The 513772-nt window shown below is 44.3% G+C and overlaps 10 protein-coding genes, 6 long non-coding RNA genes and 1 pseudogene across 80 annotated transcripts; 9 read left to right on the forward strand and 8 right to left on the reverse strand.

Annotated features, from left to right (window-relative positions):
• Positions 1 to 20908: 20908 nt before the first annotated feature.
• Positions 20909 to 99527, reverse strand: LOC106507813 (uncharacterized). Its single transcript, XM_084971142.1, has 7 exons — positions 99483 to 99527; positions 98916 to 99025; positions 97720 to 97857; positions 89295 to 89346; positions 71369 to 71506; positions 65097 to 65171; positions 20909 to 22792 (listed from the first exon to the last, which is right to left on the reverse strand). The coding sequence occupies exons 1-6, from the start codon at positions 99525 to 99527 to the stop codon at positions 65133 to 65135; spliced, it is 522 nt and encodes a 173-aa protein (XP_084827268.1). The 3' UTR covers positions 20909 to 22792; positions 65097 to 65132.
• Positions 99212 to 187377, reverse strand: GPAT3 (glycerol-3-phosphate acyltransferase 3). 18 transcript variants are annotated; one of them, XM_003129347.6, is made up of 13 exons: positions 187055 to 187377; positions 161267 to 161553; positions 151024 to 151090; positions 126234 to 126504; positions 117112 to 117186; positions 116359 to 116448; positions 112489 to 112582; positions 107274 to 107389; positions 105544 to 105599; positions 104602 to 104687; positions 103974 to 104102; positions 103390 to 103469; positions 99212 to 100447 (listed from the first exon to the last, which is right to left on the reverse strand). In XM_003129347.6, the coding sequence occupies exons 2-13, from the start codon at positions 161405 to 161407 to the stop codon at positions 100336 to 100338; spliced, it is 1317 nt and encodes a 438-aa protein (XP_003129395.1). In that variant the 5' UTR covers positions 161408 to 161553; positions 187055 to 187377; the 3' UTR covers positions 99212 to 100335. The 18 variants fall into 18 exon arrangements, with proteins under 18 accessions (XP_003129395.1, XP_084829800.1, XP_084829802.1 ...); XM_084973674.1 differs by lacking the exon at positions 187055 to 187377 and adding an exon at positions 162339 to 162419; XM_084973676.1 differs by lacking the exon at positions 187055 to 187377 and adding an exon at positions 162175 to 162419.
• On the reverse strand, positions 131307 to 136508 carry LOC146401098 (uncharacterized). The gene is made up of 2 exons (XR_014813504.1): positions 132113 to 136508; positions 131307 to 131817 (listed from the first exon to the last, which is right to left on the reverse strand). It is a non-coding gene; the product is annotated as an uncharacterized LOC146401098 (long non-coding RNA).
• On the forward strand, positions 156141 to 156522 carry LOC102158409 (large ribosomal subunit protein eL33 pseudogene; annotated as a pseudogene).
• LOC146401099 (uncharacterized) lies at positions 162771 to 177154 on the forward strand. 2 transcript variants are annotated; one of them, XR_014813490.1, is made up of 3 exons: positions 162771 to 162961; positions 173902 to 174889; positions 176851 to 177154. It is a non-coding gene; the product is annotated as an uncharacterized LOC146401099 (long non-coding RNA). The 2 variants fall into 2 exon arrangements; XR_014813489.1 differs by lacking the exon at positions 176851 to 177154 and having other exon boundaries at positions 173902 to 176250.
• A 169-nt stretch (positions 187378 to 187546) lies between the features above and the next one.
• On the forward strand, positions 187547 to 205082 carry ABRAXAS1 (abraxas 1, BRCA1 A complex subunit). Of its 10 annotated transcripts, none has more exons than XM_005656572.4 (9): positions 187547 to 188086; positions 189487 to 189577; positions 191598 to 191634; positions 195051 to 195117; positions 196965 to 197158; positions 198387 to 198506; positions 199739 to 199823; positions 201082 to 201196; positions 201540 to 205082. In XM_005656572.4, the coding sequence occupies exons 2-9, from the start codon at positions 189547 to 189549 to the stop codon at positions 201971 to 201973; spliced, it is 1083 nt and encodes a 360-aa protein (XP_005656629.2). In that variant the 5' UTR covers positions 187547 to 188086; positions 189487 to 189546; the 3' UTR covers positions 201974 to 205082. The 10 variants fall into 10 exon arrangements, with proteins under 10 accessions (XP_005656629.2, XP_003129396.2, XP_005656628.2 ...); XM_003129348.5 differs by having other exon boundaries at positions 187547 to 187648; XM_005656571.4 differs by lacking the exon at positions 198387 to 198506 and having other exon boundaries at positions 187547 to 187648.
• Positions 201285 to 210645, reverse strand: MRPS18C (mitochondrial ribosomal protein S18C). 2 transcript variants are annotated; one of them, XM_003129356.6, is made up of 6 exons: positions 210528 to 210645; positions 209754 to 209806; positions 207140 to 207223; positions 204886 to 204943; positions 204288 to 204347; positions 201285 to 204203 (listed from the first exon to the last, which is right to left on the reverse strand). In XM_003129356.6, exons 1-6 carry the CDS (start codon positions 210625 to 210627, stop codon positions 204127 to 204129), a joined length of 432 nt encoding a protein of 143 aa, XP_003129404.4. In that variant the 5' UTR covers positions 210628 to 210645; the 3' UTR covers positions 201285 to 204126. The 2 variants fall into 2 exon arrangements, with proteins under 2 accessions (XP_003129404.4, XP_020957464.1); XM_021101805.2 differs by lacking the exon at positions 207140 to 207223.
• Positions 210646 to 210908: 263 nt separating this feature from the next.
• On the forward strand, positions 210909 to 245257 carry HELQ (helicase, POLQ like). Of its 13 annotated transcripts, none has more exons than XR_014813443.1 (19): positions 210909 to 211234; positions 212306 to 213023; positions 215054 to 215232; positions 216634 to 216834; positions 218603 to 218675; positions 221029 to 221126; positions 223012 to 223110; positions 224371 to 224516; positions 226209 to 226448; positions 228517 to 228658; positions 229002 to 229106; positions 231663 to 231921; positions 232052 to 232269; positions 232793 to 232950; positions 233889 to 233987; positions 237211 to 237384; positions 240334 to 240447; positions 241250 to 241384; positions 245044 to 245257. XR_014813443.1 is itself a non-coding variant. In XM_084973601.1 (18 exons), exons 6-18 carry the CDS (start codon positions 221362 to 221364, stop codon positions 245149 to 245151), a joined length of 1821 nt encoding a protein of 606 aa, XP_084829727.1. In that variant the 5' UTR covers positions 210909 to 211234; positions 212306 to 213023; positions 215054 to 215232; positions 216634 to 216966; positions 218603 to 218675; positions 221029 to 221361; the 3' UTR covers positions 245152 to 245257. The 13 variants fall into 13 exon arrangements, 9 of the variants coding, with proteins under 9 accessions (XP_084829727.1, XP_084829726.1, XP_013844878.2 ...); XR_014813444.1 differs by having other exon boundaries at positions 237214 to 237384; XR_014813447.1 differs by lacking the exon at positions 232052 to 232269 and having other exon boundaries at positions 226196 to 226448.
• Positions 219119 to 314406, reverse strand: LOC102167078 (uncharacterized). Of its 8 annotated transcripts, XR_014813475.1 has the most exons (9): positions 314277 to 314406; positions 312048 to 312388; positions 301384 to 301529; positions 298446 to 298509; positions 237613 to 239507; positions 226130 to 226215; positions 224289 to 224474; positions 221227 to 221396; positions 219119 to 219904 (listed from the first exon to the last, which is right to left on the reverse strand). It is a non-coding gene; the product is annotated as an uncharacterized LOC102167078 (long non-coding RNA). The 8 variants fall into 8 exon arrangements; XR_014813480.1 differs by lacking the exon at positions 237613 to 239507 and having other exon boundaries at positions 219538 to 219904; positions 312048 to 312385; XR_014813476.1 differs by lacking the exons at positions 219119 to 219904; positions 237613 to 239507 and having other exon boundaries at positions 221260 to 221396.
• On the forward strand, positions 266152 to 304862 carry HPSE (heparanase). Of its 4 annotated transcripts, XM_084970661.1 has the most exons (13): positions 266152 to 266472; positions 279320 to 279465; positions 281701 to 281826; positions 282674 to 282959; positions 287934 to 288107; positions 289745 to 289913; positions 290225 to 290272; positions 290800 to 290893; positions 291305 to 291411; positions 292569 to 292683; positions 296323 to 296441; positions 297609 to 297755; positions 303298 to 304862. In XM_084970661.1, exons 3-13 carry the CDS (start codon positions 281701 to 281703, stop codon positions 303455 to 303457), a joined length of 1545 nt encoding a protein of 514 aa, XP_084826787.1. In that variant the 5' UTR covers positions 266152 to 266472; positions 279320 to 279465; the 3' UTR covers positions 303458 to 304862.
• A 48-nt stretch (positions 314407 to 314454) lies between the features above and the next one.
• On the forward strand, positions 314455 to 334100 carry COQ2 (coenzyme Q2, polyprenyltransferase). Of its 9 annotated transcripts, none has more exons than XR_014813463.1 (7): positions 314455 to 314724; positions 320212 to 320584; positions 326535 to 326656; positions 327953 to 328033; positions 329170 to 329303; positions 330460 to 330648; positions 333417 to 333987. XR_014813463.1 is itself a non-coding variant. In XM_003129357.6 (7 exons), the coding sequence occupies exons 1-7, from the start codon at positions 314472 to 314474 to the stop codon at positions 333579 to 333581; spliced, it is 1116 nt and encodes a 371-aa protein (XP_003129405.2). In that variant the 5' UTR covers positions 314455 to 314471; the 3' UTR covers positions 333582 to 334100. The 9 variants fall into 9 exon arrangements, 2 of the variants coding, with proteins under 2 accessions (XP_003129405.2, XP_084829820.1); XR_014813461.1 differs by having other exon boundaries at positions 320212 to 320378; XR_014813462.1 differs by having other exon boundaries at positions 327948 to 328033; positions 333417 to 333540.
• A 3178-nt stretch (positions 334101 to 337278) lies between these two features.
• Positions 337279 to 420043, forward strand: LOC100524999 (placenta-specific gene 8 protein). Of its 5 annotated transcripts, XM_084973707.1 has the most exons (7): positions 337279 to 339240; positions 340895 to 341021; positions 385165 to 385296; positions 411860 to 411988; positions 413787 to 413911; positions 417758 to 417872; positions 419829 to 420043. In XM_084973707.1, the coding sequence occupies exons 2-6, from the start codon at positions 340949 to 340951 to the stop codon at positions 417860 to 417862; spliced, it is 564 nt and encodes a 187-aa protein (XP_084829833.1). In that variant the 5' UTR covers positions 337279 to 339240; positions 340895 to 340948; the 3' UTR covers positions 417863 to 417872; positions 419829 to 420043. The 5 variants fall into 5 exon arrangements, with proteins under 5 accessions (XP_084829833.1, XP_084829832.1, XP_084829834.1 ...); XM_084973706.1 differs by lacking the exons at positions 337279 to 339240; positions 340895 to 341021 and adding an exon at positions 369979 to 370881; XM_084973708.1 differs by lacking the exons at positions 337279 to 339240; positions 340895 to 341021; positions 385165 to 385296 and adding an exon at positions 394270 to 394332.
• On the reverse strand, positions 386401 to 408524 carry LOC110262194 (uncharacterized). Its single transcript, XR_014813491.1, has 3 exons — positions 408368 to 408524; positions 396538 to 396779; positions 386401 to 391212 (listed from the first exon to the last, which is right to left on the reverse strand). It is a non-coding gene; the product is annotated as an uncharacterized LOC110262194 (long non-coding RNA).
• On the forward strand, positions 388178 to 394406 carry LOC146401100 (uncharacterized). The gene is made up of 2 exons (XR_014813484.1): positions 388178 to 388396; positions 390336 to 394406. It is a non-coding gene; the product is annotated as an uncharacterized LOC146401100 (long non-coding RNA).
• A 14742-nt stretch (positions 420044 to 434785) lies between the features above and the next one.
• On the forward strand, positions 434786 to 462990 carry PLAC8 (placenta associated 8). The gene is made up of 5 exons (XM_003129352.5): positions 434786 to 434855; positions 449870 to 450011; positions 452401 to 452525; positions 458144 to 458258; positions 462694 to 462990. Exons 2-4 carry the CDS (start codon positions 449900 to 449902, stop codon positions 458246 to 458248), a joined length of 342 nt encoding a protein of 113 aa, XP_003129400.1. The 5' UTR covers positions 434786 to 434855; positions 449870 to 449899; the 3' UTR covers positions 458249 to 458258; positions 462694 to 462990.
• LOC146401101 (uncharacterized) lies at positions 435341 to 439148 on the reverse strand. Its single transcript, XR_014813485.1, has 2 exons — positions 438881 to 439148; positions 435341 to 437274 (listed from the first exon to the last, which is right to left on the reverse strand). It is a non-coding gene; the product is annotated as an uncharacterized LOC146401101 (long non-coding RNA).
• Positions 462991 to 464434: 1444 nt separating the features above from the next.
• COPS4 (COP9 signalosome subunit 4) lies at positions 464435 to 497940 on the reverse strand. Of its 3 annotated transcripts, NM_001105304.1 has the most exon segments (10): positions 464513 to 464940; positions 468783 to 468867; positions 470270 to 470385; positions 474771 to 474941; positions 479207 to 479357; positions 479785 to 479938; positions 484250 to 484353; positions 485336 to 485487; positions 488551 to 488630; positions 497815 to 497940. In NM_001105304.1, coding segments are annotated over 10 exon segments (1221 nt in total). In that variant the 5' UTR covers positions 497889 to 497940; the 3' UTR covers positions 464513 to 464806.
• Between the last annotated feature and the right edge of the window lie 15832 nt (positions 497941 to 513772).

Consider the following 513772-nt stretch of genomic DNA (forward strand, 5'->3'; position numbering starts at 1 on the left):
AAAAAGTCCTAGCTCTTGAGCTGCGGGTGGCCCAGGAAGAGAACGGGAGCTAACACCAAAAAAGACTGCCTACTTCATCACATTTACATAAGCTGTGAGCTGCCTCATGTGCCAAAATGAATATGATAAAGTGTATTAGATATAAATATAAAGCCCAACGTCTACACTCAAACAGATGCAGCCCAAAAACCAACCTTAAGCTAATCAGTGACCTAATAAAAGTTCCACTGAATGCAGAAGTAACACAACTATCATTCCATATTTAACAAGTTTCCAGTCAATCCAATAATGCATTAGTAATAAAGAAAAAACTACAAGGAGAGATAAAAGATTTTCGTCCAGGCTGTATTAGATACACAGCAAGTCCAAGAGAGTCAAACTATTAGATTGAGTTTTTCTAAAACCTAATAAAAGTGGTAATACAAGGTGAAGTACAAAACAACATTTTTTTGTGTCTAGAAAAACCACTTCAAAAATATAAATATTTTGGAGTTCCTGTGGTGGCTCAGTGGTTAACGAATCCGACTAGAACCCATGAGGTTGCAGGTTCGATCCCTGGCCTTGCTCAGTGGGTTAAGGATCCGGCGTTGCTGTGAGCTGTGGTATAGGTTGCAGACAAGGCTCGAATCCCACGTTGCTGTGGCTCTGGCGTAGGCCAGTGGCTACAGCTCCGATTTGATCCCTGGCCTGGGAACCTCCATTTGCTGCAGAAGCAGCCCAAGAAAAATGGCAAAAAGACAAAATATATATATATATATATAAACATATATATATAAATATTTTAAAATCTCATGTATAATTTTGAAAAGGGATAAAATATAAAGTATCTAGGAAAAAACAAAAATGTGGCAGGATGCATATGAAAAATCTAGTAAAATTTTACCAAGAGGTTTTTAATGGTTTGAATAAGTAAAGACATATGGCATTTCTGAATATTAATGAAATTCTAATTGAAATTTTGAAATCAGATGTTTTTGAACTTAAAAAGTCTAAATTTTAAAAAAATTATTATAATTGACTTCCAATGTTCTGTCCATTTCTGCTGCGCAGCAAAGCGACCAGCCATACATCCACAGACACTCTCTATCTCACATTATCCTCCATCATGTTCCATCACAAGTGGTCAGATAGAGTTCCCTGTGCAGGATCTCACTGCTTATCCACTCCGAATGCAGTAGTTTGCATGTACTAACCCCAAACTGCCAGTCCCTCCCACTCCCTCTCCCTCCCTCTTGGCAACCACAAGTCTGTTCTCAACATCCCTGAGTTTGTTTCTTTTCTGTAGACAGGTTCATTTGTGCCATATATTAGATTCCAGATATAGGTGATATCATATGGTCTTTGTCTTTCTCCTTCTGATAAGAAGTCTAAATTAATGTGGAAGAAGAAAGGAGGAGGAAAACCTCATTTTAAAAATAAGCACAATGAAGCAGTAGTAGTTCCATTAAATAGTAAAACAAACTGCAGAGCTATAATAAAGAAATCAGTATGGTACCGACTTGAGAGTTATAAGATAGATCAATTGAAAATATTAAAGCTATGGAGTTCCCATGTGGCTCATCAGGTTATAAACCCAACTAGTATCCATGAGGATGTGGGTTTGATCCCTGGCCTTTCTCAGTGGGTTAAGGATCTGGCATTGCCATGAGTTGTGGTATAGGTAGCAGAAGCAAGTCAGATTCCAAGTTGCTGTGGCTGTGGTGTAAGCTGGCAGCTGCAGCTCCTATTTAACCCCTAGCCTGGGAACTTCCATATGTCACAAATATGGCCCTAAAAAGCAAAAAAATAAAAATAAAGAAGAAGATACTAAATGTGTGACATGTAATGAGGACTACTTTTTAAACAAACGGTGCTGCTGAGCGTGGTCAATAGTTTCAAAACTGAAAGCAGCCTTAAAAAGCTAAGGAGAAAGACCTCAGAAGAAACCAAATTACCAGCACATTGATCTTGGACTTCAGGCATCCAGAACTGTTAGAAAATAAATTTCTATTGTTTAAGCCACCTTGTCTGTGATATTTTGTTATGGCAGTCATGGCAAACTAATATAATATGCTATAATGTCAGAAAGAAAAGGAAGAATATATATTTGTATATACATCAGGATCTCAACCAGTTTGAAAATTTTCCTAGACAAAAGACCGAAAGAAAATATATACCATAATGAAAATGGTTGTTGCCTCTGAGTGGTAGAATTATGAGTCGATTTTTTTTTTTTTTTTTGCTTTTTTAGGGCCACATCCGTGGCATATGGAGGTTCCCAGGCTAGGGGTCCAATCAGAGCTATAGCTGTTGGCCTACACCACAACCCACAGCCACACCAGATCAGAGCCATGTCTGCGACCTGCACCACAGCTCATGGCAATGCCAGATCCTTAACCCACTGAGCAAGGCCAGGGATCGAACCTTCATCCTCATGGATACTAGTCAGATTGGTTAACCATTGAGCCACAACGGGAACTCCAATGAGTCAATATTTTTATTCTTCTCTACATTTTACATAATTTCCAAGTGCTCTATGGTGAACCTATGCTCCTGAAATCAGGTGAGAAATGTTGTTTAAATGAAAGTCCAACTGTATAAATAAGTAAAAGACAGGAAAACTCTGACCCAATAGAATTCTTCACAAAAGATATAAGGATTAATGAATCTTGAGGACGTTGTGATAAGCGAAACAAACGAGTCACGAAAAGACAAATACCATAGAGTCCACTCACATGAAGTATCTAAAGTAGTCGAACTCATAGAAACAGGAAGTAGAATGGTGGTTACCAGGGGCTGGGGAGAGAGGGAAAGGGGGATGATATTTGATGTACACAGAGTTTCGGTTGTACAACAATGTGAATATAATTAACACAACTGAATTGTACACTTACAAATAGCTAAACTGGTAAATTTAATACGTTTTTTAACCACAATTAAAATTTAAAATAAACAAGTAAAATACATAAGGATTACAGTTAACCAAAACTCACTATGAACGAACACAGACCTGATTATGGAAAAGCTTATACTGTGTTTTTGGTATTTTGCTATTGAAGGAATAAATGTGCATGGTTACAATGTCAAATAGAACAAAAGGATTATGATTAAAAGTTGCCTATTGTACCCCGTTCGAATCTTTATTGCACTTACTATTCTCTTTGTCATGGCAGAGTTTATAGGCTTTTTATTCTCTTGCTTTAATGGGAACTCCAGAAGGAGAGAAAACATGTGAGTGCTTACGATCTTGAACTAGCAGTCTAGTTCCCTCTTACTCTGTACTCAACAAAGTGTAATATCCAAATGAGGAGATACTGGTACTGCTCTTGACAGAATATGTTTTTAATGCTAGATCAGACTTCAAGTTTTAGTTCTTATATGCTAATAGATATGTAATGTAATCCCTCTAATCTGAGTGTCCCTGTGTGGGAGAAAGAAATTATACTCCTTTGGGTTACTATAAAGATTAATGAATGAATAGCTAGGTCTTGATATGTAGGAGCCTCTCAATAAATGTTAGCTTTTGCTGTCATTTTTGAGATTGTTATTCTAGAGCAAAATGTTTTGCCTACAATGGAGACTTGGTGCATGTGAAAGCTATCTTCAAATACAGATCATTACAGAGACTCAACCTAGAATGTGTGAGTGAAAATCATAGGGAGACAGACCATGGTTCAGTATCAGGACAAACCAACTAATAGAACATTTCAAATGTGTGAGGCTGACATTACCATGTTTGGAAACTTGGAAGGAACGTATATTAATCCAGCATTCTCCAAAGAAACAGAACCAATCTGTGGATAGATTAAAAGGGGAGAGAGAGAGAGGGAAGGAGAGAAAAAGAGATGGGGGGGGATTGATTTACTATAAAGAGTTGACTCATGCAATTATGGAGGCCAAAATCTGCAGGGTGAGTTGGCAAGCTGGAAATCTAGAAGAGTCGATGGTGCAGTTCTAGTCCAGGACGAGCCTGTGTTAGTTCTTGTCCAAAGCAGGAAGAGCTGATGTCCCAGTTTGAAGGGCAATCTGCTTTACTTGGTTCACTGATTTAAACGTTAATCTCAGCCCCCCCAAACCCTCACAAAGATACCTAGGGTAATGACTGCCCTCATGGTTCAGTTAACGTAACCATTGTAGGGAAATTCCAAAATGGGGTGAAAGTTTGATAACCTATGCAATCTTTTTTTTTTAAGACTGATTTTATCTTTTTTTTTTTAATTTAAAAAAATTTTTTTGTCTTTTGTCCTTTTAGGGCCACACCCACGGCATATGGAAGTTCCCAGGCTAGAGGTCTAATTGGAGCTGTAGCTGCCGGCCTACACCACAGCAACACCAGATCAGAGCCTTGTCTTCGACCTACACCACAGCTCACGGCAACGCCAGATCCTTAACCCACTGATCGAGGCCAGGGATCAAACCCACAACCTCATGGTTCCTAGCCAGATTCGTTTCCGCTGCACCACGATGGGAACTCCAACCTATGCTATCTTTTTGCAGTGAGAGTAAAGACACTAGGCCTGCCAACATATTCAGGATTCTTTTCTAGCCCCCAAAGGGTCTCAGTTTCCAGGAAAATTGAGGCCAATAATCAGTTTTAGTATGTTTATATCCAATATCAGTATATCTATGATGCTTGAGAAACTAATGGAAGGATGCAGGCTCAGACAACTCAAAAATGTTGGTGAACTTAAGAAATTGATGAACCGAGCTTTTCTGCTTGCTGTTTTTGTGGACATATACTGATTCTTATTTAAAACAAAAACATAGCAGCAACTAGGAGTGTTCAGAATCCCCTCTGGCATCATAAACATGTTACAAAATACACCAGATTTAGAGCTGTAAGGTCTCAGTTCACATTCCTGCTCTGCCTCTAACACCGTGATTTTGAGCAAGGCCTTCTTTACCTTCAACTCTTTCAAAGTATCATTTTCAAAAGCTAAAAGCACGGTTCTCATACAAATATATAAGAAATAAACATCAAAGGTTTATTTAACTCGTTAATAAGGGACCCAGCAGGATAGTAAAGTTACCACCTGCCCAGGAGGATTAGATAATCCTGTTAAACACTGTGAGATGAAAAGGCATGTGGTCATCTTTTTGCCTACCTCCAAATTTCAAAAACTGTTCTTAACATCTGATTATTGGGAATAACAAAGCCTACTTTCCGGTTGTTATGAGACCTATGAGAAAATGTGCATAGAAATGCTTTGCTGAGAAGAGCACTACCCAAATATAAAATATTGCTATCATTACCACTGGCTTTCTGAACGAAATCTTAGAAAGATCCTGGGCCAGAGATGGGGCCTGAGCCAAGCCGCTGCAGTGACAATTCCAGATCCCTAACCCGCTGCACCACAAGAGACCGCCAACACTCTCAACCTGCTCGCTGGCGTTCCCTCTCCTCCTGCTTCCCCAACTTGTCTGCCAGCCACAAGCCAATGAGCAACTTGAACATGATCTTTACTCTTCTTTCTTCTTCAACACCCCCCATCTCATCAACCGCCAAGCCCTGCCTACTGACCCTCTAAGCATCTCCTGTTCATTCACCTGCTGCCGAACTGCCAAACCTCCACTTAAATGCCACGTGTCCAGGTTTTCCTTCCTGATCTCCAGGAGGCATGTGCCCATCCCGTTACCTACCTGATCCCAGGACACCCTATATATCCCCATTCCTCGAACATCACTATGTGAAGAAATATTTTAAGGGTTTTTTGTCCACATCCCCTATTCTTTGAAGGGATGCCTCCTTTACCGTCTTGTTCAATATCCTGGCATATTATAGGAGCTCAATAAACATTTAAATGTAGAGATGGAATGAAAATGATCCATCTGCCAGAATAAAGTACATATTTTTTAAAAATCAAAAGCTGTCATACAAGGATATAAGGGAAAGAAAATCACAGTTCAGGAAGGAAGGGAGATTAAGGAAAATAAAGGGAGCTGACACATAAGACAGTCATAAAATTTGAGAGCTGCAAAGACCTCGGAAATCATGTCAGTTCCCCTACTCATTTTACACATGAGAGAATCCAAAAAGTTCAAGCAATTTACCCCAAACCGCACAAGTTAGTGGCAAAACAAGGAGAGCGGTCTTGGTGCCATGACCCCCTGGTACGATCCCACCATGCAGTGAATGTCTGCAGAGAACAGGAGGGGCGAGGGGAGCAAACTGAGTCTCTTCTTCCTTCTAAGCAAGGGTGCTGGCACCCAGCCATTTACTGAATTTCAAGGTAACAACAGAGCCCGAGAGACAACACTCTGATTCACCGCTCCCTGGCCCACGGCCATTCACCTTCCATCTGCCTACTAACGACTCCGGTGAGACGGGGCCGTCCTTCTCCTAGGGGTCCTTGAAGACTCTCCACAGTCTTGTGGGAAATGGAAGGTTAGGAGCTGCTTTTCCATGGAAGTCGCAGAGTGGCTAATTTCTTTCTCTCCTCCCCCACACACCCATTTCAAACTCATCCATCAGATCTCGGGAAAGTACAATACATGAAACAACAAGAATAAAAGCCTTTATATTAAATTCCTTGTGGGTGAACTTTGCAGATAAAGCAGAACAATCTGATCTTAGCAAGTTAAATGGTTTGCAAATCACAATGTGCTGCACCCTTCGGATGCATCCTTATGTAAAATAAATCACCTCGTATTATCATAATAGTATTTGGGGAATTTGCAAGAGCAGTGGAGTAAGAGGGGTTTGCTTCAGAAAATGTGTCTCTGTGTGTGTGTGTGTGTGTGTGTATGAATTTATACCTGGGGTCTCAGCATTTGGCAAGAGACAACTAATTTTTCATTCATCTAAAGCCATAACAACTCGATAGGAATATTAAGGCCAGGGAAATGCAAACTAAACTGTGTAGAGGAAGCGAAGGGAAGAATCAAGTCTGTTGTCACTGAGTCCCTGAGTATATAGACTCTGAGACAAGGACAGAAAGGAGATGGCTTGTTGTTTCCCTTATGGAAATCACGGTAAGTTTCGAAGAAAGATCACAGGGCAGGATGAGGCCATAAGATATTCTGGTTGATATCAATCTACTGATCGCAGACTACATATCTCATACATATATTTGCACACATTACACAATTGCATGTGTGCAAATACATACACATTTGTGTACACACACAAACACACATAAAGGCGCCACATGCGAAGCAAACGAAAAGTGTTAGCAATGTGCTGCTGGCAGGACGCCTACGGTCACATGACGCCTTCGGTCACATGACGCCTTGACCCTACCTGATATGTTCCCATCACTGGTGTATGCCTGACAACAACTTGCAGCGTTAGAACGTGAAAGTGCATTAAGAGATGAACACAAAGTCAACTGTATAATGATTAAATCTACAAGCCGTGTGGGTCTGTGGGGGGGGGGGTGTTGCACAAATACGACAAACCCACATGTCTTCAATTAAATGAAGGCAGCACTTGCTGCAAACATCACCTGCCGTTATAGCCACCTCACCATCTACGCTACGTCGATCACACCGCCAAACACAAGCGGTAACGGTAAGGAGTTTTTTACACACTCAAACCAGTTCAAGAAAACTTTGGAGTTTTTTAATTATATCATTGTAATAATGCTGCCAGAATTTGGCGTCTGTCTGCCGGTGCCAAATTGAAACGCAGAGACAGAATTTTGGGTAAAGGAGGAAAAAAATAGCTTTATTGCTTTGCCAGGCAAAGGGGGGCAGTGGGGCACAGCAGGCTAATGCCCTAAAGACTGTGCCCCCATTGGAAAGAATTGCAAGGAGTTTTATAGAAAAAGAAGACAAAAAGGTTTTCAGATAGGGATCAGGATTGGGGCAAGCATGCATTCTTCTTTCTTTGGGGGCATCTTAGCCATCAAAGCTGGAGTCAGGCGATCTCGGCCTGATCCCGCCGGTGGTCTTCTGGGTTCTTGCCCAGAACAACAGTACTTGCGTAAAGGGCATATGGATCAGAGATGAGAACAAACTAGGAAAGTTCCTGAAAACACCCCGTGCTAACAATCTTTAAACCACAGGCAGTTGTGCTGGGGTGCCTAATCTTTAGCTGTGGGTGGTTGTGTTTAGGGTGCAATTAAGCCGGGGAGAAGGACAAGGAAGGACTCTAAGCCGTTCAATTTTAACGCATTCTTTTCTAAAAAGAAGCATAGGGAATACAGCTTTTCTCTCTGGTGTATAAGGTGCCTATATGTAGTCTACTGATCGCAGACTACATATCTCATACATACATTTGCACACATTACACAATTGCATGTATGCAAATACATACACATTTGTGTACACACACAAACACACATGCGAAGCAACGAAAAGTGTTAGCAATGTGCTGCTGGCAGGACGCCTACGGTCACATGACGTCAGGATCCTGCCTGAGGCTGCACTGTTGTTCCCTGGCTGTTCCTCTCTGGCCTCAGCATCCCCTTCCTTCCCTGATAAGCAACTGTCTGAACCTGTCCCGGGAACTCCGGGCAGGTCGCAGAGGCTGAATGAGGCCCATTTCCTGAGAACATGAACTGGGGACACAGAGAGGCTTTGGTGCCCAGAAGCCCCTCAGGGCTCGGTTTTAATAATAACAGCTACCATTTAGTAAGTATTTCCTTCTATGCTGGAAACTGATTTAAACAAAGTTCTCTCAAAACAACTCAAGCATAAGCCCTATAAAATACAGTGTGTACATTACGGAATTGAAAACACAATGACCACACATGAAAAATTCCCCCCGTGATAAGGCAGAAGTTGATTTCTTTCATTGAGGCCTGTAACTAGAAAATGATTTGCAACGTGCCACCCTCAGATGGTGCCACTCCCACTACAAAGTCTAATCAGACAGTGTATATCAGAAAAAATTATTCACACGGGTTTTTATGCCATGTTCTCTTAAGGTCTAGAGGGAAAAGTGAATTTTTTTTTTTTAATAAGAGCTAAAAGTTAACTGAGACGGCATTTCTTTCAGACAAATAATTCAAGATTAGCAACATCCATTCTGTAAGACAGAGAGGTTTCTGGAAGGCTGTATGTAAGCTTGGCATCTGGTCGGGAATCTGAAGTCACCAAAGGTCAGTAGGTCAGGCAGCCAAGAAGCCAAGCTGGATGTAAACTGGGAGAAAGCATGGACAAACTGGAACCTGTACATACCTCTCACGGCCCCAAACCCAATAATGAATGTGACTCACTGTCCAGCTTTGAGCCGCACATGGGCCTGGCCTACAGAACAGAAGCAGAAGTTCTGATCAGCTGGAGCTGGAGGAGGACGTGAGCCAGCAGATTAGTCATCTCCACAGGGCCTTCTAGCACATAGCAACCATAGCCAACCTGCAAAGTGCAGAGGCTGCAACCCTCCAACCCTGCTTCTTTCTGCCAACTCTCACCCAGCCTTTTTTTTTGCTTTTTAGAGCCTAACCCTCGACATACGGAGGTTCCCACACTAGGGGTCTAATCGGAGCTACAGCTGCCAGACTACACTCAGCCACAGCAATGCAGGGTCCAAGCTGTGTCTGCAACCTATACCATAGCCCATGGCAACACCGGGCTTAAAAATCCTTAACCCACTGAGCGAGACCAGGGACTGAACTCACAACCTCATGGTTCCCAGTAGGATTCATTTCTGCTGTGCCAAGAAGGGAACTCCTCACCCGGCCCTTTCTACTGATCCATCCTTATCTGGAACCTCAGAGGGAAGGAAATTCTGGCAGACACGGCTCCAACCCAGCTAAGATGACACCATGCCAAACCAACTCTTTGAATTAATGAGATTTTTCTTTCCTTTCTATGATATATTTCTGCTAACTGTGAACCACATCACTAAGCCACTTGGCGATAGATCTTTGTGTGCAGATAAAATTAATGATTTGGATTTCCAAGTCCCAAAACAGATTGAAAAAAAAAAAAAAAGAGGTTCCCGTCATGGCTCAGTGGTTAATGAACCCAACCAGGAGCCATGAGGATGAAGGTTCGATCCCTGGCCTCGCTAAGTGGGTTAAGGATCCGGCATTGCTGTGAGCTGTGGTGTAGGTCACAGACATGGCTAGGATCTGGTGCTGCCGTGGCTGTGGTGTAGGCTGGCAGCTGCAGCTTGGATTCAACCCTAGCCTGGGAACCTCCATATGTCAAGGGTGCGGCCCTAAAAACCGGAAAAAAAAAAAAAAAAAAAAAAAGTAAAACAGTTTGCTTTTGGTTCATGATTCCACTGCATTTTATCCCCAAAGATATGTTTATCTAATAAAAGATTAGCTATGTATCATCTCACAACCTTGGAAACTCCACTAAGACCAAGTGCACTTTCACATACGCACAGCAAAAAAGGAGAAATTTAGCAGTTAAGATTGGAGCAGCCAGGAAGTCAATGAAAGCCTCCATCTTCGCTCTACAATTAAAAAGTCCATCTTCTTTTAAATGTAGTTACTGTAACATAACTTCATTAGTGTAAAAGATATTAGTTCGTATTAAATGCTGAGGTCTTCTAAATACAGGAGACTCAAAAATAGATGACAGTTTCTTTTTTCAAACACATTACGCCCTTATCTCTATTTGATTTTTCAAAATTGTGAGGCACAAATTGTCCAGAGCAGAACACTCCGAGTCTCTTTCCTGGCCAGTAAAGTCAACAGTTACGGTGCTAAAGTTTAATCAATCCCATAAAATGTTACTCAGAAAGTGACCTGGTGTTATGCCTGAAGTACAGCTCCTACATTAAAAAGCACTTTCAATGCAGCCCGGACAGCCTTAGCGAAAGAGATACTAATAGATACCTGGACGGGGAGGGGGGGAAGAAGGGGGGGTGGAGAGAAAAGTCACACGGGAGAGAAGGCCACGAAAATCCCATTTGCAGCATTTCCCTAAGGAGCTGTGGTTGCATAGATGAATGCCCAGGTTGAATAATAAAGGTCTTTTATAGTATTTCAAGCAGAGAGCTCCATGCATTTCATAGTGAAACCAGACACAGTGTGTCCTTCTGGTACAAACTGGAGATGCCAGCACACAAAGCAGGACGACTGCCTAAACAGAGGTCACCAGTGCCTACTGTGGAAATTTCAGCCCTGCTCATGCCAATTACTTTACATGTATATGTAACAAATAAGGCTTTCAGTAGTCATTGCGCGGACTAGGAATAGACCTCCCTTAGTTCAGAAATCACACCCACTCACTTTTATGTGTGTGGACAATGTTTGCTGGTTTAAATAAGTATACTTATGGGAACTCCTGCTGTGGTGCAGTGGGTTAAGAGTCTCACTGCAGTGGCTCGGGTCTCTGCAGAGGCATGTGTTCGATTCCCAGGTGCAGTGGGTTAAAAGATTCAGCATTGCCACAGCTGTGGTATAGGTCACAGCTGCACCTTGGATTCCATTCTTGGCCCAGGAACTTCCTCCGTATGCCATGGGTGTGACCCAAAATAAATAAATAAATACACTTGCCTAAAAACTTAAAACTTAAATTTTGAAAACGCAAATGTAAAAACATCAAATTAATTCAAATTCCCCCATTTGGGAAGCGACATACACACAGTAAACCTGGAAGAGTTTCTGTTCCCTGTATCTCCAACTCTCCCTCTAAGACGTGACCTCTGGGAACATTGGATGTTTGTTCTTCCAGACATATTTCTATACTTTTACAAATAAATGCAACCAAAAAAAAAGTTCAAATGTGTATTTTGATGTGTCTAAGCAAGGCAATAATCCAAACTTCCATTCTTTTTTTTTGCCATGTCCTCTGCATGTGGAAGTTCCTGAGCCAGGGATCCAACCTGTGCCACAGCCGTGACAGGAGCCACAGCAGTGACAGTGATGGCTCCTTAAACCATTAGGCCACCAGGGAACTCCTAAAAGCTCATTCTTGATGTGAAGTTCAGCTTCTCTCCTCCAGGTAAGTAGATGCTGCTCAGACCCGCCTCAGACAGGACGACTGTACTGGGGGAAGACAGTATGATTGATTTCTTCTCTCCTTCCCCATCGAGGATTTCTACTCATCTTTCCAAACGACACTTTCTGAACCCTCAAGCGTTACTGTGTCAACAGAAGGGAGACCAACACTTTTTTTTTTTTTTTTGTCTTTTTAGAGCCACACCCACGGCATATGGAGGTTCCCAGGCTAGAGGCCTAATCAGAGCTGCCAGCCTACACCACAGCCACAGCAACTCAGTAATGAAGCTGCACATGCGACCTGCACCACAGCTCACGGCAACACCGGATCCTTAACCCCTGAGAGAGGCCAGGGATCGAACCCACATCCTCATGGTTTCTCGCTGGGTTCATTTCCACTGCACCACGCGCAACGGGAACGCCAACACCTCTTGCTTGCTTATGGTTGTAAGCCGACTGCCGGTTCTTGGGCCTTCAGGAGTCTAAAACGTGTCCCCTTTCCATCTCTGCTGTGGTGGTTCTCTCACCTGGAGTTCCTCAACCTGGTGGCCTCGTGTCTTTCCTGCTGGTTGGGACTTCCTTCTCGGCCCCAGGAATCCAGCGCTGCCTGCAGCTGCAGCCTCCCCTGCTGAGCTCTGGTCCTCCAGGTGTCTCAGGCAGCCTCTGGGGGCTCCATCTGCATGCGTGAGTGTCTGTCTGTCTGTCTCTCTCTCTCGCGCATGAAGATTCGCTTCATCGGAAACACACATGGATGCTCTAGGCACCAAGTCCAGGACTGAGCGTAGCCAAGGCAACCACCTTCCTCGGGGTTTGGCTGGCAGCCTTCGCCCGCCCTTTCTGTTTCTCAGGTGGAGAAACACTCTCCACCGTGCCCACACTCGCAGGCCACATAGACCATACTTTCAGGGGCCCCACTGAAACCCCCCCCCATTCTAGAGGAACTCAGGGCATCAACAGGTCTCCCCCCTCTTCAGAAATCCACCTTCAATTTTCACACCCCTGAATTTTTTACATCCTTGAGTATAGAGAGGTTTAAGAATCATTCATCTGCTCTTCAGCCTATTTTTCTGATTCCTACAGGTTGGGTGGTTTCCCCACACACTTTTTAAAAATTAAGTTCTTTAATAGTATTCATTTAACTGGTTTATTTTTTATTTTATCAATCACTTTAATATCTGATATCTACCAATATAGAATCTTGGTTGAAATTCATATTTTAAAATTATTTATACATATATACATGGATGTGTATGCACATTCATGAATGTATATATGTACCATGGATATAAATAAAATTATTCTTTATATTTATACCCTCAATTTTACAGAATGTTTAGGCATTGGGCATTCTGGCTAATCTGAAACTTATCATTTTGAACACAGTTGTTAAAATATAAGATGTTATAATTATTTAAATTACTGAATTCAAATAAAGTACCTTTTTTATTATTATTAATTTTTTTTTGTCTTTTTAGTGCCACTCCCGCAGCATATGGAAGTTCCCAGGTTAGGGGTCAAATCAGAGATGTAGCCACTGGCCTACACCACAGCCACAGCAACACCAGATCCGAGCCGCATCTGCAACCTACACCACAGCTCATGGCAATGCCAGATCCTTCACCCACTGAGCAAGGCCAGGGATCAAACCTGCGTCCTCATGGTTACTAGTCAGATACTTTTCTGCTCAGCCACATAGGGAACTCCCAAAGTGACTTCTTAGATATGATTTTGATTCATCTATTTATTTTTAAGTTGAGTATAAAACTGGAAAAATCCAGTTAATTCAGAATAGAAATTAGCCAGGTTTCCAGATGACACAGGTTTTGCCCAGTCCTTTTTTTTTTTTTTTTTAATTCTTCCTCCCTACTTTTTCTTTTTTTGGACATGCCTGAAGCATATGAAAGTTCCCAGGGCAGGGATGGAACTCACACCACAGCAGTAACTGGAGCCACAACATTGACAATGCCAGGGCCTTAGTCCAATGAGCCACCAGGGAACTCCTCCCTCCCTCCTTTTCCCAAACATATCAAATGTATGTTCTCTATTACAAAGAGTCAGCAACAGGAGTTCCCATCGTGGCTAAGTGGTTAAGGAATCCAACTAGGAACCATGAGGTTGTGGTTCGATCCCTGGCCTCCATCAGTGGGCTAAGGATCTGGCATTGCCGTGAGCTGTGGTGTAGGTCACAGATGCAACTCGGATCCCGCATTGCTGTGGCTGTGTGGTATAGGCTGGTGGCTACAGCTCCAATTAGACCCCTAGCCTGGGAACCTCCATATGCCACGGGTGCAGCCCTAAAAAGACAAAAAAACAAAGAGTCAGCAACAAACTGCAGATGAGGATCTGATCCACTCAGAAAGCCTCTCGCCAATTTCTGAGTTCCCTGAAATGCTACACAAGAGAGAAAAATATTTTTCTAGCTTTTAAGAAATACCACCTATTGCCATTTCCATAATGGAGATAACTACAGTTCTCTCTCAGGAAAAAAGTAACTCCTGAGCTTTTCAGCTTCTTGGTGTGCTCATTCTCTGTTCCTAACACGAAGGACTAGCAGCTTCTCTCCAGTATCCCCAGGAACAGACGGGATAGATGCTGCCTACACAGCATTCTGCTCGAGAATGCTTTAAGGCATCCTGGAGGAAACATTCTCCCGCAAAGTCTGTTTTGTTGTGTGTTCAATAACCATATGCTCGTTTCCATGTGGATTACATGCAGCGTAACAGACACCAGCAGTGATTCGAGGAGAAGGCAATTATTGACTCAAGGGGCTTTTACTGATTAGACTCTGAATGGCTCAGACATGACCAGAACTCCAATTGGGCATTATTAAAAGTTTGCTTTGATTCTTGGGTATTTGTTCTTTTGTGCATAACCAGCTTCTAAAAAGCATACACACTGCCTCCCAAATTCAATGGATACTACGATTAGTTATGACTCAAAACCACAATGTCATTTTACATTTTGAATAAACTTTACTAAACTTGCTCCCAGCTGAGTACTTTTCACACATGAAATCACAACTTTAATTCAAAATAAATCCTTTGAGGCATTTACAGGACAGTAAATAGGAGTCTAGTGAATAGATATGTGCTAAAATGAACAAGGCAGTCCTACAACGCAGATAGAGGAAAGAAACCTGAAAAGTAAAGTGGGGAAATACATTCCTGGGCAATTCTTCTGCCTCAGAGGAAAAAAAAGGGGGGGGGGATTAACCAACAATAATAATCCCATCAACTGTTACAGAAAATTCTAGCTTATCTTGTTCTCACAAAAGCCCATGTGGTGGGTGGGGGTAGATCATTAATCACAGATAAAGCTACTGAGGTTTAGAGAGCTTATCTTCCCCTAAGGTCATGTAATTACTGAGAGGTGTTCATTCAACATATATTTAAGTGCCACGGACCTAGAATTAAAATAATGCGATAGGATGGCGAAGGAGGCGGCAACTGCTGTATATACTGAGCGGTGGTGAAGGACCCTCTAGAGTGATGACATTTAAGCCAAGATCAAAAAAAGAGAAGGTCATCCAAAGAGAGCAAAAGGAAAGGCATCCCAAGGAGAAGCCATGAAAGCAGAGGGGCGACAGAGTTGCTGGGTTTAAGGACAAGAAGAAAGCCAGTGGGCTGGAGAGGCTGCGGAGGGAGCTCTGGGGTACAGCCCGCAGAGTTCCCCACCTCTAAGGGGCTTCATGCCCTGGTCAGTTCTCTCCCACACCGTCTCACCGATGGGACAGCAGAAATGATGGTATGGCATTCCGAAGATCAGGTTATAAAACACTGCAGCTTTGTTTGTTCGTTTTTTGGTTTTTTGTTTTGTCTTTTGTCTTTTTAGGGCTGCTCCTAAGGCATATGGAGGTTCCCAGGGTAGGGTAGGGGTCCAATCAGAGCTGTAGCCACCAGCCTACGCCAGAGCCACAGCAACGCAGGATCCGAGCCGCGTCTGCGACCAACATCACAGCTCACGGCAACGCCAGATCCTTAACCCACTGAGCAAGGCCATGGATCGAACCTGCAACCTCATGGTTCCTAGTTGGATTCATTAACCACTGAGCCACGACGGGAACTCCACACTGCAGCTTTCATCATCCTCTCTCTCTCTCTCGTCATTCACTCTGGGCGAAGCCAGCTGTCACCTCATGAGATCACCCAGGCAGCCTGTGGAGGGGCCTATATGACACGGAACTAAGGCCCCCGATAGCATGTGAGGAGGCTTGGAAGCAGATCTTTCAGCACCAGTCAAGGCCAACGCAGCTGTAACCTCAGCTGACATTTTGACCAAACTAAAACGACCCGGTTTAGCTGCTCTTGGATTCCTGACTCGCAGAACCGGAGAGGTAATAGACGTTTGCTATTTTAAGCTGCCAATTTAGGATAATTTTGTTACACAGCACTAGATACTTGCAAGTCCGACCTCGGTGCATGCCCCACTGTAAACAGCCTTCTTGGGTCCACTCCTGGGGACCAGGGGAAGGTACAAGGGCTGTGTGGTCACCGACAGGAAAATGGAGCCGAGAAGAGGCCAGCAGAAATCCTGCAAGTCGGTTAGGGACTCTGGGTAGGAATCCCCGGGTTCCACGTACCTGGCGCACAGTCTGGAAGAAAAAAGCATGGCTTCTGGGAGCGTATGCATTGATTCTGCTGCCTCTTTACCACACTGAGGAAGATGTAGCTGGAGAAAAGCCTCCTACTGTGTGTGGCCTTGGGGAGGGGCCCTGACGCCTATAGGTCAAAGCGCAGAATCCCTCACACAGGTCAACCTGGTGATTTATCATAAGGTGTCTAGGATAGCTCGCCGAACTCCAAACAAGAAAAATGCAACAGCCATCAAGAAGCCCCTGGAACCCGAGACCGACGTCCCTCTCCGGTGTCTCTCTCCGTCTCTCATCCGCGTGACCTGCTTGCATCTGCTGTATTTATCCCTCGCCCTCTCTCTAGACTCACTTTTTCCACTCTTCTGGTCAACAGAGCAGAAAACAAGGCCACTAGGATGGCCCGCCACCAAAGCGAATGCCCTGACTGGCCCATGTTGGGCCAGATTCCGGCTGCTACGCGAAGGACCAAGTCAGAAGTAGAGTTCTAGAACATTTGGCAACAACGGCTGTAACCTTGAGGACAGCATGGAACAGAATATTTCCTAAAGGAGACGAGTCCATCCTGTATACGTGCTCACCGTGTCGATATAAAGTAGAATCTTAATTATCAAGATCACAAAAACATGGCAAAGTTTAAACAACGGAACGTCTTCACAAATAAAAATTAAAACAAATAAAAAACATCCTAGAATATTGGCAAGAAGTTTTCAGGAGACTAGAGGCATAAAAGAGTAGCGAGCAGGGCTGCGGATGCAGCTTCCCGGGCTGTACGGTACTCACCTTCCAATACGCCTTTCAGAATAACCCTATTTTCCAACCCTGCTCTATAAAATGTTTAGGGCATGCAATTGGCTTTCTGTGGAAGAAACTGCTTGGTTATTGGTCATAAATCTTTAGCATATAAATCATTACATTGTTTAAAGTCTATGCTTTCAAGATTTGTAGTTGTTTAGAGTCTGCATATTCTGGATATATGTACCCAAATGATTGTTATTCATATTATTTGCTAATTTATATTTACATACAGCTGCACACACGTTTTCCATATCAGCCTAAAACAAAACTAGAGTACTAATTTAAATGAGCTTCCGGAAACAACACCAGAATTCCATTTTTGGGGTCTTATTCTGAGACAAGTCATAAATTTCTTTTTTTAGTTTTTTTTTTGGTTTTTTTTTGGGGGGAAAGGCATCCTCTTCAATAAATGGTGCTAGGAAAACTAGACAGCTACATGCAAAAGAATCAAGCTGGACTGCTTTTTCACACTATATACAAAAATAAACATAAAATGAGGTATAGTTGCTGTACAAAGATGTGTTGGTTTCAGGTGTGCAGCAAAGGGATTGAGATCTATCACTTAGATCTATCTATCCATCTATCCTTTTTCAGGTTATTTTCTATTACAGGTTTTGGGTTTTTTTCATTTTTTTTATTACTCAAATGAATTTATCACATCTGTAGTTGTATAATGATCATAACAATCTGATTTCACAGGATTTCCATCCCACAGCCCGAGCACATCCCCCCACCCCCAAACTGTCTCCTCCAGAGACCGTAAGTTTTTCAATGTCTGTGAGTCAGCATCTGTTCTGCAAAGAAGTTCAGTCCGTCCTTTTTTCAGATTCCACATGTCAGTGAAAGCATTGGATGTTGGTGTCTCATTGTATGGCTGACTTCACTTAGCATGATAGTTTCTAGGTCCACCCATGTTGCTAAGAATGCTGGTATTTCGTTCTTTTTGATGGCTGAGTAATATTCCATTGTGTATATGTACCACATCTTCTGGATCCACTCCTCTGTCGATGGACATTTAGGTTGTTTCCATGTCTTGGCTATTGTAAATAGTGCTGCAATGAACACTGGAGTACATGTGTCTTTGTGAGTCATGGTTTTCTCTGGATAGATGCCCAGGAGTGGGATTGCTGGATCCAATGGTAGTTCTATGTTTAGTTTTCTGAGGCATCTCCATTCTGCTTTCCACAGTGGTTGCACCCATTTACAATCCCACCAACAGTGTACCTAGGGTTCCTTTTTCTGCACCCCCTCTCCAGCACTTATTGTTTGTAGACTTTTGGATGATGGCCATTCTGGCTGGTGTAAGGTGGTCCCTCAGAGTGGTTTTGATGTGCATCTCTCTAATAATGAGTGACGCTGAACATCTTTTCATGTGTTTCTTGGCCATCTGTATGTCTTCTTTGGAGAATTGTCTGTTTAGACCTTCTGCCCATTTTTGGATGGGGTTGTTTGTTTTTTTGGTATGGAGCTGCAAAAGTTGTTTATAAATTTTGGAGATTAATCCCTTGTCAGTCGTTTCACTTGCAAAGATTTTCTCCCATTCTGTGGGTTGTCTTTTTGTGTTGTTTAGGGTTTCCTTTGCTGTGCAGAAACTTTGAAGTTTGATTAGGTCCCATTTGTTTATTTTTCTTTTTATTGTCATACTCTGAGAGGTGGATCTGAGAAGATGTTGCTGTCATTTATGTCAGAGAGTGTTTGGCCTATGTTTTCCTCTAGGAGTTTGATAGCGTCATAAATTTCTTGGAAGGAAAAGCCATTGACCCATCTTTGTAATTTGAGCTGCTAAGGGATGAACTTTGTGCATCAAATTCTTCAGAAAGTCAAAATAATTCACAGAAAACATATCAATTCGCCATGAAGTTACAGAGAAAGTTCGTACATTTTTAAGAAGCTTAATTAGTGAACTTGCTTTCCTCCTGGGCAATTTAATCATGTGATCTCAAGTAATTCGCTGGACACCAACTCAGCAGAACACTCAGTGCTTGAAACATTTCCCAATACCAAACTTAACAAGATGAAAAAGGAAAGCTAGTCTTAGGAATATGGAATGTAACAAAGTGTATTCATAAAAATAATTTATTTTCCACTGATTACAACCTCTTATGTAGTCCTCTTATGTACCATGTTTTGAAAGATTTTGTATTCAAAGTTGTAATTACTAAATATTATTTATTTGTTTAAGTACTTACTAACCAGTAGAGGGAGGGAAATAAGTGCTACAATAGACATCGATACAGAGTGGATTAGAGGCACAAGGAAGGGAATAATCAGCAATACTTGCAGTTTTAGGAAATTCATCATGAGGAGGTGATATGAGCTGAGCCTAGAAAAAGTAGAAGATAATAGACACATGGTCTTGGAATAGGCTATTTCTGGTGGTAGGAAAATGGCTAGTGGAGAAACTAAAAGACCATCAGTGGCTGGCATGCTTGGAGAACTACAGGCAAGATATCAGTAATGAGACAGGCCCAGAGATGAGAGCAGGTGAAAGGTACAGCATGGGATTAGAATAGGAAAGCTTACAAAGTAAGGCATACACATTTAAAATTCTGATATAAAGTAAAATATTATCAAAATAAAATTCTGATATATAGTAAAATATTCTCATTATCTAGACTTACTCTCCTAGATAATGGAAATCCACTGTAGACATTTAAATAAGTAACTGCCATGATTGCTATCCTATATTTTCTAATAAAATAAAAATAAATTAAAATGTTTGATGCTAAAACTAGAGAAAGAAAATTAAAAAAAGAAAACCAGAACCAGCTATCCCATGAACACAGACACAAGAATTCTCAAAAAAAAAAATAGTAAATGAACCCTGCAATACATCATACACTAAAACCATGTGGAGTTTATCACAGGAATTCAACACCTAAAAATCAATTAATGTAATCAACCATGTTAACAGTTTAAGGAAAAGAAAAACATAGGATCATATCAATTGATGCAAAAAAACTGACTAAACTCAACATTCATTTATGAAAAAAAACTGCAGCAAACTAAGATTTAGAAAAGAATATCCTCAACCTAAAAAGGGGCATCTACCAAAATAAAAACCTACAGCTAACACCACACTTAATGGTAGGGAACTCAATGCTTTCTCTTAAGATTGGGAGTAAGGCAACAATGTCCAATGTCACCACTCCTATTGAACATCAAACTGAAAGTTCTAGCTAATGCAAAAAGGCAGAAATAAAATCATGTAGATCTTTTAAAGGAAAAATAAACCTCTAGTTACAAACACCATCAGTGCCTGTGTAGAAAATTCTAAAGAATATACCAAAAGAAACAAAAAGCCTCCTACAATGAAAGAGTTTAGCATGATAAAGCATACAAGGTCAACAAACAAAAATTAATCATATTTCCATATATTAACAACTTACTATTAGTAAATGAATTTAAAAGCAATAACGGGAAGTTCCCATCATGGCTCAGTGGAAATGAATCCGACTAGGAACCATGAGGTTTCGGGTTCGATCCCAGACCTTGCTCAGTGGGTTAAGGATCTGGCGTTGCCGTGAGCTGTGATGTTGGTCGCAGACATGGCTCAGCTCTGGCGTTGCTGTGGCTCTGGCACAGGCCGGCAGCAACAGCTCCGTGACCCCTAGCCTGGGAACCTCCATATGCCACGGGTGTGCCCTAAAAGGACAAAAGATAAATAAATAATAAATAAATAAATGCAATACCACTCATAGTAGTAGCACCAAAAGATTAAATATTTATGTATAAATATAGCTAAACATGTATAAGATCTGAGCCCTAGACTTTAAAGAACAGAAATTCCTTTGGGCACCTGGAAAAAGGAGAGAATTACCCCTAAGGGGAAAAAAATCAGACTTTCATCAGACATTTCAACATCAAACTTCATTCTAAAATACTCTGGAGAAATATATTACAATACCTATATTAGCCAGAATTCTTCAGAGAAACAGAACCAATAAGATTTGGGGGGAGGAGAGAGAGAGAAAAAATTATTTTAAGGAATTCGCTCTTGTAAATATGGAGGCTGACAAGTGCAAACTCCGGACTTGTAGGTTGGAAAAGACGAAAGAGTTGGTGTTGCAGTTCAAGTTCAAAGGCTATCAGTCTGGAGAAAAGGGAAGAGAGAAAGCTGTAACTCAAGTAGTAAAAAATTTCACCTGGGAGAATGTCAGCCTTTTGTTCTATTCAAGCCTTCAACGGACTGGGCGAGGTCTACCCACGTTATGGAGAGCAATCTTCGTTACTCAAATCCACCAATGCAAATCATCCAGAGTAATCTTGGACAATATACATGGGCACCACGGCCCAGCTAAACTGACACTTAAATTCATCACCACAATATCTGAGGAAAAAAACAGGTGAATTAAGAATCTTATATCCAAAAAAACTGATTTTCAAGTCTATCAGGGCATAAAAAATCACTGACATCAAAAACTCAGAGATCAATCTGCACGTGAGTCCTTCCTGGGTATCCATGGATAATGAGCTGTAGAAAACCAAGTTAACTAGAGAAACATTAACATAGAACTGAGCACCAGCGGTTTCTAAAATTACCAAAGGGGGCGTTCCCTGGTGGCACAGTGAGTTGGGGATCTGGCATTGTCACGACTGTGGCTCAGGCCACGGCTGTGGCACAGATTCAATCCCTGGCCCGGGAACTTCTGCATGCCATGGGCATGGCTGAAAAAATAAAATAAAATAAAATGACCAAAGGGAAGACGGTCTGGTGTGATGTGCCTCCCAGTGAAGGAAGACCACGCCACCAACAGAACATCACCAAAGGGGTTAGACTCAAGTAAAACCGAGCCTCCGTAGTCACTGACCATTTGCAAAAATACAGAGGACAGAGGAAAACGAAACTGTCCCTTGAGATGCATTCAGCAAGAGCCAAAGAGTGGAAAACTACAGATCAGAGGACTCACATTCTTCAACAGATTGATTTTCAGGCAAAGGAAGGGATGAAGTTATACCCTCCAGAAGAAAAGAAATTTAATTCACAAAAGGTTTTTTAAAGACGAAACTAGTGTTTAAGGATGCATACTTGAGTGATAAAACTGTAAAGAAATGCAATGAGTGATTACACTAAAAATTAGGACAATGATTATTTTCGCAGCTTCAAAGGGAGTTATAACTAGAGTGCTGCGAAGCAGGATGCCAGTGTGACTTTGGTGGGCCTGGGGTACTTCTGCCCTCCTGGTCTTCTATCTCCACAGTAAACTTTTCTAAGTCACAGTTTATGATTGTGTTGGTATAAAGATGAACATACTCATACATTAACTTGTATATCCTGTTTTTCTTGAAAGAAATAAAGGTATTTTATAAGCCTCTAAAATAATTCAAAACACTTTTAAAGAAAAGCAAATGTCTTTATGGCCAGCACGGTCATTCTCTGGTGAGGTCTCTCTTCTTGTTCCCAGCCGGTACCTTCTCTCTGTGTCTTCACATAGTAAAAAGGGCGAGGCATCTTCATGGACCCTCTCATAAAACACCATGTGTGGTGCAGGATCCACCATCATGCCTTTAGCACTTTCCAAAGGTGTTATCTCCTAATACCATCATCTTCGTAGGTCAGGATTTCAGCATATGGACTTGGGGGCTGCAGAGGGGGATGCAAACATTCAGACCTTAGCATAGACCAACAGAATAGAATGGAGAGCTCAGAAATAAATCCATACCCAAAGATAAATTTTTGATCTTTAGCAAGGGTGCCAAAAACACACAATGAGGAATAAATGTTCAATAAAGGCGCTGGGAAAACTGGGTATGCAAATGCAAAAGAATAAACTAGTACCTTTGTCTCAAAATATATATAAAAATCAACTCAAAATGAATTAGACTGGCCAAAAAAAAAAAAAAAGAAAGGAGTTCCCTGGTGGCCTAGCTGTTAAGGACTCGGCATTGTCACTGCTGTGACTTGAGTTACAGCTGTGGCTTGGGTTTGATCTCTGGCCCAGGAAGTTCCACATACCATGGGCATGGCCAAAAAAAAGTGGATTAAAGACTAAAACATAAGACCTGAAACTGTAAAACTATTAGAAGGCAACAAAGGAAAAATATTTCTTGAGTTTGGCCTGGGCAATGATTTTTTGGATGTGATCTCAAAAGCACAAGCACCAAAAGCAAAAACAGATGAGTAGGATTGCATCAAACTAAAAAGCTTCTGGGGGAGTTCCTGTCAGGGCTCAGTGGTTAAAGAATCCGACTAGGAACCATGAGATTGCAGGTATGATCCCTGGCCTCGCTCAGCGGTTTAATGATCTGGCATTGCCGTGAGCTGTGGTGTAGGTTGCAGACACGGCTCTGGTCTGGCATTGCTGTGGCTGTGGCGTAGGCCAGCGGCTACAGCTCCGATTAGACCCCTAGCCCAGAAACCTCCATATGCCCCAGATGCAGCCCTAGAAAAGACAAAAAATAATAATAATAATAAATAAATAATTTTTTAAATAAAAAGCTTCTGCACAACAAAGAAAACAATCAATGGAGTGAAAAGGCAACCTATGGAAAGGGAGGAGATATTTGCAAATCATATATCTGATAAAGGGTACTATTCAAAATACCTAAAGAACCCAAATAACTCAATAGCAAGTAAATAAATAACCCAATTTTTAAATAAGCAAAGGATCTAAATAGACATTTCTTGAAAGAAGACGTACAAAAGGCAAACAGATAAATGAAAACGTGCTCGACATCACTAATCAGCTGTCAAAGAAATGCAAGTCGAAACCATAAAGAGGAGTTTCCTCTTGGGTCACTGGGTTAAGGATCCAGTGTTACCACTGCTGTGACTCAGGTTCAGTCCCTGCCCAAGAACTTCTACATGCCACACGCACAGCCAAAAACAAAAAACAGCAGCAACAACAACAAAACCATTAATGATACCTGACACCTTATACCTCACACCTGTTAGAATGGCTGTTACCAAAAAAGGTAAAAGATTATAAAAGTTGGTGAGGATGTAGAGAAAAGGGGATCACTGTACATTGCTACCGAGAATGTGCACTGACACGGTCAGTATGGAAAATAGTATAGAGGTTCCCCCAAAAATTAAAAATAAAATTCCATTCAATCCAACGGTCCCACTTCTAGCTACACCTCCAAGGAAACAAAATCAGTATCTTAAAGAGATGTGTACACTTTCATATTCATTGCAGCATGTTCACAAGAGTCAAAATATGGAAACAATTTATCAATGGATGAATGAAGAAAATGTGAAATAAATATATATTTATTATTCAGCCTTAAAAAAGAAAGCTATCCTGTCATTTCTAACAACATGGACAAAGCTCAGTGGAATACAAGCCAGACACAGAAAGACAAATGCACGACCTCACTTGTGTATGACTCTAAAATAGTCAAACTCATAGAGGCACAGTGCAGAATGGTGGCTGCCAGGGATCGGGGGCAGAGGAGAGCAGATGTATTTGTCACAGTGTGCAAAGGTTCAGGTAAGCAAGACGAGCAAGTCCTGGAGATCTTATCTACGTGTGGTGACCACCTCTAATGACGCAGTGTTGTGCACCTGAAAGTTGGTTCTAGCAAATCTTTTTATTTGTGTATTTGCTTTGAGTCTTTCTCTTGTACACATTTTTCTGCATTTTTAATTCTTTTGTCAAATTATAGTTGATTTACATTTCTTCACCTTCTGCTGTGCAGCAAAGTAGCTCAATCACACACAGTTCCCTGTGTTACACAGTGATAGGAAATCTTGAATGATCTCATCAAACACACACAAAACTGTTGGCTAGATGGGTGATGGATCTGATTAGAGCAATCATTTCAAAATGTATATGTATATCAAATAATGCAACTTAAATACATACAATTTTTATTTGTCAATTATATTTCAATAAAACTGAAAAGAAAAAGGAAAAAGAAAATTACAGAGCCATAGTTGGACTGACAGATGAGCTCTCAATGGAAAGCAGAAGACGACAGAAAGTATTTTCACATTTCTGATGAAAAATAACTTAAAATCTAGGCTTCTACTCACAGCGAAAGTGTTCTTCAAAAATGAAAGTGAAATAAAAATTTTATGCAAATTAATCCATAGTAACAGAAAAAAGACCAGTGGTTGGGGGCTATGGGGTAGAGGAAGGGACTACCAAGGGGCAGGACAAGGAAATTTCATGTTCAGTAAGCGTGTCCACTATTTTTATTCATACAGTTAGTTTCAAAGCTGTAAACACGTGGCAAAACTTATCAAATTGTATACTTTAAATATTTGCTGTTTATTGTATGTCAGCTATACCTCAATAAAAAAACTAATTTTTTTTTTTTGTCTTTTTGCCATTTTCTTGGGCCAATCCCGTGCCATATGGGGGTTCCCAGGCTAGGGGTCTAATGGGAGCTGTAGCCGCCGGACTACACCAGAGCCACAGCAACGCGGGATCTGAGCTGCGTCTGCGACCTACCCCACAGCTCACGGCAACCCGGATCCTTAACCCGCTGAGCAAGGCCAGGGATCGAACCCGCAACCTCATGGTTCCTAGTCGGATTCGTTAACCACTGCGCCACGACGGGAACTCCCAAAGACATTTTTAGACAAAGAGAACTGAGAAAGTTTGTCACCAGTAGACTCAACCTCAATTAAATTCTAAAAGTTTGTCACCACCTTCCTTCCAGATTTGTATGTAAATCTGTTGAAGAGGGGCCCTTCTTGTTCTTGTTCCAACAAGTAAGAGGGGTTTCACTCAAGATGGCAGGAGGGTGAGTTAGTTTTCTGAGAGAGGAAAGTTAAGGTTAGGTAGTTTGCTACACTTTGATTTACAGTCCTGGGCCTCTGATCCAGAGCTCCAGTAACACCTACACATTCAAATAATCATCCTTCTCTGACTAAATGTTTGGGCTGAATTGTAATTTTTCTTGCCAACGATCTACATGGTCGCCTATATCAAAAGCTATTCAGAGTATTACTGTTTTCCCAATTGTAGGACTAAAAATATTTCTATGCCCTGCTTATTTTTTGACATGATTTTCACAAGGCCCTATTAACGTACAGCCAGCATTCTATGCACCAGAGGTTGCAACCTTGGAAATACCAGAAAAGGAAATGGGAATACAGGAAGAAGGAAAATATGAGACAGAGAAAGAGAGGGAGATTGATTATAATTTATCAAGATGTATGTACAGTGAGAAAGACTGTTATTTTAATAGTTGTCACCAGAGTGCTTCTTGAGAAGAAAACTTGTCTTTATACAGAAATACTTGGAAATCCTATTAACATATAAAAAAAATAAGGCCCTGAAGCTAAGGATGGACTAAGGACAATGAAACAATCCTCTCTGCTGGACCAAACAGGCAGGGGCGGGAGGGCTGTAGAGAAGAGAGGAGGGAGTTCCCTGGTGGCCAAGCAGGTTAAGGACCTGGTGTCACTGTTGTGGCTTGGGTCACTGCTGTGGCCAGGGTTTGAGCCCTGGTCAGGAACTTCTGCATGCCACAAGTGCAGCCAAAGGTGGTGGGGCAGGGGGGAGGAGAGGAGGGAAGAGTGAAGGAGAAAGGGAGAGAGACAGGAAGGCTGGGCAAAGTGATGGGTGGCCAGAGACTACATGGGAAGCTGACTGACCAGGATAGCTAAAGGACTTTAAAGAATAGGATATCTATTTAGTTTTACTGTTTATGCCTGAGCTATAAACCCCCTCCGAAATTCTAAAACCTTTAGTATGTTCTGCTATAAACACAAATTCCCTGTGAGAGTGAGTTGAAGCGAAGTCCAGTGAAAGTTCCATATTTGAAACTGGTATAAAAAGGCCGTATGGAGAACAGTATGGAGGTACCTTAGCAAACTATACATAGAACTACCATATGACCCAGCAATCCCACTCTTGGGCATATATCCAGACAAAACATTCCTTGAAAAAGACACATGCACCCACATGTTCATTGCAGCACTATTCACAATAGCCAAGACAAGGAAACAACCCAAATGTCCATCAACAGATGATTGGATTAGGAAGAGGCAGTATATATACACAATGGAATACTACTCAGCCATAAAAAAGACAAAATAATGCCATTTGCAGCAACATGGATGGAACTAGAGGCTCTCATACTGAGTGAAGTAAGTCAGAAAGAGAAAGACAAATACCATATGATAGCATTTATATCTGGAATCTAATATACGGCACAAAGGAATCCCTCCACAGAAAAGAAAACCATGGCCTCGGAGAATAGACTTGTGGTTGCCAAGGGAGGGGGAGGGAGTGGGATGGACTGGGAGCTTGGGGTTAACAGATGCAGACTACTGCCTTTGGAATCGATGAGCAATGAGATCCTGCTGTGCAGCACTGGGAACGATGTCTAGGCACTTACGTTGGAGCCTGATAACAGGAGAAAATAGAATGTGTACATGTATGTGTAACTGGGTCACCATGCGGTACAGTAGAAAGAAAAATGATGTATTGCGGAAATTAAAAACAAACCAAAAAAAGGCCGTAGAAGATGGGATGTTCATGACATTGACAGTTCAGAGAGAACAGGAGCAGAGTCACAAGTGAGCACTGGAAATATAAACTCAGAGGGACTTGCTGAAATCACGACCAAGTGCTGAGCTTCTTACAGGATACTGTGAAGTCTCTATTTTATTTAAATCCCATAGACCCGGTGACTAGAGTTACTTTCTGAATCCCATCTTTTTTGGGTTTTGGTTTTGTTTCATTTTGTTTTGTTTTTCACGTCCCCCTACCAACAAAAGCACTGGGAAGAATATCAGAAACGCAGTCTAACTGAAGATTACAAAGCTATCCTAATGCTAGAAATGATCAAAATAGAATATTCTCGTGAAACAAATCAATATCCAGAAACCTTTAACAAATATCTTCTGGCTACCACATTATTCCCTTGACTCAGCTTTGACTCCAATTCCTGATGCCACGCTTAGCACAGTGTGGGTGACCAAGAAACGACTGTTGAACCAAATGTACCTGCAGACCAAACACCTGTCCTCATTAAGGTCTTACGTGCAAGTTTTCACCTACTAGTGGTGTTCATGAAAGAAGGCACAACCGAGGGACTTTCAAACTTCCCAGGGCATAAAAACACCACTTTAGAAATGACTTGTTCCTGGAATAATCTTTGTTAAGAATCGTCATTGAAAGCTTGAGAAAAAAAAAAAAAAGACCTGGCACTGCGGTGCTGTGTCGGGAGCAATGTACTCACCAAAGCTGAGTCTCAGTGCTTCTGCAAACTCACACGTGTGCACAGCGAGAATAGTTCCAGCAATGGTGAATGCTTCTTCGTCTCACCAAATTAACATATTGAATGTAAATCCTTTTTTTTTTTTTTGCTTATTCATGAATCTTTATGGATTTTGTATCAAGTATCTACTACCATGTTGCCTGCCTTCAAGGGGCACCACTCACAATATACCCACATTAATCCCTTCCTCCTACCGTGACAACACAACTGGTGCCCCAGAACTGCACATGCCACACACTCTGTCTACAACCTTACAGATCAGAGCACTCACAAGGACGAGAGGTTGAGTGGGTCATTGCATAGCTGGTACAGCAGCAACAACAACAAAATGAAGAAAATTTTAGAAAAGAACACAAAAAACATTTAAAAAGCTAGAAAAAAAAAAGCTATTTCAATGACGGCTAGAATAATTACATTAGCAGATAAAGCTGCATTCTGCTCCCAATACCTCTTTACTCAAACACTTCTATTATAAAAGAGATAAATGAAAAATCTACAAACTAAGCAATTTCCTTACATAGCAAGAGGAAAAAAATTACACTCTCACACCCTATAAAAAGGAAAGATCATGTTAGTTTAAAACCTTCATTCAACTGAACTCTTCTGTAGAAAAGAGAGAATTTATATCAGGAGAGGAAAGGAAAGGTCAATATTCCAGGAAGGAGGAAATGAGAAAGAAAATTGGGAGGGAGAGGGAGGGAGGAAAAAAGAATAGACGGTAAGAGGCCACATGCTCCTCAGTAACTGCCCGTCTTGAAAAATCTCCCCAAATATTTGGCAAAGGCTCATAAAACTTATCAGATCTCTGCCTCTTTAAGGGGGTAGGTCAGACCACTCTAACAGGGGGAACCTTGTGTATGGGATTTGAAAGTATTCTTTTTGATAGTTTTCAAAACTTTTCAGAGCGTTTCTCATGTTTTTTGTTTTTTGTTTTTAATTCTCATAAAACACAAGTTAATGACTTATTCAATCCTGGGAACAGCCAGATGGAGAGCCGGTCCCAGGAGCACTGGGGGAGTTGAGTGTCTATAATCACATGAAATAACATTTTTTGAGTAGACACAAAGCTAGTTAGTATCCTTCAGGGCAATAAAAGCATAACTTTAGACTAAAAATCATTAGCATTTCTGCTAGGAAAAAAAATCAGACGCTAACATTAACTTCAGTCTAGGCTCTGAATCATAGTAAATAATAAGTCAAAAAAATGATTTCCCCTTTAGGAGGGTTGACAAAATTATGGCCTGCAGTCTTGCCACCTGGTTTTATGAATACACAGGCAAACCTCTGAGATGACGGGGGTCTGGTTCCAGAAACGCCGCAACGAAGTGAACATCGCAATAAAGCAAGTCTCGAGTCTCGCGAATCTTTCTGATTTTCTAGTGCACATAAAACTTACGTTAACACTATACTGTAGCCTATTAAGTGTGTGATAACATCGTGGCTAAAAATCAATGCACACACATTAATTAAAAAATACTTGGAGTTCCCGTCGTGGCGCAGTGGTTAACGAATCCGACTAGGAACCATGAGGTTGCGGGTTCGATCCCTGCCCTTGCTCAGTGGGTTAACGATCCGGCGTTGCCGTGAGCTGTGGTGTAGGTCGCAGACGCGGCTCGGATCCCGCGTTGCTGTGGCTCTGGCGTAGGCCGGTGGCTACAGCTCCAATTCGACCCCTAGCCTGGGAACCTCCATATGCCGTGGGAGCGGCCCAAGAAATAGCAACAACAACAACAACAACAACAAAAAGACAAAAAAAAAAAAAAATACTTTATTGCTAAAAAATGCTAACCATCCTCCGAGCCTTCGGCAAGTAGGAACATCAATGGTCACTGACAGCAGATCACAATAACAGATACAATAGTAACGAAAAGTTTGAAATATTGTGAGAATGGTGAATAAACGCCGCTGGGCAAATGGTGCTGTTGCCACTAACCTTCAATTTATAAAAACGTAGAATCTGCAAAGAGGAATAAAGCGAAGCACAATAAAGCAAGGGGTGCCTATAAAGGTTTTTGGAACACGGCCACATCCATTTCTCTAAATATTTCCTACGGCTGCTTTCAAGCTACAACAACAGTGCAGAGTAGCTGTAACAGAGATTACACGGCCTGCGATTTTAAAACATTTACTGTCTGACCCTTTAAGGAAAAGTTCACCAATCTCTGCCCTAGATGATTAAATATAAATTAGTGAGAAGACCTGCAAAAAATACTACAATAGGACATTGAAAGGACATGCTCTTTGCCTTGTTTTCAATTTTTTGAACAATTTTTCTTAAGAAAATTTAGGTAGTGTAAAAAGCAAAACTTTTTGAAGCAAGGTCCAGACCACAAACCTAAAAATTACCAGATATCAGGAGTTCCCATCATGGCTCAGTGGAAACGAATCTGACTAGGATCCATGAGGACGCAGGTTCAATCCCTGGCCTTGCTCAGTGGGTTAAGGATCTGGCGTTGCCGTGAGCTGTTGTGTGGATGGCAGACACGGCTCGGATCCTGCGTTGCTGTGGCTGTGGCATAGGCTGGCGGCTGCAGCTCCGATTCCACCCCTAGCCTAGTGACAGGCGCGGCCCTAAAAAGACAAAAAAAAATTAGCAGCTATCAGAAAAGAGCTTTGAACTTCACTCAGTGGCACTGACTGGGGCCCTAAGCCAGTTACAGCTGTAAGGGGTAGACGGCTGCAGGTGGTACCCAGGCCATACGGTCACCACGTGGCAGAGCAGGTAGAGAGTCTGCCGACTTCTGCGCTTTCTCCTCCTTATGGACACAGTAGCCACCCTGAGATATAAACAATCCTGAAGTCCCGCAGGGTTTCATGGAAAGGAATTCTCTCTCTTTTTTTTTTTTTTTTTTTTTTTTTTTTTGGTCTTTTTTTCAGGGCCACATCCATGGCATATGGAATTTCCCAGACTAGGGGCTGAATCAGAGCTGCAGCTGCCAGCCACAGCCACAGCAATGCCAGATCAGAGCTGCACCAGTAACCTACGCCACAGCTTGTGGCAAAACCAAATCCTTAACCCACTGAGCGAGGCCAGGGATCAAACCTGCATCCTCATGGATACCAGTTGGGTTCTTAACCCGCTGAGCCACAAGCTATCCAAAAAGAGCCAATATGAAATAAGGAGCCAGAATAGTCCCATAATCACTAATTATGGATTCAAAGTTTAAAACTCCCGAAAAACAAAACAAAACATCTCCAGGTCACAATGGTTTCTCTTAGAATTTTACCAAACATTTAAAGAAATATTACCAGTTTAAGACAATCGCCTCCAGAAAACCGAAGAGGAAAGAACACTTTCCAACTTATTTTATGAGGCAAGTATTACCCTGAAAACTACACCAGACAGCAATACAGCATAAAAAGAAAACTTCAGACCAATATCTCTCATGAACTTGGACACCAAAATCCTAATAATATGTCTGTATATTTGTGCCTCAGTATTTGTAGGGGATTGGTTCCAGGACCACCCACAGATACAAAAATCCTTAGATGGTCAAGTTCCTTATATAAAATGGCTTAGTATTTGCACAGAACCTACACACACCCACCCGTACACTTTACTTTAAATCATTACTTGTAATACCTAATACAATGTAAATGCTATGAAAATAACGGCCAGCAGGTGGCAAAATCAAGGTTTACTTTCTGGAACTTTCTGGAATGAGTCTTAAATATTTTTGATCCGTGGTCAGTAATGTCTGCAGGTGCAGAACTTGAGGATATGGAGAGCCAAGAATAAATTAAATCCAAAAAATATCAAACTAATAACACACTATGAAGAGGTGGGATTTATTCCAGGTATACAAGCTGATTCAATATCCAAAACTAAATCAGCAAAATCTACCACATCAGAAGAAGAAAGCTCACAAAGCAAAGCTCACAATGATCAGATGTGCTGACAGAGAAAAAGCATTTCGCACAATTCAACATTCACTCATTATTTTTTGTTAAAAAGGAACACTAGGAATAGAGAGAAACTTTTTCTATTCCACACAGACTGAATCATGTGTCTTGCCTCCATCATAAGTCATGCTTAATGCTGGATTCAAGGAACCAACTCTTAGCCTCCGACCGCTGCTCGTAAAGAGCATCTTAAAAACAACAACAACAAAACCCACCATACCTAACAGTGAAAAACTATTTTCCTTCTAAGACTGGGAACAGGGCAAGGGTGTCCACTCTCACCAAAACATTCAATTCAAAATGTTTGACTCACTGCAATAAGGCAAGAAAGAGAAATAAAAGGCATACAGATTGGAAAAAAACAAAATAAAATGATCTCCATTTGCAAATGACACAATTGCCTATGTAGAAAATCTGAAAGAACCTACAAAAACTAGTAGAATAAATTATTTGAGTGAGGTCACAGGACACAGGATCAACAGGGAGAAATCGACTGCATTTCTATGTACTGACAACAACTAATCGGAAACTGAAATCCGAAACTCAGTACCACTCACAAATTCCCTAAAGAAAATGAAATACTTAGGTATAAATCTAACAAAACATGTTTCATCTGTCTGATGAAAATCATAAACTACCAGTGAAAGAAATCAGAGATCTAAGATACGTGGGAGAATAACTATGCTGGAGTTCCTGCTGTGGTGCAGCAGATCTAGGATCCAGCGTTGTCTCTGTAGAGGTGTGGATTCAATACCTAGCCCAGGGCAGCGGGTTAAGGATCCAGCATTGCTGCAGCAGCTCAGATTTGATCCCTGGCTAGGAACTTCTGTATGCCATGGATGCAGCTGCAAAAGAAAAAAAAAAAGAATACCTGTGTTTATGGATTGGAAGACTCACCATACTAAAGATGTCAATTCTCCTTAATCTGTAGACATAATACAATTCCTATAAAAATCTCAGCAAGGATTTTTGCAGACATCAACAAGCTTATGCTAAAATTTGTATGGAAAGAGAAAGATCTCAGAATAGCCAAAACAATTTTTAAAAAGAATAATAAAGTGGGAGAAAGCGTTTTTCCCAATATCAAGACCACTGTATGGCAACGATAATCAGACCATACAGCATCGGTGGAGGGACAGACACAGAGCAAGGGAACACAACCATGAGTCCAGAAATAGACCCACGCAAACAAAGGAGCAAAATCAATTCAATGGGGGAGAAATAACCCTTTCAACAAATGGTGCTGGACCAGTTGAAAGTCCATAGGCAAAAAAAAAAATTTTTAAAGAAAGTTAACCTAAAGCTCACACCTTCTACAACAATTAACTCAAGTAGATCACAGAATTAAATGAAAAACGTAAAATCATGAAACTTCCAGGAAAAAAAAAGTAGAAAGTCTTCAGGAGCTGAAACTAAGCAAAGAATTGATAGACTTTACATGAAAATCATTCCATAAAAGGAAAAACCTGGTGAATGTGTCCTCACCAATGTGTCAAACACGTGCTTTGTTAAAGCCTCTGCGGGAGCGTGAAAAGCCGAGCCACGGCCTGGGAGAAAATGCTTGCAAACCCCATGTCTAGCAAAGGCCTAGGATCTAAACTATATAAAGAACTCACAAAATTAAACAGTAAGAAATATTCAAACAATCTTTTAATTAGATGGGCCAAAAGACACAAAGATCCATTACACACTGAAGATGAGATAAGACGGCAAATAGGCCCATGAATAGACATTTAATATTATTAGCAATCAGGGACATGGAAATGAAAAACACAATATCACATCATTATATATCTACCAGAAAGATGAAAAGTAAAAATGGTATTACTCCAAATTCTGGAAAGGATGTAGAGAAATTGGATCACTGCTACGTTACTGGGGGACTATACCACGGTTCAGCCACTCTGGTAGGCAGGTGGACGATTTCTCAGGAAAAGTCCTCATGCAATTCCTGTACGACGCAGTGGTTTCATTCTTTGAGATTTATTCCAAAGAAAAGAAAATCTATGTTTGCACAAAATCCTCTACGCAAATGTTCATAGCAGTCTGATTCACAATTTCCAAAAACTGGAATAATCAAATGTCCTTCAAAACAGGCCGTGGAATATACTGCTGAACAGTAAAAAGAAACAGACTATGGATAGACACAACTTGGATGCATCTCCAGGGACAAAGCCAAATGCACCCGCGGCATATGGAGATTCCCAGGCTAGGGGCCAAATCAGAGCAGTAGCCTCCCACCTACACCACGGCCACAGCAATACAGGATCCGAGCCACGACTGCAACCTGCACCACAGCTCATGGCAATGCCAGATCCTTAAACCACTGAGCGAGGCCAGGGATCGAACCCACAACCTCATGGTTACCAGTTGGATTTGTTTCCAATGCGCCACAATGGGAACTCCAACACTTCCCTTCTTAAAAAAAAAAAAAATTAACAGCACCTTAGTCTCCATTTGATGTTACTTGAAGCACTCACCATTCTATTTTCCCAATCAGAGCAATTAGGCCGAACATGCAAGAGGAACTGCTCTGGGGTGGAGGTACCACCGGGGAAATGGGAGCCTGTTAGAGAAAAGGCTATGTCTCCTCCTCCTTTTGCTCAACCCACTCGTTAATTCATTCACAAATCATTTTAAAGTTACTCTACATGTCAGGATTTCTTCTGGGGGCTGGAAGTACAACAAAGAATAACTAAAAAGATGAACTCCCTGCCTTCATGCAGCTCGCAGCCTAGCGGGGAAGGCCCACAACACAGAATTCCACGCTTGCGTGACTCCTGTGACACAGAATTCCACGCTTGTGTGACGCCTGCAAGCAGGGCGGAGAAATACAGTGAAGCAGCACAGGAAGGGAAGCGCTTTACCTTTGCTCTGAGGGTCGGGACGCTTCCTGCAAGCTGAGATCTCTACGCTGAAACTGTGGGTAGAATACAGGGCGTTGGCTGCAAGGCAAGCTGCTTGTACTTAGCATGACCCTCATATTTTAAAATAAGAACATGCTGAAACACTCCCAGGAAGGAATCAATGGAGAGAAGCGGGTTAAAAATGCAGAAGAGAAAGGGGAAAGCCAATAAACTAGCTTCCCCAAAGCAGGAATCGGGGTAACATGCGGGGGACACATGAAGATTCGCCTCAGAAGAGGAGGTGAGAAGTTTTAAAGGGTGGGGGGGGACAGCAACACACAATCAATTCCCAGCAACAGAGCGCGCCTTGGGGGCCGCGGAGCAAGGGAAGGGAGACAGCCTCTCCTGCTCTGCGCCCCCATGAAGGGCAAGGGGAGCTCGGATGCGCTTTGCATCTGGAATAGGTTGTTCTTTAAAAACACTTTCAAGAAGCCAGTCTGAAAAGGCTACATACTGTGTGATTCCAATTATATGACATTCTGGAAAAGGCAAAACTATACAGAGTAAAAAGATCAGTGGCTGGAAGGGGTGGGGGGAAATGGATGAACAGGTGCAACAGGGAGGCTTTTCAGGCCAGTGAAACTACTCTGTGTGACACCATGACACGGACACATTTGTCCAGACTCATGGAATGTACAACAGCAAGAACGAACGCTAACATGAACTACAGACTCTGGGTGACAATGATGTGTCAATACAGGTTCACTGATTGTAAGAAAAGTACCACTTGGGTGGTGGATGTTGATAACGGAGGTGATGGCACATGTTTGGGGGCAGAGGGTATACGGAAAATCTCTGTATCTTCCTCTTAATTTTTCTGTGAACCCAAAACCACTCCAAAAAAATTAAAAATTGAAAAAAAAAATACTGGAGTTCCCTTCATGGCTCAGCAGTAAATGAACCCAACCAGGATCCATGAGGATGCGGGTTCCATCCCTGGCCTTGCTCAGTGGGTTAAGGATCTGGTGTTGCCATGAGCTGTGGTGTAGGTCACAGACACGGCTTGAATCCCTTGTTGCTGTGGCTGTGGTGTAGGCCTGCAGCTGTAGCTCCAATTAGATCCCTAGCCTGGAAGCTTCCATTTGCCAAGTGTGCAGCCCTAAAAAGCAAAACAAAACAAAACAAAAAACTTTCAGAGCTTTCGTAGCAATGCATAAATAATGAGAAATTCAAGGGGGGTAGGGTAGGGAACCCTCAACACATCCTGACACTTTTAAAGGAAAAAAAAATCACTAATAAATCATGTGACCTAAATAGCATTAAACAGAAATATAAAATATGACACCTACAAGGCATCTCACTTGCCAGTTGAGGTCCAGAGAGAGGCTCCCTCTCCCCAGGGCCACACGACCCATCAGAACCTGAACACAACCCTGTCTCCTGACTTCATCCTTTTTTTTTCTTCGTTAGATACCTGGCGAGAGGACCTAACTTCCATTTTTCTGTGGTACCACACAGCACCAAAGCCCCCTTGTGAGAGGCTCCAGTTTAGTCAATCGGCCAGTCACCCAGCCCACGGGATGTGGTGAACAGAAGGCTGGTTTTGGTATTGTGCTGACCCAGCCCACGTGCTGGCCAGCAGTGGCTCCTACACACTCCCTAAAATGAAAGCATGACTGTCGTGGGTCTCCCCAGATCCTCTCTGTCAGCATCTGGCTGGAAACCGCACGGGCGGAAGGCCACTGCCTGGTCCACAGGGAGGGCTTCCTTACCAAGCCTGCAGGGCAGCACCTCAGCTCTGAGATGCCTGCGTTCCACGTCCCTGAATTCCTGTCTTCTCCGCCCCTCTTTATTTCGGAATTTACTAGACGGAGTTTTTAAATGGTTCGACTGTTTTCAGGACAATGATCCTGGAAGATGATCGACTGGGCTAGGGACACATTACTGACCGGACGACCAATTAACAAATGGCTGAAATGGTCTAAGAAAGACGTTTCCAAATGCAGTTACCCGTTAGAATGACCTGAAGAGGTATTTTTAAATATAGATTCTTAAGCCCCACCTACATGAGTCACAATCAACAAAGGTGGACTGGGGGATCTGTGTCTGTGTGTGTGTGTCTGTGTGTGTGTGTCTGTGTGTGTGTGTGTTACCCTTCAGCCGACTCTGAAAATGAGCCTGATTGGGGAACCAGTGATGTTCAGAGACCCAGCGAGGCCCAGTGAGAGTCCAGTTAAAATAGGAGCAGGAAAGATAAAAGAGGCTTGACTTAGGACACTATTCTAAGAGTTGTCAGGGTTTTGGGACAAGTGTTGTTGATGCAGGATCCTCTGGTGTGAGTCCCAGGAGACACATCAGACCTGCCTCTAAGGACCCAAGGTAAGACAGAGGGGACAGGCAACCAACACGACATCCCTAAGCTGTCACTGCAACTCTAACGGGACAGACTGAGGACTGCGACGTCCGTGCTGGAAGACGCTCGGCCCTGCCCTGGCCGACACTGCTTCCTCACACCTCCACCCTTTCTCCCCTTCTCTGCTCCTGCTCCAAATCAGCGTCCCTCCTAAGGCCCAAATCTCGTCACATCACCAAGGCTCTTAAAACTTGTTTTTTTCAAGCCTGTCAATTAAAAAAATCCAAGCTGGAACGGGTGTATTGTCCCGGGTAAATTAGCTACTTACTATTCCCTGACCTGTTTTTCCTATCACAGTCTCATCTGATTGTTCCAAGCAGCCGAGTCTATTTTCCTCCTTTGGCAAGCAGACGAGGAAGGCGGGACGGAAGTTATACAAAAAAAAAAAAAAAAAAAAAAAAAAAAAAAAAAAAAAAGGAAATGCACGATGGTGCATACTTGAAAGCCTTTCTACGATAAAAGGACAAAACTTAGCCTAGGAAAGTCACAGTGTCAAACTTAAATGCTTCGGCGGGTGGAGGTGTCACATAACCGGGAAAGCTGGTCCAGCAATTATATTACTGACGGAGAATTTTATGAGACAATATCAGAGGGGAAGTGCAATGAGGCTGTGTCAACTCACAGGCTACACAAAAAGGAAAAAAATACGGATGGGATTGTAGAAACGGGGACAAATAGAGTTGGCAATGAAGAGGGCATTCATTTAATTGCTTCATCTTTCCTTTCGACTGCATCGTTAGGTGGAGCAAAAGGTCCCCTCCTGTCTCCTGAAGCACCTGATGCTTAAAGGGAGAACCAGGACCCTGGAGCTGACGTCAGGCAGGAGAGGGAGCCAATCTCCCGGGGAGAAGTCAGGACTAGTCAGTAACGGGTGAGATAAAGTGTATAACCCCTCAAATGATGTATTTCAGCCTTCCACTGAGTCCAAAATGGCAGGTGGCAAAGCTTTGACCCCAAAAGAAAACAATTTGCACTGTTTGTGCCGGTGGGAGGATTTATGGAAGAATGGTTACTTTTGCTTTATGCTTTGAAGGCACCATTCACCATCACTGGGAAGAGATGCATGGGAAAAGCAAAGTTGTGTTTGGTGGGCAGCTCGGAGCAGCGGCGCCTTGGGGGCCTGAAGGCTGTGAATTCTGATTCTGGCTCTGCTGCTAATTGCCCATGGGATGTTGAAAGAGGCACTTAATATCTCAGAGCCTCAATTTCCTTCCCAAGAGAGGTGGGCCTGAACCTTATCAATAAATGCTTATGAAGCAAGCATTTCATTCACACACCCCAGAACAGCCTCTCACTGGGGTTATTTCCAAGGGTAGCAAATTAAAATGTTTCTAGCAAAATTAAGCTTAAAAAACCAAAATATTAACATAACGGTTGATACACATTTTACTTAAATATAATCAAAGAGTGGCATTTTCCCCAAAATAATCAAGCATCAAAAGAGATAAAATGTCAAAGCTCTTTGAAGAAACATCCGTCACAATTCAGTTACAAGGCCAATGTCATCACCACCACTGAGGGGAAAAAACGCACGTGTGAAATCCCAAAGGTGCAGCTACTCCAGTCCTCCAACTAAGACTTTCCATCACTCAGTGTGTACTTACCAAGGGCGTTTTTTGGGTTTGACACTCACTAGGCCCTAAGAACGCGCAAGTGAGCAGTAGCCAGACACAACAGAACGAAGAATAGTCTCTGAGTCCATCTACAGAAGGGATCTAGAACAGGCAAATCCCGACAGAAAGCAGAACAGTGCGAACCTGGGCCTGAGGGGAGAGGACTGGAAGTTACTGCGTAATGGTTACAGAGTTTCTGTGTCGGGTTTTTTTGGAAGTGGGTCGTGGAGATGATTACACACTGTGAATGTACCTAACTGCAGGATTATTTCCAGAATAATGAGTACTATCAAAGTTCCACTACCTTGTACACTCAAAACAGTAAACTTCATGTTGTATATATTTTACCACAATTTTTCGGTTCTTTTTTTTTCTTTTTTGGCCTCCCCTCGGCATGTGGAGTTCCCAGCCCAGGGATCAACCCAAGCCGCAGCTGCAGTAACACCGCATCCTTAACCCACTCTGCCGGGCCGGGGATCGAACCAGCGTTCCAGGAGACCCAAAATGCTGCTGATACTGCTGTACCACAGCAGGAACACCATTTCTTATCCTTTTTTTTTTTTAATTTGTTTTATAGTTTTTTAAAACAGGTGAAACAAACACACACAAAAAATTGTGAACGGAACAAGGACTCCTCCTGAGAAAGACAGAACCCTCATCTCCCAGTCAGAAAACCCCACTGATGTGGGCTCTGTTGCTTCCTGCTCCCTAGGAACTTTTCTCAAGGTTCTTTATCATCTTGCATCTTGACACTAAGAACCTACTCGATTCAGGGTTATTTCCCGAATATTGAGTATTATCAAACTTTCATTATCTTGGATGTTCACTGAAGCTCTCCTCTCACAGCTGAGCAAATATTCTTCCAACAGGAAGCCTGACAGATGAATTGTCTTGGCCCCGAAATGTATTTTCACGTCAGAACTCAGACAAGTGTGACAGGTTCTTCCTCTAAGCTCCTCGTTTGAATACTTTGCTGCGACTCGAGCCTCCACCACCCTCCTTCACCTTCGAGATACTCTTTGCCAAGACAATCTGCTGTTAATAGAGACCGTCTCCTTGCAGGAGAGGGAGCAGCGCCCTGGGCTGAAAAGGAGAAGGGGTTTAACTGGAGAATCAAGCGACACTCGGGCAAGCTGAATTCCGGTTCCGGTTCTGTTTCTAATTTAGCCATGAGGCCAAAGCCTACCCTCCAGTTCCCCTCCTGTGGAAAAGCAGCGGTTATAAGACCTCCTAAAAACCCCACTGTCATCTCACACATCGGCTCCTGAGGGAACACAGGACGAAAATGACTTGAACGGAGCAAAATTATTCTGGCACTTCAGGAATTAAATTGCTTTGGTTCAGATCCAAGATGAACCCAATTTATGCCATACCCTACTTAAAGTTATTAGCGTTATTTATAGCGGCGTTGTTGAGTTTGGGGTCCTTTGGCATAGTACTGGCCGATGCGTTCCGGGCCCTTTGAGACGAGTGTTTATTAAGACTTAGTTCTATACGTCAGCCTTGTGCTTGACCTTCAGTCTCACTGTCACCTGGTCACCAAGTTCACCAAGTTGCCGTTCGTTAAATTCTAGGCCAGAGTTTTTCAACCTCATCGCTAATGACATTCTGAACTGGATTAATTCAGATAATTCTTTGGTGTTAGGGGCTGTCCTGTGCCTGCAGGTCATTAAGCAGCATCCCTGGTCTTTTGGTTAAAGCGATTTTGAGGTGGGGCTTACAGATAGGGCACGGATAAAATGAAAACTGCCTAGAAACTTTCACCACCATTAAAATGAATCTTACCAAAGTCCTTTTAGAAAACTATATATATACACACAATCTTATATATATAGTTTTGTAATGTATCCAAAAACTATACATATATACAAATATATAACTATATATATATAGTTTTGTAACATTTTCAGAAAATGTCACTCACTTTATATCATCCTAACTCAATTGCAATGAGAACTAAAGAGCAGGGAAATACTGCTCGTGTGTCAGACCCTATAGCCTTACCCTTCTGAACTTTTTTTTAGCAAAAGGGGATTCTTCTTATAACCACGCCTGACTCTCTGCGACAAACCTCTAATTTCAGTCTGACTGGAAATATTTCCACACACTTTCTCCCAGTTGGTGTGACCCCCACACCAGTTCTGTAAATCTCAGATGGTCCTTGAGAGGCTACAATGTGATTTTAAAATATAGGAGAACTTATTTCAGGAAACTGATGTAAACTGTCTAAGGTTTACCCCGCACTTCCAAATTTCCCAGACTGTCTAATGAGCTTCTCAGGGTGTTTCTTCCAATCACTTGCCAAGGTAAACACGGCTGCGCTGGAGAAGGGAAAGGGAAAGACGTTCCCGCAGCCCTGGGTGCTTCCACCTCTGCCACCTGACCCAGCCTGAAAACGGGGGGGGACCTCCCTCTGGGGGGGAAACGAAGAGAGTTGGAAGCACGGTTTTTCTCTTACGTAAAAACTTAAATTCTGTCCCTTATTTTCATTCAGTTAGTAAGCATCCACTGTGTTTTCCAAGGAAAGATGCAAGCAGACAAAAGTCCAAGGGCTAAAATTTCACTTCTTTGGTCTCAACTACCTATCACAAGGCATTAGCGAACAGGCGCTGAAACCGTGGGCTTGCTCCCAGACGTGTATTGTTAAGTGTGACATGCTCAATTTATCATTAGTTATGAAGTGAAAACGGATGAATACACATTCAATTTAGTTCGGCTGCTTTCTTCATTTATCACACTCTTTCATCATCCATCATCTTCCCCCACCCTTTTGATTTGAACAAATAACACACTTTCATAAGTTTAATCTAATTAATCATAATTGTAAGGTAATGTTCCCTTAATGAACCATACATCTGATTTTATAAAGTTTGCTGCAATTTTAATAAAATGTGTTCCAGATAGAATCTACAAATGTTCTCTTTGAAGCCCAACCGTCTCATCATTCCTGCGCCTAACTCGTGTTTCTCAACTCGGCGTGGATGGGCGGGCACGCACACAAACACACGCCAGCACACTCTTCTTTCGGGGCTGATGAAGATATAACGATACTGAGTCACTGGAGCGCGCTGGTCTTCTACAGAACAACTGTTTCGGTAAATTGGAAAGTGTTCATTGTTGTATGAGGTGAGATAGGAAGTTAAGAAAATTAATGACGGAGTGGAGATGAAAGTAAGGCGGGAGGGAGAGGATTCCTCCTTGATTTTATTAGTATTACAATTATAATGATTATTAACATGAATGCAGACCTGGGCAGCAACTACAGAGACCACAACAGAAACAGAAAGAAGGTGTCACTTGTGAGTGCTAGATTATGCTCCAAATCCTAAAACCCTCTCTCTTTAGTCTAACTCCAAAGAGAATCTCATCAGAGAGACGGCCGTCTGTCAACTGCGGACATCACATATCACCTCCGTACATGAGCAAGGGAAATAAGATGAATCTCCATGTGAACCTGCACAAGCTTTGGTGTAGGTGACAAAGTGTCCAAGAAGAGCTACAGCCAGAAGAAACCCTAAAGCCATTTTGCTCAAATCTTTTGCTTTAAAAATGAGGAGACCGAAGACTCAGCAGGTTAAGGATCCGGCATTGTCACCGCTGTGGCACAAGTTCAATTCCTGGCCTCAGCACTTCCGCATACCCGTGGAGTGGCCAAAAAAAAAAAAAAAAAGAGGAAACTGAAGCCCTGAGAAGTTAAGGGACTTGCCCAAGGTCATGGAAGTAGGTGGCAATAGAATTGTGACTATAACACAAGCCCACTGATCAGCATCCCAGCACCATTTCCCACCTGGTCTGCATTCCTTTCAGAAAACTCACAAGCCTGGTCCCTGATTAATACCACTTGCTTTCTCTTTTGTATGAAAAATCTGGTATATTTTAGAAAGAAAAATAGAATCTCTTTAGAGTCTAGACCATAACATGGCTTAAAAAAAAAAAAAAAGCAGCAATCTCATAGCCCTTTCTAAGCCCAGTGCCCAACGATACGCCATCAGAGAGGAGATGTACTGTTCTCTTGCGGAAGACGGGACTGCTTCGGGTGGGCGTGTTGGCCTCAGGCTCCCACTGCGATCTCCTGCTGGGGAAAGTTCTTCCTGACTGACTGGCTACGCTTTAGTCCTTCTCCGGGTTCGTGGTCTGCTTCTCCTCGGCAATCTCATTAGTGACGTGTGGCACCATCTGCCCTAGCTCTCTCCTTGCGTTCCTGACAGTCTAGGCCAAGGTATGTCTTAAATGCCCTCTCTCCGCGAGATGGCAAGACAACGGCCAAGGTGAAGAATCAATTAACGTAAATATACAGGATAGGGCCTATTAGTCACTCTCTCGCTTTACAGTTTAAGGGCTGCAACCATCCAGCAGCCCTGACACCTGCCTTGGCAAATGCTTCTCTGCCCTAACATGGACTACAACTTTCATTCGTTATCGGCTTTGGAGAGATCACGGCACAAGGAATGATCACACGCTCACAAACAAAAACACTCAAACCAGGTTAATTTCTTTCTAAATGGAAGAAAAAGTGCTGCCCCCAGCTCTCTCCTGTACCTCGAGTAGAAGGGCACTCTGGCAGCCGAGCAGTCCCAACTGGGGAGCCCACGGGGTCATCTTCATTGAAAGCTGTAAATTTCTGCAGACACTTTGATAGAAACAAATCTAATTCCCATAATTATTTTTATTACACAATGAATTTATTACATTTATAGTTGTACAATGATCATCACAATCCAGTTTTATAGGATTTCCATCCCACACCCCCAGCGCATCCTCCCACCCCACCCCCAATAGTTATTTCTAAGTAAATTATCGGTATATTACAGTTTGAACGTTTGGATCACTGTTAAAACAAAAAAAAAGTATTAGGGGCTACTTAAAATGTTATTGTAGAATAATGTTAAAAGACCTAAAGAAATAGGTACAAAATTAAGTCAAAAAGTCAGATCAGAAAACGGTATTATCTTTTTTTTTTTTTAGTTTTATGAATATATTGCTTTTATAGATAGGCTGGATAAATACACACTAAAATGTTAGCATTAGCTAAGCTCATGTGTAAGAATTATGGATATTATAGTCCATTGATTAACCATATAAATTATAGTTATCTATTTAACTCCTCTCTTCTATGAAATCCTGAAAGTAGGACTTGGCCAATCTTGTTTACTGTTACATTTTCACTGCTTTGCATGTAGCTGCAGAGTCGTAAGAGTTCAACAGGTATCTTTTGAGTGAAGGAAAGTGATTTTTATCTTCTTGTTTATGCTCATTTATACTTCCTCAGTTTGTTCCACTGAAGATGCAGTCTCTTACGATGAGAAAAGACCAGCAAGTATTTTTACTGTTGTTTTAGTTCACAGTGCCTACCGTGATTCCCTTCCGAAGTTAAGACTTTGGAACACTCTCATAAGAAGTGGTCAAAGAATGTCCTAAGGAAACCAGGGAAAACTCCATTCATCCAGAAGTTAATGGAAATTAAACAAGAAATGGACACATTTGCAAATCAGATATCAGCACAGATAAGCATGCTTTAAGGTGTCTTTCCTTCAACTGATAATTAATTGAACCACTACTATGTACCAAGCATTCTAAAGTTCCCTGGGATGGTGAGAGGAGATGAATACAGTAAAAAAGAACCTCTTTGCCTCCCAAGAAACTGCAAATTGTGTTGGAAAAACAGAGCCTATAAGCATATAACGCTGTATAAGACGGAATGAAATGTGATACAACAGAGCTATAAATTAAATGCCATGAAAGAAGAGAAGGGAGGGTTAAAATGCATTTGGGTGGTGGTAGGTCAGGGGAGCCTTCAAAGAGGGGCTGACACCCTTAAAAGATCCATAGTGGAATTTTGATAGATGGAGAAGAGGGAGGGCTCGTCTACATTTAACCTTGAATTAGAATAAAACTAATTCCCAATAGCCTGGCATTTAATCACCGCAGAATCAAAAGGCCAAGCCAACTCACTAAACATTCAGGGACGGATTTTGTTCCTAACCCACAGGGCATGCAGCAGCAACACAGCAAATTACTACCTTTGCCCCACAGTCAGATGCTTGTCCAGCCTCACCTGCCCAGCCTGCAGAGGAGCAGCAGCAGGTTGTAGGCACTCAACTTATTTTTTTCCAAAGCATTTTTCACCACTTGGTTATCACATTGTTATGTGCTCATTGTCTGTTTCTCCTGGCTAGAACGAAAAAAAGCAGGGTTTGTTTTTTGGTTTTTGGGGTTTTTTTTGTCTCTTTAGGGCCATACCACGGCATATGGAGGTTCCCAGGCTAGGGGTTAAATCAGAGCTGTAGCCACCGGCCAACGTCACAGCCACAGCCATGCCAGATCCGAGCCACGTCTGCAACCTACACCACAGGTCACGGCAACACCAGATTCTTAACCCCCTGAGTGAGGCCAGGGATCAAACCCACATCGTCATGGATGCTAGTCGGGTTCGATAACTGGTGAGCCACGATGGGAACTCCTTACGCAGTGTCTCTAACTTTAGGAGCCCCGGTTTTCTTGTCTGTAAAATGCGGACAACACCCGATGCCTCACATGCCTCACAAGACTGTTGTAGGAGCTCTCGTGGCACAGCCGGTTAAGGATCTGGCTTTGTCACTGCAGCGGCTTGGGTCACTGATGCAGCACAGGAACTTCCACATGCCATGGGTATGCCTCCCCCCCACCCCGCCCCCGCCAAAAAAACAGATTGTTGTAAAGGAAGCAAAAGCTATTGAAAAGCATGCTCACTGTCAGCTGTGGGTTGTTATTACAATACATACCTAGGAACTACTGCGCTTGAGTTTGTTATTAAAGAAATAGTTATTGCATATCTTATCCACTCATAAAGGCTTCCTACTCTCTGATCAAAATTTATAACATGTATTAAAGGTCAACAGATAAGACTGGACCTGCAATATATTTTGAGAGCTTAGCAAAAAGAAACTCAAGAAGATTTCAGATAGAAACAATTGAGTGAGTCCCTGAGACTTGTCTCCTTTGCTCGGATATTTTAATAAAATTTCCAGAAAAAGTAGAAGCAGGATTAATAACAAGTACACTATATAACGAACAATTTAATATTAATCCTGTATACTTATATAATGCATCACTGTCGCATTTCATGCTGATTAATCTCTTTTCAGCCTCCCAACAATGCTAGGAGGCTTTTTAAATAGGATGCTGTAGATCCAGAGATGCTAATAATTTGCCCAAGGTCACAAAGCTACCAGCAACACCTGAAAATAGCTGATCATGGACAAAAAAGAGCTCATATTTACTGAGGGCTTACGATGGGTCAGACAGCACTCTATGCGTTTCACATAATTAATTTGTCTAATCTTCCCCCAAACCCTATTAGTTCATACTGTTGTATAATTAAGGAACTGTGCTGTCGAGCACAGGGAACTACCTGTAGTCACTAATGATGAAACATGGTGGAGGATAACGTGAGAAAAAGAATGTATATATATATATATGTGTGTGTGTGTGTGTGTGTGTGTGTGTGACTGGGTCACTTTGCTGTATAGTAAAAATTGACAGAACACTGTAAACCAACTATAATCAAAAAGAAATAAAAATCATTAAAAATAATAACAAAGTTAAGGAACTGGAGAAAGAGAGAAGCTGCAAACGTCTTCATAGGCACACACAAATAAATGCTAGCTCTAGAAAAGACATGCTTACCTATCACTAACCCCATCAAATGGGGATAATATCCATTCTGTAGAGTTACTGTAAGAATTTGAAAAGGTAGTTTATGCATAAGTGTGGAATTCCATCAACAGCAGATGACAGATACTAAGCAATGTTAGTTGAATCTGCTCTTGTGGAGCCAGATCTGGTTCCTGACCAGCCTCTTTCTCCGGCATGATGCTCCACCTCATCTTAGGTGGCAGATGAAGTTCTAACGTTCCAAGGAATATGTACCAAATCAGCAGGAAAATCACGGAACCGGAATGTAACAAAAATCTCTAACGAAACCTGAAGCCTAACTGAGCCTACATTATGTACTTAAGAGTTCTCTGATTTGGGGCATATTCACCCACACCTGAGTGGGAATCAAAGTCTCAGGGTAAAACCATGTTACCTGGTCTTGTTCCTGTCAATGCAGGATATCTGGTCAATTTAGGATTAAGAGGCAGTTAGCATCATTCTTTTTCTTTTTTTTTTTTTTTTTTTCTTTTTTTGGCAGTGCCCAAAGCATGCAGAAGCTCCTGGGCCACGGATCAAACCCACACCACAGCTGCAACTAAAACCACAGCAGTGACAATGCTGGATCCTTAACCTGCTACACCACAAGGGAACTCCAGCATCATTAGTTTTACAATCTTCTGTTCAATAAAATACACCCAAGTAAAATAATATAGGATCTTGGAATGAAAGAAGAAAAAAATTTAAAGACTCTAAAATGTATTTGCAAGTATATCACCTACAACAATATCTGGAATATCAAAGAGCGGATATGAATGAATAAATGAAAGAATGATACAGACAAAAATTATCATCCTTTATAACTCTCTACTAGTTTTCCTCCTTACATGGAAAATAACTTTTTTTTTTAAGGTGGACTGAATTTTTTAACTTTTAAATATTAGGATATTTAGCATTCGGATGAGCTCAAGTACATATCTGTCAGTGCAAAATTATTATAAACATATAACTAATTTCACTATCTTAGAAAAACATATTATCTTTCCTTTTGGTCCATGCACTTATGTTTTCAGCAAAAGGTCATGTTATAGAAATTATGAGAATTTTATATAATATTAATGCCTAAATATTCTTGAGTCTGAAGTCTACAATTTTATTTCTTCCCACCTAGACATTGTTATTATATAAGTCAATATTTTTTCCTGACATCTGGAAATATAGACATTATCAGTTCTAACAATTATTTCTGGAGGGTGGAATCCATGATTATCTATTATTTTTATTTTGTATTTTTCTGTTTTGCTGGAATTTTATGATGAGTGATTTTATAAAATCAAAAACACGCATTCTTGGAGTTCCCATCGTGGCTCAGCAAAAAACAAATCCAGCTAGGATCCATGAGGTTGTGGGTTCGATCTCTGGCCTCGCTTAGTGGGTTAAGGATCCAGCGTGGCCGTGAGCTGTACTGCAGATCCAAGACACGGCTCGGATCTGGCGTTGCTGTGGCTATGGCTGTGGCTGGCAGCTGTAGCTCAGACTCAAACCCTAGGCTGGGAACCTCCATATGTTGTGGGTGCAGCCCTAAAAGGCAAAAAACAAAAACGAAAACAAAAAAAAAAACCACATGCTTTCTTTTCAATATCTCCCAAATAAGACTATTATTTATTTAATCATTCAAAAATTTATTCCTTGGAGTTTCTGTTGTGGCTCAGCAGATTAGGAACCCAACACAGTGCCTGTGAAGATGCAGGGTTTTTTGTTTGCTTGTTTGTTTGTTTGTTTGTTTGTTTTAAGGGCCACAGCCACAACACATGGAATTTCCCAAGCCAGGGGTTGAATGGGAGCTACAGCTGCTGGCCTACACCACAGCCACAGCAATGTGGGATCTGAATCGCATCTGCAACCTACACCACAGCTCATGGCAAAGCCAGATCACCAATCCACTGAGCAAGGCTAGGGGTCAAACCCAAATCCTCATAGATACTAGTCGGATTTGTTTCCCCTGCACCACATTGGGAACTCCAAGATGCAGGTTTGATCCCTAGCCTGGCTCAGTGGGTTAGGATCTGGTGTTGCCACAAACTGCAGCACAGTTTGCAGATGCAGCTCTGATTCAACAAGAGGAAGCATAGTTACCAAGAAATTGCTATGAAAACATGAAGGAGCCCTTTTTTTTTTTTAATTCTCCAAAAATAATCCGTTACTACCATCAAAAACTGAAGGAGACTTAAGATTTTTATCTTCCAAGTGACGCAGGGCTGTGCAACAAATAAATAAGTCATGGGGAAAGAAGCAAAGAGAACCCAACCCAGCAGAGACAGTGTAACTGAAATGGCACCCTTACCATCTATAGTTATTCTGTTCATAATTTTATCCTCATGAAAAAGGTGCAAAATTTTCCAGTGGCACCTAACAAATAGGAAACAAGCTCAGACTCATCCCAGCCTGAAACCTACTCGTGGAAACATCTACAAAGGGGTCCTTTGTTTCCTATCTAGGCCTTCGGTGGAGGAGTAGGTGTCTGAATGCATTTTTCCCACATAATCACTGCAGTTCGTGGTCATTAGTTACTCTTGGTGTTAGTCTTTAGCAAGGTACATTGCTTCACATGTGTACTAGGTTGAACCATATGAAGAGGGTTTTCTTATAGGACAAAAATGCTGAAACACTGGCAATTTCATGATTCAACCTAATACCTTAATAGATTTTTGTGGTCTAGGATATGAAACATACATATTGTCTATATAGTCCCAAATAACTGACTTAACAAAAGAATTTCTTTTTTGTCTTTTTTAGGGCCACACCTGCAGCATGTGGAGGTTCCCAGGCTAGGCGTCAAATCGGACCTGTAGCTGCTGGCCTATACCACAGCTATAGCAACATGGGATCTGAGCAGCATCTGCAACCTACACCACAGCCCACAGCAATGCCGGATCCTTAACCCACTCAGGGAGACCAGGAATTGAACCTGTGTCCTCACAAGTTGGGTTTGTTACCGCTAAGCCATGAAGAGAACTCCTAGAATTTCTGATCAATATTTTATATTAACTTGTAAGATGCTTCAGAGCAGCTACAGTGTTTCATGTCCTTGTATTCCATACAATACTTACAATAATTCCTGACAGAGTGAGCTTCTCAGTAAATGCTGAATGAAAGAATGTGGCTATTTATATCTCTACTTTGTTCCTCAAAGGATATAAGGTCTCAATTTAGAGACTAGAACTCATTCTAACAAGGACTAATAATATCCCAAAATTAAATACAATAATTTCAAAAAAAAAAATGTTAAGGAGGGATTGACATGGAACCAAATATTTAGAAAAGATATTAGTCGTAATTAGTTCAAAATTCCAAGCAGAATGACCTGTCAAACCCTTCTACTCAGTTTAGCGTCCCAAGTTCCAGGGTAACCAACAAATCAGGCTGAAATTCCCTTGTCTGTTTTCCTAAGGTTAGAGCCAGTCTGGACCAAGCACCAGGCCTCAGAAACGAAAGACAAAGGTGGAAGGCATCATTCACCCAGACTGAATTAACTCAGAAAGAACACTGAAAGATGAGTGGACGGATTCAAGGATGCGTGGGTAGGTGGAGGTAGGGATGAATGATGGATAGACGGAGACAGGGAGGAAAGAAAAGAATACTACGCTCATGCGAGGGGTAAGATGAAGAACGGAAAAGTACCGATGCCTGTCTCTTGCTCTCCACGTGTGTGTGTACACACCGCTGTCTCCAGTCTGCACGGAGATTTCTTTAAAACTAACAGCATTGTGTGCGGTGTGCCTTTGCCTCGCTGAAGAACCCGTATCATGCCTTCCTGCCTTTGCAGCGTCCAATTCTGCTGAGCACATTCTCCTGCTAAGAAACAGGCTGAGCCCTGATGATTACTAAATAAGAACATAATTAATTATTTCTTCAACTGAATAGTCCTGAATTCTACCACAAATCAATCAGTTCTTCTAGCCTAAGAAGCTCTGACTCTATTTTAGCTCAATGAAAACAAATCAATGAAGGCCAATTATGGCCCATCTCGTTAGAGTATGCAAATGGTGTGCCATACAAATTCCGCAGCCACTGCCTCCAGGGCCTCAGAGGAGACTGGGAAAGCCGCCTGTGGGCTGCTGCTGGCCCCTAGCTGCTCAGGCACCCAGGACGATCACGCCTGGAGTCTCTAAGGGGGAGGCCAAGGAGAAACCGCCCGCATTTGTTCCTTTCACAAATACGTATTCAAAGTCTTCTATGCAGAAAGCATCGTTGTTTCAGAGTTATCAGGGTACAAGGACAGCCCAATGTTCAGGATATACTCTGCATTCTAGAGTAACAACATTCTGCATATGAAAGCTGGTTTCCATGTAATTCTTAGGTCTGCAGCCTGATTATGCAGTGCCCCCAACTTTTCCAACGAGGATAACACATCACAAAGACAAGCCCACAGGGCTGCTAAGCATGGAACCCTGATGGGATACAGAAGAAGGCTCACCTGCTCCCCAGGATCTCCCGACACCACTTCCGCCCCGCCACCGGGCTGACGTTTCCACCGCTGCTGTCATTCTTGGGGCTACGGCTTTGCACCTCTGGCATCGGACAGCAAGAGGTCACGAAGCTACTATCTCCTAAACTTCAGGTGTTTCTTCACCCAATCTCCATTCTTTCCAAATCATATTTCTTTACCACATTTCATTGAAGCTAAAATTCTCTGACGTTGGTCTTTCTTGATTTGACCGCGGGTGTCACCTGAAGGTCTACACCTTCTGAGTGCACTGCCTGACCTGGTACACCGGCATCGACAAGGCCACCAACTGCGAGCTGTGTCGCACTGGGAACCATGTCGAGTCACCCGTGATGGAGCCTGATAATGTGAGAAAGAACAATGTAGATGTGTATGTGTAACTGGGTCGCCCTGCTGTACAGCAGAAAATGGACAGAACACTGTAAACCAGCTATAATGGAAAAAATAAAAATCATTATAAATGAGGAAAAAAAAAGATGACGTCAACAGTGCAATGTTTTATGATTCCAGAGAGGTAAAAAAGTATTGGGGAAGAAAGTGATTATGAAATAGAGTAATTTTTTTGTCTTTTTGCCTTTTCTAGGGCCACTCCCGCAGCATATGGAGGTTCCTAGGCTAGGGGTCTAATCAGAGCCGTAGCCACTGGCCTACACCACAGCCACAGCAACACCAGATCCTTAACCCACTGAGCAAGGCCAGGGATTGAACCCGAGACCTCATGGTTCCTAGTCGGATTCGCTAACCACTGCGCCATGATGGGAACTCCTAGAGCAATATTTTTAAGTTAACTCAATTTTCTTACTTAATACACTTCTTTAAAAAAAACAAAAACAGGAGTTCCCATCATGGCTCAGTGGAAATGAATCTGACTAGTATCCATGAGGACACAGGTTCAATCCCTGGCCTCACTCAGTGGATTAAGGATCCGGTGTTGCCATGAGTTGCAGTGTGGGTCACAGACACAGCTCGGATCTGGAATTGCTGTGGCTGTGGTGCAGGTCAGCAGCTTCAGTTCCAATTCAACCCCTAGCTTGGGGACCTCCATATGCCTCAGATGCGCCCCTAAAAACAAAAACAAAAAAACTTTGTTATCACTGCCTTAGAAAACCAGTATCACTAACATAAATAAAAGGATACTGTGTAGACAAATGCAATGATAATTTGAAAAATAATCTTAAATTCTAGTTAATACAATTAATCAAGTTGTACATTTTTTGCTTATGCTCCTTTCTAGTGTACATATTATACTCCATACAAAACATAAAGTCTAAGAGGAGTTCCTTTGTGGCCTAGCAGGTTGGGGAATCTGGCATATTCACTGCTGTGGCTTGTGTCACTGCTATGGCACAGGTTCAATCCCTGACCTGGGAACTTCCCACATGCCATAGGCCCAGCCAAAAAAAGTCTAAGAAATAATTCTGCTGGAGTTCCAGTTGTGGCTCAGTGGAAACAAATCTAGCTAGTATCTATGAGGACACAGGTTCGATCCCTGGCCTCACTCAGTGGGTTAAGGACCTGGCATTGCCGTGAGCTATTGGGTAGGTCGCAGACATGGCTCGGATCTGGCATTGCTGTGGCTGTGGTGCAGGCCGGCAGCTACAGCTCTGATTCGACCCCTCGCCTGGGAACCTCCACATGCTGTGAAGGTAAAAAAGACAAAAAAAAAAAATTTTTAATAAAATGTAAATAAATTCTCCTGATAATTTATGTTAAAAAAAGAAAAAAAGAAAGAAAGAATGCAGGCTTTTAGCCTGAAGACTGTACTTGCTTTGTTAAAGGGGGAGATTAACAACTGTTCAAGATAAAACCTTGTTAAAACCACTGCAATGAAATTGTCTCCTTGCCTTAATTAGAAAGAGTTGAGAAGAAATTGAAAAGGGAGTATTTTTCACTCTGCCTGATTCAATGTTACATAAAGTGGGGTTCATGAGCCACCGAAATGCTCCCTCCTGTACCGTTAGCCCCACGCACCACTTGGTAAGGGACATGAAGGGACTGCCATTAACTGTTGAGAAGGGTTACCAGTGCTACTAACCTGTCCACTTAGAGGGGTTACCAGTGCTACTAACCTGTCCACTTAGAGGGGTTACCAGTGCTACTAACCTGTCCACTTAGAGGGGTTACCAGTGCTACTAACCTGTCCATTGAGAAGGGTTACCAGTGCTACTAACCTGTCCACTTAGAGGGGTTACCAGTGCTACTAACCTGTCCACTTAGAGGGGTTACCAGTGCTACTAACCTGTCCACTTAGAAGGGTTACCAGTGCTACTAACCTGTCCACTTAGAGGGGTTACCAGTGCTACTAACCTGTCCACCTAGAGGGGTTACCAGTGCTACTAACCTGTCCACTTAGAGGGGTTACCAGTGCTACTAACCTGTCCATTGAGAAGGGTTACCCGTGCTACTAACCTGTCCATTGAGAAGGGTTACCAGTGCTACTAACCTGTCCATTGAGAAGGGTTACCAGTGCTACTAACCTGTCCACTTAGAGGGGTTACCAGTGCTACTAACCTGTCCACCTAGAGGGGTTACCAGTGCTACTAACCTGTCCATTTAGAAAGCCAAGTAAAAGACCTTGATGATGGGACAGAGGAACGAGAAGTTTCGACAGATGTCAGGAAGAAGCCCAAGATGTGAAAAGCTACCACACAGACACGGGTCCAAGGGAAAATACCCATTTGAGTGAGGAGGTGGGTACGGAACTGGCAAGGGGTGAGCAAATAAATGCCCTGGGCATTTGGGAAAGAGATGTGCCAGGGTGTGTCCATGGAAAAAGGACACAAAGAGTAATCGGGAGGAATCCAAAGCAAGTCTTGCCAGTTTAGCAATGTCAGCATCATACTAGAATTCCCACTGAAAGAGGCACCTGCTTATCAGTGACTCTAGTCTGATCATTCCTCTTCCGCTGAATCAAGGACGTGAGGGTTCTATGACAACACAAAAGAGCGGGAGAGTCAGCCTCTGTATCCAAAGCTTCCACATTCACAGATTCAGCCCACCACAGATCAAAAACATTCTGGAAAAAAAAAATTCCAGGAAGTTCCAAAAGGCAAAACTTGAATTTGCTGTACACTGGCAACTATTTGCATGGCATTCACATTGTACTAGGTATTACAAGTAATCTAGAGATGATTTAAAGTCTACAGAATGACGGGCACAGGTTACATGCAAATACCCTGACTTTTTACATATGGGACTTGAGCATCCATGGATTTCGGTATCTGAGGGAGAGTCCTGGAAAGAAGCCCCTTCAGATACCAAGGAACAACTGCATATGCTTAAGGACCATAGTTTTGTTTTGTTTTGGTTTTTGTTTTTTTGTTTTGTTTTGTTTTGCATTTTAGGGCGTACTCACAGCCGTACTCTGATTTGACTCCCAGGCTAGGGGTCAAATCAGAGCAGCAGAGGCCAGCCACAGCACAGCCACAGCCACAACAATGCAGGATCCTACACCACAGCTCACAGCAGGGCCAGCTCCTTAACCCACTGAGCAAGGCCAGGGGTTGAACCTGCAACCTCATGGTTCCTAGTCGGATTTGTTTCCGTTGCACCACAACGGGAACTCCATGGACCATGGATTATTATACTAAGGATTTGAGGGGAAATGAGTGCTCCACTCAGATACATAATCACTGTTAGTTCAGCGCTCTTTTGGTCTGACTCTTGTAAGGCCTATATGTTTCAAGCCTCTCATGCTCTCCTCTGGAAAACAAGAAAAACAATTAGCCAGACTGGTTTTATAATAAACCCTCTTCTACTTTAGCCATCTCTTTTCTAAACAAAAACCTCACCGTCTTCACCCGAGACAGGCGAGAACCAACCACTCGAGGTGAAAGGCTGGGTGTTCTGAGTCAGCGTGACCTGTTACAAGCCGGGATTCTTAACCAAATTTTGTCAGATTGGAGAATTTAACCTTTTACCACCATTGTTTTTTCTCACTTATTATTTATTCCATTCATCATTTGTGCTTCTTTCCTTGAAGTGAATTTTTCATCTCTTTTAACATACAGTGACCAAAATTGGCAATTATATCCCAAATAATGGTTGATCGATGCCAAGGGTCTCCTCACCCTTTTCATGCCATACTTCTGCTAATATATCTCTCTCTTGTGTTTCCGTTGTTCAATAAGAGCATTACAAATTGCTGACTCATATTCAATTTATGGTCCACAATACTTCGGCCAATTCTTTTAGTATCCTTGGATGCAAAGCACCAAGACCTGCACTTTTAGATACCGCTCGGTTTATGGAAATCACCCTCCTCCAAGTCTTTTGCACTTTCCATTCTCCTCAAGCATGCATTACCTTTTTTCTAGAAACCCACTCACTCCATCAGGCGGAACTTTTTAAAAAAGGCATCGAATGCCCTGGGGCCCTTTGATGTCACCACTGAGTCTCTTGCTTTCCTATCTAATTAAAGGACAACATTCTCGTCCTTCTTTTCTTGCTCCGGATAGGGTATTTTTTTTTTTTTAAATAATGTTCTATCTCAACTTCAGAAGCTGCATCTCATTTCTTGCTTTAGTAGCTCTGACCTTCCCTCCATGAACGTTTTTACAGGTATCTGTCCTTGAAGGTTCAGCTTCCTCCAAAAGTTTTTCTATTTAAGAAGCTTATGTGATTTTTTGATAAATCAGTTAGATTTTATCTTCCCAACTTTTTTAGACATATCTGTAAGCCTGTTCTCCTTGCCCTTGACAAAGTTCTGACAAAGTAGTTCACAAAAATCTAATCTGCTGTTTAAGGAATTAGTTGAAAAAGAGATGTAAGGAAAGAACCCAAGTGAACAGAAAATTCCTTAAGTAAACATATATTGTTGCTGGGATTTTTTTCGACACTCTAGAAGACACGGTCACTTATTTATTTATTTACTTATTTATTTGCTGTCTTTTTAGGGCCGCATCCACGGCATACGGAGCTTCCCAGGCTGGGGGCTGCATCCAAGCTACAGCCACCGGCCTACACCACAGCCACCACAACGCCTGATCGGAGCCGCTTCTGCAACCTTCAGCACAGGTCACGGCAACGCCGGATCCCTAACCCACTGAGCGGGGCCGGGGACCGAACCCGCATCCCCATGAGTTCCTAACCGGCTGAGCCACAACGGGCACTCCATGGTCACTTCATTTTAACTATTTCCTTCCTTTAAATCTTCAGTACATCCCTTTTCTAAAATATCCCAAGAAAGATACTCCACACTACTTCCACTCACCCATCCAACATTTGTGCTGGACACTCTTTTTCCCCGCTCTCCGACCAAATGTCTGTCCTCGCCCCCGAGCACGAGCACGGCGGCGCCTGTGGAGTCCAGAGTCCAGCGGAAAGAACCACTACCCTGACGCCGTTCTCAGCATTGCTGCCACCTGTCGGTCTCCAGCGCTAGCCCTCCTCGTGCCCGGGAAGGGGAAGGTCAGCCCGGGTGAAAGTTATTCCTGCCCTTCAGGAAACCACCAGGACCGGTCAGAACTGGCCAAAGCCAAGACCGCGGAAGACCTGCCCGCGCGTGGACCTCGACGCTCCTTATGAGCACATTATAATATATTAGCATGTAAGTGACACGCCCACCAGCGCCGGGCGCCCGCGGCTACCATGGCAACAACCAGCCGCGCCCATACTGGAACTGAAAAGGAATATCCAAGCAACCCATACCCCTGTTCTTAGACAAATCGTGACTATTCCTCCCTCTCTTTACTCAATTCCCTCCCTTTTACCTGGAGACGCCTACCCCTGCGGTGTCTAAGCCTAAATGGGGGTGAGAAATCGATTTGTGAGCTAAGTACCCGCTTCTCCGTTCTCTGGCCATTGAATAAAGCTTGTGCTGTTTCAGTCTCAGCATTGGTTTCATTATTGGCTGTGCAGATTCAAACAAAAATGTGCCTTCCCCACCAAGGCAGCGGGGGCTTCTGCCAGGCTAGGGTCCACATGGAGGTTCATTCAACCAATTTAGTAACAATATTATTCCTCATTCTACTGGATAATGTTCTGTGACCCAGTCTCAACACTCACTGCATACATTAGTCTAAAGCACCCAGCTAACTGCGGTAGCCCCAGTTGTGGGCCTGCAGCCATCCTTACCCCACCCATGGCCTATTCTCCAAGCAGTAGCAGAGGCATCTTTTAAAATGTAAATTACATCATGCGATCCTTTGCTCTTAGTTTTCTATTGGCTTCCCTTCACACCCAAAATAAAATCCAAACTCCTCATTGTAGGACTTCAAGGCTTCTCCAAGGAAATAAAACTAGACCCTTATCATCCTTCCTGTCTCACTGTCACTGCTGCAGTGTTCCAAGACCTCCCCTGCCCAGCAACTTGGCCTCCTCCTTCCTGCCCCCTACTGGGAAAGGTATATGGCCCACTCCTCATCTCCTCTCCTTGATCAACCAGGCTTACTCCTTCCTGCGCGCCTCCCCCCCCCCCCCCCGAAAAGGTATGTAGCCCACTGCTTCCCTGCCCTGTAGGGGCAGCATATGCCCCCAACCAACCAGCAAGTGTATCAGAAGACCCTATTCTTCCCCCAACCAATCAGCAGGTCCACAGGTGTATGGCAAGACCACTCCTCACACTCCTTTGTCTTTGAGCTATAAAAACGGACAGGACCACTGGCCCAGAGTCAGCTCTCTCTGCTGATCAGGAAGTCGGCCACTGTGTTAGCAGTCTCCTGCCTCAATAAACTTGTCTTTTCTACACCTTGTTTTAAATCCAGAAAATCTTTTTCCACCCGTGAGCAGAGACCACAGCACTCATCATGGCCAAGAAGGCCTGCCCTGACCACCTTCTTCCTGGTCATTTGGGTACCGGGGCCTTCGCACCTCCCTGGAACACTCTTTCCCGTCACACTGTTATCTCCTTAAACAGCCTTCAGCGTGTTCATCTTGACCTGCTATATCATTCTTCATTCCAGCCACCGTGCAGCATGGGTGGTATAATGGTGAGCATAGCTGCCTTCCAAAACCACAGCTTAGCACCTTATCTACTACTCAAGTGTACACGGCTTAATATGTCTCCTTACTGGAACGTAAGTTCTGTGAAGGCAGGAAAGGTATTCGTTTTGTTCTTTGTTGGATTTCTATCAGTGGAAACACTATGTGGCAGCCATAGATCAAGTACTCAAAAATAATTTTGGAATGGTTAAGGATGAAATAATTTCTGATCTTTTCACCAAGAAATTTATCACATTCCCCCCCACCCCACCCCCCCGGCACACAAATTAAACACCGTGATGAGAACAGATTGCTTAGAATTCATGTCTCTGCTCTTATCAGAAGTCTCATGCAAAGGAAAAGTATTCGACCTTGTAATGATAATGCAGCTTGAAAATGCCAATTGTGGAACTCTTCTGAGTCATTCTTTGCAAAATAATTTGCAGTTTATCTACAGAGGAAATTTTCTCTTTACCCAATGCTCTTTGCAAAGGTCCAAAAGCCAGCGTTGATCAGAGTACTGGGCGGTTGGGGGTAAAAGTCCTGAGCACATAGTCATTCTGGGTTGATCTATGAAATCTAGGGAAGCATGAAAAGTATGCAATGTACTGAAAAGAAGGCTACAGTCAGGATGCTACTGGAAGAATTGTGTTCTTTCTCTGGTGTCCACAACTATACCTCCCAGAGAATGAAAAATCCAAAGTATAATCACAAGGTAAATTTCATTTACCATTGTGTCTATTCTGGAATAAAAGCCAAAGGGAGAAAAAAAGTCGGTTATATATGGACAGTTTTCATAAGCATTCTTGTTAAAAAAAAAAAGGGTGAACTGTTGAACTGTGAAATCAAAAATACTTCACCAAAGCAGAAAATCTCTATAACAATTTGAAACCAAGATGTGGTCTCTTTAGCCATCTTTTGTTCCTGTATTCTATCATTCAGTTAAGAAACTGTCAACAAATACTTGTTGCACATTTGCTATGTCCATGGTTCCAGGTAAGTAGCATCAATGGCAGTGAAAAGTGAATGACAAGGGAAGTTGAAAGATATGGCCCCTGACCTCATAGAGACTGCAAGCCATAGATAAAAATTTGTGGTTGCCAAGGGCAGGGGAGAGCAGTGGGATGGACAGGTAGTTTAGGGTTGGTAGATGCAAACTATTACATTTAGAATGGATAAGCAATGAGGTCCTACAGTACAGCGCAGAGAACCATAACTCATCTCTTGGGATAGAACATGATGGAAGACAGTATGAGAAAAAGAATGTGTATATATGTATGACTGGGTCACTGTGCTGTACAGCAGAAATGGACCCAACACTGTAAATTCAACTATTATATATATATATATATATATATATATTTTTTTTTTCTTTTTAGGGCTGTACCCGCAGCATATGAAGGTTCCCAGCCTAGGGGGTCTAACAGAGCTATAGCTGCTGGTCTACATCACAGCCACAGCAACGTGGGATCCAAGCCGAGTCTGCGGCCTATACCACAGCTCAGGACAACACTGTATCCTTAACCCACTGAGCGAGCGAGGCTAGGAATCCAACCCGCAACCTCATGGTTCCTAGTCGGATTGGTTTCCGCTGCGCCATAACGGGAATTCCTATAATTTTTTTTTAAAGGAAAATAAAATTTTTAAATTTTAAAAAATAGCGATTACAAGCGATTGTGTTCATCGATCGGGCTCCAAGCACTACTTCCCTATGGTGCACTTGTTAAAAACAGACTTGATTATTATCCACGCGTCCAGGAGTGACCAAAGGGTCTAGAGAGAAATAATTTGGGCACTTCAGCCACTGGAGAAGAGATGGTTTTCCAAGTGTATTACAAAATAAACTGCTCCATTAAATTCATCATTAATAAATATGCTTGTCTGTGTGAGAATTGGCGTTGTTATTTATTTCTTAATGAGATTTTAATGGGTATGGGTTTTTTAAGTAGTTTTAAAGGAGGAGGACCGCTTTTTCCCATGATATTTAAATTGCCTTCTCTCTAAATAGCTCTGGTATTTGCAAAGTGCCGGACCCCAGATAACGCAGGTTTGGTCTTACAGTTGACTGTGATTGGTCCTGGACTCCAGCTTAGAGTTGACGTGATTGGTCCTGGAATCCAGCTTAGAGTTGACGTGATTGGTCCTGGAATCCAGCTTAGAGTTGACGTGATTGGTCCTGGAATCCAGCTTAGAGTTGACTGTGATTGGTCATGGAATCCAGCTAAGGTGACGGTGTGGTTTATGCTTCCACTCACGCGCCATTCTTTCCAAACACAGGCAAAAACGGGCTTAACGGAGGAGAGAAAACTGCAGCCTTGCCAGGTTGCCTCTTGGAAACCACTGTGGTAGAAACAGCAGATGGCCCTACGCTGCATTCCCTCCAACCTCTGGCTACCACCCGGCCTTCCTGCCCTGCAGAAGCTGGAAGGATGAAAACTCCATCCCTGACTCATTTGAAGACGCAATTGGGGAAGACCTGAATTCAAGCCTGTGTCCAGACGCTCCTGCTGTGGTGCAACAGGATCAGCAGCGTCTTGGGAGCCCTGCGACTTGGGTTCAATGCCTGACCCCGCACAGCAGGCTAGGATCCTGGTGGTTTACTTTGGGGCTGCGGCTTGGATCCGATCCCTGACCTGGGATCTCCGTATGCCTCAGGATGGCAAAAACAAACAAACAAACCTGTGTCAGTTAGGGAGGGAGATACTCATCTGGCTGGTGGCGAGTTAGCAGAAGATCATGGTCCCAGAGCCAGCGATGATGGACCCAACTTCCTGACCCCTGGATTCTGACCCAGGTGGTGTGTTTCTGAACCCACAGAGGGGGCTGTGGTGCCCTGACCCAAGACTCGCAGCTAAGGCAACGGGATCCCAGAACCAGTAATGACCTCGTAGCCTCCCGAGTCCCCAGCTTCCCCATGGTGCCGAAGCCACAGTTCCTTTGCCAGGCCAGCTGGGGTTGTCCTTTCGGTAGTAGGTTCCCAGAGGGCCAGCTGGTGCCTGCCCCTCCCATCCTTTCCATGATTTTATAAGCAGGTATTCCCTGCGTTAAACTTCCTTCTGCTTAAAATAACTAAAACGGTTTCTCCATATCCAGCCAAGCTCTGCCTGCTAGAGCCCCTCATGGTAACTCCACCCAGGAATAACTCAGTTAAAAGCACATTGCTGTATGTCAGAAATTGACGCAACATTGTAAATCAATGATACTTTAATAATTTAAAAAGTAATAAAATCAATAAATAGGCATGTTTTTTAAAAAACCATAACCTCGGAGTCCCTGCTGTGGCAGGTGGAAGTCTGACTGTAGAAGCTTGGGTCACTGCAGAGGCATGAGTTCGGTCCCTGCCCAGGGCGCTGGGTTAAAGGATCCCCCAAAAAGCACAGAACCTCGCTTTCCCCATCTGTCCATGGAAAACGTTCTCTGGGTCCCACCTAAGCACTACTTTGTGTGGCATTGAAGGATTTTTTTTTTTCTTTTACACTACTTTAACGACTCTAAAAAAAGAACATAAAATCCCTTTTATGTCTCCTTGCCCTCTCTCCTCCTCCACTTTTAGTCAGCCTCCATTTCCTGGGTCAGGGGAAGCTCCTTGAGGTAGATCTGCTAATGCAAAGGTCATAAAAACAAGACGTGCCTTGAGACCATGGGAAGGGGGCTGGGCGGAGCAGGCTGGAAGGCAGAAACGCCATTGTCACTTCCGTACAAAGCACTTTGTTTAAAAACTTGGCCCCTCAGAAACGCGAAAATCTAGGATCCCCTACTTGGTTGTAAAGGGGAGCACTAGGGAGAAGGCAGTCAAGGCTTCCAAAGCTGCAAGGGTGAGGCAGTTCTTCCCAGTTTTTAAATCAAACACCACCTTCCAGCATGTAAAGCAAAATCGTTAATAATAATTGCCCCCACCTGCTGAGCATGTATGCCACGCAGCAGTCTATGCTAGATCTAGAGAACACACCTGTGGTTGTCAAGAGGTGGCGGGGAGAGAGATGGACTGGGAGTTGGGGGTTAGTAGATGCAAACTATAGCCAGTCTCCTGGGATAAAGCATAAAGCAAAAGAATATTTTTTAAAAAAGAATATATATGTGTATAACTGAGTCACTTTGCTGTACAATAGAAATTAGCACAGCCTTGTAAATCAGCCATACTTTAATACAATGCAAAATCAGAAAAAAAAAAACTCTTTGCTAAATCAAAGATTATTTCCAAACCCCTGAGACATCATGTCCTTTCTATAGATGAAAAACTGAGGCATAGCGAGAGTAAGGAAACCGTCCGGGATTTTAACTCTGTTTAACACTAAAAAAACAATAATACTTCCAGTACATTCATTCCATCCATCATTGAATACATCTTTTTTGAACACCTCAAATGGACCATGCTTCCCAGGGGGCCACGCCCTTCATGGGCCACACCCAGGAGATGCAGCTGCAGACAGGGCAGACAAAGCTTACTCACTTCTTTCAAGAGAAGACGGCCGGTCGTGCTACAGCCATCACTCAGGAAACCTCATGTGACCAGCTCTCAAAGCATCAGGGACCATTGCTTTTGAAGCCCACCTCACTTTGGTTCTGACCCTTTCACAGCTGCTCCTCCTGCCTGAGTTTGCAACCCAGCACTGATACTTATTTAAACTCTCTGGGCCCCATCTTTCTCATCCTTAAAGTGAGCATAATAAAATGGCCTACCTGGAACTCCCTGTTGGCTCAGTGGGTTAAGATTTCGGCATTGTCACTACTGCGGCTCAGGTTGCTGCTATGGCTCAGGTTCGGTCTCTGGCCCTGGAACATCCACATACCGCAGGTGCAGCCAAAAAACAATAAAAACAGCCCAAACAGCCTACCTTATGGGGTTATTGCAAGGATTAAATAGAAGATAGGAACCAGAGCACCTAGAGGAGTGCTGGCACATCGCAGCATTCAAGCTGTGCCCGTCATAGCTGTTACCACTGCTGTCATCATTTCCGTGGCACCACGTAACACTAGACTTACACGGAGGACTTACCCTTTACCAGGGTATGGGAATCTCAGCATATGCTTGTCTCAGACTTCGAAGGCCACAGAAAGAGACTGGAGCGCATCCATTTTCATCTGACTTGGTTTAAAGCTTAGTTTAGAGATGCGGATAGTCCCTGCTCCCCAGATCCCAGGGTGGCCACAGCTTGCTTTGATAGTTCCACACTGACCTCTATCCCCCAAACCAGAAGGACGTCAGTACATTCCACTGGCCCCTCAAAAATTAAGTCCCTTGGTAAGAGTCTGTGTTATGCTACCTAAATCTCAGCTTAGGAACTGAAGCGTTTATGCCTCCAACTCCAACAACCTTCAGCTCTCAGCCTGTGGGAATCACCCTTAAACTAGCTGAATGCAACCACCTCAACCAAAGTCTTACCTCTTCCCAGAGTCAACGTGCATTCAATGACTGCTTGGTGCACGGACATGAAAATCCAGCCTCCAAGAGTCCCCACCGTGGCTCAGCAGCAACAAAGCAGACTAGTATGCACGAGGATGAGCGATCCCTGGTCTCGGTCAACAGGTTAACGATCCAGTGCTGCTGTGAGCTGTGGTGTAGGTCGCAGGTAAGGCTCAGGTCCCGTGTTGTTGTGGCTGTGGTGCTGGTTGGCAGGTGCAGCTCCAATTCAACCCCTAGCCTGGGAACTTCCATATGCCGCGGGTGTGGCCCTAAAAAACAAAACAACACAACACACCATCTCAGCAGCTGAATTCAACCACGTGAGGGTGAATTTGGCACCTTTACGAACTGGCCTGTGTACAGTGTCCAGCAGCCAGTAGGAACGACATGACATAAATTTGCTTCGCTGCCCAGAGCAGGCACTTCAAAGTGTCTCTCTTCTCCTTGAGCGCAAACCTGGCCTTCGTTGTACCTGCTTCCAGCTCACGCCTCGGCCAGAGCACCTGAGGAGGATTAATCCTTGGCCCCAGGCTGACCTTCCCCGGTGTAGAAAGTCAGCAGAACTGCTGAGAGAAGAGCCAAACACATGGGCTGTAGGTTGTGCAGAGAGAGTTGCCCCCACTGTGGGTCACACGTGTGCCCTGCGCTGCCGGCTACCCCGGGTCTCCCTCCTGCTCTCCATCTCGGTCCTCAGCCTTGGAGGGAGGATAAACTCTACCCCAGAGGAGGCCCAGGAAGAGACTTATTTGTTCTGTTGAAACCTTGGATCCACTGGTTTTTAACACAGGTCAAGCTTTAATCCAAAGGAACGTATCAAACGGATGTGTTGCGCTTTCAGTCTGGGTATCAGCTGGAAGACGGTTCTCATAATTACAGACCCTTTCGGTAAAAGGGTGACTTTAGTTCAGGAAGAAGAAAAGATGGTATAAGCTGATAAGGGAAGCCTCTATCAAGTGTAATTTCATCAAGACAAGTGCCCGAGACGGCTGCCCTCCTGTTAATAACGACCACGCTCACAGGTGCCATGTACTGGCCACTAACAAGGTACCAGCAAGTGAGCTGAATCTCTTGCCTTATCTTGTTTCATCCTAGTGACTAGACTGGCAGGATAGTGCCCTGTTCACAAATACGGGGGACGATTTCGGGGGGATTAAGGCGATAGCCCCAAGCTACACCTCCGGGAAGCCACGGGAAAAGGGGTTCTCAAACAGAACCACCTTGGCCCTGAGCCCATCCTCATAGGCCACTGGCCACTTTTCACGCCTTCAGGACAAAACCCACTCAGCCCTGCCTTCTCCTCCCTCTGTTGGTAAGTACAGCCCGCGCCAGGCCATCATCCGGGAGCTCACCCGCACACGACCTGGCCGAACCCCCTCCTGTCTGAAGCCCCTCGCCGCCACCCCCCCAACCCCAGCCTGGCGTCTCTGCAGGTTGGACGCCTATCTGATCAAGCTCACAGCTCGCTTACCTCAAGTTCAAGGCTGCTTCAACCTGGACGCAGCTCTTAGAGGTTCCAGGCCTTTTCCTCAGGCTGCTGCTCCCCCTGATATTGGAGACAAACACATAAAAGGTTCCAATGTGGTTCCATTTTCAAGGTTTTCAAGAAAGCTCAATAAAGCTTCCAATCGTGTCCAAGTCTCATCTTGGGTTGAGGACAACCTCTTTCAAGGACTTCGCTGGCATACCTTGTATCTTCTCAGCTACTCAGTGACCATCCAGTTCTTTGCATGGCATTTCTGAACTCTAGGGATTTTATTACTTATTTATTTATTTTATTTTTGCTTTTTTTTTTTTAGGGCTGCACCTGTGGCATATGGAAGTTTCCGGGCTAGGGGTTGAATCAGAGCTGCAGCTGCCAGCCTATACCACAGCCACAGCAATGCCAGATCCAAGCTTCACGTGCAACCTGTGCCACAGCCTGTGGCAAGACCAGATCCTTCACCCAGTGAGCAAGGCCAGGGATTAAACCGCACCCTCACAGACACTAGTCAGGTTCTTAACCTGCTGAGCCACAATGGGAACTCCCTCAGTCCGAGGGACTGCGGAGGAAGGAACAGAATTATCATACATCCTCATTTGGACTGTTCCAAAACCCATCAAGTGGAATCTAACGTAACTGTAGACACATAATTCGCTACAAGATAACCTTAAAAAGAAAAGACGTCAGCCCCAAAGATCTTTCTTTTTCTCTTTCTTTTAAAGAAGTGATTATAATGATGGCACCGTAACTATTGCAGACACAATACTTGAGACTCGCAGTTGAGGGTGAAATTATGCAGGGTGTAGCTGAGGGGGCGATGATGGCAGAAAGAAGACCCTCAGCCGGTCCCACTGTCACAGAGAACACCAATGGGATGTGAGCGAAATGGCCCCTGTGTGGTTTTAGCAGCATGCTGTGCACATGGTTAAAAAAAATCAATTTTTCTTAAGAGCCAAAGGGTTAAGGAGAGGTCGCAGGCACAATTGGAGAGCCTAAAAGCCAGATATTATTTTTGAGAGACTATAATAGCCTGGTGATCAGTTCAAGAAAATCACAGTCATTCAAGATGATGTCTTACATGGACTGGCTTCTCTGTAAAATGAATTTACCTTTTCATTATTATTTACTGAGTGAGCCAGTATTTCATTTGTATGGATTTTATCCAGCAAGGAGGGGGGAGAAAACACAGAAAATCTAATAAAAAGATGAAGCTGCTGTACGATATTTTGAGTCTGTATCCTGCCTTTTGAGGTCACGTTTCTGTCTTTTATGAGGTTCGTTTTAGAAAATGAAAAAAATGTGTACATATGAAGGTATGCATTTCACGTATTACAATTGACAGCAAACTCCACCTGACAAGCTTAGAGACATACTTATCAGGAATGACAGCAACAAAATAGCGGCAAAAATAAAATCAAACGTCACAAGAGTTTATCATTTGAGTAATAATGTAGAATCTTGTCTGTCTGGCATAGGCATGTCAGTTCTACCATCTCGGAATGGGTGGTAGGAATACAATACAGTTAGATTTGGCAGCTGGCACCGTTGTTCAGATCAAGTTAAACCTCTAGAAGGTATGTTCATTAGCAAGTCCTCTTCTCTTGAAAAGGATCTTCAGTAAACCCCCAACCTTTCCATTTGTCATCATCCACCATTACTTCCTGGATGAGAGAGAGCATCACAATTAAACATCTTGTTTATTGCACCGGGCTGCCATCCAGGTCGGAGTTCACTAAGAAGTCTTCGAAAATCAAAATCTCTCATGCAGCGATGGTCTATCCTGTGCACCCCTAGAGGCTACAGTGTCACTACAAGGGGTCCAGGACTCTATTTTGGACTTTCCCAATTAATAGATACCAAAACTGTAGTGACTAGAAACAACCCCAGTGTCCATCTATTCCTCCATAAGCAAAATGCTTATGGATAAAATGCTAAAAAATAATAATAATAAATAAAATGCTTGTCCATACAAGCAAAATGTGGTATCTACATACAATAGAATATTATTGTCTTTTTTTTTTTTTTTTTTTTTGGCTACGCATGCAGCATGTGGAAATGCCCTGGCCAGGGATCAAATCCGTACCACAGCAGCAACCTGAGCCAAAGCAGTCACAACTCAGAATGCTTAAGCCACTGCACCACCAGGGAACTCTTATTCACTCCTAAAAAGGGAGAAAATGATGACACATGCTACAACATGCATGCAACCTGAAGACATTACGCTAAGCGAAATAAATCATTCCCCCACACACAAATACCGTAAGACCCCACTTAGAAGAGGTGCTTAAGAGCAGTGAAATTCATGGAGACAGAGTAGGTGGTGATTCCCAGGGGCAGGGGGACGGACGAATGAGAATCGTTTAAGGGGTACAGAGTTTGAATTTTCCAAGATGAAAAAAGTTCTGGAGATGGATTATGGTGACGGGGTGCCCAACATTATGAGTGTATTTATATATTTATTTTGCTTTTTAGGGCCCCACCTGTGGCACAGGGAAGTTCCCAGGCTAGGGGTTGAATCAGAGCTGCAGCTGTGAGCCTGCACCGCAGTCAGAGCAATAGCATATTCAAGCCACGTCTGTGACCTACACCACGGCTCACAGCAATGTCAGATCCTTGAGCCACTGAGCTGGGCCACGGATTGAACCTCAGTCCTCGTGGGTCCTAGTCGGGTTTGCTACTACTGAGCCACCACGGGAATTCCTCTGGGTGTGTGTAATACCCTGATCTGTACACTTAAAAGTGGTTACCATGAGGAGGCCCACTGTGGCTCAGCAGAAACGAATCTGAGCAACATCCACGAGGACACAGGTTTGGTTCCCACACTCGCTCAGCGGGTTAAGGATCTGGCGTTGCCGTGAGCCGTGGTGTAGGTTGCAGATGTGGCTGGGATCTGGTGTTGCTGTGGCTGTGGTGTAGGCCGGCAGCTGCAGCTCCGATTAGACTCCTAGCCTGGGAACCTCCACATGCTGCAAGTGCGGCCCTAAAGAACATATAAATAAATAATGGTTACCATGAAAAAAATGAATTAAAACAATTTTTTAAACGGCGAAGTTGGTAAATTATATGTTGTGTGTATTTTACTGCAATCTGAAAATTGGAAGAATGTATATTTGGCTCTCATCATGCAAGGGTTCAACTCCTTAACGCAACAACAGAGTCCTCATCCTGAAAAAAGGTCGGAACTATTTCTAGTGGGGAAAGCATGCGTGGGAAACACAGAAGCTGGGTTTTAGCCTGTCTCAGACACTAGCCAGCTTTTGGAGCCTGCGCTGGTCATTGTATTCTCTATGCCTCAGTCTCTGTGTGGGACAGCTGAGGAGGGTGGACGGCAGTTTAAAGACATCCTTCAAAGGAAAGCGCTACGACTTATCCAGCCTCCTGCTCCACTGCCAGTAACCATGACCCCAGGGATCAAATCAGCCACGTCGTGTCTCGAGTAAATACCAATTCCGCCTGGAATGATGGTTAGAAACCCCAGATTCGCTGATTAGTGCTATTCATTCCGGTCCCATCGCCAGCTGTCGACACTTGACCACATCGTGGCTGCCTAACGCTTCAGCTCCTTTGCCGAGGTCACCTGCCAAACAACATTGCTCCAGCATCCAAACACCTGAAGTGGAATTCTTCCCTTTTACCCAATGAACTGTCTGGGTGTCTGTACCACCCAGATCCAGAGCCACGAAGGCAGCCAGAGCTACCTTGTGGGTCCATCAGGAGAGAGTCAAGAGTCACTCCATCCTCACAGGCTCACCGAGTAGAGAGAAAAGCGGGGCTGTGGGAAGCTGGGGTGGACAGGTGGGACGGGTGTGGGCTTGCTTCCACGTCGGCTCTGATAAAACCTTGATGTTCATACACCCCTGCTGTTTCCCTATTTGAAAACTGAAGTGACATCCCGAATCTTAGCTCAAGCTGAAAATCAAATTTCAAGTTAAAAATCAACAATAAAATCTGCAGTCATTCTGAACAACAGTGATCTTTGAAGCAACGTAACACCTGTCCCTATTAAAGATAAGTTTCAGACATTCAAGACTAAAAAGGCATTTGAAACCGCAGCTCTGTGGCCTATCTAGACGGATATAAAATAACATTATTGTTTGTATGAAATAATGTTAAGGAGGAGAAATAGAATATAGAATGATATTTTTAAGAAAAAGCAATTGATTGATGGATTCTAACTATGCAAAATGCTTATATGTACGTAAATAGAGATTATTTTGAACAATAAAAATGGATTAGTGTTTATTCCTTTTTGGTAAGAGTGTTTACGTGTGGAAGGAAATTAGAACGGAAGAAAGAAAAGTGTGGAAAGATTCAGTACAACGTAAATGGAGCCAGTTTTAAACATGTGACCCTGTGATACTAACCCATCAAAAGCTCCCTAAAAACCTCTGGCACCTTCAGGGTCAGATGCCTGTAATTCAGGGGCCATCTCACTCTCTAAATGCAGTGGGTGCCAACCCTGTCACCCCCTCCACCACCCCCTCCACCACCACCACCTTTATTTCTGTTACTCTTTCCTCTGCCTGGATCAGAAGCTGCAGGTGGTTGAGAGTCAGAAACGCAGGAGCCCCCCAGCTACTGGGGCAGGCGGTGTTCTCTGCCAGAGCTGCAGGAACACGGGGCCGGTCAGCAGAGAAGGGGCTCTGCCGGGGGGTTAATGCGGACCTTCTCGGGAGCAACGTGCTCCCTTTAGCTTCTACACGTCTAATCACTAGGGATTTGTCCAGCTACACGAATTTTTCACACTTGTCAGCTAAATCGCGCTCCAAATGCACAATGCAGCACTTAGAAACATTATGTGAATTTATTAAATTTTCTGGAGGACTTTGGGTCCATAAAGCAGTACATTGAGGCCATAATATTTTCATCAGCAACACAAGCAGTCGGGCTCCCATATTGCCCGCGGCGTGTGAAGAGAGATGGTTCTTCACTTCACTTGAGCCGGCAGGCTGAGCACCCACAGCAAACGCGCAGGCTCTGGGACGGCCCAGCATAAGCAGACATCTCATCGGTCGCTTGTAGAATGCCAAGCTACCGGGGCACCGGCTACCGGAAAACATGGGAAAACCAGAAGCGCCCTCTGTCCACCCTGGGTTTCCCTAAGAACGCTTTCAGAACTAGCCCCGCAGATCATCTGCCCACTGCCTTGACCACGCCCTGGTCTAGAGACATTGCCATCAGCATGGGGCCCACTGGCAGCAAACCGAGAGGAGACGCGGGGCCGATGGTGACGCCACCGTTTAACACGGAACCTCCTTAAACACTGTCTCGACCATGTGACAGACCACCTGCGCCCCTTCCAAGGAGCAGAGGCACCATCCGAACATTTACTCGGATGCCGCATGTGCCAGGAATTGCTATAGATCCTTTTCCCAATGTGATCCTATTTCAAGCATTGCAACAACCTTATGAGCTAGGAATGACAATTCCTGTGTTTAAGGGAGGAGAAAACCAAGGCTTACAGTAGTTACGTAAATTGCTCCCTGAGTTCCCGCTGTGGTGTAGTGGGTTAAGGATCTGGTGTTGCCACAGCTGTGGTATAGGCAGGAGTTGTGGCTCAGATTCCATCCCTGACCCTGGAACTTCCATACGCTGTGGGTGCAGCCGAAAAATAAAAATACGTGTTTTTCATAAATAAATAAATACACTGTTCCCAATCATTGGTACATGGTTAAGTTGGAATCAAAATCAGGGCCGTGTGTTTTCAAGGATGTTCTTGTTCTGTGACCCATTTCAAAATAATTGATGCTCATTTCTTCTAAAAGCTTTGACTCTTTAAAAAAAAGGGGGGAGGGTGGATCATTGTGAGTCACTCAATGTGACTCAGTGGCTTATGAACCTGACTAGTATCCATGAGGATGTGGGTTCTATCCCTGGCCTCACTCAGTGGGTTAAAGATCCAGCATTGCCATGAACTGTGGTGTAGACCTCAGATGCGGCTCAGATCTGGTGTTGCTGTGGCTGTGGTGTAGGCCAGCGGCTACAGCTCTGATTCAGTCCCTAGCCTGGGAACCTCCATATGCCACAGGTGCAGCCTTAAAAAGCCAAAAAAAAAAAAAAAGAATCCCTTTGTGGTACAGTAGGTTAAGGATCAGCGTTGTCACTGCAGTGGCTTGGGTAACTGCTCTGGCGCAGATTCAGTCCCTGGCCCAGGAACTTCCACATGCGGAGGGCACTGCCAAAAAATAAGTAAATAAAAGCTTTGATGCTTGCAAAAAATAATTGGGCATCTTTCTGCTGCTGCATGGGGCAACTTTTACCTGCTTGAATCCTTCTGGATGACGAGGAGAGGGCAAACCTGGGGGCAATCTTGTTACGCTCTTGGTATCACTTTCGAGGCTTCTCCTGGAAGAGGACTTGGACCATTTCACCGTGTCTTTGAAACTTGTACGGGCATCCTGGAAAAGGATACGAGTATAACATTCAGGTATGATGAGTGATCATTTTTTGATGTATTGCTAGATTTTAATAAACATCTAAAACGCCCAGAGTTCTTCCCTATTTGAAGCTTAGTAGCACAAGAGACATAATAATTAGAGAGTGAGCAGTTCTTACTCGTCAGTAGCCTTGGACTAGACAAGGTTTCTGTTTGAGAGAAGCAGGGACCTTATTACAGAAAGGACCTGGATTTAGGGAGTACTGAAGGCTTTCCATGCACCAGGCCTTTGAACCCAGAGCCTCAGAGCTGTTGGAGGAGAAGCAGGGTCTCCATAAAGCCTGAAAACAGCTGGGCTGAAGGCTAACCTGGGAGGAAGGGCTCAGTCTTATTAATCTGTGGATTCCCAGTGCTTGGCAGACTGCCTGGTATGTAGTAGACCCCCGATAAGTGTTTATTAAATTCAATTGAGATATTAAGATAGCTCAGCAGTTTGTCAAGTTATACGTATCAGAGCATTTGAAATTACTGTACGAGTTGTTTTTAAATGTCATAATTTGCCAGCATAAGTGTATTCCATGTGCTGTAATTCACAAAGCTAAGTCCATCACATCCCAGTTCATCTCAAAGCTGTATATTTAAGCAACTCTTGACCCTACAGGCAAAAACTATCCATTAAATCTGAATTTTTCCTGGCACACGTGCCTGTCCAGAACAGTCTTTCAGAACTGGAATTGTCCAGGTCACACAAGAGCATATAATGGACTTGGAAGCAACCATCTTGTTCCAAGGTCCAAAGACTAGTTTTTGTCCATTTCTTCTTCCCCCACGCTGTTGGCTATAATTGCATGAATTGCAGAGTGTATTTTCCTCTGAATTTTTTGCTGATGGAGACGGGTGGCTGGCTTTTCTCCCCTTATTGCTTGTCTGATACTAAAATCCCATCAATCGTTCAGAAACTAATCTAATTCATTTTGAGATTAATATTGTGAACTCAAATACAGTCCAAACCCAAGCTTCCCCGACTGCTTCGTGAAACAGTACCACCTACTGGCAGCATGGTCATATTACACCCCCACATTCTCAGCCCTGGAAAAACTCTTCGTTTGGGAAACTTTGACAAGTAACTTCATAAACAGAACCAATGAGAAAGACTTCACAGTTTTTTTTTTTTTTCTCTCCTTTTTAGGGCCACACCCACAGCGTATGGAAGTTCCCAGGCTAGGGGTCTAATCAGAGCTACAGCTGCCAGCCTACACCACAGCCACAGCAAGTTGGGATCCAAGCTGCATCTGTGACCTACACCACAGCTCATGGCAACGCCAGATCCTTAACCCACTGATCGAGGCCAGGGATTGAACCCGCAACCTCATGGTTCCTAGTCGGATCCGTTTCCGCTGTGCCACTACAGGAACTCCTGCTTTCATCTTTTTAGACAAACCATTGGCAAGTATCTATAACTCTGAAATTAACCCCAGTAATACCGCTGTTTGAGGTTCCAGTACCCCCCATTCTCTGTACCAAAGAGATTCTCTTAATTCCAGTGGTTTTTATTTTCCATGAGCACCACTTGTAAAATATCTACAATTCTGAAAAATGCTACAAGTCATCATGCAATTGCAACCCCTTAGTGCTGTAATTATTTTTCATGTCTTTACATTCAGAGAATTCAGGGACATATTCCTAGGACCTAAAAATGATACTTGGCCAATATTAGGGGTTCAAATAACTGTTTATTTGAATAAATGGATGGATGTCTCTAAAATGTCTACTTTAGTTTCTCATATGATTTTTTTTTTTTTTGGTGGGGTGGGTTTTCAAAGATATGTTAAGTGAGCCCAAAATAGATCAATTCCAGTGAACTGACTTTGTAGTCATGTTTTTTGTTTTTTGTTTTTTTAAATTATTTTCCCCCTCCCCTTTTTGGCATTCCTGCCATGGCTCAGAGGAAATGAATCCAACTAGGAACCATGAGGTTGTGGTTTGATCCCTGGCCTCGCTCAGTGGGTTAAGAATCTAGTGTTGCTGTGATCCCTGGCCTCGCTCAGTGGGTTAAGGATCTGGTGTAGGTCACAGACTCGGCTCGGATCTGGTGTGGCTGTGGCTGCGGTGTAGGCTGGCAGCTGCAGCTCCAATTGGACCCCTAGCCCAGGAACCTCCATATGCCATGGATGCAGACCTAAAAAAAGAAAAAAAGAAAAAAAAAGATTTTTTTCTTAATGGAATAGATTGTTGAACCAAGAGTAGCCGTTCTCTCTAGAACTATGAAGAATGCACACTGTCCAGAAATCCTAAGCTTGGTGTTAAATTCATTCATTAAGCGCATCTGGGAGCTGCCTCCTTTTGAAGAGGGGGTAAGTTTGTGCTGCTGTGTTGCACTCAGGAAAGTTAAAGCATTTGGGGCGTTTCAGAATTGCAGGCACAGGGAACGGGGATGGATGTGTACTGGCGTCCCAGCAGTGCGGTGCAGCGGGTCGAGTTGCTCCTTTACTTCGTGTGTTGGCCCAGCCAGCATGCCCACAGGCCTGTCACTATGGTAACACACCCGAAGGACGGTCCCTTCTCCTCCACCCCACCCACAGGGTGTGCTCTCAGACTCCCGCCAGCCGTTCTCCGTTACCAAACGATTGGTGCAAGATGTGGCACAGGAGCCAGATCAGGCCAGAGTCCTTCCTTTGAGCCTCTTCTATTTGCCCCTGAGTCACAATGCAGAAATGATTTGAAAGCTGGATCTCTGCTCATCCCCTGAGGCAAGAGAGGATAAAACCAAACAGAAATGGATACAGAGGGCCTGGGCCTGGTGACATGGGGTCCTGGATGGAGCCTCCAAGGCTGTGCTCCTTCAGCAACCTTCTCAGTCTGAGGGACACACCTTTTCTTGCTTAAGCTTATTTGAAATGGGTTTCAGTCGCCTGTGTGACAGAAAGGAGACCTGGTGAATATACCAGGGTTTTGCCCTAGCCAGATAATGTGACCTCCCTTTATGATATTATTTCTATGGGGAGAGTTTTCAAGTCCAAATATTCCACAAATCTTTCTCATAAACTTTTTTTTTTTTTTTGGCCACACCCACAGCATATGGAAGTTCCCAGGCCAGGGATGGAATCCCAGATGCAGCTGCAATCTATGCCACAGCTATGGCAACGCTGGATCCTTAACCCACCGCACCACAGCAGGAATACCTTTTACGAGGTTTTGGGGGTTTTTTTTCTGATAAACTTTTTAAACAATCTGGCAAGTGGAAGGTGAGTTGAATTCAATGCATTCCTAATGCTGACCACCAGATGGCGCCTAAAGCATTCTTTCAAAGGCTTCTCAACTAGCCACGCAGGATGATTGCCAGTCTAACGTCTTATTTATGCCCCCTGTCGATTCCACTAGGTTGCAAAATTGTGCCATTCTAGATGATTCCATGTGCATTCTGGTAGTTACAGTATACCTCACAGAGTATCTTGCACTTAATGGTCTTCAGCAAATGGTCAAAGGACCAAAATATTGAACAAATGTTAAAAAGGGGAGATTTCGTCTTTTCTTTCAGAATAACAGATATGTTTAGGGAATTCAGCTACATCAACACGTGGTATGACAGTTTAGATCGCCAAAGCCCTATTAGGTGCTCATGAATTAGCCTGGTTATCCGTTCTTTCTGCACCGTCAGACACAACATTATATTATACTTAAATCATTTTCTCTTAAAAATTAATTTATATCCCTGTCTCTAAACTAGATTTAGTGTTCACCAATTGGCCCAAGAAAGCTTGCCTTCAGTTTTCAGTTACAACCTATTACACACAAGTCAACACAAAAATATACTCCATCTTACAGAGTCTATATTATATTTTAATGTGAGTTCACGAAAATGAAAGACAAAGCCTCTTGGATAAAATGCAAAGGTCCTACCACCAGCATAAAAGTTTGTGAACCCTCTTTATGGGAACAAAATCTTGCTCCATTGCCCCTCCTTGGATAGTAAAACAGCATCGCCAGTTATATCCTGATTGCAGCCTGTAATTTTAGGACTTGGCACAATTTGTAATTACAGATTTCTGTTTAATTATTTTCTTAATACTGTTCTCCTCTCTCTACAGTTACTATCTCCAGGACAGGAACTGAAACTATTCTGTACCACTAGGTACTCAGCACTCAATAAATACTTATTGAATGAATAAACAAATGAGAGTGTCACAAATTGAAGTCACTTTCCTGAATACAGAGAGTTACCACTAAACAGGTGCAATTATTTATCAGGACACAATCTGTACCCTGATAAACAGGGCAAGTACACAGAACAATTCCAGAGTCCAATCAATCCAGGTTGGGAGAAAAGCCTTACACAGGGAGCCTAGGATCTGTACCAGTACCTTTAACCCATTTCCAGCACACACACTCCTCTGCCCCAGGAAGAGGCTAAGAAGTTCTGCATCTATTCCTGTCCCAACTAGAGTTCTCCCTAAACTCTCCTGGCCACAGATGGATCAAACTTAACCTGATCTCCACCCTCCAAAGTGCTTTTGGTCAATTAAGCTTTTTAACCCACCTGCGTTTTCTCTCCTACCTATCTATTGTCTCCTGGTGATCTCGGTCAGATTTCCTACACTTTTACTTTTTTTCTTTTTAGGGCCGCACCCTGGGCATATGGAGGTTCCTAGGCTAGGGGTCCAGTCGGAACTACAGCTGCCAGCCTACATCCCAGCCACAGCAACTCGGTATCCGAGCTGAGTCTGGGACATACATCACAGCTCACGGCAACACCAGATCCTTAACCCACTGAGCAAGGCCAGGGATCAAACACGCGTCCGTATGGATGCTAGTCAGATTAATTAACCACTGAGCCACAAGAACTCCTTCACATTTTTTTTTTCCGCTTTTTAGGGCCACACCTGCAGCACATGGAGGTTCTCAGGCTACAGCTGCCAGCAAACACCACAGCCACAGCAACGCAGGATCCGAGCTGCATCTGCAACCTACACCAGAGCTCACAGCAATGCCAGATCCTTAACCCACTGAGCAAAGCCAGAGATTGAACCTGCATCCTTGAGGATTCTAGTGGGATTTGTTAACCTCTGAGCTACCAAGGGAACTCCAGATTTTCCACACTTTTTATTACCTGTTGAATCTGACTCCAGTTTGCGTTCAGTCGAAAAAGGGCTTTTTCTCTACAAACAAGCAAATGTACATTAGTATTTACATAGGATATGAAGGCTGCCCAAAAGAAAGAAAATACCAAGCAGCATGGTACTACTGCTGTACCTGGTAGAGCTATTTAGACTAAAGGAACAAAAATTAACTCTGGGTGACTTAAACCAAAAGCAATGTTTTAGAAGGACATGTGGTAGAATGCAAAGACAGGATTCCAAAGAAGGATCAGGCCTTGAGGAGGAAACAGGGCGCTGTGAGCATCTTGGTAGCAGGAAATAATGAACAGATTCCGCTCAAGATGCCGCCCTCAAAGGAACCAATTCAAGGAGTTCCCGTCGTGGCGCAGTGGTTGACGAATCCGACTAAGAACCTAAGAACCATGAGGTTGTGGGTTCGGTCCCTGCGCTTGCTCAGTGGGTTGGCGATCCGGCGTTGCCGTGAGCTGCGGTGTAGGTGCGAATCGGATCCCGCGTTGCTGTGGCTCTGGCGTAGGCCGGTGGCTACAGCTCCGATTCGACCCCTAGCCTGGGAACCTGCATATGCCGCAGGGAGCGGCCCAAGAAATGGCAAGGAGACCAAAAAAAAAAAAAAAAAAGGACCCAATTCAGTCTGTGCAAACACACCAGTCACCAGTCCCGATACCAACTTCAGAGAGGGAATCTGATTGGCCTAGAGTGGGTCATGTGATCAACCTTTTCTTGGAGGAGGGGCACGTTGATTGACAGGCCCACCCAGAACCCGTTCCAGGGGGTTGCGTCTGCTACCCAAAGAAAAGGAGAGGTCCCTTCGCACTTGTAAACCTAGTGTAGATTCCGTCGGGTCCTAAAGTGTGCCGTGTACGGTAGCAAAATGAAGCCTGATACTCTCAAAGGATCTGAGTGATGGGTCTGAGCTCCGGAGTTTTCCTCCCAGAACTTTTGACCAACGATAGTGACGATATTGGAAGGAAAGTGGGACGCCACGTGGCCGTCACCCAAGCTTGTAAAGCCAGACCGAAGTGACATGTTGAAGCCATCACGGCTTTCCTTCATTCGACTGACTGTGGGGTTTTAATTGACATTCCGTCTAGAAGGACCTACCTCCTCCCCATTTCCTCACCCTGGGTTCACACAAACCCACCTCTAGGCACTATCTTTCCTGCTCAAAATAGTGTTAGAAAGAGCTTCAATTTAGAAATCTGAGTCTTCTTCTGTGTCTGTAAGAAGCCTGATTCGCCTGAGTCAACTAAGGGAGCATAAGGCAAAGGTGCCTACACGCATAGAAAAAGACAGTGTTTTTATTGCTAATAAAGTATTATTTCGGAATCATTTCCTAATAGTTCATGTTTTTTCTCCCCTCGCTCCAAGTCCAGCAGCCTGACAACTAAAGGGACTTTGGGAGGTGCGGGGGTGGGGGGGTTGTTTTGGGTTTTTTTTTTTTTTTTGTCTTTTTAGAGCCACACCGGTGGCATATGGAGGTTCCCAGGCTAGGGGTCCAATCAGAGCTACAACTGCATAGATCACAGATGAGGTTCAGATCTGGCATTGCTGTGGCCATGCTGCAGGCCAGCCGGCAGCTACAGCTCCCATTCGACCCCTAGCCTGGGAACCTCTATGTGCCACAGGTACGGCCCTAAAAAGACACAAATAAATAAATAAATAAATCTATAAATAAACAAATAAATAAATGGCAGAGGACATGAGGAAGAGGGGGGATGGTATGTGTCCCTGCTCCCCCCTCCCCAAGACCCCAAAGTGTCCCACTGGGTTTCAACACGTACAGCATGTAACACAGGCCATTCCTAGCACTTGGTCTGTCTGCAGACTAAGCCATAGTGTCTGTGGTCCTGGTGTCCCCAGGAATGCGGTCTGCCAGCCCTTCTTGCTCTCTCCGCTCTCAGGCTGGTTCTGCCGCGTACAGTTCATCCTCTTTGCTTCACAGTCCCCACTGCCAGTGCAAATGTCCAGTCCCTCCCCACCTTCCGTGGTCACCACGCCACACACGTCATCTAGGCCCTCCGCCCACGTCCAAGGCTTCCCCAAGTCCCTAGCTGGCTCTCAGTCTGCTCCAAGCCTGTAACGGGGCTCATCTCCTAGGCACACAGGCCTTCCTGTGTCCTCCGTTTCTTGTCTTTTTGCTTTTGTCTGTCTTTTCAGGCTTGCACCCACGGCTTATGGAGGCAGAATCGCAGCTGCAGCCACGTCAGACCCGAGCCGTGTCTGCGACCTACACCACAGCTCATGGCAACGCCAGATCCTTACCCACTGAGTGAGGCCAGAGATCGAAGCTGCCCTTGAGGCAGAACAGTAACTCAGGTAGTCGGTGAAGGAGCGTGGACTTCCATGCCTTCTTTAAGACGGCCATTGATTAACATTTGTGGCTTAAGGGCTCTAAGGAGTAACATCGCCACAGGCCTTGTTTCATTATAGGAAATGCACATTCCCCAAGGCTTTGTTTACTATAGAAAATGCGAATCCCTAGCCCACTCCTCCACTGATAGAAAAGGAATGAGAGGAATGGAGAAAGGACAAAGCAAACAAATAAACAAAAAACCCATAGAACTTTCAGGATGTTTCCAACCCCAAAAGCCCTACTGGACAAGGACTGATATAGGTAATTGAATAAGGCCAGGAGGAGAAAACCACATCTTTCTGGACCCCACGTTGGTGCCTCTCCCGACCTTTAAGAGATAAAAACCTCTGTGGGACAACAGAGAAGGGGGGCTTACCCCCCCCCCCCCCCCCGCCCCAGCAACCCTGGGAGCTGTCTGCTTTCCTTTAATGAAAACCTTGCTTGCTTGCTGCCTGTGTGTTCGAGGAGTTCATTCTCCCGCTGCCGTGAACAGGAACCTGGATTCCGGTGTTATCTTTCCGACATCACCTCATGGATGCTAGACTCGTTTCTGCTGAGCCGTGACGGGAACTCTCTCCATTTCTTTCTTTTAGGGAATAAGCCTCAGCCTCCCTGACCTCCCCTGAGCTCCAAAGGGCAGCTGCTGCTCATCAGGGAAGGGATGGGATGCAGAGACAGAGGGGAGCTGTTAGGAGACCACAGTGAAGCCCTGGGGCCGCGTCCTGGTCAGGAATATACATAACAATACCTTTGAGCCTTTCTGCGTAACTAACACCCCCAACAGAGGGAAGAACTGCTTGATGAAGCATCTTCATCCGGGGAGAAGCAGGATCACCAGAACCAGTCCCAAGGCCGCTAAACACCAGCTTTGAAAGGCAATGCAAGCTTGTCTCTACCCTGATCCTTGTCTGCGGCCCTATTTCCCGCTCCTCTAACCTATAAAACCATCTCCTAATCCCTTCCAAAGGGGACACGGTCTTTCAGGCACTAGCTGCTGTGGCCCCCTCTGCCTGGCAAAGCAATAAAGCTATTTTTTCTCCTTCACCCCAAACTCTGTCTTCAAGTTTCTATTCCGCAATGGCAGACAGAGGCCGGGTTGGTTTTGGCAACAAGACCTGAGTCGTGCGTAACTTCCTGCACGTTTGTGGCTGAGCAGCTGGAGAAGATTCTGCCTACACACGCCACCCCATTGCTGCTCTTCTTCAGCTGTGTCATATTAGCCTGGGGGTCAATCCAAGTTCAGGTGGCTGTCGCACAGAGAGGCCACACACCTCAAAACATCGGCGTTTGGATCAGAGAAATGTTTATCGCAGGGCCATGCAAGGAGACAGGGGGTTCCTGCCCCCAGAATCTCCCAACTCCCCCAAAGGATTTTGTAAAGCATTTGAAAAGTCAAGCATGGGGGTGAGGCTTGCAGAGCAAGTGCTCAGCTCCTGCACTGTTCTCTGACGGCTAATGGGGCGGTAACAGGGAGGTGTCACAGGGGTTGACATTATCAGTCCTCAGGCTCTGGGGACCTGGGGCTTCGTGCTCCAGGTCATCAAATAGTCAACATCTTCCTTTCGATTGGGGTGCGGGGTGCACATGGGTAAAAACAGCTCAGGAAATGTGTATCATACTGTCCTCTGGGTGCTTCGTGCAGGAGCTCAAGCAGAGGAAGTGAGAGAGGGGCCTGCCCCCGGGAAAGTTCCTCGGGGTCCTGTCCAGTTACCTGGGGGCTAGGATGGAAGGACCGCTTTTAAGACTGGCTGCCTTAGGCTTCACCTGGGAAATAAGAGTCTGTTCTCCCTGCCCTGACATCCTCCAGGAACACTTAAACCGTCTCCCTTCTCACCTTCTGCCTCCGCCACGTGGCTCAGTGTCGGAGGCGCATCTACACTCAACAGCATCAAAGCCTCAGCCACGTTCTCTGCGAAGCTTGGCTTCCCACCAGCCTCTTAGACCTTAATGCCCATCTCACAGGCTACGGCTTCCACACCACTTCGCATCCTCTCCAGACTACAATTAGAAAGTGAACTCGGGGACTTCCCGTCGTGGCGCAGTGGTTAACGAATCCGACTAGGAACCATGAAGTTGCGGGTTCGGTCCCTGCCCTTGCTCAGTGGGTTAACGATCCGGCGTTGCCGTGAGCTGTGGTGTAGGTTGCAGACGCGGCTCGGATCCCGTGTTGCTGTGGCTCTGGCGTAGGCTGGTGGCTACGGCTCCGATTGGACCCCTAGCCTGGGAACCTCCATATGCCGCAGGAGCGGCCCAAGAAATAGCAAAAAGACAAAAAAAAAAAAAAAGAAAAAGTGAACTCCGCAGTTGCCCTTGTGGCTCAGCAGAAACGAATCTGACTAGTATCCACGTGGACGCAGGTTTGATGCCTGGCCTCGCTCAGTGGGTTAAGGATCCGATGTTGCCTTGAGCTGTGGTGTAGGGCAGGGTCAGCAGGTTAAGGATCTGGTGTTGCCATGAGCTGTGGTGTAGGTCACAGACACGGCTCAGATCTGGTGTTGCTGTGGCTGTTGCTGTGGCCAGCAGCCGTAGCTCTGATTTGACCCCTAGCCTGGATATTTACATATGCCACAAGAGTGGCTCTAAAGAGCAAAAAAAAAATGTTAACTCAGTGCTTAAGGACTCCTTTTCTCTCTCAAAAATCTGACTCATCCAATAGAAATCCTGGTTTTCAATATAATAATGAATGCTGCCATGTGTTTTTTTAAAATCAATTCAGAAACTCAATTTGTATGCTTTTTAGGATCGAAGCCCATGGAGCAACAAGACAATTGCAAGAAAGAAAAGCTGTGGGAGTTCCCGTCATGGCGCAGCAGAAACAAATCTGACTAGGAACCATGAGGTTGTGGGTTCGATCCCTGGCCTCACTCAGTGGGTTAAGGATCCAGCATAGCTGTGAGTTGTGGTGTAGGTTGCAGACACCGCTCGGATCTGGCATTGCTGTGGCTGTGGTGTAGGCCAGTGGCTGCAGCTCCGATTGGACCCCTAGCCTGGGAACCTCCATATGCTGTGGGTGCAGCCCTAAAAAGACACGCACACACAAAAAGAAAAGAGAATCTTCAGCACCACGTCAAGTCAAGAACTATTGTCAATACACATCTGCAGTCACGCCGCATATTCTCCCACAAAGGTTCTCAAAAGTCTTTATAAATGATTATGTTGGAGTTCTCCTGCGGCACTGTGGATGAAGGATTTGGTGTGTCCATTGTCACTGCAGTGGCTTGGGTCACTGCTCTGGCTTGGCTTTGATCCCTGGACTGGGAACTTCCACATTCTGTAGGATCGCCACCGCCCCCCCCCCCCAAAACAAAGCTTTAGAAATAATTATAATCAGTCTGTGAAAGTTCAGAAAGTCAAGCACAATGCGGTTCATGGTGGGAGAGGAAAGAAGTGGAACGAAAGGAGCCACAGATTCACTGAACAGCATTAGCTGTGCTCGGGCTTGTTGAGCTGATCCGTGGTTCCACAGCACAGTGTGTATTAGCATGCTTCATAATTATCTATGTGGAACAGACATTCCTTCTATGACATCAGCTATTGAACAATAAATGCTCGAATTTTTAACAAAGGAAGGCAGGCATTACTGGAAGACAGCTGTAGAGCAAGAGGTTGGAAATAAGTGGACTCTCTTCAGGGGATCTTTTAGGTTTGGGGTTCTTTGACAGAGGAGACTTAGGATCACACAGATTTTATGGGTGGAGGGGAGATGAAAGCAACATAGCCACCCTACCGATTTCTCCAAACTCAGTCCCACCCTGTGATGGGCTTTGGTGCAGTTGGGTGCCCACGCTCCCCCTGAATGGGCAGAGACCATATCCTCTTCCAAGAAAGAGCTCTCATCCAGTCTAGAGAGATAACACATTTGTCATAACTATAAATTTATTTGGAAGAACAACTGGGCTTTACACAGGCCATCTGTAGAAGACAAATGTTTCGTGTAAGCATGTGGGAAATTTCACGGACAACATATGCAGCTAAATGAACTATCTTTAGCATCGCCAAAAGCAGAAGATTCCATTACACACAAGGAGGGTATTTCAACAATTGCCTCAAAATAAATCCACATCAATCTTTTAATTTAACTAAAACATATGTAAGGTGTAGCTATGTTTCTGTTCAATGTACTGACAACCAAATCTAGAGTCTCTGCAGAGAGATGCACTGTTTGGCTCGGCAGGAACAGCTCTGAAATCACTGCACTCATCTGCTCATTTTTAAAGAAACGTCTTCCTGCAACCCTGCCCCATGCTTTGCACACCTTCCACTCCTCTGAACACTGGACGTGATGTCATGCGAGACATTAGACAAGAAAGCAGAAGTCCTAGCCCTACGCTCACCACTAACGCAGAGCCACCTCGAGTCCTGCTACAACTTGTTTTAGTCTAATCCCTTCAAAAATGAAGACATAGTTGGAGTTCAAACCCACACCACAGTTGTAACCACAGCCAGAGGAGGGACAACACCGGATCCTTAACCCACTGAGTCAGCCAGAGGACAGAGCAAGATACAATGTAATGTAATCATGGCGTAACCTCTCATCACCTTTGCCATAGTCTACTGGTTAGAGGGAAATCCTGGATTCCCCTACATTCAAGAGGAGCGGATTATACAAAACATAAATACCAGGAGAGGGAACATGGGGCTGCCTTAAAGTTCGTCTACCACAAAAAGAAACTCAAATCCAGATTTTCTGACTACATACCCAGTGCTTCTTCCATTTAATTATTTGTCCAGCTTTGGATTCCACAGTTATTATCTGTGGTAATGGGGATAATATTTGCATGCAACATACCAGTAGTTATAAGGAAAATGAAACAGTGGATGTGACCTCACTCTATAAGCTGTAAGGTGCTCTGTAAATTTAATGCTCGTTTATTATTATTTGATTTCCTTGCCTGTAATGTTTCTTTTCTTTGTCTAAATCCTGCTCTTCCCTCAAGGACTGTCTAAAAGCTGCTTTTCCATAAAGCATGTATATCAGCTGGATTATGTTTGGTGTCATATAACAAAGGAACAAAAATGATGGTTCAAATAACATGGAAAGCAAAGTTCATAATATAGATCAACAAACCCAGATGCCCTCCTGAACTCTAGTCCACCTTGTCTAGCGTGTGACTCTTGTCCTCAAAAGCCAACAACGCTACTAGAGCTCCAGCCATCACATCCACAAACCAGGCAGCCAGAAAGAAAAAAAACCGTTTTTATAGGCACTTCTCAGAAGTCCCATCCAACACTTGGATTGATGTCCTTTTAATAAGAACTTGGTCCCGCAGCTGGACCTGGTTACAATAGAGCCTGGGAAGTATAGTTTTCAGGTGAGTAAGCTGACATCTTAAATAAAAGTGGGTTTCGTTACTAAAAAGGAGGAAGAAAATTAATTTGGGGACAACAAATAGTATCTGCCTTGGGATATTTTGAAAACATCAAGTATACACACCTACCCAGAGGAAAGAAGATAAATAGGAATTTCGGTAGTTTGCAACCATACTGTGGGGAGCCTAGAATTCCAGGCTAAGGAATTGGCCTGTGTTCGGTATCTCATAAGGAACCAAGAAATGATGAAAGGGGCGTTTGGGGAAACTAGATCTAATAGCGGCATCAGATTTAGAGAATTTTAATTCTAAGACTGCTATAATCTAGCAACAGACTGAAAAAGTCTGGATTCTGCCTGAACGGTGACAACTGGGACTAAGAAAATAAGGGATGGAGTTCCCGTCGTGGCGCAGTGGTTAACGAATCCGACTAGGAACCATGAGGTTGCGGGTTCAGTCCCTGCCCTTGCTCAGTGGGTTAACGATCCGGCGTTGCCGTGAGCTGTGGTGTAGGTTGCAGACGCGGCTCGGATCCTGCGTTGCTGTGGCTCTGGTGTAGGCCAGTGGCTACAGCTCCGATTTGACCCCTAGCCTGGGAACCTCCATATGCCGTGGGAGCGGCCCAAAGAAATAGCAAAAAGACAAAAAAAAAAAAAAAAGAAAAGAAGGGAGTGGGTTTTTTTTTTTTTTTTTTTTTTTTGTCTTTTTAGGGCCCCACCCATGGCATACCAACGTTCCCAGGCTAGGGGTCCAATTGGAGCTGTGGCTGCTGGCCTACACCACAGCCACAGCAACAAGAATCCAAGCCGTGTCTGCAACCTACACTCCAGCTCACAGCAACGCCAGATCCTTAACCCACTGAGCAAGGCCAGGGATCAAACCTGCAACCTCATGGATACTAGTCGGGTTCATCAACCGCTGAGTCACAATAGGAAATCAAGGGAGTGATTTTAAAGTAAGAATCCAGTTGCGTGGAGGGGGCAGGAGAGGGCAAAGAAGGCTCAGGTGTTGCCAGCCACGCTGATGAGGAGACAAAGTGAGAAAGAAGAACCAAAGGACATACAATGTCCATAAGGTAGGAAAGCAATGAAAACTCCACCGCAAACCACTAGACTCACAGAAAACAAGGGATGAGGAGTGGCAGCACATTTGAAAAATACAGCAGTAAAATATTTATGGGAGAAATGTCTTCAAAGTGTAGCAAGTGTGGCTCCATCTCTCAAACTGTGGGCCTTAGGTGGGCCCCCTCAGCTCCGCGGACCTCACTTCTCTCCATCTGAAAATGAGGATGAGAATTTTTACTGGTAGAGCTGGAGTCCCTGGTACACAGAACACACAGCAGCAATGACTGTTGCACCTCGAAGAGTAAGAAAGGCATACCTGGCTGGTCACCAATTCTTGGTGGTGTGGCTCAAACAGATCCACCTGTTGAAGCCACAGCAGGTCAAGTTCCTTTCCCTTCCAGGAAATTACATGAATCTAGTGGAGGGAGCAGTGAGGAAGGCAAGGAGAAACACCATCTCCCTCACCCTTATTTGAACTCAGGCGTTTCTAAATAATGCCGAGCACTTCTCCTGGCCACTGGCAAATCGGCCAACATGGCAGGGGCCACATCTAGCCCCTCCGCAAGGAGCCCCAGTGGGCAGCCGCAGAACCCAGGGCTCAAAAGCCTGACTCACCAGCCCTGGCCGCCCTCCACCCTCACCACCAAGAGAAGGTAGGGACATCTAGCCTGAGACCAGAGAAAGATCTGCTGGCAACCTTAGCACCTGCACCAAGGACACACCCACAGGCAATTGGCCCACCCAGGTGAAAAATTAACATTTGTTCCTTCCCAATCAGAGGGTCCTGGGGAAAGGTTCTAATTCAGTGACCACTGAAGGAATGAATGAATCAATGTCTCTAAGCTTTTGTTCAGAAAGTTGGGCTACAGATATAGGACAGGTGATTAGCCAGCAAAGTATTTTGAACTATTCCAGAAGATCCACTCTCTTAATTTCATCTGTAAGTATGACAGGAGTAGAACAAAATCTCCTGAATTGGAATTTATCAGGAGCAGAAAGAAGGAAGAACTTTAAAACCTGTGGCCTGGGGGGTGGGGGGATGTGCCTGGGCTGTGGGATGGAAATCCTGTGAAATCAGATTGTTATGATCATTATACAACTACAGATGTGATCAATTCATTTGAGTAATAAAAAAATTTTTTTTAAGTAGAAAAAAAAATAAATAGATAATAAAAAAAATAAAACCTGTGGCCATGTAGCAATTTCCCATTAGTTTAAAAAAAAAAAAAAAGTTGCCAATACGTTATTTACTTTCTTAGCAGATGCAGTTGAACTTTTAGCCTCAGACTTTGGCTTGTGTCTAGGAAACTGAATTTTCTTCTAATGATGCAAGCAATTATTTGAGGAGACCACTTTAGAAGGAAATGAGATCAGTACTAGGAAATAAATGCTTCTTTCTCCAAAGCAAATCTTACCAGAATTCACATAACCACTTGAAATGCTTACACTTAAAAAAAATTCTGATCTGGCGTCACTTCAGTGACTACTATGCCTTTGTTGGCTGAATGGCTTATGCTGCCAAGACACAAGACTTTGATCCAAAACCACCCCAACAACGTGTTAAAAATAGCAAAGCAAAATGAACCGAGCAGAGGCAAAGCCAGGCTGAGTGTTGAAAGAATCACACTATAAATAGAAGAAAATAAAAGATCAAGAGAAAACAAGGTCAGAGAAAAACACCGAAATGTTTTTCTTTAACACAGATGGCAATCCCCAGGGCACAGTGAGAAAATGGGTTACTTTTTACAGGGCTTTATTGCAGGCTGTCATGGTTTATGCATTCTGAGTTTCTGCCGGTTGTTCTTCTGCAAAGCATCGCTCTCTCTCCTGACAACAGGAGTTTGTTTACAGAAGAAAAGCGCTGATACCTGCCTCCTCAGCTCCCCCTCAAAGTCTAACTAGGCACTGCAGAACCGCTAACTCCCAGGATTACTAAGCCCCTTTGAAAGTCTGTTCAATGATCCCCTTTGTGCTGGGAGTCGGAGTGGTGGGTCCACAGCCACGTCTAACATCCGCGGCCTAAGGAAATGCGTGTGTTTGCTGCTGAGGATGGAGGCCTCCTTCAGGCCACAGGGTAGAATCAGGCAAAGGTTACTAAGGAAAGGGCGTTCCCCTGCTGGCTCAGTGGGATAAGAACCCAGCTAGTATCCATGAGGATGCGGGTTCTATCCCTGGCCTCCCTCAGTGGGATCCGGCGTTGCCGTGAGCTGTGGTATAAGTTGAGGATGTGGCTCAGATCCTGAGTTGCTGTGGCTGTGGTGTACGATGGTGGCTGCAACTCCAACTCAACCCCTAGCCTGGGAACTTCCATATGCTGCAAGTATGGCCCTAAAAAGAAAATAATATAATAATAATAAACAATGACAGGGAGTCCTTATTGTGGCACAGTGGAAACAAATCCGACCAGTATCTGTGAGGATACAGGTTTGATCCCTGGCCTTGCTCAGTGGGTTAAGGATCCGGCGTTGCTGCAAGCTGCAGTGTAGGTTGTGGATGCGGCTCAGATCTGGCTTTGCTGTGGCTGCAGCTCTGATTGGATTCCCAGCCTGGGAACTTCCATATGCCATGGGTGCAACCCTAGACAAGACAAAAAACAAAGCAAAACAAAAAAAAGCAAAATACATAAATAAACAATGAGAGAGATTCAGGGCCTCAAATGCTCTTTTTCTCCATCTCACTCTAAAAAGGGAGAGGGAGACTTCTGCAAGTCTCCCTCCAGTTTCTCTGAGTTTGTGCTAACACTGCCCTGCCTCACACCGTCTGGGGCAACACACACACTGCTCTTTCTGCCTCAGACAGGTGTTCTACACCCGGCAGGAAGCTGCCAGAAGCTCCTGGGCACAATCACCTACCTTAGCTGGACTCAGGTTTAATTACACTAATACTTAATTAGCTTAATAGTTGATGCTGTCCAAAAAAGTGTCTGAGGGAGACATTTAAATCCTGTAAACATTCAACAAGGTTTATTGGACTTTCTATTTAAACCTTAAAATTAGGCCTTAATTAACTGAAGGGGGAAATGCCTTTAAAATGCACATTCATTGCTCCAAGGCCAGGCTTTCATTTTTGTCCCACAGGTCCTACGTTTTCACAGGGTTGCCTCAGAGTGACGCAGTGGAGGCTAAGGGAGATGAATGGGCCTCTGGGCCTTCAGAACTCCGTCCCTGATCCAGTGAAAGTATTATGTTTTGGCGTTCTAACAGAAATTTGAGTTGGGGAAAAAAAAATTCCCTAGCTAAAAAAAGTGCTAGTGGAGTTCTCTTGTGGCACATCAGGTTAAGGATCTGGTGTTGTCACTGCAACAGCTCAGGTCACTGCTGTGGGGCAGGTTCGATCCCTGGCCTGGAGACTTCCACGTGCCCAGGGCATGGCTGCAAGATTTTTTTTTTTTTTAATAAAATTGAAAAAGTGCTTATATATGTACACATAGTATACACACACATTTACAAAATCATTTGTTTTAGGACTGTTTCATTTTCAACATACTATAGCCGAAAACTTAAACTCTAAATGCAAACCCATCTAGCTTAAGTAAGGGGAAAGGATTTTATCAACTACTGTATCTGTTATTCCATAGGGTTTCCGGCTTCGGGCATTAGTGAATGAAGGGTATCAAACTCTAACATCAGGACAAATCTCCTTCTCTGTCTTCCTCTATGTTGGCTTCATTCCCTGCGGCAGTAGAGACAACCCCCAGGACCTCTAGACTGGCAGGGTTCTTTCCAGTGCAGTCTCAGGAGAAATAAGAAGCTCTCTCTCTGTATCCCTTTTGCTCTTTCAAAAGACTCTACGTGACTCTCTTAGGTCATTGGTCCACCCTGGGAACAAAGATTCCAGTTAGGAAGTCCTCTAACTGGCCAGCCTTGGAGGACTCTACCCACCTGCGGGGCAGGAAGAGTCCTTTGACGAATACGGACACTTGGCACCAACAGGAAAGAAGATGGGCAAAAGGAAAGATAATATTTACCTCCTGCAGATGTAAGCTGGTGCAGCCACTATGGAAAATAGCATAGAGATTCCTCAAAAAAAAACAAAAACAGAGTTACCCCATGATCCCGCAATCCCACTCCTGGCATATATCCAGACAAAAGTATAATTCAAGAAGGTACACACACCCCTATGTTCACAGCAACACCATTTTCTAGCCAAGACATAGAAACGACCTAAATGTCCACCAACAGGGAAACAAAGAAGATGTGGTACATAAATACAATGGAATATTACTTGACCATCAAAAAAGAACAAAATGCCATTTGCAGCAACATGGACGGACCTAGAGATTAAGATACTAAGCAAAGTCAGAAAAAGAAAGGTAAATACCACATGGTACCATTTACATGTGGAATCTAAAACACCACACAAATGAACATATCTATGAAACAGAAACAGACTCACAGACACGGAGACTTGTGGTTGCCAAGGGAGAGGAGCGTGGGGGAGGGAAAGACTAGGAGTTTGGGATTAGCAGATGCAAACCAGTATATACAGGATGGATAAACAACAAGGTCCTACAGGAAAAAATACATTCAGTACCCCATGATGAGCCATAATGAAGAAGAACAGGAAGAAGACTACAGATATAACTCAGTCGCTGTGCTGTACAGCAGAAATTAACACATTGTAAGTCAACTATACTTCAATGAAATGAAAAAAACATTTACTCAAGGTACTACAGTAAAATCAGACTTGCTCATTTCACATAGTATTAGACCTCAGTTTTTAAAAGAAAGCATAGTCCTAGAGTTCCCTGGTGGCCTAGAGGTTAAGGACTCAATGTGGTCACTGCTCTGGCAGGGCTTGATCCCTGGCCTGGGAACTTTTGTATGCTGTGGGCACAGCCAAAAAAAAAAAAAAAAAAAAGCATAGTCCTAAAACATTTTTAATATTCTTTGTCCATTAAAGCCAAATTAGAATTTAAATAACTAGCATTACCTAGTTATTTAAAGAAACTCTATCTTAAATATGTATAGGAATTCCCATCGTGGTTCAGCAGAAACAAATTTGACTAGTATCCATGAGGACATAGGTTCGATCCCTGGCCTCTGTCAGTGGGTTAAGGATCCAGCATTGCCGTGAGCTGTGTTGTAGGCTGCAGACGTGGCTTGGATCTGGTGTTGCTGTGACTGTGGTGTAGGCTGGCAGCTAGAGCTCTGACTCAAGCCCTAGCCTGGGCATCTCCTTATGCCGCAAGTGCAGCCCTAAAAAACAAACAAACAAAAAAAGTGTATTTATTTATACTCAATTTAAAGAAATACCTAAGACTGAAAGTAAAGGTAGAAAAAAGATATACCCTGTAACCAACACACAGCCCCTCCACAAATATACAAAAAACGAGGAATGGCTTTCCTGCCTCCCCCTTCTCTTCTCCCTTCCCTGCAGGATTCAGTCCTAAAACCGCAGGTGGCGCGGAGTAAGACCCCACACTGTTGGTGGGAAGACCAAGACGGACCAGAGCAGGTGCAGGGTCTGTGCAGAGGGTGCGGAGCATCCAGGGAGGAAGGAACCACAGGCTCATTTTAGACGGAAGGGACATGATTCACTTGTGATCCTAGAGGGTCAGACGGAGCAGTTGGAAGATTCTGCCTGTAGCCCAGGGGAGAGGTGATGACGGCTTGGCCTCGGGTAGCAACGGTGGAGGAAGAGTAAATGGCTCCAAAATTAAGAACAGGGAACATTTCAGGGGCAAACAGGTCCCTGATTGTAAATAACCCTCTGCTCTTGGGGTTTTTGTTTTTGTTCTGTTTGGGTGACGGAAGGGAGGACCCGGTGCCATGGGTACGCTGTGGGCCGAGGTCTCCATCCGCCCGCCTTTCCGCTAGTTTCATGAGAGAGATCTTGTCCTCCACAGCTCACTCAAACGTCCTCCCTTCCGCCCCCGGCATCAACCACTTCTTCAGACTCCACCCGGGCCGAAAAGAAAAAAAAAGCCTCTGCCACCTCCTGTCATGGTTAGTGGTGTTCTTCTCACTCCCAGCTTCTAAGCTCCTGCAGGGAAGATGCCAGTCTCGGGCAGCACAGAGCCTCAGGGCGAGCAGAGTCTGAATCAGTGTGCATTCATGACGTATTCAAATTCCAGAGGCTGCCTGGCAAACAAGCCCTAAAACTTCCTTCCAGTTAGAAATCTAGAACTCTTTCACTGGTGCCTGATTTAGCAACAACCAGACGTCAAGGCTGCCTGTGTGGGGGTTGCTATAATAAGCAGGACTTAGCCAAGGTCAAACCTTCAGTCCACTCGGCAATGAGCACTGTCAGGTGTGCATTCCACAGAGAGCAGACGCACCCCCCCACCCCAAGTCAGAGACCTCAATTCCACTGACGCTACACTCTAGCTGTGAGAGGAGCAGCCTGGTCTGCAAACGCCTTCTAAAGAATGCTCAGGCATTTACCAGGCTTAGAAGAAAAAAATTAAAGATCATTCTGCATCTCTCGTGATGGTTTTGTTCAAACATGTTTCTTGATTTTTTGTTTTGCACCTGCTTCAATAGATTTCCTTAAGTTCAGCAACTTTATCTTTCTCTGTCATTGCTGCGTTCTCACATACAGAACCACGAGGGACATCAAATACATGTGTATTTTACTTTATAAAGCTTTCCCAAGAAAGCTTTCCCAAGAAAGCTCTGGCTCCCAGGTGATTTGTATAATTGACAAGGCTGAAGCTTAAGTCGAGGGATACGATTGTCAAAGCTTCTCAAAAAAAAAAAAAAAAAAAAATCAATTCATGGAGGTCCCGTCATGGCTCTGCAGAAACGAATCTGACTAGCATCCATGAGGACGCAGGTTCGATCCCTAGCCTCACTCAGTAGGTTAAGATCTGGCATTGCCATGAGCTGTGGTGTAGATTGCAGATGAAGCTCGGATCTGGCGTTGCTGTGGCTTTGGTTTAGGCCAGCGGCACAGGTCCAATTTGACCCCTAGCCTGGGAATCTTCATGTGCCACAGGTGTGGCCCTAAAAAGGCAAAAAAAGACAAAAAAAAGATTAAAGTTACTTATTTTTAAAAGCAGCATCACACTTCACCTTTCGAGGAGGATGACTTTTGGTGCCAGCCCTCTAGGCATCCCACACCCTAATCATAGCTCAGAGCTCAAAGGGATTCCAAATATTTTAGTTCGCCAAGGCGAGACATTAATATTTTCCAGACATAGAGCCAAGAGGCCAGCCAACAAGTAGTCAGAACAGCTATATGCCTCTTACAACAGCAGAGGGCACCCAACGTGGGGATTTTTGACCCCCAGGAGGGGCCATCAAAGGTTCTGCCAGGACCTAAGCCAGGGCTGTAACATGGGCAGTCAGAGAACTTGCCACTCACCCAAAATGCAGAAATTACCACTGAACCTGCTCTTAGCTGCTTTCATGCTGTTAGGTTATCCTATTCAATATGGAGGCTAAAAATCTCATCGCTTTCCCTGTTTTGGTCTGTATCCTCTGTCTATCACTTCATCTTATAAAAAACCTTCAGGGAGCTCCTGTTGTGGCTCGGCGGTAAAGAACCTGACTAGGATCCATGAGGCCAACAAGATCCATCCCTGACCTCGCTTAGTGGGTTAAAGATCTGGTGTTACTGTGAGCTCTGGTGTAGGTTGCAGACATGGCTCAGATCTGGCGTTGCTGTGGCTGTGGAGTAGGCTGGCAGCTGTAGCTTTGATTCGAACCCTAGCCTGGGAACTTCCATATGCTGTGGGGCAGCTCTTAAAAAAAAAAAGAAAAGAAAAGAAAAAAAGAAAAACCTTCAGAGCAGAGTATTTAATTTACAAATTAAGTTCAATTCTAAAGAAGTGTTTCTGATTAAATAATGCCTTAGAGAAACAATTTTTTTATTGTTTATTTTTGCTTTGTAGGGCTGCACCTGCGGCATATGAAAATTCCCAGGCTAGGGGTCAGCCACAGCAACACAGGATCTGAGCTGCATCTGAGATCTACACCACAGCTCACAGCAACGCTGGATCCGTGACCCACTGAGGAAGGCCAGGGATCGAACCAAATCCTCATGGATACTAGTCAGATTCGTTTGCGCTGCACCACAATGGGAACTCCAGAGAAACAATTTTTTTAGAAAGCAGTTGTTTTCTGGAACTTTTATTTTCACCAGCATGTACCCACCCTCTTTCTATACGGTAAAACAAAGCTATGACTACCCAAGCCCAAGACTGAGGGAATATATGTTATCCCAGCGAGATAAGCAGAGAGGAGAGGCCAGCTGTCAGCTTTCACCCTGGGAGTGTTGGATGAACCAAGCAAACTTGAGCAGTGGTTTCCAGAACCTCAAGGGCCTGTAGGACAACAGACACAGTTGAAGGCCAGCCTGAGGTGGGATGTCTAACTAGAAACTCTAACCTGGAAGAATGAGGTCTCAAAAGGCCACATCCTTTAAGTAAGAAGAAAGTGGAAATCACCCATCCTTCACTCCCAGATGCCAACCAGGCAACCTGTCTGTGTCCGACCTTAGCGCTAAGTGAAGGAGAAAAATAATTCCCCCCTAAGGATTTAAAACCACTTGGCAATTAAAAGGAAAGTACTACTTATAAACACAACCACACGGATGACTCTCAAAAACATTACACAGAGAATTCAAAACCATCCGATGGCCCTCACTTGGCTTTACAGGCTAAATTCTCACTGATCGCTTGGTTCAATAAACTTCAAGCCAGTAAGTAACTTTAAAGGTTCTGGACTGGCAGTGCCCTAGAGCAAGGGCAGGCAAACTATTCCAGGTGAAAGGCCAGACAGTAAATACTTTAGGCTTTGTGGGTCATCCAGTCACTCATAACTACTCAACTCTGCTGTGACAGAGTGGAAGCAAACACAGACAGTGTGGGAACAAACAGGTGTGGCTGCCTTCCAATGAGATCTTATTTACAAAGACAGGCAGAAGGCAGGATTTAGCCTGTGGGCTGGAGTTTTCCGATCCCTGACCGAAGCTGAGGGAAGATAAAATTCCAAAGACCTCGACATCATCATGAAAAGTCTCTAAACACACACAGAAATGACTCCATTAATGAGAAGTCAAGGGGAAAAAACTCAGACCTCAAAAGATGTTAAGATTTGGGAATTGTTCGGAAAAAAATATACAATCAATAAGCATAGGATGCCTCGAAACTTACTGAAGAGTAAGCACATTTGAAAAAGAATCAAATACACAGGGAATAATATTTTGTTGTCTTGTAATAGCTATAATGAAAATGAATCTGAGAAAGAATATATTATATATACATAACCAAATTATTTTGCTGTACACTTGAAACTAACACATTGTAAATCAACTATACTGCAATAAAAATCAAATATAACTCATAGAAATGAGAAGAAAAAAACTGAAATTAAGGGACAGAATAGTAGTTACACAAAACTGGTATAACCTAAGACTGTCCAGAAAGAAAAAGTCTAGTTAGAGGCAAAGACATGGAAAATATTAAAAAAAATGTTCTCGAGTGGCTCAGCAGGTTAAGGATCTGGTGTTGTCACTGCTGTGGCTCTGGTTACTGCTATGGCATGGGTTCAGTCCCTGGCTTGGGAACTTCAGCATGCCTCGGATGCAGCCCCCGCCAATAAAAGGGGGAAGGATTAAGAGACATGTAGGATAGAGTGAGAAAGTATAATATTCATTTAATCAGACTTTGAAAAAGACAAGAGAGGGCAAATGGTACAAAGACATTATGGAAAGGGATATATGAGAATTGATGAAAATTCACTTAAACCACAGATAAGAAGCCACCAAGTCACAAGCAAGATAAAAAATAAGAAATCCATACCTAGATACATCAAAGTGTATAAAGTGATAGCGAAGTAATAAAATAACTAAACAAAGAAATGATCTTAAATGTATTTGAAGAAATATTGCCTTTTACTTTTCTATTTTTTTTCTTTTTGGCCTCACCCTCAACATATGAAAGTTCCTGGGCCAGGGATCAAATCTGAGCCACAGCTGTGACTGGCAGCATAGCTATAGCAATGCTGGATCCTTAACCTGCTGCACCGCAGCAGGAACTCTTGAAATACTGCCTTTAAAGAAGTGACAACTGGGCCTGGTAGCTGACTTCTCAGGAGCCACTAGGGAATGCTCTTTAATGTGTTTAGAAAAAAATAACTGTTGTCTGAACATTAAACAGGTCTACTTCCAGTAAAAACTTTTAAGGATGTTTTCAGAAAAACAAAAATTGAATTTGACACTAGCAGACTCTCAATAAGGAAAGTCACCCCGGATGGAAGGATTGAAATAAAAGAGTTAAGAATAACAAACAGTCTACCTGTGAGTAAACATAACAAAAATGATGATGATGACAGAAATGACTATGAAATTGGTGAAGTTATACAAGTAATTAAAATGCATAATATCAGGAGTTCCCGTCGTGGCGCAGTGGTTAACGAATCCGACTAGGAACCATGAGGTTTTGGGTTTGATCCCTGGCCTTGCTCAGTGGGTTAAGGATCTGGCATTGCCGTGAGCTGTGGTGTAGGTGGCAGACTCGGTTTGGATCCCGTGTTGCTGCTGCTGTGGCTCTGACGTAGACCAGAGGCTACAGCTCCGATTCGACCCCTAGCCTGGGAACCTCCATGTGCTGCAGGAGCGGCACTAGAAAAAGGCAAAAAGACAAAAAAAAAAAAAAAAAAAAAAAAGCATAGTATCATATAAATTGCAAGAGGAATGAATGAGTGGAATTCAAGTTCTGAAGTTCTTGTATCATTCAGGAGTATAAGGATAGTGATTGATTTTAGACTGGTAACTACGCAAGTTGAAATTTATAAAGTAAGCACAGAATAAAAAGAAATAACACCATTAACCTCTAATTTAAATAGAGAAAATGGAAGAAGAAAAATAATCCAAAAGAGGGCAAGGAGAGAGATTTAAAAAACAGATGAAAGGTAAAGCACAAAATAAGATTAAAAATAAATCCAAATACGTTATTACCCTGAATGTAAATGTTGCTCTCACATACTGCTAATGAGTTAGGCAAAATGGTACAAATTTTTTGGAATAGCTTGGCTGTTTCCACACTAAAGCTGAAATGCTCATACCCTATGCTGGAGAAATCCTAATTCCTACTCCACATACAACCAGAGAAACCCTTGTGCATGCTACCGAGAGACATATACAGGCATGTCTACTTCAGCTGAAAAGAACTCTACTGTCCACTGACTGTAAATGGAGGAACAGTCTGTGATTATTTTCATACCCACTAGGAAACAGCCATGTGCTACTTATTGGTCTGGTGACAAGCATGCAGATAACTGTTTTCATCATTGCCTTTTTTTTTTTTTTTTTTTTGCCTTTTATCCTTTTAGGGCTGCACCTGCAGCATATGGAAGTTCCCAGGCTAGGGGTCGAATCAGAGCTAAGGTTGCCGGCCTACACCACAGTCACAGCAACGCCAGATCTGAGCCTTGTCTGCGACCTACACTACAGCTCATAGCAACACTGGATCCTTAACCCACTGAGCGAGGCCAGGGATCCAACCTGCAACCTCATGGTTCCTAGTCAGATTCATTAACCACTGCGCCACGACGGGAACTCCCTTCATCATTGCCCTCAAAGGGTACCTGCACACTTTCATATACATTTGTAAGTGTGTCTATAATTCCACAATAAATAAAAAGACAAGCGAGAATCACAGAAGTATGTTGCCAAAGGCTGAGAAGACAATAAGTGCTAGAGCCACAATTAGAAAATGCTCTATGACTCTATCTCAACCACTACTCCAAAAAATAACATCAAGTACCAGTAGCATCAATCCAGTGTTAAAAAAAAAATAAATAGAGTTCCCATTGTGGCTCAGTGGAAACAAATCCGACTAGTTACCATGACGTTACGGGTTCCACCCTTGGTCTCGCTCAGTGGGTTAAGGATCCGGTGTTTCTGTGAACTGTGGTGCAGGTCACAGACTTGTCTCAGATCCTACACTGCTGGGCTGTGGTGTAGGCCGGCAGCTGTAGCTCCAATTCAAACACTAGCCTGGGAACCTCCATATGCCGCAAGTGTGGCCCTAAAAAGCAAAAAAAAAAAAAAAAAAAAAAAACAAAACAAAACCGCAAGCACATAGCTTTTGTCAAGTTCCTAAAGGGGCCTCTAGTTTTCAGTACCAATCCCAGATCTCCCATCCCACTCCCCATCACAAGCTACTGAGATGCCACAGCAAGAAAGCAGGTTAGATCTGCAAGAGCACATTTGAGGAAGTGCCACATTTCAGAAAGGACTGAGGGCAACTGAGGTCAAGCGGCGGCCTTAGGAGAGCAGCACATCATCTCAGTCATGGGAAACCAAGACCCTTTTCATCTCCGTTCAGACAGCCAAAGAATATGCCCCAAGGCAGCACATGCACTTAATGCAAAACGGCAAACCGCCCAGACCAAGTTGAAGAGACCCTGGAAAGTCTGCTCTTACAAGACAACTGTCTTCACCACTGTGTGCACCAGGCTGGGGTCCAAGGCCACTCCCTATCCTCTGCCCGTATCTGCTGATTCAGACGCGACTGCTCATCCAGTCTCAGGATGTGCCAGGACATTTCAGGAACTCTTGGCATTCCTGAAACCTGATGTCTATAAACGTTACCAAGACAAAGAGTAGGAATAAAAAAAGGCGACCTCAAGTTTCAGTGAATGAATTTGTGCATTTATCTAAGGCTTATCTAACAGAATTTTTTCTACCAAATTCTGCCTACCCTTGATATCCCAACACAGTTACAGAAGACTTGGGAATACCAAGCTCTGGGCACAGTATTTGTTCATTTTTTTGTCTTTTTGGGCCACACCCACAGCATATGGAGGTTCCCAGGCTAGGGGTCGAACCGGAGCTGTAGCCACCGGCCTACACCAGAACCACGGCAACTCGGGATCTGAGCCAGGTCTGCAAACTACACCACAGCTCATGGCAATGCTGGATCCTTACCCCACTGAGCGAGGCCAGGGATCGAACCCGCGTCCTCATGGATGCTAGTTGGTTCGTTAACCACTGAGCCATGACAAGAACTCCTGGGCACAGTATTTTTAAAGTCAGTATAAAAATAATATTAGGAAGAGTAAATCCAGAAGAGGAGTTCTGGGGAGCGTAAGATAAATCTGAGCAGTATTTGCTTTCTAAAACCATGTTTTCAGTAACATGGCAATTCCTGAAACAACGTGAAAGACCTCCAAGACAAAGGTTCCAACTCAAACGGCAGTAGGTCTTCCAGTGACTACGCGATAGCATTACTGCTTTCACAGTGCCCCTGGAAAGATACATACTAGGACATCCAAAGAAAACAACTGTTGGTTGTTCTATCGGCTTTTTTGAGAACTGACCTAACTAACAAAATGGATTTATTAATTCAAGCTATATTGACTACAAAAAGTAAAAAGAAAAAAAGAAATCTTCTGCCAAAAAAATAAGACAAAGAGTCACCCCGACATGCGTATTTGGATTTGCTGATTTTCGGTCAAGCTCACTCCCAGAAGAGTCTGCATGGGGGGAAGCGTAAAGAAAGAAGGGAAAAGATGGAAGGGGCGTGAGAGGAGAAGAGCAGCTGACCGTGGAGGTCACCTGTTCGTAACTTTTCCTTTGGGGTCGACTCCATCTAGCTGGAGAAGAATACACGCTGACAGTGCTGTGGCAGACCTACCTGTGCACACGGTCAGTTAAGGCAGAGCTCCTGGGATCACCTGCAAAAGAAGTGAAGTCTGTGCCTTTGCCCAAGACGGAGTCCACAGGGTCAGAGTCCAGGCAACTAGGCTAAAAAAGAAGAAAAAACAAACCAAAAGCAGCGGTTTATGTTTCTCATTTCCCAGCTGTTCCAGTCCAATAAAATCGAACTATGGCACTGAATTGAAAAACAAATGACCCTTGTTGGCAATGAAAGAATTTCAGCTACTTAAGATCAGCAGAGGGTAGAGGTGCAGGGAAAACAATGCGACACGGTTAGAAATATAGACTTTATTTATATTCGACTGTAAGACAGTTTCACATTTTGTAGATGGTTACCTGAAGACATAACACCCCGATGGTATCATATGGGCATCAGACGTCGCTTACGCTACGGAGTCGAGTCGGGAAACACTTACTGTCCCCTTTAAAAGGTTAAGGCTCAGTTTCCAAAAAGTAATTCTACCCTTATTTTCCGGCTGCAGAAACTGGGAAAGTCCTGAAATAAACAGCAAAGGGCGGGGGAGGGGGGAGCCCCACGCCTCACTCCCTTGTTCTTACTCCCGCTTGAGTCGGTATAATCTGTTGTCATTATAAAAGGCTCCTCCCATTTGAAAATAGGTTTGGTTACAAGATCAAACAAATCAGTAGATGGGAAAGGCCTTAGGTATAGATCTTTAGCATACAAACAAGGAAAACTAAAAACTTTACGCCCACCGCTGGCTGACATAGGTTTATCTGCAAGTTGCCAACACACAAATGTGCATACACAGTTAACCCAGACTCGCTTTTCTTTGGCAAAGTTCAAATAGTATGTTTTTTCTAAAGAGCTAGTTAAAAACATTTACGTTTCCTTTCGACTTTCCAATCAAGTGGCCGCAAAGCTGTCCTTTCTTTTCAACCTTGCGTGGCACAAAACCCTGACAGCAACCTGGGAGGGCCCTGTGATCCCGGTGTCAGTGGCTGAAGCGGGTGGGAGGACAGGGCTCAGCACGCTGGCTGTGAGCAAAGAGTCTGGGGTACTCTTGTGAGGCTCACCCTATCAATGAGTGCCAGACACAACCAGCAGTAAAAGTGTTTTAGAGGCACTTCCCACTGCCTGCCCCAATAAAAGATTTCATTCAATCCACAAGACACCATCAAGTTTTACAAAAGGCAGCATCTGTTTAAACTCAGTCAACGGCCTTACAGCTCCGGAGGCTAATGCTCTAACAACAACAAAAGCCAAAAGGGCACCTTGGGTTCTGCCTCTGGCGTAAAGAGGCAGAGACAATCATCCCCCAGTAGAAAAGACTAACAATAAAAACAAAGACGGTAAAACCAAGCGAGGCCCATCCTGCTCCCCCCAACCCCGGCACATTCCTTTTCCAAGGACTGGCTCTGGAAAGCCCCGCGGGCGTTCAGTCCAGTTCGGAGGTGACAGATCCATTGCCCACGATCATCTTGCTGTAATTCTTCTGCTGCTCTTCCTTAAAGGTGTCCTTCACCTTGGCTCTCTTCAGACCTCCATCCCTGAGGACAGGAACACAAATAAGGAAAAGGTCCTCCTAGCAGTGATTTAAAAGGCTTATCTACTGGCATTCCCATCGTGGCTCGGTGGTTAACGAATCCGACTAGGAACCATGGGGTTGTGGTTCGATCCCTGGCCTTGCCCAGCGGGTTGGGGATCCAGTGTTCCCGTGAGCTGTGGTGTAGGCCGCAGATGTGGCTTGGATCCCGCATTGCTGTGACTGTGGCAAAGGCCGGCAGCAACGGCTAGACCCCCAGCTGGGGAACCTCCATAGGTTTAGGGTGCAGCCCTAAAATTTTTGTCTTTTTAAGACAAAAAAAAAAAAAAAAAAAAAAAAAAAAGTCATTCAAATCTAATCTTACGTCTATCACATCACGTTTTCATTCAAAGCACTATCTTTCAGGTGTTTATTTATTTACTTATTTTCCTTTTCTAGGGCCACACCTGTGGCATATGGAGATTCCCAGGTTAGGGGTCAAATCGGAGCTGCAGCTGCTGGCCTACACCACAGCTCACAGCAACGCCGCATCCTTGACCCACTGAGCAAAGCCAGGGATCGAACCCACAACCTCATGGTTCCCAGTCGGATTCGTTAACCACTGAGCCACAACAGGAAGTCCTCTTTCAAGTATTTATAATCTTCCATATTCCAAAACAGACTCGGAATAAAACAAGCAACAAAAACCTAAATTGCATTCAGCCAGTAATAGTGTCTACGTACGCAGGACTCCTTAATTCAGAGCCTGTGAATCTTTCTCTCCAGTGTGGTGACCACAGAGTCCCGCCTGGTTACAAGGGCTCTGCGTGCCTCCCCTTCTTTGGACCACACAGAGGAGGAGGCGGGAAGAGCTGGAAGACAGCTAGGCTCTCAGGGCCACTAGCTCACTCCTAATCCAGGGTTTTAGATTTTAACTCCTAAGAGGGCACAGACCCTGAACTTGCTCATTTCATACTGTTTAATTTTAACCCAGCTGAGCACGAGTGTCTACTAAGCACTCTCTAATGATGATGAACGGATCATAGGTTAGTCAGTGAACTCAATGCCATCAAGAGCTTCACCTACAAGCACACCCCTGCTTGAGCCCACTGCACTGTTCTGGCCTCTAGAGTCAAAACTAAGACACAGCCCGCCAGGAAGTCCTCGGGCTAAAGACAGACTTCGGTCCACAAGTCTTCCAGGGGTCAGCTGTAGGAAAATTCCACGAAGTAAAGTGAAATTCACAGCCAGATTTGTTTGAGCATCCTGACCTCGTTTGTACTCCGTCCTCCTTCCCAAGCCCCAGTGAACCCTGTGCTGCCCTAAGCACCTGTGACTTCAAGTGTTACCCCATCCCCTCTGATGGCCGCACATCTTAATTCTTTTTTTTTAATTTTTAAATATTATTTATTTAGAGTTCCTGTTGTGGCTCAGGGGTAACAAACCTGACTAGTATTCATGAGGACACAGGTTTGATCCTTGGCCTCACTCAGTGGGTTAAGGATCCGGTGTTGCCGTGAGCTGTGGTGTAGGTTGCAAACAAGCTTGGATCCCGAGTTGCTGTGGTTGTAGTGTAGGCCGGCAGCTGTGGCTCTGATTCAACCCCTAGCCTGGGAACCTCTGTATGCGGGGGCGGGGGACGGCCTAAAAATCACACACACAAAAAGAATTTAATCTCCCTTTATAACATAGGTATATTTAACCCTTACTGACACAGACTAAATGTCTGTGTGCCCCTCAAATTTCATATGCTGAAGCCCTGACCCCCAGTCATATGGTACTTGGAGCTGGGGCCTTTGAGAGCTAATTAGGTTTGATGAGGTTATCAGGGTTGGGCTTTCAAGATGGAAATAGTATCCATACAAGAAGACACACCATCCCTGGCCCAGGAACTTCCACATGCTGCAAATGCAGCCAGAAAAAAAGAATCCCCCCTGTAGCACTGTGGGCTAAGAATCTAACTGCAGTGGCTAGGATTCCTGTGGAGGTGTGGGTTCGATCCCCAGCCTGGCACAGTGGGTTAAAGGATCTGATGTTGCCACAGCTGTGGTGTAGGTCACAGATGCAGCTCAGATTCAATCCCTGGCCTGGAACTTCCAAATGCCAGAGGTACAGCCATAAAAACAACAACCAAAAAACCCCAAACAAACAAAAACCCACACCAGAGAGCATCCAGTCTTCAGAGCTGTGACAAAATAAATTTCTATTGTTTAAGCCACTCAGTCTATGATAAATTGTTATCAAATCCTGAGCAGACTCATACTCTCACCTACATTCACTCTTCCTCAAAGAAATAAAAAACTAAAGCCGAAGATATCCATATTTAGGTATTTTAAGTATATAAGACATTTCACTTCTTTCCTGTCAAGTTTTTTAAGTTTTCTTTACTCTAGTTATAGCCAGAGTTACATATGAACACACCTGTAAATTTCCCCTTGCCTCCCAGGGTCCACGCCCCATGCCCAAATCCATTCTCACTTCCTTTTTCAGTGAAAGGACCCTCAATTTTAGCTGGACACATAGCTGGACAAAAACTACATTTCCCAGCCTCCTTTGCAGCCAGGTCTTAGCACATGGCTTGAGTTCTAGTCAACAGCTACAAGTGGAGGGGCCTGACCAGCTTCCAGTCTGTGCTCTTAAAGACACGTGTGCATCCTTCTTGTTTTAGTTTCTCCCTGTGAGGTATTTTGCTGTACTCGCTGGTAGAGCAGGTCCATCTTGGATCATAAAACAGAAGCACACTGAGGACGATGGACCAACCAACACAGAGTGGGCTGTTATACCAGCTAGACTGCCTATGCTTAAGTGAGGGGGATACAATTCTCTCATTTAAGCCATCACTGTGCTCTATAAACCACTGTCGGTGTCAGCTAAACCTCCAGCTACCCAGTATAACACATGACATTATTAAACACTTGGGTTTTTTTAATTTAAAGAAAGTGACAGTACTTATGAAAAATTTCTTACCAGGGAAGCTCAGTCAATCCTCCTTGTACAGCAATAGCAGACTTAACCCTGTTAGCAAAACGGACTGCATCTTCTCCTTCCTGGGGAAAAAAAAAAATACAAGAACATCCTGAGACAGAGTTTTCAAATAATGCTTTCAAGTGTCTCACAGTCATTTAGATTTGTTTTAAAAGACACAATTCACATTTTTGCTCAGATATGCTCTAGTCTGAATCACATCAATTATCATTTTGTCTATCCAGGAAAAGCAGTGCTGTATTATTTAATTTTTTATCACATGTATACATATTTATGATGGGCTTTATCAGTCTTATTCAAGATATGACATTCCACAATATCTATAGGTTCAATAAACCAACAGCAATTGTACAAACTACTACAGAAAAGAGTCTGTGAATATAAAACCAGCTTGATTTTGAAAAGAGATAGCTACTCTTTTCTGTAATGACTCATTTGCTGGGAAAGCAGAAAGTCCACCTCCAGCTGACGTGAGGAAGGGAGACACCCATGTTTGCAGGTAAAGGTTTTCTTGCCTTCGCCTGGCTAGATAAAGCACCAAAGACCAGCTGTTATCTATGGAATACCTCTCTGGTCATGGGAGGCATGTACCATACGTCACAGACAATGGCCCAGCTGGTCATCACTCGAAGCAGGTAGCTCACCATGCTGAACTTACTACTGTTCCAAAATGCGTCACCGAACTGAGGATTATACTGAGAAGAGAGAGAGGAAACGCATGCCAGTTAGTAATTCGGTGGCGGCTCCTCTCACCCATGTCAATGGATGACAGGCCAACCATCACCATCAGACCCTAAGAAAAAGGGAGCAATTTCGCTCATCAGAAATGATGCACAGAATAAGGCAGGCCAGCCAGCGCCTCTGACAAGAGCCAGAGAGCACTGAAACAGACAGGTTATGGACGTGACCCTAAACACCTGTCCCCCGCTTGACTGGAAGGTGGGTGAGGGTGGGAACAGTTTCTGTTTTGTTCATCACTGTGTCCTCAGTACTCTGCCACCCAGTCCCCCCACCGACATCTCTACATGCACATCAGGAGAGAGAAGTGATCCAGGAAGTGGGGCAAAGGCAAACACAGGGTGAATCTAAACAAAAGCACACACAGGGACTCCTGGGGAAGTTGGAGATCACAGCGAGATAAAGCTACCATGTACTGCCCCCTTTGGGGGCGTGGGGGCAAATAATCCATTTTACCTTAATTGCAACTGGATGTATGGTTCCTCCAATTTCAAAGCTTCCCTTTTTAAACATCATTACTGAAGTATTGTTGATGCAAGTTCCTGCAGGAAAACGGTGGGGGGGGGGGGTGTGCGTGTGAATACTTTTAAAAGAAGTCCATTTTTACACTAGTTTCTTATTTTTTTTAATTTTTATTTAATTAATGGCTGCCCTGAGGCATATGGAAGATCCAGGCCAGGGACTGAATATGAGTCACAGCTGTGACCTGTGCCTCACCTGCAGCAATGCCAAATTCTTTAACCCACTGTGCCAGGCCAGGGATTGAACCTACTCCTCTGCAGTAACCCGAGCTGGCGCAGTTGGATTTTTAACACACTGTGCCACAGCAAGAACTCCTAAACTAATTTTTTAAAGGAATTATTTTGATATAAAATATTTACCACATCAAAATTTTAGACGTTTCGCTATCATTCACAAATCAATTTCTGCTTAAAGAGTAATTCAACAGTGTTAAGCATTTTTTTTTTTTTTGGCTGCAGCATGTGCAAGTTCCAGGGCCAGGGATTGAACCTGTGCCACAGCAGCAACAACAGGAGGTCCTTAACCCACTAAGCCACCAGGGAACTCCCTAAGCATATTTGGTAATGAACTTTTACTTTAATGAATACTCTAAAGATACAATTACTCCACAATGGGTGACAATTTCAATACATTTAAAATAAGGCCCTTTAAAAAATTATGGTCAGTACCTTTCCAAGTTCATTACCCAGAAACAACTTCTAAGATCAAAAAGGTACCATGACTTCCATCAAATCTCAAAAGAAAACAGGGAATGACTAGCTCAGAGGCCCTTCCATTCCTACAGGACAGCAGAGATCTGGACTAAGAAAGCCAGCTCCCCACACACTTGGTACTTTTTGTTATCAACTACAGCTTGCTACGCATCCCCCTTCTTACCTTCAGGAAAGATTAATATGGGTAATTTTTTCTTATCAGCAATATGTTCTTTTAGTCTGTGAAGGAAAAAAAAAGGATCAAAATTCTGCCTTTAAAGAGAAAGAGGTGGGGGTCCTCTTTGGTATTCTCTATTAACACAAATAGACTGTAAAGCAATAGGAGAAAAGAAATGATATAAGTAAGAGAAATAGACTCAGTTTGGTCCCTTTCCCAAAAAGCATTATGATAAGTACACTGTTTCAATTTCTCGCATCTCAAAGTGAGTGATTTTCAGTGCCTGCTGCCTACACTTAAAAAAAAAGATGAAGCAGGGAGTTCCCGTTGTGGTGCAGTGGAAACAAATCTGACTGGGAACCATGAGGTTGGGGGTTCCATCCCTGGGCTCCCTCAGTGGGTTAAGGATCCAGCATTGCTGTGGCTGTGGTGTAGGCCGGCGGCTACAGCTCCGATTAGACCCCTAGCCTGGGAACCTCCGTATGCCGAGGGAGCAGCCCTAAAAAAAGACGAAAGGCAAAAGACAGAAAAAAAAGAAGATGATGAAGCAGGTATGTGAAATGAACTCTGGGCCCTGTGGCACGAACCATGTGCCTGTCTCCTGGTACTTTTACTTCCTCATCTGAAACTCGGGAATACGGGTTGCTGGACCCGTCGGCCTTATGCCGTTCAGCACAAGACGGCTTCTTACGTGAGTCAGGCTGAGCTTTCCTCTGAAACGTGCACCGTAAAGCTGAGCCTGGAGGTCTTCCAGGCCGAGGTCGTGTCCTCCTTGCAGCCAGCCCGACACTCCCAACTGCTCACTGGCAGCTGGTAGAGCTGAGAGGGGATTACACCGGCCAGAGTAATCACCAATCAATCTTGAGAGGGAGCATGGCTTTCTAACCTTGAACACATTTCAGCAGCACTTTCATTTCACTCTTAAAAGCTTGGCCCACCTTCATCTTTACAGAAGCGACGACCAGACTGCCTTCAATTAAAGGCCTCGGGCAAAAAGCCATTTCCAAACGAAGGTTCCTGGAAGCTTATGCCTTCCCCACATCCCAGAAGTTCCTTCTGCTGCTCCACACGGAGCATTGGCTCTGTCTGTCTCTAGATCAGTTTAAGTGATGATGGTCATTCAGCAAACACGTAATTAATCATCTGTTTATTCAGCCAACAGTTACCAATGATTTAACCTTCAAGGTAGTAATTTTTAACTTTAAAAACTTCGGTGACTTAAGTCACAGCAATGTAAAGAATGAGCCTTCTCATCTCATCATGCACCCTGCTATGACTACAGAAGTAAAACTTTTTAAAATCCAACTTTTTAAAGACAGTGATTCATCGGAAAAGGCCAATCACAAATAGAGCTCCAGATGTTTTCGTTTTTTGTTTGTTTGTTTGTTTGTTTTTTCATTTTAGGGCCGAACCTGCGGCATATGGAGGTTCCCAGGCTAGGGGTCTTAATCACAGCTACAGCTGTTGGCCTACACCACAGCCACAGCAGTGTGGGATCCGAGCCACATTTGCAACCTACACCACAGCTCACGGCAATGCCAGATCCTTAACCCACTGAGCGAGGCCAGGGATGAAACCTGCATCCTATGGATACTAGTCAGGTTCTTAACCCGCTGAGCCACAGCAAGAACTCCCCATTTTAGTCTTAAACCTCAGTACTGCTTTGCTCTCCTTGGTAGGAAGGCTGAGACAAAAGATTTTAAGTCCCAAGAGATATCGAGTATGCCACTGCTTACCTCTTAGTAACCAGGTGTCGGTCTTTCATTTCTGAACGTTCGAACCAGACATGTGGACAAGCCTTGACCATAGCTCTCTGAATAATTCCCATCAAGCCACCGTGAACCTGGCCAACCTACAAAGACCACGAGAAAAGGGGAAAATGTAAAGGCATAGCTTCCAAAGAAAACCATTAAAAAAAAAAAAAGTTCCTATGTCCCACTCAGAGAAAAGAGTGTTCTTCCTCCTCTACTGACCATGGTTCTTCATCTATTCAAAGGACACAAGTGGCCAATACAAGCACATGTTCTTTAGAAGCACCTCTGAATTGGGAGATAGGTGGTTACATAGCTTTACTCTCACTTTAAAAAGTAGAAGTCCTTTGACTTGGTCAAGGTAAGGGAAATGGAAATTAAAATTAGACCGAGATATGCTTTCAGATCCATCAGACTGACAAAGATTCAAAAGCCTGACAATGCACTCTGAGCCCAGGCTGTGGGAAATAGGCCCTCTAATACCTGGCTTCGGATGAGGAGTTTAAAACACCCACAGAAAGAAAACCGGCAACATTTATCCAATTACATACACATTGACCCTTCAATTCAATTCCACTTATAGAAATTTACCCCGAAGATACACTTCCAACAAAATGAAAACATATATGCAAAAGGTTTTTGTTTTTGTCTTTTTGCCATTTCTTGGGCCACTCCCGAGGCATACGGAGGTTCCCAGGCTAGGGGTCTAATTGAAGCTGCAGCCGCCGGCCTACGCCACAGCCACAGCAACATGGGATCTGAGCCGCATCTGCGACCTACACCACAGCTCTCGGCAAAGAGAGATCCTTAACCCACTGAGCAAGGCCAGGGATCAAACCTGCAACCTCACAGTTCCTAGTCGGATTTGTTAACCACTCAGTCACAACGGGAACTCCCTACAAAAGATTTTTTCCTTTGTTTGCTTTTGGCCATGCCCACAGCATGTGGAAGTTCCCAGGGCAGGGATCAAACCCACGCCACAGCAGCAACCTGAGCCACTGTAGTGACACCACCAGATCCTTAACCCACTGTGCCACAAGGGAACTCCCATAAGATTTTAATTGCAGCATGATTTCTAACTGTGGGATAATGGAAAATATCTGAATGTTCAAATGTAGGAACTTAGATGAACACACGACGGTGCACAATGGACCGCGTACTATGCAGCGAGGAAAAGAACAAGGTTGATCTCTATGGCCGATAAGGGGTGAAATCCAGGAGACAAGGTTAAGTCATCTTTCGGGAGATACTGTTAAGCAAATTGCACAACAGCAAATATAGCAGCACTACCTTCTGAGTTAGAAAGGGAAATATACACATACATATTTCTAGAAAAAGAAAAAATAACCCAAACCAGTGAGGCTGGAAACCCACGAGGATAGGAGGGAATGGGGCAGGATGAACATGGGAGGAGTGATACTTCAATGAATACAGCTTTTTTGTTTAATTTTGACAACAGAAGAATGTTAATGTCCTTTTACAAATTCAAAAAATAAGCCACCAAGCATGAGACTAGCAAACTAAAAGCGAACTTAAATGAACAAAACAACAACACTGAAGGAGGAAAGAAAAATCCAAGAAAATTTACTGAGACAGTATTAGACCACAGCTCCTCCATCCCAGGTCAGGTACCAAGAAGGACTGTAAAATACCCTGAATTCTTTTTGACAACATTTTTTTTTGTGTGTAGTACAACAGATGAAACAATCTTTTTTTTTTTTTTTTTTTTTTTTGTCTTTCTCGAGCTGCACTGGTGACACATGGACATTCCCAGGCTAGGGGTCCAATCACAGCAGCAGCAGCTGGCATACTCCACAGCTACAGCAATGCCAGATGCAAGCTGCAACTGTGGCCTACACCACAGCCCATGGCAATGCCGGATCCGCAGCCCACTGAACGAGGCCAGGGATTGAACCTGTGTCCTCATGGGGACTAGTCAGATTCGTTTCCACTGAGCTATGATGGGAACTCTGGGATGAAGCATTCTGAAGCATTATAGGATTTTAGATGCGTTACAGGATTGAGAAAATGAGGAAGCATGTTGACAAAGTTGCGAAACAGGGTATTCTCCAGGAAGAGGGGGCGTTTCAAATACAGCCTGGGGAAGTAAGAAAAACCTCGATGATCTGAACGAATTGTTACAGACTCAGATTTCCAATACTGTATTAGTACTATACATCCATATGAAATATAAACATTTGACACACATTTTTTATGTAGAGAGAGAACACAGCATACGAGAATGCAAATGATAAAGCAAATGGGGCAAATGTTACCAATAGGTGATGTGGCTAAAGGGCATGTGGACGTCCTTAGGTAACATTATTACAATTTCCCCGTAAATTAGAAAATATTTCCAAATTAAAAAAAATAAAGTAGGAGTTCCCGTCGTGGCGCAGTGGTTAACGAATCCGACTAGAAACCATGAGGTTGCGGGTTCGGTCCCTGCCCTTGCTCAGTGGGTTAACGATCCGGCATTGCCGTGAGCTGTGGTGTAGGTTGCAGACTCGGCTCAGATCCAGCGTTGCTGTGGCTCTGGCGTAGGCTGGTGGCTACAGCTCCGATTCGAGCTACACCCCTAGCCTGGGAACCTCCATATGCCGAGGGAGCGGCCCTAGAATTGGCAAAAAGACAAAAATAAATAAATAAATAAAGTAGAGGTCTTAGGAGGAAAAAAAGCCACTAAGAAGAGATATTGAATGTTCTTCAGATACATAGTTTATGTTTAGCCAAAAGGGGACAAATGTGACCTCTACAGCTCAGCTGGACAGTTACTCCCACTTCCGCCCTCTATGGCCCCTGATTTAAATCTAGCTGACTGGAGTTCCCGTCGTGGCGCAGTGGTTAACGAATCCGCCTAGGAACCATGAGGTTGCGGGTTCCATCCCTGGCCTTGCTCAGCGGGTTAACGATCCGGCGCTGCCGTGAGCTGTGGTGTAGGTGGCAGACTCAGCTGGGATCCCGCGTTGCTGTGGCTCTGGCGTTGGCCGGCGGCTACAGCTCCCATTCGACCCCTAGCCTGGGAACCTCCACATGCCGCGGGAGCGGCCCTAGAAATGGCAAACACACACACACATGCACAAAAAGGTTAAGAGCGATCAATTCCCGTAAGTCTTTTCAGAGAGGTGGTAAAAGCTTCCTTAGATTCAGAAAGAGCCCCACAATTTAGAGATATTTCACAATATTAAAATGTGGTTGCCCAAGAGTTAGATAACTGAATTTATATCTTAGATTAAATGCCTGGCCATAAGTTAGGAGTTTTCACAAAGGTCTTCAAACCTCCCTCAGTGACTATGTAACCCGCAGACAGTCAACTACGCTCCCCACTCTGCTACTGCAGCAGAGGCTTAAATCCACAGTGCTCCCTTCAAAGGCCTCCCCAGAAACGCGCACCCGAGGGTGACTGTCAGTAGGAGCAGGAGACCAGGAGGTAAAACCACTACCAACAAAATAAAATAAGCTACAAGGATTTATTGTGCAACCCAGGAAACAGAGCCAATATTTTATAATAACCATAAATGGAATATCCACTATTCCTCAATATCACATAAATAAATAAATTTTCAAAAGCTCCCTTCAATGTCTTCCCAGAAAAGCACGTCAGACCAGGACTTATCAGTCACTGGAGCGGACAAGTGAAATAAAACCCCTCTGTTCTCTCTGAAGGCCAAGCCATGACGATGCGGTAGGGAAAGAAGATGCCCAGGAGCCCTCGCCCCCCACTCTCTTCCACACGCCGGCGCGGGGCGTGCATTACCGCCATGCAGGAAGGACAGCTTTAGGGGTCGCCAAAGTCTACCTAACACACATGCAAAAGAGAGGAAGGAAATCTTGACAAGTTCTTCAGGGGGAGAGAAAAGCTGCTTCAAGTTGGAGGAAAAAAAAAAGCCAGAAATGCCACCAAAAGGTCTTCTGGGAGTTCCCATCATGGCTCAGTGGTTAATGAATCTGACTAGGAACCATGAGGTTGCCGGTTCGATCCCTGGTCTTGCTCAGTGGCTTAAGCATCCTGCATTGCCGTGAGCTGTGGTGTAGGTCGCAGATGCGGCTCAGATCCCGCGTTGCTGTGGCCGTGGTGTAGGTTGGCGGCTACAGCTCGGATTCGACCCCTAGCCTGGGAACCTCCATATGCCGGGAGAGTGGCCCAAGAAAATGGCAAAAAGACAAAAAAAAAAAAAAAAAAAAAAAAAAAAGGTCTTCTGAAGTGTTTGATTTTACTGTCGGCTTTGTGGTTTGCTGAGGGGTTTTATTTTCTTTTATTTGGGGGCTGTAGGCAAGAAATGAGAAAGGCAATGTGGCATAAATATTTGCCTTTTCTGCTTGACGGTCATTAAAGAGCCAGGTTTTGTTTTTTTAACTGCATACAGCTCCCTGAAGGAAGACAAAACTAATTGGCTGATGAGGGATTTGTACAGCTCAAAGCAGGAAGACTTGAACGTCTCAAAGTGTTATTAAACATGGCAGGGATTTTATTTTATTTATTTATTTACTTTTGCCTTTTCTAGGGCCGCTCCCACGGCATATGGAGGTTCCCAGGATAGGGGTCGAATCAGAGCTGTAGCCGCTGACCTACACCACGGCCACAGCAACGCCGGATCCTTAACCCACTGAGCAAGACCAGGGATCCAACCTGCAACCTCATGGTTCCTAGTCAGATTCCTTAACCACTGCACCACGACGGGAACGCCATGGCAGGGATTTTAGAAACAAGATGGCATCAACTTGGTCAAACAGGTCTGCATTTCACTAAGTTAATTTCTTAACTCCGTAAACATCATGACAATTTTCTTTCTTTTTCTCGCACTAAATATTCCTCATGTAAATATATTACCTAACTTACACAGCTACAGTGGTTTAATCCAGTCACTTTCTTTCCATGTATCTATTTATTTATTTTTTTGCTTTATAGGGCCCCACCTGTGGCATACGGAAGTTCCCAGGCTAGGGGCTGAATCAGAGCTGCAGCTGCCGGCCTACACCACAGCCATAGCAACGAGGGATCCTTAACCCACTGAACGATCAAACCCGCATCCTCATGAACACTAGTCAGATTGGCTTTCACGGAGCTGCAACGGGAACCCCTAACCCAGTCACTTTCTAATATAAAACTAACTTTCTAGGCTGTGGCAAAACAAACTAAAAGTTTGAACAATCCACAAAGCATTGCAACTAACTTGATGTATCAATGAGCTGTCCTTACCATAGCGTAGCATCCATCCGTTGTCAAGATCAAAACGTCTATTGGGGAGGTATGATTGGCAACACAGATGCCTCCCTTCTGGGGTCTGTACTGCCTGCAATTACAAATGATGGTTAATACTAAACCTTGAAAAATGGCCACTATTTTATAGAACAGCATGTAGAAATTCATGCTATTTTGTTTTTAAAAGTACACACAAAAAAATAAAGTTTCAAAGTATCCAGGCCAACCTTAAAAAGGTCTCTAGGCAGTATTATTGGAGTGGGGTAAGAGTACAGAAGGGGCCCCTGATTTCCCCTTTACATACATTTATATTATTTTTCTATAATAATCACATTATCTGCTATTTTTGTGTGTGTCTTTTTAGGGCCTCACCAGAAGCACATGCAAGTTCCCAGGCTAGAGACTGAAACGGAGCTGTAGCTACAGGCCTACACCACAGCCACAGCAACCCAGATCAGAGCCACATTTGTGACTTGTGCCTCAGCATGCAGCAAAGCCGGATCCTTTACCCACTGAGTGAGGCCAAGGATCAAACCCAAATCCTCATGGATATGAGTCAGTTTCTTTACCCACTGAGCCATAACAGGAACTCCCTCATATTGTCTTTTAGGATGAAAAGATAATCTTAAAATATTAGGCTGAATTATAAAGATTCTACAACTTGAATAAACGTGATATGTAAGTTTTACCTTTTTTTTTTTAATGGCCACACCCATGGAAGTTCTCGGGGCTAGGTATTGAGTCCAAGCCACAGCTGGGACCCAAGCCACAGCTGCATAAATGCCAGATCCTTTAACCTGCTGGGCTGGGCCAGGGACTGAACCCGCACCTCCGAAGCAACCTGAGCTGCTATAGTTGGATTTTTAACACACCGCACCACAGCAGGAACTTCCATAAGGTTTATTTACTTTATCATAAGTATGTTCCTGTTATTTCAGTCTTTATAAGCATCACTTTCAGAGTGAACTTTACAGAGTAAATTTACTACAGCTTCCTCCCTCCTTTCCCCTAAAGCAGAGGTTGGTAAACTCTTCCTATCACAGGCCGAAGAGTAAATACTTCAGGCTTTGCAAGCCAGCCAATCCCTATCAAAACTCCTGGACTCTGCTGTTTTGGCACAAAGGCAGCCACAGCTAATACATAAGTGAATAACCATGGCTGTGTTCCAATAAAACTTTATTTACAAAAACTAGATGGTGGGCCACATTTGGCCTACAGGCCCGTAGTTTGCCCCACCTCTGTCTAAAAGTTCACAGCGTATTGGACACGAATGAGACACAGGAGTTTTATTTAAACCTGTACAGAGAAGAAAGGGGACCAGATACACAACAACTTCAGCATGTCTTCCTTAAAATTAGAAGCAATTCTATAATAAGTTGTGCACTCCTGTCTGGGTGATTAAAGCAGTTTTTCTGTAGTGATCACAATTTTTTTAAATGGCCACGCTCTGACATAGGGAAGATCCCGGGCCAGGGACCGAATCCAAGCCATGGCTTCAACCTACACCACAGCTGCAGCAACACCAGATCCTTAACCCACAACGAGAGCCTCCTCCCTGATCACACTTTTTACCAAACCACTTTATTCTACTCCTCACCCCAAAACTCATAGCCCAAACACTGGGTGTAAGACAGGCTCAAGGATGAACTGTACAACCTGAGGAATAGAGCTAGCATGTTGTCATAACCCTCCGTGGAAAGTAACTTCTAAAAAATATCCAGGAGTTCCCACCATGGCTAAGGAGAAACGAATCTGACTAGTATCCATGGGGACGCAGGTTCGATCCCTGACCTCGCTCAGTGGGTTAAGGATCTGGCATTGCTGTGAGCTGTGGTATAGGTCACAGACATGGCTCCGATCTGGCGTAGCTGTGGCTATAGCATAGGCGAGACATTTGTCCTAGAACTTTTAAAATAATGATTTTAAATATAAAAAAATAAAATGGAGTTCAGAGAAAAGTAATTTTCACTGAACTAATAAGTTCACTGAGCTACCTTTATCCTCTCTGATTAGGGATGAGGCAAGCAGAATGCTGGGTTGTTAAGACTCAGTTATGGGATTTCAGAAGTGGCAGGGCTGGGACTCCAGGTCCAGGCCTCCTCCCACCATTCTACAGGCTTGTCAACTTTCACCATTTAAAAAAAATTTTAGCAGAGCCTCCTTGTCTGCTCGCCTGCATCTCTCACAAGCATCCTATCTTAATAAATGTATCTCTTGCCTAAAAAACAAAACACAACAACAAATAAATAAATACATACATTTTATCAAATCAGTTCAAAACCCGACTCTGCCATTTTCTGCCCCATGACCCTCAACAACCCATCCCAGAGCTTCCACCTTTTCACCTGGAAACCAGGATAAAGGCACCTTCTCACAGGGATGAGAAGCAAAGGCCTGGCCTGCACACCATAAAGGCCCAATTATTAGGGTCATTACATGTTCATTAGTGTGTCCCTTCTGCATGTGGGTTGCTTTTCTTCTTCTTTTTAGGGCCACACCTGCAGCATATGGAAGTTCTCAGGCTAGGGGTCAAATCGGAGCTGCAGCTGCCAGCCTACACCACAGCCATAGCAATGCGGGATCGGAGCCGCGTCTGCGACCTATACCACAGCTTGCGGCAATGTGGGATCCTTAACCCACTGAGCAAGGCCACGGATCAAGCCTGTGTCCTCACAGATACTATGTCAGGTTCTTAACCCACTGAGCCACAGTGGGCATTCCTGCAGGCGGACTGCTTTGGAGAAGCGTGTGTGCGCACTGCTCCGTCCAGGCCACTCTAAGTGGTAGGAAGGACACACTGCCGTCCTCTCACCTCACCTGCTTCTTCCCACCCACTACTGTCAACCACCTGAGTCACCCAGGGAAGGGCCCGCAGGAAGCCAGCAGACACTCACTTGTTATGATAACGAATGGTACCAGAGAGGGCCCGGACACAGTCACCCAGGGAAGGGCCCGCAGGAAGCCGGCAGACACTCACTTGTTATGATAACGAATGGTACCGGAGAGGGCCCGGACACAGTCACCCAGGGAGGGCCTGGACACAGTCACCCAGGGAAGGGCCCGCAGGAAGCCGGCAGACACTCACTTGTTATGGTAACGAATGGTACCAAGACACTCACTTGTTATGGTAACGAATGGTACCAAGACACTCACTTGTTATGGTAACGAATGGTACCGGAGAGGGCCCGGACACAGTCACCCAGGGAAGGGCCCGCAGGAAGCCGGCAGACACTCACTTGTTATGGTAACGAATGGTACCGGAGAGGGCCCGGACACAGTCACCCAGGGAAGGGCCCGCAGGAAGCCAGAAGACACTCACTTGTTATGGTAACGAATGGTACCAAGACACTCACTTGTTATGGTAACGAATGGTACCAAGACACTCACTTGTTATGGTAACGAATGGTACCAAGACACTCACTTGTTATGGTAACGAATGGTACCAAGACACTCACTTGTTATGGTAACGAATGGTACCAAGACACTCACTTGTTATGGTAACGAATGGTACCAAGACACTCACTTGTTATGGTAACGAATGGTACCGGAGAGGGCCCGGACACAGTCACCCAGGGAAGGGCCCGCAGGAAGCCGGCAGACACTCACTTGTTATGGTAACGAATGGTACCAGAGAGGGCCCGGACACAGTCACCCAGGGAAGGGCCCGCAGGAAGCCAGCAGACACTCACTTGTTATGGTAACGAATGGTACCAAGACACTCACTTGTTATGGTAACGAATGGTACCAGAGAGGGCCCGGACACAGTCACCCAGGGAAGGGCCCGGACACAGTCACCCAGGGAAGGGCCCGCAGGAAGCCGGCAGACACTCACTTGTTATGGTAACGAATGGTACCGGAGACACTCACTTGTTATGGTAACGAATGGTACCAGAGAGGGCCCGGACACAGATCCGGCAGCAAGTCAGGTGGACCAGTTCACTCAGCCGGCTTTTGAGGCTGAAGAAGAGAGAAAACCTTTCATTGCGCAGTTCTGGGCTCCCAAGGACAACACAATAAAGGCTGCAACGTGCCCCTTCACAGCAGTGCGCTGTTTTCTCAACAACGAGCACAGCTCACTTCTTAGTCTCGCTGAGGCATTCATTTAGGACAACACCTAATGGAAAATAGCTCCCACCCTACCTGACGGACTATCATGACAAATTCCTGACAAAGACAAGCTCGTCTCGCCCTTACAAGCTTGATCAGACTCTAAGATCTTCTTGCTTTCCTCGAGCCCCTCAGTCCACCCGTCATTTCTCAGTCCAAGGGACATTTCCCCTTGGAAAAGCAACTTCTTTCAATTGACATGAACATACGATGGGAAACCAAGTACAACTACGAAGAGGAAGTGACCAACACTTCGCTTTTTCTTTTCTGGCCTGCGGCATGTGAAAGTTCCCGGGCCAGGGATTGAACCTGCGCCACAGCAGCAACACGAGCCACAGCAGTGACAACACCAGATCCTCAACCTACTAGGCCACCAGGAAACTCCTCAGCAGCATTTTAATGTGTGTGCTGAGGCCATAGATATAGTACAAACAGATCAAATAAATGTTTTCTTTGTGGACACAGCTAAGAAAAGGGACAATTCTAAATAAAGTGAGGAAGGAAACACTTCACCTGTTGTCCGGCAACTGTCCAACCAGGGTGGTTCCGATAACCAATAAACTGATCCCAATGAAAGCCAAGGTAACCCTGGAAAAGAAAAGCAAAGGTAATGAAAAAGCTATAGCTGAACAGCTGCAGTTCCCATCATGGCTCAGAGGTTAACGAATCCGACTAGTATGCATGAGGATGTGGGTTCGATCCCTGGCCTCACTCAGTGAGTTAAGGATCAGCACTGCTGTGAGCTGTGGTGTAGGTCACAGATGCGGCTCGGATCTGGCGTGGCTGTGGCTGTGGTGTAGGCTGGCAGCTGTAGCTCCGATTGGACCCCTAGCCTGGGAACCTCCATATGCTGCGGGTAAGGCCCTAAAAAGCAAAAAAATAAAAAATAAAATAAAACAAAATAAAAAATAAGTCAAAAAATCTGTAGTTGAAGAGCCGAGGGAAGGCGGCGCATCCCCAGAAGCAGCTCTTTGCCGGAAACTGCCCTCAGCAGGAAGCCCCTTCCCTGTCATATGGGCAAAGGCACACTGTAACTAACCTCTACCAGGCACCACCGTGCTCTACTCATCTCCACCAAACACAGCTCTCGGCTCTTTCAGTCACGAAGCACCCTGCCTAACCTGTCAGTTCTTTCTGTAGATCAAAGCAGTGGAAACGAAGAATCCGTAACTAACAGGCGAGCGGCTCTCCTCCCAGCTTCCCCTCAGCAACCTCCTGAACAAACTGTGTAGACCAAACCGTGTGAACAAAGTAAGGTCTAGAGGGAGTCACCAGGAGGCGACAAGCCTGCACACAGCGGGGGACAATGATTAACTGAGGTTACTTCCGGTTCCCTTTAAACCTGTCATGGCCAAACAGAATCTCCAGGGGTGGCTCTTTGGGGATGCTGAGCCCACATCTCCCCAGACGGCCGGCACTGTGATGAACGGTAGCCTTCTTTTCTACCCCTTGTGAGTACTGATATCTGTAAGCAGCAAGCAGTGGAGTCTGATTCAGCAGCATCCATGCTGTGGGATATGATGAAGCCATTAAAAGAACTGGCAAAGCTATAGGTTCTGACATAGAAGATTTGCTCTTGGTATATTTTGAGAAGGGAAAAAAAATCAGAGTAAGTTCCAAGATAATGTATAAAGTATGACGTCATTTTTAAAAAATTTAAATACACATATATTAACTTCTTGTATAAGAAAAGAGTTTTATGTTGTATAAAGGAGTCATTTCAGGCTGAAAGTAGTTAACTTATTTTGCTCAGGATGTTTTGGCATGGTATGGTATGACTGTAAAAGAAAAATATCTTTTTTTTTTTTTTTTTGGTCTATTTGCCTTTTCACCTTTTCCAGGGCCGCTCCCTTGGCATATGGAGGTTCCCAGGCCAGGGGTCAAATCAGAGCTATAGCCGCCGGCCTATGCCAGAGCCACAGCAACGCATGATCCGAGCCGTGTCTGCAGCCTACACCACAGCTCACAGCAACACCGGATCATTAACCCACTGAGCAAGGCCAGGGATCAAACCTGCAGCCTCATGGTTCCTAGTCGGATTCGTTAACCACTGTGCCACCATGGGAACTCCAAGAAAAATATCTTTCTTATGATTTTTCTTTTTGGTCTTTTTTTTAGGGCTGCACCCAAGGCATACGTAAGTTTGCAGGCTAGGGATCAAAATGGAGCTGCAGCTACAGGCCTACACCACAGCCACAGCAACACCAGATCGGAGCCGCATCTGTGACTCAGCTTCCTGCAAAGCCAGATCCTTAACCCACTGAGCAAGGCCAGAGATGGAACCTACGTCCTCATGGATACTTAACTCCCTGAGCCACAACAGGAACTCCCAAAAGAAAATATCTCACAAAGGTCTCAAAACAATTTATTTTTCTGTTGTTTTTTTTTCCCCATGCCTGATGTACGTAGAAGTTCCAGGCCCAGGGATTGAACCCACACTACAGCAGTGATCTGAGCCACAGCAGTAACAACGCTGGATCCTTAACCCACTGTGCCACAAAGGGAACTCCTGTTTTCCTGGGTTTTTTTAATAACAAGGTAAACAGATGGAATTCAAATTTTTCTCAAAGAAATTTAAAGTTTATAGCAAATGGCAAGAAAGTTTCACTTAAAGGCTCTTTTGTAGTAAGAACACCAAATTAAACTGCCATGTAGGAATCCTTCCACAAAAATTTAACTGTGGTGTCGCTGCGTGGTTCTAGATAGCTCAGAAGTTAGTAAACATGGTGACGGATAATATGCCTAATCTCCACAGACACTGTCTCATTTTTGAAAAGTGTTTTTAATGTCCATACCCATCACTTCAAAAAGAAAAGTCACTTTTAGGAATGTAAGTAAAATCGCTCAAAAAGAAAAAGCTGAGATTTTAATTCATTCCAAATAAATTGGGCTTCCTTATAAATACCCTAAGGTATTAAATGTTGCTAAAGTCTCAGATTAACATCTTTTGACACAGAAATTTGAAGGTCCGATTCTGGTCCAATTACGGGCCTTAGATGTCATATTTCCATATCAGTCACTAATGCAACAACTAAATGACAATGTAATCTCATTCAACAATTATGCCAAAGTTTGGATTTGGTATCAGGGTGATGGTGGCCTCATAGAATGAGAGGACTCAAATCAATAAAATTAGAAATGAAAAAGGAGAAGTAACAACAGACATCCCAGAAATACAAAGGATCATAAGAGACTACTATATATGCAACTATACACCAAAAAAATGGAAAACCTAGAAGAAATGGACAAATTCTTAGAAAAGTACAATCTGCCAAGACTAAATCAAGATGAAATAGAAAAGATGAACAGACCAATCACAAGTACTGAAATTGCAACTGTGATTAAAAAACTTCCAAAAAACAAAAGGCCAGGACCAGATGGCTTCACAGGTGAATTCTATCAAACATTTAGAGACGAGCTAACACCTCTCCTTCTGAAACTATTCCAAAAAATTGCAGAGGAAGGGACACTCCCAAACTCATTCTATGAGGCCACCATCACCCTGATACCAAAACAAGACAAAGATACCACAAAAAAAGAAAACTACAGACCAATTTCACTGATGAACACAGATGCAAAAATCCTCAACAAAATCCTAGCAAACTGAATCCAACAATACATTAAAAGGATTGTACATCACGATCAAGTGGGATTTATCCCAGGGATGCAATGATTCTTCAATATCCGCAAATCCATCAGTGTGACACACCACATTCACAAACTGAAGAATAAAAACCATACGATCCTCTCAATAGACTCAGAAAAAGCCTTTGACAAAATCCAACACCCATTTCTGATAAAAAACCTTTCAGAAAATGGGCATAGAGGGAACCTACCTCAACATAATAAAGGCCATATGTGAGAAACCCACAGCTAACATCATTCTCAATGGTGAAAAGCTGAAAGAATTCCCGCTGAGATCAGGAACAAGACAAGGATGTCTGCTCTCGCCACTACTAGTCAGCATAGTTTTGGAAGTCCTAGCCACAGCAATCAGAGAAGTAAAAGAAATAAAAGGAATCAAATTGGAAATGGAGAACTAAAACTATCACTATTTGCAGATGACATGATACTATATCTAGAGAACCCTAAAGACTCTACCAGAAAACTGTTAGAGCTGATCCATGAATTCGGCAAAGTCGCAGGATACAAAATTAATACACAGAAATTGACGGCATTTCTATATACTAACAATGAAAGATCAGAAAGAGAAATTAGGGAAGCAATCCCGTTTACCATCGCATCCAAAAGAATAAAATGCCTAGGAGTAAACCTACCTAAAGAGACAAAAGACCTGTACTCTGAAAACTATACGACACTGATGAAAGAAATCAAAGATGACACAAATAGAAGGAAAGACATACATGCTCTTGGATTGGAAGAGGCAATATTATCAAAATGACTATACCACCCAAAGCTATCTACAGATTCAATGCAATCCCTATCAAATTACCAAGGACATTTTTCACAGAACTCGAACAAAATATTTTAAAGTTTGTTTGGAAGCACAAAAGACCCAGAATAGCCAAAGACATCCTGAAAAAGAAAAACGGAGCTGGAGGAATCAGGCTCCCTGACTTTAGACTATACTACAAAGCAACAATCATCAAAACCATATGGTACTGGCACAAAGACAGACATATAGATCAGTTGAACAGGATAGAATGCCCAGAATTAAACCCACGCACCCACAGCCAACTCATCTATGACAAAGGAGGCAAGACTGTACAATGGAGAAAAGACAGCCTGTTCAATAGGTGGTACTGGGAAAACTGGACAGCCACATGGAAAAGAATGAAATTAGAACACTCCCTAACACCATACACAAAAATAAACTCAAAATGGATTAAAGACCTAGATATAAGACCAGACACTACAAAACTCTTAGAGGAAAACACAGGCCAAACCCTCTCTGACATAAACGACAGCAACATCTTCTCAGATCCACCTTTTACAGTAATGACAGTAAAAACAAGAATAAACAAATGGGACCTAATCAAACTGCACAGCAAAGGAAACCCTAAACAACACAAAAAGACAACCCACAGAATGGGAGAAAATCTTTGCAAGTGAATCAACGGACAAGGGATTCATCTCCAAAATTTATAAACACCTGCAGCTCCATACCAAAAAAAACAAACAACCCCATCCAAAAATGGGCAGAAGATCTAAACAGACAGTTCTCCAAAGAAGACATACAGATGGCCAAAAAACACATGAAAAGATGTTCAACATCACTCATTAGTAGAGACATGCAAATCAAAACCACAATGAGCTACCACCGAACACCAGCCAGAATGGCCATCATCCAAAAGTCTACAAACAATAAGTGCTGGAGAGGGTGTGCAGAAAAAGGAACCCTAGTACACTGTTGGTGAAATTGTAAATTGGTGCAATCACTGTGGAAAACAGTATGGAGATTCCTCAGAAAGCAAAAATAGAATTCCCATTTGATCCAGCAATCCTACTCCTGGGCATCTATCCAGAGAAAACCATGACTCAAAAAGACACATGTATTCTGATATTCATTGCAGCACTATTTTCAATAGTCAAGACAGAGAAACCACCTAAATGTCCATTGACAGAGGAGCGGATCAAGAAGATGTGGTACATATACACAATGGAATATTATTCAGTCATTAAAAGGAACGAAATACCAGCACTTTTAGCAACACGGAAGGACCTAGAAATCATCATGTTAAGTGAAGTCAGTCAGACAATGAGACACCAACATCAAAGGCTTTCACTGATATGTGGAATCTGAAAAAAGGATACAATGAACTTCTTTGCAGAACAGATAGATACTGACTCACAGACTTTGAAAAACTTATGGTTGCCAAAGGAGACAGTTTGGGGGGTGGGGAGATGCGTTGGGGTTGTGGGATGGAAATCCTATAAAATTGGATTGTGATGATCATTGTACAACTATAAATATAATAAATTCATTGAGTAATAAAACAATTATGCAAGAGTTTTAAAATAATGTCACATTGGAGTTTCTGTTGTCGCACAGTGGAAATGAATCCGACTAGGAACCACTGGGTTGTGGTTTTGACCCCTGGCCTCGCTCAGTGGGTTAAAGATCTGGTATTGCCATGGGCTGTGGTGTAGGTCACAGACACACCTCGGATCCCCAGTTCCTGTGGCTGTGGTGTAGGCTGGCAGCTGTAACTCCAATTAGACCCCAGCCTGGGAACCTCCATATGCCATGGGTATAGCCCTAAAAAAGACAAAAGACAAAAAAATAATAAATAAATAAAATAATGTCATCTTGCCCTATTGAGAAGCACTTGTTCCTATACCTTAAATCAGAAGAGGTTATATGTTTTATTTTATTTATTCATTTTTGGTCATACCCACAGCATGTGGGAGTTCCTAGGCCAGGGATCAAACAAGAGCCACAGAAGTGACAACACTAGATCCTTAACCATTAGGCCATTTAGGAACTTTCAGGTTATACAGTTTAACATGTTTAATAATTAGGTTCAAAACTACGAAAATGTTTTATTTGCTAAATTAACAGGCCAGAAAATTCCGTTTTCCAGTTTCAGTGAGCCAACAGAAGAATTCTCATAAATGACACAAGTTTTCTGCTACAATCTATTTTGCTTAAGAGCCTTACTGAAATACAATTCATCCACTTAAAGTGTGCAATTTTACGATTTCTGGGATATTCACAGAGGCACAGAACCATCAATACAACCAATTTTAGCACAATCTTTTCTTTAAATATTCCCTTTATATCAGCTGCTTCTTTTAAAAAGCATTTACAGGAGTTCCCTTCATGGCTCAGTGGTTAAAAAATCCAACTAGGAACCACGAAATTGAGGGTTCAATCCCTGGCCTTGCTCAGTGGGTTAAGGATCCGGCGTTGCCGTGAGCTGTGGTGTAGGTCGCAGATGCAGCTTGAATCCCACATTGCTGTGGCTGTGGTGTAGGCTTGAGGCTACAGCTCCGATTACACCCCTAGCCTGGGAACCTCCATATGCCCCAGGAGCGGCCCTAGAAATGGCAAAAAGACAAAAAATAAAAAATAAAAAGCATTTACAAAGCAATTCTTTCAAATAAAAAGTCTGTACTAAGAGTGGGAGCCTCAATTCTGCCATTTTCTTCTTGTTTTTGGGTGCTGACATTACTGGATTATCCTAAATCCATGGTTTCTTTGCAAGAATCTTTTATGTCAGTATCTATTTTGTAAGCATTAATTTATTTTTTTATTTTGATCTTTATTTATTTTTATTTATTTATTTATTTTTGTCTTTTTGCCTTTTCTAGGGCCACTCCCTCGGCATACGGAGATTCCAAGGCTAGGGGTCTAATTGGAGCTGTAGCCTCAAGCCTACACCACAGCCACAGCAACGCCAGAGTCACAGCAATTCGGAATCCAAGCTGCGTCTGCTACCTACACCACAGCTCACAGCAACACCGGATCCTTAACGCACTGAGCAAGGCTAGAGTTCGAACCCAAAACCTCATGGTTCCCAGTCAGATTTGTTAACCACTGAGCCACGATGGGAACTCCTGTAAGCATTAATTTAAACTAGATAATAGAATCATATCATCACTTGCTGGGCACCTAGCAAGTGAAAGCTAACCAACACATGAGGGCATCTCAAGTAGTCTGGGCTATGAAGTCCTCAGTCTTTCCACAGGTTGCCTTGGATACAGCCCTGACCCATGAACCAAGTGAGGGTGTAAGAGCTCGTCTATACACTCAACAGTACTCAAGTTTTATTTCTTAATAAGAATAAAAACAAAATCAATGGAAGCACTAAGAGACTAGAAGTGTCTAAGGAATAAAAGCTGAGGAGTTCCTGTAGTGGAGCAGCGGAAACAAATCCGACTAGGAACCATGAGGATGTGGGTTCCACCCTTGGCCTTGCTCAGTGGGTTAAGGATCTGGCGTTGCTGTGAGCTGTGGTACAGGCTGCACAGTCGGGTCTGGGATCTGGTGTTGCTGTGGCTCTGACATAGGCCGGCAGCTACAGCTCCGATTGGACCCCTAGACTGGGAACCTCCATATGTCGTGGGTATGGTCCTAAAAGGCAAAAAAAAAAAGCTGAAATGTTTCCTTCTTACCCACCAGCAGATAATCTTGTGCATCCCCAGAGTACATGAACCCCACTTTGGGAATACTGGCTTAACGACGAAGCAAAAGTGTATCTGAATTTCACTTCGTTATCACAGCTGAAATAATTCCCCGAAGACCTACTACACCCCAGTATCTATACACTGGCAATATGAGCACAAGAAAACAGACAGTGCTCCTTAGAAATGCGCCTTTGCCTACACTTAAGTAATCTCTCCCCTTGTAATAAATCTGAATGAGGCAAGGATAGGCCACCCTAGGGATGGTACAGAGATTTCAACTCATGTGCTAATTTTAGCGGGCTAGTAACACCTCTCTGGAAAGCTTTATTGAGAGGACACCAAAGCCACGTCCAAGGAAATGAAGCAAGACTGTTATCAGTAACATTGTGATTGGCACACCGACCTTAACCACTTCACCTCGCTGCCTGGGGTCACCTCTTTCACTCACGTTTCATGCTGAGGTTCCAGGAGACCAGGCTTTGAGGCTATGTCCTCATCAGGAGGCACACAAATTTAGAACCAAAAGGGGTTCCTTTTCTACGCAGGAGGCACACAAATTTAGAACCAAAAGGGGTTCCTTTTCTACGCAAAGGGAGTGATCATGATGGAATTGCGTGGAACAAATCCACTCTTCTGAAGAGCTCTCGCCCATGTTTTCTCTTCCTGAGCAGCCACAAATCACTAGACACCAACAAAGAGTAGCAGTCCAGTCACAGTTTGGATGAAACGCTCTTCTTTCTACTTTCTCTTTTCTATCCATTCTTCAATTTTCCATGACTACAAACACAACAGGGATCAAGACCGATATGTACTGAATTCTGAATAAACATGTGCATTTGGGGAAAACGTGAAAGAATAGATATTTAATAATTTGTTGTTGTTGTTTTCTTTTAGGGCCACACCTACACCATAGGAGAGTTGCCCTGCTAGGGGTCAAATGGGAGCTGCAGCTGCCAGCCCACGCCATGACCACAGCAACACCAAATCCTATGTCACAGCTTGAGGCAAGGCTGGATCCTTAACCCACGGAGCAAGGCTGGGAATCAAACACGCATTCTCACGGAGACTATGTCAGTTCTTAACCCAATGAGCCTTAACCCAATACTGAATTCCTTTTTTGTGAGGGTCACGTTTAGTGGTGTTTGCTAGGTGGAAAGGGGTGACATCAGTGCTATTAATAGTCTCATGCGGTCACTACATACATGATTTTTTTTAAAAAGCTGCTCACTTTGCCGTATACCTGGAATGAACACAATGTTGTCAATCAACTACACTTCAATTTTTAAAAAAATTTAGGAGTTCTCGTCGTGGCGCAGTGGAAATGAATCTGACTAGGAGCCATGAGGTTGCAGGTTCGATCCCTGGACTTGCTCCATGGGTTAAGGATCTGGTGTTGCTGTGAGCTGCGGTATAGGCAGCTCCGATTGGACCCCTAGCCTGGGAACCTCCATATGCCGGGGGTACGGCCCTAAAAGGCTAAAAAATTTAAAAAAGTTTAAAAAGCCGACCCAGCGATACCATCACGTGACGGGCAGGAGCCGCACCTGAGAGGCAGGAGGACACAGTAGCGCAGCAGGACGCCCAGCACCCACACGGCGGTGAGCCGCAGGCTGACATAATGGAAGTTGACGTTGGTCCTCGTGAGGAGGTTCCATGACACCAGCTCCTCTGAGGAGAACCTCTGGGTCACTTCGTCTTCCACGATGGCTTCCAATCCCTTCTTGGAGAAATAAAACACGTCAGACAGCTCAAAGTCCCTTCCTCGAAGACCAGACAGCCCTTTTTCCATGGGTGACTCATCTCTTTGGATAATACCTTAAAAGAAAGCATCAGGACATGAGAAAACGCCATAGGACGGAAGAACAACTGATCAACGAGGCTATCTCAACTGTGCAGAAGACAAGCAAACACATTTATTGGGGAGTTCTCGTTGTGCCTCAGCAGTTAACGAACCCGACTAGGATCCATGAGGACCTGGGTTCGATGCCTGGCCTCGCTCAGTGGGTTAAGGATCCATGAGCTGTGGTGCAAGTCGAAGACTCGGCTCGGGCCCCACATTGCTGTGGCTGTGGTGTAGGCTGGTGGCTACAGTTCTGATTGGACCCCTAGCCTGGGAACCTCCATATGCTGCAGGGTGTGGCCCTAAAAAGACAAAAAAAAAAAAAAATACGTTTAATGGGTAACATGAAACAAATTTCAGAAATAAAAGACAAGCAGTGGGAAAAGAGATAAAATCATTGGGTCTGCATGAAATGGCTTCTACCCAATGATTTCAGTTCATTACAGAGGAATCTGGCTCTCAGCAACCTCTGGCTTTTGCATTTTTCTCTCTACACACCGTTAGCAAAAGAACTTACAGAAATAATCTCTCCCCAGGTTTAGGAACCTCATATAGAAACAAAGACTTATGTCTTCCCCACAGGAAAACTCTAAAACCAAGAAGCAAGAAAAATGGCAAAAGGTTGATATTTTTAATACATAAAAATTATTTAAAAAGAAAAAAAAGGCTCCAGCAAATATGCAGGCAAAGTTCATGAATGAATCATAGAAACATCATAAATAGCTAATAAATATATCAAAGTCTTTTTACTAATCAAAGAAATGTGACTTAGACAAAGACTGGCCTATTTACCTGATGAAATCAGTAACATGTTTGTTTAATGATAAAGTTCAAAGTCAGAAACAATACAGGTGTTCTCATGCTCTATTTTTATCAGTGCGGAACTAGCAGCAACTTTGTCAAAATCTGTTTGGCATGAAAAGACTAAATATAGTTTTGCTGATGATTTGGTAACTCTAATTCTGGGAATCTCTCTTAAGAAAATAATCAGATATGTAGGCAAGAGTGTTCACTGCAGCATTTTCCATTATAATTGACCTAGACAATGAGATATAGCACATCCACTGATAAACTCTATAATATTAAGTGAAAAAAAATCAGGATCTAGTAGTAAAAATGTCAAGACAGAAACATTAAGTGGTTATCCCTGGGCAGCAGGATTAGATTTTCCCCTTTAAACTGTTATTGTACTTTCCATAAAGAAAATAATTCAAAGATTTTTTAAAAGTAGCATAAGTTCTGTAAATTGAAAAATGACTACTGCCACCCAGTTCTAACCACTAGATAAAAGCCACACATGAGGCAATCTTCGAGAATAAAAAGTAGCCATATACACAGTGAGATGGCTATCCATGTGTCCCCTGGGGCATATCACAAAGGAATTTACTTCCTACATTAGAAAAGACAAGACTTAAGAGGTTGAATTCCGTGAGAGAGGATCCACTTTGATTTTCTCACTGTTCAGTTTACTAGGAAATCAGAGAGGAAAGTGCGAGAACTATGTTATCTATCCTCTGCAGAATCCGGATGTGCATCCAGAGAAGGAGCTGCAATGCACCCATTTTTTGAAGGAACAGTAGCATACTGCACTGGAAAATAAACAGGATCTGGAGTCCAAAGTCAAGATCCTTTAGGACAACCACCAGCTAGTTCTATGACTGTGGGTAACCAGTAAGTCACCTAACGTGGTGTCGTCCTTTGTAAAATGGGGTGGGGCGTGCGCAAGTGTTAGTAGCCTTACAAAGGCTAAAAGTTTCTTCTTTCCTCCCTTCTTTCTTCCTTCCTTCCTCTCTCCCTCCCTCCCTCTCTCCCTCCCTCTCTCTCTCTCTCTCTCTCTCTCTCTTTCTTTCTTCCTCCCTCCCTCCCTTCCTTCCTTTTCTTTCTTTCACTTTTTTTTTTTTACAACCACATCTGCAGCACATGGAGACTCCGGGCTATGGATCAAACGGGGCTGCAGCTGCCGACCTACACCACAGCCACAGGAAGCCTCATCTTCGACCTTTGCCGAAGATTGCAACAATGCTGGATCCTTAACCTGTTGAGCAAGGCCAGGGATCTAACCCGAATCCTCATGGACATTATATTGGGTTCTTAACCCACTGAGCCACAAAGGGAACTCCCCAAAGCCTAAAGTTGCCTGATTTTACTTTTAGGTTTTTCAGAAGGTTTTCTTTGTTTTTGCTCACTTGCAAAGCTAATACCTAATCACTTTATGAATGAGAGCAATAAAGTAATAAGTTTCTTGAATGATCATTAGATTATGCTTTTCAGCAGTGCAGTCCAAGTGGTTTATTAACCTTTTTTCATCTCTGAAAAGGGTTTAATCAGTATTAGATGATGAAGCAAGTAGTGTTGCTACTGAATTACCCTCTGGCTCTGTAGGTATTGCTGTGCCACTCAGAGCAGGTTACTCAATCCAAGCACTATATTTATCAATACAAGAGTTTCATTATTTAGCAACTTGCACAGATTTTTTTTTTTTTAAGCATAGAAGAAGAGGGATGAATAGTTATTCAGGAAACCTCTGAATGCAACACACTGGAGCTAGCCCTTCTAAAAACAACCTCTTTCAGGGGGACCGGAGGTAAGAACACAAGTTCAAGTTGCCACAGATGATTCAACTGAGCCAGGAGCCCAGGAGAGAAGAGATGTGTAAACAGAAACCAGCTCCTTTGCCCCCACACACTTGATGTGCAATGTTTTCTCTGCCCCCTGACCTACTTTATTCTGTGTAACTGAAATATAACACAAATTTATATTTTCCCTAAGCCTCTTTCGAAAGCATGTGGGTAACCTCAATGCATCTAGCTGACAAAGGATTAATTTCCACAATATATTCAGACGTACAAAAAAAATTAATAAAAAGTCAAAGGCCTCAGTAAAAAAAAAAAAAAAAAAAAAAAAGATCACTAAGTATATGGCAAGTAATTCATAAAAAGAGTAAGCCTTGGAGCGCCTGTCATGGCTCAGTGGTTAACGAATTCCACTAGGAACCATGGGATTGTGGGTTCGATCCCTGGCCTTGCTCAGTGGGTTAAGGATCCAGCATTGCTGTGAGCTGTGGTGTAGGTCGCAGACACAGCTCAGATCCCTAGTTACTGTGGCTGTGGTGTAGGCCAGCGGCTACAGCTCCGATTAGACCCCAGCCTGGGAACCTCCATATGCCACTGGTGCAGCCCTAAAAAGACAAAAAGACAAAAAAAAAAGAGTAGGCCTTAACGACTGACCTTTTTTTTTTCTTTTTGGCTGCACCCACAGCATGCGGAAGTTCCCAGGCCAGGGAGCAAACCTGTGCCACAACAGTAACAGCAAAAAAACTTCTTTTTTTTTTTTGCTTTGTTTAGGGCCACATTTGTGACATATGAAGTTCCCAGGCTAAGAGTCAAATTGGTGCTACAGCTGCTGGCCTACACCACAGCCACAGGAACACAGGATCCAAACTGAGCCTGCGACCCACACCACAGCTCATGGCAATGCCAGATCCCCAACCCACTGATCAAGGTCAAGGACGGAACCAGCATCCTCATGGACACTAGTGGGATTGTTTCCAATTCACCACAATGGGAACTCCACAAATAAGCATTTAAGAAGATACTTAGTTTCACTATAATCAGAGAAATGCAAACTGAAACCACTGATATACTATTTCATACCTGTGAAGACTGATTTAAAAAATATAATTAAGGAGTTCCCTTGTGGCTCAGCAGGTTAAGGATCCAGTATTATCACTGCAGCAGTTCGGATCACTGCTGTGATGTGGGTTGATACCTGGCCTAGGAACTTCCACATGCTGCAGGAGCAGCCACAAAAAAAAATTCTTTAATTGAACAATATCAAGCGTTAGAACCACACTAGAAAACAATTTGGCACTGTCTAGTAAATTTAAAGATATTCGCAGCCCCAGACCTAGCAATTCCACTCCCAGGCATAAAACCCAGGAAGATTTTTGTTAAATAATTTCAAATATACAGAAAAGTTGCAACAATAGTTCACTTTACCCAGATCAACGAATTGCCAACACTTTGTCACATTTGCTTTACTGTTGTATAAAATAGTACTTTTTTTGGAAACACTTGAGAATAAATTTCAGACTTCATGCTCTTTGTCCCCAAATATTTCAGCATAGATTTTTCTTGGGACACAGAACTTCACTCATTTAACCACAGTTCAATTATCAAAATCAGGAAAGTGGCCACTACTGCAATACCAGTATCTAATCTACAGACTTTATTTAAATTCTGACAATGGTCCTAATAGCATCCTAGATTTTTTGGGTCCAGGTGTCACCCCAGAATTATGCATTACACGTATCTGCCATCTGTTTCTTTTTTTCTTTTTCAGCCTCACCTTTGGCAGATGGAAGTTCCCAGGCCAGGGATCAAATCCGAGCCACAGTTCCAACCGACGTCACAGCTGCAGCAATGCCAGATCCTTAACCCACTGAGCCACAAAGGGAGCTCCAAGTGTCATCTCTTGAGTCTCCAATTGTATGAAAAGGTTCCTTGGCCTTTTTTTTTTTTTTTTCAAGACCCTGGCATTTCTTAAGAGTACCAGCAATTTATTTTGTAGGTCTCTCAGTCTAGGTTGATCTGATGCCTCTTCATGATTGGACGCAGGCAGTGCTGTGGGTGGGAACCCCGTGGAAGCGGTGCTCTTGCCCTCCCACTGGGCCTCAGCAGGCACCGCGAGCTCAGCTGGTCTCATGACCGCTGATGCTCACTGGAGCCCTTGGCTCGAGGCAGTCTGCTGACAAGGCTTCTCCGCTGGGGATGTGTTCTTTTTCTCTTTGATTTTAATAATAATAGATCATTATTACTGAAAAGTGTCTATAAAGGGGAGATCCTGTTTACAAATTTTATTTATTTATTTATTTATTTATGGCTGTGCCCACAGCACGCGAACTTCCCAGGAGAGGGATCAAACTCAAGACACTGCAGTGACAACACCGGATACGTAACCCACTGAGCCCCACAGGAACTCCATAAAGGGAGATACATGGAGACTACAGAAATATCCTGATCTTCAAACATCTGCCTAGCGGTATTAGCAGCTACTGATGGTTCTTGCCTAAATAAATTGGAACTCTGTGTCTTTTAAAATAGTATTTTCTGGAATTCCTGTCGTGGCGCAGTGGTTAACGAATCCGACTAGGAACCATGAGATTGCAGGTTCGATCTGGTTAACGATCTGGCGTTGCTGTGAGCTGTGGTGTAGGTTGCAGACGCGGCTCGGATCCAGTGTTGCTGTGGCTCTGGTGTAGACTGGCGGCTACAGCTCCCATTCGACCCCTAGCCTGGGAACCTCCATATGCCGCGGGAGCGTCCCAAGAAATAGCAAAAAGACAAAATAAATAAATAAATAAATAAATAATAAAATAAAATAGTATTTTCTGGGAATTCCCTTTGTGGCATAACAGAAAGGAATCCAACCAGGATCCATGAAGATGTGCGTTCGATACCTGGCCTCGCTCAGTGGGTTAAGGATCCCAAGTTACCGTGAGTGGCGGTGTGGGTTGTGGAAGTGCCTAGGATCCAGAGTTGCTGTGGCTGTGGGGTAGGCTGGCAGCTGCAGCTCTGATTCCACCCCTAGCCTGGGAACTTCCTTATGTTGGGAGTGTAGCCTTAAAAAGAAAAAAGCAAGCAAGCAAGCCAAGCCTATGCTATTCCCTCCTAAGTCCAGATATCCTTCCTGATCCATAAATGCGACTGGCCTGATAGGCCAAGGTGAAATAGGTGTAAAGATTGTTTGGGGTTGGGGCTGGGGAGCAGGGTGGGTGAGAGATGCTGAGATGAAAGAGCAGAAATACTCAGTACCAAGCTCCGGAGAGAGAAGACACATGTTCCATCGCTTAGACGTAGTACAAGGTCCTTCTACAATTCTAAGAAGTCAGGGCCAAGGAGAGCTCCCTGAAACAGACCACCAGGCTCTGTCCCCTTTCTCCTCCAATTCGTTAATCACTGCAGATACTAAGACAATAATCAGGGCATCAATGACACAGTCACCCAGCTGCACAGGTTTCCAGTCCACTTTTTGCCATCTTTTTTCAAAATAGTTTAGCTGTAATGCCACAAGGCTACGCTTTAACCGTATCTTATGCAAAAAATTTGCTGGGCCATTAGTCAAGTTACAATTTCCACACGTAAACTAGGTGGTTTGACTGTGCTTACTTCATGGAGGATCTTTTGTGTTCCTGATTACCACTGCTTTCCTTTCTAAGTACTTTTTAAAACCACAGTTTATTGCTGTTATCTTAGTTAAACGTTATAATGGTAGCAGGACTATGTTTTTAAAAAGTTAGGTTTTTGAGGTGTTCCCTTGTGGCGCAGTGGGTAAAAGATCCAGCATTGTCACTTAAGCAGCTCAGATGTGAGTGGCCCAGGTTCGATCCCAAGCCCAGGAACTTCTAGATGCCATGGGGTGTAGCAAAAAAAAAAAAAAAAAAAAAAAAAAAAGTCAAGATTTTGAGATGCACACCAAAGTAATTGGAAGTAAAAGGACCTAATCTAGATTAGTTTTAAAATATTCCCATAAAAGGACATTCATTAAGGTGATAATATGGGAGTTCCCATTGCGGCTCAGTGGTTAATGAATCTGACTAGCATCCATGAGGATGTAAGTTTGATCCCTGGCCTTGCTCAGTGGCTTAAGGATCAGGCATTGCCATGAGCTGTGGTGTAGGTCGCAGATGCGGCTCAGATCCCGCATTGCTATGGCTGTGGTATAGGCCAGCAGCTGTAGCTCCAATTAGACCCATAGCCTGGGAACCTCCTAAAAAGAAAAAAAAAAAAAAAAAATGAGGAGCTTCCTGGTGGCCTAGCAGTTAAGGATCCGGCATTTCACTGCTGAGGCTTGGGTTCCATATGCCGAGGGCACAGCCAAAAAAAAGAGAGAGAGAGAGATGTACTACCACTTACCCACCACAATGGCTGTAACTAAAAGGGCCCAAAATACCAAACCTTGAAGAGGCTATGGAGCAACTGGAAGGCACTGAGACTTAGCTCTGAGCATGTCCCCGCTCTCGAAGGGCACTAAGCAGTTTCCAACAGTTCCAGACACCAGCTTAGCCTATGACCTGGCAAGTCTACTTCACGGTGTTCGCCCACGAGAAATGAGTAAACAGATTCACAGCAAGGGTTATGGCAGCTTCATTCCAAAGAGCTAAACACCGAAAATAACCCAAATGTCAATCAACGTGATGACGGGTAAGCAAATTATTACGTATTTGTATAAAGAAATACTCCACAGCGATTTAAAAAATCCACTGATTCATGCAACGACATGGAGAAATCTCATAAACATTATGCTGGGTGAAAAAAACAGACACAAAAGAGCCCATACTGTATGATTCCATTTACATGCATCTCAAAAAAGGAAAAGAAAAACTAATTGATAAGGACAGAAATCAAGAGGTCACCATGGAGACCGAGGGACGAGGGACGTCTACCAAGTAGGGCGAGAGGACTCTGAACTCATGAGTACGTTCTGTCACTGAATCTGGGTGCAGTCACACTGGTCTATAAATACGTAAAATTTCACCTTGTGGAACAGTTGATATTTGTGTAATTTAATGAATGTTAATTATGCCTCAGTTTTTCTGACCTAGCCTAGACCATGCAGAAGTTCCAGGGCCAGGGATCAAACTGCCACAGCAGTAATCAGAGCCACGGCAGTGACAATGACAGATCCTTAATCTGCTGAGCCACCACTTTTTTTTTAATCAGAAAACTCTTCCAATTAAGAGTTCCCACAACTTCTAGTTATAATCCCAGTTAGGGGCCTAGCCAATCATACGTATCCTTCCATGAATATTTTCTAAGTTTTCCTTTCTAAACGAAAAGACAACTGACATTTATTAAATGCTTCTTGACGTGGCTGTGCTAAACCTCGACACGTACACTCATGTATGTAATCCTCATAATCCTATGAGGTATTGTCCAATTTATTCCCAGTTTTTTTGGCCTTGCGTGGGGCCTGCAGAAGTTCCTGGCCAGGGACTGAACCCACGCCACAGCAGCCAGGGAACTCTTATTATCCCCATTTTTAGACGAGGAAAGTAAGGCTCAGAGGGATTGGGTAACTTGCCTGGGGCCACAGGGAGAAAAAGGAAACCAGGATTTGAAACCAAGTCTGCAACTCCAAAACCAAATACTCCCTCAGGTTCTCATACTCCAAATATTCCTTCATATCCTAATCCTCCAATTCCATGTCACTGCTCACCACTGCCTCTGTGGCAAACCTCGAATATGCAAGATCTTCCCCATCAACGCCACAGCAGCCCGTTTCTTCCTTGCTAAAGAGAAGCCCTGAGCAGCAGGGGCTCTAGGACCTCTCCCACCTTGGAAGGGGGAAATGGACTTTGCTAAGCAGCCTCCATCTATCATGAATCTGGGTATGCGCGTGTCACTAACTGACTCAGACTGGATCATCCATCCCAGAAAAAAACCAGAGCTCAAGTCACTTTTTTTTTTTTTCAAACCGTGGCAGGAATCTTTTACAGCCTGGAGAACATCTGATTAGATTTCCTCAGATAAACCAGCAAAAAGCAGCCCTCGGCAGAGGTCCATCTAATGCTCTCCCGGTTTGGGGTTCAGCCAGGTGTGAACTGTCCCAGGAGGCTGTTCTGCCTGGCTTATGACTCAGCACACAGACGTCCTGCCAATCTCCTTCCCCTTCAAGTCCTCTCTGATGCAGAAGGAGCTGCCCCGTGCATCCTGCAGATCAGTGAAGGTTTAGAAAGGAGAAGCACCCTCGGTGCTGTGCTGCTGTGCTGTTAAGACACACAGATGTCGTCTACCTCTGTTACAGCCTCACTAACCTGGAGGGTCGCCCGGCCGACATTTACAGAAAAGAGCCTCTACCTCTTTCGGATCCAACAACCTGCTGTCGCCTCGGCCATGATTCTACCTTTGAGTTCAAGGTCTCTGAACCAAAGACAGACTGACCGTGAAGCTAATAAGGTTAAGCTTCCCTCATCTGCACGGCCCCTTCCAAGTTCCCACACCGAATTCTGTGAATTCTTTTTCTTAAAGAGAGTCTCCAAATTGCATAAGTTTCAGGCTATTGCAAAACCTGGACCAGCCCCACCTCTGATTCATGTTATCATCTTGTTGCTACGAGCAATGGGTCTGTGTTAACCCACTCACCCTACAACCTAAAATGATTTAGAAGAGGAGACTTAGGAGGAGAGAAGCACGTTACTACCCGTAAGGATTAGAACACTGAGAGTTCACAGACACATTAACGCCTTTCTGCTTAATTACTGCCCGTTATTGATAATATTTTATCTATTTGATGGTCAAGTTAGCAGTGTTCTTGTAAGAGGGGTTACTGTGGGCTAGGTCATTTTTTGGTTGTTGTTTTGAAGGTTGGAAGTTTCTCTGTCTTGGAAGTGGAGAGACTAGACAGGAGGGAAAGCAAAAACATGAATACGATGCGAACTGAAAACATTCACTACAGAAAAGTTTTACAAGTGTCCATGTAGCAGCAAAGCTGCTGTAGAACTAGATTCGTATACACCATCAAAAGAAAAGGCAGGACTGCCCATTGCAGCTCAGTAGGTTAAGAACCCAATATAATGTCCATGAGGATGCAGGTTCCATCCCTAGCCTGGCACAGTGGGTTAAGGATCCAGCATCACCGCAGCTGCAGCTTAGGCAGCAACTTTGGCTCAGATCTGATCCTTGGCCTGGGAACTCCATATGCTGAGGGCAGCCAAAAAAAAAAAGTTACATTAAAAATTTTTTTTTTATACAAGGGTAAAGTTTACTTTAAACACCTATAGGAGTTCCCATCGTGGCTCAGTGAAAACGAAATCTGACCAGCATCCATGAGGACACAGGTTCAATCCCTGGCCTCGCTCATGGGTTAAGGATCCGGCATTGCCATGAGCTGTGGTGTAGGTCACAGAAGCAGCTCGGATCCCGCATCGCTGTGGCTGTGGTGTAGGCTGATAGCTGTAGCTTCAATTCGACCCCTAGCCTGGGAATCTCCATATGCCGCAGGTGTGGCCCTACAGAGACAAAAAAAGAACCACCACAATCTGTTCCCCTCTGTGTACAAGGCCCACTTTGTTACCCTGGCCCTTCATCCTCTTGTTCATTCAAAAAACTTATACTGGAGTTCCCATTCTGGCTCAGCGGTAACAAACCTGACTAGTAGCCATGAGGATGCAGATTCGATCCCTGGCCTTGCTCAGTTGTTATGGCTGTGGTGTAGGCTGGCAGCTGCAGCATCAATTCAATCCCTTGCCTAGGAACTTCCATATGCCGCAGGTGTGGCTCTAAAAAAAAAGAGAGAGAGAGAGAGAAAGAAAGAAAAAAGAATTCTGTAAGGAAAAGCAACAAGAACAACAATTCCTAACAGATATGAAAACAATCTATTAAAATATCAATAATTAAAACAACATGATACCAGTGCATGAGAAGACAAAGAGAATAGAAAGTTCAGAAACAGATCCAAAAATATACTAGAATTCAGGGAATTACTAAGGATGCATTGCAAATCAGTCAGGAAGATGCGGTTTTTAACAGGGAGTGTTGCAAAATTTGTATAGCCATCTGGACAAATGAACCGGAATAAGTGGATCAAAGATTTAAATTTTTTTTAAAGACATAAAAGTAATCAAAGAAAATGTTAGAGAATTCCCTTAAGACCCAGCAGAGGGAAAAATTTTTCCACTAAAAACTCAAAACGCAGAAGCTGTGAAAAGAAAACATTGATAAATCTGACTACATAAAAATGAAAACTATCTTCATAGTAAGAAGCACGATATGCAAAGGAAAAAATACAAATTGCAAACTGGAAGCAATACTTGTATCTCAGCACAGATAAAAGCCAATCCCTTTAATATATGAGAGGGTCCTAGAAGTCAAAGGAAAACAGAAACCAAAAGAAATAGAAAAATGGACAAAAGACGTAAGTAGGTAATTCCTAGGAAAAGCAATACAGATGGCCCTTAAACATAAAATGTTACGAAATTACACAAATTGAGACTAAACCTGAGCTTCCACTTCTCACCTATGAGACTGACACAAACCCAAATTTTTTTTTTTTTTTTTTTGCTTTTTAGTGCCACACCTGCGGCATATGGAGGTTCCCAGGCTAGGGGTCTATTTGGAGCTGTGGTGCCAGCCTACACCACAGCGCATGGCAATGCTGGATCCTTAACCCACTGAGGAGGCCAAGGATTGAACCCATAACCTCATGGTTCCTGGTCGGATTTGTTTCTGACGCGCCATGACAAGAACTCCAAACCCAAGAGTTTGAGATACATGAACACCCTCGGTGAAGCTGGGGGGAAGAACAACAGTACAGCCATTAATGAAGGACGAGCTGATGAGAACTACAAACGCTCTCTGACAGGGCGAGCCCGTTCATGTCACAGATTCACGGTAAGTACAACTCACATTACAGAGAGTCTGTATCTCCGAATTTTTTTTTTTTTTTTTTTTTTTTTTTTTTTTTTTTTGCCAGCAAAAGGTGGAGAACTACAGGTAAAAAGCACCATTTGCGTTCATGTAAAGAAATTTCTTGTAGTTGTTAAAAAAGAAACTTTCCACGTCATTACGTAGACAGGACTATAGGATACAGTGAAAACACAGGCTCAGAGTAGTGTTCACTGTATGTCGTTTTTGGTGTTGACAAGTTAAGAAAATAACAAACATCTGCGCTACAACAGCACGTTTGCAACGGCAAAAAGAACCACTGCACCATCCACAGGACACCAATACGGCCTGGAAGTGTCAGTAACGGCTGGAAGCTATATTTATCAAAGCACTTTTTCTTTTCTTGGCCATGCTCATGGCATGCTGAAGTCCCTGGGCCAGGGATCAACCCATGCCATAGCAGTGACAATGCTGGATCCTTAGCCCAGTAGGCCACCAGGGAACTCCAAAAGCACATGTAGGTTTGTTTGTATTTTTCTTTTTTGGCTGTCCAGCAGTCTATGGAGTTCCCAGGCGAGAGCTCAGATCTGAGCCAAAGCTGTGGCAATGCCGGGTCCTTAAACCCACTGTGTTGGACGCGGGTTCCACATCAGGAATGGATGCTGGTGCTGAAGACACACCGCCAATCCTGTTGTGCCAAGGTGAGAACTCCCAAAAAGCATTTTTTTTTTCTTTTGGTCTTTCTATCTTTTTAGGGCTGTACCTGCGGCATATGGAGGTTCCCAGGCTAGGGGTCTAATTGGAGCTGTAGCCACTGGCCTACACCATAGCTCATGGCAACACCGGATCCTTGACCCACTGAGCAAGGCCAGGGAATCAAACGTGCAACCTCATGGTTCCTAGTTGGATTTGTTTCCACTGAGCCATAACAGGAACTTCCAAAAAGCACGTTTTTAAATTGCTATGATTTCTGTGCCATGCAACTACATTACTTATAGCAAAAACTTTTTAAAAGATGTGTAAACCCAAAATTTAAAATATTTACACAAGAACTGGCACACCTGTACCCTCAGTGTGTTCACCTGCTTGCTCTCCCAGAATCCCATCAGCCTGATGGCTCAGCCTGTCTAGGACTGTAAAGATGCAGCAAAGTGAAACCGTACTGTGACCACTTTCCACATAACCAGTGTCACCCCAGCATTTCAAATATACCGCCAACTACATCATTTCTGGGTTAGCTTTAGAAGTCCCTAGTAACCCCCTCCACCTCGCCTGTGTATATACTCAAGGAAAAGCAGTTTACAGATAAGGTAGTCTCATTGCATTTCTGAAAAGGAGCGGACGGACAACATCTGCGATTCTTGGGAGAAAAATGTAGCACAAAAGAGCATCAGTGGGTGGAGGAAGGAGGAGAGAGAAAAATATAAAGTTAGAATTCCCTCTCCTCTGATCGTCCTATGCCTTCTGCCCCCATCCTCTTCCCTGGCTGATTCTTAGCTGGTTCATTATCTCTTCCTGCCCCTTTCTATGCTTTTTTCCCCCTCTAGCCTCTATCAATGCCTTTCACTCCGAGTTCATTCCAACTACCATTGCAACTTCCACCCTCTGCGAATAACTCCCCAAAACGTGCACCTGTGGTGCTGACTTCCTCCCCAGGGCTCAGGTTTCTAGGTGGCTGCCCAGACGCTCCACCCCTCCACCAGCCCCACGCCTCTGGTTCAAGGCCCCACCACCTCCCAGAACGGCTTTCCACCTACCACCTTCTTTCTCCACGTAGTCTGCCCTCTTCCCATCCGGTCTCGCTTCCACAAAGCTGCTAGATTCAACCTTCCAAAACCTTAAGATCTCACAATGTAATTAAATAATTTCTTGGCCTGGCATCCAAGCCCTTTTAGGATTGAAATATCCAGTCTCAACTCTTTCCACCTCCAACTCATCTTTGTTCATCCTAGCTGCAGCCAGACTAAATCAGTTCTTCGGGCCCTAAAATCTCTTAGGCTCTCCTACCCTCCTGCTTTTGCTTACGACTTCTTCCACCTGATACCTCTTTTCCTAAAATCACTCGAGATTCTTCACATCAGCAGAACTCCACTTTCCCCTTTTTTGTCTTCCTTGAGCCCATGAACCAGCAACCCCATTTAGTATATGACGCAGGGGTTGTTTCTACTGATTATCAGCAAAGATGAAGGAAAAAAAGAACACATTACGTGAAACTTACAAAATCACACAAGTTTCTAAAACTAAGTCAGGCTTATACTAAAGGACACAATAGGTAACTTCCCGTGCGGATAAGGGTGAAATGCCAAAAGGCAAGGACGTCCCTTTAAAAAAAAAAAAAGGATGTTACATCCTTTTGTTGATTACAAAATGCCTGCTTTTCTCCCACACACAAACCCTGATACACACGCTTCTCTACTGATCAGCGACCTTGGGCACAGGATAGTTGTAGAGACGCCAAATGAGCATCAGAGGTTGACAGTGTCACATGCTGGGATTTCACAGTGCCTGCTGGCATCACACACCTGACACCTGCTGTAGCGGGGTCCAGGGGGTTGGCCAACGACTGGCAAGGAAACTCACCGTTTTGAATGTACAAGTCTTTGAAAAAGGGACCGTTCATTTATTAGGTAAACTTGTGCCAATCTCATTGCAGAGGCAAAAGAGTGTATTGTTTGCACGATACACTAACAGATATCAACTTAATAAAGGAAAAGTTTACCACACTTGAAAAAAAATACACTTAACCCTTTGCAAAGACTTGGAGTATTTTACAGAGTCTAGCGAGCAGGTTGATGCGCACAGCCAGTGTCTACTCTCTATTGGGTCTGCAGCTCCTATTTTCTCTCTCTTTTTAAGGGGTGGTCTCTGCAATTCATTGTCAATTTCCCCTCTGCCTAAGCCAATGCCACTGGTTCCAAAGGGATACTCGAAGCCACTGCCCCTGATGCTGTTCTCTCTGAGAACGTGCCAAAGGATGTCATTTGCTATGTATATGCACTGTCTCCAGAGTATTTTAACTCTTTTGTAAAGGCCTGAAGCTGCTGTCCTCCACATACAGGGCATTTTTCAGATGTTCACATGGGTAAAAAGATCAAATGATGTCACCCACACAGTTGGTCCTGAATCCCTGTGCACCAGGGTCCACACCTGCTTCCCAGGTGAAAAGAGCAGGTACAGGCTGCTCAGCACTCAACACGGGAGAAGCGCAGAGGCAAGACCTCTGTTTCCAGAGAGACGCTTCAAGGATGGACAGGAAGAAGGCTCTGAGGCCCTAACAGCAGAGCCTTCTGTCCTCTCCTCTTGTTCACCAGGTGCCCCGGCAGCTACGGGAGACATAAGGGTCTACTGGTTCTGCTCCTTGAGGAACCTTCAAAAAAATGGGCTGGGACTGCAGGGAATGGGAGTTCCTCTCCGGCCAGCACCATGGATTTGTTGACCCCGTTATTGGGATGAAGATGGAATCAAAAGCTTTACAGAAATAAAGCTTCCAGTTTTCTGTTTTCTACATGGTTTGTGTATCTATACTAGACTAACTTGCCTTTTTTATTATGAGTAATTTTCTTTTAGTGTCTCAGTTCTCAAGACTCAAAGTACTAAGCTAAGAGTACTGGAGATGTACTTTAGTCTCTTGAGAAAGGTGGGCGAAAAAACCTACCTCCTTTTTCATCCTTATAGATCCCCGAAGTTCTCCAAAAACTTACAAAATAATCAGTGGTGATTATAAAGTGGGAAGATTTTAACTCCAGATATAAATACCATGGAACTAACCATTTGTTTACTCCTAACTTAAAGCATGAGCAGGGTGGAAGTGTGGCCATTGTAATCAGTTGCCAGTCAACACTGCAGACACACCAACGGGCATTTGGAATAACAGGCAGTTTCATTTGAACAACTAACATTTTAACAGCTCGTTCAATATACTGTTGATCCATATCTTGGCTGACAGCCTACATTAACTTTGTTGATCTGGACATAAGCAATCTGATTAAACAAGAAGTCCCACAACATGGGATAAACTTCCATAAAACTTCAACAAACGAACCAACAATTCAATGACCACGTCAGTCTTATCATTTGGCGTTTACCTATGGTATCTTTGATTACAAAGCTGGATATTATTTTTTTTCTTTTTAGGACCACACCTGCAGCACATGTAAGTTACCAGGCTCAGGGTCGAACCAGAGCTGCACTTGCCAGCCTATACCACAGCCACAGCAACACCAGATCCCAGCTGCATCAGAGGCCAACCCACGGAACGAGGCCAAGGATCAAACCCTCATTCTCACAGATACCAGGCAGATTTTGAACCTGCTGAGCCACAACAGGAACTCCCAAGCTGAGAACTCTTAATATAGTTATTTCCTTAAAATTTCTGTTGATCTGACGTTGAAATGTTATGAGTTTGCTAGGATGTGACAAAGCCAACACTCGGCAGAGGAGTTTGCATTTGGGGCTGAGTTACCTCAGCCTTCCAAGGGAGAATCACAAGACACTGACCAGAGGAGCTGGAGAGAAGGCATGGTTTGGGAGGCGGTGGTGGTGGGGATTCTGGGTGAGAAAGACACACTGGGGTTCCTCTTCGGGCTGCCTTTGACTACTGATGTGATCTAAAGCAAGGCGCCTGGCCTCCTTCCATCGCAGCTTCCCCTCGAGTAGAATGAGGATCCACAAGGCGTTATCCTCAAGTGGGCCACGAGAGCCGAGTGGGCACAGCCAGCGGAGTCGGCGTTCAACAAATACTGGTGATCGTTATCATTATCACTGATGCGTTCTACTGACAGGTGTTTCTACAGAATAGGAACAAAATGAAGCAGCTTTGCAGTTTTGATTGGGCTTTTCTCTGTGGGAGAGGGTGGCCTGAAGGGGTGTGGTGGATGGGAGGGAACCTGTCTAAAATCACAACGTGGATTTCGTTTCCTAACCCACTGCGCGAGGCCAGGGATGGAACCTGCATCATCAGGGATGCTAGCCAGAATCGTTTCCGCTGAGCCACAACAGGCCCTCCATGAGCTGAATTTTGAATTTGATGGGTACTGATGAGATGTCCACTCCTCCCAACAGTGAGGAAAACTCCGGATAAGCACAGCGGCCATCTTATTATTCTTAAGTTGACTATCTTATCATCTGATCCCATGATCCTTTCGCTCTCAAAGAATCCTTCAGTCTTAGTTCTCACCCAGCTTATTCAAACCTCCACGATTCTGAGATGCAAGTACCCTCTTCTCAACTGCCGAGGGGGTTGGTATTAAAAGAGGGTGAATCGCCAACAAGATCTCCAATAGCTCGTTAGTGCTGAGGACAGAAACACTGTAAACCTGCTTATAGTATGTTTTTGTTTTTTAACTAATTTCACAGAAAATAGGGACAGGACGAGCCATCTACTTTGTTACAGCTATGTGAAAAGAAAAACAAACCGAAAAAATAAGAGTATGTTTTATGGGCTGAAACGTATTGGGAAAACTGGTTCTTAGGATGGGAACCTTCCTTGCTGTGACCTCTGGCTTCAAGTGCTCTTTTTCTACCCGTGGCTCCCAACACGGTTATAGGACTGTTCCCGTCTTCCTCCTTCCTGCCAGAAACAGCACTCCGCCCCGCTTACTCATTGTGGGCCAGGATTAAATGCTAAGTCATCTGCTTTCAGCGGGGAGAGCATAGGGTCATAGTCGAGTCTCTAACCCACTCTAAAGTAAAGCTTCCCCCAGACGGCAGCGAGGTACTTCTGTCGGATTTCAAGGTGAACTGTGAAGCAAGTCCTTCGCCTCACCTCCGCCTTTCCTTAAGACCACGCCTTCTCACCCACCGCCCAGTGACCCCTGCGAACTCCCTCGTTCCCACGCCTTACTTTGCAAAGCAGCCGCCCAAAACTGTGGCAATGAAGTTCTGTTTCTTCAAGGGGCTGTGATTTAGAGAACTAAAATAAGTTATGCTAATGAGACTGGGTACCAATAGATTCATTCACTAAGAGGGGCCTCCCAAAGGACTGGAAGGGGGAAGGAAGGGGGCATTTTGGCCCCAGGAGACACCTGCTACTATCGGACACGGCTGTCACCTATTATCTGGGAGGTAGAGACCCAGGACACGGCTAATCACTTTACATGGCACAGGACTGCTTCTTGTGACAACGAGTTATTCAGCCCAAAATGTCAGTAGTACTGAAGTTGCAAAATCCGGCTAAGAGGTAAGATACTTCAGTGAACAATGCCTTTGTTCCACGGGTTTACATTTAAAGTCCAGGCACTGGCCACACTGACTGGAAATGGATTTTGGACCACGTAACCATCAATCATACCCGCAAGTCAGGTACTTTTTTTTTCTTTCTTTCCTTTCTTTTTTTCTTCTAAATTTAATTTTTTTAACTGACGCACCTGTGGTATAGTATGTATTTTCTTTCTTTTTCTTTTTTCTTTTTGGTCTTTTCAGGGTTGTACCTGTGGCATATGGAGGTTCCCAGGCTAGGGGTCCAATTGGAGGTGTAGGCACCAGCCTACACCACAGCCTCAGCAAGGCCCGATCCGAGCCGCTTCTGCGACCTACACCACAGCTCACAGCAACACCGGATCCTTAATCCACTGAGGGAGGCCAGGGATCGAACCTTCGTCCTCGTGGATGCTAGTCAGATTTGTTTCAGCTGAGCCACGACAGGAACGTCTGTATTTTTCTATTCATACGAAACGTTCTGCTCATCAAACTACAGACTCTAGATGAATGGCTACTGATATTTTATTCGGTTGGGTTTTTTTTAGCGTTTATGTTTAAAATATAAGTTTAAACAAAAATTATGAGTTCAACAAAGAAAAAATACCCATTGTCATATCTGCCCTCAGATATTTTTTAAAGAAAAAACTGCAGGTGCAGTTAAAGCGCACCTGCCCACCTCTTCTCCTCCCTCCTAGCAGGTCACCGCTATCCTGCAGGATCTCATTTTCACATGTATTTCATACTTATTTACACACATTTACAGGACTATATAGTATATATTTGAGGTACTAAATTTTAAATAAACGGTTATTCTACACTACCCATCTCCTTTCTCTCGACATCGCTTGAGATTGGGCCATTTCGTTTTCTTCATGTAAATCCAGTTAGTTCATCTCGATTGCTGTCTGGAATACATCAAGCAGCTACATAACTTTCCTCCCGAGGAGCGACTGAGTGGTCCCCACCTTCCCACCGTCAGCGTGCACTTGTAACCTGTCCCCTCACACACAAAAGCTGAGGGTTTGGGGAGCTTCGCTGTCTTAGGAGAAGTAAAACTGTGGGGTGGTGGGTCTTCACCTTTGATAGGAATTTTGCCCAAGTGCTCTCCAGAGTGTTGCTGAACTACCTTTTCATGACAATGCACTTAGAAATGTAAATGACTAACCCTGTGGTTTTCAAACAAATAAAAAAAATCAAACTTTGCCTTCTGCAGAGCTACATTAAGATGTGAGGATTAAAACACATGATAGGCCAGTGATTTCTTTTTCAGAATAACTTGCTATTCAACAAGTTTTGTTCTGAGAAGGAAAACTGTACTCCGTGGGAGTTCCCGTCGTGGCGCAGTGGTTAACGAATCCGACTAGGAACCATGAGGTTGCAGGTTTGATCCCTGGCCTCGCTCAGTGGGTTAAGGATCTGGCATTGCCGTGAGCTGTGGTGTAGGTCGCAGACACAGATCGGATCCCGTGTTGCTGTGGCTCTGGCGCAGGCCTATGGCCACAGTTCCGATAAGACCACTAGCCTGGAAACCTCCATATGCCGCAGGAAGCAGCCCTAGAAAAGGAAAAACGACAACAAAAAAAAAAAAAAGAAAAGAAAGGAAAAACTGGACTTCGTATGTCCAATATAGACAATATCAGTCAATCAGTAAATAAGCAAACCGTATCGGTGAACCATGACTGACTCTGGAGTCAGACAAATCACCCGTCAACCCATTATGAGCTGGTTAGGGAATTTACATGTGGACTGCATATTAGATGATATTAAGACATTATTAAGTTTCTTAAAGGAATAATAGCATTGTGGTTATTTTTTAAGTCCTTTTGAAAAGAATGCATGAAGGGAGTTCCCATCCTGGCTCAGTGGCTAACAAACCTGACTATTACCCATGATCCCTAGTCTTGCTCAGTGGGTTAAGGATCTGACGTTGCCAGGAGCTGTGGTGTAGGTAGCAGAAGTGCCTCAGATCCCTCACTGCTATGGCTGTGACATAGGCCAGCAGCTACAGCTCCAATTCCACCCCTAGCCTGGGAACCTCCACATGTCATGGGTACAGCCCTAAAAAGACAAAAAAAGAAAAAAAGAAGAAGAAGAAAGAAAGAACAATGCATGAAAAGATGGGATCTTATATCTGCCTCAAATATTTTAGCAAACACTAAGGAATGATAGATGAACCAAGTGTGGCAAAAACCTTGACAAAAGCTGGATATATGGGCTAAAACACTAAGTTAAGTCAGATAGAGAAAGACAAATACTATGAGATCACTCATATGTGAAATCTAACAAACTGCACACATGAATTTATTTACAAAACAAAAACAGACACATACATAGAAAACAAACTTATAGTTACCAAAGAAGAAAGGGGGGGAGAGATAAACTAGGAGTATGAAATTGACAGATACACATACGATAAACAACATATCAAATAGATAAACAACAAGGATTTACTGTAAGGCACAGCAGTATATTCTATACCTTGTAATTACCTGTAATGGAAAAGAATTTTTAAAAAGGAATATAGATATATATCTGTATAACCAAATGAAGTGTAGTTTGCTGTACACTTGAAACTAAGACAATACTGTAACTCGGCTAATCAATTAAAACAATGAACTGGACTACACGGGTCTCATTACCCTATTTCTCTACTTTTGTATATGTTTGAAAATTGTCATTATCATCATTACCAACAAAGACAGACTAATAAAATCAGGTGGACGTTTGGCCGTGATAAAGAAAAACTCCATTTATAATCCTTCTATATCCTGTAATCGGATTATTTTTCTCTACAAGTATCTAGGCAAGTTTCAGGATTTTATCAGCAAGATAACCCTACTGAAAGCATTACAGTCCACATCCTTGAGGACACTGGATACTATTTTATATTCAGAGAGTTTATGCCACGACTTAGCTGACTTAGACTCTCAAAAATGACCTGCCAAAGTCAAAATTAATATATAAAAATGATACTCCTCAAATGTCTGCTTTAACAAATTATTCCACATTTTCTGTGAATTCAAGAGATCTGATTTTTTTTTTTTTTTTTTTTTTTTTGCTGTCCTTGTGGCATATGGAAGTTCCGGGACCAGGGATCCAATCTGAGCCACAGCTGTGACCTACACCACTGCCGCTGCCATGCCAGATCCTTAATCCACTGTACCAGGTTGGGACTGAACCACTGCCACCAGAGGGACAAACTGGATCATTAATCCACTGCACCACAGTGGGAATTCCTACAGTCAGCTTCCTAACCCACTTCACCACAGCGGGAACTAGAGATCTGATTAATGTTGCTGTAACCAGTGTTGTACAGGTATTGACATGGCAGATCCATTGTCACAGAAAGAATTCCAAGCCTGAGCTCTCTGAACAGGGATAACATCAGACCCTTCACCATAGCCTTTTGACCTCTGTATGTATTTGAGTGGAGGAGCGGGGAGGTGGTGCTGAGGGGCAAGAGACACCGGGCAGAAGAGAAATTCAGCCCAGGAGCTTAATTAACAGCAGGCCGCGTACGCCCAGTCCTTGCTGGAACAGGGGCACGCAGAGGACCTGAGGAGCGAAGTGCGTGCCCACCGCCGGCAGTGCTGAGTCAGGCAGCGGGGACTCTGCCAAAGAGATGGAGCCACCGCCTCTCTTTATCTGTATCGTCTGTGACTCACTCCCCAGGCCTTAACTCCTACCACGTGGTTGGGAGTCATTCAAAACGTCCTCGCTTCAGAATGCAATTACACTGGAATTTATCTTGAGTCAGGAAAATGACATCCTTAATTACATTCATTTCATTCACAATCAAAATCACAAACGTTCCCGTCTGAAAGCACGAGTCCTGGAAACCAGGTCCCCAGAGGGAGGTGAGGACGGCGGCTTCTCAGAGTCAAAGAGCCCCTTGCACTAGGTACCGCAGAGGAAAACAAGAGTTGTGCAATTCTCCGTCAGGCCCCGTCCCAGGATCTGAGGAGTCACCTGTGTGCTGCGGCTGGAGAGACCAAAGCGCAGCCAGTGCAGAGGAGCCCAGAGCCAGGGCCCGCCTTTCCGTGGCTTCCCTTCTAGCACATCAGCTCTCGGGGAACAAAAACTAAGGTAAAGGGTAGCTCTGAGTTCGCCACCGCAGCCGGAAGCTTACCTATGGCCTCATTACTTGAAAGGGGGAGACAATTTACCTTCATCGCATTAACGGGGAAGAAAAGTCCTTAAACCTAGACGGGGAAAGTGCCAAGACAGAGCTTCTTAAAGAGCTCTTATTCACGATCATCTCAGAAACTCAGTGAGCTAAGACGGCGTTTCCACAGAAGACGTGGTAGAGGATGGCCGGACAGCAGGGAAGTATTTAAACACAAAGATCAAACGTCCCTAGGTTCCGCTTTCAAGTGGCTTACTCGATAAAAGCACACACGTACAAGACAAAGAGGGGTTTAACGAGAGTGGGAGATTTGAAACCTGTTTCCAAAAATGTGCTGTATTACCAAGAGAAAGAGAGGCAGAAAGAATTTTTTGCTTGCAGAAAATAAACCTAAGTCTTGTCCCAGTTTGCTCATCTCTCCCTCACGCTCCCCAAACCCCTTATCAGCATTCCGTCACTCAGATGTCTCAAAATCGCACCCGTTACCCCTGGGGCCCGTGGCCTGCAGTGACACATCCCTAAACTTGGACCAGCTCAACACTGACTTGTGCTCTGGTCGGCTTTGGTACAGACATGATGCTGTGAAGTCAGGAGACTGCACCAGCCGGGCACCCAGGTGCTTGGCATCTTTCATCAGCATCTACCTCTGTCCAGGATGGTGATACTACCTGTTGGCTGACTCCAAATACCAACAGGTACCAACAGGGTACACACCCTGCAAGAGGGAAACCCAAGCAGGATATAAGTCAGGATGGGAGTGGAGGTGCATGCCCGGCACAGCTGTGGGATTAACAGAGATGAGATCACATCATCCTTTGCTTATGAACCTATTTTAGCATTTATCCCAGTGGCCTGTCATTGGATGCCTGACTCCCCACAGCAACCCTGTCTTCATCATCTGTGGAGCCCCTGTCAGCCTCACAGGTAGGAAATGCTCAGTAACGGCTGTAGTTAATTCCCAATTTCACAGGACAAAAGGAAGAGCAGCCACTCTGAATGAAATATGACAAATTTTGTAGGCATCAGCCTTACCCCTAAACCAGTATGATTTATATTTTCTCCTCCTGTTGATTTCCACTCCTTCCTGGAAGTACCATAAAAAAGGCAAAAACTGGAAATAGAAAAGAAAGACATAAGAGCAGGAAAAAAAAAATCAAACAAGTGGAAATATTCACTCCCACGAAGGCTGAAAAAACTAAAACAATGCTCCAAACACCCTCACCTAGTGCCTTTTTAATCCTCTTATCCTTCCAAACTGAAACACTTTGTCGCTTTGTGCCTTTTTAAACTCATGGCCCAAGACATGTGCCACCACCCCAATCTACATAGAATTTCGCCCAAGATCAAAGACAGCCCAAAGTCTCACCAAGTACAACAAAAAATCAGCAATTAATTTTGTTCTCCCCTTAAATCCTAAGAACTCAGAAAATTTAAAAATTAGTAGATCTGCCATAATGGAGAGAAGGTTATCTGGCAATCAAAAGAGGACCAAGCATAGCCAGAAACCTGCACTCTTGGTAAAAATGTTATCGGTGCTAATCCTTTGGTGTTTGGGTAGATACCATGAAGACCCACTGGTTTCTTCAGTCATTTGAACATAACAATCTAATTACACAAAAATGCATAGACGTTTTCGCTCAAATTCTTTATTTCCAAAATGCACTATAGTATATAATGTCTACAACTCCTCGCAGACAAGCCTCCAGAAGCTAAATTCCTTCCAGTAAAAAGTTTGGCATTTTGACCATCTTTAACCCTAAATTAGATGGGCACAAAATTGTTTCCACATTATTTTGGAAAAACACATAAAGGCTTGATCTTTTAATTAAAGCAAAGATTTGCTTCTTCCCAATTTCACAGCCCTCACTTCTACGGAATTCCACTTGCCGATGAACCCAGTGTCTTTAAAGTCTTAACATTCTTAACAAAGCAAAAGGGTTTCCTGGGTCAAAGGCAAGGCACACAAATAGAGGCAGGAACTAGTTAGCTCAGTTGACTTGTTAACTCACTTCTAACAAAAATTAATCAAGTTTCTTCGCTCAAGACCTTTCTGAGCCTTTGTCACCATACATCATTACTCTCCGAAAGGAATGTGGAGTATGTGGTGGTGTCCAGGCTTATTTCCCCAGGGAGCTGCTTTTCTATTTCACGGATTAACAATTCGTTTTTGGCAGGAAAGAATATTTTGAGGAACATACTTTGAGAACCATAAGTTAGAATAAAGGGCTAATGAAACCTTGAACACAAACTGCACTTAATGCCAGGTAATCTAATTAGCCTCTTTCTTTCTTTCTTTTCTTTTTTGCTTTTTAAGGCCACACCCACAGCATATGGAAGTTCCCAGCCTAGGGGTCCAATTGGAGCCACAGCCACAGCAACAAAGGATATGAGCCGCATCTGCAACCTACACCACAGCTCACAGGAATGCTGGATCCCCAACCCAAAGAGCAAGGCCAGGGATCAAACCGGCATCCTCATGGATACCAGTGGGATTCATTTCCGCTGCACCAGGAAGGGAACTCCCTCTTTTTTTCTTAAGAACATTAACTACAAGGAGCAACCACCTTTAAATGCAAACCTTTAGAAACACCCTGTAAGAATCCACAGATGAACAGGAAAAACTCATTCAAACTCAGATGGCTGCTATTCTGCATAAAGGACAGAATTATGAACAGGCCAAGGACCATAAAATACACTATTCTATGCATATTTCAAGTTCAAATTGGGGAGATGAAAATATACCCAATTTGGATATTTCAACCACCGTAATGAAAAGGAAGACTTACCAACAGAAGCTGAGTTTTTAAGAACTGACTCCTTTGAGGCTCCTTTTTCAATTCGTATTGTGGCCCACTGTTCAAAAACAAGAAGTATTAATGTAAACTGTGCCACAAACAGAATGTAAAATATTTAAGCCATGCCTGTACAGACATGAAATTAATTATTAAGTCCTGGTGCTATGTGAATTGAAGAGATACCCCCACTGAATCTCTGATATAACAGTATTCCAAGTCCCAGGTGTACTCTTATATTAGTTACTGATAATGCCCAAATAAAATGGGGGAAAAAATCAGGTTTACCTTAAACCCTCACACACACACACCTGGAACCCCAATAACTTATTCCTTGGAAAGGTCATGAAGCATGAAGGGCAAGAGCTCAGATTATGGCATCAAGTCTATCTGGGTTTAAAGTTACCAAATCCCCCTCGGTTTCCCCACCTGTAAAATGAGGATAATAGTTCCTATCCCACAGGATTGCTATGAGGATCAAATGAGACTGACACATGCAAAAACATAAACAGAGGTCACAAAGAATACTATTTTCACAACAAATCGGGTATTCAAGGGTGAGACACACTCAAAGATGCCAAATTGCTGACATCTGAAATAATCCTGCAAAAGCTATGCACACTGTGGTATATGGAATGACTGGCCAGCTGGGACAGGCTGTATAGCACAGGGAACTCAAGCCAGTATTCTGTGACGGTCTGTGTGGGGAAAAACCTGAAAGAGAACGGATGTGTGTATATGTATAATTGAATCACTTTGCTGTACAGCAGAAATTATCACAACATTGAAAATCAACTCTATTTCAATAAAATTTTTTTTAAAAATGAAAGAAAAAGAATAAAGAAAAGTGTAAGGAAATATACCAAGATGTGCTTTGCTCTTTTCTCCTTTATGTATTTTGTATGCACCTCCAAAATTATCTACCATTCATATCATAGGTCAAAAGCTGCAAGTGACCTCTTTTTACAGCGCTCAAGAAAATCCCAATGTCTATTTTTCTAGCTTAGAAAAGGAACAATTAAAATATTACTTAGACGAGAGATAATATAAGAAAAGGAATGTTGGGAGTTCCCACTGTGGCTCAGTGGTAACAAACCTGACTAGTATCCATGAGGACTCGGGTTCGATCCCAGGCCTCACTCAGAGTGTTAAGGATCTGGCATTGCCATGAGCTGTGCTGTAGGATGCAGATGCAGCTCAGATCTGGCATTGCTGTGGCTGTGGTGTAGGCCAGCAGCTATATACAGCTCCGATTGGACCCCTAGCCTAGAAACTTCATATGCTGCAGGTTGAGCCATAAAAAGACAAAAAAAAAAAAAAAAAAAAAAAGAATGTTTACATATGTATGACTGGATCACTTTACAGCAGAAATAGGTACAACCTTGTAAATCAACCAGACTTTAATAAAAAAAATTTTTAACTAAAAAATAAAATATTACTTAGATGATTATAATTCTAGAAGCTAACAATGTTTAAAAAGACTTGATTTGGGGAGGTGGGAGAAGAGTGAAACAAGAAGAGGTAAAGGCATTGTGGTAACTACAATTAGGACTTGGGAACCCCTGAAGGAGCAAAGAGACAGAATTTATTAAATATGTGAAGGCAAAAACCTGTTTCTGCTAAGCTTATAAAAGATTAAAAAGAGAGGTTAAAAAAATTTTTTTTCAAATAAATAAGGAAGCAAATGATAGAGAATAAAGAACCTAGAACATGTACATGATGGCCAAGGAGTAACACATGATCTGACTACGTCAGGTGCCCACACAACATCCCAAAGATTAAAGTAGGAACATGACGTTATGCTTAGAAAACAGCCTATAAATAGAGGCCTAATCTTCCCAGCTTCGAGTGGCAAATCCCAAATGATAACAGGCTCAGAGTCTTAAACTGGCTGCATTCTTTTCTCTTCCTTGATGAACTGGGGAAGGAATTCTCAAACTCTAACCTCCCACCTTTTCTCAATAGAGGTAAAGGTTTATTTTCCATAGTTTTTCATTTAAAAGTCTATTATCAGTTGTTAAGTAGACCAACGATACGATGAAAATAAAATTTTGTAAATAATCAATCACCCTTATTCTGGAGTTCACTTTTTTTTTCTATTGTGGGTGTGTGATCTTTATATTTTACAATTTTTTCCCGTCTTTTTGCCATTTATTGGGCTGCTCCCGTGGCACATGGAGGTTCCCAGGCTAGGGGTTGAATCAGAGCCTTAGCCACTGGCCTACACCCAGACACGGCAATGTGGGATCCGAGCCACCGCTGTGACCTACACCACAGCTCACAGCAATGCCAGATCCTTAACCCACCGAGCGAGGCCAGGGATCGAATCCCCGACCTCATGGATACTAGTCGGGTTCGTTAACTGCTGAGCCTCAATGGGAACTCCCTGTATTTTATATAAATGATATTTCCCTTAGACGAAGACAATTAGTCCATGCTCATATGATGGAAAATATTGGTATTCTGTGGCTATTACGTGCTTAAGTGTATCCCCCACCCTTCTGAAAGATATTCATGTGTTGAAGCCCTAACCCCAGCCCCCTCTGAATGTGACTCTACTGGAAATTGGCCATTAAAAAGGTGACTAAGTTTAAAATGAGGCCCTTAGGGTGAAGTGTCCTTAGAAGAGGAAGAGAGCCAGGGCCTGTGCAGAGGACACAGCAAGACGGCACCATCTACAAGCCGAGCGGAGAGGCCGAAGCAGAAACCCAACCTGCCAATACCCTGATCTTGGACTTCAGCCTCCAGAGCTGTGAGAAAATAAATGCTCATGGTCTAAGCCGCCCAGTCTGCGGAACTTCCTGGCGGCAGCACACTCATGCCAGCGCCGTCCTCCAAAAGCACGAGGCGCTCCAAAGAGCTCCCTGTCCCATCATCACACACGTTTCAGAAAACAGATCCTCTCCTGAAATGCTAACGCCAAAGTCTGTTGCAGTGCTGGAGACCAGCAGGTTTTAAGTCACCTAGTGCCAAGGGGAATCTGGACAGGAAACCCCATTTCCGTCTCGGGGGCCGACTCTCCAGTGAAAGTGACCAAAGGCCCACATTCTGAAGCCCAACATGCAGACGTACACACGACCTGCAGCTGTGCCACTGCCTTGCTCTCACCCTTTCAGACAAGATCTCAACCTCCCGTGGCCTCAGTTTCATCATCTCTAAACAGCATCAAGGTGGTTGTAAAGATGAAAGGAGATAGGGAGTTTCCGTCGTGGTGCAGGGGAAACGAATCCGACTAGCATCCCTAAGGACACAGGTTTGATCCTAGGTCTCGCTCAGCAGGTTGGGGATCCAGCATTGCTGTGAGCTGGATGTGGGTCAAAGATAAAGCCCGTATCCCGCATTGCTGTGGCGTAGGCCGGCAGCTATAGCTCTGATCTGACCCTTAGGCTGGGAACCTCCATATGCTGTGGGTGTGGCCCTGGAAAGCAAAAAAAAAAAAAAAGATTAAAGGAGATAACCTAGCCAAGGACCACCACACAATCGGTCATATGGTAGAAAAATGTTGGCTTCCTCCTCCTTCCCCACGTCCCGCTTTATGTGGGCACCAAAATGATCAGTTTTTTCCAGACCATCAGTGCATCTCCCAATTAACAGCTGTTTCTCTTTTACCACACCAGCCTCTCTAGCTGATCAGGTAAGCCCCAACACAGAGGCAGAAGTTCTCTTCAGAGGTTCTAACTCCCTTGAGGTACCACAGGACAGACACATCTGCCTCAAGGTACCATGAAAGCAGCAGCTCTGTCTGCAAAGGGCCCTGAAGATAACAGCTTCTAACACGCCCAGATCCCCCTACCCCATATCACTCCCCTCCTAAGGAGAGTGACAGCTTTCATTCAGATTTTCACTCCTCCTAATTTCAGAATCCTCGTGGAAGGAAACAAGTAGCTGTCCACAATTCACTGAGAAGAAAGGGTTTAGTCTAATTTTTAAAGTTTAGGCCAAAAGCTGTCAAAAAAGTGACACTGTCACCTAGACAATTCAACTTTCAGTTTTCATACTAAAAAGACATTTAAGGAGTTCCCATCACGGCGCAGCAGAAACGAATCTGACTAGGAACCATGAGGTTGCAGGTTTGATCCCTGGACCTGCTCAGTGGGTTAAGGATCGGGCATTGCTGTGAGCTGTGGTGTAGGTTGCAGACACTGCTCAGATCTGGCATTGCTGTGGCTGTGATGTAGGCCGGTGGCTACAGCTCCAATTGGACCCCTAGCCTGGGAACCTCCATATGTCATGGGAGCAACCCTAAAAAGACCCTCCCCCCCAAAAAAAAGAAGAATTGACTAAGGAGAGGGAAAGGAAAAATGTATACATTTACATAAAAATTCAAAAGGTAAGGTCTACTCAAACAACCGCTGGCCATCATCTGTAGCAAGAGAGCAAAGGGTCTCTCCCAGACGCTGTCATCTTGACAGCGCAAGAATTCAGACTCTAGATTTAAATTAAAATCCTGATCCTACCACTGGCAGCTGCATGCCACCACCCAGACAAATCACCTCTCTGTCAACAGGAATAGTGACAGACCCATCCCAGAGAGTTGCTATAGAATTAAGTTAACTGAAAAGCATATTGCTTTAGTAGCTTTTCTTTGACTTTCTGTCATAAACAGCCAAGGCCTTCCAGTAGGTTTATTGTACTTCTAACCCCAGGGATAATACCTAAGGGTTATAATAACCGAGGGCTTAACCACCTGAGAATTATTCACACACCTTTTTAAAAAGATGGAAAACTAACTAGTGGATGGAGGAGTCAGTAAGGGGAAGAATAATCATTGAAAAGAAAGGGAGTTCCTGTTTCAGCTCAGAACCTGACACAGTGTCCATGAGGATGCGGGTTTGATCCCTCGCCTCATTCAGTGGGTTAAGGAGCCAGTGTTGCTGTGGCAGTGGCTGTGGCCTGCAGCTGCAGCTCCAATTCAGCCCCTGGCACAGGAAGTTCCATATGCCACAGGTGCATCCATAAAAAGAGAATAAATAAATACATAAAAAGTTTAAATGAAAATGGGAGTAGTCTGCTCTGAGTATGTGCGTTGTGCTGATTCATCAAAGATCTGGAGGTAGGTTAAATCTTAGCCACATAGGCGCAAAAAAATAAATTAAAATCACAACCAAATATATGGGGACTCTAAGAAAAACGATATAACTAAAACAACAAATACATCAGGAAGACTGTGGTCCAAGGCCATTTTTGCTGGTTCTAAGTGGGCTCTCCGGAACCAGAGGGAGCACACAGCTCTTCCTCAATTCGAAGTTGTTTATGACCAAGATGAAACGGAATTTTACCTAGGCAAGAGATGTGCTTATGTGCACAAAGCCAAGAATAACCAGTGACTCCTGGTGGAAAACCTAACAAAACCAGAGTGATCTGGGGAGAGATAATCGTGCTCATGGCAAGAGTGGCATGGTTCATGTCAAATTCTGCGGCAACCTTCCTGCTCAGGCCATTGGACACAGAATCCATGTGAGGCTTCACCCTTCAAGGACTCAAACTTACTGAAAAGTAAACAAATAAAAGTGCATTTGCTCTCTTGTAAACAAAATTTTTTTAAAAAATCAATAAAAATTAAAATTAAAAAGGATACAAATGAATAATTATTTATTCCCCAAACAGGAACAGACCCACAGACATAGAAGACAAACTTATAGTTACCGAAGGAGAAGGGCATAGAGAAGGGATAAGTCAGGACTTTGGGATTAATGGATACACATACTATATTTAAAACCGATGAACAACAGGGTCCTAATATGCAGTGACAGGAACTATATTCCACATTTTGTAATAACTCATAAAAGAAAAGAATCTGAAAAAGATTGGCTATGGGTATATACGTATACATGAATCGCTCTGCTGCACACCTGAAACTAACACGGCTTTTTTTTTTTTTTAACTTTTTAGGCCTGTACTTGCTGCATATGAAAGTTCCCAGGCAGGCTAGGGGTTGAATCGGAGCTGTAGCTGCAGGCCTACACCACAGCCAGAGCAACACTGGATCCTTAACCCACTGAGCAAGGCCAGGGATCTAACCCACGTCCTCATGAATAATAGCCGGGTTCATAACCTGCTGAGCCACAACAGGAACTCCTAACACAACATTTTAAATCAATACCTCATGAGATTCTGCTGTGTAGCACTGGGAACTATGTCTAGTCACTTATGATAGAGCATAATAATGTGAGAAAAAGAATGTACACATGTGTGTGTAACTGGGTCACCATGCTGTACAGTGGAAAAAATAAATTAATAAATAATAAAATAAATACCTCAATTTTAAAAAGTAAAATAAAATAAAATACAACCAGAGAGTGTTCCACTTCAAACTCCACTAAGATTTGAGCACCTCCTATGCTCTACCTCTCCTCATTTAACCTGCACAGTAACTCTGTGAGCACATTCCTACCTACACACACAGAAACTAAAGTGTTAGTGACCTGCCCAAGGGTACAGTGCCAGAAATTTGGAGGAAGCTGTGCATGAATCCAGTTCATTCCTCAAAAGTTGATGGAAAAATTAGTCCGTTAACATACACTATCTCTCGGAGTTCCCATGGTGGCACAGTGGTTAACGAATCCGACTAGGAACCATGAGGTTGCGGGTTCAATCCCTAGCCTTGCTCAGTGGGTTAAGGATCTGGCATGGCCATGAGCTGTGGTGTAGGTTGCAGAGGCAGCTCGGATCCTGCGTTGCTGTGGCTCTGGTATAGGCTGGCGGCTACAGCTCCGATTCGACTCCTAGCCTGGGAACCTCCAAATGCCGTGGGAGCAGCTCAAGAAAACGCAAAAAGACAAAAACAAAAACATTTACTATCTCTCTGTTGCTTGTATTATCCAGTTTGATAATGGACATATTATTCCTCAGCCGCCTTCTTCTCCATCAGTCCTATATTCCCTCTCCATTCTTTATTTCCTTCTAATCAGGAACCTTAGGCCAATGAATAGCGATCCTTCGCCACCCTCACCTCATCATTAACCTCGCATGACTGAGAGGAGTATATTGCAACCTTTAATCCATGCTCCTGTTTGACAAACATAAAACATTCACAGGCTCCCAGAGATGTGGATACATACACCCTCCCAGGAAAGAAGAAGATAACCCCTATAATCCTCTCAGCCAAAAGTTTTACTTTTCATTGTCTGTATTGCTAAAATAATTTTCCCCGATATAAAGTTATAACACTGACCTATATATTCCTCAGAAATTATTACATATCCCTTGAAAATGAATGGTTCAGAGAATCACTACACTTACTCTACGCTAAGAATTCAAGCCTTGCCATATCGGGGACTGAGGAAGACAGCTAGAGCTAGTTAGCAGTGCAGAAGGCAGCATTCAGCGGGTGCGCAGTAAGTCATGATTACCTGAACTGGGGGGCCCACCAGGGGCCCAAGAAGAGCAACTGGCTGAGTCACTTGACAATTAGCAATTACCACAGTCAGCTATTCAGAAAGTACCTTACACACATTGCAACTTCTAGAATTTAAGTTAGGAAACCTTATCAAAGTAAACATATAATGTATAAAACTAAATGACCTTTTAAAATGCCATGTAAGGAGTTCCCGCAGAGGCACAGTGGAAACGAACCCGATTAGTAACCATGAGGTTGCAGGTTTGATCTCTGGCCTCACTCAGTGGGTTAAGGACCCAGTGTTGCTGTGGCTGTGGTGTAGGTTGGCAGCTACAGCTCCAATTCGACATGTAGCCTGGGAACTTCCATATGCCATGGATGTAGCCCCAAAAAGACAAAAGACAAAAAATAAAAAGATAAAATAAAATAAAATGGCATGTGAATTGTAACCAAGGAGACCTGAGAAATATCCAGTTCCAATCAAAGAACCCAAGCAATATTCTTGGGACTGGAATGCAAAAGAAAGAAAGAACAACCCAGTCCGTTGAGACCACGTAAGGAACAGTGAGTAATGGCAGGGCTGGGCCTTGAATGGATGCTGCAAAAAGTCAGAATATTTGTCCAGATCTAAAGGTGTCTAATATTTAAAATTTTTAAGGAAATTTTCCCCACAATGGATAAAAAAGCAATCCATTGCACCAACCCCTGCCTGAGAGAAATGTATGAAACATCTACGCTGTTCTGGTTGGAAGACGAAACGCCCAAGGTTGCCATCCCCTCTGCCGTGTCTAAAGCAGACACGGCCACAGGTCATACCGCTTTCCTGAGGAGCCCAGCTGCTCCCAAACCCAGGCCTTCCAGGCAGCTACCTCCAAGTCAGAGCGGACTCACAAAATGAATCCCCACTCTAACTCCAAATATGCCAAGCACCCCTCTGACCTACTAACTTTAGTCTTAGCAAAGAGGTGGTCCTTATGCTGCCATCTACGTGGGTTCCGGGCGAGGTGGTTTATCTCCCATGACATCAGAAAGCTGGCCTTCTTCAGATTTTGATTGACAAAGAGAAACTCCAAAAGTCACTCCTCAGATCTAGATGGACAAAAATTAAAACCTGAGGCCCCGCCACGCGGAAGGCCAGATCCTGACTGAAGATATCCCTTCAAAGAATAGCAGTTATTTACCAGGCTAAGAGCAGCGAGAAGGCCTCTCTCCCTGACATCTGTTTAGCTGTACCTTGGCTTACTCAAGCAAGTACGTGGGAGTCAGCACCTAGAAGACCATGATTGATTTACTTCACTCTCCTCTCGCTTGGAGTATAAATTCCCAAAGACCCTGGTGTCTGTGCGGGAGAACAGTTCAATCGCATCAGAGTTCTGAGAAAGAGTGACCATTAGCTGCTATGGGAAGAGTTTTCTAAGGTGATCTTAACAGAAAAGGCAGCTAAGAAGTTCACAGTGTGACCAAGTTCAGAGTCGGTAAGCAAGGTTCAAGGCTGTGAAATATCTTCCAAGTAGAAACAAGAGAATTTTCAAAACATGAGGGCTGAGGATGAAGAACCAACTATAACTTCAAAGACTAGACAGAAAAATAGCCACAAAGAGAAAGTGCCACAAAAACATGGGGTAAAACAGAAAATAAGCACGTAGAAGAGATGTGCATATGAGTTGGTGGGAGATGACAGGTGATCTCCAGGTAGGAGATTAGAGAGAGAGAAGAGCAAACAAAGCCAAGTCCTCAGGGCAGACAGAGAACACGAGCAGGAAAATCAGAACCCGTATTAGAAGGTCCTGAAGTAGCTAGAGAAACAAGGGTGCTAGAATCTAGGTAATAATGATACTCTTCTTTTAACAGCTGCAAACACATACATAGCACCTAAGGTGTACGGATACCATTCTAGGATACCTGACATATTTTAACTCACTTAAACAACCTTATGGGAAAAGTACTTATTGTAACTCCTACTCCATCGATGAGGAAAATGAAGTAGCGGACTTCCCTAAAGTCCCATGTTGAGCAGCAGAGCTGGGATTTTGGAACCAAATCAAAGTAAGTCTGTACCCAAAGTCTGTACTCTTAACCACTCGGCTATAGGGCTCCTGCTCAGTTAAGACTCCTGTCTCCATCACTTAACTCAAGCAAACCACTGAACTCCTTGGAGTTCGTTTTCTTACTGGCAAAGGGGGGGTAACACGAGTTCTCCCTACCTCCCAAGGCTTTGGCAGGCATCTGAGGGTCAACAGGGAACCCTCCGTGATCTAGTAGAGCCCTGCAGTTGTTCCCAACTAGGCCTACTCCCATCTAACACCCTTCTTTGCAAAACTCGGATAGAGGAGTGTAGGAAGAGCTGCCTCAAAGAATACAGACTTTCAAGGATATTTCTTTCAAGTGCCACCAGTTAAACGTTCCATGATGCCTTCCTATCACCAACAATTGGTTTCCTATCTTGAACATAAACTTAGACCTTGATGCCTTTCAGGACAGGATGCCTTAGTCCAAGATAGGGCTTCTGAAACCCTGGGGCTGTAAAATCGAAGGAGGTGACAGCTGCCCTGCATAAAGCATATGAAGAAACTCCGGGATGGAAAAGGAGGTCTAAGTGCTATTCTCATCAGTAAAAATCAGAATAGCAATTAACAGCAGGGGATGGGGCTAGTTCTACCTTCAACCAGAGCTACAACGAGGTTGTCCAGTTGTCTAGGCCCGGATTCCTCCAGCTCCGCGGGAGAAGCCTAGATGTCGCCTAGGAGAAACTAAACCTCACACCGCTCCTGACCACTGACCTTCCGAACCGGCCCCCTTGTGTCTACACGGCTTTTGGCTCTACCCGAGTTTCCCACAGTCCCGGCTTCTCCCGAAAGCCCTTCCAGACGGGGGCGCAGCATCCCTCCAAGCACTCACCTCTAAAGTTTTCACCAGGATCTTCATATAGATCTCGGAGATGCCCAAAGACACCCCAAAGGCCGAAGGCAGCAGTATGAAGCCGAGCACCAGAGTAAGCCAGGTGTAAAAGATCTTCCCGGCCAGCTCTGCGCCATCCATGGCTTGGCGCACCCAGAAGGGGTCCACGGAGAAGGTCCAAGAGCGACAGCGGTCCCTGTCCCCAGGTAGTAGGGAGGCAGCTCCGGAAACAGAGTCGCGGAGCCAGGCTCCCGAGAGTCAGCGCCGCCGCCTCCCGGCCCTCACCTCTGCAGGGAAAGAAGAGAGGAAGGAAAAAACTTTCAAAAGGACAGCAATTTCCTTCCTTCCTCTTTGGGCTCCTCCTAGCCGTGGCCGATTAACTCTTTCTCGGATGGAGGCCCAGCCCCCGCTCAAGCCGCCGCCTCGTGCGCAGACCTGGCAGCGCCCTCCAGACGAAAGGGGCTGGGGGTGAGCACAGGGACACCGCGGCGCGGGCAGGGCGCGCGGGCGCAGCGGGGAATGCGCCCCACCCCGGGCCTGATTTCCGCTGGGAGGCGATTGCGACAACTCAGCGGTGACTCACGCAGGCTCTCCCGGAGCGAGGATCCCTGCGGCGCGCCGCACCGCACAGCAGCCGCCGGCGGAACCAGTACCTGGCCGAGGACTGTGCTGCTGGCAGCTGCGCTCCGACGCGGGCGCCTATTTCTGCGCCCTGCCCCGCCCCACCTCCTCCGCCGCCCAACGGGGAGCTTCCAGGCGGGATCTGCACCAAAGCCGCAGCCCTCTGGGCGGCCTCCCTTCTTCCCCGCGCCACCTCCCCCCAGCGCTCTCAGCAGAGATCCTTTAGGGAGCGGAGTTTTCATCTGCAAAACGTCAGCATTTTCTCACCCCCGAAACGACCTACTGACACGTCCGAAACGCTTCAGAAGGTTCTGTCTGTGTAGGTATAAAACGACCTCTCCGCAGGGCTTTCAAGGAGAAGGAAATGCCCAGAGCGCTGCTGAGCTGCGGGTTCCTCCGTTTCCAGGTCTCCCACACCTCCTTCCCTCCCTCCTTCTAAAGCCTCCTCTACCGAGCTGCCTGGCGAGATCTTGCTCATCCCAAGAGTGGAAAGCTTTCCCTGCTCAGCCGCTGCCTCCCTGGCACAGAAACCCTTCCTCTGAGCGTCGCTTTCTTCCAGGGGCAAGATTCCACCCCCGGCTTCCCCCACCTCCACCCAACACTCAGCGCATCGAAGCCGCAGAAACGCCAGGCCCGCCCAAGCTTCAGCCAGCAGACCTGCTCCTGGAGTGTTCAGTCCCCGCACCCCTGCCTAGCTAGCCCTTCTTAGAACAACGAAGGGCAAAGCCTTGTGCAAGTATTTGCTTCACTGTAATTCCTGCCTCTTAGAAACCGCTGTTTTTAGGAATTAACATGAGAAGGGATGTTGAGATGGTAATAGACAAGAAACTCAGGCTCCCCAGAGTTTCCAGATGTCACTAAATGGAACTAAAATCTCATATAGGTCTCCCTCGTGTCTAACTGCAAGCTGGAAAAACTGGGAGGGCAAGCAAATGGAATTGAAGCAGTGTGGACAGTAACTACTGCAAAGTAGGCTGCCCCCCGCCAGGGTGTGGAGGAAATGGGGAGCGGAAGAGAAGAGGAGCCCCCTGCAAAGAACGTCAATGTTTGTTCTCTACACCTCCTGCCAGGCAGGTATGGAAACCTCCTCCTCCACTACGAAGGGGAAAAAACTGTAATTCGGTCATAAAAACCAAGTTATGGAGTTCCTGTGGTGGCACAGCAGAAAGGAATCTGACTAGGAACCATGAGGTTGTGGGTTCCATCCCTGGCCTCGCTCAGTGGGTTAAGGATCCAGCGTAGCTGTGAGCTGTGGTGTAGGTCGCAGACGCTGCTTGGATCTGCTCGATTTCTCATCGGTAAAATGGATTCTTTTTAGGGTCAGATGTGACTATGAGTTTGAAATTGCTGAGATGGAAGGGAGCTCGGTGCAAGTGCCAAACCTCTCCATCTTTTTCTCCCCAAAACATGGGAGGGCCAAGATGGGCTCACTTTGGTAGTGATGAGGGAGGGAGAAGAAAGGGAAAAAAAGGTGGGTGATCCCAATGCTCCCTTTCACTCATCTCCTTTCCTTTTTTTTTTTTTTTTTTTTTTTTGGCCACACCCACACAAGTTCCAGGGCCAGAACCCACACCACAGCAGGACGATGCCGGATCCTTAACTCACTGAGCCACCAGAAGCCCACCTTTACCCTGCCTTGCCCACCCTTAATCTCTCTCAGTTAAACCTAGAAAGGCTCCTCCCTCCCTTCCTGCACTTAGAACTTCCTGCACGTACTGAATTAATTTCCAGGGCTGCCTTAACAAATTACCATAAACTTAGGGACTTTAAACATCACAAATTTACTCTCTCCGTTCTAGAAGCTGGAAGTCTGAAATTAAGGTGTTTGCAGGGCCAAGCTCCCTCCTAAATCTCTAGGGGCGAATCCAGCCTTGCTTCTTCCAGCTTCTGGTAAAGCCCAGCATTCCTTAGTTTGTGGTAGCCTCTTTACTCACCGGCTCAGTCTTCATGTGGCTTCATGTCACTTCTCCTCACGTATAAAGACGCATCACTCTGGACTTAGGGCCCCTCTAATCCAGGATGATCCAACTTGATTATAACCTAATCTGCAAAGAACTTTTTTTCCCCAAATGAAGCCACATTCACAGGTTAGGATTTGAGCACATTTGGAAGGCTACAGTTCAACCCACTACTCGGACCATATCTTAAACTGAGATAATAACACCACCTGGAGAGTTACTGGGATTTGAGATTATACATTTAAACTCTGATAGTAAATACTCAATAATGAGGTTGATCAGGACAATTCATCTGTTGTTCTAGCATATATTTGTTTTTTTTCTTTTTAGGGCTGCACCCAAGGCCTATGGAAGTTCCCAGGCTAGGGGTCTTATCAGAGCTGCAGCTCCTGGCCTACACCACAGACACAGCAACACCAGATCCAAGCTGTGTCTTTCACCTACACCATAGCTCGTGGCAATGCCAGATCTTTAAGCCACTGAGAGGGGCCAGGAATGGAACACGAAGCCCGATGGATACTAGCCAGGTTCATTTCCACTGAGCCACAATAGGAACTTTTTGTTTGTTTTTGCTTTTTAGGGCCGTACCCTCGGCACATGGAGGTTCCCAGGCTAGGAGTCCAATCGGACGCCAGTCTATGATGCAGCCACAGCAATGCCAGATCCGAGCTGTGTCTGCAACCTACACCACAGCTCACAGCAACGCCAGATCCTTAACCCACTGAGCAAGGCCAGGGATTGAACCCACAATCTCATGGTTCCTAGTCGGATTCGTTTCCGCTGCACCACGATGGGAACTCTCTACAATAGCGATTTTTTAGCGATGCTTCCTTTCACTCTCAAGAATGCCCTGGTTTGAGTGATAAATCATGTTCCCTTATGCTTACATAATTTCTAAGACCCTTTCTAGTCCTAAAAAAATTACCGTCTTTTACAAAATTATGGGGACTGACTAGGCAAACCTGAAATCCATAGGACAGGCTCTTGAGAAGGGCAGGCTGAAATTCTCAGGCACAAGAAGCTACAGTGCACAGATGGAAGGTCTTTTTTTTCCCTTTTTCTTTTTTTATCATTTCTGGACACCCCACAGCATACGGAGTTCCTGGGCCAGGGATCAGATCCCAGCCAGTTTCCACCTAAGCCACAGTGGCAGCAACACCAGATCCCTAACCCACTGCACCAGTTCGGGACTGAAGCTCCCAGTGCTCACAAGACGCCACTGATCCTGCTGAACCACAGCAAGAACTCTGAGAGTTGTCCATCATTTATTTTTCTTTTTTTTAAGTCAATTAATTTTTTTTGTCTTTTTTTTTTTTTTTTTTTTTTTGCCTTTTCTAGGGCCGCTCCCACAGCATATGGAGGTTCCCAGGCTAGGGGTCAAGTCAGAGCTACAGCTACTGGCCTATGCCACAGCCACTGCATCTCGAGATCTGAGACGCATCTGCAATCTATACTGCAACTCACAGCAACGCCAAATCTTTAACCCACTGAACAAGGCCAGGGATCAAACCCGTGTCTTCATGGATGCTAGTTGTGTCGGGTTCGTTACTCCAGAGCCACAACAGGAACTCTCAACTTTGTACTTTAATCACCTACAAAATAACACTACAGCAGCACCTAGATTAGTGTTTGACTGGGTTAACTGAGGAGCCTGGCCACGTGTACATTAAAAAGACGGTCAATCCCACGCACGAGAAAATAAGGGTCAAAAGGGAAAATAACCTCTAAGTATTACTATAAAAACAGTTGTGCACCCCCTGAAAGGATTTCAGAGACCTCCAGGAGTCCCTGGGCTGTCACTGGAGAACTCCTGCCCTACATAAAAGTGCTTCTTCAACAAAAACACAACAGTGCATGAAGGCACGTTACTTATGGCAGAGCTGCCTGATGCCCTGTGCCTCATACTTCATGCCTCATTTCACTGATCTGAATTCAGTTAAATGACTAAATGAAAAGAGCCAACATGGACTTGCAGGCAGCACGTGGCAATGGGGAACATAAACCTGCTTTTCCTTCTGGAGGCCTCAGTTCCTGCGAAGGCTCTCAAAGTGTGAACATTTCCCCCACGGAATGGGATTCTGGTGTTTACCGCTAGAGTGCATATTTTCAAGAGCTTAGCCCTAAAAGTCAGGCAACTACTTCATCTGCGCTCAGACCAAGATGCAATGGACCGGTTCCAAAATTGAAGGGAGAACTGCCATGGTGAAAGAGCACTGGTCTCCGTGGTGGAGCATTCCCAGGGAACTTTTCGAGGATACGCCTGACATACCCAACTTTTTCTCTATAGATGGGCTTAGAGTCCAATTCCTGGATAGGACGCAACCCCCTGGATTCTAATCTACAGCTGACTGGGAGCCACTATCATAGAACATGATGTCTGACCTATTACATCGAGTGTCAGAGTAGCAGTAAAAACTGGTGGGGAACATCTTCCACCCCGGGGCACAGTGTTCTGATACAGTGACATACTCAAGGCAGACTTGCTAAATTGAACAGAACGCCCCCAAAGTGCCGGCATGCAGCCTCAGGGAGTTTCCAACATGGCACAGAAGAAATGAGTCTGACTAGGAACCATGAGGTTGCAGGTTTGATGCCTGGCCTTGCTTAGAGGGTTAAGGATCCAGCGTTGCTGTGAGCTGTGATGAAGACGCGGCTCAGATCTGGCGTTGCTATGGCTGCAGGGTAGGCCGGCAGCTATGGCTCAGATCTGCCCCCTAGCCTGGGACCCTGACGATGCAGTTTCAATTCCTGGCCGTGCTCAGTGGTTAGGGTTCTGGTGTTGCACCAAGCTGTGGTGTCGGTCACGACGCGGCTCAGATCTGATGTTGTGGCTATGGCTAGGCCAGCAGCTACAGCTCCGATTTGACCTCTGGCCCAAGAACACCTCTGTGCCGTAGTACGGCCTTGAAAAGATAAACAAGAAATGGTCTTCTTACTCAGAGAGTCATACCCACTTTCATTCCACTGGTATCCATGACTTGCCAGTCTTCCCCAAATCTCTCTCCAATTTTGAAAAGCCATTACGTTATTATATTAGCTGCTAAAACTCTTAACAGATTTTTTAAAATTGACTTTATATTTCAATTTTCTGGATAATCCCAACATTTTGCTCAGATGCTGATATATCATGTAGCCTCTGACCTTGAGAGTGGGTGAAGTCCTCATCTCCCTGGTGAAAATACTGCAGCATATCTACACACACACACACACACACACACACACACACACACACACACAGAGTCATAGCTTTTAATGGTTTGCTGATTCCAGGCATGGTTTCTTGATTTATAATTTTCTAATGGTATAATCAATTCCACACAGAAATTCAATCATCATTGGAAAATTTGTCATAGAAATTGATTTTATGCCATTTGTCCTTAAAGTATTCATATTTCAGGGAAAATTAAAAAAAAAACAAAAACGCATATTTTTTTTTAGGGCCTCACCTGCAGCATTTGGAAGTTCCCAGGCTAGGGGTCGAATCAGAGCTGTAGCTGCAGACCTACACCACAGCCACAGCAACAACGGATCTGAGCCGAGTCTTCAACCTACACTACAGTTCACAGCAATGCCAGATCCTTAACCTACTGAGCGAGGCCAGGGATCGAACCCACGTCCTCATGGATACTAGTCAGGTTCATTAACCACTGAGCTATGACAGGAACTCCCTAAAAAAACTTCTTTTTTTTTGCTTTTTAGGGGTGCACCCAAGGCATTTGGAAGTTCCCAGGCCAGGGGTCTAATCAGAGCTACAGCTGCCAGCCACAGCAGCCACACAAGATCCAAGCCATATTTGCGACCTACACCACAGCTCACGGCAACACCGGATCCTTAACCACTGAGTGAGGCCAGGGATCGAACCCATAACCTCATGGTTTCTAGTTGGATTCGTTTCTGCTGTGCCTCAATGCGAACTCCTAAAAAAACTTTTGAAAATAAAATGGTTAAAGACCAAATGCAGCTCTGAATTATATATCTAAATTATATATCTGGACAAGCGGTAATAAAGGAAAATTGGTATTTTAAATATTCAGGCTCATACCTTCCCTCTACCAAGGCAGAATAAAAATAAATAGATTAGTACTTAAAGACCACAGTCATTCTTATCCAAGAATTAGTCTTGGAGTCTTCCATTCTGCAAGTTCATTCGTTAACATCGTTTTCAGATCACGGACGTTGTCTTTAAGTAATAGGTTGCTGTCACCACCCAGTAATATACAGTGCTAAAGTGCACTTCAGCCCAGAGGGCAACTGGCTGACAACAATGATTAAAAAGAAAACAACTTGCTGACTAATTAATAGCTTCAATGCACTCTGGCCTCTGTTAAAAATAAAATCTCTTCGACCACCATGACGACTGTTATGATACAGTTCTGTTATTTGCAATGCTCTACCATTACTCTGTTTGTCCCCTCCTGTGTCTCCTCCTTGGAGTCCTGAGGAAAAGCACCCCCTTCTCAAACCAGGGTTTAGTTGAGCAAAGCTTCAAATTGATAGCGGTACCAAGCACTTCCCGGCTGATTTCGAAGCTTCAGTTATTTCCATGATTCTTACTGTTATTTTAACAAACAAACAAGTTTTTGTTTTATGTCCATTTAAATCCATCGTGTATTATCGTCATTAAAAGACAAACACCACACTGGGCAGAACCTCAACATAAATTTGCAGAAAGCTAGTAATCCAGCCTTGTTCATGAGTAAACAACCAGCTAAAGACCATCATCTCGGAGTTCCTGCTGTGGCTGCTGGATACTATGTCAGTTAGGAGTCTGACATAGTATCCAGGGGGGATGTGGGTTCCATCCCTGGCCTTGCTCAGTGGATTAAGGACCCGGCCTTGCCAAAAGCTGCGGTGTAGGTCACAGATGGGGCTCAGGTCCCAAGCTGCCGTGGCTATAGAGCAGTCCAATTCGACCCCCAGCCTGGGAACTTCCTTATGCTACAGGTGTGGCCCTAAAAAGAAAGGAAAAAAAAAAGGGACCATCATCTCCCCAGCGCTTCCCGAAACAAGAGTCTCTGGAACTCAAGGGGGACACACACATATTCACAGGGTCCGTAAGTCCTCTGTGAGGAAGTAGTGGCCATCCACTTTTTTATTCAATATTTCTTAAATTAGCATATACATATGTCTCAGAGATCTGAGAATTCTCTGAGTACATATTCTTTGGAACCAGGAAAAGCCCAACCCATGAGTCTGTCATTAAAGACCTTAAAAAGCAGATGGTTCATCTACACACTGGTGTCGAACGAATTAAAGAGAACATCAGGCTGCTTAGTGTTGACGAAAGCTTCAGTCTCTCAGATTTTCCTAATGACCTACCTTTACCAAAGTGTGTCTGGAAATCATTTTCTCCATGACTCCCACCTGAAACAATGTGACCCAGCCTCCCTAGCCCTGCTACAGCCACACCACGTCAATGACGGCTCAGCACAGATTCGGAAAGCCTGCCTAGGAATGAGCTACCCTGAGGAGGCAGCTTCTTCCTGTAGGATTCCAGTGGGGTTAGAGAGGATGAGACAGAATATCAAACATAAGGAGTAAGTCAGACATTGAGAGACAAACATCGTATGATATCCCTTACAGGTGGAATCTAAAAACGGGATGGGATACCAATGAACTTATTCGCAGAGCAGAAACAGACTCACAGACTTGGAAAAACTTACGGCTGCCAAAGGGGACAGGCTGAGGAGGGGAAGGGTGGGCTGGGGTTGGGGAGGGACATGTTCTAAAATTAGGACGTGGAGTTCCTGTTTTGGCTCAGTGGTAAGGACCCTGACTACTTATCCATGAAGATTCGGGTTCGACCCCTGGCGCTGCTCAGTGGGTTAAGGATGCAGTGTTGCTGTGAACTGTGGTGTAGGTCACAGACATGGCTGGGATCCCATGTTGCTGTGGCTGTGGTGTAGGCCGGCAGCTACAGCTCTGATTAGACCCCTAGCCTGAGAACCTCCATATGCCATGGGAGCAGCCCTAGAAAAGGCAAAAAGAGAAGAAAAAAAAAGGAATAAAAAAATTAGGTTGTGATGATGGTGGCACAACCATAAATATAATAAAATTCATTGAATTATTTTTTAAAAATAGGGACCCATCACTACTTTAGTGTGATCATTTGAAAGAGCTAAAATGGCCCTTGGTGTTAAAGCCAAAAACTTGATTTGGTCAGGCTTTTTGAGCCAGTTCATAGTAATTAAATTCACAGGAGACCAAGGTATGAATTAGAATGCCAAGCGCCATGTGTGGTGCTTTTTTTCTTTTTCTAGTAGCCAGGATGTCCTCCAAACATGGTGCCTCTTCCTTCACTGTGTCAAAGGGATGGAAGTCCAAACTCCCAACCAAAAGAAATGGGAGCAAATGGACAATATAATGCAGTAAGTCTTTTCATCCAAGCCCAGGAGAAGCCTGGAGCGGGGTCACTGCTGTGTGGCTGAAAGATGAGGGACCTCCGCCCGTTCCCTCCTCTGGTCAAGCTACATGATGACACCCAGGTCAGCCTCTCGGGTTCCTTTGCTTTTCCTGATTCCACCCAAACTCCCTGCCTTCCTTCTTCAAACAGATTTCTCCATAGTCAGCGAGGTCACAGGTTTCTCAATGTTAGTCATACTCGGGTCATCTTCTAGGAAACTGGCTCTAGTCACTTTTATGGGTGTTCCTCACATCTCTTAGGCAACACATGGACCAGTTTTTTTGTTTTTTGTTTTTTTTTCAGTCTTTTGTCTTTTTAGGGCAGCACCCATGGCATATGGAGGTTCCCAGGCTAGGGGTCTAATCGGAGCTGTTGCTGCCGGCCTACACCACAGCCACAGCCACAAGAACGAATCCAAGCCGCATCTTCGATCTACACCACAGCTCACGGCAACACCAGATCCTTAACCTGCTCAGGAACTCTGAGGACCAGTTTTCGCAAATGAGTTTTTTTTCCCACTACCAAGGACTCATTATGCATTCCTTATTCATCCCTTCAAACCATTTTTGGGAAAAACTAAGAATTAGTATCAAGAAAAAAATGATGTTGAGTTCCCGTCATGGCGCAACAGAAACAAATCTGACTAGGAACCATGACGTTTCGGGTTCGATCCCTGGTCTCGCTCAGTGGATAAAGGATCCAGCATTGCTGTGAGCTATGGTGTAGGTTGCAGACGCAGCTTGGATGCTGCGTTGCTGTGGCTGTGGCGAAGGCCAGTGGCTGTAGGTCTGATTGGACCCCTAGCCTGGGAAGCTCCAGGCGCAGCCCTAAAAGAAAAAAGGAAAATATGATGAGCAAAGAAATACACACACACACACACACACACACACACACACACACACACACACACACACACACATTCTTTTCATTCTCAAAGGATCTTTTTATTTCCAAATTCTGGTGATCTTGGGATATCTTACTACGTATTTCATATAATGACTTTTTAAATAATATCCTAATGAAAAAAATCCATTCATTCAACAAGCAAATATGAAGGACATACTTTGTATATGCCAGATATTATAGGAAATCTTGGAGCTTTAAAGAAGAACAAAATGGTCCAGTGCATGTAAAGAAAGTAATTAAGACCCATAAGTACAAAATAACCTAGAATGAATCCACTTTTGCCCCTTCCAATCCATTTTCCACTCAGCTACTAGAGCAGTCATTTTGAAAGCAAGCATCAGTATGTTTGGGGTTATGCCGTTTTACAGTCATGTGTAAAATATCAACATTCCACCAAAGACTGGGTTGCGCCAATCCCAGTCCTATTCCTCATTACTGGTTTTTCTAGCATAACGTGAAGACTGCCTCCTTGGCTCTAAGGCAAAAGCTCTGGATCTCCAGCAAACAATTCTTGAATAAGCTCACACCCACCTCCCCAAGGGTATGTCCTCTTTGCTGGACTGTGAACTCTAAGTCGAAACAAAGAAACACCTGCCACCACAGAAGCAAATGAGTCTCAGTGTGCAGTAATGAATCAATTATCTACAACTATTTAGAGTCCAAACATACCACTGATTGAGACTTACGTCTAGAAGTCTACATCCTTGTTTTTCTTTTATTTTTCTCCTAAACACGAAGGGTAAGTACTTGCTTAACGTTTTGGGTAAAGAATTCATGCCAGTGATTTCCCAGAACTTTGGGAACAGTTCACAGTTGACTCAAAGCAAGATTACAAAGGAACCTCCTTTAGCACAGCAGGTTAAGGACACAGCACTGGGGGAGTTCCCGTCGTGGTGCAGCAGAAATGAATCCAACTGGGAACCATGAGGTTGCAGGTTCAATCCCTGGCCTTGCTCAGTGGGTTAAGGATCCAGCATTGCCGTGAGCTGTGGTGTAGGTCACAGATGCAGCTCGGATCCTGCATCGCTGTGGCTCTGGCATAGGCCAGTGGCTACAGCTCTGATTAAACCCCTAGCCTAGAAACTGCCATATGCCATGGGTGCAGCCCTAAAAAGACAAAAAAAAAAAAAAAAAAAAAAAAAAGAAAGAAAAGAAAAGAAAAAAATTAAAAAACAAGGATATGGCACTGTCACTGCTGTGGCTGAGGTTCATTCTCTGGCCAGCACTTCCACGTTCGGCAGGCATGGCCAAATAATGATAATAACAATAATAGGAGTTCCCGTCGTGGCGCAGTGGTTAACGAATCCGACTAGGAACCATGAGGTTGCGGGTTCGGTCCCTGCCCTTGCTCAGTGGGTTAACGATCCGGCGTTGCCATGAGCTGTGGTGTAGGTTGCAGACGCGGCTCGGATCCCGCGTTGCTGTGGCTCTTGCGTAGGCCGGTGGCTACAGCTCCGATTCAACCCCTAGCCTGGGAACCTCCATATGCCACGGGAGCGGCCCAAGAAATAGCAACAACAACAGCAACAACAACAACAACAACAACAACAAAAAGATAATAACAATAATAAAGATTCTAAAGTTCTGGTCAGGGCTTCCACTCCTGATGCTCCTCTGGCTGGCACTGCTTCTTTCCCCATCCCTTTTCCTCCCCAGCACTGAAATTCTTCGGAAAACCTTTCCTGATGCCAACACTAGAGGCATAGGTACCTTAGTTATCCCTGCTTCTAGCTTTCTATATTTTCCTATAAAGTGTTTATCAGACTTGTAATTATGTCAAACATAAGAGATTATGTCTTTAATGTTTTTGTCTTTAACTAGATTATAACTCTGTTAAAGCAGACACTATATAATTCAATGTATCTTCAGTAGCTTGCATGGGACCTAATTTGAAAAAAAAAAAAAAAATCCAAGAAACACCTAACTAGCCCAACCAAAACATATTTACTCCACAAATATTTATTTAGTGTCAACGTGATCTAGGCCTATTCTAGGGATTAAAAATAATGTGGGGGTGGGGGTGGGGCAGACAACTAATCTCTATTCATACAACATTCACATGCTAGCAAAATCGTTGATATTGATTTAAAAATAAATCTCTAGGGAGTTCCCGTCATGGCCCAGTGGTTAACGAATCCGACTAGGAATCATGAGGTTGTGGGTTCGATCCCTGGCCTCGTTCAGTGGGTTAAGGATCTGGCGTTGCTGTGGCTGTGGTGTAGGCCGGTGGCTACAGCTCTGATTAGACCCCTAGCCTGGGAACCTCCATATGCCATGAGTGCAGCCCTAGAAAAAGACAAAAATAAATAAATAAATAAATAATAAATCTATAGGAACAAAAATAACTTCCCCATGGACAAAGACTCAAGGAAAGTAGAACCCGAAGAGGTGGGGCGTAGATGCATAGAAGAGAGAGAAGAAGTGAAAGGGGCTGCCGTGGTCTGGATGTTTTTGTGCCCCACCTCCATTCATATTTTTAGTCCTAACCCCCAGTGACCGTGTTAAGAGGTGTGGCTGTTGGGAGCTGACAGAGTCACAAGAGCAGAGCCCTCAAGACTGAGATTAACACCCTAACAAAAGAGACCCGAGAGAGCCAGCTCACTGCCATGTGAGGGACAGTGCGAAGAAGCCCCCACCAGATACCACATCTGCTGGGGCCATGAACTTGGACTTCCCAGCCTCCAGAACGGTGAGTGGCAACTGTTTTTTGTTAATATACCACCTAGTTTATGGTACTTTTGTTGCAGGAGCGTAAGCAGACTAAAGCAAGGATATAAGAAAATAAAATTCTGTAGAGAAAGAGCATGAACTTGGCAAGACAGATGAAAGGGGCTGAGACACGCCATGCAGCAAAGAGTTAGTGGCAAAGCAGGAGGATGCAGCTCCATGAACCCCGATGCCTCAGATGGGACATTCTTTCTTCACCCCGATGCCTCAGATGGTACCAGATCCACGGCTTGGTACTGAACTGAATGAATGAGCTGACCCGGTGCAGATGAGAACACTGTGGGGGTGGAAGTTCAACATCTTCACCTCCTGAGGGGGCACCTCTGTCACAGACTGTCATTCCAGGAGTGATGTGAGCTGAGGCCCTACCAGGAGAGGACAGAATGATGCCGGGGACCCTCCTGACTTCCATCAACTAAGACTTGGACTTGGTGGACCTTGGTCCCAATCACATGCTGAATTCTCTGCTTAAGCCCCTTTGTGAATATGCATATACCCCGGGCTTAAAATTCCCCAGCTTTGCTGCTCTGGAATATCCCTGCTGTTCTCCTTACTTGCTGCACATAATAATAAATCCTTCCTTCTCCCAAAAAGAAAAAAAAGTCAAGGACGCTTAGTTCTTCCTCAAAGGCTATCCATAATATCCTAAGCCATATCCTTGAGTTGGTCTACGGATGCCAAAAACCCCAGCAGGTGGAGGAAGTTAACTGCATGCTGACTACCAGCACCTAGACCCCAGACTGGTTGGACCAGAAAATTGACAACTGAGATTCTCAAAATACCATCCTGTTACCTCACCCCCAATCAATCAGAAGAATGTCCATGAGCCGATCACACACTTGCAACCAACACCCTTAGTTTTTAAGAAACCTTTCCGAAAAGCCATCAGGGAGTTTGGGTCTTTTGAGCATGAGCTGCCCGTTCTCCTTGCTTGGCACCCTGCAAATAAATGCCGTCCTTTCCTTCAACACCACCTGATGTCAGGTGATCAGCTCTGCTATATGACAGGTGAGCGGACTCAAGTTTGGCCCAGTAATAGTCACCTCTAAGCAAACCAGAATGGGCCTCAGCTCCTTCCACTGCTGTCAACTGTTACTAAAGAAAATCTGTTTTCACTGCTTTAATTAACGTCTGGCTTTTTTTTTTTTTTATCTCTGACACTTTGACCACGAAGATCTAATTAAGTCAAAGGTCAAAGATCATTAGTAAATGAAGAATTAAAACAACTAGTATTACTAAGGCAAAGTACTCTGTAATGTAATTTACTAATGTAAAGGTTCTCACTAAAGCCTGATTCATCCCTACCTACCTAGGATACCAGGATAACATTTGAGGTCTAAACACGCTCGGTAGATCTGTGTTCTGATCAGGCTTCCTAGCATTTCAGAGGAGTTCCCAAGTCCTACTGGTGTAAATGAAATAAACGTTTTCTGAGTTCACCTTTTAGATATTTTATAACTCTATTTTTATACTGTACTATATTCTATGTAGTGACCTCAAGAATGACTTCATTTTTTAAGAACGTGATGTATATACACAGGGGAATACCATTCAGCTGTAAAAAGCAGGAGATCCTGCCATTTGCAACAACATGGATGAAACTTGAGGGCATTATGTCAAGTGAACTAAGACAGAGAAAGACAAGTACTATGTGATCTCACTAATATGGAGGATCTAAAAAAGTGGAACTCAGAGAAACAAAGAACAGAATGGAGATTATTTGGGGTAGGGTAAAGGAGGAGATATTTGTCAAAGATGACAAATTTTCAGTTATAAGATGAAGAATTTCTGGGTCTCTAATATACAACACGATGACTATAATTAACGATACTGTGTTGTATACTTGAAATTGCTGAGAGAAGACTTTAAATGCTCTCACACAAGAAAAATAACTATGTGAGGTGATGGATGTGTTAACTCACTTTACTATGGTAATCATTTCACAAGATATATGTATATGAAATCTCACGTTGTACATCTTAAATTTATACAATTTATTTTTCAATCACACCTCAATAAAACCGACAAAAAAACCCAGAATAACTTTGTTTCAAAGGTATAGGTCTGTGTTAGCTCCTCCACCATCTCACCGATTGGCTGGAAGCAGCTATGGGGTGGAGTATGGCCATGGCATCCACACGGGCTGCAGGTGGAGGCTTTCCACCAACTCTGCTCGCCCGGTGGGTTCTCTGGAAGGAGACTTGAGCGGGGCACTTCCCTGGCCATCACACGCTCCATTCACTTTGAAGAAACTATGTAAATAACAATATGCTGTTAAGGTAATTTATCTTTTCTATTATGATACTCATTTACTTTTACGTACATTTGTTCAAAATTTGATGTCACAAGTATAACCACTGCTTTCCATATTCCTGCTTCAGTCTTTTTTTTTTTAGGGCCGTACCCATGGCATATGGAGGTTCCCAGGCTAGGGACTGAATTGGAGCTGCAGCTGCCCGCCTACCCCACAGCCACAGCAACGTCAGATCTGAGCTGCATCTGTGACCTACACCACAGTTCATGGCAACACTGGATCCTTGACCTACTAAGTGAGGCCAGGGATAGAACCCACCTCCTCATGGCTACTTGTCAGGTTTTTTACCCCTCAGCCACAACAGGAACTCCTGCTACAGCTTTTTTTTTTTTTTAATCAGAAAAATAGGTGTCTAAAAATGCAAATAGAAAAGTAAAAAAAGTAAAAATATGTAGTCTTTCCTTGCATCAACCCATCTATTTAAAAGATCACAAATACTTAACAGAGGTGAATATTATTGGATCCCAATTTAAGCAAGCAAGCACATCTCTCTGAAGCATCAAACTTATAACTAATATGATTCTAATAACACAACTAAAGTGTTTTCCTACTTTTATTGTTTTCATCTGTCTTTATTTGACTACTAGGTCAATAACCTATATTATTCACACAATTGTTTTATTGTAGTGAGTGTAAGTCCTTCTCTCTTATTCAGGGACGGTGCCTGCCAGCTTCCACAGGGAACTCCAAGCAGAATGAGATACACTTCATCACTTATGCCTCTGGTGAAAAAACTGAAATACTACTACTGATTACGACACAGACCAATGTGTACATAGGAGTTTCCTCGACTTCAAAAAAAATATATATATATACATTAATAGAATTATAAAGTATTCATCTATTATTTTGCCTTTTTCTGTACTCTAATATTTATCATCAATTTGTTTATTTATTACTTATTTTTCCTGGCATAATTATACATAAAATTCAATAAAAAAGACATTTCAATGTCTGCATTTTTGGCATTTATCATTATTTCTTTCTTTCTGTGATTATTACTGAATAAACAAATATATTTTTTTGCATAGAGGAAGGAATGTTAAAAAAATTAATGACATACTTGCTCCAGGAATCAAATATGCAGACTCACCACTGGAAGGTTTCATGCTAGTCCAGGTTATATCATCAGCTTGGCAATCCTAGTTTAGCTCTCTCAAGCTCAAACTAGTAAACTCAGAAAAATTAATAAATAATTTTCTTTTCTTGGGACTAATTCAGAGATCTTTCACTTAGGGAGCATATTAGGAGTTTATTCTTGGTTACAATCAAAGGTAAAAAAATGAGACAAGGAGTTTCCGTTGTGGCTCATTGGTTAACAAACCTGACTAGTATCCGTGAGGATGTGGGTTCGATACCTGGCTTGCTCAGTGGGTTAAGGATCCAGCATTGCTGTGAGCTGTGGTGTAGGTCACAGATGCGGCTTGGATCCCACACTGCTGAGGCTGTGGTGTAGGCCGGCAACTACAGCTCCAATTGGACCTCTAGCCTCCATATGCCGCAGGTGCAGCCCTAAACAGACAAAAGACAAAAAAAAAAAAAAAAGAGAGAGAGAGAGAGAGACAAGAAGGGAGTTCCTGCTGTGGCGCAGGGTTAAGAATTCCACTGTGGTGGCTCAGGTTGCTGAGGAAATATGAGTTTGATCCCTGGCCCCACTCAGTGGGTTAGGGATCTAGCATCACCTCGAGCTGTGGTATAGGTCAAAGACGCAGCTTGTATCTGGCATTGCTGTGGCTGTGGTGTAGGCTGGCAGCTGCAGCTCTGATTTAACCCCTAGCCTGGGAACTTCCATATGCCACAGGTGCAGCCCTAAAAAGAAAAAATGTATATCATAAGAAATATTTTGAACCTATTTTTATACCCAGGACCAGTCAATTTGGGACATAGTCAGGGTTAAATTACATACCACAGAACTTGTAGTCAGATCAAAAATCCTGGCACAAACCAGTGCAGTGTCTCCAGTCTCTCTGGGTAATTTATCATCCTCATAAAATCAATTGATGGGTTTGTTTTGAATATTTGGAAAGTCCAACTGACCCCTAATGCATGTTAGATTCTTTGAAAGCTACCATTGAGATGGAATTTTACCTTCGGGGCATTTTTGGGGGGACCAGTGAAACCGAGCAGGCCCCTGGGAGGCCTTCTCAGGTGCCAAAGCCCTTCCATGTCCCCCACTTCTTGTTTATAGAAAACATTTAGTCTCCTAGGCCTTCCCTAAGTTCCAAAGAGCTGACTCAAGCAGTTAATAATTAGAGAAGCGAAGAAATACAGATACGAAGGAAAAGCAGTCAAGAAACAACAGTTCGGTCATAAAACAGTCACAGGACTCCTAGCTCCTCCTGAAGAGAGACTGAACTGAGGCATTTCTTTGAGTTGTTCTGAGGAAACCAAGACCCCCCACCGGGAGGATGCTGATTACATGCTGACCACAACCACGCAGACCCCAGACTGAGTGAAACCAGAAGACTAGTGATCAAGATTCCCAAAACATCACCACCAATTAATCAGAAGAGTTCTCGTCGTGGCTCAGTGGTTAACAAACCTGACTAATATCCATGAAGATGCAGGTTCAATCCCTGGCCTTGCTCAGTGGGTTTGGGATCCAGCATTGCGGTGAGCTGTGGTGTAGGTCACAGACGAGGCTCCCGCATTGCTGTGGCTGTGGCATCGGCCAGCAGCTGCATCTTCAATTCGATCCCTAGCCTGGGAACTTCCACATGCTGTGGGCACAGCCCTAAAGAGACAAAAAACAAACAAACAAAAAAGCCCCAGTAAAGCAAAAGAATGTGCACAAGCACCCTGTGACCCTCATCCCTAATGTTGCCTTTTAAATCCTTCCCTAAAAGCCACTGGGGAGTTTGGGTCTTTGAGAACTAGCTTTCCAGACCCTTGCGTGGTGCCCTGCAAAAGACCCTGTGCTTTCCTCCAGCACAGCCCATGTCAGTAGGCTGATTGTGCTGCAGGTCAGGCGAGTGGACCCAAGCTTGGTTGGGAACAGCAACACCTGGGAGGCTGGGTGGGGAACAGGATTAGGCAGAAGGTGAATCCAGCAGCCATTCTGGCCTGGCAAAGCCTTGGCCAAACCAAAGCCAAGGGAAGCTTTGGGGCATATACAACTCACAAGAGTTGTCCCCACTGGACCAAAACAGCCAGGCCTTTATACCCCTGGATGTCCAGTTAGATGCTGGCCCCTCTAGAAAGGGCAGGTCCTTGGACAAGGTGGCTTCCTGGAGCTAAGAGAAACTTTGGCAGCTGAAACAGCAAGTCTTGTTCACCAGAAACGTGCCCAAATTATAAGCTGCATTTTGAGGAGGTAAGCACAGGAAGAAACGTCCCAGGGATTCTCGTTGAGGAGATATAAATGTACAGTTTAAGGTATCAGCTGCTGTCTGAATTTATCTGGTCTGATTTTGGAGAATAAATGCCCTGAATGGCATTAAATAATGGTTTCTGTATGACTTTGTGAGCAAATAATTAGATAATAGCTTCCACTGTGGTGCCTTGTCTCCTTCTATTCCTGATGTCTCTTGGGTCTCTTTAAGGCTCTGGGGGACAAGAGTAACAGCAGCTTATTATTGGAGGCCTAGAGTACACAATGCATGTAGATGTGTTGGGGTTGATAAAATTCTAGACGGTTCCTGGGCCAGTTCACTCAACAGCTGCAAAGTCCAACGGTTGGAAAGTCCAATCCTTGGAAAGATTTGCACCTTGATTGTTGAGCATGATATTTAGGAATTTTAAAGGCCATTGTCGGATCTTGGATATTGATCCAAAGGTCATGGGAGAAAGACGTTTTTGCTGAGAACTGCAGAAAACTCTTGGCACAAAAGACTCCATCCAAATCCATGCACTAAGAGACCTGACCAAACTACATGGCTTCTAGCAGATAGAGGCACATGCTTGGGGTGGCCCTGGGATGAAATTCTGTCTTGAAGATTTTAAGATTGCCAAAAGAATGTGCTGTTTGTTCTAGCCAGTACCTGATGATAGGTCCCTGACTGCCCTTCCTTAGAGCATTTACTTAAAGGGGTTCCAACTATAAATACCTCCTCTGTCCCTTTAGATGCATTTGTAGCACCTACAGTCCAAGTGTGTCTTTCTCGAGGACCTGAAAAACTATTCCTTTGAAGTGTAATCGTCAGGAAGGATAGGGTCTCTGTCTCCCAGTCTCTCTGGAAGGACAGAAGCCTAATTTCAAGAAATGGCAATTAGGCAAACTATGACATTTAGAATGGACGAGATCCTTCTGTAGCGCACAGGGAACTGTGTCCAGTCTCTTGGGACAGAACATGATGGGGATGATATGAAAAAAAGAACATATATATGTTGTATGACCTGGTCACTTTGCTGTATAGTGGAAACTGGCACAATATTGTAAATCAGCTATACTTTAATTTTAAAAAATAACTCATTTCATTCAAATGAAGACAGAAAACTCATCCTCAAAAAGAAACTGAAATTTAAAAGGAAAAAAAGACCTGCAATGAGTAAGCACAGACAATCATATTTACACTGACTAGCCTCTCACCCCTTTTTGGTAACTTTTCACTTTCTGCCTCTGCTCAAGCCCCATCTTCCTTCCTGGTCCCTTTCTTCCTGAAAGTGTCCAGTCATGACTGCACAAACTGGAGTGGAGCTCAGCTCTCTTCGCTACGGTAATTTTTCCTAAATAAAGTCTGTTTTTACCACTTTAACTAAAGGCCAGATCTGTTTATCTTGGACAATACCCAATGCCATCTTCTTGATACACAAAGTTTTTGGAGTGTTGGCCTAAAACAAACTGCCAGGTATTTCTCCAGCAAAGATGAGTTTATTCAGGATCACCAGAGAGTTGCATTTCGAGGTCTGCAACCACGGCAAGCCACATGCAAGTCCCACCCAAGCAAGAGAAGGAGAGCGCTTGTACAGAGGGGACAGGGCTGTTGGGAGGGCTACCGCAAGCAGAGTCCACAGCTTTTCATTGGCTGAGTCCTGGCCGGGAAAGAAGAGCGGTCCGTCTTCTTGTTGGGCTCTGATGTTGTTGCAGGGTGTGAGAGCTCCCCCTTCTGGCCTCCCAACCCTATTTTATTCCGATGTCAGTTTACTAATTTCTTACAGGAGAAAGCTTTCCACTTCTGGAAGTCATCTGCTTATGGAGACCATTTAATGACCCTCAGGATCAGACCGCCAGTGAATTAGATATCTGGGATCCTAAATGCATCAGGCTAGGGGTATGGACGGAACTGTGCCCCCACCCCCATGCTTATGCTGAAACCCTAGCCAACAGTCCTTCAAACCGTGGCTGTATTTGGAAATAGGGCCTTCAAGGAGGTAATTAGGTTCAAGTGAGGCCATTAGAGTGGGAACTAATCCAAATGACTGATGTCCTTGCAAGAAGAGTCTGCACACCCAAAATATACCAGGGTGTGCAGACTCTTCTTGTGCTCCTGCACAGCACAAGACATAACAAGAAGGCGTCCATCCAGAAGCCAAGAAGAGAGACCTCAGAAAAAAACAATCTTGCTGACACCTTGATCTGGGACATCTAGCCTCCAGAACCAGAAATAAATTTCTATTCTTTTAGCCACCCAGTTTGAAGTATTCTCTTATGATAGCCTTAGCAAACTAATACAGCTGGGAAGCATACTTCCACAAGAAATGGGACGAGGAGTTCTGTGGTGGCCTAGCATGCTAAGGATCCAGCATTGTCACTGCTGTGGCATGAGTTCAATCCCTGGCCTGGGAACTTCTGCATGTCCAGGCCTAAAGGGAGGGGCTGGAGGGGCTCCTGAGCACCGCGGGCATCCCAGGCTCCTCCGGCTTGGCACCACCAGGGAGGCCCACCCAGTTGGCCCTTCCCTCTGCAGTCAGCGCTGCCTCTCCGTGTGGAAGTTCCCAGGCTAGGGGTTGAATCAAAGCTACAGTGGTCTGCCTACATCACCGCCACAGCAATTCGGGATCTGAGCCGCACCTGCCATCTACACCACAGCTCACAGCAGGCAATGCCAGACCCTTCACCCACTGACAGAGGCCAGGGATCAAACCCGCATCCTCATGGATACTAGTTGGATTCATTTCCACTGCGCCCCAACGGGAACGCCCCCACTTCTTAATAATCATCTAGAGATTTCCACAGTAATTTACTGGGAGAGTCCTCTGACTTTTCCTTCTGCCTTTCCTCATTCTCATCGCCCAGCTTCAACAACCGTCACCTATACATTCTTACTCTCAGCCGTCACTCTATTACCCTTTAGTATTGGTTAAATCACTCTTTTTCTTTTAGATTTATTTTAGTTTCCATCCATCACCATACAGTCGAACCCCTTTACCCAGCACCTTACACTCTGATTACCACTACTCTGTTCCCGGAATTTACATGTTTTGTTTGGTTTGTTCATTTACTTTTTTTTATATTCTATGCATGAGTAAAATCACGTGGTATTTATCTGACTTATTTCATTTAGCATAGGTCCATCCATGGTGTCAAAAATGGCAAGATTTCATCTTTTTATGGCTCAGTAGTATTCCTGTGTGTAGATACAGATACACAACATCTTTATCCATTCATCCATTGATGGGCACTTAAGCTGGTTCCATATCTTGGCTATCGTAAATAATGCCACAATGAACCTAGCAGTGCAAATATCTTTTTGACTTAGTGTTTTGGTATTTTTTGGATAAATACCCAGAAGTGGGATAGCTGTGTCATCTGGTAGTTTTTGTTTTTTGGGGTTTTTTTGTTGTTGTTGTTTTTGTTTGTTTGTTTGTTTTTGAGGATTCTCCATACTGTTTTCCATAGAGGCTGTACCAATTTATATTTACGCCAACAGTTCATGAAGGTTCCTTTTTCTCCACATCCTCACCAATGCTTGTTATTTCTCGCCTCTTTTTTTTTTTTTTTTTTTTTTTTTTTTGTCTTTTTGCCTTTTCTAGGACTGCTCCTGCAGCATATGGAGGTTCCCAGGCTAGGGGTCAAATCGGAGCTGTAGCCACCAGCCTCCGCCAGAGCTACAGTGACGGGGGATCCGAGCCGAGTATGCGACCTACACCACAGCTCACAGCAATGCCGGATCCTTAACCCACTGAGCGAGGGATTGAACCCGCAACCTCATGGTTCCTAGTCGGATTCGTTAACCACTGAGCCACAACAGGAACTTCGTCTTTTTTGGGGGGGGTGCACCCCTGGCATGTGGAAGTTCCCAGGTCAGGGGTCAAATCGGAGCTCCAGCTGCCAGCCACAGCTACAGCTACAGCAACTCCAGATCCTTAACCCACTGAGTGAGGCCAGGGATAGAACCCGAGCCCTCATGGATCCTAGTTGGGTTTGTTACTGCTAAGCCATTATGAGAACTCCTTCTTGCCTTTTTGATAATAGCCATTCTAACAGGTATGAGGTGATATCATATTACGATTTTGATTTGCATTTCGCTAGTAATTAGTGATGAACATCTTTTCATGTGCCTGTTAACCATCCCTATGTCTTGCTTGGAAACGTCTATTCAGTTCCTCTGCCCACTTTTTAACTGGGTTGTTTGGGGTTTTTTGTTGTTGAGTTGCATTAGTACTTTATATATTTTAGATATCAACCCCTTACTAGATACCTTATTTGCAAATATCTTTTCCCATTTGGCAGGCTGTCCTTTCATTGTGCTGATGGTTTCCTTTGCTGTGTAGAAGTTTTTAGCTTGACATAGTCCTATTTGTTTATTTTTGCTTTCATTTCCCTTGCCTGAGGAGACATATCTAGAAAGACATTGCTAAGACCAATGTCGAAGTGTGTACTGCTTTATGTTTTCTTCTAGGAGTTCAATGGTTTCAGGTCTAATATTCAAGTCTTTAATCTGGAACCCGATTTTTTTGGCCACACTCAAGTCATGTGGAAGTTCCTGGGCCATGGATCCAACCAACACCATAGTATTAACCAGAGCCACAGTAGTGACAATGCCAGATCCTTAACCCACTGTGCCACCGGGGAACTCCTAGAACTCTGTTCTTTAAAGGTTTTAATGGAGGTTTCATTACTTAGGCATAACTGATTAAATGATTGGTCATTAGTGATTTAAACTCAGTCTCCAGCCCCTCTCACCTAAGATGTCAGGAGTGGGGCTAAAAATTCCAATCAAGACTTGGTCTTTCTGGAAACTAGCTCCCATCCTTAAGCTACCTAACCCACCATCCCCACTCCCCAGTAGTTGCAATACATATGGAAGAAACTTTTATCACACTGCAGACTCTAAGGGTTTTAGGAACTCTGTTCCTGAACGCAGGAACAAAGACCAAATATAGCTTTTATCATACCACTGCTATCCTAAAGGGTGTGAAGTGGTATGTCACTATGGTTTTGATTTGCATTACCTTAATGATTAAGTATCTTTTCATGTTTTCATCACTTAATGATGTTAAATATCTTTTCATGTTCTTACAGATCTTTTGTATATCTTCTTTAGAGAAATATCTTTGTCTTTTTTGTTGTTGTTGTTGTTGTTATTGTTGTTGTTGCTATTTCTTGGGCCGCTCCCACGGCATATGGAGGTTCCCAGGCTAGGGGTTGAATCGGAGCTGTAGCCACCGGCCTGCGCCAGAGCCACAGCAACTCGGGATCCGAGCCGCGTCTGCAACCTACACCACAGCTCACGGCAACGCTGGATTGTTAACCCACTGAGCAAGGGCAGGGACCGAACCTGCAACCTCATGGTTCCTAGTCGGATTTGTTAACCACTGCACCACGATGGGAACTCCCAGAGAAATATCTTTGAATGTTCTTTGCTCATGAGTTGTTTTTCTGTTGTCACTGAATTATTTATATATATTCTGGATATTAATCCCTTATCAAATACATGATTTGCAAATATTTCTCCCTTTTTGTGCATTTTGTGGGTTGTCTTTTCACTCTCTTCCCCCCCCCCCATCTTTTTTGGGCCACACGCTTGGCATATGGAAGTTCCCAGGCTAGGGGTTGCATCGGAGCTGTAGTGCCACAGCAACGTCAGATCCAGGCCACATCTTCGACCTACAGTTCATGGCAACACCAGATCCTTAACCCACCGAGTGAGGCCAGAGATCAAACCTGCATCCTCATGGATGCTAGTTAGGTTTGTTTCTGCTGCGCCATGACAAGAATTCTGCCTTTTCACTCTCTTGCTAGTGTCCTTTAATGGACAAAAGTTTTACTTTTTTTTTTTTTTTTTTTTGGTCTTTTTGCCTTTTCTGGGGCCGCTCCTGCAACATATGGAGGTTCCCAGGATAGGGGTCGAATCAGAGCCGTAGCCGCTGGCCTACGTACGCCACAGCCACAGTGACGTGGGATCCGAGTCGCCTCTGAGACCTACACCACAGCTCATGCCAACGCCGGATCCTTAACCCACTGAGCAAGGCCAGGGATTGAATCTGCAACCTCATGGTTCCCAGTCGGATTTGTTAGCCACTGCGCCATAACGGGAACTCCCAAAAGTTTTAAATTTAATGAAGTAAAATTTATCTATTTTTTTTTCTGTCTATGTCATTGGTGTCACATGGAAGAAATCACTGCCAAATTCAATGCCATGAAGCTTTTCTTCATGCTACCTTCCAGGAGTTTCACAGCTTTAGATCTTACATTTAGGTCTTTCATCTATTTTGAGCTGATTGATTTTGTAAGGTAAGGGTCCAACTTCATTCTTTTACATTTGTTGAAAAGCCTGTCCTTTCCCTAGTGAATGGCCTTGGCAACCACGTTAAAAATCATTTGCCCTTTTATGTGAGAATTTACTTCTGGTGGCCTGGAATACATTACATTTTATTTTTTAATCCTTTAGATCATTAGTATAGTTTTTCTTTCTTTCTTTTTTTTGTCACACCCACAGCACTCAGAAGATTCCTGGGATAGGGATGAAGCCCCATAACAGCAGTGACCCAAGCCCCAGCAGTGACAATCCCAGATCCTTAACTCACTGAGCCGTCAGGGAACTCTAGATCATTACTATCTGCAAAATACAAATTACATGACAATCTTTTCATATTAATAGAATTTTTGCAGAAATGACAGCAAGAAACACTTTTTGGGAATAAATACATAATTTTTAACACTATACGTATGTCTTCAACATGTTAGTCAAATATGGCTGCTGCACAACAAAACTCAGAAGTATGCACTATTAATTCACTTTAGTGGTCTGATATTAATCCAATTCAGCAGCAGTTCGTGTTAGTCTGATAGTTTGCTGACTTTCATTTAAAAACCACAGGTTTGGGGAGTTCCCATCCTGGTGCAGCGGTTAACGAATCCGACTAGGAACATGAGGTTGCAGGTTCAACCCCTGGCCTTGCTCAGTGGGTTAAGGATCCAGCGTTGCGGTGAGCTGTGGGGTAGGTCACAGATGCGGCTCCATCCCGAGTTGCTGTGGCCGTGGTGTAGGCCGGCGGCTACAGCTCCTATCTGACCCCTAGCCTGGGAACCTCCATATGCCGCAGGAGCGGCCCTAGAAAAGGCAAAAAGACAAAAAAAAAAAAAGCAAACCACAGGTTTGGGAGCTCCTGCTATGGCTCAGCAGCGACGAACCTGCCTAGCAGCGAGCGGCCCTGCCCGGTGGGTTAAGGACCCTCACCGCTGTGGCTGTGGCGTCGGCCGGCAGCTGCAGCTCGGATTCAACCCGGAGCCTGGGGACTTCCGTACGCGTGCGCGAGGCCCTAAAAAGCAAATAAAAAGAAAATAACATCCGTACTTTAGAATCGTGTGTGGGAAATGGCCAAGCCTCGGTCCCCCACTCCCTCCACGCTTTCACCCTGGGAGCGGGAACAGTCTTTACACCCAACATTAAACCGTCAGAACGAGGTTAACCATCTGCGTGTTCTTCCGTCAACAAGTCCGTGAGTCAATTCTCTAAAAGCAGGAAAACACTCACAGAAACGCGCTCCCCGCCTGCGCTCGGCGGGGTGGACATCACGGGAGGCTCCGGAAGCGCCGTCCTCCGAGGCCGTCGTTAGTATTCCAGAAGTTTCTACGGGTGAAGGGGAGCATCTGGCACTTGGAAAACCACAAAGTGGCATTTCCACCGTGATATTATGTCACTAAACAACGCTTCTATGCTGCCAGCACTGTTCCCTTTTTCCGTTTTGTATATATGACAGGCTCCCTCAGGGGGCAGCGAACCGCCGAAGCGCTGGCCGTCGCCCTGGGCGGAGACGCCCCGACGCCTGAAGGCTCGTCGCAGCGCTGCGCAGCGCCTCACCCACCAGAGGGCGCCCGCGCCGCCTCGCCCGCGCCCTCGCCGGAGCGCGCCGCAGCCAGTGCGCGGGCGCAGGCCCCGCCCCCTCGGCTGGCCCCGCCCCATTGTCGCGCGGCCGCGGCCCCCGCTCTTCAGGCCCCGCCTCCGCCCCGCCCCCTTGAGCAGCGCGGCGGCGGCGGCAACATGGAGGGGGAGAGCACGTCGGCGGTGCTCTCGGGTTTTGTGCTCGGCGCTCTCGCCTTCCAGCACCTCAACACCGACTCGGACACGGTGAGCCGAGCGGCGGGGCGGGAGCTGCAGTCGCCTCGGAAGAGGCCCTGCGCGCGGGCCCCTCGTGGCCGCCTTGGCCCGGGTCCCGCCCGCGGGCTCCCCGACGACGACGGCGGGCCGGCCCTCTGCCCCCCGAGCCGCCCTCTCAGCCCCTGGGCGGCCCCGGAGCTGCCGCCCGCCCTCTGACCCTTCCTCTGGTCGCCGGCGTTCATTTCCGCGCCCGACCGCAGCGTCCCGCACGCCCCCTTGCTCTCCTGCCGCAGCTCGCCTTGTCGGGACTCACTCGGTGGAGGAGGAAGAGAGAGGTCGCGGGGGTCCTGTGCCCCGCCGGGAAGGGTGCGGGTTAACGCTCTCCTAAGACCCCCTGGGGTTTTCCCACCACTCTTGTTTTTTTCCTGCAGAACAGCTACTGTGCACGTTTGTTGAAAGGGTCGGCGGGTAAGGGAATGAGAAGCGGTGCATCCAGTGGCTATTTGGGGAGAAGTCTTAGATGAAAAAGATTAACGTGCTTAGAGGGTATCTTTGACTTTTGTTTGCATTGATAGCAAATGTGTTATATTGTGAGGCCTCAGCTAGTTCCTTGTGAGATGCTTTCCGTTAAAATTTAAGTATTTAAGTTTGTCCTCACATATTAGGTATTTAAATGCTTATTCCTTTTGCCCGTTCAAAACCTCTGGATGAAGTAGTGAAGGACTTTTTAAAAACACAGTGCTGGGAGTTCCCGTCGTGGCGCAGTGGTTAGCGAATCCGACTAGGAACCATGAGGTTGCGGGTTCGGTCCCTGGCCTCCCCGGGTTAACGATCCGGCGTTGCCGTGAGCTGTGGTGTAGGTCGCAGACGAGGCTCGGATCCCACGTTGTTGTGGCTCTGGCGTCGGCCGGTGGCTACAGCTCCGATTAGACCTCTAGCCTGGGAACCTCCATATGCCGCAGGATTGGCCCTAGAAAAAAGACGAAAAAAAAAAAAAAGATTAAAAATTTACTGTCAACCACACTGGGTCTCTAAATGCCGAGAGAAATAACTGAATTCTCTAAAATTCAAAGAAATCACTGATGTTGTGGCAAAATGTCTATATTTTAACAAGAATCAGAGCTCACAGCTACCATTTTAGAAGGTAGACTCTGCAAGTCTTGAATATTGTGCACAATTTTTAATCTAAAAATTCACTCTTAGGTTCCTGCTGTGGTGCAGCAGGTTAATAATCCAGCATTGCTCTGTGGCTGTCTGGGTTCAGTTCCCTAGCCTGGCCCAGTGGGTTAAGGATGTGGAGTTTCTACAGCTGTGGTGTAGGTCGCAGCTGTGGCTTGGATTCATTCCCTGCCTCAGGAACTTCCATATGCTACAGATGCTGCTGAAAAAAAAAAAATAAAAATTTTTTTGAAATGAAAATAAAAACCCACCCCTGTATCTCTTCATAGTTCAGAAGCCTTCGCTGGCTTCCAGAAGCAGGTGCTCTTAATCCAGAGTGCCTGGCCAGTCATTCAGGAGGGTCCATTATTGGCGTTATTCTTTTCTGCTTATGATTTCCTAACTCACAAATGCGAGGCTTCTATTCTAAAGCTAACTGCTCTGCTCCTTGCCCCGCAAACATTGTGTACTTATTTCTGGCTTTAAGCCTTTTATGCTTCCAAGAGTGCCAAAATGTAGTGGTGTTTGCAGTCTCTACAACTTGGGTTTTTTTAACCAAGCTGGAACGCACCTGTCTTTCTTTCGTGTGTCCTCCAGCTGGTAGCACACACTTGTACATAGTGTAAAATACTCGGGAAATACTGGTTTGTTAAGTGGCTGGTAATTCTATCAGTGTATTCCATATCTGATTCTTATTTTTATCCTCATAGGAAGGTTTTCTCCTTGGGGAGGTGAAAGGTGAAGCTAAGAACAGCATAACTGATTCCCAAATGGATGATGTTGAAGTTATTTATACAATTGGTGAGTCACTTATTTATCTCCTATTTTGATAGTTTATGCTAAAACGGATCATCATAAATTACTTTTTAAATTGTTGAGATAGATATGAATTTTTAAAAGCAAGTTTTAAAAAAAATATGTTGCACTCATTTCTCAGTTAAAATGATGGCTATACCCTAGTCTAAAGGAAGAAACAGTATGAGACATAGGAAGTGAATTAAGATTACTGAGGAGGAAACAAGGATGAAATAGCTCCTGCAGATATTTAAGTGGCAGGAAGATGGTGCAGCAAAAGGAACCAGTAAACAAGACCAAGAAAAAAACAGGTTGGACAGACACATAACATGCTCGAGAAAATTTGGAAGATGAGAACTGAAAAAACTCAGTGGTTTAAGTAATTGAAAACCTTACGTAATTTCTGGAGTTTCATGGGGAAAAGGCCGACTGAATTACTTTTGTAATAGTATAGTATCAGTACTTGATAGATATATATGAGGTTATTGAGATGGTGTCTTCATGTAGTTTTCTCCGTACGCATGGCATTTGCAGGTACAAAGATGTCTGTAGCCTTCACATATTTACCTGAAAAGACTCTTCAGCATTTTGGTATTGGGTTTCCTCGTCTAGATGAAGGGTCACAAATTCTCTGTAGTCAAACTGATGTCTTTGATTTAGATGCCTAATGAAATTTCTAACAGTCTGGCTAGGATCTCCCCAAGGAAGGGACTCAAATAGGACCCATCCCAGGAACTGCGATAGGTGATTACTGTTGCAGTGGTCCAGTGCATGCTGTCTGATAAGATTTGCTTCTTGACACGAGGGACATATGTAAAGACGAGATGCCTAGAAGAACTCATGTTGTCTTGATGTCTTTCTGTGTCATCAGAGGTGACTATTGCCTTTCACTCTTCCCTCCTGAATCATGAGGGATGTGGAAATTTGGAATAATAGAGGAAACACCATATTCATCTTGACACGTCTTACATGATGTTTATTTATTTATTAAAATATTTTTTTTTTTGCTTTTTAGGGCCATACCCATGGCACACGGGAGTTCCCAGGCTGGGGGTCAAGTCAGAGCTGCAGCTGCCAGCCTGTGCCACAGCCACAGCAACTCGGGATCTGAGCCATGTCTATGACCTACACCACAGCTCATGGCAATGCCAGATCCTTAACCCACTAAGCAAGGCCAGGGATCGAACCCGCAACCTCAAGGTTACTAGTCAGATTCGTTTCTTTCTTTTTTTTTTTTTTCTTTTAGACTGCCCTGTAAGAATATGGAGTTCCCAGACCAGGTATCTGGTGCAAGCCACAGTTGTGACCTAAGCCGCAGCTGCAGCAGTGCTGAGGCCAGGGTTAGAACCCGTGTCCCAGCGCTCCCAACTGGCTGTGAATCCCATTGCGCCACAGCAGAAACTCCTAGTCAGATTCGTTTCTGTTGCGCCACAATGGGAACTTCTCTTAAATGATTTTTAATGCTGTCTCGTGATAGAAATTAATCTGTTAGCACACCATCTGCAGCTCCCAGAATTTAGATGTATTTAGGTGTAGTATTTCTATTGACAGGAGGGTAAAACTCACCTCTTTAGAGGTGTTGGACTTTTTTTCTTTAGTCTACAGTTAACATTGACTAATCCTTTATGAAACAACCAGTTGGAATAACAACCAATAATTCCTTTAGCAGCTGTTTTTATCACTTGGGTAAAATTAGAGCATAGCAATTTCAGAGCTCAATGAATATAGCAACTGGGAATTTATCTTTTGTGTGTCTGTTATTAAACCTATTTAGAAGGAATATAGCATTCTAGTTACAAATCAGGCTATAGGTGTGGATTTTGTCTCCTCCACTGGCTTGGGTGAGCCACTTAATCTTTCTGCTTGATACCTCATCTTTAAAATGGAAGGAATGAGAACATCAGTCTCATAGGTTTTGTGGAAATTAAATGAGATACTGGTAATGTACTTTCTGGCATGAAGTCAGTATATGTTATTCAACTGATAATTAATGTTAGCATAACTAAAATTTCTTTTTTTTCCCCAGATGTTCAGAAATACATTCCATGCTATCAGCTCTTTAGGTGAGTACTAAGAGCACGTACATGGTCCATTGTGAAAATTATTATTCTCTGCAGGTGAATTTTTTTCTTTTTAGGGCCATACCCATGGCATATGGAAGTTCCCAGGCTAGGGGCTGAAATGGAGCTGCAGCTGCCAGCCTACACCACATCCACAGCAATGCCAGATCTATAACCCAACTGAGAGGGGCGGGAGATCAAACCTGTGTCCTCATGAATACTAGTTGGGTGCATTACCACTGAGCCACAATGGGAACTCCTGCAAGAGAATTTTTAAAACTAACTTGGTTACAAGTTATACATGATGGTTAGATTAAAATGAAAACTCTTTTTTTTTTTGGCCATACTCACGGCATGCAGGTTTCCAGGCCAGGGATTGAACCCACCCCACAGCAGCGACCTGAGCTGCAGTGACAGTGCTGGATCCTTAACCCACAGCGCCACCAGGGAACTCCAAAAAGACTTAAAAAAAAAAAAAAATTATAGTTGATTTACAATGTTCTGTCCATTTCTGCTGTACAGCAGATTGACCTAGTTATTCATACATGTACATTCTTTTTCTCACATTATCCTCCATCGTGTTCCATCACAAGTGACTAGACATGGTTCCCTGTGCTCTATGGCGGGACCTCTTTCTTTGCTTGTCCACTGCAGATGCAGCAGTTTGCATCTACTAATCCCAGACTCTCAGTCCCTCCCCCTCCCCAAAAAGGCTTTTTTTTTCTTTTTTTCCTTTTTCAGTCTTTTTCAAAAAGGTTTTTTTTTTTGCCTGACAATTCACCTGTTCACTTCAACCCTGTCTTCAGTATTTATCGGCCCCATTAGCAGGTCTGCACTCCCTCTTCCAGGGACCAGTTCACCTTGCTTTTCCTTTTCCCATCCGGTCGCCTCATCACGTATGTAAACTCAGTGACACGTTCTCATACATCAACTGCAGCCCTTTTTTCTATCCTTTTTTTTTCCTGGCTTATTATCTGCTTCTTCACTTTTATCTCATTGCTTATGTCTATTAACTGGTTAGGTTCTTCATCTACCAGCTTCCTGTTGCTTTTCCAGGGTGGAAACTTGCACTCTCAGTTCTGCAGATGGTAGTAGTACGGTTAACCCCTGATAGGCTGTGTTGTTGTTAACAGCTTTTTACGGAGGTACCATACACAGAAAAGTGAATTTCCATAAAGCAAACAGCTGTAACCATAGACAACATGGTGTAGCTTTGACGAAATAGCTTTATGATTTATATAAACCATGCATGAAAAATCAGCTTTACGATCTTGTAGTCACGTGGTATGCACGCATTCCTAAAGCTGTGTAAGAGCTGCAATGGGCATATTGCTAAGGTGAGAAACACCATCGTTCGGCATGACAGACAAAGGCTCAGTGTGTCCATGAACCACTGAGCCAGAAAGGGGCACAGCTCCCCTACTGCCTGATAGACGGTGGGTATAAAAAGTATTTGTTGAGTGAGGGATTCTTGGTGGAAACTCATAAAAAGTACTTCCTTGAGGGACTCTGCACCAGTGATAGATTAACAAGGGAAAGGGGGGGGGGATGATTCACTCTCTTTTGGCAGCCACCTTAACTAACTAGACCAACTTCATGGAGCCTTAGAGCTGAGGCAGCCATGCCTCAGCCTTTTAGCTTTGAAAGTCGGAGGATGAGGAGAAGAACAGGTGGGTGGTAGGCAAACTTAGAAGAATCAGGATTTCTTGGGATCTAATCCAATAGCATACTATGATGTTTCTTTTCCTTGTTTTAAATGATGTAAGTGAACATGTGAAAAAGAAAGTCTTCTAACACCATACTTCTTAGAATCCGAGCTAGATAAGCTTTAATACCCAGCTTTATGTTCTAATACAGAGGATGGCAAAGTCTGGCTCCATGGCCTGTTTTATCTGGTGCTCTATGGATAGTTAGTATTTATTTTTTAAGGGTTGGAGGGGGTGGGGGGGTAAGAACAATGGAGGAATATGTAACAGTAAAGCCTAAGATACTTACTTTGTGGAGCTTTACAGAAAAATTGTCAACCTTGCTCTAATACATTGTTTCTCAAAGTTTTCCTCTGACAAAACACTTATTCCCTTATTTCTGAAATCAGGAGGAAATCTGGAAAACAGCCTACTGAAGCCTAAAACTTAAAGTCACTTTTAAAAAGATTATGCAGTTTAACGTGAATTCTCCTGCACAAAATATCTATTTCTCCATAAAATTGCCCCCCTTCCCAGAATCGTCACATAAAGCCAGTGCTCGCATGGAAGATGGACACTGCGATCTTACTGTTTCTCTTACACCCTGGTGTACTGCCTTATGCCCGGTTTTTGAGAAGCTCAGAAGTGGACCATCCTAGAGAAATACAGGAGTAAACTCTGGTATTTAGATTTTCCATACTGGAATAAATAGCAAAATGGAGAGATCTGTTTGATGAGCTGAATTAGCCCCTTTGATGGTAAAACACTTTATTTTGTCTATTTTGTAAGTTAGAAAGAAAAAATACATTGCCTATTAGGATTTTTTTTTTCAATTCTATATAACTGAATTTTTTCAGTGTACAGATAGGAATTACCAGTAAAAGCCTATTTCAATGCATGTTATTTGTCAAGGATTTTACATTTGCATAGAAATGAGTGTTAAAGGGAGAAGAGTGTTATTTGCAGTCCCTGGAGGGGAAAGAAAGCTAGAAGTAAATGCTTTAGAATTATTTTCCAATTCTTCCTACATCTTTGACATTTAACTACAGCGCAGAGATCACTAAACTAAACCTAACCCCTAGCACCCCCAAAAAATAAACTCCTAAAGCATTCCTCTCTTTTTTTTTTTTTTTTTTTCTTTTTCTTTTTGGCTGTGCCCATGGCGTGTGGAAGTTCGTGGACCAGGATCGAACCCACGCCACAGCAGTGACCTGAGCCGGTGCATTGATAACACCAGATCCTTAATCCACTGTGCCACAAGGGAACTCCTAAAGCACTTCTCTTAATTTAAGTACAGCTTTTGGAATTAGCAATGAATAAATTGTCTTTTTGTTATTGTGCTTCATTATTCACATTACACATACTTTTGTATGTGTGATTATTGCAAAAAAATTTTTATTAAGTAAATTGTGAATTAGCTATGCAAACTTATAATACCTATATTTAGTGGATAGTTTTTGTTCTAGGTTTAAAAAAAAATGTGGTACCCAAACTTTTCCTGTGAAGTTTCTCCACTGCTTTTCTTTTCTCATTGCTTATGGACCACATATTTCTACAGTTTTAAGTCTGTTAATTTGAGAATTTCTCTCCTATTTATTTTAGAACTTCATCTAGCAGGTGAGTGGGTGTATGGATCTTGGGTGGTTGGGCTAGGAGTAACTAAAATTAAAAGTGCTGATAAAATCTTCAATGTTTTTAACTTGTTTGAAGCGCCTGTAACTTTGGCTTTTACAGCTTTTACAATTCTTCTGGTGAAGTCAATGAGCAAGCGCTGAAGAAAATATTATCAAGTGTCAAAAAGGTGATTCACTTTTTCTTTTTTAGGGTTTTTGTTTTTTGCTTTTTGTTTTTTTGTCTTTTTAGGACCATAGCTGCGGCATATGGAACTTCTCAGACTAGGGATTGAATTGGAGCTGTAGCTGCCGGACACAGCCACAGCCACATCAGATCCTTAACCCACTGGGCGAGGCCAGGGATCAAACCTACATCCTCATGGATACTAGTTGGGTTTGTTACCTCTGAGCCACAACAGGAACTCCTATTTTTTAGTATTATATGTACTTCTCAGCTTCTAAAAACATGGGACACTCTTGACAGAAGTTTCAAGCAGCTTTTGTCTTTACAATGTCCTGTGTAAAACAGGTGAGGAAAGGCTTGTTGTCTCTAGAAATTCAAAGGGGTTTCTCTGAAAGCAAAGCTTATTGTTAAAAAAATCTTCATCTTGGAGTTCCCGTCATGGTGCAGCGGAAACGAATCTGACGAGGTACTATGAGGTTGCAGGTTCGATCCCTGGCCTCAGTGGGTTAAGGACCCGGCATTGCCGTGAACTGTGGTGTAGGTTGCAGACACAGCTTGGATCCCAAGTTGCTGTGGCTGTGGTATAGGCCAGCGGCCGTAGCTCCAATTAGACCCGTAGCCTGGGAACCTCCATCTGCCATGGTGCAGCCCTAAAAAGAGACAAAAAGACAAAAAAATTTTAAAAAATAAAAAATCTTCATCTTGTTCTCATCCTTTTTGACTGCAGCGGGCAGCTGCTTGATATGAAATCTCAATTCCCAGACCAGGGATTGAACCTGGGCCACAGCAGTGAATGTGGCACTGAATCCTAACCACTAGACCACCAGGGAACTCCCTTCTCATCCTTCTCTTGACTGTTCTGATTTACACTGATCGTTCCCTCTCCTACGTTCCCACCACCCCCCTTTCCAGCACCGCTCACTCTAGGACTCAGTCCCCTGCTGTGATTTGGCCTGGCCGCACCTTCTCTTGTTTACTCTGTGGGGGGTGATTTCCTGTACGGGACCTGATTTGGATCCTCCACAGCCCACTTGGCATTAAAACGTGTTGAATGATTAAAATAGATATTTCTTCCCAATACAGATTTTTTTCTGGGTACTTTTTTCCTCTTAAAACCTTTTGATCTCTTAGTTGAGAATAAAAGTAGATTCAGTAAAAGAAGTTTCTTTCAAAAAACATCTTTTGTTCAAAGTGCTTTCCCCTCAGTTACATGTACGTAAAAATGTACCTGTAGGAGTGAGTGGTTGTTCTTTGTTATAAATTAATACTGTTTTGAGTCAATGAGATTTATTTTTCCAGGTTAAAAAAAGGTGTAGTAATACTAACAACCCGTTTGTTTAGCATGTTATAGTTTTCAAAACCCCTTCACACATCTTAATCTTGAAACCAGCTTTGTGGGGTTGCTTATATAGGGTAACATTCCCATATGAGTTTCAGTTAAAAGCTACTGTGTTCCGTTTACTTACTTAAACCAATTATCTGTCCAGGAAGCTAACTAGTTGTCACTGACATTTTCTTCATTTAAATTTGACTAAAGATTAAGATTTTAAGATAGTAAATGCCATAAGGGAAACTAAAGGAAGCTAAGACCTTTTTTCTTTAATCTATATTAAATAAGATTGTACCCTGGTAACTGAATGGAAAGTAGTTTAAGTCCAAGTCGTTTGCATACTTTACAAAAGGTAAGGCGTATTTGTATGTGTGTGTTTTGTTTACATAGGCCCCGTCTTGCTAAATATTAAGGTAGCATCCTTAAGGTCATCAGTCTTACTGCTCGGGTATGACAGCAAGCCCTGTCGTGGTTGTAGTCACTGAGGTACACACCTGATGTTTCTCTGTATATGCTTTCAGGATGTAGTTGGTTGGTACAAATTCCGACGTCATTCAGATCAGGTCATGACATTTAGAGAGAGGCTCCTTCACAGAAATTTACAGAAGCATCTTTCAAGCCAGGAACTTGTTTTTCTGTTATTAACACCGAGTATAATAACAGAAAGCTGCTCTACTCATCGGCTGGAGCATGCCTTGTATAAACCTCAGAAAGGGTGAGTGTTGACCAGTTGCTGGCTGTCCTCAACCAATAGAAAAGTATACTTAACATTTTTACTGTGCTTTTTACTGACTATTTTTGTCACAGTAACGCTTTTTAGTTTGTCTTAGCATTGATTTTTTTTTTTTTTTTTTTTTAGGGTTGCACTCCAGGCATATGGAAGTTCCCAGGCTAGGGGTCGAATCAGAGCTGCACCTGCCAGCCTACACCACAGCCACAGGAATGTGGGATCCAAGCTGTGTCTGCGACCTACACCACAGTTCACAGTAACGCCAGGTCTTTAACCCAGTGAGCGAGCCCCTGGATCAAACCTGGGTCCTCGTGGATTATGAGTCAGTTTCGTTTCTGCTGAGCCATCATGGGAAGTACCACCACTGATTCTTTATAGATGGGAAAATGAAGGTCAGATGAGGAAATCAGAAGCCCAGTATGGAACAATGGCAAAGTGACTTGTGTTTCTGGTGCTGAGGATTTGCTGTTATTTACCGTAGGGTGAAAAAAATAAGCATGCTTTAGATATTGGTTGCTAATGTACAACTGAAACCTGCATACCTGAGCAGCCTTTTGCTGACCTCTGCCAGGAAGCTGGGTGATTCTTGATGATCCACCAAAATGAGCTAATAACACTCCCCACAGCTGATGTAAACAGCTTTTTCATGAGCATGAGAATAAAGTTAAGAGAGTCCCGGAGAAGAGTAATTTTATCATTTATGGAAGATGGGATGAATCACAGCAAGACGGCTTATTTTACACGTGCTAGTCAGTTAAAATAGCTGTTAAAGCATTTTTCTTTCTTTCTGTTTTTTTATTTTTTATGGCCGCACCCACGGCATATGGAGGTTCCCAGGCTAGGGGTAGAATTGGAGCCGTAGCTGCCAGCCTACACCACAGCCACAGCAGTGTGGGATCTGAGCCAAGTCTGTGACCTACACCACAGCTCACGGCAACACTGGATCCTTAACCCAGTGAGCGAGGCCAGGGATCGAACCTGCATCCTCAGGGATGCTAGTCAGATTCGTTTCCACTGAGCCACAGAGGGAACTCCCTGTTTCACAACTTTTAAAAGCCGTTTGCCTCAAGACAGTAAATTCTGTCTTGGCTAAGTAGTAAGGAATGGATTTTTTGTTTTTTCTTATAAGGGCAAGGTAGTCTATACTAAAAAGTAGATGCTAATCTATCACTTTAAGTTTTTTTGTTTTGTTTTTCCAATTTTATTTCTTCAGACTTTTTCATAGAATACCTTTAGTGGTGGCCAATCTGGGCATGTCTGAACAACTGGGTTATAAAACTGTATCTGGTTCCTGTATGTCTGCTGGTTTTAGTCGAGCAGTAAAAACACACAGGTGAGATTCCTTAACTGCTTCCCCACTAAACTTAATTCCTATTCATTTTTTGAAATTAATGTTTTAATTACACAAGAGAATAAAAATGAACACTAATGACTACATTACTCAGGTAAACCAGACTGTTTTTAGTTTCTCCATATTTCCTTCTAGCACTTTATATGTCCATCTATAAATCTGAAAGAGAGGGGCTTTGTTTAATAGCCTGCATATTTTTACATAGTCTGAGAGTAAGGAGCTAGCCCCAATATAATTTTTTAGGCAGCAGTTCATATTAAAGACAAGAAATTAGACTGGATATTAAATAAAGACAAAAAATAACCAAGATTTACTCACCGGTAGACGGCTGAGCTGTACCTTTTTTGGGGACAATAAAGGAATAGTTAATGTCGGGAATCACAACACTGGTACCACAGATACTTACTTAGTGTAAACTTTATGAGAATAATGAACTAGATTTTATTTATTTTTGTGTTCCCACGGTACTGAACCGTGTCTTATAGAAATGGAATATCACATTTCATTGATTCTAAGATGCACAGTTTTAAATTTATCTGAAATTGGGATTTTTACAGACATGCCTTAGAATTGTTTTTTCATCGTGATATCTAAAATAACATTGCCTCTTTCAATCAATGATGACTTAAACTCAGTAAAATAATTGATCCCATTGTAAAAAAAAAAGCCCACCCCAACCCCACCCTTAGTTTCAGTCTTTATTTTTTTGGTCTTTTTTTTGCCATTTCTTGGGCTGCTCCCACAGCATATGGAGGTTCCCAGGCTAGGGGTCTAATCAGAGCTGTAGCCGCCGGCCTACACCAGAGCCACAGTAACGTGGGATCCGAGCCGCGTCTGCAACCTACACCACAGCTCACAGCAACGGCAGATCCTTAACCCACTGAGCGAGGCCAGGGATTGAACCTGCAACCTCATGGTTCCTAGTCAGATTTGTTAACCACTGCGCCACAGCGGGAACTCGAGTCTTTATTTTTAAATACTTCTTTTTTGAGTCCTGGAAGTAGTACTTAGGCTAAAAAAGTTTGCTAAGGTGAAGATAGATGAACTCGTTTTTCTGCTTAGTTTTGCTCTATACAAGTAAGTTGACAAAATTATGGCTCCTACAAGGCCACTAAAAAGAATCTTCTGTTGTTCCTTAACTACAAATAAGTTTTTCATTGTATCATTAAAATGAGTTCCATACATTTGCCTGAAGAAATGGTAATTTTTTACAGCTCTGAATTTTTTAAAGAAGATGGATCTTTAAAGGAGGTACATAAGATAAATGAAATGTATGCTTCTTTACAAGAAGAATTAAAGGTAAGTTAACATTTAAAGACTGCTTACAGAGTTGATATCAAATTGGTCACCAAAATATTTTAGGGATAAACTGACTTGATAAGACGTGGATTTTTGTACTAGTTTAGCTTCAGGAACCAAGACCTCCATCTCAGTGGCCTACACAAACAAGTTTAGTCCCACTGACTTAGTGTCTTGGCTGCAACTTTGCTTTTGTTCTAAATGGCATCTTCCTTCTAGGATCTGGCCCTTATTTGATGTGGGACATGCTCTTCTCATGACAGAGGGAAAAGAGCAAGAAAGCTGGTGACAATTCACAGCGGCTCTCAGAACTTCTGCTTAGAGCTGGCATGTCACTGCCACTCACATGTCATTGGCCAGAGGCTGTCATGTCAGTAGTCAGGGATATATAACCCTTTTACAGGATAAAAAAGGAAGCAAATATTTGGGAATAAAACAGTCTGCCACAGTACGTGCTAAGCTCTATCTCATTGTGTCCATTCTGTTCCCTGAGAAGTAGACATAAGATGGGATTAGATATGCAAGACACTTATTAGGCCTGCAAAGAATAAAGGGAAGGGAGCAGGAGTGGCTGGGGGACCTGCAGTGCAAGTCTGACACCTGAGAAGGGGTCAGGAAAGGAGGAAGGTTGGACAGGAAGAGCTTTAGACTGCAAGACCAGAACATCTCAGCCAGGCTGAGATGGAATGTCTGCGAGCACAGGCGTCCTGCAGGACGACTTGTACTGATAGCCTCTGTGCTCAGTCACTGGCTAGGAGCAGCCTGGGAGAAGAGGACCTAGGTGCAGACACGGTTTTCTGTTCCTGTGCGTTATCTAGGAAATACCTTGAAAGAAAGCTTGTTTAAGTGGGAAGTTAACACATCTGGGACGCATTTTATAACTATAAAGTACCATGCAAATACTTGATTTCTTCCAGAAAAATAATAAAATAAAAATTTTATAAAGAAAAATATTATATACCATGAAAGATTTTGTTATTTGTGAACCTAGACTGTAGAACTTTTATCTATGCCCTTTATTTATTTATTTAATTTATTTTTTGCTTTTTTAGGGCTTCACTGGTGGCATATGAAGGTTCCCAGGCTAGGGATCAAATTGGAGCTATAGCTGCTGGCCTACACCACCAGCCATAGCAATGCAGGATCCCCAACCCACAGAGTGAGGCCAGGATCAAACCTGAGTCCTCATGGATGCTGGTCAGGTTTCTTAACTGCTGAGCTACGAAGGGAACTCCTATGCCCTTACTTTATTTTGCAGAGTATATGCAAAAAAGTGGAACACAGTGAGAGAGCAGTAGAGAAACTGCTAAAGGACGTAAACAGATTAAAACAGGAAATTAAAAAAAGAAAACAAGCACAGATTCAAGCAGCACGTAAGTAAAAAGTTCCTGTGCTTTAAAGAAAAATTTTCGGATTGTACTTATCGATGAGCTGGCTGCACTAGCTGATGAATTTGTCTACTTTAGGATTAAAAATAGCTGTTTTATTAATACATTCAAATCCCACTGAACAGAGAACATGGTACTACTGTAGATATACTATCTTGACATTAAAAAATATAATTTTCTTTTAGGATGTGTGGCATATAAACTTGGGATTCGTTTTTCTTAGATAGTTTGATGTAACTCTTTGAAGTTTTTTGCTTTAGTAACAGTTAACTATGGAAGCTGTGTAGGACAAATACTGTTAACATTGAACTACTTTTTGTTTGTTTAGGAGAGAAGAATGTACAAAAAGACCCTCAGGAGAACGTTTTTCTTTGTCAAGCTTTACGGACCATTTTTCCAGATTGTGAATTTCTTCATTCATGTGTTGTTTCTTTGAAAAATAGGCATATTTCTAAAAGTACTTGTAATACCACCCACCATGTCAGCGTGGATGGCCTGACCCTACTGGTGGAGTACACTGACAGTCCGGAAGCTAGTCCAGCTGGTAGCACACTGCAGACGAGTAAGCGCAAGGCTTCCGATGCAGATGACAGAGGGCGACTCAAGAAGTCACGGCTGTTAGAGCTGCAGAACAAACCATCTAAGGCAGATACTGACAGCAGCGACCAGGAAAAGGCATCCACAATGAGTAGCCCAGAAGCAGATGAAGAGCTTGAGAAAAGGAAGGGCTCTGGTGAATATCCACAGTCTCCGACCTTTTGACTCCGTTAGGCCCAAAGGAGATGCGTGGTCAGCTGAAGGATGAAGCCAGGCTCTTCTCCTGTTTTTACTGTGTTCAGCTCTGTGCAGTAACAAACGGGTGCATCAGTTAATCCGGAGTTTGAGTTACAGAACGAGCCTGGTCATGCAGTGTATTTGGGATCAGCAGTTGGTCAATTAGGTGAAGAGGCCAGTGAAGCCTGGCTCAAATGAGAGCATATACGTACATACACTGCTTATGGTGTCTGTCACAGAGACTTCATTTTCACATAGAGCAGAGTGTACATTCATTTGTCAAACTTTTGTTGTAGACTAGGGACTTTTCTAAAAATGTCTTGGAATCCCTTTGTTCCATTACTTAACCTTTATAAGACCGCTTTAGTTTCCTTAAAGAAATCTGCAAATTAACCTAAGTACAAAATGCTACTTAGTTTTTTTCATCTCCCATTACCAATCTCATTTAAATGGCCAAACTATACCTAATTTGGCAACTAATTTTTTTAAAGCTAGTTATCTTTACCAAGTCTCCTCAAAATATTTACTTAATATTCATTATAATGGTAATTTTCTTCTTAGTGCTCATATTCATCTATACAAAAATACAGCTGACACACATCTGGGAGTAGCCGACTTGGCAATGCAGAACGCAACAGGTTAAGAGAGTCACGTCACGGGCTCCCATGTGACTTTTAAGGATGTAAAGCTCCCGTTTCATCCAGTTTGATGGCTAATAAGTGGAGGTTGGTTAAGAGCTTTTACTGTGTGTTGTGTTTGCATTTTCCACAGCAGAATTTCCCATGAAGCATACACAGCACATGACGCCTTCATGTTTTACTCCGAGTGAGATGCTGAACCCACATGTTGACGAATGCTGTCAGTTACTTCCTAAGTGGTAGGGCCAACTCATAGCTAGTAGCAAAAGCACTCATCTTCTGTGTGTTAACATGCATCGATTCCCGTAGGGTGCTTATAAAGCCCACGTAACACCCGGGATGATTTGTGCAAAGAGAGTTTCCCATAGGATTGTCGTGCTGATTATATAAGCGCAGGGCAGGAGAGGAAATAGGGTTCAGTGTGAACCCTAATTTAAAAATAATTAGGTTTGCTGTCCCAACTTTCAAGGTGTTCAGTGAAAAGGAGGAAATGAGTCCTTACTGGACATTTTTTTCTGCTGCTCCCATCTTTTGGCAGTTAGTTTGTATGAGTGGAGAAAGAGAAGATGAGAGATTGCCTGGACATGAGTTTACACACAGGACACGACCGGTTTCAGGAGAGACGGGTGCAGGAGTAGATGTGACGGGCAGCACCCCTGTTCACCCTCATGTGACGCTCCTCCAGAGGGAAGACCTAGAGTCCTGGCCGGGCTGGCTTATGTGCTTGGTAGAAAATCTTTGTAGCAATTTCAAATCCACACCCTGTCACACGTGATCTGTACATTCTGCAGGCATTTCACTTTCCTGCACCCAAATCCCCACAATCCCATCTGCAAGACAGAACCTGGGCCGAAAGTAAAATTCCAATACAGGTCATCCTTTCCCTGTTTAACGCCCCAGTATCAGTGGTATATTGTGTGAGCTATTTGGGGACCCGATACAAGTAAAAATCCCACAGTACCAATTTTTTTATTCATATGTAAGTAAAATGTAATGAGTGGCAACACTGTAAATAATCTGATTTATTTAACGAACGTTCTCATATGAAGAGGAAGCTCCATCCCAAACCATTTTCTCCTCATATGATTTCAAGTTATTAACAAACACTTAATACTTTAGGAGTTCTCGTTGTGGCTCAGCAATAACAAACCCAGCTAGTATCCATGAGGATACAGGTTCAGTCTCTGGCCTCACTTGGTGGTTAAGGATCCGGCATTGCCATGAGCTGTGCTGTAGGTCTGAGAGGCAGCTTGTATCCTGCTGTGGCTGTGGCTGTGGCATAGGCCAGCAGCTGCAGCTCTGATTCGACCTTTATCCTGGGAACTTCCAAGGGTCACACATGTGGCCCTTAAAAAAAAAAAAAAAAAAAAAAAACCTTAATACTTTGTATTTTGGTAAGAATTAACCTATTAATTTTCTGTTCAAAGGTTATTAAATCTTATAGTTTGAGTCAATATTATCATCACACAAATATTGCTAAGTTTATTGATAACTTTATATAATTTACTCCCTGTATTTGATGTTACAAACTTTAGGGTCTTTGAGATATGCAGGATCCTTGTATGTAACTGGCATAAACCCTGTAAAGAGATAATGAAAGTTATTCACAAAAGCTAGTGAGCAAAATTTTGGTTAGCATAATTCAGTTTTTCAGATGTTCTTACCCAGTATTTGAGCTCTCTTAATTGCTTTTGTAATTTCTTTTTGTTTCTTCCCACAAAGACCTGTAAAAGAAAATGTTTTCTTATTCATAAAAAAAAAATGCCAATATCCCAAATGCATAACCATTGCCCACATCATGGAAGGGTTGAAACCCCATCAAGAGCCAGTCAGTAAACGTCTTAGGCTTTGTAGGCCACACAGTCTCTGTCCTCATTACTCAGTCCTGCTGTTGTAGCTCAGACTCTATGGAAACTATTTATAAAAACAAGCGGCAGATCTGATGTGGCGTATAGGCAGTAGGACCCTGGTTTAAATGATAGCCTAGGCATGACTGTAGTGTACTCCAATACAGCAAGGCAATTTTTTTAAGCCCATGTTTTCTACATGTTGTCAGCCTTTATACAATTAACTGAGTATAAGAAGACATGCAAATTAATAACCCTTTTGGCCTAAGACGAGGCTTTCTCAAAGTACGCATCGTATTTGGTCTAATAGTAATTTGTAGCACTATCTGAAAGTTTGCCAGTTTTCTTAAATAACAGAAGTAGATTTATATAATTCTTATCTATATTTAAGTTGCTATAATAGAAAATAAAATACCTGTTATGTGCCTTCCATAAATGCATCCAGTAAAAGGAGAAATAAACTGAGATAAAAGCTGTTGAGTTTTATTTGGAAAGGAAAAAAAAATTTATATTAATACACTTGTTAGTCAACCTTGATTGTGTAAATTTCAAAAACTTATGTCACCTTCAAGTTATGTAAATGTGTATTAATAAATTTCAGACAAACGTAAAGAATTTGAATGAAAAGAGTGACTTATGTTCATACTTCTAAGGGGCCATCTTTTTATTTTTTTATGTTTTGGCTGCACCCACAGCATGCTAAAGTTCCCAGGCCAGAGATCAAACCCCCACCACAACAGTGACTTTTGGGCCACAGCACTGGCAACACTGGGTCCTTAACCTGCTAAGCTACAAGGGAGCTCCAACAGATCATCTTGAATAACTAAACTGAGTTAACTTCTTACCCAGTGTGTGTCAGAAAGTATACAACAGGTTAATGAGCATATTCTTTCACTACTAAAGGTGTTTTCTTGACCATTCCTCTCTTCTAAAACAAAGCTGCTTATAATGAACAAAACATTCCAGCTATCACGACAGGCTACCATATATCAGACGACTGTGGGGTCTTCACAGGGTACAGGTACATCAAGCCATTCGCTGACTGATGTATTTATTTATTTGTTTTAACTTACGTATTTATTTCGCATTTTAGGTCCGCACCTGCAGCATATGGAGATTCCCAGGCTAGAGGTCGAATCAGAGCTAAGCTGCTGGCCTACACCACAGCCAGAGCCACACGGGATCCAAGCCGTGCCTGTGACCTACGCCACAGCTCACAGCAACACCAGATCCTTAACCCACTGAGGGAGGACAGACGTCCTCATGGATCCTAATCAAGTTCATTACCACTGAGCATGATCGGAACTCCCAATTTGCTGTTATTTATGTCTCATTAAATTCTTTAGCACTTTCCAGGGACCAGGCACTGTTCTAGGCACCATGCATAATCCTAATATATTGCATTTTAAAATTTCTCTTTTTTTTTTTAGCTTTCTTTTTTTTCTGCTTTTCAGGGCCACACCTGTAGCATATGGAATTCCCATTCTAGGGCTGGAATCGGAGATGCAGCTGCTGGCCTATGGCACAGCCAAAACAATGCCTGCCTATCCTTAACCCACTGAGCAAGGCCAAGGATCAAACTTGTGTCCTCATGGATACTACTTGAGCTATTACTGCTGAGCCTCAGCGGGAACTTCCTTTTTATTTTTTTTAACTTTTTTTTTTTTTTTTGGATTTTAAAATTTCTTGAGTTTTCTCCCATTAAGGCAATTATCACTTCATACTGTTGTGAGTAGACTTAATTTTGGCACCATTCTCTTCCCCAAATTTGCCACTTTTAATTTGCTGAGTGCTTGACAACAGATAAACTATATTTGACACAGTAATACTGGTGGTGAGCTATAAAGATGGACTTCACCAGAGGGGCTTTTCCCCAACGGCTCAACTCCACCAACTGAGAATCACTGTCACAGTGAGTCACGGTGAAGATGTTTGAGGCAAAGAAAAAAGAGAAATACTGAGCTGCATTAACAGTAAATGAGGAGTTCCCGTCGTGGTGCAGTGGTTAACGAATCCAACTAGAAACCATGAGCTTGCGGGTTCGGTCCCTGCCCTTGCTCAGTGGGTTAAGGATCCGGTGTTGCCGTGAGCTGTGGTGTAGGTTGCAGACGCGGCTCGGATCCTGCATTGCTGTGGCTCTGGCATAGGCCGGTGGCTACAGCTCCGATTTGACCCCTAGCCTGGGAACCTCCATATGCCGCAGGAGCGGCAACAGTAAATGAGGGGAGTTCCCGTCGTGGTGCAGTGGACACAAATCTGACTGGGAACCATGAGGTTGCAGGTTTGATGCCTGGCCTTGTTCAGTGGGTTAAGGATCCGTGAGCTGTGGTGTAGGCCACAGACATGGCTTGGATCCCACGTTGCTGTGGCTGTGGTGTAGGCCAGCAGCTACAGCTCCTATTGGACCCCTAGCCTGGGAACCTCCATATGCCGCAGGTGCAATCCTAAAAACAAAACAAAACAGAAACAGTAAATGAGGGACAGCGAGGGGGCTCTTATTTGAAGAAAAGAGAGTTGCCTTATACATAGAAGTATATCCAGATTTCAGATTATGAAGTTGCTAAAACAGCAACCCCTACACAAAGCCTGTTATAAAACTGACTTCTCCATTGTAAATATTAATAAAGGAGCAAAACCAAGTATCATAGTGAAGTAAAACCATATCTCACCTGCACATTCTTATAATCTACATGTTTTTCACACAAGATACATTTTTTCAGAGGCTCCTTATAAGGATTTTCCATTGGAACAGGCTAGGATAAAGAAAAAAAAAAACCTGGTAATACAGTTTGTGTTAATTTTAAATAAAAAAAAAAAAGTCTCAGGTTACTACATTTAAATCTCTCCAAGAGATTAGCTGTATCTTTCTTACTGTGAAAGAGAAATAAATACAACTTGGCTTGTAAAATAAATATCAAGTATTTCTGAAAGATCCTCCATTTTAAAGAGTTTAGTGTACTCATATTTTGTAGAAGCATCTCGTTTTAGTTTGGCTAGGAGGGATTAAGTTAGGAAGGAGAATTCTGGTATAAAATACAATCTTTGGAGAGAAAGGGCTATGGAAGGGGAAAAAATCTGAAATCTTTGATAAGTAACTCTCCTCAAATGCTTTGCCCGGGTGGTAGGTGGCTAAAAATTCTCAACTTAGATTTAAATTAAGAAAAACTTAAGAGCACAACAGTTATATGCAATTCTTAATAATAATCCCTAAATCCATCCCCATATTTCTGTAGATGTCTTGTCACTATTTCTATATTAAAAGACAATATCGGAGTTCCCGTTGTGGCGCAGTGGTTAACGAATCCGACTAGGAACCATGAGGTTGCAGGTTCGGTCCCTGGCCTTGCTCAGTGGGTTAAGGATCCAGCATTGCCGTGAGCTGGATCGTGGCTACCGCTCCGATTAGACCCCTAGCCTGGATATCTCCATATGCCGTGGGAGCAGCCCAAGAAATGGCAAAAAGACCAAAAAAAAAAAAAAAAAAAAAAAAAAAAAAAAAAGACAATGTCCCCATGGCTTACTATATAATACTCTAAAGTTCTCTGACTACAATTTTATAGTCTCAGACTGTTTTAAAAGTTTGTGTCAACTTTTTTGCTTTTTTCTGTGTTTACTACTGTCTCTTATGCTTCTGTCACAAGGCCTCCCTCCTATAATCAGTATAGATATCTCCAGCCTGGAGATTTTTAATCTAGAAATGGTTTTGAGGTTCCTGAAGCCCAGTAGTTGTATGCAAAATTTCAAATAAATAGGACTCTGTGCCTTTTTCTGAGGGCACATAGCCTCATTAGAGTCTTGGTGGGGTTTATGACCTAAAAAGAAGCTCTGGCAATTTCCTTTATTCTCTTGACTATGGTAGGAATTGATGACCAAGATGGACACTCAAAGGGACTAGATGAGTTCTTTCGTTTTTGTAGAAGGGTTCATTTGCTTTTTCCAACTCCTCAAATTTTCTTTTTTTTTTTTTTTTTTTTTTTCTTTAGGGCCAGAGCCAGGACATACTGTGGTTCCCCCGCTGGGGGTCTAATTGGAGCTGGAGCTGCCGGCCTACACCACAGCTATAGCAACGCCAGATCTGACCCACTTCTATGAGCTACATCACAGCTCACGCCAATGCCAGATCCTTAACCCAATGAGCAAGGCCAAGGACTGAACCTGCGTCCTCATTGTTACTAGTCAGGTTCATTTCCAATGAGCCACAACAGGAACTCCAAATTTTCTTAATGCAATTTACATTCAGCTCACATGTAATGACTGTATTCCTTCTCTACATTGTGCTAAGTGCTTTGTATGGTCTGATTAGTGTCAAATTATCTTTTGCATGTAGTAAGAAAACCTATACTGCCTAAGTCCAATGCTACCTAGTACTTGAAACCCCATTAAAGATATACCTACAGTTTAGAAGGAACTGTATTTAATGTCCTGGTATAAAACTTTAATTTGGATCCCTCATTTATTAAGGCAGCTCTTCCCACACACCCCCCCCCAAAAGTGATAAAGAGAACAAAGAACTGAATTTGAAATAAGAAAAACTTGGTACAGGTAAACTTTATACAATCCATTTGCTGGATTTTCTGCAATTACTGCATCCACCAAAAATACCTTTTTAATTTTTATTTATCATTCATTTTGTCCATGCCCACAGCATGCAGAAGTTCCTAGGCCAAAGATCAGACCCACACCACAGCAGTGACAAAGCTGGATCCTTAAGCCACTGTGCCACCAGGCAACTCCAAAACTACTTTTTTTTTTTTTTTTTTTTTTTTGTCTTTTTGCCATTTCTTGGGCCAATCCCTCGGCATATGGAGTTTCCCAGGCTAGGGTAGGGGTCTAATTGGAGCTGTAGCAGCCAGCCCACGCCAGAGCCACAGCAACACATGATCCGAGCCTCATCTGCGACCCACACCATAGCTCATGGCAACGCCAGATCGTCAACCCACTGAGCAAAGGCAGGGATTGAACCCGCAACCTCATGGCTCCTAGTCGGATTCGCTAACCACTGCACCACGACGGGAACTCCCAAAACTACCTTTTTTAATTCCTAAAGCACATATCTAGAAAGAAAAATATGGTGTTAGGGAAGCCATCCTTCTTGCTACGAAGCTAGGAATTCTCTTACTTCAAAGTTCACTTAAGTGACTACTCAATAAATTTTAATTTTCAAACTTGACTAATGATTCTCGATTGTTTTTTTCCTTCAGCTGAACATTATTCAAACAGTTAAGATACAAGAATTTGATCATGTTTGCAAGCACCTTATTAAAAGAAAAAAAAAAAACTTACAAGGTCCTCGTTGCTGGCTACCTGTTTATATTGTGAACAACTTCTCCACAGCACTGCAATTGAACAGAAACAGCAACAAACTATTTTTGATAGCTGAGCAGCTAAATATTTTGTTTCTATGGAGGCAAGATGAATTAAGGCATGACATAAAAGAAAGGTTTTTAATTCATTACACTAACAAGGTTAAATATAAGTTTAAAAAAAAAAGCCTTTAGATTTGAGGCAGAGTGGACTTTGTGTGGTTTCTGGGGCATTGGGGAAAGGGCGTATGTATCCCCACCATACAATCTCTTACCTGTTCTCTTCCTGAAATTTATTTCCTCTCTCTCATGGAGTAGAGACAGATTTTAATGCAAAGGAAAAATGAAAACAGACTCCTTACAGAGAGTAGGTTTTGGCAGAGAAGCACAAAGTAGATTAAAGTGCATAAATGGTAGATTCCAGGGCCCATGTCACAATTTCGCCCTGATTTGGGACCTCGGATATCGAATTTGCTGCGGGGTTACTGTGAAGATGCTTCCTATCAAGTTCTACCCGAAGATCGTAAGCATGTCCCTGCCTCCTTTTGAGAACCCCCCCATCACTGTCGTACTGGACGTCCTCTTCAGCCTTAAAAAACTAGTGACAGGCCATGACAGATTCCCACTTACCTTGGAGAAACCTAAGGCCTAGACACCGGCGTCCATTAGCGAACGGTGTCATCTCCACCGACCCAAGCAGGGCTAAGCCAACGGCTGCAAGTCTACAAAGGAGCCTAGGATGTGGAGACTTTACCTGCATGAGTCCCGGGATCCGTAAGGCAGACAGCAGCATTCACGAAGTCTGTCGACTTTCTCCTCCCCAACCGGCTGCAAAGAGACACCACAGCCGCCATGGCCCCTTGCCCCTCCTCTTCCGTTTTCCAAAGCGCCGGACAAGCCCCTTCCGGTGTGCTTCCCCTGTGGGTCCGAGCACTCGGTTCAAAGGTTCCGCAGGCGAACGCGGAGAACCAAGAGCAGCTGAAGTTTTCATGCGCCTGCGCAGCATCTTCCCGTTCTCCACTCCCACCCGGTCTCCGCGCCGCCCGCTGGGGACGTTAACGATTGGACAAGGAGAGGGCGGGCTCTTATGCTTGTGCCTCCGCTTCCGGTTCCAGAGCCCCGATAATTGGTTGGTGGTCTTTCCCAAAGGTGGATGGAGACGCGAGCCCCGTTTCCACCTGCTGCTACCTTTCCCCTGTTGCTGCACTCACCCTTCTACTGGGGTTTGGCGGCTGGGTCACTGGAGACGACGTTCGGGGAGGGCCCTCAGCCCCTGCCATGGATGATGGCGGTTCCCGTATCCGCCGGCGGGTGTCTGTCCGCAAAAGGAACCGATTTAGCACAGAGAGCGTTTTGGCCGCCCCCACCGCAGCCGAGCTTAAGCCCGGTGATGAGAAGGAAGAGGAGGAAATGATGGCTGGGAGCCGGCGGCGGAAAACCGTGGACGTGCAGCCAGTCGAGGTACAGCCCCATCACCCCTCAAATTCCTCTGAGTTTCTTGTTCCATTTCCCACCCTTGGGATGAGGAGACACCAGGTCTCCCAGTGCGCATGCTCAATGGAAGAGTAGGCGACCAGCTGCAGGGGGCGTGGATCTTGAAACAAAAATTGGCAGATCCATTCCCAGGTGCAAACGCCAGCTGCCCAATTATCTGCCAGCGTTCAGGTGCTCACCTCGTTTTTGTTATCGATGTTAATCTCACTTGTGAGGTATTGCACTGTTGGCCCGTTTTTTATATATACATGTAAATAAAACATAGACCTCAAGACATACAAGTTGTACGCACAGCAAGTGTGGCATGCTGAAATGCATGTGGCATGACTGAAATGCAAACCTAGCCTTTCAAGTTTATGCCACATAACCTTTCTCCGCCCCCGTTTCTTCATTTGTAAAATGGGAATGATAGTTTCTATTTAAGAGGATGATTTACATTTTGGTCTGTGATACATATATAACCATGTAACGATGTATCTGAGAGAGCCCTTGGCTGAAATTTTTATTCTTTTTTTTTTTAAATGGTTGCACGCACGGCATATGGAAGTTCCTGGGCCAGGGACTGAATCAAAGCCGCAGTTGTGACAATGTCAGATCCTTTAACCCAGTGGTCCTGGCTGGGGATGGAACCCATGCCTCCGCAGCACCCAGAGTGCTGCAGTCGGATTGGTAACCCATCTGCGCCATATCAGGAACTCCCGAAACCTTTTTTTTTTTTTTTTTCTTTGTCTTTTTACTATTTCTCTGGCCGCTCCCACGGCATATGGAGGTTCAAATCAGAGCTAGGGGTCAAATCGGAGCTGTAGCCACAGGCTTATGCCAGAGCCACAGCAACGCGGGATCCGAGCCGAGTCTGCTTACCTACACCACAGCTCACGGCAATGCTGGATCCTTAACCCACTGAGCAAGGCCAGGGATCAAAACCGCAACCTCATGGTTCCTAATCGGATTCGTTAACCACTGAGCCACGATGGGAACTCCTCCGGAAACCTATTCATGAAGCTAGAATTGACCACAGATCTTTTGTTTTCTTTCCAGAATATTGACAGTGAAGAGGACATGTTTGGTGACTATGATAGTTTTGCTGAAAACTCTTTTTTAGCTCAAGTTGATGACCTGGAACAAAAATATATGCAAATTCCAGAACAAGAGGAGCATGCTACAGATCATGCCCCTGAAGATCTTTGTTCAGAAAGCATTAAACACAGCATCCTCAGCAGTAACACTGTAGGCGACTTCACTGGAGTAAAAACAGAGGAGCACACAAAGAACCAGAGTGGGCATGAAGATGTCGCTACTGAACCTGAAGCTGATCTTTTGTATGATGTACCTTCTTCACAGATGTTATTCTTTGAACATTTGCACAGCTCTTCAAATAACTTGGGCGATCCATCTCTTAAAGAGAGGGATAGGGGTTCATCCTCTCACAAGACCGTGAATGAGGAATTGCCTGTTAGTAGCATAGAGGAACCGCAGCAAATTGATGACTCCTCTTCTAAAGTCAGAACTAGTTCAGATGGGAACAGGAGACAAAGTCTTAAAGATCATTTAAAAAGCGCCATGGCTGGAAATGCCAGGGCCCACACATCGGTATTTTCCAGGACTAAACAGCTCAAAGAGACTCTTCTATCTGAAGAAATTAATGTTGCCAAGAAAACAATTGCGTCATCCTCGGATGACCTTGGTCCTTTTTATTCTTTACCCAGCAAAGTGAGAGACCTTTATGCTCAGTTCAGGGGAATTGAAAAATTATATGGTAATGCTTTTTGCTGGAATGAGAAAAAGATCTACCATCATTACCATGATGTTGGTGCAAATCATTCGAAAACTGATGCTTCCATAGTCATATTTCTCCCCTTAAAAGAAAACATCCTTCCTCTCTGAGCCTTTCACCCCTGTGCTGCTACTATTGACCTTTTTTCCCTCCCTTCATGATCACACTTCTTCACCTGTTTTCCTTGCTGCCTCCCTTTCCTCACCTCAGATAATTCCCGGCCCATTCCAACTCTGGGTTCTGTGCTGTCACCTAAGATATGATAACCAGGGGGTCTTGATCTGGTGATGTTTTTTATTATTTTTTTGGCTGCAGCCATGGTGTATGGAGGTTCCCAGGCCAGGGACTGAATCCAAGCCCCAACTGTGAGCTCCATCACAGCTCCAGCAACACAAGATCCTTAACCTGCTGTGCCACAGCAGGAACTCCCAGTGATGCTTTTAGTTCTTACCTTCACTGACTTCTTAGTTGCTTACCTGACACAATGGGCCAGACCCTTCTTGGAACACCCGCTTCTTGACATTCCACTTGTGGTTTTTTTTTTTTTTCCTCTGATTGGCTGGCTGCTCCTCAGTTTTCTTAGCTGATGCATCCTTGACAGGCTCTTTGCTATCAACGTGTAGTTGAAATTCTTTTGACTATTCAGATGTCTTGAGTAAAAGAAGTCAGTATCCATAATGCCATTGATTAAACATCTTTAAAGACACCTGAAGTTAGGAGTTTAAGTGCAAAGAAATAGTAGTAATAATAATTCGTCTTGTAATACTTTTCAAAAATCTTGGGTCCTTGCGCATATTTCAGATATCTGTCTTTTAAACAAGGGACACTTGGCTGCCACCCTGGAAAAGAAGCCTATCAATCAATCACTTACAATTCCTTCTGAAGCTCCTATGTTATTATCTTATGAACTATACGAAAACATGGGTTCTCGGAGTTCCCGTCGTGGCTCAGTGGTTAACAAATCCAGCTAGGAACCATGAGGTTGCCGTTCGATCCCTGGCCTCGCTCAATGGGTTAGGGATCCGGTGTTGCCCTGAGCTGTGGTGTAGGTCGCAGACACGGCTCAGATTCCGCATTGCTGTGGCTGTGGTGTAGGCCGGCAGCTACAGCTCCGATTCGACCCCTAGCCTGGGAACCTCCATGTGCCACAGGTGCGACCCTAGAAAAGGCAAAAAGACAAAAAAAAAAAAAAAAAAAAAAAAGAAAGAAAGAAAACATGGGTTCTCACCTGGAGAACACACTTTCAGGTAGGAGAAGTAGGATTACGGGAAACAAGGTCTAAGAGAAGAATTTCCAAGAGTCTGACAAATTCTAAATTGTGAGGTTTGCAGTTGAGGAGCTAAAGGTATTAGTCTCATTGGCGTAGCTGTTAACTTTCCTGCCTCTGCTTTTCTCCTAGCACCTTGTTCTTTGTTTAATCTGCATCTCCTGCCAGAACGAGTACCCTGAGGACAGGCCTCTATCTAACTCCTCTTTTTCTTAGGTAACTAGCACTGAGCCTGAGTCACTGGTAGGTTCTCCACAGCTGGGGGTTGTCAGTCTAGTTATAAATTCTGGCCGTGTCACTTCAACACTAGTTTTGCACTGAGCCTTATTTCCTGATCTATTAAAAAGGGATGATAATAACAGTTGTTTCGCCAGATACGTTCTGTCAAGGACACGTCCAATTAGACTTGAGAAATGTCTGTCAGTAAGTATGTTGAATACATCTAAGTAAGAACCTCAGGTCTTCTGATGTCCCAGGTGACACCTCTTGTCCAGCCAGCATTGCCTGCCCTGTGGAATCTTAGACTTCAGTCTGCAGCTGGCAAATAGTTGCCCTCTCCTCTGACCAGGCCTGAACTAGAACACACCCTGCATTGGGGTTATTTGATGTTTAGCACTGATGTGTAGTTACGTTTATCACCATGAGAAGATGTGACACAGGGTAGGATTTGATTTTTCCTTTTTAGAAAACTTTCTTGAAATTATAGAAAAGGAAAATAAGCCTTTCTTTTTTTTCAATTCCACAGAATGGCAGCATACTTGCTTAACACTGAAATCTGTGCAAGAAAGAAAAAATTTAATATATTCCTTGCCGACAAGTGGTGGAAAAACCCTCGTGGCTGAGATTTTAATGCTGCAAGAACTGCTTTGCCGACGAAAAGATGCTTTAATGATCCTACCATATGTGGCAATCGTTCAAGAAAAGGTGTAATTTTTTTTTCAACAAGTGGTACTTGCTAATGTTATTTTGACCTTCAGATATAAAAACTAGCATAAATGTAACAACTTTTTATTGACTGAGAAGAGGTACCTCTTAACAATGGAGAATTATTTTTAGGATGTGCAAAAAGCAGTGTGGAGTACTTAAGAAAAGCTCTTCTCATGCTACTTACCTGTTTCAGAAAGGGAGTTCTTTTTTTCTAAACTCGTGGATTAAAATCCATTTTAGGAGTTCCCATCATGGCTCAGTGGTTAATGAATCTGACTAAGAACCATGAGGTCACGGGTTTGATCCCTGGCCTTGCTCAGTGGGTTAAGGATCCAGCATTGTTGTGAGCTGTGGTGTAGTTTGCAGATGCGGCTCGGATCTGGCGTTGCTGTGGCTGTGGTGTAGGCTGGCAGCTACAGCTCCTATTGGATCCCTAGCCTGGGAACCTCCATGTGCCATGGGTGCGAACCTAGAAAAGACAAAAAAAAAAAAAAATCCATTTTAAATTTTCTGCTGATATTTAGGCTGCTTTTTCAAACTGAAACTAAACGATTATCTTATCAAAATAAATTATTCTGATGTTTTTTAACAGGAGACAGTTAAAATTTGATTTTAGGAGTTCCTGTCATGGTTCAGTGGTTAATGAATCTGACTAGGAACCATGAGGTTTCGGGTTGGATCCCTGGCCTTGCTCAGTGGGTTAAGGATCTGGCATTGTTGTGAGCTGTGGTGTAGGTGGCAGATATGGCTCGGACCCCGCATTGCTGTGGCTGTGGCATAGGCTGGTGGCTACAGCTCTGATTCAACCCCTAGCCTGGGAACCTCCATATGCCGCACGTGCAGCCCTAGAAAAAAAGACAAAAAAATTTTTTTTGATTTTACATTTATTATGTAGTTTAAAGGTGGCATTCATTTGCAAAGATTAATACATTATTGAACATACAATCATTCTCTTAAAATAATTATGATATTTCTTACATATATATGTCTCATCTGTGACCTTGTTCCCATTGATTGTTTTTTTGTTTTTTGTCTTTTTTTGGGCTGCGCCCATGGCATATGGAGGTTCCCGGGCTAGGGGTCCAATAGGAGCTGTGGCCACTGGTCTATACCACAGCTACAACAACGCCAGATCCAAGCCATGTCTGCAACCTACACCGCAGCTCACAGCAACGCCAGATCCTTAACCCACTGAGCAAGGCCAGGAATCAAACCCGGGACCTCATCGTTCTTAGTCAGATTCCTTAACCACTGAGCCACGACGGGAACTCCATTGATTGATATTCAACACTATTTTAGATTTTTAAATCCCTGTGAATGCTTAATAATTAGAGTTCTTCTTCATCTGAATGTTTTTTTGTGGGGGGGGGCCTTGTTAATTTTACCTGATATTTTTAGATTGCAGGTTTGTCAAGTTTTGGTATAGAACTGGGTTTCTTTGTTGAAGAATATGCTGGAAGCAAAGGAAAATTTCCTCCAATTAAAAGAAGAGAAAAGAAATCACTGTATATTGCCACTATCGAAAAAGGCCACAGTCTGGTGAACTCCTTGATTGAAACCGGCAGGATTGGCGGCCTGGGTCTGGTTGTTGTAGATGAGGTTGGCTACCACTTTGTAATTTATCGACGCTTTTATCGTAGTAACAGTTGTTATTATGTGGGTCTGCTGGTACCTTTATGAGGAGAAGTATTTTAATACAGAGGCAGTACAGATGAAGACATTGCATGCTTGGTAATTTTTTTTTTTTTTTTTTTTTGTCTTTTGTCTTTTGTCTTTTTTTTGTTGTTGTTGTTGTTGTTATTGTTGCTATTTCTTGGGCCGCTCCCTCGGCATATGGAGGTTCCCAGGCTAGGGGTTGAATCGGAGGTGTAGCCACCGGCCTACACCAGAGCCACAGCAACGCGGGATCCGAGCCGCGTCTGCAACCTACACCACAGCTCACGGCAACGCCGGATCGTTAACCCACTGAGCAAGGCCAGGGACTGAACCCGCAACCTCATGGTTCCTAGTCGGATTCGTTAACCACTGCGCCACGATGGGAACTCCTAAAATTTTTTTTTTTTTTTTTTGTCTTTTGTCTTTTGTTGTTGTTGTTGTTGCTATTTCTTGGGCCGCTCCCGCGGCATATGGAGATTCCCAGGCTAGGGGTTGAATCGGAGCTGTAGCCACCGGCCTACGCCAGAGCCACAGCAACCATGCTTGGTAATCTTAAATTTGGTTTGGTGTCAAGTGGTTTTCTTTTTAAGTTTTATTGAAGTATAGTTAATTTTTAAGGTTGTGATAATTTCTGCTCTATCAAATTAATTGTTTGTTTGTTTTTTGTTGTTTTTTGTCTTTGGAGGGCTGTACCCAAGGCATATGGAAATTCCCAGACTAGGGATTGAATCGCAGCTACAGCTGCCGGCCTATGCCACAGCCCCAGCAACATGGGATCCAAGCCGAGTCTGTGACCTACACCACAGCTCACAGCAACGCCAAATCCTTAACCCACAGAGCGAGGCCAGGGATTGAACCCTCATCCTCATGCATGCTAGTCGGATTCATTACCACTGAGCCACGATGGGAACTCCCTCAAATGTTTCTTAAAAAGTGAATATATGTGTGTGTCCAATTTTATAATAGTACCTGATGTACTATTCCAGACATCAGGATGTTTTCCTGGGGACAATCTCATTAATTTAAATTACCAGGAGTTCCCGTCATGGCTCAGTGGTTAACGAATCCGACTAGGAAACCTGAGGTTGCAGATTTGATCCCTGACCTCGCTCCTTGGGTTAAGGATCTGGCATTGCCTTGAGCTGTGGTGTAGGTCACAGGCACAACTCAGATCCCACGTTGCTGAGGGTCTGGCGTAAGCCGGCGGCTGCAGCTCCAATTAGACCCCTATCCTGGGAACCTCCATGTGCCGCGAGAGCGGCCCTGGAAAAGGCAAAAAAAAAAAAAAAAAGACCAAAAAAAAAATACCAGTGTACTCTGGTTGCCATAATTAAAAATGCTTAACAGTTATAAAGCAAAGATGGGAGTTCCTGTCATGGTGCAGCGGAAACAAATCCCACTAGGAACCATGAGGTTGCGGGTTCACTTCCTGGCCTTGCTCGGTGGGTGCCATGAGCTGTGGTGTAGCTTGCAGACATGGCTCAGATCCCGTGTTGCTGTGGCTGTGGTGTAGGCCGGCAGCTACAGCTCCAATTGGACCTCTAGCCTGGGAACCTCCATATACTGCGGGTGCGGCCCTAAAAAAAGACAAAAGATTAAAAAAAAAAAGCAAAGATGGCTTCTTCATTTCATCAAACATATGCTTGTTTTATATACAGATATTATATGCAGATTTACTTGTCTCTCTCTCCTTCTTTTTTAAATCTCAAAGTTGCACATGATCGGTGAGGGAAGCCGTGGGGCTACACTGGAAATGACTCTGGCAAAAATCCTCTACACTAGCAGTAAGTATTTTTCACATGTGATGTGTCATCCCAAGCCCTACAGAGACACCGGTGTGTCACTAGCTAGATGAGGTAACCTGGGCAAGGAACTTGGGCGTTCTGCCTTGGTTTGTCGTGTCTGAAGTAAGCTTATACATTTTTGTTGGGAGACAAGACACATGAGTAGAACAGTGAGGATAAGTGATGTCAACATGTAAGGACGGCCTCTGTTGTCATCCTCCGCTCTAGCTACGTGTGCTTAGACACGGGACGCGGCCTCTGTCTTCATCTATAAAATGAGGATAATGATGGGACTGCGGCGGCGACCACATGAGCTGACACCCAGGAAAGCACTCCGCCACACAGCACCGTGAGCGGCTGCCGCTCTTGCCACCCTCGTTGTGCCAGCGAAGCCCTGGAGGTCACGGCCACTTTGAGGCGCTATTTTGCAACATCAGACAGTCTTTATGTGAAATATTTATTCTAAATAGCCTCTCTTTATCAATAGGCTATTGCAATAGCTTATAGTTGTTGTATATTGTAACAGTTTATATATGGAAAATTATTAATCATAAAGGTCAGATCTTAAGAATTATTTTTACAGTTTTGATAACAGTGGTGATTTAGGCAGGTTGTAGCACTTTATGATCATTCATTTAAAAAAAGGTATTAGAGTTCCCCTCATGGCACAGTGGAAACTAATCCGACTAGAGTCCACAAGGATGCGAGCTCAATCCCTGGCCTCACTCAGTGGGTTAAGGATCTGGCGTTGCTGTGAGCTGTGGTGTAGGTTGCAGATGCGACTTGGATCCTGTGGCTGTGGCTGTGGCGAAGGCCAGCAGCTGGAGCGCCAACTCAACCCCTAGCCTGGGAATTTCCATATGCTTCAGGTGTGGCCCTAAAAAAGAAAAAGAAAAAAAAAAATGTAATGAGTACCTACCATGTGTCAGGCCCTCCCTATTTGAAGTGCTAGGGATACAGCAATGAATAGAACAAGTTCCTGCTTCCTCAAACCTATGTTTTCATGAAAGTGAACAGATAATACACAGATAAACGAGAAAACGTGATATTAGATGGTGGCAAGTTCTATGGAGAAACATAAAGCAGAGGAAGAGAGGAAAATGACACCTTCCTGTCAAATCCAAGTTCACTGACGTCCTTGTCCGAAGTTCTCTTCAGCATTCCATCATTCATCACTCTTTTTTACTTCGGGTGCAGAAGCAGCCGTCTCTCTTGGTTTCCCGCCGTCTCTGTGTAAGAGGGATCCAGTGTCAGCACTGAGAGATTATATAGCACAGGGGCTAAGGACAGACCTGAGCTAGATTCAAATCCTGGCTCCTTTAACTTTGTATGTGATCTTGGCCAAGTTATAATAACTGGGCCCCTTTTGCTTAGGCATCAAAAGTGGATGATAGTAATAGAAGCTTCCTCCCTGAATTGCCGTGGAGACGGTGTGAAGCAGTCTTTGCAAAGCATCTAGCACAGCACCTGCACGTAATGGACACGTGTTTACTGCTGCTACATGCTTACTCGTCTCTTTTTTTTTTTTTTTTTCCTCGTCCCTTTAGGGCCCCACCTGAGGCATATGGAGGTTCCCAGGCTAGGGGTCTATTTGGAGCTACAGCTGCTGGCCTACACCACAGCTCACGGCAACACTGGATCCTCAACCCACTGAGCAAGGCCAGGGATCAAACCTACATCCTCATGGATACTAGTCAGGTCATCACCACTGAGCCATGACGAGAGCTCCCGACCTGCTTTTTTCTGTCACCAATGCCTCACAGATATTTGAATGAAAGGAATCTCTTTAGTTTTCTCCTCTTCTCCTCCTTTGTGACACTAATTTCTAAGCATGTTCATCACATACATTGGTGTCCCGTAGACTCACCTTGGACTCTTCTCTGCTTCCTGCTTCATACAGTCTCTGCTAATTCCCATCCGTACTCATGACTTCAAGCACTTCTTGTGTGCCGATGGCTCCCAGTCTCTGTTACCAGCTTATACCTCTCCCCCGAGTCATATCACCTGCCAGGCTAATACTCTGGTACAGACGGTTGACCCTTGAACAACACAGGTTTGAACCGCATGGGTCCTTACATGTGGATTTGTTTCAGTAGTAAATACTACAGTGCCACACAGGCTGTGGTTGCCTGAATCCAGGGATCTAGAACCAAGGACGTGGAAGGCTGACCTCACAGAGGATCGCTGCCCCCAACCCTCGAGTTGTTCAAATCAGCTGTTTGTATTTTCCTTACCTGCCCCCATTTCCCAGATCACTCAGGAGGAATTAAGAACTCAAAAAAGGTTGATTAAATTGCTGTTATGATACACTAAATAACCCTTTTTCCTCCATACTTTGGATATTTTTTTTTAGAAACGACTCAGATTGTTGGTATGAGTGCAACATTAAACAACGTGGAGGACCTGCAAGCCTTCCTGCGAGCAGAGTATTACAGCAGTTGGTTTAGACCAGTATGTACCTGAGGTTTGATCGTTCTGTACCGTCTGCTGTTTAGAAAGAAAAGGAGCAAACCCATGACATAAAAATTCTAGGAGTAGCGAAGGAGCTTACCGCCACTCAGCAGGGCTAAATGCAAACAAGCGTGTGTAGAGAATTCGGGGTCCAGGATCCTGGCGGGGTCGCTACGGTATCTGTAGCTCCTGAAACAGCGCCTGGCCCGTGGGCCTTCCGTGAAGATTTTACTGAATGAAATTTTTCATTCTGCTTTTCCACTTGATATTCTGTAAGGTACATTTTTTTTTGCATTCAGTGAGAATTTCATGATTCGTTTTTCAAGTTCCTGGCACATACAAAAATTTATCTTAACAGTTATATGTTCAACTGTTTATGCTTTGGTAATTATAAAACTTTTTAAAAATAAGACTTCCCATGGATTTAAATTTAAATGCTTCAGTAACGGTATTTCCAAAAGGCTTGAAGAAAGTAAATAAATGTACTTCATAGTTATTTGAGAGTAGCTTATAATGTACATGTACTCTGCAGTTTCTGTATCTAAATAGATGTTCAGAGAATAATTTTTTAGACTCACCAAATTTTAATTGGAAATTTGGTGTTTTTACATTTTCACTAAATATGAAATTTTTTGAGAAATATTTTCTAGCCTTAATTGTCAAATTAGGTGCTATTCTTTTAAAATTCAGTGAGCTTTATTTACAAACTTTTTTTCCCTACAAATACTTAAGAGTATTACAGTGGTATTTAGGTTAAAACCAATGACTTATACAGCTTTAAGTTTTGAGGAGTAATACACATAACTCCCTAAGAAAAGACAGTTGGGGAGTTCCCATCGCGTCTCAGCGGAAATGATTCTGACTGGTATCCATGAGGACGCAGGTTTGATCCCTGGCTTTGCTGTGAGCTGCCATGTAGGTTACAAACTCAGCTCAGATCCAGCGTTGCTGTGGCTGTAGTGTAGACCAGTAGCTACAGCTCTGATTCAACCCCTAGCCTGAGAACTTCCATATGCCCTGGGCATGGCCCTAAAAAGCAAAAAAAAAAGGACATTTGGGAGTTCTTTTATGGCTTGGTTCCTTAAGGATTTGGTGTCACTGCAGTGGCTTGGGTGGCTGCCATAGTACGGGTTCAGCCCCTGGTCTGGCAACTTCTACGTGCTGGGGGGACACGGCCGAAAAATAACAGAAACAAAACAAAGAAACTACTATGGTTTATCTGTGTGTATGTGTTTAAACAAAAAAAAGACACTTGACTCGTTTATACTTGCTCTTGTGACAAATACAAGAGTCTATTTCCTGTTTGTTTGTTTGTTTTGGCCATAGCAGCAGCACCTTGATGGGGGATCTCAGTTCCCAGAACCCAGGCCGCAGCGATGAAAGTGCCAACCACTAGACCACCAGGGAACTCCCTGATTTCCTTTCAGATAGTGTGACTCTTCAAAAGTATTTCTTTTTTTGTTTCCTTAGGGCCGCACCTGTGGCATATGGAGGTTCCCAGGCTACGGGTTGAATCGGCGCTGCAGCTGCTGGCCTACACCACAGCCACAGCCACAGCCACACCAGATCCGAGCCACATCTGTGATGGCAACACCAGATCCTCAACCCACTGAGCAAGGCCAGGGATCAAACCCGCCTCCTCATGGATACTAGCGGGGTTCATTAACTCCTGAGCCACAATGGGAACTCCCATAACCCCTGTTTTGATTTAAAGGAAAAAAGAAACTTAGGAAAGAAATAACTTTTAAGTTGAAGCATTTTACATAGCTTAGAAAAGCTAAAAGTTTTGTATAGCTTTCCTTTTTTACAGTATACTTTACAAAATTTGAAACTGGAAAGAGGAATTGGTAGATGATATTAATTGCAAATGTCTTTTTAATTCAAGGTTGAGTTAAAAGAATATCTGAAAATAAACGACACAATCTATGAGGTGGACAGCAAAGCTGAGAATGGCATGACTTTTTCTCGTCTTCTTAATTATAAGGTAACCTCGATAACCCCTGAGGGTGAGGTCCCCTGACTTTATGCCCAGCTGCCCTGGGGCACTGTGCCAGAGTTGCAAGGTGCCAGGGGAGAGGTTAGACATTTGGGAGAAACAGCTGATGCTTGATATCTGCTGGGCGCCATACAGACTACTGATTCAAGATAGGCAGCTTCCAGAATTATCGTTAGATCCCAGAGCATTCCTTTCTGTGATATTGTATCTTTGCGAAGTCGAGCAGATGCAGTGGGGTGGGGGGTGGGGTTTGTGCTTATTGTAGGCAAATACCATGTGAAAATCAGTCTGAACCAGGAAATAAGCATTTCTGAGGTTTGAAAAACTGCAGGACCCAGTTGGGCGCACTCCCCTTAGGGGGCTGTGATGGTTACTTCGAATGAAAATGTTTTTTTATTCATTGATGGATGTTATTTGTTCAAATAGCTACTAATTTGTGAGGAAATACAAACTTATTAAGCTGTTTGGACCTAACTCTAATAATCAAAACTGTTAGTTATTTCTTTGGCCTTGGGGCTCCAGGAACCTTAGTGCTTATTCATTCGGCAGCAGGAGCAAAACAAGAAATATTTCTGGGCTGTATACTGGGCTCAGATATTGGTGTGTGAGAATGGAGATGTCTGCTGTGTTGTTGTCTGGTGACTTACATGAAAGACATTAAAAAGGGGAGGAAGGGGGTTAACAGCAGTTTTAAAATTCTATAAAGGTATGTTATTCTAAATCTGTGTCTTAATTAGTTTGCAGTCAAGTCAAAGGAAGTAAGATTTTAAATAACCTCACATTTGCCTTCATGTTGTTGGAATTCTTTGTATCCACCTGATAAATATTTTTTTATTTCTGATTAAGTCCTGTAGTCTGATTGAATCTGTGTTTTTGAACCTGTTAGTGGTAGCAAGAGATGTGGCTTGTTCGTGCAGCTCTGTGCCCGTTAGTAGGCTCAGTCTGTGGTGGTCTCTGTCGACTTTTTCTGCGTTGGTGGAGAGGGGCGAGCCGGGCGGTAACCATTTTCTCTGCCTTCATTTAAAACAGGGCACCTCACGAACCCTAATCACCTAAGAGAAAAGTGGGACTTCACATTTTGCAGCTTAATATATAGGTTGCATCTTTGCTTTTAAATGATCATATCTATTAAATGAGAAGTTGAAAATTATGGCGGGTTCACTTACCGTTCAAAGTCCTTCACCTTTCTGGCAAGAGGAAAGGCTTTCAGGATGGCTAACCACCTTGTTCCTGCCTCTCGTTGTGCAGTATTCGGACACTCTGAAAAAGCTGGACCCTGATCACTTGGTAGCATTGGTGACAGAAGTCATTCCCAATCATTCCTGCTTAGTTTTTTGTCCCACAAAGAAGAACTGTGAAAATGTAGCAGAAATGATATGCAAAATTTTAAGCAAGTATGTTAATTTTCTTAAAATATTCTGTTTTATTTTATATATTTATAGGCCATGTATGCTGTTTATTTAATGAGCACTAATCACTTCTGGCAGAACATTCTTTTTTTTTTTTTTTTTTTTTTTTTTTGTCTTTTGTCTTTTGTTGTTGTTGTTGCTATTTCTTGGGCCGCTCCTGCGGCATATGGAGGTTCCCAGGCTAGGGGTTGAATCGGAGCTGTAGCCACCGGCCTACGCCAGAGCCACAGCAACGCGGGATCCGAGCCGCGTCTGCAACCTACACCACAGCTCACGGCAACGCCGGATCGTTAACCCACTGAGCAAGGGCAGGGACCGAACCCGCAACCTCATGGTTCCTAGTCGGATTCGTTAACCACTGCGCCACGACGGGAACTCCTGGCAGAACATTCTTTTAAGTTGTTATGCTAGATTCTTAAAGGCCCTGACAGTGAAGAAAATTGAACTATGAAATTCACGTATGTGAGATAGCCAGAGAAAAACTGTAAGGCTTCATGTAAGAGAATGCTGACTGATATGATGGTCTGGCTGCACGGTGAATTGGCCTGGGGCCTTTATAAAATGTAGCCCAAGCTACATCCAAGAGTTATGCAGTTACTGGCCCTCTGCGTGCACCAGCAGCCGGAGGTCTCTTCTTTCCACGAAACATATGCTAACACAACGTGGGGCCGTGTGTATTATATTTATGTCTTAGATGATACTTGTTTGCCACTGGTATTCAGAAGTTGTTGCTTTAAAGTCAATTTGTAGTTCGTTGTGCTTACTCTTCCTTTGCTGTCTCTCTTTTCTAGAGAGGAATTTCAACTAATAGGTGCTTCTAGGTCAGGAGACATTGTAGCATATTACTGAGGCTTCTGAAATGCCAGTGTCTAGACAGTCACTGTTTTACGTACAATAGGTATGATTTAATAATATATGTTTTCATATTCAGAGAAGAAAATGATGACTCAAAACAAGTCATCTTCAATAAAGATGTATGCGCCTGTGAAAAACTAACATCTAGAGCAGTGGTTTAAACTTGGTTCCATGGATTCATAGGAAGTACAGGAACGAATCTCAGGAATTCCCTGAATCCTCTGAAATTGTTTGCATTGTGTTGTGTTTATATGGATGTTTGGTGTGGTTTGTTTTTTTAGCTTTAGGCACATTCTCACAAGGCTCCATGACCCACAGAAAGGCTGAGAGAGCCTGCCTAATAATTAATATAATCAGAATCAAATTCTAAGAATATTTTATGTACGTATATCAATGAAAGTAATATGTTTTTTGGGTTTTTTTGGTGGGTTTGTTTTTTTTTTTTTTTTTTTTTTTTTTTCGGTCTTCTGTCTTTTTAGGGCTGCACCTGGAGCATATGGAGGTTCCCAGGCTAAGGGGTCCGATTGGAGCTGTTGCTACTGGCCTACGCCAGAGCCACAGCAATGCGGGATCTGAGCTGCGTCTGCGAACTACACCACAGCTCACAGCAACGCCAGATCCTTCACCCACTGAGCGAGGCCAGGGATCGAACCCAAAACCTCATGGTTCCTAGTCAGATTCCTTTCCACTGTGCCACTATGGGAACTCTGAAAGTAGTATGTTTTTAAAAAGAGAATGTTTACCTGCATCTAGTAAAATTTAAATGTGAGGCACTTTGCTGTAAGATCCAGGGTTCATATTTCTAACAGATCTTTTTCCTAGGGAATATCTGAAACACAGAGAGAAAGAAAAACATGAGTTGCTTAAGAACTTGAAAGCCATCAGCGGGGGCAGCGTGTGTCCTGTGTTAAAGCACACCATCCCATTTGGCGTTGCTTATCACCACAGTGGTTTGACAAGTGACGAAAGGAAGCTCTTGGAGGAAGCCCACTCCGCAGGAGTTCTCTGCCTTTTGACCTGCACATCCACCCTAGCAGCAGGCGTTAACCTACCAGCTCGAAGGCAAGTTTTAAGCAGTTGTTGGCCAGGCCCCAAACTTTCCAATTCCAGGCTTGCCAACAGCTTTATTGTGGTTTTATTCTTTCACTGGAGTGGGTGAGAATTTATCAAAAAATTTTTTAGCATTTGCTGAGTTGATTGATTGATTCCCTTTAATATTTTGATGAAAAATAATATTAAATGGGAGTTCTCTGGTGGCTCAGCAGGTTAGGGATCCAGTGTTGTCACAGCTGTGGCACAGGCTCAGTCCCTGGCCCGGGAACGTCCGCATGCTATAGGCATAGTCCACAGAAAGGAAGGAAGGAAGGAAACAGTAGATTTCTTGCTATTGGAGTTCCTTCTTTCTTTGGTGCCTTTCCTATCTGTTTTTTGTTATGTTTTGTTTTTGTCTTTTTAGGGCTGCACCTGGAGCATATGGAGGTTCCCAGGCTAGGGGTCGAATCCGGACCCCTACGCCAGAGCCACAGCAACTCCAGATCTGAGCTACCTCTGTGACCTACACCACAGCTCATGGCAACACCAGATCCTTAACCCACTGAGCGAGGCCAGAGATCGAACCCACATCTTCATGGATACTAGTCAGGTTTGTTAACCACTGAGCCACGACGGGAACCCCCCATCTGATTTTGATGCCAGGGTTTATGATCCTTGTTATGTAGAAACAGTAGGCAAGCTTTCCACAAATTTCCGTGATCTGAAAGAGTTTATTTCACACAGGGCTTTCCGTGAAACCTGGAGACTCATCCATATGGTCTTTCAAGTCCAGGACCTTTTTTAAGAGCAGATCCTTGATTTACCTTTGCAGTTGTTACCAAAGCTGCCACAGCCTGTGTAACTCATCTCTACTCTTGGTCATCTGTGACTTTAAAATCTGTAACATTTTTTCAAATAAATGGTCAATTTTTATAAATCGTCCCTGAGCATTTAAAAATAAGTATTTCCTCTTTGGTATATGGTTTTATATAGCTGCATGCGATCACAGTTACTAATCATTTTATTAATTCTTCTTCTATGTTCTTCCTACCTGTGATTCTTTGATATGTCAGTTTCAGAGCATCTTCTGGTGTAACTATGGAGTTGTCAACTTCCCCTTTTTACATTTTTATAAGTTTTTGCTTTGTGTTTCAAAATTATTTAAATATATAAAAGTTTACTCCAAATATCTTATTGCTGAATTATGCCTTTCATCAATAGAATAGGTCCTTGTTTTTCTCATTTAGGGATTTTACTTTGAATACTAGGACTACTTTTTTTTTACCAAGTATATCTTTTTTTTTTTTTTTTTTGGCTGTGCCCATGACACACAGAAGTTTCTGGGCCAGGGATTGAACCCACACCACAGCAGTGACCTAAGCCACTGCAATGACAACACTGGATCCTTAACCCACTGAGCCGCAGGAGAACTCTGTTGTTTTTCTTTCGTGTCGTTCGTCGTCTTCATGTACTTGGAGATCTCAGCTGTCCACTGAGATTTATAAATAAAGAAGCAGGGAGATTATCTCAGGTCAGTGACATCTGTTTCCCTCACCTCAGAACAGGAGAGCTGGCCGGAGACTTGTGCGTATGTCAGCAGGATTGAAATCACCGTTTGTAGGTCAAAAACCGTTGGAATATGCAACTTCATCTAGTTGACAGTAATAAAAGTTTATAAACAAATATGCATATGCTGGTGGTCCATGGCAGATTCTTCTTTTACGGAGAATCAAGTCGAAGTCTTTGAGATTATGTCTGCAGTGGGCTGACCATAGAGGTTTGCAGCTAAGCAGACTTATGTTCAAGTCACGGCTCTGGTCATTACTAATTGTGTAAGTACGCCATTCAGCTGTGCCTCAGTTAGCCCCGGTGTAAAAGAAAGCTTAAATAAACAAAACATTGTCACCCAAAGTTTTGTAAGATCAGAGAACGTACCCAGAGAACCTAGGACATCGTAGAGTAATGGCAAGTAGTAGTTACCTATTATTTTGAGCTAATGTTACTAAATTTAGTATCACATGAAATGAAGAGTTTAAAAAAATAGATGCTATTGCTCTTGATGGACCCTCACTTTTAATTAATTTTCTCAATTCCATAGGGTTATTTTAAGAGCCCCCTATGTTGCTAAGGAATTTCTGAAGAGGAATCAGTATAAACAGATGATTGGCAGAGCTGGCCGTGCTGGAATAGATTCTGTTGGGGAGAGCATCCTTATATTTCAAGAAAAAGACAAGCAACAGGTAATAATCTGATTGTTCTTCTTGTCTTCTCTAGGTCTTTGGCTTAGCCTTTTCATGAGATCCACTTTTAAAAATTATCAATATTCCTTTAAATAACATTTCCTTCTCCTCTATGATTAAGAATTACAAAGAGTAGTTCAGATATTTTTGTATTTTAGGCAAACAATGAAAAATATATCTTCTTCCATTTTCATGAGGGCTGTTACATCCTTCTTTTTTTGTCTTTATGCTTTTTATCTCCCCCAGCCTCCACAAGATCTATGCTAAATCTAAAATTTTATGTGGAACACCTTTTATTGTTTATAACATAAAACATAATATAATATTGCTTTAACTCATGTAGGTATTGGAGTTAATAAGCAGACCGTTGGAAAACTGTTACAGCCGTCTTGTGCAAGAATTCACCAAGGGAATCCAAACTTTGTTTCTCTCTTTGATTGGCTTGAAGGTATTTTAAAATATTTTTTATATCTTATTACTATTATCCAAGACAGCAAAGGTTAAAAAGTTTTGGAAACTCTAAAGAAAATGGAAAAAAAAAAAAGTTGGCTTTTAATTCAGTGTGACAAAGAGCAGTCTGTAACACGATACATGTAGATTTATTTGTACATTTTTAACCCTTTGAATTGTATGGAACAGCTCATAACTGGGCATCCATCACCAGTAAGAGATTTGGGTGGATATTCTGGGGGCTACGAGGAGCTATAAAGACATGGGAGCCGATGTGGGATGATCCAGTATCTCTGCCCTCCAGGGGAAGCTATAGTCCTGGCACCACAAACATTTGTGAGATCAGTATAGCCTTTATCAGGCAGAAACTTTAAAAAAAAAAAAATTGGATGGGGCACAACAGGAAAACACTCTTTTTCCTAAAATGAGAAATTGGCAGAGTTCCCGTGGCTCAGGAGAAACGAATCTGACTAGCATCCATGAGGACACAGGTTCGATCCCTGGCCTTGCTCAGTGGGTTAAGGATCCGGCGTTGCTGTGGCTGTGGTGTAGGTCGCAGAGGCAGCTTGGATCTGGCATTGCTCTGGCTGTCTGGTTGGCTCCCACTCAGCCCTTAGAGTTTCACTTGGCCTCGCTTCCTCGGGGCAGCCTCCCTGTGCCGCTGAGTCGAGTCAGTCTGTCGTATACTTTATAGAAACACATTCCTTTCCTTTAATAGCATCTATCAGTTTGTAGTTGGAGTCTTGTTACTGCCCTTATTTGGCTAATATTTACCCCCCTGGAATGGAAGCCCTGCGAAAGCAGTATCCACTTTTTTTTTTCTTTTTTTGGCTGTACCTGCAGCATGTGGAAGTTTCCCAGGCCTGGGATCCAACCTGCCCCGCAGTTGCAACCTATACTACAGCTGCAGCAATGCTAGATCCTTAACCCACTGTGCCACACAGGAACTTCTCCCATTTATTTTCAGTTATCACTGAATCCTAGGGCCTAGCACCATGCCTGGCATGTGCCACAGTGCTTGGCACTCAGTAAATGCTAGAATTAATGAACAGATTGACTTTGGAGTTGTACATGGCTGAAGTTGCAGATTGGGGCAACAGTGGAGAACCCAGCTTTGGAAAATCTTGGGGGCCAGAGGCAGAGGCTGCCCAGTGGCCTTAAATCACTCCGTCTAAAAGTTTTCACGGAAGGATAGAAAGATGGTATGATAGTAGCTAGAGGGATCGAGTAAAGGGGTTTTTGTTTGTTTTTTATTTTGTTTACCCCCAGCGTTAACTGTAAACAACCAAGTAGAAAACAATATAAAAACTACGTACATCAATAATCTCTAAACTGGGCATCAGTTCTTGAATATCTTAAAAGTACAATTTTAGCCTAAATGAATACGGTATTAAGAATGATCTTTATTGAAAAGAGAAGCTGGAGTTCCGTTGTGGCTCAGTGGTAACAAACCTGACTAGTGTCCATGAGGACGCAGGTTTGATCCCTGACCTCACTCAGTGGATTAAGAATCTGGTGTTGCTGTAAACCGTAGTGAGCGTAGGTCGCAGACCCGGCTCGGATCTGGTGTTGCTGTGGCTGTGGCATAGGCCGGCAGCTGCAGCTCCAATTCCACCCCTAGCCTGGGAACCTCCACATGCTTTGGGCCTAAGAAAAAGAAAAAAGAAAAAGGGGAGAAGCAATAGGAAATGTCTCTGCCCCACAGTATTTTTTATTATCCCTTATATTGGTTTAACATGAAATTACTACGTAAGCTTTCCAATGGAAATACCCACAGAATTGTAAGAGAAAGCTATATGCTCATTGACTGACTACTTTTTAGTATAACATGTTGATCTTACTGAAATTGGTTCATGGAAATGATGCTAATTCAGAGTCAGCTCTACATCTGAATACCCAATGGCGGGTTAAGCATTACTTCTGACTCCGCCGTTTGTAAGTTTTAAATAGTAAGCAAGGGGGAGAAAAAGGCAGCAAAATATGGGGGGGGGGGAAGATGGGAATAAAAGGGACAAAAAGAGGTAGCAAACTGCTGTTGATCTTTAGGTGACAAGTCGGGAAAGTATGGCCTGATCCTGTTTTAGACTTAGAGTTGTGTTTTCCGTGTGTGTGTGTGTGTGTGTGTGTGTGTGTGTGTGTGTGTGTGTGAGATACAATTTTTAAAGCTGAAGAATGTTTTCACAGGTGGCTGGAGAGGGGACGGAAGGAGGATTTCTGAAGGCAGCTGAGTGGGAGTTAGCGATAATCAGTTGGGGAGTAAACAGCACAGCTTTGGAGATAGTGAGAAAGATTATTCAAAAACCTAAGGAATCTCGGAATAAGAAATGTGTAGCTGTTTCATTAGAAGTGTGAATCTGACAACCGTCTTCTCCCTTAAGTTGTTTTCCTTGTGATTTTGATGTGTCATTATAAAATTACCTTTGTGCAACTATGTAGATTTTTATAATGTTTATTTAAATAGCTTTGAGGTATGGAGATGAGTCATCATCTTGCTTATTATTCAAATGATGCCTTGAATCAGGGAAGATACTCCAATGATGTCCTACTGTTTCAGATTGCAACGACTCTTGGTGACATATATCACTTTATGAGTGGTACCTTTTTTGGTGTGCAGCAAAAGATCTTGTTGAAAGAAAAAAGTCTATGGGAAATAACTGTCGAGTCCCTTAGATACTTGACAGAAAAAGGACTCCTACAGAAAGACACTGTTTTGACAGAAGAAGGACTTCTGCAAAAAGATACTGTTCAGGGGTCCGAGGAAGAGTTCCAGTATAGCTTTCGTATTACGAAGCTGGGACGAGCTTCTTTTAAGGGTAAGAGTTTCCCTAAATCCCATTACGAATCTAAGGAAATGCACTGGAAAAGATATAAATTATTCTGTGACTTTAAAATGAATGTGTAGTTTCATGTTAGTAATATTAGTCTTCTGTTACTCACTGTCAGCCTACTTCAGCCTTAAAAAGTTGGAAAGTGTTCTGAATCACAAGTGATTTAGACTCTCGCCAAAGTGTCTGGAGAAAAACGTGTCCAGTCCTCAGTGCTCCTCCCCGGGAACACGCACGACGACCCCCTAGCAAGAATGACCCCTTGGACTCCATCGTCCCAGTCATTTCCTGTAACTTTCCTAACAAGCAGATACATGCATCCTTCCTAAGTTTTAGGTGTGTGCATATATGGGGGGGGGGTGTCTGTGTGTGTGTACATGTACCTGTACACACACACACACACGTTACCTCGGGTGAGTGCCTTCGGGCAGCTTGCTTTTCTCGCTTGTGTGGAGCTTCCTGAACATCTTCCCGCGTCAGCCCCTTTAACGCTTCCTCATTGTTCCTTTGGGTCTGTAGTCACCCGTAGTAGGGATGCTGCAATTTACTGAACCATTCTTCTGTGGATGGGCATTGACTGATTTTTCTCACTGTAAACCAGGCTACATGGGCCTCTCTGCTCCTGCATTTTTGGATATGTATGGAAAGGTTTCTCTGGGTGAGAGCCCGGCAACAGAGTAGTTGGGTCAGAAGGTGCGTACTTACGAAACTGCCCTCCGAAATAATTGTGCTGAATTACCGAGTAGGAGACGCCCGCGACTTTCTGCTGCATTTCCATAACTCCTAAACCGGACTTTCTTCAGCATCACCTCTTTCCCTCTTTGGTGTGAAAGAGGAACTGTCTGTGTCTTTCTTTTAGGGACTATAGATCTGGCTTATTGTGACATCCTCTACAGAGACTTGAAAAAAGGTCTCGAAGGGCTTGTGCTTGAAAGCCTGCTTCATCTAATCTACCTGACAACTCCCTATGACATGGCTTCGCGGTGCGACCCTGACTGGATGGTATACTTCAGGCAGGTGAGACGATAAGACTCTATGATCCAGGCCGCTTGGTGTGTTACTCGTGATACGATTTTTGTCAAGTGGCTACTCACTTTTTTTTTTCTATTAAAACATATTTGAAATTGGGCCCTTTGTTTTTAAAGGAGTGATGTGGCAGTAGCGTTTTTGTTCTGTTTTGCTTAAATATTTTCTGGGAAGTATAAACATGTTCATAATCAAAAAGAAAGAAAGAAAGAACGGCGCAGAAAGGAAAAAAGGATCACCCCTGGTCCCATCCGCAGAGATAACTGATTATTCCTGTGGTTTGGTGACCACCGCAGTTTATAATGCCTGCAATGGGAGGAAGACAGGCAAACCATCCCTGATGACGGAGAGTTAATTGCACGAGAGCCTGTCAGCGTCACGCGTGATGACAGAGCAAAGCCAGTGACGTTAATACCCGAGAAGGAGCGTCACCTTTACCGCCAGTAGCAAGCGTGGAACTGGCCGTACCTGTAACAAAACCAGTGGCAGAGCACAGTCTGTTATGATTTTGCTGTGAGAGGCTAGATGCGTGAACACATATTAGGGAGAAGCATGTGCAGCTTTTGGCTGCAGAAATTAACTTTCTTTTTCATGTCGTATTTTTTAAATGTTACTCTTAAGTTTTTCGAAGTGGTCCTGTAAAACGTAATTATTTTTATAAGCTTTTCCTTTTACCCCCCTTCAAACATCTCCCATATTAAACAGAAGCACACAGTCGGTGGTCTTTAAGTCATTCTACTCAAGTATGTATATTTTAATAATGTATCTTTTAAGCTTGCAATATTTGTAAATACAATTTGTGGGGTTTTTTAATAGCTTTTATAATCATGAAAATGTGATGTCACAGTAAATACTGGATTTGGTTCAAATGGCAGATGTTTTGAACTTACCATTCAATTTTTCTACTTATTTACCCTTTTTCTCTATAGTTTAGCCAGCTCAGTCCTGCAGAACAGAATGTAGCTACTCTGGTTGGAGTCTCTGAGAACTTTATTGGGAAGAAAGCATCAGGTCAAGCCATCAAGAAGGTACCGTCGTCTTTTTGACATTCCTAAACAAGTTCATTGAACAGAACTGATGCTGTTGTATCATCTCCTTCACTGACTTGATCTTTTGGTTCACATTTTTTTTTTCTTTAATATAATTCCCATTTTACTATTTAAAACATCTGAGGACCAGAAATTTAGCTGTTTTTTAAAACAGTGTTTATTTCTGGATGGTGTGATGGCCCTTTTTTGTTCCTTTGTATTTCTAAAATAGCCCTGCACATGTGAGGCTTTTATCATGGGAAAAGGTAAACCTTCTTAATACAGTTTTCCTTGGGCTGCTTATGGCTCCATTACAAAGTGTAAAACGTTCTCACAATATTTTAGACTCCTGAAAGAAGTTCAGTTCAGGGAGAAAAGGATATTTTCTAGAGACTTTTTCTTAAGGATTCTCAGGGATTCCGATAGCATGAGTTTGGGATTTTTGTTTTCGTTGTCGCTCTCTGTTGTCCACAAAGAGCTCCCAATCTAGTGCTTGATTCATAAAGCATTCTAGAAGATGGAAGTGGAGAAGCCAGTACTCCTATGTGATTTATTTTGGTGTTTTGAAGTTCAGTCAGTAAACAAGAAGCAAGCATCAAATGCATACACGAACTTTACGAGAAGTAGAAGTAATTCTTTGGCAATCATGCCTTCAAATTCCTTAAGTTAGTATCATTTCTTATACTTTTTTTCCATTTTTCTTTGGTAATCGACTCTTGTAACTATCTTGCATATAACTTTCCCATTTATATTTTAAATTTACATAGATATTACTGGTTTCAGAGTTCCCATTGTGGCTCAGTGGAAACGAATCTGACTAGGAACCATGAGGTTGTGGGTTAAGGATCCGGCATTGCCGTGAGCTGTGGTATAGGTCACAGATGTGGCTTGGATCTCGTGTTGCTGTGGCTGTGGTGTAGGCTGGCAGCTACAGCTCCCATTCGACCCCTAGCCTGGGAACTTCCATATGCCACGGGTGTGGCTCTAAAAAAAAAAAAAAAATTTTAAGAAAACATAGATGTTACTGGTTTCATTTTGAAAAATGGAAGATGGTGTTTACTGACATTTTAATTGAATAGTGCAACTGTCCCTTGAATTGCTATATCATAAAATTATAACTATATCGTACTTCAGTATTCATGTTGGCAATATTTAGATTGGGTTTTTTACCTCAGAAATGACTATATTGTTTAGACCTTCAAAATGTTGAATAAAAATATTTCTTAAAACAGGCTTTTATGTCAAACTCTATAAAAATAAAGTAAAAACAAAATCATATTAATTTGGAACTCATTACCAAATAATAAGCTTTTATAAAGTCTTATTAGAATAATACATCTTTTAAAACTTGAATCAGAATTTTTTTGTTACATTTTATGAAATACAGTCAATAAAGTTTGTTTAATTGATAATTAAATATAGAAAGGAGTATGGGCATGAATTTATCTTAATTACAAATAGATTAATTACTAGTTTAATGTTTTTTGTATGATTGTTTTGTTTTCTAGGGCCTCACCTGTGGCCTATGGAGGTTCCCAGGCTAGGGGTCAAATTGGAGCTATAGCTGCCAGCCTACACCACAACCACAGCCACAGCCACAGCAGCAGGGGATCTGAGCCGCGTCTGTGACTTACGCCACAGCTCACAGCAACACCAGATCCTCAACCCACTGAGTGGGGCCAGGTTCCACATTCTCATGGATACTAGTCGGGTTCATAACCTGCTGAGGCACGATGGGAACCCCTAGTTAAATGTTTTAGAAGTATCCTAGTGTAGAAAAAATTCTACAGAACATCTACTTAAATTGTACTTAAAATCTAATTGATTTCTCCACATTGAAAAAGACCTTTTCTTTAAACATTCCTTGTAAAAGATCTTGAAATTGCTATAATGTGGCTTATCTTGCCATGTGATATTATATCATTTTTCTTGGCTTGGAAAATACATTCTAAGCAAAATCTACCTTGACTCAATTTATAGTTAATAATGAAGATGCACTAAAATTGGGAAATTAAAAAGTGATCTACTCCTACCTGTTATTCAGCTACCATGCTTTTTTCAACTTAGTGCTTTTTAAAAGGGTGATCCAGTGTCAACATGCAGAATCCATAATTCTTACATCAACAGACCACCCTAAGTTCTCATCTCAAATGTTCTTTTACTTTAGTAAAGGATATAATTTTATATTTTGTACTTATTTTACTCCTTCAAGTTCATCCTTTTTCTCCCCCCTTCTGATTGAGTAAATGTGAATTCCTCGATCTATAAGTTAGCTTGATATTAGCTGTGAAATGCTTTACACAAAAAAATAATCACTAGACACTGCAGGCAAAAGCAGTGCACAGCACAGAAATTGTCAACTACAGGTAGCATTTTTTTCTCTTGTAGTATTTTAACTTTGGTTAACCATAAGTATTTATTATGACCATGTGGCAATCATCGACCTTAACACTACTCTTAGTTTACAATATAGACGAGCTTGTGAACATATTTGTCTAAACAAATGCATTTGTCTAATTTATAATCATGATCACACACATATACAGCCCACAAATACTGCAGCAAAATGTAAGGGTGTCCCCAGCTCCTTCACAGCAGAAATGTATTCTGTCACAGCTCAGGAGCCCAGCAGTCTGGAGCCACGATGGTGGTTCCTTCTGGAGGCTGAGGAAGAGCCCATCCGGCCTCCGATAGCTTTCGGTGGTTGCCGGCAGCCCTTAGACGCAGCCCCCCAGCGTCTGCCTCCGTCTTGCCACCACCTCCCTCGGTGTCACTCTGCTCTCTCCTCTCGGAGAGGGAGAGAAGTCATTGGAGAATGGACCCTTCAGGGGCCCCTGCACATCCTGGACGATGGCATCGCGAGATCCCTGACTCACTACGTAGGCAGAGCTCCTGGTGCCAAAGATGGTCCCTTTCAGAGGTAGCAGGGGTTGGGACTTGAACACGGCTTTTGCGGGGAAGACAGTTAAACTCGGACCCCGCCTGTCGAAGGAAGTTTAAATTGGAAACCATTTGGCCTGCTTCTCCTTTTATACTTGGAAAAGAGATCACGTGAACCAACAGAAAGTACATACGCTAGAACCTGGTTGTTATTTCCGTGGAACTGTTCCGTCCCGCTTTCCTGGACTCAGCTTCATGCGCTTTACCTCTTGTCCGACTTGAACGTAAAGGACATTTTTTGCAGAGCTCGTCCCGTCCACAGCATGTGTTTGTGTCTTTCTAGAAGGTGGACAAGACCATTGTCAACAGACTCTACCTGTCTTTTGTCCTGTATACCTTGCTCAAAGAGACCAGCGTGTGGCGTGTGTCTGAAAAATTTAATATGCCTCGAGGACATATACAAAATCTTCTTTCTGGAGCCGCGGCATTCTCCTCGTGCGTGTTGCATTTCTGTGAGGTAATCCCGCTAGATAGATGATGTATGCTCTGCGCATCTCCTGTTTGAACTGTTACTAAACTCAAAAACCAGTTGGTATCATCTCACAGTTGACTTATTACAAAACACTGAAATTTATTTAAATATATCTTTGTTTTTATCCACTTACAAAAATACTATATATATATACATATAATATACAAAAATGATAGAATCAACTGAAATGTATAATGAATAAGTCAAAAGTACCTATAGTTATCCGTACTCTTAGAACTATCATCAGTAGTTTCAAGTGTTTGGAATCAGCTCTCAAATAACATTTCTCCGTTGGTGTGGCTTCTGCGTGTCTTTCTCCTGAGTGATGACAGTGTAAAGTGTAGGATTAGTATGTTCCTGATGTCCAGCCACCTGCTGATTACCTAGCACCATACTCTCTCTCTCTTTCTTTTTTAGGGACACACCCTCGGCAATGGAAGTTCCCAGGCTAGGGGTCAAATCAGAGCTGCATCTGTGACCTACACCACAGCCATAGCAATGATGGATCCATAACCCACTGAGTAAGGCCAGGGAACGAACCTGCATCCTCATGGATACTAGTTGGTTCGTTAACTGCTGAGCCACAGTGGGAACTCCCCATGTACTCTTGATTGCTGTAGTAATTTCCTATTTTTGCTTCCAATGTCAGGCAGCCACTTTAGTTTCTATATCAAATGTGTATTTTATAAAATAAGAAGAAAACTTTATTTAGGCCATATGCATGTGGGACGGATTTATTTAAGACTTTCTAAAAGAGGCTTTCAGAGTTTCCTTAAATAATGCAACAAAGCTTATCAGACTTTTTTACCCAGATAATTTTTGATGAATTTATAATACAAGCTGTTTTTGCTAATTAAATTTATTCTTTTTGGGTGGCATAGTAATGCTTGTTTCTGTACTTCTGTACTCAATTTTTAAAAACTTGGAGTTCCCATCATGGCTCAGTGGAAACCCATTTGACTAGCATCCATGAGAACCCAGGTTTGATCCCTGGCCTTGCTCAGCGGGTTAAGGATCTGGTGTTGCCGTGAGCTGTGGTGTAGGTCGCAGACATGGCTCGGATCTGGCGTTGCTGTGGCTGTGGTGTAGGCCGGCAGCTGTAGCTCCAATTCGACCCCTAGCCTGGGAACCTCCATATCCTGCGAGTGAGATCTTTTTTAAAAAAACCCTTTTTTTTTTTTAGCCATGAATTCTACTTTTAAATTTAAAATCGAATTCATGTGCCCTGTCTTATTCTGTGAGTGTATATGGCAGTTAATTCTGTCATATGTGCTAATGAAGAGAGTAAATAATCTACAATTACTTGGCTCTGGATTGATTGATAATTATCTTTCTAAATACCTTTGACTTATCTGATTTGTTGTTATTGTTGTTGATTTAAATTTTTTATTAAAGTGTAGTTGCTTTATAATGTTGCACCAATTTCTGCTGTACAGCAAAGTGACCCCGTCATACATGTGCACACATTCCCTTTCTTATGCTGATTTTTAAAGTTTAGCTTCTATTTCCTCATTATGTGCTAGCTAATCAGTAGACCAAAAACATGGATAATAAGGAGAAGCTGGCCTTTATAATGTATTTTCTTAAGTTTTCTGTGTTCTTCATATTTAAAGGTGCATTCTCTAATATTCTGTTTTTACTTAGCCCTACAAGGATGTGAGCCTTACAGAGTTGTTCACGTGAAAGAATTATAGGTTCAACGTGAAAAACAACTATGATTTGATAGTTGATCCTAGGGTCAGTCTACCTGACAACTCTCATGAACGTATTTTCAACATTTTAAAGTTTTTTTTTAATAAAAGATTATGTAAGCAAGATAAAATAGTATACTAGTCATATTAGTTAAGATGCTTTTAGCTACAAGTAACAGAAAAACCCCATAGAAATTTAAACCATAAGGAAAAATGCTTATCTTATATAGCAGGAAGGCCAGAGCGAAAGCACTTTGGGATCGATTGACTCAGTCATTCTCCTGAAGGTTTTGTTTCCTTCTTTTTATGCTGCCATCCTTAGCGCATCGACTACTTCTCATGGTTGCAAAACAGCTAGCTAGTGTTGTTCCACGCATCCCAAATGCTCACAGTGGTACTCAAAGGTTAGAAAGGGAACTTAAGAAAAAAAAAAAACTGTTATAGAAAATATCAATCATATATTGAAAAGGACAAGATAATATATAAGGAATACCCATTTACCCAGCAGCTTTAAGTATTACCAACTCATGGCTTCTGATATTATTATTATTATTGTTATTATTATTATTATTTGTCTTTTTGCCTTTTTCTAGGGCCGCACCCATGGCACATGGAGGTTCCCAGGCTAGGGGTCGAATAGGAGCTACAGCTGCTGGCCTACGCCAGGGCCACAGCAACTCAGGATCCGAGTCATGTCTGCAACCTACACCACAGCTCACAGCAATGCCGGATCCCTAACCCACTGAGCAAGGCCAGGGACCGAACCCGCAACCTCATGGTTCCTAGTCGGATTTGTTAGCCACTGAGCCACGACGGGAACTCCTGATGTTATTCTTTTAAATATTGCTGTACTGAGCTTTCTCTTGCACTTGAATCCTTCCATATGTAGTGTTTTGTCTTCAGGATAAATTTCCAGATATAGGAATTGTCTCCAGTCATTTGGGGAAGAAAATCTTTGCATCCACTTGGCCGATGTTTTGATACAAATGAACAGAATTCTTCCTATTGACTTATTTTTCAATTCCCAGCCTGTTTCCTCACCCTAAAGCCGTTTCATCAAATTGCTCAGTCTCTGCCCTGTTTCCTCCTAATATTTCTGCTTGGAGTCTTTGTTCACCTCTGGCTTAACCCAGCTTCCAGAGTTTACCCAAGGGAGAGTCCTCTGTGAGGCCACTACCATGAAAACTAGACTTTGAAATAACTTCCCAAATTTAAAGTCCGCATATTTCTTTGTACTCTGCAGGAACTGGAGGAGTTCTGGGTCTACAGAGCGCTTTTGGTGGAACTGACCAAGAAGCTGACTTACTGTGTAAAGGCGGAGCTGATCCCTCTCATGGAAGTGGCTGGAGTGTTAGAGGTTAGTAGCGCCCGTTTCCTGACGGCGGTGCCGACAGCTAACAGAAAAATCCGGTTTTACTGTCGTGTCACAGCTTAAGTGACAACAATAGCCTTATTGCTCATTTTTCATGGGACTCTTTTTTTTTTTTTTTTTTGTCTATTTAAAAAATAAATTTCTGCCATGACCTCCCAGAAATCCCTGTTCCTCCATGAGCAGTTCTGGTGAAAAATCACATTTGTAGGGGGGCCTTCCCTACATAATGTGTGTGCTACCCTCATTCTTAGCATCCCTTCCTTCCTCCACCCCAGCAAAGAGTCCCGCTTCTGTCAGTGTAGACAGTGCTTGTGGAAGGTAGTGGTAACTAGGTGGATTGTTTACATTTTTTAAGAGAGTGGGAATAAAGTATCTCCAGCTGATTTCTTTACTGTCTGTTTTGCACACACACACACACACACACACACACACACACGTGCCCCAAGCAGATGGTGAGAACATTTTCGGGATATTGCACTAAAGCATTTGATTGGGGATCTGAAATAATATCCATAGCCTAAATGCTCTAGTGAGTGTCTCAGTTCCGATTGCAACACACGTCAGTGGACATAAGCTGCACAGAAAGCCAACTCTCCGCGGTCAGATGGGAACCACCCAAGTGCATCTTTTAAAAATTCTCCGGATGCTAATGTGTTCTCTCTCCATATGTACTTCATTATCTTAGTTTATTCCTGTCTCTTGCATGTGAATGTTTTTCCTTCAATAAGATACTTATTTTTTCCTAAACCCACATTCTGGTCCCAATGATTTTTGTCATACTTTTCAGGGTCGAGCAAAACAGTTATACAATGCTGGTTATAAAAGTCTGGCACACTTAGCTAATGCAGATCCTGAAGTGCTGATAAGGACCATTGATCATTTATCCAGACGCCAGGCCAAGCAAATTGTCTCATCAGCCAAGGTAAGCAAACAAACCATTATTTAATCTTTTGATATTTTGCAGTGTAATCTCCTTATATTTTAGATATAAAAGCAACCATTTGACTATAGATGCAAAAGTGTACACTCAACAATATGTGGTTAAAAACAGTGCATGTCTTAGGACACAAGGCTTGCTAACAAGAGGAAAAGGGGCTCGTAAAAAGTACAGACACCTTCAAGCGTTCATTGAAGCGCAAGGAACTCTGGGACACGTTGAATTCTGCCTCTCACCCCTCCTCACAGAAGTCCTTTCCTCAGCATCCCCGACACCCGGTCTTCCCACCTTTAAACGCCTTCGCTGACCAGGACCTTACAACCTCCAAAATTAGGTAGTTCTGTGTTTGGGCTCAGAGTTTTTACAAAGAGCGTCCCAATAGAATGAGGCTGCCTTAAAATGTCAACCGTGGCACCGTGACATTATCCTGTGGAACCAGGCTCTGCCTCTGTGCGTCTGCTCATTCTTCACATACTTAAAAACAGCTCTTGTTGCCCCCGAGGGTTTCTCTTTTTCTTTTCTAGTTCTTTATCTGCGGTAAGTAATCTGTAGCCTCATCTGGTTGGAGGCTGCTCCCAACCCTGGTTTCCCTCTGCGGGACATGGTCCAGTGGTCATTACCCTCCCGCGCCATGTGGGTAAGTGCGTCACACAGCATCTGGGATTATTTCCTTCTTCTTCTTCTTTTTTGTCTTTTTTTGCCCTTTCTAGGGCTGCACCTGCAGTACATGGAGGTTCCCAGGCTAGGGCTCGAATCAGAACAGTAGCCACCGGCCTACGCCACAGCCACACCAACACGGGATCTGAGCTGCATCTGCGACCTACACCACAGCTCACGGCAACGCTGGATCCTTAACCCACTGAGTGAGGCCAGGGATCGAACCCCCAACCTCATGGTTCTTAGTTGTATTTGTTAACCACCGCGCCACGACGGGAACTCCAAGATTATTTCCTTCTTGATCTCAACTTTATTTTTTTTTTTTTTTTGTCTTTTTGCTATTTCTTGGGCTGCTCTTGCGGCATATAGAGGTTCCCAGGCTAGGGGTTGAATCGGAGCTGTAGCCACCAGCCTACGCCAGAGCCACAGCAACTCGGGATCCGAGCCGCGTCTGCAACCTACACCACAGCTCACGGCAACACCGGATCCGGATCGTTAACCCACTGAGCAAGGCCAGGGACCGAACCCGCAACCTCATGGTTCCTAGTCGGATTCACTAACCACTGCGCCACGACAGGAACTCCTTGATCTCAACTTTAGTTCTAGCCTTCTGGTCTGAAATTGCATAGTTTTTTTTTTTTTTTTTTTTTTAACTTCGTTGTTAGGCTATTGTCATATATAGATCAGAATTAGCTAAAAAGTAAATTTCCATTTTACTTTTTGGGATCCTGCTCACATTGTTTATATTACTTTAATTGACCTTCCAAGAGCCCTTCAAGGTGGCAGAGCTGGTTTTATATTAGGTTACATAGGACACTGTTACGTGTTCCATTAGATTAGTCCTTTGGGTTGGTAGGAATGAAGTTGCAGTTATTTCCATCGCTATAGCACATAGCACATTTTTCAGCCAGTAGTAGATGTTTAACAAATATTTGAATAAATAAAGAAATGAGAGTAAAAGAAATTAAGTGATTTACCCAAGGAAACACAGCTCGTCAGTAAGTGGTCAAGCAGGACTGCGGAGTTAGACTATTTTTAAGGATACAAAGGGAGCTGCCATAATAATGGCCAAAATAAGTGGCTTCCACTGTTTATTAGACAAGTTCAAGCACAGGCAGTTCATGGGTGACAGGAGGAATCCGTGGTGTGTCCCAGGACCCACCCTACTTCTGCCTCATTGCTCAGCCAGCCTTACTACCTGGTTTCCATCTTATGGATTAAGGTCCATGCTCTTGTTCCCACTGTCTCTTCTGCTTTCCAGCCGCTTGAAAGAGCAAAGTGGATATGCCGTGCGGGATTTTGAGTAGAAGAGTCGGTTAGAGGTTGCAAATAGGGGAGCCGGAATGGAAATAAAGAAACCAGCTATGATTATATTGAGGTTAAACAGTTTTTTGTAGGAATGCCACGAAAATGATGCGTGTCCTTAGCACATCATATCAGGAACCACAGGATGTCACTTTATCCCATTACTGATAACGTCTTTAATCATTTGGTTAAGGAAGTGTCATCTGGCAAGTTTGTCTACTGTCAAGTTTTTATTTTTCCCTTTGTAATTAGTATTCTGGGAAAGGATACTTTGGGACTATGCAGATGCCTTCGTCTTCATTACGCTTTCACACACTTGTTTTAGCATCCACTGATCGTTTTTGCCTGACTCACTTATTTCCATATCTGTCTAATGGTGATTTTCTACCTCCGTTATTCCTTCTACATTTATTTATTGGCATTTTACTTTGAGAAAAGACTTCCCTTCCTCATTTATTTCTCCGTTTATTTATATCAGAATGAACCATTGTTTCATACTTATCAAGGAGTTACAACCCATTACTATCATTAAAGATGGCCTCAGAGTTGGCCAGCAGGTGCCCCTGCCAGCTGGTCCCTGGGCCTTTTTGACCTGTTCCCATTATTACTGGAGTACTTTCTTAATTTCTGGCTCTATCTGTCAAGGCTAGTCATTGGGAACAGACACCACACAGTCATTTGAACAGGAAAGTGTAACGTAAAGAATGAGTCACTAGTAACAGAGGGTACTAGTTGGCTTCTCAGGGAGAGACAAATTGCTGCAAGTAATTTGCTGTTCATGGCGTCCTCTGTGTTCTAGTGATGCTGACACGTGAGCTTGGGTGGTTTACTTGTTACTCTTGTTGAGCCGTGGAGTGTTTACAGGATGTGCTGGGAAGTTCATTTTACATGCTCACCAGCCGCTGGAAAGCTTAGCTAATTACATTATAACTCCCTTTATATAATGGTAGAAAATGCTAGGTTTTATATCGAATTGGTAGAGAGTGGGTTTTTTCTCTATGTGATTTTGTTAAGCTTTTTATTACAGAAATGTTATAAGTAGTATAAGTATTTCATACCAATAATATACACAAAACCCAGCCGCAACAAACACCAACATGTTACTTCTAGTGTTTTAAAGAAACAGGAGGAAGATCATTATTCAGCAAATACTCACGGACACCCATTATGCACCGTGTTTAGAAATACTTCCTTTGCTCATTATGCTTCTTTCGAAATTAACCATGTTAACTTTAGGAGCTGGAATAAAACTTCTCTTTGAAACTTTGATAGGTTTTTAAAAGATAGCATACTAAACTTTGAGGAGTAATGAAATACATATATAAAGGATAATATTTTCAAGAACTAATTAAATTTTTGCAAAGTTGTCTTGAATTTTATAGATTAAAAGTTAATTTTTAAGTGGTTGACTCTTCAATAAAACAAATCTTTGAGAGTATTAAAGCTCCCTTATTTTTGGTATACCAAGTGCAATGATCAGCTAAAGTGGCTTTAACTAAATGCCTCAGCTTCATATTCTATAATCATTTGTTCTTAAGTGGCTAGCTTTCAATCTCATTGTCAGTTTTAATGTCTAGATTGCTGATATGTAGGGATTCCGGTATCTAATAGATGATGGTAAAATGTTAGCAGTTCTCTAGCAGTGCGTGTTTTTGCCTCATGTCTTGATTTTTTCATCATAGATGCTGTTGCATGAAAAAGCAGAGGCTTTGCAAGAAGAAGCGGAAGAGTTATTGAGATTACCTTCTGATTTCCCTGGTATTACGGCCTCTTCCATTGAAAAGGCATGAAGCTGTCCGATGAGCATTTTTGTATATGAATTATTTATTATATATATGTTTTATTAAAGACTCCCTCTAATTTATAAATGAAAAAATATATTTTAATTATAAAGAACTATTGATGATGTTTGAATATACCTCTTACCCATAATTGCATAAATAATTACACATTTCTCTGCTTCAAAATCTGGTATCTGGCACAAAATGAAATCTAATTTTCTCAACACACCTTTGTAACCAGATCTTTCATTATTCTCTAACCCATTTCTTTCATCAAACTGGACTATTGGAAATCCTGGAATTTTCTCTGGGCTTCCCAAACCCGCCATTTGCTATTCCCAGTGCGTGGAAAATTATCTTTAAAATGTACTGTATACTTTTAAGTTTCACCTCAAAATGCACGAATACTTTAAATCTCAAGTAGAAATGCTTTCTTCTCTGACACTGTCCAGGTTCAGCCCCGCCCCCACCCCACACTTGGGTTCTTTCCCTCCTCTACGGATTGTGGGCCCCTCATTTAGGCCCGTGTCTTTTTAATGCCACTAGTCTGAGGTCTCCTGGAGGCCAAGTCCTTCGTTATCATCTCCCTGCCACACAGCACCTACCACGGCTTTCTGTGCAAAGGAAGGACCTCTATAAAAATGAATTCTGCTCAAATGAATAATTGAAAGGTTCTCTTCAAACACAGCTTAAATATTGCCTTCCCCCCTCCCTTTTCAGATTCATAGGTTAATGTAGATGACTGGTTAAACTGAGAAAAAGTCATAACTAGCAATATTTATAAGTACTGAACTGGCTTAGCTAAAGTTTTCCTCACCTGTGAGGCATCCATTGGAAACTTCACAAATAGATCCACAGTCTAAGTTCTTTGGGCTTTAACATTTTCTTTTCTTCTTTTCTTTCCCTTTTTTTTTTTTTTTTTTTTTAGGGCCACACCCACAGCATATGGAGGTTCCCAGGCTAGGGGTCGAATCGGAGCTACAGCTGCCACCTACACCACAGCTCACAGCAATGCCAGATGCTTAACTCACTGAGTGAGGCCAGGGATCGAACCTGCAACCTCATGGTTCCTAACCAGATTCGTTTCTGCTGCTCCACGATGGGGACTCCTGCTCTAACGTTTTAGATCATTATAATATGGACGCACCTCGCACCTCGGAGATATTGTGGGTTCAGTTTCAGACCACCATGACAACGCAGCTAAGCAAGTCACATGAGTGCTTTGGCTTCCCAGTGCGTGTAAGGTTACGCTACACTACCCTGCGGTCTGTCATGTGCAATAGCAGTATGTCTAAAACAGTATGTATACACCACAATTAAGAATACTCTGTTAAATACTAACCATCATCGGAGCCCTTAGTAAGTCATAAATCTTTGTGCAGTGGATACATCAAAGCTCACTGATCAAAGAAAGATCACTGTAAGAAATACAATAACAACAAAAAAAGTTTGAAGTATTGCTAGAAATAGCAAAGTGTGATAGAGAGACGTGGAGTGAGCAAATGCTGTTGGAAAAGTGATGTCATTAAAGCAACTTGCCCAAGGTCATGTGAGATTAGTTGCCCAGAGGAGGGATTTAGACCCCGCCAATCCCGGTTCCAAGTCTGTGCCCTTGACTACAATATTGTCTCGGGTGAATTTCCCATTTTGTCCTCAGTGTTCCTCTCTCCTGCCGTTGGCTTTGCCCCTAGCGATACACTGCATCCCTCCCACCTCGCCCGTTTGCGTGAGGCGCAGGACGGCACCCTGAGGTCCTGGTAGGAGCCCGGGCTGTACAGCACGTGTTCCATTTGTTGCCGCTGAAAGGATCCTAAAAGAGCAGCTGGCTCGCTTGCGGGCGGCTTGGGTGCAGCCACTGAGGTGTGTTCCAGAGTCCAGTCTTCAGGGTGTTAAAATCTAGAAGCCCCCTCAAAAAACAAAAAACAACCACCACCAAAAAAATCTAGAAGCTGCCGTTTTATTAGTCTGCCCGTGTGGGTAAGGCTCTAAGTCCTGGTTCTTGCATACCAGTGTATAACAGACCGATTCGTGATCCCGCTTGAATTCGTTCACTGAAGATGAGAGACGGCAGGGTGGAAGACTATCTTCACAGAAACTCGAAAACCCTGTTCCTGTGGTCTCCCTCAGCCCCGATCAATGTCTCTCGAGGTCTGTCCAACGGAAAGGCTATACCGGGGGAGGGATGGGACATTAGCTCTAAAAGACACATTTTTTGGCCACGCCCACAGCATGGGGAAATTCCTGGGCCAGGGATCGAACATGTGCCACAGCAGCGACCCAAGCCGCTGCCATGACATCACCGAACCCTCAACCCTCTATGCCACAAGAAAACTCCAAAAGATATTAAAATGTAAAGAAATTGGAACAGTTCAGCTCTTGAGAAGAATGGAAAGGGAGCCCAGTGGAAACGGTGGAGAATAAAAATAGATTCAAATACATTTAAAAACTTAATGTTTGGTAAACATGCTCTTTTCAGGTTTGATGGTTAGAAACCCAGGTATATCTAGCTTAAAAGAGAAAATTCAGTAGCCAAATTCTCAAACCATGGCAGCGATAGGACGGGAACCAGAAGGCACCTCGGAACCAGCCAGCTCTTCTTTGCCAGGCAGCTCTGGAGGGACTGACCCGACAGCTTCAAGTCAAGGCGAAAAGAGCTCTCCTCGGGCCCTGCATGGAGAGAAGCCCCTGGGGGGATTTCTGATTGGTCAAACTGGTCCTTTGCCCACCTCTGTATCCTGGGTGTCCAGTGTTTTAGTTTTTTCAGAAGTCAGAGGGGAGGGGTGACAAGCAGAGAAATCAACAGCTAGTACAGGTGACACCTGGGTCACAGAGAAGAAGACAGATGACTCAGTGAATGGAGTTCGAGCAACTGCTGCCTCGAGTTTTAGGAAAATGTTAAGCTGAATTTCTACCTGTGTCCTTAAACCAAGTGAAATTTTAGACAAATGAAAGGGTTTAAGTGTGGCCATTCTGATGATGTCAGCTGAATGCACTGAAGCGTTGGGAAGGTACCTGCAGTTCCCTTGTATCAAAAGCTTCAACATGTTAAAATATCAGCAACTCCAATGCGGTGTCAAGCTCCCCTTATTTTTTCCAAGCTATGAGTAAGCTTGCCCATTTCTAGGATGCCTAACTTCACCAAGATCTGTCTTTCTTTTTTTGGAGGAGGGGTGCACCCGCAACATACAGAAGTTCCCAGGCTAAGGGTCAAATCAGCTGCCGGCCTACACCACAGCCACAGCAACTCGGGATCCAAGCCACATCTGTGACCTACACCACAGCTCATGGCAACGCCGGATCCTTAACCCACTAAGCGAGGCCAGGGATCGAACCTGCAACCTCATGGTTCCCAGTCAGATTTCCTCAACCACTGAGCCACGACAGGAACTCCCAAAAAGAGTAGATTCTAACAGGTGCTGCTGAAACTTCTTGCTTGTCGATGCAGCAGGAGGAAACATCTTTCCCATTGTTTATTCCAAATGCATAAATGGCTAGTGGCTTCATTCACACAGATTCATAATGGCTAGTGGCTTCACTCACAGAGTGGTTACTAGGTTCCTATGTCTACAGGGTGTGAGCAGGCCAAGTTCAAGGCATCCCATCCCAGGCTGCTGTTTCACTGGAGTGCACTTCAGTGATCTCTGTTGAATGGGGAGCTTGAATTCTGCTCTTGGAAACACGGGCTCTGGCTGGTCTCTGCCGGGATTGTAAGGGAATTTTTCCATCGGTAAATCAAATTGCTTGGAAGAGAAGGAGCTCCATTCCTTTCATTTCCGAAACCATTTGTCACATCCATATTGCGAGTTAGGAGACTTCTGAGTGCTGGGAGTTCCCACTATGGCGCAACGGAAACAAATCCAACTAGTATCTGTGAGGACGCAGTTTTAATCCCTGGCCTTGCTCAATGGGTTAAGGATACAGCATTGCCATGAGCTGTGGTGTGAGTCGCAGACGCAGTTTGGATCTTGAGTTGCTGTGGCTGTGGTGTAGGCCAGCAGCTGTAGCTCCGATTAGATCCCTAGCCTGGGAACTTCTACATGCCAGGGGTGTGGCCCTAAAAAGCAAAAACAAACAAACAAACAAAAAAACACTTCTGAGTGTTATTTGGGTATTTTATTTAAGCACTTCAGTTTCGTGTTGCTTATAAACCAAACTAAAATCATAGGTTTGTTTGTTTCTTTCTTTTTATGGCTGCACCCAGGGCATATGGAAGCTCCCAGGCTATGGGTCGAATCAAAGCTGCAGCTACCGGCCTACACCGCAGGCACATTAACACTGGATCCAAGCCACATCTGTGACCTGCACCATAGCTTGCAGCAATGCCAGATCCTTAAGCCACTGAGCAAGGCCAACTCGCTCATGGATGCTAGTTGGGTTCTTAACCCCCTGAGCCACAACGAGAACTCCAACCTGCACTTTCTATTGAGGGTCGACACCTGCCCCCTTCTCCCACTCTCCCCCGAGGAGATGGGCCTAATGTCAGCTGTCCCCTGACTGCAAATTGCAAAACCGAACTAACGCCATAGGCTATGAGTGTATGAGGTGGCTTTTCTGTCTCTGCCGTCTCTCAGCAGATGGCCTGACATACATATCGCATTCTGGTTTATGTTTATTCAATAATACAATTGTTGTCTTTCTCTTCTTTGTAGAGAGATTTTCTGGGCTGTGAAGAGATCTTGATTTTAATCACATTTCCCCAACAAACGCCAACTGGTTAGTGGTGTTCAAATGCAAACTCTTTAAAACTCAGAGGTGAGATCCTTAACCCACTGAGCAAGGCCAGGGATCAAACCCACAACCTCATGGTTCCTAGTGGGATTCTTTTCCACTGAGCCATGACAGGAACCCTGGCAAAGAACTTTTTTTAAGGACTGAACTGTGTCCCCCTAAACTTATTTGTTGAAGCCCTCAACCCCCAATACCTCAGATTATGAGTGTACATGGAGATAGAGTCTCAAAGACATAATGAAGGCAAAATAAGGCCATTAGAGTGGACCTCACTCCAATATGAATGGTGTCCTTCTAAGAAGAGGAGATTAGGACACAGACGCACAGAGGGAAGACCTCTGAATGCACAGCAAGAAGACGGCCGTCTACAAGCCAAGGAGAGAGGCCTCAATGCAAACCATTGCTGTCAACAGCTTCATCTCAGGTTTCTAGACTCCAGAATAGTGAGAAAAGAAATTCCTGTTGGTCAAGCCCCCAGTCTGCTGTACTTTTTTATGACAGCCCTTGTAAACTAACGTAGACGTGTACAAATCTTTTACAGAAAATAATACCATTGTTAAAAGTCCTCAAAGCTGCAACGGAAAATCCTCACGAGAGAGATGACTTTTGAGTTTGGTTCTGAAAAACGAAGGGGAACTGTTGGCACCCAGTGAGCTTGTAAGCATTATTTGGAGTTGCTCTGCTTATTTTGAGAAAAAAGCACTTGCCATTTTGCCAAAAAAAAAAAAAAAAAAATGAGTAAATCTGAAACACCAAGCTTAAGGCTATAATTTAGTATCGATGAAATAAACACAAGCAAGAAATTCATTTAAACCTCATTCAAACAGCAATGTGTGCCAGAGACAATGTGGAAGCTGCCTGGATTGCTTTGATAGGGTTTTGTGGTGAGCTAATCTTAGGGCAACAGATGACCAATTAGGCCATTGAATCTATTGGCTGGAATCCCTGTTGCTGAGTGTTTGCACCATGGTCAGCCCCGGGCCTGCAGCTGCCTCGAGGGATGGATGTGGTGCACAGCCACGTGGCACATCCCAGCTGCCTCCTAGTGTGACCTGGAGAGCTGCAGAGGTGGGAAAACCAAAACCCACGCTCTGCTTCCCAGACGTCTTCGCGGCTAGGGCTGCAGACGTGAACGAGCTTACACCAGAAGACGCGCGCCCGCCTCTCCTGCACACCACTCGCCTGCCCTGGAGAGGCTGACTCTCTCTACCTCAGGTTTCTGGGTCTGTAAAACCCAGGCGACAGCATCCACCCAACAGGGTTGCTGGGAGAACTGAGCGGAGTCATACAAACTGCTTGGGATGGCACATGGTATCAGTAAGCGCTGGCTTTATTCTCATCTTGGTTGTGGTGGTTACTTTGAAGGTGGATGTGCAGTGCAGGCCATCTCGATGCTATGTGGCCATCCTCCTCTGCCAAGTGCTGCCCTGGGGTTTTCTACAGCCTGGGTCTGGCACCCATCATCAGCTTCCTGTGTGTCCCGAGGCCGCTGGTCATGGATCAAGGCTGTGCAAGTGTGCCTTTAAGTCCTGCTTCAGCCTCCCATTCCCTGGTGGGCCAATTCTGCAAGATGCCTTTTATTTATTTATTTATTTATTTATTTATTTATTTAGGTCTTTCTAGGGCTGCATGTGTGGCATATGGAGGCTCCCAGGCTAAGGGTCGAAGCAGAGCTACAGCTGCCAGCCTGCGCCACAGCCACAGTAACATGGAATCCGAGCCACGTCTGCAACCTACACCATAGCCCACTGCAAAGTTGGATCCTTAACCCACTGAGCGAGGCCAGGGATTGACCCCACATCCTCATGGAGACGAGTCGGATTCATCACTGCTGAGCGGCAATGGGAACTTTTACAACATGCTCTTGAGACTCGGGACAGAGGCCCAGCCTGGAGCGCTCTCTTCCACGCCCTACAGTAATTTTGTTAGGGCTTAATTACGTTTTTAGAAATCCCTTTTTTTTTTTTTAATTGCAAAAATCTGTTTTTATTTTTGGGCATCACGTTTTTTTCAGAGGTTGACAACAAAAGTGTGTCCTGAATTCAGTTCATGGATTTTTTTTTCCCTTTTTTAAAAAATTAATTAATTAATTAGTTTTTTAAAATTATTCAGATGAATTTATCACATCTGTAGTTGTATAATGATCATCACAATCTGATTTCACAGGATTTCCATCCCACAGCCCAAGCACATCCCCCCACCCCCCAAACTGTCTCCTCCGGAGACCGTAAGTTTTTCAGTGTCTGTGAGTCAGCATCTGTTCTGCAGAGAAGTTCAGTGTTTCCTTTCTTCAGATTCCACACATCAGTGAAGGCATTTGATGTTGGTGTCTCATTGTATGGCTGACCTCACTTAGCATGATAGATTCTAGATCCATCCATGTTGCTAAAAGAAATCCCTTTCTTGAGTTCCTGTTGTGGCTCAGTGGTAACAAACCTGAGTAGTACCCATGAGGACACAGGTTTGATCCTCTCTTAGAGGGTTAAGGATCTGGTGTTGCTGTGAGCTGTGGTGAAGGTCACAGACACGTGTTGCTGTGGCTGTGATGTAGGCAGGCAACTGCAGCTCCAATTCGACTCCTAGCTTGGGAACTTCCATTGGTACAGGTGAGGCAAGAGGAGGAGTGGGGAGAGGAAGGAGGAGGGGGAGGAGGGGGAGGGGAGGGGAAGGAGGAGTGGGGAGAGGAAGGAGGAGGGGGAGGGGGGAAGGGGAAGGAGGGGGGAGGGGGAGGGGAGGGGAAGGAGGAGCGGGGAGGGGAAGGAGGAGGGGGAGGAGGGGGAGGGGAGGGGAAGGAGGAGGGGGGAGGGGGAAGGGGAAGGAGGGGGGAGGGGGAGGGGAGGGGAAGGAGGAGCGGGGAGGGGAGGGGGAGGATGTGCCCTCAGGTTCATGAGATGGAAGCAGGACCAGAATGCCACCAGACATCATCTGTGCCTCTCCCAGGCTGTGTCCACCTTTGCTTTGCTCGGCGCATCTGCATCTCTCTCTCTCTGTCGCTCTGTCTCTGTCTCTCTCTTCCTCTCTCTCTGCAGACAGGCTCCCTGGGCTCTACAGACGTGTGGTGCCAGACGGCTGCCCCACAGCAGTGGCTTCAGAACCCCGTTCACAGGGCCTCCATTTGCAGACCCGAGGGCACCCTCCCGGATCTCTGTCTCACGTTTAGTTTTCATTCCCATCCTTGGTCAGCCAACCGTGGCGGGAAAAAATGGCCATCACACCTCACAAATTTGCTGCACAGAACCAATCCCGTGGACTGAGGAGGAGAAGTCATTTTTAGAGGCAGGAAGAGTAGGCAGAGACACGACGTTGTGTGTATAACAATATCCCAGGGAGCAAGGAAGTGAAATTACTGTAACTCCTAAACTGACTGCAGATAGGAGAATCATGCTTCACATTTTAAACGTATTATAAGCTTTGCCTGTGAATGTGTATTCATGCATAACAACTTAAGACAACCCACATTAGCTCTGTGGCTTTAGTACTTCCCTTATCCAAGCAGGACAGTATGGCTATTCTGAGTATAGTTATCAAAGTAACTAGAAAGCGAACTAATGAGATAAATAAAAACAGAATCCTGGATGTTGCTGGGTATCTAAATCATGCTTGGGATGCAAATTAGACCATTTGGAAGGGGCAGCCATTTATTCAGGCCACCAGGGCACCATTTGAGGAATTATTTATTATTCTGGGAAGTGAGGGCAAATAGGATCCTAGTGACTGAAAAATTTGAGGCTGCTTCCAAAAACTCTAATTTGCGCCAAGGGAGTACAAAGAAGAATCCGGGTAGAATAAACAGCCAGATAAATAACCCAAAAGCAGAGTCTTAGCCAAGGGGGAAGCCATGTTGGAGAGCTCAGGTCCTGATGGAAAGACTCAGGGTGTTTTGTAGTAAGGTGACCACAGCAAACTGACCGACCTGAGCTCTGACATTGGGACGTCAGTATCCAGGGCATAAGCCTTCACTGATACGCCGCTGAGCTTGGGGCTGAGGCCCCAAAATGGCAAATAAGTAGGAGGAGCAGACTCCTGCTCTCACTGGGTTGCTGGCATCCACTTTTCACACAGCCCGTTCTGCTCACCACTTACCTGAGGCAGGTTTCCTCCACTGCCACAAGACGGATTGCCAAAGCATTTTTTTAAAGTCCTCATGGGTAGTTTCCACGCAAAGAAAGTTGTTTTCATTTTCAGAATTAGTATTTCAATGATTTAAAAGCTAATTATTTCTTACGCTTTTAAGAAGTCACAGTTTTTTTGGTTGTTTTTTTTTTGTCTTTTTGCTATTTCTGTGGGCCGCTCCTGCGGCATATGGAGGTTCCCAGGCTAGGGGTCCAATCGGAGCTGTAGCCACCAGCCTACACCAGAGCCACAGCAACACAGGACCCGAGCCACGTCTGCGACCTACACCACAGCTCACGGCAACGCTGGATCGTTAACCCACTGAGCAAGGGCAGGGACCAAACCCTCAACCTCATGGTTCCTAGTCGGATTCGCTAACCACCGTGCCACGACGGGAACTCCAGAAGTCACAGTTTTTAAAGCATATAATTCTCGCTATGTACCTAGGCAATTTTAGCACTCATCTTAAAGATAGATTTTTATTTATTATTATTTTTATTTCTTTGCTTTTTAGGGCCGCACCTGCAGCATACGGAAGTTCCCAGGCTAGGGGTTGAATTGGAGCTACAGCTGCCAGCCTCCGCCACAGCCACAACAACTCGGGATCTGAGCCGTGTCTGTGACATACACCACAGCTCATGGCAATGCCAGATCCTTAACCCACTGAGCGAGGCCAGGGATTGAACCCGCATGCTCATGGATACTAGTCAGATTCGTTTCTGCTGCACCACAACAGGAACTCCAAAGATGAATTTTTAAAGTGAGTGGATTCCCTTAAGTATTTCCAGCTATATTTATACTTTTAGGAGTTCCCATTGTGGCTCAGTAGGTGAAGAGCCCAATTAATATCCATGAGAATGCAGGTTTGATCCCTGGCCTCCCTCAGTGGTTAAAGTTCTGGCATTGCTGCAGGCAGATTTGGCTCAGATCCTGTGTTGCTGTGGCTGTGGCATCAACCTGCAGCTGCAGCTCCCATTTGACCCCTAGCCTGGGAACTTCCATATGCCACAAGTGTGGCCTGAGGAGAAAAGAAAAGAAAATAGAAAAGAGAAAAGAGAAAAGAAAAGGAAAAGAAGAGGAAAAGAAAAGAAATTAGGATATATTTGTTGGCACCTAAAAGTATCACAGACAGGTCCTAGCCACTCTGCACTCTGCTTAATGGATAAATCAGCCCTATTAATGACCACATTTTCCTTAGATTATGGCATTAAGAACTGTAGTAATTATATCGGGGACTGCAACCTAGGTCAGGATTGTGAGATGAGTTGGTCAGGCTGAAACTTCTGGTTGTTCTGATACCTCTCAAGTATCTAAGAAGATAATTCTCTAAGAGTATGGAATAACATCTGGAAATTCCCAGGCTAGGGGTCTGATGGGGCTTGCAGCTACATGGCCAGCAATGCAGGATCCAAGCCATGTCTGGGACCTACACCACAGCTCATGGCAATGCCAGATCCTTAACCCACTGAGAGAGGCCAGGGATTGAAGCCAAATGCTCATGGATACTAGTCAGGTTCATTACTGCTACGGCACAATGGGAACTCCCAGATATATCTGAATTTTAATTTCTTTTAAAAATCATAAGAAAAATATTATTATAACAATAATGAATATATAATATCAAATCAATCTTGGGTTATAATTTTTTTTGGGGGGGGTTGCCTTTTCTAGCGCTGCTTTCCGCGGCATATGGAGGTTCCCAGGCTAGGGGCTGAATCAGAGCTGTAGCTGCTGGCCTCCACCAGAGCCACAGCAACGCAGGATCCGGGCCGCGTCTGCAACCTACACCACAGCTCACAGCAACGCCGGATCCTTAACCCACTGAGTGAGGCCAGGGGTAGAACCTACAACCTCATGGTTCCTAGTCAGGTTCATTAACCACTGTACACGACGGGAACTCCGGGTTATACTCATTTTTATTCTCATGAATTAAATACAATTTTTGTTTTTTGTTTTTTTTTTGTTTTTGGACCGCCCCCATGGCATGCGGATGTTCCCAGACTAGGGGAATCAGAGCTGCAGCAGCCACAGCAACGCAGGATCCGAGCTGCCTCTGTGACCTACACCAGAGCTCATGGCAACACCGGATCCTTAACCCACTGAACAAGGCCAGGGATCGAACCTGGGTTCTCGTAGATGCTAGTCAGATTCGTTTCCACCGGGCCACTACAGGAACCCCCTAAAATACATTCTTAATGTTTTTTTCCCACAAAGGCAGAAGTGGCCAGGGCCTCCGAAAGTCACAAAGTGACCCTGGCCACTCAGCACACATCCTGGGTGTGAGCCCTATCGGACTCTCATTCTTAAATCAACCTAAACAATTCTGACACCCCACCTAGACAAGGCCCCTCTTGACAATGTATTGTACATTTCTTTGGCTCTTCAGATATTTACTATCTGAATGCGGAGAATTCTGCATTTTTTTCATTGGTTTGTTTATACTATCCCCAAAGGCATTCAACCCTTACATAGTTAAAACACCATCTAATTGATAAAAATTTGGAAAGTCAATTTATAAAGGAAGCTTTTCAAAGGGAAGATATGCACAGAAAAATAGCGTTAGTCATCAGAGACATGAACACTGAAACCACAGTGAGACGGGATTTCATGCCCTGTACGGGCGTATGATGGGCATGTTAAATGACAACGCCTGGTGCTGGTGGGGGTGGGGACAACCGGGAGGGACTCCTATGGGAGCGTCGCCCTGTGGGGGTGCAGCCACTTGAGAAGAAAGTGTTGACAGGTTCATAGTGACCCTGTGACCCAACAATTTCACTCCTGGCTACTTATCCCAGAGAAATGAAAATATGTGTCCACAAACAGATTGAGAGAAGGCTCTAAGCAGCTTCATTCGTAATAGCCCCAAATGGGCAACAACCTAAAATACTCATCCATAGAAAATCGATAACCAAGGTGTGATATATTCACGTAATGGAAACCGCTTAGGAACAAGAAAAGAATGAATTCTGATACACACAACAGCCTGAATTAACCAAAAAAAATTACGCTGTGCAGATGGGCAACAGGCCTATGAAAAGATGGTCAACGTTGCTAATTATTAGAGAAATGCAAATTAAAACTACCATGAGGTATCACCTCGCCTTGATTATGTTGCCAGAATTCGGCCTCTGAAACAAACCGAAATGCAGAGACAGAGTTTTGGGTAAAGGAGAAAAAAATAGCTTTATTGCTTTGCCAAGCAAAGGAGGGTCACAGCAGGCTAATGCTTTAAAGACTGCCCCCCCCCAAAAGAATTGCGAGGAATTTTATAGTAAAAAGGAGAAAAACATGTTTGCAGATAGGAATCGGGATTGGGACAAGCATGCATTCCTCTTCCTTCAAAGCTGGAGTCAGAAACATGATCCCGCTGGGGGTCTCTGGGTTATTGCCGGGAACAACGGAACTTGCGCAAAGGGCATACGGATCAGAGGTTAGAACAATCTAGAAAGCTTCCTGAAAACATCACGTACTAATAATCCTTCACCCACAGGCAATGATGCTGGGGGTGCCTAATCTTTAGCTTGTGGGTGATTGTGTTTAGGGTGTAACCAAGTCAGGGAGAAGGACAAGGAAGGACGCTAAGCTGTTCAAAGCATTCATTTCAAAAAGAAGCGTAAGGACTATAACTTTTCTCTCAGGGTGTGAGGCGCCTGTATCAGTTAGAGTGGCCTTCATTTAAAAGTCTACAAATAGCAAATGCTGGAGAGGGTGTAGAGAAAAGGAACCCTCCTACACTCTTAGTGGGAATGTAAGTTGGTACATACACTATGGAAAACAGGACTGGATGTTCTTTGAAAAACTAAAACTGGGAGTTCCCGTTGTGGCTCAGTGGTTAACGAATCCAACTAGGAACCATGAGGTTGCGGGTTCGATCCCTGGCCTCGCTCAGTGGGTTAAGGATCCAGCGTTGCCATTAGTTGTGGTGTAGGTCAAAGACGAGGCTGGGATCCCGAGTTGCTGTGGCTGTGGTGTAGGCCAGCGGCTACAGCTCCAATTCAACCCCTAGCCTGGGAACCTCCATATGCCATGGGTGTGGCCCTAGAAAATACACAAAAAACCCCACAAAACCTAAAACTGGAGTTGCTGTATGAACCAGCAATCCCACTCACGGGCATACATCCAGACACAACTATAAATCAAAAAAGATACACGCACCCCAGTGTTCATAACACCATTATTCACAATAGCCAAGACCTGGAAACAACCTAAGTGTCCATCAACAGATGAATGGGTAAAGAAAATGCGGTACATATACACAATGGAATATTACTCAGCCATAAAAAATAATGCCACAATGCCAATTGCAGCTACATGGATGGACCTAGAGATTATCATACTAGGTGAAGTCAGAAAGGGAAAGACAAATGCCATGTGATATCATCTAATGTGAAATCTAAAATAGGACACAAATGAACTTATCCATGAAACATAAACATACTCACAGACATAGAGGACAGATTTGTGGTTGCCAAGGGGGACGGGGATAGGAGAAGGATGGATTGGGGTTTGGGACCAGCAGATGCCAAGTATATATAGAACAGATACATAACCAGGTCCTACTGCATAGCACAGGGAACTATATTCAATAAACCATAATCAAAAAGAAAAAAATTTTAATAAATAAAAACATTATGTTGAGTGAACGAGTATTACACAAGAGTACACAATGTATGATTTTAGCGATTTTTTAAAGTTCTAGAGCAGGCTAATCTAATATATGGTGAAAAAATTAGAACAGTGATTGCCTTTGTGACAGAGAGAGGGATTTACCAGGAATGGATTTGAAGGAAATTTAGGAGCGATAGAGGTTTGGTTTCACATATTTGTCAAAACTCAAAACTCATCCAACATTACACTTAGGGTTTGTGCATTTCACTTGTTAAAAAACAAAATTCAACAGAATAGATTGTAAAGATCTTACTGGCTTTCTTCAATGACTCATGAGTCAGACAGCATCCAATCTACGGAACGGAGCTCTGAGGAGCTGCACAAAATGAAACATATTTATAGGCAGAAAGGAGTGAACAAGAAAGTTGTACTAGTCAAAAAAACCAAAAAGGTCGGAGTTCCCATCTTGTCACAGCAGAAACGAATCCGACTAGGAACCATGAGGTTGCAGGTTCTATCCCTGGCCTGGCTCAGCGGGTTAAGGATCCGGTGTGGTGTGGGTTGCAGATGTGGCTCGGAGCTGGTGTGGTGAAGGGTGGCAGCTGTAGCTCCAATTAGACCCCTAGCCTGGGAACCTCCATATGCCACGGGTGTGGGCCTAAAAAGCAAAAAAAAAAAAAAAAAAAAGAAAAAAAGGTTATTGCAAGGTCACTTCCTTTTAGGGATGGATGGGGTCTAACATGCAGGTTACTTAACTAGCGCTGATCAGGTGATTCCTGACTGACTGGTTTAAGATGTCATTTCTGGGAGATGCGGAAATTGTACCTGTTTCAGTTTAGTGACAAGAGGTTTAGCATAAGTGACTCCTTTTGGGGCCTGCTGTCTTGATTTAACACACTGTATGTAAATTTTACCTAAAAACAAAAAGAACCATAAACAAAATATTGAACTACAGGTAATCATGTGTGTGTTGAAGTCTTTAAGAGTAACACCGTCTTCCGCTTACACGGCAATAGCAAAACAAACAAACAAAAAGTTGACAGACAGAATTAGACATTTCTCCAAAGAAAATATACAGACGGCGAATAAGAACCTGAAAAAAAGTTGTGTCATTTTTCATTAGAGAAATAGAAATCAAAATCACAATAGAATATCACTTCACACCTACTGGGATAAATACTATAAAAAAGACAATAATAACAAGTGTTTGCAAGGATGTGTAAAAATTAGAAACCTCATGTATTGCTGGTGGGAACATAACATGCTACCGTCACCGTGGAAAAACTTGCTTCAAGACGCTGAACACAGAGTTGTCATATATGACTCAGCAATTCCACTCCTAAGGCACATACCCAGGGGAACTGGAAACATGTGTCCACAAAAAACGTGTGCATGAATGTTCAGAGACGCCTTACACATAACAGCCCCCAAATGGAAAAAACACAAATTTCTGTCAACTGATAAGTGGACAAGTAAGAGGTGCTACATCCACATGATAGCATAGCAGTCAGTGGGAAAACACTCACTTTGTGCCACAGAGATTATCACAGAACACGGACCAGAGTTCCCTGCACTCTACAGCTGGTCCCCACTGGCCAATCATTCCATACACCTCAGTGTGTTTTTAAATAAAGTTTACTTGTTAGGGTTGGGATTGGAATAAGGTTATGTCCAGCATTTTTTCATAGATTATTTTTTAAACATTTTAAAATTGAAGTATTGTTGGTTTACAATGTTGTGTTAATAGGTTCTTTAATATGAGTTTTTCCTTCAGAAGTGGGCATGCCTTTGTCTCATGTGTGTCTAAAGAGCTTCAGATTGAGGATAAGGGCTTGCCTCTATCGGCCACTTAGTGAGCTCCCACCTGGTGGCAAATGAAATAAATTAATGGGACCCACGTTTCTCAGCAACAGTATTTTCCATCATCTATCCATTTTATGAAATCATAACAAAGCCTAATACAATATTTAAATAACTGCGCAACGATGCCCAACCCAACTATTCAGTGCAAGTTGTGGGCACCACTGCCAACCCAGCTCACTGAGCTCTCCAACATGCAGCTCGGCCGCAGTCAGGGTGCAAACAGTAGCCATTACAAGGCACAAGTCCCCAGCACTAAATTGGTTCTACCGCCAGGACTGCTTCCTATATAGGCCACCTTCCTCCTTAACTCCTTCTTCGGAGTCAACAAAGCAGGAAATACTTTCATCCCACTTCATAGCACTTCTTTCTTGAGAGGCCTCAACTACCTGACACCTGGTCCCAGGTTAAGAACACAGTAGGGAGTCTGTCCTATATATAATTTTGGGATAGGACACCTCCTCCCTCTCTCCTCAACCACCACCCCATTTCCAATACATTTGCTGGAAATTTCCTTTTCTGCCCAAGTTTGCATTCTTTATACTGTTTCTAGAACCTGGAAGTAACATTATATTATGTCCCACTTAACTCACTTTATTGTGCTTTTTTTGCCATGAATGCAATTAGCCAGTTCCACCAGGGCCTTCGTTATCCCAGAGACAGGTGACCAAAATGGGGTGGTCAGCTCTCCTCTGGGGACTTCTGAATAATCCCTCAGCCTGCACCACAATAACCTATCTGGTTACTCTGTGTGACCTCTGGGACTTAAGAGTCCTCACTCTAGAGACACTTGCTGCTTTCTTTGATACCCCTGGTTCACCTTCTGGCTCCAAGTACCCACTTTCCCACAGACTCGGAAAGAAATACATACTTATGGTATATATAGACATGAGCTTAATAAAAAAAAATTTGAAAATCCATCTAGAGCTACAGAGAAATGCACATACATATTCTATAAACAGGCATCTACACAGAGAGGAAACAGAACTATAGCTTGCCTTTTTAAAATATAAATCTGATCATACATCCTCATTCCAGTTTGAAGGCCTTCTAATGGCCCCCGTTTCTGCAAGGACACTGCAAGACTCCGCGATGCCAGGCCCCTTGCTCTCCATGTCCAGCCATCCCAGCCTTCTCTCCACCCCTCTCCTTTCCCTTATCCTTACACACGCCATCTCCTTGGCCTTGATGCTTCCCACTCTCCAACTTGCTTTTTTAGGGCTGCACCTGCAGCATATGGAAGTCCCCAGGCTAGAGGTCAAACCAGAGTCTACACCACAGCCACAGCAACGTAGGATCTGAGCCACACCTGTGACCTACACCACAGCTCCTGGCAACACTGGATCCTTGACTCACTGAGAGAAGCCAGGGATTGAACTCAAATACTCATGGATACTAGTCAGGTTCTTAACCTCAGGAGACATGATGGGAATTCACCACCACCAGCACCACCAGCACCAAATTTACCCAGTTGTGTACTGACCTTGCAGCTCCTCACTTGTTTTACCACTGGAACTCCCCCACCCACCCAAGTTCAAATCCTCCAACATACGCGGGTACAACACATCATCTTCTCTGGCGCATTGGTCACCACACTTGCAATTTTACTTTCGCATGATTTTATCTTTTTTATTTATTTTTTTCTTCTTTCTAGGGCCGCTTCCCATGGCATATGGAGGTTCCCAGGCTAGGGGTCTAATCGGAGCTGTAGCCACTGGCCTACGCCACAGCCACAGCAACACCGGATCCGAGCTGCATCTGCAACCTACACCACAGCTCATGGCAACGCCGGATCCTTAACCCACTGAGCAAGGGCAGGGATCGAACCCGCAACGTCATGGTTCCTTCGGATTCGTTAACCACTGCGCCACGACGGGAACTCCTACTCTTGCGTGATTTTTAAAAAACAAAACAAACAACCAAAAAAAAAAACCATCTGAGAGTTTCCACTGTAGCACATTTGGTTGCTGATCCGCTTGTTTCTGTGGAGGTGCCAGTTCAATCCCCGGCCCAGTGCAGTGAGTTAAGGATCCAGTGTTGCTACAGCTGTGGTGGAGACTGCAGCTGAGGCTCAGCAGCAATCCCTGGCCCAGGAACTTCCGCACGCCCTGGGTGCATCCAAGAAAGAAAAAACAAAACTGTCTGACTCCCCAGTGAGTCTGGGAGCCGGAGAGCGCAGGGACCCTCCCGCTTGCTGTCCAGGCCGGTGCTTGGCACATGACAGACCCTGGGACATTTTGAATGTCCAGATGAATGAACAAACATGTGACAGCAACTTGAAGAATGATATACGCTCGATACATGTTAACGTCCTTCTTTCTAGCCTCCAGCATATATTTGCTTTTAGTTTCTCTTCGTTGCAGTGTATAGTTTGATCAACAAAAGAAATTAAAACTATAGTAAAGTCTTACCCCAACAACTGAAAACAGCATAATATCTGTGTACTATTTACACAGCCTGGAGGAACCACAAATGTCTAAGAAATTGCCCTCCAAATTAGGAAAATCTTAATTTTCTAGACAGACAAGTGAAAAGATGATTATTTTCTGAAGACGCCTTGCAATCAGCTGTTGTCTTACAAGTGTTTGTAGTTGCTGGCCAGGTCAGTCTTCTGTGAGTCCCTAAAAACCCACTGCTGCTCCTGAAAGGCAATCCAAGGCCATATGGAAATGAAGCCACTTCATAATTGCTAAATGGTTGGTATGGACTGGTCCTAATTCATTTGAAGATTTTTATTTCTACATCATTATCGTTACATAATTTGTGAGTCACTAAATCTGGGGGAGCTGGTGGAAAACCTCTGGACTTGGAATCAGAAAGCCGGGTCCAAATCTACTTTCCGAGATTAGTGTGAAGATTAAATGAGTAATAAGAATGACAGAAACGACTCATCTGTTGAACGAGTACTTCATACTGCATGTGGAGCCAGATGTGTTACATATATTAGGTTAATTGAGTCTCAAAAAAGCACTGTGAAATACGCATTATTATAGCCAGTTTCCAAATGAGGAAATTGAGGCTCTGGGAAGCTGAAAAACTGGCCCAATATTCCACACCCTTCCAAGCTGCAGGGCTAGGATACATGTAAAAGACCTCTAGCTAAGATGCATATAAGCTGGAACTTACCCCCCAAAATAAGGTGTCTAATTATAAAGTGTCTCTGAAATGACAAATTTTATTAGTATTACCACATATTCCTCCTATGTGCCTCATTTTGCATGTGAGGACCCAAGCTCTGAGACGGACACGTCCAAGTGTAAGAATCGGGATGGAAAGGCAATTATACAACGCAGAGCAGATAACAGCCGGAAATGTAACTTCCTCAAAGAAGTTTTGCCTGAGTCTCCAGGCAGCTGAACTCCCCCATGACACATTCTCACAGCATCCTGACCTTGCTAGAACATACCACATTCGTTAGTGTTGTATATAGTCTTTTTTGGGGTTTTTTTTGGCCGCACTCACCACATACAGAAGTTCCTGGGCCAGGGACCCAACCCTGGACGTAGCTGCAACCTGCACCTAAGCTTCAGCAAAGCTGGAACTTCAACTCTCTGTTTCTTCTTGTACTCTTATCTGGCATAATGGATCAAACCAACTTAGATCCAGGAGCCAGGAACTCATCTGATCTCAACAGTCATCATTTATGCAAGTTGCTTTTCTTGCCTTCCTCATTTATGTCTTCCCAGTTTCTGTATCAGTAATGCTGGTGTGGACTGCACTGACCCACACCGCAGGATGTCACAAGGCTTCACTGTTTAGAAAACTTGCAATGGTCAGTTTTTCAAATCACCCAAAAATTCCAAAGAAAAGGGTGTGACTTTTGCCCCACGGCAGCAGAGGCATGGGTGGGGTGGGGTGGGCTATAGAAGCAAGGTCACGACAAAGGCAGAAAAGAGCCCAGACATCTGCTTTTCCACCTCCCTGTCTATGGCTCTAGGATCTCCCGGTAGCCTAATACTTATACACAAATTTTTTCTTTATGTATAATTGTAGGATTTAAATCTGATTCAGGTGGGAAAATTACTAAGTAACTGGTATACATACACGAAGTCTTTAAACTGTCACCTTCTTCAATTAACTATACATTAAATTTTGTTTTTGCCTCTGGTGTGCATTGGCTTGATGTGGGATCTCAGTTCCCAGACCAGTTGAACCTGGGCCTGCAGCAGTGAAAGCACTGAGTCTTAACCACTAGACCACCAGGAAACTCCCACATTTAACTCTTTAATTGCTTAAGAATAGACAGATCTGGAGTTCTCTTGTGGCACATTGGGTTAAGGGTCTTCAGTGTCACTGTAGTAGCTTGGGTTGCTGTGGCTCAGGTTGGATCCCTGGCCCAGGAACTTCCACATGACAGAAAAAAATAAATAAAAAGGGTAGACGGATCTGTGCAAGTTACATATAAATTTCAAAACAATCCATTTTTATTTACTGCTTTTTGGTGGTACAATCTAAGCAAAAAATCCTAAGGGTTTTGGTGTCACTTGCTTATTCAACATTTACTGGATGCCTCCTAAGTGCCAAGCATGGTGCCATGAGCTTCAGTGAATGCAGCAAACAAGACAAACCCCATCTCTGCTTTCATGGAGTTAATAATCCAGGAGGTGAGGCCAACATGGAGCAATACAACACTAACGAATGTGGTATGTTCTAGCAAGGTCAGGATGCTATGAGAATGTGTCATGGGGGAGTTCAGCTGCCTGGAGACTCAGGCAAAACTTCTTTGAGGAAGTTACATTTCCGGCTGTTATCTGCTCTGCGTTGTATAATTGCCTTTCCATCCCGATTCTTACACTTGGACGTGTCCGTCTCAGAGCTTGGGTCCTCACATGCAAAATGAGGATAATACCCACTTGCCAGTGCTGTGGGAGGGAGGGAGAGCACAGGTGAAGCACCTCTCCCATCAGGCGCAGAAAAGCCCTAAGTGCATGGTGCTTGTTATAATTACAAATCAGTGAAGGCATCACAGGAAAACTAAAGAAAAATTTGGCCAACGGCTAAAGATAAATATGCAGAGGGGAAACTTGGCAATGGCTCCAAATTCAAGGGACAGTCACAACCCCCACACGTGTATGAAGGCTTTAGGTCCTTGGTTAGAGATGTCAGAGACCCAGTACTTTGAAGCTTTGCTACATACCGTTTTCATGAGAAACTGATAAAGACATTTTTGGGAATGATCTCTGTCTAGATGCCCAGATTCGATTTTTTTCAGGCAAAAGGAAGACCCCTTGGAAACAGCACTCTGGCCTGAGGCCACATCAGGTTTTGGCAAGCTCAAGGGACAGTTCAAAAGCCAGATGGAGGGGGTAAGTGAGGAATGCTCACTAGAGGTTTTCATTTCGATCAGAAGCCCAGGCGCCACTGGCTGGGACCCGGAGGAGGGAACTGCTGGCGGTCTCACCGATGTGCGCTGGGCACTGTGCTTCAAGAAGCCAGCTCTGGGATGCCTAGGGCTCCTCCCGGGCGCTTGGATCCCCATCACGTCCGCACCCTTCAAATGAATGTGGGTGATTTCGTAAGTGGAAAGCGTGCGAGGAAGGAGGAATGAGCGGGGAGGCGGAGCGGGGCGGAGAGGGAGCAGTGGGAGGGATGCGGGCAGGAGTGGGAGGGATGCGGGCAGGAGTGGGAGGGATGCGGGCAGGAGTGGGAGGGATGCAGGGCGCAGTGGGAGGGGTGAGGAGGCGTGAGCGGGTGGGGAAGGAGAAAAGGCCGCTGTGGCGGGTTGGGAGGAAGTGCGCCAGGTCTCGCTGGTCGCCGCGCTGCTGCTCGCAGGGGGAGGCAGCCAGGTGAGCCCGAGATGCTGCTGCGCTGGAAGCCCGGGCTGCCGCTGGCGCTGCTGCTCCTCCTGGGACTGCTCAGTCCCTGCTCCCCCGGCCTCTCGGGAAGACCCGCACCAGCTAAGGACGTCGCGGTGCTGGAATTCTCCACCCAGCGGCCAGTGCACCTGCTGAGTCCAGCGTTCCTGTCCGTAACCATAGACGGCAACCTGGCCACGGACCCGCGGTTTCTCACCTTTCTGGGGTAAGTGCGAGCCCTTGGGTCCCTCTCCCAACTCCTGCCCTCCTGACATCCACGCCAGCCCAGTGAGCCGCTCTCCTGGATGCAGGTGCCTCATACCCCTGAGAGAAAAGTTATATTCTTAGGCTTCTCCTTGAAATGCATACTTGGAAATTGAACGGCTTAGAGTCCTTCCTTGTCGTTCTCCCTTAGTTACACCCTAAACACAACCACCCACAGCTAAAGATTAGGCACCCCAGCACAACTGCCTGTGGCTTAAAGATTGTTAGCACGGGGTGTTTTCAGGAACTTTCCTAGTTTGTTCTCATCTCTGATCCATATGCCCTTTACGCAAGTACTGTTGTTCTGGGCAAGAACCCAGAAGACCACCGGCGGGATCAGGCCGAGATCGCCTGACTCCAGCTTTGATGGCTAAGATGCCCCCAAAGAAAGAAGAATGCATGCTTGTCCCAATCCTGATCCCTATCTGAAAACCTTTTTTTCTCCTTTTTACTATAAAACTCCTTGCAAATTCTTTGGGGGGGGGCACAGTCTTTAATGCATTAGCTTGCTGTGACCCTCCTTTGCCTGGCAAAGCAATAAAGCTATTTTTTTTCTCCTTTACCCAAAACTCTGTCCCTGCATTTCAATTCGGCACCTGCAGACAGAGGCCGAATTCTGGCAACACCCTCTTTACACCTTCTCACAGCTTGCTCTCTCTCTCCCTCCTCATCTCACACCCTGCTGGGGCCCCCAAACCGCTCTTTCCTGCCTCCATTCATTCAGCAAGTGTTGCCTGAGCAGCAGCGAAGGGCCAAGCATTAGGCGGAAATCCTGGAAAGAAACTTCCCATGTGCCCCAGAAACAGGGGACAAGCATCTGGAGTGCTTTGAGTCCTTGACTTTGCTGTAGGATAAGTAACGTTATGCACCAAACTTTCTTCTCTTAAGCTCTCTGCAAGGAAGGTTAAGGGTGTGTGTGGGGGGGGGGAGAATGGGAAAAATATATGTTGAAACTTTTATGTTGAAACTTTTAAAGAGCAGTTTTAAGTTCCCAGCAAAATGAGTCCAAGATACAGAGATTTCCCACACTGTACTCTTAAAACAATTTTTTCTTAGTATCATATCCATGAGACGTGGGAGACTACTGCAGTGACTTTCAGAGCCTTAATAAAAAGCTGTCTCTCCGAGATGACGTGCTATAAAATGTGGCATGGCTTTATTAGTTGTAATTTTTTTTCTCACCTGAGAAAGACGGAGCCTGGTGCAGGTTCACTGGCCCCTGCCATTAGAGAGCAAGCTGATCCCAAGAAAATGGCACTGCAGGGACAGACCCAGGTCATCCAGGCCACGCACTGAGGTCATGAGAGCCTCTGGAGATGGTCAGACCTCAGCCAACCCAGACAACTGGGATCCTGCCATTCCCAAACACCTACAGGCTGGCCTTCCGGTGCCCACACCTCAGCTGCTCTTGCTAATTTCACTCATGGGTTATGCAAATAAAAGCAGATAGTCTAATGGTTGTGAGACTGGCAATCAGACCACCCTCAACCCTGCCCGAACTGGGTGGTTGGGTTTTAAGGGTTGCTTAGCCAAGCCAAGCCTCCATTTCTTCGCCTGTAGGATGGAAGCTCTAACACCTCCTTGCAGGGTTGTTAGGAGCATTTGATGAGATCATAAATAAGTACTTAGGAGTTCCCGTCACGGCTCAGCCGTTAACGAACCCAACTAGTAAGTTCCATCCCCGGCCTCGCTCAGTGGGTTGAGGATCCGGCGATGCTGTGAGCTGTGGTGTAGGTCACAGACACAGCTCGGATCTGGCATTGCTGTGGCTGCGGTGTAGGCTGGTGGTATAGCTCCAATTTGACCCCTAGCCGGGGAACCTCCATATGCTGTGCGTGCAGCCCTAAAAAAGGCAAAAAGACAAAAAAATAAATAAACAAATAAATAAATACTTCGCAGAGCGTTTGACAGTGCTCAAAATGTAAGGTAATTGCTTCCTCCTGGAAATCAGTGAGTATTTGCTAACCCTTCACCAGTTCTTGGTGTATTTCTTTCCCCATGTGGCAGGAGAGGAAGAACTTCCTTGTGGGAAGGAGTTCCTACTTTTGCCCTTCCCTTAGAGGTAGCAAGCTGATACCAGGCAGCAGCTGGTTGAGAGACAGCAAGATTACTGTGGAGAAATACGGAGCTCCAGGGCTCCAACTCTGAGGACCCCAGGCCTCGATGGGATGTGAAGGAGGTGGTGATAGGGGGAGAGAGGGTGTGAGGTGCCCTACTGCAACCAGAAAGACTGAGCGAATGACCACCTACTTAAACGAGAGAAATTAAGTCCTTTTCTGCTGCTGCCGCCAGCACATACCCTCCGCCTCCCCCTCCCCCAGCAAGAGCACCTGGGCACCCCTTTCTGGAGAAACAAGACCAGAAGAAAACGTGTGTGTGACTTTTGGGGTCCAGGCCTGATCACCCTGCAGTGAAGCTAACCAACTCCCTTGCAGCATCCCCCAGCCTCTCAGACACACAGAACTTCCAGTCTGTGATTTAATGAGTATGATACCTTTGCCTCTTCTCTCTCTCTCTTTTTTTTTTTTTTGGCCATGACTGCAACATGCAGAAGTTCCTGGGCCAGGAATTGAACCCGAGCCGCAGCAGTGACAACCCTGGAGCCTTAACTCACTTGGCCACCTTTGCCTCTTAAGCCCATCTCTTAATTTCCCATATAGCACTCTTTCTTCCCCTCTGGCCTTCACCTTTTTGTTAAAAGCTAAAGGATAATGACAACCAAAGGGGCGTAGCATGCAATAAATACAACTGGGTTTTGACTGACATGTTCATGCAGGCGTCTCTCCCAACTGGCTCCTGGCCCCTCCAATCCCTTCCCTGAGCCAAGCTATCATCCACGCCTACCCCTCGAGGCACCAGCAAGCACATTCACACTGTTCTCACCTGAGGCCTTAAAACTGCAGCTCAAAGAGGCAGCAGCTCCCTCCCGCTCTGGCCTAAGACGGAGCTTCTGAATTAGGGTCCGAGGGCCCACCTCCCCAGGGTGCCTGGCCCCGTGCCCAAAGTGACCTGGCCGTCTCAGAAGACAGAACATTTAGCTTTCCGCTCGAAAGACAATACAGGGCTTCCTCTCTGTTACAGGAATGGAGAATGAGACGGGCACTGTAGTATTTCAGTTCCTCCAAAGTGCGGCTGCTTGGGCAACAACAGCAGGAGCTGAGCAGACGAAAGCTGCTGCCCAGCAAGGAGGAGAGGATTACAAAACCGGCTGACACTAACTGAGCCGTAGCCACAGGCCAGGCCCTGTTCCCAGCACCTCGTGTGTGTTAATTCAGTCAGTCCTGGATAGGACTGTGAGGTCAGTACCACTACGATGCCCAATTTTAAAATGAAGAGACTGAGGCTCAGGGAAATCTAACACCTGGCCCGTGGTCTGCCAGCCATGCCATGACATGAAGGAGCCGTGTTCGAAGCCAGATGCTAATTTCAGAGACACAAAAAGAAAGTGAGGCAGTGTATATTTTTTAAAGGCAGCAGAGGAGGGATGGAAGGAAAAAAATGTCCGGGATAATCTGAGAAGGCCGATGTGATGAAAAGAAGCACTGACTGAGGAGAGGAGAATCAGTGCCCATACCTTAAAAGAGGCCTAAGCAGGAGTTCCCACGGCAGCGGCTCGGGTCACTGCAGAGGTGTGGGTTCGATCCCTGCCTGGTGAAGTGGATTAAAGGCTCTAGTGCTGCATTAGCCAGGTCAGCAGCTGCCAGCTCCGATTCAGCCCCTGGCCCAGGAACTTCAATATGCCTCGGTGTGGCAATAAAGTGAAAAACAAATACATTTAAAAAAAATTTTAGGAGTTCCTGTCGTGGCACAATGGTTAATGAATCCGACTAGGAACCATGAGGTTGCGGGTTCGGTCCCTGCCCTTGCTCAGTGGGTTAAGGATCCGGCGTTGCCGTGAGCTGTGGTGTAGGTTGCAGACGCGGCTCGGATCCCGCGTTGCTGTGGCTCTGGCGCAGGCCAGTGGCTACAGCTCCAATTCTAACCCTAGCCTGGGAACCTCCACATGCCGCAGGAGTGGCCCAAAGAAATAGCAAAAAAAAAAAAAAATTTTTAAAAGAGGCCTGGAGTTCCCACGGTGGTGCAATGGAATCAGCAGCATCTTGGCAGTGCTGGGACTCAGGTTCAATCCTCCTCCTGGCATAGTGGGTTAAGGATCTTCTGCAGTTTTAGCCTCAGTTGAGACTGTGGCTCAGATCTAAACCCTGGCTCAGGAACTTGGGGCGGCTAAAAAAAAAAAAAAGCCTAAGCAAATTCAATCAGATGCCATGGCTCTGGTTTCCCATGATGGCAGACAAATATGCTTTTGGTTTGGGTGTTTTGTTTTGGTTTTTTCCGCACATACACGATTAGAGAACGTGGCACACACGGCAGTTAAGGGCTAGTCAGAGAACAGTCGAGAATCAGAAAAGAGCTCCTTTTCAGGTGCCCTCGTCCACAACCCAGTCAAAACTTTCTAAACCCGACTGTGTGCAGGGCTCTCAGAAGCCTCGCCCTCGAAGATGGAAGGATCAGGGCTCAACAGAGAGAGAATGTGGGCCTCCTGTGCAAGCTACAGAGTGTCAGTTAAAGTTTTCTAGTGGCCATGTTAAAAAAGGTTTAAAAAAAAAGTGAATTAATTTTAATAATATATTCTCCTTAGCACAAAATATTCAAATTATTATCATTTATTATGTAGTCCATGTGAAATACTAACGAGCTATTTCCCATTCTTTTTCGAAGCGTCTATATACTTTATACTCACAGCATATCTCAGCTCCGAGTGGCCACACCTAAGGGCCAGCCACCTGTGGCTAGTGGTCACCATCTTGACAGTCCAGCCATATTTTCATCAAGACACACACACAAGCATGTTCACTAATTCAAGGTAAAAGCTAGAACCCCGGATCAATGGCAGAAGTGGGTACTACAGAGCCGAACCAGGGGTGCCACACGGCAACTTGCAGTAATAATGCGGCTGTGCTCGCCTGTCATGAGGATTTGCCTGTTTCAGTAAAGCTCACCCTTTTTTCAATTCAAAAAATATCTATTATTAGTAACGTTCAAGAATCAGATTCCTACATCTTCACTGACAAAGTTGCTTTCTATATGGGGAAAAGCACTTATTACCAATGTCAAATGCATGTTTTGGTAACGGACGTTGAAAATCTCTTCAGGCCCTCTGCGGGCCTGTTGCTGAGAGAAAGAACCACAGCCAGAGAAACAGAACTGAGAACGGTCACAAGCCATAGGCTCTGATTTTTCTGACCCCTAAGGCCCGCTCTCCCCCTGATGGAACAGTGTTCACCGTTGCCTTCCCTCCCTCCCTTTCGTTGTGCAGCCTGGAGCCCTTGGCTCGGTACCCGGCTCCATCCCCTCAGAACATTCCTGCCTCCACCGCGTGGAGAGGAGACGTGCCTACTTCTCTGAAGTAGCCCTTTGGAGGAGAAGTTGTGTGCACTGGTCCACACCGCAGCCCTTCCTTTCCCCAGCGCAGCTTCTAGATAACTGCCCATTGGTTTGGACTCCAGATTGCTGTGGTTCAAATCCCCGTTGGCTTGTTACCTTGGTCAAATTACCTGGCCCCCTTTTGTTCAGGTTCCTTCTCTATAAAATGAGGATAATAATGGTATGTAACCTCATTGGGTTGTTGGGAACCAAGTGAAATAATCCATGCAGTGTCTGAAACTCTGGGTAACTCGGTTTGGATAACCTGGTCCATGCTCGAGATGGCTGTCCCGGCCCATGCGAGGTTCGCTGCCTCCACGCCTGGCTCTTCTCCCCAGCTCCTGCCACCGCCTCTGCTGCCCTCTTACTCCTCCTTACTGACTGGAGACCGGCAGTGACCGCGCCGTTTCCTCTGCACTCCCGCGTCCCGTCCTCGTCCTAGATGACTCCTAGTCCACTGAATACGCTCTCGTTTCTTCACACCCATATTTCTAATAATCTTCCAGTGTTTTGCTGGAACCAGCTTCCACCAGCTTGGGAACTGTGTGCCCCTCTTCCCAGCTCCGCACTCAGTGACGTCAACACCGCTGTCTTGAAATCAGCCTTGATGCAAAAATTTACACCATAGAAATTGGCAAATGCAAAAAATTAGGGTACTTTCTGGGGAGAGCCAGCTTACTCACACACACCATTTCATTCCAAATCAGCCACAGGGGCACAGCCATGCCTTGACTTTCTACCACTAAGAAGCTTTCAGCATCTGGTGTCTTAAATTAAAATGTCCCATTCTTGGACTACACTCCTTAGCCTCTTAGCTTTTTTACTCTGTGGATCCCACCACAATGGTTTGTTAAGTCCCTCCACTTCCAGGTTCTTCCTTTTCCCACTTCTCCCACAGCTGATTTGGGCTCTTGATTTATCCCATGACTCTTTCTTATGATAATATCCTCAATCTCCTGCCCCATTTTTCCTTCTTGCTAAAACCCAAACCTAGCTTAGTCTAACTATATTTTCCCTCTTGGGAATTTATAAGGTGGCCACAGTCTGGAAATGGAACACATCATCGAACTGTGAATTGTCAGGCATATTAATAAATCACTTATAGTATTTGCTTCTGCTTCCAGTTGTAGTGGCTGCCCTACATAGCGGGGCTACTACGCTCCTGTGGGTTGAGGGGCCTCTCTCAGCCACACAGACCGATGGTGGACTATAAACTCCTGGCCTCCAGACTTCCTTGGCCCTTAATGCTGTTCACTGCCTCTCTGTAGTCCATTTCCTTCCCGTTCTTCCATCTCCATCACACTCTGATCCCACCTCTACGTCATCACTCTTAGCCTTTGACCCCATTTCTGTTTCCTAAAGAAAATGAAGTCACTAAACAGGAACTTCTTTTTCTTCCTGCCATCAAACCTGCAGACATAGCATGGCTTCTTTTCTCTCTTCTCAGGCCAGTTCTTCTGGCTCTGCTGGGGATCCTGTCCCCTTCCGCCTCCCCAAGGACTTTGCTCTAACAACCATCTCTTCTTGTTCCTGTATCTTTTACTTCTTCCCTGTACTGGCTCCTTCTTCTCAGCGTAGAAACATCCTCGAGTCTTTCCCATTGCAAACACCTCCCAGCTCCTGCGCCTCTGAAATAACTGCCCTCTTTGTCCTCTTCTTTGCAGCCCTGCTTACTGCCCATTCCCTGCGTGTCCCGCCTTTACGACGTCCCTGTCATTGCGTCATAAGATCAATTTCCCCAGCATCATCAGTGACCTTCTTTTTATTGTGAAATCCAATGAATACTTTTCAATCTTTATCTTGTTTGTCTCTATTATGAGTTGAATGTCTCGAGGTCCCCACTGACTCCATATGTTGAAGCCCTAATCCTTGCTACCTCTGTATGACCTCATTTGGAAATGGGGTCATTGCAGACAGTAATTAGTTAAGAATTGGTCATATGGGGCATTTTTAGCAACATGGATGGACCTAGAAATTATCACGCTAAGTAGAGTCAGCCATACAATGAGATACCAACGTCCAATGCTTTCACTGATGTGTGGAATCTGAAAAAAGGACAGACGGAACTTCTTGCAGAACAGATGCTGACTCACAGACATTGAAAAACTTATGGTCTCCGGAGGAGACAGTTTGGGGGGTGGGGGGATGTGCTTGGGCTGTGGGATGGAAATCCTGTGAAATTGGGTTGTGATGATCATTATACAATTACAGATGTGATAAATGCATTTGAGTAATAATAATAAAACAAAGAATTGGTCATACGGATGGAGCAGGCACCCATCCAATATGACCAATGACCCTATAAGAAGGGGAAATTGGGAGACAAACCTGCACACACAGGGAACGCCGTGTGCAGACTGGAGTTATACCGCTACAAGGAACTGCCAGAATCTAGGACAAAGGCCAGAGCAGACCCTTCCCTGGTACCTGCAGAGGGAGCATGGCCCTGTCAACAAACACCAGATTTCTAGCCTCCAACAAACACCAGAAGTATAAGACAATACGTTTCCATTGTTTAAGCCACCCAGTTTGCGGTACTTTGTGCCTGCACTCCAGCAAACTAACACAGAGGCATTTGGCAAGGTTGACGACTGAAACACTTTCTCATCCCCTCAGATCTGCGTCACTTCCTTTTCTGAGGCCTTCCCCTACCTCTCTAACGATACTCCATCTCTCCCTCTAGTTTGCCTTCAATGCCGAGGTTCCTCAGACTTCTGACCTAGGCTTTCTTTTTCATTTCACATCATCTCCCAAGTGGTTGGTTGTATCCACTTCCATGGCTTGAATCACTGTTCATGCGGTGGGGCGGGGGCGGGGGCGGGCAGCAGATGCCTCTCACAACTGGTTCTCTGGGAGGAGAGGAGACTGATGGATGCTTTTTTCCTGATTTTTGTAATATAAATACTCCCGCCATGGCTGATTGCCAATTGCCAACAGTTTAACAACTGGTTCTCAAAACGTAGCTGTTGGCTCTCACAAGCTGATGGGAGCCAGTACAAGGCGCTGGCTCCAACACACCTTTGCTTCTGTGTCAGGGATAAGCAGCTTATTTTTACACGTAAGGGAGAATAAAAATACCTGCAGATGTTTCTTTCCCCTGACACACTGTTCTAGAAACAGAATACCTGCAGCTGCTTTTGTGTTCTTTTGTTATTTCCACGTCATTGTGGTGATGGTGGGTGGATACCCCCCTTTTTCCTGTATAAAATAGAAATACTGTACCTTTGATCAGTTTTGTTTTTATGACAAGTTTGCAGCTGCTTTAACCCTGGTTTTTGTCAGAGAGCGTGAATACTGTATTCTCAAAATAAGAAACTAGTCCATCGCAAAGGAGACAAACAAAAAGGTCCTTAATACAAATACTTTGAAAACATGAGATTTCCTTTGCTTGGCAGGAGCCGCAGCATTGGGTTTTAATTTTGTTCCGAAAACAGCCTTTGACAGGCCCCACTTGCCCTTTTGTCAAGCTGGACACGACCGTTCATTCACTTAAGAAATGCTTATTGAGCACCAGCTGTGTGCCAGGCACTCATCCAGGTGTTGAGAAGATGCTGATGAGCCAGACAATCGCTGCTTTCACAGAGCTTAGTTCAGGGCTGAGGACTAAGACGGTAAACCAAGGAAACAAGCAAGGAAGCTGATTTCAGAGAGTGGGGAACGCTTCGAAGAAAATAAAGGCAGCCTAATGTGGTCGAGAGTGCCCTGAGGTGCTGCAGTCACCGCTCCGGGGGAACCGGGCTCTGCTTCTCAGGTATGTGACGTCGTGTGGTACCACAACGCCTTCCTGCTTGTTTTCCCTTCCTCTCCCAGAGAACACCAGCTGCACAGACCTCGGTGCGCTTCCTCTACCATCAAACACAAGCAAAGCCCAAATCAAGGACAAGAGTCAGTGGCTGACGGTGGATCCAAAGCAGGAAGGGGGCCAGCCTGGAGTGACTCAGTTTTAGGGCCGCATCTCTGCACCTGTGGGCTAGGGGTTAACTAGACACTGGCTTGGAGACTGAGGACGCTCCGTTCTACACCTCGCCTACGTGTGTCTCCTAAGCTCCGGGCACCCACGGCCAAGGGCCCGATGGGCCTGTGTTTTGGTGTTCCACTGGCATCCCAAATTCTATACCCCGCCCTGGCTTCATCCCCATCTCCAGTCTATCACCTGTTCTTCAGCTCAGCAAATGACATCTTCCAAGATGCTTCCCAGGGGTAATCTTAGATTCTTACTGAACATCCAGTTAAACACCTGGTCTGGCCTTTCCATTTCCACGTGTTTGAACTTATCCACCTCTCTTCATCTCCACTCTTGTTACCTTACCTCAGCTCATCACCTTCTGTTTACATTTTAATGTGCCCACAGTCTTGGTCCTTCTGTTCAGTTATTCACCTGCAGCCCGAGGTTCTTTTCTTAAATAAAAGTCTGATGAGGTCACTCCACTGCTTTAAATCCTTCTGTGGCTCCCCATTGCCCTCAGAGAAAGCTGGAACTCCTGGACCTGGTGGCATATAAGCCCCTGTCGATAGGGTCCTGCTTGCTCCCCGGTCTGTCCTCTCCCTGCAAGCCCATGTCCCCAGTCGCTCGGCTCCAGCTATACTCGAGCTCTTCAGGGCTGCCATGTCCCCTTCTTCTGCCTCTAGTGTTTGCACAGACTTTTCCCTACACCTGGAACACTTTCTTTGATCTCGGTAAGATTTATTCCTATTGAATGTCTAACTTCCCTGAAAACCTCTAACCACCCCTACCCCCAGGGCGAAGTCTGGGTTAGGATTCCCTTTGGAATTGCCTACTTACTTGTTCACATATATCACTAGACTATACACTATAAGAGATCAGCAGCTATCTCTGTATTGTTTGCTGTGGTATCCCCAGCAACTCGGATGACGCCTGACACAGAGTGGGCCTGCAATGAATATTTATTGGATAAATTAATGGATAGCTATGTCTCTTTTAAGTGAATCTTGGTTTTTCACCTATTCTTAAAAAACTGAAAAAGAAGAGCTCCCACTAGGGCTCAGCGGGTTAAGAACCTCACATAAGGAGTTACCGTTGTGGCACAGCGGAAACAAATCCGACTAGGAACCATGAGGTTGCGGGTTCTATCCCTGGCTTCTCTCAGTGGGTTAAGGATCTGGCATTGCCATGAGCAGTGGTGTAGGTCACAGATGCAGCTCAGGTTCGGTGTTGCTGTGGCTGTGGTTGTAGGCTGGCAGCTGCAGCTCCGATTCATCCCCTAGCCCAGGAACTTCAATATGCCACAGGTGTAGCCATGAAAAAGAAAAAAAAGAAGAAAAAAAGAAACATGAAATCACCTTGCACGAATTAAAATATTATGTGCTTGTTACAGAAAACATGTAAATACATAAAAGCAATAGAAAAGAGTCTATCTTCCGTCTTGCCACATAAAAATGACTACTGTTGTCTCCTACGTATGTGTGTTACTGTCATCATTGAAATCATAACATGTCTACAGGTTGTTTCTTTCGTTGTGGCAACCACAATATGAGTTGTGGTTATTTAAGATGCAGAGTTCTATGCAGCCATCGCCACCAACCATCTCAGAATTTTTCATCTTGCCAAACTGAAACGCTGTACCCATTAAAGAGTCATGTGCTAGTCCCCCTTCCTAGAGTTTCGTTTTACTTCAGTTTGTAGCAAAGAGGAAAGGGCTTTCTTCTGAAGTCTTATTTGGTCTACGCTGGCATTTCCATTTATTTTCAAGAGGTTCTGAGGATTTCACGGCAGATCTCATCCTTCCCAGTGTCCTTTGGTGCTGTGAGCTATTTCAGTCAAGTCTAAGAGACTTGCGTTTCCTTGTGCCGGGACCCACAATGAGTTCAGGGGCCCTTTCAAGTTCTGGGAGCTCCAAGTGTGGTGCAGCAGAAACAAATCCGACTAGTATCCATGAGGATTCGGGTTTGATCCCTGGCCTCGCCCAGTGGGTTAAGGATCTGGAGTTGCTATGAGCTGTGGTGTAGGTTGCAGATGTGGCTCGGATCCTGCGTTGCTGTGGCTGTGGATAAGGCCAGCAGCTGTAGCTTTGATTAGATCCCTAGCCTGGGAACTTCCATATGCTGTGGGTGGGGCCCTAAAAAAAAAAAAAAAAAAAAAAGTTCTTTTAAGATTCAAAGAAAATGAACTTTTAGGTCAAAGAAAACTTTTAATAGATAATATTAACATATTTTTCCTTACATAAATATCATCATAAAATATAATTTAAATTTTTTATGGAGGAAGAGGCTCATGAAGGCAAAAAATGCCTAGGGAGTATAGAAAAACGCTTTCATGTTACAAACAAAAGAAAAAGTGGTGGGAGGAATTGCTGAAATTTTTAATGCAGGACACATATCTTTTGGTCAATTTCCACCTTTTAATTTCTCCTTCCTAAGCAAAAATAAAGAAGTTTTTCAAAAATTTTGCATGGCACTATACATAGTTAAAACAGGAGCACACATTAAAATTTTAAACTTTAGCTCACGTCTTTAATTCCTAGGACGTCAGGAACTATTGCCAATTAGTCCTCCTGGCATAATTTTCCAATTTAAAATAAACTCACACATAAACTAATTAATGGGACCATTTTGAGAACGACACAGCATTGGTTCCATGTGAACCACGGTTTCCTGAGAGTCATGTGGCCAGGATCTCATGTATGAGTCTTCAGAAATACATGGCAGGTGTCCCTGTAACTTGGGTTTTCTGTTTTCTCAGTTTTGCTCATCCATCTGAGAGAAGGAATTACAAGTCATTCTAATTCCATTCTGTAGCATTCCATGTAGCAAATACCATTCCGAGCACACAATAGGCACCTGTCAGGTGCACTTTTGGCTGGATGAGATATGCATTTAGAATTTGCTCTAACTGGAAGTGTCCTAAGCGGGTCGGAATTAGAATCGTGCATCATTCTGAGTCACTTGACTTAAATTTTAAAGGCGGTATTCCTTGGGGTGGGGGTGGGGGTTGATCGGGAAAAGGAGGAAGACTCAAGTCATTTATGAACTTCTCCAGGAACACATATTTTTGAAGCCAATCTATTTTTCAACGAAGCACAGAGTCATCTTTCCTGTAGTTTCCACTCTTACCTCACTTCCTCTATCCATCACAAAAGGTCGTGAGGTTTTTGAAAGTACGGAACTCGATCCTACTTGTCCAATGGAAATGTAAGCTCTTGCCTGAGTCAGATCGCCAAGGTGCCTTCAGGTGCCCGGAAGAGCGGCCTTGCCAGGAGGAAGATTCCGAGTGACACGTGCTCCCAGAGAGCGCTGTGACTTCTCCCTCCACGGCCTCAACAGCCAGACGCTGAGAAATGGGTCCACCGAGAGACGAGGGGGGAAACCTGTTTGACTGAATCGTCTTGGAAAAAAGGATGTGAATTTCTTGCTTGTCTTCCCAACAGCTCTCCAAAGCTTCGCACTCTGGCCAGAGGTTTGTCTCCCGCATACCTGAGATTTGGCGGCACCAAGTCGGACTTTCTCATTTTTGATCCCAAGAAAGAACCAACCTCTGAGGAGAGACATTACTGGAAATCTGACGTCAACTGGGGTGAGACTTCTTAAAGATGAACATTTATCTGAATTAACTTGAGTTGGTCATGAGCATTCTCAGAGAAGTGTTCCCGTCTGACAGTTAGGAACGATGAAGGGTTCCCAGGGGACCTGGTAAGACACGGACACAAAAGGAGGAAGCAGCGGACAGGTTTCCTCCTCCTGACTTTTCATGAATGCGAGGCCTTGCGAGGGACTGGGGGGTGCTGGGCATAACTGAGAGGTAGTTGTACTGTAAACAGAGCGACGACTGTAGCTGAAGGACAGAGCTGCCCTAAAGGGGCCTATGGGTAGAAATGCACCAAACCAAGGAGAGTATTTCCTGCGGAAGACACAGCACTCAATGGAAACCCGTTTGTTCTCAAAACAGAATGTGGCTGAAAGGTACACCAAGGGAACCTGGAGATAAGCTTTGCTTCTACGAATGGGTTTTAAGACTTGATTTGTTGGTGGTTCTCAAACTTTATTGACTATACAAAAGTCAATACTTGGATTCCTGGGCTCCAACCTCAGGTTACAAGTTTACTGAGCTCCTCAGGTGCTTCTGACATTGGGAGTCTGTGGGCTTCATCCAAGAAACATACTAGGGAGTCAAGAGGATTTGACCTATGTCTTTTGTAAATGCTGTACAGACATGAAACAAAAGCTAAATCATTGTCTTAACAAGTATTAAAAATACCATATACATCCCTGAATAACAAAAATGTACGTATGATGTATATATTAATGAACAATATTTCTTTTTTTTTTTTTAGGGCCACATCTGTGGCATATGGGAGTTTCCTGGCTAGGGGTTGAACTGGAGCTGCAGCTGCAGGCCTACACCACAGCCCCAGCAACATGGGGTCTAGCCTCGTCTGCAATCTACACTATAGCTCATGGCAATGCCTGATCCTTAACCCACTGAGTGAGGCCAGGGATTGAACCAAAATCCTCATGGATACTAGTTGGATTCATAACCCAATGAGCCACAGTGGGAACTCCCTCATTATTTTATATATTATGTATTTTCCTTCTGTTTCTTTTCTTTTTTTTTTTTTTTTTCCCACTTTTCAGGACTGCACCTGAGGCACATGGAGGTTCCCAAGCTAGGAGCCTAATCAGAGCTACAGCTGCCAGCCTATACCACAGCCACAGCAACTCAGGATCCGAGCCACAGCCTCAACCTACACCACAGCTCACGGCAACGCTGGATCCTTAACCCACTGAGCGAGGCCAGGGATCAAACCCTTAACCCCATGGTTCTTAGTTGGGTTCGTTTCCACTGAGCCACGACGGGAACTCCCTTTCTGTTCATTTTTGGCAGTTAGGAAGTGTTTAGAACAGTTCATCAGCAACTGGGCCAAAGCTGATAAGACAGTAATTAGAAAAAATGAACAAAAGCCAAGAGGGTTTTCTTGGAATAACACAATGGGATATGTTTAGGCTTGGCCCTTTCTCACCAGTCATATGCGTTCAAAAGGTCCCATAAGTTTAGACAGGAAACTGTCCTTTGCTCACCAGTTTTCTTCCTGCTGGGGGGAGGGGGATCACTGGGACCATCCCAGTGCTTCTGAAACATCCTTTGTGAGCTCTGAGATGGATGAGGCCAGGGAGCCAGAACGTGCCGCTTCCCAGAAAGGAAGTCACTGGGGGGTCAGCCAGTCCCGGCAGCCCGCGCCGGCAGCCCTGCCGCCTTGTGATAAAGAAGCACAGTCCGCCTGACAGGGTTGTGGTGGGCTTGTCCCAGCGTGCATGCTGTGGTCCCAGGAGCTTTGATGATACCAAATTTGAAGGAATCGACCCTCCCTGTCCTGACATTTTGACAAGAGGAAATCACCACAAAGCAGATGCAGTCCGTGCAGAACCACTTTCTACGTATGTTGGAAGCGAACCTCAAGAGAACTGTGTTTTTTGTTTTGTTTTGTTTTCTAGTGAGGTTCTCTAATAATTTCATGTTTCATGCCTTCTGGACTGTTAAATAACTTGAAGTTATAACCAGTGTGTCTGCACCCAGTATATGCCCAATGATTTTTAGGAAATCTGCCTTTTGGTTGTTTTTTGGTGGTGCTTGGTCAGCCAGCAAATTTGACCTGTGTAAAAGAATATACCTTTCTCTGCTCTCACACCTAACAACCAGAAACTCAATTTCCTGCTTTTTAATTAGCTAGTAAATAATAATTAATAATAAGTGCATGGGATTTCAACCTTATCATTGTGAAAATAGACTCTCAATGATTTATTCCATTTGCAGATGTTTGCAAATCTGGATCCATCCCTTCTGACGTGGAAAAGAGGCTGCAGTTGGAATGGCCCTTCCAGGAGCAACTGCTGCTCAGAGAACAGCATCAGAAACAATTCAAGAACAGCACCTACTCAAGTAAGAAATGAAAGGCCCCCTGTGGGGGTGGTCCCAGTCCCTCAAATATTTGGATGGCTTGAACTTGGCCTTGAATCTAATAAGCTCTAGAGCAGTTGTGTAAAGCTGCATAATCCTCAAATGTTAGTCAGGGTTAATGGGCACTCTTGAACCCCAAACTTCGGGGTTTTTTCCCTTCACCTGACTTTGCCCACTAGCCATGAGTAAAGTACAGACTCATTCATTCAAAGATGATAATGACCTTTACTACTTGGAAGAAGGAGGACGGCAAGGAAGGCGTGGATGCCTTCCTTGTGGAAGGGTACAAGACAAAAGGGGGAAGAGTAAGGTGCAAAAGCCACTCGCACCTCATTGTCCACGCCGTCCACGCCGTCTCCCCTCCCAGAAGCAGCCCCTGTGATGGGGTGTAAACCCTGAGGCAGGGCAGTCCTGGGTGTAATAACCACACCGTCTTGGCCATCAAGCCAGTTTTCTCATTTTCTTTCCCCTGTGGCTTTGAAAACACAGGACTAGGCTCAATTAACCAGGAATGTATTTCCATTCACAGAAACTGTTTTCCATTGTTTCAATGGGATATTGTCATGCAGGGTTTTAAAACAACTGAAATAAGCAATCCTTATCTAACAATTAAATATATTTTTATCTGAAAGTCAATGTTTCATACCCAGCTAAGGGATGATACTGCCCCAGATGTCAGTTAAGGAAATAACACACTCAAACACTCTACACTGTCTTCTTTTGACTTTTGAAAAATAAATGATCTTGAAGTTAAATGGGGTGAGTCAACATTTCTAAGAATACATTGACAATAAATTTTTTTTTTTTTTTTTTTTTTTTTTTTTGCCAGATCCTTAACCCACTGAGCAAGGCCAGGGATCGAACCTGCGACCTCATGGATGCTAGTCAGCCACAGCATATGGAGGTTCCCAGGCTAGGGGCTGAATTGGAGCTATGGCTGCTGGCCTACACCACAGCCACAGAAACTGCAGATCCAGGCTGCATCTGTGACCTATACCACAGCTCTTGGCAATACTGGATCCTTAATCCACTGAGCAAGGCCAGGGATCAAACCTGCGACTTCATGGATGCTAGTCAGATTCGGTTCTGCTGTGCCACAATGGGAACTCCCAACAGTAAATTATTTATCTTTGTGAGATTTTACTTACATTATCTGAATTTCAGTGTATACAATGGATTTTTATGTTTTTTATTTATAAGGTACAGGGAAAAAGTAACACATAAGATATCAGAAAATAGGTTATGTGCCAAAAGAAAACGTAGTCCTCTAAATTATGTTTCGCTTTTTTTTTTTGGTCTTTTTAGGGTCACACCTACAGCGTATGGAGATTCCCAGGTTAGGGGTTGAATCAGAGCTATATCCACTGGCCTACACCACAGCTTGCGGCAACGCCAGATCCTTAACCCACTGAGCAAGGCCAGGGATCGAACCTTCGACCTCATGGATGCTAGTCAGATTCGTTTCCGCTGAGCCATGACAGGAACTCCTATTTTTTGCATATTAAAGCAGGGAGTGGTGGGGAACTCTCTCACTCTTTAATAATATGATCTGTGTTTGAACAGAATCTGGCAGGACAGGGCCTTCTCGGATCCCATTAAAGGAATAACAGACGTCCAAGACACCCACAGCATAAGGTCCCATTTGTAATACATCATTATAGTACAGGCCTGCTGAGAGAAGACTCTGGCGTCAGGTCATCTATAGATTTCCATTGCTTATTTGGTCATCTTAAACATATGCCAATTTACCTTAAAATTTTTTTCTCAGAATGTTTTTTTTGTTTTTTTGTTTTGTTTTGTTTTGTTTTTTAATTTTTTGGAGTCCCCATAGTAGCTCAGTGGTTAACGAATCTAAGAACCATGAGGTTGTGGGTTGGATCCCTGGCCTTGCTCAGTGGGCTGAGGATCTGGCGTTACTGTGAGTTGTGGTGTAGGTCGCAGACGCGGCTCGGATCTGGTGGTGCTGTGGCTGTGGTGTAGGCTGGCGGCTACAGCTCCGATTAGACCCCTAGTCTGGGAACCTCCATATGCTGCGGGAGTGGCCCTAGAAAAGGCAAAAAGACCAAAAAAAAAAAAAAATTCTTTTGGAGTTCAGCTGACTCATAATGTTGTGTTAGTTTCAGGTGTACAGCAAAGTAAGTCAATTATACATATATGTACATTTCTTTTGATATTCTTTTCCCATATAGGTTAATTTTTTGGGCTTTTTTTTTTTTTTTTTTTTTGTCTTTTTGCCATTTCTTGGGCCGCTCCTGTGGCATATGGAGGTTCCCAGGCTAGGGGTCCAATCTGAACTGTAGCCACTGGCCTACACCACAGCCATGGCAATGCAGGGATCCGAGCCACATCTGCAACCTACACCACAGCTCAGGGCAACGCCAGATCCTCAACCCACTGAGCAAGGCCAGGGATCAAACCCGCAACCTCATGGTTCCTGGTCGGACTCGTTAACAACTGAGCCACAACAGGAACTCCTCCCATATAGGTTATTACAGAATATTGAGTAGGTTTCCCTGTGCTATACAGTAGGTCCTTCTTCTTACTTAGCTATTTCATGTATAGTAGCATGCGTATGTTAATCCCAACCTCCTAATTTTTCTTTAAAAATGTTTGCTACCTCATATGATCTTTCTGGAACCCAGACGATAGGTTTTCAACATCTTTCTCCTGCCTCTAGGACTTGGGCCTTCACAGTTTTCCACACCAGGGGAAAGCCTTTCTTATACTATGTAGCTGGGTCAGTATCATTCCAGCCACCCTGCTGACAAGGCTAAAATGTATGACAAATACAGATGGTTTATCTGTATTTGGAAACATCTGGCATCTGGTCTGAACGTTTCTATTTTAATCTGCATCACTGAGAAACATAGATAGAAATCCACTGCGTTTAGTCTGAGCACCAGCTCATTTGAGGCCTAAGTGTCTAAGAAGCCATGTGTCTCCACAAATGGTTCTGCATCCATGGCTGAGGATGGTAGTGCCTGAGTAACTTGGCGAAGATCATATGATGGACGAGACAGCAAGAGTCTACTGGATTAACGGCTTCGTTAATGGCCTGCCCCTTTAAAACAGGTGTCCTAGAAGGTACAGGTAGGCTTTCTAATTACGAGGCCCATTGGATGGTGAGTTCCTCGTGGGTAGATGACGAAGTATTCGTCATGAGAATGTAAATTCACACTGTAAACCTGTCCAGGCAGGAATAGGATATAATTATGGGTGTGACTGTAGAACAGAGGGCTCCCTTATTAAAACAATCATATTTAAGGAGCTAATTCTTTTCTCTCCTTCTTCCCCACCTTTCTTCATCATTCCACTCCCACAATGGATTTGAACACACTTACATAAACAAAAAACAAAGCGTAAGAGTGCCAATGTTTAATGTGTCATTGAGATTATCTTTCCCAGAGATCTTTCCGCCCTTTCACACACTAAGAGATAAGGAGACTGGATAATGACTGGGAATTGGATAATAAGCTGGGAGTTTTCTTATTTTCATTTTGAGGTGGAATGGGCTGGGTGGGTTTTTTGGTTTTTGTTTTTTTGGCCACCCTGTGGCATACAGACTTCCCAAGCCAGGGATCAGATCTGAGCCGCAATTGTGACCTACACTGCAGCTTCGCCAATGGTGGGTCCTTAACCCACTGTGCCTGGCCGGGGATCGAACCTGTGACCCAGTGCTCCTGCTGCCTATCCCATTGCACCACAGCAGGAACTCCATGCGAGGGTTTTATTTTTAAGAATGGATTTAAACTAAGTGATACACAGCCCTTATTCTAGGAGATGTGACTGTTACATTGTCTTTTTAGAGCCACACCCATGGCATATAATAGAATTTTAAGCTACTTAAATGCCAAGGGTATGTGGAAAATGAGGAAATAGAGAAAACATAAAATATAAGCTGCATAAATACTAAAATGCAAACATTCCAGGTTGTTTGAAAACGCCACCATCTTTGTAGAGGGTCTAGGAAACAAGAATGCTTTACATTTACAGCTCCCATCGTGGCTCAGTGGTTAACGAATCTGACTAGGAACCATGAGGTTGTGGGTTCGATCCCTGCCCTTGCTCAGTGGGTTAAGGATCCAGCGTTGCTGTGGCTGTGGTGTAGGCCGGCGGCTACAGCTCCGATTAGACCCCTAGCCTGGGAATGCCACAGGAGAGAAAGACCAAAAAAAAAAAAAAAAAAAAAAAAAAGAGTGCTTTACATCTGTAAGGATTTTTTTTTTACAGTTAACAAAGGACTTTCACATGTGCTATTTCAGCTCAGTTTTGTGAGGTAGCTGGATGATGGGGTGTAGGTCTGCAGCTGAGGCTCATGAAGGTAGAGGATCACCCCTGATCATTCAGCCTGTAAGCGGGAGCGTGGGGCCCGGAGCTCAGCTCTGTGATTCCTGATGCTTTGCACAACACGCTTTGCAGTATGCGTCTAACACAGAGCTGTGACTAAGGCTCTTTGTAACAGGCCTGGTAATGCGGTACTGTCACCAAAAGCCATGGGATATTGGGCAACGCACTCTATTTCTTTGGATGACAAGTGTTCTCAGAAGAAATGGGGGTGAGGCTTTGGGGAGGACTCCATAATCCCAAAAGTCCACACTGTCCCCTTCTGTGGCTCTAAGATCTCATGGAGCTCTGGGCCCAAGGCTCAGAGAGTTTCTCAGACCTGATGTCTGTAACTCCTTGATGACAGGCAGCAGTTCTGTGGAAGGGGGTGACACAACAAATATTTTAAAACCCCTCAAATGACTTGCTAGTGTGGTTACTGCCTGTACGCCTTGATGGGCAGTATTACATGTAGGGTTTCACGGCTGTGGTGACCAAGTCATTCAGGCTGAAGACTCAGAAACAAAACTGAAACAAAGCTACTTTTAAGGCAAAAGGGTGTAGGTGTGCCAGATAGAGGTTTTTTTTGAAACCTAGGTGAGTTGGAGAATGAATTTCTGTGTAACAGATAATTCTAACATTAAAATCAGCAGGATTTATGCAGATAATAACTGAATTAAAGGTGATACTCAAAAATACACTGTTGCCACTCTCAAAAAGAATTAGAAAGCTAGTCAATGGTTAAAAGGCTGAGTTCAAGAGTTCCAAAGCTTTAATGGCCCATTCGTGACTCAGTAATTTGTTTTTTCACAGCACATCTAGCCCCAGAGAAATACCTAAGAATTTCAATTAAGCTGTTAGGTCCAAACAACCTCATAGTAATAATTCTCATCATGTGCAACAGATGCTGACGTGTCCTCTGTAAATTTATTTACTTAATTTATCTGTCTTTTTAGGGCTGCACCAGAGGCATATGGAGGTTCCCAGGCTAGGGGTCCAATTGGAGCTGTCGCCGCTGGTCTACACCACAGTTACAGCAACGCCAGATCCGAGCCGCGCCTGCGACCTACACCACAGCTCATGGCAATGCCGGATCCTTAACCCACTGAGCGAGGCCAGGGATCGAACCCATGTCCTCATGGATACTTGTTGGGTTCAGAACTCACCCCTTGCGAATTTAAAAGATCCTGCTGTGTCCCTGAGAGTTACCTGGTTAACATTTAATTTCAAATAAACAATTTCTTTGCTGTAGGTATTTCCCAAATATTGCCTATAAGACACACACTAAAAATTATTTATTATTTATCTGAATTCAAATTTAACTAGGTGTCCTGTATTTTTAATGTGCTAAACCAGACCAGTGAATTCACTCCCTAGGGGGCCTTGGCACAGTTTGGAAACCTCAGCCAACAGAGCCCTAGGCCAGTTTTTTAATGTAAAATTCCACTTATTTTGAATCAATAAATTATGTACATGAATTTTTCAAAAACCTATTTTACATATAATTACATTTGCCCAGTTCTTTTGTGACTGAGTCGGTGAGCAGAGATATTTAGATCATAAAGAGTGGCGTTTGTGTTGACTGATGAAAGTCTGGCCAGTGCATGTGGAGCACTGAGCTGCAACTGAGCTCCTCAGTTCGCCTGAGGTCACCTCAACAAAACCTAAGTGCCAGACCAAAGCCTCTGGTGCCTTCACGGGACTGATTCAAGGGCTGAGCAAAATAAAGGCACATTGTGAGTGAAATGGCAACATTTTTCTTTCAGGAAGCTCAGTGGATATGCTGTACACTTTTGCTAATTGCTCAGGACTGGACTTGATCTTTGGTCTAAATGCTTTACTGCGAACCAGAGATTTGCACTGGGACAGTTCCAACGCTCAGTTGCTCCTGGACTACTGCGCTTCCAAGAATTATAACATTTCTTGGGAACTAGGCAATGGTAAGTATCCCCCCATCCCTGGAACATTTCATTCATAAGATTTCCCCTTGGCATGACTTCTTCCTATTTATGGGCTTCTTTTTAATGTCAGCGAATACACCTTTTGCCTTGGAATATTTGCATAAGTGCTCAACAGTGCGAGTTTGGAATTGCTTGTGGCAGAAAACTCCTCTATGCATCTGAAAACCTATTGCTAATTTCAGCTTCCTTTACATCTGAACACCTCGTTGGCTCCCACTTTCCCTTGGGATCTTTAGGGCCACTTAGGCCTCTCATGCTTGTGGGCTGGACTCAAGCAGGTTGCCTTTACCTTTCCTTCCTTCCTCTCTTCTCAATTTGGTTAATCTCAGCAACCCCACCCCACACTCGGGATAGGTTCGAGCCAGACCTTCTGGCACAGGATCCCCCCCTTGACTGTGTCCTTCCTCACTCTTTCTGGCAAGGAACTTACACACTCCAAGGAAAATGCTAATGATTAGCCACATTCATTCAAAGACATTTACAGGGCTTTGTTCACACATCAGCCAACGGGACCGAAGACAAAATGAGACGTGAGATGTAGCAACCTGATGAGCATGTGCTCTATTCCGGGCACTGTTGTGAACATTTAGGAAATATTAGCTTCGTTATCTTTATAGTCCCCCTGAGGTGAACACAGGTACGGTCTTCATTTCATAGGTGACCAAAGAGGCACAAAGGTCTTAGCTAAGTAGCTGTGTGATGCTGGGCAATTATTTGTTAGAGGACCTCAGAGGAGTTCGGATTGGAACCCAGGCCATCTGGCTCAAGCAGGAGGTCCCTGCTCTCTTGAGACTTCTGCTCTAGAGGTAGGGAGCAAGCAAGGAACTGATGCATGTCTATGCTGGTATTTATTCTGAGAAAGTCCAGCGGCAGGTTTGGGGATGGGCTTGCTGAGGATAACTGGCAAGGTGAAGGACTGAAAATAGAGCAGAAGGAAGGGCAGAGGCAACCATATCTTAGCTAAGCTGCTCAACAACTTCACTGCAGCAACTAAGGGAACCAATTCTTACCCTCCCTGCTTTTCTACTCTCCTCATTCCCACTTCCTTCTGCTCTGCAAAGGAAGATAAAAGGGTGATGTCATCCTGTGTCCCCCTTCTGCGGGCCCCGTTTTGCAAAGAGAAGGTCTGGTTTCCGGGGAGGAGGAGGAGGGTAAGGTAACCCGGCAAGAGGGGCGGACCCACTCCATGTCTCTCTCCCATCCCTTCAGCTTTGCTACCTCCAGACTCACTGGCACATATACTCTGTGAGTAAATATTCTCAATGAGACTTTTAATTACACTGTAGAAATAAGTTTTTAATGTCTTCTCCCCACACAGTCCCTTTTTTAAGTAAGCTGGGTTATTAAATACCGGATACAGATTATTTCTTGAATATTCTTTCGTTTAATATCCCCCTTATTCGTTTCAAACTGTTTTATTACTTCCTCATACCTCAGTTACATACCTTCTGGGAATATATTCTTTATAACTAGAGATTTTTACTTTCCTTGACTTTCAATTCTAAGTTTTGTAATTTAAAAAATGCTCTGTTGCTTTTATAGGCTGCTTTTATGTTTGCTTTTAAATAAAAAAAATTTCTAGGTAAGCAATTATTTTGAGAATTGCTGTCTTTCAGAACCTAACAGTTTCCGGATGAAGGCTGGTATTTACATTGATGGATTTCAGTTAGGAGAAGATTTTATTGACTTGCACAAACTTCTAAGAAAATCAGCTTTCAAAAATGCAAAACTCTATGGTCCTGATATTAGCCAGCCTCGACGAAAGAATGCTGAGATGCTGAAGAGGTAAGAGTGAGAGGAAGCAGAACCACTTTTCTTAAAAATAATATTTTCCTGTGGTGGAGACTCCTCAACAAACCACCTAATATTAAACGATTTGCTGCCTGACTTGAAGGTTTACCAAAAGAGGAAACAGTGATTGGCTCAGAAGACCAAAGATTTTGTGACAAATGGCACCATGATAAAATTTGTATCAGAATTAGGAAGTCTGTATTGCCTTATCCCAAAGTAATCACCAGTACTCGGAAAAGTAACTCTTATGCATATGTTGTGCATGTAAGGATTAAGTGATAATATAACAATTTTTTTTCCCCTAGTTTCCTGAAGGCTGGGGGAAAAGTGATTGATTCTGTCACATGGCATCAGTAAGTATGTCTCCTACTGTTCATACTAAGAAAGTAAGTACTAAGTTACATACTAAGTAAGTATGTCTCCTACTGTTCATACTACTCTGACTTATTACCTAATTTTGAAAATTTTTCATTTTAGTGTTAATTGGCTTTATAGTGCAGATAAGAAACAAACAGTGTCTCAAGCAGCATTGTCCTGGGATTTTAATATTAATAAAGCAAAAAGTTAAACATTTTAAATAATGTGGGGGTTTCTGTAAGATCGAGGCACACTATCATTTAAGTCATGGAACAGATAAGTAGCTAAAACCAATCCGCTTGCCAAAGAAGAGATGAGCCACGGGTACCTGTATTTGGGACTGTGTCTTCTCAAAACAGAGTAACTGGTCCCCTTCCATTTTGTCCTCTCCATAGTAGAAGTTCTGCCTTTAAAAATATTTTTTTAATAGCATAGGGGTAGGAAGAGGTAGAAAGAAGGCAAGGGTGGTCAATTAACTTAGAAGCAGAAAGTAAAGTTTGTTATTTTCTTCTGAATAATTTAGCTACTACTTGAATGGGCAAGATGCCACCAAAGAAGATTTTCTAAATCCGGACGTAATGGACACTTTTATTTCATCTGCACAAAAAATTTTCCAGGTAATAATATTTTTTTCTTTTTAAGGTAAAACCAGAGTCCTTATTTTGTAGTCCAGTTAGTCCTAAGTTCTATAGGTATATGGAAGTTTATGTGTTTTTCCAATTTTTAGAACTCAGGCACTAGGTCCTATTCACCTTCGATTCCCCTAACATCAGGTCTTACCTATGTACGCTGCGTAGAAATTTAAAAGTATTTCCAATAGTCTTTCGGTAGAACGAACCCTTTACAGCCCATAAGAATGGGACTCTTTACATTCCTTCCACACCCAGACCGAAAAGACTGCGCACGTGTTTTGTAACTATGTTGGGCAGATGGTCCAGGTATAAACGGTTTGAATGCTGCTCATCTTCAACACCATCCTTGGTCAGCTTGCTTGCAGTTACCGTGGAGACTTTCCTGTTCCTCCGTAGGTTGTTGAAGAGACCAGACCCCACAAGAAGGTGTGGTTGGGGGAGACCAGCTCTGCATACGGGGGTGGAGCCCCCTCGCTGTCCAACACCTTTATTGCTGGCTTTATGTGAGTGACGTTTCACTTGGCTTAGGGACCAGATTGCAGCAGTCTCCCGTTCTTCTATTCAGTTGAAATAGCGTAGCCAGAAATCTGGTCAAAGACAGTTCCTGTGGCTTAGCCCCCAAATCTGCGCCAGATTTCACAAGAAAATGATTCACCAAAGCTAGTCGGGCATCTTTAATGTGTCCCAAATTAATCATTGTTATGAACTGCTTTGGAAGTTTTAAGTTCCTTAATTGTGGCCCATAAATATGTCAAAGATTCCTTTCCCTAAAGAAGTACATTGTAGAAGAGGGTATCAAGAGCCTTGACTCTGAGAAGGATATTCAGTACCCACAGCTCTCCGCAGAGAGTCCCAAGGAGATCAGACCCTGGCAGCATGAGGTCACACCAGACCATAAAGACCATCCAATACCCCTTATCCGCCACCACAAACTGGACTGCTTTAAACCAACTGATTTACTTCCATTCTGTAACTCTGTTAACGCTCTTAGTCTATGGCTCTATATCCTCACATCGGACTTTCTTTTCTTTCCTCTCCTACCCTCATTCTTAAAAGCCCCAAATAAGGCACGCATCCTTTATGCCTGTGGGGGCATGAGGACCAGAGAAAAGAATGGAGATGGTTGTTGTGCCACTAGCCAGAGATGGGGGTGGAGGGGGAGGTGTCCTTATAAAAGCTGAGATGTGATTCTACTTTTATTTCTTTACTATTTATTTATAAAATATAAATGTATTTACTGTATACTTGTTTTTAATGTACTCATTTATTACTGCTAATCACAAGCAACCTTTTCTTCAGACCTCACGTGGGAATAGGGTGCGGAGGTGGCAGAGGGGATCCCACAGGATGCAGAATAGTTGTCTGCGGGGGCAGACAACTGTCTGTCGTCTCCTCTGCTTCGTGGACGCTGTCCTGCCCTGCCAGGGACTCGGTGGCATACTCACGGTCTCCTGGGACTCGTTATTTTGCGCAAGTGTGGGAACATGCGGAGGACACGAGCATCTCCGTTTCATCTGAATGCCTTATTTATAATGAATACCTCTTTTCTGGTTTCCTGTCAATTCTTCCCACACAGGGAATAAATCAGAATAGCATATAATTAAAATGGAGTTATTCTGCGTTCCAAACATGAACACAGCGGGGTCTCACTCTGTTCCAGGTGGCTGGATAAACTGGGCCTGTCAGCCAAACTGGGCATAGAGGTGGTGATGAGGCAAGTGCTCTTTGGAGCTGGAACCTACCACTTAGTAGATAGAAACTTTGAACCTTTGCCTGTAAGTAACCACTATTTTCCTGTGTCTGTGAGTGGGTTGGAGTCTGTACCGAGGGCCCTCTGTAGTAGCCTTTTATGAATAGCCAATTCTCTTGGTAAATTCAGCGCTCTCAATGAGTAGCCAAACCAAGGAAAGATGAATTGGAAAGTATCTTTTTTTTCTTTTTAGGGCCGCACTTGTGGCATATGGAAGTTCCCAGGCTAGGGGTCTAACCAGAGCTGCAGCTGCCAGCTTACACCACATCCACAGCAATGCTGGATCCGAGCCATGTCTACAACCTACACCACAGCTCACGGCAACGCCGGATCCTTAACCCACCGAGTGAGGCCAGGGATTGAACCCACGTCCTCATGGATACCAGATGGGTTTGTTACCACTGAGCTACAACAGGAACCCTTGAATTGGAAAGTATCTTAAGACATCACCCATTCTAACATTTTTGGTTTTCAAGAGAAGAAATTGAGGCCCAGAAATAGTGTTTTTAACGTGGGCTATTTGGCATGTTGTGTGGGATTTTTTTTTTAAGGCATTTTAGTGGTTCCTACCATGGCACAGTGGGTTAAGAATCCAACTGCAGTGGCTCAGGTTGCTGCAGAGACACAGGTTCTATCTCTGGCCCAGTGCAGTGGGTTAAAGCATCTGGCATTGCTGCAGCTGTGATGTAGGTCTTAGCTGTGGCTGAGATTCAGTCCCTGGCCTGGGGAACGTCCCTATGCTGTGCGTGTGGCCATTAAAATTCTTTAAAAGGGGGGGCTGTACTTTGAAATTTTATGACTCCAGTTTCCAAGACAACAAACTAAAATCAAAAAAATATTTTTCAAGGTAAATCAAAGTTAAAATTGCCGATAGTATCCAAAGTTTCAAAACCCTTTTATGCCGTGAAATAATTTATTTAACTTATCACCCTAAGTTTGTTAATAATTATTATTTTGTTAATAATCTTTAAGATATTTGTTAACAAATTTTCATTTCCACCCTACTTCCAAATACATCTGTTGCTAAATCAGGAAATGGTGACCTTTCTATCTAAAAAGCCACTCGGAAGATATATATGTCTCAAAATTGGGATAGCATAGATGTAGTCTTGAGAAGTATGATCTTGATTTTTATAGTCTCAAATAGCACTTGAGACTATCTATTTTCTAAGAATAATTCCTAAGGGAATTATTTGAACACTGCAGGAAAGCTAGGAAAGTTTGCAAAAGGCACATGCTGAGAAACAAGCTAGGCTTTTGTGGTTTGTAGATAGATTTCATTGCTTTAAATCTATAGTGGCCCAAGATTATGGAGCATACTGTTCAAAACTAAAAAAAGTACTTAGCAAAATGGCTTTGCACCAAAGGGAATCTATCTTCCCGAAGTACATTGTGAGTCATTTGTAAAATGAGTTAAACCAAATGTGACAGAATTTCATCAGACAAATATCCAGAATCTACTACTGCCTCACTCTTTCTTTCTTTCTTAGAATTATAAAAAACTTCATTATAGTTGACTTACAATTTGCGTTAATTTCAGTTGTTCAGCAAAGTGATTCCGTTATACATACATACATTCTTTTTCATCTTCTTTTCCATGATGGTTTATTACCGGCTACTGCATACAGTTCCCTGTGCTCTACAGTAGGACCTTGCTGTTTATTCATCCTGTGTATAATAGTTTGCATCTGCTAATCCTCAACTCCCGATCTCCCCAGCAATCCTACATTTGTTCTCTATGTCTGTGAGTCTGTTTCTCTTTCATAGATAGGTTCATGTTTGTCGTATTTTACATTCCAGATATATGTGATACCATATGGTATTTGTCTTTCTCTTTCTGACTTACTTTACTTAGTATGAGAACCTCGAGGTCCATCCATGTTGCTGCAAATGGCATTATTTCCTTCTCTTTTAAGGCTGAGTGTCAACCCACATCTTCCTTGTCCATTCATCTGTCAGTGGACATTTGGGTTGTTTCCATGTCTTGCCTATTGTAAACAGTGCTTCCACAAACATTGGGGTGCATATATATTTTTTTGTTTTTTGTTTGTTTGTTTGTTTTGCTTTTTAGGGCCACACCCACCGCATATGGAGGTTCCCAGGCTAGGGGTCTAATCGGAGCTGAAGCTGCTGGCCTACACCACAGCCATGGCAAGGTAAAACATTTTTAGTTTATTTTTGAGGGTGTGCTCTAACTTCACTGATTTGCATGCATCTCTCCAACTTCCCAATACCAGGAGCTGAAGAGACTGACTTTTATTCATTGTAAATCCTTGCCTCCTTTGTCAAAGATTAATTGACCATAGGTGTGTTGGTTTATTTGGGGGCTCTCTGTTCTATTCCATTGACACTGGTTCTTTCCTAAATGGACCTTGAACAAGGAAGGGAAATAAATAGTTTCTTCACAATTTGCTCTGAGTACAGTGTCTAGAAGGTGGCCAGCTTATCCTGTCCCTCTTTGTAAATAGGACCAACTATTTATTATGTTATCTAACTCTTCTCAGCCATACAGAAACTTTTGGCTTAAGAATCCTTTTTATAGGCAGGAAACATACTTCTTCCTCAAGGTTCACAAATCAGCGAGAAAAACTTGCAAGAGTAAATGATACTCTTGACATCTACAGGATCCAAGGGACTCAGCCTTAAACTCATAGTACATGTCTGTTTTCTTATTCGATTTGCACTACATTCCTGGAAGGTGGCAGAGTAGGTATTTTCCACCCATTTTTCCAAACCAAGATGAGGCAGTGTGACCTGCTGGAGGTCATAACACTGTCGCCTGGTTACTCTGAAGAATCCTGTGCAAATCCTGGCTCTGAGCCTGCTTGCTTTCTATTCCCAAGTCACTGAACCATACCAAAGTCAAGTTTCCTTTGAAAACATTTGATTCGCCTCTTGTCTCCAGTGAAAAATTTGAATTTAAGCAGAGAACCTGGGAGTTCCCATCGTGACTCAGTGGTTAACAAATCTGACTAGCATCCATGAGGATGCGGGTTCGATTCCTGGCCTTGCTCAGTGGGTTAAGGATCTGGCGTTGCCGTAAGCTGTGGTGCAGGCCGGGAGCTACAGCTCCGACTCGACCCCTAGCCTGGGAACCTCCATATGCCTCCATGGGTGCGGCCCTAAAAAGCAAAAAAAAAAAGAGAGAGAGAGAGTCAGAGAGACACGTAGCATCTGGCTGTCTTTTTTTGACCAGTGATAATCACTGCCTAATGCATTACTTTACTGGGGGGAGTGGTTATAAGGTTCTAGAGAAAATGGTTTTAATCTCTTAAACAGAAATTTTATTTTAAAAACTTTGTATGTGTGTGTTTGTGTGTGTATCTAAAAGTTTTGCTTTGAGCTTTGCTTTGACATCTTGGACGATAGACAACAAAAAACATTTAGACTGTCTCTGAGCAATGAGTTGCATTCTCGAGAATCATCTCCTAGCAGGCACAGCCCTCCGAATTGCAGAAACATAATTCTCCAGGGATAAAAAGCAGCAGACAAGATACTGCCTTCAGACATGGTGTTAACACAGACCAAAAGATGACCCCTTTTCAAATAGCTCTAGGACAGCAGTCACACTCTTCGTAGGGGAACTCTTTGCTTGACACTGTTTTTGTTAAAGAAACAAGTTAAAATTGATTTTTGTTCCTCCCTCCCCAACCGCCACAACCAGGATTACTGGCTCTCTCTTCTGTTCAAGAAACTGGTGGGCACCAAAGTGTTAACAGCAAGTGTGAGAGGTCCAGAAAGAAGCAAACTCCGGGTATACCTTCACTGCACAAACAACAACCAGTAAGTGTGGAACACACCCTTTGCCAATGAACACGTTCGAATTAGTAAGCAGGCAACTTCCTATGCCCACGCCCTGTCGCCTTCTGTCTACACAGGGGTCTAAGGTCGTCATCCTTCCTTATTTCTTTCCATTCTCTTAGTGATATGGTGCCAGAGTCTAGCTAAGAAAAGCAGGTTTAATGCAGGCATTTGCAGTCCAGCAAAGATTTGTACAATGATTTAATGATCATAATCCATAATGAGACTATATCCCAAATTTCAATAAACAATAGTACAAATGTAAGAACATGTAGCGCATTTTTTATGAATGATTCATTAACTGAATGACTATGCACGAATAGAATATGAATATGAACTCATAGGAAAGAATAATTATTTGAATATACTTATCCCTTTGCACCATGGCTGGTAAATTTAATATGGAAGAAGAATTAAAAGGAGTACAATACCCCCTCATGTTTTCAAAAGTTTTAACCCAGTTTCTGGAGTTGAGAGGCCAGAGATTTCTGTACTCCAGGACTCTGACCTTAGATGGCAAAAAATTGTCATAAATCTCAGAGGTTTTTCTCCTCTTAGTTTCAGTCTTTCTTGACAGATTGAGGAATGATACTAAAAGATTAATTCTAGTGAGAAAAGCTTCTCCCTGTTTCCAATTCAAGCGCGTGGGAACTCTATGTCTGGTGAGTGAGCCGCAGTAGGAAGAAGTGGGAGAATGGTGTCGGTGGATTAAATTTATGGAAAAGTGTCAACAGATTTCATTTCCTTGTTGGTTTAAGTCTTTTCATAAGGCTAGATAAAGCCTCTGTCTATACGGTTTACAGTTTGAGGTCACAAGAACTCACGAAATTTCCTTTTTACCATTTCACTTGCCTATGTTTGAACATATAAGGGTTGACTGGCTTCCTCACAGCTCCGTCTGACACAGCAGCAAAGATCTCAAAGGCACAAACCCAGAAAATGGTCGTGTGCACAGCACGACTGTTACCATGTTTGCAAAGCAGGACCACGTCAGTGGCCTCCTATCATCATAGACGGAAGGATACCGAGAGGACCCATCATCATTATAGATGCTAATATTTAGTATCATCCATAATTACATCCGTAATCAACTACTTAATTGCTCGAATTAGGTAAAGGTTTTTACTGAGTTAATCCATTTGCTTTTAGCCCGCAGTATAAAGAGGGAGCTCTAACTCTGTATGCCTTAAACCTCCATAACGTCACCAAGCGCTTGCAGTTACCACGCCACTTAGGTGACAAGCAAGTGGACAAATACCTCATGCAACCTTCAGGACCAGATGGGCTGCTTTCCAAGTGAGTAATTTTCCTGGTTCATTTCAAATTTTCAACAAAAGTGAATTTTACTGGTGTGTATCCCAAGACAGAGTGTTAATAAGGAGCAAAAAAAAGAAAAAAAGGTCAAACAATTCTTAATATTTAGGAATTTTATACCTGACTACATACTAATACAGATGTAACTCGCTCTGAGAGTCCAAAGCAGGAGAATAGGAAGGCAAACCAGCAGTTATCTTAGGGGAATGTTTTCATTTCAAAACAATTTGATATGTCAGGATCAACTCATCATATTTAGATTATTTGCTCCAAAAAGACATCATTCTTAGTAGCAAGTCATTAAAGCAAAAATAACTATATATAATTGCTATATGAAGGCATAGGGGTTGGTGTAAAATATCATATATACCACGTGAGTTGGGTGTGATTCTCTTGCAGTATTAGTTTTTTTATTAGTTAGAGTAAGGAAAAAAAAGTGGTTGGAAATGTGTCTTTTAGGTGGGTTACTTAAAGCTAGTTCTAATACATTTAAGTTTTAAAATCCCATCACTGAATATGTCTTACAAAAGGGCAGCTTCAACAGAATACCCAAGAATGACCATATGCCTTAAAGAGTTAGGCGCGCAAACGCTGTAAGATTTCTGTCCGACGTGTGTTAGAGGCACGCTTTTCATCACGACTATTCTCACATTAGAGCAGAAAAATTCTTACCATCTCCTCCCATCTTTGCAAATGCTCTGTGATTGATGTTTTCAGTGACAATTAGCATCAGAACCTGAAAAGGTGATAATTAGCATCAGAGCAGGCTTTCTCCAAAGCCCTATCCCCACAGAGAAGCATTAATCCTTTATTAAGCATTATTAAAGGTCTCATTCCTTTACTTTTTTCCCTGTGCTTTATTTTACTCTAGCTGTAATCACACAACCTCTAATCGGAAAAAGGGAGAGGGAATCCACACGTTTTCCCAAGTGTTTTTCCATACATAGCCTTTGTAGGCTTTTTTTTTTTTTTTTTTGGCTGCACCCACCAGCATGAGGAGGTTCCTGGGCCAGGGGTCGAACCCTCCGCCTCACAGCAGTGACAACTCTGGATCTTTAACCTGCTGAGCCACCAGAAAATCCTTGTAGACTTTTTAATGGGCTGCATGTCTTATGAAATGCCATGGTTTGCCTACCCGTTTTCCTACTGTTTAAACCTTTTTTTCCCTGTTGTAAATAATGCATATTTGGATAATACTTATCTCTGTTTGGGTGTTGACAGTTTTTGAAATGGGTATTTTTAGCAGATTTGTGTCTGAGGCTGATAAGGGAAAAGCTTTTCTGAAGTAAATGAAGAATAGTTGTAGAGTTAGATCATTTCGGGCCAGCCCCAGACGGGGCATCAGTGGCCATTCAGCTCTGATTCTTCTTCTGCTGGATCTCAAGGCCGCACCTGGCGACTGCTCCTTGTGGCCTCCAAGCCTTTTACCTGCTGCTCTTAGCTCCCTTCTCTAGAGCAGAGGATGGAAACTACATGCCTGAGGACAAATGGGTTCAGAGAATTTTTTTTCTCTCTCTCTTTTTCTGGTAGAGGAGGTAGGCCTCACTTTGTGTTAATTTTTATTAATTAGCTGTCAATGTTTAAAAATTGACAATGACTGAAACCACGTGAATTTCTATCTTTTCTTTGAAATTGGGTGCTCTGGCTCCTTGGGGCTGTTTTTCTCCATTCGGTGGAGTTGAACTGGGGTTGTTTACTTTGGATGGGTAATTCCACTTTCATCCCCTTAGTCCCCGTGTGACCTGGCTGTCTGAGGCCTGTGCTACTGCACTGGCCCTGGTGGGCGTCTGAGTTCGCTGCTCTTCATCTGGAACAATGCCGAATATCTCATTTTCTCCAGAATAACTCTCAAATATTTGAAGGACAACTGGATTGTCTTCTCTCCAGGCTAAAGTTGCCCAGTTTTTTCAGTGATTCTTCTATTTGTGTATTAGACCAACCCTGTTGCATTCTGAGCACATATTTCAGGTTTTATAATTGGAAAATTGGTGAAATTGTAGATACTGTTTTATTATCCTTAGTTCTCTTTGATGAGTATATACTACTTATGTTTTTCTCTCTTTAAAATGCTGCAAAAGTACCCCAGATAAGTACGATCAGTGCACAGTCTGGACTCTTGCTCATGCTAATGATCTCAGAGGCTAAATAATGATCTCCTTAAATATTTTTAATGGAATGACTCGTAGAGTACCCATAGAAGGTCCTGCATAGTAAGTATTTCATAAATATTTGAAGCGAATATATTTTAAAAGCAGTATCTTATAGCTATCTCAGATAAATTTTGTCTAGCATCCCCAATTCTGCCGAATCTGTTGCTTACTAATTCCTTCCAGCTCTATATCATCTGAAATTTGACAAGCATGTCTTCTACTTCTTATCATCATGTTACTGACTTCAGAGTAAGAAACAAGATACCACACTCAAATAAAACCCTATCCTCACCGCCCAGCCTGATGAGGAAGTACTCAGCACGCCTTGATAAAGCTTACACGTAGTCTATTGATGGCATCCTTCAGCTATATTCATAGCTGATTAAACAGTGTGGCCGGATGGATCAGGTATTATCTTGCGCGTGTTTTATCATCTTAACACACAGAGGTCTTCATCTGCAGTGATCAGATTTACCTTCAGTGCTAGGGCCTCTCCTAAAGCGTTTCTGAAACATTTTTGTGTACCCTTATAAATGGCCCTCGACTTCATGCAGAAGCGCTCTTACTACCAGCATGTCAAGAAGCTTTGGAGGCCTGTTTTGTTTGTGGTTTCCTGGTGATGGCCTTGGTGTTTCCTCCCCACCTGGCTAGGGGCGGCTGCGACACAGGTGCTACGCGGGGGAGGGTAACCGCAGCGCAGACTTACGAGCCTCCAGCACACTCGTGGTTACCTTATTACAACCCAGAGCTGGGCATTTAACCAAGACTGAATGCGAACCAGTTTTTCTGCTGACTGATACTTAGTGGAGACAGAGTTGGAGAGATCTTTAAAAATGAAAACTTTATAATAATGCTAAATTGGAAATAACCAAATGTCTAACAGTAGACAATTAAGTGAATAAACTCATATGCTCAGAATCCCGTGCAGCCATTAAGATGACATAGTAGATAAATGTTTAATGGTGTGAGCAAATGTTAGGATGTGTAAAGGGAAAACGAGTCAAGTTTTAAGAGACGAGGTCTTGTACGCTCGCTTCTGTGTAAATGAAAATGTGTATGTAATTTTTACATAGAAAAGAGATAAGGAATAGACATCAAAATACTAAAATGGTTATGACAAGTTAACAGGCTACTTTTGCTATATTTATTTATCTGAATATAATGATGATGACAGATAATATTTTACACTGCTTACTGTATGCAAGGCACTGTTATAAGTGTTCTGCAGAGTACATGTGTTACACACATGACAAATAAACTCTTGACATTAATTAATCCAAATTTCCAACAACAAAAACTTGTTTTCATATTATAAAAATTTCACGATATAAATCTTTTTTTAAGAAATCTTTTTTTTTTTTTAAAGAAAAAGATAAAAGAGATAATAAGCATCAGTTCTTCCATGCATCCTGGTACCAGCAGTACCACTCTCATCAGTACCACTTTCCTAAACTTCCTACCTCCTCTGGCTGCTTCTCTTCCATGTATCTTGACACAGAAGATGCTGGGCCTGCAAGCTGAATGCTCACTCTGCTGTGCAGTAGAACCATGACTTTCGAAGACTCTTAGGCCTGTGGAGTTTGTTTTCTCCCGTCTGGGGAAGGCACTGTAATGGAAGAATTATGCAATGTAACCTGTTCCTATGTAATCTACCTTTATTTCCAAATTACAACTTTACAGTTGAACCTTAAAAAAAAGAGAGATATAAGGATCATTTAGAATTATGGAAGTAACTATCAGTAGAACTAAAGGCAGACTAAAGCTTTGCGTTTGGGGTGGGGGGCCACTCCCACAGCATGCAGAAGTTCCTGGGCCAGTAATCAAACCTCCACCCGGACTTGAGCCACAGCAGTGACAACACTGGATCCTCAACCTGCTAAGCCACCAGGGAACTCCTTCAGTAATTACTTTGGCATGATATATGCCAGTAGCCTCATTCCTATGGTTGTACAGAATGAAAAACTGACCAGGACATGTAAACCCCCAAATTAAGAAAGTATGTGCCTCTGGGCACAAATTAAGGTATCCCAATCGGGTCAGTGAGACAGAGAAATGCCTTTAGCATGCATCTCCCACTGCCCTACCCTTCCAGCTACACACAAACCCCACAGCTGCAGTTGTTAAGCATCATATAATTTTACCTCACAGCCATGCCTTATATCTGCTGTTCCCTCTGCTACAGCAAACTGCTAGGCCACCAGGGAATTCCCTAAAGCTGTTTTTTGTTTTGTTTTGTTTTGTTTTTTGTCTTTTTGCATTTTCTAGGGTTCTCCCTCAGCATATGGAGGTTCCCAGGCTACGGGTCGAATCGGAGCTGTAGCTGCTGGCCTCCACCACAGCCACAGCAACTCGGGATCTGAGCTGCGTCTTTGACATACACCACAGCTCACAGCAACACCGGATCCTTAACCCACTGAGCGAGGCCAGGGATCAAACCTGTAACCTCATGGTTCCTAGTCAGATTTGTTAACCACTGAGCCACAACGGGAACTCCCCTAAAGCTGTTCTTTATGAACTCTTATTTATATGAGATTTGATGCTGTGAGCATAGATTAATATGATTTAAATAAAAATAAATATGCATAAGAAATAACGCTTGTCCTTAACTTTTTTCCATTCTTTCATTCAGTATTGAATTTAAATTCCAACAGTGAAATGCAAAGAAAACATATGGTTTAGCTAAACAAAATCATTTTTGTTTCACCACAGCAATACACATTCTACCAAAAGAGTTTAATGACAACAGGAAAATGAATGCATGCCTTCTAAGGGAAGAGGAGTGGAGGGTGTATGGACACAGTTACAAATAGGAAATTTCATTGACTGTATTTTTATGTTACATTAATGAAATCCGCATTGCATTCTATATGTTTGTTTGCTTTATATAAAATGTTTCTGGAGTCCCCTGGTGGCCTAGGCCATTCAGGGCCCACCCTAGGGTCACCGCTGTGCCTTGGGTCATTGCTGTGGTTTGGGGTCAATCCCTGGCCTGGAAACTTTCGCATGCCACAAAAAAAATGTTTTTTAATTCCTTACTGTCCATCACCAAAAGCCACCAACCCAGAAATACGTTATTCGAATCCTTTTTATGTCTCCAACATCTTGCTTAGTGTGTGCTGCATTTTCTGTAAAGGGCCAGAGAGTAAATATTTCAGGCTTTGCAGGCCATATGGCTTCTGTCACAACTACTCAACTCTACCAGGGTGGCTTAATGATCTGCTAGGTCAAACTCGTGCTACAGCAATGAAATACAAGTTATATCAGAAAGGCTGCCACAGAAAATATTTTTGGTCTTAAAAAGATCTCATGACTTTTATAGAGCAGGTGAAAGACATACAACTCGGCTAACTTGGATGTATCCTTCCCCTTTGCAGATCTGTCCAGCTTAATGGTCAGACACTGAAGATGGTGAATGACCAAACCTTGCCAGCTTTGACAGAAAAACCCCTCCGGCCAGGAAGTGCACTGGGCCTGCCACCTTTCTCCTATGGTTTTTTTGTGATAAGAAATGCCAAAGTTGCTGCTTGCATTTAACTACGAAAGACATCGACGAGCCCAGAGATTTCACACGTATCGATGAAAGACCAAAGCAAAACTCAAGCTGTAGGAACACGAGCAGATGCAGAACAGATCAACTGGCTGGAGCTTTAGAGCCGCTGGGACGCTGAGTGCTAGATTCAGCAGAGTATTTTGTTCTAAGTAGACCACTGTTAGTGACAGTACCCAGTGTCAAACACTAGCTTGGACTTTGCATGTACTATTTTTATTTGAGATTATTAAAAATGCATTATAAGTGCTCCCACATACAGCCAGGAGGCAAGTAAGTAAAGGGTATATTATTCATTTTAAGAAAGTGCTTAGTTGTTTCTATTTTTAAAAAGACAATTCTTGGAAGATCGTCCCATTCTTTCCTCCATATGCTGTCGCTATGGGCTGCTGTCAGAAAAAGTTCACTACCACAACCTTCAAATCATCTCTAAAAGACAGACACTTCTCTTTGCAGCTTAACAGCTATTAAATTCAGCTGCTACTTTTCGTCCCTCTGTTCTGTTTGTCTTAGTCAGTGACACTATGCGAGAGGAAGACGGGTAATGTGATAGTATAAAGAAGAGCGATTAATGACAGTTCAGAGGGAGGGGACTATGGAAACCTCAAATGAAATAAAAAACGACTGTAAGTGAAACGGACTTACCCAGAGAAAATTTAATTCAATGCATTACAACCACCTGTTAATGTTTAATCTACCTTCAATTCTTGCTTTAGTTGGCTGTAACAGAAAACCCTGATTCCAATGGCTTAAAGCACAAGATAGTTACAATCCCACATATTGAGAAGTCCCGGTAGCGTGAGCTCCACAGCCCAGGATGTCACCAAGGAGTCGGGTTTCTTCATCCTTCTGCTCTGCTGCCTTTAGTGGTGGCTCTGTTCTCCAGCTGGCGGCACGATGGCTGTTCCACGGGCCCATCCAGACCTGGCAGCACAGGGAAAGCCGCGCAGCCTTCTTCCTCTCTCCTTCACGGGCCTTGAGGACCCTCCTCGAGGGTTTCTCACCAAACTCTCCTCCGCCTCCTCAGGTCTTCTTGGCCAGGAATGGGTTGCACGGCCACTCTCCACAATCCCTGCCAACCTCGTGAGATTCCTACAATTGTCTCCTAGTACTCTTTTGGATGGAGAGGGTGTCGGGAAGTCTGTGACACCGACCACCACAGCTCTGTGCTTTTATCAGTAACAGAATGTATTCTTTTCTCTGATGTCTTCATTCTCGGAAGTATAATTCTCTTTATATTTATGCCCACTCTAACTAATTGTCTCAATTAAATGTAAGCACATTTATAAGGAGCTAAAGTTGGCACAAGGTTTGGATGTTTTAAAATCCTTAAGTTTTATATGTAAGTGGTTTTTGTATTTTCACATTTGAAATAAATCTTTGCAACCTCAATATTGCATGTTTTCTTTTTTTAACTTTTAAAAGGCCTGATTGCAACAACCATGTCTTCTATTGTTATTATTATTATTATTATTTTGCTTTTTAGGGCCACACCTGTGGCATGTGGAAGTTCCCTAGCTAGGGGTTGAATCAGAGCTACAACTTCTGGCCTACACCACAGCCATAGCCACATGGGATCTGAGCCTCGTCTGCGATCTACACCACAGCTCACAGCGACAATCGATCCTTAACCCACTAAGCAAGGCCAGGGATCAAGCCCTCGTCCTCATGGATACCAGTTGGGCTCGTTACCACTAAGCCACAACGGGAACTTCTTGGGTGATTTTCTCGTCATAAAGTTTAAGCCTACGGGTCCCTTTTTCCCTTCACCACTTTGTTTACACCTCCTACCTTTCTCTGACCTTCCAGCCTCCCCCACACCAAGAGCTGACCTTGAAGAAAAGAGGTCATCAGACACAAATGCGATTCCCTCCCTCATCATGTAGATTCAATCGAGATCATAGCTCAGTCCTGCCTGTTTCTTACCCGTCCCCTGCCACTTGATAAATTCAAAGCCTAATTTCTCACTGTCTTATGACAGTGATCCCGTAATTGTCACCTGTGACTCTGCTTAAAACTCCTAAATGGCTCTCCCTTTCCCACAGCATGTCAAGTTTTCCATAACCTGGCACCTACCTTCTCCAGCCTCAGCTCTTGTGAACCTTCCCCAAGAATTCTGCTGTCCGCCCCACACTCTGGTGGAGAAATCTGGACATACAGCCTCTTTCACCTTTTGCTCCTGTACCTCTGGTGCTGCTCCTTCTGCTCTCCATCTGCAGTATTCATCTAACTCGCCTCTCTGTGGCAAACTTTCATGTGTTAAGATGCAGCTCGGACAGCAGTTTCAGTGCCTCCTCTATCATTCCAGTAGCTTTAGTCATATTTCTTTGCTCCTATAGCAGTTTGAACATTTGCTGTGGCACTTAGGATGCATCTTAATTGCGTCTATATATCTTTCTAACTTGACTCTATGGTTTTAAGAAAGAAGTTGTGTATCCCTTAGCGTGTGGCCTGGCACAGAGGAGCCTTTCAGATGTTTCCTTAAGGACAGGGAAGAACATTCCCATTTGAAGCGAGCTTAGATATTTTAACTTTAAATGTACAGAAAAATGTAGTAATGTTTCAAACCTGAAAAGGTATGGTCTAGCTTCAAAAACTCTTTTTAAAACTATCACCAGAGGGCTCTTACTAGCGCTGGGCAGTTGTGCGAAGGAAGGCTGCCTAGGACTGACCATTGAGTGCATTATTATTAAGCTGTTCTCCAACTTTTTCTAGAGGAAGCTTCTTGCCTGTCACGCCAGGGAGACTTTTGGAGCCTGCATGCTTCCACTTGACTTGATCAAATACATTTATTTTCTGCAACTTGTTATACTGCCTCAAAATGATTTCTGTCCTTTATTTTGGCCCTTGCGGCTCACTTCGTCTCTATGACAATGAGGATTCTCAAGTTCTGCCGTGAAATTTGTGTGTTCAAGCCTTGTCAGCTCTGTAATCGCACTCACTTTCAGTTTCTTTTTTAAAACTTTTGATGTGTCTCATCAACCTACTGAAACACCTCATGGTTGATAAGCCTTTTGTGTGTGTGTGTGTTTTATGGCCATATCCATGGCACGGGAAGGCTCCCAGGCTAGGAATCCAATCAGACAAGGACGAGGGGTCTCGTAGTTTATTTGGGAGACGATCCCAGGAAGCAGGCATGAGAGATCAGGAGACGGAGCAGAAGGAAAAACCAATATTGACGTTTGCTGCTGAGCTTGCTGCAGTAAGGCAATGAGAGCTCAGTTCCCCCAGCAACATCAGGAAGCGTATGGATGCTTCTCCTAATGTTACTCTTATTAGTCTCGTATTTCTTAGCAGCTACCATTTTATAGTCACTTTATTGCCAATTACAATTCCCATAAAGTACATGAACTTCATATAAAATCTTTTTAAGGCCTGAAGCATTAGAGTCATTGATTCTATTATTTAAATTCCAAAGTCCCTTTTACAAATTTAACATCCATTTTGGAAGTCAAATGATACTTTTTAAAAATCTAAAACACCTCTATGACTCAACTCTAAAATCAGATGAAATAAGAACTTTAAAAACAAAAGAAAAAAAAGAATAAAAAAATCAATGAACTACATAATAGAGAAAATTCGTCCTGAAGATTGATATTATGATGAATGGAAAATTCCTTTAAAATGTATCTCTGTATAATAAATGGTGTACATGGAGTGAAATGTTTGGTTGATTCATCATTTAGAAAAACATGTGTGGAATGAATGGATTTATTCACCATCTCCTAGGTGCTATGTTCCTGTATGAGGCAGGTCTCTCCAGAAACCTAGTCAGGTTCGTGACCACTGATCAGGAGCTCCCAAAGTCCACTGTTTTAAACGTTAACATCATCCAAAAATACCCTCATGAAAACGCCCAGAATGATATTTAACCAAATATCTGGGCACCATGACTCAGCCAAGTCTACACATAAAATTAACTACCCTCTGGAGTTCCCATGGTGGCTCAGTGGGTTAAGAGCCTGACTAGTATCCCAGAAGATTTGGGTTCCACCCCTGGCCTCACTCAGTGGGTTAAAAATCCAGTGTTGCTGCAAGCTGTGGCACAGGTCGCAGATGAGGCTCGAATCTGGCGTTGCTGTGGCTGTGGGAGAGGCCAGTAACTACAGCTACAATATGACCCCTAGCCTGGGAACCTCCATAAGCCATAGGTACGGCTGGAAAAAGAAGAAAAAAAAATTAACCACCCTGGTTCCTACAGGTAATAAGTTTAAAAAAACAGAGTTCTCTTGCCCAGATACTCACAATCCAAATGGAGAGATCAGAACCTGCAGGGTTTTTTAGAGATAATCTAGTCGCTAATATTTGAAGAGTTTATAGCAGTTGAGTGCCTTGTCTGAGAGCTTACACACTTTGGCAATAAAGTCTAGAGGCGACCCCATATGTTGGGGCTCCACTCTACGTGCTGTTCTATTGTCCTATAAGTTAAAAGAGTGATATATGGGTACCTCCCTCAGTCTCCTGCACATTTTATTTTATTTTATTTGGCTGCACCCAAGGCACATGGAAATTCCTAGGCTGCAGATCGAACTTGCACCACAGCAGTGACCCAAGCTGTTGTAGTGGCAATGCCAGATCCTTAACCTGCTGTGCCACAAGGGAACTCCTCCTGTACATTTTAATTGGCCCGCAACTTGGGGGGACCCCATAACCTCTGGGCAAGGCCAGTATCATAGGTGTGACCTATGAAGTCGCTCAAGACCTTCTCCTTAGAAGGACCTTGGTTTCATGTCTCTCTTATTGCCATTTTGAAAGTCGTAATAATTTTTGAAAAGGCACTCTGCGTTTCTGTTTCCCACTGAGCCCCACAAGTTATGTAGCTAGTCTAGTCTCTGGGTGCTGGGTGAAGAATAAATCACCGCACCTTCAGATCTGAAGTTCATACCCGTCCGGTCCTCCCAGCATCTCTATTCTCTACTAAATTTACTTCTGCTCTCATTCTCAACCAATGTTTTTTTTCCGTCTTTTTAGGGCCGCACCCACGACACATGGAAGTTCTCAGGCTAGGGGTCAAATAGGAGCCGCAGCTACAACCTACACTGCAGCTCACGACAACACGGGATCCATAACCCACTGAGCGAGGCCAGGGATCGAACCCTCATACTCATGGATACTAGTTGAGTTTCTTACTGCTAAGCCACAACAGGAACTCCTCTACCGATTTTTAGAACACTTACCTTCACGCCTTTCTTATGCCATTTGGAACTTTTCTGCCATCCTTACAGCATTTATGAAAATGAACTATATAAGTGAGTAAAAACAGAAATAAGCAATGCTATTTTAGGAATCTAGCCCAAGGAAATAGTGTGGCTGAAGAGTTACCTAAAAGCATAGTTAGGGGGGAAAGTTATTATAGTAGTGAAACATTAAAAACTGTCTAAATCCCCAAGAGAATGGCTAAATAAATCATGGTACTTCCAAATAAGGGAATATTTTGCAGTCATTAACAGTCGTTTTTGGAACAACATGTAACAACAGGGAAGATGCTCCCGGTGCTTAAGGAAAGCTGAGAAAATGTTCCAAGTGGAGGCTACACTAAGAAGTCATGGGAAAGATTTAAATTTCTACAGTTTGGAACAGATGATCTGCTGAACAGTAGCGTTAGTAACAAAGTTCAGATGTTCCTGTCTTCCTTCTTGTTCTCTATACTTCAGCTCAATAAATACATCGTTTCCTACCATGTAAACGAGACTGTGCCAGATGCTGCCAGAGATTCAAGTATGTCCCATGGACTTTTCCATTCTTGCTTTATCAGAAGCATTCGAAACTACCGACCACTTCTTGAAATAATCTCTCTTGGTTCCTAGGACACCATCTCTCTTTACACATATGTCTTTGGCCGCCCCTTCTCTGTAGCTTTCTCGCGTTTCTGTTCGTCTGCCTTAGAGGATGGAGGTTCTTACGTGATGGATAGATGAGTCAATCTGAGTCCTCTTGTCTTGTTTCACAACACATTATTCCTGGGTGAAATCAAGTACCATCATCCTATCGCGATAGGAATGGGCCATTGTCTCTTTTGCGCTTTGTCGAATTTTCTTATTTATCTTTTTTTGGGGGAGGAGGCATGTAAAAGTTCCTGGGCCAGGGATCGAACCTGCATGACAGCAGCGACCCAAGCCACTGCAGTGACAGTGCCAGATCCTTAACCAGCTGCACCACAGGAGAACTCCTATGGTGTCCTTATGAATTCTATCCTGAATGTGAACACCTGGGTGTTTAGATCAGAGACAGAGCATCATTATTCAGTTAGAAAGCAAATACTGAAGGGTAGTTCTGCACACCCCAGTTCTTACTCCTAGCATGGCACAACAAAAGCCAGATCAAATGCCCTATGCACCCAAGCCTTGAAGTCTGCATCACAAGAAAAGAGAGAGAAAAACCTTTGCTCATTGGGGACAGAATGGAAAGGATTAAGGACTCTCACAGTTTTTGGAATGTAAATAAAATCTCTCCAGGGCCAGCGAGACCCATGTGTGACCAGCTTTTTTGTTTGTTTTTCAGGGCCACACCCAATCAGACGGAGGTTCCAGGCTAAGGGTTGAATTGGAGATGCAGCTGCCGGCTGGCACCACAGCCATAGCAATGCCAGATCTGAGCTGCATCTGAGACCTACACTGCAGCTCACGGCAACACCGGATCCTTAACCCACTGAGTGAGGCCAGGGATCAAACCCACGTCCTCTCGGATACTAGTCGGGGTTGTTACCACTAAGTCACAACAGGAACTCCCATAGCTTTTACAATTTATAGTTGTCTCCATGCTTTCAAGTCTCATCTTCTTTGAAATGTTAACTCCTAGGAAGTTAGGAGTGATAGAGGCCAGAGGTACTAGTCTAAGAACACACCCAAAGTTCTGAGCTTAGGGAAATAAACCTTCCTGGATTTCTCAGTGTTCCTGTAAACAGCCCTGGCCTCCTGGGCTACAGAGATATATTTGGTATAAAGACAAAGAAAGTTGGCCTTGGAGTTACCATTGTGGCGCAGTGGTTAACAAATACGACTAGGAACCATGGGGTTGCGGGTTCGATCCCTGGCCTTGCTCAGTGGGTTAAGAATCCAGCGTTGCCCTGAGCTGTGGTGTAGGTTGCAGATGAGGCTCGGATCTAGGGTTGCTGTGGCTGTGGTGTAGGCCAGCAGCTACAGCTCTGATCAGATCCCTAGCCTAGGAACCTTCATATGCTGTGGGAGCGGCCCTACAAAAGGCAAAAAGACAAAAAAACCAAAAAACAAAAACAGTGCTTTCAATAAATATCTTGTTAAATTATTTATAATCTCTGACTTTAAGGAGTATATAATCAAAATGAGAAAAACATACAAATTAGTATAATACAGAGGGAAATTAACTTAAATTTCATAAAAGAAATAAAGCTCCACCAGTGTTTAAGGAAAGAGAACAATTTTACGTAGTTGAAGGACTATGCCTACAATTCCCAATGCCATGGCAGTGAGAGCAGGCAGACGCTGCTCTCAGGTCTAAGTTTCTGCAGTAGAGAGTATGGCCAAACAAACAACAAACTCAGAAACTCAGCTTTCATCTTCATGCCCCAAACATTCTGTCTCTGAGGCTCTTTCCCCCACCACACACCAAAAAACACTCTGATGGCAAGTCTAATGATTGCTCTCAAGTAACAAGCCCAGCAAGGGAGCTAGAAGAGGCCATCCAGATCAGGGCACTCCCACTGATGGTGACAACTGCAGGACCAGGTCTGGGACAAGTACTTCTGCATCAAGCTGCAGCAGAAGGGCTGACTACTCTGGAAGGTCCAGTTTTCTCTGTGTCTCCCCTGAGTTCTTTTCATCTGAGATAGGGCAACACTCAGCATTCTTACTCCACATTTAAATCTTAAAATGATGAAAAGCTAAGGAAAGGATGGGATCTTTCCCTCACAGGTGGACTCTTTCTCTTGAATGGACAGTGTGTGTCACTGAGAGGCGTCCAAGAAGTATAACTAAGAATCACGTGACATAGATAATTTCTATTTGGGGGACAATCTAAGTGCTTGTTATGCCTACAGAAACACATCTTTCCAAAGGCCAAGGCAGTGTCTATTGAATTTGAGTTTAAGATGGCTTTGTTGAGTCTGAAAATCCAGATGGAAAGGCATGAAACTGTTAAAGGGGAAAACTGAGGCATATTAAAAATGTTAAGGGTTTATTTGAACATTTATCTATTCAAACAGCGCAGAACCAAACTGAAAGTGGTTAATACTCCCCCAATAGGATCCAGGGGAAAGACATATGAAGAAAGTACGGAAGCAAAGAAAAAGAAATGATTTAATTGGCTACAGCTTAAAACCTAGTTGGCTCTTTGTGACTGGTTATCCTTACCGTTTTGATTTCCTAACCTCAAGCTATTTACAGGTTTACACTTGGGTTTGCTTATTTAGGCCACCAGAGCATAGAAGCCCATCAGTCTAACGGCCTGCTTCAATTAATTTAACAAAACACATGGAGCAGGATGGCTGCATGGTCACCAGGGCCCCTCCAGCCATGCTAACCTTTGGCCTAAACATCTTACCTGTCCCCCAGCCACGTAAGATACCCTATGAAGACAAATATCCCCAAATAGTACCCTTACCTTAATATCCAATGAAGCCTCAGAAGCTCTCTAATGTCCTCCATTGAATCAGGGTTTCAAGGACTTCCCCTCTGCAGCAGATCCCATCCAGAAAACTATGACAACTTTTATTAGTGGGGGAGGATAGGCAGGAAGAGCTCAGGCCAGATGGCTGGATCAGCAAAAGCTGACACTTTAGAACTTTCCACCTCCCTGAAAGCGAGCATACAAGTCTTTAATTGAAGTGCTTATCTGATATGAGTCTATTTGCTTTGGCTGCAGAAGAGTGGCCGTCTCTGGCTTACTGTTCATCACTGCCTTCCAGTTATGTGTCTTCAGAAGTGAGCTCATCTTTCCAACTGCTGAAAGAGTAAGTTGCAACGTCAGCTGGCACAAGTAAGCTTCAAGGTGCTATTGCTCTGACTCCTTGAAACATGTCTTTTATTTTCACATGAAATATGCTAATATCCTAAACTGTGTTTAGTGACCTGATTGCAAAAATTTGCCTGTCAATCTGTTACTTTAAGGAAGGAAGAAGTTTATGCAGGTCAAGTTTCTATTAAGGCTAGAATTGCTATAGCTTTAAGTCCCCTTCTGACTTCTATATACGCATACATATACATGTATATATAATATGTGTATGTGGAATATATATTATGGATATTTGTATATATCTGACTGTTCCTGCGTTATGACCTTTTATAATAAACTGGTGATTTGGTAAGTACAATGTTTTCCTAAGTTCTGTCAATCCCTCTAGCACATTCACCAAAACTAAAGAAGGGGTCTTGGGAACCTCCCATCTATAGCCAGTGTATGGGAGCCAGTGTATGGGAGAGTCACCCTCAAATGTGCCTCTTTGGCATGGGTTCTATTTTAGGCTGGTTGTTTTTTAAGAAACAAATGGGTCAGGAAGAGCTTTAACCTCCTTCCCTCTCCAACTGCCTAAAACATTTAAGAAAGAGGACATGTTCCAGGAAAGGAGCTATCAACATTTAAAACCACAGTACAGTGTGAGCTAGTGTGACACTTTAGAACTTTCCACCTCCCTGATAGACAGGGCGAAAAACCTAGCAGAATCTATTTGTTAAGATTCTCTGTGTCCTACTGTTTCTGTTTAGCCCAGCAAACATTTGTTTACCAAACGTTTGCTCCTTTCATTCTTTCTGTGAATGGTCTTCTATCTCTTTGAAGTCCCAAACCCCTTCCCCCTTCTCCTTAGTCCAGAAGGCCATATATAATGCATTTTTACCTTTGAGTGTTCTCATATTTGGAATCCCTATACATATGTAATGAAACTTTACTTTCTCCTCTCAATCTGTCTGCAATTATTTTTGAGACCAGCCAGAAGAAACTAGAAGGGCAGAGGAAAACTTTTTTCCTCCCCAACAGAGGTAGGTCAGACGCGGAAGTAACAACCTGGACTTTTGACTTTGGGGGGAGGGGCAGTCTTCCAGGACTGAGCCAGCAACCTGCAGAAATCTGATGCAAACTCCAGATGGATAGTGCCAGAACTATGTAAAATTATAGGACACTCAGGTATTGCAGAATTGCTTGATGTGTGGAAAACACATACATCTGGGGTCTCAAGTCAAGCAGTGTTGTAGTATTGAGAGTAAACACACACAGGAGGAAGTGTGTTTTTTCCTTTACAATTATGTAATAAAATTTCCCAGTGTCTTGAAATCTGTCTTCAATTGAACAAATTGTGAGTTTTGTAAATTTATTAAGGGCCACCCCCTTAACACCACCACTGGAGACTCAAGATATCACAGAATCACTGTTCAGGTTTCAAAGGAAGCCACTTAAAGCCTCTATACAAAAAAAAAAAAAAAAAAAAACCATTCCCTAGAATATAAGAATTCCAATGAGCAACTTGACCACGGTCACTCACTAAGTGGTTAAATGGGACAATACATATACAGTGCCTGTAACAGTGCCTGGCACCCCGCGCTGCCCAATAGCTGGCTATGATCATGCAGCTCAAACCAAATGTTCTCGCTGCAGTCTCTTGGCATCCCACACACTCGCTGCCTCTGGATTACACTAACCCCTTTGAAATGATTACCAAATTTAAGATTTTCACTTGCATAATGAACGACCCTCACCTCAGCAGGGTTTTAATTTACATTCTTGGTTTGGCCTTTTCGTGCTCTTTCAAGCTTTGCAAATGTAACGCCTGACTGCGAATACTGGGTTCAGCAGGAGGTTTTGTTCTATTACACATTTTGATGACAGGAATTTCTTTACCTGAAGAACCCCCTCACAGGGCAAGGTGACCACGATAATTTCCACTTCACGTTACTCAAAAAGCTCGCGCCACCCAGCCGCCGGGACTGGACAGGCACGGACGGTCCCGCCGGCGGACGCCACCGCGCATGCCTGCGGGGACGCGGACGCGCGGGAGTGACGTCAGGCCAGCGCGCCGGAGCTCTCCCGAGCGCCATGCTAGGCGCGGGCGGCGCGGGGCTCGCGCGGGCGTTGCGGGCCAGGACGCAGGCGTGGCTGTGGGGTTGGCGTGGCCGCTCGCTGGCCTTGGCGCGCGCGGCCGGCGGCCTCCACGCGTGGGGCCGGCAGCCCTCGGCCGGGCGCGAGCCGCGCGGGCGGCGGCGGAGTCTGTCGGCGGCGGCAGTCGTGAACGCGGCGCCCCGCCCGCTGCAGCCCTACCTGCGCCTCATGCGGTTGGACAAGCCCATAGGTGAGTGCGGACGCGCGCGGCGGGCCGGGCGCTGCCGGCGCCGCAGTGGGAGTGACTCCCGGAAGCCGACTACCCCCAAGACACCCGAACGGGGCGAGCTCCCAAGCGACCAGGCGGCTTCCACGCCCCTCTGAGTCCTAAGCAAAAAATTCGCTTATCACAAAGCCTAGTTCACGTGGTGAGTCGCGCGGAAATTCCGTGCCCGTATCCCTGCGTCTGCGCGGATTTCCAGAATGGAAGCGCTTCCACATTCGTTGTGGTTCATTCTTCCCAGGATCCAGTGAGGCTCCCGAGCAAGTGTTTGAGATGATAAAGACGCTGAGGCAACTAGGGCTTTTTGGCAGAGCGGGCTTTTTGGATGCTGAGTGTTTTAGTACTCTGCCTGCGCCACGAAGATTTAATTCATTCAAATGCAGCGGGTACAGCACTTAGGGACTACTTACTAGTTCACCATCTCCTCTTAAGGGAGGGTTTCCCTGATCTTCCCATGTAGAATATCACCTCCCTCTATCTTTGTACCCTCCCGTTTTTCTTCTTAGCACTGGCCACTAAGTAACCTCACGCATTTATTGTTTGATAAATGTGTCCACTACAGAATAAGCCTCCCTTATATGGTACATTTATAACTAGTGTCTAGAACAGAGCCTGGCAGTAGCACTGAATGAATTAGTTCCTTCAACATCGCTTAGCCTTGGGTTTAGAAAAAGCGATGGAAACGCTGCATTTTCAAAGAACCCCCGGTCTAGTTAAAAAAGACAAAGTATTGGGTGAGGTGGGAAAGTATGGGATCAAATATAAGTGATACAGATAAGAGATGCAGCAGGGAAAAGAGTAATTATTGTGATTCTCCATTGCTGGAAAAAAAAAATCAAGTAGAATGTGCACCTCAGGACAAGTAGATTTTGTAGAGAAGGAAAGAGCTCTTAATTGGTGAGGGAAATATTTTTGCCAAGACCCAAGGGTGGAGTGTTGGAACGCTAAGGATACAAGCTGATGTGGAACCGCAGGTGGGCAGAGGATATAGTGGGAGTCAAGGCCAGATAAGAGCTGGACTGAAGAAGGATGGACAGACAGTTGGTAGGGAGGGTAGAGGCTGAACTCCAGGTGATCTGGATGATGGCATTTACGTTGCAGTGAGTTGAAATACATCCAAATGCCTAGATAAAGTCGCTCCACCTTTGCCCAGCCAAGACCCCAAATTAGGCCTTGGTTTTGGTGTTCTAGCTTTATGCACTGCCAACTTGGGATCAGAGCGCTAAGAATTTATAACAGTCAGCAATTAAAGCATAAAAGCCAATTTTTTAAAGCGTATAAAAGCTAAACAATAGGCACAGTCTTGCCATCACGACCTCTTTCAATTTTGGGGAGAGATAACAAGTAGATAGCATGAATTTCCAAGTGCCGTTCTGATCTGGAGCCTCTTCTGTTCTTGGGATCCGTGTGGCAGAGCTGTGGTGTAGGCCTGCAGGGATCCAAGATCACCGTTTCCTTAAATCTCTGGCTTCTCCCTTAAGGGGCTAGACCCTCCCACCACTTAATTAGCAACAATAAAGGGATTATAGGTGAGTAAAGCTGTTATTGTTAGAATAGTACTGATAGAATTCGTTCAGCGAACATTTTTTGAGCCCCTCCTGTATGTTAGAAACAATAAATTGAGGTGGTAGAAGTCCAGGTTTGATATTTCTTTACATAAATTCTTCTTTTGTGGAGTAATTTCGTATTTATTGTTTGGTTTTGTTAAAAAGTGGGTTTTATTGTTTTTCAGAAAGGATTGCAACTTCTACAACCCTGACCCTGTCACTAACTACAGTAATTCAGGAAGTTTCAGCAGGTGGCACTCTTTCCACTGAATTGGTGGTGTAACTGGTTTTACTGCATTTATGGCTGATTATGTTGTCCTGAAAATAATGTGTCATTAGTGAATGAATTCTAGAGTCAATGTACACGGGCTCTTTGGTCTGCCCCTTAGCTCTCAGAATGCTTGTTCACTTTACTCTCTCAGTTTTTACTTTTTCTATCATGAACATTTCTTTCTGAAACCTATTCATTTTTTGTTTTTTTATTATTACTCAATGATTTTTTTTTACATTTATAGTTGTACAATGATCAGCATAACCCAATTTTATAGCATTTCCATCCCAAACCCCCAGCACATTCCTCCACCCGCCAGCCTGTCTCCTTTGGAAACAGTAAGTTTTTCGAAGGCTGTGAGTCAGTATCTCTTCTGCAAAGAAGTTCATTGTGTCCTTTTTTCAGATTCCACGTCAGTGAAAGCATTTGATGTTGGTGTCTCATTGTCTGACTGACTTTACTTAGCATGATCATTTCTATTTCTAGGTCCATCCGTGTTGCTAAAAATGCTGGTATTTCTTTCCTTTTAATGGCTGAGTAGTATTCCATTGTGTAAATGGACCACATCTTCTGGATCCACTCCTCTGTCGAAGGACATTTAGGTTGTCTCCGTGTCTTGGCTGTTGTATATAGTGCCTCAGTGAACACTGGAGTACATGTGTCTTTGCAAGTCACGGTTTTCTCTGGGTAGATGCCCAGGAGTGGGATTGCTGGATCCAATGGTAGTTCTGTGTTTAGTTTTCTGAGTGACCTCCGTACTGCTTTCCACAGAGGTTGCACCAGTTTGCATTCCCACCAACAGTGCCATAGGGTCCTCTTTTCTCCACACCCCTTCTCTAATGATGAGTGATGTCAAACATCTCTTTATGTGTTTTTGGCCATCTGTATGTCTTCTTTGGAGAACTGTCTGTTTAGATTTTCTGCCTTTTTTTTTTTTTTTTTTTGTCTTTTTGTCTCTCTGCCTTTTCTAGGGCCGCACCTGCGGCATGTGGAGGTTCCCAGGGCTAGGGGTCGAATCAGAGCTGTAGCCGCCAGCATACGCCAGAACCACAGCAACGTGGGATCCAAGCTGTGTCTTCGACCTACACCACAGCTTGCGGCAATGCAGGATCCTTAGTCCACTGAGCAAGGCCAGGGATCGAACCCACAACCTCATGATTCCTAGTCGGATTCGTTAACCACTGAGCCACGAAGGGAACTCCCTTCTGCTCTTTTTTTTTTTTTGGTCTTTTTTGCTATTTCTTTGGGCTGCTCCCGCGGCATATGGAGGTTCCCAGGCTAGGGGTCGAATCAGAGCTGCAAGCCCTGGCCTGCGCCAGAGCCACAGCAACGCGGGATCCGAGCCGCGTCTGCAACCTACACCACAGCTCACGGCAACGCCGGATTATTAACCCACTGAGCAAGGGCAGGGATCAAACCCGCGACCTCATGGTTCCTAGTCAGATTCATTAACCACTGCGCCACGACGGGAATTCCTTCTGCTCATTTTTTGATGCACCTCCCTGTGCATCTGTTTCCCCATCTGTAAAATAGGAATAATAATAGTAGTACCTACTTTACAAGGGTATTTTTGAGGATTAAAGTGTTTATGTGTATAAAGCATTTAGAACACTGGCTGGTATTTCACAAACACTTAGTGAATGTTAATTGTTTTGAACGCACTGACTATGAGTCTGTCCAGGACAATCTGAATTCAGGTCTGGCCTGTTCATTTCTCATTTTTAGTCTCTCCTTTTCTACAGTGTAATTTTAACCCCCTTTTGGAAAAAGCCTTTCTGACTTTTCCTCACTCCCTCCCCAGTTAACATGGGTGACACCGTTTTATGCCTTCTTAGGATCCTGTACTTTCCCAGTTGTTGAATTGAGCTATTTTATTGCTACTGTTAGTTGAACTCTGTTTCTTCCCTTTGACTTAAAAGCTGTGAGATGGCAGCAACCGGCTCTCACAGTCTCCATTGTATTTCCAGTGCCTGGCACAGCTCTGGTACAAAGTATGTGCTTTATAAATATTTGCAAATGAACAAAGCTTAAGCTTAATGAAATTTAAACATGATTATAAGAATTTTCTCATTTGACATTTTGTACAGGATCTGGTCTTTCTTTATGTGCGTATCCTATTCCTCTTTCAAGTGAACTCTAAGCGTTAAATTTAAATTAACATGAGATAGGGAAAAAAAATCAAACAAAAGTGTGGTTTGGGGTTTTTTTTTCAGCTGTATCTGCAGCATGTGGAAGTTCTGGGGCCAGAGATCAAACCCAAGCCATAGCAGTGACAATGCCAGTTTCTTAACCTACTGAGCCACCAGGGCTCAGTTTAATGACACTGTATGCATGGGAGAGACCCAGGAAGACTCAGTAACTTGCCAAAATACTTTCACCTTAAATATCATCTTTAGCTAAAGACACAGTAGGGTTTTCAGGGTAATGGCTTGGGACTTCAGAGGGGAGAAGGGTGGTTCATATGAAGACAGAAAAGCAAATGTTTGGTAAACAGTCTGATCTCTAGGCCCTGCCCAGTTTCCCCCATCACACCTGGCCCATATTTTTTGCAGATATCTGATGACAGCTCTACTCTGGTAACGGGCCTATTATCTAAATTTTTTTATGCAGTTAAGGGGGTGTTTCTGTTCCTTAAAATTAATCAACCTAAAATAATCCTCAGCCAAAGGGACTCATTTGGGGGTGGCACATTTTGCTTCCCTACACTCCTACATTGCCAAATAGGAAAGGAAAACTCAGAGTTTATCTAGCAGGTGCAATATCCAAACATTTGTTGAAAGATTTTCTTTTGAAAATTGGATATCTACTAAATTCACATGTGGAGTCTCCTATCCTTACCGTCTGTTTGGTTTTAGCTTAATTTCATCTAGTTTACAGGCTGAGTACCTAATCCCATTTGTGCAGAATATTAAATAAGTAAATACCTGCCTTCCCCAAGACCACTTTTTTATATTGTATTAACAACAATGAGGTTTACTGTTTTTTGAGCAGATAATTCATGCATTAGATACAGAATTCAGAAGGTACTAGGGTGTAGAGTAAAAGCTTAAGTCTGTCAACCAACCAGTTCTCCCCAAAGGCAACTATTAGTGTCAGTTTCTAATATATCCTTCCTGCTGGTCTGTGAACATACACATTCAAATGTATGTATTTGTTTTATATATGTATGCATGTACATATGTATACACACACGTACATGTATATGGTAACAGTTTTCAGCGTGCCTTCCATAGGAGTTGGATGTTTGTAACCTTATCAGAAATACATGGAAGTATCCAGCTCCCCAGGGTATGTAATCAGACTTTGGGTCTTGCTAATCTGGTAGGTGAGAAATATTATCTCAGTGTAATTTTAATGAGTATTTCTCAAAGTCGAGTATCATTTCATTGGTATAAGAGCCATTGGTAATTTTCTGTTATGTTTTTTGTCCATTTTTCCGTTGGGCTCTTGATCTCCAGCTTCTGGAAATGCTACGTATTTGGGAGAATAGTCCTTTGTTCCATGAGTTGCAAGTTTATTTTCCCAGTTTTGTCATGTGTTTTTGACTTTGTGTCCCTTCTTTGGGATGCAGTGCTCAAATGAAGAGGGTTAACTAACTTTAATTGTTACCTTTTTTGTGTTTTTGTTTTTGTTCAGGAACCTGGCTGCTGTATCTGCCGTGTACCTGGAGCATTGGTTTGGCGGCTGAACCAGGTTGTTTTCCAGATTGGTGCATGTTATCCCTCTTTGGCACTGGAGCTGTTCTGATGCGTGGAGCAGGCTGTACTATTAATGACATGTGGGACCAGGACTACGATAAAAAGGTAGATTTGTCCTGGAAAGGCACAGAGAGGCTCCTCTCAGTTCTCCAGTGTAGGCCTGTGGCATCACTTTTACACCACATAAAGCAACAGGATCGTTTCATGTCCTCACTGAAATCCAGCATGAGACGTGCCGGTATCAGTTGAAAAGCTGATGTTGCGAAGTGCAGTGTACTTCCTTTCTCGGCACGGATGGCCATGGGGGTAAGGTGTGTACTTCATTTTCACAAAATGAGTTAGAATTTGAAAGGCCAGGGGTGTTAGGAGTGAAGGTCAAAATTCCATCCTGAATCTTTAGGTGTCGCAAAAAACTGTCATTCCTTCCTTAGTGTTTTATGTTGAAGCTGTGACTATTCATATATGTAAGTCACGTCTTAATTTAAATGAACCAGGGTTGCCCTATTAGCATTTGCTATAATCATTTCTTAGAAAAAAAAATAAGTGTATTCTCGTTTTCTCCTTGGAAAAATAACACCTGTGTGTTCTGAGAAACTCGGACAGTACAGAAGTAGAAAGGATAGAAAGTGCGGGTCGTCCTTAGCTCCTCTCCCAGACCCCAGAGAAACCTTCAGTTAAGGTTTGATACATTCTGTTTCTCTGGATTGTTTTCTCTGCATGTTCTTATGCGTATGTGTAATTATTTCTTTGTTCGTCAGCAGACCCTTATTTTCTCAAGGGAGAGATCTGTCTTGTTTGCTTTTTAGTCCAGCAGCTATACTATAGCAAGTACAAGATCATTAAATGCTTGAGTAAATAATCAAGTAAATAAACTTTCTTTAAAAAAAAAAAAGGATGAGGTTTTTTTTAAGATTTTAATTTTTTCCATTATAGTTGATTTATAGTATTCTGTCAGTTTCTACTGTACAGCAAAGTGACCCAGTCATACATATATATATTCCTTTTTTCACATTATCCTCCATCATGTTCCCTCACAAGTAACTAGATCTAGGTCCCTGTGCCATACAGCAGGATCTCATTGCTCATCCACTCCAAATACAATAGTTTGTATCTATTAACCCCAAGCTCCCAGTCCCTCCCACTCCCACCTCTTCCCCCTTGGCAACCACAAGTCTGTTCTCCAGGTCCTTGAGTTGCTTTCCTGTGGAAACGTTCATTTGTGCTGTATATGAGATTCCATATAAGGGCTATCGTATGGTATTTGTCTTTGTCTTTCTTTTTTTTTTAATTAATGAATTTTATTACATTTATAGGTGGACAGCAGTCATCACAACCAAATTTTATAGCGTTTCCATCCCAAACCCTCGGTGCATCCCTGTCTTTCTCTTTCTGACTTACTTCACTTAGCGTGAGAGTCTCTAGTTCCATCCATGTTGCTGCAAGTGGCATTATTTTGTTCTTTTTTATGGCTGAGTAGTATTCCATTGTGTATATATACCACACCTTCCTAATTCAATCATCTGTTGATGGACATTTAGGTTGTTTCCATGTCTTGGCTGTTGTGAATAGTGCTGCAGTGAACATAGGGGTACGTGTATATCTTTTTCAAGAAAAGTTTTGTCTGATATATGCCCAAGAGTGGGATTGCTGGGTCATATGGTAGATCTATATTTAGTTTTCTGAGGTACCTCCATACTACCTGGGCTGGAAGGTGAAGGTCACTCTAGGCAAAGAGAATAGCAGATAGAGAGGCATGGCTGTGAGATAAAGTATATGATGCTTGACAACTGCAGCTGTGGAGTTTGTGTGTGGCTGGAGGTAGTGGGAGATGCCTAGAGTAAAGGCATTTCTCTGTCTCAGTGACCTGATGAGGATGCCTTGGTCCGCGCCTGGAGGCGCATGCTTTCTTGATTTTGTGGTTCGCGCATCCTGGTCAGTTTTTCATTCTGCACAACCATAGGAGTGATTGGCATGTCACGTCAACGTAATTGTTGAACACATTTAGAACAGCCCAATGTCAGAGTCCTGATTGTGATGATGTGCTGTGAAGTGCTACAAGATGCTTCCCTTTGGGGAAACCGGAAAAAGAATAACAGGAGAGACGTCTTTAAAAATTGCATGTGAATCTACAATTACCTCAAAAGAAAAAGTTTAAAAAGAGCATCATAGGGAGTCTGTTCTTGGTTCAGTGAGTCAAGACCCTGACAGGGTATTCATGAGGATGCAGGTTTGATCCATGGCCTCGCTCAGTAGGTCAAGGATCTGGTGTTGCCATAAGCTGCAGCGTAGGTCTTAGATGCAGTTTATATCTGGCATTGCTTTGGCTGTAGTGTAGGCTGGCAGCTCTGGCTCCAATTTGACCCCTAGCCTAAGAACTTCCATAGGCTGCAGATGCAGCCCTAAAAAGACCAAAAAAAGAAACCAACCAACTTTTTCTACTTTTTAAAAATTTTTCATTATTATTATTTTTATTTCCCCAATATATTTTTTTCTACTGTACATCATGGTGACCCAGTTAGACATACATGTATACATCCTTTTTTCTCACATGATCAGGCTCCATCATAAGTGACTAGACATAGTTCCCAGTGCTACACAGCAGGGTATCATTGCTAATCCATCCCGAAGGCAATAGTCTGCATCTATTAACCCCAAGCTCCCCATCCATCTCACTCCCTCCCTCTTGGCAACCACAGGTCTGTTCTCCAAGTCCATGATTTTCTTTTCTGTGGAAAAGTTCATTTTTGTCTTATATTAGATTCCAGATATAAGTGATATCATATGGTATTTGTCTTTCTCCTTCTGACTCCCTTTGCTCAGTATGAGAGCCTCTAGTTCCATCCATGTTGCTGCAAATGGCATTATTTGTTCTTTTTTATGGCTGAGTAGAACTCCATTGTGTATATATACCACATCTTCCTAATCCAGTCATCTGTCAATGGACATTTGGGTTGTTTTCATGTTTTGGCTGTTGTGAATAGTGCTGCAATGAACATGCGGTGCATGTGTCTTTTTAAAGGAAAGTTTTGTCCAGAGAGATGCCCAAGAGTGGGATTGCTGGGTCATATGGTAGTTCTATGTATAGATTTCTAAGGCACCTCCATACTGTTCTCCATAGTGGTTGTACCAGCTTACGTTCCCACCAACAGTTCAGGAGGGTTCCCTTTTCTCCACACCCCATCCGACATTTGTTATTTGTGGACTTATTAATGATGGCCATTCTGACTGGTGTGAGGTGGTATGTCGTGGTAGTTTTGGTTTGTATTTCTCTAATAATCAGGGATGTTGAGCATTTTTTCATGTGCTTGTTGGCCATCTGCATATCTTCCTTGGAGAAATGTCTATTCAGGTCTTTTGCCCATTTTTCAGTTGGGTTGTTGGCTTTTTTGCTGTTGAGTTGTATAAATTGTGTGTATATTTTAGAGATTAAGCCCTTATCAGTTATATCATTTGAAACTATTTTCTCCCACTCTGTAAGTTGTCTTTTTGTTTTCTTTTTTGTTTCCTTTGCTGTGTAAAAGCTTGTCAGTTTAATTAGGTCCCATTGCTCTATTTTTGCTTTTGTTTCTGTTGCTTTGGGAGACTGACCTGGGAAAACATTTGTAAGGTTGATGTCAGAGAATGTTTTGCCTGTGTTCTCTTCCACGAGTTTGATGGTGTCTTGTCTTATGTTTAAGTCTTTAAGCCGTTTTGAGTTTATTTTCGTGCATGGTGTGAGGGTGTGTTCTAGTTTCATTGATTTGCATGCAGCTGTTCAGGTTTTACCAGCGATACTTGCTGAAAAGACTGTCTTTTTCCAATTTTATGTTCTTGCCTCCTTTGTCAAAGATTAATTGACCGTAGGTGTCTGGTTTCTTTTTTTACTTTTTAAACAAAATACAGCCATTTTAGCTTTCTCTGATTTTTTTTCCTCCATAGATAAAAGGGAATTGATTAGATAGTTTACACCTCCCACATGCCATTTTTCTCTGATTAGAAGAATCCAGATTCTGTGTTGACATACAACAGAACACTTAAATAAGTGTTTTATAGCTGCTGAGATGGTTTTGCCAACATGGATTTTAAAATGTTATGTGCATGTCTTTTGAAGGATGGCTTAAAAAGCTTTGTCAAATTGTAAAGCTTACCTTACAATTTGTTAAAGGCTGTATATTGTTAAGGATATGTTTTGGCTCAGGGTTTTGCTTAATATGTTAGATGACTAAATAAATTGCCAATACCTTAATAATGAATTAATTGCTACTAGGGTATATGGGTAATGTGTTTTGATGATGTATGTAATCTGCTAGCCATGCAACGAACATTAGGTCCAGTCACATTGAAACAATGTTAATGAGCTGATTTTGTAAGCCCTGAGCATTCCAGTTTCATACAGACCAGTCTGCTTTTTAATCATCATGGTACCTCATTTTTAGCCTTTTGATGGAGTAGTTATTTTCAGCTCTCAAGTTTAGTCGGGTAATTCCCGTTGTACTGGAGGGGCCGTGCGATATTGTGGTTAGTACTGTGGGTGGTGGGACTGGACTGACGGCTCCCTTAGTGTCTGTGACCCTAGAAAGTTGTTGAGCCGCTCTGCCTCAGCTTCCTAAAACTTAGGAATGCCAAGAACTTGGGAGTGGCTAAAAGATGGTTGTTAAAGCAATTCAATGATGCAATTCAATGATGTGTATATAGCTCTTAGAATAGTAGCACGCTGTAAACCTTCAGATACTTGCACGACTAATCATACACTAAAGCAAACATAAGAACACAAAGACTACTTCCACTTGAAACCGCAGGGATCCAGTCAAGGACAGGGTAACCAGTTCTGGCACTAACCGAGAGGAGTCCTTCTAGTTTTTGTCAAACTGCCGTACTGTACGGTGAAGCAGGCTGTAAATTGGGTCAGCAAATTTTTCTGTGAAAGGACTAGATAGTAAATATTTTAGGCTTTTTGGGCCATACAGTCTTTGTGGCAATTACTTCACTCTGTTGCAGTGTGAAGGTGGCCACATAAAATTTGTAAACAAATGAGTGTTTCTCAGTTTCAGTAAGATCTTATTTATGGACACTGAAATTTGAAGTTTACATTTTCATGTGGCACAATATGTTACTCTTCTTAAAATTTATTTTCAACCACCAAAAAAAAAAATCCATTCTTTTTTTTAAATTTTTTTATTACTCAATGAATTTATTACATTTATAGTTGTACAGTGATCATCACAATCCATTTTTATAGGAGGAAAATCCATTCTTAGCTCATGGCTCTACACAGACAGAGCTGCATTTGGATCACAGGCTGTAGTTTGCCAACCTTTGATGTAAATGGTACAAAACTATGTTATAGTTGACTTTAGTTGCAACAGACACTGCATCTGCTCTGTGAGGTCGCTGCTCTTATTACCTCTCTCCCTCATTCTGTTTCTCTTTGAACGGGGAAGTAACCTAAGCCTCAGAGAGGTTAAGTAATTTGTCAGAATTCACACTGCCAAGAAGTGATGGAATTGGATTCAAAGGCTGGGCTCTCTGATCCCAAATCCTGAGTTCTTAGATTCCGGCAATGCTGAAAATTGTGGTTATGCTCTGTGTGTGTGTGTGTGTGTGTGTGTGTGTGTGTGTGTGGTTGATGTAGAATAGTCAGACTTTATGATCCCTTGGAAAGAAAAGAACAATATGCGTATAATTTGTTCACATAATTGCTCTGTTCATATTCTTCGAGTGAGTTTGCCCTTTGTATTTGGGTACAGTTCATGCAAGATCACAGCCCCATTCCTACATATTGGCAAAAGCGCTTCCACTTTCAGATTCAGATAATCTGTCTTCTCTCTTCACATCTGATTTCCTATTGCAGTGCTTCTCATACTGAAAGTGTTCACGTGATAGCAGCCTTAGCTAACATGCTCTGTGATTTCCTCTTTCCTGAGAATTCTCATTATTATCGTCCCTCTTTTCTCTATGGAGATTGAACATATACTTGCTAAGCCGGGTAACTAAATACATAAGGGAGTTGTTCTGTTTTGTTTGTCTGGAGATGGGGATGGGAGATGGAAGGAAAAGAGAATGAGTGGTGGGAATTTCTAGTTCTTTTCAAAGCTATTTTAAATGTGAAGTTTTGATTCTTGGCAGTATTTCCAGCATTTGCCTTTTATTCATATTTCTGCCTTAGTGCCTACCATGGGCCAATCTGTTGGAATAATGTTTAAATAAATGATTGAGCTGTTTCCAGAGGCTAAAGTGTATCTCTCTCTCTCTCTCTCTCTCTCTTTTTTTTAATGTGTTAAGGTTACAAGAACAGCAAGTCGCCCAATAGCTGCTGGAGACATTTCAACTTTTCAATCCTTTGTTTTTCTCGGGGCACAACTGACCTTGGCCTTGGGTGTTCTTCTGTGTCTGAATCACTATAGGTATAGTAAATGTGGTTTTCATAATTATGTATAAAAATCTTTCCTTTACAATGAAAGCAGGTATCAAATAAAATTGAAACATCTATGTCACAAAATTATTTATTACCTATCAATTATCTATAAAGTAAGCAATATAAAAAAGTCACCATATTGTAAAGTCAAGGACGCTTTTAGCCAAAGGAACGAGGTCAGCCTTTTGTTTGTTCTGCGCCACCTTCAGCACTTGCACTGCATGTTCCCTCCAGGACTGATAGCCCTTTGCTCGGTTTTCTAGGTGCCTACATGGGAGTGTGTGTATTGACCCATGTGTATAATTGTCTTTATCCTGATAATATCTCTGAAGTGAGTAGAGGCAGGAGTAATTATGCTGACTTCGCAAAAAGAGGAACTGGCTCTTTCCTGGAGTCACGTTCTTAATCAGTGACGGAAAGCAAAGTGGACGACTTATTCCCATACTTTTTAAAGAGAGAGAGAATTAAACTTCCGTGCCTCAGAGGGGCTGTTTACATAGTGCTTTAATCAGACGAGAGAGAGAGGTTTGGCAGGTAAGCAGTACTTCCTAGAGACTCAACTGATTGTCTTGTCCTATCACTTCAGTCAGGTGAAAGCACTCTGAAGGGTTGTTCCTGGAGGGTAGTGTGAGGCGAGCCGTGAGGCTCCTCAGAATACCTTACGTCGTCATCCTTTCATAGGTGCTTTGTGATCTTCCAGAGAGACAGTACCCTGTCACGCACATAGAGAGGCTGTCTTGACTCTAGTTCTCTGTCAGAATGTCTCAGTTTACTAGCTGTCCTAATGTTTGAAAGCAAAATTTAGAGAGGCCGTAGCATATGGTGGGTAGTATGTTGGACTCTGGGGCAAGCTGCCTTAGGTTTGCATCTTGGCGCTGCTACTGACTAGCTCTTTGACAGTGGGCAGATTATTTTATCTCTTTGTGCTTTGGTTTCTTCATCTGCAAAAAAACAAGTGGAATAAAACTCTCTGCCTCTTAGAGTTGTGGTGAGGATTATAATGAGCTGACATATGTAGAGCAGTTAGAACAGTCCTGGTACATGAAAGTAGTATATGTGTTAGCTACTATATTTTGTCTGGTTGTTCGTAACATTTAAAATGTTTTCTGATTATCCTTTATACTAATTAAAGTCCAGGAATCAAAGTCTAGGAAGAGAATTTTACATGATGAAAAATACAGTTTAAGGTAGATCATTTCCTAATTAGTGTTACTGTTGTTGTCTTAGCAGTTTTTGCGAGCTGGTGATATTAATCTTTGTAATGTTTTTCTTGGTTTCAGTATAGCTCTCGGAGCATCATCCCTGCTTCTTGTCATCACCTACCCGCTAATGAAAAGAATTACCTACTGGCCTCAATTAGCCTTGGGTGAGCTTGAAGTAACTATAAGTCCAATGCTTTCCTTCAATACCCTCAAGCTGTACTTTTACATGTAATACACACACGCGTGTGTGGAATGTGGCAGAGATAAAATGTCAAGTCTGTCATGAAATTTTCTGTTTCATGAATAGATTTTCACAAAGGATGACGATTAGCCATTTTTATTGGCTAAGATATCTTGCACATTTGCTGAGATTGTCATCATTATTATATTCTGAAATGCTCTCAGGTATGTCATGAAGAAGAAAATTCGCTGCCTCGACCCTGCCCTTCTCCTTCGGTGGTTGATCTAGATGCCCTGAAGACGTTGGGGGTTGGAGTAGAAGCACAGTGAGGCAGGAGAACAAGAGTTAAAGTGTGTCAGAGCTTAGCTCCCTGTCTGTGCAGCCTTCCTCAGACTTCTCAGGGAGAAGTTAGCCCCTCAGTACCTCAAACTCAGTGGGTCCCAAACATCTTTTCTCAGAAACCCTTTTTTCCTCCTGCATTGCCTGCTCTTCCTCTCAGAATCCCTCCTCCTCAGCTGATGAAGTGCTTCTCCTCTGTGGTCCCCAGAGCATGCATGGCAGTGCGGCTGCGGGCCTGGCAGTCCAGTACCCCGTCTGAAGCGTAGGGAAGTGGTTAGGTTCACACATGGAGACAGTCAGCTTGTGGATGTTTGTTCAGAGTCTCCAGAGAGGGTGGGCTTGAAGAACAGGTGTTCTTGTCTGTATTCTTGTTTCTGCAATTTGAAGGGGAAGTAGCAGAAAGGACACAGGGCTTTGACTCAGATAGGTCTGCTTGCAAACCCCAGGGTCAGCTATTTATTGGCTATGCCAGGCCGCATACTGGGTAGGATTGAAGTTGTTGTCATGAAACTTCCTGTTTATCGGGGAGATACTATGCTTTCTGTTGGCTATGTTATTTTAATTGTTAATTAGCCTCTCTGGTTTTGTGTTTCTTTTTTGGTAACATGTAGCTCACAACTACCACAGAGACTTGAGAGAATTTAAGAAAGAAACATGAGAAAACAGCATACACCAAACCTAAAGCGTAAAAGCATTTAATACATGCCGATGGCTCTCTCCTTCCCTTTGGAATTCTAAAGTACATCTAGACGTTTCTTCTCTCTGTTTCACTAATTGTAGGATTGACTTTTAATTGGGGAGCATTGCTTGGATGGTCTGCTATCAAGGGCTCCTGTGAGCCATCTGTTTGCCTTCCTCTTTATTTTTCTGGAATTATGTGGACTCTGATATATGATACTATCTATGCCCATCAGGTAAAAAAATATCCTTTTTTCTAACTTCGGTGTAATTATTGTTGTTTTTTAAGAACTTTAAAATAAGAACCAAATTAAAGGAAAAGTTTTTTTCATTAGACTTTTTTAAAAAGAAGTAACAGTGGTTACATTGTGTAACAGTGGTAACATTGTATAATCGTTAATATAACATTGTAATTTTTTATGTAAGTTTCATGTATATAGGGAATTATTGAGATTTGAGAACTCCACAGTAAAGAGGAGCTATGTGAAGAGTTTGACTGCAAATTTAGTAAAAGTATAGTTAAAAGTCACAGGATTCAGTTCCTGCCTGCCCTTGCTCAGTGGGTTAAGGATCTAGTGTGGCTGTGGCTGTGGTGTAGGCTGGCAGCTGCAGCTCCCGTTCAACCCCTAGCCTGGCAACTTCCATTATGCCCCAGGTGCAGCCCTAAAAAGCAAAAAAAAAAAAAAAAAAAAAAATGCATAGGGTTATAAAAGTACAATGATATGTACAAATAGATCTGCAAGATAATTTTAACAGTAACATTTAACTTTGATTTGGCCTACACATTCATTTTTGATTGACTATGATTCTGAGTTACTGTTGTTACTATTGGCTATGCCAGGCCGCATATTGGGTAGGATTGAAGTTGTTGTCATGAAACTTCGGATGTTTCCTCCTCGGATTCATTTCTGCTGCTCCATGATGGGAACTCCTGCATGTACTTTAAAAGATAGTTTCTGGAGTTCCCATCGTGGCCCAGTGGAAATGAATCCAACTAGGAACCATGAGGTTTCAGGTTCGATCCCTGGCCTTGCTCGGTGGGTTAAGGATCCAGCGTTGCTGTGAATTGTGGGGAAGGTGGCAGACGCTGCTCCGATCCCATGTTGATGTGGCTGTGGTGTAGGCCGGCAGCAACAGCTCCGATTAGACCCCTAGCGCCTGGGAACCTCCATATGCTGTAGGTGTGGCCTTAAAAAGACAGAAGACCCAAAAAAATAAATAAATAAATAAAAGAGGCAGTTTCTTTTTGGAATTAGATGGTAGTGATGGTTGCACAACCTTGTGAAATATACTAAAACCACTAAATTACCTACTTAAAAATGGTGAATTGTATGGCATATGAATTAAATCTCAATAAAGTCCAGACAATTTCTTACTACTTTCTAATGTTAGGACAAGAAAGATGATGCTTTGATTGGGCTTAAGTCCACGGCACTGCGGTTCCGGGAAGACACCAAGCAGTGGCTCAGTGGCTTCAGTGTGGCGATGCTGGGGGCCCTGAGCCTGGTGGGAGTGAACAGTGATCAGACTGCACCTTACTACATCGCCCTGGCTGCTGTGGGAGCCCATCTGGCTCACCAGGTTTGATCTTTTCCTTGTCTTTCCCTCATTTTTCCTTGGTGTAAATGTAAAAATTGTTTAAACCAAAGGCCCACTGTGTTTGCCAAGCAGGGTACTTCCTACAACAACCACGTGGCTTGTACTGCCTCGAACCACCCCTTCCCTGCCCCAATATGTCATACGGAAAAGCTGGCTGTATTATTTTAGAGGAGTAATATAAACCTAAACCTAGATTTTTTTCCTTCTGATTTTCCTGGAAGTGTTTCTGATGCTTATTTAGAAAAATTTGAGCAGTGTCTTTTTTCAATTGAAACGTAGTGGGTTTACAGTGTTGTATTGGTTTCTGCTGTACAGTAAAGTGATCCGGGGGGGGGGGGTGTAGCCTTCGTATTTTCCATCATGGTTTATCACAGGGTATTGAGTGCAGTTCCCTAAACTATCCTGTAGGACCTTATTGAACAATGTCTTAAGGTTGTGGATTGAGTTAAATTACCCTGAAAGCAAACGGATCGACACAACCTCATTTTTTAAATGTGGGCTTCTGTTGATGGTTAGCAGATGAATCATTCATATGTTTGGGTTCCACTGGCGTAGAGAGCAAGGCCAGATAAGACATGAAATGCTAACATGTCAGAGTTCTGACTACAATGTAGGAAACAGGATCTTCACCCAGCACCCCAGCCCCCACATGTTTATATGGCAGATCTGCATTACTGGCTTTTGTAAAGTGAATGAATTAGATAGAATTTTAATTAAAGAGATTGCTTATAAATGGACTGCATTTTTGCATCAGCATTGCTGTTATTTTCTTTAAACAGAATTGAAAAGATGTTAGTGAACCGGTATTTAGATCACCTGTTTTATAGAGATTGGTGTAAGTATGAGCAGAACTTGCATAACATGGTTTGAAGGAAGCTAAAATCTGACATCCGTAAAGTAAACCACATGCCCTGTCACCTTCAGTGCTTTCTTTACTAGGAAAGCTAAAGGGTATGAGTTACCGATTCTCTGGGATTCTCCAGATAGCACCCCCCCCCTTTTTTTTTTTTTTTTTTTTTTTTTTGTCTTTTAGGGCCACATCTGTGGCATATGGAGGTTCCCAGGCTAGGAATCCAATCAAAGCTGTAGCTGCCGGCCCACGCCAAAGCCACAGCAAGTTGGAATCCGAGCCACATGAGTGGTCTATACCACAGCTCACAGCAGCGCCGGATTCTTAACCCACTGAGTGAGGCCAGGGATCGAACCTGCATCCTCATGGATACTAGTCAGTTTCCTTAACCACTGAGCCACAGCGGGAACTCCCTCACCATTTTCTTCTTCAGAATTTCTCAGCATCCCCTTTTGGTCTTTACTCAGCTCTGTGGGATTGGTCGTCACTTGTTCGTCTGGTCAGGATAATGCATGTTTAGCAATGTTTAAGCACCTGGCTATTAACAGAGGAAGGCAAAAATTATGAGGATAATCACATATGTTATAGGAACTATTTGGAGCCCACTCTATATTCTAAGTTGTATTTGCGGTCCTCTGTCCAGTACTTAACATAGTACTTTAAGATGGACATAGTGTTCTAATATTTGAAGAGAAAGGAAATTATGATGATTTTAAGTCTGCAGACAATAAAATAAAGAATAGTTGAGGAATTCCCATCATGGCTCAGTGGCAGTGAACCCAACTAGGATCCATGAGGATACGGGTTCGATCCCTGGCCTCACTCAGTGGGTTTAGGATCCGGTGTGCTGTGAGCTGTGGTGTAGGCCTGCAGCTGTAGCTCCGATTAGATCCCTAGCCTGGGAACTTCCATGTGCCGTACGTGCAGCCCTTAAAAAAGCAAAAAAAAAAAAAAAAAAAAAAAGGTTGAAAATGAGGGGTGCTAATTCTTAAAACAGGCCATGAGACTTTCCAGATAAAATTAGAGGCCAACCATGGAGAAAAGTGTGTTTGTTGTGGGTCGCTAGCTGTAGATCTGGGCTTATGTGGGGATGGGAGGGAGATTTTCATATATATGGGGATATTTTGGGTTATGATAAATAAGTTAGAGCCACTGTAAGCATTTAGTGGGTGAGGGCAAGGTATATTAAATATGTCTTAATATACTAGACAGCCCTACACAACAGACAGTTGTCCTGCCCAAATGTAACTTGTTGAGAAACGTTCTCCAAACAATGAAACTAAACTGGAGGTAGGCATTGTAGGAAGCAGATGTTAGGTCAGTCAGTGTAAGGGAGAATTCTTTCTCTCTCTTTTTTTTTTTTTTTTTTTTTTTTTTTGGTCTTTCTAGGGCTGCATCTGAGGCATGTGGAGGTTCCCAGGCTACGGGTCTAGTCAGAGGTGTAGCTGCTGGCTACACCACAGCCGTAGCAACATGGGATCTGAGGCGAGTCTGCGACCTACACCACAGCTCACGGCAATGCCGGATCCTTAACCCACTGAGCAGGGTCATGGATCAAACCCACATCCTCATGGATACTAGTCACATTTGTTTCCGCTGCACCACGATGGGAACTCCAAGGGAGAGCTTTCTAAGTAGAATTAAGAATAATATGTGTTGCCTCTCAGAGTGTTCTGCACCTGTCAAGTGCAAGGTTCTAGGACACAGCTTACATGATACCCACTGAGAGGTAGGGTAGATGTGTTTGACATTGGGAAACAGTCTGGGGTGCGTACGTTAAGGGCTTCTCATCGCCTGAAACTGCAGCGGAGTGCTCTTGTCTCCTTCGTGTCGATGTGCTTATTTGTGATGCGAAGAAGCCCCCCCGAGTCCCCACCCAGCGTGTGTTCTTTCCTTGCAGGTTTACACTCTGGACATCCACAGACCGGAAGATTGTTGGGATAAATTCACCTCCAACAGAACAGTAGGACTGATGCTTTTTGCAGGGATTGTCCTTGGGAATTTGTGGAAAGAAAAGGAGACAGGTGAAACAAAGAAACTTACGGATAATAGAATCGAAAGTTAGCAGATTGCGTTTGTTTAGGGATGTTTTAAAGCAGACTTTTACAGAAGAACACTCTCACGTCTTTTCACCATATAATTAGATTTGAATAAACAGTCTTAAAATATGTTGAAGGATTGCAGACCAGAAGATGAAGACCTAGAGCGTATGTGCCTAGATTTTCGAGAGTGTCCTAGGCACCTTCTCCCCCGTCGCAGAAACCAGGGACTCCAGGATTTGAGAGGACCTGGAGTGTTTAAGTTAATGCATTCTTCTCGTTGTCATTCTCGCCTGCAGTTATGGGAATTATGTGAGCTTTGGCACTTTAGAAAAAGCCTGAGGTATGTCTCATCTAAATGAATGTCTGTAGGGAAATGGACTCTCTTTAGGGGAAAATAAAAGCTGCTCCAGAAAGTTGGGGCTTATTGTTCTTTGTTGTGACCTTTACTTGCTGCCAAAAGCTGTAACTCAGGAAACCACTCTTTTTTATATTTTAGGGGAGTTTAAGTAAGTAAATAAACTTTTTTACCTACTGTACCCGTACACACTGCCGTTGTTACCAGCCCTGACATTGATTTGAGAGGTCTCTGCAACCAAAGTGACCAGAAGGAGCGGGCAGTCACCAGGGACTGTTTTAATTTCTATTTATTTTTTATCTCATCTGATTGTAATTTATAGGATAGTGGCATGTTGGTTAAGCGTACAGTTTCTGCCCTTACCCCCTTTAGAATATTCTCAACACAGCAGCCAGAGGGATTTTTTTCCCCAGACCCCTCTAAGATTTTTTTTTTTTTTTTTTTTTTTTTTTTTTTGTCTTTTTGCTATTTCTTTGGGCCGCTCCCGCGGCATATGGAGGTCAAATCAGAGCTGCAGCCACCGGCCTACGCCAGAGCCACAGCAACGCGTCTGCAACCTACACCACAGCTCACAGCAACGCCGGATCGTTAACCCACTGAGCAAGGGCAGGGACCGAACCCGCAACCTCATGGTTCCTAGTTGGATTCGTTAACCACTGCGCCACGACGGGAACTCCCTCTCTAAGATTATGTCATTCCTTTGCTCAGAACCCCCCAGGGTCTCCCCAGGTCACTCAGTATGAACTAAAAGTCTTGTCACCGGCTTGGTCCCTCCTGATCTGGCCTTGTCTGCAGCTGTCCTCACACCCTCTCCAGCCCTGCTGGCCTCCCACTGCTCCCCGTAGGCTGGACAGACTCCTGGCCCGGGGCCTTTACATGTACAGTTGCCTTTGACTAGAACCCCCGGATTATGTCTTAGTCCGTCACTGCAAGTCTTTTCCTAAATGTCACTTTCTCAGAGGCCTTTTCTTGGCCCCTGTTGCTGAGATTTCACACACAGATGCGACCTGCACTTCCTGCTCTGTTGGCTTTTTCCTCTTCAGAACTGAGCAGCAGCAGCCTAAAGTATACTTCACTCCATTTAAGGGGCTGTCATGGACAGTGGGGTAGTGGGCGGCAGTTGGCTGGCTGCGTATGTGGATTGTGGGCAGCAGTAAATACAAAGTTGCCTAATAATGACGTTCGTGACAGGATGACGGTACAGCTGGTGCAGAGCGCTGACGCCTGCCCGGCCCTGGTAAGTCAGCTCAGGAAAAGTGTGCCCGACCGTGTCCAGCAAGTACCAAAGCACGGAAAGTGAGTGTCTAGACTCAGGGCGGCGGCGTCAGGCTGTGCTGTCCTCCGCTCCAGCAGCAAAGCAGTCGAAGGGGAGAAGAAATAGAAACACCGCCCTATTTTGGGGGAAATATGGTTACTTTTCTGTCTAATTCTGACACTGTACCAGGATAGATAAATTAAAATTTTAATTTAAATCTTGGTTGATTGCTGTTTTCTTACAAATATTAGCCAACACCCACCCCCAGAAAAGATTTGCTTAGCAAAATTTTACACAGTTTTCCTAGAAAATAGATTAATAATAAAAATACAGAGTTTTGGGGTTCCCTTTGTGGCTCAGTCATTAACGAATCCGACTAGGAACCATGAGGTTGCAGGTTCGATCCCTGGCCTCACTCAGTGGGTTAAGGATCCGGCGTTGCCGTGAGCTGTGGTGTAGGTTGCAGACATGGCTCGGATCCCACGTTGCTGTGGCTCTGGCGTAGGCCAGTGGCTACAGCTCTGATTAGACCCCTAGCCTGGGAACCTCCATATGCTGCGGGTGCAGCCCTGAAAAGATGAAAAAAATGACAGAGTTTAGCAGACAGGGGAATATCTTCAACAATGAATGAAATGAGAACCATGAAAAAAAATTGAGCTTAGGAAAGGGTTGTGTCTCTTAAAAATACACCACTTGTCATAGCAGGAAAATGTTGATCTCTGAATGCCTCTTTGCAGGTGTGTGCTCTGGAAGAATATCGGCCAGGCTAAGTGGCAGAGGAGCAGAGCCAAAAGAATCGGGTTAACACAGAGGCCTGCTGTGGCATCACAGTTTGACCTTGGAGGAAACTTTGGGGCAGAATGGCTTTCCCACTCAGGGAAAAAGCTCCAGTGTCTAAAAAGGCAATGATTCTGTTGAGGACTGGCTCTGTAATTTGCCAAAATCTACACAATTTATTCAGGACTGGCGACATAATTTGCACATCACTTTATATTTTAAAATACTTAAAATATTACCCCAAGCACTGGTGCCAATTAGAAGAGGGTAAGTGCAATGTTTTTCAAATTCGTTTGATTTTCCTAAATCAGTTGAAAGTTAATACGGAACAAATCTTAAAGTTGATGAAGCTCCATTTGTGATAAATGGGGACAGGAGAATCTAGGTTAAAACTCCAAAGATGTTCTTGCTCTCAAAAAGCTACTTAAGCTTAATTGAATTATTTTAGTTGCTTTTCATTCCTCTCTCCAGGTAGAAAGGCTGCAAAAGTCATGTTAATGGTAAGGCACATATAAGGGGGAAAAATGAAATAGATTATTTGCCTCGAAAATCATGGACTTGAAACAGTCCAGAGGGGGGAGAAGTGCAGCCGTCGTCCACCTGCCGTCAGAGTTGTCTGTCCCCCACATGGCTGAGACGGGTACCACGACTCAAGTAAACTCACCAGTCCTGTCTTGGGAAGGAGGGCCCTTGTCCTAGTTTTCTGCTGTGGCGTCACCTTGAGGTTGAAAATAGAAAGCATGTGAAAGAACTTGGAAACACTTACCAAGTATAAGTTTATGGCGAGGGTGGAGATGGACTGGGAGCTCAGGGAATCTGGCTTACAGAGTCAGAAAATTACGTCTCAAGTTCTGCCTCTCCTGCTTCCTGTACTTCTTTGTATAAATAGCCTTATACCACTTCCACATTGTAAAGGCCTCCACAATTAGGCCCGACCATTCCCCCAAATCGGCATACCTTCTCGCCCTTGGGCTGGTCTTTGTCAGCAAGTCTTCTGCCACCACGACTGTCCTGGCAGCTGGTAGGAAGATGAAGGCCTGGCCTTTGGAGCAAACAGGCCTATCTGAAATTTCCCTCTAACATCTGCCAGCGGGAGATTTCAGACCCGTGATGAACTTCCCTCAGCCCCCACGTCATCTGCCAAACCTGAGCCTCTGTAAGCATTAAAGAGTGGTGTATCTCAAAGCCTGTTGTGGTGCCGGTCAGGTTCAATCCCTCGCCCCTGGAAGTTTTCATTATGGGTGCAGCCATTTAAAACAAAAAACTCAGTGTTCTCGTGGCTCAGTGGGTTAAGAATCTGACTAGTGTTCATGAGGGTGCAAGTTCCATCCCTGGCCTCGCTCAGTGGGTTAAGGATCCAGCGTTGCCATGAGCTGTGGTGTGGGTCACAGACACAGCTTGGAGCTGGCGGGGCTGTGGTGTAGGCTGGCAGCTTCAGCTCTGATGTGAGCCCTAGCCTGGGAACCTCTGCGTGCCATAGGTGCAGCCCTAAAAACAAACAAAAAAGTGAATAACTGCAGAAAACAAACATTGATATAAATCAGTATATCAGTTCCTTTAAAGTTCATGTTACCAATGGTATTATCTTTCTATCTGGATGTTCTTTCATGAATAAGTTGAGATGATGATAAACAGATGGTGAAGAATGGATGAATGGACAGATCATAGCCAATTAATACAGAGATACCCAGTTATACCTCCCCATCCTGTCATTTTAACCAGAAAATGGGAAGCTTCCCAGCTTTCCTTCTCTTCTCAACATTGAGCTAGAATCCTAAGAGCAGGGCCCAGTGCCTGGAACAGTATGAGCATGCACGAATTGTTTGTTGAATGAATAACTGGAACTGTTGGAATAGGTAGGGACCATATCGACCACTCAGTGCAGTGAATTTCTCTAACTTCTGTTAAATAGGCAACAGAAACCAATTTTTCCAATAAAATCTTAAAGCCCCACTATATAAATTGTAGATTAAAACAGAGACTTGACCCTTTAACGTGTGAAGGTGCCTCAGTTCTTCCTTCTGAGCCTCTGTTTCTTATTTGACAGGGCCCCTGCTGGACTTCGGGGGAGCCTTGGGATTCTCACACAATCCAGTTTGAAAACCATTTATCCCCTAATTTTGCATGAAAGGAAACTAAGGCCTAGAGAAACAATTTACCTGTAATTAGAACAAGTTATTGATAGATGAAATTGATATAAGAATGAACATTTATGTCCATCCAGTTACTAAGAGCCAACTAAAAACCTTCCACTTTTGGTTTCTCTATATCTAAAAGGGGGATTAAAATAATACCTACCTCATTGGCCGTGGTGTAAGGATTGCCCAAGAAAATGATCTCATCTAGTCTCTTGACTGTAAATGACTTGTACATCGCTTACTCCGGAGTGTGTTCCTACAGCCTAAACGTGAACTTGAACTGAACAGAATTGAATATCGAACTCCTTGCTTAACATTTCCCCTTGAAAGCCAGATAGCCACCTCCAACGTAACATGTTCAAAACTGAGCCCCCCGTCTTCCCACTCAAGCCTCCCCCACCCTCTGTGCCACGTCAGTGATGGCACCCACGCTTTCTGTTGGTCTGGCCAAAACCCTGGGACTGTCCATGCCTTCTGTCTTTCTCTCACATTCCACATCCAAGACCTGAGAAGAGACTCTGGGCTTTGCCTTCAAAATACATGCAGAATCCCACCTTTTCTCTCCACTGCTACCATCCTGGTCCAGTGCTGACTGGTCTCCCTTCTTTTCCTTTTTGCCCCCTTTCATTCTGGTCTCACCAAAGAGCCTGAGGGACATGTTAAAACACAGGCCAGCACCTGTCACGCCTCTCCTCAGTACCTCCCGGGGCGCCAGGGTTCTCTCCGAGTAAAGCCAAGGTCCTAAGCATGGCCTTCAGGTCCTGTGTGATACGGCTGTTGTCTCCTGACTCTTCCCCCCACCCTCTCCCTTGCCACACGGCTCCCACTCTAGAGGCTTCTGTATGGTTCCCCGAATGCTTCCTCCAGGCTCCATCAAGGCTGCTCCTTCACCTCCTTCAGTCTTTGCCCAAATATCACCATCTCAGGGAAACCTAAATCCTGTCTTCCCTTTCTCAAACTGCGCAGTCACCACAAACTTCCTTTTCTCTTTTTCTGCTTTATTTTCCTCCATAGTGAAACATGATAGAATTTATTTTGCTTATTTCCTGTATTGTCTCTCCTCACGATCTAGAATCTAAGTGCCATGAGGATGCGGCTGATTCCTCAAGTATGGATCAGTACTTATCTCCGGAGCCTGGAAAAGTGTCTAACACTGAGTAAGCTTTCAATAAATATTTTTTGAATGAATCATGTGCATAATGCTTTTTACAGCACAGAATGTGCTTATTAAATATTGTGAATGTCTGTAGACATTTTAAGCTTCCTTTCTCTGCTCCAAACTCTTTTTCTAGAAACCATCTAAGAGGATCTATTCACTTAGAGACAGCTAATTTTAAGGGGGTTTTTTTAGGAGAATGATTTTAACATTCAGTTTCTGGGAGTTCCCTTCTTGGCTCAGTGGAAATGAATCTAACTAGAATCCATGAGGACTCAGATTTGATCCCCGGGCTCACTCAGTGGGTTGAGGATCTGGCATTACTGTGAAGTGTGGTGTAGGCTGCAGATGCGGCTCAGATCTGGCATTGCTATGGCTGTGGTGTAGGCCAGCGGCTACAGCTGATTTGACCCCTAGCCTGGGAACTTACATATGCCGCGGGTTCAGCCCTAAAAAGACAAAAAAACAAAACAAAACGAAAAACACCCAAAACAAAAAGCATTCAGTTCCTGGGCTTGAGTTTCTTTTTTTTAAAATTTTGGTGGCGCTCTCTGCATGTGGAAGTTCTAAGGCCAGGCATTGAACCACGTGACACAGCAGTGACAATGATGGATCTTTAACCCTCTGAGCCACAAGTGAACTCCAGGGCCTGAGTTTCTTAAATGGTTTGACTTACCTAGGGTGAGAGAATGTGGAACAGAAAATAGAGAAAGTGTTAAAATTATGGATGAACTTTAAAAGAAATATCCTACGCACTAATATAGTACAAGTTCAACATATAGAAATGGAAAGTAATTACACAAATGCTGATTAGATTTCTATTTGTTTACTTACCAGTTTAAAAGTCTAAGAATCTTCTTTTAAAAATTAAAGTGATTATTATTTGTTAAAAAATATTAGCTCTACAACTATAAATGGACAGTAATCTTCCAGTCTTTTGTATACAAAAATTTTAAAAATTAAGTTAAAAATTAAAATTAAAGTTTTTTTTTTCTCTAAGTAGCACTGAGCACTGTACCAAAAGCAGATTATCATGAGTCCTACTTTATTGCTTAGGCAGTAGAAATGCTAGCACACTATCAGTGAGAATTACTGGGATCCAAGGTGACGTTTTGTTTCAGGAATGCCTCATAAACACTTAATTGTCTTTAGTTTACATGATTTCCTTGAGAGATAAGGACAAATTTAACATTTTAGCATTAGGAATGAGTTTATGTGTCTCTGACATGACGTAATATAATCAATGAATACTTTTTTTTTTTTTTTTAAATGCTTAAAAAGCTGCACCCATAGCATATGGAGGTTCCCAGGCCAGGGGTCCAATTGGAGCTACAGCTGCCGGTCTACACCACAACCACAGCAACATCAGATCCGAGCCACATCTGTGACCTACACCACAGCTCGTGACACTGCCGGATCCTTCAGCAAGGCCTGGGCGTAGGCTGAATATTTCTAAAAATTCACTCGGAAACATATTACAGATAAGAGTTTTTAGCACAAATGAATTAATTGAATTAATTGAAAACTGTTAGGATCTCAGTATAAGCAGAAGAATGTAAGAAAAAGGTATTGGGGTTTCATAATTGTCCCCCATTCCCATGCTCAGTTTCCGAGCGTCTTCCTTTGTTTCTGGCTGGTCTTCGTTGTGTGTGCAGGTTAGCCTTCCTCCAAAGCCAGATGTGAATGAAGTTACAGTAGCAGGTGTGGACATGCTCCAGGAAGAAGGGACAGCAAGTATAAAGCCTGGAAATAGGGATAATCCAAGCAAATTCGAGAAAGAAGGTGAGATTTCTGATTTAGTTGCAGAGCTGTGCCACATACATCATGTGGTGATGAGGCTGTTGGTGGCGAAGCAGACGGCGTTGTCACTCTGGGCCTCAGCTCGGTGGTTTCTCGCGGTTAACTCTGCCTTTACTCCTGCCCCGGCAATCCTCTGCCCAGTTACCTACCCGAGAGAAAGGGGGACGGGCCCACACCAAAGCCCGCCCGTGAATGTTTGCAATAGCTCAGTTTATAATCACCCCAACTGGGAAAAAACCAAGGGTCCTTCCCCTGGTGAAGGGTAGACAAACTATGGTGCACATGCAAGATGGAACACGACTGAGTAACAGAAAGGCAAAAGTTACTGCTCCAGGCAGCCATGTGCGTGGCTCTCACCTGCATTGTGCCAAGGGAAAGAAGCCAGACTCCACAAGCAGTGTATTGTAAGATTCCATTTATGTGATATTCTGGTAAATGTAGCACAGTGGGGCCAGAAAACAGATCAGTGGTTGCTAGAAACTGGAGATTGGGAGAGGTTGACTATGAAAAGGCATGAGGGGAGTTCTTGTGGTGCAGCGGAAACGAATCCAACTAGGAACCATGAGGTTGCAGGTTTGATCCCTGGCCTCGCTCAGTGGGTTAAGGATCTAGCATTGCCATGAGCTGTTGAATAGATCACAGACACGGCTTGGATCTGGCATTGCTGTGGCTCTGGAACAGGCCGGCAGCAACAGCTCCAATTAGACCCCTAGCCTGAGAACTTCCATATGCCGAGGGTGCGGTCCTCATAAGACAGTAGACAAAAATAAATAAATAAAAATGCATGAGGGAGTTTGGAGGGATGCTGAAACTATTCTAGATCTCGATTGCAGTGATTTACACAATTGTATATATATATATATATATCTGTCAAAACTCAGAAAAGTTGCACATACACAAAGGTGAATTTTACTGTATGTTAATTAAACCACACAAATGTTAATGAAAGTCTTTTTCATCAAGTTGCGAGAACAATGCAAATGCAAGTAATCGTTGTTATGCTAATTAAATTAGAGGCTAAAGTTCTGTCGTCTGCACCTAGGTTCCAGAAGAACCGCTTCTTTTCCAACTAGAGTCATTCGTATAATCAATATATTTATCAAATGCCTGTGTATGCTATGCACTGTTCTATATTCTGAGGATACCTCAGTGAATGAAATATATCCCTGTCTTCCTAGAGCTTGCACTTTTTTTTTTTTTTTTTTTTTTTTGTCTTTTTGTCTTTTTGCTGTTTCTTGGGCCACTCCCGCGGCACATGGAGGTTCCCAGGCTAGGGGTCCAGTCGGAGCTGTAGCCACCGGCCCACGCCAGAGCCACAGCCACGCGGGATCCGAGCTGCATCTGCAACCTACACCACAGCTCACGGCAATGCCGGATCCTTAACCCACTGAGCAAGGGCAGGGACCGAACCCGCAACCTCATGGTTCCTAGTCGGATTCGTGAACCACTGCGCCACGACAGGAACTCCTAGAGCTTGCACTTTTAATAACAACAAAATAAGTGAATAAACACATCAGTAAGTACATAAATGTACTATTTAAAATAATGTTATTTGACATGGGGTGAGTGTTATAAAGAAAAAATAAAGCTTGGTAAAGGGAAAGAGAGTTCTGGGGAAGGAAGCTCTTTCTGATACAGTGCCAGGGAAGCCGTCCTGAGTGGCGGTTGGACGGAGGGTAAACGGTGGGATGGAGGCCTGTGTAAGAGCTGGGGCAAGACTGTTCCAGGAAGAGGGGCCAGCAAGAGAACCAGCCCCGGAACAGGGGTGAAGCAAGCAGATTGCAGGGTCTCTGGTTTTGTTTCCGTAGTCCGAAACCATGCCACAGTATGAATTCAGATCCGTGTAGTTTATACTTATCAAAATTGTCATATACTGGGGAAAATTTAGTTGGTGTTTCCCAAATGATGACTCAAAGGCACAGTCACGTACCACTCCTGTCAAAAGAAAAAGTGAGAAGCCGAGCAGAACAGGTGTGTGAGTGCTCTTGGCTGCAAGCTGGTCAGTCCTGGCAGTTTAGGAAGAGAACATCGGAAATCTCACAGAACGAAGATCTAGTGTTGTAGTTATCAAGTTACTGCCTCTCTGCTCTAACTTTAACCTCCTTATCTGCTCTACAGTGATGGAGCTGGACCCGGTAGGCATTTCCCCTCGGCAGTGAGCTCAGTCCGAAGCTTTGTCGGTAGAGGGTACTGCAGGGACTCTGCAGGAGGAAGGGGTGCCCTTTCCTGTTTCAGGTGTGTTTCTCTTTGCTTCCTGCTTCTCCTCGGGGCTGTCAGCAGCCTGTGGTCAGGATCTCAGCAATGCTCCTCTCCCGTCAGCGTGGCTGAATTGTGTCCCCTGCAGTTCGCGTGCTGAAGTCCTAAATCCCCAGGGCCTTGGAACGTGATGGTGTTTGGAGATAGGGTCTTTGTTAAGATTAAATGAGCTTGGAGTTCCGGTCCTGGCTCAGCAGTTAATGAACCCAACTAGTATCCATGAGATTGCGGGTTTGATTCCAGGCCTAGCTCAGTGGGTTAAGGATCCGGCATTGCCATGAGTGGTGGTGTAGGTCGCAGACGAGGCTCAGGTACCGTGTTGCTGTGGCTGTGGTGTAGGTCACAGATGTGGCTTGGATCTGGCATTTCTGGCTGTGGTGTAGGCTGGCAGTTGTAGCTCCCATTAGACCCCTAGCCTAGGAATCTCCGTATGCCGTGGGTACGGCCCTAAAAAGACAAAATAAGATTACCTGCGCCATGAGGAGGGTCCTAATCTGAAACAAAAGGTGCCTGTATGAGAAGAGACCACGCAGAGGGAGCCCCTGTGAAGACACTGGAAGAAGGCATCTACCGGCCAAGGAGGAAGGTCTCAGGAGAAACCAACCCTGACGACACTTCTTTCCTGGACTTCTAGCCTCCAGGATGCTAAGGAAATCGATTTCTGTTGCTTTAGCCACCCGGTCTGTGGTGCTTTGCTAGGGCAGCCCTGGTAAACCAATGCACCAGCTGTACACGTAAAGGCAACTCGCAGCCCCAACACAGCCCAGTAACCATCTTGCTGCCGCCCTCCTGACGTCAGGCCTCGTGAAGGCCAGCCGGAAAATGGGTTCCTGTTCCCTGAATCCCTGCGCAGGCCCAGGAGCCAGCCTCCTCCTCCTGCACTCCTTGCCCGCATGCACCCCAGAGGATGTTTCCTCTTGCCAGTCCTGGTCAGGTTCAGCCCTCCTCCCCCTGCTTGTCTAGTGTCTACAGACCAGCTGGCAGAGGGCCACCCAGCAGCGTGGTCATCATCCAGTGGGCAGCAACCGCTCCTCCCACAGGTTCAAATCCCAGCTCAAGGACGGGGACCCATTCCAAGTGTGTTCCTTTGTTAGGCACGTTTCTCAACCCTGGGATATTCTTCAGAGTTCTCTTTACCTCTCATAGCCTGCACCTGTTACAGTTACTAATTCTTTATAGTAAACTTCCCCATTCATGCTGTGCTTGGACTCTCATTGCTGCAGTCTGACTGGTACAGATCAGAATCGGGCACAGCCCTAAGAGGTAGACCTAAAGAGACGGGATTTGGAAGTTCGTTTGCTTATCCCTTTTGCATCTGAGCCCAGTGTTGAGCTCCTTGCCAGGGGGATGTAGGAAGCTAGTAATCCCTGGTGTACTGGGACTTCACAATCAAACTCTTACCTGCGGTTGATTGTAACAAAGAAACTGAAGCAAAAATCTTGGCATCCCAAGTGGCGGCTGCCCCTGACCGTTAGGGCAGTCAGCAGTGACAGCAGGATGTGGCAGGAGATCCGTGGTCCTGAGTGCACTTGAGTATGTACAAGGAGCAAATGGCAAACTCTAATCTTTGAACCCTCAGCTCAAGTCACAGCTGGAGAACCAGTAAGCTTCCATGACAGCCTTAAAAGAATCTTTTCCTTTTTCCCAGAGGGCTGGTACTACTGAAAATTAAATTTCATTGTTTGGGTTGCTGAATTAAAACAATGATAGAACTAATTGTTTTTGAGCCTTTCTTTCCTATGACGGCAGCTTACAAAGTCCAAGCAAATTCACCTTCCTTTGCTTAAATACCTGTGAAAAGCTCATCAGGGGGGTATGCGTCTTGAAAGGGGTCTTTCATGCGCCTCGAGACCCAGCCCAGCATTGTGACTAGATGCGTAATTACGGTTAAACCTCAGCATGTTCCCACAGGAGAAATCATTTATGTGCCAAAAGAACTGCCACATTTTTCTAATAGATCTCATCAAAACCTGAGGAACGTGTGTGGGAGTTTATTATTCTAAAGGTGTTAAAACAAGACTAGGGACTGTAACACAAGGTCGGGCCACATTTACTGATGTGAGTGCACTTACGGGAAAGCTTTCCTGGCATGGTGCAGAGGGAGGAAGGCAAAGGCTTAGGGAGATAAGAAGGTTGGACCTGGTTTATCATGCGTGGTCTGCACATCCACCTCCCGGTTATGTTCCAGGAAAAGGCCCAGAAGACACCTTCCTTCATGGAGCCACATATATCCTTGGAAAGCCTTGTGGTCGCTCCCTTTTATAGGCTAGGCGTGATGGCAGAGGGTGTCCCACTGATGTCATAGGGGATGATGGGACCCTGGGGTCGCAGGGGCCAAGTGGCAGCATGTAGCTGTCAAAGGCAAGGTGTGCGGCCACATCTGCTGTAAAGCAGCAGGGACACATCCCCACTCGGAATGCTTTGGCTCACAAAGATCTTTTTTTTTTTTTTTTTTTGGTCTTTTTGCTATTTCTTTGGGCCACTCCCTCGGCATATGGAGGTTCCCAGGCTGGGGTCTAATTGGAGCTGCAGCCGCCGGCCTATGCCAAGCCACAGCAACTCGGGATCCGAGCCGCGTCTGCAACCTACACCACAGCTCACGGCAACGCCGGATTGTTAACCCACTGAGCAAGGGCAGGGGCCGAACCCGCAACCTCATGGTTCCCAGTCGGAGTCGTCAACCACTGCGCCACGATGGGAACTCCCCACAAAGATCTTTGGCAGTGGTCACTGATCAGCCTTTTTTCTGTATATTACAGAGAAAACTCTAGGACTCGTAGCTAAAAGCTTCCCTTGAGTTGTCTTTGTGGCAAGTTACTGCCTTTCACTTTGGGTTTCTTGACCAGAACTTACAGACTCAGAGGTCCTTGAATGAAGAGTTTTGCTTATGGCCCATCCTAACCAGAACCTCACAGAGAGAGACCCTCTGGGCCATCATATCTAATAAGGGGCAGGCGGAAGAGGGGTTTGAGTTCCAGCCCCTACGCTTAACCGTTACCCTCTTTTATCTCTACTTGGGGCCCGAGGTGATGAAACCGCCCACCTTGGTCTGAGCATGTGAGCCCCGCTGAAGCTCGCCCCTCGCTGTGAGTGCTGAGGGCACACAGGCCGTTCTGGATCCCAAGCGGCAAATCTGTGGTTGGGGGCGGGTGGGGGAAGATTACGGCTGCTTCTCCTGTTTTCTTCTTTGAGAGGAACAGGCTCCTAGGAACCTGTAAATTGAGGTGCATACCTGGTTCCTGTTTGTTCATGGTGCCATTGTACTAATAAACTCAGACCTTTCTAGGCTGGCATGTAAGACTTCTCTAACTCCCAGGTAGGGCGACCAAACATCCTGCTTTGCCCAGAAGGAACACAAATGACTTGGGACTTTCTGTGCTACAACTAGGGAAATCCTGGGAAAAGCAGAACCCTCATATTCCAGTAATCCAGCCATCATTCCAGCAGCTGCATTGCCTAAGAATACAGGAAGACAGGTGAATTCCTCAGATCTTACCTGATTTTGGCTCCACTTCATGACAGAATCAAGTGGGGGTTTTTTTGTTTTGTTTTGTTTTGTTTTTAGGGCCACACCCTTGGCAAATGGAGGTTCCCAAGCCAGGGGTCGAATTGGAGCTGTAGCTGCCAGCCTACACCACAGCCACAGCAGCTGCGACCTACAGCACAACTCACAGCCATGCCGAATCCTTAACCCCCTGAGCGAGGTCAAGGATTGAACCTGCGTCCTCATGGATACTAGTCAGATTCGTTTCCACTGCTCCACGGTTGGAACTCCAAGTGTGTTTTAATCTATGTGTAATTTTTGATGAGGTATCCTCCAAATCGTATTCATCTTTTAGCCATTTTATAGATCTTTTAACCGCAGATAGTATGTAGATAAATTTAGTGCATGGGTGGTGTGAAAACTTTTTTAGGCTTTCTTTCAGCAGCTGCCTGCTGCTGACCTTTTTTCTTTAAAAAAATTATTTCACTTCTCTTTTTTAAAATCTCTTTATGCCTTCATATAGAAAGACTGATAATCAGTTAAGTGTCTAAAAGAGAGACAGCTGATAAAGGACAAAGAAAAGGTAATTTTTTCTATCCCAGAATCACAGTCTTAAGCAACTTAAATTTCAAAACAACCCCAGCAACTCTCTGACCCTGTATCTGCAATTGCCCAGTGGAGAAACAGTGTGTGATGTGCTAAGAATGATAGTTAAAGTATAAAAGTATGTGTTACTGATTTACTTCTCAAAATAAAAAACCCTAAAATGGATGAGTCAGTCTACAGGTCTGTCTGGAGAAACTTATAGTAGCCAACACCTGTTTGGTGCTACTGTGTCCAGGTATTGCTCCAAGCACTTTGCACCTATTCACTTATTTTATAGGAAGGAAATGGAGGAAGAGGAAGGCTGGGTAATGAGGACAGTGTCACACAGGAGGTGTGTCATGACCTGGGAGTCAGCCCCGTCTTATCCATCCAGAGCCCTTGCTTTAACCACCCGTTGTATTGCCCCTTCACAGGCAGTAACACAATCATGGGCAAAGGAATTGAGAAGGACTATATCACTGGTTGAAAACTATATTTTGCGCCAAGACTGAAGTAAAAAAATGAGAACCACTTTCCTGGAGTTCCCATTGTGGCGCAGCGGAAACGAATCCGACTAGGAACCATGAGGTTGCCCGTTCGATCCTTGGCCTCGCTCAGTGGGTTAAGGATCTGGTGTTGCCATGAGCTGTGGTATAGGTCACAGATGCGGCTCAGATCCCGAGTGGCTGTGGCTGTGGCAAAGGCCAGCAGCTGTAGCTCTGATCCAATCCCTAGCCTGGGAACTTCCATATGCCGTGGGTGTGGCCCTAAAAAGCTAAAATAAAATAAAATAAAAATAATGAAGACCTAGAAAGAGGAAATGAATGTCTCCAACTGGTGTAAGATGAGAGCAGTGTGGAACCCCAAAAAGAGGATCCAAGCCATCACTGAAATACTCCCCTGGGCACAGAGGTGAGCTGTTATGGCCAGTTCCTTAGAGGGGAGGAAGTGGGAATGACATGAGGGCTTTTAGAATTTTGTAAAGGAGTCCCCTTTGTGGCTCAGAGGTTAGCGAATCCGACTAGGAACCATGAGGTTGCAGGTTCCATCCCTGGGCTCGATCAGTGGGTTAAGGATCTGGTGTTGCTGTGAGCTATGGTGTAGGCCACAGACATGGCTCGGATCCCAAGCTGCTATGGCTGTGGTGTAAGCTGGCAGCTACAGCTCCAATTCCACCCCTAGCCTGGGAACCTACATATGCTGAGAGTGCGGCCCTAAAAAATAGAATTGTGTAAACTGCAGAATGGATTAGTCATTCTTTTTTTTTTTTTTTTTTTTTTTTTTTGCTTTTTAGGGCCACATGCATAGCATATGTAAGTTCCAGGGCTAGGGACTGAATCAGCTGCTGGCCTGCACCACAGCCACAGCAACATGGGATCTGAGCCATATCTGTGACCTCTACCATAGCTCAAGGCAGCACCAGATCCTTAATCCACTGAGCAAGGCCAGGGGTCGAACCTGCATCCTCATGGTTCCTAGTCGGATTCGCTTCCGCTGCGCTATGACGGGAACTCCGATTTAGTCATTCTTAAATCCCTTTGTTTTCTTCATCATAAGATCCTGAATTACATATTCTCTCTGGGAATATATGTATATTGACAACTGAACAGAATGACCCCTACCTGGTAATTACCATCTGTATTCTGATAGCTAGTCTCTGTGTTTATGTTTATGTGTATGTGTAATGTGCTCAGTCTGATTCCAGGGCCTGAGCAATGTGATATGCCTGTGTTTGTTAGTTTTAATCTGGAGATTATAATAAGCATGTGAAATCCCCTTATCGGGAATTTACTCTCCAGGGCATATTTGAAATGGCTTTGTCAGGTCTTCATGTTCCAGAATACTTATTACAAGCAGTTCACCTATTTCCATTTCACTGTGCTAAGTGTTAGGCTCGCTCACTAGCCAAAGAAAAGGCAGACATAATTTTAATGGGCAAAATGAGCAGTGTTCCAGGACCTGTTTTAACTACCAGCATTGCAGAGGCACCTCTGCCTCTTGTCTGTGTAGGACTGTGTGGGTGTACGAGCCCTGCAGATCGCAGCCTTCTGCGCAGTCTCCGTGGCTCCGGCTGTGAACTAAAACCGAAGATTCTGCTACCTGTTCTCACTATGAGGAGTGAGCTGAACCTGCCTCTAGAATATTTTTGTATCTGCCTTGATCAACTCTTTCATGAAAGATATTTGGCAATATGCCAGTGGTCGTGTCAACTGGTCATCCACCAAAAAAAAATCCATTCTGCCCTTCTTCCTAGGTGCATGGCTGCACCAAACTTAGAGCCCACCTGGTGGATAGATATGGCCACATGGCTGTGTTTTGTCTGATGGAATGTCGGAGTATGTGCACTTAGGTTTGGGGGCCTAAGCCTTGAGACCAAGCAGCGAAAGCCCTGGAGGTGGTGGGGTATCGGGTGGTTAGAAGGAACCTGAGTGCCCAGGTAACTGCATGGAATAGAGGCCACCTGCTGACTTGAAATGTCCCCTTTAGACTCTTGCCAAACTATTGTCCTGCTGTCGGATCTCTTTGCTGCATCAGCTCTGCCCCACCTCAGCGAACACAGTACCCAGTGGATTGAGCTGAGTTTACTGGAACAGGGTCCTGCTTGCTGATCATGAGGCAGAGCAGAGTGTAATCTGAGGCTTGACTCTAGAGTGACCTGCCAACATTTCATGAATCTTGGGTTCAGCAACTTGAAGTCTCCACCCACCTCTAACTGCTGGAGGCTCTCGCCCAGTAAGGATCTCCCAGTAAGCATCTAACAGTTGTTAACAGTCAGTTCGACTTGGGTCAGTTTGCAACATGCTTAGCTGAGCTCCGGGAGAGAGGCAGAAACACCAAGAATAACTCAGGTGTCTGGCTTGGGCAGCTGGGGGACAGAATGGCATTTTCTTTTTTTTAAATAATTTTATTGGAGTAGAGTTGACTTACAGTGTTGTATTCGTTTCAGGTGTACAGCAAAGTGAATCAGTCCTACCTAGAAAATCTATTCAGTAGTTTGTAATAACCTGTATGGGAAAACGTTTTCCCAGAGAACACTCGTGTCTTCTCCAGTTTCCAGAGGGAAACGCCTCGTAACCCAGGCATTTCGAGATTTTACAGAATTTGCTTGGAATCTGGAGGATCCCGAGAGGGGGCCATGGTGCAAGCCAGCACAATGGTATATCCTTAGCCCTGCAGGAAGAGCGCCTGTGCTAAGCGCCCTGCTCTGGAGAGCCCGATTCTGACCTCCTCTGGCTACACGCTCCCACGGGGCAAGGGGTCCGTGGGGCCCAGAAGGCCTGCTCACCTGTGTCCTGCACCACTTTCTTCTACACCATGCTCAGGGTGCCTGTGAGCCAGAAACATCTACCCAAACAGCCCCGAGCCTACCTCAGGACTCGCAGAGCCTGCTTGCTGGTTCAGTCCTAGGGCATACAGCCCACCTGGAGTCCACAGCCACAGTCCCCAAGGGCCCCAGAGGGACACAGGTTTACAAAGAGGTGTAGGTGTGAGTGGACGTGCATTTTAGGCTGGCCGCACGTGCACACAGGGCCTTTGCCGTGTGGAGTGAGCCAATGGGTAGGATTGGAAGGGGAGCTGCCTCTAGCCCAGGGTTGGGGGGCCCCGCAGCCAAGCAGCCAGCTGTCTCTCCACGTTCCCTCGTGGAGCCCCAAGGGTCTGAGAAAGCGAAATCTGAAACAACCTTTTCGAGTCATTCTAACCGTGTACTGGTCAGAGGAGGAGGGTCAAGCCTCTTTCACGTAATCGCTCATCACCCAACTTAGAGCTGTCAGTATTTAGATGTGTTACGCTGGCTTCTATTTACAGGCATACCTTATTTTATTGTACTTTGCTTTATAGACTTCACAGGTACTGCTTTTTATTCATTTTTTAACCAGCGGAAGGTTTGTGGGTTGTCAGATGATGGTTACGTTTTTTAGCAACCAAGTGTTTTAAAATCGAGGTGTGTGTATTTTTTAGACATAGTGCTATTGCACACTTAATGGACTACAGTATAATGTAAATGTAACTTTTATATACACTGAAAACCAGAACTGTGTGACTCACTTTTTTCCGTATTTGCTTTACTGCGGCGGTCTGCAGCCTAACCTTCGATATCTCTCAGGTGTGCCCGTGGACTCTTGCCCCGGATCCAGAGGGGTTCTGGGAAATGGGCTTTCTGAGGAAGGGTGGGGCTGGTGACTTCAGTTTGTGATAGTCACCACTTTCCTTGGTATAAATACTCCGACCCTGGGTTATTTTGAGCTAGTAATGTGATATCACTGCTGGAGTTGCACAGCTGGCTCCCCTGAGGCAGTCTGGGCAGGCCGCGTCCCAGTCCAAATCCACCAGGATTCGAGGCCGGGCTGGGCGGCATGGTGCCGTCTGGCTTGCCTCTCTTCTTCTGATCTCACTCTTTCTTCCACTCTCTTCCTCCCTTTTCCCTCTTAGAAGCAACATAGCTTCTCCTCTGTAATAATGTTACAGTCATTATGCCACAGGTGCGGCCCTAAAAAGACAAAAGACAAAAAGAAGGGAGGAGGGGTCCTGTCTTGGCACAGTGGAAACGAATCTAACTAGGAACCATGCGGTTGCAGGTTCGATCCCTGGCCTCAGTCAGTGGGTTAAGGATCCAGCATTGCCGTGAGCTGTGGTATAGGTCAAAGACGCGGCTCAGATCTGGCGTTGTTGTGGCTGTGGTGTAGGCCGGCAGCAACAGCTCCAATTTGCCCCCTAGCCTGGGAACCTTCATATGCCATGGGTGCAGCCCTAAAAAGAAAAAAACAAAACAAAACTTTACAGCCATCTTCTGTTGGTTGAGTCTGGCCTTGGGTCTGACCCTTCATCCTCACGAGACTTTCAAAGTATTCCTTTTCCCTTTTTTTTTTTTAACTTTGCTTTGTATGGCCGCACCCACAGCATGTGGAAGTTCCAGGCTAGGGGTCAAATCCGAGCTATAGCTGCCAGTCTACACCTCAGCCACAGCAACACCAGATCCTTAACCCACAGAGCACCAGGGACTGAATCCACATCCTCAGGTCAGGTGGGCATAAATTTTTAAAATAGTCCCTTGCTCTTAATGGATCTTTACATTCATATCATTTCTAATAGGGTAGGTGCCACTTTAGATGCTCAATGTCAGTCTCTTCTGATCATTACCAAATCAACTTATACGATACCTAACATTGATACTGGAATAGCAATGTGAGATTGTCAATGCTTTCTTAGAAGTAGTAAAAAAATCTAGGAGTTGGTTCACATTGTCAGTACTTATAATTTTGAAAGAAAGTGAAGAATGTTCTATTTCTGCCAATCGGTATAGTCTTTAGCCTGATAAACTGTTTCAGTATGCATTATGATTCTAATTATAAACTCCCTGGCGGCAGCAGCCGTGTTTATAATTTTACCTGAACTTGTGCCTAGTAGGATATTCCAAAGCACCCTATGCTCTTTTTTTTTTTTAGGGCTGCACCTGCAACATATGGAAGTTCCCAAGCTAGGGGTCGAATACAAGCTACAGATGCCAGCCTATACCACAGCCACAGCAACCTGGGATCTGAGCCCCGTCTGTGACCTACACCACAGCTCACGGCAACACCAGATTCTTAACCCACTGAGCAAGGCCAGGGCTTGAACCCTCATTCTCGTGGATATAGTTGGCTTTGTTACCACCAAGCCACAATGGGAACGCCTCTTGCTTTTTCTGAGAAAGGTTAAAAAGGAAGCTTTTTTTTTTTTCTTCTGCTTTTTAGGGCTGCACCTCGAGGCATGTGGAAGTTCCCAAGCTAGGGGTGGAATAGGAACTACAGCTGCCGGCCACAGCCACAGCCACAGCAACACCAGATCCAAGCCGCATCTGCAACCTACACCACAGCCTACATGACGCAGGATCCTTAACCCACTGATTGAGGCCAGGGATCGAACCCACAACCTCATGGTTCCTAGTCGGATTCATTTCCGCTGTGCCACAAAAGGAAGCTTTTTCTCTTGAAGGTTTGTGTGCTGCGAAGATAGCTGATGGTACAAAAACCCCATTTTTATTGTGGATCAAGGAAAGGAGGTAGTACATAGAAGTCTTAATGGAAAAATTAACAGACGAAATAGGGAACAGTCTTTCATAGCATCAAAATAGTCCTCAAATCATAGCCTAGTAGAATCCCTACCTTGTTTCCAAGAAAAATTTTAACTAATGCTGAAGACGTGGGGTTCTAGGGAAAACATTGTGTTTTCCCTGCTGAACACTCTTATGCACATGTAAGTACTTGCTGGAGGAGAAAACTTTCTACCCAAGGACAGTTTGGAGATGCTCATTTTCCAGTCATTATATTCTATTACATCTCTTAATGACCAGTGCAGAGGTGGGTCTGGGTCCCTAGGCAGGAGGGTATCCAGATAACTCAGGACGGCTCGCCCACCATGTCCTCAATGACGCGTTCCTCAACCACACTCTTCACATCAGACGCACAGTGAGAGGAGGGCTCCACGTCTCCTGATCTCAAAACAGTCTTGAGGAAGTTGAGAAAATGGCGGCGACACTTCTGTGAATCCCTGGGTGCCTGTTCATTGTTCTCCTCCAAGGAAAACATTCTAATGCCTTGTATAGAATATTTGGAATATCTTGGACCTTGTCCTTGAAGATTTCTTTGGCTTTTTCAATGGCAAATCTTATATGAGGCTTGTGGTCCTGAGCTCAGGAGCAAGGGAGCCCCTGTTCCACCACACGAGGCAGTAGTGGTTGTTTCACTGAATTTCACATCCATAGCCTTTGAAGCTCTTAAGGAAGGTCCGAGATGCTTTGCTCCGTCCGCCATCCTCCCCGTGCAGAGCATACCTTAGATTTTCCAGCCCTCAGTGTGCTTGTGCTCAGGACAGGGCACACAGTGCAAGGTCTCTTTCCAGCTTCTTAGGACATGCTCCTAGCAAAATGTGTCCATCTTCAGCTGCAGTTGGTTTTGTCATAGCGTGTAAACGAAGAGCATCAACAGAGCAGGTCTGGTCTCCTTGAAATCTGGTGGCTAGGAGGCGGCCGTCTTCCTTATGTGATGTCTGTAGTCAGAGCTCTCAGACCAGCCCCCAGAGGCCAGCTTCAGTAGATCCACACTGTTTTTTCAATAACTTCCCCCTTATTTGTGAAGTTTATGTGGCTGAGACCATAGGCCGATGAGGTTTTATGAGACGGAACACACACCGATTTTAATATCTATGGGCTTTGCACACACGATCCCAAAAGTGTACCTTCATTGCAGGCAGGATGTTTATTCTAGCCCAAGATAGAGGAATTCCACATACACTTGTTGATTAACTCAGGATCCTTGACTCCAAGGGACAAACTCTGCTCTTTGTTTGCTCTCAGTTCTTTTGACATTATTCTAAGAAATCACAAGGGTGGATCCAGACTGTATGAGTCTATGTATATGAAGTTCTAGAATCAGCAAAATGGATCTATTGTGCTAGAAATCAGATCAGTGGACAGGCTGGGGGAGGACTGACTACAGTGGCACACAGGGACCTTCTAAGGTTGTTGAAAACATTCTTGACAGATGTATACATTCATCAGAGCGCAGCAAACTGTCCAGTTAAATGTATGCATTATATTGTATGTAAATAACATATCAATTATAAATTTGATTTTTTTTCTTTTTACAGCTGTACCTGTGGCACATGGAAATTCCCAGGCTAGGGTCAAATCAGAGATGCAGCTACCAGCCTACACCAGAGCCACAACAACGCCAGATCCCAGCCACATCTGCAACCTACACTGCACCTTGCAGCAACACCAGATCCTTAGCCCACTGAAGGGGGGCTAGGGATCGAACCCACACCCTCGGGGAGACTGTCGGGTTCTTAACCCACTGAGCGAAAACAGGAACTCCAGATTTGATTTTTAATCTTTTTTATTGCCTTTGAAATTTTTCACAAGTGTCATATCATTCTAAGGGTTGAATATCCTGAACATTGCCTTTCAATCCATGACCTCACTTGAAATTTAATCCCTTCCAACTTTTGTGCATATCCTTTCATATCTGAGTTTACTAGAGAATTTTATTCAGCTGCCAAGTGGGTCTCTTTAGATAATTCTCCTTTATTTCCTATCCAAAACCATCCATGTGTGCAAGATGTAGAATTCCACTTAAAGTACTTCTCCCAAACACGTATCATCTTCCCTTTGCGGGGGCGGGGGGAGGGTTCTATCCAGCGAGTCCTTTTTATCAAAAAATTTTAGATCTGTCCTACCAAAGTCTAGATGTATGTCTGCTCCCATGCAGCTGCCCCTACCACGAACTCTAGAGTAACTTGATCATTCTCTTCCCACAGTTCCTGTCACTTCCACTTCTCAGACCAGTTCCTTCTTGTGGCCGGCATTCGGTTCTTTCTTCCTCTACTTTCTGAGAAAACTCCAGTTTGAAAAAAATTGGTGACCCCTGGAACATGGTGTTTTTAGATAAAAAGGATATCACAGCTCAGTAATGACCCGATCACTTGTTGTATGAGATGTCTAAGGTTTTTTGGTTTTGTTTTGTTTTGTTTTTCCTTTTTTAGGGCCGCTCCTGTGGCATATGGAGGTTTGCAGGCTAGGGGTCTAATCGGAACTGTAGCTACTGGCCTACACCACAGCCACAGCCACAGCAACACCAGATCCAAGCCGCGTCTGACCTGCACCACAGCTCACGGCAGTGCTGTATCGTTAACCCACTGAGCAAGGCCAGGAATCGAACCCGCAACCTCATGGTTCCTAGTCGGATTCGTTAACCACTGAGCCATGACGGGAACTCCGAGATGTCTAAGGTTTTAAGGGCTGAGCTGTTTGCCCAAAGTCAGTTAATAAAACTCTGCACTGAAACAGCATCTCCCTCAGGCCTCTGCGTACTGTTGGGCAGGTTGTTTATTTCCCAAGGTCAGCCAGCTGCAGGCTGAGCGGGGACTAAATTTAGTCTGTGCTCTGTTTCCTTTGCCAAAGCCATGAGTCCTGCACCCCTCCTTAGAAGAGAGAGCCTCTCTCCAGTTTTCATAAAACTATCCTTTGGCTAATAGTGGCTCTGATCTATAAGTTAATTTTCTTCCAAATTATTTCAAATTTAAATGTTATTAGAATAATCTTCATTAGGAAGAAATTTCGAATTTTTATTTTAAAAGAATTAGTACCCTATAACTTTTACATTCTTCATAATTCTTATCCCATCTTTTCCAAATGCTGTTTTGTGAATTTTTAAGCAATAGGATATGCCCAGATTTGATGGGTTTTTTGTTTGTTTTTGCTTTTTAGGGCTACACCCGAGGCATATGGAAGTTTCCAGGCTAGGGGCTGAAATCAGAGCTACAGCTGCCAGCCTACACCACAGCCATAGCAACGCCAGATCCTTAACCCACTGAGCGAGGCCGGGGATCGAATCCTTATCCTCATGGGTACTAGTCAGATTTGTTTCTGCGGAGCCATGACGGGAACTCCTAGGTTTTTTGGGGTTTTCTCCCCCCACTTTTTAGGGATTTGATGTATTTTGCTTCAACTCTTTAAGAAACAGGAGCCCAGCTGCAGATCCAGTCCAGGGTCACAGGATCCAAGACTCAGCTTGGGGATGAGACGTCCTGGCCTAGGACTGCAGGGGAGGAGCAAGGGAAGGCTGAGGTCCCTACCATGTAGGGCAGGTCTCGGTCTGACATAAAGGACCTGAGCCCAGGGAGACCGGACCTTAATCCTGAGGAGAAGACAAGCAGGTCAGAGAGCTCAGTTCAGAGACAGAGCCTGGAAAGGCTCCCGGAGACAGTGAGTGGGAGGTATCCTTACGCAGGGTGCCTCCTCGTGCCTCGATGAGTCTGGAATAGAGCAGAAGGCCTAGCGGACCTGTCAAGTCGTTGTAAAAATGCCCCTGGAGGTCAGGACTGAGCACTTACCCAAGAGAGACTGGATTAACCCAGAAGTCGTCCCTGGTTACCTTTCATTGGAAAATCGGTATTTGGGGATCTCTCCCTCACTCTACCACCCCATCTGCCCACCAGAGGAAATAGAACTCTCAGAACAAGAAGGGAACAGTTATAGAGAAGAAACGCTGCATTTTTCTCGACCTTTGATGCAATTTAACGTTCTTGCCCTGGTCTTTCTGATTCCAGAAGGCACGCTGTGCACCAGATCCAGGAGTCACAGAGTTGAAATATTAACTCAGTGTCTTTGGAGGCCCCTGAGGTTGGCTTTTGTGCATAGACAAAGATCATTCTGAGGTTACTGTGTTTTTAAAATGAATATTTAATTTACCAAATTTGCAGTCTAAAAATTTATGTTAAGATTTTAAGTTCAACTTAGAATTCTTATTCTTTTAAAAATAGAGCAAATTCTGGAGTTCCCGTCGTGGCGCAGTGGTTAACGAATCCGACTAGGAACCATGAGGTTGCGGGTTCGGTCCCTGCCCTTGCTCAGCGGGTTAACCATCCGGCGTTGCCGTGAGCTGCAGTGTAGGTTGCAGACGCGGCTCGGATCCAGCGTCGCTGTAGCTCTGGTGTAGACCGGCGCCTACAGCTCCGATTCAACCCCTGGCCTGGGAACCTCCATATGCCATGGGAGCGGCCCAAGAAATAGCAACAACAACAACAACAACAAAAGACAAAAAAAAAAAAAAATAGAGCAAATTTTAAAAACCACTTTGAGGAGTTCCCTCATGGCTCAGTGGGTTAAGGATCTGGTGTTGTCACTGCTGTGGCTCTAGGTTCGATCCCTGGCCCAGGAGCTTACACATGCCATGGGCATGGCCAAAAAAAAAAAAAAACTTTGAAAAGCCTTAAATATTATTTGGTGCTATTTACAAATGTTATATAAGTAAACTTTCTAGAAACTTTTTTTTTTAATTTTAGGGCTACACCCATGGCATATGGAGGTTCCCAGGCTAGGGGTCGAATCAGAGCTGCAGCCACCAGCCTACGCCAGAGCCACAGCAATGACAGATCCAAGCCACGTCCTCGACCTACACCACAGCTCAAGGCAACACCGGATCCTTACCCATTGAGCGAGATCAGGGATCAAACCTACAACCTCATGGCTCCTAGTCAGATTCGTTAACCACCAAGCCACAACGGGAACTCCACCTTCTAGAAACTTTTAAAGTACATTTATAAATTTAATATATATTATCTTCTTCATAAATGTATAATTATTTGATTTAATGTCAAAACTTCCCTGGGGATCTACATAATGCGTAGAAATCTAATAAATCAAACGTGAAAAATAGGGATTTTTAAGTTCTTAAATGATTCCGTAAAAATGTGACTTAAAAGCAAAAGAGTAAGTCACTACTCCTTTTGACATTTAATTTTTTTATTATTTTATTTTATTTTCCTTTCTTGGCTGCCCCATGGTATATGGAATTCCCTGGGACCTAAGCCACAGCAGCAATGCCAGATCCTTGACCCACTTTGGCCGGGCTAGGGATTGAACCTGTGGCCCAGGGCTCCCAAGACGCTGCCAATCCCACTGCACCACAAGGGAACCTCTATCCCTTTGACATTTTAAAATGAAATCACAAGACCGATCTCTTGTTCCAACAGGACAAATTCTCTTAAACATCACAACTACTTAAAACACTCAGTATGCATAGGTTCTCCGTTAACACAAAAATATTAATACCACAGGTGTTATCCTCATAAACATTTCTATTTTTAAATCTAAATCTTCCCAGGGTTGAAAGATGACTTGTACTCTATCATTGTGCGCATGCAGCCATAACAAAATACTACAGACTGGGTGGCTTAAACAACAGAAATTTATTTTCTCACAGTTCCGGGGGCTTGAAGTCCAAGATCAAGGTGTCTGCTGAGGCCACGGTGTCTTCTGATGGTCTCCTTCTCTCTGGGTCCTCGTGCGCTCTCCCCTGTCAGCATGCATCCCTCAGGTTCCTTGTTTGTCCAGATTTCCTTTTATAAGGATACTAGCCCTAGTGGAGGTTAAAACTGCAACCCGAGGCTTTGGTGGTCGGGGGACCGTTCGGCCCATACCACCAGCCAAAGACACCTGTGCCAACCCGAGCAATTTGGGGGACGGCTTTTCAAGGCTGGGTTCTTTGTGGTGACCCTGATGCAGGGCCCTGTTTGGGGTGACTGGGAGGAGGTGATTCTGAGGCCAGTAGAATGCACATCGTCTCCCTCCCTGACCAGGTCCGTCTTCGCCTTGCCCTGGAGGACTGCACCCTACCCGGGCTGCTTGAGCAGAGTTTGTATTTCTTCAGTTCTTAAGGTTAATAGACAGTTGACCCGTGAAGAACCCGGGGGTTAGAGGTGTCGTGACATTGAGTATAATTTGTAGTTGGCCCTCCCTACCCCCAGTTCCTCCATATAGGCAGGTCCTCATCCACGGAATCAACCAGTCTCGGATCATGTGGTGCAGTAGTATTTACTATCGGAAAAACCCCATGTGTAAGCGGATCTTCACAGTTCAACCCTGTGTTCAAAGGTTCACTCTAGTATCTCCTACTCAGCACCAAAGCCTGTGAACCAGGTGAGAACCTTGCGGTCTTTCTGTATTCTTCTTTTTTGGTATCGCAAAACTCTTTCAAAATTATTAAAAGAGTTAAAATTGTTTTAAAGATGTTAACATTCTTTCTCTCTTTTTCTTTCTTTTTTTTTTTTTTTTTTTTTTTTTTCCTTTTTAGGACCACACCTGCAGCTTATGGAGGTTCCCAGGCTAGGGGTCTAATCAGAGCTGCAGTCTCTGGCCTACACCACAGCCACAGCAACGCGGAATCCAAACCGCATCTGTGACCTACCCCACAGCTCACAGCAACACCGGATCCTTAACCCACTGAGCAAGGCCAGGGATCAAACCCACACACCTCATGGTTACTAGTCAGATTTGCTTCCACTGAGCCACAGTGGGAACTCCTGAAAATTATTTCTTTCAAACTTTTTATTGTACTAGTTTTCAAATATCCGGAAATTTTGAAAAAATAAGTAAAAATCCCATATATCCTCCACTTTTTGCCATATTTGCTTTTTTTCTCACTCTCTCTTTATGTATGTGTTTGGCTGAGCTTTTTGAAAATGAGTGGTAGAGAGGAGTTCCCATCGTGGCTCAGTGGTTAACGAATCTGACTAGGAACCATGAGGTTGCAGGTTCGATCCCTGGCCTTGCTCAGTGGGTTAAGGATCCAGCATTGCCTTGAGCCATGGTGTAGGTCGCAGATGAAGCTTGGATCCCACGTTGCTGTGGCTGTGGCATAGGCTGGTGGCTACAGCTCCAATTCGCCCCCTAGCCTGGGAACCTCCATATACCTTGGGAGTGGCCCTAGAAAAGGCAAAAAGACACATACAAAAAAAGAAAATGAGTGGTAGAGAGAAAATGGATGTATATACATTGGATGTATATACATGTATGACTGGGTCACTGTTGTACAGCAGACATTGGCACAACACAGTGAATCAGCTATACTTCAATAAAAATAAAAAATTTTTAATTAAAAAAAGAAAATGACATGTAAGGATAACCTGACCCCCTTGCTGTACAGTGGGAAAATAAAAAAATTATTAAAAAAAAAAAAAAAGAGAGGATTAAGATGACGGAATAGAAGGACTGGAGCTCAACTTCTCTCCTAAAAACAACAAAATTCACAACTAAAAGCTGAGCAATCCCCACTCAAATGGACCAGAGACCTTAAAAAAGATACCCAACTCCCGAAGAAAAAGAGGAGGCCACATCAAGAGGTAGGAGGGGCGATTTTGCAGTATAAACATCCCCATACCTCCTGGGTGGGAAGCTCCACAGACTGAAAACTAACTGGCTCACAGAGAGGGATTCACCTACCAGAGTGAGAGTTCTGAGCCCCACATCAAACTCTCACGTGTGGGGATCTGGCACTGGGAGAAAGAGCCCCTGGAGCATCTGGCATTGAAGGCCAGCGGGGCTTGTGCGCAGGAGCTCCACAGGACTGGGGAAAATGGAGACCCCATTCTTGAAAGGCACGTACTGACTTTCACGTGCACTGGGTCCCAGGGCAGAGCGAGGTCTCCACGGGAACCTAGGTCAAACCTGACTGCAGTTCTTGGAGGACATCCTGGGAAAACAGGGGTGAATGTGGCTTGTTGTGAAGGAGGGACATTGAAGGCAAAGGTCTTGGGAATATTCAGCAGCTGCCTTTCTCTGGAGGGAGCCATTTGGGGAAAATCTGGCCCCACCCATCAGTGCTGAGAAGCCCCAGGGCAAACAACCATCACAGCCCCACCCCTCAGTAAACAGGCTACCTAAAGACCCCTCAGGCACACAGCTGCCTCTAATCCCATCCAGAGACTAAGCCCCACCCACCAGAGGGATAGGAATCAGCTCCACCTACCAGTGGGCAGGCATCAGCCCCTCCCATCAGGAAGCCTACACCAAGCCCCCCATACCGACTTCAGCCACAAGGGGCGCAGACACCAGAAGTAAGAGAAGCTACAGCTCTATTATCTGTAAAAAGGTCACCACACCAATAACCTATAAAAATGAAAAGACAGAGAACTATAACTCAGATGAGGGAGAAAGTAAAAACCCCAGAAAAACAGCTAAGTGATGAGGAGATTCTCAGCCTCCAGGAAAAAGACTTTAGATTGTTGATGCTGAAGATGATGCAAGACATTGGAAATAAACTGGAGGCAAAGATGGATAACTTACAGGAAACACTGACCAAAGAGATACAAGATATCAAACTTAAGAAGAGATGCAAAATACAATAACTGAAATAAAAAACTCACTAGAAGCAGCTAACAGCAGAATACAGGAGGCAGAAGAACGAATAAGCGAGGTGGAGGACAGATTAGTGGAAATTACGGAAGCAGAACAGAAAAGAGAAAAAAGATTGAAAACAAATGAAGAGAGTCTCAGAGAACTCTGGGACAACGTGAAACGCACCAACATCCGTATTATAGGGGTGCCAGAAGGAGAAGAGAGAGAGAAGGAGACAAAAAATATTCCAAGAGATAATAGCCGAAAACTTCCCTAACATGGGAAAGGAACCACTTACTCCAATCCAAGAAGCACAACGAGTACCATATAAAATAAACCCAAGGAGGAATATACTGAGACATATATTAATCAAACTAACCAAAATTAAAGATGAAGAGATAATCTTGAAAGCAGCTAGGGAAAAGAAACAAGTAACATATAGGGGAACCCCAATAAGGTTATCGGCAGATTTTTTTCGGCAGAAACTCTGCAGGCCAGAAGGGAGTGGCATGATGTACTTAATGTGATGAAAGGAAAAAGCCTCCAACCAAGATTACTTTACCCAGCAAGGCTCTCATTCAGATTTGAAGGAGAAATCAAAACCTTCACAGATAAGCAAAAGTTGACAGAATTCAACAATACTAAACCAGCCTTACAACAAATACTAAAGGAACTTCTCTAGGCAGAAAAGACAAGACAGCAACAGGAAACAAAAATTCCACAAATGACAAGGCTCACCAGTAAAGGTATATATACAGTAAAGATATGAAATCATCCATGCACAATTATACCACCAAAATCAGAAATCATGAGAAGAGGTGGGTACAAATGCAGGAAACTGGAGATGAACTTGCAATTAAGAGAACAACAACTTAAAACGATCTCATATACATACAGACTCTTATATCAAAACTTCCGTATAACTGCAAACCAAAAATCCACAATTGATACACAAACAAGGAATCTCTGGAGAAGAAATATATCTCACAGTAAATAAGTGCATAACCCACCATGAAGGGGGTCATTTGACATCATTCTTGGAATGCTGAAGTATTCTTACATCTGATTCTGATTTCCTCTCCATCAAAGAATTTATGATAATTATAATTAAATAATGCAACTGTACAATTAAATAATATAGTTCTACAATTGTATTTTTTTTTTTTGTCTTTTTGCCATTTCTTGGACCGCTCCCGTGGCATATGGAGGTTCCCAGGCTAGGGGTCCAATCGGAGCTGTAGCTGCCGGCCTACGCCAGAGCCACAGCAACGCCAGATCCAAGCCACATCTGCAGCCTACACCACAGCTCATGGCAGCGCCGGGTCCTTAACCCACTGAGCAAGGGCAGGGATCGAACCCGAAACCTCATGGTTCCTAGTCGGATTCATTAACCACTGTGCCACGACGGGAACTCCTAATTGTATTATTAGTAACCATTTCTCTCCATGGTACAATGTAAAGTCTATAATGTCTTTTTTATCACATCACCTAGAATGGTGTAATGCCTTTATTGAAGAATCAATAAGATGTAACAAATTGTGAGGACATATTTATATAGATACACTATTTCTTAACCAATTTATGCATTTTATGTTTTACTTATTTTCAGAGGGTGTATTATTTTTGCTATTCTTACCAGTTAGGTTATTCTTTTTATTATGCTATTAAAATACTTAATGGTATATAAGGCTTTCTTTATAAATTTTAGTTTATTATAATATACACAATTTTGATATAATGCTAATTTTTAAAGAAAAATTAAAATGTAATAGATAATACTAAATAGTAAAGATGAAAGCCATACAAAATGGGATAAAGTATAGAATAAATTTCCTATTTGTCTCAGCGTATTTTCCATTCCACTTCTCCAGAGGGAGTCACTTAATCTGTTTCTTAAGATCCATAATATAATAATCTGTGTGAATGTAATTGTGTTTAAGTCTATGTATTTTATTTTGTAAAAAAAAAAAAGAAAAAAGAACCCCCCCAAAAAGAAAATGAGTGGCAGACATCATGACTTTTCACTGTCGTGTGTCCTGACCTCCTAGAAACAAAGGCAGTCTCTTTGGTCTACACACCTAATACTATTGTCATACCTAAGAAAATCAGTAATAATGCCACAGTACAATCTAATATACCATTTATATTTGAATTTTACCAATCCCAAGGATTTTTTGGTAAGATTTTAATTTTTTTCTATTATAGTTGATATACGATGTTCTGACCATTTCTGCTGTACAGCAAAGTGACCCAGTCACACACGCACATACACGCACACACACACACGCGCACACATATATACGTTCTTTTTCTCACATTATCTTCCATCATGTTCCATCACAAGTGACTAGCCAAGGATGTTTTGATAGCCGCTTCTTTTAAGCGAGCATCCTACGTTGCATTTACATTTGGTTATTTTGTATCCCTAGTTTCTCTACCTCCTCGCCACCCAAAATCGACTTTCTTAAGAATTTAGGTCGGTGGTCTATAGCATGGCTTGAATTCTGGGTTTGTCTGACTATTTCTTCATAGTCACTTAACTAACTTCTCTATCCCTGCCTTTCCCATAAATTTCAAACTAGAAGTTAGGTCTTAAGGCTTAATTCAATCTGATCCAAGTTACACACTATGTGAGGAAATAGTGAAGCTGATGCTTCGTGCTGCACCTCAGCAGAAGGCTTATGAGGTCAGAATGCCCCATTACTCATGGTGTTTGGTCACCTGGCTACGGTGGTAATTGCCAGGTTTCTCTGTGGTAACAGCTTTCCCCCTTTGCGTCAGTAAACACTCTGTGGGCTAAGTCTTGGGCACCATGGGGGTGTTCCATTCCCTAAAAGACTTTCACCGAATTCATCAGTGGCCGTGGTCTAAGTCTCTTATTACCCTGGAGGACACAACAGTTTTTCAATTCTATGATTCTTTCTCTGTTATTAACTGCCATTCTTTTTCGTTATTAACACCCTCCTCTTTTTCTTCTTTTACTTTTTCTCTTTCCCTACCATCCTCTATTTCTTCCTCTTTTTCAAAGTGACACTATAGATTCATGGGTTGTTACTTATCCAATGTGTTGTAATTCATTTATTCATTATTTTCTTTTCTAATGCTTAAGTTATCCAAAATCTGGCCAACAGAAGCCCATTCACGCTCACTCTCATGGACTTTTAAATTTTCCATCATTTGTTTCAAACACTTGCTCATGTTCTGGTGCACAGAATATTCCAGGTTCACTTTATGCCGTCCTTGTCTCAGATGTGGAATCTGCCATTTCTCAAAGATATTCCAATCCTTTATACTGAGGAGTGTTTCCTAGAAACCAAGATGTGGGTGTTAGCCAAATGTGTTGCTGGGATGTCATTGTTTCTAGACTCTTTCAGTGGAGAGAACTAGGGAATATACTTGCAGTAAGTACATGGTGATATTTTCAATTCAAATCTAAATTTAAAGAATTTGGGGGGAGTTCCCTTCCGTGGCTCAGCTGTTAACAAACCCAACTAGTATCCGTGAGGATGCAGGTTCAATCCCTGGCCTCACTCAGTGGGTTAAGGATCCAGTGTTGCCACGAGCTGTGATGTAGGTTGTAGACGCAGCTCGGATCCCAAGTTACTGTGGTGTGGCCTAGGCCAGTGGCTGTAGCTCTGATTTGACCCCTAGCCGGGGAGTTTCCTCATGCTGCAAGTGTGGCCCTAAAAAGTAAAATAATAATAATTTCTAAATGGTTTTATTTCATGTTTATATTTGTTTTCTCTTACACTGAAAATCATGATCCAAAGAACATTAATGTATTTACCTATTTGATTGATTTGTGTAAGTAAATATTAGGGTAACTCTTTCTTTCCCCAGGGATATACAGTAGCAGGCTAAGGTGGGCAAAGTGCATGGGAAAGGTCAGATCTTATAGGTACGATTTTACATGGTGGCTTGCAAAGTGAAAACACCTTACCCTGAGTCAACAGTGGCTGTGTTCATGGAGTAAAATGGAAGATCCACACATATTTTTAAAGTCAAGCATGCAACTTCAGAGGAATGTTTAACTCAGGGAGTTCAAGTTAGGCTGCTTCAGCTTATTTCCTCTAACCTCCCAGAGGTGTCTCCCTCCTTCTCCGTCCTTCATGGATCCTCAGCCAGAAAGTCTGAGAAGTGCTGGCCTTAGAGCACAAATCTGTATTTCGTCCATGAGGGCTGGGTGGGAACCTTTCTTCTTAGTTGTCTGCAGGGTCTGTTCTCGTGTAAACCATTCCAGTTCTGCTGACCGCCCTCCCAGTTTTGAGGGGGGAGTTTGCCAAGCTAGTCTAGGCTCATGGCAAATGCACTGGGGTGGGCTTCCTTGGTTCATAGTTCTTACGACTATTTGCAGATTTTCTTGGGTTTTTTTTTTTTTTTTTTTTTTGGTCTCTTTTTTTTTTACTTTTCTAGGGCCACTCCCACGGCATATGGAGGTTCCCAGGCTAGGGGTCCAATCGGAGCTGTAGCTGCTGGCCTACACCAGAGCCACAGCAACGCCAGATCCAAGCCACATCTGCAGCCTACACAACAGCTCATGGCAGCGCCGGGTCCTTAACCCACTGAGCAAGGGCAGGGATCGAACATGCAACCTCATGGTCCCTAGTCGGATTCGTCAACCACTGCGCCACTACGGGAACTCCATCTTCTTTAATGCGATGGTTCAAAGTTCGACTTTACCATTTATTTATCTGTGGCTTCTACAAAGCCGGTGCCCTTCGACCGTGCCTGGGAAATGCAGGTCCTGTTGTCCTCGTTAAGCAGGAATGGCACCTCACAGTAACGTGTGCTCTTCCTGGATCAGCCCTCCCCTTCCTGGCAACTCAGCAAATCATGGCGCCAGGAAAAGGACACATCACAGCCAGGTGCTAGCACTAGGACCATCTGCTCCTTTGGGGAGAGAGCTTGAATGGGCTCCAAGATGAAAATGGACTTCCCTCACTTGCAGTATACCAACCCGTGTTGAGTTACCCAATAGACAAAGTATGCATTTTTGACAACTACTAAAGCAGAGGCATTCAGAAATGTTTCTGGAAAGCTACTTAGATATTTTCCTCAACACATCAAATTTGTCACCGGAGGAAAAACCAAACCTTATTTTATGATTTGGTTTGGTTTTACATGTTAATTACAGAGAAGGGGAAAAAGAGAGAAATCATCTCCTTACTGTTCAAGAGCCCTTTGTGGTTTCCATGGGAACAAACAGGTAGGGGAGGAGGAACAGGGTGAGGATTGGCTAATAGTGAATTCAGCAGGCTCTGGACTGTAGGGTCTGTCCCTAGCTGTCTGGTACCCGGCCCTGAAGCGACTAGGGCAGGTGGACCGTGGCCCAGTGTATAGCAGCTGGGCAGAGGATATGGACTCTGGGCAGATTGGTTCACATATGAAGGCATGTCACATACCATCTCTAGAGCAGGGCACCTTGGAGCGGCAGTCTCCCCAGGGTTAGTGAGGCTTCGGATATCAAAGCATCAAATACAGAAACCAGATAATGTGGTTATTACACTTGTCAGTGTTTGTCCTACTTTTTAATGTCAAGCTAAAAAACAATAACCTTCACACTGATGTGTCTTAAAATATACATCTACCTTTAATTTTGCCTAAATTTTAAGCCTACTTTCTTATTACTAAGTACCACACACGTCCCCAGTATATTTTATTTCAGTGTGGTTTGTTTCATTTGATGTGTTACTTATTGCTGCGTACCCCAAAATTTGTGACTGAAAACATCAAGCGCTTATTATTTCACAGTATATGTGGTCAGGAATTCTGGTGTGACTTAGCCAGTGGTTCTGTTTGAGATCCATCGGGGCCTCTGTGCTGTCGAGGCTGGACAGGGAAGGATCTGAGCCCACTTGTGGCTGTGAGAAGGCCTCAGTTTCTTGCCACATGGGTCTCTTCACAGAGTTACTACAGGATAGGGCAGTTGACTCCCAAGAAAGAGGGAGAGGAAGCCCCAAGAAGCCACAGTCTTTTTATAACCCAATCTTGGAAATGACATCCCAATTTCTGCCATATTCTGTTCATTAGAAGGTAGTTACTAGGTCAACCCCAAACCTAAGGGGAAAGGGCATGAATTCCAACGGTGAATCACTGGGGATTGTCCTCAAGTCTGCCTGCCACAATTCATAACTTTATTTCAACACAATTGCTTTTCTTTGTAATTTGATGTATTTTTTTTGGCATTTAAATCATTATTCTAAAAAAGGGCTCAAAGGCTTCTCTAGCTGTACACAGCAAATATAGCTTAAGAGACTCTGCTCTAGTGACAGACAGATCAGGGTTCAAACCCTGCCACACCTACCAGCCATATGTACCTTCAGCAATTGCTTCATCTTTGCATCCACTGTTGTTCCAACAATAAGATAAAGGTAATAATAATAATATGCATCACAGACAGGTTGTAGGGATTAAACGAGACTGTGCATATAAAGTATTAACATTCTGCTGAGTATATTAAGTACCCAATAAATGCCAGCTATTTATCAATACAGAAGAGAATGTGTATGAATCTCACACACACGCACAGTTGTCTGTTTCACATAATTACAAACCCCGGGGTCATGTTTGTTGATGGTTGTTTTCCATATTTTCCTCCCTGTTGTATACCTTAAATGTCTTAGGGAACATATGTGATGAAGCCCAATGTTTGTACCTGCTCCTACACCAAAAAGGCCCATGTAAAATCTAAGTATTATTGTACCCAGCAGTAAAAATATAAATCACATCAGCAGAAGGACCAAACGATGAGCCCAAATGGTCCATGGAGAGGGGATGCATCGATCAGGGAGCTTCTCATTGACAGAATCTCAAGCCTGACAGTTTGCATTTGCAACCAGTAGAACACCTGCTGGGCAGAAGTCAGCTAAGTAGTGGAAGAGGAATCGGGGCAAGATCAGTCTTTCCCATTAGTCGTTGCAGTTGAGAAAGGAGGAGGCGGAGAAGGGATCCCAGCTACCCTGTTGCCGCGTAACCTGTTCGCCAAGCCCTTTTAACAGAGGGAGCTGGAAACCCAAGGGAGTCAAGAATGGCTCGCTGCCTCCATGTGTTCATTCCTGTGCGTCTGAACACCAGGAAGATGGGACGTGAAAGAGGCAGGCCAACTCTGGGTGCAGCTGGAAACGGCTGGCTCACCCACTCTGCAGAAGCCTCTGGCTGGCGTTCCTCCGCTGCTGTGGGCCTGCCTCCGTAGCAGGCACTCGGATCATGTCACAAAGGGGGCGCCTGTCACCGTGGAGCAGTAAGCATGACAGGTCAGTTCTGATTTCCCAGCAACCACGAGGGGAAACTGAAAATTCTTTGTTCCTCTGCGCTCCCCGCCCCCCCTGCCAGCTCACTTTCATTTCGCGGGCACAGCTGTTCGAAACCGTACCAGAGAATTGGACTTGAAGTATCTTGATTAGCACTCGAATTAAAATTAAAGCACTCAAGCAAAGGGTACCTGGGGATCTCTCTGTATTATCTCCTACACCTGCATGTGACTCTGTAATTATCTCAAAAAGTATAATTTAAAAAATCAAGCTAGAGTGTACCGTGACAGGAGGAAAGAACACCACCTGCCCCTCCAAAAAAAAAAAAAAAAAAAGCCCCATCCTGAAAATCACCTTTTTGTTGATTTTGTTAGATGACCCTCCTCAGCCAAGCTACGCCCACGTAGATACTGTTCTTTGTCAAGTGGAAGGTCATGCATCAGAAAATGACACCTGCTCCTCTTTCTTTCTCCTCGCCAGTCTAAGTTCCTCAGTAGCAACTGTAAAGAATACCTCTGGTGGAGAGTTCCCATGGTGGCTCAGCAGTTAATGAACCCAGTTAGTATCCACGAGGATGCAGGTTCTATCCTGGGCTCCCTCGGTGGGTTAAGGATCCAGTGTTGCCGTGACCTGTGGTGTAGGTCGCAGACGCAGCTCGGATCCCGGGTTGCTGAGGCTGTGGCTGTGGTGCAGACCGGCAGCTCCAGCTCCGATTAGACCCCTAGCCTGGGAACCTCCATCTCCCTCAGGTGTGGCCATAAAAAACAAAAAACCAAGGAAAACAAAAAAACAACAACCACCCACCTCTGGTGGTATAAACAAGGACTGCTAAGAGTATTTGCCCCGGAGAGGAGGGACCAGGAGAGAAAAGAAGATACACCTGTCAAGATCCTTTCGGACTTTTAAATTTCATATCATGTGTGCCTGATACCTTGTCCAAAGATATTACCCCCCAATCTCGCACAGCCTTCGAGGGTCCAGCACAAACGTGACCAAGTCTGTGAGCCTCTCCATCCTACTAGGGTGAACTCACCATTCCCTCCTGTGTGCGTCATAGCCCAGTGACAATCAAGCCTGGCTGAAAAACCTGAGAGCTTTTTGAAAAATGCCTATGCTCCGGCCGCACCCCAGGCCCGCTGAGTGAGAATCTCCGCGAGAGGAAGTCAGTAGGTCATGGTAATGTGTGCTCAGGATTAAGACCTTCTGCCCTGGCACTTTATGGAGCCAAGATTCAAGCACTCACCCTAAAAGTAAACGCTGAATAAATGGGTTACAAAAATTCAACACACTTGCACACCTTTTATCGCCTTCTGGCTCCAGAGCAGCCCTGTGAGCCGTGCGCTGTTGCTCAGAAGGGGAGAGGAAGAGGAGGGGTGCTGGACGTCCCCAAGGGCCCCTCCGAGCTTTCGGTTCTACACGTCTTTGGGTTGACTCCCCTGAGATTACAACTGGGTTTGGTGTTCCTCACCCAAATTGCAGCACCTGACACACAGGCGGTGTTTAACCAGTTTATCAGCAAAGAGAAAATGAGTAGTCCAGCAGAGCAGCAGGAAGTGTCTCCTAGGCATCCAGAGCCCCACCGGCGGCTCACCCGAGAGGCTTCCCAGATTATGAGTAAGCATTTTATCTTCCTGCATCTCTAACTGCTGATTGACCCTCATCAAATCACCACACTTGCACGTTCAAAATGCATAGCTCCAGGCTCAGACCTGCTGAACCAGGATTTGGAGGGATGATATTCAGGAATATCTGTTTTTTCAAATGAATTGTTCTTTGTGTGTGTGGAAATACACGTAACACAAAATTCACCATTTGGACCATTTTTAAGCATGCCGTTCTGTGGCATTAGGTATATTCACATTGTTGTGCAGCCATCAATCACCCACCCATCTCCAGAAATTTTTCATCTTCCCAAACTGAAATCCTGTGCCCACCAAACGGTAACTCCCCATTCTCATCTCCCCCAGCCCCTGGCAACCTCCGTCTTACTTTCTGTCTCTGTGGCTTTGACCGCATCATAGGTCTCACATAAGTAGAATCATGCAGCATTTGTCTTTTAGTAGCTGGCTTATTTCATTAGCATAATATCTTCAAAGCTCATATTGTACCTCATGACAGGATGTCCTTGTTTTTAAAGACTGAGTGGTATTTCGTTTTACGTGACGCGTTTGTTTTATGCATTCACCCATCGGAGGACATCTAGTCTGCTTCCACTTCTTGGTTATTGTGAATCGTCTGCAATGAACATGTAAATATCTCTTTGAGTTCCTGTCTCCTCTTTGAGAAGGGGAATTACTGTGTCACATGGTAATTCTATTTTTAATTTTGGGGGGAACCTCCATACTCTTTCCATGGTGGCTGTACCATTTTAGATCCCTGTTAACCATGTGCAAGAGTCCCAATTTCTCCACATCCTTGCCAGCACTTGGAATTTTTCCTTCCTTTCTCTCCTTCCTTCTTTCTTTCTTTCTCCCCTCCCTTCCCCTTTCTTTTCTTTTCTTTCTCTTTCTCTTACTCTCTTTCTCTCTTTCTTTTCTTCCTTTCTTTCTCCCTTCTTTTCCTTTCCTTTTTTTTTCTGGTAGTGGCTCTCCTAATGGGTGTAAAGTGATATCTCATTGTGGTTTATATTTGCATTTCCATGATCATTAGTGATGTTAAGTATCTTTTCATATACTTTTATCTTCTTTGGAGAAATGTCTATTCAAGTCTTTTGCCCACTTTTGAAATTTATTTTCTGAGCTGTAGGAGTTCTCTGTATGTTCTGGATATTAACTCTGTATTAGATATGTGATTCCCAGATATTTCCTCCCAATTCCGTATGTTGTCCTTTTACTCCGTTGGTTGTTTTACTCTGTTGATTCCTTTGCTGAACAGAAATTTTAAAGTTTGATGTATTCATATTTGTCTGTTTACTTTTGTTGCCTGTGCTTTCAGCATCACATCAAAAAATCATTCCCAAATACAATATCATAATGTATCACCTGTTTCCTTCTGGGATGTTTATAATTTCAGATCTTACATTTGTGTCTTTACTCCCTTTTGAGTTAATTTTTGTATATGGTGTAAGGTAAGGGTCCACCTCATTCTTTTGCATGTAGATATCTAGTTTTCTCAGCACATTTATTGAAGAGACTCTCCTTTTGCCATTGTGGGGTTGAAGATTATTTGACCATGTATTTGAGAGCTTGTTTTTGAGCACTCTATTCTGTTCCATTAGTCTATATGGCTTTAAGCCAGTACTATATGATTTTGATTACTGTAGCTTTGTAATATGTTTTGAAAGCAGAATGTATAAGGACTACAACTTTGATCTTCTTTCTCAAGTTTTTTTGGGTTTTTTTTTTTTTTTTTTGCTTTTTTAGGGCCACGCCCTCAGCATATGGAGGTTCCCAGGCTAGGGATCTAATCGGAAATGTAGTTGCCAGCCTATGCCAGAGCTACAGCAATGCCAGATCCAAGCCATATCTGCAACCTGCACCACAGCTCGTGGCAACAGCAGATCCTTAACCCACTGAGCGAGGCCAGGGATCAAACCCACAACCTCATGGTTCCTAGACAGATTTGTTTCTGCTGTGCCAAGATGGGAACTCCCAAGATTTTTTGACTATTCAAGGGGATTTGAGAGTCCATATGAATTTTAGACTGGATTTTTCTATTTCTGCAAAAATGCCATTGTGTTTTTGATGACGATTATATTAAATCTGTAGGTTGCTTTGAGTAATATTAAATTTTATTTTATTTTCCTTTTTCATTTCAGGGCCATACCTGTGGTATATGGAAGGTCCCAGGCTAGGGGTCAAATCAGAGCTGCAGCTGTCAGCCTTCACCACAGCAACATGGGATCTAAGCCACATCTGCAACCTTTGCTCAGCTTAAGGCAACACTGGATCCTTAGCCCACTGAGAGAGGTCAGGGATTGAACCCACACCCACTGAGCCACAACAGGAACTACTGTGTAACGTTAAGTTTTAACAATATTAGGTCTTCCAATCTAAGTACATGAGATATTTTTTTATTTATTTATGTTATTTTAAGTTTCAGCAGTGTTTTGTAGTTTACAGTAAGACTTTTGACTTCTTGGTTAAGTTTATTTCTAAGTATTTTATTGTTTTTGATGCTATTTAAGTGAGATTATTTCTTTAAATTTAATTTTCAGATTATTAGTGTATAGAAATGCAGCTGTTATTTGTGTGTTGATTTTGTGTCCTGCAACTTTGCTGAATTTGTTAGATTTAACAGTTTTTTTTTTTTTTTTTTTTGGTGGCGTCTTTAGAGTTTTCTATGTATATGTCATCTGCAAATAGAAATATTTTTTTTCCTTCCCAATTTGAATGCCTTTTATTTCTTTATCCTGCTTAATTGTCTGTCTAGAACATTCAGTGCTATATTAAATAGAAGTAGTAATAGTAGGTATTTTTGCTTTGTTCCTCATTTTAGAGGGAAAGCTTTCGGTTTTTCACCATTGAGTAGAATGCTAGCTGTGGGATTTCCACATATGGCCTTTATTATGTCTTTCTAATCCTAATTTTTTGAACAAAAGGGTATTGAATTTTGTCCAATGCTTTTTCCACATTAACTAAGGTTATCTTGTGATTTTTCCCCTTCATTCTATTAATATAGTGTATTACATTGACTGATTTTTGTGTATTTAACCATCCTTGATTTCAGAGATAAATCCCACTTAGACATGGTGTATAGACCTTTTAATTGTTGTTTAATTCAAATTGCTGGTATTTCATTCAGGATTTTTACTTCAACACTCTTCAGGGATATTGGTCTGTAATTTTTTTTTTTCTTTTAGTGTCTGTCTCATTTGGGTATCAGGGTAATGCTGAACTCATATAATGAATTTGGTAGTGTTCCCATCTCTTTCTTTTTGGGAAGAATTTGAGAACAATTGGTGTTAATTCTTCTTTAAATGTTTGGTAGGTAGAGTTCTCCAGTGAAGCCATTTAGTCCTGGGCTTTTCTTTGTTGGGAGGTTTCTGATTACTAATTCATTCTTCTTGCTAATTATAGGTCTGTTTAGTTTTTTATTTCTTCATTATTCAGTCTCGTTGGATTATGTATTTCTAGAAATTTATTTCTTTTAGGTGATCCAGCTTGTTAGCATGTAATTGTTGAAAGTAGTCTCTTCCAATCCATTTTATTTCTGTGGTACCAGTTGTATAAATGTCTCCATGTTCATTTCTGATTTTTGTTTTTTGAGTCTTCTCTTAGTATAGGTAAGGGCTTGCCAATTTTGTGGCTCTTTTAAAAAACTAATTCTAAAAAAACAAACAAACAAACAAACAAACAAAAAAAAACCTAATTCTTAGAGTACAAAGAAAAAAATTTCTCCCTGACCCTCTCAAAAGGAAGCTACAGACATAATGCCCCACCACATTGTTCGGAGGCATCTAAATAGAAAAAATGTGTGTGTGTGCTTTAAAAAATCTGATTTATGGAGTTCTTGCATTTTATGCTTTAAATAAAAAGCAATTGCTTTATTTTGTAAAAAAAAAAACTAATTCTTAATTTTGTTGATTTTTTTCCTATTGTTTTTAATATTCCCTATTTCATTGTTTTTTCTTTTTTCTCTAATTTTTTTTAAAAGATCACAAATATTTCCTCCTCCTGCACTAGTATTTATTAGTCCTTCCTTCTGATAACTCTGGATTTTGTTTGTTCTTTTTCTATTTCCTTGAGGTGTAAATTTAGATTGTTAATTTGAGATCTTCCTTCATTTTTAAAATACAGGTATTTCCCTCTTAGTTGTGATTTGCTACATGCCGTAAGTTTTAGTATGTTGTGCTTTTGTTTTCATTTATCTCAAGATATTTCCTAATTTCCTTTGTGATGTGTTCTTGACCCATTGGTCCAAGAGTTAACTTCCTAGTTTTAGAGGGGAAAGTTTGTATCTAAATGAGGCTGAAGAACAGGTGCACAGCGGGGCAGGGCTCTCTTTGTGCAGTGAATGGACGTGGAAGCTCAGGCAGAGAGATGCCCACAGTCTGGAGAAGGGTCGTCGGAAACATCTGTGGAGACTCTGGGACGCGCTGAGCATCTTAATCATTACATCCGCCTGAGGCTTTGTGTGTATTTGTGGTTCCGTCCAGACAGGTCTTTGGTTTGTGGTGTGGTGACTATCCCCAGGCCCAGCACAGTTGTGTCTGTACCTAATCTTGTTCCCATGCTCAGAGAGAACCAACCGCAGGCAGAGAGGTGGTCTGGAGACAGGCCCATCAAACAACTCACAGGCTTCAGACGTTTCTAACGCTGAGTGGTAAACTGGCCTCCTGGTCTCCTCTACCTACCTCTTCCTTGGAAACCACTGCTCTCCCTTCGTATCTCCTCTCTCTCCCCTCATCCAAAGGATGGAAAGAGAGTGAACAATACACCATGTGCTTTATAAGCATTCTCTCATTGAAGTCTTACCAGGTTTTACTATCCCCACAAAGCTCACCGAGGTTCAGTAATTTGCTTAACCAATGTTGAGTAAGTGAACAGTTAGGAAGAGGAAGAGACTGGACCTCAAAATAGACCTTTCTGGATCTAACACCCAAGCTCCTCTCATTGTAGCTACCTCTCTTATTTATTCAACAGATACCTGTGTTTCCCTGTGCTAGGAGCTCAGAAAGCTATAAAGAAAAACAAGATATAGTTCCTGACATCCAAGAAAACCACTGCTAACAGAAGAGATAGATACCAAACCTGTAATTATAACAGGTTAAAAAAAAGTACTACAGGAGTTCCCATCGTGGCTCAGTGGTTAACGCATCCGACTAGGAACCATGGGGTTGTGGGTTCGATCCCTGGCCTTGCTCAGTGGGTTAAGGATCCGGCGTTGCTGTGAGCTGTGGTGTAGGTTGCAGATGCAGCTAGGATCCCGAGTTGCTGTGGCTCTGGTGTAGGCCGGCGGCTACAGCTCCAATTAGACCCCTAGCCTGGGAACCTCCATATGCCGCAGAAGTGGCCCAAGAAATGCCAAAACAAACAAACAAACAAAAAGTACCACAGATGTAAACTATTGTGGGAGCACAAAGAAGCAGGGATTCTAGGGTATATGTAGAGAGATAACTCACATTTAGGGTAGGATTTCACCAGGAAGAAAGGAGGAGGGGAAGTTTGGGAAATTTTATATTTAATAAAATGCCAGATAATAAATATTTTAGGCTCTGCAGGCCAGACAGTCTGTTGCAGCTCCTCAACTCTGCCAGTGTAGCACAAAAGCAGACACAGTCAAAATGAAAATGAATGAACATGGCTTGTTCCAATAAAACTTAATTTACAAAACAAGAAGGCAGCTGGATTTTGCCTGGGTACCACGCCTTACAGAGCCCTGCAAAATCAATGATTAAAGCAGGGACGTGATCAAATCTTTGTTCTAGAAAGACCACTCTGGGCGAATGTAAAAGAAAGAGTTTACATTCTCACTATCCTTTTCCTTAGAGAATGTCAGACCAATTCGTACCATGATAGGCCTGTGGGCCCTGGATTTTTATAAGATGAGGAAAGTAATAAGTCTGGATATTTTCATACAACGCTCCAATTCCCTGTCACTTGCCTTCCCAATTCCATTTCCATATATATATATATATATATATATATACACATACCTACTTTTTTTTGGCTGCCCCATGACATATGGAGTTCCTGGGCCAGGGCTCTGATCTGGACTGCAGTTGCAAGCTATACCACAACTGCGGGAACACCAGATCCTTAACCCACTGCACCAGGCCTGTCCAGGGATCAAACCTGCATCCCAGTGCTCCAGAAAATTTAATCAATAAAAAGCAGGAAACCCTTAAATTTGAATTTCAGATAAACACTAAATAATTGTTTAGTATAAATGTGTTGCGTGCAGCCTTTGGCACATACTTGTATTAAAAAAATGTATTCATTGTTTATCTGAAATTCAAACTTAACTGGGCACCCTGTGCTTTCTCTGGCAGTGCTACTGGGACCTCTTCAGTCCGAGTTCCTCAAAATTTTAAGGAAATATAAGAGGACAAGGGTGAGGGTAACCTGATGTCCAGATTGGGTTGTGGCTGATGGGCCTGTGGGCAGCAGGTGGGTGCGTGGGGGACAGTGGAGTAAGGCCTAGTAAGGGCGTTCCCGTCATGGCGCAGTGGAAACGAATCCGGCTAGGAACCCTGAGTAAGACCTAGTAAATGAGTATCAAGGTGGGTGAGTTCGGAGGAAGGGGATGCTGGCGAGAGGTTACTGAAAGGCCAGTGAGATGTAGGCAGGGCAGGAAGGGAAGGAAGGGTAGGTGTGGTGCCTTATATAATCCCTTACATTTGAATAGAGCTTTACAACTGCACAAAAGTGTCTCCACTGACTCTTACAGAAGCCTCTCAGGGAGAGGGCCTGAGTCACTGATCTCATTTAAAAAGGAGGAAACAGGAGACTCAATAGAGGTCTGGCAGATTCCTTTGGACAACCCAAGCGAAGGGGCCTGCGGAGATGCCAAGAAGGCCTTGACCTCGCTTGACCTGCTCTGCTTCCTAAAGGTCCGCTCTGCGGTCACAGGAGTTAGTCCTGGGGGTGAAGAGAAGCAGCACCAGCATCCGCAGCTAACATTTGCGCCAGGCCCTGGTCTGCGTGCGTTGTGTCTGTAATCACGTGTTTGTCACAGTGTCCCCACGAGGTAGGTATCACCTTTATCCCTATGTAACGGGCACAGAGAGGCCAAGCAACTAGCTCAAGATGATACAGAATGAGGAGTTCCCGTTGTGGCGCAGTGGTTAACGAATCCGACTAGGAACCCTGAGGTTGCGGGTTCGATCCCTGCCCTTGCTCGGTGGGTTAACGATCCGGCGTTGCCGTGAGCTGTGGTGTAGGTTGCAGACGCGGCTCGGATCCCGCGTTGCTGTGGCTCTGGCGTAGGCCGGTGGCTACAGCTCCGATTAGACCCCTAGCCTGGGAACCTCCATATGCCGCGGGAGCAGCCCAAAGAAATAGCAAAAAAAAAAAAAAAAAAAGAAAGATGATACAGAATGAGAATGCAGAGCCAGGCATTCCAGGTCAGGAGCCCGAGCGCCTGGTCACAGCTCCGTCCTCCGTAACCAGACTTTGGTGCGGCTCCTCTGAGCCGTCTTCTCGACCAGGCCTCAACCTCGTCCCCATCCTGACCTTGCTGAGTCCTGCTGTAACAGCAATCCTGCTGCGTCGGTTGAGAGAACCCCTGGGTGTCTGATAAAATTCCTCCCCCTCCCACTGGTCCCCCCGCCACCCTGGCCTGTCTTCAGCAAGAGTCCTTTTAGGTCCGTTGAGCAAGAACCCCCTGCCCTTGGTGTCTTCTCAGCGAGGCAGAGTCCTAACTCCGTCAAGGGAGGAGCATGGGCTGCGAGGCCGTCTTTGATGGGGCGGTCGATCAACGTGTGCGGCTTAAGGGCTCCAAGGAGCAACATCCCCACAGGCCTTGTTTACTGTAGGGAGTGGACCTACGCCCAGAGGGACATTAATCTCTAACCCCTGTGACTCAGTCTGCCGGACGAGAAGGGCAAAGAAACCCTGAGACCGAGGGGACATTTCCACCCCTAAGGCCCTTATTGGACAAGGACTGACATAGGTAACTGGGCAAAAGGCCAATGGGAGAAACCACATCCTTCTGGGACCCCCCACCCCCGGCCCTCGTACTCTCCCATCTTTAAGGGATAAAACCCGTATAAGAAAATAGAGTCCGGGGGTGGGGTGGGGGATTAAAAAAAAAAGAAAGAAAATAGAGTTCTCATCGTGGCTCAGCGGTTAACAAATCTGACTAGCATCTATGAGGACGCAGGTTCGATCCCTGGCCTAGATCAGTGGGTTAAGGATCTGGCATTGATTGCCTTGAGCTGTGGTGCAGGTCTCAGACGAGGCTTGAATCCTGCTTTGCTGTGGCTGTGGTGTAGGCCAGAAGCTACAGCTCTGATTCAACCCTAGCCTGGGAACCTCCAGGTGTGGCCCTAAAAAGCAAAAGAAGAAAAGAAAAAAAGAAAGAAAAGAAAATAGGAGTTCCCGTTGTGGCGCAGTGGTCAACAAATCTGACTAGAAACCATGAGGCTGCGGGTTCAATCCCGGCCTTGCTCAGTGGGTTAAGGATCCTGCGTTGCTGTGGCTGTGGTGAAGGCCAGTGACTACTGCTCCGATTAGACCCGTAGCCTGGAAACCTCCATATGCCGCCAGAGCGGCCCTAGAAAAGGCAAAAAGACAAAAAAGAAAAAGAAAATGGGGGGGGGGGCTCTTCTCCCCTCCTCCCAGCTGTGTTGGGAGCTGTTTGCTTTCCTGTAATAAAGACCTTGCTTGCTTGCTGCCTGCGTGTTCACGACGTTCATTCTATAGCTGCGTGAACAAGAACCCAGATTTTGGCAACATCTTTCCGGCATCATTAGTACTTTTCCACTTATCCGCTGACCTCCTCAGACTGCTTATTGACTATAAATCCCCAGCTGTGTTTTCTGCATTCAGAGTTGAGCCTCATCTCTCATCCCAGTTGTGATAGTTTGGACAGCTATCCCAAGAGTCCTGGATAAAGTCCTCCTTACAGTTGGAACAAGGGTCAGAGCACCTTTTTCTTTAACATCCCCAACCGAGGGAGTTCCTGTCGGGGCGCAGCGGAAACGAATTGACTAGGAACCACAAGGTTGTGGGTTGGATCCCTGGCCTCGCTCAACGGTTAACGACCCGGTGTTGCCGTGAGCTGTGGTGTAGGTCGCAGACACAGCTCAGATCTGGCCTTGCTGTGGCTGTGGTGTAGGCCGGCGGCTACAGCTCCAATTGGACCCCTAGCCTGGGAACCTCTGTATGCAGCGGGTGAGGCCCTAGAAAGACAAAAAAAAAGACAAGACCAAAAACAAAAAAAAACTAAACATCCCTAACCTGGGAGTATACTGCCTTCTCAGGTCAGAAGCTGAAGGCATGAGGCAGGTGTGTGGGGAAGGAAAGCAGGAGTGAGCACAAAAGGAGATGGACTGGAGTTCCCATCGTGGCGCAGCAGAAGCGAATCCGACTAGGAACCATGAGGTTGTGGGTTCGATCCCTGGCCTTGCTCGGTGGGTTAAGGAGATGCAGCTCGGATCTGGCGTTGCTATGGCTCTGACTTGGGCCAGCAGCTACAGCTCTGATTGGATCCCTAGCCTGGGAGCTTCCATATGCCGTGGGTGCAGCCCTAAAAAGACAAAAAAACAAAAGCAAACAGAGAGGGACTGGATGAGAGAAGACCTCATCTGTCCCAGACGCCTCTGCCTTTCGTGCCTTTGCCCCAGCTGTGGCTGGATGGCCCCGCTGCTCTTCCCCGGACCTTCTCACCACAGACTCCTCTGCACCGCCGTCTCCCTATTCAGACATCATCGGGTAGTGTGACTCCACTTCCTAGCTTAATGGAACTCCTCTGGTAAGAGCAGGCTTCGCCCTTAGCGCCTTTATCAGAGGATTGCTTCGTATACGTCTGCCTCCCCGCGTAGACGGGGTGCTCTTCTGTGTGAAGGCCATGCCACCTTCACCCCTAAATTCAAGACTTCCAAACAATGCCTGACTCTCAGCGGCTCGCATAATAGAAGCTTACGTAAATTCCAAGTGACAGTTCCTGATCTGCAGCAGGGCTTCCACGTGACCAATTAAACACCCAGGCTCCTTTCATCTTGGGGCTCCATCTTCTCCTAGGACCTTAAAGTTCACTGCACTCAGCTGGAAGATGAGGGAAGGGAATAAAGGATTGCATGCAGAAGCCGACAGAACACGCGTCCCTTCCGCTCTTATCCCATTGGCTACAACCCTATCACATGGCCACAACCTAACCAGCAAGCGAGGCTGGGAAATGCAGTCTCACTGTGTGTCCTGGAAAAGGAAATGGGCCCCGGCCAAACTGCCTGGGTTTGAATTGAGTGAGTCTCATTAGGTTGTGTGACCACAGAGAGATGGCTCGGTTTTTTAGAACCACAGTTTCCTCATTTGTGTAAACGAGACTGAGACTTATCTCATGAAGCTGATATAGGAAATAAATGAGTAAATATACCAAAAGTACTTAGAATAGTGCTCACGTCTAATAAATGTTATATAAAGGTTGAGTTTCCCATGTGGTTCAGTGGGTTAAGTATCTGATGTTGTCACTGCAATGGCTCGGGTGGCTGCTGTGGTGCAGGTTCAGTCCCTGGCCTGGGAACTTCTGCATGCTGCTAGTGTGGCCAAAAAAAAAAAGGATTAGGAGTTCCCACTGTGGCTCCGTGGATATGAACCCCAGCTAGTAACCATGAGGATGCGGGTTCAATCCCTGGCCTTGCTCAGAGGGTTAAAGATCCAGTGTTGTCGTGAGCTGTGGTGTAGGTCACAGATGCGGCTCGGATCCCGCGTTGCCGTGGCTGTGGTGTAGGCCAGTGTGCAGCTCTGATTCTACCCCCACTCTGGGGAAGACCTGTGAAACCCTTACAGGATCTGTTCCCACTTATCTCCTGCTCTTCTCACTGCTCAAGCCACCCTGACCTCTTTGCCCTTCTTCAAAAGTGCCAGGCACAACCCCACCTTGAACCTGCAGTCTGTCTGCCCCGAAGGCTCCCTCCAAAACTACTTGAGATGTCTGCTCAAAAATACCTGCCCTGAGGACTCTGTCCAAAACCACAAACAGACCCCTCCAATACTTCCTAGCCCCCTCCACTACTTAATTTTTTCTCATATCGTCTCCTTCTATCTATTATACCATGTGCTTAGTTTTCATATGTATCTGTCCTGCCTGCTGGACAGGGCTGCACAGGCTCTACAAGGGCAGGAATTTTTGCCTGTTTTCTCCATGTCTGTATCCAGGGCACCAGCAATAGTAGGGGGCACCCAAGAGTATTCACCAACTGTTGATGCAGGGTATCAGTGGGTTAGCAAATGAATGAAGCGGAGATTCTTCACGGACACTCCAGCATCTCTGGCTTTGCTAAATGTCTCTCACCGCTGTGGTGACCATGATTTCTGTACTGTCAGACGTACAACCAGGACTCCCCAAAATGTGCCCCTCTGGCATGTGGATTATTTTAAGCTGAAGACAATCCAGACCCAGCAGACTCAAGAGGAAATTTTACCTCCCCATTAAAAGAATTTAGTTAGGGAGCCTGGTCCAGACAAAGAGTTATTATCAAAGGTGACTTTTATGACATACATCTAATGACCAAACATCTGCTCTCACCATCCTGTGAGTGACCGTCTCCCCTTTGAAGCGCCAGGCCCCATCCCATTCCTTAGCTCAGGATGACACATAAGCCGAGGTTGCCTGGCTTGTCCTTGGGGCTCACTGTCTTTGTCAGGCTCCTGTACAAATATAATTAGATTTGTTTTTTTCCTGTTAATCTGTCTTAGGTCAATTTAATTAGTAGACTGGCCAAAAGAACCTAGAAGAGTAGAGGAAAGTATTTCCTCCTCTACATAAATAATCTGCTAATTATGTGCAACATGCAAACACTCCATTGGAGACAGATACACAGCAACATATGAGACAAGGTGGGTCCCTTGTCTCTGAGGAGCTGTGGTTTGAGCAGGAACTGAATTATCCAAAATTGAGGCAGCCCCAGAAAGTCCAGAAAGCAAGATTCTTGGAGTCTTAGGCTACAATCTGTAGAAGCACGGCAAGAATAAAGTCTCTGTTGCATCCTTATTATCTTGGAGTCAGTGGCGTGAACCACCCTGGGTGTCTAGCATATTCTGAGCCTGGCAAATGTCCAGTGACAATGGTTAAAGGTCATACCGTGTATTAAAATGAACATTGAGGAACTACATCCAGAATGCAAATAGTTGAAGAAACATGTCCCCACCCCTTTTTTTAAAACACAAGTGAATTCCTTCTAGTGCTACTATTGACTTTTGCAACGGTTTCCTGGTAATACTTTCCTGTCAACTTGTCCTTTGATTGTGTTAACGTGAGGGAAGAGAGCAATGCAGAGGTCAGTTTTTCAAGACTTGCATCAGGTCAAACAGCAGTTTTTTCCCCACAAAGAGGAAATGTCTGTCCCTTGCTTAAAGTGGCACTAACAGAATAGGTGATGGGTCAAGTGCCACTTTCTCACCGGAGCTCATTTTCATTTTTTTTTTCTCCAAAATGAGAGTGTTTAAACAGATATCTCACAGGGTGTTTATTTCACAGGATGTGAAAACCCTAAAACCAGTTTCACTGGTCTGGGTGGGGTTGGTTTTACTACCCACAATTCAGTTGAACCCACCTGGGTAGTAACTGGATTCACTCACAAAACAAAACAAGCGTGAATGTGTCTGGTTGCAGCCAACAGCAGTTAAGGGCAGGGTCTGAAGCTTTGTTTTCAGAAAGAAAGTACTTGTCTGTGACTCCTGCCCACGCATGACTCCCCCACCTCCTGCCCTACCCCAGCCTAGGTGAGATTTCTTGCGGTTTACTCTCCCAAAGCACCCGCTTTGCAATGCTTAGCATTTGGGGTTGTCTGTCATTGTCTTCTCCGGCCATGATATGAGCTGAGGACAGGACTGGCTCGCTTGGATCACATTCGCTGCACTATCCCAGACGCCTGGCACAGCAAGGGCTCCATAAATATCTGAATTGATGCCCACCTGCTGACAGCCTTCCAGCTGTGCTTAAGGTACAGGGAGTCAAGAGAGCACTGCGTTTCATCAGAGCAACTGAGTCCCATCTTGACTCTACTTGTTCTAGCTTTGTGACTCTGGAAGTCACCCAGGCTTTCTGAGCTTCTGCAAAATAAGAGTGATAATAGTAATAGCCTCCTCCGGGGCGTTTCTAAGGAGCAAACGTGATTGTGGATTTGTAAGTGCTTAGTAGACATTCAGAGCACATCAGCCAAACTCAGTTAAGTGGTGAACGTTTCAGCATTGATGCAAAAAAGACAGTGGAAAACGAGAAATTGTGTTTATTTATTCATTTATTTTTTTGCTTTTTAGGGTTGCATCTGAGGCATGTGGAAGTTCCCAGGCTAGGGGTCGAATCGGAGCTGTAGCTGCTGGCCTACGCCATAGACACAGCAACTTGGGATCCGAGCCATGTCTGTGGCCTACATACACCACAGCTCACAGCAACACCAGATCCTTAACCCACTGAGTGAGGCCAGGGATCGAACCCGCATCCTCATGGGTATTGTTGGGTTCGTTACCGCTGAGCCACAACAGGAACTCCAAAAAAGTAATTTTTAAATTACAGACACGGCTATCTCCAGGTTTGCCATCAAACTCAGTTTATTCGAGGTAAAAAGGATATCCATAGCATGTGGGAATACATGGAAGGGGCAGCAAATAAACACATGCTTATTACCTGCCTTCTCTTGTCCAGACTACTTGACTGCAAGCTGCTTGAGGCCAGGGAGCTCACTCAGTGCCAAGTGCGAGGTCAGGGTCAGGCCTCACTGTTTTGAATACATCTTTGCTGAATGAATGACTGCCTGACCTGAATGACCTCTACGCGTCCTCCAGCTGTTGAACCCCTTCACTCCTTCATGCACAAGGCATGTGACTAATGCCCGGGAATTAAATTGCTTTGCCTGTATCCCAACTCTGTCTGCCTTTTAGTGTTTATGAATCCACCCTTGAATTTTCTTTCCTCTTGGCATAGAATTATATCTAATCACTAATCCTCTGAATTAGCCAAATGACACCCTAATTTCCATGGGTAAATAGATTCCGATTTCCCAGGGATGTGATAAGCACAGCTGCTCAGGCAGAACTTCTAGGAAACTGGCCCAATAAGAAAAGTTATCCTCAGGGTGGTTGCCAGGGGCTGAGGAGGAGGGGGAACGGGGAGTCGTCGCTTGATGGGTATAGAGCTTCAGTTTTGTGCGATGAAAAATTCTGGAGATTGATGGCACAAAATGTGAATAGATCTGATTCTCCTGTACCGTGCACTTAATAATAGGTGAGTTGGTAAGTTTTAAGTTATCTGTATTTTTACCGTAATATTTATTTATTTGTTTTTGCTTTTTAGGGAGGCCAGGGATTGAACCCCCATCCTCATGGATACTCGTCGGATTCATTTCCACTGAGCCGCGACAGGAACTCCCCATGATATTTAAAAATGTAATCACTGGAAGTCTCCACCATACACTAAAGAAAGAGGGTAAGACCCCCCAAGAGATAAAGATACTGCATTTTAGTTTATGACAGATTGTATATAAAGCTTAGTTGCTCTTACCTCTGGAATTCTTAGGATACATATAAGCACTGATCCATAGAGTCTAATAGGAATAAAATATCCAAATATTTCATATTCCCCAACTGAAAGCTAAGCTTAGAAAAATGAGAGCACACACTATGAAATAGTGTGTGAACATGATTAAATGCACAAAAATGCATGGACCCAAATTAACTCTGACAGTTTCTCCGGAGACAAATCAAAGAAACTGAACTGAGATTCATTACAGCACTGAGGACTTGTTTTTTTTTCCCCAGCTTTATTGAGATATAACCGACATCTGACACTGTGTGTGTTGAAAGTGTACAACCTGTTGATTTGATACGCTTATGTAGTGGAAAGGACTGCCACCTGTAGCTAACCTTTCCATCAGATCACATGATTACCGTTTCTTGTTGTTGGTGAAAACATTTAAGATCTAGTCTCTTAGCAACGTTCAAGGATATAATTCAGTGTTATTAACAGTGCTTGGGTTTTGAACAAAAGTTTAGTAACTGGAAACTTCTCTAGCAACGACTGCAGACCTGTGGGGTAGAATACACACGCGTGGCTTTCTGTGATAAGGTTTTTCAGCTCCATTCAAGTTACTCTGCTGGATTCACATGCCTTTTGTCTTCTTGCTTCACGGGGCAAGGGGACCTAGAGCCAAACCCCTAACAGAAATAGCAAGGGTTTCAGTATTTACAGTTCCCTCCTTTAGAAACCCAGAGACTATTTTTTTTTCATCTTTTTTTTTATTACTCAAATGAATTGATCACATCTGTAGTTGTATAAGGATCATCACAATCCAATTTCACAGGATTTCCATCCCACAACCCAAGCACATCCTCCCACCCCCCAAACCTTTCTCCTCCGGAGACCCTAAATTTTTCAATGTCTGTGAGTCAGCATCTGTTCTGCAAAGAAGTTCCATCTGTCCTTTTTTCAGATTCCACATGTCAGTGAAAGCATTGGATGTTGGTGTCTCATTGTATGGCTGACTTCACTTAGCATGATAATTTCTAGGTCCATTCATGCTGCAAAGAATGCTGGTATTTCGTTCCCTTTAATGGCTGAGTAATATTCCATTGTGTATATGTACCACATCTTCTTGATCCACTCCTCTGTCAGTGGATATTTAGGTTGTTTCCATGTCTTGGCTACTGCAAATAGTGCTGCAATGAACATTGGAGTGTATATGTCTTTGCGAGTCGTGCTTTTCTCTGGGTAGATGCCCAGGAGTGGGATTGCTGGATCCAATGGTAGTTCTATGTTTAGTTTTCTGAGGAATCTCCACACTGCTTTCCACAGTGGTTGCACCAATTTACAATCCCACCAACAGTGTCATAGGGTTCCTTTTTCTCCACAGCCTCTCCTACACTTACTGTTTGTAGACTTTTGGATGATGGCCATTCTGGCTGGTGTAAGGTTGTCCCTCAGAGTGGTTTTGATTTGCATGTCTCTACTAATGAGTGATGTTGAACATCCTTTCATGTGTTTCTCGGCCATCTGTATGTCTTCTTTGGAGAACTGTCTGTTTAGATCTTGTGCCCATTTTTTGATAGGCTTGTTTGTTTTTTTGGTATGGAGCTGCAGAACGTGTTTATAGATTTTGGAGATTAGTCCCTTGTCAGTTGATTCACTTGCAAAGATTTTCTCCCATTCTGTGGGTTGTCTTTTCGTTTTGTTTATGGTTTCCTTTGCTGTTCAGAAACTTTGAAGTTTGATTAGGTCCCATTTGTTTATTTTTGTTTTTATTGTCATACTCTGACAGGTGGATCTGAGAAGATGTTGCTGTCGTTTATGTCAGAGAGGGTTTGGCCTGTGTTTTCCTCTAGGAGTTTGGTAGTGTCTGGTCTTATATCTAGGTCTTTAATCCATTTTGAGTTTATTTTTGTGTATGGTGTTAGAGAGTGTTCTAATTTCATTCTTTTCCATGTGGCTGTCCAGCTTTCCCAACACCACTTATTGAACAAGCTGTCCTTTCTCCCTTGTATATTCTTGCCTCCTTTGTCATAGATGAGTTGGACCCAGAGACTATTTTTATCCAACACCTTTGCCGCTTGTCATTTAAACCTCTGTTGAAACGGCAGCAACCTTCTAGTCACAGCAGAGTAGAGTCAATCTGGGGCTTCTTCGAATTCCTCCTCAATTTTGCTTCGTAAAGCATTCAGCATCGCAGCCCCACCTCTTTTCCAAAAATCTCTCTACGGCTTTGTGGTTTTCTGTTTTTCCTGCTCCCTCGGGTCTCCTGGCTTCCCCCTCGATTCACCAGCGACTGTTTCTGGAGAGACTGCAGTGTCCCCGGTAGCACGCTCCCAGCAGGGAGCAAAATGGATGTGGAGCCCGCTCCCCTGGGGTGCCCCCGAGAGCAGAGGCGAGTGCAGATCAAATCAACACAGTAACAAGTGTGGGCTTGCCATGACAGCTGCGACGGTGGCACTGGGCCACGGGCACATCAGGGAAGGCCCTGGGGCTGAGATCTGAAGGACGAGGTAAGAGGTGAGGCTGGCACCCAATGTTGGAGCCCAGGCAGCTCCATCTTCACCAAAATCCCTGATCTGCATAGTGCCTGCTGGCCGCCAGCCACCTCCACACACACGGCGCACATCACACTGATGTTCCATGGAGGGGGGCACTGCAGCTCTTCGGGAACTGAGGACGCAAGGTCAGAGCCCTCAAGTGGTGCGGCCAGAATCACGTGGTCAGTCAGTAGCGCCACTGGACCAACCCCAGGTTCCCAAGCTGAAGTTCTGGGAATACGTCTTCTCTTCCTTGGTGACGTATTCACTCACGCACGTGACCTCAGCAGAACGTTCTCGGACCCACTTCTCTGGTCCCACCTTCTCTTCCGACACATGTTTCCCATTAGCGGCTGAGTATTTCTTCTTGGGCATCCCAGTAATGTCACTCAAACGAAATACCAAAAATGATTCCCCTTCTACAAAAAACCAGTCTCGCTTTTAAAGTTTCTTACATTGGCTCTAATAACAAGTGTTCTGCCAGCAGCTTGGATTCATCCTCTTCTTCTTTGCCTTGGATTCTGGTGAGTCGCCCGGTCCTGCGAGGGTGTGTAGCTAACTTCCTCAGCACGGGAATTCTTGGAGCCTTAGAGGCAAACTAAAACTCAGCTGTGAGGCCGCCTGGCCCTAAAGTCTTCTCCCCACTGACCTCCAAGCACCGTACGCTCAGTCTTTTTGCTTTTTCCCTCTCTTCCTGGCTCTGTTATAGTTTGTATTTTGCCAGGAAATCACACATTTCCTGTAGGCTTTCATAGTCATTGCTGTAGAGTTGCCTGTAGTGTGTCTCAAATTCTGAAATTTCTCGCATACCAGGGTTATGACTCTTTTTTCATTCCTAACCTCTACTGCTTTTTTCTCTCTCCCTATTTAGCTTGCAAGTTTTTTTTTTTTTTTTTGGTCTGTTTCATATGAATATATAGTTTATTAGTCTAGTCAATAAACTTTTGGACTTTTTGGAATTATTTTCAATAGATGTTGCCTTACTTATTCTTCTTACTATTGTATCCTTTCTATTATTTTTTCTATATCATTAATTTCACCTTTCACCTTTATTGAGTTCTTTTTCTAAACTTTTAGGAAGAACATTTGGTTCCTTTATTTCTTTTGGTTTTACTTCTAAATCGCGAAGGCATTTTGGAGTTCTAAACATTCCTCTTAGCGCTGTTTTCAGGGTCCTATGAATCTCAGTAGAATTAAATTCCTTTCCACTGGTTTCTAGAGAGTTATGCGTCCCCTTTTATTTCCACTTTGATCCAAGACTTAGCAAGGAGTTTTCCCCTTAATTTTTAACTATTGATAATTTTTTTTTGGCCTTTTTGCCTTTTCTAGGGCCGCTCCCACGGCACATGGAGGTTCCCAGGCCAGGGGTCCAATTGGAGCTGTAGCCACAGCCCTACACCACAGCCACGGCAACGCGGGATCCAAGCTGGGTCTGCGACCTACACCACAGCTCACGCAATGCTGGATCCTTAACCCACTGAGCAAGGCCAGGAATTGAACCTGCAACCTCATGGTTCCTAGTCAGATTTGTTAACCACTGCACCACGACAGGAACTCCGATAATTTTTTTATATATAATGATTTTTATTTTTTTCCATTGTAGCTGGTTTACAGGGTTCTGTCAATTTTCTACTGTACAGCAAAGTGACCCAGTAGAAAATTTCTCACATTATCAACTATTGGTAATTTTTAAGTTGCCTTTTCTTTTTTTTCTTTTTATGGCCACACCTACCATATGTGGATTTTTCCAGGTCAGGGATCCAACCTGCGATGCAGTTGAGGCAACACGAGATCCTTAACCTGCCTCACCACAACAGAACTTCCTATAATTTTTCATTTTTATGAAAAAAAAATTTTCTTTATTTGTAGGATGGAAGAAGCCCTTATATGTACTATATTTTACTTGGTATAACAATAGTCTGATCATCTGAATAATGTTTTGACCAGTAAAACACTGTATTACTGTGTTGGACTGAGTGATTTTTTTTCTCCAGTTTTACTGAGATAAGATTGACAAACAACACTGGATAAGTTGAAGGCCTACAGCATAAGGAGTCACTTTTTGACTACTAATTCTGGCTAATTGTGAGAGGTATTTTGAATTCTCTCATTATAACGCTGTACGTTTTCCTTGCCTAAATGTATTTAGCCTCTAAGTTCTTTGCTGTCTACTTTTAGACGGTTACATCTTTCTTATTTGCGTTGTTTTTCACTCTATAAGGATGTTCTCCATACTCTAAGTGCTTTTAGCCTGCAGAGTTTTCATTGTCATTTGCCCAGTAGTTCTCTGCTATCATTTTATTTTCAGCTTTTTATTATCATCTTGTTCCAAGGGTCAATCAAGATGTCCAAGGAGCCGCACATGCACACTGATGCTTTTCTCGCCCGTCAAACTTTAGCTCTCTGATACTGACCGCATCATTTCCCCCCAAAGCCTTTCCTCTTCTTTATTTTCTCTCTCAGTTGTGACGGAGAGCTCTTGTGTCGCTGTCTGTTCTCAAGAGAGTATCGATATCCTTTCGCTGGGCTGTTCCCCACCCCCACCCCCACCCCCCCAGCCCCGGAGTTCTGGAATCCACTTCTGCGTGCCCACCTCCGGATGGGCATGTGACTTCAGCCTGGACAATTAGGCATCGCCCTCTTCCAGCCTCAGGAGCCCAGAACGAACGCACTGCAACTCGAACCGCCAAGACGGTGGCTGTCTTCCAGAAGCGGCACTTCTCTGTGCTTCGGATCCCCCGCAGGTTACTGTCAGGAGCACCGACTTCGAAACCAGACCACTGGCACTCAGATCCCGCTCTGTCTCTCCTTTGCAACTTTGGGCTAGTACTTAATCTGCCTCAGTTTTCCTACCTGTGTCACTCTTATGGAAATTGCAAGTGTCAGTACCTGCCGAAAGGAAGAGCGGTTGCCTAGGATGGAAGCAAAGGTGGCTATGAATGTTATTGTTATTTACCTATTTATTGCACCGGATCTGGGAGGACAAGCCTGGCGCTACAGGGCACGTGAAGTCTGAGACGGTGAGGCATCAGCATGAAGCAGAGCAGAGCCAAGAGGAGGCGGACGTGGGCCCTGGCCATGGGTTGGGCCCTGGAGCGAGTTGGCCCCAAAGCCAGTTGTACCCAGGGTTTTTCAGACATGAGGCAATAAACCCCTTTTTTTGCCTAATGTTCTGTGACTCGAGTCAGAAAGTGTCTTCAATGATAGCGCCAAGCAGCGTCCCAGGCTAGCAACGTGGGACCCATTTCAGTTTTCCCCCCATGGTCCGCATTCCACATGGCAAGTCTGAAGATTTCGCTTCCTCAATTTCTTTTCATTATGAGTCCTTTTTTCCACTTCCCTAACCCAAGGGAGAAAAGAAAAAAAAAGCAACATTTGCTGAGTGGCTATTATGTACTTCTATCCTGCTCACACATGTGGACTTTTTAACCCTGACAGTCACCCTAGGAGGAATTTGAAGCACAGAGATGGTAACTAGTCCAGAAGAAGAGATGTAACTAACTAGTCCAAGGTCACGCAGTGAGCCAGTGGTGATTCCAAGTCCAGAGGCCACAGGTGGCCCTGCTATGCCATCCTGGCTGGCATATGAGAGACGTTTACTCAATGGCTAACCCCAAAAGTGGTATCTCCAAAACTCACTCCCGGCAGTACCCATGTGACACAGGCCAGTGGCTACTTAGTCCTCTTTGAAAATGGCAAGGACCCTCTAAAGCAGTCTGGTCAGTATCAGGAGTCACACACACCCAACCTGAACGCTTTTCTCAAGAAACTGGTCAACAACCACTAAATCTACCCATTCTCAGCCCCAACGCTTGTGGCACCTGTTTGCAAAGAAAAGAGTATTACTAGCTAGGTTGTGGCCGTGCCACGTCTTTCAATCATGAAAAGACAAACAAATGGCCTGATGATTTTCCCAGCTCCAGTGTACACACACACACACACAGCAGTGTGCCAGTCTGTCTCCTTAAAGATATAGCTCTTCTTGGGGTCGTCCCTGAGTGGTCCTATAAAGCTCTTCCTGCCACCTAAAGGGCTCCCCTCGTAGTCCACTGGAAAGCACACAGCTTCTTCTAGAGAGCCCCCCTTTCAGTTCTTCAAAGCGCTGAGCTCACGCCGGGACTTTGCTCTCTGCAGGGAGGCCCATCCTCCACCCCGTCCCCACTCGGCCGCCCGGCTCTTCCCCGGTGCCTGCTCCAGGGAGGCCTTTCCTGCCAGCCCTGCCCAAGGTCGGTCTCTCCTTCCCGCCACCCTCTTCTTCCGAATCTCAGCCCTTTGATGACTTTCTTCGAAACCCTTAACACAGCAGGCAACTGTTTCGTCACTGCTGTGTTGACTTGGGGTTTGTGTTTGCATGAGTTTTCTTTTGTCCTCTCCTTTACTGGGACGAAATCGCGTAGGCATCATGACCGCAGGAAACCTGTTTGTCGCCATCGTCCCCTAGCACCTCGCACAGGCCTGATGTACGGCGAGTGCTCAGTAGGGATAGGTTTGTTGAGTGAATGAAGGAAAGAACCAGAGACGGGAACATGGGAGGTGCTGACCTCACTCCCATCCTAGGTGACCCGGTGGCCCTTGAGAATGCTGGACTGGTGTAAGTGGATGGAAGTCCCCAAACCTTGGATCCTTCTCCATTTGACAGAATTCGCTTGATCTCTGAATGACTCTTCCTAGACTTGTGCGACCGGCTTAGACCATAACTCTAAAGACGTTTTTATAGGATCCCGCAAATCCCTGAGTTTCCTCTCATGCCTTCGGGCCCAGCTTTAAAAGCATGCTAATGACAGGGACCGCCACCTGTCCTTCAGAGGGCTCAGCGTCCAGCTGCAGAATGAGGCAGGTGAGAGGGGACGGGACGCAGAAGACTCTGCTGTGAGCCCCAAGGGAAGCCCGTCCCAGAGGACTCTGGAAGGACCGAAGACAGAGCCTCATCCTGGGGAAGAGCAGGGCTGACAGCGAGGCAGAGCACGACTCTGTCGCCCATCCTGCATGGGTCCAGGCGCTCTGTGACATCTCATTCAGCCCTCACCACGGTCCCCAGAGGCCGGGGCTGTCCCTGCCATTTTGGAGTTGAGAATCGGGAGGGAAAACATGGGCTTCTGTGCTGATAAGCCTGGGTTCAAACGTCCCCCTCCCAGACTAGCTGCTGTAGAGCTCTGGGCTCTGTTCCTTTATTTTTATTATGTGCATATTGACATGTAGGGTTGCTATGAATATCACATGGTGAATTTGTATGCTGATGCATGTATCAAAACGAGTTTGCGCTCAACAAATACTAGACGTACAGCAAATCACAGCCTCTTTTTTTTTTTTTTTTTTTTTTTTTTTGGCCACCCCGCCGCATATGGTATTTGGTATTCCTGGGCCTGGGATCTGATGCTGAACCCACTATGCCGGGCTGGGGATCGAACCCACGTCCCAGTGCTCCCAAGAGGCCGTCGATCCCATTGTGCCACAGCTTTAGTGAGGTGACTCATTCAGGTTTTCTGTTTAGACACCAAGTGAAAGAAAATATGATTTGTCAGAGTCACACCGAGAGGAATGAAGGACATTTTAACCTGTGCTAAACTAACAATTTTTTAATCAGCAACCCGGAAACAATCGAGGTTTTTTTGTACAAAGTGTTGTGTACCTCTGTGCCCACCTGCTGATTCATGACGTGACTCATCCCCTCTGCCATCCCTCTGCCCAGCCCCTAAGAACTGCCGTTCCTGTTGGAGTTTCTGTTCAAGCCATCCTTTTGAGCAGCCATCCACCCCTGCTCAAGCCCTCTGCATCCATTTTTCTCCATAAAGCTGCCCCTTCAGTGGCTCCCTGATGACAGGCTTGCCCTCGAGAATCCAGGCTCTTCCCTGGCACCAGACAGATGGCTCTAAAATGCCACTGACTGTCCCACTCTGCCCCTACCCTTCCATACAGCCCCTTGTCTCCACCGTACAGCTCTTTGGCTTAGATTATGAACTGTTTCAGCAACCTGACAAGAAGGAAAGTCGAATATGTCTTTAGCATTTCTGAGACCTAAGACCAGCTGCCCAGTTCATGTTGTTAAACATGTTTCAAGACCCATAAATGCCTTTATGAAGTAAATGAATTAGAGAAATCCTAAATAAATTAAGCCTTGGACCTTCATAAAATGTGTTGTTGCCCAGTCATAAATAAATATTGCTGTCTAAGGGAACAGGTTGTCAGGCAAATGTCACATAAAATAAATGGAACGAGATAAAATCCAGTGCCCACTTTCTTAAACAGAGGAACAAGGACTCCCACCCCACCCCACCTCTGCTAGTAAAGGCGGCCCCGGCTTGAGTGTTTTTTTTTTTTCCTCCAGTCCCACCTCCTGCCTTTCCACACCCCCAACCCCACCCTTGGTATTACAGCCCTAGGCTGCAGGATCAAAACCAGAGTGCCCAAGGCTTCTCCTGGTGGACCTGAGCTGCTGTCCTCTGTAGTTTACCTCCGTGTGGTAAGTATTTTTGCAATAATTTCAGTGTTGTAAACCTCTTGTCTCTCTTTCATCCTCTTTCAAAAGAAGAAAAATTATTTAAAAAATCAAAAATTATGGAGCCAGTGAAATCTTCCATGTAACTAACATAAGGCAGAATGAATAGTAGGTATGAATCATTTGCCTCAGTGAATTTTCACTAAGTTAAAATCCACATGTCTCCAACATGTATTTGTCTTTTCAATTAAATTTGAGAGTGGGGATTCTGAAGAGCCTGTGTATATCATCTTTCTTTAAAAATGAAGATACATTTTTCTAAGAGAAAAAAGTGTCCTTAATCATGAAAGAAATGATCGTATCCTCAAGACTCATGTATTTGAACAGAATCTTCTAAATTCCTTCTAGGAAATTTCTCTTATTTTGCATTTGCTTTCAAGATTTGCTATTGGAATTACTTTTCCTAGCTGGGGGCAGGGCGGGGCGGAGAATACATGTCTGCTTCTGTCCCTTCGAGGTTTATTGTTATTTTATGGTCCGAAGTTAATGCTGTTTTAATATAGCAAAAAACGATCTCTTGAAATCATCACAGACTGGTCGCTCGTTGCCTTTCCTGACGTGCATCCCTGTTATTAGCGAATATTACCAAGGCGCGTCTCAGTATTTTCACTGTTGAGGCCATGATTAGCTTCTCTCTCTTGCATGATTTAAAGAAAGGAGGAAACAAGAAGCCTTTTTTTCCTCTCTCTTACTTCCAGGTCCCTAAGGCAAAGGCATTCCTTAAAGATGGTTGATAAAAGGCAAGTGGGGGTTGGGAAGTAGCATTTCTGACGCCTAGATGGATATCTAGCCTGGAGATGCTGAAATTGTGTGTGTGAGGCTTACAATGTCTATGCTCATACATTTGTTCTTTCATTGATTTTTCAAAAGTACGTCTTGAACGTCTGCGCTGCTCCAGGCGCTGTGTCAGGGTAAAAAGATAAGAGGCCAGTCCCGGTGGAGCCCAGACCCTGGGAGAGGCAAGGGGCCTGGAAACAGCTGATCAGGGCCAGACAGGCATCTCGAGAGGCCTGGGACGCAGGGAACTGTGTGGGGTGCTGCCCTTGTACCCCCTGCGTGTGTAAAGGGGTGGGGCCTAAATAGTTTTCCAAAGTTTTCCCTCTTTTATTTCACTTTATTGCCCCTGAGGATGTGCTTAGTTCACCTCTGGACAGGTGAGCAACCCGAAGATGCGCCTTGCACCAGCCTTGAGTATATTAGCCACACGCGGAGGAAGCCTGGAGCACTGAGCCGGCCTGGCTGGTTAGCCATCGGCTTCACCGAGAAATTGGCACTGCAGGCTACCTGGGCACTCATTTAGGTTGGGTGGGGACAGGAGGTGAAAATGGAGACATACACATGTGAATTTAATGGCCGCCCCCTTCGCACATAGATTATGCTCTAGGAAAATACATCCGTAGGCTTTTGGGAGAAAGAAATATTTTATTTGATTTTATTTTATTATGGCCACACCTGCGGCATATGGAGGTTCCCAGGCTAGGGGCCGAATCGGAGCTACAGCCGCTGGCCTACACCACAGCCACAGCAATGCAGGATCTGAGCCGCATCTGAGACCTACACCACAGCTCACACCAGATCCTTAACCCACTGAGCGAGGCCAGGGATCGAACCTGTGTCCTCATGGGTCCTCGTCAGGTTTGTTCACCACTGAGCCATGAAGGGAACGCCAAGAAATATTTTATAAACAAGTGTTTGTATAGGCTGCTGCCTTTTTCTTAAAGTAAATGTATCAACACAGGTGTTTCATAGCCACCAGGTAATTTCCACTGAAGTTTTGAGATCCATGTATCCTGACCAGAGCACTCACAAATGGCTTTGTCATCTTCTTAGAAAGCATTGGAGAGATGGGACTTGCTCAAGTTACAGAGTCCCGACACCCCCCAAATCACCCTTCTGTAACATTGGACCTTTGATTCATGACTAAGAACCAGCACCAGTTTAACCCTCTTTACCTCCGTCACCCGTACACTTTGTTGGCTCTGGGTGGGGGCGTGGACCTTTCTCCTCACCCCTGCTGCCAGTAAAACAAAAGCTAAAATCACTTAACAAGGGTGATGTCTACCAAAACAGTTTTTTAAAAAGATCAACCCAGTCCCTTCAGGACGTTTGTGCTGAGGTGGGCACAGGTATTAGCAGCCTTGGCTCACCAGGTAAGTCATCTCCACCCACCTGATTCAAAGGACCTCGATTCCAGTTCAGATCTGAGTCGAAGCAAGATGTAAACGTCAGTGCTCGCCTTCATGGGTCTTCGGGTTCTTTTAGCCATGACGTTAATTCCGAGGCACTTACAGGATTAGTGCACTGCTACGGGGAGACACTAGACGGCCGAGCCTGGGTGGAGCCAAGGCTTCTGCAAGTCGAGGAGCTGTGTTACTTCTTCTTTTGGAGGGATTCCTCCCGCTGAGTTCCTCCTGGGGACAAAGAGTCCCAAGAAAGATGTGAAGAGAGGAACATGGAGAATAAAGCCAAGACATGAGTCTGGGGGAAAAAAGAATCTGACTTAGGTGAGGGTTCTCATGAGAGCTGCACTAGAACTGGGGCTTCCAAGGTAACACAAAGATGTGTTCACTCAGCCAGTGAGACGGAAATAAGCTGTGAGGTGAGCTCGAAGGACTCAAACTCTTCCTTGGACAGACTCCTGCTGCTTTCCACCAACTCGAGTCATGGCAGGGTCTTACCTGATTAAACGGTGATTCTGAGCTAGAGCACCATGATTGCATCCCCCGAAGATGAGGGCCTGCTCCCCAGTTATGACAGAGGGGAAGGAGCCGTCTCTTCACTGCAGAAGGGGTTTGACTGCCACCTTTGGGAATATCCTCATTAGGGCGTGTTCCCGCGCACAAAATTATTTGTATTGGAGTCGGTGGAAGGACATTCATCACAAATGTCAATAGCGCTTGGCCGTGTATGGAGGCAGAGCAAACTTTTCGACATTTTTGTGATTTTTAGATTTGTCTTCATTGATCATATTATTTGAGCGAAGTTTTAAAGTGTACACATGTTCGGGGTAAAAATGAAGTGGTGGGGAGATCTGAAATTTGAGGGTAGATGGGTGTTTTGTTTTTGTGTGAAAGACGCAAGCGCCCTGCTTCAGTACCCCGACCATTTTGGATAGACTTCATTTGATACAGTGACTGCCAAAGCCACACGCACCTTGGGATCACCTGGGCAGCCTTAAAAACATCAATTCCAAGGCCACTGACCCCCTCCACAGACCAATGTGCCGGAATCAGAAAAGAGCCAAGTGGATGGTATTTTTAAAAGGTCATCTCTTTATATAATCTAAGGTTCCATATTGTAATTTCTTTGTCTCACAGGCCTGACCAGGAAGCAACATTACTTAAAATTAGGCGCCAAGAGCCTAATTTTATTGCTTTTTTTTTTTTTTTTTAATCGTCACAGTGGGTGGGTTTTGGTAACACCCGATATAAAAGTTTTCCAGGTTCTATGATGTAGAACTTTGGGACTCTGACGGGCCATGTAGTCACAAAACAATCAGTGTATTTTAAATGGATCATTTAAATACAAGTTGTAGCCTGTGTTGGCCAATTCTCCTTTCTAAACTTCCCCACTGGGAGTTCCCGTAGTGGAGCAGTGGTTAACGAATCCGACTAGGAACCATGAGGTTGTGGGTTCGGTCCCTGCCCTTGCTCAGTGGGTTAACAGATCCGGCGTTGCCGTGAGCTGTGGTGTAGGTTGCAGACGCGGCTCAGATCCTGCATTGCTGTGGCTCTGGCGTAGGCCAGTGGCTACAGCTCCGATTAGACCCCTAGCCTGGGAACCTCCATATGCCGCGGAAGCGGCCCAAAGAAACAGCAAAAAGACAAAAAAATAAAAAATAAAAAATAAATAAACTTCCCCACTGGTGGGAGATCCCATCGTGACTCAACAGTTAACAAACCCGACTAGAATCCATGAGGACTCGGGTTTGATCCCTGACCTCGCTCAGTGGGTTAAGGATCCGACGGCGCCATGAGCGTGGTGTAGGCTGGCGGCTATAGCTCTGACTGGACCCTTAGCCTGGGAACCTCCATATGCCACGGGTGCAGCCCTAAAAGGACCAAAGACAAATATATACCTATGGTTTTTAATCTTGAATCATCCCAGAGTATCAGAGAGGTAACTAATTCATATGGGATCATTTTCTCTTCTCAGTGATTGCTTTCAGGGATTCCACCGCAGCGTGGTGCTGTGACCCTTTATCAGGGAATCAGTTCAGGAAAGTCGTCTTTCTGTTTACAGTGGAGATAATGATAAAAGCTTTAGACACTGCGTGTCACATATTATTTCCTTTTCAGGGAGGCTGATAAGACATTTCTCCAGATCTCAGTCTGCTTTTGTTTTATGGATATAATTAATTTGCTAGATGTTTGTGTTCCCTCTTCGCTTTGCCTGGCAGGAGGCTCAGAGTCTAATGTGCAGCCCATGTCAGGCACCATACAGGAACCTTAGAGTAAGAGCTAAATTTGCTCCAGGCTTTATTTGCGCCTAGTTTCTTCATTGTTGTATCTTGTTATGTATATAAGCTTGTAAACTGCTCAAATCTTCGTACAAACAAGAATCCGAATTTCTCAGCCTCACTAGCAGGCCAAGTAATTCCTTGTTGGTGGGGATGGGGTGGTGGGAGGGGCGAGAAGGGACGGGGAGGGGCACCCCTGGCCTCTATCTACTAGAACACCAGTAGCAGTTATCCTCCCACCCTGACACGTGACAACCAGAATGTCACCGGACGTTGCCCAGTGTCCCCTTAGAGCAAAATCGCCCCTGACTGAAACACTGGTACAAGGAAATAAATGAACTGCTATTGAGCATGTAGGGAGGAAAAGCGTTTCTCAACCCTTTCGGGACCCCCGGCTGGGTCTGAAAATAACTTGAGACAATTTGACGGGGGAAACACATGCAAGTTTTATTCCGTTCTTAACATGTCCACGGGAACTTTCAGACGAGAGTTAAAGACCCAGAGAAGCGACCCGAGCAGGAGGCTTGTCGACGTTTAAGACAAAACAATGAATTTGTGAAGCGTGGACAAGACAAGGGGGCCAGCTCCAGGGGTACTGAATGGTGAAAAGGTAACGAAGGGGGTTATTCTTGGCCCTGAACTCCGTCTCTGGGAGGCCAGCGTGTCTGCTGGCCTCCTGGTACAGGAGGGTACCTTTCACATGAGAGACTTATCTCCGGCTTTCGGGGGAGACGGGCGAAGGGAGGCACCTTCCCGCTTGTGCCATGTTCTCAAACTCCTTCAGCTTAAGATATCCGACGTGCCATAGTGTAGGGCAGCGGGTCCTGACCCCCTCAGGCACCTAGTATTTTCAAGGCTCTAAGGAGGCACTGTCTTTGGTGGACACAAGGATCACGGGAGCCCAGTGACCGCCCTCAGAAATGCCTGCAAACAAGCCCCCTGCCAAAAGGAAGAAAATGTGAGTTCTCAGAAGGCACAGAATTAGACAGATCTCGTATCTGAAGCCAGTATAGCTTCTTGTAACTTTCTTTCTTAATGACCCTGGGACGAAGGAAGGGAAGAGCCTATCATTGTCATTTAGAGAAAAGTCACAGAAGTCGCCACGTTTCGATGCTCTGGTTAGAGCCCCATGTTCTGACCCCCAAGTCCAGTGGGCTCTTCACCATCCAAGTGCTGAGCAAGTGCAAAGGAGGGAGAGAGGCAGACCCAACTTGGAGGGTTAGGAGTCGCTTCGTGGAGGAGGCGGCATCTGGGAGGAGATGCTGACAGGAAGGTAGAGGACGCGGAGACGAGAACACCTAGCAGGAAGAGTAGAGAAGGAAAGCCGGCAGAGGGGGGCAGAATCTGGCCGGACTGGACGTGGGAAAGAAACGGTCATGGGGAGTGTCTGGCCTGGCGCAGTGGTTAACGAATCCAACTAGGAACCACGAGGTCGCAGGTTCGATCCCCGGCCTTGCTCAGTGGGTTAAGGATCCTGAGTTGCTGTGGCTGTGGTGTAGGCCAGTGGCTACAGCTCTAATTCCACCCCTGGCCTGGGAACCTCCGTATGCCACAGGTGAGGCCCCAAAAAGCAAAAAAAAAAAAAAAAAGAAAGAAAGAAAGAAAAAGTCATGGAAGGATTGGGAAAACCAGGTTGGGCGGGGGGTCTTCATGCTGTGAAGAGCCTCCAGGGGCAGGCTCACAGGGTTTGGGTACGAAAAGGTTTCCCTAGAACCATGTGTACCTGACACCACTTAACAAATTATAAAAGTAGCGAAGAAGCTTAAGGACCGAGGTCCCCAGAGAGAGTAGCAATGGCACAGTGACAGAGGAGGTGAGGGGGGAACCAATTTGTGGGGTGTTCCTTACCCCCACCCTCTCCCCAAATTAACCGTTGGCATGAGCCAAGTCCCCTCACTGTCCGATGAAAGGAGCATAGCTGCTGTCCTGGTGTCAGAAACGTTCCCAGTCTGGCCCTTTCAAAAATACAAGAGTGCCCCGAATTGGAGCACCATCGGGTGTGAGCAGCATTTTAACCATGAGGGGACATGTTTCCGAGTGGCATTTTTAATAGAAATGATTTAGCTTCACTTAGAAAATGCATAATCATTTTAACATTTCCTTACAGCTGGGAGTTTTCATTGTTTTGGCTAAAATTCCAGAAATGACATAAACGGTGGTACCTGAGGCAGAATCCCGCAGATAGAGACAACGCCGGATTCTGTATCAGATCCGGTTCCTGACTCCAGGCACAGACTCAGACCCAGGACTAAACGGCAGGCCTGCTGTGAAGTGTCTGGGTGCTGGACGAGGTCAGGAAAATTCCGTGAGAGGTGCGGGGTCAAGGCTGCCGGAGGATGGAAGCCAGTTACTGGTGCGTGACTAGTCTTTCTTCACTCCCGGTCCGTTTCCTCAGCTACGCCCTGGCATAGGGCTTTCCTAGGTTGGGCAGGAAGCTGTCCTCCCACCCCCAGCTAGTGACCAGAGGGCTTTTCTTCGTAGAAATGATTTAGTTTAAATTTGGAAATGCCATACCTTCAACTATACAGCATCCTTTTTTTTTTTTTTTTTTTTTTTTTTTTTTTGGCTGTGTCTGAGACATACACAAGTTTCCAGGGATTGAACCATGCCATAGCAGTAGCCAGGGCTACATCAGGGACAACACCAGATCCTTAACCCACTGAGCCACCAGGGAACTCCCCAAATCATTTTTTAATTTCCTGATAACTGAGAGTTTTCATCGTTTTGGCTAAAATTTCAGAAATGGCATTGCTGGAGAGGAAAAGTAGTTTTACCCTTCTGTGTCCTCAACTGGGACCCCTGTAAAAAAAGATAATTAAGAAGCGAAAAACAGAAAAGTTTTAACATTCATATCTTATATACATAAGAGCTATCCAGGGATCCGTGCAACTCTCAGAGGTGGCTTAGAACTCAGGCTTCAATACCATCTTCAGCTAAAAGCAAAAGCGAAGGTGGGGGAGGCAGGCTCTGGGAAGGTGAGGTTGGTTATGGAGAAAGGTGCCCTCTCCTTTGAAGAGTTTCTTGTGATTCAGTGTCATCCGTTTTTTCCCTCTGTAGGAATGACACCCTTACAAATGGCGATTTCCTTTATAAGTATACATTTCCCATAAAGGATGACTTAGACTGTTTTCTGGGCTTCTCCCCTGTCTGCTGTTTCTCAAAACAGTCCGCTCAGAATAACTGTTCTCTTAAGGAGGCCTATTTTGGGGATGGCATTTTCTGGTCTATGACAGCTGGTCTAAGCGGGACGCGGAAGCTGCAGAATGCTGCTTGAGACAGGTGCTGCGAATGGAGAGGGTCAACCTGCTGCAGAGGCAGAGGCAGACCTGGACTAGAAGACCGGCCTGCTGTGGGGAGTTGGGGGCTGCACAAGCTCAAAGCGATAAAAAGCAGGACTTTCTCAACTGGCCTAATTTCACTTTCTTGTTCTAGAAATGGGTTGCATGCAACCCGTGGAGTTACTTGGTAGGAAGCTGAAAGCCAGAAGGAGGTGGACAGAGGAGAAAGGGGGGAATGGAGATGGAGGGAATAAAGAAGCCTGGGAGCCCAAGCGAGTGGGCGTCGGCGGTCCTGCCCGACCCCATCAGGGTAGCTCAGACTGGCTGAGAGAAATAGAGCCCGTGCAGGACCGGGCCAGTCAATGAAACGCCTTCCAGGAGGCAGAGGACTTGGTGGCCTGGAAGAGCCCTGACTTTGGCCTGAGCTTGCCTGGCTTTGATCCAGGCTGAGCTGCTTCACTTCTCCAAGTATCAGATATCGAAATAGGAAGCAAGATTGTTACAGGACTAGAATCCAAGAGTGGTGTACAAGATTGCTCAACACAGAAACTGGCAATAGAAACTGCTCAAGAAATTTCAGTTTTCCTTCCTTTATCCGTGAATAAACAATGGTGTGTTCCCACAAGAGAAGCTCTTATAGAATTTAGACAGAAATCAAATAAAGCATTGCCACCTTCAGTGTCCTCTGGGACACTGGGGTGGGGGGAGGGTGGGAAGAAGGGCCTCCCTCAAAACCTAGGAGAGCCCCTTGATTTTGCGTCCTCCCCCCACTTCCCATGCCTGTCTATGTGGGGAGCAGCAACTGCCCCCACATTTGTGTTATCTAATACCAAAAGTCATTTTCCCCAAGCCTCCAGATGAGATACAGGATGTGCCCAGTTAAATCTGAATTTCAAGTTAGGAACAAATAATTTTCTAGTGTAAGTATGTCTCAAATATTGCTTGGGACATAATTACTCAGATTTAATATCCTGTATTTTCCCCTAAATGTTAACAATTCTATGTAATCATTTAACCATAATTTCTGTTTTTCCTCAATTTTAAACCTAGGCTCCTGCTTCCCAGATTCTTTAGCAACCTATGAGTAAAAAGAAAGACAGAGACTTTACCAGGTATTAGCTAGTTTGTGGAGCGTCTGGAGCGCTTATACATTACTGATGGAGGGTCAGCAGTATCACCGCCTCGAAATTCTGTTTACACTACGTACTAATCCCAGGACCCAGCGATTCCACTCCTGGGTACAGACGTAAAGGAAATACACTCACGGTCCATCTAAAGATATGTGCAAGAATGCTCATAGCAGCGCTGTACCATAGACAGTACAGAGGTGGCAGGGACAGATACATTGTGGGGTATCCACGCAATGGAATATTACAAGACAATGAGAATGAATGAGTGATTGGTGCACACAATGTGGTTGAATTCAAAATCATAAATTTGAGCAAAAGAAGCCAGGAACAGAAGAATAAATAGTGTACACAATTCAATAGACGTTAGGCTCAAGCACCAGCAAAAGGAGCCTCTGGTGTTAGAAGACAGGGTCTCAGTTGCCTCTAGGTGGAGGGTTCGACTCCCTGTGAGAGTAAAGAGGGCTTCTGGAGAGGTGTACTGCCTTAATTCTTGAATCAAGAAGTAGTTACAAGAATTGTTCACTTGGTGAAAATTCACCGATCATGCTTTACAATTTCTGCACTGTGTATATATTGCATTTCAATTAAAAGTTCATTCAGGAGTTCCCACTGTGGTGGAGTGGGTTAAGAACCCGACTGCAACGATTCAGGTCACTGTGGAGGCACAGGTTAAATCCTTGGCCCGGCACCGTGGGTTAAAGTACTCAGCATTGCTCCAGCTTTGGTGTAGGTTGAAGCCACAGGTAAGATTCCATCCCTGGCCTGGGAACTTCCATATGCTGTAGGTATAGTTATTAAAAAAAAAAAAAAAAAAAAGAATTTAGTTTAAAGAAAAAAAAAAAAACAGTAGAACTAGAGAGGTTAAACTGTCAACTGAGGAACAATAAGCAGAAGGAAGAGAGGAGGCAAGTCTGGGGGCAGAGGGATCCCGGCAGGACTTGCCACACAAAAGAGGCATTTCAGAATGGGATGTGAGCAAATCTGCTGGGGGGACCGGAGTCGAGTCACAGTCCCAAGTTCCAGCACTTGCCCTGGGAACAGTGGTGAGCTCCGAGGTACGTGTTAGGTGTCCTTCCTCACAAGGGGGGTGGCCTGTCGAGCCTCCTGCAGACAGGACACCTGCACCTGCTGGAAACCACCCTAGCCAGTCTTCAGGATCCCTCCTGATGCTCCTGTGGCGGCTGCTAGTGATGCCTAAACCACGGTTTCTCAGCACAACACACACGGGTGATAGAAAATCCTTTTCTTGGAGCTCCCATCGTGGCGGAGTGGTTAACCATGAGGTTGCGGGTTCGATCCCTGGCCTTGCTCAGTGGGTTAAGGATCTGGGCTTGCCGTGAGCTGTGGTGTAGGTCGCAGATGCGGCTCGGATCCTGCGTGGCTGTGGCTGTGGTGTAGGCCGGCAGCTACAGCTCCAATTGGACCCCTAGCCTGGGAACCTCCGTATGCCGCGGGAGTGGCCCTAGAAAAGGCAAAAAAAGAAAAGAAAAAAAGAAAATTCTTTTCTAAGAAAAAAGTCCTTTGCTTTTTAGGATGTTTAGAAACATCCTTGGCTTCCACCCACTAGGTAGTCCTCACCCTCAGTTATGACAGCCAAGAATGTCTCCAGACATTGTCAAATGTCCTTAGGAGGTGAAATAATCTCTGGTTGAGAACCAGTTCTCTAAACATGTATTGTGGAACTCCAGGGCAGGTTGTTTTTTTCCACTGGTTTCAAGATACTAAAAATACATACATGAGGAAGTTCCCATCGTGGCTCAGTGATTAACGAACCTGACTAGCATCCATGAGGACACGGGTTTGATCCCGGGACTCGCTCAGTGGGTTAAGGATCCAGCGTAGCCGTGAACTGTGGTGCAGGTCGCAGACACAGCTCGGATCCCCCCTTGCCGTGGCTGTGGTGTAGGCTGGCAGCTCCGATTGGACCCCTAGCCTGGGAACCTCCACATGCCACAGGTGTGGCCCTAAAAAGACAAAAGATGGGGGGGAAAAAAGCCCGGTATACATGCGTATGTACAAAGAAAGCAACTGGTCCCAAACTGTCCATCTCCCTGCAGTCCCAAAATTTAGCTGCAAAGGGAGACTCTTATTCCTGAGCAGGGCTTGCTCCTGGAAGCTGGCCGAGACTTACAGTCCCTTACTGGGAGAGCTCACGGAAAGAATGAAGGCTTTGATGTCCAATCCCAGCCCTGCCACTCTGTCACTTTGGACATGCGGCTTATTTTCTGTTTCTCTCCCTTTCTTCTGTAGCCTTGTGGGAGAAATACCCACATCTTACAAGTTCTATATGTTCTTTTATTTAACTAACATTCGTGAAGTACCTGCCCTCTGCCAGGAACCACTCGAAGGGCTTTTCCAATGTTAACTCCTTGAATCCCCCTGACACCTTGGTAAGCAAGGTCCTGTTAGCATCCCCATTTCACAAAGGAGCAAACTGAGGCACATAGAGGAGAAGCACTGGCCCAAAGTCCAGGAGCCAGAGCCTAGGACCAGACCACCTGATCGTGCTGTTTGGTCCACTTTCTCATCTTTTGGCTCCTGTAACATTTCCTGGGAGGTGTTTGCCATGTCTTTTTTTCCCAGAGAGACTAGGAAGAAGATGCGGGGCCAGCACCCAGTCTTTGAGCTGAGTCCCATCTTCTCATCTATAAATTAAAGAGGTTGGGAGTTCCCGTTGTGGTGCAGTGGTTAACGAATCCGACTAGGAACCATGAGGTTGCGGGTTCTGTCCCTGCCCTTGCTCAGTGGGTTAACGATCCGGCGTTGCCGTGAGCTGTGGTGTAGGTTGCAGACGCGGCTCGGATCCCGAGTTGCTGTGGCTCTGGCGTAGGCCGGTGGCTATAGCTCCGATTCAACCCCTAGCCTGGGAACCTCCATATGCCGCGGGAGCGGCCCAAGAAATAGCAACAACAACAACAAAAGACAAAAAGACAAAGAAGAAAAAAAAAAAAATTAAAGAGGTTGGGCCATGATTTTTCCTTGGCCTTGGCACTGGATCCTTCATCCACTGAGTGAGGCCAGGGATCAAACCCGCAACCTCATGGCTCCTGGTGAAATTTGTTCCCCCTGAGCCACAACAGAAACTCCTCTTTGCCTTGATATTGTCAACAGTTTTGTCAGCTGTACTTCCCTGCGCGCTCTGGCCCACTGTGGCTATTAAATAGGAACCACTGTTAACTAGAGAGGAGGCGTGAAAAGCATGAGTCTATAGAAATGTAATCCATTGTCGTGTTGGCAACACATCACCCTCAGCTTTCTTCCATCACCTTCGACTCTCTCTCAAGCATATGGTGATTTGCAGTTTTCAAAATGTCTTCACATATCTGATCTGATTTGAGCGTCTCAATTCTAGCAATGACTAAAGTCTAAGTCTTCTGATTCCTAACCCGATGGTCAGCTTATCACCACAGGGCCGGGAGCTCTGTTTCCAGGCGCCTTTCCATTCTAGACCCTGAAATCATGCCTGGGCCCTACTACTTAGTATTTAGTTTGAAATACACAGTGCACTGTGCATGGTGACCCACAGGGAACACCGCGGCTCACAGACATACAGGCTCATCACACGAACACCAGAACCCAAGGAGAAAAGGCACGTTATGCATATTTTAAAGATGTTAACATTGAGGCTCAGAGAAGTTAGTTTACTTGTCCAAGGATACACAGAGGGGGGCAAATAGATTTGAATCCAGGCTCATCTGTCTCCACAGTTCCTAATCACAGTCCAGAGTCTGGCCAGGTAAGGTGTGGGCCAGACACCAGCAGCCTTGGCACCACCTACAGGCTTATTAAAAAGGCAAGTCTCGGGCCCACTCAGGTCAGGACACGCTTTCTAAAAGGGCACCTGGGAGAGCCCTGTGTGCGTGACCATTTCCTGTCGGCGTAGATGGCCACGATATATATAAGTATAAGATTTATAAATAAACACATATGCATAGCCACACACACACATATATCTTAGAGTGTTTTTAAAGCATGCTTTAAAAAATTCTGCTTTAATCGCTTCTCGGCCTTTTGGCTAAGATCAAGTGTAAAAAATTCTACTCTAAGAAAGGGAATTTAGGGATTTTAAAGCAAGTGGCCTGAATCCCTGTGTTCGATTGGGAATTGAATTAATCGAATTAGTAGATGCACAATACCAACTAGGATAGAGAGGATTTGCCTATATAGCAGTGGCAGCATATGTCCATTCCAAGATTGATATCTGAACTTATTTTTGAAACTTACTGGTATCTTTTTTCACGTCAAACACAGAAAATGTTCTCCTTACTTTAAGCTACTCGATACAAAAAATATGTGTCCAGTGCCATTCGAAGAGTCATGGAACTCTAGGAGAATATTTAAGGTGTAGTCTTTGCCCTGGAGTAATCTTTAGCTTTGGGGTCTCTTAGGAAGAACTTCAGCATAGTTTTCCTTTTTGATATATTGACTATACAGATTTTGATTGGCCATGCTGATTTTTCCCTTAAAGTATTGTTTCTGTTAAAGAGCAGTTTTCTGTCAAGATAGAGTCTCTCTTTATTAGTACACACACAGCCTGTGTATTTTAACTAGACTGATTTTCCTTGTATGCATTTTCTAAAGTAATGGATGATTGGCCTTGAGGCCAGGGATACAGCCGTAACATTCAGAGCTGAGCCACACATTTCCCTGTTCAATTGATTCTTATTTGTAACGATTTCTCCGATAGTAGATGGAGGTCACATGATGTGCCAACGGTAGTAGCATCCTGCACCTTGTCCTGGGAAGGATGCTAAGAGATGTCCAGGGGGGATATTCTGGGATCTATTAGCAATGTCTGGAGTTCCCTTCATGGCTCAATGGTAACAACCCGACTAATATCCATGAGGTTGCAGGTTCGATCCCTGGCCTCACTCCGTGGGTTAAGAATCTGGCGTTGTTGTGAGCTGTGGTACAGGTCACAGATGAGACTCGGATCTGGTGTTGCTGTGGCTGTGGTGTAGGCCAGCAAATGTAGCTCTGATTGGACCCCTAGCCTGGGAACTCCTATATGCTGCCAGAGCGGCCCTAAAAAGACCAAAAAATAAAATAAAATAAAATAAAAAATAAATCATGTCTGCTACTGTTGTGGGAAGGCGACCTTGAGGTACCCCAGCCATGCATCGCATCCCTACCTGCAGCTCTGCTTCTGGTTCTGGACTGTTCCGCATGCTCCACACTCTTGCTCCCCTAAGATTCTCTTCACACTGGCCACTGCCGAGACGGTCCGCTGTCTCTGCCCGGGCAGGGATCCCACGTCCTTCAATCCATCACCCTCAGCGTCTCCAGAATGAATGATAATTCTATTTCTGTTACTTTGAGGGGGGGGAAGCAAAAAACAAAACACTTGTTCCCAGATCACATGTTTGGACTTCTCCAGCTCAGGGTCCTGGGCCAAAGAAATGAGCAGAACAGACTTGTTTTGATTGAAATTAAACACCACCACTTCCTCTGCAAATTACGCCTGTCCTTCCAGGGCGAAGCAAGTGTCTCTGCAGTTTTGGGTCTTTTATTTTCCTACTGGAGATGTTGTAAAACCACCTGATGTGTTTTCCTCTTAGTTTCTCCTCCTTATTCAAAGTCCTGTTAAATCCTCTCTGGCTTTGTAACGATACCTAATACCCCAAATGAAGCCAGGCTTGCTGGATAAAAAGATTTTGAATAAATTATGCTTTTCTCTTCTTGTCCTCTTTTGATTTGGTACTCAGAGGAATCAGTGGCTGGGGAAGGACTCAAGTAAATACAATTTAGATTTAAAAGCAGCCCGATTAGGCAGTAATACAGCTGTGGTTCCCTTCACCACTCTTACTTTTTTATCAACCCCTCTCCCTTAAGAAGCAGTTGACTCCTTATTAAACATACAGATTCTCCAATCCCTTTGCAGACCTTTGAAATGAAATCCAAATTTCCAAAGAGGTCTCATTCTTTTTAAAAATGTATTTCATTTTAGGTGATTTACGATGTTGTATGCGTTTCTACTCTACAACACAATGATTCAGTTATAGAGCTATATCTTTTTTTTAATTTTATGGCTGCATCCATGGCATATGGAAGGTCCTGGGCCAGGAATTGAAAATCCAAGCCACAGCTGCAACCCGTGCCACAGCTGTTGGAACTGCAGATCCTTTAACCCATTGTGCCAGAGATCGAGTGCACCTCTGCAGAGACCCATGTCTCTACAGTCAGATTCTTAACCCACTGCACCATGGCAGGGAGTCTGTATCTATCGTTCTTGTTTTGTTTTGTTTTGTTTGCTTTTGCATTTTTTTTTTTTTAGGGCCACACCTGTGGCATATGGAGATTCCCAGGCTAGGGGTCCAATCAGAGCTGTAGCCACTGGCCTATGCCACAGCCATAGCCACATCAGATCCTAGCCGTGTCCGAGACGTACACCACAGCTCACGGCAGCACTGGCTCCTTAACCCACTGAACGAGGCCAGGGATCAAACCCACGTCCTCATGGATGCTAGTCAGGTTCGTTAACTGCTGAGACATGATAGTGGCTATCGTTCTTTTTTTTTTTTTTTTTTTTTTTTTTTTTTTTTTGTCTTTTTGCTGCTGTTGTTGTTGTTGCTATTTCTTGGGCCGCTCCCGCGGCACATGGAGGTTCCCAGGCTAGGGGCTGAATCGGAGCTGTAGCCACCGGCCTACGCCAGAGCCCAGCAACGCGGGATCCGAGCCGCGTCTGCAACCTACACCACAGCTCACAGCAACGCCGGATCGTTAACCCACTGAGCAAGGACAGGGACCGAACCCGCAACCCCATGGTTCCTAGTCGGATTCATTAACCACTGCGTGGCTATCGTTCTTAAAAACCCCATCAAGTGATTCCTACCTCCACTAAAGTTTAAAAAATAAAAGGAAAATTTGCGGGAGTTCCCACTGTGGCTCAGTGCTAACAAACCCAACTAGTGTCCATTAGGATGCGGATTCCATCCCTGGCCTCCTTCAGTGGGTTAAGGATCAGGCGTGGCCAGGAGCTGTGGCGTAGGTCACAGATGTGGCTCAGATCTGGCGTTGCTGTGGCTGTGGTGTAGGCTGGCAGCTGCGGCTCCAATTCGACCCCTGGCCTGGGAACATCCATATGCCACAGGTGCGGCCCTAAAAAGCAAAAAAAAAATTTTTTTAATTTTTAAAAAAAGATGATTTGTCAGTTATAAGCAAGTTTTCTATTGTATTTCAATGAGTTACATCACACATATCAGCTAAGAATATGACAGTGGTTTTCTAAGGCAGAACCCGTGGAAAATAACTGCTCTGTAGAATATTCCAACTAATAAGACGCCGTCATAGTGAAAACTACAAAACATCTCTATGCAGAAACTGAAAATGTGTGTCTTACCTTGCACAGGCTTAAATTCACTCTGTTGGGCAAGCGACGCCTGTCCATTTTCCTGACCTCGACTGTCACCCCTCTGCTGATTCATCCTTTCAGCAACATCCCATTGCATGTCTACCGCGTGCCAGGCACTGCTGGGAGACTCCCCACCAGCCCTTCATTGCGTGCGCCTGCTCAGTTATGGTCTGCCCAACCACGCGGCCGCAGCGTGTCCTGTAGTATCGGCAAAGATGTCACTATCTTCCCTGTTAGTCAAAGAGAGAGACCCTCTGATTCTAGTTAAATATTCAGCACCTTGCCTTTTCAAACATGGTTCTTGGTATGATTTGGCCATAATTATCTAGCCTTCTCCATCTGGGTGGTTTTCTGTCTGTGTCACAAGGCAAGTTCTTGATAATAAGCATTAGAGGCCCGTGTCTGTGCGGTTCAAAGTGCCCTGGCATTTATCATTCTGTGAACGTCCGTTGTACGGGCACTCAGCTGTTGGTGGGAACCAGCTGACAACGGGCAGGGATCTGAGAGCAGACCATCAGGAGGAGCAGGCAAAGCGAAGAGCTGAGAGGCTGCATTAGGAAGGACGGAGGAAGTTCGATATGACCCGTACACAGAAGTCTCCAGAACCAGCTGTATCCGAATTGCCCCTGAAAAATTTTACACACCGAGGGTCCACCCTAGGCTACTGCATCTGCATCCAGTATCTGCATTTTTAACCAAGCACTCAGGATTAAAGCAGTGCACACTCAGAACTGGGAAGCAGTATGGCAGGTCCTTGGATTGGGGCCTTCTCTGGAAACGTGGCGGAGGAAGACTGAAGAGGACAGAGCCGAAAGATAATGGGAGTGGGTGCTGCCCTGCCCCTAGTCAAGGGGGGGGTGTTAAAAATGATCAGGGAAGTTCCTGTTGTGGTTGAGGGGTTAAGCCCCCGACCGGTATCCTTGAGGACGGGGATTTGATCCCTGGCCGCGCTCAGTGGCTTAAGGATCTGGCATTGCCGAGAGCTGCGGTGTAGGTTGCAGACGTGGCTTGGATCTGGCCTTGCTGCGGTGTAGACCGGCAGCTGCAGCTCCAATTTCCCTAGCCTGGGATCTTCCACATGCCACGGATGTGGCCCTAAAAAGACCAAGCAAACAAACAAACGCCAATAGTCTGGCAATGTTACGCTAAGCTAGTTGAGTGTGACAGCCCTTAACCGGGAGAAGTGCGGTGAAACGTCCTCCGAAGTGATATCTACATGATATCCAACCTGCAGAGTTGGGTGTTTCACACATTTTTGGTTTTGTTTTCACAGGTCGCGCCCCTTCGAACTCAGTCTTAAAAATGAATCCAGTTGTTTCGCAGCCAAGATACGGCGCCGGGGGCACAGCGGTTAGTGACTGGCAGAGCGGCGTCTTTGACTGCTGTGATGACATGGGGATTTGTAAGTTCACACAGTTGTTGCTTTCTCCTGGGCTGCCATCATGCAAATTGCTGACATGACAAAATTCCTTCGCTTACCCTCTCCCTGGGTCGCATGTTCTATCTGGAACTGAGAAGTCACAAGCTAGAACCCCTGGGCGGATGTGGCCACCAGATGTGTTTTGTTTGTCTCATAGACAATGACCCCTCTTGCTGTGTTAGTTTTGAAATCATGGGACCCATACAAAAATCAGACTCCACCTCAAAACCTCACTTCCCAATCTAAATTTCTAATTTCTCTTGATACTTTGGGAAATGTGGGAAGAGGAGTCCTCGGTCCCCTCTGGCAGAGGTCAGCTGGAGCCGAGCAGTAGCTATAATCCTATTAAAGGGACCCGCCCGCTGCAATTCACCGTAGTTATGCCCATCATCCACGATGGCCTCTTTCGTGGTTTTTTCCAACCCATTTTCCTCATTTCTTTCACCTGCCTGGCCTTGAGTTTGTGGTCCTTGTCCAGGTCAATCCTCTTTTCACCTACCTCTTTGGGACATTGCCCATTCTGGGTGCGTTTCTCCATTCTTCTCTTTACCTCGTCCATTCCCTATAGTGCAGGGCCAGTGTTTCCAGTTTTCAACATTCCTGTGATCTTGCAGCCATCCCATTTGAGGAAGCTTTCAGGGTTTTAGCTTTCCTGACTTCTAATTCTTTCACACGACCCAACACACTTTTCTGTGAGACAGTTTCCTATTGCCATGTCTGTCCATTGCCAAAGGAGTTGCAGACATTCCTTCCGAGGTTAAGAAAGAGACCCTTTTTTTGCATATGATGTAAGTTCCAAGTTCCACGGAGATAGTCTTTTGCTTACAAGAATCAATCAAAAACCAAGGGTTTTCTTATCTAGGATACAGCCACATCAAAACTCCACCCCAGGAGTCCCCGTTGTGGCGCAGCGGGAACGAATCTGACTAGGAACCACGAGGTTGCAGGTTTGATCCCTGGCCTCACTCAATGGGTTAAGTCATGTGAGCTGTGGTGTAGGTCGCAGATCCAGCTCAGATCCAGCGTTGCTGTGGCTGTGGTGTAGGCCAGCAGCTGTAGCTCCGATTAGACCCCTAACCTGGGAACCTTCACATGCTGCAGGTGCAGCTCTAAAAAAGAAAAAACAAAAAAACAAAAAAACCCTCCACCCCAGAACTTTTCAAAATAAACGTATACTGAGCATGTTTGAGAACAGTTTCCTGTTTGTTGCTATTTTTCTTAAGCCCTTTTGTCGTCTTATGCAGACTTTAAAGAGAAATTTCAGTACATTTTTTTAAGCTTTTGATACCACTATGCCTTGCCATCTACTTGAGTCTCATAACCCTAATAGGTCTCTCGTCTTTGCCAGAATAACCATCTGGAATTTATTTCCTACTGCTTGTCTCATTTTCCTAATTATCTCTTCGCTGAACATCTTCGGCCCTTAAACACCCTCCCACAGTCTTCAGAGGCTTCGGCAGACATTCTGACTCCACGGCCTCCTGGGCAGGCGGGATCCCCGCGGAAGGGCGCGGAAGAGGGGCCCTTTGGTCATGCTCGGGTCAGCAGGACAGGAGCTGCCGCAGTTAAACCCGACCTGCCATGGGACACGCGGATGTCCCCCCGTCTCCGGGAGTGCGGGGCCCGGAAGCAGGACACCAAGATCCGGGCGACCTACAGTTTTCTCAGAGGGTCGGTGGAGGCCGTTTCCGGAGGGAGCATCTTTTTGAGAGCGGGGCGATGACGGCCAGCCCCTGGTGACCCTGACGAACTCCTCTGTGCGATCTCGCCCTCCTCGCAGGCATCTGTGGGACTTTCTTCCCCCTGTGCCTGTCGTGTCAGATCGCCTCTGACATGAACGAATGCTGCCTGTGCGGAGCCAGCGTCGCCATGAGGACCATGTACCGGACCCGGTACGGCATCCCGGTGAGTCCCCGTCCGCCCCCGCCGGCGGCAGCGGCCCCGCAGCCCGCGGGCCCTCCTTCCGCCCCGCGGCGCCTCCGTGACTGGCCCCCACGGCGTGCCTTGACCCTAGACTTTTCCCCACCACCCTCCGAAGGGCTTAACGCGATGTACAGGGCCATGTGGCCAAATGCCCGTTGCAGTAATAAAATCTTTGGAGTTCCCGTCGCGGCTCAGTGGTTAAGGAATCCACGAGGAACCATGAGGTTGCAGGTTCGATCCCTGGCCTCACTCAGTGGGTTAAGGATCCAGCGTTGCCGCGAGCTGTGGTGTAGGTTGCAGACGCGGCTCGGATCCCGCGTTGCTGTGGCTGTGGCGTAGGCCAGTGGCTACAGCTCCGATTGGACCCCTAGCCTGGAAACCTCCATATGCCGCAGGAGCGGCCCTAGAGAAGGCAAAAAGACAAAATAATAATAATAAAATCTTTTATTGCTCCAATAGATGTGTCTCTGAAAAAGTTGCTGGAGGTGAGCAAGTGAGGCTGGAGATCAGCACAGGGTCCTTGGTCTTGCCTGGTTTTACTCGGAGTCAGACAGAGGACCCTGCGGGATGGGCACAGTTGCTTTGAAAGCCTTGGGTAAAAATAGGTGTGCCCTGGATCCCCTCAGAGCTGGCACATTTGCGCCACTGGGAACCCATAAGCCAGTGTTCATTCATTCAAGAGGAACTACTGAGTGCCTAGAACCTTATTAGGGTGCTGCTAGGCAAAGCCAAGTACTCTTACAGATGCTAGAGACACATCTGTCTTCACTGAGCTCATATTCTTTTTGTCTGTTTATTCTGAGATTTTTATTTTAACATAATTGCAGACTTAATAGTTGCAAAAATGGTGCAAAGACCTCCTGAAGACCCTTTACGCAGATTCCCCAATATTAAAAATTTGCCACATTCACTTTATTTTCTCTTTTTCCTCTATTCTGTTTTTTTCTGAATCGTTTGAGAGTACATTATAAACTTGATGCCCTGTTATCTCTGTTTCAGTGTGTATTTCTTTTTGCTTTTTAGGGCCGCACTCTCGGCATATGGAGGTTCCCAGGCTAGGGGTCTAATCGGAGCTGTAGCCACTGGCCTACACCACAGCCACAGCAATGCCAGATCTGAGCTGCGTCTGCAACCTACACCACAGCTCCCCACAACACCGGAACCCGAAACCTCATGGATACCAGTCGGATTCGTTTCCAATGCACCACGACGGGAACTCCCTCAGTGGGTGTTTCTTAAAAACACGTTCTCTTACATTATCACAATACAATGATCACAATCAGGGACTATTAGCTAATCAATGAATATCAGTTAAACCTTACCAATTATCCCAAAAACATTCTTCAGATGAGCACGCAATCAACCTGGGATCACACACCGTGCGCAGTTGTCATGCTCCTTTAGTCTTCGACAATATGGAAGAGTTTCTCAGTCCTCATGGGTTTTATTGTTGTTTTTTAATGAATACAGACCCGTTATTTTGTAGACTCTCCCTCCGTTTGGCTTGTCAGATGGCTCCTCGTGATGGGACTTAGGTTACACACTTTTGGCAGCAACTCCACAGAAGCGACGCTGTCTGTGCCATGGATTATATCAGGAAGCACGTGGGGTCGATTCTTCCCATTGGGGTAACTTTAATTTTGATTCCTTGGTAAAGGTAGTGCCTGCCAAGATTCTCACCACACAGTTGCCATTGTCCCCTTTACAATGGATGGGGACCTTGCAGAGAGAGGGAGAGTCCCGGTTCCTCATTAAGCCTTCGCCTGCCACAACGTCCGTCGGAGACTCTTGCCTTCCTCGGTTATTACCCTGACGGTCGGTGGTGATAGAGCTCAAACCCTAACGGATGGAGATACTGCCATATACTAAGTGAGAGCGTAACCTCAGGACGGCGATATGTGCAACGGAAAAAAATAAAGCAGGGAGAGGAATCGAGGGCTGAAGGCTTCCAATTACAACCACGGTTACCAGGAACGACCTGAGAGGAGTTCCCTTCGTGGCTCAGCGGTAATGAACCTTCAGTACTCAGCAAGTATCCAAGAGGATGCAGGTTCAATCCCTGGCCTCCCTCAAGGATCCGGCATTGCTGTGAGCTGTAGTGTAGGCCGGCAGCTACAGCTCCAATCAACCCCTAGCCTGGGAACCTCCATATGCAGCGGGAGTAGCCCTAGAAAAGGCAAAAAAAAAAAAAAAAAAAAAGGAAGGAAGAAAGGAAGGAAAGAAAGAAAGAGAAAGAAAGAAAGAGAGAAAGGAAGGAAGACAGACCTCCGAAAGAAGGACCTAAAAGCAGGCAAAGCTGACGCATGCGGGGAAGGTCCAGGCAGCAGAAAGTGCTAGAGCTGAGGTCGCCCAGTGGCTCTTACCTGGGTGTTGCAGACCCAGCAAGCAGCCCGAGAGGCAGAAATAGAGTGTATGGGGGGTGGGGGGTTACAGAAGAAGATGACATCAGAGCCTTAGACTAAGACCTTATCATGGCCTTGCCGACCATTATAAGAACTTCAGTTTTTACCCTGAGGGAGCTGGGAAGCCACTAAAATGTTTTTCAATGGAGAAGTGACATGATGGATTTGTGTTGCTGGCAACTGGGCCTCTGCAGCTCTAGGATTCTATGCTATGCTAGGTCTCCTTGGCACACATTAAATAAGTGTATTTATAGACAGTTTATCTCTATTTTTCATCCTTAGAACAGACTCTAAAGTGCCTAGAAAGTCCTGAGACTGATTTGTGTAGCTGGCTCTCTGCTTTGTTTCCACTTTACGCTCTGCAAACCGAGACTCGGCTGTCCCAATACTGCCTCTCTGGCCTGCCCCTCCCTTCATGCAAAAGAGAATCCCTTTGGCCAGGGCCACTCCTTCAGCAGGTAAGAGAGAGAAAGAAAAGAAACAACCACTGCAGTTTCTGTTGTGGCTCAGCAGGTGGAGAAGCCGACTGGTATCCACGAGGATTCTGGTTTGATCCCTGGCCTTCATCAGTGGGTTAAGGATCCAGCATTGCCACAAGCTTCAGTGTAGGTCACAGATGCGGCTTTGATCCAGTGTTGCCATGGCTGTGGTGTAGGTCGGCAGCTGCAGCTCTGACTGAACCCCCCACCTGGGAACTTCTGTATGCCAGAGGTGTGGCCCTGAAAAAAAAGAAGGAAAGAAAGAAAGGAAAAAAGAAAAATAAGTAAAGGGAACCATTCCACCTCCATAAGAATGAATGAATGAACACACATTTGCAAACATAAATAAATAAGAAAATAAATCAATAAATATTTTAAAATATTTAAATAAATCAATAAATATTTTAAAAGTCAGTTAGCAAAGAAAAAAAGGGAACCACTCCAGAGAGAGGACTCAGGCTGTCATCATAACCTGCAGATCATTTGAAATGATGTGACCGTGTGCAAAGGGTCCTGGCTGGAGAAGAACAAGACCAGCCACTGTCACTGATGTGTCATGTGATCTTAGCACGGCAGTTGACTTGGTCATCGGAAAAACAGAAATACCGTCACAGAATTCTCATGATAAACAAGTGACCTAAAATGCAGTTTGAAAGAGCTTTGAGGAGTTCCCGTCATGGCACAGTGGTTAACGAATCCGACTAGGAACCATGGGTTGAGGGTTTGATCCCTGGCCTCACTCAGTGGGTGAAGGATCCGGCGTTGCCGTGAGCTGTGGTGTAGGCCGGCGGCTACAGCTCCGATTCGACCCCTAGCCTGGGCACTTCCATATGCAGCCCTAGAAAAGACAAAAAAAAAAAAAAATCTCTGAAAAGCTATACAACTGGAAGGAATTTTGTGACTGTATTTACAGGCTACAGGCTGATGCGTTTGTTTGCCTTTAACAGGGATCCATCATGAGTGACTTCCTGTGGCTGTACTGTTTCCCTAACTGCACCCTCTGTCAACTCAAGCGGGATATTGAGAAAAGAAAAGCGATGAATGCTTTCTAAAGGGCGCTGGGTACGTTGGCAGGACGCCCTTGATTTATGAACGACGTCTGGTTTCTCTGATACGCCCTCTCACAGATGCATGAGCCGGCCCTTCCCAGCTGGAGAGCAAATGACCATAAGTGGCCAGCTTAGACCCATCAGTTGGGAGTCAGCGTCCCAGGCTCTGGGTGGAAGGAAAGGGCTAACCCTGACTGGGTGGGAAGCAGTTCTGGGATTTGGTACACGCCTGCCGCACGTCTTCCTTGCCTGCCTTTCTTACATCACATGCCTGGAGGTAGTCGAGATACCTGGGCAACAGGCCATTCACTTCCCTGGAAAGCTGTCTTAGTCTCCATCAATTAAGGGTGCACCATTGACCCAGTTTTCCCAAACGCCAAAGCTCCCGTTTGGGAAGAAGAGCAGCAACGTTTTGGTGGCAATACTGTCACAGTTGGGCAGCCACTCATTCACCTAGTTTCCGAAGCTTTCCTGGTCACATTTTTAATCTTTTCAGTTCTTCCTCCTTCTCTCGGGCAAGAGGGCTGTGGCTTACCCAATTTTGTCTTTCTACCTCTTGCTGCCAATCCCAGGGAATTTGTAGTCTAAGTTTCATTTTCACCTGGAAATGGCTATTCTCTGTACAAGTCCTGTCTCCCAAGAGATCTCGGAGAGCGTTTGACCGGGATGCTGTCTTCCTCTGGCTGCCCAGTGATGAATGGTTGCCCTGGCACCATCTGTCTCTCTCTTAGTCGTCCTGCCGCATGCAGCACAAAATAATGTCCTCTGCACAAGCGTTTTAGTTCATTTCAGGTCGCATTTTGGTACCATTTTAGTGTCCTAGTATTTGTCTTCTGATTGTTTTCCTCAATGACTGAGGCACTTTCCTCACTCTCAAGCAGAGTCAAGACGGTGAGTTTTCTTAAGCTTCCTCCTCCTTGGACTCTACCTCCTGAGAATCGGCTGCTGTTTCTCTTCCAGTCAGTGATGTTTTTTTAAAGCCCTTAGCAACCAACGTGACTCAGAATTTGAGGCCAAAGTAGCTCTAGTCCCCTACTTAGAATGGGGCAGTTTCCTGGTCATCCAGGCGGTAAAAAAAGATGTTTTGGGCTGTCTGCTTTTTGGCGTCTCTTACCTTAGCATGTCTGCTGCTTTACTGAGTTTGATAGGAGAAGTTAGCTCTGGCAATCCACAGAGCATTCTTTGGTTTGCCCAACCACCTAGCAACAGTGCTGACACATGGTAGGCACTTAATGAATATTGTGGACAAATAAATGAACACAACTTTCAAATAAGGAAACATAATAAGACTATAACTTGGGAGATTCATCCGAATCTTAACTAGTGGTTCTGACTCTTCCAAATACATTGTACTGGCCCATTACTTGATAATAGATTTTAAATATGTAGCAATTTGGCAGTAGGGTAGCAGTGGAATGGAATAATTTAGGGGGTTATTTTTGGCTGTGGCTGCAGCACACAGAATTTCCTGGGCCAGGAATTGAACCCAGAGCCAAAGCAATGACAACACTGAATCCTAAACCACTAGGCCACCAGGAAACTCAGGAATAGAAGTTTTGATAGTTGGAAGAAGATAATGTAAAAAAAAAAAAAAAAAAAAAAAGAGGGGAATGGAGTTCCCATTGCGGCTCAGCAGATTAAGGACCTGATGTGGTCTGTACGGATGCCAGTCTTATCTCTGGCCCTGCTCATTGGGCTAAGGATCAGGCGTTGCCACAAACTGTGATGCAGTTTGCAGATGTGGTGCAGATGTGGCTCAGATATGGTGTTGCCATAGCTGTGGTGTAGCCCAGCAGCTGTAGCTCTGATTTGACCCCTAGCCTGGGAACCTCCATATGCTGTAGGTGCGGCCATAAAAAGAAAAAAAAAAAAAAAAGACAGAAATGATGAGTTCTAATTCATTCATTCATTTATTCTTTCTTTTCTTTCCTTTTCTTCTTTTTTTTTTTTTTTTTCCTGCTTTCTATAGGTCAGATTCACACTGCATTGGAAGAAAATGCTGAAATGAAATGCTGCATTTATTCAGTGCTGGCTATCTCCCCTCAAGTCTTAGAAACTAATTCAGCTCATCATATGGTTTCAAATGGCTTTCAAGTATTTTTATTTTTCTGGCTTATTTTGAAAGAAATATCTTTCCAGTGCTATTCGCTAAGCTGACTGCCATTAAAAAATTAATCTCCTCAACCATTCTTGTGTCTTTAGATGCTGCTTCATGGAGTATTATGTTTCTTTTAAAAATGAGCACAGGTTTGTCAAAATGTCGAGGTGGGATGATGGCTGTGTAGAGATTCTGCCTTCTGCTTTTCGACCTTTATAGGAGTCGGAAAATACCCAGAATAAGGAGTTTGTCAAATGTTGTTAAATAAAAGCTTTTGTCATTTGGATTGTCCCTGCACTGGGAGACCAGATGCTACCCTGTGCCCTCCCCCCCCGCCCCAGGAAAGTGTGTGGTTTCCTCCCTCAGGCCCGCATGGCCTTTGGCACATCTTCGCAGCCCCACAGAGTCAACCCTCCAGGGATTAAATGCCTGGCGGTGCAGAGGTGGCTGTGGATTTGATGCACAAGGGAAGGATTCCTGCCGTGAGCTGCACAGCGAACCCCTCGTCACCACTGCGCATCTCCCCAAAGCCACCCCTGCAGCAAGACCGCCTCGGGCCTCTGCATACCTTTTTTTTTCTTTTGGTCTTTTTAGGACCAAACCCGAGGCACATGGAGGTTCCCAGGCTAGGGACTGAATTGGAACTGTAGCCACTGGCCTACACCACAGCCACAGCAATGAGGGATCCAAGCCACATCTGCAGCCTACACCACAGCTCACGGCAATGCCGGATCCTTAACCTACTGAGCTAGGCCAGGGATCGAACCCACGTCCACATGGGTGCTAGTCAGATTCCTTTCTGCTGAGCCTTGATGGGAACTTCACCTTTTTTTTTTTTCCTTTTGTTAACTTGGTATTTTATTTCATTCTTTTAATTGAGATATAGCTGACATTGCATTAGTTTTTGGACACAATGCAATGACTTGATACATGTCTATATTGCAAGGTATGGAATGATTGTCCATACATGTCTTTCTCTCTCTCTCTCTCTCTTTTTTTGCATTTTAGGGCCACATGCATGGCATATGGAGGTTCCCAGGCTAGGGGTCAAATTGGGGCTACGGCTACTGGTCTATACCGCAACCATAGCAACATGGGATCCAAGACATATTTGTAACTTACAGCACAGCTCACAGCAACACTGGATCCTTAACCCACTGAGCAAGGCCAGAGATCAGACCTATATCCTCATGGTTCCTAGTCAGGTTCATTTCTGCTGCGCCACAGGGGGAGCTCCTGTCAACATTTCACCCCCACAGATGCCCTATCAGAGTTGGCTGTTGCTGTTTACTGACTTAAACAACCCATCACTTCTGCTCCAGGGCGAGATTGTCTGTCTGTGCTCATGCAGTGTGAACTGGAGTCGCTCAACCCAGGCCGGAGGACAGCTGGTGCTGCCTCTTGGCTCTGGGCTTGAGCTTGAGGGCCTAGGGTCCTCTCCACATCAACCAGGCCTCACAGGATGGTTGCTGGGTGTCCAGGGCCAGCATCTCAAGAGAACATGAAAGGGTGTGACATCCTTATGATCCAACTTCAGAAGTCACAGCATCACCTCTGCTGAACTCTCCTGGCTGAGGCAGCGACAAGGTCCACCCACTTTCAAGAGGGAGGGGACACAGAGTCTAGCTCTCAATGGGAAGCAGTAAGGTGCTTGGAGAGCGTAAGGGACCAGAGCTGTTGTCGCAGCTGTCTTTGGAACATACCACCTGCCAGACACAACGAGGCACTCCGGGTTGTGTCTTTGGGGATCAGAGCTGCCGTTTGTCTGTTCTCAATAAAGCTCCTCGCAGAGGGTTGCAGAGTGACGGCCTGCCCCCAGCCCAGCCCAGGGGGTCTGTTACGGTGGTGTAAATTCTGTAATATCAGCTAAGTCTTTCTGGTGACTCTGAAAAGAGCTGAAGCCTGGTTGAAGTTTGTAACAACAGCCTGTTCTTCCAGAGATTCTGATGCAGACCTATGGTGGGATCCAGGAGTCTGGGTTTTTAAAAGGATCGTTAGGTGGAGTTTCCACTGTGGCTCAGCGGGTTAAGAACCTGACTCGTATCCATGAGGATGTGGGTTTGATCCCTGGCCTTCCTCAGTGGGTTAAGGATCCAGTGTTGCCATAAGCTGTGGTGTAGGTCTCAGATATGGCTCAGATCTGGTGCGGCTGTGGCTGTGGTGTAGGCCAGTAGCTGCAGCTCCAATTTGACCCCCATCCCAGGAACTTCCCATGCTGCCTTAAAAAGACCAAAAAAAAAAAAAAGGAACGCAATTGTTTCTGATGCAGGTTGTCCGCCTGCTGGGAGACCAGCAATTGAAGGAGCTCTAATGCAGTACTCAGATACGCACCACACTCACAGCCCTGGGGCTTAAACTGGGTGCTTCGGTACCCTGCTCTACGTGCTTCCTCTCCCTCTCCACCGTATTTTTTTTTTTTCTTCTTCTGCTCTGACTCCTGCATTCTGGTTCTCTCTGTAGGGACACAGCCTCTCTTTTCTGTTGGAAAATGGGTATAACACAGTATAAGTAATTCTTTGATTTCCCACAATCTCGGTCTCCTGTTAATCAGTCTAATTCTCTCCACCACCTACAGAATGTCAAGGTTTTCATTCTCCAGTAGCTGCTTTCTGGTCTGGATTGTGGGGGGTCTTCTGAGGAAGGTATTTTTGCAGCATCCTCCTAGTGGAGAACGCCCCTCAAAAACCTACCAACCCTCGTCATCTCATTTCCTTTGGATAATAGCTAGACCCGACCCACGACGGTGACAACACAGGATCCTTAACTGCTAGGCCACCAAGGACCTCCCCTAAGGTGTAAAAGAACATATGCTGGCACAGGAACAGGGTTTGCCAACTACAAAGGGTAGCACCCATAAGCATCCGTCCTTTCTCGGGCCCAAAATTTAGCCTGAGTTGGGTCCCACACCCTGTGGGACCACGCTCTAGAAGGTCAGTCCTTAAAACACAGCATTGCAGAAAAGCCTCCGTGAGCATTGATTTTATTTGTTTGCCAAAAGGAGAAAGAAAACAGCAATAACATAGCCACATATGTAGACCAAAGATCTGTTTATCATCTGGAGTGGAAACAAATAACAAGCAATATCTCCAGGAAGCTGTGAAGCTGCAAAACAATTGACTGGGTGGGATCCTTTGTTGGTTTCAAGAATTTGGGGCCAATAGCAAGGAAGGAAAATAAATTGCAAAAGCTTATCAGAGTGAGGACTGAGTGTTTGCATCTGGAGGAGAATCCAGGCTACTGCCTTCCTCATAAAGAAAGCCACAGCCCTCAGAGAGGGTCCAGCCGCAGAGCTAGGTACAAGGGCTGTTGGGTGTGACACCTGCTCCCTCTCCCTCTCTTTTTTTGATTGCACCTATGGCTCGTGGAAACTCCCAGACCAGGAATCGAACCCATGCCACAGCAGGGACCCAAGCCACAGCAGGGACAATGCCCGATCCTTAACCCACAGCACCACAAAACTCCTTTTCTCTTTCTTTCTTTCCTTCTTCCTTCCTTTCTTTTTCTTCCTTCCTTCCTTATTTCCTTCCTTCCTTCCTTCCTTCCTTTCTTTCATTCTTTCTTTCTTGCTTGCTCCTGCTCTCAAAGCCACACAGTCTAAGCTGAAGGATGAGCAAAGACACTTAGAATAAGTCATTCGGTGGCAGGTCCTTGCAGAAATAAACCTCAACACAAGACTGTTTAGTGAAAAATGGAAGCAGGCCCCCAGCAAGCCCACAGCATGCAGATGTTCCCAGGCCAGGGATCAAACCCACGCCCACTGCAGGGACAACACGGGATCCTTAACCTGCTAGGCCTCCAGGGCACTCCCTCCAAGCATCTTACCCGATGATAATTTTTTTTTTTTTTTTTGTCTTTTGTCTTTTTGTCTGTTGTTGTTGTTGATGTTGTTGTTGCTGTTGTTGCTATTTCTTGGGCCGCTCCCGTGGCATATGGAGGTTCCCAGGCTAGGGGTCGAATCAGAGCTGCAGCCACCAGCCTACGCCAGAGCCACAGCAATGCGGGATCCGAGCCGCGTCTGCAACCTACACCACAGCTCACGGCAACGCCGGATCGTTAACCCACTGAGCAAGGGCAGGGACCGAACCCGCAACCTCATGGTTCCTAGTCGGATTCGTTAACCACTGCGCCACGACGGGAACTCCCGTTACCCGATGATAATTTTTAATTGTCACTTCATGAAGTACGTCCGAAAGAGAAAGACAAATACCACATATCACTTATATGTGGAATATAAAATATGCCACAGATGAACCTGTGTACAGAACAGAAAGAGACTCACAGACATAGAGAACAGACGCGGGGCTGCCAAGGGGGCGGGGAGGAAGTGGGATGGACCGGGACTGCGGGGTTAGTGGATGCAAACTATTGCACTGAGAGTGGATGAGCAATGAGGTCCTGCTGTACAGCACAGGGAACCACATCCAATCACTTTAACCGGACGTAACGGAAGATAAGCTGAGAAAAGTGTGCATGTGTGATGAGGTCACTTGGCTGTTCTGCAGACACTGACAGAATGTTGTAAGTCAATTACACTTTAGTAAGTTTAAAATTTTTTTTAAACAAATGATGCATAACGTATATAGCACGCTACACTGAATAAAACTTTACTAAAAAGGGAGTTCCCGTCGTGGCTCAGTGGTTAACGAATCCGACTAGGAACCATGAGGTTGCGGGTTCGGTCCCTGCCCTTGCTCAGTGGGTTGACGATCCGGCGTTGCCGTGAGCTGTGGTGTAGGTCGCAGACGCGGCTCAGATCCCGCGTTGCTGTGGCTCTGGCGTAGGCTGGTGGCTACAGCTCCAATTAGACCCCTAGCCTGGGGACCTCCATATGCCGCGGAAGCGGCCCAAAGAAATAGCAAAAAAAAAAAAAAGACAAAAAAAAAAAAAACTTTACTAAAAAGACTGTTGTCACATCATCAACGTTCACATAAAAAGTATTGTGTTTGAATTTTTTGCAAATTATAGCGATTACTATGTTCACCGTCCTCCCAATTTCTACATCTTTCTAGAAAAAGAAAGAAACGTCCTTCTAAACAGCTTTGCGCACTATCTTATTTACATCTTCATGCATAACAAATTTCCCTGTACTGAGCGGCTTAAAGATCGTGTGTCATCGCAGGTTTTCTCTGAGCCAGGAATTCGGCAGAATCAACAGCAACAGCTTGTCTTTGGTCCATTGTACCTGCCCCTCAGCTGAAGGACTCAAAGGCCAGGATTTCTGTCTGGACTTCATTCATTCACATGACTGGTGGTTGATACCGGCTCGTTGGCCGAGGACTTTGGCCAAACACCGACAGGTGGCCGCTCCACGCAGTGTGACCTTCATGAACCTATCGCGTTGGGTTTCAAGGACAAGTGTGGGGGTTTGGGGAGTCTTGGTATGACTACGCTTGGAAGTTACACAGCATCACTTTCATTGCTGCTCTGTTGGTTGGGCAGCAGAGACTTTGACACGTGAGAGTATCAGTCACACTGTAAGAAGATTTGTGGGGTGGGATAGACACGAGGCCGGCCATTTGAAAACGCAGTCTGCTAGATGCATGCAGTTGGTAACAGGAACTTGAGATAAGATACCCCCAGTACATGTGGATAAAATTACCCTCAGAGTTCCTGTTGTGGCTCAGCAGGTTAAGAACCCGACTAGTATCCATGAGGATGCGGGTTCGATCCCTGGCCTCGCTCAATGGGTTAAGGATCCAGCATTGCCATGAGCTGTGGTATAGGTCACAGATGTGACTTGGCTCCCTTGTTGCTGTGGCTGTGGCGTAGGCTGGAAGCTGCAGCTCCAATTCGACTCCTAGCCTGAGAACTTCCATATGCCGTACAAGTGGCCTTGAAAAGCAAAAAAAAAAAAAAAAAAAAAAAAAAAAAAAAAAAAAAACCACAATAAAAAAACCCCACCTTGAGCACTGACACATAATTAACGAGGCGGTTAGTGATCTAGAAATATATAACTGAAACTAACTTAGATCCCACCTTGGTTAAGACCCGTCCGGTGTGTATCAGAGCATCCTGTCGCACTTAACTAAGTGGAACTGAAATTGTCCTGCTGTGTGTCTCCCCTGAGAGAGTAACCTAAAGTCAGGGGGTGCGTCTTGCCCGTCTTGGGTGCCCAGTGCTCAGCAATGCCGGGCTGCACGCCTTGAGCTGATCATCCCGCCAGTGCTGGGCAACCCAAGAAGCTGACCAAGCGTGTGCACAGGGACCCAGCAAATCAGGGACAGAGAGAGAAAAGAGAGGAAACAAGGTGCTTCTCATCGTTTATCTAGGATTCGGCAAAGTAAAAATGTATCTGGGAGTTCAGATGGAGCAGGGCTTTAAGGACCCAGCATTGTCACTGCTGTGGCTCAGGTCGCTGCTATGGCACAGCTTCGATCCCCAGTGCAGGAACTTCGGCATGCCCCCGGTGCAGCCAAAAGGAAAAAAGAAGCACGAGTGTCTAGGTGGACACTCGTGCAGGACATCTGATATCACTGAAGATGCAAAAGAAACTGGCATCCGCGCACACCCTCATCCATGGGAGAGGGTGACCGGGGCACCGAGAGGGAAGGAGATGTGCTTTTCGCCATGGGCTCTTTGACAGCTTTTGATGTTCGTACACTTGTATTATCCTCTCCAAGTAAATGGCACAGTATTTATAAAGAAAAATAATGAAAGAGGTCAGTAAACAATAGTAGAAGAGAAATAGAATTCACTTAATCAGTAGAACCAAACAAACAGGGCTTTGTCAGCAAGGAAGCAGTGCCTGGGTCAGCAGGACGCAAGGAAATACGGGGCGGTTTGACATTATTGAGATGAGAGGCAAGACGGGGGGCCTAGGGTTGGGGGTGGATGAAGGAGAAATCGGTGCGGAGGTCAGATAATGAAACCCTCTGAAGTGGTCTCCTGGGAGATGCTGCATTAACAGGAAAGAACACACAGGAATTCCCATGGTGGCTCAGCGGTAGCAAACCCAACTAGTATCCATGACGATGCAGGTTCGATCCCTGTCCTCGCTCAGGATCTGGCGTTGCCGTGAGCTGTGGTGTAGGCTGCAGACGCAGCTCAGATCCTGTAGCTCCGAGTGGACCCCTAGCCTGAGAACCTCCGTATGCTTCAGGTGCAGCCCTAAAAAGCAAAAAATAAAATAAAATAAAACAAGAGGGACAGGCAGGGCAGGGCAGGCAGTGAGTGAAAGAGCATGTGCAAAGGCCCTGTGGGCAGAGAGCACAGACTTAATCCACACCTGGCGCCCACACACGAGGCTACCCACTGCCACCAGTTTATCCTGATTTAGCGGTTGGAATCCTCACTCCTCCTCCCCTCCTTAGAGCTAAATCATGATGGGGGGGGTGCCAGTCTGCGTGTCTGGAGGAAGCCGGGAAGTCAGTATCCCTGACCCACTTGAGGCCCCGCCCCGATCTTGCTCTTGTAATCTGCATTTCCCACTAATCACTTCCTCGATGTCCTTTATGGTTCCCCACATACACCTGTGTCACTGACCAATATGCTTTTGGCTTGGAAATACACATTATGAAACATATATGCCTTATACGAAACTTCTATAAATATCTTGCTTCTACGTGTATTCCCCGACTTGCTTCTTTCCCTTGCGTTTTTGAGCTCACCCATGTGGGTGCAGACAGCTGAGGTCCATGCACTTTGACTGCATGATAGCATCATTTGTCTCATAGTAGCAGTGACATTAGCTTGTTTGGGGCTAGTTGCCCGGTAGACTTTTATCCATCCTTTGACTTTTAACGTCTCTCTGTGTATTATGCTCCTGTCACACGATGCCTCGAGTCTGGTGGATTCTCATCAGACGGATGGACGAAGAGAAAGGGGCACAGACAAGACCAAGGGCCCCGTTGCGTAGGCGCCAGCAGGTGGGCCTCTGACTGCATGGATGACGATTTAGCTGGTGACCGACCCCAGCCACTCTGGTTCTCTTCTTGTCACCAGAGCCCCTGTTTGGAAATCGATTTTTTTTTTTTTAAAGCCACGCCCATAGCATGTAGAAGTTCCCAGGCTAGGGGTCAAATCAGAGCTGCAGCTGCCAGCCTACACCACAGCCACAGCAATGCCAGATCTGAGCCATAGCTTGCGGCAACACCAGACACTTTAACCCACTGAGTGAGGCCAGGGGTAGAACCAGCATCCTCATGGGTACTCGTCGGATTCTTAACCTGCAGAGCCGCAAAGGGAACTCCTGCGCCTGCAAATCTTGATAAGAATGTGTGGCTGAACTTATTTATTTTAAAAATCTGATCTGAGAACTTTGCATTTTAATTGAGGTATTTAAAGTGATGAATGCATCTTGAGGGGAAAGAAATCTATCGTATTTTTTGCTTTCTATTTCTTTTTTTTTTTTCTGTTTGTTTGTTTGTTTCTATCTCTCTCTCCCCTCCCTTTTCTTTCTTGCTTTCTTTTGGATCGAGGTTCCCCCGCCCCATCTCATTCTTCTCTCCCATAAGGGAATTTATTTTAAACATAGAATTCTATATCTAATTAAACTGCAAATGTGAGGGAAGAATAAGAAATTTGTCAGACATGGAAAGGCTCAAAAAATGCACCTCCCAGGCTCCTGTCTTAGGAAGTCACAGTCAGCGTCATCTATGAGAGAATGAAGCACAAAAAGGGTGACACGCGGGCTCCCTCGGGGTTTAGCGTGTTAAGGATCTGGTGTCACCTCTGCTGCGGCCCGGGTTCAATCTCTGGCCTGGGAACTTCCACATGCCTAGAGCACAGCCCAGAAGGAAGGAAGAGGATGACTCGGAATCTGAAAAACCCTTGGAACAACCAACGGTTTCGAGTAGCTAGAAACACAGCGGGCCTGGAGAACAATGGGTCCACATTGGAGCCAAAAGATGGAAGTTGCAAGAAGGAGCAGCCCGGGGAAAACAGAATCCACAAGATTCGAAACTGGCTTCGAGAAGACGATTAAAGCACAGAAGAAAGAAGTGAATCGAAACGTCAGAGAGAAACAAAAATCCTGACCCTTCAGTTAATTACCTCTGGGATCTTTGCTGGCTGGGTAACTTTTCGTCACTATAAAATAAGGGTAACCACAGCCCTTTCTCAGGGGCTGTCGAAGATGGAAGTTAGTTAAAAATCGCAGAGCGGTTAAAAAGGGCCCACCGTGAGGAAGGAAGGGGGTGTCAACCGGATGAAGGAAAATGAAGCTGGAGGGTTCCCTTGCGTCGTGACGGGGTAAGGATCCGGCCATCCGTTTTTCTAAAAAAGAAAAGAAAAATGAATCTTGGCCCTACTCTTAACAGTAATACTAACATTGCTTTAAAAAAAAAAAAAAAGCTATTTAGATTCAGCAGTTGGGCAGTGTACACATTTTCTTACTTATGGGCACAGAGCAGGCTGGGAGTCTTATCAACATCAAAAACAGAAAAGTCAAACCAGAAATAACAGGAGGTGGGAGGCAGAATGAGGAAGAGAGCAGAGGGCACACGCGTCTCACAAAACACCAGATGAGTCCAGAGATACTGTGTGAAGCAGAAACGAAAGCAGAGGTTGGGAGGGAGCCCTTAAAGCTACGAAGGGATCAAAGCAGAAACTGGAGTCCTGGTGCTGCGGCCAGAGCAGGAAGGAAGGAGACCCAGAAACGCACGATCCCCTGCTGCCAGGCAGAGGCCGGAGGTAACATCTCAGATCGCTCCTCAAGAAAGAACCGCAGGGCATATTAGTGAGCAATATGAAGACAAATCCCAGGAAAATGAAAAACAGAAACAGCAATAATTGAATTGAAATGATTTCCCTCTGCGGAGCAGGGTTGCAACAGCAGAACAGAGGGGCGGGAAGCTGCTGCTTCTGGGTCATGAAACCCTCTGTGTGATTTGAAAATGTTTACTCACGTGCATGTCCTACCTGGAAGCAACGTGAAAGCTTTTTAAAAAGACATATTCAGAATTTTTCGTGAGACAGTAGTGCAACTATCCCTGTTCTGGAGTGGTCCCTGGACCTGGCCATCCCTGGAATCTTCAATTGTTTTCATCTCCTTAAAGATTACCTTTCTCTGACACTGGGGAGGAGGTTGGGACATTGAACAAATATGTTTAAGTTTGAAGGGGTACAAACTAAGAGCTTTGCTAGGGAGTCTTCAAGCCTTGGTCTCCCCGTTAGCATTATATTTTTCCCCCCTTGGTCAAGAATTGGCACGTTTGCACCGTAATTAAAGCTTTCTAAAGCCTCCAGAAGCTTCTGCCATTGCGACAATTTCTCACATACACCTTGGTTTTCTTTCCTGGTCGGGATGCGAGGAGGAATAGGAGGCCTCCTTGACACTCTCGGGGGTCGCTGGGCTCCGTAACAGAGCGGAGTCTCAGCGTCTGAGTGCGGGGGGGAGGCCAGTGGAAGCGGACACACAGCGAAGACCCCGGGCTCCTGCGGACCAGCGCACGGGGACCAAGGGACACAGGGAGACAACTCTGCCCTCTTCAGCATGCTGCTCCCAAGTGCCAGGCAATCCTGTGCCACCGCAGGTTAAATCACTGCAGTCTCTGCTCCAGTCTGCAGAGAAATCCCGCCATTCTGTAGATGTTGTCTCCCTGGGCGCCCACTCCCTATTTCAGACAAGGCCAATCTGCCATGAGAAAGAGCAAGGATAAGAAGCAGAAAGAGAGCTGCACCCTACGCAGCCTTATTTTTTATTTATTTATTTATTTTTTGGAGGTTCCCAGGCTAGAGGTCGAATCGGAGCTGTAGCCGCTGGCCTACACCACAGTCACAGCCACGCCAGATCCCAGCCACGTCTGCAACCTACACCATAGCTCACGGCAATGCCGGATGCTTCACCCACTGAGTGAGGCCAGGGATCGAACCCGAGTCCTCGTGGATCTAGTAGGAGTCATTTCCCCTGAGCGATTACAGGAACTCCAGGCTCCTATTTCTTATTTTTTAATTTTGTTTGGAAAGGAGGGGCAGGTGAGTTCTGTTACCTGCAGCCCCCGCATGGTCTTTCCTTAACGAGAGTGACCACATCGCACGAAGAAAGCTGAGCCTGTCTACAAGTCTGGAGCTACCTCGTGTGGAGACAGGGCTCCCCCAGGAAATGGAGAGTCAAGTTCTATAGCTGCAGAAGGACAGGGCTTAATCTGAGGTGAGGAGCCCACCACAGATAGAGGGAAACAGCACTTCCCGCCCTAGCTCAGTGGTAACGAACCCGACGAGCATCCAAGAGGACACGGGTTCGATCCCTGGCCCCGCTCAGTGAGTTAAGGATCTTGCATTGCCATGAGACGTGGCGTAGGTCACAAATTCGGATTGGATCCTGCGTTGCCGTGGCTGTGGTGGAGGCTGGCAGCTGCAGCTCTGATTCGACCCCTAGTCTGGGAACTTCCATATGCTGCGGATGCGGCCCGAAAAAGAAAAAGAAAAAAAAGTTATAGGGAAACAAATGTCACGACCTCTTCCATAGCATCTCCTCATTATCATAAAACCGTGTTCTCAGGGGCAACTTGTAGAAATGTAATTTCCATCAGATGTAAACGGAGGAGTTGCTGGGCTTGAGCCAGAGGCGGATGAGGATGGAAGCACAGATATAAATTCCCACAGGAGCTGGCTTTGTGATATTCAGCTTCTGCTCTACCGGGTGCGCCGTAAATCACTTGGTCCATATTCCTTCATTTCCCTTCGCAGCTATGTGAGCCCCGGCCCTTCTGCACCACACTTACGGGGCCACCAGCTTCTCCGCACTCGGAGGTCACAAATGTTTCAGTCTGCAGCTTAATGATTTGTACACTTGGATGACAAAACCAAGCGCCAAGAAACCCAAATGGCATCAGTCCCTTTAGGACAGGATATGGCTCCTGGAAAACTGCCATGATTTCTAACAACCTTTATAACCATGGAGCCAGAGGACAAGGAAAGGAAATTAGGACTCATTTACATGTGACCTGATTTAAAAAACCTGAGTCATAGAAATGTTTTGCCCTTATCCGCATCTGGAAATGCTCAGTTTTTCTATGTAAATACATATCTAAAGGCCAGTTTTCTGATTAGCAAAATATTATAATTTCACAAGAAACTCGCCCTCTGTTGGATGGAAAGGCTAGCTCTAGTTATTCCAGATGCTGATTAGAAAATTGCATTGAATTCACGGCTATTCATTTTCTTTTTAAGAATGGAAAGGATTTCTAACTCACAGCTTGTTAAAATTTGATATATAATTCACATACTCTTTTAAAAGTACATTTCAGGGAGTTCCCGTCGTGGCGCAGTGGTTAACGAATCCGACTAGGAACCATGAGGTTGCGGGTTCGGTCCCTGCCCTTGCTCAGTGGGTTAACGATCCGGTGTTGCCGTGAGCTGTGGTGTAGGTTGCAGACGCGGCTCGGATCCCGCGTTGCTGTGGCTCTGGCACAGGCTGGTGGCCACAGCTCCGATTGGACCCCTAGCCTGGGAACCTCCATATGCCTCGGGAGCGGCCCTAGAAAAGGCAAAAAGACAAAAAAGAAAAAAAAAAAAGTACATTTCAGAGGTTTTTGGTATCTTCACAAAGTTATGCAAAACTGGGGGTGGAGGCTGGGTCTCAGTTTCTCTTCACATGAATACAAAATAGGTCAGGAAAAATGAACCAGAAACGGCAGAGACTGGTCACCTACAGTGGATGGATGGGAAAGGAGCAAGAGGAGTGAGGGCGCAGGACAGAGGAAGAGGCGCCACCCTTTCTGAGCCGATCTCACGCAAGCGCACCAAAGGGGCAGGCAAGGAAAGAACCCAAGTTACTCTGGAAAAATGTTTTGTTTTCTGGTTTTTTGTTTGTTTTTTTTAATTTAGGGTTGCACCTGCGGCACATGGAAGTTCCCAGGCTAGGGGTCGAATCGGAGCTGCAGACACCAGCCTACACCACAGCCACAGCCACGCAGGATCTAAGCCATGTCTGCGACCTACACCCAAGCTCCCGGCAACACTGGATCCTTTAACCGACTGCACAAGGCCAAGGGACGAACCCGCATCTTCATGGATACCGGTCGGGCGCCTAACCCACTGAGCCACAATGGAAATTCCTGGAAGACAGTGTTTTGACCTGACCCAGTCAAGCTAAATCCAAAAAGCTAAATGCACCACTGTAACCTAGTTAATAAATTGGTTTCTCACAGAGGGATGGGCTGGCAACTCTGCGATCACCCTGTGTACGTGGCGAGGATTGAACAAATACATAAATGTAGTGTCCATAATGAGAGGGAAACTTTTCGCTGTCTGAAAAAGATCTAACAATAAGGCAAGGAGGAAAGCTAGACTCAACCCTTGTGGTGCTGGATTAGAACTGGAGGTTATCCGTATGAAGCCGTGGTTTTGATTGCTCAAGACAGACGCAGGCATGCATATCCACACAGTGTTTACGTGTACATAACGGTTCGTGTGTACGGGTCTATGTGCACACACCCCTTGTTTACTGAAGGAGCCTCGGAGCAACGTGAACCCAAGAGCAGTGAGCTCACCTGCCCCCCAGATCTTGTCTAAACACCATTCCGCCTCGAAGGGAACCAGGGCCCCTCGGAGAAGAGCTGATTCCCTGTAGGTACTCTTCCAACAGGTCAAAGTCATGAAAAACAAGGGAAAATTCAGGTACTTCTCCAAACCAGAGGAGGCTGAGGAGAGAAATGACCATTAAATGCGACGTGGAAGCTTCGATTGGATCCTTGAAGAAAAAATAGACAAACTATTGAAAGTCAAATAATGTCTGTACTGCAGCTAATGTTATTGCACCAAGGTTAATTTTCAGATTTGGATCATCTTACTCTGGTTATCTGAAATGTTCATTTTATTTTTTTATTTTTTATTTTCATTTTTATTTATTTATTTAGTCTTTTTAGGGCCACATCATCGGCATATGGAGGTTCCCAGGCTAGGGGTCCAATCGGAGCTGTAGCCACCGGCCCACACCAGAGCCACAGCAACGCAGGATCCGAGCCGCGTCTGCAACCTACACCACAGCTCACGGCAACGCCGGATCGTTAACCCACTGAGCAAGGGCAGGGACCGAACCCGCAACCTCCTGGTTCCTAGTCGGATTCGTTAACCACTGCGCCATGACGGGAACTCCACTCACTTTTTTTTAGAAAGAAAAAGAAATCCGCAGGCTAAGGCGATACCCGTTCAAGAACTGACATGAGGATCTCCCGTTGTGGCTCCGCAGGAACGAACCCGACGAGTATCCCTGAGGACGTGAGTTCAATCCGAGCATACACGGATTCAAGTCCCATCTCCGCCACTTCCCAGCTGCCACCTTCGAGCCACCTACCGCTGTTGTGCCTCAGTCTTCTTGCCAGTTAGCTGGTGGTCATCACCTCGGCCCCTTGGAACAGTGAGGACAACTCAATAAATTAATCCACGCGCAGCATTTAGTGCAGGGCCGCACACACAGCAGGCGTTTAATCAGTGCCAGGGAGAGTATGCAAAGGAGGCCGAAGAGACAGCAGGAGAAAGAGCCTCTGATTAGTACGGAATTCCAGACAACCTGTTTTCTCCTCTACCCCGCCAGCACGCTCCCCAATGTTAAAAAGGCAATAAATACACACTAAATCATAGGTATTGACAGTATTACAGAGAAAAAGGGAATTTTAAAAATTGGTAAAAGCTCTGCCTGGCGTGTAAAACCAATCAGATTTTCTAACGAGTCAAAAAAAATTTCCCCCTAAAAAGACACATGAGTGTACTCGGCCCGGTAGGGAAGGAATACAGAACTTTTTGGCAAGAACTACTTTCGTTTTCAAGATAAAACGAAACTATCTTGCAAACTCTTTGCCTGGATTGCACTGGCCAATAAAAACCTCTGAATCTGTCCTTTGCATTACAGGCTGCGATGAAAGTATGCTGGCTTCTCTCTCTCCAGCATCTTGCACTTCTAGTGAGAATCTCTCTCGAGCCACAAGACACAGCCTGCCCAGAACCTCTTTCTTAACTGTAAGTACACTGAAATGAAGCACTTCCTTAAAAACTGATCTTAGCCCTGAAAGAAAGTTTTCTATACAAGTATTTAATTTCCTTGTTTTTATTTCTCATCTGCTGTATTTTGAGGGTCAGCTGAAAGACCAGCACTTGTTATCTAACTGCTTAAAACTTACTGAATGCCGTCAAATTCAGCAAGTGCCAGGCAGATAGGAGTGCCACGCTCTTCAAAGGAGCGTAGGATAGTCTGGGATCCGACTGCTGCTTTCAGCAGCAAACTCACATTAGGTACCGTGTTGACTAGTTTGAGCAGCGATTTTGATCTTTACATCATACATAAACATGTGAACTTGTGCTGGTCTCATTTCTTTGGCTGTGGAAACTGTTTTGCTTTGTTTTTTCTCTGTTAGAAGCAGAAGACAGGATTTTGTAGGTTTAGCTGATGAATCATGAGAAGCCTTGAATTTTCGTATGAAAGTAAGAAAAACAAACGAGCACGCTTCAAAATTAAATCCTGGTGCTTTATTTATGTGTATGAAGAAAGTCACCCTTCCCGTCTCACCTTTGTTTGCTTTTGAGATGAGAAGTGATGGAATGGAAATGCTTCGATCAAAGCAAAAAAGTTAAAATTTAATGTTGAAAATCACTAGAAAGAAGAGGAAAATCTAAGTATATATTTCATACCTGGATTGATTAATACTAATAATATCGGTTAATATTAATACAATCAATGTAGTACACTAATGCTATTTGTTAACAAGATAATGGGCTATCTTTCTTTTTTTTCTTTTTTTTTTTAGGGCTGCACCCGCAGCATATGGAGGTTCCCAGGCTAGGGGTCAAATCTTAGCTACAGCTGCCAGCCTATACCACAGCCACAGCCACATCAGATCTGAGCCGTGTCCACAGCCTACACCCCAGCTCACGGCAAGGCCAGATCCCTAACCCACTGAGCGAGGCCAGGGATCGAACCTGCAACCTCATGGTTCCTAGTCGGATTCGTTTCCACTGCGCCATGATGGGAACTCCTGGGCTGTCCTTCTTAAGAGTGAGGGGCCAGGGGGGTACGGTTAGCTGCAACTGAGACTGATGGGTGAAATGCGGATGTTTAAAATGGGAGCCAGATTGGCAAGGGTTCCGGGCGTGAGGTTATTCCGGGAAGGCGGTCTTCTAGAGAAGGGCGTCCCCGTCTCTCTTCAAAGCTCATCCACCCAAATCCCTGTTTCCATTCCTCCTGCCTCCGTTTCCCTGGGTGGCTCCGCCAACCATTTTTTTATCACTCTCGCTGCTCCTGTGGGATTCGAGCCGGCAGGACACGCAGCCGTCGTGTGGCCATCTCTCAGTGCCCGGTGGAGCTGCCGGCCGTGGGGAGGGAACGCCGGGCTCTCCTTAAGCCCTGCCACATCTGACACGGGCGCCCGGTAGATGGCTGCTGAAGTGCATTGGTTCTGAGTTATTCTTAACAAAAGAGAAATGAAAACGCCCAGGGCCGTGAGCTGCAAAGTGTGTTCTGGAAGATCACGCCTGAGATGCGTGAGCTCTGCACGGGCAGGCAGCCCAGGGGCGAGTGGGCGAGTTCAGCCTGTGCTCCCGGGGAGGCTGGAAGCCCTGGCCTGGGCTGCATCTGCCCAGAGACGGGGATGGCATTTTCCAAATGCTTATCAAGCTGCGTCTACGCAGACGGGCCAAATTTCTCGACGTGACAGCCCCCATGGCAGAGGGGCAGCAGCCCGAGGGTGCTCCGTGTACATTCCTAGACCCCAGCCCGTCCCACCTCCATCGCAGCCTCAGGCCGCAGAGTTCCCAGGAATCTGCCCCGTAGAGCAATTCTCCACGTGACTTTTACACCCAGTAATTGTTGAAGACCTCTGAGCAGAGGAAGACAGGCTTCCAGACAAGGTCCCAGAAATTCTTAGAAATATTACTGCACATCAAAGTGATTTCAGGGAAGTTGTCTTTTGTTACCTTCGACTCCTGCCGCCGATCTTTTACCCTGAATGGTGACGGTTAAGTACCTTGGGTATTTGATGACCGACGCAAAGAGATCCGCAGGTGTCTGGGACATTTTGTGTTTGCTCCTCTTTTATATTTTGTTGCAACCTATCATCTTGAAATGATATTCAAACCACAGAGCCACAGAGGAGTGTTCGTTCTTGCTTCTCTCTCATAACTCTCGGGGAAGTATGTCTTGAAGAAGACATGTCACGTGAGCAGTTACAAGACCTCTTTCAGAATAAGCTAAACTAGTCAAGCAGAAGCCTGGGATGCTGGTTTCCAGCGCTGCTCGTCTGGGCCGAGCTGGACAGAACCGCCTTCCCCACAGCTGTAGGTGACCTTCACTACAGATGAACTTTGAAACCTCCTGGGGCCCCTTCTCTGCTCAGTTGTCTGTGCTGAAGTCCACAGAAACACCTGCCTCTCCACAATTTTGAAACTATAAAAGAGGAAGTGAAGAGCAGTGAAAGAAAGAGAAACTGAGAGTTTCGATTTGGGGGCTAAGGACCACAGAGGCCACACTACTGAGGATGGAGACTTTTGTTCAAACTAGCTGGCAGGAGTTCCCATTCGTGGCTCAGTGGTTAACGAATCCAACTAGGAATCATGAGGTTGTGGGTTCGATCCCTGGCCTCGCTCAGTGGGTTAAGGATCCGGCGTTGCCGTGAGCTGTGATGTAGGTTGCAGACACGGCTCGGATCCCAAGTTGCTGTGTCTCTGGTGGCTACAGCCCTGGTGAGACCCCTAGCCTGGGAACCTCCATATGCCTCAGGAGTGGCCCTAGAAAAGGTAAAAAGACAAAAAAAGAAGAAGAAAAGAAACTAGCTTGCAGTCAGCACATGGATATTTTGGGTAAAGCTGCTGAATGCATCTTACTATTGATTGGACCTTGAAGAGGCTCAGCGAGTGCTCCAGTCTCAGGCTGCTAGAGGGGCTAACAGCAGCCCATCTCAATCTACACCTACTTAGAGCCTCCGCTGGTGAGGGGAGTCAGGCGAAGGATAGCATGACCATCACTGCAGGCAGCTTATTCCTTCTGGAATCTTCAGAGCGCTGTGATTATATTGAAAATCACAGCACATTCGTTCCCGCTGCGGTGCAGCAGAATCGGCAGCACATCTTCAGCGCCAGGACAGTTTGATCCCCAGCTTAGCCCAGTGGGTTAAAAGGATCAAATGTTGCCAAAATTGTGACATAGAGGGTAAGTTGGTGGGAGGTTGCCGCTGCAGCTCGGATCTGATCCCTGGCCCGGGAACTCCATTTGCTGCAGGGCGGCCAAAAAGAAAAAGGAAAAAAAAAAAAAAATCACAGCATAGGATTCTAGAAAAATAAGCAAGTTAAATGACTATTTTTTTTTTCCTAAGAAAGATCGTGGCCCAACTATTCATTCATTCATTCAGCTAATCTTTACTGAATGCCGAGCATTGGCGAGGGTTAAGGAGAGAAAAATACAGACAGCTATAGGATAATCAGAGTGACCCTTTTTTTTTGGTTAGTCACTGGATTTGCTTTTTGTTTCTTATAAAAGGAATAAATGCTAATTGTAAAAAAATTTTCAGACAGTGCACAAAATTATAAAAATAAAAGTAAAAAATCACTCTCAGCCAATCACCTTGTGATAACCACCCAACATTTTGTATAGTCTTTCCTGTTTTTTTCCTGATATTGAGTTATTCAAAGGAAATGCAAAAGAAAGTTTGAATATCCGTTTTAAAAAACATTTCCTGCAATGCCTCTTCTTCCCTGGCCCCAAATATGGGAAGCCATCAGCCCTAGCTATGGTTTCTGTCATGTGAACACTGGGGTTTGGGATACAGGCGGTGTGGCAGTCAAAGGAGTTCTGAGAACTGCCACGGCTTAACTGATTTCCAGGGCTGGGTACCAGCTTGTGTCCGTCGTGCACCAGCTGCAGCTGGCATCACGCATTGAGACCGTGGTAGCAGGCCTGCTAGTGGGCGCCTCATGTGCGCCAGGCCCTGCGCTAACCTTTTGAGCTACAGCAGCGAACACAGCCCACAAAGATTCCCTGCCCCGGTAGCGCTTACCTTCAGGATTGGGAGCTGCTTTTCCCCCAACCAAGCTCATTACTGTAAAAAGGCTGAGCCACAGAAACGGCATCGTTGCGATTTCTTTACTTCTTTTTTGCATGAATCGACACACGAGTTTGTTTAGAGAGCCGGGACTGCTTCCTGATAAACTCAGAAGTCGGCATGTGCCCTAGAAATAGAAGTTGGGCGCACCTAAGGTGTTAAAATCAGCCAGGAGGGAGGCGAGGGCTGATGGTGACCGGCTCACTGTTTCTCTTCCCCGATCAGAAGTGGGCTGATCAGCGCCCCCATCTGACGAAACTTTTAAACGGTGTATTATAAATGCCTGGGTCGAGCGGCAGCCAGGCGGCCAAGGGGCAGGGGTCCGGGAAGGAGCCGCGCTGGACCCCGTCCCGTCCCCCGGGCTCCGTGGCGTCGGACAGCAACCTCCCGGCGGCTCGGGGTCCCCACCAAGGCCTGGGCGTCCAGCCTCACCCAGCGACGGGGACCAGCCCGGGGCCCGGCGGCTCGGGGTCCCTCCCCTTGGCCTCGAGGTGCGGCCGCCTGGAGCAGGCTGTCCCTCGATAAGCGGCCACCCTGCCCGCAGGCTCCGTGCCGGCTGCCCTGGAGATTTCGGGGGCAAATGCGATCCGGCCCCAGCAGGGGAGCCAGCGGGGTGCGCAACCCAGGTACTGGGAAGCCACCTTCCGCGCGCCCGTGCCAGGGCCAGTCACCATCCTGCGGCGAGCTGTCAGCCCAGGCGAGAAGCCCGCCCCACCCGCCGCCCTGCCCGGCTGAAGCCCCGGCCCCGGCCCCGGGAGCCACACGTCCCGCGGGCACAGGAGATGGGGGCCCTGGGCGCTCTCTCCCTAATCAGAGGGGCCGCGACAGGTTTGATGGCTTGGCTCAGCCGGACACCGACCTGCCCCTCTGCACTCGCACTCCCCCGTTGCCGTCACGGCCCCCTGACCCTCCCTTCGGCAAGGGAGCCCACGCCCAGCCGCCGCTGGGCATCCCACCCTTCGGGAGAGACGGCTCAGCCCTACAGCGGCACAAACAGGGCAGCCTGGAGGGATCGTGCCCCACCCCCGCCCCAGCTTTTTGGTCCCTTGCCAGAACCTTTTTTCCGCCCTGTTTTCTGTGCGATCCACAATAGTTAGTCTCTCTTCGATTGCAGAATAGTAGTGAAAGACCATAATGGCACATTAAAAAAAAAAATTAGAAACCACTCTAAGGCGTGTAAATGGGCAAACCTAATAAATTTTAACTAAGGTTCAATTATTTGGAATGTGTTTTCTGATGTTGTATACAAAAAAAAAAAAAGAGAGAGAGAGAGAGAGAGAGAAATTCTTTAGAATGGTTCCTGAGATGGCTCCTGAGAATTAGCTGGTAGGTGGATTGGGGAATACATTTTTACAGCTTTTGTAACAGATTGCTTTCCTATTTTTCACTCTAAGTCCTTCGGGGACTCTCCTCTTCCTATATTCTCTCATGTTCTATTTTGTTATTTTTTTTTAAATAATTTTACAAAATGTTACCAAATGAAGTGGAAAATGTCACAAAAGGCAGACAGGAGTTCCAGTCGTGCGTGGCTCAGTGTAATGAACCCGACTAGTATCCATGAGGACACAGGTTCGATCCCCGGCCCCGCTCAATGGATTAAGGATCTGACGTTGCCCTGACCTGTGCTGTAGGTCGCAGATGCGGCTCGGATCTGGCGGCTGTGGTATAGGCGAGGCGCTACAGCTCCAATTCAACCCTTAGTCTGGGAACGTCCATGTGCCACGGGTGCAACTCTAAAAAAACCAAAAAAAAAAAAGAAAGAAAGAAAAAAGGCAGACAATAGCAAATGTTAGGCACGATGATTGCACCCGCAAACAAAATGCAGCCATTTGGGAAAAGAGTTTGGAGCAGTTCAAAAGGCTCACCATGGCCTTGGTGGTAGAGAGGTGAGCGCGGCTGCCTTCCAAAGTGCTAAACATGAATAGCCTTTTGAGCCAGCAACTCCGCTTGTAGGCATAGACGCAAGAGAAATGAAAACAAACATCCACACAAAAACCCGTGTGGTGTGCAAATGGTAACGGGAGCAGTTATTCATAATAACAAAAAAGTAGAAACAACCTGAATGTCTGTCAACTGATGAATGTGGATAAACGCGGGATGTTAGAGCCACACAAAGGACCATTATTCAGCAGTCAAAAGAAAGTACAAAGCCGTATGCTATGACAAAGGTGAACTAGGAAACCTCATGCTACCTAAAGGAAGTCAGTCGTAAAAGACCAGGTATCCGCTGATTCTGCGGATATGAAATGACCAGAATAAACAAACCAATAGAGACAAAAAGCAGATTAGAGGTTGTTTGGAAGCAGGGGAGGCAAGAGGAAATGGGGAGTGACTGCTAATAGATACGGGTTTTCTCCAAAATTACATTGTAGTGATGGTGATGCAATTACGAATACACTAAAATCACTTACCTGTATCCATTTTAAAAGAGTGTATTTTATTGTATATAAAACATATCTTCTTCTTTTTTTTTTTTTTTTGCCACACCTGTGGCATGGAAAATTTCCAGGACCACAGATCAAACCGACACCACAGTGACCCGACCCACAGCACTGGCAATGTCGGATACCCAACCACTGAGCCACCAGGGAACTCCCAGAAAATGTATCTTGATAAAACTTTTTTTTTTTTTTGCTTTTTAGGGCCGCACCCACGGCATATGGAGATTCCCAGGCTAGGGGTCAAATTGAAACTACAGCTTCTGGCCTACACCAGAGCCACAGCTACGCCAGATCCAAGCTGCATCTGTGTCCTACATCACAGCTCACAACAATGCCGGACCCTTAACCCACTGAGTGAAGCCAGGGGTCGAACCCGCAACCTCTTGGTTCCTATTCGGATTCCTTTCCACTGCGCCACGACAGGAACTCCTAAAACATTTTTTTTAATGGTATACAGAGTCCCCATATATCCTTCACCTGGCTTTCCTGGTGACAGTTTTACGCAGCCATAGCACAAATGCTGAAACCAGGAAATTAATGCTGATAAGCTGCAATCAACTAGTTAATCTACAGATCTTATTTACATTTTACCAGTTGTCCCACTAAGGTCCTGAGGAAGAGAAAAGCAGCCTTTGCCATCCTGGAGCTGTCCCAAGGTTGTGAGCTAGGCTTTGGCGTTGCTGCAAGTTGGCTCAGCATATGCACACCAAGGCTTTTTTTTGTTTTTTAAGATATAATTTATAACATCGTATCATTTCAGATGTAGAACATAGTGATCTGATATTGGTGTATACCGTGAAATGACCACCGCAGTAAATCTAGACACTGTGCCTCAGCGCACAGGTGCAATTTTTTTTTCTCCTGTATAAGAACTTTTAAGATTTATTCTCTTGGAGTTCCCATTGTGGCTCCGCAGGTTATGAACCTGACTAGTATCTATGAGGATGTGGGTTGGATCCCTGACCTTCCTCAGTGGGTTAAGGATCCAGCGGTGCCGTGAGTTGTGCTGTAGGTCATAGACACGGCTCGGATCTGGCATTGCTGTGGCTGTGGTGTAGGCCGGTGGCTAAGCCCAATTCAGCCCCCGGCCTGGGAACTTCCACATGCTGCGGGTGCGCCCCCCCCCCAAAAAAAAAGATTTATGTTCTTAGCAACTTTCAAATAGACGTTGAAGTATTACGAACTGTATTTACCTCGTTATACAGAGCATCCCCGCGGCTTATTTATTTTACAGCTGCACAGTTTGTATCTTTGAGCACCTTCGCTCATTTCATTCACCGCCCACCTCTCACCTCTGACAACCACCACCAATCTCTTCTCTACCCAAGCGTTCGGTTTGTTTGCTTGTTCTATTTTTTTATTTTTTTATTTTTTTGTCTTTTGTCTTTTCCAGGGCTGCACCCACGGCATGTGGAGGTTCCCAGGCTAGGGGTCTGATCAGAGCTACAGCTGCCAGCCTATACCACAGCTACAACCACGCCAGATCCAAGCTGCGTCTGCGACCTACACCACAGCTCATGGCAAGGCCGGATCCTTAACCCACTGAGTGAGGGCAGGGATCGAACCCACATCCTCATGGTTCCTAGTCGGATTCGTTAACCACTGAGCCACAACGGGGAGTCCGTGTTTGCTTGTTTTAGAGTCCATGTGTGAGATCATGCGGCCTCTCTTTCCCTGCCTGACCTGTTCCTCTTAGCGTATCGAGCTCTGCGTCCAACCATGTTGTCCTTCACACCAGGCCTTGCTCTTGTCCTCTCGAACAGGAACGATTTCACAAGAGAGCATCAACGTCCGATGAGACCATGATGGAGCAAGATTAAAAAAAACACAAGCACCAGCAAGATAAAAGCTCTCCATTCATATTTGAACACAGATGATCATTAAACACTCTCCAAGCCACAAAGTACCAACATTTCCCGCTCCTAATACGAGTGATTGGTGTTTCTTTACCTGCTGCAGGGTTAGGCTTGCTCTAATCACCGCCCAGAAGACTTACCAATGTCTCCACTTTCAATGTCTCCACGTCAATATGCCCCATGATTGATAACATTAACTTCGGTCCCTTTGCTAAGATGCTGTCTGCCAGATTTCTCCACTAGAGAGTCACTCTCTCTCCCTTTGTAAGGAGTTGGTAGCCTGTGGGGACACACTTTGAGACCAGGCAATTATCTTCTTCTCATTGCACTTTCAAAGTCTAATTTTAGCATCTTTCCCCAAGTCTTGCCCATAACCATTTTAACGGTGGTGTTTTGCCACTCGGAGGCCTTGTGTTTCCATCACTCCTGCGTTAATGGCAATTCTATCAAAAGAAAGCTCTATCCCTCCTCCCTCATTTGAAATGTGTTCTTTCATTGATGTCAGTATAGACTTATAGATAATTACTTTCCTGTAGGAGTTACAATCCAATATTAACATTATTTGGTAATTCAAATTGTCCCAGACTGAGCCATTGGAAGAGGCATCAAGTTGGCTCTGAGGTCCTGTCTCTACTCTACTTTTGAACCCTTTTTTATTTTTTGGTTCCGCAAGACATTCCAGGGTTAGTGTGTATTTTCCTCACCCCAGCCGTAGAATCAGTCATTTCTCCAGGGAACTCAGGCTCTTTTTATTGGAAAGTGGCATTTAGAAACCAAGATTTGGGCATACAGTGCATGCATTGATACTGGGTTGTTTTTGCTTCTAGGTCCTTTCAATGAAGCAGACTAGGAAGTCCACTCATGTATTCATACATCTACACACAATTCTATATCTGTCCGTGTGTGTTGTAAAGCTATTATTTATTGCCTCTGTGGCTCTCTAAGTGCTGTTTTGAACTTTTACTGAGTCATTGCCTATTTCTGCATATCCATCCCCAGCATGTGTGTTCTTAAGCCTTATAATGACTTCTCCATCTTAGCCTTCCCCCCCTTTCCATGTTGACCCAGTCACATTCAAATTATCGGCAAGAATGCTTCCTGCATGCCCCAGGCTACCCCATTCGTGACCCCTAGTAAAGGCATTTTCTTTTTTTTTTATCATTTATTTATATTTTTTTCTACTGTACCCAGTTACACATACATGCATACATTCTTTTTTCTCACATTACGTGTTCCATCATAAGTGACTAGACAGAGTTCCCAGTGCTACACAGCAGGATCCCATTGCTGATCCATCCCCGAAGGCAACATTCTGTATCTATTTACCCCAAGCTCCCAGTCCCTCCCCCTCCCCTCCCCTTCCCCCCTGGCAACCACAAGTCTATTCTCCAAGCCCATGATTTTCTTTTCTGTGGAAGGATTCCTTTGTGCCGTATATTAGATTCCAGATATAAGTGATATTATATAGTATTTGTCTTTCTCTTTCGGACTTACTTCATTCAGGATGAGTCTCTAGTTCCAACCATGTTGCTGCAAATGGCATCATTTTGTTCTTTTTTATGGCTGAGTAGTATTCCATTGTGTATATATACCACATCTTCCTAATCCAATCATCTATCAGTGGACTTTTCCTTTGATTTCATATCTTGGCTATTGTGAATAGAGCTGCAATGAACGTGCAGTGCATGTGTCTTTTTCAAATAGAGTTTTCTCCTGATATATGCCCAAGAGTGGGATTGCTGGGTCATATGGTAGTTCTATGTACAGTTTTCTAAGATACATCCATACTGTTCTCCACAGTGGTTTACCTGCTTACATTCCCACCAACAGTGCAGGAAGGTCCCTTTTCTCCACACCCCCTCCAGCCCTTGTTATTTGTGGACTTTTTTTGTCTTTTTGCCTTTTCTGAGCCACTCCGGAGGCATATGGAGGTTCCCAGGCTAGGAGTCTAATCGGAGCTGTAGCCTCCGGCCTACACCAGAGCCACAGCAACTCGGGATCCGAGCTGCGTCTGTGACCCACACCACAGCTCACGGCAATGCCAGATCCTTAACCCACTGAGCAAGGCCAGGGATCGAACCCACAACCTCATGATTCCTTGTTGGATTCGTTAACCACTTTGCCATGTCGAGAACTCCTATTTGTGGACTTATTAATGATGGCCATTCTGACTGGTGTGAGGTGAGCCTGGCTCTGCTCTTTCCGTGTCCATTACCAAACTTCAGGCTCCTGGGGGGCTTTGCATGGCCCTGTGGGCATCCCATGCCTCCCTTGTCAGGACCTGTGAGGAGAACAAATTCTTCAACTTCATATGCCTCTCTGAGTGGAATTTCAACAACGGTGTTGGAATGATCCTTCAAATCCCTACAAAAGGGATTTACTCCTCCATTTGCAACCATAGAGGGGCGGCATATGTATGCCTAAACAACCGTGAGTTCATACCCCGGACTCGATCCAACAGGACTCACGCTAGCTGGCCTCCTTTCCTTATTTGTAATTTCTTTGCTGACAGTGAAAAACCTCAGTCTCATCCACAATATATTTATTTGTTCATTATATATATACAAACATATATATGTTTCAGAGTTGCCAATCCATTACCCTGTAAGAAACAAGTTTACTCACTAGAAAACAATATTTGTGTGAGTTATTTTTGTCTTTCGCTTTATATTATCCTTTCAAAATACTTTCCAAAGTTATGTAGGTCGCCTTTATCTTCTCCAGTTTCTTCAGTGTGGTTATTATATTAATGGTAATAAGGTCGGTCTATTTGTTACTGTTTATATTGTGTCTGGGGCTCCTTCCGCATTCTGGTTGATTTCAATTATCCCTTTCCGTGTTGACTTGACTTGTGAAATACGAGCATGACTGGAAGAGTCAGGGACGTACAAAACGAGCCGTGCCCCGAGTCCTCCTACTCCAATGCCATCTCTCATTCTTTCCATCTCATTCACTCTGAACACTATGCATTGCACTTGTGTCTGGTTTATTCCTCCTGTGATTCGAATCGCGCAATTGAACAGATACATGTGTGTTTGCTTACATCCCTTTCTCACATGAAGGATATCATACCATAGATATTCTTCTATAAATTTCCCCCCTCATATCCTGGAAGTCATTTCGTAACAGTTTATAAAGTCTATCCTCATTCTTTTATTCATATATATGTGAATATTATATATATTTATAAATAAACATGAATATATATATTGGCCATGCCCACTGCATGCAGAAGTTTCTGGGCCGGGGTTGAACTTGAGCCAGGTCCTTAACCCACCAGGCCACCAGGGAACTCAATTATAGCTTTTTCTAATAGCTGCATAACACTCTGTTCTGTGGGTGTACCATAGTTTATTCAACCTCCTGCCTATATATTGCGTACAATTTTTTTTCCAGAAACAAACAGGTCCACTATGAATAACCTCATGCGTATGCCTTTTTGTTTCGTTGGAGGCATATTTTCAGGATGACTTTTTAGAGGTGGGATTACTCGATCAATGGTAAGCATAAATACAGTTTGTTTAAGTATCGCCAGACTTCCTTTCCAAATGGTTGTCCAGTTTGCCTTCTCCCCAGAAATATATTAGAGTGCCTGTCTCTCCACAGCCTTGCCAAAAGAACGCGTTGCATGCTTTTTAATTTTTGCCAATCTGAGAAGTGCTTAACTTGCATTTCTTCAATATTGAGCGAGTTTGAACATCTTTTTTATATACTTAAGGGTCATTTTCATGTCTTCTTTTGTGAATTATATGTTCCTGCCTTTTTGTCATTTTCTCAACCTTGGGGCTTCTAAATTTCTCTCATTTTGGAGTTCTTTTTTAATACTTAATGTCAGATTTTGTCCTTTTTTTTGTTTATTGATAATCATTTTCTTAAAACCAGAAGGAGTTCCTGTTGTGGCTCAGCGGTAACAAACCTGACCAGTATCCATGAGGATGTGGGTTCGATCCCTAGCCCCGCTCAGTGGGTTAAGGATCTGGCATTGCTGTGAGCTGTGGTGTAGGCCAGCAGCTGCAGCTCCAATCAACCCCTAGCCTGGGAACTTCCATATGCCATGGGTTCAGCTCTTGAAAAAATAAATAGGAGTTCCCGTCGTGGCGCAGTGGTTAACGAATCCAACTAGGAACCATGAGGTTGCGGGTTCGGTCCCTGCCCTTGCTCAGTGGGTTAAGGATCCCGCGTTGCCATGAGCTCTGAGCTGTGGTGTAGGCCGGCGGCTACAGCTCCAATTTGACCCCTAGCCTCGGAGCCTCCACATGCTGCGGGAGCAGCCCAAGAAATGGCAAAAAAAAGACCAAAAAAAAGAAAGAAAGAAAGAAAAGAAATAGCAAAAAGACAATAAATAAATAAATAAATGAATAAATAAAAAAAACCTAGAAAAATATGTAGTGTTTGCATAACACACTCACTAATGAGAAGTACCTAGAGTAATTAATTTTCTGATGGTGATAATGTTCAACAGCTGCAAACATTTTAAGCTTCTCCCTTCTTTGTAAAAAATAAAAACACAATTCATTTGATCCTCCTCCAAAACGACTTTCACATGAGGTGGGTGCCGGGACCCAGAGGACCACCTATAATCATATTTGCAATTAGCCTGGGCCGACTTAGACATGTGGGAACCATTTCTGATACACTTTCAATTGTGTGAAGAAATATACAAGAGGTTACTCTGCTTCACAGACTGCTCTCTCGTTTTGTGCACCGGAGCTGCCAAACTAGCCAAGCAATGCCACCTGCCTTTTATTTTTAATGCCCACACCTGCAGCATATGGAAGTTCCCAGGCCAAGGAATCCTAGCCAACAGCTGAGACCTATGCTGCATTTGTGGCACCACCAGATCCTTTAACCCACTGTACTGGGGTGGGCATCAAACCCGCAGCTCTGCAGCGACCGGATCCTCCAAAGTTGGATCCTTAACCCACTGTGCCACACCCAGTGGGGACGCTGGTGTTCTCTGTAATATATCAATCATCTAATCAGTAAATGATTTTCCTGATTTTTGTGAGCTGCTCCAGCAAATGAATCGAAAGGTCATGAGAACCTCTGAACTAGTTGGTCAGAAGCATGGGCGACAACCTGGACTTACAACTGGTGTCTGAAGTGGGGAGGGAGGGCATTCTTGTGCGACTGTGCCCTTAACACATTGAGCTAAATGGTAGGACCCTGTATGGTCATGCTCCCAAGATGGCTGTTCTCTTGCTCTCCGTACATCCTCTGCTTGTCCAGTTCCTGCTTCACCTACAACCTGCTCAGAGGACTGACCTTCCTTCTTAATCATAGAGCCTAAGAAGTAAATGCCTGCATACTTGCCCTCAGCCCCACCTACTGATTGTGCAGTTTTAGATCAAAACATCTCCCACGTGATAGCTTATCAAAGGGGCGGGGAGGGCTGAGCCAAGCTGGCCTCAGCCCTGGTAACCTAGGAGCCAAGCTGGCATCAGTCCCCCCGTAACAGGGAACCTCCCTCTCCACAACCCGCCGCCCCCAACAAGCTGGTGGAGCAGAACTGCTCGATGTGGGAAGAACTACCAGACATTCGGAGATCACAAGCGAACTAGAGCATTCTGCGGGTAGACAGAAAAGAGGGACGTTTCTCGGGTACAACTGCTCATCAGAAACAAGTCCGTAATGAAAGAGAAACATTAAAAACTGGGCAAGAAGGAAAGGGCTACTGTGCCCCAAAGTTGAAGACGGTGCAATTTCCGAGTTCCCTGTAATTTGCTGCTGCTTTTGCTGACTGAGGGGGAAAAAAAATACACCGTGAGAGGTGTGAGCTGAGTTTTCCTGGGGGCAGAAGGAGGACTGGAGCTTGGGAGAGAGAGAGCTCTGAGGAACGGCTCCAAAGAGGCCAGCGGGGACGTCAGCATTTTAGGGAAAAGGGAAATGTCCTCTCAAGCACACGTTGGCCGCGGGCTGCTGCTGCCAGACACGAGGAGCGGTGTCTGCATTAATGCTTCTCTAAATATAGGAGAAGGTGCGAGCATCCGGGCTCAGAAAAACGTCTTCTGAAAATATCTGACTCTCTGAAGGCCCGTTGTGCCCGTTTTTCCAGAGCACAGGGCGCATCACTCCTGATGGGATGCCTTCCGGTGGCTGCTGTGGGTAACGACGTCATCCTTGTAGAGGCACGTGGCGCGTGACAATGTCTTGTTGGCATGGCCGTTGTCACAGGGCTCTTCCTTTTTTGTGCCCTGTCTTGTGTGGAGACCAGACACCTGTTTAAAGCAGCCCTTGCAGTCTTGCTCTGTGCTCTCAGGCCAAGGCACACCTGTGCCTTTTACCAGATCCGTGAACCCCTCCCCTCCCCCCAGGGGCCTCTGTAGAAATTACGTTCTTCAAAGATCAACAAGCAGCTTGATCTAAATTGCCTCACTTCCCTGTGAAGCACCTCAAAACAGCGTTCCAGGAGTTCCTGTCGTGGCGCAGTGGTTAATGAATCCAACGAGAAACCATGAGGTTGCAGGTTCGATCCCTGGCCCTGCTCAGTGGGTTAAGGATCTGGCATTGCTGTGGCTATGGTGTAGGCTGGCAGCCCTCCATATGCTGCAGGTGTGGCCCTAAAAAGCCAAAAAAAAAAAAAAAAAAAAAAAAAAAAGCCTTCTAAGAGCAACCTCCGGCTACTGACACCAAGTTTTTCGTTTCAGACCACAGCCACTTAAGATCCTGCATCCAAAATGCAAGCTCAGGCTCCAGTGGTCATTGTGACTCAGCCCGGAGGTGGCTCCATCCCTCAAACCTCCAACTGGCAGACAGGCTTGTGCGATTGCTTCAGCGACTGCGGCGTCTGTAAGTGCTGGGAAGTGTCTCCTGTGCTTGCTGGGAAGGCGAATGACCAAAACCCAAATCCTTCCCTCACTCCCCCCTTTTTTACTGTGTAGTAAAAATTCCTGACTGATGCCAGGACACCCTGGGTGCCAGGCAGTGCTTTGCACTGACTCTGAGTTAACAATTCTCCACCCTTGGAAGCATCGTCTTACTCCTAAAATAAGGTCTGGAGTTAAGATAACAGCGAAAAGCTGATGCCTCTCACAGCAAATAGCCTTGACCTGGTGATTACGAGTAGACCTTCCGTTATATTTTAAAGGACGTTTCAAGTTTAACTTGATTTTAAAAAGAAAAAAGACTGCTCCTGTTACACATAAATGAACCTCATTATTTTACAGTTAAATTGTGCCCTGTGCACAATATGGCTAATTTGCATTTGTGTCTCCTGTACTTGCTGAGCTCAGAGAAGAGTTATTTTAATTGATACATTTAGGTTTGTTCTACACCTAAGAACAAAGAATCCTAACTTCCCATGGGTTAAAATATCTAGTGTTTTTGTTTCGATTCGTTTCGTTTCACTTTATGAGATCTCTCTAACTACTTAGGAAAAAGGAAGTTTAGGGAAGAGATGCGGGTACAAGATACACACACACACACACACATATAGGACAATATATATATATATAGTCTTTTGTCATTTTAGGGCTGCACCTGAAGCATGTGGAGGTTCCCAGGCGAGGGGTCAAGTGAGAGCTGCAGCTGCTGGCCTACACCACAGCCCATGGCAATACCGGATCCTTAACCCATTGAGTGAGGCCAGGGATTGAACCCGCATTCTTATGGATACTAGTCAGGTTTGTTAAGCGCGGAGCCGTGAAGGGAACTCCCAGAGAGGTCGCTATTTAGTTCTCAGTACCAAGCAAGACACAAACAAACCTACCTACACAATACAAAATAAACAATTTTGTTCAGAAGGGTTTTGTTTTTTTTTTGCCTGTGTTGTCTACACCGTGCTCTGAGACGGGGGAGGAAGTCTTAACCTTTACCTTGGCAGTGGGATTGCCAAGGAATCGAGTTAATAATTTCACTGAAGAGCAGAGAGGGAAGGCGTGACCTGGGAAAGGGAGTGACTCCGTCTGCTGATTTGCTCTCAGGGTCTTCCTGGGTGACCTGGGTGGCGCGGGGTCGGGGGGTGACTCAGTTCTCAGGACATGACCGCAACACTTGCACATCACAGGCACAATGAGACCACGGTACCAACACCTCCTAAACAGGAACATGCGAATCCTCCAACCCCTAGTATCCTTACTCAAGTAAGTGAATTACAAGCTCTAACACAAGCTTAACTGGTAGCTTCAGCAGGATTTCTTTCTTATTTGTGTATTTACTTATTTTTTACTTTTTTTGTGGGGGGGCAAAGGTGGGCCCCACGAGCAGCACATGGAAGTTCCCGGGCCAGGGATCAAACCCGGGCCACAGCAGTGACAACTCTGGATCCTTAACTTGTTGTGCCACCAGGGAAATCCCACATATAGGATTTCCTTTATTTATTTATTATTTATTTTCTTTTTATGGCCACACCTGCAGCATATGGAAGTTCCCTGGGCCAAGGGTCAGATCTAAGCTGCAGCTGAGGCCTATGCCACGGCCACGGCAACGCCAGATCCTCAACCCACTGAGCGAGGTGAGAAAGAACCCACACCCTCATGGACACTATGTCGGGTTCTTAACCCGCTGAGCCACAACGGGAACTCACACAGGATTTCTCAAGTGTGACCAAATCCTTCTCCCTTCTTGAAATGTTTCCGAGGCCCCTCAGGACCTCCATGGCCCTCTCTGAGCAGGCAGACCTCCTCATCACCCAGTCTCCAGCCTGCCTGGGGTCCAGCCTCCTCCCCATCTCTCCCCCGGCTCCAGCCTTGCTGAAGGAAACCTGCAGGTGCCGAGAGCTGCCAGGGCACCCAAAGAGGCTCTTTCCCCTCTTCTCTCCCGATAAATTTCTAATCATCCTTCAGTGTTCAGATCAAGCAGCATCCTTCCCAGCGGGTTGAGCGCCCATTTCTGTGAGGGAGGCCACGGCATCTTGAGCAGGTTTCTATTGAAAATTTTTCCTCTGATGTGGCTTCCCTCCCAGACGGCAGTCAGAGGCACGGTCGGGGCTGAGGCCCGTCTCTGGACCGTGACTGGGTCTCAGTGAGTCATTCAATGCGTAGACGAAGGCAGTAGGACAAAAAGGAGACAGACGTGCCAAGGAGCGGGCCTTCCCCAAACGACGGGGTGGGGCTCCGGGAGCCGCTGATGCCCCGCTGGCTGAACGAGAGCAGTGGGGAGGCGTCGGCGGGCAGCCTTCGAGGCGAACGGCCCAGGATCTGGGCACCCTAACTTTCGGCCTCTGCCCTCCTGTGCGCAGGTCTCTGTGGCATATTTTGCTTCTCGTGCCTGGCGGTTCAAGTTGCATCTGACCTGAACGAATGCTGCCTGTGTGGAACGAGTGTCGCAATGCGGACCCTCTACAGGACTCGCTACGGCATCCCGGTGAGTCTGGCACCCCACCGAGGCACCCGCGGCCATGGTCAAAACAGTTGTTACAAACAGGGAGGCCATTTGATGGCCTCCATCAGCCGACTTTGACTGGGAGGAGTTTCCCAGCAGGTGCAACCTTGTGCTCCATCACTGCAGCAAGGGGGCCCTAGGAAAAACCACTCTCCTGTTTGCAGTGGGGGTCCCACAGGGAACGAGGATTGAACCTGCCACGCCCAGGAGCGTTACACACGGTACATGGCTTGCTCTTACACCATCCCTGTAAAGCGGGTAGGTCCACCACACCTGACAGATGAGGACTTTCCAGGTTTGCTCAGTTTGGGCTTTTCGGGGCTGCACCTGCGGTATATGGAGGTTCCCAGGTTAAGGGTCGAATCAGAGCTACAGCTCCCGACCCAGCCACAGCAACGCAGGATCTGAGCCACGTCTGTGACCTACAGCTCACAGCAATGCTGGATCGTTAACCCACTGAGCGAGGCCAGGGATGGAACACACCCCCTGGTGGATACAATTCAGGCTCATTACCACTGAGCCACAGTGGGAACTTCCAAGGACTTTAAAGTTTTTAAAGGTAGAGTAAGTCAGGCAAAGATATGCCCTAGTAATAGAGGGGTCGGTATTCACCCCTAACTTTCCACACCTGCACATCCCATTACGCCAAAAGCTCCACTTTACATAATAGAAGATATTAGTCAGTGTTCTCCAGAAACAGAAGCAAAAGGAGATAGAGATGATACAGATATATAAAGAGAACAAGAGATTTTAAGGAATCAGTTCACATGACTGTGGGCCTGGCAAGTCCAAAAAGCAGGGTAGGCCTACAGGCTGGGAAGAGTTGCAGAGTCCAAAGACGGCCTGCTTGCAGAATTCCTTCTTGCTCAGGAGAGGTCAATCTTTCTCCATTAAAGCCTTCAACTGATTAGATGAGGCCCACCCACATTACGGACACTTAGGTAAGTCAGTCTCCTGATTTAAGTGTTAATTTCATCTAAAATCTGACCTTCACACAGAGTTCCCATTGTGACACAGCGGAAATGAATCCCACTAGGAACCCTGAGGTTGTGGGTTCCATCCCTGGCCTCACTCAGTGGGTTAAGGACCCAGCATGGCCATGAGCTGTGGTGTAAGTCGCAGACACGGCTCGGATCTGGCACTGCTGTGGCTGTGGCAGCTGTAGCTCTGATTAGACCCCTAGCCTGGGAACCCCTATATGCCGTGGGTGCGGCCCTAAAAAAGACAACATAAATAAATAAATACATAAATAAAATAAAATAAAATCTGACCTTCACAGAAACATCTGCAATCGTGTTTATTGGCTATCTGGGGAGTATGGCCTAGCCAGGTGGACCCACAAAATTAACCAAGACAGGAAACAAATGAAGAGGCTGAATCTTTTAGAACTTATTTTACTCCACTGAAATGATTTTATCTTTTCATTTCAAAACAGTTCTTAGTTTTTTAATTATAAAAATAATACATATATCTGTAATTTTATGGCAAATTCAAACGCAGAAGTGTATACAATAAACAGTGAAAATCCAACCCATTTACAATCGATTTCACTACTCAGTGATAAACTTATTCATAATGCGGCAAGCCTTCTCCCTCGGTTTTCTTCCTATGCCTGTAAGGCATACGAATCTAGATTAGCTATGGCTATAGTTACAGAACTAGACATAGGAGGTTTGGGGCTTGCAGGCTCTTTTATTTTGTCTTTATCTTCTAAAATGAGTTCATATTATACGGTAACCTGTTTTCTTTTTTCCCCTTAAGATGTGGTAGACCCCTTTCATGTCTGTCATACAGATTCTTTTTAATGTCTGTCTTGGATTCCATCATGTAATTTATTTCATCACTTCCTTATTGAGGACAGGTTAAATAATCCTGCAGTTTAAATAGTTGTATTCTTATGATTTTGTGCATGCACTGGTACTCTTACAGGAAAATGTGCTGGCTTAGACTGATAGATCACACGATATGCACATGCAAAATTTGAAAGAGGAGTTCCCATGATGGCTGAGTGGCAATGAACCCAACTAGTATCCATGAGGATGCGGGTTCGATCCCTGGCCTCGCTTAGTGGGTTCAGGATCCAGCATGGCCGTGAGCTGTGGTGCAGATGCAGTTCGGATCCCACATTGCTGAGGCTGTGGTGTAGACGGGCAGCTGTAGCTCCAATTCGACCCCTAACCTGGGAACTTCCATATGCTGCAAGTGCGGCCCTGCAAAGCAAAAACAAACAGACAAAACCCAAATTTGAAAGATATTGTCAAATACCTCTTCAAAAAATTATATCAATGTACAACCATTAACATTACTTCTGTGCCAATATATTTCTTCATTTTGCCTGTCATAAAGGCAAAAACGATATTTCCTGGTTGTTTTAGTTGAATTTTTATTAGATCCAGCAACTTTTGAAAATGGATTGTCCTGTGCATTTCTTCTATAAACTATCTGTGCGTACACTTGGTTCACTGTTTTATTGGTGTTGTTTGCCTTTTATAATTGATTGGGGGGGGCTCTATCATGCTGTGACTACTTAACATGAGAGTCATCGAGGTTTTTAAAGACTTGGTACAAAATCAATTTTTTCTTTTTTTTTTTTTTTTTTTTTGTCTTTTTGCTATTTCTTTGGGCCGCTCCCGCGGCATATGGAGGTTCCCAGGCTAGGGGTCGAATCGGAGCTGTAGCCACTGGCCTACGCCAGAACCACAGCAAACGCGGGATCCGAGCTGCGTCTGCAACCTACACCACAGCTCACGGCAACACCGGATTGTTAACCCGCTGAGCAAGGGCAGGGATCGAACCCGCAACCTCATGGTTCCTAGTCGGATTCGTTAACCACTGCGCCACGACGGGAACTCCCAAAATCAATTTTTTAAAATACTCCTTAGGAGTTCAAAAAATTGTTAACAATCTGAAATGAAAACGTTAGTTGGTTCTGACAAAATTTGGAAGATTGGAAAGAAGAGGAAGAAACAAAGATAGTCTAAAGACTTGACTTCGGTATTAACAGATAAATACCACTGTTTTTAAAAAGGACCTCATTGCGGTATAATTGACTTACAATAAACTTCATGCATTTAAAGTGCACAATTTGGTAAATTTCTATACATGTATATACCTGCGAAACTAACCTCAGTCAAAATAATGAACATGTTAATTAGCCCAAAGGTCTTCCCCCACCCCTTTGTAATCCTTCCTCTTTCCCTTCTCTCCCCCAAGTAAACGCCAAGATGCTTCCATCACTGTAATTTAGTTTTCATTTTCTACCGCTTTTCTGTAATAGAGCTAAACAGCGTGTACTCTTTTGTGCAGTTTCTTTCACTCAGTGTAATTATTTTGGGAATTCTTCCAAGTTGCTGTGTTGTGTACACTTACAACGTTAAGAGGGTAAATCTCATGTTAAATTTTTTAACGCAATGAGCAAAATTAGAAGAAAAACATTTGAATGGCAAAGAAGCGTATAAAAAGATGTTCAGCATCCTCATTCATTAGTAAAATGCAAATTAAGAGCCCAGCGAGGTACGCTACACACCTCCTGGGACGGCTGAAATTAATCAGACTAAACCCCACCGAGTGTGAGCAGAGCTGAAACTCTCATGCACTGCTCGTTGGAATGTAAAACGCAATTTCGTAAAAAACGAAATACATACACTTTAGCCCAGCCATTCTGCTCCTGGGTATTTATATATATATACACAAAGACTTGTACACAAATATTCAGAGCAGTTTTGCTGGTAATAGCCAAAAACCTAAAAACAACCCAAATGGCCTGCAGTATGTGGCTGGATGAACAAATTGTGATATTTCCATATAATGGAATACTACTCAGCAGTAAAAAGGGAAGGCACTATTGTCACACCCCACAGCTTGGATGATTCTCAAGATAATGTTAAGTTGTGGGTCAAAATGTAAAGGCCCTTACTAACAGGATAAAAATTAGTTGTGAAACATCTAAAACTACTCCCTTAGGGCACAAAAGGAACCGGGGTGGAGGTATGCAGCCAAAAGAAGAAAAGAAGGGGAAGTGCCATTCGATGAATACCCAGTGTAAAATCATTTGGCTATTTCATGGGTGGGAAATATCTCATGATTTAGATTCTTGGCTGTGCTAGAATGTCCCCACCTTTTATTATTTCCTGCAGTGGGTTTGCAGTCTGACCTCTTCTGGGAGAGGCGAGATGCCGCCTGTTATCTCACGCCTCCTCCTCCTGGGGCCCCAAAGCCCACTTTGTGGTCTTCTGTCAACCGGATCTGCAGACTGTGCCGGGGCAAGGTGGAGGCTGGCAGCTCTGGGCCGGCCCAGCTCTTCCCACCTGGTTTCAGTTCGCCTCTACTCTTTCACTCCCCATTCTGTTCTTCCTCCTTCCTGAGCTCAGGGGGTTTTGGTTTGTGGTGTAACTGATGTGTTAGGTTTCACATGCCTTAGTTCCGGTTTACTTTCTCCATCAATGTCATCCCATCTGTTTCGTTTTTTTATTTTTTTATTTTTCCAAAAATTGCTCAAGGTTTCTGTCTCACTAGATGCCCCCAGCCCTGTTTTCTAGTCCAGGTTTAATTTTATTTAACCAATATCTACAAGCCCGGGAACTCCTTCTGTGATGATCCCTAGGTTTGCCCTTCGGAGTTGCATCACGCAGTGAATTACGATTGCTTTTTCTACCAAACTTTGGTTTTCTTCCTGTTAATACCCCTCGGCTTTTTCATTAGGAGTTTTCCATTTACTTAGGGGTCATCCAACCCCAAACCCTTTGCCAGTTTTCCAAACCTCTTCCCCAAACCTTCGACACATCAGACAGTCTATGCTTTTCGTCTTCCTGATGAAATCACTCCCTGACCTGCTCCTCTTTGAAGTCAGGGCTCTTTTCTCCCAGTGCTCGGCTTGTACCCTGAAATCTCACTGTCACCACCTGGAGATGCCATTAACCTCCCCCCCACGTGAGGCTCTTGTTTCTTATATTCCCCCATCCTTTTTTTTTTTTTTTTTTTTTTTTTTGGTCTTTTGTCATTTTAGGGTCCCACTTGCAGCATATGGAGGTTCCCAGACTAGGGGTCCAATCGGAGCTACTGCTGCCAGGCTACACCACGGCCACAGCAGCGCGGGATCCGAGCCGCGTCTGCGACCCACACCACAGCTCACAGTAAGGCCAGATCCTTAACCCACTGAGTGAGACCCACAACCTCCTGGTTCCTAGTGGGATTTGTTTCCTCTGTGCCAAGACAGGAACCATCCCGCCCCCCCGCCCCCCACCGCCATCCTCTTCTTTCTTTGTTTACACCTTCATTTTGGTGGAGACTTCCAGTTGGGGGGGTGGGGGAGGGAGATTTTTTTATATTTTTCTTCCTGAAATACTTTTACCGTCATGTTGATAGTTTGTTTGGATATCTTCTATTTTCAATATTTCAAAGTGTGGTGAAACATTTGATGTTATAAAAAGAGACAGGGTTATGTGGAAAAAGCAATTAACATTATCTTAAATGTATCCATCCAAACTCCAAACTCAAAGGATCAGTGCCTTCAGCTTCTCCTCAAAATGTCCTGAAAATCCATGTCTTCATCTCCAAAGAGGAGAAGTTGACCCTTCTGTCTCTGTGTCTCTTCCAACCAGGGGTCCATTTGTGATGACTTTATGGTGACGCTCTGCTGCCCTATGTGTTCTCTTTGCCAAATCAAGAGAGACATCAACAGAAGGAGAGCCATGCATACGTTCTAAACAGCTGATGGTAGGTCCCAGACTTGGTGACTGCTTAAAAATATAATTAATGGCTTTTTAAATTATGCACTCTTTTAAACAATAATTTGCTAATAATCATTCTTCACGTCCCTCAGATGTTATCGTATTATAAAGATTGACTTTGATTTGTTTTCTTATGAAGAAGGTAGCTAGATTAGCTTGCAGGGGCTGCCATGAAGAAATGCCACAGCCTGAACAGCTTAAACAATAGGAACTGGTTTCTCACAGTCCTGGAGGCTGGAGGCCCAAGGTCAAGGTATGAGCCAGTTCAGTTCCTTGGAGAGGGCTCTCTTCCTCGCTTTTGCCCTCGACCCCCTTCTTGCCATGTCCTCAAATGGTGGGGAGAGAGCACGTTTCTGTCTTCTTAGGAGGACGGGAAGCTCCTCGTGGGAACCTCACCTTCACGACCTCATCTAAACCGAACGACCTCTCCAGAGCTCCACCATCGCAGGGGGCGTCAGGGTCCCACCGTGTGAGCTGGGGAGGGCAGAGGGCACAGACACTCCGTCACAACAATAACTACATTCTGGAACCATGTTTTAGTAACTAAAGGGATGGCGACTTTTCCTGAGGTCACAGGAGTTTGACGATCTATTAACGAAAGGCCATTTGTCAAATACGAGAGCGTGGGAGGTACAAAAGACATGGGAAACAGACTCCCTGCTAATATAAACAAACTGGCAAAAGAGACTGGTAAATAGTTACAAAGGAACAGAGCAAATGAAAACTACATATTACCTAACATTTGGATTGACGGCGGCAGAAAGCATCTATCAATACTGAGGTGAGGCTAAACAGAGAATTCCCATTAGAGAAGGTGCACTTTGAAACTTTCAAAGAAGCAGAATAGAATGTAGAATATTTGGAAATGTTGGGAGTTCCAATCATGGCGCAGCGGAAACGAATCCAACTGGCATCCATGAGGCTGCAGGTTCGATCCCTGGCCTTGCTCAGTGAGTCAAGGATCCAGTGTTGCTGTGAGCTGTGGTGTAGGTCGCAGACGCGGCTCGGATCTGGTGTTGCTCTGACTGTGGGGTAGGCCAGTGGTTACAGCTCCGATGAGACCCCTGGGAACCTCCATAGGCCGTGGGTACAACCCTAAAAAAACAACAACAAAAAAGAATATTTGGAAATGTTAAATAGAATGCCATCCTCTGAAATTCAATGAAGTCGTTCCCAACTAATTTTTCCAAGATTCTCAGGATTAGCTGTTGAGGACACAGCGAGGTGGAAATCAACATGCCTTTGTTTTCCGCAATAGACACATCTTGATACGGGCAGAGAGCATTCATTTTCCATTCTTTGCAAAAATCCCACTTCCTTCCTCAAGTGAATGAGAACTCTGTATCAGTTAACAAAAATAACTCTTGGAAGATATGTCTCCGAGTTTTCAATCCTCTACTAACTAATGTATCAAGTGCCTAGTACCATGCAGGACACTGTCAGGTGCTGTGGGGACAAAAAGAAAGAAGCTGGCCCTCTTGTCTGTACAACTTTATTTTCAAAAAGAGGGCATTAAATAAGCCCTCAAATAAAATGCACACTTGGACTAATGCCTTTATTTATTAATTTATTTACTTTTGTCTTTTGTCCTTTTAGGGCCGCACATGGAAGTTCCCGGGCTGGGGGTCCAGTCAGAGCTGTAGCTGTCAGTCTACACCACAGCCACGGCAACGCCAGGTCCGAGCCGCATCCTCGACCTGCACCCCAGCTCACAGCAACACTGGATCCTCGACCCACTGAGCAGGGTCACGGACCGAACCCGCAACCTCATGGTTCCTAGTCGGGTCCGTTTCTGCTGCGCCACCGTGGGAACTCCTGACACCTTTAGACCAAGTGCTATTTTATGCTCAGAGGAAGAGAAGATGATATTCTGTGATGTGTGTACAAGTGAAAGTTCCTTGAAAGAAGTGGGTTTTGATTCTAAGAAGTGAGCATCGGGGTCACAACAGGAAAGAGAGTAGGCACCCAAGTTGTGATAACGCAAGGGTTTGTCGACTGCTGCTTAAACACATGTGGGCCGGGAGGTGCAAGGAAATGATACAAGACGGTGCAGCAACAGCGGAATTTTTGATCGGGTTTGATGTAAACTATCTCGCTGGTCTAGGCGCCTACTCGGGAACGTGGACCCTGCATTATTCACTGATGGTAAAACTTTAGATACACAAATATCCGAAATGGGAGAATCAAGAGACAAAGATCAAAGAATAACCTAATTTATGCTAAAAACAAACTGAGGAGTTCCCGCTGTGACACAGTGGGTTAAGGACCCAGCTTGTCTCTGTGGCATGGCCAGTTCGATCCCCAGCCTAGTGCAGTTGGTTAAAGATCCGGTGTTGCCCTAGCTGTGGTATAGGTTGCAGATGCAGCTTGGATTCGATCCCTGGCCCAGGAATTTCCACATGCCATATATATGTATGTATGTATATATACATAAACAAATGAAGATGAGGAGTTCCCGTCGTGGCACAGTGGTTAACGATCCAACTAGGAACCATGAGGTTGCGGGTTCGGTCCCTGCCCTTGCTCAGCGGGTTAACGATCCGGCGTTGCCGTGAGCTGTGGTGCAGGTTGCAGACGCGGCTCGGATCCTTTGTTGCTGTGGCTCTGGCATAGGCCGGTGGCTACAGCTCCTATTCGACCCCTAGCCTGAGAACTTCCATATGCCGTGAGAGCGGCCCAAAGAAATAGCAAAAAGACAAAAAAAAACAAAAACAAAAAAACAAAAAAACCAAATGAAGATGAAAGGATATAGGAACCCACTGAAAAAGTTCCCAATAGCCAAAATGGGAACAACTCGAGCACCAAAATAAGGCAGTATTGGATTACAACTCTAATTATAAAATAAACATCTGAGTCCATACTGATATAAATACATGAATGAATGGATAAGGGAGAAGAGGCAAATCTCCCAGAAGTACAGAATTCCGCATGATTTAAGTAGGTACTCCTCCTCCAAGGAGATGGAGCAAAACTGCGCGCCCCGTAAGTGTGACTTTGCATGGCAACTTCCTTTCAAAGAGTAGAGCATGAGGATATTGGGGGGTGGGGAGATTTACAGTGAAAAAACCTGGCAAAACTCCCTCAGCCGGCTAACAGCAAAAAGGTCACATCATCAGTGGTGTCCTGTTGACAGCACGTGCCCTGAAATGACATGACGAGGCTGCTGCTGTACCTCCACGGTCCTCCTCTCAAAAGCCCACAACTCCAGTGTAACCACGAGAGAAACATCAGACACACAAAAATTGAGGCACATTCTGCAACATACAAAGATTCAGGCACATTCTCCTCAAAACTGTCGAGGTCATCAAAACAAGGAGCATCTGGAAGTTCTCTGTGATGCAGCTGGTTAAGGATCTGGCGTCGCCTCAGCCACAGCGCAGGTCACAGCTGAAGCTCACGCTTGACCCCTGACCCTGGAACTTCCACAGACTGTAGGTGTGGCCAGAAACAAAACAAAGCAAACAAACAAACAAAACCAAACAAGGGTCATCGACGAAATCTATCACAGTGGAGCCTAAGGAGGAATCCCTTGTGGCAGGTGAAGGATATGGCGTTGCCGCAGCTGGGGCACAGGTTGCACCTGCGGTTCGGGTTTGATCCCTGACCCAGGACTTTCACGTGCCCCAGACACAGCCAAAAAAACCCCAAACAAACAAACAACAAACACCAAACCAACCATAGAGGAGTCTAAGGAAACATGATGACTAAAGGTAAGATGCTATCTGGATAGGATCTTGGAACAGCAAAGGGACAAAGGGACAGTAAAAACTGAGGCATCTAAATAAAGGCTAGGCTTTGATTAGTCATAATCTATCAACAGTGTTTCATGGGTTGTGACAAACCTATCAGAGCAGGATGTTAACCAGCAGAACACTGGTGCGAGGTGTATGGGAACTCCCTGACCTCTAACTTTTCTGCAAAAATCTAAAATGGTTCTACAATTAAACCTTTAATAGAGTTCCTTGGTGGCCTAGCCGTTAAAGATCCGATGTCGTTGCTGTGGGGTGGGTTTGATCCCTTGCCCAAGAATTTCTGCAAACTGTGCCTGCAGAAAAAAAAAAAAAAAAAAACAACTAAACCTTTATTAAAAATTTAAAAAAGGAGTCCCGTCATGGCACAGCGGAAACGAATCCAACGAGGAACCATGAGGTGGCGGGTTCGATCCCTGGCCTCGCTCAGTGGGTTAAGGATCTGGCATTGCTGTGAGCTGTGGTGTGGGTCGCAGATGCGGCTCAGATTCCATGTTGCTGTGGCTGTGGTGTAGGCCAGCGGCTGCAGCTCCAATTCGACCCTTAGCCTGGAAACTTCCATATGCCACATGTGAGGCCCTAAACATTTTTTTATTAAAAAATAATAAAAATTTTAAAAATTAAAAAGTAGATTGATGACATTTAACCCTATTTCATGTGTGTCCCTTATAGGTAAGGAGCTCCATTTTTTCCCTTCTGCAAGCTTGCTCTTGACCTGATGAAGAGCTCTTAGGAAGCAACTTAAATCAGCTACACACCTCTTCAGCTTCTCTACTCTTGGCAGCTGAAATGTAATTGATATATTTAATCACAATAAGAAAATAGAACTTTGATTTATTCTAAAAGAATACTGTCTTTTAGTTTTGCTAAATGCTCCAGCTATGTTTCTCCTTACTGTTAAATTTTCTTGTTTATGAATCTTATATTACATTTAAAATGTACACCAAATAAAAGATTTTACTAACATGATTCTTTTTGCTTCTTTGCACCCAATAAAATGTTTTTATGTCATTAGTTAATTTCAAGGGTCAATTTTATGATTTTTTTCTCAGAGTTTGGTTTCATAACAGGAGATTTTGGTCCACAGCAACTCAGCTCTCTTCCATCTAAGAAGTTTGAGAGGAAAAGATCACAGATAATTATTCTAAGACACTTAGGGTACACTCAGCCAACACTCTTGCCCCTTTCCACGTTACCTATGAGCATTAGGGCTGACAAAGCGACAATGCATTACGCTCAGCTTGCCAACTGCCTACCTGATGGTTTCAAGGTTGTGTTAATTGATTTTTCTCTCTTTTGAATAGGAGGTATCAGAGCATGCCATAAAAATTCAATTGTCAAATTCAACAGGACTCAAGTTTGGTTAAATATTGGTGGATAAATGGGAGAGTCCGACTAGGAGCCATGAAGTGTCAGCTTCAATCCCTGGCCTCTCTCAGTGGGTGAAGGATCTGGCGTGGCTGTGGCTGTGGTGTAGGTCACAGACATGCTTCAGATCCCGAGTGGCTGTGGCTGTGGCATCGGCCGGCAGCTGTAGCTCTGATTAGACTCTTAGCCTGGGACTCTGCACATGCCGCAGGTGCAGCCCTGGAAAGACAAAACACAAAACAAAATCAGTCTTTTCTATTTTCTCTATAAACCTAGGCTGAAATAATCCCGAGCCATCCCTGATTTCTCTACTAAGTAAAAAGCTCCCCTCGTGTGCTTTAGTACCTGATACGATTATTCCACATCCTGACTGCTGGCTCTGTGACTCTGTAAATGCTTGGAGGACAGGAATCATGGCTTATTACTTACTGCACTTCATGCCTATGGTATAAATAATTGATGGACTGAGGAAGTTCCCATCATGGCTCAGCAGTAATGCATCTGACTAGTATCTGTGAGGACATGGGTTCGATCCCTGGCCTCGCTCTGTGGGTTAAGAATCTGGCATTGGGAGTTCCCGTCGTGGCGCAGTGGTTAACGAATCCGACTAGGAACCATGAGGTTGCGGGTTCGGTCCCTGCCCTTGCTCAGTGGGTTAATGATCCGGCGTTGCCGTGAGCTGTGGTGTAGGTTGCAGACGCGGCTCGGATCCCGAGTTGCTGTGGCTCTGGCGTACGCTGGTGGCTACAGCTCCAATTCGACCCCTAGCCTGGGAACCTCCATAGCCGTGGGAGCGGCCCAAGAAATAGCAACAACAACAACAAAAAAGAATCTGGCATTGCTGGGAGCTGTGGTGTAGGTCGCAGACGAGGTTTGACTCTCAGTGCTGTGTCTGTAGAATAGGCCGGCAGCTACAGTTCCATTTGACCCCTAGGCTGGGAATTTCCATATGCTATGGGTGTGGCCGTTAAAAAAAAAAAAAAATTGATGAATTGAAAGGAAAAAGGAACAAAACACTGTTCACTAATTAAAAACCAAGTACTACTTTTATTTGGCTCACTTCTCCATTTATTAGAATAACCACATCTGGAGAGGCACAAAGCACTTAAGTTTTACATGACTACAAAGTTATCACAAATCCCAAACTTTTTAGCCACAGATATTTCACTTACTCCATTTAAAGAAAAAGCTTTCAAAACATCTGAGTTAGCTTCATACACACAGACCCTGAATAAATGGGAACTACAGATTTTTAAATGCTTGTACTTCCTGCTCTAATAATGTCTTCTTTAAATAGAATCCAGCATAAAAGGGATTGAAATATGTAAGGTCATGATGCAAATGCCTTGGAGAGAGAGTGAAATCATTCTGCACAACATGGAAACAGGTGTCGTGTGCACAGAAGGTCTGCAGGGAGTCACTGAGCCATCTGGGCCTCCATGGCTTGTGCTGTCCATTCTGGTGCTGTCTGACTGATTTTCTCCAAAAGGTTATTTACTTGGAAACAAAGTGACTGGATCTGTTTGTCCCACGTTGGCAGGGCTTCTCGTGCTTTAAAAAAAAAAAAAAAAGGAATAATGTAAAGTTGAAATAGCTCCTTTGCAACCACAGTGAATGTGAGAAGATACCAGAGTTAAGAAAAGTATCCCACTCACTGGTACAAAGTGCAAAACAGAACCAAAAAACATACACTCGAAACGACTTCTTCCTATTATATCATTATCATTTTACACTCGTGAAAACAAAAAAATCCCAACCAACCAAACCACTTCAACTAAAATAATAAGACAGCTTCGTTGAAGCCAACTCTCATCCCAAATGCTTACTGATTCATGAGACTGCCACCTCCTGGGAAAGTCTCTCTAGTACACAGTCGAAGCTGTCTCTACTTGACTCTGAAGCATTTTTTAATAATTAAACCCACAACAAAAAAACTCCTAATGTATTCAGCAGGCTTTTCTCTATACCAGCAATATGCAGCTAGATATGAAAACCTAGCAGGAAAATCCCATTCAAAACAGCATATGGCCTTGTCACTGCTGTGATGTGGGTTGACCCCTGGCCCAGGAACTCCTGCATCCTGCAGGCACAGCCAAACACAAACAAACAAAACAGACAAAAACACCCCAGCTCCAACATTTCTAAATACGGGCACAGAATTAATGAGGGATAAAAACTATAAAATCTTAATAAAGGCATAAAATAACCTGAGTAGACACAAATTATATTCCCAGATGGAAAGACGCAGTATCATAAAAATATCAATCCTTTCCTATTGATACATAAATTTAAAGAAATGTCTAAGACAATACTCATTCTCTCTTTTGCTCTCTGAATAAGACAAAATTACTAAAGTTAATGTGGAAGAGCTGATGTTTGAGAACAGCCGAAATAATGAAAATAAAAACAGGGGGCAGGGAATTCCCGTCATGGCGCAGGGGAAACGAATCCGACTAGGAACCATGAGGTTGCAGGTCCGATCCGTGGCCTCGCTCAGTGGGTTAAGGATCTGGCGTTGCCGTGATTGTAGTGTAGGCTGTAGGTTGCAGAGGCAGCTCGGATCTGGCATTGCTGTGGCAGTAGTGTAGGCTGGCAGCTACAGCTCCGATTCCACCCCTAGCCTGGGAACCTCCATATGCTGCAGGTGTGGCTCTGAAAAGGAAAAAAATAAAAAATAAAAAAAACAGGGGCAGGATCACGGTACGTCTATACAATGGAATGTTATTCAGCCTTAAAAAGAATGAAGTACTAACTACTTTCTACAACACAAATGAAACTTGAGAAATACTTAGAATAGGCAAATCCACAAAGACAGAACAGAAATTGGTTGCCAGGGACTTAGGAGAGAGGTATGGGGAGTAACTGCTACAGGAGCGTGGAATTTCCTTTCGGGAAGCTGAAAAGGTTCGGTAACTAGGTAGAGATGGTGGTTGCATAACATGTAAATACCGAATTTTTCACTTTAAAATGATTAATTTCATGTTGTGTGAGTTTCAACTCCATTAAAAAAATAGTAGTGGAGGAAAAGGAGTTGTTTTACCGACAATAAAATTTACTATAAACTTGTTTATTACCTAATATTGTTACAGATCAGTGGCATTAAATAGAGTATGGAAATAGATCCAAACATACATGGGGAACCTAATATATGCCTAAGATCAGAAAGGATGTTTTATTTAATAAATGGTATTTACATAATTGGCAATCCATCTTAAAAAAAAAAAAAAAAGACAACTAGACCATGCCTTGAAATTATACACAAAGGGAGCTCCCCTTGTGGTGCAGTGGAAACAAACCCTACTAGTATCCATGAGGATGTGGGTTCGGTTTGTGGCCTCGCTCAGTGGGTCGGGAAGCCAGCGTTGCCGTGAGCTGTGGTGCAGGTCACAGACAGGGCTCAGATCCCATGTTGCTGTGGCTGTGGCCACGGCCAGCAGCTGCAGCTCTGATTTGACCCCTACCCGGGGAACTTCCATAAGCCGCAAGTGCAGCCCTAAAAAGCAAAGAAAGAAAAAAAAAAAAAAAAACCCGCAAAAAGAACTGTAGACAGGTTAAATTTCTAAATATACAACAGTAAATAAAATATTAGAAGTTTTAGGAAAATATTAATTTTATCCCAAAGTAGACTTTCTTATTAATCAATACAGAAAACAAAAAAGCCATAAAATTTAGATGGAGCACGGCAAAGGATAACATGAGAAAAAGAATGTATATATGGATGTGTGACTGGGTCACTTGGCTGTACAGTGGAAAACTGGTAGAAGGCTGTAAACCAACTACAACGGAAAAAATAAATTTAAAATGGACACATTTGGCAACAAGAAAGCTTTCGTATGTGTTTATGCTATGTACTGCCTTACAGAAACACAACTGACAGAATGAGAAAAATATCTCCTAAGGCGAGTAACGAACAAAAAGCTGCAGCAAAATGATACTGCGAGGTCTAAAGGAAAGGCAGGGAGAGGAAAGGAAAGAAATAGACAAGAAAATTAACATCGGAGTTCCCATTGTGGCGCAGTGGTTAACGAATCAGACTAGGAATCCTGAGGTTGCGGGTTCGATCCCTGGCCTTGCTCAGTGGGTTAACGATCCGGCGTTGCGGTGAGCTGTGGTGTAGGTCGCAGACGCGGCTCGGATCTGGCGTTGTTGTGGCTCTGGCGTAGGCCGGTGGCTGCAGCTCCGATTGGACCCCTAGCCTGGGAACCTCCATGTGCCGCGGGAGCGACCCAAGAAATGGCAAAAAGACAAAAAAAAAAAAAAAAAAAAAGTAACATCGGTCACAGAAGAGGACATGCTAATGGCCAATACAAGGAAACTTAGACTCCAGGAGTGCGGAGGAAGCGCACAGTGAAACAAAAACATAGGACGCCCCCCCATCAATTAATTGACAAAAGATAAACAGAAGAATGTCCAGCTGTTGGGGCTGTCAAGGGGGAGTGGGGAGGGAGCAGGATGGACTGGGAATTTGTTGGGAGTTCGGGATTAACAGATGCAAACTACTACATTTAGAATGTATGAACAAGTCCTACTGTACAGAGAGCCCAGGGACCTATACCCAGTCTCCACGACAGACCATAAAAAAGAATGGATGTACCTGCGTACATGAGTCACTTTGCTATACAGCAGAAATTGGCAAAATATTGCAAATCAGCCATACTCGAATAAAAAGAAACGAAAACAAAAAAAGTTTGTAGAACACCATGTACTTTAAAGTATAGGGGCACTTAAAGTTTTACTTGGTTATTACAGCATATTTACCACCGTCATTTTGTAAATCTAAGACAACTAGAAAGGAAAATATTCAATATGCTTTCAAGATGGTATACATTAGATTGTCCTTTTACTCGGCGACTCTTCTGCTGTGCTAGTCATACTGGGTTTACTCACTACTGATTTATTCCCCACTTGTCATGTGCAGGGCACTGGAAACGATGCTGGATACACCACGGGGAGCAAGAGACACACTATCCCTAGGAAGCTGAGCTTGCAAACAGAAACAGACATTCCGACAAACAGCTACAGAAACGGAAATAATGACGATTGATGCTGGGATACTTGTCTATCTGCCTACATCAGCTTAACGGCTGCTGAACAGGAAATGCAACTGTCATTTCCACATACCCGATACATGGTACATGGTCAAGGAGTGGTGAGTAAATGAACGAACTGATATAACAGTAATTCCAGTTTCAAACTTTTCTGCAGTGTAGAAAAAACTACATTGAGTAGATTCATGAAATGAATAAAGGATATTTTAAATTATTTCTTTGGGAAATAAGCTCATTCTGGTAGCAAGATTATGGGTCAAAAGAAACAGCTCCACATTTTTTAATCACAAGTATACAACACTACGCTGCCACTTCATTATGACATAAACATGCAAAACTTCTTACTTTCAAAATGGACTATTCCATCAATCTGATCAATAAATCCATTCATACGTCCTTCTGTTATCATTTGCGATGCTATTTTTTCTGCCTGTTTGAAAAGGAAAAACAATAAACTCTCAGATATTTTAATGACCATATCTAGTTATTCACATGTGCTAAGAGAATTGAAAGCTCTTGGTTTTGGAGTTTGCATCTGGAGCAGCGGCAATGAATCTGACTAGGAACCACAAGGTTGCGGGTTCGATCCCTGGCCTCGATCAGTGGGTTTAAGGATCCGGCGATGCAGTGAGCAGTGGTGTAGGTCCAAGATGCGGCTCGGATCTGGTGTTGCTGTGGCTCTGGCCTAGGCCGGCAGCTGTAGTAATTCCAACCACCCTCACAACAATGGTAAATCATTCCTGAACAGACTGTGACTAGCGTTTATTGCTACACGTATTTTCACTTCCCTCAGTCTCAGCAGGGGATCATACCTCAAAGCCTAAGAAGAAAGCATCTTTTAACAGTAACTGAAGTCTTGGTTTCGAAATTGTTCCGCCTCCTTTACTGTGTGAATACGTACATGCAAAGGAATTATGTTGGAAAATCCTAAATTAAAATTTCACTAAAAGATAAAAGGGCATGTGACCAAAACCACACACTACAAGGTCTACGAGTGAGGGGAAAGGCAAGCTGACTGCTTGCTTTACTGGGTCAAAATTGAGAGAATGTTTGTAGAGGGTACCTGAACTACCCTCTAAGGACTGCTGATACTTTGTTGGAATTTTTACATAGTCAACCAAACCCTGTCATGACTAAAAATGAAATTAATTCCCTAAGAATTCAGTCAACTTCTTTCCATCAAGCACAGAAGTTACTCCAGAATAGCTTAGAGTATTACACCAGTGATGCTCTAAAGAAAATAGCACAGTCATTCTCCCAAAGAGATGAACTTTTTCACCTTTGAGTGAATCTAGGGCAGAAAAAAGAAGTAAGGCATGTATTTGTTAAAAATCAGAAACCATGGTGAAGTGGATTTAAACAGACAATAAACAAAGATATTCTTAAAAAAAGGGGTATCATAACTTGGAACCCCTTTAAGATTTCCATTCCAGGTCACTTTACCATAAAATACAACTTGAAAAAACCCCAAACCAAAGACAATTCCAATACAGTACAATTTTAACATCCAAACAATTTCTTCCCATTTACCTGAGGCTTTTTATGTTTATTTTTGTTGCCAATATTTACGAATTACTGTTGTCCCTCGGCACCCATGCAGACTGTTGTCCCTGGAACCTATGGGGTTCCAGAAGCCCCCTAAGACACCAAAATGCTACAGATGCTCAAGTATCTTACAAAAAATGCAGTAGTACTATGAATACAGTTGGCCCTTCACATCCATGAGTTTTGCACCTGCAGATATGGAGACCTAACTTTATATATTTTATATTCTTTATACCAATAATTTAGTTTCACAATTCTCTTCTTACATATTGGAAGCGAGAAAATACCTTAGCTGCAGGAATCTCTAGAAGGGCTCCAAGTTCTTCAAACGTAATATTATTATATAATTTGCTTGCAGACAACAAATTGTGTTCAATGACAGCTCTATCCAAGATGCTAGAACCTGAAATAAAAATAAGAGTAGGGAGTTAAAATTTTGAAACTAGTTTTACATTCTTTTTTTTTTTTTTTGGCCACACCCATGGCATGTGGAAGTTTCTGGGCCAGGAATTGAACTTGTGCCACAGCAGTGACCTGAGCCACTGTGACAATGGCAGATCCTTAACCTGCTGTGTCACCGAGGGAACTCTCTGGCTTTACCTTCGTAAACGATGCATCCTTTTTTTGGGGTCTTTTTGCCATTTCTTGGGCTGCTCCCGAGGCATATGGAGATTCCCAGGCTAGGGGTCGAATCAGAGCTGTAGCTGCCGGCCTACGCCAGAGACACAGCAACGCAGGATCCGAGCCACGTCTGCGACCTACACCACAGCTCATGGCAGTGCCGGATCCATAACCCGCTGAGCAAGGCCAGGGATTGAACCCACAACCTCGTGGTTCCTGGTCTGATTCGTTAACCACTGAGCCACAACGGGAACTCCAAATGATGCATCCTTTTAAAAATAATCTCTAGGCATATAATAACTCATAGTCATTGCTTTTTTTCCTATCAAAATTTTAAAAGTAACCCAATGCCTCATTTAATACATTTTGAATAAAATATAATGAAACACAAATAACATTTAGAAAATGGGGGGCAAGTAGTTACTAACTAGCTATGGATTTCATCTCATGGGTTTGGGTTTTGTTTCCTGGGACTAGCCGTCAGCTTCATTAATTTTTCTTTTCTCGCTGCAAGCATAAACTTTCATAAGCAAGCAGCAGCAAAATAATCATCTAGCCCATTCTGCAAGCTGAGTAAGTCAATACACACAGCTCAATGGAAACACTCCTTTGGGCACTTCACAGCACCTTACTCCGAGGCAAATGTGAGAAATCTTTGGAGGCAGGGTCCCTTCATGAGAGATCAGGCCTAGCATCCTCCTTTAAGTGAGGTAACACAGGGCCTAACAGTTCTGCACCTAAGGCCCCATCCTGAAGGCATTAGACTGCTGGGCTCACCCAATTCTCTCTTTCTTTTTTTCCAGTTTTATTGAGATATAATTGACATATAATATTGTACTCATTTAAGGTGTACAATATAATGAGTTGATATATGTATATTGTGCAATGATTACCATAAATTTAGTTAACATCCATCATATCACATAAATTTTTTTTCTTGTGGTGAGAACTTTTAAGATCTACTCTCTTAGCAACTTTACAATAGAAAGACCTAAATAAATGGAAAAACACAGAGGACTTAATACTGTTAAGATAGCAATTATTACCCAAATTGATCCACAGATTCAGTACAGTCCCTATCAAAATCCCAGCTGGCTTCTTTGTAGAAACTGACAAGCTGATCTTAATATTCATTGGATGGGAGTTCCCTGGTGGTCTAGTGGGAAGACTTAGTACTTTCACTGCTACGGTTTGAGTGCACTCTCTGGTCTGGGAACTGAGATTCCACATCAAGCTGCTGAACGCCTCAGCAAAAAAAAAAAAAAAAAAAAAAAAAAAAAAAAAAAAAAAAAATCATATGGAAATTCAAAGGATCCAAAGAAGCTGAAACAGCTTTGAAAAAGAACAAAGTTGGGGAGTTCCCGTCGTGGCTCAGTGGTTAACGAATCCGACTAGGAACCATGAGGTTGCGGGTTCAATCCCTGACCTCGCTCAGTGGGTTAAGGATCCGGCACTGCCATGAGCTGTGGTGTAGGTCGCAGATGCGGCTCAGATCCCATGTTGCTGTGGCTCTGGTGTAGGCCAGCAGCTACAGCTCCAATTAGACGGCTACCCTGGGAACCTCCATATGCCACAGGAGCGGCCTTAGAAAAGGCAAAAAGACAAAAAAAAAAAAAAAAAAAAAAAAAAGAAAGAAAGAAAAGAAAAAGAACAAAGTTGGAAGACTTCAACACTTACTACAAAGATATAGCAACCAAGTCAATGTGGTACTGGCACAAAGACAAGCATACAGAATAATGGAATACAATGGAGAGTCCAGAAATTAAATCACATCTACAGTCAAATGGCCATCAAGAAGGATGCCAAGGCAATTCAGTGGGGAAATAAGAGTCTTTCCAGCAAACGGTGCTGGAACAACTGGATATTCACATGCAAAACAATAAAGCTGGGCCCCTACTCTACTCCATATACAAAAATTAATTCAAACTGAATCAAAGACCTAAATATAATAGCTACAATTATAAAACAGAGCAAATTTTCATGTCCTTGAACTAGGCAATGGTTTCTCAGATACAACACTGAAAGCACAAACAACAAAAGAAAAAAACATACATTGGACTTAATCAAAATTAGTAACTTTTGGGAGCTCCTTTGTGGCTCAGCGGGTTAAGGATCTGGCCTTGACACTGCTGCAACTCAGGTTACTGCTGTGGCACAGGTTTGATCCATGGCCCAGGAACTTCCACCTGCCTCGGGCACAGCCAAAAGAGAAAATAGAATAAAAGGTTGGAAAACAGTCTGGCAGCTCCTCAAAAGACTAAACATAGAGTTACCATATGACCCAGCATTTCCACTCCTAGTATACATTCAAGAGAATTAAAAACCTATGTCCACACAAAAAGTTTTACATGAATGCCCACAGTAGCATTATTAGTAGCAGTGAAAACAAACAGTGAAAACAAGCTCCATGTCCATCAACTGAAGAAGAACTAAAGTGTGGTACCAGAATGTTATTTGGCAATAAAGGTGAATGAAGTACGATATATGCTACAACTCCGATGAGCCTTGAGAGCATCACGCTAAGTTAAAGAAGCCAATAACAAACGGTCATATATTGTATGACCTTTCCATTTATATGAAATGCCCAGAACAATAAACTCTATAGGGCAGAAAGTAGATTAGTAGTAATACTGTAAAACTCTGGGAAGATACTAAAAGCCATCGGCTTGCAACAACCACCAAAACACGATGTCTCCAGATGGCCAGCCTGCGGTTGTAACGACAGTAAACAAAGATGTCTAAGAATGACAAATAAGGAAAGCAATAAGAAGAAAACAAAACACCTGTCCTAAACACATAGACACAATTTGTCTTGCGAGAGAAACCTGAAAAAATTTGCATTCTAGAGATCCTAGTGAGTAGCCCTCATTTTAGAAAAAAATTATCTGATTGATTATATATTTTCTTTTTCTTCATCGCCAGAAAGTTCGAAGTCAAATCTGAAGCTCAACTATATCAATTTTGGAAACTTATTTACCTAGCTTTTAATTTGTTTGTCAGACATCTTCTTGCAAAATAATTTAAAGCTGCTCAGAATACACAGAAGACAAGAAAACTTTAAGTGAAAAACAAGAATAGCAACAATCAAAACACACACATAACAAGTGGGCTGCTTCAAGTTAATTTTTCAAGCTTTCTAGCAGCCCACCAAATTAAAAAAACAATCAATCAGTTTGCCAACTCACAGGGTTTGAATAAGATAGAAATCAATTGCTCAGGTGAACAAACAACTAATCCTAAGACTGAAAAGGAATTCTCCTGAGGAGCCGCATAAAGAATATTGGGTAGAAAAAATATCTCCGTTGCACAGAAAGATAATAACTAACAGATTTGCTTCTTAAGAACAATTAAATGAAAGAAATTCAATAGGAGGTCAATATAATTGCCTCACAGATCTGGCTTAATTCAGGGCAGTAAGACTGGTGAGATCTACACCTTTCAGCCAAATCTCACACAAACAATTCTTCACAGCTAGATGCTCTTCAACACAGGATGACAGTGAATCCAAGGCAATGAGTTGGACCGAGCTACGTGTTTATCTCGACTTTTTCCATGTGTCTGATAGCCTACACGTCCGTATGTTTATCACTGTGTTTTACCGCTGTGTACACTAAAGTTTTAAAGTAGCTATGCTTATCTCAACATAGATAAACATACATGAAAATACCTGATGTTATGAACAAGTATCTATCAAAAAATCCTTTCCCAGCAAAGGCATCTGACCTAAGCAAATACTAGGAAACATGACACCAAGTTCTATTCTTACTGGAAAAACTTTCCCCTAAGCAACCCTGGGCAGGCTACCGGGCCAAATTTTGCTCTAAAATAGGACTGGATAATTATGTTCTGTTACAAACTGACATTTAAGATTAATTAAGGTACTCATCTAATAGTTTGAGTTTTTAAAAAACCAGGCACTATAAGCCTAGAATATAATTCTTCTACCTAAGGTTTCCAAAAAATGTTTTATTCCACAAAATGCTTTCCAATAGGGCTCTTCTTATACTTGAAACGCAAATCTGTGTATGATATTCACCTCCAGTCAATACAATATTCCTTTGTTATCAGGTATTACAGAACGACATCAAGGGGCTTCAAACGTCGCGCACATTCCACCAGTGGCCTCTACCAACTAACCACCACACGCTTAGAAGACGCGAGCATTACCGTCCGCCGTGGTCGCCTTCTGGTGCGGCATCAGCATGGCAGCAAATTCTTGAAGCTGATTTCCTCTGATGATCCTATCCAGGTACATCTTCTCTAAGATCCCATAAGCAGCAAGTTGCTGGCACCTTTCATCCTTAAAGAGAGTAGCCAGCATCCGAGAACGCTGCTGTCCTAAGGGAAATAAATAAGCATCAAATACGCCCACAATCTATTTTTTCAATGAAAAACAACCTTTCTTACGACTCCATTTTTGCCTCCTAAAATATACAGTTTATTCTTATGTGTACTGGAATGGTCCATAAAATTACTGCCGGCACTGAGTCCGTGAAAATTCAACTGCTGCTCCTGGAGGAAAGAAAGGGTCAGGTTCCTATGAGCCTCTGGTCACGAAATCTGTGTATTTCTGTTCAAAGGCGCCTTATTTAACACATACTGTTAATTCATAACATCGAACTCATGGCCTACGCTGTAACTCACGCCTGACTGAAGCTTATCTAACGTAAGACGTATTTCCTCCATAAGGAACGTCGCAGACTTCTCACACCCAAGGACACAAGACAGTTCTTCAGCACGATGCTGAGGGGCCATTTCAGATAGCAAAATCATCAACAAAATGCATGAAAATATAACACACGTGGTATTAAATAGACCACAAAAAGGATACTTGTTTGAGAGCTGAAACAAGGCAGATCATTGCCTTGTTCAGCCCCAGCTGGGAAAATATACAGAGAGACTCAAATTTTTTTGTGCTCTGCACACATCTGCAAATGACTGTAAAAGCATCTAGAGTGTCAACTTGGGGTGACAAATTTTAGTAAGTAGGCAAATCCGCAAATACAGAATCTGCTAATGACAGGGATCAACTGCACATTCATTTGTGAAGACGATGACACAGTCCAACAGGGACTGGTTCCAAGACGAAAAATTAAAAACAAACAAACAAACTGAGTCAAACATCCAAGAATGTTCATAGCAGTGCCATCACCAATAGCCAACAGGAAACTACCAGAAGGCAACAAGAACAAACAAATTGTGGGGGATGTTCACGTAATAGGTAGGATACATGTAACAGTGAAAATGAAGAAATTATGTAACAATATGGATAAATTTCATAATATTGAGCAAAAGAAACAAGAGTATATGTACTCTATGATTTAATTTATGTAAATATAAGAAGCATGAAAAACTAACATATACTAAGGCCTGCTCCTAGAGGAAGGAGGGTGGTTTGGGGGCTAATGGTTAGGAGAAAGCAGGGCAGGAGCTTTCAGGGTGCTGGCAATATTTTGTTTCTTGTTCTGAACACTGATTACATTGTTTGTGACAATTTATCAAATTGTAAACTTTTGATATGTACAGTCTTCTGTACACTATACACACAGAAAAATAAGCAGGAAAAAATCCAATGATATTTGAAAAGAAGAAAGGAGGAAAAGGGAAATAAAGTTCTTGAAGAACCATAGCTAATTAATGCAGAAGAATTGGTAATTCACCAGTTATCATGTCCATTTTATATCACACATACAATGGCTAATCCAGACAAGGGTTACTAATAAGTATTAAACTCCAGAAAGGAATATGTGAAAGGAATCTGAGGAACAGGATTGTGGTGGTGTCAAAGCAGCACCCCAGGAATTATTCACAAAGACAAAACCCACTGAGTGAGGCCAGGGAGCGACGCTGCGTCCTCGCGGACACTACTCAAACTTGCTTCCGCTGAACCATGGAGGGCCCTCTGATATTTTCTTTAAAATGCACAGAGTGAGCCTGTTACTACCAACCAAAAGCATTTGCTGCTCCAATAAAATTTGAGTTTTAAAGAAAGAAAACAGAATTTTTGAAAACTTTTATCTGCCACTATGAGCTTGACAGCTTTTCTGATGAGACCAGTGGCAATATATTCAAATGTAATTTCTGTGTATTGTATAATAAAGTACCACAATATCTGAAAGCTCAACATAACTCAGTGATCAGCATTTTCCAAACAACCAATCCATGATGGTACAAAATCTTACATGGGTAAAAGGTGCACTTGAAGCGCAAGACAGACCAAGTTTTTTGGTTTTTTTTTTTTTTTTTTTTGGTCTTTTTCTTTGCTATTTCTTGGGCCACTCCTGCGGCATGTGGAGGTTCCCAGGCTAGGGGTCCAATCGGAGCTGTAGCCACCGGCCTACAGCAGAGCCACAGAAACGTGGGAGCCAAGCTGCATCTGCAACCCACACCACAGCTCACGGCAACGCCAGATCCTTAACCCACTGAGCGAGGCCAGGGATCGAACCCGAAACCTCGTGGTTCCTAGTCAGATTCGTTAACCACTGTGCCACGACAGGAACTCCAAGACAGACCAAGATTTTAAGATTACAGAATACACAAAATGCCCATTGATATGGTTTCAGACGCTACAATCCATTTAACCCATATGAAACTATACCATCTGTCAACGTAAGTGTACTATCAAAGAAGAATACACATAAATATCTGAAAAAGTCATTAAATATCATTAAATATGCCTCCTTTTTCAAACTACACATCTTTGTGAGGTTGGATTTTCTTCATATACTTCACTAAAACAATGTATTATAATAGGCTGAGCACAGAAGTACATTTAAGCTAAACAGTGAAAAGATTTGTAAAATCAAAAATAAAACAATTCCAATTCTCTAACATTGTTTGTTTTGGACATAGGTGTTTTATAAAAACGTCATTTTTATTTATATGATTGTTATTTTTTTTGGCCCTGCCTACAGCATGTGAAAAACCCCAGGCCAGGGATTGAACCTGCATCACAGCAATAACACAAGCACCAATGCAATGACAGCACCAGATCCTTCACCCGTTGTGCCACAAAGGAACTCCTATTTTTACTTTTAAGTAAATTTTTAAAAAATTTTTTGTGGGCTGCACCTCCAGCATATGGAAATTTCCAGGCTAGGGACCAAATCAGAGCTGCAGCTGCTGGCCTATACACAGCCACAGCAACACAGGACCCAAGCTACATCTTCGACCTACACCACAGTTCACAGCAAAGCAGGATCCTTAACACAACAAGCAAGGCCAGGGATCGAACCTGCATTCGCACGGATGCTAGTCGGGTTTGTTTCCACTGAGCCCCAATGGATCCTCTCACTTCAATTTCTAATACAGTAAATCATAAACCCTACATAAACAAAAGCTCTCTAAGGTTCTCAATTGTTCAGTGTCTAAACGGGTCCCAAGACCAGAGGATTTGAGAACTTCAAGTCCTAGAAGAAAATACGATGGAATTTAAATACGTAATTTCAGAACAGGGAAGAACTTTCTCAGCAAGTCAATAAAACCCAGAAGCCGTAAAAGAAAAGATTAAAATGTTTAACTGTGTAAGAAGTTAACGTTTCTGTAAGTTCAAGAACAGACATTTTAAGAGCTTCCACTTTGGGGGAAGCGGGTTAAGAATCTGACTTCAGTGGCTTGGGTCACTGCAAAGGTGCAGGTTCCATCCCTGGCTTGGCACAGCAGGTTAAAAGGATTCAGTGTTGCCACAGCTGTGGCACAGGGCACAGCTACGGCTCAGATTCAATCCCATCTGTGGGTGCAGCCATAAAAAAAAAAAGAGAGAGGAGTTCCCGTCGTGGCGCAGTGGTTAACGAATCCGACTAGGAACCATGAGGTTGCAGGTTCGGTCCCTGCCCTTGCTCAGTGGGTTGACGATCCGGCGTTGCCGTGAGCTGTGGTGTAGGTTGCAGATGCGGCTCGGATCCTGCGTTGCTGTGGCTCTGGCACAGGCTGGTGGCTACAGCTCTGATTGGACCCCTAGCCTGGGAACCTCCATATGCCGTGGGAGCGGCCCAAGAAATAGCAAAAAGACCACAAAAAAAAAAAAAAAAAAAAAAAACGAGAGAGAGTCTAAGATGATTTAGAAAGAAATGACGTAGAAAAGCTATGGCTTACAATTTCAGCATTTCCTCTCAATGCCCTCTCCTGTTTAATAAATCAAGTGATTTATATGTACAATTTAGTAAAAAGAACACAGAAGAGTTTATTATTTATATTTACTCAAGAAAAGCATAAATGCCAGGTCTAAAACTGAGACTTAAAGATTAAAAAAAAAAATCCCCAAATCTTATCACCAATTTCTAGATTTTAATTTTTCTTTCCTTTTGCATAATTCTCACTTAATTTAAGATCCGTTTTTTCAGTGACATTTTAGGAAAACTAAACTTCAGGTTATCTCTTACCTGTTCCTAATATCTGCAGGTAATAGGCTGATCCGTGCATATTTTAAAGCATCTTAAGTTAGCAATCTGCTGTTGCTAATTGTTTAAATGTTTAAATTTACCGTAATTCTATTCGTGAGACATCTTCTTCAAGAGCAGGTCTTCACTAAATCCTCAACTAGTAGTGAACCTAAAGTTATTAAGCTAACCCGCTGCTCATTAAAGCCTCAATGAGGCGCTTACCCGCGGATGCCAGGATGGTACAGTGCAGAGCATGTTTTAAGGCCTCTAGTCTTTCGCTTTCGTGCACTATTGTCTTGTAGGAGAGCTCATTGTACCTCTGCGCAGCTTCAATGAATTTTCTTCTATAATCAAGAACCCGTGCATAGCATACCTATGAGAGGGAAACTGTTTCAGTTAGGGAGAAAAATTAAAAATAAAGAGCAAAAGAAAAAAGAACTTTTTTTTTTGTCTTTTTGCCATTTCTTGGGCCGCTCCCGTGGCATATGGAGGTTCCCAGGCTAGGGGTCGAATCAGAGCTGCAGTCACCAGCCTACGCCAGAACCACAGCAACGCAGGATCCGAGCCGTGTCTGCAACCTACACCACAGCTCACGGCAACGCCGGATCGTCAACCCACTGAGCAAGGGCAGGGACCGAACCCGCAACCTCATGGTTCCTATTCGGGTTTGTTAACCACTGCGCCACGACGGGAACTCCAGAACTTCTCACCTATAAGAGCATTTATCAGATATTCCGGAGCACCGTAATACTGTAGGCTTCTCCAATACAAAATGAATCCCAACTCAGCTCCTCTGTTACCTTATAATGTATCTGTAACTGCTCGTTGGTTGACTCATTCTGAAGCAGTGACGCCCGATTTATGTAAGCCTCTGCTTGGACTGGATCGTCATCCTCCAGATAGAGCCTAGCAATCTTCAGGTACGTCTCCAGTTTATAATCTACATTATACTGTCTAGGATATAACAGAAAAACACAGAATGACTACATATTTCATCAAGACAATGTTTAGGGATGGCAGAAAATAAGTTTTTTTTTTCCTTATATATATTGTTAATAAAGGAATCAAACTTTTTACTGCCTTACATAGATAACCCAAAAAATATTTCCAAAATAAGTCTTATTGAATTTGTATTATTTTTATCATCATTCATATTTTATTTTAGTTTTTTCTAATCCTCAGATAATCTCAAAAGTCAAAGATAAAAAAAAAAAAGTCCAATTCAGAGACATATCACATTCCACTGGGGGAACTAGGAACATGTACAACCATCCTGGAAAACACTTTGGCAATATGCTCTCCAACCATTCCTTGAGTCCTTTACAATGTGTATATATATATACTCTTAACCTACTATATTCCGCCTCCTCGAGTTCCCATTTACCAGGAAAAGTGGCGCCACCATGTGGCAAGAACAGAGTTTACTACTAACTTGGCCCCAGCTTTGAAATTAATTTTTACTTTTAGAATTTTTATATTAATTCAAATCTTCCATAACTCATATACTGTCAATATTTTGTATTGTATTATTTCTACTCACAACTCATATTTACATAAACTGATATAAACAGCACCATTTTTCTTGTATTTTCATATTTTATGCCAAGTTTATATCTATTACCTTCATAGTCAGAATGAATCTTTTTTTTTCTAAGGGCCATACCTGAGGCATATGGAAGCTTCCGGGCTAGGGATCGAATGGGGGCTGCAGCTGCTGGCCTACACCACAGCCATAGCAATGCCAGATTTGGGCCACATCTGCAACCTACACCACCAGATCTTTAACCCACTGAGCAAGGCCAGGGAGCAAACCCGCATCCTCAAGGACACTAGTCAGGTTCTTAACCCACTGAGCCATAATGGGAACTCCTTAATTATTTTTTAAACAAACAAGTACTCAATAATTTATCCAAATCACTCTAACTTGTTTAGAAAACCACATCTTCAGTTCTCGGTATCCTCACAGATAAGGCTACACAGTATTCTCAAAATGATAATTACCACTACAATGAACAATATCCACTTTACATTTATTTCAACTACCAATGAAAATAAATCATTTGCTCTGTGCTAGGGAGAAACTGCTCCAAAACGGAAGACCAAAGCAATTAAGAAAGCCACCAGCCTTTTCAAACAAAGGAAAAAAACCGAATTAATAAGAAGCCTTAGAAAACAAAATTCAAAATCTACATACAAAGGCTTTTTTACATACTGCCTGCTTTTTCAGGGGCATCACTGCCTAACAATTTCATAAATGCGCAAAAGGCAAGATGCCTGAAGAAGCAGGTGCCTAATGATCACAAATACTAGTGAAGACAAAAAAAGAAGCCTTCATTCACCTGGTAAAAGAGTAGAGAAATAACTGAAAATCTTTTTTAAGTCATTCACAGTTGGTACTTCTTGTACAATATCTTTGGAGGGCTGCTTCATAAAGAACTATAAATATTTGGGAGTTCCTGCTATGGCACACAGGATCAGCAGTGTCTCTGCGGCGCCGGCCTGGCACCGTGGGTTGAAGGACCGGGCACTGCCACAGCTGTGGTGGAGGTCACAACTGTGCCTCAGACCTGACCCCTGGCCCAGGAACTCCATGTGCCGAGGGGCAGCCAAAAAAGGGGAAAAAAGGACGTTTAAAAGTACATATCGAAGGTGAGACTGGCTGAATAAGACAAACTATCATCTTAATTTTTTCATTGTTTTTCCATCTCATTTGCTCTAGTATCATAAACCCAACAACCCACTGAACCCACTGTGACCCCAAACCACTGATCCTACTACACCGTTACTGTTATTCTCCCCCTTAAAGGCCTCCCTTCCCTCCTCACCTGGCCCAACTCCCAAGGTCAATCATTACAATCACTGAGTTGCATCTGCACTCGTCTCCCTTGTCCCTCTCATGCTGTCATACTTGTTGGGCAAAATCGTAATGCTGGTTAAACCTAACAGTCCACCCACCGCTTTCCTGCAACCGCGCAGCTGAACTCTGATGGAGAAAAACGCCCAACCCATCGAACCTGACCTCACTTTTCGACCGTGAAACGGCCTTTAATGCTGCCAAGTGCGCTGTGCATTCCTGGTCCATTCACGGTCTCACTCTCCTAGAGACCTGATCTTCTGATCTCCTCTCCTCGGCCTCACAGTCCCCACCACCACCCACGCCTCCAGCTGATGCCCGATTCCAATCCCACAGTGCCTGCACAAACCCCTCGCCCCATCACCACTACCTGTACCCATGTACTCTGTGTTCCTGCCTGTTATCATAGATCCCTGGGGCTCTTCTGCCCACCAGCGAACATCCAGCAATGTCCACAGACATTTTTGACGGTCACAACTAGGAGCAGTGGTGCTGCTGACATCCACTGCGTGGAGAGACCCCCAATGCTACTAAACATCCTGCAATATACAGGAGTCCACAGCAAAGAATTATGCAATCTAAAATGCAAGAGTGGGGTTCCCACTGAGGCGTTACAGGATCAACTGCATCTTGGGACGCAGGTTCCATCCCTGGCCAGAACAGTGGATTAAGGACCTGGCGTTGCCTCAGCTGAAACAGAAGTTGCGACTGCAGCTCAGATCGGATCCCTGGCCCGGAATGCCGTAAGGAAAAAAAAGAGAAAGCAACAGTACTAAGGGAACGACCCAGCCTCCTATCTGAAGCCTACCCCTCCACTGGATTCCTTCGCCTCTTGCCTCCTCCTGCAGGAATCCTCTAGGAGTTCCCTGGTGGCTCAGGAGGTTAAGGACCCAGCATTGTCACTGCTGTGGCTCGGATCACTGCTATGGTGCAGGTTCAATCCCTGGCCTGGGAACTTCTGCATGCGGTGGCTGCAGACCAAACAAAAAAAAACAATCCTTCCCACTACTCCCCATGTCAAATTTTTGCTTTCCACTCACTCATAAAAGAAAACATAACCTCAGCCGCTGCTGTCACCTCCTACCCTATTTCTCTGCTCCCCTTTATGAAAACTTCCCCAAAGAGCTGATCAGCTCATCACCTCCGGGGCTCCTCCTTCCACTCTCTCTTAACCAACTCCAACGAGGCTCCCATTCCCACCATTTCCCCAAACAGCTTCTGTCAAGGTCCCCAACGACCTCCGTTACTAACTTCCAAGGTTAACCTTCACCCTCCTCTTACTTGACCATCAGCCCCACGCTGGTCACTTGCTCCGTCCTGACACAGTCCCCTCATTTGACTTACAGGACAGTGCACTCCACCCTCTTCCGATTTGTCTTCTTACCCCAGTGGACAACCCTTACCAGCTGCGCCCTCCTCCCGCCCTGACCCCTGATGACAGAGTGCTCACTGCTCAGTCCCCTCACCGCAGCCCCTCCCTCGGCGATCTCGTCCAGCCCGAAGGCTTTAAACTCCGTCTAGACACCAATGACTCCCAACTGTCATCTCTAGTCCAGACTCATAAACAGTCGGCTCTCTACCAGATGCTGCCCCTCGGTTACCACAGGTCCACAAGAGAGCACCTGATCTTCCCTCAAATCTATTCTTCACCATTCAACAGACGGCAACTCTTTTTTCCAATTGTTCGGACCAAAAATCAGAACTTATCTAGGCTCTTTTTCTTATAGTCCATATCCAAGCTGTCAGAAAATCCTTAGCTTTACCTTAGAAACACACCCAGAATCCAGCGTTTCTCACACTCTCCATCTCAGCTGCAGGAGTGCACAGCCTCCTACATCCTGCCCTACAACGTCATTGCAGGTCTACGGTTTACTCTCCACCTGGTAGTTAAATATCAGTCAGGTCACATCAGTCCTCCGCACAAAACCCTCCAATGAGGCCCTGCTGTTTCACTTCGAAAAAAGGCAAAGACCTTACAATGGCTACAAGACCCCCCCAAAGCCGGTCCCAAGTATTCTCTGACCTCAACCTCCCTCGTTCTCCACTTTGCTTACCCGTCCAGAGGTCTCCCTGCCCTTTTAACACACTCCAAGTATGCTCCCACCCTAGGGCCTCTGCACCAGCCCTGCTCTCTAAGAGGCCCTACTGATGCTCTTCCCTCAGACAGCTCGCAGCCACTCCCTCCCCTTCTTCCGGCATTGGAGAAGGCGACCCCAGGACCACCCTACCACGCTGATGACACGGTTTAGTGACACATCCTGTCCCCGACTTTGCCGCCTTTCTCCACAGCACCGCTCACCTTCCAACAGCACAAAACTTATTTACTCAATTGGTCATTATCTGTTTCCTATACTAGAGTATAAGGAAAAAGTGAACAATTATACATATCCATCCAACGTCCACTACTATACTTTTGTCCTGTTTCCAAAGGAATTCCCACCAACACTTGGGCCGCATTTCTCCAATCTTCTTCTTTTTCATATATGGATGCAAGATGCTGTCTTATGGAAGCAACCTGGAATAGGAGGTATACGTGTTAAATTATTTCCACTGATACTAGTAACGCGAAGCCAGAAGATAATCTACTGTGAGAATGCTCGCATTCCACACACGAAGCAGGCAAGTCAACAGTAAGTTCACCTGGAACCCCCGGATTCGTCTATGAATCTTGCATTCAGAGTGTATCAAAATAATGAGCTGATGTGACACATTTCTACAATGCGGATCATGCAGTTATTTAGCTCAAATATCAAGGTTTGCTTTTACGTCGCTGCCTATATGACGGACCTCTCCTATGTTCTTGGCCGAATCAACAATTCTACTGCTGTTTGACAACTGTCTAGAGAGTAACATTTAGTTCATAAAACCAATCGTAGTAAATGAGCAAATATTAGCTGGACGTAAAACATCGTAATATTATTTGAGCTTACATTATAAAATGCTGTTCGGGGAGTTCCTATTGTGGCGCACCAGAAACAAATCTGAGTAGTAACCATGAGGTTTTGGGTTCGATCCCTGGCCTCACTCAGGGGGTTAAGGATCTGGCGTTGCCATGAGCTGTGGTGTAGGTTGCAGATGCGGCTTGGATCCTGCCTTGCTGTGACTGTGGTGTAAGTCGGCAGCTGTAGCTTCGATTCAACCCCTACCATGGGAACCTCCATATGCCATAGGTGTGGCCCAAAAAAGCAAAAAAAAAAAAAAATGTTTGGCACACTGTTTTGTAAAAATGAAACAATGATTATCACCTTTAAAAATGTAACGGCGTCTCTAAAAATAATTGCTGCTATCTCAAGGTCAAAAATCACCACTCTAATGGCCAACATTCTATAATAACCGTAAGTGGAATATAACCTTAACAATTATGAATCACTGTTTTACACCTAAACTTATATATATATAATATTGTACATCCACTATGCCTCAATTTAAAAAGAAAACACATCCTAAACAGATTCCTAAAAACAAAGCAAAACAAAAGTCAGTGCTCTAGGTTTTACCTGCTCCTCAAATGAAATGACTCTAGGCTGGATCTTTTCCAAGGTGAAATGATAGATTTCTTTGGCTGTGCTATCAGGCAGGTTAGGGAGATGTGTGCAGAAATCAGTCAGCAACTGGCGAGAGATCACGAGGCTAACGTTCTCATTTACCACTTGTTAAAAAAAATAAGGGATAAGAAAACATGAGTAATTTATGTGTTTCCATTAAGCAATCCATCTTTACTAAAATTAATACTAAAAATCATATGTATTAGTGAACCTCTCAAAGCATTGTTTAGGGATCTCCACACTCCACACACTCTTATATTACAGAACCAGTTTTCCTTATGCTGAATTATCTGATTACATAACTACAGCAAAACAGTAAAAATACCACAACTTTTCTAAGAAACAGAAATGGCTGGGGAAAAGTTTCAACAGTTGAGAATTTTATATCATTCCTTTCTCTTCTTTATTTCTCTATAAAGTGAAGAAACACTATTACTTTTTTTTTTTTTTTTTGCTTTTTAGGGCCGCACCTGCAGCATATGGAGGTTCCCAGGCTAGGGATCTAATCGGAGCTGTAGCCGCCGACCTACACCACAGCCACAGCAACTCTGGATCCTTAACCCACTGAGCAAAGCCAGGGATCGAACCCACAACCTCACGCTTCCTAGTCGGATTCGTTTCCTCTGTGCCACAATGGGAACTCCGAAACACTGTTACTTTTGTCTCTTTTTTCATTAAAGTATCATTGATTACAATGTTGCACCAATTTCTGCTGGACAGCAGAGTGCCTGGGTTCTACACAGACATTCGTGCTTTTTTACATTCTGCTCCATCATGGTCTGTCCCAGGAGACTGGAAACAGTTCCCTGTGCTGCACAGTAGCACGTTCTTGTTTTTCCTTTCTAAAGGACATCGCTCCGCATCCTCTAACCCCAACTCTTAGTACATCTCTCTCCCTCCCCCTCCCCACTGGCAACCACGAGTCTGTTTCTGTTTCGTAGATAGGTTCGTTTGTGCCACATTTTAGATTCCACCTGTGAGTGATATGGTGTGGTGTTTGCTGTTCTCTTTCTGACTTACTCCACTTATAATAATCCTCCCGTTGCATCCATGTTACTGCGAAAGGCATGGTTTTTTTTTTTTTTGGTTTTTTTTGTTTTAAAGGCTGCAGCTGAGGCCTATGGAGGTGCCCAGGCTAGGGGGTGAATCAGAGCTGTAGCCTCAGGCCTGCGCCACAGTCACAGCAACCCCAGATTCAAGCCACAGCTGTGACCTTCGCTGCAGCTCGAGGCAACACCAGATCCTTAACCCACGGAGCAAGGCTAGGGATTGAACTTGCATTTTCTTGGATCCTAGTTGAATTCTTAACCCACTGGGCCACAGTGGGAACTCCCATATGGTAATTCTCTTTAGTTTTTGGAGGAACCTCCCACCCACAGCATAGGCTGTTTTTTTTCTCCACACCCTCTCTAGCATTTGTTATTTGTATACTTTTTAATGATGGCCATTCTGACCAGTCTGAGGTGGGACCTCATTATAGTTCTAAGCTGCATTTCTCTAATAATTAGTGATGTTGAGTAGAAAAACCTATAGTTTCATTTGTGTTCTCATATCCCACTTCACTACAAAAATGAATAGAAAGCGAAATAATTTTCATGATGTTTAAATAGAGCAAGTAGTGACAGTTACTGCCACTTGTACTTTCCCCAAAAAAAGAAAAAATAAGATCTTTGATCAGCACTAGATGTATAGACATATTTCACGATACTGTTTATAAACATTTATGAGGTATGATTACATGTGATGAAGGATGAAGACTCTGGAGCCACACCACTTCCAAACACTCCTGATTATACGCCCTCCAACAAAAAACTTAACCTCTCTGTGCTTCTCTTTCCTCTTCTGTGAAATGTGGATAAGGCTGTCGTGAAGCTTAAGTGCAGTATTTATATAAAGTACTTTAAATAATACCTGGCACATGGCACTTAACACATTCCCGCTGCGTCATGATGGGAACTCCAGAAAACAGTTTCATTAAAAGTGCCGTAGACGCCTATAACTATTAGAAAGAAACCACTATAGGAGTTCCTGTCGTGGCTCAGTGGTTAACAAATCTGACCAGGAACCACGAGGTTGCGGGTTCGGTCCCTGGCCTCGCTCAGTGGGTTAAGGATCCGGCGCTGCTGTGAGCGGTGGTATAGGTCGCAGACAGGGCTCCAATCTGGCGTTGCTGTGGCTGTGGCGTAGGCTGGTGGCTACAGCTCCGATTAGACCCCTAGCCTGGGAACCTCCATATGCCGCGGGTGCAGCTCTAGAAAAGACAAAAAAAGAAAAAGAAAAAAGAAAGAAAGAAATTAGTATACAAACTAGCCTTCTCAGGGAAGTATAAGTAAAAGAAGAATTATAAATCAGAAAATCTAGTTTCTAGTCTGGGCTCTACCACTGACTAGCTGAAAGTCCTTGGGAAAAAAGGTCACTTAATCCTGAGACACATTTTAAAATCTATTATACAGGGCTATCTACAGCTGCATTTTCAGTAGAGGGTTATGAAAAGAAGCTGTGTGATACATAATGTATGTGAAAGCACACTATCAAGTAGCATTAGTATTGTGAACTCAGAATAAATTCTCACCTGAATTTTGAGTTTTTTGCAAGATAACTGGGTATGTCTGAAATCAGGGAGTGGGGGAGGGTGTCTGGAAGAAGGGAAATTTCTACTTCCTGCTCGAAAGAAATGTTCGTAACATCAACAAACAGCTAACACTTACCTGGCACTTATCACATGCCAGGCGCTATTCTAAGCACTTTACTACGTATATTAACTCATTTAATCTCCCAACAATTCTACAGGGTACGTATCATACCCCCGTTTTACAGACGAGGAAAAGGAGACACAAAGAGGTTCTACAGCCTACCCAAGATCACACAGCTAACAAAACAGCAGACCAGGACTTGAATCCATTTGTTATATGGCCTTTCATCACTTACTCTGTCAACAACTATACAAAACTTTAACTGTGAATGTAACGATGTCTTCATAGTTCCTGAAAAACAATCCACTGTGAAGTTATAAGTGGCTTAAAGTCTAAAATCAATCAATCTCAATGCATATTTAATCTAACCTCAATGTAAATATATTGACAATTTGATATAAAACAAAGTCTGAGCAAGCTTTTAAGTCCTAACTCAGGAACATGAGGCAAACATGGATTTTTCATTCCACTTACTCGCTTCCACAAAAGCTTTCAAAGCTTCTAGTTGTTCTGCCCCAGATAACTGAATGGCTTTTTCTAGGATCTGACGATACCTAAAACAACACAAAAAATTACAATAAAATAGTGTTCAGGGGTTCCTGTTGTGGCTCAGCAGTAACAACCCCAACTAGTAGCCATGAGGACGTAGGTTTGATCCCTGCCCTTGCTCAGTGGATTAAGGATCTGGCGTTGCCGTGAGCTGTTGTGTAGGTCACAGAGGTGGCTCAGATCTGGTGTTGCTGTGGCTGTGGGGTAGGCCAGCAGCTTCAGCTCCAATTCAACCCCTGGCCTGGGAACTTCCACATGCCTTGGGTATGGCCCTAAAACAACAACAAAAAATAGTGTTTAGAGGGCACCATAGAGTTTAATGCTAACTTTGATGTTTGATGATTTCTGTTTACCCTGGTTTCCTTCGTAGGGCTCTAGTTTGTGATTTTCCTTATGGGATACTTCAGACTTTTTTTTAACTTTCCAGTACATCACAAGAAACCCTAAACCTCTCATTCCAAGTGCCATTTCTTCTAGTCTTCTTTAAAGTATACCACAATTGTTTCAGGTTTCATGCCCATAACAAGAAGAGTCAATCTGTAAGTTACAAGATCTAAGGTGGCCCTTTTTCTTTAAAGTTTTAGTTTTGAATTTAAAATTTCAATCTTCTTTCAAGTGCCTTCCTAAACGGTAAACTCCATGAGGATAGAGATTTTTGTCTTGTTTGCTGCTGTATGTACACAGCTAGAACAGTACATGGCACACTATAAGCACTCAGAAATACACCAGTATTAGTAATACTTCTTAAACTGAGTAATTGCCACATGAGCATGATTCTATTCTTATTCCTTTCGTTATTCTCAATCATAATATTTATTTACTTATTTATCTTCTGGCCATGCCACAACATGTAGAAGTCCCAGCGCCAGGGATCAAACCTACACCACAGCAGTGATAACGCTCGATCCTTAACTCACTGAGCCCCCAGCGACCATCCATAGTATTTACTAAAAGCACTAATTGATGCATTTTACACACCTAATTGCAATTATTCCGAACATTATCCAGAATATAGTCAAGAAATAAAAATATACAAATAGGGCCCAAACTCATTCAAATTTATGACTTGTATTTTGTAGGGCTTATCATCAAGCTACAATTCAGTACTTACTGGTTCTCAGCTCATGCAACATTGTCTGTCACGACCTTGGTTGTATGATTTCTCAAAAGGGCAATAAATCAAACTGACTTTGTAAGAAAGTAGGTAAACGGAGAGAAGAGAGCGCAAATTCCCAAAGGAGAGGCAAATTATTCCAAGAAAGGAAGGAAATACTATCAAGCTTTAAAATAAAAATTACTACTTTTAAAATTGCTACACTTAAGGGATAAAATACACTTATCTAAAAATTCATTTACAGGGAGTTCCCTGGTGGTCTAGTGATTTGGACTTGGTGCTTTCACCACTGCAGCCAAGTTCAGTCCCCGGTCTGGGAACTGAGATCCCACATCAAGCCACTGCACTCTATGGCCAAAAAAAATTAAACATATAAATAAAATTTAAAAAATTAATTTACATGGAATATCACATTCTCTCTATACATACATATATACACACATACATGCACATACATTTTCCATATCTATATTCAAACATTTACTTTATTGCCCTGGACATGTTTTAGTTAATGCATTCAATGGTTTGTTATTTCTTCTTTTGGATTGTCTTATTTTTCATATTCAATTAAATGAAGACTCTAGCTAAACTCTATTACTCTTATATTCCACAAGTTATTTTATACTAATATTATATTCAAAGACAACAATGCCTCACATAAAAATTTGCTAATAACTTAAGTTTTAGCGTATAGTTTCATAACTTATCCATCAATTGGTCTATATGGGGAACACCAAAACAAAAACAAAAACAAACTAAAACAATGGCAAAGATGGAAAAGTGGCTCATGTGGAGAACATGACAAGGACCAAATATGTTTTCATTAAAAAATATTATGGAGGAAAATAAATTGAATTAATGAAGGCAGTTTGCATCTGTCCTATCCATTTATCATCCACAAATGTTTACGGAGCATCTCTGATATCTGTGAACCAACATTCAGCATATCAATTCCCGATGTCTTGGCACTAAAAAGGAATCTAGAGGTGAATGAAACAGACACACGCAAATGTACCACTGTCACTACAGTAAAAACGAGTGTTAACAGGCATGTATTCACAGAGCTTTCACTTATAATCACAGTGAACCAGACACCTGAACCAACCCTATCTCAGAAAGAACATAGGAGGCTGAAAGAAATGATTAAAAAATTGATAGCATATAATTCTAACAAGAAAGAGCAAACACAAGAGACTAAGAGCGCCACGAAGGGAACCCGAGCTGGCGCTGGACGCCTTTGCTGACTGTGTGGAGAGCGGAGGGCAGAGACGACTCTTCTGGCAGCGAGAAACGAGCGGGTCTGCTTAGGGCTGTTCTGCCGCCTGCTAGAAATACCGAGCGTCCACATGCAATTTCTGATGACTAACAAAACTAGAACCGGGATCTGAGGTTTCTTACTTGCCAAGGGAGGAAACACGAGCACTCCGTAAGGTTCCAAATTCTATTCCAAGGATCACTGAGTAGGAAGACCGATAAATGTGGAAGCCTTGGCCCTAGACGGCTAGCATCATCAGGTGCCTGGCCGGAGAAATGAAAATCCTCTCTGAAAGGTAACGTCATAGGCCTCCAGGTGTTTCAAAAATACATTTTAAAATAATTTGCTGAAGGAGTTCCCGTCGTGGTGCAGCAGAAAGGAATCCGGCTAGGAACCATGAGGTTGCGGGTTCGATCCCTGGCTGTGCTCAGTGGGTTGAGGATCCGGCATTGCTGGGAGCTGTGGTGTAGGCCGGCAGCTGTAGCTCTGATTAGACCCCTAGTCTAAGAATGTCCATATGCTGAGGATGTGGCCCTAGAAAGACAAAAATAGTAATAATAATAATAAAATAAAATAATTTGCCCAACACCAAGATTATAAGACACATGACAATATTACCTGGAATCAATAAAAACAAACAATAGCAACAAACAGGAACACTAGATACTGGAGTTATCAGAAAGACTGAAATATGCTTATGCTTATCAAGTTTATAAAGACAAAGACAAGCTTTAAAATTTCAGCGAGAAACTAGGAACCATAAAAAATGTCATTTGGGAGTGCCCATTGTGGCGCAGCGGAAACAAATCCAACTAGGAACCACAAGGTTGCGGGTTCAATCCCTGGCCTCGCTCAGTGGGTTAAGGATCTAGTGTTGCTATAGCTGTGGTGTAAGCCAGCAGCTATAGCTCCGATTCGACCCCTGGCCTGGGAACCTCCATATGCCATGGGTGCGGCCCTAAAAAGACAAAAAAAAAGTGTCATTTGAAAAAAAGTATCACCCAAAACTATAGAACTAAAAAATATTACCAAACTTAAAACTCTGTGGAGTTCTTAACAGCAGATTAGACATATCGGAAGAACTGATAAACTAGAAAGCAAGTCAGAGGAACTTATCCAGAAAAAGCATTAAGATGGACAGTACAGAAGACAGAGTGAGGGCCAGGAAGGTCACAGTAAGAAGGCCCAACAGGGGTTTCACTGGCGTCCTAGAGGAGAAAACAGAACAAGACAGAGGCAACATTAAAAGAGAGATAGCTGCAAACCTCTCAGGACAATGAAATGACTCAATCCACTGATTCAAGAAACGCAATCAGCAGGTTAAAGACCCAGCGCCGTCACTGCTGCAGCTCAGGTCACTGCTGCAGTGTGTGTTCAACACCTCTGGCCCTTCTGCAAGGGGCAGAGGGCCGCCAAAAAGGAAACCAGAAAAGAAACGTGACGCAGCTCAACCCAGATAAGGCAGCAGCCCATTTCCACACTTCTCTTCCTTTCTGTATCCGCCCCTCTGCGATGTGAATTTGCAGCGCTTCACAGCCAAGAGGAGCGTTTCTTTCCCCGCCCTTTGATCTAGACCTGGTTCGACCAATAGAATGAAGCAGAAGTATAGTGCCTGTTCCAGTCTTAGACTTCCAGAGAATTTGTGTTTATCTTCGTCTCTTGGAATCTGGCTGTTGCCACAAGAATGAGTCCAGGCCAACCTACCAGATAATGAGATGATGTAGCCCAGTCACCCCACGGCCCCAGCCACACACAGAAGCAGAGCTGCCCGTCCGATCTGTAGCTGATGCCAGATGCACGGGGCGCCCCTGTGGAGCCAAGCCCATGTGGAGCAGAGAAGCATCAAGCAGCTGGATCCAGCCTAAACTGCTCATCCACACAACTGGGAGCTAAATCAATGATTGCTATTTTAAGCCACTAAATTCTGAGGGGTGGTTTATTTCACAACAAAAGCTAATTGACATAGATAAGTAAAAACAAATCCATCCGTACAGACACATCATAACAAACATGCAAAAAATCAAAGACAAAATCTTAAAAGCAGCTAAGGACTAACATGATGCTTTAGAAGAGAGAGGTTATTTCCTAATGAGGTGGGTCTTTAAGCATATTCTAAATATTTGAATTTAGTGTTAAGTGGGAAAGAGTGGAAGAAGACAGATATTCTGGGCAAAAAAACCAAAAACAAAACAAAAAACACTGTCTGAAATGTGGTCCAGTTTGGTGAAAATAATGTAAGACCAAAGGTAAGTATGTTTAGAGTTAAGGGCTTTGAGACAAACATGCTGTATTCTTGCTCTGTCACTAGCTGTGTGACCTCAGAGCAAAGTATTTCACTTTTGTAATTCAGTTTTCTCGTATGTAATATAAATAACATCACCTACCGTCAAAGATTTCAAAATTTAAGTTGCAGAGTTCCCGCTGTGGCTCAGAGGTAATGAACCTGACTAGTATGCACAAGGACGTGGGTTTGATCCCTGGCCTCACTCAGAGGGTTAAGGATGTGGTGTTGCCATGAGCATCATAGATGGGGCTCAGATCCCACATTGCTGTGGCTGTGGTGTAGGCCAGCAACTGTAGCTCTGATTCGACCCCTAGCCTGGAAACGTCCATATGCCACAGGTGTGGCCCTAAAAAGATAAAAAATAAAATAGGAGTTCCCGTCGTGGTGCGGTGGAAAAGAATCCGTCTAGGAACCATGAGGTCGAAGGTTCGATCCCTAGCTTCGCTCAGTGGGTTAAGGATCCAGCATTGCCCTGAGCTGTGGTGTAGGTTGCAAGACAGGCCTCAGATCTGGTGTTACTGTGGCTGTGCTGTAGGCCGGCAGCTGCAGCTCCGATTCAACCCCTAGCCTGGGAACCTCCATATGCCGCAGGTGCAGCCCTAAAAAGACAAAATAACAAACGAAAAATAAAATGTAAGCTGCACTTGGCACAAAATCTAAAACATCAGATTTTAGGGAACCCCACTCTTCAGAGGGGAACCACTGGGACTTATGGGTAGAGTAGCAGAGAACCAGAGAATCTGTGTTAGAAGGAGGGTTTAAGGTTACGCAGTCTGTCCTCTGTCGCCTGTATGTGTGTGTGCTGTATATTTTGAACAATTTCATTCCACTGTATTATTAGAAAGCTCTGATCCAAAGTCTACCTCTGTGAGATAGAAAAGCCTATTTTCTTTTCTGCAAAACAGCTTTTCTACAGGCAAAGGCAGCTAAAAAGCCTCCCCTAACTCTCCTTTCTCCAGATGAGCAGCTCTTCATTAAATGAAATGTTTAGATTTGGAAGGCTTGGTATTTTCCTCAGGGCACACAGAACTGGGAAGGGGGAGGGGGGAGAGTCATATTTATATAGGATCGACTTAACAAAGACCTACCATCCATGACCTCAAACTTACCCTCAAGGAGATAATGTTCTAGCAGAAAAGGAGAGAAGCAAACAGACAAAACCATTAAAGTGCTAGGCTAGAGGGACCCATCAGACGCCACTGGGGATGGCAAGAGCCCCTAAGCTGGTCCTCCGTGTGTTGACGGTTGTTCAGAGAAGGCTTTTTTTTAATTATTATTATTGCTTTTTAGGGCCACCCCCTTGGCATATGAGGGTTCCCAGCTTAGGGATCGAATCAGAGCTGTAGCTGCCGGCCTACACCACAGCCACAGCAATGCCAGATTCAAGCTGAATCTGCGACCTACACCACAGCTCAAGGCAATGACGGATCCTTAACCCGCAACCTCGTGATTCCTAGTTGGATTCATTTCCGCTGAACCATGACGGGAACTTCCAGAGAAGGCTTTTTGAAAGAAAAAGCATCTGAACTGGATTTTGAAAAACGTCATAGGTTTTAGCCAAATGAATGAGAAGCTACCATAACAAATGCTCTCTCCCAAGGCTTTTCTCTTTTAAACCTTTACACGATATAATGAACACAATGTATAGTAAGTATAAAAGCAGTCTATATATAATTTGCAAAAATACTTCTCAAGGCCAATTTCTCACATCAAAGTTAGACTGCTGAATTATTTCACAGTTAAGGGAAAGCATTCCTTTTTTCTTTCTTTTTGGCTGCCCCCAGCAGCACATGGAAGTTCCTGGGCCAGGGATGAACCATGCCTCTGCAGCTGCCCATGCCACTGTGGTAACAATGCTGGATCCTTAACCCACTGAGCCACAAAACAACTCTGCAAAGGCGGAGCTCCCATCACGGCTCAGCGATAACCAGCCCTACCAGCATCCATGAGGACGCGGGTTCGATCCCTGGCCTCGCTCAGTGGGTTAAGGATCCGGTGTTGCCCTGGGCTGTGTGTGGGTTGCAGAGGTGCCTCGGTAAAAAGGAATTTATTCCATCATTTCTTTCCTTCTTTCTTTCTTAACGACTGCACCCGCAGCATATGGAAGTTCCAGGGCAAGGGACTGAATATGAGCTGCAGCTGCAACCATGCTGGATCCTTTAACCCACTGCACTGGGCTGGGGAGCCAACCCACACCTCTGCTCGACCGGAAGTGCTGCAGTCAGATCTTTAACTGCAGCACTGCAGGGGGAACTCCTTCCTCGTTTCTTAACACAGAATCTTTTGCTCCTCAGCTCCTAACATAAACCCTAAAACTAGTTATATATTTCAAGATTATCTGTCTCGTAAAGCATGTAGCGGGCAGAACTGTTTCGTTATGAAAACAAATGTGACATCTTCTTGCTCAGGTAGGACTGCCTACCAGTTAGCAAGTCCGCTCTTTCATTTAACCTTCACAACGCCTGCGAAGGAGCTCCTTTCAGTGATGGCATCCAGAGAAGGAAGCCTCCCTCTGGCCACACCCCTTTGCACTGTAACCTGGCCAGTCTCTCTATAAAGAGGTAGCTCCGGTGCCCCTCCCCTTGAATCCAGCCTGGTCTTGTGGCTTCCTTTGACCAGAACTTGAGAGCTGACTTCGTGAGGCTTCTAGGCAGGGGCCCTTAAGAGGTCCTGGAGCCTCCACTCTCACCCTGCGGAATACTCCCAAAGACCTGCGAGGAAGCCTCAGCTAAGGCACTGAGTGGGAGCCTGTGGAGAGAGACCCAGCCAACAGCCGGATATGTATGCTAGTCCATTTTCGCCACACCAGCCCCAGCTGAGTGGCCAGGTGACTGCCGTTGCATGAGTGGGCCCAGCAAAACAAGACCAGCAAAACAGCCCGGTCAACGAAAGCACCCCGAGAAATATTGCTGTTTTACACCATTACGTTTTTGATTTGCTACAGAGCAATCAATAACTAAAGCACCCAATAAGAGATACAATTGTTTATCTGCAATTCAAACTGAAGGAAGTTAAATGCTTAGCTTAAGTTTCAGAATTCTGCAAATACATAAAAAGTGTATCTCTTCTGATAAAGAATGCACTTATTTTTCTTCAACAAAACAAAAAGGAAAGCAGGCACGGAAACAAACATAAGCTAGTTTTACTTGCATCCAAATCTATCCAGATGCACAGCAGAGATGACTGCAATCTTGTAAATCAACTACACTTCAATAAAACTTTTTAAAAATGTGAAAAAACAAAAATGACTCTATTAAAATTACATGCAGAAAGGACTGAGCCATGAGACATATTCAACTTATTTCCAACCCAGGAAATAAGTCCATATATATTTAAGAACTGCTTAATAATGATAATAACAACAGTAGCGATGGCAATCCTGTGGCTCGAAACCTCAGGTCCTGGTCTACGCGATTTACGAGTGACATAAGTGCACACACACACATATACTCATTTTGTCCTCAGACAGAAGCAGCCCATTTTCCTGAGACGGAAACTGCGGCAGAAAGTAGTTAATCCCAAGGCGCAGAGCTAAATTTCCCACTCATAAAAGTAGATTACATTTACCACCAGGCAAAAGCATTACAACCTACGTAAAACAAAGTCAAGGCTTCAATAGCCAGGTTAGAGCAGGTGCATCCTATGAATACGGATCAAAGCGATCTCAGCTGTCAGCTTGAGAAACACGCTTTAAGCAGAATGCATGTTCATTACAAAAGAACAGCGCCGCGAAACCTACAAAGAGAAAACAAGACAACTTTATCCATCCATCCATCCATCCATCCATCCATAATTAACACTGTTGAATAACGGCTTGCAGGGCAGGCACACATCACACATTTTAACTTGCAGTGGACCTAAGCCCTCCGCATAAATTCCGACGAACTTCCTAAACAATCTTGAATCCTGGAAACACCACCACTCTAGACATCCTGACGCACGTCGTGGTGACATTCCACCTCCGTGCCCTTCTTCAGAGTTGCTGGCGGAGCGAGAGAACCCACAACACAAGAACCCACACAAGATGGTTTAGTGGTTCTGGACGGCGTGAGAGCGGCCATAACTCCACAGCCCCCGTCAGCCGCAAGAAGACATCTTCCCGGAAGGCTCTGCACCAAGGACCCAGACTATCAACTTCCCTCACTCAAAAAGAAAAAAGGGGAGAGCCGGGGCAGAGAGAGGCCAGAATGCGGGGTGCGAGGCCGGCCAGCGAGGGGAAGGGGCACCAGGCGAGGCGTGAAGGCCACGGGAGGAAGGTCCCACAGCCCGCGCTTCTAGAATCTTGGGACCAGAAGGGATGCCCTTGGGACTGAGTACGCGAAGAGTCGCCCCAGATCGACAACCCCCCGGGCTCCCTGCACAAGGTCCTCTCCCGTTTTCCGCGGCTCCCGGCAGCTGCCTCCACAACCGGCCTCAGGCCCGCCCCCTTGGTCATCGGGCCCACTCCCAGCTTCACAGCTGAAAGCCGCCATAAATCCAAGGAAAACAAGTCTCTGGCTTCCCTCCCCACCTTCCAGGCCCCTGGGAAATACTCACTTGCCCGCCAGATCTTTATGAGAGCCGCTCGAATTCATGAGCTGGGCCAAATCCTGCCGCACGGCTGCCGCCATCTTCCTCCGAGCTCAGCGGAGGCTGCGGGGCCTCTCGCGGCCAAAGGGAAACGAGTCTAGTCCTCCAGAGTCCGGCCAGAGGGAACCCGAGAGGCCACAGAGTAGCGCCTGTGTGGGCCAGAGCGCCGAGGTCGGGAGCCTGCGTTAGGCCCGCCCCCAGCGTTGAGTGACGCGAAGCTCCACTGCTCAGATCCTAAGCCCGCCCAGGCGTCTCCCGCCGACTCCGGCTCGCACGCTCCCACTTGGGATTGGCGGGTGAACCCCAAGGGGCGGAGTCGCCTGTGCACCTCCTGTAAGTGTCCGATACGCAAAACCACTCCATCTTCAAGTTCCGTGGCTCTCGTCTTGCTTTACCGTTCCTTGTTCTTCAAGGCGGCACCTGAACTACTCATAATAAAGAACGAGTTGGTTTTTGTGTACAGTTCACCACAGACCAGTACTTTTGTCAAGTACAGTAAAATGTGCGCCCATCCCTGTTTCCACTCTTCACACTTTATATAGGTTGAGCATACATCCCAGTTTGTCCAGGACAGGAGTAATTATTTACTCTGTAAACTGTTCCATTTGGATAACAAATTATATGATCACCCTACCTTGATATGTAATTGTATTTATTATCCCTGTATCTTTATACAATTTCTGTCTGCAAATACAAGCAAATAAATGTAAATTTTTGTCTATCCTTTCTAGCTTTCACAAAAGATAATACACCATATCATTATTCTGCTCTTGCTTTTTTCACTATTCTTGAAGATGCAAGTCCGCATACCTGCTTCATTCTTTTTTTAGAGCTGGAGAGTATTACATATCATAAGGGACACCCTGGTTTATTGAATCTGTATAGCTAGACACTCGAGTTGTTTTTAATTAATCGCCAGTGCTGCAGTGAATAACCTTGTTCGTACCTCATTTTGTACGTGTACATGTAGAATACATTCCGAGAAGAGAGCTGAAGGGTCGACGTACTTACAGTTGTGATAGATGTTGCCAAATTGCATTTTATAGGAATGGTACCATTTTGCCTTCCAAGCAGCAATATCATAGGGGTGCAAATTTCCTCAGACTTGCCAACACAGGATGTTAAACTTTTGAATTTCTGCACTCTATATGTGAAAACTAGCATATTCCCTCTTTGGGGAAGGGGAAAGAAAAGAAGACCAGAATAGGAGTTCCCGTCATGGCTCAGTGGCTAACGAATCCAACTAGGAACCATGAGGTTGTGGGTTCGATCCTTGGCCTCGCTCAGTGGGTTAGGAATCTGGCGTCGCCATGAGCTGTGATGTAGGTTGCAGATTCGGCTCAGATTCCATGTTGCTGTGGCTTGACTCCTAGCCTGGGAACCTCCATATGCCCACCTGCGGTCCTAGAAGAGGCAAAAACACACACACAAAAGACCAGAACAAAGAAATCCTTTGAGAAAGTAATGAGATTACCCACATCCATTCAGAACCCACTCCATTGTTAAGAACTTAGGCAAATCACGGAGTTCCTGTCATGGCTCAGAGGTAGTGAACCAAACTAGTATCCATAAGGATGCAGGTTCTATTCCTGGCCTCACTCAGTGGGTTAAGGATTTGGCCTTGCCTTGAGCTGTGGTGTAGGTCACAGATGCCGCTTGGATCCCGAGTTGCTGTGGCTACAGCTCCGATTCAACCCCTAGCCTGGGAATTTCCATGTGCCAGCAGATGTGGCCCTAAAAAAAGCAAAAAGAAGAAAAGAAAAAAAAAAACTTAGTCAATCACCATGCCTGGCAACAATGAGACTGGAAATTTAGTTTGTTTTTGCCCAGCAAAAAGGAAAAGATGGTTTTAAAGGGACAATCACCAGTCTCTACTACCATCTGTCCTTCTGACCATTCTCCTTAGAGTAGAACACTCGCCCTAAAGAAGAGAGTTGAATTTCCCAGTTTCTCTATCAGCTTAAAATCTAGAATGTCTGATGATGCACAACCCTATCCATCAGGTAGGGATGTAACTTTTTGTGGTCCAGACCCTTATATATCCTATGAAACAAATTACCTGCCTCATGCTGATACAGGTAATACAAAAGCAATAGTGGAACAAAAACAGGAGGGACAGGATAACTACAGATACAACTCAGAAAAAGTAAGAGTGGGAAACACCCAGCAGATACTTGTCCACAGCAATGGCAGAATCCTGGGCAGGAATTATAAACACCCACTATCCTGCTTCGACCCTAGTACAGCATTTTGAGAGATCATTGCTCATTCGTTGTATTCTGTAGACCCAAGATTTGTCCTCTGAATGTAAGTTAACCGGACAGGGGAGGATTTTTCCTCTTTAGGGAAATGCTCTAGGGATTAAACAATTGAGGGCATTCTGGGCCAGGTTTTTCAGGGGTTTTTTAAACATGACTTCAGTAAACTCTGTTTGCTTACAGTTTCAGGTGCCAATAACCGCACCCAAAGTTGTTTCTAGGAGTGGTCATTAAATCTCCTCTAGGAAGTTCCCATCATGGCTCAGCAGAAACGAATCCGACTAGTAACGATGAGGTTGCAGGTTCGATCCCTGGCCTCGCTCAGCGGACTAAGGATCCAGCGTTGCAGTGAGCTGTGGTGTAGGTTGCAGGCGGCTCAGATCCTGTATTGCTGTGGCTGTGGTGTAGGCCTGTAGCTGTCACTCAGATTCGACCCCTAGCCTGGGAACTTCTGTATGCCTTGAGGGGGGCCCTAAAAAGCCAAAAAAAAAAAAAATCTGCCCTATTTCCTGACTTCCACACTCAACCCACTCGTAATGTCTTAATGACGGCATATCCTTGGAATCATCTGAAACAGTGAGCTTAAGTGAGAAAATAACACTATTGGTTTTTTACTTCCAGAAGGTATAGTATTTAATCCTACGCCTTCCACCTCCACTTCATTCCTAGTTTTCACTGAGGAAAGTTGGTACTTTCACTCATTTCACCACGTGTTTTGTTTTCCTCTACGGTATGTCTCTTCTGTTTTAGGAATCTTTAACGTACCACTTGTGTTAAAATTCTCAGTTATATTGTCATGATTCACTTACAGTCCTATGTACATTCAACGTGAATTTTATTCACCACAAATTCCCTTTCCCTTCATCTTCCTTGTCTTGATATGAGATCTCTGTTCTGACTGTTTTGTTGTTTGGTAGTATTGACTCCTAAGTGGTCCCTCAGATCCTATGCGTGGTAACAAACTTGTGAATCTGTGCATATTCATAAATGTCTTCTATCATCCTGACATTTGAACGGGATTTTTTTTTCTTTTTTCTTTCTTTCTTTTCTTTTCTTTTCTTTCTTTTTTTTTTTTTTTTTTTTTGCTTTTAGCTTTTTAAGGCCGCACCAGCGGCATATGGAAGTTCCTAGACTAGGAGTCTGGTTGTAGCTACAGCTTCCGACCTACACCACAGCTCATGGCAATGCCAGATCCTTAACCCACTGATTGAGGCCAGGGATCGAATCCGCAACCTTATGCATACTAGTTGGGTTCTTAACCCACTGAGCCACAACGGGAACTCCTGAATGGGGTTTGACTGAGCTGCTGTTCTTTTTCCTCGGTGGTCTGCAAATGTATTCCATAGTCTTCTGGCCTCTAGGATTTCAGGTAAATCCAATGCCAGTGATTCCCACCCCCTCCACTTTTTCTTCCTTCCTCTCTCCCTTCCTCCTCCATTCTCTCTCTCCTTTTTTTTTCCGTTTCTCTCCCTTTCTTTCTTCTCTGTGAGAGACGAAATATGCCAACAGGCAATGGCAAGACCGTGTATAAAAATAAAACTCTGGAGTTCCCGCTGTGGCTCAGCAGGTTAAGAACCCACCTAGGAGTTCCCATCATGGCACAGCGGAAATGAATCCGACTAGGAACCATGAGGTTGCGGGTTTGATCCCTGACCTCACTCAGAGGGTTAAGGATCCAGCATTACCGTGAGCTGTGGTGTGGACTGGCATCTGCAGCTCCAATTTGACTCCTAGCCTGGGAAACACCATATGCTTTGGGTGAGGCCCTAAAAAGAAAACAGGAAAAGAAAAGAAAAGAAATAAAACTCTGACCCCTAATCTGCAGCAACTGGGCCAAGAAATCAACTCACTATCTGCACCAGTCAGCCCGGGATCCAAACAAAAACTCCTGTAGCCATGAACCCCAAAACAGCTAACTGCTTGATCAATAATTACCAGATTCCTGAGTTTTTCCCCAGGTCTAACCAGGACCAACCAGAGAAGGCCAAATATGCCCCTCTCAACCAATCACCTAGAATCCTCTACTTTAGGTTAGGCTGCTAACAGCTTCTCCAGGTCGGCAGCCTCCAGGCTGGGCACACTGGAATTCCTTCTTTTCCGCTATAAAATGTCCCCATTTCTCTGCCTGCCTTTGACTCGCTGTCAGATGCCAGTGATGGCGACAACCCCCTGCCATAGGAAGTTCTGAGTAGGTAACCTGCGCTTGGTCTCACTTGCTTGGTCTCCCGTCTGCTGCCACACTTGCTTCCTCCTCGTTCTCCCTGCCCCTCCTCCACCCGAGGTGACTCCCCGCTGGTCTGGGCCAGTGTCCGCTCCTCCCCACATGGCTGTCCTTCTGTTCTCCTTCTTCTTTTTGTAGGAAACTTGTTATTTCCACCTGGAAGCTTTCAAGATCTTTTCCTTACAAGAATTTTCCTCAAAGGTACCTAGGGGTATCTTTTCTCACGTGATCCTTTGTATCTGCAAATGCAAGTCTGTCTATAGGTTGGAGAAATTTTGTAGTATGATTTATTTATTACCTCTGTTTGATCCCTTCCTTTCTTTTCTCTCTTTCCTTCTGGAACACCAGCCCGTCATATATCAGGTCTCTTGGATTTATCTGCAAAGTGACTTGCCTTTTTCATCGTACTTTCTCTCTATATTTTTGCTGTGATTTTGAGATACTTTCTCCACTTTTCAGGCCGCTTAGCAAGATTCTATTCCCCTTCAATGTATTTTCCATGTTGGGTTTTAAAAATCATGATTTTTCATGTTTACTTGTGTGAAAACGTTATAGCTGCTTTATTGATAACAGTCCCAAGTGAAAGCAAAAAACGTTGTCAGAAAAGTGGGTAGACTAAGTGTGGAATATTCATGCAAAAGAATATTACTCAGCCTTAAAAAGGAAAAACTACAGATACATACAGCAACATGAACATATCTCAAAAACAATATAATGAATGAAAGAAAACAGACATTAAAAAATACATGTAAGTTTTCCTGTCCATGAAGTTCTAAATTAGAAAAACTAATCCATGGTGATAAAAACTAGAGATTGCTCGAGGAAGGGGAATGGGAAAAAGGGGAATAGGATTTGCTGAGAAGTAGCAGGAGGGATGGCAATGTTCCTTATGTTGGTAGGTATGTGAGTTTCATGGGGTGTGTGGACTTATCAAAGTTTATCAAACCATACGCTTAAGATCTGTGCATTTCACCGAAAAAGAAACCTTAATTTAAAAAGAGAACAAAATCAGGAGTTCCCGTCATGGCTCAGTGATTAACCAATCTAACTGGGAACCACGAGGTTGCAGGTTCAGTCCCTGGCCTTGCTCAGTGGGTTAAGGATCCGGCATTGCCGTGAGCTGTGGTGTGGGTCGCAGACGTGGCTCGGATCCCGAGTTGCTGTGGCTCTGGCATAGGCTGGCAGCTACAGCTCTGATTCAACCCCTATCCTGGGAACCTCCATATGCCTTGGGAGCGGCCCTAGAAAAAAGCAAAAAGACAAAAAAATTAAATTAAATTAAATTAAATTAAAAGAGAACAAAATCGGAGTTCCCATCGTGGCACAGCGGAAACGAATCCAATTGGGAACCATGAGGTTGTGGGTTTGATCCCTGGCCTCGACCAGTGAGTTAAGGATCCGGCGTTGCTGTGAGCTGTGGTGTAGGTCAAAGACACGGCTTGGAACCTGCATGGCTGAGGCTGTGGTGTAGGCCAGCAGCTACAGCTCTGATTCGACCCCTAGCCTGGGAACTTCCATATGCCACAGGTGTGGCCCTATAAACAACAACAACCAAAAAGAAAGGAAGATGGGGCAGCCATCCAAACAGGAAGGAAGAATTCTGCCAAAATTTTAAATAAATTACTGAAGACTGAGTGTGGGCAGGCATGCTTGTGGAATCCCACGGGAGCCACAATCATAAGGGGAGTTCAGAGCCACTCCCAGGCTCTTCTCCAGGACGGCCACTGGGCAGCCAGGACAAAGACTGGGGGCAGGGTGGAAGGTAAGACAAAGACTCTGGGATCCTCTAAGCCTAGAGGAGAGGAGCGGCTGCCGTTTCGGGGAGAAACCCAGACCCTTCTCCCCTAAGAAACAAAAGACTTAAACTGATAGCAGGAGTTTCCGTCGTGGCTCAGCAGGTTAAGAACCCAGCATAGTGTCCCTGACGATAAGGACTGGATTTCTGGCCTCCCTCATTGGGTTAAGGATCTGGTGTGGCCTCGAGCCGCAGCATAGGTGACAGATACGGCTTGGATCTTGTTGCTGTGGTTGTGGCGTAGGCTGGGAACGTCCCTATGCTTCAGGTGTGGCCCTAAAAAGAAAAAAAAAAAAAAAAAAAAAAAGAACCAGAGAGTAAACATAAGGTGGAAGTGGAGGAATAGGGGCGGGTAAAGCACCCAAGGGCTGTGGAACCAGGCAATCCAGCGCACGCGTAATTGGAATCCAAGAAGGGAAAGAAAGGCTGAGGCAGAAGAAAGACTGGAAGGGAGCGTAGCTGAGAAGCGTCCAAAGATTTCGAAACATATTAATCATGTGAAGCCACCCATCCAGAAAATCTCAGCGAATCCCCCCAAAGGATGAAACACACTCACACACACACACACACACACACACACTATTCAAACTGCCGAAAGCTGAAGGAGAAGGTCTTAGAGGCATCTGGAGGTGGCAGTAGGAGAGACACTTGACATACAGGGGGGTTTGAACAATTACAGGTGCGAACCATGCGATTCACCAGACAGTGGCGTGACCTGCTGGTAGCAGAGGGATGGAGTCCGGATGCCACATTCTTTTTTTTTTTTTTTTTTTTTATTTTCCCACTGTACAGCAAGGGGGTCAGGTTATCCTTACATGTATACATTACAATTACATTTTCTCCCCCACCCTTTCTTCTGTTGCAACATGAGTATCTAGACATAGTTCTCAATGCTATTCAGCAGGATCTCCTTGTAAATCTATTCTCAGTTGTGTCTGATGAGCCCAAGCTCCCGATCCCTCCCACCCCTCCCCCTCCCATCAGGCAGCCACAAGTCTCTTCTCCAAGTCCATGATTTTCTTTTCTGAGAAGATGTTCATTTGTGCTGGATATTAGATTCCAGTTATAAGTGATATCATATGGTATTTGTCTTTGTCTTTCTGGCTCATTTCACTCAGGATGAGATTCTCTAGTTCCATCCATGTTGCTGCAAATGGCATGATGTCATTCTTTTTTATGGCTGAGTAGTATTCCATTGTGTATATATACCACATCTTCCGAATCCAATCATCTGTCAATGGACATTTGGGTTGTTTCCATGTCCTGGCTATTGTGAACAGTGCTGCAATGAACATGCGGGTGCACATATCTCTTTTAAGTAGAGTTTTCGGACGCCACATTCTAATGGCTCTCCTTTGAGGTGTACCTTCCCTTTGGGGAGGACCCCCGACATGCTGTCATTCCCGCAAAACAGAAAGGAGTGGCCCTGCTCCATCCTGACATCCCGACACAGTGCAGACACTGACTTTCCCTTATTTACCTCGGCGGCTTGCGGAAGGCAGGAGGAAATTACGCACACGTGCAGTTCCCGTCGTGGCGCAGTGGTTAATGAATCCGACTGGGAACCACGAGGTTGCGGGTTCGGTCCCTGGCCTTGCTCAGTGGGTTATTGCTGTGAGCTGGGGTGTAGGTGGCAGACGCAGCTCGGATCTGGTGTTGCTGTGGCTCTGGCGTGGGCCGGTGGCTACAGCTCCAATTCAACCCCTAGCCTGGGAACCTCCATATGCCAAGGGAGTGGCCCTAGAAATGGCAAAAAGACCAAAAAAAAAAAAATTACTCATACGTGATGAAGCAGGCCTAACCCTGGTATGGTGCTCAGGGAGAGTAAGCCTTTCTGCATCCCCCAAAGTGGATCATGGTTGGTCTGGGCCAGGTGTTTGCAAATATTTTCTGTTAAGGGCCAAATAGTATTGCAGATATTGTGGGCCTCATATGGTCTCCTTGGTGCTGCTGCTTTTTTTTTGAGGCAGGGGGGCTGCACCCACGGCGTATGAAGGTTCCCAGGCTAGGAGTCTAAACGTAGCTGCAGCTATAGCCACAGCCACGCCAGATCCACTCCACATCTGTGACCTATACCACCACTCATGGCAATGGTGAATCCTTAAGCCACTGAGCAAGGCCAGGGATCAAACCAGCATTTGCATGGATACTAGTCGGGTTCTTAAACTACTGAGCCACAATGGGAACTGCTGCTGCAGCTTCTCCTTCTCCTCCTCTTCTTTTTCCTTCTTCCATTTAAAAATGTAAAAAATACCAAAAAAAAAAAAGTAAAAAAATATACAAAAACATTCTTGTCTTGTAGGCCAAACAAAAACAGGCCATGGGCTGAATTCAGCCTGTGAGCCTTCATTTGCTGACCCCTTGCTCTGTTCCATTCCCTTTTGCTAGTGAGTTGTTCAAGAGACCTATAAGGTCCAGGTCTGACTAGTGCAGCATGATGGGAAGTCTTCTGGGGGAGGAGTTTAACTTTGCAGATCAAAGGTGGTGCGTGGGAAGAAATACTCTTCCTTTGTCGCTGATATTTGTGTGTTGTGTGTATCATATCTATGCATGGTACTAGGTGACAGCCACAGGGAGGCAGACCTATGAATTGAGGCAAAATTTTGAGAATGCTGGTATGGAAAAGAGAATGAATTAGAATTGTTTTTTTCTGCGCATGCACACAGATGCAAAAGTTCCTGGAAAAAAATTTTTAAATTAAATTAAATTAAAAAAAAAAAAGGAGTTTCTGTTTTGGTTCAGTGGTTAACGAATCCGACTACTAACCATGAGGATGCAGGTTCAATCCCTGGCCTCACTCAGTGGGTTAAGGATCCGGTGTTGCCTTGAGTTGTGGTGTAGGCTGGCAGCTAGAGCTCTGATTAGACCTCTAGGCTAGGAACCTCCATATTGCCGCTGTGTGGCCCTATAAAAAGACAAAAAGACAGAAAAAAAAAAAAGTTCCTGGGCCAGGGATCAAACCTGAGCCACAGAAGCGGCAACTGGAGTCACTGCAGTGACAATGCTGATTCCCTAACCCACTGAGCCACCACACAAGAGCTACAAGTCAGAATCTTTGGTGATATCTTTTCTCTGCTGAATTATCCTGGAAAAGCCTGTTTCTATACTATTGTTTTTAAGAGCTATGCAAACAATTATGAAATATGTAAGCTACTTTTATCGTTTATATATTTTCTGTGACTTGCTGCTAAAAGTAGCCTACCAGGTACTATAGTTAGTAAGTTACAACTATGTAACAGATAGCTCTGTGGGGTGCTCTGTGCATTTACAGGCCCCGGGCCAGTGCCACCTCTAGAATTTTTACATTGGAAGAACAAAGAATAGTAGTTTGATTGGAATAAGGAGGTATAGGCATAGCAATTTACAAAAGACTGAAGAGTCATTTGTCTTTGTCAAAGAAAGAGGGTGTTTTCATAGAGATTATAAAGCATCTGGAGTTCCCATCATGGCTCATTGGTAAGGAACACGACTAGTATCCATGAGAATGAGGGTTCGATCCCTGGCCTGGTTCAGTGTGTTAAGGATCCGGCGTTGCCATGAGCTGTGGTCTAGGTCACAGATGAGGCTCAGATCTGAAGTTGCTGTGGCTGCGGCGGAGGCCAGAGGCTACAGCTTGGATTCGACTCCCAGCCTGGGAACTTCTGTATGCCACGGGTGTGGCCCCAAAAAGACAAAAAAAAATTTTTTTAAGATTATAAAGTATTAAAGGGCTCTAACTTCTCCCCATCTTACACCTGTTTAGGCTGATGTACAGGCATCTTTACAGTCACCTCTTGTGGTCCGGGTCAATGCTCTCAATTCTTTCTTCCCTCTCTGTACTAGAATTTTAATACATCCACACCCTGTGCCGTGTACCTTTGCCGTACCTCTCACTAGAGTGGAAGGGAATGCATATCATCCACCTCCCTGACGGTGGGTTTGGCCATGTGATTTGTTATGGCCAATGAAACAGGCAGAAGTGATGGTATGCTAGTTGGTTGAGGTCAAGGGGTAGCCTTAAAAAGGACGTCACGTTTCCACTCATTTTTGTTGTGTTCCTGTGACCCACTAGGAGGAGAGTGTGTCCTGGGGAGCTAATGCCCTATCAGCTTGGTGCCAGAACTAAGATATACAGAACAAATGGAAACCCAGCCATAAGCCTGGGATCCAGTGTAGTCTACCTGAGCCAGTCTATATCGATGAACCCAGCCAGACCATGAGGGAAAAAAAATGCTGTGGTAACAGGCCATGAGAATTTTAAGATGTTTTGTGATCAAAACAAGAACAGAACAAAACAAAACCTGGAGTTCCCGTCGTGGCTCAGCAGTTAATGAACCTCACTAGCATCCATGAGGATGAGGGTTGGATCCCTGGCCTCATTCAGTGGGATAAGGATCCAGTGTTGCTGCGGCTGTGGTGTAGGCTGGCAGCTACAGGTCCGATTTGACCCCTAGTCTGTGAACCTCCATATGGCACGGATGCGGCCCTAAAAAGGCAAAAAACAAAACAAAACCTCTACCTAGTTTTCAGTCTCTCTGGAGGCCGATGTCTTCTCTCCCCTACTAGGTGCAAAGGTGCACACATCCCTTCAAACGCATTAAACCCTTTGTGTCTACGTCTAAATAAGCAAGGCCTAGGGAGTGGAAGCACTTTCCTCTTTCAGGGCGAGAGCTTCCTGCACGTTCCTGCATCCTGTCTCGAGATGCACCTCTTAGAATGACTGATACTGGTGATATCTACCCTTCGAGGAAAACCCCCACTCCTAACCTCAGGGACGTTACCCCCTCGCAGAAGTACAGCAGAGCATTACAGCGGATCCCCAACTTCTATCCCTTTAATTAGGAAAACACAAAGTATTATGGAGGCAAAGAAATCATATAACTGGAGGAAAAGTAAATGAATCCTACCCAGCATCAAGAGATGATTTTAGTGGTTGATTTTCTCCTTCCTTCCTTCCTTCCCTCCGTTCTTTCTTTTTCTTTTCTTTTCTTCTCTTTCTTTCTTTCTTTCTTTCTTCCTTCCTTCCTTCCTTCCTTTCTTATCTTTCTTTCTTATCTTTCTTCCTTCCTTCCTTCCTTCCTCTCTCTCTCTTTTTTCTTTCTTTCTTTCCTTTAGGGCCAAACCTGTGGCATATGGAAGTTCCCAGACTATGGGTCAAATCGGAGCTACAGCTGCTGGTCCACACCGCAGCCAGATCTGAGCTGAGTCTTCGACCTACGCCACAGACAGCTCACTGCAATGCCTTTAAGCCACTGATCGGGCCAGGGATTGAACCCGAGCCCTCTTGGCTCCCAGTCGGGTTCATTTCAGCTGAGACACCACAGGAGCTCCCTGGTTTTCCTTTGTAGGTGGTTTTGACACATCACTCACATCATGCACCGTAAGTGAAAAAGCTCGGAGAGTGTTCCCCGTGGCACTGATCTATACATTCCTTTATCCCAGACCCTTGGGTACCAACATGCTTCTGAACTGGGGAGGTACTGGATTTCTGAAACCATGTGCACAAAAACACTACTTTTTCCTTTTAAAACCAACTTCAATGAAGTACAATTTACATATAATAAAACACAACCATGTTCAGTGCACTCCATGCGTTCAGGCCTTGTAGAGACCCTTATACAACCAAGACCATGCTCAAGGTTAAAAACGTTCCCTCACCTCTGAAAGTTCCTTCCAACCCCTTTTGCCTTTATCACATTTCACAATCAAACATATTTGCATTTCTACATTGACATAAATGGATATTCATACTATGTTCTAGAGAATATTAATAATTTATGGCATATTGGTTTTTCTGCTAAATGAGTTTGTCGTAAGCTTCCAGAAACTTTTCCACTTTCAAAGCATTTTGGATTTTAAAATTGTTGATAGGAGGTTATGGGTATATTATAAAAATAATTGTCTACTAATGAAAAAGAGATAAAGGTGATAATTACATTTCCATAGATTATGCATGATGGTAGCTTTATAGAGACATCCTGGATTTATGACACATGGACTCAAGAGCAAAGGCACTTTTTTCTTGTCTTTTTAGGGCCACACCCGCAGCATGCGGAGGTTCCCAGGCTAGGGGTCCAATTGGAACTGTAGCTGCCAGCCTACACCACAGCCACAGCAACACCAGATCCTAGCCCTGTCTGCGACTTACACCACAGCTCACGGCAACGCTGGATCCTTAACCCACTGAGCGAGGCCAGGGATCAAACCTGCGTCTTCATGGATGCTAGTCAGATTCACTTCTTTTTTTTTTTTTTTTTTTTTGTCTTTTTGCTATTTCTTGGGCCGCTCCCGCGGCATATGGAGGTTCCCAGGCTAGGGGTCTGATCGGAGCTGTAGCCGCCGACCTACGCCAGAGCCACAGCAACGCTGCAACAGCAACGCAGGATCCGAGCCACGTCTGCAACCTACACCACAGCTCACGGCAACGCCGGATCGTTAACCCACTGAGCAAGGGCAGGGACCAAACCCACAACCTCATGGTTCCTAGTCGGATTCGTTAACCACTGCGCCACGATGGGAACTCCCAGATTCACTTCTGCTGAGCCATGACAAGAACTCCAGGAACTTCTGAATAATCTTCTGGAAACTATTATATTTTAAGAAAGGTTTATTAACTAGCATGTACTTTGTACCTAAGTATACCTGGCACATAACAGGTGCTCGGTAATACGTTTTTTCTTTTGATGATTCTGCACACGTCCCACACTCTGTACCATCTTTTTATCTTTTGTATTGATATTTGCCTAGGAAACCACCTTTATTGACTTAAAAGCTCTAATCTTTTCATACTTGTTTATTCTGCTAGAACTGTGCTGAAAGGCTGATGTCATCAGCCATATGTGGCTGTATAACTTTATATTAATGGCCATGAAATGAAGATTCTTTCCCATGGCCACACTAGCCACATTTCAGTTGCTGGATAGCCACAGATGACTAGAGGCTACCGTGTGTGATGGTGCAGATACAGAACTGTTCCCTGGCGTAGAAAGTTCCATTGGACAGATCTGCTCTGTCTTGTTCACCAGTTTCCTGCGGGAGCCTTGCTCAGTGCTTAGGATTTGGTAGCTGATCAACAAATGTTTGCTGAATAAATGTTTTGAGATCATGTGGAAAAGCCATTATGCCAATATAAGCAGATTTCCTGTTGTTTGAACACCAGTGGTTCATAGGTGCTAAAATGCTTTCCTTGAAAAAGTAAAAAATTAGATAATGTTTTAGACTGTATTTTAGCTTTATCATCACTTTTCGTGAGCACTTACCGTACGCCCGACTCTGTTCAAAGTGCTTTACACATAGTTACCACCTTCACACAACCTTACCATGATACTTATTTCTCAGCTTGCAGGTGAGGAAGCCGAGGTGCAAGAGCAAAGTAACTTGCTGAGGTTCACACAGCTTTTAAGCAGCAGGGCTGGAATTTGAGCCTAGGCAGTCTGGCTGAGCAATTAACCTCAACAGTAAGCTCTTTGTGATTTTTAAAATTTTTAAATATTTTTTTGGCTGCACTTGCTGCATACAGAAGTTCCAGGGCCAGAGATAGAACCCATGCCACAGCGGCAACCCCAGCCACAGCAGTGACAATGCTGGCCCCTTAACCTGCTGAGCTGCCAGGGAATTCCTGTGATTATTTTAATAACGACCATTTTTGTCTCTTCTTTTTGCTATTCAAACCTCTTTTTTTCTGATTTTTTTGATTGCATTTAGCTAGGACCCTCTGAGAAATGTTAAATAATATCTGCTGTAGGCCTGCATCCTTGTGGGACCCTGATTTTAGCGTGAGTGCTTCTGCTGTTTTACTCTAATGTATGCTATTACTGTGGTTTTCTGATGAATATCTTGATCCAATTAAGGAACTGTTCTCTTCTTTCTAGTTTACTAGGGATTTTTAAAATTCAGAAATGGGGGAGTTCCCGTCGTGGCGCAGTGGTTAACAAATCCAACTAGGAACCATGAGGTTGCGGGTTCGATCCCTGGCCTTGCTCAGTGGGTTAAGGATCCAGTGTTGCCGTGAGCTGTGGTGTAAGTCACAGACGTGGCTTGGATCCCGAATTGCTGTGGCTCTGACATAGGCCGATGGCTACGGCTCTGATTCGACCCCTAGCCTGGGAACCTCCATATGCTGCGGGAGTGGCCCAAGAAATGGCAAAAAGACAAAAAAAAAAAAAAAATTCAGAAATGACTGTTGAACGTTATATAATAGATCTCTAGAGAATATTTCACTTTTCTCCTTTAATAAGCGTCATGAGTAGATTTCTTAAGGTTAAACCATCATTCCTGGAATAAACTGTACTTTGTTGTAGTGTGAATTCTTTCTGCTACCTTGTTACTGGATTTTCCATTCTTTTTTTTTTTTTTTTTTTTTTTTTCTGCACCTCAGCAGCTGGGTTTGGGTACCTGTCTCTCCCTCTTCTTCCTTCCAGAGGGGCCCCACAGTATCACTAATCATTTAACCTCCAGGAGGTTTTCTTACACTAGCTCTCAAAGCTCCTCATTAGAAAAGTCAGAGTATCATTCAGCTTTCTCACATTCCTTGCACAGGCCTCAGAGCTTCCCACTTCCAAGCCTTTGCTAATTTCATGCTTGCCTGGCTAAATCCTCACCATAAGGTTTGAGGTGGAAGGTATGGGGTGGTGTTGATAATGGCAAAAGTGAATTGACATTGGAGGCAGGGACACAGAACTACCACACGACCCAGGAGTCCTGTTCCTGGGCATTTATCTGGACAAAACTTTCATTCAAAAAGATACATGCAGCCCATGTTCATTGCAGCATTGTTCACAATAACCAGGACACGGAAACAACCTAAATGTTCACGGACAGATGAATGGATTAAGAAGATGTGGTACAGAGTTCCCGTCGTGGTGCAGCGGAAACGAATCTGACTAGGAACCATGAGGTTGTGGGTTTGATCCCTGGTCTTGCTCAGTGGGTTAGGATCCCGTGTTGCCGTGAGAACGGCAGCTACAGCTCCGATTAGACCCCCTAACCTGGGAACCTCCATATGCTGCAGGTGCAGCCCTAAAAAGACAAAAAAAAAAAAAAAAAAAAAAAAACAAAAAAACCCAAAGGGATGTGGTACATATACACAAGACAAATGGATGGATTCAGAAGGTGTGGTACATTTACACAATGGACTCCTGCTCAGCCATAAAAAAGAACAAAATAATGTCCTTTGCAGCAACATGGGTACAACTAGAGACTCATCCTAAGTGAAGTAAGTCAGAAAGACAAATACCATATAATGTCACTTACACGTGGAATCTAAAATACAGCACAAGTGAACCTATCTATAGAAAAACCTCAAGGATGTGGAGAATAGACTTGTGGTTGCCAAGGGTGAGGGGTGGGAGTGGGATGAACTGGGAGTCTGGAGTTAGTAGATGCAAACTATTGCATTTGGAGTGGATAAGCAATGAGACTCTGCTGTATAGCACTGGGAACTATATCCAGTCACTTGTGATGAAACATGATGGAGGATAATGTGAGAAAAAGAACGTGTATATATATATAAATGTATAACTGGGTCACTTCGCTGTACAGCAGAAATTGACAGGACATTGTAAATCAACTACAATTTTAAAAAAACTAAAACAAAGTGATTGCTGCCTCTGCTACAGCAAGTCTCACTTCCTCCATTGTGTTCCCAGGCTACAGTCACTCACGTTGACCTGC

This window comes from Sus scrofa, chromosome 8, assembly GCF_054392235.1.
Source record: "Sus scrofa isolate SSC_HxYL_T2T_F1_AM1 chromosome 8, Sscrofa_HxYL_maternal_Yorkshire_Landrace_v2.0, whole genome shotgun sequence".
Lineage (NCBI taxonomy): Eukaryota > Metazoa > Chordata > Mammalia > Artiodactyla > Suidae > Sus > Sus scrofa.

Coding starts and splice junctions, on each gene's coding strand:
- LOC106507813 (XM_084971142.1), bottom strand. CDS start 99,527: ATGACAACAGATTATACCGACTCAAGCGGGAGTAAGAACAAGGGA. Junction 99,026..99,482: donor GCGGGAGTAAGAACAAGGGA/GTGAGGCGTGGG, acceptor CTTCTTTTTTAG/CCTAGTTGCCTGGACTCTGA. Junction 65,172..71,368: donor ATCCAGAAGGATTCAAGCAG/GTAAAAGTTGCC, acceptor CTCCAATATCAG/GGGGAGCAGCAGCCTGAGGA.
- GPAT3 (XM_003129347.6), bottom strand. CDS start 161,407: ATGGATGGCGCAGAGCTGGCCGGGAAGATCTTTTACACCTGGCTTACT. Junction 104,688..105,543: donor CATATTAATCTTTCCTGAAG/GTAAGAAGGGGG, acceptor GTTTTCCTGCAG/GAACTTGCATCAACAATACT. Junction 103,470..103,973: donor TGCCTCCCATGACCAGAGAG/GTATTCCATAGA, acceptor TTTTTTCCCCAG/GAAGGAGAAGATGCAGTCCG.
- ABRAXAS1 (XM_003129348.5), top strand. CDS start 187,562: ATGGAGGGGGAGAGCACGTCGGCGGTGCTCTCGGGTTTTGTGCTCGGC. Junction 198,507..199,738: donor CGAGCAGTAAAAACACACAG/GTGAGATTCCTT, acceptor AATTTTTTACAG/CTCTGAATTTTTTAAAGAAG. Junction 199,824..201,081: donor CTTTACAAGAAGAATTAAAG/GTAAGTTAACAT, acceptor TTTATTTTGCAG/AGTATATGCAAAAAAGTGGA.
- MRPS18C (XM_003129356.6), bottom strand. CDS start 210,627: ATGGCGGCTGTGGTGTCTCTTTGCAGCCGGTTGGGGAGGAGAAAGTCG. Junction 204,944..207,139: donor TAGATTATAAGAATGTGCAG/GTGAGATATGGT, acceptor AAAACTCAACAG/CTTTTATCTCAGTTTATTTC. Junction 204,348..204,885: donor TTATGGAAGGCACATAACAG/GTATTTTATTTT, acceptor TTTCTTTTACAG/GTCTTTGTGGGAAGAAACAA.
- HELQ (XM_013989414.3), top strand. CDS start 211,052: ATGGATGATGGCGGTTCCCGTATCCGCCGGCGGGTGTCTGTCCGCAAA. Junction 216,835..218,602: donor GTCTGGTTGTTGTAGATGAG/GTTGGCTACCAC, acceptor TAAATCTCAAAG/TTGCACATGATCGGTGAGGG. Junction 232,951..233,888: donor GGATGGTATACTTCAGGCAG/GTGAGACGATAA, acceptor TTTTCTCTATAG/TTTAGCCAGCTCAGTCCTGC.
- HPSE (XM_084970661.1), top strand. CDS start 281,701: ATGTTTGCAAATCTGGATCCATCCCTTCTGACGTGGAAAAGAGGCTGC. Junction 290,273..290,799: donor GATTCTGTCACATGGCATCA/GTAAGTATGTCT, acceptor TGAATAATTTAG/CTACTACTTGAATGGGCAAG. Junction 292,684..296,322: donor GAAACTTTGAACCTTTGCCT/GTAAGTAACCAC, acceptor CGCCACAACCAG/GATTACTGGCTCTCTCTTCT.
- COQ2 (XM_003129357.6), top strand. CDS start 314,472: ATGCTAGGCGCGGGCGGCGCGGGGCTCGCGCGGGCGTTGCGGGCCAGG. Junction 320,379..326,534: donor ACCAGGACTACGATAAAAAG/GTAGATTTGTCC, acceptor TAATGTGTTAAG/GTTACAAGAACAGCAAGTCG. Junction 328,034..329,169: donor CTGGCCTCAATTAGCCTTGG/GTGAGCTTGAAG, acceptor CACTAATTGTAG/GATTGACTTTTAATTGGGGA.
- LOC100524999 (XM_084973706.1), top strand. CDS start 370,533: ATGGGTTACAAAAATTCAACACACTTGCACACCTTTTATCGCCTTCTG. Junction 411,989..413,786: donor CTGTGATGACATGGGGATTT/GTAAGTTCACAC, acceptor CCCTCCTCGCAG/GCATCTGTGGGACTTTCTTC. Junction 413,912..417,757: donor GGACCCGGTACGGCATCCCG/GTGAGTCCCCGT, acceptor TGCCTTTAACAG/GGATCCATCATGAGTGACTT.
- PLAC8 (XM_003129352.5), top strand. CDS start 449,900: ATGCAAGCTCAGGCTCCAGTGGTCATTGTGACTCAGCCCGGAGGTGGC. Junction 450,012..452,400: donor CTTCAGCGACTGCGGCGTCT/GTAAGTGCTGGG, acceptor TCCTGTGCGCAG/GTCTCTGTGGCATATTTTGC. Junction 452,526..458,143: donor GGACTCGCTACGGCATCCCG/GTGAGTCTGGCA, acceptor TCTTCCAACCAG/GGGTCCATTTGTGATGACTT.
- COPS4 (XM_013989411.3), bottom strand. Junction 484,354..485,335: donor TCATTTCATTTGAGGAGCAG/GTAAAACCTAGA, acceptor CTCCTATTCCAG/GTTGCTTCCATAAGACAGCA. Junction 474,942..479,206: donor TACCATCCTGGCATCCGCGG/GTAAGCGCCTCA, acceptor TATTTCCCTTAG/GACAGCAGCGTTCTCGGATG.